The following is a 505,572-nucleotide window of genomic DNA, read 5'->3' on the forward strand; positions in this document are numbered from 1 at the left end:
GTGCGACCCCATGGACTGCAGCCTACCAGGCTCCTCCGTCCATGGGATTTTCCAGGCAAGAGTACTGGAGTGGATTGCCATTGCCTTCTCTGTGAGGTCAGATGAGCAAGTGGTTAAATCAGCATCTGCTGGGTACCAAGGACACAGCCAGGAATTTCCCTGAGATCCAGGGTCTATGCTAGCATGAAGGTGAAGGTTGTGGCATTCTATATCACAGATCAAGGCTCTGATGCTCTTGGCATGGACTATGCTTAAAGCAGGTGTGTGCAATCATTCAGCAAGGTCAAAAATTAAAAAAAAAAAAAAGAAGACGCCATCTCAGAAATGCTGTCAGCTTCCCAGTGAACCTGCCTGGATGAATTAGCTGCAAAATGTGCCCCTGGAGGAACCAGATGAATTCGCCTGCAGCAGCGGTTGCCAGATATGAAGCAATAAATCTTGAAGGACATCTGCCAAAAGCATAATTTTCATTTTAGAATGGTTACTATAGAATAGCTCTTGAAGAGGGGAAAAAATTTAGCTAGCAGGACCACCTGTTTATGATAAGCCCCTTGGTTCCTAAGCAGAGGTCAGCAAACCATAAGCTTTGCCTGTTTGTATTCTCCCATTAGGGGCTTCTCTGGGGGCTCAGTGGTAAGGAATCCGCCTGCTAATGCAAGAGACTCGGGCTTAATCCCTGATCTGGGAAGATCCCCTATAGGAGGAAATGGCAACCACTTCAGTATTCTTGCCTGGAAAACCCCATGGACAGAGAAGCCTGGTGGGCTATAGCCAATGGGGTTGCAAAAGGAGTCAGACATGACTTAGCGACTGCATAATAACAAATTTTCCCATTATCTATAGCCAGGCATTCAGGGGACTGCAAAGAAGTTTGAAATCATTGAAACATAATAAACATAAGTTTACCAATAAGAGGAAAGTGGCAAGACTAAACAATCTCAAATTATTATCTAATGTATTTTTCAATTAATGGCTGCAGCGAGTCTTTGCTGCTGAGCACAGGCTATCTCTAGCTACGGCGAGCGGGGGCTACTCTTCGTTGTGATGCGCACGCAGGCTTCTCGTTGTGGTGGCTTCTCTTGTGGCAGAGCACAGGCTCTAGATAGAGCTTGGGCTTCAGTAGTTTGTGGTGCATGGGCTCAGCTGCCCTGCAGCCTGTGGAATCTTCCCAGACTAGGAATCAAACCTGTCCATGTCCCCTGCATTGGCAGGTGGACTCTTAACCACTGCCCTACCAGGGAAGTCTTCTAATTTCTCTTTTGAAAATCTGTTATTTATTTTGGCTGCTCTGGGTCTTCACTGCAGTATGCAGGCTCTTCATTGGGAACCACAGTCTTCCCTAGTTGAGGTGTGCTGCACACGTGCTTAGGTGCAGCATGGAGATTCTTAGTTCCTCTACCAGGGATCAAACTGGGGCCCCCTGCATTGGAAACTCGGAGTCATTCCCTGGACCACCAGGGAAGACCCTGCTTAATTTCTTAGCAGTCCATTCTGTCTAACCATGCTTCTTAAAGAAGGATGAATGTAGAGTGTACCAGGCTTCCACTTATTTCTAAATTAATTGTGCAGTAGCTTTTGAGTTCCTTGGTGCCTCCAATTGCCTCTTCTGATTCAAACAGTGTAGGGGAGGAATCCCTAGGATGCCTTTTCCCCAGCAACCTTGTCTCTTATATTCTTATGAAAAGCAAGATAATGCCCCTCCCCACAAGGATGTCCATATCCTAACCTCCAAAACCTGTGCATATGTTAAATTACATGGCAAGAAGGAAATAAGGTTGAAGGTGGAATTAAGTTGCTAATCAACTAACCTTGATAGGAAAAGATTAACCTGGATTATCTCAGTGTCATCATAGGGGCTTTAAAATCGGAAGAGGGAGGCAGAAGGGTCAAAACCAGGGAGACAGGGTCATGAAAAGACAGCCATTCTTTGTTGGAAGGGAACCAAGAACCAAGGGATTCAGGCAACTTCTAGAATGCTGGAAAAGGTGGGAAACAGATTCTCCCCTAGAGTTCTCAGAAAAGAAGCAGCCTGGATTGTAGCCCAATGAGCCTCTTTCAATTGTGTGACTACGAAATGATAAATTTGCCACTATGTAGTATCTTATTTCTTCTCAACTGCAACTCATACATAACCTGAGAACTGACCTCTCTCTCTTCCAGACTGCAGTGCTTCTCCAAACTTGGATACACAATGGAATCACTTGAGCAGTTTTAAAACACTGAATGCTGGGACTTCCCTGGTGGTCTAGCAGCTAAGATTCTGCACTCCCAGTGCTGGAGGTTCAGGTTCAGTCCTTGGTCAGGGAAATAGATCCCACATGTTGCAATTAAGACCCAGTGCAGCCAAATAAGTAAATAATTTTTTGTAAAAAGTACTGAATGCTGGGTCCCACACACAGAGATTTCTGATTTAATGAGTCTGGGGACAGTTCATGAATCAGAAATTTTTCAAACTCCCCAGACAATTCTAATGTGCAGGCAAGTTTGAGAACTGCTATCGTAGAGGGTACGACATATGTCCATGTTAACCCCTGGGTGTCTCAATAACTTTTGATCTTGCACTTCTCAGACCTTAACTCTTTCCTATCAGAATCAAAGGTTGATGAAAGAGCAACAAAAGATATAAAGATATAGACTGACGTGTAATTTTTGACAAATTTCTCTCCAGAATGGAGAACATAATAAGTAGTGAAGAAGCTATACCTGAACCTTGCTCACTCCTCATGTAAAGTATTACACAGGACAGTGCGCTCCTAAGCTCTTATATTGATCAGGGTTTCCATGCAAGGGACAGAATCTGTTGTAGCTAGTTTAAGCAGGAAAGACATTTATGATGGGCTTCCCTGGTGGCTCAGAGGTTAGTGTCTGCCTGCATTGTGGGAGACCTGGGTTCAATCCCTGGGTTGGGAAGATCCCCTGGAGAAGGAAATGGCAACCCACTCCAGTATTCTTGCCCGGAAAATCCCATGGACAGAGTAGCCTGGTGGGCTACAGCCTGTGGGGTCTCAAAGAGTTGGACACGACTGAGCGACTTCACTTCACTCCCTGTTAACTGAGTTGGTAAAGAATCTGTCTGCAATGCAGGAGACCCCAGTTAAATTCCTGGGTTGGGAAGATCCTCTGGAGAAGGGATATGCCTCCCACTCCAGTGTTCTTGGGCTTCCCTTGTGGCTCACCTGGTAAGGAATCTGCCTGTAATGCAGGAGACCTGGGTTGGGAAGATCCCTTGAAGAAGGGAAAGGCTACCCATTCCAATATTCTGGCCTAGAGAATTCCATGGACTCTATAGTCCATGAGGTCACAGAGTCAGACACAACGGAGCGACTTTCACTTACTGTAAGCTTACTATAAAGACTTACTGAATCACTGGGAAAGCTGAATAAATAGGCTCCATGACAAGTTTCAAGAACAGAAAGCCTCAGTGCTGAAATGGGTCACCAGAGGAGTTTCTGCCTCTTCTGTGGTCAGGAAGCATCTGGCTCCAGGACCGTGGCAGGAAGCTGCTAGAGTGAGGAAGCTGCCCCATCCCTGCTCTGATACACACCAGCCAGGAGACTTCATGCTCTGCCTCTTAGCACTCAAGCCAGCTGAGTTAATGCTGCTTCAAGGCAAGGGGAGGCTTGGGGTGGAGGTATCCCTCCATGATGGTGCTTTTCAGAAAAAAAGCAAGCACAGCAGAAATACAGCCTCCATTTCACTTCTGCCTTCTAAATCTTGCACAAGGGTGTTTGATTGACCCAGCCTAACAGCATCCAAAACCTTAGCTGCAAAAGAGTCTGGGTTTAAAAAAATAATTTTTTTAACTTCTGCAGATTGGGAAAGTTCACAGAAGAAAGTTTGAATGGATATTGAGCACCAATCCACCATAAATGCCATAGACTTTTCCTCTGACTATTCAACATCCTTGGATGGCAAGGATATCCTAAAGGAAGTCAACCTTGAATATTCATTGGAAGGACTGATGCTGAAAATGAAGCTCCAGTACTTTGGCCACCTGATTCAAAGAGCTAACTCATTAGAAAAAAAAACAAACCCTGATGCTGGGAAAGATTGAGGGCAGGAGAGGAAGGGGGCAGGAGAGGATAAGATGGTTAGATAACATTACTGACTCAATGGACATAAGTTTGAGCAAACTCCAGGAGATTGTGAAAGACAGGGAAGCCTGGCATGCTCAAGTCCATGAGGTCGGCAAAGAGTCAGACATGACTGAGTGACAGAACAACAACAAAATTCAACATCCATACTTACCTTCTCTCCATATTTAAACCTCCAAACAATAATTTTCCCTGTACCAAAAACAAAAACAAAGAAATACAAGTGTATTCACCTCCTCTCAAAAGGAGAGACCCAAATTTCCATAAATCTCTGCATCTATCTTTGGGTAATATTTATTCCTTCTCTAAAAACTATTCCATCATAATATTCCATACTGTATAAATTAACTTGTAAAATTAACCACCATCAGTAGACCATTTATAAAGTTTTGAGAAAACTGAAAAGGGAGGAGAAGAAATGGTTAATGTGTTAAAAAAAAAAAATACACAGAACAAGGATGAAATCACTGGCAGTTCCAGAGACAGCTTCAAGTCTACAGTGGGTATTTACAGCTGTTTTCCTCCACAGCCTATTATAGGTTACTTTTGTCCTCAGCCAGCATCACAGCTAGGCCCAGTAATTTAGCTGGTACAGTGACCCAGATCTTCATTCCTCAGGAATAAACCCTCAGGGATCCCGGCTGCTAGATTTCTGAAGTCTTCTGCTAAAATTTATTGTTAAATATATAAATTAAATTAAAATGCATATTAAATATATAATTTAATGTAACTTTTACCAATGGGCATGGCCCTACTATGAAGTGTCCCAGAAGAACTTACCAGAAGATTCCAGAAACACCTCTCCCTGCTCCCATAGTAAAACAGCAATCCTATTTCCCCTGGATTACCCAGCTGAAACACTCCCCTGACACAGAACTGACCCCTCTTTGCCTCTTGGTTTATTTGACGAGGTGCCCCAAATGGTGAGTAGCAATCTCAAATTCCAATTGAACACAACAAATCGATATCACATGACTCCTGATGTTTTGATTGAGAAGGTTAGAACATTAATTATGTGGTATTCCTGCCAAAGGGTCTTCCCAGGTGGCGCTAGTGGTAAAGAACCCGCCTGCCAATGCAGGGGATGTAAGAAACACAGGTTCGATCCCCAGGTCCCCTGGAGGAGGGCACAGCACCCCACTGCAGTATTCTTGCCTGGAGAATCCCAAGAACAGAGGAGCCTATTGGGCTATATAGTACGTAGGATCAAAAAGAGTTGGACACAGACTGAAGTGACTAAGCAGGCCACATGCATGTTCCAACTACACATTTAAGAGTAAGGGAAATAATTACAAGAGGGCTTCACAAACTCAGTAGGGCCACTGAGAGACAAGATCAAACCCAAAATTCATTTATCACCTAGACACCACTGTAGTATTCAGAGTCTTACAGGATTAATGTTAATGAAAACTAGAATCGAATCAACCCTTACCAGTCTTGGTAGTTTTCTTTTCCTAGTGCAGAGTTAAGTTATTAAATAGCTACAGGTTTCTTTGAGGAAGGCTAGGAGAAAGATTTATAGTACATTTTCTTGATAAGATCTCAGGGTTCTGGTTTCTCCTTCATTCAATAGCTTTAGGTTTATAAAGTGCTCTGGAAATTGTGAAGGCCTTTGACTTTCCAGATGTATAGTTTTTTGATTCTATATATCAAGTGGATTCTGATAGAACAGCCATCTCTTTATTCCTAGAAGCCTCATGATCAGTCAACTACCAGCAGAGATCAGATTGCCACTCTGGCTCTGCTGCCAGAAGCTTGCTGCTGGCATGTAAGTATTACCACTTGTTCTCTGCCTCTCCAGGGTCTCAACAGACCTACTGCAATCAAAATGTCCATTTCAAAAGGCGCATCTCTCACCTTCCTGACTTACAGAGGTCTCCACTGTGACACTTTTTAAGGATGTATTTCTCACAATTTTGTTTCTCTATGCCCTTGTGAAAAGAGAGTCCTCAGGCCCTCTTAGTGGGTTATTGGATTATACGTGAGATACCTACTCCAATAGTCCTTTCCCCTAAGTGTTTGGATTTCTCCCTCTACATTATACCGTGGGTTTCTGACACCTAAGTTTCCTTCGACCAGGTCACCATTGAGTCTCCCTTCTGGTCAATCAGTCAGGCCAAGAGTTACAATCATTCCTAGCTGCACCAACTAGAACAATGAATCCAAGTCTCTAGAAAATGCACCCACACCAATAAAGTAAGCCAGATTTTAAATTATATTTCTTCTTTTCTAGCCTAGGTTCTCAAAATCTATTCCCACACATATTCCCTAAGATTTTCCTAATATAAGTGAACAAAATCTTGCCATTCCTTGAGTATGCAAACCTTTACCTCCTAAGGTAGACGTTGCACTTGTCCTTCAGGATGTCGCTTGACTCTAGTTATGGATCTAGAACAAAAAGTGGTGGGGAATGGCGCAGGAGGAAAACCGGCATCCCCTTGCAAGAAAACTACCTCAACCAGGTCATTACGGAGTCTCGGAGCAAGACTGGACCACTCAGCAAACAGAGGAGAAGATGCTTCTACTGGCAACAGAGGTTCAGTGGTGTTTTGGGGATCTTGGCACTCAGTTCAATTGAACCCACCCAAATGGTCCCAATTCATATGGTCTCACTCTCTCCCAAACAATATTCAAATTTTCACATAGGAGACCTAGTGACTCTGTGAGGTTAGATTATCTTTTAATCATCAACTCACAAGATATTTGATGTTAGACTGTATCGGCCTTGAAGCTACATGCTATAAATGATTCTTCTAGAAATGAATAAGCACTTCTTGGACCCCCGATCATGCCTTATGGCAGTAACTTTAAATTCTGAGCAGATCATTTTTTCTATTCTTTAAGCTCTCTAATATAGGTAAAAACAGCCACCCAGCTCCACAGGCTTTGTATCCCTTATTCTCACCATAGTGGTCAGCAGCCCCCCAATCCACCAAGCCTTGCCTGCACTGTGCACTTAATTCCAAGTGACCCATATTTTAAGTAATGACTTCACCTCTCCATGTAGTGGACTACTAGTATTCCATATTCTAATGCTAATGTCATTGTTGCTTCTCTCAAACCTAATAAATCAGGAAAAAAAAAACACAAGTCTAGATTTCCAAATTCTTTAGAGTCTATTGTCTGTAACTTCCCTGTACCAATCACAGTCATGGACAAGGTTTACATGGAGAGAATATCAACCAGTCTAGCAAGTTGAAGCATGGAAGGATTTATCATAGGGAATTAAAAAGCTCATGGAAGGGACTTCCCTGGTAGTCCAGGAGGGAACCTCCCGGGTGGTCCAGTGCTTAAGAATCCACCTGACAATGCAGGGGACACAGGTTCGATCCCTGGTCCAGGAAGATCCCACATGCAACTAAGCCCGTGCAACACAACTACTAAGCCAGTGTTCTAGAGCTCATGATCCACAACAAGAGAAGCCACCACAACGAGAAGCCCACACACCACAACTAAAGAGGAGCCCCCACTTGCTGCAACTAGAGAAAGCAAGCAAGATCCGGTGCAGACAAAATAAATAAACAACTTTAAAAAAAAAAACAGCTCACTGAGTCATTGAGAGAGCTGGGGAAACAGACTTAGGTAGAGATTTCAGAAATGACTCAAGCTACATAGTAGAACTGGGTCACCACTGGAGCTCCAGGTTATGTCAAGATTAGGAAACTGCCACTTTCTAAACAATATGACAGCCAAAGTCAGGAAGCCTCCACAGTACATAGAGGTCCTCACAAACGGGAAGCTGGCTTCCCACTGAACCAGATACACTTTAATCCTCACCTGAAGCATGCGTTCTCTGTGACCTGCCTCCTGACACCCACCAACTTCTGCTAATGCCACCACAGAAAATGCAAATGCCTCCACAACCAGATTTTTAAAAGCAAAAGCAGAATCAGCGAATGTGTGGCCTCTGCTCATTTCTGCCTCTTAAACCTTATAATAGTGCAGAGTAATGGCTGGAATTGAGTCACCGCTGGGGCACACCCAGAGGGCAGAGGAGTCTGGAAAACAGGGCGTTCGGCTCTCCAGCACCCCCGTGCAGGAAGGCATATCAGAAGGCAGGTAGGGTGGACACTGGGTGCAGATCTACGCGATCCTGAGTTCTAGTCTTCAGCTCTGACAAAGAACCTGGGCAGATGTAACTCTAAAACCAGTGAGTCCTCCAATGACATTTCTTTATATTCCCCACACACCTTTATAATCCTTTGACAGTTAGAGGTAAATTATAAATTCCAATTTATTGAATGATTGGTTTAGAATGTGTGACTGTAGCAAAAGTCATTTATTTTTATTTTTCTGACTCATTGCTAGAAGTCACTGGGAAAAGGCTTGTCCACACAGGTGCAGCACAAAATATTTGCTGTTTGTCTTAATGAGATCCCAGAGGGTCTTCTGAATCATTTGAGTAACAGTAAGTTATATTGGGTAGCAGTGTAGACTGAAGTACATGATACTCATTTCTGGAAACTGATATAGGGAACCAAAACACCATTTCCCCTCCACCCCTTTTTTTCCACTGTCTTCAGACCGAGCATTTACTGTCTTAAGGAAGGACACACTTTCATAACCTCTTGCCTTGAAGTCAATAATGTGCCTTCCAGGAGAGTCCCAGTAGGGATAAGCAGTCTAGCTGTCCCACGCTATTCCTTTCTTATCTTGCATTCAGTTGTCTTAAAACTCCTCCAGTCTCAGGAGTAATCACTGTGGCTGAAGCAGAGGACATCTTTGTGAGTGTTTCTCAGAGGAAGCACTGACCCTCCTTCAAATACTGCTCTCAGCAACAAGACCTATTTTTCTGGATGTATAAAGCCATTTTACACAGTCTGTACTGGCCAGAACTCACACCTTGCACAACCCACCAGCCTGCTCAAAATTTGAGAGACCAAAGATCATCCCATCCATCCCCCTGCCTTCAGTCAGAACTTTGTGAAATCACTCCCGACCTACAAGAACCCCACTGTGGCTCGGGAATGATGTTTGAGACACTAAATAGCCATTTTCTTCCCATGTGCCCCTGTTACTTCCTAAGCAACTCACAGAAAGAGAAAGGTAATTAATGAAAGGTGGAAAGATTTTGTCTGAGAAGTACTAGGAGACCTCTTATGCCCATAGAGCCCTGAGAAAATGATATCTCAAACATTACTGTTTTTTACTAAAAAGTGAAGGATTTAGGGGGACTTCCCTGGTGGTTCAGTGATTAAGGGACTCTGTGCTTCCAATGCAGGGGCCACAAGTTCGATCCCTGGTCATGGAACTGAGAAACCACATGCCATGTTGTTCAGGGACCCTTGCCCCCTCCACAAAAATAAAGAAGTTAAGGACTTAGGAGGCAGCCCTCACCCAGCAAGGTGGTACACATTGACATGAGTGGACCAGATCTCTCCCCATGAACAAAAAAGAAATGAAATGGAGATAACTATTCTAGTAATTCAATAGCTCACCATCTTCCAGAATCACCAGAATAATTACCTCAATCTTTGGTGGAAACTAAACTACAGTTTGGACTTCTCTGGTGGCTCAGATGGTAAAGAATCAGCCTGCAATGCAGGAGACCTGAGTTCAATTCCCGAGTCAGGAAAGATTCCTTGAGAAGGGAACAGGAACCCACTCCAGTATGCTTGCCTGGAGAATCCCTGGACAGAGGAGCCTGGGGGGCCACAGTCCATGGAGTTGCAGAGTCAGACGCAACTGAGCGACTAACACTTTCACTTCAAACTACAGCTTAGCAGCTGCTCTGGGCTTGGACCTCAAGATAATTCTTCATGGTGAAGGAGTCAGTCTCCCATCCCCACACTTCGACTGCAACTCCACACTTCTGGGTGGTGTACATATAACCACCCTCCACCTTCTCTCTTTAAATACACTCAAAGCCAGACCTTCCTGTCTAACCCTAAATTCTCAAATCTTGTCTATCAAGTAGCACCAGCTTCTAGGGGGTATTGGCTAGAACAGAGGTTATTGGCTCCAAAGGAAGCTATTTAATATGGCAAAGGAAGGAATTTAGTGTGGCATTGTTTTTAAAAATAATAATGGACATTTAGGTGCGATTTCCATTTCTATTCTTTTTTTGTTTTTAAAAAGGGGGGAAATGAGTAAGAGGAACCCCTCAGGATCTCAGGCTAGAATCCTCTCTGGCTCTCAAGACATACCCAGCCGTGTCTCCTTGCTTTGTGACATCTGCCCGTCACGTCTTTCAGCCACTTCCCCTGACAGGCACCAGTGGAGCTTTCTGTGCACATTCTTGCCTTTCTGACCTTTGTGCCTTACATTCATTCTCCCTCTTAAAACAGTCCCCCCTCAGCATGTGGCGCACGCGCGCGCGTACACACACACACACAGATCCTCTGTCATGACCTCAAAATAGTCATAAAGATCAATGGCTTCAGAGCTAAATTGTGTCAATTCTGTTTGTAGGAGACTTCCCTGGTGGTCCAGTGGCTAAGACCGCACACTACCAATGCAGGGGTCCTGGGTTCGATCCCTGGCCAGGGAATAAGATCCCACATGCCACAACTAAGACCCAGTGCAGCCAAATTAATATTAATTAATTGTAGCTCCACAGTATACAAACTGCTGAACAAGCTCTATGCTTCAATTTCTTAATCCATAAAGATAGTAAGAGAATTTACCAGAAAAAGTTTTGGAAGGTGCAGTTTTTAATGGTAATCAAACACTTAGAAAAATATCTGGCATAAAGGGGTATATGTATGGTATGTTAGTCGCTCAGTCATGTCTGACTCTCTGCAACCCCATGACTATAGCCCACCAGGCTCCTCTGTCCATGGAATTCTCCAGGCTAGAATACATAAGGTGGTACTCAATGCATACTAGCTCATATCGTTATTGGACATGGCATTTGAATAGTATATTAAATAAATGTATCCCCTTCCTGTCATAACAAACAATGAAACTCTATATTCTAGTTGTACCCACACCCCACTTCAGAGAAAAGTGGTCCTAAGTGGTTTTTTCTACATTAAGATACCACACCGAGGCAATTCCCTGGCAGTCCAGTGGTTAGGCAATTCCCTGGCAGTCTGTTGCTTTCTCTGCCAGGGCCCAAGCTCATCCCTGATTGGGGAACTAAGATTCTGCAAGCCGCATGGAACGGTTAAAGAAAAAAGACACCATAACTAATGGTTACTGAATCAAAAATGAATGCTCAGGCCAAAGGCAATGCATGTGTATGTGAGATGAACATGAGTGAGAGCTGTTGCCAAGGAAATGACTTTACTTGAGATGCTCTCTTTCCATATTGCGTGCAGACAACCCAGCCTAATCAGAACTTTTCTCATGGAAACTTGAGATATAAAAATACACAGAAAAGAAAGCAATAGGGGTTTATTTGGAAGGAGTTGAAAAGATGACCGTATCAAGAATGGGGTGATCAGAATCTGAATGGCAATGATTCACTAAGTTATCCATGAGGCCAGCTGGACCGTGTAAGCTAGAACATTTAAGAGGATCCAGGGATGGCATAGGTGCTGAGATAATTTCCCACACTTTTTTCCTTTTGATATATGCTTTCTGTTATATATATATACATATATGTATATATAATTTTTATATCTTTATTTATTGTTGGCTCTGCTGGGTCTTCATCGCTACGCGGGCTTTGCTTTAGCTATGGAGAGCGAGGGCTACTCTTTGTTGCAGTCCTCGGGCCTCTCCTTGGGGGAGCTTCTCTTGTTTGGGAGCACAGGCTCTAGGGCATGTGGGCTCAGTAGTTGTGGTTCCTGGGCTCTAGAGCACAGGCCCAGTTGTTGTGGCCCATGGGCTTAGATGCTACATAGCATAAGAGATCTTCCCTGATCAGGGATCGAACCCATGTCTCCTGCATTGGCTGGCAGATTCTTTACCATTGAGCCACCAGGGAAGCTCTGTATTTGTTTTTCTTAAAACCCTGTCTCCTAAGCAGTGGTTTTCAAACTTCAGTATTAATAAGAACCTGAGAAGTTTGTTAAAATATAGATTTTGGGCCCCTTCCCCAGAGATTCTGTGTGAGTAGACTGGAGACAAGTGGGACCTCAGATTGGGCCACTGTTTGCGGCCACATGGGTTATTCTTTGCACTCTTCTGGGGACACGTTCATTTTGACTACGATGTGCATGCCTTCTGAGAACTGTACAGTATACAACTTACCCAGCTAAACATGGCAGCTATCAATAATTCTCCAAGTTCACACTGAGAAATACTAAAGGTAACTTGGATATGTTCCCGTTTTGCTGTCTAATAGAATCCAGCAAACACTAGTCCCCTGCTGATCCACTCCAAGTCCTAGTCACTGTTCATGTCGACAGGGGATCTACCTTTGGAAAGGGCTGAAGCAGAGGAGAAAGGCCAGGAAGAGAAAGAACCAGCACAACTGTGTTTTATTATGTACAGACAGCTTCAACAAGACACCTCAAGTCGACTCTAATGTCCCTTCTGAGTGCCACTGGCTGTGAAACAACTGGAATGAAACCAAATACAAGGCGTGCAGAATGAATTGCTGACGAAAACCTTACAACACCCTGAGGCACTAGCATCGTGCTCCCAGCTTCCTGCCCCTCATTAAAGATGTTACTTACCAAGCCCCATTAATTGGTGAGGGTCTCAATATAGTTAGGAAATAGACTCCACAGGCCCCTGAAAGGATGATTGTGCTTCTAGAGGAAGGATTTATCATCTATCAAGTGACAGACAACAGGTTTTTACTGAGCACAGTCAGGTGCTGATAGGATAGAAAAGAACTGGAAGAGTCCATCCCAGGCTTCCCAAGGAGATCGAGGGGAAGCAGGACACGATTCAGACATATGAAGAAACTAGAGGACAAGGAAGAGAAAATATCATTAAGTGCTGAGATACCGAGGCTGTCCGTGCAATTTAAGTTCAGGAAACCAAGAGGCTAGTGAGGCTACAAACACCACGTGAAGGCAACTGAAGAATATTCCAGGGGCTACTTTCATAAACAGTGAAGACATCTGAGGTTTAAGGGGACAAGCAGACTTGCTCCTTTCTCTGTTGACTGTCTTCCTTTGATCCCGGCATTGGACAGGGTCGTGTTCACTTCACATACTCTGGATCTAACATTTCACTCCCATTTTCCTGAACAGAGCTCACTTCTACTACTTGCTTGCCTGGGCTTCTCAGACCCCTGTCGTGGGACACCTATGAGGACCACTCAGAGCTTGTGCAATGCTGACAGTGTGAGAGGGTTAACATCTGGGGCCAACCCTTGGCCAGTCATGGATGGGAACTTGTGGGCGCCTGCCTCACTCGTGACCTTCAAGTGCACAATTCTGAGATGCATTCCTCACAGCTCTCAGATGCTCCCAGAAGGGTCAGGCCCTAGGTTCCCACAGCTGTGTCCAGACATTTTTATTTTTTTGTGGTAAAAGTCACATAATAGAAAACATACTGTTTTAACCATCATTAACTGTTCAGTTCAGCGGCACTGAGGACATTCACACTGTTGTGCAACTCTCACCAACATCCATCTCCAGAATTTTTCACCTTCCTAAGCTGAAAGTCTGTGCCCATTAAACCCCAAGTCCCCATCCCCCCTCCCCATCCCTTACCCTGACCCCTGGCATCTACCAAGCTGTGACCAAACTTGAAACTGAATTGAATTAAATTGAATTGGCTCCCCTCTCTCCCTGTTTCTCCTCTTTCCAGTTCCCCATCCCACTCCCTGAGGTCACTTCCCAAACTAGCTGCATACAAGCCTTCATCTTGGATTCTAGTCTCTGGAATGAAGCCTAGCTGAAACAAGCCCTGAGAAAGATGATTTCTAGTTTTGGAATTTGAATATTTTATGCTCAATTGGCAGAGAACTCTGACACAGGGCTCTACCCCTAAGTACACTCATCTCAGGACAGTTGAAACCAAAACACGCTGTCTGTTTGATTTGAGGTTTTGCTAAAACTGAGATATATTTCACAGAGGGCCAGAATATGAGGATGAGGAGCAAGGGTAGGATTTTATATTTCACAAGTTCCTATAATGTTCCTGTTATGTGCTATGCATATCATCATATTACTAACCATTACATAAATGTGATGATGTAGGTAGAATCACCCCTCATTTGGAGATGAGGAGAGTGTGGCTCAGAGAGAGTAGAAAGTGAGATATTCAGGATTTGAGGTCAAGTCCATGCCCCTCAAATTTGTATCTTGCCCATTTACCTGACACTTCTTCCCACACACTATTTTATCCATGGGGTTAGGTGTCACCTTCCTCTCAAGTGTATCAAAGGTCTTTCTTTTCTTTTCTTTCTTTTTTTTTTTTTTTTTTCATGTTTGGAACTAGGATTCAGTGATCTGCAGCAACTGGCTGGCATTTTAATCTCTCCAGGTCGAGGAATGGAGGTGGCCCTTTGAGCCAGAGTGAAAGCACAGAATTCTAGAAAGCTGTTCATGTCTGTGTGCTACACTCAGGGATGAACACCAGCCTCGGTTTGGCCCTAGAAATACAAGACAGCTGTCTGGCTGGTAGTGAACACAGAACATGAGTCAGGTCTATCATGGCCCTGGGCTCAATGCAGAGCACACAGTAGGTACACAAAAAACATTTGACAAATTACCTATAAACTCTCAAAGCCAAAGCGCCTTTTCCCTCCGAGTGCTTGCTGAAGGTAAACTGCCATGGGTTACGTAACCCATTTCTGTGCCATCTACACTGTGCCCGACTTGTACCTTTCACACGTGAGCCCCCAGAATAATAAGGCTCTAAATTAGACATTTATTAAAGCCACACAGTAACTTTTTGAGAAATCTCTCTGCACCCCACCCCTTCTTGTGCTCCCGTATATTCTGGAACACTATACTCACAGGCCTTTGAGCCTTTGCTGTTTATATTGTTCCTACAGGATTAACTAGCTCTGCACGGCTTTGTGTCATCCTCTGTGTGTTCCTGATTTTGTGTTTATTTACTAATTGGCTGACTGGTTGTTTCTTATTGATCTACAAGTCAACTCAGGAAAAATGATGCAAGTGCAGAGTATGGAAAACTCAGGTCTGTTTCTCACATCACTTCTTTGGCCACAGCGACCAGTCACATCTCTGGGAGTATCTGCTCTCACCCTGTGTGTCCCAGCCTTGGTGAAGAAAGAGAAGGAATAACTAAACCCGCAGAGTCAGCAGCACCATGCTCATTCCATTGTATTTATTGAGATGACTACTACATTATTTCTACATAAAGAAAAGTAGGCACTTAAATTTCCTTTTTTTAATTAATTTTTATTGGAGCATAGTTGCTTTACTATGTTGTATGAGTTTCTGCTATACAGCCAAGTGAATCAGCTAAATGTTTATATGAAATGAAAGTGAAAGAGTTAGTCACTCAGTCATGTCTGACTCTTTGCGACCCCATGGACTGTAGCCCACCAGGCTGCTCTATACATATATCCTGGTTTTTTTTTTCCTTCCCATTCAGGCCAGCACAGAGCATTGAGTAGAGTTCCCTGTCCTATACAGTAGATTCTCACTAGTTATGTGTTTTATACACAGTATCAATATTGTATGTATGTCAATCCCAACCTCCCAATTCATCCCATCCAGGCCCCTTTCTCCCTTGGTATGCTGCTGCTGCTGCTGCTGCTAAGTCGCTTCAGTCGTGTCCGACTCTGTGCGACCCCATAGACGGCAGCCCACCAGGCTCTCCCATCCCTGGGATTCTCCAGGCTAGAGTACTGGAGTGGGTTGCCATTGCCTTATCTATACATTGTAATCAATTTTCTTGAGCACTAAGTTGCCCCGGAATTTGGTCTCTACATGCAGTGTCTGTCAAATGGTGGTCCTTCAACCAGCAGCATCAGAATTCCCTGAAATAATTATTCCAATATAGATCCCTGGGCTCCATCCCAGACTTAATGGAGTTGGGGTTTTTGTTTTTTACAAGGCAACTGTTAACAAGGAGATTGTCATCCCACTGAAGTTTAAGATCCTCCTGCATGGCCCAAGTACCAAGCAAAAATTTCACTGGTACATTACATCACCTCTGCCTTGTCCAGCTCAGAGCTCTCACCCCCATCTGGCCCTATATCACCTAATCCTCTTTCATTTTATGAATCTGAGTCAATGTATTGGTGGCAGTGAGAAGAAACCAAGAAGAGAAGAAAAAGCAAAGAATCAAAATCCAAAAAGTTCACTGATGAGCTCTGAGGAGGAAATTTACCCAAAAGTGTGTGTGTGTGTTAGTCACTCAGTTGTGTCCGACTCTGCAACCCTACAGATTGTAGCTCGCCAGTTTCCTCTGTCCATGGAACTCTACTGGCAAGAATACTGAAGTGGGTTGCCATTCCTTTCTCAAGGAGATCTTCCCAATCTGGGAATCAAACCCAGGTCTCCTGCATTGCAGCCAAATTCTTTACCATCTGAACCACCAGGGAAGCCCCCTGGTAGTTAAGTCACTCCATAAAGCATATATATTTCAGCTATTACCCACATCTGTGTATGGCCCTCACTTGAAATTGGAATCCAGTTTTGCCTCCAAAACCATAGTTATCCAAGATCAGCCTGGAAGTGGGGAAGAGTTAACCGAATAGCCTAATTTTCACTGGGGATGTAGGAGAAATTCAGCTTTATATCAAAGCCATGTGTATAATAATATCACTGCCATCTTACATTTGCAAAGTAATTTATTGGTTTCTAACAGTCTTTCAGGATAACACCTCATTTAAACTCTGCATTGTGGAAGATATCAAAATTACAATTTATAGACTAAGGTTAACAACAAAACAGGATTTGGTTCTCTCCCCCAAATAATTTATTTTAAACACACTAAGGTCTTGGAGCCAGATCAGAAGACATTCTTCAGCTATGATATAAGAAATATGCAAACTCTGACTCACAGACTGAGTTTTCCAAGACAATCCTGATCCCCAGGTATATAGTCAGTGCCCTCCCCCCAAAAAATTATGATTTGCCAGAATGAAAATTAGCTCCTCTGATTCACTGGATTTGAGTGTATAAGTTTTGTTAACAAAAGCACCTGCCATGGATCATGTTCTAGAAGACGTATCATGTCTTAAATCACTTCCTGAATGTATTCAAATCTTCCTGTCGCAGAAAGGTTTTCTCTCAGACATAATGCCTTTGACCACAAATAAAGTCTCTGCCATCTGTTTTCACACCAGGAAAACATGATTTGGATTCAGTGATGAAATAAATCCTATTCACATAAATCCAAATCTTGTTCTCTTACCCTAGGATACTTCTTGCTGAAATTACAAGAAAAAAGAACTTTGTTCATTAACACGATGAAGTGTGAACATGTGTTACTCAAGAATATTGATACCTCCATCTATACTTCCAAAGTATTAACATTCACATAGCCATTTATGTTTATGTGCTTAATAAGTTTTTTTAAAATCTGAGCTTCAAATATTATCATTTTATAAGGCACAATACTCTGGAGTGTAGGAAGAAATGTCTTTATTTTTATAGCCCCTTTTAGCTCTTTGCATCAAATATTTCAAGTATATCTATCACCACCAAGTCTCTTATCAAAATGGGGAGACAGACAGGTTAGAACATTAAAGAACTATAGAGAGGAATTTAAATCTCAATAGGCAAAATACTGGTAAAGAATCCACCTGCAATGCGAGAGACCTGGGTTCAACCCCTGGGTTAGGAAGATCCCCTGGAGAAGGGAAAGGCTACCCACTCCAGTATTCTGGCCTGGATAATTCCATGGACTTTATAGTTGATGGGGTCGCAGGGTTGGACACGACTAAGAGACACTCACTGAGTCTCTCAGGCAAAAGAAACATCATTACCATGTTTGATCATGGCTGATTCTGAATCCTTAGATCCCACCGCATGACAACTTCTGCCCTGGGTTACAATGAGGAGACACAGCTAAAGGGCAAATGCATAGTCTTCAATACAGCCTGGAGTTTTGTCCCAACCTCCTATGCCTCCCCAGGGAGCTAAGCTTTGCAGACTCCTTTTTTTTTTTTTTTTTTTTTTGCCCCTTACTGCCAGACCTAGAACATGGGCAGGTTGAACATGGGCAAGCCTGTTACTTGGTTCATTTCTCTCTAGCCCTCACCATGTTCTTGAATCTCACAATTACCATTTTCCCTTCAGAGAAGAAAGTGGGGGGACTGTGAACATGTCAGCACTCTCTTCTCCTGAACCAGCACTCCATGCTTCTTTTCCCTGGCCCCACCCACAAGGACTTCCAAAGGGGTTGGAGGCTTGCCCAGGCCCAGAGTTTCCTAATACCTAACTTTCCATCATCCTAGGGAAGACAGGCATGCAGGGCGGTTTTGTTCATCATTCCTTTGATTCTCCCAGCAAGAGCCCCACCCTCTAGCAAGCTGGTCCGCTTGAGTGTGACTAATCCACAGCAGCATCCCTCCTTTGGAGGATAGACTATGGGAGGAGATAGGAGTCTTCATCACTGCATCTTGGAAACCTTACCAACCCAGTATCTCAGGGCCACACATGAGTCAGAGGCCGGTCCGGCCACCTCTGCTTCAGACCGTGGCCTCACCACTCTTTCAGGGCCGAAGATTCAAGTCCCTCTGCATTTTAAGTCCTTCACACCATCTCTCACATCTATAACTTTCCATATTCACTGCTACTGTTCTAATTCAGGCTTTGATATACGCGTCCCAGGATTTACTGCCAAAGGATTTTATTGGATTCCTTCATTCAGCCATCAATCACTCCACCTCTCTGCTTCCAAATGTCTCTTCCTGAGCATCACTATCTTCATGTCACGCTTACTTACCAACCTTCTATGGCTTCCTATTACCTACAGATGGTGGTACAGAAAAATATTAAGAGCATGGATTCTGAAGCCTGTCTGTCTGGGCTCCATCCCTGATTCTGCCACTTATTAACTCTGCTGCTTTGGGCAAATTACTTAGCCTCTCTGTGCCTCAGTGTCCTCCTCCTGAAATAGGGATAATAGAATACATATCTCATAAGATTAATGTGAAGAGTAAATGATTCATACAGAAGAGAGTCTGGTATTTAATAAGCATCCACATATCCTTACTGGATTTCTTCATTCATCCACCAGTCACTCTATCTCTCTGCTACTGTGACAGTTATTGTCACAAAATGTGGTCCAAGCTCCTTGGCCCAGCACCTACTGGCCTATATAAGTGGTACCCTGGAGCTGTACACTTAAGATGGTAGATGCTTTCCTGGAGCTACCTACCGGCTTCCAAAACAAATTAGAAACCCACTTCAGGTGATTGACATGGTGGCCAATGAGCCATTCTCTGCTGTAACAGAGTAAAAATTTAAGTTGAGCCAAGAGCCTAGAAGAAGTACAGAAAGCTGGGGAGGAGAAGTGGTTTTCTCTGTTCTGCCACTCCTGGGGACATGTGTTATGTTCTGAGAAGCCAGAAGGGAAGATGTGAGCTGATTATAATCTAATGAAGCTGCCATATCAGTTTTACTTTCCAATACAGCATAATGACTGGTGAGCCCCGTGGGCCCTGAGCCAGGATTATCTTAACGGGTAGCATGATCTGGGTCAGAGTCATCAGTCCCTATGGGGAATAACTCTGGAAAATGTCATCTACCAAGCCAGAGTGGGAGGAACCCTTGCCACTACATAGAGGGTGAGGCCAGTGGTATTTGGAGGGTAATTTCTGAGTTTGTGAGATGTAGCAGGCGAGCACATGGAGAATGGGAAAGGAGAAGGAAGAAGGGAAAGGACACAGCATAATATGTAAAAAAAAGAACAGTGCAGGTGGGATGGCAGTCAAGGGAGAGGGAAAAGATGATTTTAAAAGAAAACTAAACACAGAGCAGAGATGCAAGGACCTGAGTGCTGGAGAATTGAGACATGTCTGGAAAGAGAATGAGAAGTGCCAGGGGGCTTGAGCTCCTGGTGGGTTCTGAAGACTTAAAATTCGTAACACACACACACAAGACAACAGAGACGCTTCTTTGTATACTAAGAAAGGTCATTTGTGAATATTTGTGAATAAGCTTAGTGACGTGCTACATGGAAGAATGATCTGGCAAAACAGAACAACTTGTGCACCAGCCAGCTGGGTTCCTGAAGCCTCAGAGTCCTCTTCCTGCTCCAGCAGGTGACAGGCGTTAGTTACTCAGGAGTTCCCCCAACACTCTAGTGCCTTCTACTGCTTGGAAGCAAGGCTGGTTCAATGTGTTTTACGTTTTCAGACAAACCCATCACTGGGTTGGCCACAAGGCTGGCAGCAGAGGGGCAGGGCCTCTGCCTTCCCCTTCCCCTATCCCACCCCAGGCAACTCCTACCCTTTCACTCTCAGTCTGTGTGGATGAAGGAGGGCTTGGCAGCACCAAATATACTCTGGGGTAATGATTTAGTCACCCCTAATGACTGTATCTCCACAAATAGTCACCACCCCTCCGCACTGTGTTGTGGGCTTATATTTCTGAGCTATTTTTTCCTCATATGTAAGTAATTTCATGAAAAATACCAGTGAAAACGGCTTCTGTCACCTACAGAATCAGGAATAGAGATCAGACTCACAGATCAGATCATCCTTTCAAGCACCCCCCAGTCCTACCCCAAGGAAGAAAAATAATGAAAATACAGGGAAATGCCAAGGTGTGACATTTATTTAAACAATACTTTTCAAAAGTCGAAAAATTCTTCTCTATTAAAAGTTCCAAACACAATATGGATGCATTGGTGGAAAATAAGGTGGGGGGAGGGATATAATCAAATGATAAGATGAACCCTTAGACTAGAAGGCATCATTCAGTTTTCTTTTTCTTCCCCTAAAGTTTCTGAATGTTAGTCAAGTGCAACGTAACTTTTGTTTCGTTCTGTTTTTTTCATACACCCTCATGCAATGACTGTGGAAAATTCTGAGAGAGATGGGAATACCAGACCACCTGACCTGCCTCTTGAGAAATCTGTATGCAGGTCAGGAAGCAACAGTTAGAACTGGACATGGAACAACAGACTGGTTCCAAATAGGAAAAGGAGTACGTCAAGGCTGTATACTGTCACCCTGCTTATTTAACTTATATGCAGAGTACATCATGAGAAACGCTGGACTGGAAGAAACACAAGCTGGAATCAAGATTGCCAGGAGAAATAGCAATAACCTCAGATATGCAGATGACACCACCCTTATGCCAGAAAGTGAAGAGGAACTAAAAAGCCTCTTGATGAAAGTGAAAGAGGAGAGTGAAAAAGTTGGCTTAAAGCTCAACATTCAGAAAACTAAGATCATGGCATCCGGTCCCATCACTTCATGGGAAATAGATGGGGAAACAGTGGAAACAGTATCAGACTTCATTTTTGGGGGCTCCAAAATCACTGCAGATGGTGACTGCAGCCATGAAATTAAAAGACGCTTACTCCTTGGAAGAAAAGTTATGACCAACCTAGACAGCATATTAAAAGCAGAGACATTACTTTGCCAACTAAGGTCCGTCTAGTCAAGGCTATGGTTTTTCCTGTGGTCATGTATGGATGTGAGAGTTGGACTGTGAAGAAGGCTGAGCACCAAAGAATTGATGTGTTTGAACTGTGGTGTTGGAGAAGACTCTTGAGAGTCCCTTGGACTGCAAGGAGATCCAACCAGTCCATTCTAAAGGAGATCAGCTCTGGGATTTCTTTGGAAGGAATGATGCTAAAGCCGAAACTCCAGTACTTTGGCCACCTCATGCGAAGAGTTGACTCATTGGAAAAGACTCTGATGCTGGGAGGGATTGGGAGCAGGAGGAGAAGGGGACGACAGAGGATGAGATGGCTGGATGGCATCACAGACTCGATGGACGTGAGTCTGAGTGAACTCCAGGAGTTGGTGATGGACAGGGAGGCCTGGCATGCTGCGATTCATGGGGTCGCAAAGAGTCGGACACAACTGAGCGACTGAACTGAACTGAATGCAATGACAGGGGCTTCCCTGGGGGCTCAGACAGTAAAGAATCTGGCTGCCAATGCGGGAGACCCAGGTTCGACCCCTGGGTAGGGAAGATCCCATGGAGAAGAGAATGGCAACCCACTCTGCTATTCTTGCCTGGAGAATCCATGGACAGACCATGGGGTCGCAAAGGGTTGGGCACGACTGAGTGACTGATACAACAAAGGGCAGTGACAGGGGCTTGGTGGGGATGAGATCGTGTAACATGGCAATAGGATAGACCCTTAGAAGGTTCTTGAGGGTTTTTTTTTTTCCACTTCACCCCATCTCTAGGGCTGCCACTCTAATCAAGCCACCATCAACTGCTCCCCTGCCAGGACTTCCACTCTCTCCCCCTCTTTACCACTCACTTCCTCTATGGCGCCCCCTCCTCCCACTTCCGTTTGTGCTTTTCCTTCATAGCCCTGTTGCAGCTTGTAAACATGTGACTGTGAAACTATTGGACTAATGGTCTTCTCCTGCCTGACTGTAAACCTAGGAGGATGGGGACGGTTTGCAGTCTTAGTGCCTGGTTCAATGCCTGTTACTAAGAGCCTGAATCTATGGGAGCAAGCTAAACCAGATCACGTGGGTATGGGGGAGGGAAGAAGAACGAAGGAGAAGCTGTCAATCATGTGACCTTAACTGGCCATCAGAATCCTTTCCTGAGCTGTTCAATCCTGAAGTGAGAAGTCTTCTGTCGTGGGTTGAGTTCTCCCAGAAGCAGAGCCGAGTTGATGATTCAGGTGCAAGGGCTTTCTAAAGGAGATGCTCCCAGAAGAAAGCAGTAAGACAGACAGGGAAGAAGGATGGGGGAGAAACCAAGCCACAGAACAGCCATTGAGTCAGGGCAAGCAGGAGGAGGCAACCCTGGAGCTTCCCTCTGAAGGAGGTGGGGCCCAGGTAGGCCTCAGCTCCCTTCTCCCATCTCCTGTCTTTACTTGTGATTGTGGGCTCTACATAAAAAGCTGCCACAGCCACCTGCCTGGGCTTCAGTTCTGGCTCACTTTTCATCCACTTTCTCAGACTCTCTCTGCCTTGACTGCCTCAGCTGAACCCACAGGTTTTGCATTTTGTTCTTTGCCATCTGCACTGGTAACCTGGCTCCAGATGTTGGGTCTGTGTGAATTGCCTGCTGGGTGCCGCATGCTGCTTCCCAGGCATGAGATGTCCTGTGGTTTCTACGCAACTTCCTGGAAGGGAGATCCAAGGTTCCAAGGCATTGCCTGACTCCAAGACTCTGTGCTTATGTGGGATTAAAAAGAATAATTTATCTGATTGAGAAACAAACTTGGAATCTCCTAAAATCTCTTGATATATTAAAATTAACTTGAATGGGAGGGGGTCCCTGATATTTTCATCAAAGGCAGATTAAATGACTATGAAGAGGAAAAATACCTTTTTTAAGATTCATTGCTCCATTCATTTCACCCATCTCCATCTTTGGTGGTATGAGCTCCCATTTATTAATGGCAACTATATGTCAGGCTTTCTGCATTCACACATACATTTCATTCTCAGTGTGAAAGAAGATAATTTCCCCAGAGCCACACAGCTGGTATGTGGAAAGGCTTCGATTCCAATGTGGGTCTATCTGACTCGAAACTCACGCTCTCTACTGATTACCTCAACTTCTGTCAGCAATCAAATCTCCTGGGCTGAATGCCAAGATCTAAATCTATAGGGATTTGAGAGCATAAGGAGGAGAAACAGAGTAGGTCTTTGGAAATGGTTTGGAAATGGTTTCTGTGTATCTGAGAGACATTCTATGGCCAAAGGATCCCAAGTCCCTTACCACATACAGTTGATTCATTCAACCCATCCTTACAGGATACTCCTGGTGTTAGGCAGGAGACCCAGGTTCAATCCCTGGGTCAGGCAAATCCACTGGAGAAGGAAATGGCAACCCACTCCAGTATTCTTGCTGGAAAATCCCATGGATGGAAAAGCCTGGCAAGCAGGCTACAGTCCAAGGGGGTCACATGACTTCACTCACTCACTCAGCACTGGTGTTTGTTGACAACCAAAAAAAATAAAAACACTGCTCTTGCTCATAGAATTTACATTCGAGGATGCAAGAAGGAGGCTTTGAAGAGGGTAGGTCATAAAAACAGACATAAACATAAAAACAGGCATAAAAAATTAAGTAAATTTTGTAGTGATCACTATTGGGGGGGTGATAAGCAAAGTAAGGGAAATTTGGGGTGCAATTTAAAGCAGAGTGGTCAGGTGAGGCCTCCCTGAGAAGGTGACTTTTGGGCAACCTGCACACTGAGGGACTGGAGCCTGAGGCTACCTGGAGAGACAGTGGTCCTCTGGTAGCAACGTGGTAGCTTCACCTGTTCATTAAGCCATTCCAGTCCTACCCAAACCACCCAACACCCACACTAAACTCAGTGTTTTTCAAGAAACTGGGGTGACTGGAAACCAGAAAAGGCGAAATTCCCCACCTCTCAAGCCATCTGCAGCTGCTGCTTCTGCGTGCCCCTCCCCCAGCAGAGCCTGAACCCCTCGCTCCTCCCCTACATACTCAGGGCACCCCCAAGCCCAGGTCTCACCGATGCTGACCTTCCGCAGGAAGACTTTTGGAGGACTTCTGCTTCATTCTTGAGACCCTTCCTCACCCCATGATCCATTCTGGGTGACTTTATTCCTTACACCTAATGTTCGGCAACTGACCTGGTATCCCCCACACCCTCAAGGACCCAGATAATGCCATGGTACTGTCAGCCTCCAGCCTACCACATGTCCACTGATGGGGACCAGCCTTCCTCCAGGGACTGGACCCCCCACCCAAGGTCTGGGGAACCTTCCGGAGGCTACTTCCAGTTTGCTGAACTGGACTTTCTTCCACTAACCTCCTAATTTATTTCTGTTCTTACCAGGCCATGTCACTTTCCTTCACTATGCATTCCTGTTTCTGATGCTATCCCAGAAAGGCCAATGGCAGGGTGTGAAATGTGGCCGGGCCAGAGTCTACTTGCCAACACTGACCATGGTCTGGCTTTCACACACTCTGGCCTTCAGGTCCACCTAAGATAAGCTCGAGGGGCGCTGGCCAAGGTGCATCTCAGATGTAAGAGGAACAGGATGTCTACCTGATAAAGTGGACCCGAAATACTCCATATCTACATTCTTGGCAGAATTCTGTTTCAAATATTTTTGCTGCAGTTAATATATAGAAATCATTCTTTTTTTAAATTCCCAAACATGTTTACTATTTTTAAAATTTTAATACAGAGTGAACTAAGTCAGAGAAAAACAAATATCATATATTAATGCATATATATGGAATCCAGAAATATGGTGAACCTATTGGCACGGCAACAGTGGAGACACAGACAGAGAGAACAGACTTATGGACAAGGATGGGGAGAGGAAGGAGAGGCTGAGATGATTGGAGAGAGTAGCATGGATGCATATACGCTGCCATATGTGAGACAGATAGCCAATGCAAATTTGCTATATGATTCAGGGAACTCAACCTGGGGCTTTATAACAACCTAGAAGGGTGGGAAAGGATGGGAGGTGGGAAGGAGGTTCAAGTGGGAGGGGACATATGTACACCTATGGCTAATTCATGTTGATATGTGACAGAAATCAAACCAATGTTGTGAAGCAATCATCAATCTATTAAAAATAAATAGATATAATAAAAGTAGAAAAATTTAAATAATTGTGGAATTTATTAGTGAAAAATAGATACTTGCTCTCTTATCCTACTCTTTCCTCATCCCCAATTCCACTCCTCAGGGGACACCCACTGTTAACAGTTTGGTATCTATCACTCCAAATATTTTTTCTATGAATATAGAAATTCATACAATTTCTCTACTATACACACCGCTGTGCAACTTCTCTTTTTAAATTGAACAGTTTACTGTAGAACCATTTCCAGCTATATATTGTGAGAACATGAACATAATATATCCATGTCATTGGTTTTTTTTAATGCTGTTTGATTCTATATTATAAACATACAATGGAATCAAGCAGCCATATAGATATGAGAGGGTTTTTTCCTTCCCTCCTTTTTTTTTCTTTTATAAACATTCCTATAAATGCACATGTGTGTGTAATTATATAAGAATAAATTATTCCTGGAAATGAAATTGCAAAATAGCCACTACCAATTGTCTCTAAAGAGTCAATTTATCCTCCTGACAACAGTATATCAGTGTTGAATGAGTGAATAGGTTAGGACTATAAGTATTTTTACAAAGTATTTTTTTCAAGCAAGGGAGACAGAATTGTCTGGAGCTAACATCTTCAGTGGTAAAGAATCTGCCTGCCAATTCAGGAGATGCAGGTTTGATCCCTGAGTCAGGAATATCCCCTGGAGAAGGAAATGGCAACTCCCTCTAGTACTCTTGCCTGGGAAATCCCATGGACAGAGGAGTCTGGCAGGTTACAGTCCAGAGAGTCACAAAAGAGGCTAAACAACAACAACAACCTCATAACTAAGAAAGTACCAAAGGGTATCAAGTCTCAGGGCCATGAATCAAATGAATAGCAAAGTCAGGGGCCAAGAGAGATGGTGAGATGTGAGTGTGGGTTGGGTCTAGTTGCTAGAGGACAGTGTCCACTTCAAGGGTTTTAACTTGTACCTGGAGGTGGCTCCTGCATGTGAAAGAGCTTTCGCGGGCTGCGCAGGCATGGCTTTGTACAAAACTCACTGTCGGGAGTGCAGGTCATTGAGAGGTTTTTCTCTTAACTTATTGGTAGGAGGCAAAGCAGGGCTTTCTGCTTCCTATGGCTCTGTAGAGGTGACATTGCCCCGTGTCAGCCAAAGCTATTTACACAAACACATTAGCCTTGCTGCTACTCTCCCCTGAGGAAACATAACACACAGCCAAGCGCACAGTTGCAGTTTGGGGTTTGATCTGCATGTGAACACGACCCAGCATTTGGAGCTGTGGCCAGGAAGCAGGCAAAACCAAAAACCAAGAGGTCGGAGAAGTGGCTGAACCCCAGGTCTGCCACTTCACAGCTGCGTGGCAAGTGACTTCAGTTCTCTGAGTCTTTCTTATAGAAAACAAGGGTATATAAAACAATCTCAAAGGATTGTTGAGATGATTAAACAGGATGTTAGACGCCTGACACGGTGGCTGGCCTGAAGCACCTGCTCATACAACCCCTTTAGAAGAACACCATTCAGGATGTCCAGTGGACCGAAGAATTAGATGCCACATTTGAGAACCTGAGAGAAAACATGGAAATGTCAATAATACTTTCCTTTCAGGAAACACACAATTTACTTTCAAATCCGCCTTTAGATTCCTAAGTATCTGAGGGAAAGTGAATATCCAACCTTCAACCAAGGGCTTTGAAACAATGACTCCGAAGAAACCCAAGCAAAATCCAACTTGATTGTCTCGTCTTTTTTTTTTTTTAATGTATTTTATGGAGGAAAAAATACATAAATAATTGAAAAGTTTATTCCAATACAACATTCTCCAAAATGACTGTGGAGAAGGCAGCAAGTAAAAATCTTTAGGCTATATTCACTTTTCTTGACATTAACTCATATAACACAACATTGTTGATTTTAAAATATTTACCACTGAAAACCGTTAAAGGCAAATGCAACCAATGTTTGTGCAAAGAGACACCTCTTTCTCACAGTTTTGGACCCTTACAAAAATATTTTTATAAAAAAAAATAAGGATACCACGGTTAATATTTTAGCAAGAGATGTCAGAAAGATCTTTGGTAAATCCAAGATTTTCGTCTTGGTTCTTCAGACTCTGTAACCAAATATTTCCAAGATTTACCACCAGAGGGCACTGATGCCAAATTGAGTTACCAAGTAGCAGCGTATTTGGCCTTGCTGTCTCAGAAATAATCACATTTAAACAAAATGCCCCTTTTTAATTGAGCAAAACTTTGTGTAAAAATATTTCACACTAGCATTGACTAAAAGGAAAATGTCTAACTACATGCCAACACTGATATACACACAAAGTACTCAGGAAAAGTATACTAAATATTTTTCCTTGTTAGAGTATGTAGAAGTTGAGACTTCCCACCAGTGGTGCAGTGACTAAGACTCTGTGCTCCCAATACAGGGAGCCCAGGTTCGATCCCTGGTCTGGGAACTAGATCCCACATGCCACAACTAAAGATGATGCAAACAACTATGCAGTGCAGGCAAATAGATAAATACTTTTAAATATATATATATTGAAGTGCATAAAAATTAAAATATGGCAGAATCAAGAACATGTTCAGAATGACTGGGTTCCCATCTCTCCAGCTTGCTTCTGTGTCCCTCTAGTTTTCCGCATTTGTACCGCCTCTTGAGTTTGGGGTCTAATGAACTTCCAGTGAGGCTGTACTGCAAAGAATGGGTATCTAGACAAAATCTGAGTTTGAATCCCAGCCTTTCCACATAATTGTGACATTAACAAAGTCTCTAGGCCTCAGTTTCTTCACCTATAAGACGGGAGGAGTGGCACTCAGCTGGCCAAGCTATCATAAGGTGTAGGAGATCATGCTTATAAAGTCTTTAGCACATTCTGGCTACCTACTTATTGCTGAAATTTACTGGGATTGTATGTAAGACTCAGACATAAAAAGATCCTAAGAATGAAGTTCTTTTTTTTTTTTGGCTGTGCTGGTCGTCCTTGTTGTATGCCAGCTTTCTCTAGTAGCGGTGAGCGGGGACTACTCTCTAGATGTGAGTGCATGTTTCCCATCGAGGAGGTTTCCCTTGTTGCAGAGCACAGGCTCTAGGGTTCATGGGCTTCAGTAGTTGTGGCGCACGGACTAGTTGCTGTTCGGCACATGGATTCTTCCCAAGCCAAGGATCAAACCCGTGTCCCTTGAATTGGTAGGCAGATTCCTAACCACTGGACCGCCAAAGAAGTCCCTGAAGTTCTATTATTATTCATATATTACAGGCATGAAAACTGAGGTTATACAACATGCCAAAGGTCACAGAGCTCCTGAGTAGCAGGGAGGTTTTTAAGCTCATGTTGTTTTGATTTTCCATTGCTCTTCCCTTTGGAGAGAAGAGGGTGGGTCAGTGGGCACTGTATATTATGCTTCTTTGTACTTCCAAGGGCTTCCCAGGTGGCGCTAGTGGTAAAGAACCCACCTGCCAATGCAGGAGACCTAAAAGACATGGGTTCGATCCCTGGGTCAGGAAGACCCCCTGGAGGAGGGCATGGCAACCCACTCCAGTATTTTGCCTGGAGAATCCCATGGACAGAGGAGCCTGGCAGGCTATAGTCCATTGGGTTGCAAGGAATTGGACACAACTGAAGCAACTTATCTCACACTACCTCCAAGGCTGACAAACATCTTTGATACTCTGTAAATGCCTGGTGGAGAGGATGAATATGCATATGTAGTATTCTGCTGCTACTACTACTGCTAAGTTGCTTCAGTCGTGTCCGACTCTGTGTGACCCCATAGACAGGCAGCCCACCAGGCTCCCCCATCCCTGGGATTCTCCAGGCAAGAACACTGGAGTGGGTTGCCATTTCCTTCTCCAATGCATGAAAGTGAAAAGTGAAGGGGAAGTCGCTCAGTCGTGTCCGACTCTTAGCGACCCCATGGACTGCAGCCCACCAGGCTCCTCTGTCCATGGGATTTTCCAGGCAAGAGTACTGGAGTGGGGTGCCATTGCCTTCTCCAAATGTAGTATTCTAGGGGGGGGGAAATGAGATAAAAATACTACTTTCTCTGAAAAATCAAAAGAACTTTACCAAAGCAACGTATTGTTATCACCAGTATTATTATCTCTATCATTATGATAAAATGCATCACCAGTTTGGCAGATTAAAGGGTAATGATATTCAGATATTCAGAGACTGTAATTCAGTCTAAAAGGTGATAAGTTTCTAGGAAATAGAAAGGGAGGCTAAGCTGGGGTCCAGGTGGCTCAGAGTTTCTGAGCAGAGAGAGGAGATAGGCCTGAGCAGGGGGAGGGACAAAAGGGGGCAATAGGGCTCTGACAGGTAAGTTGGTCCAGGACCCAGCAGGCAGCCACACCTGGATAGGCAGCCACACCTGGATAAGCACCCCCGCCCCCAGCCAGACCCAAAGAACAGTCTGAACCTGAGGGGGCTTCAGCCCTGGGGCCAGTGAGAAGATGTAACCCTTGCTCGCTCCCTGGTCTCTGTGTGGCCATCCTTGTCACCGCCACCATCACGGGTCCCTACCATCAGAGACCACGTTGAGGCCATCTTTGTATTCCCAATGCTAAACCTAATAGCTCGTTCCATGACTCTCTGCAGCCTGAAAAATGAAATGCCCACGCTCACTGCCACCACCACCGCAGGAAGAGGATTTTGCCAGCATCTGTCCTGAAGCATCAGCATCAAGGGCTTTCGGCCGCAGCTCCCTCAGAGCTCTGGGACTGTTGTTTCCTTGCTACACAGGCAGTAAGAAGCACAGGCCTGCGGCTGCTACAGCAGGCCAGACAGAAGCTAATTACAGCAACCTGAACCTGCCATGACTAACAGGCTTATTTAATTTCAAATGTTTGTTTGTTGACCTACAAAAATCAAATACAGCAACCTCACAGGCCAGGCCGCCACTGGGGCCCTGGGAGCGATGTCTGTGTGCAAAGCAATTACGTCGGCCCCGTCCAGGCAGGGGTTGGATGGCACCGTGATACCTGGAATAGGACTCACTCTGGAAACATGTCAATTCTGTGGGGAATGTGGTTCAACTCGGGCAGCAAATGAAAGGCGTAAAGCTGGCCACAGAGGGCCCTCAGCCAGTGAGGGCGCTCCAGCATGAAGGCTGAAAAAGAAAAGCCTTAGTCGCTCAGTCGTGTAGGACTCTTTGCGACCCCACAGAATATAGCCCCAGGCTCCTCTGTTCAGGGATTCTCCAGGCAAGAATACTGGAGTGGATGGCCATTTCCTTCTTCAGGGGATCTTCCCAACCCCAGGATCGAACCAGGGTCTCCTGCATTGCAGCCAGATTCTTTACTGTCTGAGCCATCAGGGAAGCCAGCATGAAGACTAATTTGGGGAAATAATGAAATAGCTCACTTCATTGAGAATCTACTCTGCATCATGTCCCTGATGTACATTATTACATCTGTTCCTTCCATCTTCATGAGACAGATATTAACTATTCCAAGTTTACAGGTGAGCCTCTGAGAGGTTAAATAACTTACCCATGGTCATACTCTGATGGTAATAACAGTATAACAAATATTGGGTACTTACTATAATTCTGAGCTGAGTACTTAATATAATACCATTTAGTCCTGATGCTAATTCTATGAGGCAAAGATTATTATTAACCCCGTTTTCCAGATGAGAAAACCATGCCTTGGGGTGGTTAAGTAACATGCCCCAGACCACAGACAACTACCAGGTGGCAGAAGCAGGGCTCCTGTGATGATAATAACAGTTGATATTTATGGCAAGTACGTTAATCCGTGACTTTTGTCATTTCAATCCTTCCAACAGCCTGGTGAGGTGAGAACCAGTATTTCATTCTGTAGATGAAGGGACTGAGTCTGGGGGAGACTAAAGAAATGTATCTAGAGAGTAAGAATTTCACCATAGACAGTTTTACCCCAACACTCAAGCCTGAGATCACTGTGCTATGCTAGCTCCTTGGTCTAGACATCCTCAGATCGTAGGATGTGAACTAGGCTTCAGACCCAGCCTATATAGCTTCGCAGCCTGTCCTGCTTTCTGGCTCTCGATTACACAGCCCTCCAAGGCTCTTGTCTCAGAGGTAGCAATTGCCCTTGAAGTCTAAGCATGATATGCACAGGCTACTCCAATCCAAGGGCAGCCAAAGAGAAGGGAAAGTGCATGGGGCTAGAAGGAGCTGGGAATGAGATGGGGAGGACTGAGGCTATAATTAAAGCCTATCACTCATATCAGTGGCCAGCCATTCCTATCTTGGCCAGAGGCAGGCGCAGTCACCACTGGTAGCAAGGTGCCAACCAAGCAAGGGGATTTGGAGCAGGCTTGTTATTAATAATAAAGATGCTGCTGCTGCTGCTGCTGCTGCTGCTAGGTCGCTTCAGTTGTGTCTGACTCTGTGCAACCCCATAGACAGCAGCCCACCAGGCTCCCCCGTCCCTGGGATTCTCAATGGCCACTAATATTTACTGAGCACCAATTAGGTACAAGATATGGTTCTAGGTTCCCATGTACATTCTCTCATCTATCACATCCCCGTTTCACACAAGAGGTAACCGAGGCCCAGAAATCTAGAAGACCTGCCCAAGGTGACAGGTAAGAAGGAGCAAAACCAGCACTGGGACCCAGGTCTCCCCCTAGAGCTCACCGAAGCCGAGCAGTTTCTGCCACTGACATCACCGGGGGCGGGGAGGGGGTGTGTGAGCTAACTTAATGCCTAGGTTAATTAGCTTTCATCATCGACAAAATGAGCTCAGAAGTTCCTCTCTTATCAAGGAATTCCCTCCCTCTCAGGGAAGGAATGTATTAAGGCAGTTCTTTCTTTAAAAAAAAAAAAGCAACAGCTTTAAAATTTTCCAAGCTGTCACTAAATAAATATACCTGTCACAGAAAGGATGCAAGACTCTTAAAGAAGACAGCCCAACATCAAACCAAAATACACCTCCACTGTTCATCGTAATCAATAAATGTGAAATGAAATTGCATTACCTCTCACGAAAATATGCCATTATACACACACACACCCCCCTTCACTGCCCTACAATTAATAGACATTCCTCTCTGCAAGGAATTAGGCAGGGCTGCATGTATTAAATGTGCAAGGGTGCATGCTCAGTCCTTCAGCTGTGCCTGACTCTTTGTGACCCCATGGACTGTAGCCTTCCAGGCTCCTCTGTCCATGGGATCATCCCAGCAAGAATACCGGGTTGCCCTTTCCTCCTCCAGGGGAACTTCTTAACTCAGGGATCAAATCAGTGTCTCCTGTGTCCCCTGCATTGGCAAGCAGATTCTTTTACCACTGAGCCACGACTGGCTCTGAATAGTATGCAGTTAAATTCCAAGGTTTATGTAATGCATTATAACTCTCCTACCCTCCATAAGCTGTTTCTGCCCCAAAGTATCAGAAAGTTCCTAGGGAAAACCCTAAGAGATTCAACAGGAATTCTTAGAAGCTGATGTGCTCTGTTGAACACATCCAGCACAAGCACAGAACACGATGCAGAAGCTGTCCCAGAAGATCCCCATCATGAGACAGAAAGAGCCCCTACTCTTCAGCAGCCTCTCCCCCAAGGGAAAAAAAACCAAAATGTTCATGTTTATTTGCTACCTTCACCTGAACTCAAGAAACATATTTTAATTCACATTTGCCTACCTCAGAATCACAATATCAAGACAAAAAATTGCTAGCAAGTATTTCTTCAAAAATATTCATTTCTGAATGCTTAACACTAGAATCTAATTATTATAATAGTAACAAGTTTGCACTAAAATGCACGTATTTAGCCGTTCTGTGTGATGGGTTTGTTACTCTATATGCCGCTCAATCCCCAGAGATTGTCACTTAATTAAATTCAGAGACGTCTTCATGGATAGATTCCTAATTTAATGTTTCTATGCCAAGAGTCTCAGAGGTCCCATTTCCGTACAGAAAATTCTACTGCCACAAAAAGAGAGATTAATGAAATCAAACAGCTACTATGTCTCCTAAAACTGAGATGCGCTTGCATCTGAGCTCTGGATTTAGGGCCTAGGTTGAAAGAACTCCCTACCAGAGGGGAAACCTCTTCTCTCCACCCACCTGAGAGCCTCTCAAGGCCACTGCATGTCCAGCCAGGAGATATTGCAGGGTTATTGGAAATGCAGCCCTTGAAATTCTCACCAACGCATTTCTCCATCCCACCCGCCATCTTGGCAGAAATTCTTGTAAAACTGATGAAAAAATAGTCAGTGTCAAGATCTTATGAAAGCATTCACGTGGAAGGAGCTGTGTGTGGCATTTTGAAGTCCTAGGGACAGTTCCAACTTCTGGTCATTCTGTCAGCTTTCCTAATTTTTCTAACATGCTAACAAGAATGTCTAACCTCTAGGGTGCAGAGCTGGACAGCTTAAAACAGAACATGAGTCCTGCACACCATCCCACCTACATCCATCCTGCTCTGAACATGGCTTAACCTACCCTTATGGGAATGAAAGATTTAGCTTTTGAAAAGGATCTTTAATAAAGAAGACTGTTGTCTGTTAAACTTGCTATCAACCAGAGAGCCTTATATGAACTAAACTGCTTACAAATACATAATGATCGTTATTGTTTAAAATAATGTTAGAGTCCCGTGATTCTGTGGCATCCCCCTGCAGCCACCCGACGTCCGTAGCCCTCGGCTTCTATTTCCACAGTGACTCTGGGTGTCCATCTCTTCTCCTCACGGCCCTTTCTCAGAGGAGAATTTCATCCTGTCTCACCTGGTCTGCCAACATCATCTGCTAACTGACCTTCTCACCAATCTATCCCCCACATCACACACTGCCATGTTACCCTTCCTAAAGAATGGGTCCAGTTTTTGTCATTCCTCTGCTCTAGTACCTTGAGTAGCTCCCACAGCCTGCTCAAGTCTTTGATCTGCCACTGAGTCCTCACCACTAGGTGGTTCCCAACATCTACCTTCAACTCACCCCCCCAGCGCTCACCTTCGCGCAGCTTCCTGTGATTTTCTACCTTCCCCATTTACTCTCGAAACTCCCAGTCACCTTCTTGCTCCCATTTCTGCCTGTCAGAATGCTACCGCCATCTTTTCAAATAAATGCTACCTCCCTTATGAAGGTTCTTCTGACTCCAAGTCCACCTGTCCCTCTAAATAAATTCACACCAGATATGTCCTCGCCTGCTTCGAATCTCCATTACACTTTGCACTTTTCTGAAAATGACATACCCCTATCCAGGATGAGAGCTAGTCGTGAACTTGCCATAACCACAAATACTTTAGCGTCACAGCAAACTTCCACTCTTATAATGCTTAGTACAATGTGTTAGGCACATAACTAATACCCCAGAAACGTTAGTGGGTGCTACGGAGTGAAGGTATCCACCCCAAATCTGTATTTTGAAGCCTTAATCCCTAATGTGATGTATTTGGAGAAGGGATCTGTGCAGTGACTAGGTCATGAGAGTTAAAGACCATATGAATGGGACTGGCACCCTTAAAAGAAGAGACTCCACAAGAGAGACAATCTCTCTCCCTCCCATGTGAGAACACAAGAAGCCAGGTCAGAAAGACAATCCCAGTAGATACCAAATCAGCCAGCACCTTGAACTTGGACTTCTAGCCATCAGAACTGTGAACAATCATTTGCTGTTGTTTAAGCCACCCAGTCTGTGATAAAATGTTATAGTGACTCGAACTAAGACAGTGGGTAAATCCATATAAGTAAACAACACACATTCATTTTGCTTTCAGAAATATTTAGAAGATTTTTGTTTTAATACTTAGTAATATTGTTGTTTACATTGCTGCTGTTATTAGTCACTTCTTTGAGACCCGTGGACTGTAGGCCACCAGGCTTCCTTGTCCATGGGGTTTCCAGGCAAGATACTTCAGTGGGTTGCCATTTCCTCCTCCAGGGTATCTTCCTGACCCAGGAATCGAACTCATATCTCCCGCATCTCCTGCATTGGCATGTGGATTCTTTACCACTGAGCCACCTGGAAGCCCTAGTAATACTTAGTAATAAAGAATGTTAAAGCATTGTGCTGAAAGGCTTGAGAGTTTATATAATACATGCAAAATTGAAAAACATCTTAATCAACGGAGCCCATAAGTGGGCTTGACAGTTCTAGTATTTAACATTGTGAATGCTGCTATTTAATCTGAAACCAGCCTTACATCTCCATCTCTAATCCTTGTTCCTTTCCTCTGTAGAGTTTCTTTATAGGCTTTTTTTCTTTCCAACTCAAGTTGGTACTGAATTTTTGGCACTCACAAACCTATCACTTTAGAAAAGGAGCTCAAAAAGTAATAAGCAGGTCCAGATTTGGGTTCAGTGCCCAAAATAAAATGCAATTTCTCTACTTTAATCGGATCCAGCCAAATGGCCAGTCCAATATGTAACATATGTCCAGCCAACTGGTTGGAGTCCATGCATTTGGTTCCGTCTGTAGATTAATGAGATTATGGCATTGTTAAAAAGAGGCAGAAAATGCTAATTTGACATCTACCATGATATACTTTACAGTTTGGGGGGTTTCTGCATTTTAAGACATTTTTAATTACTTTGGTGTGCTGTGCCAATGAGGACCATATGCCCGTTCCTGTCCCTCCCCGGCTGTCTCCATTGTCACCTGCACATTCCCAGGCAATGCAGACTGTCAAGAACTTGCTTGTCACAGCCTCTGTTGAGAAGACTAAAAGGGCAGCCTTCTCTTACACTCGTGCGTGCATTTTCTGGTTAAAGCTGTTTCAGGAAAAAATTAAAAGTCACGTATTCAGAGCTAAAGAATTAATTGACCTGCAATGAAAACTGAGTTCAAAACAAAGGAGTTCACCTAGCTTTAAGGGAAAGCCAGCTACATAGCAATACTTGCTAAAAGTACATTCCTCTGTGACTCGGGAAAAATTGGAATTTCACTCATATGATGTACATTATCTACATTTAAAAAAATCACTTGTGGTTCTGCAGTTTGTCACTGAGCTGTGTGCTCTACGTTCCCCCAAAACGCTGTTGGGAATGATTGATGTGATGGGTCTTAACATACAGGATATTAGTTCATCATTTGCAAATATTTCTGAACACTCAGAAACTTTAGCAAAGCAGAGCTGTAACTTCCTCCTTCCATTCTCAGAGAAGCCTCATCTCCTAATCATCTCCTTGAGTGGTGATGGACTTCACGAGGAGAGAGTGCTCAGGGTGAAGGTCAGCACAACTTATCTGTCCAAAGCCCTTCCTAGAAGCTCATTTGGGGTTGAGGGTGAATACTTCAAAAACAAACAAAAACAAAAAAGTATGCAAGCTAAATCATGAAGGTTGGATACTTGTGAAGTACCTCCTAGGTGCCAGACATCATTCTGATTAACTCATTAAATCCTCATAACCAGATTATGAGACAAATACATTTATTATCTCTTTCTCCCATCCAAGTATTAACCAGGCCTGACCCTGCTTAGCTTCCAAGATCAGACGAGATCGGGCGTGTTCAGGGTGGTATGGCTGTAGACTGTTATATTATCTCTTTCTTACAGAAAGAAAGAAATGGAGGTACAGAAACATTAAGAAATTTTCCTAAGGTCATCAGCTGGAAAATGTTAGAGTCAGGGTTTGAAATCAGATGGTCTGGGAGAAACTGTACCCTTACCTGCTACACAATAGTAAAAGGGAAAAAAAAAAATGAACAAAGGCAGCCATCCTGCTGAAAATCTACAGATAAAGAAAGCAAGTTTATTTTTGTAAATTCTATTGAGCAATTCTTGAAAATGTTTCATTTACCATGAAAGCATTTTAACATTTTGGGATTCCAAAATATGAAATAATGGTTCATAGATTTAGTTAAATATTGGGCATAATGGCAGCCCTCCAGTGAAGAGGTATACAGAAAAACAATGCAAAACAAAACACAAATGCACCCAGCAAGAATGCAACTGGCAGCAGAGAGAGCCCAAGTGTCTTCTCCTGCCCACCCAATACCTGCTCCTCTTACAAGGGGGGAACCTGGTTCTTTTTCTTCTCCTGCTTTAGGGAAGTAGTAAAAAAAAAACTTCCTGATGCAGCTGGACTGGCTGCTTCCACACCACCAGAAGAAGCCAGCACGTGCTTGCACACCTGTGCAGTGGTCAGCAATGTCAACCCCAAGAAAACGGATAGAAAGCAGTCAGGAGGCAGGAGCGCTGGCAGAAAATCACTCCTTGGTGCCAGCATCTCCCACGTGTCCCTGGGCTGAGACATACCCTCTTTCAGAGCTACTGCAGACCCAGGGAAACAGAAAATGGAAAGCCCTGTGGGCTGGGAGTTGGAGTTGAAAAAGACTGGTAGAAAACACAAGTGAGTCTCCATCCACTCTTTTAAAGGCAGACTGAACCTCAGTTATAAAACCTGATTTCTGGTCATAAGACTTCGGACTAGTCATTTGACCTGTTCCTACTTTGTTTAGGCTTTCATCCTCTGTCTGGTTGCCTTGAGATCAAGTCTGAGATTTTTATGATTACCCTTAGTATCTGTCCCCCTGCTTATCTCTCCAGCTTCATTTCTAGCTCAGAATCCATATTGCAGCCAGGGTTAACTTTCAACGGTCATGTTAGTTCTCACCTCTGGGCCTTTGCATATCCTTTTCCCTAGAAACACTCCTTCCCTCTCCCTTTTTAACCTATTAAATAGTAAACTCCTATTTGCCCTTTAGGTCTCAGTAGGATATCACTTCCTCCAAGAAGCCTCCCTGATTGCCTCCTGCATCCTCCCAGAGCACCTGGTGCTTACTTGCATGGAACACTTATTATCAAGCCCACTGTAACAAGCTGCCTGCTCCTCAGTATCTGACTGTACTCTGAACTCCTAATGGGCACCCTCCTGCTATAAACTGCAGCAGCACCCTGTTAAGCCACGTATCTTACCTCTTTTATGTTTCTCTTTCCTCCTAGATTCTAAGCTCTAAGGAAAAAAGGACTACATGTGTCCTACATAGCCCTAGAGCCTAGCACAGTCTAGCATGCAGCCTGAACATAATAAATACAGTTGTGGCTGAATGAATAGACTTCTCGGAACCTCAGTTTCCCTATCTGTAAAATGGGGGGATGCAATATAAATCTCAAGAAGTACGTGAGAATCAAATGAAACAGCATGAACAAAACGCCTGACACATTAGTTGGGGCCCATAAATGGCCGCTATACTGACCACCAAGGACACAGCTGCCTCTCCAGTCACCCTCTCTCTCACTGACAAATACCCATTTGCCAGCCCTCTGTTAGTAGATTAGTCGATAATTATGTCTTACCCATCAATATATGCTGGATTTGCAGTGCTCTTCACATTTGAAATCCAGAGGAATGAAGTCATCAGAGTCATTTCTGAGAGTCATTTATTCATGGTCTTTCCCACCTTCTCTCTCTCTCTCTCTCTCTTTCACACACACATATACACACATATACACACAAACAGAATTTCCAGGACTCTAAGTAATTTTCAAAGGACAAAGAGATACCCATTCATTCACCTCCACGGAGGGCTCACCCAATGCCAGCTACAGGCACAGGCAGAGGAACAAAGACGGATGAAGTCATGCCCCTTGGGAGTTCACAGTCTGCTGGTAGGAACCGGCACATAAACATGTAAACTCCACAATGTATTAGTGACGGTCAATGGAACAACCGTGGGACATGCAGGGTAGTACCCGGGAATCCCAGAGGAGGGAGCTAAAGCACAATCTGCAGCTGCTGCTGCTGCTGCTGCTAAGCCGCTTCAGTCGCGTCACCTAGGCAGGCTTTAAAGTGGCCTGAGAAGCAGGCTATTTCTGAAGACTCTATGGCTACACCTTCAGCCCACTTGCTCTCATTCTGTCCTCTGTGAAGATGGAGAACCGTTCATCAGCACCTTCCTCATAATAACGGCCTCAATCCGTCATAAAGGCCAGCTCTAATGAACACAGAAGTCACCAAGGACATGGTCCCGGTCTGAATATTTCACTGTCACAGAAGTCTACGAGTCAGGACTTGGAATCAATCCAGATGAGCTAACAGGAGTTTTCTGAGCACTAGCTATTCGACCCTTTCCTGGATAAGCTCTTCGTAGGTGGTTGTGCAAAAATATCTCTCTGTTTGCTTCCTCTGAGGGCTACTTTTTAAGCCCTGACTTGGTCTTCTACACTCCTAGCACTTTGTGTTTTGAACAGCAGGGCTGAGATTCAGAATCAATACTAAAAAAAAAAAAAAAAAAAAAACTCATGAATTATAAGTATGGTGAAATCTCACTTCCTGCTCTCATTAATGAGGAAGGACACATTTCTTTCTGTTCTGAATATACTTTCAGAGGAAGGCACAGGCAGGAACCCATTGCCAGAGACAGCCTTACGAACAGGTGGCTGAACAGTCCTCCGACAGCTGTGAGCCGGGTGCTGAGAAAGGCGTGATCTCCCACAAGACGTGCTCTGGACACCAGAGTGACCACTGTGGTCGGGGGAGTGGGAGGCCTCTTGAGATGCAGAGCACTGTTATCGGGGAAGAATAACCTTATTTTCAGTTCGCAGGGAACAACATTGCTGATAACTACTCAATACCACCCACAGCATATACAGAGAATGAGTGGCTGGGAAACAGAGCTGGCAAAATGTAAGCAGGGGGGATACACTGGCAGATGGGGTGCCCTCAGATGGGGTAGTCATACCCAGGACACTGGTTCCTGTGCAACCCTTTATCTCAGATTGGGACTATAATCCATGTGTCTGGGACTCGAACCCAGCAGAAACCAGTCTTCCAACTGAGATGAGAGACTAGTTGGTTTCAGGACCTAATGAAGCTCAGGTTCTTGATGTCTCATCTCGGAAAGAATCCGGTGAGAGACGAAGTGATAGGTAAGAAGTGGATTTATTCAGAGAGAAACACACTCCACAGACAGACGGTGAGCCATCGCAGAGGGTGGGTGCAGCAGCCTTAAAATGTGGTGTGGTTAGTTTCTAGGGGCTGGGTAATTTCACAGGCTAATGAGTGGGAAGATTATTCCAGCTATTTTGGGAAAAGGGTAGAGATTTCCAGGAATTGGGCCACCGCCCATTTTTTGGTCTTCTGACGGTGGCTTGAAACTGCCGTGGAGCTCCTGAGTGTTTCATTTAGCTTGCTGATTGAGGATCAAGGTCAAGTCGAATTTGACTTGTCTGCATCTCATTTGATTCAGATCGGTTTATGTTGTGTCCTTGGGCTACGTGCATTCTTTCAAAAGGGCTGCCATGACGAGGTACCGTAGACTAGGTGGCTTAAGACAACAGAATTTTATTTTCTCATGATTTCTCATCATTCTGGAGGCAAGGAATCTGAGATCAAGGTGTCTACAGGGTTGTTTTTTCCTAAGGCTTCTTTCCTTGGCTCACAGATGACTGTCTCCTCCCAGTGTCTTTACATGGTCTTTCCTCGATGTGTGTCTTTGTCCTAATCTCCTCTTTTAAAAATATTTTAAAATATTTCTTTTATTTACATTCAACTCTTTCAAGAGTCCCATGGACTGCAAAGAGATCCAACCAGTCCATCCTAAAAGAAATCAGTCCTGAATATTCATTGGAAGGACTGATGCTGAAGCTGAAACTCCAATAGTCTGGCCACCTGATGCGAAGAACTGACTCATTTGAAAAGACCCTGATTCTGGGAAAGATTAAAGGCAGGAGAAGGGGACAACAGAGGATGAGATGTCCAACTCAATGGACATGAGTTTGAGTAAGCTCCAGGAGTTGGTGATGGACAGGGAAGTGTGATGTGCTGCAGTCCATGGGGTCACAGAGTCAGACATGACTGAGCGACTGAACTGAACTGAACCTGCAACCCCATGGACTGTAACCCACCAGGCTCCTCTGACAATGGGATTCTCCAGGCAAGAATACTGTAGTGGGTTTTCAATTCCTTCTCCAGGCGATCTTCCTGACCCAGGAATTGAACCCGAATGTCCTGCATTGCAGGCAGATAATTTACCAAATGAGCTATGAGAAGTCTGGCTTCACCAGGTCTTGGTTCTTTAGTTGCAGCATGTCTGTTCTTTTACTTGTGGCATGCAAGATCTTTAGTTGCAGCAACTAAACTCTTAGCTGCAGCATGTGGGATCTAGTTCTCTGGCCAGGATTAAACCTGGGCGCCCTGTATTGGGAGCATGGAGTCTTAGCCACTGGATGTTCCCAATCTCCTCTTCTTATAAGGATGCCAGTCTTATTGGAGTAGCGTTCACCCCAATGACCTTGTTGAACCTTAATCACCTCTTTAAAGACTCAACCTCCAAATAAAGTCACAAGCTGAGATGCTGGGGGACAGGACTCCAACTTCTGAATTTTAGGGAGACACAATTCAGCCTATAACGAGGAGTAAAAAGGGAAATATGGAATGAGAAATAGAGGGATGAGGCTAGGAATCACCAGGCTGGCCACTAAAATGGGTTTGATCAAGAAAGGCTGGGGGGCAGTTGTGGAGGAGTTCAGCCACCACCTTTTCCTTCGCTAAAGACTTCCAAACTGAATTATAAAGCTCTGACCTTGCTCTGAGGTTCTAAGTGACACATTTCCAATGCCTACTGGACATATGCCACCTGGATGACCTGCCAACATCTTAAATACAGGAACACTCAAATTGAACCTCCTTCTGATTTCTATTACTGCCAGACTTCCAGGAACATTTGATCTCTTCCCTCTTAATCATCAAGGCCCTTTGCCCTTGCTTCATTGTATCTTCTTACATAGATTTCCTTTCCTTTCCTGAGGCTGTGATTCCTATCACAGCTACTCCAGCCATTCTTATCTGCACCATTGAAAACATCTCCCAACAGGTCACTGTACCTCCAGGCTCTTCTATCAACTTGCCTACACATTGCTGTTGCTGTTGTTCAGTTGTTCAGTTGCTCAGTCATGTCCGACTGTTTGCTATCCTGTGGACTGCAGCACACCATGCTTCCCTGTCCTTCACCATCTCCCGCAGCTTGCTCAAACTCCTGCCCATCGAATCAGTGATGCCATCCAACCATCCTGTCCTCTGGCATCCCCTTCTCCCCCCACCTTCAATCTTTCCCAGCATCAGAGTCTTTTCTAATGAGTTGGCTCTTCGCATCAAGTGGGCAAGTACTGGAGCTTCAGCTTCAGCATCAATCCTTCCAATGAATATTCAGGACTGATTTCCTTTAGGATGGACTGGTTGGATCTCCTTGCAGTCCAAGGGACTCTCAAGAGTCTTCTCCAACACCACAGTTCCAAAGCATCAATTCTTCAGCGCTCAGACTTCTTTATGGTCCATCTCTCACATCCATACGTGACTACTGGAAAAACCATAGCTTTGACTAGATGGACCTTTGTCATCAAAGTAATGTCTCTGCTTTTTAATATGCTGTCTAGGTTGGTCATAGCTTTTCTTCCAAGGACCAGGTATCTTTTAATTTCATGGCTGCAGTCACCATCTACAGGGATTTTAGAGCCCAAGAGAATAAAGTCTGTCATTGTTTCCCCCTCTATTTGCCATGAAGTGATGGGACCAGATGCCATGATCTTCATTTTGTGAATGCTGAGTTTTAAGCCAGCATTTTTACTCTCCTGTTTCACTTTTATCAAGAGGCTCTTTAGTTCTTCTTCACTTTCTGACATAAGGGTGATGTCCTCTACATATCTGAGGTTATCAATATTTCTCCTGACAATCTTGATTCCAGCTTGTGCTTCATCCAGCCAGACATTTCACATAACGTACTCTGCATATAAGTTAAATAAGCAGGGTGACAATATACAGCCTTGACGTACTCCTTTCCCAATTTTGAACCAGTCCATTGTTCCACGTCCAGTTCTAACTGTTGCTCCTTGAACTGCATACAGGTTTTGCAGGAAGCATGTAAGGTGATCTAGTATTCCCATCTCTAAGAATTTTCCAGTTTTATGTGATCCACAAAGTCAAAGGCTTTAGTGTAGCAAATGAAGCAGAAGTAGATGTTTTTCTGGAATTCTCTGGCTTTTTCTATGATCCAGCGGATGTTGGCAATTTGATCTCTGGTTCCTCTGCCTTTTCTAAATCCAGCTTGAACATTTATAAGTTCTTGGTTCACATACTGTTGAAACCTAGCTTGGAAAATTTTGAGCATTACTTTGCTAGCAGGTGAAATGAGTGAAACTGTGTGGTAGTTAGAACATTCTTTGGCATTGCCTTTCTTTAGGATTGGAATAAAAACTGACCTTGTCCAGTCCTGTGGCCACTGCTGAGTTTTCCAAATTTGTTGGCATATTGAGTGCAGCACTTTAACAGCATTATCTTTTAGGATTTGAAATAGCTCAACTGGAATTCCATCACATCCACTAGCTTTGTTCATAGCGTTGCTTCCTAAGGCCCACTTGACTTCGCATTCCAGGATGTCTGGCTCTGCGTGAATGATCACATCATCGTGATTTTCTGGGTCATTAAGATAGTTTTGGTATAGTTCTTCTGTGCATTCTTGCCATCTCTTCTTAATATCTTCTGCTTCTATTATGTCCATACTGTTTCTGTCCTTTATTGTACCAATCTTTGAATGAAATCTTCACTTGGTATCTCTAATTTTCTTGAAGAGATCTCTAGTCTTTTCCCTTCTATTGTTTTCCTCTATTTCTTTGCATTCTTCACTTCTTTGCCTACACATACTACCCTCAGATTAACCTTTCTAAACACTGCTTTCATCATGAATGTTCGTGTTTTGAAACAGTCCACTGCACCCTGCTATCACCAGGAAAGATCTTAACTATATAACTTAGCCTTCAAGGCTTTCCCTTTGTATCTGATAGTCCACTCCTGCCCTAAGCATTCTGAAAAAAACTCTGAAAATGAATGAATGAACATTCTTTCCCAACCCTCCATTTCATAACACAATCCTGTTACTTACTGCTACCTTGTAACATTCCATGTATATACTCATGTGTTCAGCATTTTACTGGCTCAACAGACTTGAATTTGAGTAAGCTCTGGGAGTTGGTGACGGACAGGGAAGTCTGGCATGCTGCAGTCCGTGGGGTCACAAAGAGTCAGACACGACTGAGAGACTGAACTGAACTGAACCTTTCTTTAGTTCCAGCATCCATCCAGCCTGCTCCATTCCTACCTTTCCTGATAATTGAAAATATCTTCTCTTATTTCCCTCAACAGCGTTTACTGTCTCTGGTACCCCATGTAGCCCTTAAGCGGCATACTGTTTTATATGTTTCACCATCTGTTCCTTACTTCACAGCTGCTTGTATGAGTGTGCCTTACTCCCCAAACTCCATGAGGGCAGACATCATGCATTTTACTTCTTTGCAATCCCAGGACACACAATAATAACAATAGCCAAAAACATTCATTGAGTGTTTACCATGTGCCAAACACTGTGGTGTTTTCTAGCATTTTCTTGTTTAATTTAAACAACAACCCCAAAAGGTTCAGTTTAGTTCAGTCACTCAGTCATGTCCGACTCTTTGCGACCCCATGGACTGTAGCACGCCAGGTCTCCCTGTCCGTCACCAACTCCCAGAGCTTGCTCAAACTCATCCCCATCCAGTCAGTGATGCCATCCAATCATCTCATCCTCTGTCATCCCCTTCTCCTCCCACCTTCAGTCTTTCCCAGCATCAGGGTCTTTTCCAATGAGTTAGTCAGAAAAGGTGGCCAAAGGTGGCCAAAGGTAGCCGCATCAGGTGGCCAAAGTATTGGAGCTTCAGCATCAGTCCTTCCAATGAATATTCAGGACTGATTTCCTTTAAGATGGACTGGTTGGATCTCCTTGCAGTCCAAGGGACTTTAAGAGTCTTCCCCAACACCACAGTTCAAAAGCATCAATCCTTTGGCACTCAACTTTCTTTTTAGTCCAACTCTCACATCCATACGTGACTACTGGAAAAGCCATAGCTTTGACAAGACAGACCTTTGTCAGCAAAGTAATGTCTCTGCTTTTTAATATGCTGTCTAGGTTGGTCATAGCTTTTCTTCCAAGGAGCAAGCATCTTTTAATTTTATGACTGCAGTCACCATCTGCAGGGATTTTAGAGCCCAAGAAAATAAAGTCTGTCACTGTTTCCATTGTTTCCCCCTCTATTTGCCATGAAGTGATGGGACCATATGCCATGATCTCCGTTTTGTGAATGTTTAGTTTTAAGCCAGCGTTTTCACTCTCCTCTTTCACTTTTAACATGAGGCTCTTAACTTCCTCTTCACTTTCTGCCATAAGGGTGGTGTCATCTGCATATCTGAGGTTATTGATATTTCTCCCGGCAATCTTGATTCCAGCTTGTGCTTCTTCCAGCCCAGCGTTTCACATGATGTACTCTGCATATGAGTTAAATAAGCAGGGTAACAGTATACAGCTTTGACGTACTCCTTTCTCAACTTGGAACCAGTCTGTTGTTCCATGTCCAGTTCTAACTGTTGCTTCTTGACCAGCATACAGATTTCTCAGGAGGCAGGTAAGGTGCTCCAGTATTCCCATCTCCTAAAGAGTTTTCCACAGTTTGTTGTGATCCACACAAAGGCTTTGGTGTAATCAGTAAAGCAGAAGTAGATGTTTTTCTGGAATTCTCTTGCTTTTTCTATGATCCAACAGATGTTGGCAATTTGATCTCTAGTTCCTCTGCCTTTTCTAAATCCAGCTTGAACATCTGGATTTTCAAGGTTCACGTACTGTTGAAACCTGACTTGGAGAATTATTATGTCCACTTGACAGATCAAAAGACTGAGGTTAGAAAGATTATATAACTGCCACAAAATAACATAACTAGTTATTAGCCGAGCCAGAACTCAAAGCACAGGGCTGTGTGACTCAGAGGTCCTTGCTAATGGGACCTTTCAGAGACTAAGTGATGACCACATATTCATGAATGAATTCAGGTTATCCTTTTTACCAAAGCAACTGCAGTGTGCAGCAGGCAGAATAATAGCCCCCAAAGTTATCCACATTCTGCTCCTTAGAGCCTATGAATGTTACATTACATGCCAAAGGGGTTTGTGCCAGTTTATTAACCCACAGACCTGTTAAATAAAAGCTAAAGCAACTAAAGGCTTAGTTGCTTTAAGCCACTGTATTTGTGGTAATTTGTTACAACAGCAATAAGAAACTAATGTGGCATGTACAGATACCCACCTTCCTAAATTGTCCTGATGAATGGGCACTGCCTTGGTGAAAGGTAAACAGATTATCTTCTATAGAACCAAATATCTGCCTTCCATATCTAAGAAAATCCTTCATAGGCAGACATTCCCAGCATCACCTGTCTCCTGACCTGATCCTTCCCCATTCCATTCCTGTATTATTCTGAAAACCGCCTTACCAAGAAGGACATGAAACTCTGAGTGAAAGCCATATGTTAGTGACAGAATTCTCTCATGAAGATTATTATTACAATCAAAACATGTATGGTATCCTTTTAAAATATCATTGCCTAGTGCTTTTATTCCAAAGCACTTTCCATATATTATCCCAGGCATCTCTGCCAGCCCTTAAGTATGCATAAATGTCAGTTTCAAGTGCACACCGTGGTTTCTGGATTGCAGTTGTTGAGTCAATTCCAAGAATTTTACTCTTAGGAAGCCCAAATAGCGCTGCAGAAGAAAAACTTATTTTTTAAAATGGCAGGAAAACCAACAGTTGTATATTTTTGGTACTGTCTTAAATAAGAGGCAGGCAGCCAGTAGGTGACAGAAGACGACAGTACAGACTGATACAGTAAAGAATATGCCTGCAATGTGGGAGACCCGGGTTCGATCCCTGGGTCTGGAAGATGCCCTGGAGAAGCAACTGGCTACCCACACCAGTGTTCTTGCCTGGAGAATTCCATGGACAGAGGAGCCTGGCGGGCTACAGTCCTAGCCCGTGGGGTCGTAAAGAGTCGAACACGACTGAGAGCGACTAACACTTTCACTTCACTTCATAGACTCATGGCCTTTTTGCTAAGCCACCTTCTCTGTGGCTTTACCTAATTGGTTTCCTAGGGTCTTAAGCCATGTCTAGACTGTAGACACACGGCAAGGTGGTGGTGTGGACACATAGTGGGATTAGAGATGAGATCCACATTTTTAATGCTCCATTCCCTATCCAGCTGTCTTTGATGGATTTCCCATAACCACTTGGACTATCACCCCCTCTGCCCCCTTCCCTGTAAATCAATAATGAGTCCACTGTGTCTCTGTCAGGATCATTCTGATGTTTATGTGCCTACAGTAATGGAAACAGTAATAGCTATCACCCTGCTCTGTCCCAGGAACTTAACATACACATGATTGTTTAACATGCAGTTAGTTTAGCAGCATAATTAAAACATAAACTTCCTAGCCAGACCACCTTGCTTCCAATCCGAGCTCTGCCACTCATCAGCTGTGTAACCTTGGGCACCTTCATAAACATCTCTAGGACTCAGTTTTCCCAACTGTGAAATGGTAATTTTAAAAGTGCTTCTTTATAAGGTCCTTGTCAGAACAGTGTTTCGAAGAATCCAATAACACAGTCAGTGCCACTTAAGCATATTAGTGCTTCAAGACCTTGGTAAGTATAACCTCCCAACTGCAAAAAGTATCAACCTGCCCAAGGCCACAAAGTATATTGAGGGGCAGAGACCGGATTTGGAGTAAGGTCCTTTTTTTTGTCTGTGGGGTTTCTCGGATGGCTCAGCAGGTAAAGAATCCGCTTGCAATGTAGGAGGCCCCGGTTCGATCCCAGGGCTGGGCAGATCCCCTGGTGGAGGAAATGGCAACCTACTCTAGTATTCTTGCCTAAAAAAATCTCATGGACACACATTTTGTCTGTAATCCCAGGTACTTTCCACCCTGCCCCACTACCTCCCTGATTCCTTCTGAACCACCTTCGTCCTGGGCATCCAAAGATGAAACAGGTGGTCGGTCTCCCGAGCCCCACTTCCCCTCCGGGAGTTCCCTGGAACCCTCGAGAAAATCAGAAACACTGAAAAGTGCGCCATCCCTCCAGCCCCTGGAAAAGCCAACAAATCTGCTCTTGGCCTCTCCCGGCCCTGGCATAGGGAGCCCCCGCCCTGGGCGCAGTGAGTTCGGGTTTCCGAGCTGCACGCCGCAGCCGGAGGGAGAGGGGCGCGCGAGTGGCGCACCGCGCACAGAGCGCGCGCCTCAGAAGGGCAGCCTCGCCGCCACGGCGGCCAGAGGGCTGCCTGGTGGGAATCCCTCCCCAGCTGGGGAGGAAGGCAGTTGTTTTCCTTCTAGTGGAACGTTCCACTTGAAATCGTTCCACAAGGGCTGTTCTCGCCTCCGACTCCGGGAAGAACTGTAATTAACACAGCAACAAACGCCCACGACGCTAACTGGCAAAGAGAGTGTAACACGAGCGGCTCCTCCAACCGAACTGGGCCAATTGCTTTCCCTTCTTGCCTCCCCATTTGGTCTGTTTTGGTTCCGCAGTCATCCAACTGTGGCGTTTCTTAAAACATGTCAGGGGCTGGTGTTTGTGTTTTGGGTGGAACGGTTTCTCACACGTTGCTGGAGACGGAGCTCGACCAGCTGCTGCGCTGGGTCCTTGCTGTCTGCGGCTCCGGGAGTGTCAGGTAGAAAAAGGGAGAGGCGACGAGAAGGGTGGGAGGGGGGACGAGGAAGCCCGCCCGCCTTCTCTGCCGTTGCGGAGTTGGGTCGGTAGCCTCCTCTGGACGAGGGCAGGTAAAACCGGTCTGCCGGGTCTCCGGGGGGAGCGACTGGAGACGTCCCAAGTGAGTCGCTCTTCAGCTCTGGGGACCGCGCTCTCCTGCAGGCGGCGCTCCGGCTCTGGCCCGGAAGGAAGCCGGGCACCGAGGAAATGAGGGAAGGAAGGGAGAACGGTGGGCTCTGGCGGGTCCTGCTCTCGCGACCACGTGCGGGCCGGTGGGATGGGAGCGGGTAAGGGGGCTGATGGAGTGGGGGTGGGGGGAACAACTAGGCCTGCGGGGAGCGCCTGATTCCTTCAGCTCCAGTTATCAGGGTCTGATCTCTGATGCAACCGTTACAAATAGCCTTTCTCCGGCCAAGCGTGGTCCACCGAGGAGCCTAGGACAAGGAGCTCCGGACAAGGAGCCCAGGTCTCGCTTGGGAGCTTGTTGCACGCAGAATGTCAGGCCCTGGCCCCAGGCCTATCGATTCACAATCTCTTCTTTAATAAATTCCTAGGTGATTTCCAGACACACGGAAGTTTGTGTAATGTACTTAACCTTTCTCTAACTCCTTTTCATCAGTGTCCTATCGAGTCAACACATTACCTTCAAAGTTTGTGGCCAAGTCACGGCTTTTGGAGGAGTGGAACCCTGCTCTCAGCTAAAAGGCTGCATCAGTGGGATGTTTAGCAGCAGCTACAGTCCCTGGGGTCACAAAGAATCAGACACGACTGAAGTGACAGCATGCATGCTCTGCTAATAATCGCTGAGGGGTAATAAATGGATGGAAGGCAGAGCCTGCTGTACAGTCCGATCTGGAAAACCTCAGAGACTGGATGGGGAGCCAAAACCCAAACAACCTAAGTAACTATATGAGATAATATTTCAAGAGGTTACGCATGGCGGGATAATTCATGTGTGTGTTAGTCGCTCAGTCGTGTCCAACTCTTTGCGACCCCGTAAACTATAGCCCACCAGGCTCCTCCGTCCATGGAATTCTCCAGGCAAGAAGACTGGAGTGAGTTGCCATGCCCTTCTCCAGGGGAATCTTCCTGACCTAGGGATCAAACCCAGGTCTCCCACTTTACAGGCAGATTCTTTACTGGCTGAGCCACCAGGGAAGTGTCTGAACAGCTTAAACACTAGAGTTACATATTTAGTAAATTCAGTGTACTACAGCAGTCCCCAACCTTTTTGGCACCAGGAACTGATTTTGTGGAAGGTAATTTTTCCACGGACAGGGTGGGGGGATGATTGGGATGATCAAGTGCATGACATTTATTGTGCACTTTATTTGTATTATTATTACATCAGCTCCACCTCAGATCATCAGGCATTGGATCCTGAAGGCTGGGGACCTGTGCTGTACTAAATTTACTGTACCACCAATTTTGTATATGTATATTCTTTACATATACAGATTCATAGATATAAATGTATATATGTATACATGTATGTTATATACATAGAGAGGGGAACAGGGAGACTATTTATTCTAACATAGTGCCTCACACAGAGTAGGTGATCAACATTTATTGAATCAGTAGCTGGATTCTATTACAACATACTCTCCTGGAAAGAGAATTTTGTATTTTAAACCAAACCAGCATGGATCTGTTTTTAAAATCAAGTGTATTACCACTAAGCAACAGTCCATTTAATATGTCTTTTAAAAACATTACTTATACACATATCCACCATAGATAGATACACGGCCCCCGTTTGAATTCAGTGGATGGCAGGTGTCCCGAGGGCTTCTTTGAGAATCCTGCTACTAGTTGTCCCAGTCAGAATAACCCAACATGCCTTCTCATGCCCATGATGCCCTCCCAGATCACAGCAGTTCATAGATCATAGACTGTAACTCTTTTTTTCAGAGTTGTTTCAGACTTATGAGTTATTGATCTGCAAGCCAAACATTTTCAAACTGAGGCCTCACTGAACGACCTCCAATAATAGCTCCAATTTATTCTGTCAAGTACTCAAAGTTCCCTAATGAGGCACTTAGTTGTGTGCAGTGAGTACCAGAGAGAAGCAGGGGTGGAACATCCCTCATCTGTTGGTGGAGAGAAGGAACTTTACAATTTTTCAAATCCATTTGCTTTTTTCCTTACCAGTGTTTTGTTGGCATTAACCTACCAAGAGATGAGGGATGCTCTCCTCCTGCATCTCACCAGCACTATGCACAGCTCACATGATGAAATGCCTAGTTAAGGAACCAAGTACTTGACGGAATAGATTGGAGCTATCACAGGCCATTCAGTGGGATCTCCTTGAGATGCGGGCAAAGAAAAGATGATTCTACCGAGCATAGTTGCGGCCATCATTGTGAAAAAAACAATCTTTAATGTTTATGTTCCAACCAAACTGGGGTTTTCAGTTTTACAAAGGTTAACACTTGTTTCATAATGAGAGTTCAGCACAGCCTATTTGGATACACTATTAACAAACTCTGTTGGGTAAAAATGAATTGTCAAGTGCTGGTGAATGATGAAAAAGTATTCGGAAATGATGTCTACATTGTGAAATTTTTCTTTGCCTCCACCATTATATTAAGTGTGAAAGTTGCTAAGTCGTGTCCAACTCTTTGCGACCCCATGGACTACACAGTCCATGGAATTCTCCAGGCCAGAATACTGGAGTGGGTAGCCTTTCCCTTCTCTGGGGGATCTTTCCAACCTAGGAATCAAACCCAGGTCTCCTGCATTGCAGGCAGATTCTTTACCAACTGCACTATCAGGGAAGCCACCATTACATTACATTACACCATTACATTAAAACAAAACCAAAATTTCTTCCCAAAACTTCCAGGAGAGCTGAGAAGCAAATATCCAAACTGGGAAAGAGTAATCCACTTTTGGTGCCAGTCCACACAGTGACTTTCTCCGGTAACATTTATTTTTAAATACTGGGAATCTTGACATTGAAAGAATTCAAAATCTGTTTCAAATGAGAACTCTGAAAACTGAGATTTGAAGAAATTGCTGCAGGGAACGTTGTTGGTAAACTTTACAAATAACATTATTGGTTTATAAAAGTCACCAACATATTTTCATGATTTTGGTAAAGCCAGGCACAGTATCCAACAAAAAAGAAAAGAAGGGGAGCAAAGCTTTCATCATTGGCAATGTTGAGAAGCATAAAATCAGTAATTAAATTTAGAGAAAAAAATCAGTGGGAGTTAAAACCACAGTGATGCAGTCAGCTAATCTGGAGCAGGTTAAAACTCTGGCATAGCATGGGCACCAGTTTCCATCTTTTGCTGATAGAAACCAAAGGAAGAAGAAACAAACACAAATGACAATAGATAATAATCAAGATGTCTATTGTCCTTTCTTAGCGGCTTTTCTGATCCTTGTTTTCCAAGTATGCCATGAAGAGAATTTTTATTGCTCTAATAAAAGAAAATATTTAACAGAAAATGTGTAGGAAGAAAAAAATCTATGAGGACATTCATTAAAGAACATTGAGATTAATAATGGGTTGTGTTTTTTTTGTCCCAAGCAGAATTTAATTTTGTAAACAGAAAAAGCAACAAAGATACAGCTTTAAAATTTGAAATGTCTAAATATTTATTCTAGGAGAAAGAATAAGGAATCGAGTGAACATATTTATAGACTTAGTTCTGTTGTTGTAGATGGATATTTATCATCCTTCTTGGTTACCCACCATCTGAGCCACTTTCCAACGTTTGAAAAACACCCACCCCTAGTCCCATCTTTGCTCCTGAGGAAGAGCCCATATATAATGGAACATTACTCAGCCATAAAAAGAAATGAAACTGGGTCATTTGTAGAGATATGAATGGACCTAAAGTCTGTCATAGAGAGTGAAGTAAGTCAGAAAGAGAAAAACGATATCATATATTAATGCCTGTATGTGGAATCTAGAAAAATGTTACAGATGAACCTAATTCCAGAGCAGGAATAGAGACCCAGACATAGAGAGTAGACATGGACACGGTGGAGAAAGGGGAGGGTGGGGTGAATTGGGAGGTTAAGTTTGACAGAAATACACTCAGTCAGTTCAGTTCAGTTGCTCAATCATGTCCAACTCTTTGCGACCCCATGAATCGCAGCACGCCAGGCCTCCCTGTCCATCACCAACTCCCGGAGTTCACTCAAACTCATGTCCGTCGAGTTGGTGATGCCATCCAGCCATCTCATCCTCGGTCGTCCCCTTCTCCTCCTGCCCCCAATCCCTCCCAGCATCAGAGTCTTTTCCAATGAGTCAACTCTTCTCATGAGGTGGCCAAAGTATTGGAGTTTCAGCTTCAACATCATTCCTTCCAATGAACACCCAGGACTGATCTCCTTTAGAATGGACAGGTTGGATCTCCTTGCAGTCCAAGGGACTCTCAAGAGTCTTCTCCAGCACACCAGTTCAAAAGCATCAGTTCTTGGGCACTCAGCTTCCTTCTACCATGTGCAAAATGGATAGCTAGTGGGAACCTGCAGTATAGCGCAGGGAGCTCAGCCCGGTGCTCTGTGATGACCTAATGGGGTGGGATGGGGGGTTGGGCAGGAGGTCCAAGAGGGAAAGGATATATGTATACATGTAGCTGATATTCACTTTGTTGTACAGCAGAAACTAACACAACATTGTAAAGCAATTATACTCCAGTAAAAAAAAAAAAAGTTAAAAAAAAATAATGTTTTTAAGTTAGAATTGCCAGGCTCTGGATTTCTCAGCCTTCCTGTGGCTCTATTTATTAGATTCATCCCCCTCAGACTCTAAATAAAAGGAGAAGGACTGTCAAAATTTATTGTGGAGATGGGTGTTGGTGGCAGCAGCGTCAATATCTGATTTTCATAGGCAGCAAGGACAACGATTATGATGGCAGCTGGGAGAGGAGCAGCACAAGCTGTCGGAGCTGGTGTCCAGAGAAGGCACTTCTGCAACATAATTGCACATTATTCTTGACCTGTAGCTTCCCCACAGATTATGTGAGCTGCTGGATACTTTTTAAGTGAATTCTTTAGCTTTTGAAATCATCTATGTTTCTTTGACCCAATTATCACTTTGGAAAACTGCGAAGTGATTTGCAGCAATCACATCCATTAGAAAGAAGTGAAAGTGGAATTTCATCAAATCCCCTTTGGGATAAGGCTCTTCTAAAGGCCATCCCTTTTGTCACTAAGAAAAGTAAAAGAATAAGCTAGGAGAGTAAGCCTGTATATCTGCAAATTTAAGTATGGAAGATAACAGTGCCAATTTTTATTTTTAACCAAGTGCTAATGCTCAATAAGAGATGATTTAAATGATTTTTCAGAATTCTCTTTTTGTAATTGGTGGGGAAAATGGCCAGAGAAAACTGAGGAGTCAGAAAATTCTGAATCCATTACTAAGTATGATATTTTAAGCAGACCATGAAAGGCTTGAGTGAGAGCCCCTAGGAAGCTGGGCACGAGAGCATGAAACAAGCAAAGGTCAGTTTAGTTGGATGACATTGAACAAAATGCTTTTCAACATGAAATCCATTTGATCAAAGAAAAATGATCAAAACTGTGCCTGGGAACGGTTAAAAACCAGTTAACCATGACACTTACTATCCAATAAATTATAACACAAGGTAATAGTTAACACAAAAATAGCAATAGGAGAAACACCTTTCATTAGAGGATCAAGGTTCAAGCAAACATTCCCTAATTAATCCTTTCAACAGCATCATGAAGTTATTATTTGGCATTTTCATAGATAGCATTTAATGTTTTCAAAGTGTTTTACCAACAGTAATTAGTTGTTCTTCTCCTCAACCTTTTGAAGTAGGTCAATATCATTATTCCCATTTTAAAGGAAAGCAAGGCACTGAATAAATATGTACAGAGCATGAAGACCACTAAAATCCTCATGTTGATTAATTTACATTTTTCTACCGCTCCCATCTTGAAAAAGTAAATACACCTTTTAAAAATTGCCTCATTTTAACTCCCATCGTAAACCCAATGAAGTAGGCAGAAGTGCCACCATTTTGCAGATGAAAAACTTAGGTTCATACATACACATACATACTCCTCACATCAGAGAAGTGGTTGCCTATTTTGTTTGCTTCTAAGTCCTAATTCAACCATGGTCCCAGAGTTCCAGAGGACTGAAGTTGCCCAGACAGACAACCTCCAACTCCTGAGACAATTCCCTTCCCAAGGGAAAGAAGTTCCCAAGTATCTGTGCCCCACAGAAAATGGGCTTTGTGAGATTTGTTACCTTGAACAGTTTTGAGTTTATTTTATTAGTAGCAGATCTATGGACCACCAATGCCCTCAGACAACTATGAGGCCCATTTTGAACAAAAAGCTGGCACTTGTAACATATGAAAACAAAACTATCAAATTCCCGATGGTTTTAGGAAAAGCAGTCTTGTTGAGAATAACATGGGCTAAAGAGTTGGCTCATTGGAAAAGACTCTAATGCTTCCCTAGTAGCTCAGAGGTTAAAGCATCTGCCTGCAATGCGAGAGACCTGGGTTCGATCCTAGGGTTGGGAAGATCCCCTGGAGAAGGAAATGGCAACCCACTCCAGTATTCTTGCCTGGAGAATCCCATGGATGGAGGAGCCTGGTGGGCTACAGTCCATAGGGTCGCAAAGAGTCAGACATGACTGAGCGACTTCAATTTCACTTTCACTTTCTGATACTGGGAAGGATTCGGGGCAGGAGGAGAAGGGGACGACAGAGGATGAGATGGCTGGATGGCATCACCAACTCGATGGACATGAGTCTGAGTGAACTTCAGGAGTTGGTGATGGACAGGGAGGCCTGGCGTGCTGAGATTCATGGGGTCGCCAAAGACTCAGACATGACTGAGTAAATGAACTGAACTGAACTGAATTGGTCTTTGAGAAGAGTAATTCAAAACTGGGCAGCCATATTTAAGTAAATAGTTTGAACAGAATCAACTTAAACCTTTTAAAAAAGATTTTTGTCATATATGGTATTTCTTCACAAAAACACAAACATTAACTATACAAGTATGTCTTTTTTTATTGTCTGTAATTTTACTGGACTTCACATTTTCCTTTTGTGAGAAGAAATGTCAACTGTGGGTTTTGTTTGTAATTTAGTGGGACTGTTTGCTAAATGTTAGCAATTATAGCAAAATGTGAATAATAAAAAAAGAAAAAGTTGCTAGATCATAGTCTGACCTCCTTTTTTTCCCCACTGCATGAATTTTGACTATATCAAAGCAAAATAAATTGGAATTAGTAACATGCTATTTTCCATTCATCTAACTGACAATTAAAGCTTAAGTGAAGCAAATTTGGCCTTGAAGTATATAGAATTATTCCACATTAAACAAAAATGAGCTAGAGTCAGTCAGTGTATCTTCAGTAACCACTCTGCAAATGATGTTTTTTTTATCTTGGAAAAGCTACTTTTGGAAACTTACATTCTAATACACAGTATTTCTTAAACCTGTCCTTTCATTACAAGTACATAATAGTAATTCCAGTCAAATGTTTATTTTCTTTAGTTACATCTTACTGAAGCTTCATCTAAGGAAAGCACCAGTTGGAAAGGCCAAACATGAGCTAGGACAGAATTCTACAAATAGAAAATGACTTAAAAGTTTACATGGGGGAAATTCCAAAAACAAGGACATGCCAAAGCCCAACAAGTCAACAAACAGGAATTTCCCTTTAATACCTTCCAGGAGTCCTTGTTATTTAACTCCAGTTAAGAATTGAAGCCAAAGGCCTTCCATGATCCCCTTTTAAAGTTATTTTTCTCCCTAATTCAAATACTCCAACTCTAAGCAGACATACAACCAGAAAATCTTCCCTTTGAGAGAGTTCTGAGATCAATGCTACTCTGTCCTCATTAATTCCCTTCTGTGAGCAGCACCATGTATGGGGCACCATTTGAGGACACCAAGAAAGAGGTTGGAAAGGGGCTCAAATCCCAAGAATGATGAGTTACAGAAATCGACAAGAGTGAGGAGCCATGCCCAAGCCAACAGTAGGGCCCATTTCCACTGCATCACCCAGGGGAGACGCTGCATGCACAACCTGATTACTTACACTCTTAACCTTGCCTTTCTTCTCATTAAACTGTCTACACTTTGCAGACCAAGATTTTTAGAAATAGGTGCTAAGTCAAGGTTCAGGCTTCATCTAACTCACTGGGTTGGGAAAGACTGAATGATAACACGAGGCTCTCAGAAAAGGATAAACCACTGCTAAAATTAAGGCACAAACATCACTATCTTAACATTAAGGATCATTTATTCCATTCCAGTTTGGCATGGGTACAAAATAATACTAACAGCCAGTAGTTGAATGTGTAATATATCTGCTACTACATCAGTCTCAATACTTTATAAGCCAACCTGAAGTAGGTTATTATTTTTCACAGACCGTAAAACTGAGGCATGAAGAGGTTAAATACCTTGCTAGGATTAAAGTCTCATTTTTCTGACCTCAGGGCCCACTCATCTAACCATATCCTAATTAAATGTGCATATCATCTTGGTCTGAGTTCCTCAGAAAGCAAAGCCCAAGGGCAAAGGATTGTGGGATGCCATTTTATTAGGAGGCACAATCCCACAGGGTGGGGGGAGTAGGGGGCGAGGGGAGGAGGGCTGGGAAGTAAGGAGAGTCAATTAAAAAGAGATTGGGATTGACATATATACACCACTATGTATAAAATATAACAGATAACTAATGAGAGCCTACTGAATAGCACAGAGAACTCTGCTTGCTGCTCTGTGGTGATCTAAATGGGAAAAGATGAAAAAAGGAGATACGTGTATATGTATGGCTGACTGACTTTGCTGAACAGCAGAAACCAACACAGCAGCGTAAAACAACTATACTCCAGTTTTTAAAAAAGGCTGCATTACAGAACTGACCATGGCAAACTGCTGTTGATTGCTCTGCCTGTAAGACCTGGCCCTGCAGAAGTCACCTTAACAGCATCTCATGGGTAGGGAGGAAAGGGGGAGACCTTGGGCACTGGCTCCTACCCTGTATTGCTCAAAAGTTTATCACCTGTGGCATTAACACTCCTATTCCTCTAGGTTGTCCTTGGGTGGGTATGAACCCCAAGTTGGGTCTCTTGGTGGGATCAATAAGCAATCCCAGAGTTGGAGGTGAGAGGTTTGTATGTAAGCAGAAGGTCAAGTGCTGTAAGCTTGCACCTGAACTAGGGTCTGTGCAGAAAGAGAGGATCAGAAGTGGTCTGTGAGAGGGGTCTCATACACATCTATTCTATCATAAGAGTAGATTTCCAAATGGAGAAAAAATCAGAAATCCCTCACATGAAAGCCCTCATGCCATCTACAATTCAGAAATCATGGATTGTTTCTGAAAGAACCATTTCAACTCTGGCATAGGATGTACAGTGGTCCAGGGCTGTGTATACTCACACTGAAGTGAAATAATCTCCAACTCTATAAAATACGGTTTTACCCTGTACTATTCAATAGTAAAACAGTTCAGAAATCACCAAAGTCTTCCCTAGCTCCCTACTTATCACATATGAAAACAAAAAAACCAACCCCTAACTATCAGGTTCCCTGACGGCTTTAGGAAAACCAGTCTGGCTGAGAGTAATATGAACCTACACATGTCTTTAAGAAGAGTAAGTCTGAAGTGGGCAATGAGATTTAAGAAAATAGCTTTGACCAAAACAGAATCAAACCTATTTACGAAGGTTTTCCAGGTTCTGATCTTGTCCTCTGCAAAGAGCTCTGCCAGTGCCCTTTTCATCTTATATTATAATCCTCTGTTTGTGTGTCAGTCTTCCCCACCATGTTGTGAGATCCTTAAAAGGACTGGTCTCAAAGATATTTGAATCCCCAGTAAGGAAGGAGAAGGAAGGGGAATATAGGAGTGCAAAAGGACAGTGAGGGCCTGAAACAGCCCCTATGGGGTGTGGAGACGTGAGCAAGCCAAGAAAGGGGAGGAATATTCAGATAATGCTGAGGGCCTGCCTGAGCTTTTGAAGTTATAGTGCAACTACCCAGTCACCTGTGTGACTTTCTCCATTAGTACCTAGCTAGAGAGTGGAAAAGTTGGCTTAAAGCTCAACATTCAGAAAACGAAGATCATGGCATCCGGTCCCATCACTTCATGGGAAATAGATGGGGAAACAGTGGAAACAGTGTCAGACTTTATGTTTTTGGGCTCCAAAATCACTGCAGATGGTGATTGCAGCCATGAAATTAAAAGACGCTTACTCCTCGGAAGAAAAGTTATGACCAACCTAGATAGCATCTTCAAAAGCAGAGACATTACTTTGCCAACTAAGGTCCGTCTAGTCAAGGCTATGGTTTTTCCAGTGGTCATGTATGGATGTGAGAGTTGGACTGTGAAGAAGGCTGAGTGCCGAAAAATTGATGCTTTTGAACTGTGGTGTTGGAGAAGACTCTTGAGAGTCCCTTGGACTGCAAGGAGATCCAACCTGTCCATTCTAAAGGAGATCAGTCCTGGGTGTTCATTGGAAGGAATGATGCTAAAGCTGAAACTCCAGTACTTTGGCCACCTCATGTGAAGAGTTGACTCATTGGAAAAGACTCTGATGCTGGGAGGGATTGGGGGAAGGAGGAGAAGGGGATGACAGAGGATGAGATGGCTGGATGGCATCACTGACTCAATGGACATGAGTTTGAGTGAACTCCGGGAGTTGGTGATGGACAGGGAGGCCTGGCGTGCTGTGATTCATGGGGTCGCAAAGAGTTGGACACAACTGAGTGACTGAACTGAACTGAGACAGGTAAGGGAGACTGTGAGCAGATGTCATAGATTTTGATGTGTGCCATGACCAGGAAGTCAGAAAATAATCATTTAACAGGATGTTCACTGGTATTTCCTGTTATCCCAGAGCTTCAGCTGAGATGCCAGTCTAAGGATAACTGGTTATAAATGTTTACAGACTCAAAAGAGAGGTGGTATCAGATGCCTATATCCAGGAATTGCAGAGAGGCAGGCAAAAATCAGTCCTTAATCTATTACCCATCACTAGTCTATAAAAGAAAAAGAAAAGCATTTGTCCTTGGGAAAGGCATCATGGCATTTCCCCTTACCTTTCCAGGGAAGAAGTTGATAGTCAAGACCTTCAAGCTAAATACGGGGGCCCTCTTGGCCCAGTATCTCCATGAGGCTTACAATTGTCAGGATTCTCAGATGACTCCCTAACAATGACCCATACTCTTATGTAATCTCCCTTTGAGTGTGGCTGATACGTTTAGATGGAACATCACTCCCATGATTAGATTAGATAGGTTGACAAAAGGGATTTTTGTAGATGTAATTAAAGTCCCTACCATCAGACAAATTCATCAAAGGGGAGATTATCCTGGGTGGGCCTGTCCTAAGAAGGTAAACTCTTAAAAGGGGGTCTAATGGTCTGAGATGTGTTCATGCTTCTCTGGAAGAAAGTAAACAGCCATGTTGTGAACTGTCTGTGGGGGCAAATGGCCAGGAACTATGTGTGGCCCCTACATGCTGAGAGTGATCCCCAGGTGACAGTGGACAAGGAAGTGGGAACCTCAGCGATACAGCTGCGAGAAAATGAATTCTTCCCATAAGCAATGAGCTTGAAAGAAGATCCTGAATTTCAGGTGAGAATCGCAGCCCTGGTCAACACCTTGATTTCAACCTGGTGAGACCCTGAGAAGAGGGCTCCCACAAACCCCCTGCCTGGACTTTTGACTCATGAAAACCAAGAGATAATATATTTGTGTCACTAAGCCTGTGGCTGCACAGCCATAGAAAATGAATACCTCAGCAAAGTGGTGAGAATTCTTAGGACGTATCGATGCCTGTCCCTGGAGTTGAAGAATGACAAAGGCCTGATTCTTACCTGGAGACGTCTGAGAGGAAATGGTTGCTGAAAGACCTGTCTATAATGACATGGTGAGGTGCAGTCACTGGGGTGCAGACTGATTCTTGCTGAAGCAGCTGAGAATGAGACTTCTCAAAAGGACTCCACCCAAGAAAGCTGCCTGCTAGGAGAAGGCAATCCCAGCAGACCGGTCTTGAGGATGTCCATTAGAGGAAGGGGCGGGGGTGTCAGACAGAGAGGGCATTCCCTGGCAAGGAATGCACAGTAGGAGGTCTGCTGAGTGGCAGTGGTGAGGTGTTTCTGAAGAGCAGATGAACGCACTCCACAAGAGAAACAACCAGCAATAAAGTATAGACCTTCAAGACAGAAGGCACCGATGGCCAGGTAATATTTGCAAAGGTTAACAAAGAAATTGCTCTTCCCCTCTAATCTAGCGGCTCTCCGTGGAAGACAATGTCTCCCCACAGCCTTCCCACATCCCCAGGGACCTTGCTAAACATCCTATAATGCACAGAACAGCTCTCACAGCAAAGAATTATGCAGCTCAAAATGCCACTAGTTCTGAGGTTGAGAAGTGTTTTCTAACCCTTCCTCTCCATGTCTTGGGGAAGCCAGCATCAGCAAAGAGAGTGCAGGAAAAGCTGAAAGACAAGACCTCTCACCCTTTCTGTGACGCCCTCATGCAGAATCTCAGAGCAGTCTCCCGATGAGACAGAGAGACAGCTTTGAACTAAATGAGTGACGTATGTATAGATGGGACTTTTTTAAACCCTAAAATAAGACTGCTTTGTTAGCCACATGTGATCAGAAAAGCTGGGGAGCCCGAGATACTCTCAGGAGAAGGTCAGGGAAATATAGCTGAGTGTGTTTAAAAGGCCATTTGGCAGTGAAACAATTAAGGGATTTCCCAAGTGCACCTAGCTGGTTCAACCAGTTTACTAAAACTGTTTCAATAGAAACAGGTTCAGAGAGAAGATGGTGTAGCTGCATGCAGGAGCCTCAATGGAGCAGGGTGTTTTGCAAGAAGGTGGAAATCCTAGTGAAAAATAAGGAAATTCCCATTGCCTTAGGTCGTGTTCCCTAGAAGCAGAGCCTGAGGCAAGGATTCTTGGGCAAGAGGGTCAGTAAGGTCATGAGCTTATATGAAACCTCTTCTATTCGTTCCCAGAGCTGCCATTACAAAGTGCCACAAACCATATGGTTTGACATGGGAATTTTAATCTCTCATAGTCCTAGAGGCTAAAATCTGAGCTCAAGTTGTTGGCCTGGTTGGTTTCTTCTCAGGGCCTGGGGGGAAAATCTTTCCTAGCTTCTGGTGATGATTGACAATCCTTGGCATTCCGTGGCTTATAGATGCATCGCTTCAGTCTCTGCATCCATCTTCACACAGCACTCTCTGGGTGTTTCTGTGTCTTCACCTTTTAAGGACACCACTTGTATCAGATTACGGACTTCCTCTACTCCAATATGACCTTGTTTACCTAGTTACATCTGCAACAAGCCTCTCCAAATGAGGTCACATTCTGAGCTACTGGGGGTTAGGACTTCAATATCTCTTTTTGGGAAAACACAATTCAACCAATAACACCACTTTAGGCAATGCAGTTGCAGAAAAGGGCAGGAAGAATTTTGGCCAAGATACAGATTTGGTTCAATTCCAGCCTCAACCTGATCCCAGTGGGGAGTTGTAGAGCCTGAATGGCATCACAGAGTTGCCCCCTATCAAGGCTAAGGGGCTGGCAGCCTTTTGTTCTCCTTGACTCAGTCAGCCCCTGGCTGCCGACAACCCTGAAGGGAAGATGTATTATCGTGGACATTTCTGAGTTGGGTTTCCACTCACCGTCAGGCAGTAGTTGTCAAACTTTGCTGTACACCAGAAACAGAAAGCTAGACCCAATCCCAAATTTCTGACTCCATAGGTTGGATATGGTTTGAATATTTGCATTTAAAACCAGTTCCCTGGTGATACTGATTGTGCTGGTCCAGGGACCACACTCTGAGAAACACTACCTAAGGCACTTCTCAGACGGGAGCAGCTGCAAGCTGTCAGCAGCAATACTCAGAGAAGTGGGGGGGATGGGACAGCTGCCCGGAGGGGCAGGGAGATCTGGACAGGACAGTAACAATGTGGTAACTGTAGCATCCTTCCTCAGAAACTGAGGCACATGGGGAGTGGGAAATTAACCCAAAAGGGCTGCAGAAGGGTCAGTGTCCTTAGGCGAGGGCCAAGTTTTTGCTATGGCAAAAAAGGAGAGAAACCTCGAGGTTGTAGAAAGAGGAACAGTACCACTGTAGGCTGCCAAGTTGTCTGGGTAAAAAGTCAGAAAAAGAGGTCTTAATGGTTTCCATAATCAGTGAGACAAGTGGGGTGTACAGGAATGAAGCAGGCGATTTTAACAGCATAGAAGTATTCTTGGATCTCCCCTGCATGTCTTGTGAGGGAATGCGCTGCCACTGCCAATTCACTCCTATTTTCAATCTCTCTCTCCTATTTTGAATCATTGGGTGGCCGTCAGTTATGCAGATGGGAGACACAAACCTGCAGCTCTCTCAGGGGAACTTTGTTCCCAGGTTAAGGAGGCTAATGTTTAAAGAGAAGTATTTTTCCTGCAACATCACCTCTAAACCCAAGCTCACCACTGCATTTGGCATCTCAACTGAAGAAACAACACTTTGTTCCAGTTCTGGGGAAAAACTTACTATATTTGTTCTCCTATGTGGTACATGCTTAAGTGATTTTCAGGTCAGTGTATCCATATATGATTTTTGCCTTAAATTCTGCTATTGAAGGTATTACGCTACTATATATCTGTATTGATTTCCTTTTGCTACTGTAACAAATTACAACAAATTTGGTGGCTTAAAACAACAGAAATTTATTCTCTCACACTCCTGGAAGACCCAAGTCCAAAACCAGGTTCGCGGGGCAAAATCAGGCCTGCACTCCCCCTGGAGGCCCTAAGGGGGAATCGAATGCCTGCCCCTTCCAGTTTCTGGTAGTTGCCAGCATTCATTGGCTTGCAGCAGCATCACTACAGCCTCTGCCTCTACGTTCACACTGCTTTCTCCTATTAAGTCTTCCTCTGCCTCCTCCTTATAAGGATCCTTGTGATTGCTGTTATGGTCCAGCTGCATAATCCAAAACAATCTTCCCACTTCAAGATTTTTAATCACATCTGCAAAAATCTCTTTTGCAATGTAAAGTAATACTCAAGGATATCAGGAATTAGAATAGGAACGTGTTTGAAGCCATTATTCAGTCTATCAAAATACCCATCAAAACTGCATGTGTGGGAGAGAGAGAGATCGAGAAAGACAGAGAGACAGAGAATGCGTGAGAGAGGGTGTGATGGGTGAGACCAAAGCTATGGTTTAATGTGGATACCACTGAGCCAACTCAGCTATGTTCATACATGTAAATTGATCTCCAGAGAGGAGAAGCTAGTTGTTGCTCAAGAGGCTTTTATACTCTGCTTTGAACACACCAGGTGGATCTTCAATTACAATATTTCCTAAGTTTTAGCTTAACAAAGCAATTTCTATCTCCCTATCCTCTCCATGTGTTGTTTTCAGTAAACACACATTTGGTCTTGTGTGAATAAAGATTTCTCAAAGCCCTGTTTCAGGATCCATATATCCTCTCCCATTTGTCTGATTCCACCACCCCCACCCCATCCCCCTTGCTGGTTTTTCAAATGCTTTAAGGAACAATCAGTTTGCTGACACATGGAATCCAGTTTTCCAAATTTTCTAATGAGGCTAAACTCAGCCAGTAGAAGCCAGGAACTGCCTTTCCTCAGAAGACAAGGATTGCATGTTTCTATGCATATTGTCAAACTTTCTTAAAAAAGAAAACGGAAAGGTGGAAAACTGACTCATGCCTTTAACAGTCAACCCATTTTTTAATTCCTCCTCTAAACTAAAAGGATGCTTAAGAATTATTAAAAGATTGTAGTAGTACATTTGGAGGATTCTATTCAGAATGTGTGTGTGTGAAGTCGCTTCAGTCACATCTGGCTCTCTGTGACCCTATGGACTGTAGCCCACCAGACTCCTCTGTCCATGGGATTCTCCAGGCAAGAGTACTGGAGTGGGTAACCATTCCCTTCTCCAGGGGAATCTTCCCAACCCAGAGACTGAAGCCACGTCTCTTAGGTCTCCTGCATTGGCAGGCCGGTTCTTTACCACTAGTGCCACCTGGGAAGCCCTTCTATTCAGAATACACGCATAGAAAAATCAAAAGGTGCTAAAATCTCCCTATTAATACCAGGCAGTTACACTAGTTGGAGAAAGTTCAAGACAATTCAGGTTATAGCCCCATTTTCCTTCACTGATATGAATGATAATGTGAAAGAAGGCAGATCTTGCAAAACTTGTGATTCATTTGAATTCAGAAGTTGTTGTTTTAGAGGCAACTAGCTCAAGATCCAGATCACATGTAGAAACTGGATAGGAGAAATGAAATGGTTGAATACACATAGCTCAAGTTTTTCCTAAGAAGCCTACCACAATAACTCTAATAACCACCATAAACAGAAAACAGAAAAGCTTGAAATGCTAAAGATAAATTATTTGTGGATTTATCTAAACTATTAATACTTCCACCCTGGATAATATGATTAAACTCTGTCCACTGTTCAGTCCTAACTTACTTGCCCATCCATATCTCCTATTTGTGTCTACCTTGAGACATATTGAGGGTGTATTACATATTGAGACACATTAATTTTAAACATCCCTCCCCCACCCCCAGGAAGGCCCACTTTTTTTTACTCTCCATGGCCAAAACCTACCCATAATTCAAACTCTACATCTTGTTTAAACTCCTCCTAAATCATTCAGTTTATGTAGACTAACATGTACACACACACACGAATTGAACTTGATAGAATTCTATCAATTTTTTTAATGTATCATATACTCCTTTGTACTATTTAATTACAAGGATCACTAAACAGATGATGAAAAAAGAGATGGAAACCTTTTGCCAACAGTTCAGTTCTGAGATCTCATTCCTAGGCCAATTTCTTAAGAGCTGCTTCTTTTTTTTTTTTCCCAGAAATTGCTAGAAGCAGGGGATAGACAGAGTAAGTGCTAGATCCCTGGCTGAAACGTGAACCTAAGACTTTTGAAACCTTGACAGGGAAGATGGAAGCTGGAAAACTGCCATTTCAAAGCGTCTAGCAGTTTAGTATGTGCAAAAAGTAGAGAGGTGTATATACTTCTCTTTGTTCTGGAAAAACTAACTGGATGGTATATTTACAAAGGTAAAGACTGCAATCTGAAAAAAAAAAAAATGTTTGAGACTGGTTCCAAGAGGTTTAGGGCCTAAAGCTATAGTGAATGATAATGTCTGTTCTGTTGGCAGTTACAGCCCGGTAGAATGATGGTCCCTTGAGAAAATGTTTTCTTTCCAAGTACACATTTGAAACTGCTGCGTTGCTGGAAAGCTTTGGCTCTTTGTCATTCATGGGAGGTTGTGAGTGTGTGTTAGGGAGATGCTGTCAAGGACTTAGCAACTGAGCGCTAAAGGCAGGGCAGCTCTTTGCAAGAGAGAAATTGCAAGACTCTGGATCTGGGTCAAGGAACTGCTTTGAAGCATAGGTCTCTGTACTACCATTAACACTGCTCTAGCCCTCCAAGAAAGATGGCTTTGGGAAGGCAGTATCCCTGGAAAATACTGTTGGCTACCCAAACAATGGAACTCCTCCCTTCCACTCTGCCAACAGAAGAGAGGTCCTCTAATTTGGGGTATCGATGAGTGGAGCCCAAGGGGATGGCTAATTGACTAAGCCAGTTATATTTATTCTGCTCCCCCTTAGCAGACGATCACTTTTTCGGTTTTCCTTGAAGGGCAGTTCATGAGACACAGTTTTGAACCATGAAATGTACAGGAAATCTGGGTGTGTGTGATGGAGGAGGACACATCATCTGAAAAGGGTTTTCTCTTCTGAATGAAAGAAAAACTCCTGCTTTAGACCTTAGTGTCTAGAGTTGTGAAAGGACAAAAGCCAAAGTGCTTCTTGCCATGGTGGAAAGATGCAAAGAGCCTGTGCTGCTGATAACTGCTAGTTTCAAGCCTACAACTGCTTTCCTCCAGACTTTACATGTAATTCTATCTTTATTTCTAAAGATATTACCAGGTGGGTATTCTGTTGTTTAGTCATTAAGTCATGTCTGAATCCTTTGTGACCCATAGACTGTAGCCCACCAGGCTCCACTGTCCATGGGATTCTCCAGGCAAGAATACTGGAGTGGGTTGCCGTTTCCTTCTGCAGCAGATCTTCTCGACTGCGTCTCTTTCATTGGCAGGCGCATTCTTCACCACTGACCCACCAGGGAAGCCCCAGGTATTCTGTTGTTGCTGTCCAGTCACTCAGTTGTGTCAGTTTGCAACCCCATGGACCACAGCACACCAGGCTTTTCTGTCCTTCACTCTCTTCCCGGAGTTTGCTCAAATTCTTGTCCACTGAGGTATTCTGTTACTTGCAGCCAAATGTATCCTAAATAATAGAGCACTTCACTTTGATCACTGAGAATATCAGCAGCAGAGATCATGCTGAGATAAAATGCTCACAGGCGAAGAACCTGAGTATTTCCTGAACAAGTGTGAGACGGTTTTCTAGGGATTCTCAGAAGCATGGCCAAGTTCTTTATGCAGATGGTTGTGGCTCAAAGTCATTATAGTCTGGACTAAATACAAATATGATTTTAGTTGGACTCATAACATGGCAAGTTACAGAGGGCAGACACTGACAGTTGGATCTCCCACAAGGATTGGTTGACTATACCTATTCAAATTGTCTGTCTCAGTGCTACTCAAAATACCAATCTGCAATGAGATACGGAGATTGCACCAGAATGTAAACCAGCATACTTGCTTCCTTCCTCCAGAAGTCTTGCCACAAAAACAAGTAAGCTGAACCAAACAGTGTGCTTAGTGATGTAGTTGCTTTGTATTTGGTAACAAGTCCCTTATCTCCCTGTCTTTTTGCTAATTGGTAACGAAGAGTTTGCAGACCCATAGGTGATCCACAACCACGCAGGCCAATGAGTTGGCAGTCAGGTACCAGTAATAGCCTGCTTATGATTATATACCAGGAGAGGAATCCCATGATTCTGCTCTGAAACCTACTCCAGTGATTCAACAGTGGAAGGGCTTCTTTACATCTCAGTAAAGAAAATCACACCAAATTCCTTTGAAATTTTCTTTAATAGTACTGAGGAAGTATATTTGCAGGCATCACTGCCCACTTATAAAAAAAAATAGTATGTATTTCTCTAATTTAAGTACTAAACTAATTTGGAATTTGTTTGCCAGTGAGAAGGTGGTAACTGTTTCGCCAAGCAGATGGTTGTAAGTACAGATATTTCATGTTCTGTGTGGCTTCCGGTTAGATCTTTCAACTATGCTCAATATAGCACAATCCTCTTTCCCATAAGGCTAAAAACAATTACTAAGGAACTTCCCTGGTGGTCCAATGGCTAAGATGCTGTACTCCCAGTGCAGGAGGCCTGGGTTCGATCTCTGATAAGGGAACTAGATCCCACATGTGGCAACTGAGACCTGATGCAGTAAAATAAATAAATAATAATTTAAAAAGAATTACTAAATATCTAAGTTATCATTCAGAAAGTGCATTCAGCTATGAGAAATAGAAACTTAGGGAAAAGGCGGGGAAAAAAACAGTGGCCAAATAAAGGTTCTGTTTTTCTTACATGAGAGAATTCTGGAGTTAATTGGTTCTGGGTTGGGATAGTGACTCTGTGATGTAATCAAGCCCAGGTTTGCTATTTGCCCACTTGGCCATCCTTGGCTGTTACTTCATGGTCTCAGGTTGGTGACTCTGCTGTCATATTCATATTCCCATTCCAGGCAGAAAAGAAGGAAGAGAAAAGAGCAAAAGGCATGTGGTAGCTAGTGATGACCTCTTTTACAGAGTTTTAGCAAATGGCCCACCAAGGAACTTTCACTTTTTTATTACCTTGGCCAGAAAACTGAGGTATGGCCACCTGTTGCAAGAAAACAACAAAAAAAGTTTTTGTGTGTTTACTTCTTATATTAGTTTTCTAGAGATGCCATAATAAAATACTACAGACTGAAAAAAAGTACTACAGATTGAATGACTTAAACAACAGAACTTTATTTTCTCATAATTCTGGAGGCTAGAAATCTAATTTCAAGGTGTCAGCAGTGTTGGTTTCTTCTGAGGTGTCCTCCTTTAGTTTGTAGATGGCTACATTCTCTCTCAGCTGAGCCACCAGAGAATACTCTGCTTGACAATGACAGAGACACAGGTTCGATCCCTGGGTCGGGAAGATCCCCTAGAAAAGGAAATGGCAACCCACTCCAGTATTCTTGCCTGGGAAATCCCATGGAGGAGTGTGGTGGGATATAGTCCATGGGATCGCAAAGAGTCAGACACGACTCAGCAACTAAACAGGAACAACCTTCTCTGTGCCTTCACCTGGGCTTTCCTCCGTGTGCATTTGTGTCCTAATTTCCTCTTATAAAAACAACAGCTATACTGAATTAAGAAAGAAAGTGAAAGAAAGTGAAGTCGCTCAGTCGTGTCTGACTCTTTGTGACCCCATGGACGCCAGGCTTCTCCGTCCATGGGATTTTCTAGGCAAGAATATTGGCGTGGGTTGCTATTTCCTTCTCCAGGGAACTTCCTGACTCAGGGATCAAACCCAGGTCTCCCACATTGTAGACAGACACTTTACTGTTTGAGCTACCAGGGAAGTCAAGGCCCCTCTAATGGCCTCATTTAACCTTAATTCCCTCTTTAATGATCCTCTAAACACAGTAACATTGTGAGGTACTGGGGTTAGGACTTCAGAATATGACCTTTCAGGATACATGATTCAGCCCACAACACTCTTCCAAACATAATCAGGGTTCTGTTAGTAAGAAACAAGGGGAAAATTAATATAGGGTAGACACTGCAATACCTGCCAGACCTACTATATTGCTTGATTTTCTTTAAACAAACAAACAGAAAAGCTTGAAAATTGCCCCCAATTCAATTTAGACATTTATCAACATGATGCATGATAAGGTCTACCTAGCTGTAATTAAAGGCCTGCTTGTTTATTTAAGGTGTTTCATTATTTTTTTTATAACGATTTTCCCCAGCTGCTGTGAGCTATGTTCTCCTTAGGAATACTCTAAAAGACACACCAGCAGGTGTCCATTATGTTGAATAGCAATTAAAACAAATAATGGAGAATTTGCTTTCTTGAGGATCACTTATTTTTAATGTTCACTGAGGCCTTTATAATTCAATTTATAATTAAGCAGGGCAAACTGTTCCTTCCTAATTTTTTAGTGTCAGAAGATTTTTATCTCTCTTGATCATTAAGTGAATTAAGTACAAATCCTTAACTTTGTTGGTGATATTTTTTCTTTTATTATTAGGTGAACCATCATACTAATTAAATGAACCTGCTAAGAAGCTACCTGTAATATTACTATACATATGTCTGTTCTTCAAAGGCTTAGAGAAATGCTACATCTTATGAAGTCTGAGAAATAATTAGTTAGGCAAAATTCTTTTGATATCTTGCTTTTAATTTTTTTACTGTATAACAGTTCTGTTGAAATATAATTTCCTGTGGTGGCCTAAATGCGAAGGAAATCCAAAAAAAAGAGTATGGCTGATTCACTTTGCTATACAGCAGAAAATAACACAATATTGTAAAGCATCTATACTCCAATAAAAAAAATTTTTAAAGAAACATAATTTCACCTATTAAAAAAGTCATACTTTTAAAGAATTAACTCAGTGATTTTTAGTACATTCAGAGTTGTGCAAATCACTACTATCTAATTCCAGGACATTATTATCACCCCCAAAAGAAACTCCATTCCCACTAGTATTCACCTCCTCCCATTTCCTCCTGCAGCCTTGGCAACCACTAATCTACTTTCTGTCTCTATAGTCTGCTTATTCTGGACATTCCCATAAATGGAATCATACAATGTGTGGTCTTTTGTGTCTGGATTCTTTTACTTAATGTTTTCAAGCTCCTTCCATGTATGTCACATGCATCAGCACTTTATTATTTTTTTTTGACTGGGTGATATTTCATTGCACAAATCTTGCTTTGATTTTAAGATATAATTACTATCAGGAATTTTGTATTAGATCCCTGATTCCTTAGAGAGGAACAGAAAAGCATCCTGGAATTCTAGTCCCAACTCTGTTGACCCTTATGGACCTCAGTTATGCAGTCTATAAAATGGAAAGTTTTTCTTTTATCCTTTAAGGACCCAGCTTCTAAGAATCTCCATTGAATCCCCTGATTATACTTTTTCCTGCATTAAAAGGAAATGTACCCACATGTGTTTCAATTTTATCTAGATACTTTTCCCCTACAAGATGTAAAGTTTTTTTTGCATATTCTTTTCTTTTTCAATTATTTCAAAAACAATGAACTAAACTTTCAGAAGCATCTAAATTCATATATGGATAGTTTTGTAATTAACTAGGCTTGGAGACAAATAAATAAAAAGAATAGATATGAAAAAATTTAGTTCTCCTGGAAACGATTCGAGGATAAAGAATAAATACAACACCTATTTGTGCCTGTCAGATGAAGAAAGAGGATACTGATTATTCCAATCCTCGGTCTTTAATGAGGGAGAAATTTATTCATGCAAACATACACACAGTAAATGTATGCCATTTCTATTTGTGAGTACATGTGGTTCTGAAATAGAAGAATCTAGTAGTCAAACCCACCTGCTAATTCCCCAGTCTACATAAAAAAGACAAACCACACCCATCATGCCTAATAACAAATTCTTTTTGCATCTGGTTTAACTAAGCTTAAAAAAGGATGCCTGTTCTCCTGTTGTGTACTCTCATTCCAGAATCTCTCTCTTTCATTCAATTCACCGGGGACTCCGTGGGTGGGAGTTGAGAGTGTAGATGTCAGAACTGATTATCCCACCACTGTGTATTTTACAGTTGAGAAAAAGACCAAGAGCAGCTGGGTGAGAAGTAAATAAGTATGCAATATACATAAATGAAAATAAAGGAATTTGAAAGAATATGTAACAAACATGGTTGCTGGTGGGGGATAAAGGGATAGTTAGGGAGTTTGGGATGGACATGTACACCCTGCTGTATTTAAAATGGATAACCAACAAGGACCTATTGTACAGCACATGGAACTCTGCTGAATGTTATGTGGCACCTTGAATGGGAGGAGGGCTTTAGGAGAGAAAGGATACACATATATGTATGTCTGTGTCCTTTTGCTGTTCACCTGAAACTATCACAACATTGTTAATTGGCTATATCTCCATACAAAATAAAAAGTTCAAAAGGAAAAAAAAAAAGAAAGAATATCTAATAAATGGTTAATAGGACTGGAATGCCTTCGTAAGGACATATGTGGCAGATAAATCCAGAGACCTGCTACTTCAGTGAAGTTTCTGGGAGCTCAGTAGACTGCAACATGCCAGAGTGTGTCCCTCCAAAATGTGAAAGCCAAGGTGGTGTACTCTGCATCAGTACCCAAAGAAAGGAGCACAATGCTTAATGGACCTCCAGGGATTTAGAGACAACATACACCACATATAAGTGCCTGATTCCCGTCCATTTACTGAATGGCCCTCGAGGCGACCTGCTTTGAATGGAGCAGAGCTGGTCTCTCTCCAGCTGGTCTAGGCTAACATGAGTCCCTTATAGCAACATACCCAATAGAGTGTGAGATGTCTGTGGCAGATCCGAAAAGCTACCTTCAAAGAATCACTGCCCAGGCTCCTAGTGTTTCATAGGAAAGCCATGCCCTCCTTGAAAATAATGATTTTCCTTCTGAGAAGCAGCTTTTGGCTTGCCACTGTACCCTTGTCAAGACTTAACACCTATCTGCATTAGTTGCCACTGAAAAAATTAAAACAAATGTAGCAGCTGTAGTAGACTGTTGTGGCCACACAACAATCAAGTCCCAATTCTGGAATCTGTGAATGTGATCTTATAAGGAAAAAACATCTCTTTTTGTGATTCAGTTACAGATCTTGAGATGAACTGATTATCCTGGATTATCTGGGTGGGCCCTGAATGCACTCACAAATGACCTCATAAGAGAGAGGTAAAGGGAGATTTGACAGGTAGGAGAAGGCACACAGAGAAGACAATGTGAAGACGAAAGCAGAGATTGGATTGATGAGACCACCAGCTTGACCAGCAGCCACCAGAAGCAGAAAAGCAAAGGGTGGATTCCCCTCTAAGGCCTCCAGAGGGAGGGAAGCTCTGCCCTCACCTTGAGGGTGGCCCAGATATACCAACTCCAGACTTCTGGACTCCAGAGCTGGAAGAGAATAAAATTTTGTTGTTTCAATCCATCAAGTTTGTGTTAATTTGCTACAGCAGCCACAGAAAACTAATACAGTGGCTGAAAAGAATGCAAATTTACTCTCTTACCATTCTGGAGGTCAGAAGTCTGAAATCGATTTCACTGGGCAAAAGTCAAAGGAGTGACAGGACTCATTCCTACTGGGAGCTCTGAGAAGAAAATCCATTCCCTTATCTGTTTCCTTGTTGTTATTGTTTTTTTGTCTTCTGGTGACTGTGGCCCTTGGCTTTTATCCCCTTCCTTCGGTGGCTCAGAGGTTAAAGTATCTGCCTCCAATGCAGGAGACCCGGGTTCGATCCCTGGGTCAGGAAAATCCCCTGGAAAAGGAAATGGCAACCCACTCCAGTATTCTTGCCTGGAGAATCTCATGGACGGAGGAGCCTGGTAGGCTACAGTCCACGGGGTCGCAAAGAGTCGGACACGACTGAGCGACTTCACTTTCACTTCTTCAAAAAGCACTGCTCCAGTCTCTGCTTTTTTTTTTAGGTGCTTGCTTATCTTTATTTTTAATTTATTTTGGCTGTGCTGGGTCTTCATTGCTGCTCCAGCTTTTCTCTAGTTGCCGTGCATGGGCTTCTCTTGTTGTGGAGCAGGGGCTCTAGAGTGCATGGGTTTCAGTAGCAGTGTGGCACATTGTGCTTAGTAAGTGCATTTCCAGGGCTCTGGAGTATAGGCTCAGTAGTTGTGCATGGGCTTAGTTGCCTCCTGGGCATGTGGAATCTTCCTGGATCGAACCCTTGTCTCTTGCATTGCTAGGAGGATTCTTTACCACTGAGCCACCAGGGAAGCTCCAGTCTCTTCTTCTGTGATCCCATTGCCTTTTCCTCTGACTCTTCTTACATTGCTCTTATAAAAAATGTTGTGATTACACTGGATCCATTCAGATAAATCTTCCCATCTCAAGATTCTTAACCACATAGGCGAAGTCCCTTTTGCCATAGAAGGCAGCATTCATAGGTTCTGGAGATGAAAATGTAGATTTATTGAGGGGCCATTATTTAGCCTACCACACAATCTAACCATTGGATTTCAAGTGACTGTGCAACCTAATCTTCCATCATGAACGGAGGTGTTATCTGACCCAGAAAATTCTAAATTTGTATGCAGTTGCATTCCATCCTCTAGGGAAAAGATCAGGCCCAAGCAAGTCCTGTAGACACCCGCATTTTTCACAAACATGCAACTGACATTCTTAATATTCCTACTCCTGATGCACTGACACGTCCTCCTCATCTAATCAGTTATGACAATTGCCTGGGGGATAATAAAATTACTATTAGAAAGGTTTTTAGACTTATTCTGCACACTGTGTTGGCGCCTTCTGTAAGTGAACTGTCTCACCATTACAGTGCCACTCAGGTGGGCTGTGAAGAGCAATGAGGCGGACATATCCTCTCAGTGAGGAGAATGTGGAGCAGTACATGTGTTAATCCTCTGCTTGGAAATGGAGATGTTCCAAAGGATAAGCCAATATTGATTCATGGGTAAGGGCTGCCAATTTGGCTAGATGCTTAGGATCTTGGAAGGAACCAGAGTGAAATATTAGAGATAAGGAAGTCTGGAGAAGAGGTATATGATGGTAGAGTAGACTTCTATTTTCCAAAGATGGCCACACCAGTATATCCCACACACGTGTGCTCCTTACAACATGACATCAACACTCCTCCATTGAGAGATGAGGTCTATATTTCCTTTCCCGGAGCCTGGGCAGGTCATGGCAGAAGCAATGTCATATGACTTCCAAGGCTGTCATAGAAGGCAATACAGCTTTCTTCTAGTCCTCTTGGGACAGTCGCCTTTGGAACCCAACAATCATGCTATGAGGAAGCCAAGTGGCCAACTGGAAAAGCCACAGGTGGATTGGTGTTCCAGTCTCAGCTCCAGTTGAAGACCCAGAAGGCAAGAGTATCAACCTCCAGATGCGAGTGAGCAAGCCTTCAGCATAATCCAACCTCCAGCCTTCAAACCACTTCAAGTGACCCTAAGAAGAAAAGAAATGTGCTATTCCTGTGAGGTCTGCCTGCATAGCAGATTCATGAGCAAAATAAATGTCTTCAGCCTTTAAGTTTGGGATTATTTGTTACATGGCAATAGACAGATAAGCTCTCAGAATTGTCTCAAAGTGTAAAATTATCTGTGCCCTTATGAAAGCTTGCCAAAAGTCAACCATTGCATATGAGGCTCTCAAAACCCTGGTGGACAAGTAGAATTGTTCAGGAATGTCAGTCAGGAATGTCACTCATTCTCCAACAAATCTGGATGTATTCAATGGACTTGTGAACAGATAGCCATGCTGGGAAGGATGAACTTTGCCTCACCAAGGCTAATCTGCTAGGTACTCACTGCTAAGCTCTGCAAATGGCAAAACCTAGTAATGAACCCGTAATATAGTGCTACAGTAGTACCATAAGGCTCCCCTGGTGGCTCCGCTCAGTTCAGTTCAGTTCAGTCACTCAACGTGTCCAACTCTTTGCGACCCCATGAATCGCAACACGCCAGGCCTCCCTGTCCATCACCAACTCCCAGAGTTCACTCAAACTCATGTCCATCGAGTCAGTGATGCCATCCAGCCATCTCATCCTCTGTCGTCCCCTTCTCCTGCCCCCAATCCCTCCCAGCATCAGAGTCTTTTCCAATGAGTCAACTCTTCACATGAGGTGGCCAAAGTACTGGAGTTTCAGCTTTAGCATCACTCCTTCCAATGAACACCCAGGACTGATCTCCTTTAGAAAGGACTGGTTGGATCTCCTTGCAGTCCAAGGGACTCTCAAGAGTCTTCTTCAACACCACAGTTCAAAAGCATCAATTCTTCAACTCTCAGCTTTCTTCACAGTCCAACTCTCACATCCATACATGATCACTGGAAAAACCATTGCCTTGACTAGATGGACCTTTGTTGGCAAATTAATATCTCTGCTTTTTAACATGCTATCTAGGAAAAGGGAATGGCAACCCACTCCAGTATTCTTGCCTGGGAAATCTCATGGACAGAGGAGCCTGCAGGGCTACAGTCCATGGGTTCACAGAGTCAGACACAACTGAGCAGCTAAGCATGCACACACACAGAGTCCCATAAACTAGTACTCAGAGGCAGGGGGACTACACAGGAAACTTTCCATCATAGGGAAGCAGAGATTGTTCTAATGAAATAGAGATGGATTCTGGATTCTGGATCATCTTTCCTTTTTGTCATATTTCTACCACACTTAATAAATGCTGAGTTCATAAAACTAGTGACCAAAGAGCTAAAATGTGCAGAAAAATAAAGTATGTAATTTATTGATGCCTATGGCAATCACTGAGCTTACCACATATTCCATCACCCAGAAGCAAGCAGTCTGATAGAACCATAGAATGACTTATTGAAGACTCACTTATAGTGTCACCTGGGAAATAATACTGTGTTAGGTTACAATGCACTCCTACTGGGTGGGATATAAAAAATAAATAAGGGGCTATGGTGGAATTGGGACCCGATTTATGCTTTCAACTGTAACAACAAAAGGACACAGCATTTGAAAAAACAGTTTTGGAGACGCTAGACATCAGGCAATAAAGATGTGGTCCCTAAGAAACAAAGGACCTCATTTTTAATGTGGGGCAGGGGTAGGGGGTGTGGAGTAGGTTTGATTGCTGGTTGGGAAGCTAAGGTCTCACATGCTGTGGGGCAAGACCAAAAAATAAATAAATAAAATTTTCAAAAAGAAACAAGTAAGGTAAACTCTATGATTACCCTAGCTTACGGGCTCGAGAGAGTTTCTAGGCTGTAGTGCAGGAGGAGAAACCCAAGTAGAGCCAGATGGAGTCCCTGAGTTAAGGAGAAGGACCAGATGGTCCAATGAGACAAAGTTGCCATGACAGGTAGGAGAGAGTGAGACATAGGAAAGAACCCCAGGGATCTGCAGAGGCTACTCCTTCAGAATTCAGCATGTCTCATGTGGTGAGGGAAATACCTTAGGCCAGAGAAAGGAGTGCCTGGTTTCTGCACAGGCTTTGAAATAGACCAGAAAAACTTCATAGTCCACAGGGCATTGGGTAGAGTTCTTGGAAGGCTCTCACCTCAATAGTGGAAAATAATTAGCCCTAGACAAATCCTAGCTTATTGGCTCAGATGGTAAAGAATCTGCCTGCAATGCAGGAGACCCAGTTTCAATCCCTGGGTTGGGAAGGTCCCCTGGAGAAGGGAATGGCTACTCACTCCAGGATTCTTGCCTGGAGAATTCCATGGATAGTGGAGCCTGGCAGGCTACCATCCATGGGGTCACAAACAGTAAGACACGACTGAGTAGGACATGACTAACACTTTCACTTTCAACCCTAGCTTCCTAAAAGCAAAAACTCAAAAGAATTTAAACATGCTCAAGTAACACCTGTGTCGAAGAACGAAGCTCAGAAATATTTCTAGAAATATAAAAATAGCTGGCACCCAGCAAGTGTGCCTTCCTGTACTACAGAGACTGGAAACCTACAGACAGCATTTCTCAGATACCCTAACAGCTAGGGTCCTGAAAACAAGTTTTTGTTTGGTTCCTGTTTGGGGTTATATTTTTGCCAACTAGATGCATTTTCATGTGACTTGGAAGGCAAAAGTAAAGCACAAAGTTTTTTTGATGCTTTGGTTGATGCTACAGATACACATACTGGTTTTTTCTGTTTGTTTTTTGCACTTACATTCCCCTATCCAATAGGGACTTGGTGGGTATAGTAGCAAGAGCAATAGTGGCAGAGGCTTCCTGATTCATTAAGCAGAGCTCATTGAAGTCAGCAGTTCCAGGGGGAGTGTCCCAATTTTTCACTTTCCTAACAGTAGCAGAGGTAGCAGCTCCTCTTGTAGGTGAAAATAGTGGTATTATTCTGCAAATATAGCCTAAATACCATTCCTCTACTCCTCTCAACTCCTTATATTACACCTTTTTTAGCTTAAAACAGCTGATATAAGTTCTGTTTCTTGAAAAAAAAAAATCCTATTATAAGAATTTGTATCAGTTAGCTCTTGCTGTGTAACAAACTGCCCCTGTGCCCAAATTTTGTATCTTATGATAATAAATATTTGTTCTCTCACAGTTTCTGTGGGCCAGGACTTTGGGAGCAGATTTACTTACTGCTTCTGGCTCAAAGCCTCTTCTGTGGTTGCAATTAAGATATCAGACAGGACTATAACCATCTGAAGCCTTGACTGGGGTGGGAGGACCCACTTGCAAGGTGGCTCACTGGTAACCTGTTGACAGGAATTCTCAGTTTCTACTAGCTCTTGGCAGGAAGCCTTACTTCCTCACCACATGGGTCTCTTCTTTGGGCTTCCTGGAGTGTCCTAAAAATATAGCTGGCAAATCCCCTCAAAGCAATCCAAGGGAGAAGACAAAGAGGAAGCTGCAGTGCCTTTTGTGACTTTGTCTTCTAAGTTGCAGGCTATCACTTCTGCTTTATTGTGTTGGTTAGAAGTGAATCTTTTAAGTCCAGCCCACACTCAAAGAGAGGGAGTTTAGGATCCACTCCTTGAAAGGAGGAGTGTCAAAGAATTTGTGGATATATATTTAAGCTGCCACATAATCCTCCACAGATCTGAAAGAATATTATTTTGTCTAATTTTTATGTAGTTTGCATATAATAGCTAATATTCATAAAATAATTCTCATCATTAGTAATAATTCCAATAATCTCAGATCAGATTATCTCTTCCCTTTTGGAGACTGGTCACATTTATTTAATCTTTCTTTTATCATCCTAATTTTTCTCCTTCAAAGGCAAGGTTTCAGGAAGCTCAATTTGCCTCTCCTTATTCAAGCTAATGTAAAGATAAGATTTATCCCCATAATCACTATGATACCATGGGTTTTTATACTAAATAATTACCAGTGACCATAAACCTACATTTTTTATGAGTGAAAAATAAAATTCTACAACTGTTTCATGACAGGAGGCCCCGCAAGTAATTAAAATATAGGTAGATCAAAGTTTCAGAATCAGGAAGTAAGAAGGGCTTGTATTGTCTTACTAAATTCATTGAAGAATAGAATCAAAACGTAAGAATAATCTCAACTCATTACGTAATCTTTTATAGATTTTTTTAAAGAATTTTTTTAAGTCTTTATTGAATTTGTTACAATATTGCTTCTGTTTTATATTTTGGTTTTTGGCCATGAGGCATGTGGGATCTTAGCTCCCCAATCAGGGATCAAACTTGCACCCTCTGCATTGGAAGGTGAAGTGTTAACTACCCGACCACCAAGAAGTCTCCATAATTTTCAAAGAAGCAATAAAATTATTTTTAAAGGGGTCTCCTGGAAAAAAGTATGCCCTCCCTTCTATGAACAGAAAGCACCCTCATGCATCAACACTTAACAAGATATTTCAGAATTATTTTGACAAAGCTAAACTTCCTAATGAAACTATAGTTATGTCACAAAAATGGAGAGACTGAACTAACTATTCATATTTGTTTTAATGTTTCAAAATATAACTTTAAAATTTAAAAAAAAATTAAATGTATTGTACATTCCATAAACCTTCCACAAGTTCCCATGTCAGTAAATGTGATATAGCCCTTCACACAGTGTCAGCAACAAGCATAGTTACTGGTGTAGAATAAGTGCCTACTAAATTTCCTTGTATTAATTAATGGATTAATGTAGCTAACAAGAGTGAGATCTGGTCACCTGAAGAAAAATAGTATGGGCCTGGGCTGGCAATCATTTCAAAGCTAATCAAAAATCTTCCAGCTCATTTCACTTGATCTGACTGGTTTTATGTCCTAGATGTGTGAGCCCATAACAATTTGCAAGATTCATATGTAAGATATCACAAAATACAGCCCACTTCCCCACCCTAATCTGCCTAATAAGTAGAAAATAATACAACATGAAAGATAATAGCAAATGATGTAAGGATGTTGAATTCTAAAGCTATATTCCCAGCTCAGGTATCATTACATTCTTATTACTGATTCGAGTTTTCAAAGTATTTCATGCGGATCTCTCCATACCTGGTTGGCTTCCTGTCATGCTGTTCTTGACTCTTCTTTACTCAAGATATATGTGTAGTTAAATGTTGTCTAAGAATAAACAAAAACAAAAAAATGCTGCTAAGACAAATGGTGCTATAATGAAAAGCCCTGTGTGAGATAGGAGTACATTTGACAGGGGCTTTAAAGGATAGAAATTATCTCAACAGATATGTAGAGACAACAGATGGCATTCACTACAAAAAGATGAGGATAAGCAAAGGCATGGAGACTGGGAAGAGCAAAGCCTTTTCAGCACTTAGATACCCTCTGATTCTAAGTAAATCATGCTACCAATTGTGAAAGGAAATATATTAAAACACAATATGTAGGCACATGCCTGTTAATTTTGGAGAATGCAATAGCCTTGACTTACGTAAGCCACCCACCAACCAAGAAAGGGAACGCCCAAGGAAGTATGAGTCATAACTTTTTTCTTGACTGTTTAGCTATAATGTCATTGGTCAAATGTATTGTTTAATACACACCCACACACACACCCAAATAATAAAAAGAAGTCATTTACTTTTTGACAAAAGGCTATCATCAGGGCATAGCTATGAAATCTGAGGAATCTCTAATAATCATACTATCATCCTGGGGAAGATATGTTGACTGCTTCCACAATGTCCTCTCCAAGTGACTTTTAGAATCTAGTCTTCCCAGTAGAATGTGGCAAAATGATACACTTAACCCTAACTAGAAGGAAGCTTAGAAATAGTCTAGTCTCCAAGAATGGTTATATCAGCAATTCCTCAGGTAGTATTAGACAATGGCTAGTAGTATAGTCCTCTAATTACATGTGTAGTTCCTCAGAAAAATAAAAAATTTGTTTCTGGATCTGACAAGCTCAATAGAAGATGCCTGTAAATCGGATTGGAGTGTTTATTCATCCATATTTATTCTTGCATATTAAATACACATGTTGATTTCTTCAAAAAATATGCCACTTACTGTGCCCAGTAATGGGAGCAGAAAGAAGAACAAAAAGCAGAAAGAAGAATAAAAAGATGGGTAAGTCTGAATTCCTCCCTCTAAAAGAATTTACAATCATACAAGGGAAAAACAAGGGAGAAAGAAAGCATGGAAGGAAAAGTTTAAATTGTCCTCTCTGTGGCTCTTTAAATTTTTATTTTTTATTTTCTTCAAGTACATGTATTTGATTCCTTTGCCCAGTAGTTCTACAAGACTTTCCCTATCTCCTTTAAGTCTCCATATAATAAAAGCAAATGTATCATTTTTTCAAAAGGTACATGGAAGAGATGGCACAGATTTCTAACGTGAGGTTGGTATAAAGAAATGATCTGTTTATAGACTCTCCTAAGTATGAGGGTTTGCTTGGGAATCACCATCCGGCTTAGACTTCACTAATAAGAAAAAAACCCAAAACCTTAATTTGCATAATATCAAAGCATAAGCTTGTCTTGCTTTCTAGACATCATCTGGAAAGTACTGATAATCGAACATGCAGAAAGTCCCCACGGAGAGGATCAAGAACCAGTCGCAAATATATTGACATGTTTCCCAGATGACTGTGATTTCTCTTCACTCTCCTAACTCACCTTAAAAAGGTCATAATTTAGGAAATAAATTAGAGATTAACCTTACAGCCTAAGCATAACACTTACTTTGGATGTTTGAATTGATCATGTGTTCTTTGCTAGTAACAAAAGTACTTTTAAAGTAGTATTAAAAAGTAGTACTCTTTTTGTAAAACAATATTTATTTATTTGGCTGTATTAAGGCTTAGTTGTGGCTTCGATCTTCATTGCACCATGTGGGATCTTTAGCTGCAGCATGTGAAATCTAATTCCCTGACCAGGGATCGAATCTGGTCCCCCTTCATTTGGAGCACTTAGTCTTACCCACTGGACCACCAGGGAAGTGCCAAAAGAAGTATTCTTAAGTATTAGAAATATGGACATATCTTGAGGGGGAGATTTCTAATATATATGTTTCTTTTTTAATAATATATATAAAGATACTACTATCGTTATTCACTTTATTTTTTCCCCAGATTTTGGGGCATATTTGACAAATATTTATTTTACTTAGATTAAATGCATTTTGTCTACTACTACCTACCTTCTTCAAATTAGATGTTGTGCTAGGCACTTCACAAATATCAATCAATCTTACCATCACAGCAACTCTTTGACTTAGATATACTTAGATCTATTTTATTATTCAAAAAAGTGAGGTTCACACTCCTTGGATATGATGGGAGACTGAGACTTCTTAAAGAACTTCTATCCTACCTAACAAAATGATCAAAAAACTCACTGCTGCTGCTGCTACTGCTGCTAAGTCGCTTCAGTCGTGTCCGACTCTGTGCGACCCCACAGACGGCAGTGCACCAGGCTCCCCCGTCCCTGGGATTCTCCTGGCAAGAACACTGGAGTGGGCTGCCATTTCCTTCTCTAATGCATGAAAGTGAAAAGTAAAAGTGAAGTTCCTCAGTCGTGTCTGACTTGTAGCGACCCCATGGACTGCAGCCCACCAGGCTCCTCCATCCATGGGATTTTCCAGGCAAGAGTACTAGAGTGGGGTGCCATTGCCTTCTCTGAAAAAAACTCACTAGCAACCACCAAACAAGGAAAGATGTTTAAACTAATGCTACAAACCTCAAAAACATGCATCCAAAGAAAGAAACAGGAGATTCAGGGGCTGAGCAGAAGAGCAACTCTTTCAGCTCCTAACACCACCTCCACCACCCAGAATGAATTCTGAGAATTCTCACTAATCTCAAGTCTGGAGGAAAGTAAACTGAGTGACCGACCTTGTCTTTCTCTTCTTCCTTTTCCTAAATCCTTCTTTTCAGTAAGGAGCAATGAAAACTAGAAAAGAAGAGGATAAATCAAGGAAAATGAATAGCAAAGTTGGTTTCCTTCAACCAGTTAATAGTGAAGGCTTCAGTGCTATACATAGTATGCTCCTGTTGGAATGATACACACACCCACTGAGATGGAGTGAGATAACAAAGAAACCACCCCCTCTCACACACATATACAGTCATACTACAGGCTACATTTCCTCAAGTTAAAGAAGAGTAAATGGAGAACAAAGCCCCCAGCCCCACCTTACAATTTAGAGGGAAAACATGGTGTCAGAGAAGAAAGAGAGTCAAGAAACCACTTGCATTATATGGGAGCAAATAGAATGTACTCCTGGACAGAGCCAAACATGGAAAAGAATAGTATAACAACCATGAAAGCTAATCTGAAAAACTTTTAAAAGCAAAAAGGAAAGAAGGAAAATCAAAAGAGAAAGAGAGGAGGAGGAAGGAAGCATTGAAGAAACAGACAAAAACCTCAAACTAGAAGACTAATTCAAGAAACAGAGGGTTACATATACACAATGGAGTATTACTCAGCCATTAAAAAGAATACATTTGAATCAGTTCTAATGAGGTGGATGAAACTGGAGCCTATTATACAGAGTGAAGTAAGCCAGAAAGAAAAACACCAATACAGCATATTAACTCATATATATGGAATTTAGAAAGATGGTAATGATAACCCTGTATGCAAGACAGCAAAAGAGACACAGATGTATAGAACAGTCTTTTGGACTCTGTGGGAGAGGGCGAGGTTGGGATGATTTGGGAAAATGGCATTGAAACATGTATATTATTTATGTGAAATGAATCGCCAGTCCAGGTTCGATGCAGGATACAGGATGCTCGGGGCTGGTACACTGGGATGACCCAGAGGGATGGGATGGGGAGGGAAGTGGGAGGGGGGTTCAGGATAGGGAACACATGTACACGCATGGCGGATTCATGTCAATGTATGGCAAAACCAATACAATATTGGTTAAAGTTAAAAACAAAAACTGAAGTTATAGGTGGGTTAAAAAAATAAAATAAAAGAGCCTATAAGATGTAAAAAAGAAACAGAAGAAATTTCTTGAATGTTACTTCACCTGTATGAAAAACATGAATAAGAATATAAACTGAAGGCAAAAGGCAAATTAAGAGATCAAAATGACTTAAGAAAAGAGGGCTGTGGATGTAAAGAAAAATTGAGGACTAAAATTATATCGTTAGAAAACATATAATGAAACAAAATTTAAAAAACCTGATTTATTGACATAGAAGAAAATCCTAAGATAATCACAAAACATATTAAAGAAAACGAGAAGTTAACACAGAGAGAAACTGAGATGAAAAATAAACATAATCAAATACAGGGGGATAACGGTTCTTTCTTGTTTAGAAAACCAGTGTAGAATTCATGGAAATGTACCACTCAGATCTACTACTGCAAGGAGTATAAATTTTACTATTTCTCCCTCTACTATAAATGTAGACAATAAGGCATAGTTACATTTACTTTGCTGTAACTTCGTCACTTGTAGTTGTTCAATTGCTCAGTCGTGTCCAACTCTTTGTAACCCCATGAACGGCAGCACAACAGATTTTCCTGTCCTTCACTATCTCCTGGAGTTTGCTCAAACTCACGTCCATTGAATTGATGATGCCATCCAACCATCTCATCCTCTGTCATCCCCTTCTCCTCCTGTCTTTAATATTGTCCTGCATCAGGGTCTTTTCCACTGAGTCAGCTCTTCGCATCGGATGTATTGGAGGACTGGAGTGCCAAAGTATTGAAGGTTCAGCTTCAGCATCAGTCCTTCCGATGAATATTCAGAGTTGATTTCCTTCAGGATTGACTGGTTTGATCTTCTTGAAGTCCAAGGGACTCTCAAGAGTCTTCTTTGTCACTAATAGAAATGAAATGTGTTCATATGACATTTCAACTAATGCAAATATGTAAAATATCATTAATGCCCATCACTACTTCTAAATTACTGTAGTCGTTAGTTTCAACAATAAGTCTTATTATTATGCAATAATAAAAAGTATATATTTCTATATAAAATATTTTGACAATTGAACTTTAATGGATTTTCTTTGTAATCCTGTGTATTTTACTTTAAATTTTTAAAAACACTCTGAGAAGGGGTCCTTAGACTTCACCAAAAGGGCCAAAGGTGTCTCTGGCACAAAAATACCCTTATAGTCATAGCCCAGAAAAGCCTGCAGCCCCTTCATTACATACACGTGGGAAAAACACATGGACATGAAAGATCCTGAAGCTAAATCTTCTTTAGTTTCACAGTGAATTGATCGTTGGCTGTAGCTGAAATGACATTTTGAAACAACAGGTAGAACCTGAGTGCTGATGATGTCTGAGTAACAAGATAGGGCTCCTGGCACCATGGAACAGTCATATTGTCACTAGAATGCCTCTCCAGATTTCCATGGGAGAACGACATAGTCTATTTTGCTTAAGCTACTATATTTTGGGGTCTCCCTTTTTACAGCCACCTTGTCTGTTCCCTAAATAATATATTACTTTTTCAAATATAACTCCCAAGAGATAAAATGATTTCCCACCACTGGCAATAGAAAGATGGGTGAAGAAGGAGAAAAGAGCAGCGTTTGGGGCCAAAAAGGACCTTACCATCTCTGGTAACCCAGAATTTAACCCAATCCAGACTCCTAATAAATGGTAGAACTGGGGAGGGTTACATATTCATTATTAGTATTTTTCTTCACAGTATCTGATCTCCTACAAATATCAAATCTCTTACAAATACAAATATTCAAGTGAAAATGACTTTCATATTAACTCCATAATTGCAATGAAAAGCATCAGTCCAGTTCAGTTCAGTCGCTCAGTCGTGTCCTACTCTTTGTGACCCCATGAATTGCAGCACGCCAGGCCTCCCTGTCCATCACCAACTCCCCAAGTTCACCCAAACTCATGTGCATCGAGTCAGTGATGCCATCCAGCCATTTCATCCTCTGTCGTCCCCTTCTCCTCCTGCCCCCAATCCCTCCCAGCATCAGGGTCTTTTCCAATGAGTCAACTCTTTGCATGAGGCGGCCAAAGTATTGGAGTTTCAGCCTCAGCATCAGTCCTTTCAATGAACACCCGGGACTGGTCTCCTTTAGGTTGGACTGGCTGGATCTCCTTGCAGTCCAAGGGACTTGCAACAGTCTTCTCCAACACCACAGTCCAAAAGCATCAATTGTTCAGCCCTCAGCTTTCTTCACAGTCCAACTCTCACATCCATACATGACCACTGGAAAACCATACCTAAATTTTAAAAACTTCTATCAAAAAAAGAAAATGAAAAGGGTCTTTAATATTTGTTTAGCCCTGCAATAAAAGTAACATTCTCACTCCTTACTTAAAACTCTCCAAAATCTTTATTTTATAATGGCACTTTAAAAGATAAAAGACTTTATTAGAAAAAAAAAAAACTGAATTTTTAGATGAAAAATGAGGGCCTGAATTCACACCTTGCCCAAACTTGTTTGATAATTGCTTTTGAAATGTGAACTCTAGCTATTCGGTTCCTTTAATAAGAAAGCAATATATACACCAAGTTGACTTTAGACTTGTGCTTTGACCCTCACTAATGTTTCTTGCGGCTATTACTTTCAAATTATATAGCTCATCCATTGAAATTCTCAGTTAATAAGAAGCAAATGCCTACCTTTTTAGAAGCTACATATCAGAGACAGTTTCTCCAAGGAGAGTTCAGTTCAGTTCAGTAGCTCAGTCGTGTCCAACTCTGTGACCCCATGAATCGCAGCACACCAGGCCTCCTTGTCCATCACCAAGTGAGAGTTAACATTTCAAAAAACTTCTCCAAACTCTAACTTTCCAAATGGACTCTCATTCCCCAGTAGCAGTCAAGGAACAAATGGGGAGTCTCCAAGTTCATAACCAGCCCCACAATGTTAACTTTCCTAAAAATGAAGGTCCCAAGAATCACAACTAGGCAGAGAAGATCCGTGGTCCTTCTGCTTGAAATGTCCTCACCTCTCGGCTTGGATATTTTCTCTTCATCTTTTAGAACTTTTGTGTTCATGCATCTTTAATGGCCCCAGGTAGAATTTGCTACTTCATCTTCTGTTTTCTTAGCAGTTAAATTCTGTCTCTGTTTTAGCACTTGCTATTTGAATCTGTTTGTATAACTGTCCTCAACTAGATTGAGTTCCTCAAGGTTTGGGCCAGAGTGGTCAATCCTCTTGGTTTTACAGCAATAATGTGGGTGTGGAATCAACAAGACAGAAACCAGGAAGAACAAAGTTTGATAGGGAAGCAGAGCCCAGAGTAACTCCTCAAGCCAACCTCCACCTGCAGTGATTTTTCCCTCTTAGTAGTTTTAACACAGAAGGTAAAAAGAGTAAGGTTCAAGGCCAGAATTTTTATCAACTTTAATAAGATAATCTTTTTGTATGAAAAAGAAGGTAATTTACATTTAATCTCCACCTGTGCCTTTAACCCAGGCTGACTCATCACACATTGTGCAACCAGAACTCAGTAAAAGTGAAAGTTAGGTCCCAGGTTCCCTCTTTTAGCAACTGGCTTCCACCCTTTCGATTTGCTTTTCTCCAATTTGTTCTTTGCTCCCGCAACCTACCCCACACCCATCTCAGTTTATCACACTAGGACTTCCTGACTTTTTCTGCTGGGAATTACTGGGACTGATTCATGGTCCATTTTTCAGGCGTCATAGTGTGTCTCTGAAATTCAAATCCCAGATCCCAGGGATCTGGAGGAAAGCTAGAGAGATGGTCTGGCAGGTATCGGTGGCCTCACAAGGGAACACCTAGCTCCATCAGGAAGGCTCCATAAGTTTCTGGGTCTGCTTATGTGGTATTTGTAATACCCTCATCCGAGTGGACAGTCATCCTAATGAGTTGCTCATTAGTTGCGCATCCTAATGAGTATATATGGAGTAACCAGTGTACACAGGCCACCAAAGAGACTCATATGAAAGAAAACAATAGCAGATATAAGACACCATAAGACTGAATTATCTACTTTCCACTCTTCACTGAGATTAGGAAGAAACACCCTTTCATGATTTAAAAAAAAAAAAAAAAAGAGGTTCTCTCCCTTAACCTTAATTAGGCTCCCTGTACCAGGTGGGGATGTGCAGAATGTCATGCAGGACATCAGATACAGAGGCCTAGTTTGGAAATCATCCTCAAAGATTGGTATGGTCCTTCTCTGCTCTCATCCGACGTGAATCATTCAGGTTTTAGTATAGACAACTAAATCTCTCTAGTTATTTTTTTCATTTTAAAATTATTATTCATGTCCTGGCTATTATAAACAGTGCTGCGATGAAATTGGGGTACATGTGTCTCTTTCAATTCTGGTTTCCTTGGTGATGGGATGATTTGGGAGAATGGCTTTGAAACATGTATACTATCATGTAAGAAACGAAATGCCAGTCTATGTTCGATACAGGATACAGGATGCTTGGGGCTGATGCACGGGGATGATCCAGAGAGATGATATGGGGTGGGAGGGGGGAGGGGGATTCAGGATTGGGAGCTTGTATACACCCGTGGTGGATTCATGTCAATGTATGGCAAAACCAATACAGTATTGTAAAGTAAAATAAAGTAAAAATAAAATTAAAAATAAATAAAAATAAAAATAAAAAATAAAATCATTATTCATTGTGGTAAGAGACATATAACATAAAATTTACCATCTTAACTATTTTTTTAAGTACAGTTGATTTTCCTTGTGCTGTAAATGTTGTTTATTTATTTTATATAAAGTATATATACTTTTTATATAAAGTATATATCTGTTAATCCCAAGTTCCCAATTTATCCCTCCGTCTTTCCCTTTGGTAACCATAAATTTGTTTTCTATGTTTTTAACCATTTTTATATGTACAGTTCAGTGGCATTAAGTTCATTTACACTGTCAGATAAACACCATCACCATCAATCTTCAGAACTCTTTTCATTTTGCAAAACTGAAACTTTGTATTATTAAGCAATAATACCGGGAACTCCCTCTCTCCAGTACCTGGAAATCACCATTCTATTTTCTGTCTCTTTGAGTTTGATTACCCTAAGTACCACAAGTAAGTTGAATCATATAATATTTGTCCTTTTGTGACTGGCTTATTTCACTGAATGTAATAGTCTCAAGGTTCATCCATGTTGTAGCATGTGCCAGAATTTCCTTCCTTTTTAAATATTCTATTAAGTATTTTAAATATTCTAGTGTTTGTATATACCACAGTTTGTTTATCCACTTGTCTGTTGATGAGCACTTGGATTGCTTCCACCCCTTGCCTATTGTGAATAATGCTATAAACACGGGTGTACAAATCTCTCTTCAAGTCCCTGCTTTCAATTTTTTTGGGTATGTACCCAGAAGTGGAATTGCTGTATCATATGATAATTCTATTTTTAATTTTTGAGGACTTACCATATTATTTTCCATAGAAGCTGTACCGTTTTACATTCCCAACAAGAACGTGGAGTGTTTCTATATCCCCACATCCTTGTTATTTCTGTTTTGTGTTTCTCTAGTAGCCACCCTAGTGGATGTGGGGTTGTACAGTTACTTCAAGCAGAAAGGGAACTGAAGTACTGGAGCAGCCATCTCTAGGCTGGGCTTCCAGAACGATTCCTAGAGCACCGTAAGCCAATCCACTAGGGAAGCTATTAAATTTGTCACAATCACAAAACAGGGAACCAAAAGGTTATTATTGGAACTACTGAGTTCAATAATAAACTACCATTACTGTTGTACCAGTTAACTATGGCTACAACAATGACACTTGACATTTAAGAAACAACCACAAATCTTCATTAGCCTTACATCAATAGGTACTTATTTAGCCCATGAGCTTGTGGTTGACTGATTTAGGCTGTGCTTGTTAGGGCAGCTTGTCTGAGGCAGCTCTGCTCCCTGTGTCTCTCATCCACCTCCTGGGACCACCGGGCTTATGGAGTAGGTTCATCTCATGGTGATGTCAAAATCAGTATCAGAAGGGTAAGCGGAACTTTAAAAAACAGAAAAGCGACAAAACGTAAAAGACAGATCTTGACAACAACACAATGTAAAACAATAACTATTAGTACAGCACCTGTTATGGTTGAAGAGTCCAGTAGGACCAACTTTTAAACATAATTTTGTCTTATTTTAAAACATTCAATTATAAAATGGACAAGACACCTGCCTTTTAAAGAAATATTTTCTGGTACTAATTTTACATTATATTATTGAAGCCTTCAATAGAAAAGTAAACTATTAATAAATTAATTCATCAAAATTAGGTTTCAGAAAATTTGCCCTGTGATCTTTTTATAGAAGTATGGTTCTGTAAAAGAGACAAACAGGTTTAAAAACTAGGATCAGTCTTGTCTCTAATAATGACCTCTGATTGTTTCTCTTTTAAGTTATTTTTTTATAACTTTATTCATTTTTGGCTGTGCTGGGTCTTTGTTGCTCTTTGAGCTTTTCTCTAGTTGCCATGTGCGAGCTTCTTATTGAGGTGGCTTCTTTTGTTGCAGGCTTCCCAAAAGGCACTACAGTAAAGAATCCACCTGCCAATTCAGGAGGCTGGGGTTCAATCCATGGGTCTGGAAGATCCCCTGGAGAAGGAAATGGCAACCCACTCCAGTATTCTTGCCTGGAAAATCCCATGAACAGAGGGGACTCATGGGCTATAGTCCTTGGGGTCACAAGGAGTTGGACAGGACTGAACACACATTATTATGTTATTATTCTTTTGTTGGCAGAGCACAGGCTTGTGGGGAGGCAGGCTTCAGTAGTTGCAGCTCCTGGGCTCTGGAGCACAGGCTCAATAGTTGTGGCACACGGGCTTAGTTGCTCCGTGGCATGTGGGATCTTCCTTGATCAGGGATTGAACCTGCGTCTCCTGGATTGGAAGGCAGATTTTTTACCACTGAGCCACCAGGGAAGTTCCTTTAATTTATTTTTAAATTGAAGTATAGTTGAATTACAATGTTGTGTTAAATTATGCTGTGCAGCAAAGTGACTCAGTTGTACAAATGTTTACATTTTTTTCATATGCTTCTCCATTATGGTTTATCACAGGATATTGAATATAATTCCCTGTGTAAAACAGTAGGACCTTGCTGTTTATCCATTCTATATTTATCAGTTTGCATCTGCTAACCCCAAACTTTCAGTCCAACCCTTTCCCATCATGCTGATTATTTCTGATAACATAAAAGATAACATTCTCTCTTTTAACTTTGAACACTTGACCATTTTACAGAAATCAGATACATGTAGCATATAAATAATTATTGGTATCATTAATATCACACAGTACTTGGAGTGGGGAGAAACTCTTGTGTTTTATCACATGGCCTATGTGATCTTTAATGATGGATCAAATTATATAGTTATAGATAATAAAAAATACATGACTGTGATCAAAAAGTTCATTAAGATAAATGTTGCCCTTTGACAACAAATGGATTTGTATAATCAGCTAAAACCTACTATAGTACCCGCAAATATTGTATCTAGAAAATATTCTTTTTTTTGAAAAGAAACAATTTCAGATATTGGTGAAGTTGACCAATATCTTTTACAACTTTGTAACTGGGACTTTTCTCTGGCAGCCCATTTCACATTTCCAACCAAGTTCCCTCTTGGTTATGGTATTTCCCATTGAAACAAAAAAACATTTTAATCTGTTTTAGAATGTAAATGTTGATCAACACAGGCATGATATTCATCTCAGTATCAAGAGGCTCTGGACAGGGAATGAACGGCTGCAAAATACCTGAGGGCAAGACAAACCAACACACAAAACCTGTGTTGTATCTGGTCCTTAAGCTCCATTAAGTGGTCTGAGTGAGTTTCAAAAATTTATCTTCATAAAATTACAAATAGGATAGTTTCCAGAGAAAGCCCCTTTTTACAGCATTCTCTTCCTGACCTGATTTTGCAGAAACCTGGTGGCGTGACCTTCAGGGCATGGAGGAAGCATGCTGCTTATAAATTTAGTTTTTAATGCATTTTAATGTAATGATTACTGATGCTTTGAGTGATAAACTTACATTATTTTAAAGCAAGCATCAGGGAACAGACACCTTATTAGCTAACTATAAAGAATAAAGGCGATACAATTCCAACTATAGTTAGTTTTAAAACAATTTCACCCAAACCTTTAAGATATCTTGATTAAATTCTCGGTTAGTTAAGAGCAAGCAGGGCAGTCAATAAGCTATTCTAGAACCTAATCTCTCTTATCCACAAACTTTTCCTCATATTGTTCATCCTAAACAGAATTACATATAACTGTCTCTTTGCCCTATCCTAAGCTAAATATTTTTAAGGACAGCTCAAAATCTGAAGGGGTGTGTGTGTGTGTGTGTGTGTGTGTGTATGTGTACAGGAAGTCCTAATTAGGATTCAAAAACACAGTTATCCAAGTAAGCTAACCCTAATGCAGATACACTTATGGAAAGCACATAAAAGAATCTCATAAAATGTAGTGGTAGGACTATACCATGCCTGTTTCAAACTGGAACTGGGGAATGGAAAGTTATCTAGAACCAAGGCTGCACTCCCTACTTCTCAGAAGCCATGTGACTTAACCCTTGGTTCTCTCTCTCTCCTAACTAGCTTCTTCTACTTATCGGAGCATGGTCATCAGACATGACTTCATAACTTGGCTTCTCAGCTCCAGTGACTACCACCAGCTAGAATGTCCCTCTGTATTTCTTAGTTCCAGTTTCTGAGAAAGGGACTATAATTAGATCAGCTTTGTGCCCTGTGATGGGCCCTTTTTGGGTTCTCCAGAATTATGAGTTAGATCAAAAAAGACATCACGAACATGGTCGCACAGCTGTAAGGACAGGTAAAAACAGATATGTATAGTATGACATCTGTGTGTGTGTATACTTATTACTAGTATGGTACATTGCATATAGCTTCACAGGATACATTTTAAAATTTACTCTTTGTCTTAGTCAAAATTCAACCAGAGAATAGAAGACATGGTTGCATATTAATGACAGAGGGACCTTAATACCGAAAATTGATAACACAGGTGAGGCAAGAGGTGAAAGGGAAATAGGAGACAGTTAAGGCAACTCAGAGATGAGTAAGAGCAGAGAGCTGCCAGCAAAAGGAGAAGGAGGTGGCATTACTGGAACCCAGGGCCATATTTCCCACAGAAGTAGCAGTAGCAGTGTGCCTAAATGCAGGGAGCTGAGGTCATGAAGGAGGCTGGAGATGCTACTGGGGCAGAGAGAAGAGACACGCTCCAGCCTTTCCCTTCATCCCACTTTTCAGTCTCCTCCTGTACCTGCCATCGGCCTGATGCTCCTGACACGGGAACCTGGTACCTTAATCAGCTCCAGCTGCCATAACAAAATATTAATACCACAGACTGGCTGACTTAAAGAACAGAAGTGTTTTTCTCACAGTTCTTAAGGCTGGAAAGTTCCAACTCAAGGTGCCAGCGTGGTGATTTTCTGGTGAGGATTCTCTCGCTGGCTTGTCGAAGGTGGGCTTCTTGCTATGTTCTCACACAGCCATGGGAAGCACAAGGTAGAGATCATTCTCTCCCCTTCTCATAAGGCCACAGTCCTCTTGGCTTAGGGCCCCACTCTTTTGACCTCATTTAACCTTGTGTGTGCTGTGCGCTAAGTCTCTCAGTCATGTCCAGCTCTTCGTGACCCTATGAACTGTAGCCCACCAGGCTCCTCTGTCCATGAGAACTCTCCAGGCAAGAATACTGGAGTGGGTTGCCATGCCCTCCTCAGGGAATCTTCCCGACCCAGGGATCGAACCCCATCTCTTGTGTCTCTTGCATTGGCAGGCAGATTCTTTACCCCTGAGACACCTGGGAAGCCCCATTTAACCTTACTGCTGCTGCTACTGCTAAGTCGCTTCAGTCGTGTCCGACTCTGTGCGACCTCATAGATGGCAGCCCACCAGGCTCCCCCGTCCCTGGGATTCTCCAGGCAAGAACACTGGAGTGGGTTACCATTGCCTTCTCCGCATTTAACCTTAACTACCTCCTAAAGACTTTATCTCCAGATATAGCCATATTGAGGAGTTGAGGAGCTTCAATACATGAATTTGACAGGACACAATTCAATTCATAGTACTCAGGAAAATCCAGCCACTTGCCACCCCCACTCAACTGTGATACAGAAATGGCAAGAAACAGATGTGAGGGCAGCTAGGCATTGTTCATAATACAATGCACTCTTCACAATATGGCAAGGTAAATAGTGCCTCTTACTTGACAAGTTAAGAAGCAGAGGCAAATTAAGTAAACATGCCCAAGATCACAAGCTAGCAAATGACAGCGCCAGATTCTAACCCAGGTCTCCTAATTCCAAATCCACTTGACAATAACCCCCATTGAGCCTCACTATATATTTCAAATACACTGAGCTCATTGTTCTCTGAGTTTCTACACCACTTTGATTTTTTACCTTGCGATTCATCCATGATTACTACCTCATTTTACTTCCATCATTCTTGTGAGCTATAGTCCATTATTACACATCTCTCCAAATGAACCAGAAGTACCTTAGGTTCAGGGACAACATAGCTCTTCAAACAGCACCCATATGGTGGTCTAGTCATGCCGTAGTTGCTAAGTAACTACTCTGATTAATTAATCTTCCTCCACAATATTTACTATAGTATTATTGAGAAAAGTTCTATTATTTCATGTGAATAAAAATCCTTCATCTATTTTACAAAATACTATAGCTCTCTAGTCACCAAGAAAATTTTTCTATGACTCAAAGGAATAATGTATATAAATATTACTTATTATTTTAGATGTAATCCCAAAGAATGACCTATTGGAATGAATTGCCCCCTGAATGGAAGGGTGGAGTCTTAATCACTGGACTGCCAAGGAAATTCCCTGAGTTGGGGTCTTTAAACACTTTGCAATTTCCCTCTTAACTGAGTTATCTGTTAAGATTATCTTTTATCCTCCCCACTATTCATCCTTATTTTGAAACTGCCATCCTCTTTTGTCATAACTGTCCTACAAATATCCGGCTTGGTCCCTATTGATCCACAATATGTCATGCCATCCTTTGCAGGCAAAATGTATAGAAAAATCAGAAATGTCTCTGCAAACACTACGGAGGGGAAAATGATAAAGGTTTCTTTCCTCATCACCCTTTGTGTTATAAAATATGCTGTGCATTTTGAAATCACTCAAAGTATTATCAGCATCATGAGACATGAAAGAAGGCCAATGTTTATAGTATCTTATTAGAATATCAAAATCATGCTACCTTTTGACTTTACCCTGTCTCAGCTGCCAGTTCCCAGACTCCATCTTAACTAGCAAATCTGTTCTTCAAGTGTCTGACTCCTGACTACCAGAAATTATCCCCCTTCATTCTTTCCTCTCTCACCACTACATATACTCTTTGCCTCTTGGAGACCTCCAGTGAAACGACCCCAGGCCTTTCCCCCCATTTACTACCACACACCGCACTCCCTCCTACATTTACTGCCTTCCTTGCCCGAAAGCTTCTTTTCCTGCATCTTTACTGAAGCTGCTGAACATTCTTGGAGAAAACAGTGTAATTAGGCTAAACGATTTCTGTTGTTTTTGTCTCTTTGGGGAGGTGAGAGTGGAAGGTTCTTGTCTTTTGTTTCTGTTCTGTTTTTCAGTGGGGGTGAGAGGGGCAGGTTCTCCTGAGTTTTAGAGAAGGCTGATGATTTCTGTCAGACCCAAACGACACTGATGTTTAAATGTTATATACTTGTAATTTAAAATTTCAAGTTATATGAAAGGGTATAGAGAGCAAAATAATCTCCCTCAAACCCCTGACCTTTGATTCCCCCCCAGGTTTTCCTTCCCAGGAGCATCTAGTGTTTTCAATCTGTTCATCTCCTTCATGGAATCATATTCTACTAGTCAAGACAGACTGGGTTGTGCTGTGGTAACAAATTTAACCCAACATCTCAATGGCTGGACACAGCAAAGTGTTTCATGTCTGCATCAATCTACACGTTTACACTGTGTCTCTGCCATCTCAGCTTGCAGCTTCCAGACAAGAGAGGCCTGAGAGATTACGCAGGGGCTTGTCTCTCCTCCTTGGTCTCACACTGACCAGAGCTAATCACATGGTCCACTTAACTGGAACGAACAATCTTCTGTGTGCTCAGAAAGCAGAAGAGAACCAGCTAGCCATAAACACTAATAAATCTGTATTGCATATGTACTTACACACGTATTTTACACCAAGGGGAGCACATGAGGCACACTTTTCACCACTTTGTTTTTGCACTTTACAACGCGGGTTGCATGTGATGCTTTCCTATGTGTGGTCATACTATAATCTCTTCCTCTAGTATTTAATTAATAGATATTTAGGTTCTCATCTTTATCACTAGAAATAGTAGTCATAATAAATATCCTTGTAAGAGTAATCATAACTGACATGCATTGAGCCCTTACCACATGCAAGGTACTCTTTAAAGTCTACTGCATATTTTAACACATTTCATACTCTTAGGAAGCCTGACACAGGCCTGGGACCTGGGACCCTTTGCAGCAGTGCTGCAGTGCTTGCACCTGGACACACCCCTCCTCCAGCAACAAAATGCAAAGAAACCAGGTGGGACTGAAAATAACTGCGTCCAGGCACAGTGGGGTCAAATTTTGGACCCATAAGATACAAAGAGACCAAAAAACCCAACTATCACTTTTGAAGAGCTTGGAATAAAAAGAGGGTGTCAGGAGCATAAACAAAGTACGGAGCATGGCCCCTGCACTCAACACCACGTAACCGGGGGACAAAACACCTAAGCTACCTCTCTGGCCTGACTCCTGGACACACCCCTACCCTCACCCCATGTAAGAAACTGGAACAAGCTTGCCGTCCCCTCTCCCTTCCCAAGGAGCCAGCCAGGAAACCTGTCATTTATTATTGTTCCCCACTGCTGCCTCATGGGCCCAATAAAGCCTTGCCTGAATTTGTCGTCTGGCCTCTAGTCAATTTCTTTTGTTTGGGGAAGGTCAAGAACCCTGGTCAGTAATAAGCCTATGTGAGACAAGACATCATTTATAGGTGCCTCATCTACAGTGGCAGAGCCTGGCCTCCACCAGGGCAGCGAGCCCTGAAGCCCATCAAATTCACATGGATATTTGCACCTCTAAACACAAATTTCTCTAGTATAAACTCCTGTAAGTGACATTCATGGACCACAGAGTGTTTACATTTTAAATTCTGCCAGATATTTTCAGAAATGGTAGATACTCTTTGATTGCACTCTGTTCCTAGGCAGCTGGTCCCATTCTGGCTTCTACAAGCTTCATGCAAATACAACCCAACAGTACCTTCTCTTGGCACTCTCAGGGCTCACGTGTGGGAACCCTAGAAACAAAGGGAAGTTTAATGCCCATGGCACCACCCCTGACCATGGAGAGCCAACTGATAAGTGTTTCTCTCTTTTTGCCCCAGGCGTAAGCTTCTGGGCTGCACTTCCTAAGGCTCCTGAGATCTCGTGCATAAGCAGCAGTCTTTTAAAGTAGCCCCCAGCCATATTGCACATCTTTGCACTGGCTTTTCTTCCTTCTTTATCACTCTCCTGTGCCTCATTCTTGCTCCCTGAGATCACTTCCCAAAGAGAGTATCTACAGCAAGCATTTGTCTTAACTCTGCTTTCTCTTAAAAAGTAGTAAACTCAGAGTGTACCACCTGGACCTTGCCTTTGGTGATGGTTCACAGCTGAGGACCTTTGGGGTGTGGCCCTGGCCTAAAGGAAATCAACCCTGAATATTCATTGGAAGGACTGATGCTGAAGCTGAAGCTCCAGTACTTTGGCCACCTGATGGGAAGAGCCAACTCATTAGAAAAGACCCTGATGCTGGAAAAGATTGAAGGCAGGAGAAGGGGATGACAGAGGATGAGATGGTTGGATGTCATCACTGACTCAATGGACATGAGTTTGAGCAAGCTGTCGGAGGTGGTGAAGGACAGGGAAGCCTGGCATGCTGCCATCCATGGGGTCACAAAGAGTCAGACATGACTGAGAAACTGAACAACAACAACTGGCCAAAAGGAGCTGCTTCCCCCGGGCTGGCAGTTCCTCTCCACAGCCCAACCCAATGCCTGGTAGAGCTGCGGGTAAAGTAACCTTGCCTCCATTTGAGGCATCTCTAATAGAAAGACCAGCTCAGCTCCAAATGTCCATGGAACCCACCCAAAGCCTCTGTTGTAACTGCATCACAGTTTAGCTTCTCCCTCTGCTCCTTCTTGCCTTTATCACTCCCTTACAGGTGCTGCTGTAGAGAACACTCCTTGGTATACCTCCTGCATGTAAATATCCACCTCAGAGTATGTTTCCTAGGAAACCTGATCTAAGATACTAAACCAAGACAACTGGCACCAAGAGTAGACCTAGAAAACAGGGCCTCAGGATGGGACTTGGGAACTGAATCACTCACAGCGGTAAGACCCCATTGCAACTCCTGAGACTGTCAGTTGCGAGAGGCTGAGATGAAGCGCAGGTTGAAAGCTCAGTGCTGGGACCTGCAGTAGCAGTCATTTAATGATAATGATTGTCAAGGCGGGTCCCAAATGTTTTTTATTTGAAAGGTTTTGTAAAGACTAAATAAGTAAATGGCACAGGGATGTAATGAATTCTTGAGACATATCCTGAAGTGTTTAAATATTGATGGAGGCACAAATCACTGCATTTTCTCTGAATTAGATGTTACTTCTGATTCAGTCTTGGATGAACTGTGGGAGGACGGTTTCAGAGGCTTACAGAATGACTGGTTTAGCCTCACAGCCACTAGCACAACATTATCTCCAACGAGGGGACCTAATTTATGGCAAAACTGGTGTGTCAGTGGGTACATGAGCACGAGCCACATTCATTTTGTCACATACCTCTTTACCTCAAAGTATCTAGTTTATTGCCTTCCCTCGTGGCTCAGTGGTAAAGAATCCACCTGTCAATGCAGGAGAATGCATTGACAGGTAAAGAATCCAGGTTTTATCCCTGGTCTGAGAAGATCCCCTGGAGCAGGAAATAGTAACCCACTCCAGTATTGTTGCTTGGCAAACCTCATGAACAGGGGAGCCTAGCGGGCTACAGTCCACGGGGTCTCAAAGAGTCGGATACAACTTAGTGACTGAACAATGAACAACAATCTAGCTTATTAGATGGTTAAATGAACTTTAATAGTCTCAGGTATCATTCTCCAATTTGAGGACAGTGTTCTGAGAAGGTGAGAGAGAGCACTCTCCCAAAAATGTGGGGAGGTTTTGAATCAGTGACCTATGTGTGTGTGAAGAAAAATACTATTAATGAATATGTAACCCTCCCCAGTTCTACCATTTATTAGGAGTCTGGACTGGGTTAAATTCTAGGTTACCAAAGTTGGTAACCTTTTGGTTCTGGGTTACCAAAGTTGGGTCCTTTTTGGCCCCAAACTCTGCTCTTTTCTCCTTCTTCATCCATCTTTCTATTGCCAGTGGTGGGGAATTATTTTATCTCTTAGGAGTTATGTTTGAAAAATAAATATGTTAGCTAGGGAACAGCTGTGTGCATGCCTGCTAAATAAATCACTTCAGTCATGTCTGACTCTTTGCGACCCCAGGGACTGAAGCCCACCAGTCTCCTCTATCCATGGGGTTTCCCAGGCAAGAATTCTGGAGTGGGTTGCCATGCCCTCACCCAGGGGATCTTCCCGACCCAGGGATCCAGCCCGGGCCTCCTGAATCTCCTGCATGGCAGGCATGTTATTTACCACCAGTGCTACCTGGAAAGCCCCAGTAATCTGCATACTGTGCTAATTCACTAATGGTTGGAATACAAAGATCCAGAAAACGAGAGTTAGAAGGGAGATTAGTCCCGCTCACCATCGTTACCAGTGATATATTTTCCGACTTTTGTGCTTCTCTTTTCTGAAATTTTGGGCTTTGTCAGATTAGATTATCATTCTCAAGAGAACACTTCTTCTAGAGAACGCAAGAAGAATTTCTCTGAACTTGAAACTATGAATACCATCTGGTCTCTTTGGACTCCTTGTGCCAGCAAAGACAGAGGTTATTCTACTGTAAGAATAGATTGTGATTACCATGAGAAAAGCTAGGCAAGATTTTTATAACTCAAAACATTCATGCAGGCGTCTCAGTGTTTCACTGCCTAGAAGTGACTGTAGAGGCCATTGTGGCCTGATCATTGCTGAGACTCCTCAGGATCACCTTTATCCCACAATAAAATAAGTTCTTCATTAAAGCACACCATTATAGTCCATGGGAATCTCTTCAGAGGATGAAAATGATGAATTAGCGGTTGATGTAAAGTCTGTTATTTTTCTTTTATGTAATTCCATAAAAAATGTCAAAGTTAAAATTCTGCCATATAACCTGAATACTAGAAAATACCCAAATGCACTCATAAACTGGTGTGGAGGATGAATAAATAGATAAAGTGGAAGAACTGATAAGCAATGTAAACAAAGCAGCAGCATGTTTTTGTTTTTATTACTTAACTGAAATATTCAATGATATAAACATTGTTTTGCAATACAGGAAAGTAGCTGCTTCTATATTTAGAATTAGCCATTTAGGGTATGAAATATTGATTCCTATTTCCCCTGAGATCATATAGACAATTTTAACGTGCTAATGTGTTTAATACTTCACTAAGATAATACTTATTTCTTTCATAATTATAGCTTGGATAAATCATTTTTTTGCATCTTGCTTTGTTATCTTATTTTGTGCAATTTTACTTTAAAATTACTTCCATTCTTTGTTTTTTTCTGTGATAACGGTCTTTTCTTTTAATTTTACATTTTTACATAGAACAGAGTATAAAATCAGTGTTTGAGTGATAGCAATACTTCTAAGCAGTAGCTTAAAAGTAAAACATATTTAAAAACACTTTTGAGCATGTAAAGTCGGCGGTGCCTGACGGCGCCTCTGAAACAAAGCTGGGTGGGATAGAGAGTAGAGGGCAGTAGTTGCGGCAGGTGGGAGAAGGAGGAGGCAGTGGTGAATCACTTATAAATGACTCCGAAGCAGGACCTGGAGACTGAATTCCAGGAGGATAATGGTCATTCATAACCAAGAAGGAAAGATCTGAGACATGGAATGAGCGATTGCAGCCCTTCAGTGTGAGTCAGCGGGCCCTGAGAAAGGGGAATGCCTGCCATCTGGCCTTCATTCAACTATAGCCACTCCAACCACTCCCTACGGTGAACCAACAGGAAACTGAGAATGCAGGATTACAGGCCCCAGTTACCTAAGATGACACAGATTCACATCTAGATAAAGATGATGTGCAAAGAAAACCCATGCCCCCAAAGAGATTACTGCCACTCCTCCAAACAGATCCAGCGGGAATAACCACAAATGTCACCCTGCTAAGTTGCTTCAGTCGTGTCCAACTCTGTGCGACCCCAGAGACGGTAGCCCATCAGGCTTCCCCGTCCCTGGGATTCTCCAGGCAAGAACACTGGAGTGGGTTGCCATTTCCTTCTCCAATGCACGTGAAAAGTGAAAGTGAAGTCGCTCAGTCGTGTCTGACCCTCAGCGACCCCATGGACTGCAGCCTTCTAGGCTCCTCCGTCCATGGGATTTTCCAGGCAAGAGTACTGGAGTGGGGTGCCATTGCCTTCTCCGAAAAGTCACTCTGGGGCCCCTTAATAGAACAGCGTGAGATCTCCATCTATTAAAGAAGTTACAGAAGACTAACCATGTGTCCCTCATCACCCCAATAAAGATTTCTTGGGGTTCACGTCTCAAGGAAAATTTAAAGTAGGAGATAGATGGCCCCTGGGCTGAACAGCTGGTGATTTTCAAATGGAGCAAAACTGAAGTTTGTCCTCAGCCAGGCAAGAATGATGTATTTCCCTTCCTCCATTGTTAGGAGACTGATGGGGGAATTATTGCAGTGAAAAGGAAAAAAGAGGAATGAGTTTTTCTTTTTCACTTCTCTGAGAGCAAAGAAGATAAAGAAGAACAGTGAGCAGGCCTGAACATTCCTAGTTTATTTTACTTTAACTGCTCCTGATTCCGAATGTCTGTAACTAAGTTTGCTTTTCTACCCCCTAACTCTGCAGGAGCTACACTTCACTTAACTCTATGCTAAATACATCCTCTATCTGATGTTTACCTTTACAACAGCCTTCCCTTGTAGTTACATGTCAGAAAGAAGGCCTCAGAGCCACCAGACTGCCAGATGCAGTTACTGGGTTACTGATGCCAGTTTATGACTGTCTTTGAAATGATGCAAGAGGAAGAAATCAAGATCCTATCACCTTTGTTTCCTCATCACCGACTCCTGACTGCTCCTGACTGTGAGCACCTGCCTTAGGGACACAGTTCTTGAGGCAGGAGCATACTGTGTTCCCCTCTCCACTACCTGAGAATAGAAGCCACCATTCTATTTCTTCCAAAAGAAAAATAAAAACACTTTTATTGGAGTATAGTTGATTTACAATGTTGTATTAGTTTCTAAAACATATTTTTCAGACTCATAACACTTAAGGGTAGGAAATCTTGGAGCTTCTGCTTCTACATTTGAGTTTTTTAAATATTTACTTGTTTTTAATGGATTGATAATTGCCTTACAATATTGACTTGATTTCTGTCATACATCAACATGAATTAACCATAGGTGTACATATATCCCCTCTCTTTTGAATCTCCCTCCCACCTCCTACTAACCAAATTAAAACTCTTGGAGCTCTTTATCTCCAATTCTGTTGATGCCAATTGTACTAGTTATTATAATTATATAATTCAATTAAACATTACATAAAAGGAGAAATACAAGTGCAAATAAGTAAGACTTTCATTCTATGAAAACTAAGTCAAATGCTTAAAAATGCTTAAAAAGTAAATTGCTTAAAAAAGTATTATCAAATGCAGGTGAGGCAATTGTTTAGCAATCTTTAACTGTAAAAATCCAGAAAGATTCTGCACAAAGATTCTTATATTTTATCTCCATATTAATGAAATGGAAACCACAAAATTGAAGATAATGCAAATAGGAGTGTGATTCATGCAAAAAAAAAAAAATTCAAAACTCCAATCAGATGACAAAATCCAAAGGAAAAACTTGTCTCCCCTGAAGATTTGATGAACAATACACAAGCTTCATTTTTGAAACACGTTATGCCTTTTTGGGTATTATTTCCCCCCTTCAACAACTTTTTAATGAAATATATTTGACATAATATTTTGTAAAATTAAGGGATACAACATGTTAATTTGATATATTCATATGTTGTAATATGATTGCCATTATAGCTATAACTAGCACCACTATCCTGTCACATAGTTACTATTTTTAAGTAAGTGGTTGGAACAATTAAAATCTAGTCTCTTGGCAAGTTTAATTATAACAAAATATTGTCTATATATACCATACTGTGCATCATATCACAGGACTTATTTACTATTCATCGTATTAACCTCTTTTTTGATTAATTAACTAATTACCAGCAACTAATGTGCCGGCAGAGTGTTATTTCTTAGATTACAATGTAGAAGGGCTGAAGGGTTAGTTTTAATAACACCTTAGTTTTCCTAAAATATATCATTAAAAGCTGAAAACTTAATAGAACAAGATTTGTGTTATTAGCTATATAAACAGATAAAACTGTGGTGAATTATAGAATATCAGTGCCTAATATCTTATATTAGTTGTATAAGTAATGTTGGCATAAGCTGATATGATACATAAAATAAATGACTATTTTCTTGCCTTTGTATTTTTTTAAATTTAAAAAAGAGAATGAATAATTTAAAACTAGAATGAATTATCTGGTTTTTGTTTGCTTGTTTGTTTTGTCCTAGTGTTTTAATGTTTTGCCATTGTTATTTTAATAAAAGATAGTTCAGTGCAGTTCAGTTCAGTCGCTCAGTCGTGTCCGACTCTTTGCGACCCCAGGAATCGCAGCACGCCAGGCCTCCCTGTCCATCACCAACTCCCGGAGTTCACTCAGATTCACGTCCATCGAGTCAGTGATGCCATCCAGCCATCTCATCCTGTCGTCCCCTTCTCCTCCTGCCCCCAATCCCTCCCAGCATTAGAGTCTTTTCCAATGAGTCAGCTCTTCACATGAGGTGGCCAAAGTACTGGAGTTTCAGTTTCAGCATCATTCCTTCCAAAGAACATCCAGGGCTGATCTCCTTCAGAATGGACTGGTTGAAAAAGGAAGTGTAAATAAAATACTTTGTTTTTCAAAATTTCCAGGAATTAGATAGCTTCAAGAGAACCTTTTAAAATATATATTTAAAAATAAATAATAAATAAACATATATTTTACAACTTTATGGAGGTCTAATTAACATACAATAAACAACATACATTTAAAGCATACTGTTTAATGAATTTTGACATGTGAATACACCTGTAAAGTCATCCACCTCCCCAAAGTTCCTTATCACTCTTTATAATCTAATTTTCTCTACTCCCCAACCCCATCTCCAAGCAACCCCCATCTACTTTTATCACTGTAAATTACTTTTTGTTTTCTAGAATTTTATACAAATGAAATGCTATGATAAGTACCCTTCTTGTCTGACTCCTTTCACTCAGCATATACTTTGAGACTCATCCATGTTGTAGCATGTATCAGCAGTGCGTTCCTTTCTACTGCTGAGTAGTATTCTATTGTGTAGATAGACAACAACTTGTTTATCCATTCCCTGCTTGATAGAATTCTGGATTGTTTAAAGTTTGGGGCTGTTACAAATAAAGTTATGAATATATACATATAAAACTTTATGTGGAAATACACTTTCTTGGGAGTAGAATGGTACATCATATAGTAGGTATAAATTTAACTTTTTAAGAAACAACCAACAGATTCTAAAATGGTTGTACCATTTGACATTCCCCCATCAGTGTTTCCATGTTCCTACTGCTCCACCTCATCAACTGTTGGTATGGTCAGTCTTTTTAATTTTTATAGTAGGCATAACTTGCACAAAGACAAACTCGTGAGTGGCAAAGCTAGGATCTGAACCAGGTAGCCTGAGTCCTAGAGCCAAGTTCTTATCTAGCACGTATTACACTGCCTCTCTCCATAGTTGCTATCTTGAGTATACAACAACTTTATATAACTTTATTTCTGTGGGAAGATATTCTAATTTCCAGCCTTTTTTTAAATGTAAATTTCTAGAATACAGATCTGTTCCTAAATTGGTGACTACCTACAGATTAATAGACTTCTGTCTGGAATATGGAATTTCAGAGCATATATGCTCAAGGTCTTACCAACAATAGCATGGCAACTTTATTAGAAATGTTTTAATAATAAAATATTTAATAAGTACATGTGAGTTAAAGCTTATCAATGATGCTCAGATCCAGACTCTTATAGACAATGTGGGTATTCTTTGCACTTGATTATTTTGGGAGAGGAAAGAAGGGTTAAATATATGAAAGCACACTTTGTAAAAAAAAAAAAAAGGCACAGTCAAAAAGAGGTCAGCAATAGAGGCTTTTAAGCAATCAAAGAAAGATAAAAAGGAAAGAGACAATATAGTAATAGTTCATTTTAGAAAAATGTAAAGCTATTCTGTTATTTGTACACTCATTTGAAGCATATGACAAATTATCTCACGTCTTTAATTGCCTATTTCCCATTATCTTTCCTTAAAAACAGACTCTTGGTTGTAAATAACAGGAGTCTAACCTAAACCCAAAAGGAAATTTACCCGTTCATGTAACTTGGAAGTTTAAAGGGTGAACTTCAGGCATGGCCGAATGTAACAACTCAAGATGATGTTATTATAATTCTGTCTTGCTTCATCTTTCATTTCTACTTTCTCTTGTGCTGACTAAGGTCCTCTAGAAGAAGTGTCAAAGTTGGCCACTGGCAACCCCAAGAGACAGATATACCACGGATCAAAGGCTCCAACAGAAGTCCCAAAGAACATTCTCAGATGATAAGATTGGCTCATGTTAGGTCAAGAAGACATCCTTACTCCAACAACTCAGCATAGGAGGATAGACTGGTACACTCTGATTTAGCCCCTGGTTGAACCATGCATGGAGCAAAATCAAGGTGATGTTACCAAAAGAAAGAGAAAATAGTTCTGGGCAGGCAAAACTTTTTTTCCCATTTCTCCACTTTTTCTCTTCCCTCACTTTCTTTTCTGGGAATGGATTTGAATCTAGTCCTCTTCAACTTTTTTTGAGAAACACACTGTTAATTCGATAATAATAAACAAAAAAGCAAGTTCTCTATTGCTTGGTTGAATCGTTTTCCCCCAGATTTATAAGTTGAAGTCTTAACTTTTGGTACCTCAGAACATAACATTTAGAGACAAAGTCTTTACAGAGGTAATCAAGTTAAAATGAGGTTATTATGGTAGGCCCTAGTCCACTATGACCAGTGTGCTTATAAAAAAGAACTGTGGAGATGCACACATACATGGGAAAGGCAATATATACATGGGGGAAGGAGACAGGCAGGGAGTTATATATAGGTAGACAGATAAGAGAAGAATATATAGGTAGATGTAAATTATTCGTAGTTATGGGCTTGTCAAAGTGTCAAAATTGGCCACTAGCAACCCCAGGAGACAGATTATACCATAGATCAAAGGTTCCAACAAAAGTTGCAAATAAAATTCTCAGATGTTAAGATTGGTCCATGTGAGGTCAGGTAGCCATCCTTCCACCAACAACTCAGCATAGGAGGATAGAATGTTACCTCTGATTCAGCCTTGATTTGGGTGAGTATTAATCACATCTTTTGGGAGGGTAGTAAATAAAAGTAAAATTTAAAATAAAATAAAAAATTAAGAAGAACTGTTCCTGGATCAACGATGGCAATGCATTACAGTTAATTCAATTCTGTTTACCTGTGATCCAAGTAAAACACTATGCAGATAGAAATCAATTCAAGGATGGGGTCAATTACTTCCAAACTACTAGAATTTAAAAAAAGAAAGTAAAAGTTAAGAGGGAAAAGGGGAAAGCACTCCCAAAAATCTATTACTTTTTTTTTTTTTAGTTTCTTTTCTATCTTTTTTGTATACTTCTCTTTTCATTACAGACTAGAGAAAATTTCTTCATGCACCAGTTACTGGAAACCAGTGACCTAGACTGAGCCCCCCAGAATCCCAAAAGGGTTAGAATCTCATCATTCAACTTCACGTACTATCTTTGGAACTGGCGCAAAGGGTTTGTATTTGTCTTGACTGAGCACATGTTCTTGAAAATGTAAATTCCAGTGACCATTAGCATTAATGCTATTGCACCTTAGAAACACATGGTTTAAGATGCATGTTAGCAGGAACCAGTCTGAAGATGTCACTCAACAAAAACATTTCCAGAAGCTTAGCACTTAATTGGCCTTATTAGCACCATCTGCTCATCAGCCTTGCTTGTAGAAAAGTGTTTTCATCGGATAGCAACAAGTTGAAAACAAGGCAGATCACCACACTTTGTTTTGAATTTGACACCACATTTTGCCTGCCTCTTATCACAGTTGTAAATCATCAAATTAAATAAGTGTGTCGAATCACAGCACTTGCCTTACATGTTTAGACCCTGGTTTTCTCTGATCTCTCTGGCACATACATATGTCCAAAAGTCTTTTCTTTTACCCCAGACCTGCCTCATCTGATTGCTTAGCTAGACATTTGGGGAAATCTTATAGGAGTAATACTGGAGCAAATTTGTTCAGGTACTCCACTTTTTTTTCATTCTACAAATCCACTTAGGTGGATCATGCAGAAATTAAAATTATAATTAGAAATTAAAATTAAGGTGAAGATTTGAACTAAAGATTACTCCTATTATAAAGACATTTTGACAACTAAGCACTAATAATAAGAGAATTTCCTCTATGGATTTCCTGCCTTCCACATTTACCTTAATGTTAGAAGTTTACTGTAACTCATTCATAAGATGTTTATATAATAAAAAAATATTGTAGTTAATCATTTTAATGTTCATTTCAGAATTTGATTCAAAATTTAGAAGTTAAAATTGTCTTCATATCACTTTTTACATGGAAAAAATGTTAACAAAAATGAAAATCTGTAAAAATGATAATTTAGCCAAAGCAAACATAACACTTGTGAGGAAAGAATCTATAAACAGCAGCTTTCTTTCTTAGCCATCTTAGCTGTTTATATAACTGTTTATATTATACCAAATTAGTACTTTTTATTGAAAAAGTAAAATGATAAACAATAAAAAAAAATACTACCCTCAGAGTTCTATCAAGAACATAAAAGACTCTGCCAGGGGGAAACAGTAAAAATGCATTTTACAAAGATGTCAATTTAAGCTATTCTCTTATCTTTTTCTTCAGAAGAAAAAAGACACACACACAAACCTTGGAGTTTAGAATACACTACGGCATCAGTCATGGCAATAAAATATAGCACATCTGTAGACTGATAAAACCAAAGGGATTTAGAATAGCTAAAAGCTGCTTTGTTTCCAACCTATAAAATGTTAATATTTATATCTCTCTCCTATGATTGCTATGCTAATTACAGGAGATACTTGTAAAAGATCTGTCACATACTCAATAAACTGCAGCCATTGTTATTATAAACCATGCATTAACAGTTTGCAAATAAATATTGTAAACAATCATTAGGCTATTTCAGGAGATTTTTCTTTATTTCCTGCTTCTATAATTTATGATTTTGGCATCTTTCACCAAACAGTTTTAGTCCACCTTGCAGCAAAGACATATTAGGACTTGCTGAAAAGGGTTCACATTGCTTCATTATCACCATGACAAAAATAATATAGTGCACTTTTTCATCTTGTACACATCCACACATTTTAGCTTGTAACATTCTTAATTTTTAAAATTGTCTATGAAAATATATAATCTGCTAATCTGAAAGGATTTCTTATTCATGACAATGAGTACAGACATGTCATCTCATATTTAACAGTTTTGAGTAAAACTGCATTATAAGCAAAAAAATTTTAATGTACATGTAAATTATTGAAATAAAACATAGTTATGGTAATACATTTATTAATTTGTTAAAATTAATCTTAATATTGTCTGTGTAGTAGTCTCACCAAAAATGTTTTATGTAAATCTAATCATACGACAAAAAAATATATTAATCCAAATTGAGGAACAGCCCCGAGAACAATTGGCCTGGACTCATCTTTAAGATCAATGTCTTAAAAAGAAAAAAGTTTAGAGGAGTGTTCTAGACTAAAGCAGACAAAGAGAATTGACAACCAAATGCAGTGTAGTACCTAAGATCTGGTTCTAAAGCAGGGTGAAAATAATTTCTATTGGGTATTATTGAGACATTAGGACAATATGGATGATTTGAAAATAGACTGCATGTTAGATAATAATAATGAATTCATGTCAAATTTGCTAAGTGTGATAGATAGGCTTGTTATCATGTAGGATGTCCTTGTTTTTAAGAGTTACGTGCTGAAGCATCAAGATGTCTGCAACTAACTTTTGAAATAAATGAGGGAACTCCCTGGTAGTCCAGTAGTTAGGACTTGTACTTTCATTGCCAAAGGTGCAGGTTCAATCCCTGGTCGGGGAAGGAAGTTCCCAGTGAAGCTGTGTGGCCAAAAAAGATAAAGAGAGAGAAAGAGAGAAATAAATAAATATATAGAGAGAAGCAAATATGGCAAAATAGTAACAATTTTTGAATCTTATATGAATAGTAAATGATTGCTTGTTGTACTAATCTTTCAACTTTTCCATATGTTTGAAATTGTTCAAAATACAAAATTGAGAATAAAAACATGAACCCACCTAATTTTACAAGTACATGGTAACTAACAACAACTGGTGTTCCCTCCTCCTTTCTCACCCATGCCCTCCTGCCCGCATGTCCCCTGCTGGTACCAGTTGTCTGTTGGCTAAATTGTCCTGTCATTGCCCAGGGTTTCTGGTGTCACACAATAAATCCACTGTAGCCATTGACATGTCCTCTTTCATAAAAGTCAGCGTTCATTCTCAAGTGCACATGATTTATTTAGTTCAGACCATCTGTGTGCATGCTTTTTTTTTTTTTTGTCTTTGACTATTCAAACCAGAATTTGTATGTTGTGCCAATTAAAATAAAAATTTTAGAGAACTCATGAAGAGGTCCTTTATTATAAGTAAAAAATTGCTTCTCAGTTATTCAACTGAGATCACTCTTTTCTCACAAGATTGCGGTGAAGATTAAACAAACAGATTTACAAAAACTCGGGGCCAAGAGTCTGGCATTCAGTAAATTTATTGACATTTAACAAATTGTGGCATTTTATTATTACCCTAATCTTAATTTAAGGAGCAGTCTTCTCTGTCGTTTGCAAGGAAAATAGCCAGGTACTATGCATGAGAATTCATAATTAAATTCAATTATCATCTCTAGTGACAGGAAGTGTGCAAAGACTTATAAAAATCTTCTATTTTGAGCAAAATTACTTCTATTATAAATATTACCTGGTCAATAGGAAGCTGGTGTTATGGAAATTCACAGGTAATATTAAAGTACTTTAAGTCATTGTATCTACAATTGTTAATCCTAAAATCTTTCTTAGATAAGTTTTACCTCTGGAATACAATGATTCTTTATCATTTTCATACCTCTGGCACTAGTAGATGGGCAATAAATATTTCCATTAAAGTAAATATGAGAAAACAAATAGAATGTTTGTATGATAATGATAATGGGAATGACCATGAAGAGGGAAAAAATGATACTGTTGGAGACAGGAGAATTGCTGGAGATGTGCTTTAATGGACAAGAGAAGATGAGACTGACCTTTGAAAGGAGGCTGTAATCAAAAAATTACACTTCACTTGCATGAAGATATGAGAGGAGATATTAGAGGTCTGAGGGGAAAAGAGAAGATGTGAATTTGTCATCTAGGAGAGTGGGAAAGTGAATGGACTAGGAGGACACAGAATGATTCTCAGAAACCATGAAGGGCCCAGTGAGGTTCATGGTCCTGAATTTCAATTGAGACCAAAGCGCAGTTGTGTGTTGTTCCCTAGCTCTGTCCGGTTGCATGGGTGCAGGCAACCAGCAGCAATGACTAGGTTAACCAGGGTTGTGGTTTTGCTATGGCAGTGTCATGAGGTAAGAGAGAAGGGCAAGGGATTTGAGGAATGAATGTGAGTGATTACAGTGCTTATAGAGTGATTTACATAGGATTATATATGATCAATGGACCGAGGTTCTGGTTGGATCTAAAGCTTGTTAGAGTTACTGAATAGAGAGATGAGTCAGAAAAATGTTCATCAGAGAAGAGTATGCCGCAAATTGAAATTACAAAGCTGTTGCAATTATTGATAATAAGATGATCTAGGATATAATTGTAGGGTGAGGAGCTAAGGTAAGGTCAAGATTATTGGGAAAAAGATGTGAAGGAACTAAGTGACCAGAGTTTTGGAAGGACTGCCCATGTGTTTCTTGACATTACCAATTATTAAGACAGGAGTACTGTGTGGTGGATCAGGAGTAAAACTAAGAAATGAAGAGCAGTGAGGGACTTTCCTGGTGGACCAGTGGCTAAGACTCGTCAGTCCCAAAGCCGGGAGCCTGAGCTTGATCCTTGGTCAGGGAACTAGATCACACACGCCACAACTAAGATTTCACATGTCACAAACCAAAGCCCCTGCATGTCATATCTAAGACCTTGTGCAGCCAAATAAATACATAAAAATAAATAAATATTATAAAGAAAAGAGCAGTGACCCAGGGGCCAGTAGATGGAAGCAATAATGGGGGTTGCAGGGATAGTCTGATGATGTGAAATTCACATCTGGGTATTTCTTTAGGGAAGAAGAAGAATGAGAATGCTCCAAAAGTTTTGATATGGAATAGGCCACATACTCCTCCCCAAGTCCAATCCTATGGGAGAGAAAGCATATTATCACTTGATAGTGCAGTACTAGACTCAGGAGAGCATCAGGTTTCAGAGAAAAGAAGTAAAGGGAACCTTCAGAGAAGACTGAGATTATAGAACAATTTGTTGATGATGGATCCAGAAGTTCCAAAGGACATAGTGTTAAATGTTTCAGGAGTCAGAACAAGTGGGTGAAAGGAATTAAATAGAGGATGCATAGGAATTCCAGTAGGAATTGATTAGGAATGGGACTCTGGAGCTACTTGCAGTTTTAATATGAGGTTAATTTCAGTGGGTCCACAGCAGATCCTGGTAGCAAGGCTGTGATCAGGGAGTAATGTCTTTAGGGCTTCTTTTCCCTACAGATTAAAGCAAAGACATCTAGGAAGGAATAGTCATACTGCAAACACAAAGTGCCCTCTTGGCTTTTGACAGCAGAGATTAGATCCAGCGTCCTTGGAATTGCATTATATCTATACAGCGGCTTGGAGAAAACACTGATGTTCAATAAATGCTCACTGAGTGAATAAATGAATGACTGAAACTTGAACTGATAACTTCCTTTCAGATTTCTCAGAGGTGTTAGCGTCTTTACACCTGCAGATATTTCAATGCATTTTCCGAAGCCACTCCTAAGTCCTTAACACCCATGAGAGCTCTTTCTTTCTCCCTATAGGATTTAAAGATTTGAGAGCATGTGAACAACACTTAAATTTTTTTTTAATTTTTTTTATTATTTTTGGTTGCACTGGATCTTCGTTCCTGTGCACGAGCTTTCTCCAGTTCAACAAGCGAGGGCTGTTCTTCACTGCAGCCTATAGGCTTCTCATTGCTCTGGCTTCTTCTGTTTTGGAGCACAGACTTGAGAGTGCACAGACTTCATTATTTGCAGCGTGTGGGCTGTAGTTGTGGCTTGCAGGCTCTAGAACACAGGCTCAGAAGTTGTGACTCACACACTTAGTTGTTCTGGGGCATGTGGAATCTTTCCAGGCCAGGGATCGAACCCAGGTCCCCTACATTGGCAGATGGATTCTTATCTACTGCACCACTAGGGAAGTCCAACAACCCTTAATTTTATCAAACGGATTTCTCCTTTAAGTGAAACACAATGTTTGTTGAGGAGGAGGAAGGGACATTTTGCAACTTCCCAGTTCCTTTTTTGGAGAAAGTTAGATATTAGCAACTTCCTGAACCATTCAATTTCCCATCACTGACCCACCCTCCTTCTTGTCCACCTCCTCCCATTCCTTTCATCTACCTCCACTAACCCTAGCCCAATCTCATAAGATGAATATTCATTCATACATACATGCTCGTGATCCCTGTGTTACTGTTGTTGCCTAAAGATCAGGTTCAGTTCAATTCAGTTACTCAGTTGTATCCGAATCTTTGTGACCCCCTGGACTGCAGCACACCAGACTTCCCTGTCCATCACCAACTCCTGAAGCCTACTCAAATTCATGTCCATCGAGTCAGTGATGCCATCCAACCATCTCATCTTCTGTCGTCCCCTTCTCCTCCTGCCTTAAATCTTTCCCAGCATCAGAGTCTTTTCAAATGAGTCAGTTCTTCACATCGGGTGGCCAAAGTATTGGAATTCCAGCTTCAGCATCAGTCCTTCCAATGAATATTCAGGACTGATTTCCTTTAGGATGAACTGGTTGGATCTCCTTGCAGTCCAAGGGACTCTCTAGAATCTTTTCCAACACCATAGCTCAGAAGCATCAATTCTTTGACGTTCAGCTTTCTTTATAGTCCAACTCTCACATCCATACATGACTACTGGAAAAACCATAGCTTTGACTAGATGGATCTGTGTTGGTAAAGTAATGTCTCTGCTTTTAATATGCTGTCTAGGTTGGTCATTGCTTTTCTTACAAGGAGCAAGCATCTTTTAATTTCATGGCTGCAGTCACCATCTGCACTGATTTTGGAGCCTCCCCAAAATGAAGCCTCTCACTATTTCCATTAGTACAATTATGGCTATCATCACATATATATTAGATAAATTTTGAATTAAGATGAACATGATTAAAACACTAATTTTAGTGTAACTAGACTTTGCAATACACATGATTCAACCACTCCAAACATTATTATATAGAAGAAATATTAATTTTGACATTCTGGGCAAATCTCTCTTCAATAATTACATAATATCTTTTTCTGTTTCCCAAGCGCTTTTCTTCATTTCCTTGAAGTATGGCATTGTCAAATAACTGTCATAAAGTGGCTTCCCTTCAGTAATAGTGATATTACTATCATTAATAATGTCCAAGTTGTTTATTCATAACTAAGAAGAACTAAATCTACGTATAGCTCTGCTGCTCAAAAGATGAACCCATCATATTCATTAATTTCCAGTATGTATTTATTGAGCAAGTACTATGTATCAGTCACACAGTATTTTTACCCCAGGTATATTTACCCAAGAACCATGTTAGGTAGTAAATTTTCCAATCTCTTTTTTCCCTTTTCCAAGATGTAACTTCTCATAAATACTTATATTTCAATAACATTGTTGTTGTTGTTCAGATGCTAATTTGCATCCAACTCTTTGCATGTAGTCTATGGGACTCTTTGTAGTCCCATGGTCTACAGCATGCCAGGCTTCCCTGTCCTCCCCTATCTTCCGGAGTTTGCTCAAGTTCATGTCCCTTGAATTAGTGATGCTTTCTAACCATCTCATCCTCTGCTGCTCTCTTCTCCTTTTGCCTTCAATCTTTCCCAGCATCAGGATCTTTTCCAATGAGTCAGCTCTTAGCATTAGGTGACATTACTAAGGGAAATGACAAATATGATGCACAGTAAGTTTTGAAGAAAAAAGTATTTAAACTCTTTAGTCCATTTCTCATTAACATTTAACTCTTAAGAGTCAAAGCTTAATCTAATCATTTGCCCAGACTTCATTAGAATGTTCTTTTTCTACTCAACCTCCATAGGTTACCTTTTCATGCTGTTTGATTTATGTGCTTTGGTTTTTGTCAATCATTAACTTAAATAATTTTTTCAAACTCTTGAATAAATGAAAATTAATCAGATAGTTATTTCAATTAACTCACCTTTCAGATCTTGAAAATCATATTTCAGATGATTATGAAAAGTTTCTCAGATCTCTCTCCTTCTCTCTCTCTGACACACACACATACACACAGATTTATATACATACACACATTAAAACACTATAATTTAGGTTGAACTTGTTTTTCATTCTAAAGTCCAGTATTAAAAACTTCATATTTTATTTCAAAATGCTTACAAATAAAGTTTTAAAACCATTAACACAGATGGAATGTTTTTCATTTCTGAGGGGAAAGGAGATTACAATCTTTACCACTGTTGAATTGAAAAAAATTTCAAGAGAATCCCTATTATTGGGCCATTTTCCAGGATTTATTTTCCAAAGGCAAAATTTTAGTTGAAAATGACTGTTCTATACAGTGTTGTCTGTTTCTTTCATATTCCAAGACTATTGTTTCAAAATGTTTTGCAGTATTGTTAAAAGTTATTAAAGAGTACTGCATTGACTGTTTTTAAAGCAACAGTAATTCCAATTTACTTAAATGGAATTTAACTTCCCTCTGTTAAAATATATCTATTAGAATATTACAGTGTCAGGTAAACCAGTACGTATTTCTTTGTATTGTTTATATTGATAAAGTCTTTAAATGTTTAAAATATCAATAGTTATTATACTACTTCTGAAATAGAAATTTAATTTTTATAAAGCAAAAATTTCAATAACCATTAAGTATAGTGACATGAATATTAGTGTTCAAGTTTATTATTCTGAAATTGTTACCAAAGAAATAAATTCCTTTGTTAAAAACAACTCTAATGAGAACAAAATTGAAAGTAAAGACTTTCCAATTGCAGTAATTTAGATTTTAACTTTGAAATAATAATCACTGAAAGTCTAACACCAGCTTCAGAAGGAGAAGGCAATGGCACTCCAGTACTCTTGCCTGGAAAATCCCATGGACGGAGGAGCCTGGTAGGCTGCAGTCCATAGGGTCGCTAAGAGTTGGACACAACTGAGCGACTTCACTTTCACTTTCATGCATTGGAGAAGGAAATGGCAGCCCACTCCAGTGTTCTTGCCTGGAGAATCCCAGGGACGGGGGAGCCTGGTGGGCTGCTGTCTATGGGGTCGCACAGAGTCGGGCACGACTGAAGTGACTTAGTAGCAGCAGCTTCAGAGAAGATTAAATTCATTTTCATCATTTTGCATTATATTAATATATAATTTAAAAACAGTAACTTTGTCCTACTTAGGTGATAGGCTGACATTTCCACTTACTACTATCTGTATCAGGTGAATTCTTTTAGGCCACTTCAAGTATTTTTGAAAAAAAGCAAAGCATAAAACAAACAAGTGCATTATGTATACAGTTAATATTTTCCTACCAACATGTCTAAATGCCTTGTATGATCTCCAGAGCTGAAGATAAAAGCAAAGACCACACAGCACTATTTATCATAGTCTTTCCTGTAAGTTATAAGAAGCTGAAGCAACACTTTGTTTTTTTCCTTTTTTCCTTAAAAAAAATTTTATTGAAGTACAGTTGATTATCTTGTGTTAATTAATTACTTCTGTACAGTACAGTGATTCAGTTATACATATATATATATACATTGTTTTAAAATATTATTTTAATTATGGGTTATCATAGGACATTGAATATAATTCTCTGTGCTATTCAGTAGGACTTTGTTGTTTATTCATTCTATACATAAAAGTTTACATCTGCTAGCCCCAACTTCCCTCTATATCCCTTCCCCAACCCCCTCCCCCTTGGCAACCACCAGTCTTTTCTCTATGTCTGTAATTCTGGTTCTGTTTTATAGACAGGTTCATTTTAAAAATATTTTATATTCCACATATAAGTGATATCATATGGTATTTGTCTTTCTGACTTTGCTTAGTATGATATTCTCTAGTTGCATTCATGTTGCTGCAAATGACATTATTTTGTTCTTTTTATGGCTGAATATTCCATTGTATTTATGTGCCATATATTCTTCATCCATTCATCTGTTGATGGACATTTAGGGTGTTCCCATGTCTTGGCTATTGTGCATAGTGCTGTTATGAACATAGGTGTGCAAATATCTCTTTGAATTAATACTTTGTTTTATACTTAAGCAGAAGGTGGTAAGATACTAAATTAGTGCAATAAGTGATCTTACAGATAGGGTTTGGAAATAACCAAAGATTATTAGGTGACAAAAAGTGACTTGTGGTCACTTTTATTTTATTGTTTGTTTTGGCAATACGATCTTTATGAACATGTCTAGTTCTTACCAAGGCATGACTGACCAAAATATCAGAAAAGAAAGCCAACTGTTTCTCCAGGTCTTCTGCCATCTCCCTCCCTCCTCCCACCATCCTCAGAAGCAATTCTGATCACATCCCTCCTTTCCACTCTACCACCCCACTCTCAGTGCATTCCTAGGATTCTACAACCACTAAAATACAAGGTATAATTTCAAAGCCAAATCAGATATGATTGGTTACCCACCTATTGTTATTTCATCAAATCATTATAACTTATTGCTGAAGAATTAATGCTTTTGAATTGTGTTTTAGAAAACTCTTGAGAGTCCCTTGGACTGCAAAGAAATCAAACCAGTCAATCCTAAAGGAAATCAATCCTGAATATTCATTGGAAGGACTGATGCTGAAGCTGAAGCTCAAACACTTTGGCCACCTGATGCGAAGAGCCAACTCATTAGGAAAGACCCTGATGCAGGGAAAGGTTGTGGGTAGGAGGAAAAGGAGATGACAGAGGAGAAGATGGTTGGATGGCATTACCAACACGATGGACAGGAGTTTGAGCAGCTCCTGGAGATGGTGAAGGACAGGGAAGCCTGGCATGCTGCAGCCCATGGGGTCATAGAGTCAGACACGACTGAGTGACTGAACAACAATAATCAATTTAAAGGACCTTGAATTTTTATCTAGAGCAGCAGTTTCATAGAAGGTTGGAACATGGACCATAACTGGCATAAACCAAGAGTGTAAACTCATTCTCCTTTGTTAATATTTGGTATGAGTCAATTCTGGCTAGTTCGGAACGATGAGATAAGGGGAAATCCGTTGGGAGCACTTTAGGGAAGAATTTTGCTTAAAGAAAGATAATCCTCTTTTTCTTTCTTAAAAGGTTGAAGATGCAGTCATCTTGCCACCATGAGGTAGTAAGTCTAGAATAGCGGGCCAACATTCTGAGGATAGCAGAGAAGAGTGAGCCTGCATCATTGAGCTGCACCTCTGCAACTGCCTATCAGCAGGTTCCTTGCTTTATGAGATAACTGAATGTCTTTATGGATTATATAATTGATGGTTGAGTAATCTGTTACTTGCAGCAAAAAATCTCATTTTTTGAAGATTAAAAGGTAACACTTTGTCTGTTCCTCTTAACTTCAAGCACTTTCTAAAGCCGTTTAATGACATCCCATTAGAGTAGAGAAATGTTTTCATTTCCCCTTCTTTTACCTCTCTTATCCTGTGCATCTATTCTTGTTTTTAACAAGATTTTGTTACTAGGAAGGAAGCTTTGTGAAATTATAAAGAATTAAGTACAACCAAAGTCCCATTTTAAGTACCTTAAGTACTTCAGGTTTTAAGTACCCTTCCCTTACCATTGTGCTGTGCCAACTTTTAAAGTATTCAATCTCCTCCCAAACCCCACCACCAACATTAGAATGTGCTTTCAGAAAGAAATATTAGTTATAACCTTAGTATGATTTTAAGATGCTAGATGGCCTTATGCAGTGATTTTTCAACGTGTGTACACCGATCACCTGCCTCCGAATTACCTGCAGGGCTTGTTAAAAACACAGACTCCCCAGTCCCATGCTGTGTGGTAGGTCGCTTCAGTCATGTCCAGCTCTGTGCAACCCCATGGACTATAGCCCTTCAGGCTCCCCTGTCCATGGGATTCTCCAGGCAAGAATACTGGAGTGGATTGCCCTTCCCTTCTGCAGTCCCATCCTAGAATGGATGAAACTGAACTCTAAAGGTGGGACCCAGAAATATGTATTATAACATTCTTCGCTGTTAAAGATTGAGAACCAGACTTAAGGTGACTTGTTTCGAATAGAGTTAGGTTAGAGGTAAAGGAGACTTTGAGATGGGATGCCTGAGACCCTTAAGTAACCCAGAAGTGAGCCAGCTGGAGGCTCTCTTGGCCATTTGCCATGTTTCTTGCCAGTTAACACACTAACTTCGAAACTTTCATCAGGAAAGCACAGCACAGTAAGGTTTCCCCATTCTAATGAAGGTCTCTGGTGACTCAAACCCTAAAGAATCTTCCTGCATTGCAGGAGATGCAGGTTCCATCCCTGGTTGAGAAGATCCCCTGGAGAAGGGAACGGCAACCCACTCCAGTATTCTTCCCTGGAGAATTCCATGTATAGAAGAGCCTGGCAGACTACAGTCCATGGGGTCACAAAGAGTCAGATACGACTGAGTGACTAACACACTTACGTATCAATGGTAACATAAAGGATAACAAGGAAATAACATGGTCCAGCGACACACACACACCCCTGCCCCAGCATTGGCTCAGTGGGTAAAGTCTGCCAGCAATGCAGAAGACACAGGAGACACAGATTCAATCCCTGGGTTGGGAAGATCCCCTGGAGAAGGGAATGGCAACCCACTTTAGTATTTTTGCCTGGAGACTTCCATGGACACTCCATGGGGTCGCAGAGTTGGACATGATTGAGAGACTACCACTTTCACTTTTCAGTGACTACAATGTTTTTAAACTTACACTGGATCATCTCTGATAGAAGCTGCCTTTCAGTGCTCCACAAATTCAGTTCAGTTGCTCAGTCGTGTCTGACTCTTTGCGACCCCATGGACTGCAGCACGCCAGGCTTCCCTGTCCATCACCAACTCCCGAAGCTTGCTCAAACTCATGTCCATCGTGTTGGTGATGTCATCCAACCGTCTCATCCTGTTATCCCCTTCTCCCACCTTCAATCTTTCCAAGAATCAGCGTCTTTTATAATAAGTCAGTTCTTTATATCAGGTGGCCAAAATGTTGGAGTTTTTCAGCTTATTCAGGACTGCTTTCCTTTAGGATCCACTGGCTGTATCTCCTTGCAGTCCAAGGGACTCTCAAGAGTCTTCTCCAACACCATAGTTCAGAAGCTTCAGTTCTTCAGCGCTCAGCTTTCTTCACAGTCCAACTGTGACATCCATACATGACTACTGGAAAAACCATAACATTGACTAGATGAACCTTGGCAAAGTAATGTCTCTGCTTCTTAATATGCTGTCTAGGTTGGTCATAGCTTTTCTTCCAAGGAGCAAGTGTCTTTCAATTTCATGCTCCACAGGAGAAAGTAAAACTATTACTCAAAGACTTGCAGGAAGGAAGTGACAACCAATTTATGGGTATGACATTTTACCTAAACAAATTTCTGTTCTTTCTGCTTCCCCTGAGAAAAGGTGGTTGGGGTAAGATACAGAGTAGAGGATCTCTAATTTCTGTTTTGTTTATTTCTTTTAAATAATTCACATTTTAAAGAAAGAGACTTCATCACCAGAGTGTTGAGTAACTAATTTAGTAAGATTTCATTATTCATTAATATTATTTTGAATAGACAATAAAGAGACTTTGCTAAAAAATTATTATGACTGACATCTGAAACTTCACTCATTAGCTTACAAAATGACATATTATTTCCAAGGATTGAGCAAGCAAAAGGAATTTTCTCAGATCATTGGCCAAAATGTCCTCTCAAACTCCAGGCAATCAAGGAAATTGGCTGAGCTGCACCTGAGACTTAGACAGCTGAAGGACTTCTCCAGCTTATCTCCATTGTTCTACACCTCCTGAATGTTCAGAAGATTCAGGAGCTAAAAAGAAGTCCTCTCAAAAACTGAAGATAGCCTGGGCCCTAGAGAACAGTGGAAGATAAAGGGCAAATGATGAGTTTGGAGGCTAAGAAAACAAAGGCCCAGATAAGGACAGATCTATCTCCTATATAAAAGAAATGAGCCAGGAGTAACTAACCATATCAAAATAGAAACAGCATCAGTTCAGTTCAGTTCAGTCGCTCAGTTGTGTCCGACTCTGCGACCCCATGAATCGCAGCATGCCAGGCCTCTCTGTCCATCACCAACTCCCGGAGTTCACTCAGACTCACAATCATCGAGTCAGTGATGCCATCCAGCCATCTCATCCTCTGTCATCTCCTTCTCCTCCTGCCCCCAATCCCTCCCAGCATCAGAGTCTTTTCCAATGAGTCAACTCTTCGCATGAGGTGGCCAAAGTACTGGAGTTTCAGCTTTAGCATCACTCCTTCCAAAGAAATCCCATAGACCCTCTCAAATGAGCCCAGGCAAAATATTGTTGTTGTTCAGTCACTGAGTCCTGTCCAACTCTTTGTAACCCCATGTACTGCAGCATGCCAGGTTTCCCTGTCCTTCAATATCTCCTGGAGTTTGCTCAAACTCATGTCCATTGAGTCAGCCAAAATATACCAGGAAGGAAAATCACTTAACGTGGATGAGTCTTCAGTTTTTTTTAGGGGAAGCTAGAAAACTGAAGGTTTATGTGAAAGCTCCTAATTTATAAATGGTGGCTCAAAAGAATTTAAAATTCTGTGTGAGTCAATAAAACATATTTTCAGGGTTGAATTTCATCTATAAGCAGACAATTGCAACCACAGAGTTTTGCCTTCCAAGGTAACATAGCAGAGTAAAAGCCTATTGACATTTCCAACCTAACTGGGAAGAAAAGAGTTAGGCATATTTTGGAAATCAGTTCAGTCACTGTCCAGCTCTTTGCAACCCCATGGACTGCAGCATGCCAGGCTTCCCTGTCCATCACAAACTCCTGGAGCTCACTCAAACTTGTGTCCATTGAGTCAGTGATGTCTTCCAACCATCTCATCCTCTGTTGTCCCCTTCTCCTCCTGCTCTCAATCTTTCTCAGCATCAGGGTCTTTTCTAAGGAGTTAGTTATTTGCATGAGGTTTTTTTCACATCATTCATTTTTTGAAGGTTGAGTTTTAAGCCAGCTTTTTCACTCTCCTCTTTTACTTTCATCAAGAGGCTATTTAGTTACTCTTAGCCTTCTGCCATAAGGGTGATGTTATCTGCATGCTGCTGCTGCTGCTGCTGCTAGGTTAATGATATTCCTCCCGGCAATCTTGATTCCAGCTTGTGCTTCATCCAGCCCGGCATTTTGCATGTTGTACTTTCATGGCAAATAGATGGGGGAAACAATGGAAACAGTGACAGATTTTATTTTCTTGGGCTCCAAAATCACAGTGGATGGTGACTGCAGCCATGAAACTAAAAGACACTTGTTCCTTGGAGGAAAAGCTATCTCAAACCAAGACAGCATATTAAAAAGCAGACACATTACTTTGCCAACAAAGTCAAAGCTATGATTTTTCCAGTAGTCTTGTATGGATGTGAGAGTTGGACTATAAAGAAAGCTGAACACCAAAGAATTGATGCTCTTGAACTGTGGTTGGAGAAGGCTCTTGAGAGTCCCTTGGACTGCAAGGAGATCCAACCAGTCCACCCTAAAGGAGATCAGTCCTGAGTTGGAAGGACTGATGCTGAAGTTGAAACTCCAATACTTTGGCCACTTGATGCAAAGAACCGACTCATTGGAAGAGACTCTGATGCTGGGAAAGATTGAAGGCAGGAGGAGAAGGGGATGACAGAGGATGAGATGGTTGGATGGCATCACCAACCCGATGCACATGAGTTTGAGCAAGCTGTGGGAGTTGGGAATGGACAGGGAAGACAGGTGTGCTGCAGTCCATGGGGTTGCAAAGAGTAAGACACAACTGAGGGACTGAACTGAACTGAAATCTGCATATAAGTTAAATAAGTAGGGTGACAATATACAGCCTTGTCGTACTCCTTTCCCAATTTGGAACCAGTTTGTTGTTCCATATCCGGTTCTAACTGCTGCTTCTTTACCTGCATACAGACTTATTATGGGTCTTTTTTATTTTTATGCCTTTCTGAGCACAGGACATTGGCCCCAGTCTACTTGAAACTTTGTATCATCCATTGGCCTGGGGTGAAGATTAGGAATTTTCATAGAAACAATTTAAAAATAAAGAACAAGGTCATATTCAGCTCCTGATATTAAGAAACAGTTTTCCTCTGTCTACCATGCCAGCAAGCAATAAGCAGCCATAGGTGGATGTGATAACCAGGTAATAGTCTTATATTCTAAGTAGTTCATCTCCCCACCAGTTAATTTAAATAAAACATAGTGAATTCAGCATCTTTTCCACTCAGTGATACTTTCCCAATAAAAATAGAAATCTGTTCTAATGCAGAAAAATCTGGCTAGTTACTTATGTCACATCTAGTAGGTACAGCAGGGCAATTTTAGTTCTAGGGAGCTGGTACAGGGAGAGAGTGAGGCAATGGATCCATTTCTGGTATCAGCAATTCAGGAGTTTAAGGTTCAAAGTGAACAGAAATCTAGAAACAGGAAATCATGTCAAAGCCAAAACAAGAGGCCCAGTCACCACAGGATCAACTAGATTGAAACCTACCAGGTCTCAAAAGTCAGTGGAAGTAAGATCTAGAACTGCCTTATTCAACATGATAGCCTCTTGCCACATGTGGCTGGGGAACATTTAAATGTATCTAGTCTGAACTGAAACGGGCTATTAAACCTAAAACTTACCCTGGAGTTAGAAGGTGTTATGAAAAAGAATGTAAAGTGTCTCATTAACAAGTTTTTGTTAGATTAAGAGTCCATGTTAAAACAATAGTATTTTAGATATATTTGGCTAAATCAAACACCAGTTGTGTTTTTTTACTTTTTTAGTGAGATTACTAGAAAAATTTTAATAACATGAGTATCTCATATTGTATTTATGTTAATCTAAGAGGTAAACTGTTACAGAAAAAGGAAAATGCCCAAAATTAGAACTCCAGAGTCAGCCTGCTGGCAAGGCATACAGTCCATACACTTCTACACTTTCTGATGAAGAGAGGAAAGAGGTTTTGCCCTGTGGCAAAGCTGGAGGGCAGCTTTAGGTCTTCAAATACAGAAAGGGAAGTTAGAGAAATAGAGAACTCTAGTAAAAACTGTATATGATTGTTGTTGGTTGTCAGTCGCTTTGTCATGTCTGACTCTTTGCAACCCTGTGGACTGCAGCACGCCAGGCTTCCCGGTCCTTCACCATCTCCTGCTGCTTGCTCAAACTCATGTCCATTGAGTTGGTGATGCCATCTAACCATCTCATCCTCTGTCACCCCCTTCTCCTCCTGCCTTCAATCTTTCCCAGCATCAGGATCGATTCCAATGAGTGGACTCTTCATATCAGTTGGCCAAGGTATTGGAGCTTCAGCTTCAGCATCAGTCCTTCCAATGAATATTCTGGGTTGATTACTTTTAGGATTGACTGGTTTGATTTCCTTGCTGTCCAAAGGACTCTCAAGAGTCTTATCCAACACCACAATTTGAAGGCATCAATTCTTTGATCCTCAGCCTTCTTTATGGTCCAACTCAATCTGTATGTGACTACTGAACAAACCGTAGCTTTGACCAGACAGATCTTTGTTAGCAAAGTGTAGTCTCTGATTTTTGATATGCTGTCTAGGTTTGTGATAGCTTTTCTTCCAAGGAGCAAATGTCTTTTAATTTCATGGCTGCAGTCACTGTCCACAATGATTTTGGAGCCCAAGAAAATAAAATGTCACTGTTTCCACTTTTTCCCCTCTATTTGCCATGAAGTGATGGGACCAGATGCCATGATCTTAGTTTTTTCAATGTGATTCAAAGCCATATGTGATTTTGGTTATTAAAATGACAGAAGAGTTGAGATAAGAAGAAATGTTTGTAAAATTTTAAAAAGAAAATTTAAAGCAAATTTGAAAGAAATGTAAGCATAAGTATAATGAGATCTATTTATTATGTTTGATAGGCTTTATTTTTTTAGCATAGTTTTAGATTCTCAGCAATATTGAACAGAAGATACAGAAATTTTCCCATATATACCCTGCCCCCACACATGCATAGCCTCCCTCATTATCAACATCCCACACCAAAGGGGCACAAGTTATGAACCTACACTTCAGTTCAGTTCAGTCGCTCAGTCGTGTCTGAACCTACACTGATACATCATAATTCTCCAAATTCCCTTGTTTGTATTGGGTTCACTCTTGATGTTGTATATCCTGTGGACAAATTTATGATGGCATATATCTACGACTATAGTATACAGTGTAATTTCATTGCCTGTATGTTTACTGCAGGGTTGTCACAAACAGTTGTATAAATTGTGTACTGCTCAATCCAGTCATAGTCTGTGTATGTACATATGTGGCATTTTGCTTTCTAGGTGCCTGGCACATAGTAGGTGTTCAATAAACATTCAGTAAAGTGAATGAAAAGTTATATTTCAAGATTCCCTACTATTCCTTCAGCTCCTTCTGTTTATTTGTGACCCAGGAGGATAAGATTGTAATATTAACACAGAAAAAAAAAAGTGATTTCTAGCCTAGAAGTTCTTTCCAAGTCTTTTTCAAATCAACAAATTCCCTGGCGTCTAAATCCTATGTCTAAACCTGTTTATTCTAGTTTGAAAAAGACTTACAACATTACCTCCAACCTGACACAGGACCTATGTTATTCTCATTTTATCATCAAAAACTTCATCTTTTCATAATTGCTCTTTTTTAGCTGCAAGATCCTGGCAAGTTTGGACTGATAGTTCTGACTACAAATATTGCTCATTTGAGGATTTTTTTGAGTTGCCATATGAAATTTCTCCAACTTTTGTATTTATTATGATCTAGCCCTTATATTTTCATCTAATCTTTCATAGTATGCTCTAGCTTGCCTTCGTATATTTTTTGAGGTAACACCGATTATTTCACTTTTAAATTCTTTAGACTGTTAATCAAACATCTCCTCAATACAGAGGAGACTCCTCTCCAAATAGTAGGTCCTCAATATCAAATGCTAATTTGAGCTGACTTAGCTTTTTTATGACTGAATTTCTGATTCATAACAAAACATTTAAGAGACTAGACTCCCTTTCTCAAGATACATCAATAAAAAACACTTAAATACACATATCCAGCTATTAGTTATGTTTATTTAGAGGTCGCTGGGTTATGGTGGGTTTTTCTTCTTTCTGAATTTTCTGAAATTTTCCAACATTTTTCAGTGAGTTAAAAAAACCTTTTAGTTGGAAAAATAATGGAAGTACATTGTGTTTTTTTAAGGCAATAAAATAATTAAACATGTCAGAACTAGGTTTTTAAAGACTGCTCAGGAGTCAGGAGCTCTGTTCCTGATTCAAGACCTTCCTCCACGTTGCCTATGAAGATGACTGCAGAGACTGCCAGGGGGGAGAAAGATTGGGAGATGGAGCACTCATAGCAGGTCAGACAGAAGTTAAGCAGAGAGAGGCTGAAGAGACAGTTTTAAGCTGGAAATAAGGCCATTTTATTTCATTTAATTCATTTGACTGAGCATTTTCTACATGCCAGACATTTTCAAATTTATGTTCTTATTTTAATCTTTATACCACTCTATATAAAGTATTTATACACCCATTTTCAGATGGGGCAAGTAACTTTCTCAGAAATATAAATAATTTGCACTAGCATGTAAGTAGCAGAAATGAGTCTCAACTTCACAATGGCTCTTCGAAAGATTCAAGCAAGAGAAGCTTGTGGTTTGCTTTTGTTAAGCTTCTAGAGCGATGCCTCTTAGAAAAAGTGTGGTGCACTTTGCATAGCCAAGTTCAGGCATTTTAAAGGAGCTCATCAAACCAGATTAGTTACCCACAACATGTTCATGTCCTAGCAAGCAAGTTGGAGATACACTGCATGGACTCCTGGGATTCAGACTCTACAGGCCTTGCTCAGTTATCACATTTCTTTGTATTAGCCCAAATCATAGGGTGGGATGAGGAGCTCACAGACGTGCAAGCTTCTACTCTGCCTACCTAATACAGTGTAAAAAACTGGCCAAGAGCCCAGTCTCTGGAGTAAGGCAATCTCAATGAAATTTTCTGTTCTGTTTCTTCCTAGCTGGTTGACTCTTAGTCCATGTCCTTAATCCTCTGAGGCTTAATTTCCTTCTCTGTATAAAGGAAAAAACCATAGTAATTATCTCATAGGTTTTAAGGAGTAAATGAGATAATATATGTATAGTATTCAGTTTAGTACATGACATATTATAAATATTAGATTCATGGTAGTCATTATGATCATTGCATTAATTTCCCATTGTGTTCAGACCTGACCAGTTTCTCTTTCTAGGGTTGATAGGCAGTTTTAGCACTCTACCATCTCCTGAGTCAAGGCTGTCATCTCTCCAGTGCTGGTTACAGCTCAGATACGTGAGGTGAAGAAAGTTTTACCCTTGTGGTTGGACTGAATGCCTCAGTTGCTGTTTCTTTTCTGTTTAGTCATGTCACAGTTCAGTTAAGTTCAGTTGCTCAGTCGTGTCTGACTCTTGATGACCCCATTGACTGCAGCACGCCAGGCCTCCCTGTCCATCACCAACTCCTAGGGTTTACTCAGACTTATGTCCATTGAGTCAGTGATGCCATCCAACCATATCATCCTCTGTCATCCTTTCCCAGCATCAGGGTCTCTTCAAATGAGTCAGCTCTTTGAATCAGGTGGCCAAAATATTGGAGTTTCAGCTTCAGCATCAGTCCTTCCAATGAATATTCAGGACTGGTTGGATGTCCTTGCAGTCCAAGAGACTCTCAAGAGTCTTCTCCAACACCACAGTTCAAAAGCATCAATTCTTCAGTGATCAGTTTTCTTTATAGAGGCAAAATCCAGGAAAAATATAGATGTTTAAGATCTCAGGATTCATAGCCAGATTGCTTGGTTCTGCCACCTACTTAACCTCTGCCCTTCAGTATCCGCATGTAAAATGGTGATAATAAGGGTACCACAGTGCCAGACTTCACTGCAGATGGTGACTGCAGCCATGAAATTAGAAGATGCTTACTCCTTGGAAGGAAAGTTATGACCAACCTAGATAGCATATTAAAAAGCAAAGACATTACTTTGCCAACAAAGATCCGTCTGGTCAAGGCTATGGTTTATCCAGTGGTCGTGTATGGATGTGAGAGTTGGACTGTGAAGAAAGCTGAGCACCGAAGAATTGATGCTTTTGAACTGTGGTGTTGGAGAAGACTCTTGAGAGTCCCTTGGACTGCAAGGAGATCCAACCAGTCCATCCTAAAGGAGACCAGTCCTGGGTGTTCATTGGAAGGACTGATGCTGAGGCTGAAACTTCAGTACTTTGGCCACCTCATGCGGAGAGTTGACTCACTGGAAAAGACTTTGATGCTGAGAGGGATTGGGGGCAGGAGGAGAAGGGGACGACAGAGAATGAGATGGCTGGATGGCATCACCGACTCGATGCACATGAGTTTGGGTGAACTCGGGGAGTTGGTGATGGACAGGGAGGCCTGGCGTGCTGCAATTCATGGGGTCACAAAGAGTTGGACATGATTGAGCGACTGAACTGAACTGAACCATCTTATTACTAGTTTCCATTTGGGAGGGTTAAAAGATTAATTTAGAAAACATGCTTAGAACAGTGCTGAGTGCATAGAACACTCAAAGGAAAAGTACTGCTATTATTTATGTTACAATTTTCATATGGACAAATTGATGTTCAGAATTATATCTGGTAAGTGTCAGAGCTATGATTTGAATCCTAGCCAGTATAGTGCTAAAATCTAAGCCCCTAAGTGTTACCAATCATAACCACTTCTGCTGGAAAACAAAATATTTACTTATTATTTTTAAATGTATAATGTTTATTTAAATAAAATGTTTATAAATAAATACATGGGCTTCCCTGGTAGGTCAGCTGTAAAAAATTCGCTTGCAATGCAGGAGACCAGGGTTCAATCCCTGGGTCAAGAAGATCCTTTAAAGAAGGAAATTGCAACCCACTCCAGTATTCTTGCCTGGAAAATCCCATGGACAGAGAAGCCTAGTGGGCTACAGTCCATGGGGTCGCAAAGCATAGGACACAACTTAACGACTAAACCATGACAACCACAACTACATACACACATATATATATACGTATTTTAAACAGTTTCTGCCCCCTCCCTAAAAAAATGGAATTCCAATAACATTATAAAGCAGATAAGAAACTATGTGGTTGAAGGATAAGTAGATGCAAGCAGGAAATGGGAAGATCATGGGTGAGTCTGTGGCCTTCCCCAGGCCTTTCCATCATGACCAGAAGTCCCTTCTCCAACACTGGGCTTGAGAAACAGCATTAGTTTTCTATTGCTGCCATAATAAGTCACCACAAATTTAGAGACTTAAAGCAACACAAATTTGTTATCTTATAGTTCTATAGGTCAGAACTGTAAGAACTGTAATCTGGCTTGGGTCAAAATGAAGATAGCAAAAGAATTGCATTCCTTTTTGGAGTCTCTAGGGGAGAATCTGTTTCCTTCTTCCAAATTCTAGTGGCTATCTGCATTCCTTGGCCTATGGCTCATTTCTTCCATTGTCAAAGCCAGCAACGGGTGGGAGACCTTCATCACATCACATCACATCTCTCTGACCCTTGTCTGTTGTGAACCTTCTCTCTGATCACAGCCAGAACTTCTCCAAATTAAAGGACTCACATGATTGGATTGGGCCTACCAGGATAACCCAGGATCATCTTCTCATCTCAAAGCTCATAGATTTGTTCATAGATTTGATCACAAAGTCTGGGATTAAGGCATGCACATTTTTGGTATGGTAGGGGCAGAATTCTGCCTACCACAGCTACACAGAACACAGCATTTCGAAAAGCACTATATTACGGTAAACACTGCTAACTTTTTCTTCCAGTTACTGTAAGCTGATGACACTTCAGTGGTTTACAGAAAAATGAATCATACACAAACCAATTTTTTTCACATTAATGCATTTTTTAAAAGATGTCACATAGTAAAAAAGAAAAAATAGGATAGCAGTGTAGTCTAGGTTAAGCTAAGTACAAAAATGATTATTTTGGGTAGCTAATTACAGAAGTTATGAAGCTAATTACAAAGGATAAAAATTACACTTAGCATGATTTTTATATATTTGTATCTATTTATACCCTATCTCAGGGCTTCCCAGGTGGCACTAGTGATGAAGAACCCACCTGCCAATGTAGGAGACATAAGAGATGTGGGTTCAATCCCTGGGTCAGGTCGATCCCTGGGTCGGGATGATCCCCTGGAGGAGGGCATGGCAAGCCACTCCAGTATTCTTGCCTGGAGAATCCCATGGACAGAAGAGTGAGCTATAGTCCATAGAGGTTGAAAAGAGTTGGACACAACTGAAGCAACAGCACATGTACCCTATCTCATTCTACAAATATTAGTTAAGGCAGATAGATGATTTAGGTCTTAAAACTTTGCCATCTATGCACAATGCATTTAGCCAATAAGAGAGAAAATATTTCATTTGTAGGTTAGTAATTCTACAGAAGGAGAAGGCAATGGCAACCCACTCCAGTACTCTTGCCTTGAAAATCCCATGGACGGAGGAGCCTGGTAGGCTGCAGTCCAGGGGGTCACAAAGAGTCGGACACTACTGAGTGACTTTACTATCACTTTTCGGTTTCATGCATTGGAGAAAGAAATGGCAACCCACTCCAGTGTTCTTGCCTGGAGAATCCCAGGGATGGGGGAGCCTGGTGGGCTGCCATCTCTGGGGTCGCACAGAGTCAGACACGACTGAAGCGACTTAGCAGCAGCAGCAATTCTACAGAAAAGGAAGACATTTAAGGTTCTTTCTTTCACAAAAATCATGGCATAAGTAATTATTCATAAACTATTAAACTGTGTGTTACTTAGTATTCCTTATCAATAGAACAACAGGAAAAGTATGGCTCTCATTTATATTAGCTTGAAAGAAATTTACTCACTACCTCTTACAGAAGGGTTATGCCTCTACTGTATTATATCACTTACACGTGGAATCTAAAAAATACATAATATATAATACAAATGAATGTATATGTAAAACAGAAACATACAGATAAAAACAAACCAGACTATATAGTGGTAACAAAACCCTGAATATTCATTGGAAGGACTGACGCTGAAACTGAAACTCCAATAGTTTCTCCACCTGATGCAGATAGTCAACTCAATGGAAAAGACCCTGATGCTGGGAAAGATTGAAGGTAGGAGGAGAAGCGGGTGACAGAGGATGAGATGGTTGGATGCCATCATCTACTCAATGGACATGACTTTGAGCAAACTCTAGCAGAAAGCAAAGGACAGGCCATTATTGTGTAATAATTTTTAATGGAGTACTATCTGTAAAAATATAGAATCACTATGCTGTACCCCTGAAATGATATAATACTGTAAATCAACTATACTTCAATAAAAAAAGGAAAGGTTATGCCTCCATGGCAGTTCTTCTCTCCTGCAAACAGTCCACCAAGGAGCTATGCTCTCAAGAGCCCCAGAGCAGGTGGGCTGCAGAGCTGACCAACCTCTATTTCCTCATCTAGGGCTCTCTGTTGCCACCCATGCCCATTGCTTCTTCTCACCACATCTGCCCTTTCTAACCTCTGCCACTTTTGCAGTTGTTCCCTTTAGCCTCCAATCCTCTTTCTTCTCTAACTCCCTCCACTCATCCCCTGCTTCATGGATTTACCAAACAAAAGTTAGCAAAATCACTCTTATGAGCAGGATTAATCAATCAGAGTACTCTGGTGGTTCTTTGTTTTGTTTTGTTTGTTTGCTTGCTTGTTGATGTAGTTAATTCAACCATCATGATGCAGAAAGTATAAGTTTTGATCTGACACTTTCTCTGCAGTGTTTATTTTAATTATGGGTTAGAGCTGTTTTTGAAGATTCAGAGTTGTTGAAGGATGGAAGTCAGATAGGCAAAGATTTACAGTAATTTCACCAGAATAACAAAAGAATTCCAGATAAATTGTTATGCTAAAAATATAAAAAAAGAATTGGACAAAAGAATTGTTAGAAAAAGTTAATGATTTGAACACTTTTGCAATATTAATTGACCTTAAAATATGCACAAAAACAATGCACAAAGTATTAATTAGAAGCATGATAGGCATACATTATAACCTAAATCCATCTTTTTCTCCCTCAATCATTCATCAGAAAACAATTTTTCATTGATAGTAAAGACCAACAACAAAAATAAAGGACAGGTTAACTTTTTTAAGAAAACTATTAACATATATGCTACCGTATCTTTGTAATTTGGTAAAATAAGCTAAACTTGGACTAAAGTTCATTGTAGCAATTAGTTAAGTGACACTAACAGAAGTATTCACTGAGATATCATGCCATTGTTAGAAAAAGTGAGCCAGCAATGATACCGTTGATAATATTTTTTAAAAAGTTAGGAAATATTTCTTTAAAAATATTGTGGTGTTACAGAGATGCAGTTCTAAAAGATGGTGCAGTATTCACTGGATGAATTAAGAATGTTACCAAAATAATTAGACAATTATTACCAACAGTTTTGGCTAGGTATTAAAATAAAAGTTACATAGTAATGGATTACTTTCAAAGAGCATTCCTATCTGGTTACTGTAGAAGAAACCTAAATCGGGCATCATTAACTTGAATCAAATGTACTCAAAAATTCTTTGTCATATGGCTCATTATTACCGTATATGAATGTTAAGTCACTCTACCCTAAGGAAATTAAAACAATTTACCTACACTGTAAAGGCCACAGCACCTACGTCAGCCTATAAGGTAGTCATATTTCCCATCAGCATTATAATAGAGAATGTTTTTAAAGTACATTGTGGTATTATATAATACTGTGTCACCACCACTAGCATGGACATTAATGTCCATCTACCTAAAAATAGTAATTTTGAAGTAATAAATAGTAAATATGAATCCAGATTGGTACCTGATTGATCATGTGTCCAGTTCTAGGTACAGTGCCAACCAAGCTCAGCAAATATTTGGTGAACTTGTCACCAAGTAGTTTTATTTTGAGTGTTATTGATATGGCCAGAGGGGGCTTTCTAGGTGGCTCAGTGGTAAAGAATCTGCTTGCCAAAAAGGGAGACATAGGACACTTTGATTCAATCACTGGCTCGGGAAGATTCCCTAGAGGAGGAACTGGCCACCCGCTCCAGCATTCTTGCCTGAAAAATCCCATGGACAGAGGAGCCTGGGGGGCTACAGTTCATAGGGTAGCAAAGAATTAGATAGAACTGAGCCACTGAGCAGAGCACACATATATGGCCAGATGCTAAATAAAAGCCAAAACAAGAGAATTATTTTTCATATTTAAATAAAACCATCACAACTAGATGGACTTAGATGAATGGATTCATCAGATCTATATTTGCATTATTAACATCTTTGAATAATTGAAATGTAACCATTTCAAACTGGATTACATTTATAAATACATAATTCTACCTGGTTTTTTTTTTTCAAGTGCCTTCTAGCAGCACTTATTTTCTTACACTCCACAGATGATTCATTCTTTAATCATTTTGGCTCTACCAACAAAATATATCCGGACACTGACCCCTTTCTTCCACCTCCACTAATCCAATCACCTTTGCCTACAACCTAGACTACCCAAGTGACTTCTTAGTGGGACTCCCTGCTTTGTTCTCTCCTTCACACTCCTTGCTTTTCTCGAGCCTCTCAGAGCCTCTGGACTCACAGTTCTCCTGCCTGTTATCCCCTCTAAGGAGCCTTCTCTCTCCACCCAAGACAGCACTCATTTTCTTCTCCTCCTTTTCTCCTGATCTGCTCTTTTCCTTCAAAGCACTTATCACCACCACACATATACTTATGTGATGGTTTATTCATTTTAATCGTTTCTCTTCACCTGGTATGATGCACGTTCCAGGAGAACAGGGATTTTGTCAGTTGGTTCATCCTGACAGAAACTCAACTCTTCCAGAAACAAAATGGCTTTTTTAACTGTTCCCGAAACATGCCAAGTTCTTACTCATCTTGTGTATCTTACTCATCTTTCCTCTTGTTTTCCTTCTGCTTGGAAAACTGTTCCCCAGACACTGAAATGGCTCACCTCTCATTCCATTCACATCCCTCCTCAATTGCTGTCTCCACAGACAGACCTTGCCCTGACCATCTGTCATCATTCTCCCTCGTTTATTTTCTTCACAGCACTCATCACACTTACATATTCAATATTCGGTTGTTCTTCTATTCATTGACAATTTTCACCCACTAAACTATAACCTCTTTTCTGTTTACCTCTGCATCCTTCGCACTTAAAAAATTCCTCAGTAAGTACTCATGCGTGCTTAGTTGCTCAGTTGTGTCCGACTCTTTGCGACCCCATAGACTGTATGTAGCCTGCCAGGCTGCTCTGCCCATGGGATTCTTCAGGCAAGAATACTGGAATGAGTTGCCATTCCTTTCTCCAGGGGATCTTCCTGACCCAGGGATCGAACTCATGTCTTCTGCATTGTGGGTAGATTTTTTACCAATTTAGCCACGGGGGAAGCCCCCAAATAAGTACTGCTGCTGCTGGTGCTGTTGCTAAGTCGCTTCAGTCGTGTCTGACTCTGTGCGACCCCATAGACGGCAGCCCACTAGGTTCTCCTGTCCCTGGGATTCTCCAGGCAAGAACACTAGAGTGGGTTGCCATTTCCTTCTCCAATGCATGAAAGTGAAAAGTGAAAGTGAAGTCGCTCAGTCCTGTCCTAGTTGATGCTTAAAAAATATTTGTTAAGTGAATGAATGGATAACCACAAGATATGCTTTGAAAATAAAATTTTGGAATCATAGCCATAATGTATACTTAAACATTTATAAATTCTCAAGATGAATACTCATTACAGATTTATTTTATCTTGAAACACAAAACAGAATTGACTTTCATTTGAATTTAATTAAAGCAATTGAAAAAGAAAATCATAAAAATGCTTCATAACAGTATAAAAATGCACATCTTTATGCCCTTTTGTCCCAGACTGGTCCCAAGACTTGCAAGTTGGAGTTTGCCTTCATCCTCTTCTATCTCCTTTTCAAGAACCTGTTTTCCTGCCCTCTGCTTAGCCCGCTACATGAAGGGCCCTTCTCTATTACTCATCAGCTGAATTTCTTTTTACTAGTATATATTGTAGTGAATATCTAACAACTATCAACCCTAAATAGTCATCAGAAAGACTGATGCTGAAGCTGAAGATCCAATACTTTGGCCACCTGATGGAAAAAGATGGCTCATTAGAAAAGCCTCTGATGCTGGTAAAGGTTGAGAGCAGGAGGAGATGGGGGCGACAGAGGGTGAGCTGGTTGGATGGCATCACTGACTCAATGGACATGAGTTTGAGCAATGTCCGGGAGTGTAAAGGGCAGGAAAGCCTGGCGTGCTACAGTCCATGAAGTCAGAAAGAGTTGGACACGACTGAGTGACTGAACAACCTATATCTGGGCTTCCCTGGTAGCTCAGACAGCAAAGAATCTGACCACAATGCAGGAGACTCCAGTTCAATCCCTGGGTCAAGAAGATCCCCTAGAGGAGGAAATGGCTACCCACTCCAATATTCTTGCCTGGAGAATGCCATGGACAGAAGAGCCTGGCGGGCTACAGTCCATGGGGTCACAAAGAGTTGGACATGACTTGAACAACCAACACTTCCACTTTTTCACTTCAACCTATATCTATTAAGGACCAGAAAATTAGTCTGGCACTTCTCTTTATATATTGATATAATCATTTAACTACTTTTATTGGAGGATGCCACAAGCCCATCAAAATATGTTTTTAAATGCAACTATTAACGTTAAGGAAAATGTATTAACTCAAGCAAAATGTATTATTGTGGCTGATTTGTGCACAGTACAGACAGGCTAACATCCCCCAAAGAGTAGAGTGATCCATAAATTAAATGAACAAATGATTAACTTTGTTTATCAGTCTAGGTAACATTTGTCAGTTTATTGAGATTAAATAATTGCATTGTTGTCCCTATGAAAAGAAAAATATTAAGAAAAGTGGTAACTGCTTTAAATTGAATAATTTAAATTTCATTTTGTTCCTAGATATGCTATTTTTTTAATCTCCATGACCCTGTAACAGAGGTCAAGCAGGTATTAACACGCAAAAGTGGATTTATTATGAAAGTTAAACTTCAGGACCCTTTAAATGCATGAGGCTTCTTGGGAGAGGCCCAAGATATGTCTTTCTGTATTATTTTTTTAATGTGATCTCCATGTAATTGTCACTTTTTAGAGATTCTTCCTTGACTGTCTTCATCAAACTACCCAATAGTCCAAGAGCTGAAGAATGAAGATGTGTTTGGAGAAAATGTGGGGAAAGCTTTCAGGCAGAAGGGACAGTGTACTGGGTACTAACAACAGGAGATTTCCTGAACTAACATAATACAAGACCAGAACTGAGAGTGAAACTGGAAGAGCAGACAGAGGTCAGATCATGGTGAGGCTAAAAAGCAATGTATAGGATTCTTCTGTCAAGAATGCTAGAGTAGGTAGCCATTCCCTTCTCCAGGGGATCTTCCCTGACCCAGGGATCAAATCCAGATCTCCCACATTGCAGGTAGACTCTTTACCATCGGAGCCACCAGGGTAGCCCCAGGGTAGACCCAGGGTTTGAGACCTTTATTTAAGGGTCTTAAGCTAATGTTTCTAAAAGATCATTCTAGCTGCCATCTGGAAATTTGTGGAAAATTTCAGGTCCAAATCTAAATTTGATTACACCTATAAAAATGCCTGCAAAGACTAATGAAAAATGAATACAGGAATTGAGAATGTATTATTTTGTATTTTTATTATTTTTCTGCTCAAAAAGGTATATTTTCTTTATTTTTTAAAAATAGATTTTTCCATTTTTTTCCTACCTATTTTAAATCTCTAGAGACACCGAATAAATTTTATCATGACTTTAAAAACTTAATATATACACAAAAGAACATGGAAAGCTAAGATGTGAGAAAATCAAAGTAATACAAATTTAAAACTATTCATACACTTCTCTTTTATGCTTAGTAAACTAAAATAATTATTAATAATACTCAAAATATTAAAGTTGAAATGGAATGAAAACACAAACCACTTTTAGTAGTATCGTCCATTTGGAGAAAAATATAGTACTAGATGTGTTTAGTTGCTCAGTTGTGTCCAATGCTTTGGGACCCCATGGACTATAGCCTGCCAGGCTCCTCTGTCCATGGGGATTCTCCAGACAAGAATACTGAAGTGTGTTGCCATGAACTCCTCTAGGGGATATTCCCAACTCAGGGATCAAACCTAGGTCTCCCGTATTACAGGCGGATTCTTTATCATCTGAGTCACTAGGGAAGCCCAAGAATACTGGAGTGGGTGGCCTATCCCTTCTCCAGGGGATCTCCCTGAGCCAGAAATCAAACTGGGGTCTCCTGCATTGCAGATGGATTCTTTACCAGCTGAGCTACAAGCGAAGCCTCCATAGTACTAGACAACAAGAGCTAAATAAATATTTATATCCTTTGATCCAGCAATCCCATCTTTGTGATTTTTTTGTCAAAGACAACTTAAAAGAAGGAAAGAGTTTTTCATAAAACAATGTTCACAGAGGTGTTACAGCAAACAGCGGCAGTTTTGTTTTTTTCAAATTTTATTTATTTACTTTTGGCTGTGTTGGGTCTTCATTACTGCGAGGGCTTTTCTCTAATTAGGGAGAGCAGGGGCTAATCTTTAGTTGGGGTGCAGGAGCTTCTCATGCAGGCTTCAGTAGTTGCAGCTCTGGGGCTCTAGAGGTCAGGCTCAGAAGTTGTGCACAGGTTTAGCTTCCTGCTGCATGTGGGATCTTCCCAGATCAGGGATTGAACTTGCATCTCCTGCATTGGCAGGCAGATTCCTTACCACTGAGTCATCAGGAAAGCCCCAAACATCAGCAGTTGATAGTGACTCTTAACGTTCTAAGGCAGCGAGGCACAGACCTGGTGATGTTTTACAGGATATAAAAGATTGAGAGGTTCTAAAGGTTGCTATGCTTTTCTGGGGCTGGAAGCTTTCAAGGAAGAACGATTTTCTTGTCTAGACCAGAGTCTGTGTGAAGGTTCTGAGTATCTGCAGAAGATGAAATAATGTGAAAATGAATTGTCTCTTATTGTATGTGAGCCATCCCTCAGATTAAAGTTACTTTCTGGTTATGTTATTGTTAGTTTGTTACATTTTAATGACATTCTAACAGGAAGACTTTTGTAAAAATACTTTCAGGAGGGCAGAAGACAAATCAAACAAATCACATGACATACCTCAGTAAATGGTGGCACTGACAATCCGAGGAAAGGTTTCTACTTCATAATTCTATGTCTCCTTATACTTTAAAATACAACTAATCAAGTAGTAAGGGTAGGAAAAATATAGAGATCTGATCATTTTAAATAAATAATGTCAAAAGTACATCATAGGAAAAATTATAATACAAGTAACAGAAAAACATGTTTATATTTGTTAATAGAATCAAAAAATTAAAGTTCATAATATATAAAGAATTATAAATAATTGAGATATATGGCTGCTATAATAGAAATATATGTAAATGATAAGAAAAATGCCAGAAGATAAAATGCAAATGAACAATAAATGTAAGAAAAGATATTCAGCTTAATTAATAAACAAAATGGAAAGAAAGACAGACAGACTTGCTGGATTGTCAAAGTTTAAAAGAATTTATAATACTCAGTGACATTGAGAGTGTTGAGAAGTGGACATTCTTTTGTGCCTGCTGCTGCTGCTGCTAAGTTGCTTCAGTCGTGTCCGACTCTGTGCTACCCCATAGACGGCCTCCAACCAGGCTCCTCCATCCCTGAGATTCTCCAGGCAAGAACACTGGAGTGGGTTGCCATTTCCTTCTCCAATGCATGAAAGTGAAAAGTGAAAGTGAAGTCACTCAGTCATGTCCAACGCTTAGCGACCCCATGGACTGCAGCCTACCAGGCTCCTCCGTCCATGGGATTTTCCAAGCAAGAGTACTGGAGTGGGGTGCCATTGCCTTCTCCTTTGTGCCTGAAGAGATTTCAAATTGACATCATATTTCTGGAAGGATGACTGAAAATATGTATCATATTTTCATATGGATATAATTTTTTGCTCCAAGTAATTTCAACACTCAAAGATTATACATAAGGACATTCTCTATAATATTATATACTATAAAACAAATTGAAAACAATCTATTATCCTTTAATAGGGGTTGAGTAAACAATTTATTGTTCAACCATGCTACCCAGTCATTATAAGAAGATATATACAATAGATTATTTCATTAGAAAGCTGTGTATAAAGAAGAATGAATATAGAATGTCCAGTTATGTAAAATTACATGTAAGTGTGTATATATGTGTGCATGTATTACAAGATGATTAGCAGTGCTTATCTCTGAGTGGTGAGATCTCAGGTGGTTTTACTTTCTTATGCTTTTGTGTTTTGATTTTTTAAAACAATGATCATGTATGAAAGTCGGAAAAATATAAATAAAGCCATTCTCATTTGAAAAAATACACGTCATGTATTGCTTTTCACAAACTTGAAACTCTGTATGCTTTATATCATGAAATATATGCTTTACATTCATATTCAGAAATGCTTCACACTTAGAAAATTATTCATGAAAATCCACTTCATTCATATCATGTCAATCATGTAAAAAGTAAAAATTAAACTAGTTCACTGTAGTCGAGTATCTTAGTGGTTGTTCAGTTGCTCAGTCCTGTCGGACTCTGCCACCCCATGGACTGCAGCATGCCAGGCTTGCCTGTCCTTCACCACCACCCCGAGCTTGCTCAAACTCATGTCCATTGAGTGGATGATGGCATCCAACCGTCTCCTCCTCTGTCTTCCCCTTCTTCTGCCTTCAAGCTTTCCCAGCATCAGGGTCTTTTCTAATGAATGGCCTCCTCTCATCAGGTGGCCAAAGTATTTGAGCTTCAGCTTCAGCATCAGTCCTTCCAATAAATATTCAGGTTTTATTTTTATTTCCTTTAGGATTGACTGATTTGATCTCTTTGCAGTCCAAAAGAGTATCCAAAAACTAGTAAGATTTCTTTTTTAATGTTTTCCTTCTCTTCTTTTATCATTGCTTACGCAAAAAAAAAAAAAAAAAATCCCTATCAGAATGAGCTACCTCTTAAAATAAGAAAATTGTCTTTGCTTCGGTATAATTCACTCACACGCAGCCAAATACAGAATCACTCACAGCCAGCGAGCCACACGCGGGGCCACTCACTGAGCTGAGCGTAGACCCGCAAGGACAGCTCGTGGACGCTTCCATTTTCCTCGAGCGATGGGGGGAATTTTTCTTAGAAATATAACTTACTTATACCCATATTTCATAAAGGAGCTTCACTATCACCAATGAAATTAATAGAATAAATTACAACAAACAAATTTGTGCGATAAGATGAGTGAACCTGAGGTGAAATATTGAAGTTGCTATTCTCTTTTTCTAAATATAGGAACTGGCTAGGAGGAATGGTTCAATCCGAAGCTTCCCGCTCAGGTAAGAGACTTTACAGTGTTTTCCTCCTCATTACTAATTAGATAATTCTCTAATAACACCAAAGTCCTGTTGGTGTCTCCTTCCAGAAGTACAAGCATGTCTCTGACCCTCTTCATGAATCTCCCCCAAACTATCAACAGCGAATAGAAATGCTGAATTCTGGATATCGTCCTTCAGGTGTGCAGGTAAGGGTTGGGAGGGCACGTGGGATGTGCTCACATGCTATAAATAGAATCTGAACTTAACCTTTACACTTGAAATACTTTAGACTCCTGAGGAGATTGCTGTGTACAATAGAAGGGGGAAAACCATGCGTCTTGGATTTATCAGGACAGACCTGGTTTCACGTAAATGGATTATTTTCAACGAAGGTTACTTGTTTAATGTGTAGTTAAATGTATTGTCACTCGATTTTTCTGTGTTTAATGTTGAGACTAAATAGAAAAATATCCACATGCCCAGATTTTTGGTTATTATTAAGAACTGAAGCCAATCCCTCCTCCTCCTCTCCCCTGCCCTCAAGTTGCTGTTTCTGCAAAGAAAGAGAGAAATGTAGGTTTGACAGAGAATTATTAAGTTTTATCCTGTGCTCCTACCAAGGACTTTACATACTTTTTATCTCATTTACTATTCACTGAAAAAATCGAGTGAAATTTCATTTGGGGAAGTTAATTTGCTGCAAGACACAGAACTAGTAGAAATTATAGCATAAGTATAGGAGCCCAGATCTGACTCCTAAATCCATGCTTTTTCCACAGTATCTACCGCTTCTAGGTAAAGGACTGCAGCAGTTACTTAGGTTATCTACCTCGTTTTAAGGTGAAACAATTTAACCAGAAAGACCAATTTCAAATGGTCAGATTACTAGTTGATGGTAGAACCAAAATGAAACATAGATAGACATTGTGACTCAGGCTGCTTTCCAGCCCCCACAGCATCTGGTAATTATACCATTTGCTTTTAACCAAAGCAGAATTGAAGATATGAAAAGCATTTTTTAATCCTGTCCTTTGAACCAATTAAGTCAAGAATATTAGTAATCTTTCTTCCCCCCTCTGGAGCATATAATAAACAGTATCCAAAAATGCTGTAGTATATAACATTTCTACGATAACTTGAATGTAAGTAGCAGTATAGAGCCTGAGCTTTTATTTCCTGTGAGATGAATTGAGTATCAGGACTTGCACAGCTTCTTTTTGCCTTCCTGACTTGGGCCAATTGTCTGTGACTTGGGCCAATCATTTTCAAATAGTTTATTCATCAGTGAATTGGTGCAATCTTATACTCCTTAGTCATAGCATATTCATGTCTTAATAAAGCCAAGGATGTTTCCTGGTTTATAATTTCAGGAACATGGACTGATTCAGAAAAATCTGGAAAGTTAATTGTTAATCTTTATCTTTTTGGAGAAGGGGAGAAATCAAAGAGGAAAAGCAGTTGTTAAATTCTCAAGTGATATAAATTTTTAGTATTATTTTTCACTGCAAAATATTTACATCAGTCCTACGGTCTAGACAGGCAGAAAGTGAAGAGGAACTAAAGAGCTTTTTGATGAAAGTGAAAGAGGACAGTGAAAAAGCTGGCTTAAAACTCAACATTTAAAAAACTAAGATCGTGGCATCCGGTCCTATCACTTCATGGCAAATAGATGGGGAAGCAATGAGGAAACAATGGAAACAGTGACATTTTATTTTCTTGGGCTCCAAAATCATTGCAGATGGTGACTGCAGCCATGAAATTAAATGACGCTTGCTCCTTGGAAGAAAAGCTATAACCAACCTAGACAACATAATAAAAAGCAGAGACGTTACTTTACCAACAAAGGTCCATCTAGTCAAAGGTATGATTTTTCCAGTAGCCATGTATGGATGTGAGAGCTGGACCATAAAGAAAGCTGAGTGCAGAAGAATTGGTGCTTTTGAACTGTGTTGTTAGAGAAGACTCTTGAGAGTCCCACAGACAGCAAGGAGGTCAAATCAGTCAATAGTAAAGGAAATCAGTCAATAGTAAAGGAAATCAGTCCTGAATATTCATTGGAAGGACGGCTGCTGAAGCTCCAATAATTTGGCCACCTGATGCAAAGAGCTGACTCACTAGAAAATACCCTGATGTTGGGAAAGATTGAAGGCAGGAGGAGAAGGGGATGACAGAGGATGAGATGGTTGGATGGCATCACCGACTTGATGGACTTGAGTTTGAGCAAGCTCCGGGAGTTGCTGATGCACAGGGAAGCCTGGCATGCTGTAGTCCATGGGGTCGCAAAGAGTCAGACTCGACTGAGCGACTGAACTGAACTGATGGGCTAGATAGTACCTTTAAAATATGAACACTGGGTTATTTTGGGTAATTTGCCTAATTTTAGAGTTAGAATTAAAACTTGAGATAGTCCAATAATCACAAACACTTATTTAGAATTGATTATGTGCCAGGCATTGTGCTAAAACTTTAGAAGTAATATGTCCTTTAATTCTTATCCTTTAGTCATATGAGTTAGCCACAACTATAATTTCTAATCTATAGAGGAGGAAACAAAGGTTTAGAGTTAAATGACTTATTCTAAGACTTAAGTGGTTACCCAAGTTCTATCAATTGCTTATTTATATCTAAATTTTTACAATGTGTCCTTGATGAAATTCACTATTAGAAATAAAATTTCAGTAACAATCAAGATTCAACTAAAATATGATGTTTTGGGATGTAACTCTTACTTCTATTTTATGAAAATAGGCTAAAATTGACCCATTCTTTCAATATTGTATTTCTTCTTCAGTATAAATCCTGCTACTTCACATTTTTTAAAAAAATATTATTGATTTTACCTGAATAAATTACTTACATTGTACTTTTAAAACTTGTTTAATTTGTTAAAACTTTTGAAAAGATAAATATGTGTTGACTTAACAGCTTATTTTTTTTTTCTGTGAGAAATGTGAGTGGGTTAAAAATCCAATTATGAAACCAGGAAATAATTACTCCATCAGTTCAGTTGAGTTCAGTCACTCAGTCGTGTCCAACTCTTTGCGACCCCACGAATTGCAGCACGCCAGGCCTCCCTGTCCATCACCATCTCCCGGAGTTCACTCAGACTCACGTCCATTGAGTCAGTGCCATCCAGCCATCTCATTCTCTGTCTTCCCCTTCTTCTCCTGCCCCCAATCCCTCCCAGCATCAGAGTCTTTTCCAATGAGTCAACTCTTCGCATGAGGTGGCCAAAGTACTGGAGCTTCAGCTTTAGCATCATTCCTTCCAAAGAAATTCCAGGGCTGATCTCCTTCAGAATGGACTGGTTGGATCTCCTTGCAGTCCAAGGGACCCTCAAGAGTCTTCTCCAACACCACAGTTCAAAAGCATCAGTTCTTCGGCTCTCAGCCTTCTTCATAGTTGATGCAAATATTACCCTGCTTCACCACCTTGGCTCAGGACTACTATGTACCAGTGGAACGGAAATTGATCTGTGCTGGAGTCCTTCTTGTTCCAGTCTCTGGATTAATGTTTTATGGCTCTTTAAGAAAATGTCCTTTTAATTCTCTCCCCATTGTCCTAATATGCCGCAGCTGAAAGTTCATATAGAATCACGTTGAGAAAGAAGGCACTGAGGTCCTGGTCCCCCAACTAAAGAAGGCACAGCTTATTTATATAGCAAAAACCCCATAAGCTCTAACAATACATAATTAAGAGAATTGGGCCTGTTTTAACAATGTGAGCCTATTTGGTTTAAATTTTAAAAATATATTTTGAACATTTTTTATTAACTCCATGTGGTTTTCCATGGAAAAGTACAGAAATTGATTAGGTACAAACAATATCATATTGTCAACCTGTTCACACACACACAAGAATTAGTGATTTGCCAATATGTATAGTTTAGTGCGTCTTATCCCAATTTGCAGTTCTTGATTTTAATGTTAAAGATATTAAGAGAGGTTATATGACAGAATTTGTCATGATCAAAAATGTGTCAGACAAAATTTAACAGGTTTCTTTATTGAGTAACTTTTCAGAACATTCAATACGTTGATATGCATGATAAATCTTCAAGAGAGAAATATGGCAAAAGAATCTTTTTTTTTTTTTTTTGACTGAGCAGCATGTGGGATCTTAGTTCCCTGACCAGGGTTTGCACCTGCAACCCCTGCCTTCGAAGTGTAGCATCTTAACCACTGGACCGCCAGGGAAGACCCAAGAATCCTTTATTTCTGGATCATTCTGCAAGACTGATATTCTGGGAAATAGTAGTATAGTGATTCAGTCTAGTTAATTTATGTTAAAATTGATTAGGTATCATATTGTTAACCTGTTCACACACACAAAAAAAAATTAGTGAATTGCCAAAATGTGTAGTTTAGTAAGTTTTATCCCAATTTACAGTCCTTGATTTTTCTCCCTAGTTTTTATTCCAAGCTACAGAATATTTTTTTGCCTTGATAGTATATGAGATTAAGGGGGGAAAAAAAGAAACTCTTTAAGTTTTTTATTGAAATACGGTTATTTGGGGGTCATTCATTCAACAAATATTTATTGAGTGCCTAGCCAAGCACTGTGTAGCTACTGAAACTGTAAGAGTAGTTGGGGGAAAGATCATATTTTTTAAAGAAAGCAGATACATTAAGAATATATTGATATGTATGTGTTAAGTCCTGCACAAACTACCAAGGAATGAAGAAAGTCTCTGATTTATCATTTACTATAAAAGTCTGCAGAGCTTATGCCACTAGGACAAATTTTCTATTTAGAATTTAGGTTACATTTGATTATTAATCCCCCAAATAACATTTTGATTATAAATCCCCCAAATTTATTTGATTATAAATCCCCAAAATTCTTTGGCCTATGATTATGAATATTATGGGCTTCCCTGGTGGCTCAGCTGCTAAAGAATCTGCCTGCAATGTGGGAGACCTTGGTTCAATCCCTTGGATGGGAAGATCCCCTGGAGAAGGGAATGGCTATCTACTCCAATATTCTGGCCTGGAGAATTCCGTGGACTGTAGAGAGTCAGACGCAGCTGAATGACTTTCACTTTCACTTTATGAATATTATAGCTTAATTTATACATATTTTTTCTTTTTAAAAAATTTCATACTTTTTTAGCTTTAAATCCTTCCTTACTCAAATATTTGCATAAAACCTTTATATTTTCTTCAAGATTTGTACTACTTGATTTTTTTAAACTGAAGTATAGTTGATTTACAATGTTGTGTTAGTTTCTGTTGTTTAGGAAAGTGATTCACTTATATACATGTTCTTGTCCATATTCTTTTCCGTTATGGTTTATTACAGGACATTAAGTATAGTTCTCTGTGCTATACAGTAAGACCTTGTTGTTTATCTATTTATATATAGCAGTTTGCATTTGCTAAACCAAGCTCCTAATTTATCCTTCTCTCACCCCCTTTCAATTTTGGTAACCATAAGTTTGTTTTCTATGTTTATTATTCTGTTTCTGTTTTGTAAATAAGTTCACTTGTACTGTATTTTAGATTGCACATACATGATATTTGTCTTTTTCTCTCTTACTTCACTTAGTACGATAATCTCTAGGTCCATCCATGTTGCTGCAAATGGCATTATTTTTTCTTTTTATGGGTGAATAGTATTCTGTTGTGTATATGTACTACATCTTCTTTATCCATTCATCTGTCGATGGACATTTAGGTTTCCATGTCTTGGCTATTGTAAACAGTACTGCTATGAACATGGGAGTACATGTGTCTTTTTGAACTACAGATTTGTCAGGATATATGTCCAGGAGAGGGATTGCTGAATTGTACATTAGATTTTGAAAAACCTGCATACTGTTTTCCTTAGTGGCAGCACCAATTTATATTACTACCAACAGTGTAAGAGGGTTCCCTTTTCTCTACACCCTCTTCTAGCATTTATTGTGTATTTCTTGATGATAGTCATTCTGGTTGGTGTGAGGTGGTATCTCATTGTAGTTCTGATTTGCATTCCTCTAATAATTAGCAATGATGAGCATCTTTTCATGTGCCTATTGGCCATCTGTATGTCTTCTTTGGAGAAATGTCTAGTTAGATCTTCTGCCCATTTTTTGATTGGGTTGTTTGGATTTTGTTGTTGTTATTTTTATCAAACTGTATGAGCTGTTTGTATATTTTGGAAGTTAAGCCCTTGTCAGTCACATTCACATCATTTGCAAATACTTTTTTCCAGTCCATAGGTTGTCTTTCATTTTCTTTATGGTTTCCTTTAATGTGCAAAGGCTTATAAACTTGATGAGGTCCCATTTGTTTATTTTTGCTTTTTTAAAAATTGTCTTGGGAGACTGACCTGAGAAAACATCAGTGTGATTTATGTTAGAGAATGTTTTACTTATGTTCTCTTCTAGGAATTTAAAGGTATCCTGGCTTATATTTAAGTCTGTAAGCCATTTTGATTTTTTTGTATGATATAAGAGCATATTCTAACTTCATAAATTTGCATGCAGCTGTCCAAGTTTCCCAATACCCCTTGCTGAAGAGACTGTCTTTACTCCATTGTATATTCTTGCTTCCTTTGTCAAAGACTGTCGTTATATGGGTTTATTTCAGGGCTCTCTATTCTGTCAAATTAATCTGTATTGTACTGTTTGATTTTTTTAACTTTACCTGTTTGAAATAGGAAGAATTTGGTATATGGAAATGAGTAAGACACTACATAGATGTTTTTCAAATTTCCAGTCAGTTTTTATAGCACCATTTATTGACTAATTTCTCATCCCCACTGTATTGCTTTCCAAGTAATTGTACATGTGATGGGTATTGAACACTTTTTGAGCATCTGTTGAGATGATCCTATGTATATTCTGACTTAATTGCTTGATATGATGTATTATGTTTTATATTAATAATGTTATGAACACAATTGTTATGGTAAAATCTTTAGGTAACTATTGAATTAAAATTTTTGAGGATTTTATTTCCATCTTAAGAAATTTTGGTTATATTTTAGCCTCAGAATTATATTAGTTTAATAAAAATAAGCAAGGTGGTTTGAAACGTAAGTTCTGAATAAATTCTAAACACAGAAATCCTTCAGTCCATAAAAGTTTGATGATCTGTCAGGACTCAGTAATATTTCAGTGTAATTTTTAAATAACATTAAAAGTACTTATCTTTGGTTGATTGTTCTTGGTTAATAATTAAAAGTTTGTATTTTTTAAAAAATTATGGGATACTTTTAAGTCAATTTTTTGGAGATAACATTTTGGTGTATATCTTTTAGCCAATTTTTAAATTAGAAAATTGGAATTATAATATTTATCCATATATGTGTATACTGTGATTTTTAAACTGTATTATGCACTTATTCTCCTATAATCCAGTTTTTAAAAAATATATAGTATATATTTTTAAAACAAACATTCAATTGATAGGTATTTAAGTTTTTACACCTTTAATATTGTGCTTTGTTTCTTATGATTTTCTCCAAAATATTTAAAAAGTCTGAACACATCATGAGTTCTACTAGTTTACCCAAGTAATCTATATTTTTTTAGATAGATTTACTTTGTTTTTACATTTAAAATTTAGAATTTTATCTATATTTTAGTGAATAGGATAATCTAGTTTCTTTTTTATTCATTTATTTTTAAGCTATTAATTAAGTGACTATTTGTCAAGTATATATTTTGTTAAGTGTGGTAAAGCAGTCTTAGTCCCTACTCTAGTGGAATTTACAGTTTAGATGGTAAAGACTGACATAAACCAAATAATCATAACAATAAATGTATAAGTACAAACTGATATGAGATCCCTAAAGGAAAGGAATGTGGGTTCCTTGGCAGCAGGGAGCAGGGTATCATTCAAAGCACTGGGAAGAGAGCCAGGGTGCCTAAAGCAAAGATGGCAAGGTAGAGATTAATGTGAGATGAGCCTGGAAAGGTAAGCAAAGGCAGGCTATCCAGAACCTTGTTCCACATTAAGAGTTTTAATCTTTATCTTAAAAGTTGTTGTTTGTTGCTGTTGTTTAGTTGCTAAGTTGTGTCCGACTCTTTTGTGAACCATGGACTGTAGCCCACCAGGCTCCTCTGTGGATGGGATTTCCCAGCAAGAATACTGGAGTGGGTTGCCATTCCCTTCTTCAGGGGATCTTCCCAACCCAGGGATTGAACCCAAGTCTCCTGCACTGGCTGGCGGATTCTTCACCAGTGAGCCACCAGGGAAGCCCAAGATTTTAAGCAGAAGGGTTACATGATAAAATTTATGTTTTCAAAAGACTGCTGTGACAGGAGGAGAAAGAGTTGGAGGGGGTCATTGTGGAGGCCAGAAGCCCCAAAAGTAAGCTATTATAGTAATAGGTGAAAAATGATGAGAACCATTCTGACTACCAATGATAGCTAATGACGAAGTTAGTGTTAGTGTTGACAGAGAAGTGAAGGTTTCAATAGATACTTCAAAGACAAAATGAAGATTTGGTGATTGATTGAATTGGTGGGGTACCAGGGAGATGAAAGAGAGTGGTATTAAGGGCACTAATCCCATCATAGGGGCTGAACTCTCATCTAATCCTGATTACTTCTCAAAAGCCCCATCTCCTTTGTTGTTCAGTCACTAAGTCGTGTCTGACTCCTTGTGACTCCATGGACTGCAGTTTGCTCAAATTCATGTCCACTGAGTCAGAGATGCTATCTAACCATCTGATCCTCTGCCACCCCCTTCTCCTTTCGCCTTCAGTCTTTCCTGGCATCAGGGTCTTTTCCAGTGAGTGGACTCTTTGCATCAGGTGGCCAAAGTATTAGTGCTTCAGCTTCAGCATACCATCATATTGAGGATTAAGACTACAACATAGGAATTTTGGGGGAGTAAATAAACATTCAGTGCAGAATAGAGCCCAAATAGCTAACATGATTATATTTTCTGTTTGGTGTCACAAGCAGGATAACTGAATATACTGAACTCGAGACTGCAGAGAGAAAAAAAAATAAAAGAACGGATGACTTGAAAGAACTATAGTCATTAATATTCACATCAGAACATGGGAAGTGGGTAGATATTACTTGGAGTGTGCATTCATGTCCCAAATCAGAACTTCCTTGTGCTAAATGGAACCACAAAATTTGAAGAACTGCCGAGCTATTTGGCAGAAATAAAATCAAGATTTCTGAAAAATTCACAAATTTTCATTAGCATGAATTATTCTTTATGTTTCTGCAGCTGACTTTTAGAATGATGTATTTGAATTTTTTAAGCATCTGCCTTCTCAACATCACTGCACTTAAAGAAGTACTGATTATGCTGAAAGCAAAATATGCCCACCAAGAACCCATAGTGTTTCCAGGATATTGGGGATGAATATATACATCATAAACAACTCAAGAAATTTCTGTCTCTGTGGCCAAATTCTTGCAATATATGAGTCTTTCTAACTCTGTTAATGTGTATTATGTTCCCTTTTCAGAAACCATGGAAATCAAATCTGAGGGTCCCTTTCAGTAATTTAAGCCTGGAGTAAAAATTGAGATGTGCCCTCTCTGTATAGAGTCTTTGTTTTTTTATTTAACATCTTTATTGAGACAGAATTTATATACATTACAATGCATTCAAGTGTTCAATTAAATGGTTTGTAGTATATTCACAAACATGTTCAATCATTATCACTGTTAACCTTAAAACATTTTCTTCACCACAAAAAAAAGAAACACTAGCACCTCTCCCATTCACTAATTCCTGACACTCCCAACTCTTAAGCAACTACTAATTTACTTTATGTCTCTCTACATTTCCCTATTCTGGACCGCCATATGAATGGAATCATATAGTATGTGATCTTTTGTGACTGACTGAGCATGATTTTAGGATTCATTCATGTTGCAGCATGTATCTATCATTTCTTTTCATGACTAAATAATATTCCATTGTATGGATCTAGCACATTTTGTTACATGTTTGTCAGCTGGTAGACATTTAGGTTGTTTGCACCATTTGGTGATTTCTGAATAAACATTTGTGTGCAAGCTTCCAGGTGGACATTTATTTTCATTTCTCCTAGGTATATACCTAACAGTAGAATTGCTAGGTTATGTGGTAGTATTGTGTGATCGTTGCTCAGTCGTGTCTGACTCTTTGCGACCCTAGTCCACCTATTCCATGGCTCCTCTGTCCATGGAATTCTCCAGACAAGAATATTGGAGTGGGTAGCCATTCCCTTCTCCAGGCCAGGGGATCTTCCCAACCCAGGGATTGAACCCGGGTTTCCTGCATTGCAGGCAGATTTTTTACCATCTGAGCCACCAGGGAAGCCCAAAGCCTTAGAGAGGCTATATGGTAGCTATATATTTAATCATTTGCGGAACTGACAGGCTGTTTCCCAAAGTGGTGGCCCTATTTTACATTCCCACTAGCAGTGTGCATGGTTTCCAGTATTTCTATATCTTTGCCAATGCTTGTTGTTATCTGTCTTTCTAATTCCAACAATCCTAGTGAGTATGAAATTGTATCTCCTGTGGTTTTGGTTTGCATTTCTCTGGTGATTTATGATGTTGAGCATATTTTTTATGTGCTTAGTGACTGTGTTTCTTCTTTTGAGAAATATCTTTTCAGATCTTTAACCTATTTTAAAAGTTGTTATTTTGAGTTTGAAGAGTTCTTATATATTCTAGATACAGATCCATTATCAGATATATGAATTGCAAATACTTTTTGCCATTTTGTAGTTTTCGTTTCATTGTCTTTCTTGTGTCTTTAGAAGTGCAAGAGTTTTTAATTTTGAAATTCAAGCTGCTTTTTTTTTCTTTCTGTGGGGAAGGGGTTGCTCATGCTTTTTTCTAAGAATCCTTTGCCAAATCCAGTGTCATGAAGATTGCCCCTTGTGTTTTCTTCTAAGAGTTTTGTAGTTTTTGCTGTTACATTTAGGTCATTAATGCACTTTGAGTTAATTTTTGCATATGGTATGAAGTAAGGGTCCAACTCCATTCTTTTGCAAGTGGCTAACTCGGTGTCCCAGTACCATTTGTTGAACAACCTAAGAGCAATATTATCTATTGTATAATAATATTCTCACTGATTTTTTAAAATTGATTGAAGACTAGTAATTGGCTCCTAATTGTGCACTATTATATGAAGAAAGCTTAGTAAACTATTTGGACACTATAAAACTAACTACCTTTGAAAAATTAACAGAGTATAATTCCATTATTATGATTTACAACATATGTGGCCCACAGATATATGGATTTCTGATTGTTGTGTTTCACCACTGAAAAAATGGGTATCTCTGTACTCTGTTGCTTTCATAGTTGTCATTTCAACTCTGGAATGCTAGTTTTCTGTCTTACTAAATTAAGTGACAGGAACAGTGAAGATTGTGATATTACCCTTGACTTAAAGGAATCAAAATGTGTGCAGACAGTGGAAACCAATGGTGAATAGATATTATGGGAGGGTTGCAAGTAAGAGAAACAGGGTATAGAAGGAATGATCTAAGTGAAAACAGCAAGAACAGTCAGGTAGATTGGCTTGTGGATTGGAGTGACACCTTGGAGCCAGCATAGCAGAAACTACTTAGAAAGTTTAGACACTGTTACTGAACTTTCTAGATCTGGGTTGTAAATACTATGTAATGTTAAGAATTTACTTATTAAAAATGTCATTAACTTCTATTATTCTCTTAAGAAATCAACTACTGTTCTCTTATTGTCCCATTTCTTGGTAAATTGTTAAGAGAAAGAGTAATTGAATAACTTCCAGGATTATATAAGTTATTGATTTGAGAACCAAGCATCTGTTATGTTTAAATAAATGTGTTATGAATAAAAAGGGTTAATATATTTCAGGGGGGAATTGGTGGATTGTAAAGTCATGGCAAAACCATAACAAACACTGGTAGTTTGCTTTTTCCTTAGAAGTCCTTATAATTTTTTGGCTCTTTCTCAAACTCCCTGGGTTCAACTCTGTGGCTCCAACTACCATCTATATGAAGATGACTCTCACGTCTTTATCCCTAGCTCTGTCTCCCTGAGTATCCACACATATTTTCAGCTGCTTACTGGATATTTCTTGATCCCCTGGAGCAGGGCATGGCAACCCACTCCAGTATTCTTGCCTGGAGAATCCTCATGGACAGAGGAGCCTGGCGGGCAACAGTCCATGTGGTCTCAAGGAGTTGGACAGCTGAAGCGATTTAGCAAGCACACACTGGGTATTTCTTACTGGGAGTCTAATAGGCAACTCAGATTTATCCCAGATTTATTCTTACACCTCTCTGCTCTCAGCCTACACTTTCTCCTATATTTTATTGTATTGCTAATTCATTGACATCAGACCCAATCTGGAGAACTAAACCTGAATTGCCAGTAAAATGGAACCCACCTCTCCCTACTTTAATCCTGTTTTACACATTCATTGGTTCCAGGACTCCTGAGTTCTACTTTCTCTTTCAAATATATGTCCACCCCTCTAGCCTTGCTCCCATAACCCAGCCTTGTCTCGTTTGAACAATTATATTAGCTTTCTTATTGATTTACATCTCTCCAGCCTCTCTCACATTCCATCTTTCCTTCACTGAGTTTTCTAAGCTTCTGTTTGAACTGAAATTTTAAAAGCCACATCAAGAGTCCAAGTGAGAAAGTTCTGTGTATGAGTATGAATACTCAGTTGGAATATATTTCTAGGTAGTATGAAACTTCCAGGTTCACACTTTAACAATTTTTTTTCCCCTAATGCAATAGGTACTTTTTTTGTCTGAGAAAAATTGTTTTACAATATGCAAGGCACTTTTTAATTTTAATTTGCAGAGTAATTCTCAAATGTAAATTTTACCATACTGTCTTGGGTGTAAAATTCTTTAATGCAGAATTCTTTAATTCTTACCCTATTGAGTGTGGGATAAAATCCAAACACTTTATACTGGAGTAAGCAGATCCCAGACTCCTTACCTAGTCTGCATCCTAAACAATTTTCAGGTTACGAAATACAAAGAACTTTCTAATGCATGTATACCTTTTTCTTTAAAATATTTTTATTGGAGTTGATTTAACTATTTACTAACACTAGTAATAGTGTTATTTTCTGCTGTACAGTAAAGTAAATCAGGTATACATATATCAACTCTTTTAGATTCTTTTCCTATATGGGTCATTGCAGAGTATTGAGTTCCCTGTGCTATATATTAATTGTTGTTCAGTCACTAAGTTGTGTCTGACTCTTTGTGACCCCTGGGCTACAGCACGCCAGGCTTTCCTGTCCTTCACTATGTCCTGGAGTTTGCTCAAACTCATGTCCATTAAGGCAGTGATGCCATCCAACCAACTCACCCAATATCACTCCATATTAATAGTAGGTCTGTTGGAGGACTCTTGAGAGTCCCTTGGATGGCAAGGAGATCAAACCAGTCAATCCCAAAGAAAATCAATCCTGAATATTCATTGGAAGGACTGATGCTGATGCTCCAATACTTTGGCCACCTGATTCAAAGAGTCGACTCATTAGGAAAGGCCTTAAGGTGGGAAAGTTTGAACATCAGAAGGGGACGACAGAGGACAAGATGGTCGGACAGCATCACTGACTCAATGGACACACGCTTGAGTAAGCTCCGGGAGATGTGAAGGACAGTGAAGCCTGGCGTGCTGCAGTCCATGGGGTCAGAGTTGGACACGACCGAGTGACTGAACAACAATGTGTGTCAATCCCAGTCTCCCAATTTCATACCTTTTTATATGTTCCTCTCCCTCTTCAGAATGGTTAATTTCCTTTCTTCCTGTCTTTCTTTGCTTAAAAAATTATTTCCCCTTCACTAACATTCAAATTTTGCCTGTTCTGTGAAGCTTTTCTCTAAACCTCCAGTATTGCTGGTACTTTCATAGCACTTTTGATACAACTCATAGTCATTTGGGCTTCCCTGGTGGCTCAGACGGTAAATAATTTGCCTGCAGGAGACCTGGGTTTGATCCTTGGGTTGGTAAGATCCCCTGGAGAAGGGAATGTCTACCCACTCCAGTATTTTTGCCTGGGAAATCTCATGAACAGAGGAGCCTGGTGAGCTATAGTCCCTGGGGTTGCAAAGAGTCAGACATGACCGAGCAACTAACACCTTCAACACTTTCATATTTATTCCACTGTGTTAAATGTATTTGATCTAGTCTTTCTCTTGGCTGTGAGTTGTATGAAGAGACAAGGTTATTCATTTGGATTCACTGTTTCCAGTACATAGGTACTGGCACATGCTTATTGGATGAAGATCTATAGTAAAAATGTAAATGTATGTTAAAACACACTTATCTCAAATCTGGATATACAAATATAAAATTTCTTTAAAAAGCACATTGTCTTCTGTTACTAAGAATTATAGACACATTTATTCAGAAGTCACACTTAACTCCTACCATACTGCATATAATAGTTACATTGTAGTCAGGATAATTTCAAGCCAGTTTTCTGGTGAGAATTTCCCAAAGAATTTAATGTAAGCACAGGATTAAACATTAAATCATTATCAATTCTAAGCTTATAGCACAAAATAGACATTAAAATTTTTTTAACACAAAGCCTGTAAGATGCACAATAAGTTCTTCAAATTAAAAATACTTTTGCATATATATTATCAAGTACTACTATAGCTCTAAGTTCATAATAAGCTTTCTCCTTACATAAAGCAAAAGTTACAAAGTTTGTCTAGGTAAGATCATGAGAAATCAGCTGAATATATTGCAGAAAGCTAATGAATGTTGATGGTAGAACTAGGGAGAAGGCAGTAGTCAGAAGGCTAGAGAGATGCTTTAAAAGTGATGCAGAATTCAACAGGGTAAGGCCAAGATGATAAACTAGAAACATTTCTAAAGCAATATGGATTTTGGTGCTGTTTTTCAAAGAAAAAAGTATTTCAAAAGCAGTGTTAAAAACAGTATCCATGTTTGAGTATAAATTCTTGACTAAAATGTTATATTTAATTTTTCTTAGGGAAATCAAAATTCTTTACTCAAATCTAATTTTGTTCACTAGAAGTCACTTTTTTGGTGCTTTTCTTAATCTGTCACCATCCCCTACTCTGGAATAAAACAAGGTATGGAATAAAACAAGCTATTTTCTTTCCTTTGGTTTTGAGTTTATTTTCACAGAGTTGTAGATTGTTAAATCTAGATAAGGCAGAAAAACATACTTCATATTTTAGACTGAAATGTTGACTTTTGTGACAGTTAATAGTTGAGTTTTGATGAGTTAACCTACTCTTATGCTTATCAATAAAGAAATGTTTCATGGCCAACTATTGCCACTTAATTAATGAAAAATTTAAAAGATCATTATAGCATTTCCCATGGATGAAAACACTAAATAAAAAGTATAATTAAAAGGTCAGGCTGTTTATGCAATTCTAACAGCCCATATTTATAGCAAGTTACATGTAAAAAAAAGCACATAATTAGTAGTAATACTGGTTAAATTTCTTTTTTGGCACTAACATGTCTCTAGGACCAGTATTAGATGAATTTTACTTACTACATATCATTGCTGTGATTAACTGATTTGACACCAGATGACAATATATAGAATGTCAGTATAATGCAGTATTATAAAAGAACTGACTTACAGAGGTTGACAATCTACCTTCTAGTACTCAATACTAAATGATTTGCTTCCAAGAGCTATCTCCTTGGATTCAATGGATTGCATATTGAATTTCTATGACTCTTCATATAGTGAAATTAAATCTTTTAACAAGATATTAAGAATTTTGTTGCGTTTATAATGAAGACATGCTCTATGTCCTATGGAGATAGTACATGTTCACGGAATATATATTTATAATGAACACCTAAGTAAATATTGTTTTGTCACTAAGTTGTGTCCAGTTCTTTTACAACCCCGTGGACTGTAGCCTGCCGGGATCCTCTGTCCATGGGATTTCCCAGGCAAGAATACTGGAGGGTGTTGCTATTTCCTTCTCCAGAGGATCTTCCTGACCTGAGGATAAAACCCACATCTCCTGCATTGCAGGAGGATTCACTACCACTGAGCCACTAGGGAAGCTCCTAAGTAAATATACCTATAGCTAAAGTTTGGCTGACTCTATTGTCTGTGCTTTGGACAATGTTTCCACATACCTTTCAATGAAGTAAGTGGCTAGACTACCCTTATTTTAGTTTATTAAACTAAAATTGTTTGGGCCTCTAAATTTTGATAGTTAGCTAACACTCAGCTCTTACTATTTGCTTCCAAAAATCATTCTATCAAGGATTTTGAGGTTCTTAGAAGATATTAAATAACCTGACAGCAGAACGGTGCTTTAGCTTCAATTTTAAATTAAAAAAATTTTTTAAAGTTAATTATTTTTGGCTGTGCTGGGTCTTTGTTGCAGCACGGGCTTTCTCTAGTTGTAGCAAGCAGGGGCTCACTCTGGTTGTGGTGTGTGGGTTTCTCATTGCAATAGCTTCTCTTACTGTGGAGCTCTAGGACACCCAGACTTGTTGTTGAGGCTCCTCAGTTCTAGGGCACAGGCTCAGTATTTGTCGTACACAGGTTTAGTTGCTCTGAGGTATGTGGGATCTTTCCGGCTCAGGGATTGAACCTGTCTCTTGCATTGGCAGGCAGATTCTTTACCACTGAGTCACCAAGGAAACCCAAGAAGGTATTACTTATTGCTTTGTTTATAGAGGGTAATGGGAACAATTACATATAACGTTAATGTAAGATCAATCTATGTACCAACTTTATTTAAAATGTGCCTATTAGAGACTATTTTCAGCTTTCAATAAAAATGGATTAAGAAATGGTTTACTGTTACATCTAGTAATTCATCATGTCCTAAGGCACTATTTTTTAGGTTATACTACTGAGACATTTTCCACTTTTATATTAATATTTCTACTTGAATTGCTTCTGCTCAATGGCTAATAAGCTTATCATTAGTTTGTTCTGATTTGAGTTTCACCACCTATAGTAGAAAGAAAGCCAATGTTAGTTTGCATATTTTACTCTTTTAATTTAAAAAAATTTTTTTTTTTAAAGAATTCTCTTATGCTGCACATTCTTTGCAGGGCTGTCCTCAACTTAAGCATAAATGTTTTCTTTCAATTTGCTTCCTGCAAGGTAATTTTGACAGTTAGAATCGTTACCTTATCCACATCTGATACATTGGTAACCTTCCTATCCTTTTACTTGGCTTTTTGGTAGGCTAAACTGAACAGCTGCCAGGACAAACTCAAAACAGGAAGTCATGTGGTCTTTCTTTGTACTCCTATCTTTCAGGACTGACTTGGCTCCCTCTGCTGGTTAGTAATATAATTCCTTTCTTAGTTCAATAGGGTTTGTATCTTATTGGTGAAATGTAATACTTGGGGTGAATAACTTTGGTTGAGTAATTGAATTAGAGATTCTCATGTCAGTTCTCTAGAATTTTGTGTTTAGCTAAGATTTTAATCAAACTAGGTCTTAAATAACTAACTGAAAGGGTACTGGTATCATATGTATGAAAAAAGCCTTTTATTAACCCTCACCAACATCACAATACTGCTATCTAGATTGAAATAAGGTGAAATGGTTAAGTAATGAAATGCTTAAAATGTCTAAATTTTAATTATTTTCTGTTTGGTAGGTAGTCTTCATCCCACTGATCACAGCATACTGCCTCCCTTGCAATTCTTTATACAATTCTCTCCTTTTGAATTTTGTACACAATTTTAAGTACACTTAAATATATAGATGCGTTAGATGGCAAGTGAAAGTTAACTATTTACATAAAGTTAAGAAATTATTCCTTACTTTGGCTAGAGAGAAAACCCTTATTGAAAGTTTATCTTTCAGGGGAGTATCTATTATCTTCAGGGAATAACTTGTTCATATGATAATTACTTTGTGAAGGTAGCAGTTTGCTTTGAACGTCTATGACTAGGTAATATCAAATCTTCTCTGAAATATCCTAGTGCCTCCTCTAAAATTCCTCACTATTTCACAGGCAATCATAAATTTCTAGCATTTTTTTTCATTTTCTAAGGAAGTAAAGGAAAATCTGAACTGTAGATAGAACACTACTTTTTCTGGCCAATATCCCTAATAAAAAATAGAAACCCAGCACATGCACACACATAAACAGAATTAATGTTTATAAATACAGATTTTATTATGTGTGATGTACTCTTAAGATTTTTGATTGCTTCATCTATTTCAAATAAAAAACGCTATTCTTAACCCGTTGAGTTTATTTCATGACCCATAATGGTACATGACCCAGTGTGCATCTTAAGCACTCCCTTAATACCCATTTTAGATGTTAAGTTCTCAATGCAGTTTGTATGTTTTCCTTCATTGATAAAATCAATTTTAAACAGTTGTTCCACATTAGTCTAGTATTAAAATGCAGGTAGAGTTTAATTCTCTGGTTCACATTCAGCACATGGGTAGGTTCCGTAAGGTTAGGCTTTCGTGAAGATTTAATGACTCTAAATAATTTTATATTGAATTTATATTTCAGAAGTACTTTTTTTGAGGGCCCTACAGTAATGTAATGCACAGTGAAACTTACAATGTAGTTTAACACATAACCAGTCACTTTGATCCAGGAACACAAGGCACAGCTACACAAAAATATAAAGAACAATAAAGGAATGTCACAGGATTATAAATGGATAGTATGAATAATCAGTTGGACACGACTCAGTGACTGAACAATGAATAATAAAATCTATGAATTTAGAGAAAATCCTTAATTGGAGGTGAGAAGGATTAACGAAAAGACAAAGCCTGTTCTCTCAAAGGCCAACATGAATAAAGTCATTCAAGTGAAAAACCATTAATTTCTACCATCTTAACAAAAATGGATAAGATATGCTGAATAACTGTCATAAACACTATCACAGATTTGATTAAGGTATTTACCTTGAAAACTTGAAATAGAAACATTTACAGACTGATAATTTTGTAGCTCACACTCAAATCAACATCTATCACTAACTCTTTATCAAAATTTAAAATAAAAATCATCCTAAAGTAACTTTAATTATCCTATATATGAAATGATTTTGGTAGTCTGAAATAATCTACAAAACATATATACTACATGACTGTTTTTTCAAAATTTGTCTCTGTAAGTTAATTTTATCACTGATAAATGGTAGACATAATGAGAAGAAAATTACTTTCTAAAATTTTTTATTCCTATCATTTTATGGAAAATTGTATCTATCTTAAAGATATTTTAAGTAAAATAATTCATAATTTGCCAACTATACCAATTCCTGTTAATGACATTCAATAGTTAATACTTAAAATACATTTAAAGTATTTTATTAAATCTTTTGCAGCTTATTGATTAAGAATACATATAGGAACATACAGGAATATCTTTGGCAAAAAAAGTGAGTAGTGCAACTCAGTACTTAAAGGAGACAATACAAGGTCAGATTAAAGGTTTATTGGGCTACCCTATAAACTAAGAAATGATAAATCAAGGATCTAGCAGTGAAACATACCACCACCATAAATCAACTGATTTTGGACATAAAAGTTTTAAACACTAAGATTATATTTGTAGAGTCTACATAAGATCTCAACTTGGATACTTAAATTTAGGAAAACAAAACACTAGTTGATTTAATGGAGAAATATCCTGTTATGCATTGAAACAATTTCATTAGTTCTAAGATTTGGAAAAAAATTGTTATAAACTATTTACAAGTTAAACCACTTAACGGCAGAGACCCTGTTTTTAATTCACTAATGTTTAGGAGCTGCCTACTGTAAAAGCAAATTATAGCACCTAGTAAGTTCCTCTTAAGTAGTGAGGGAAGAAACAAAATACCTAAAATTTTAAATTAAATGGTACAACAATGCCAAGACTTTTGTTACCTGCACATGCAAAATTTTCAGCTTAACAGTAACATTTAAGGAAGTATATAAGAAGATAATTTTGCTTCTCTAAGAAAACTGAAATATTAGTATTCTGAAAAGGAATGAAAAACACATTCTGAACCATCTGTATATTACTCAAAGCTGTGGTTAATAATGAACAAACTGTTGGATTTACTAGACAATGTCTACTTAATTGTATTAATGGTTATGAAATACTTATCAAGATTGTCTTTTCTTGTCCAAAATTTCCATACATGAAATGATTCACAAATGCTTATAGCATATATTTTAATTTAAAAGTCTTGTTCATCCAACCGCTAGTAAGTAAAAATTCTACATGTGTTTCAGTTTTCAAAAATCAATTTATCAGTTAACTTATTGTTATACGTGGTACTTATCATAATAAAGTAAATGAACAGCAAACTAAAAGGTGAATTAAAATATCCAAACTAAGCCTGACCTCAGCTTTCACTGAACCTTTTCTTCAGAATGAAACTGTAAAAATAAATCTAACTAGCGTTTGCTTTGCTTGACAGCATAATTGAGTAGTAAACAAAGTAGCCATATGTGGTCCTTTAAGCCTCAGAAACACAGCACCTTTTGAATCATTGTGCCGGGCGGCATATATTTTGTGCCCGATATGTACTTGCTGAATGAATTTCTACAGCAGTGCTGGATTTGGACTAAGCCAACCAAATTTTCACATACTTTAACTTAGTGAAAAGAGCATGTTTTTTCAAGAAAGAGTACAGAATGGATGAAGAATGCAGTTTGATTCAGGGAGAGGAAAGCAATATGAATATACTCACATAATCCAATGGATCACATAATGTACTGTCCTCGAGCAAGCCCATTTATCTAAAAACATGTAACTATCACTCGTTTGTGGGCTTCTGGTGCTTGTAGGGGGCTTTCAATGTCTAGAAGTAGTGCCGTTTCCTAGAACTTTGTAATAAATTGCACTTTTCCCCCCGGTTTTCTTTTGTTTTCACACACCTTTCATAAAAGTTCTCTGTAGCATATAAGTATATATACACGTAAGGAATAGAGTTCAGAAACGGGTGTATGTGTGGGGTGAGGTCAAGGCCCTTATAATCGTCGTTCATTCATTAACCAGCTATTAAGCAAATACTGTGTGTCAGGCAGTATTTTCTACACAAAACTCCAGTTTGGGGCGGCGAGGGGGGAGGACCTCGCCCTCCTGGAGCTTACATTATTCTACCGGTACAAACAGATGAGATAAACAAGCATGATAAGTAGAATGCCTGCAGGATAAAAATGAGGAGCGAATCGGGAACGTCCAGTTTAGAGAGAGGCCATAGAGCCCCGAGGAGACAGCCGAGCAAAACCCTGAAAGTAAGAGAGAAACTCTGTGGCACTCGTGGAAGGAGCCTGGCAGAAGGCGGAGCAGACACCCTGCTGGCTCCGCAACCGAGGCGGCTCCCCGCGCCCCACCACGCGCACCGCCTTCAGGCCGTGGTCAAGGCTTCGGCTTTTACTCCCGGGTAAGCAAATGCCGGCTCGAGAGACGTGTAAGATCTGATTTAGTCCGTGTAGCGATCTCTGAGGCAAAAGGAATGGCCCGCGGGCAAATCTGCCTCTTTAACTTTCAGCGTACTGGTACACAGACAAATACAGTTCACACACAACTTAAGTAAACTCACGATAATATAACACAAATTTCGTCCCATTTGAATAAAATCCGCTTACCTAGGCACTTTTACCTGAAGAATAGCACCCTCTATATTTACAGAAGTAAACTTAATAGTGAACTGTATGATAAAGTTATTTCAGGTGTTTCAGTAAGAGACTACAAAAGGCTCGGTACTGTACACAGAATCGCATCTGTACTCCAGCCTTGGTCAGGACCTCTGTTTCGAGCGTAAAGAGGAAAACGATGTCTGAAATCGGCGGGCCCCCGGCCCGCAGTCCGCCGGCTCTCCCCGCGCGCTCGGCTCCACCCACACCTAGAATGGGGCGCGCTCCGGGCCCACCGCGGGCCGGCTCCTCGCTCGAACAGCGTCGCCTACAGGCCTTTATCCCGACTGCTAGGCAAGAGCCAAAACCACCGCCAACAAAAAGCGAGCCCAGAAAAGACCACATATTTCCAGAAATAAATGCATTACAAACACGATTCCAATTCAATCCAGCTGAGAATCTTCGCCTCCTCCAAGGGTTGCGTCCTTACTCCGCAGAAATAATGCAGAGACGGGAGTAAAGTCCGACCTCTCAAAAAAAGAGAAGAGTGTACAATACGATACATCCATCCACCCGGCTGCAGGGACACCATTTAAAAAATGCTCGGTCGCCGTCGGATCGCGGGCGTCCTCTACGTGGCCGCCCCGAGCTCGGCTCCCGAGAGCTAATGACGAGCAGCTGGGGCGGCGTGCGTGGCCTGCGAGCCGGTCCGGGCCTGAGCGCCCCCCACGCATACGACCACCACCGAAGCTCAGGCCCCGTTCCGGCCGGCCTCCAGGAAAATAAAGACCGGGAAGATCCGGCCCGCCCGTGCCACAGCGAAAACGCCGCTCCGCAGGATCGACACTAAAAGGCAACGTCCACAGCCGCCCCGACGAGAAGGGCGCGGAGGAGAGGCCCCCCGCCGCCTCGCTGCCGGCCGCCTCCGGGCCCCGGGTGCGGTGCGGAGCTGAGCGGCGCGGGCTGTGCAGTGCGGCGCGGCCGAAGACGCGAGCCCAAGTGGCGGCGGCGGCGCGGCGGTGGCGGAAGTGGAGTGGGGAAGAGGGGGTGGTTGTTAGTGTTTGGCGCCGGCGGAGGGAGTCATTCCTGCAGCTGCACTTCCGGTCGGCATTTTGTTCTGAGAGGGAGAGACGGAACGAGAGAGAGACACACACAGGGCTCCTTCCCCCCCCGCCCTCCCCCCCCTCCCTCCGTCGGTACCGACTCACCCGACACCACCAAGCCGCAGGGAGGGACGCCCCCGCCGACTGGAGGATTGGTTCCCGGGCCGGCGGCGATGCCCCCCCGGTAGCTCGGGCCCCTGGTCGGGTGTTTGTGAGTGTTTCTATGTGGGAGAAGGAGGAGGAGGAGGAAGAAGAAGCAGCGATTTGTCTTCTCGGCTGGTCTCCCCCCGGCTCTACATGTTCCCCGCACTGAGGAGACGGAAGAGGAGCCGTAGCCACCCCCCCTCCCGGCCCGGATTATAGTCTCTCGCCACAGCGGCCTCGGCCTCCCCTTGGATTCAGACGCCGATTCGCCCAGGTAAATTCCTGCTCTTTATTTCGGCGGCGGCGGCGGCGGCGGCGCCAGGTCCTCAGCGTCTCTCCTCCTCGCTCCCCTCCCCGCCGTTTCCTTAGCGGCCCCAGGTCTCCTCCACGGGCGAGTCTAGAGTTCGCTCCTCTCTGGTGGCAGCCGCCCTGGGTGGCGGTGGTTTTGTACCCTCTCCCGGCCGGCTCCGGTGGCGGGGACTGGGCTCCTGCCGGGCGGCCGGGGAGGCGTAGGCCCGGCGGAGAGTGCAGGCCGCGGGCCAGCGGAATCTACTTGAGCTCGGGGATTAGGAGAGCTCCGGGCTGAGCGGAGCTACTGCTGGTCGGTGACAGGCCTCGCCCGGGAGAAGAGCTGTAGCTAGTGAGGAGGCGGAAACAATACAACTAACAGCAAATGTGCCCTGACCGTCCCCATATTTACAACTTTCCTGGTCCGGGAGTGGGGAACGTCCCAGTGAAACAAACAACCCCCCTTCTTCCCCCTGTGACCCCATGAAGGGAGGAAGTAGTTTCAGTTAGTGAGACAAATGTAAATACTCAGACACGGATCCAGTGGTAATTCTTTTCCTGTGTAAAACTTGTTTGGACGTTGGAAAGTTAATAAAGACTCGTTTTCTTTTTAAGGAGAATTAAATCGTCCACATGAATATTTAATACAGAAAACCATAGTATAGTAGACACTGCATATGACCCCCCCACCCACGCAAAGCGCTTTTATGTTGTTGTTTGACAGTGTGTTGCACATGGACTTTTTATTCAGAGACAAGTATAAAGTACTTGACAGGTTTACCCTGCCTCTTTATGTTTGTGTGCGTTATATAAGGACAGTTTTAACTGATGGTACGTGAAACACTCAGGTACTTCCTGATCTAAACGTGTAGAAGCTTAAAAAGGTTTTTAAATGTTCTGAGAATTGCGGTGAGATACAAGTACATCCAATTTTCTTTAAAAGGACAGAAATGAAGTTATGCTTAAAATCCCTGGGAGGTTAAAAAAAAATGTGGAAGGTGCCATCCTTACATGTCAGGGCAGATCTTCTTGAGGTCCCAGGATTGTCATTGGCTGTTTGTGCCCATGATGTTTGACTGTGTAATGAGAGAGGTGTCATTTTAATAGGTCAAATGTATCTGTAAATGCTGGAGAAAACTTATCAATTTTATCTCAAATTCTAGCTCACAAATAAGTGCTTGGAGCTTGTTTGTGGAGGCGTTGATAATGTAGGTTGGTATAAGGGAGAAGCCAGTTTAAAAGTGCTCAGCCATACAAGTTGCATAGAAAAATAATTGTTCCTGGGTTAGACTGTTTTGATACTTTGTCTCATATTCACTGAAGGGAAACTTTCATTGGTTAAAATGAAGCAACACTGATCCACAAAGTCCCTTGTTTTATTGGTGAGTGTTACTTTGGTTCAAATTTTTTGCATCTCATTAAATTATTATGTCATCGTAGAATAAGTAACTTTTCTGGAGGTGATTTTTGAGTTTAGCCTTCTGCTTAAAGTAAATTGTTCCATATTTCCTGCAAACGTATGGATAAATGTTAGAAAGAGTGAAGTTAATATAGCTGTCACGTACTAGGCATGTTTTTAATGCTATAAATCCGTGTAGTAGTCAGTAGCGTGTCCGTGATTTGTATTGGTCAGGGAGCAGTTTGAATTTTAAAAAGCCTGAAGCTCCTGCTGAGCCCCAATCCCGGCCTCCCTCCCTCCCACTAATCTCCCATTCCTGTCTTTGTGCTGCCTGCTCCTGTTAGACACTGTTTGCTACAGGGCCTCAGGCCTACACTGGGTGGGGGGCACGCAAATGGGGACTGTGGAAGGGTTTGGGGCTAGGGGCGGAGAGGAGAATACGGAAGGTAGGAACAATTCATTTCTTAAGCGGAGGATTTGAGGGTGAGGGGGCGGGGTAAGGGCTTCAATATTAATGTTGAAAAAGGCCCTGATAAGAACCTGTGATTGTCTTTACAACTTTATTTAAATAAAATACTGAGGTGTATGTCAAGGGATGAACATCCTTCAATTAAAGGTAATGGAAAGTGGAGTTCTGCTTGCTTAGTTTTCATCAACAGGAAAAACTTATCTTTGGCGTTTTATAGTTATAAAGGGAGCTTTCTTACACATGTTTGAATCAGTATGTCCTATGTCTATGTGATTGATTTTTTTGTTGTGACTTTGGCATTATAGTGAATTAGTTCTTATTAGACCTTATTTTCCTAATTCTACATATTTGGTAATCCGTAAGTAATACAGGTTGTATGATACCTTTCATTCAGATAGCATAAGTACTTTTAAGTAGGTTGAAAATACTTTGTTTGGTCCAAACCAGTTAAATAGGTTATTTTTAAAGGAGAAGATATTGCGAAACTTTAGTAAAACCTAAACTTGAACTTTACATCCTTGATAACTTAGTTGGAAAGAATAATTTGTTTTACTAGAGATTATGAATAGTCTGCTCTACTCCCCTGTATTGGTTGGAATACTCACCAGGGCTAATCTTGTATTTCTTTTTCTTTTTTTTAAATTCAGTGGAAGGAAACAGCTCCAAGTATTCCACAGATCTTACAGTGCTAGTTATACTATTTGGGTAAATACTTTATGGTATACCTAGAGGAAATTTCAGCAGTATGGTTTATTGTTTCTTTTGAGTCTGCGAAGTTACTAGTAACTTACAATAATTACTTGAAAAGAAAATAGTTTTGAAGTATATCATGAAAGTCTAGTAAATTAAAGTTGAATAGTAAATAATTACTTCTAGTATTTTGAGATGAGTATATTGGATGTTTCCTTTTGAAAGCCATTCAACAAATTTGTATACTGTAGTTGTTCAAAAGGTTTTTGAACCTGTGCTAGGGATCATTATAATACTGTCCACCTTTAAGAAGAAAAGACTTGTATTTGAAAAAATTTCAATTTCTCTTTGGGGATGAAAAGTGAGAGTTTTTAGTATGGTAGTAAACTTAGTTTTGGTTTTCTGCATAATAATCATTATTGAATCTCAAAAATAATATGAGCAAAAGCTGTACCAATTCAGACGTGAAGCTTTCTTTCTTTGGAGCCACGCTACCCAACTTAAACATGTATTTTCTAAGACTTCCTTAACTAATTTCATATTTAATTTTTTGGTGACCAGTTCACCATCAAGCTGCTGTCTAAATATTTGAATACATCTGCGTTATATTTTGGTATGCTCTATGGTAGTATTTTTACTCTCCCAAAATAAGATGTAAACATTAATAATAAAAAGTAGATAAAAACTAAAGAGTTTGAGTTGTACACAGTTTCATTTAAATTTCCCCACTCTGTTGCTTATTAGGAAAAGCGTACTTTGTAAGTAATTCTGAAATTTTTAAGATGATGTAAGATTTCAGTTTTATATAAGGTGATTGAGAAGGCTGAGTTAAACAAAAATGCTTTTCATACATGTGTAACTTCAGTTCTGTTTATCATGTTTATTTGCTATAAAATGCATAGGAAATTACTGACTAGGAGCTAGTAACTAAGTGGTTAGTTGACATGTTTATTTTAATATCCTGAGATACTAAGTTGGCTTTGGTGGTAATGTATAGTCTCATATAGCTTTTAAAAATCATTTTAAAATATACTTTTTGAAGGAAGTTCTTTTTCTATTTTTAGCAGTTGTCAGTAATTATTCTTTGTATTTTTAAATGGGTTCTTTTTCAAGGTGACCTGAGTTCATTCATAAATATTCTCATTCCCCTGCAAGATGAATGATCAGAGTGATTTCAACTTTTTGATGAAAAAACTCAGAGGCCACTTGATTTGTGTAGATTCACTTAGTGACTCAGTGGGAGATTAGGGTATTCTCTGACTCTTAATAGTTTCTTATTAGATTATGTTGCTTTAAGTAATGTGTGAGCTTTGGTCATGAAGCTAGGTATTGCTCAGTGCTGACACTGATACCATCTGTGATTTTTTTTTTTTTTTCCGATTATCTGAGTCCAAGGTGCTTTTCTCATCTCCATAGAGAGATATGATACCTGTCTTTTCGTTGTATTTTCCTGGTATGAAAATAGTACTTTTCTGTTAGATATCTTCCTTTTGTATATATATGTTGGCTGTTTGAGTGGCTGAGTTTATTTACATGTCTCTCTTCAAGAGTGTAAGTGAATTGACTATATTTGTAGTAAATAATGACTCCTTAAAGTTCTATTTTTATTCAATTTTTTAATGACTAGAGTGGAATATTAGTGTTTCTACTTGATTTAAAAGCAATTTTAAGCATCAAATCTGGAGTCAATTTTAATGAATTGAGTTTTGTCAGATTGCATTATATTTTAAGGCAGGTTCCTTTCTATTCCCAAAGTGATTTACTAGGAGAGATCATTTGTTGATACAGAATTGCCCACTGGATAAGATTTTGAGGGCTTATTATTTGCCAGGAATTGTGTTACATATGGGTGACCCCACTCTAATTCTTCTAACAAGCTCATGAAATAGAAAGTTATCACCCACCATTTACAGATGAAAAAACTAAGGCTAGAAATGTCAGAAAATTGTCCGTTGTCTTATAATTACTCTAATTGGCCTGATTTATATTGTTTCTTAAGGATTTAGGATTCCACATTTCTAGTTTTAGTGAATTCTTAATATTATCCTTTAGTTCCTCAGTTAATTCAATACTTTAAAGTCATGTAGTCAAGGAAATTATGTACTGTAGGCAAAGAACTAAAATAAGATTCAGACTGTATATGCTATATACATTAATAGTAATTTCAATAATTTTGAAATCAACAAATCTTTACTGCCTTATATTTTCATTTTGAGTTTGTTAATAAGTCTGGATTTTTTACGTTTTAGTTTTTTATATTGAAATTGTCAAAGCATTTTTTTACAAAGAGAAAATTGAGCTGTAGAGTGCGTTTATTCATAGAAATATATATGATCAATTGTATCACAGTATATGAATCTATAAATAAGTATAACTCGTACTTTTAAAAAAATTCCAGTATTTGTGTAGCCAAAGAATGTGGATCCTTCTGAAGTTCTCAACTTGGGAAGTTGTGCACTCACTCCGGAGCTATTGTCATTACATACAGTTTTAGGAGGATTCCTTTAGTAAATACCTTCATAGACTTTGAAGTAGTCTTTTTCTCATCTTTAATGGCAAATATTTATCTTCAGGGGTGAATTTGAGTTTTACAGATAGCAAAAAAAGTAATTTAGAATTTCATTTAGGGAAACTAAGATTTAAGGTTTTTTTTGTTTCAGTCACTGTGTCAGTGCCTTACATTTGTCATATGTAGTATTACTGAGTGGATCCCATGTGCCAAAGACTGTGCCAGGCACTTTATATGGGTTTTCTCAATTCTTTAAGGTACAGTATGAATTTAAGATATTTGAGAAAACTGAGGTACAGAATGATTAAGTGACTAAGGTCACACAGCTAACAAGTGGCAGAAAGTGGAGAAAGGACTCTAAAGTTGATGCTTTACCCATTAGCCTTAACCACTACACTGTTTATCATGATTTGAACCTCCCAACTATCCAGTGAGGTTAGTGATAATGTTCTCATTTTACAGACAAGGAAGTTGAAGCTCATCATGTTTAATAATTTGTCCACGGTGGCAAATCTAACAGGTATTAAAGATAGGATCCCACTCAGATGTGTCTTGATTCTAAAACATCTGTTCATTCCATTCTACCATGCTGCCTTTTCAAGATTTATAATACTTCTTTTTGTCTGTTATTTCTTGATAAAAAAGGTAGGCTTGGTTATAAAGTTGTGAAACTTGTTTTTCTTGTGTAGCTTATAAAGAGATCCTGAAGATAATTAGAAAAGAGGAATTCTAAAATTTTTTGGTCGATTATAGCTGATTCATTACTTGATACCGTTTTTAAAACATACCATATAAAATATGCAAGATGTTTCCATGTATAAATACGTATTTAAGTAGATTATTGATGTTTAAATACAGTGCATGCTATACTTTTTGAAAATGTGGAACAGCCACAATATTTATTTTCACAATATTATTGTGATTCTTGAATTATTTCTTATCAAAACGTTAAGCATTAAAAAGTGTTCTCAAGAATACATTAAATTTTCAACATAATTGATGTAGGTTTTTTTTTTTTTGCCATCTTACATATGCATAGCATGTCATTTAACATAATACATCAAACTCTTAAAAATATTTTTGTATGTATTTACCTTTTGGCAGAAAGGAAAAACTTTTTTCAGGATGCAAAAACATGGAATTAGTAACATTAATTTATTTGTTAAAGTACTTTGGTATACTTTTACCTCTCCTGAGAAATTTGGAAGCATTGACATAATTTTGAAATAACTGGATTCCTTTTTGTTAGAATGAGCTTATTTGGGTCATCTGTACTTCTCAGTTCTTTAGTCTTGTGCCAGTGAAATGCATATGTACTTTATGAGTACTGTTTTTTTTAAATAGTCATTGGTTGTAGATACCTCAAAATCTAGCAGTGCTTGAAACACTAATGGAATTATTAAAACTCAAACTAGAGTTTACTCTAAAAATACCAATTTTATAATGATGTATTTAATTTTTTTATTAACTAACATGTTCTTGAAATTAATCCTAGTAAAGAAATACATCACTGAGTTTTCTCAACACTGCTATTTGGCAACTCTTTCAAGATTTTTTCTTTTGTTTTTTGTTTTGCTTAGTTTTCCCCTATATTTGTTATGTTTAATTTTTTTAATTGAAGTATAGTTGATTTACAATATTATGTTAATTTTATGTATATAGCATATTGGTTTTCAGTATTTTTGCAGATCATATTCCATTGTGGGTTATTATAAGATATAATTCCTGGGTATAATTCCCTGTGCTATCTCATATAACTTATTGCTTACCTGTTTTAACCCTTTCAGGAGTTTAAAATCTACTTTTAGTTTTCTTTGTGTGATAAGATTATGGGTTGCCAGTTTCTGTCTAAAGAAATTGATGATCTGCGTGTAGTCTATATGTAATTTAGTTTTTCTTTGGTAATGATCAAATTGAAATTTTACCTGGGTATATAATGGGCCTAACTCCCATTAAAAAAAATACTATTCTTTAATGATGCACATAACATGATACTTTTTCCTAGGGTTCTGCCTATGTCTTAGAAAATTGTTAAGGTGGAAAGTTGAAATGTAATGGCCTAAATGCTACTTTTACCATTTTTTCCCTTTGGAAAAAGGATTAAAAATCCAACATTTATGCCATAACCTACTTCAGGTTACTTCAGGTTATCCTGTAAGACACATATGACATATGCTTTCTATTTAACTCTGTTAATATTCTCTTTCTCTCTTCTGTGTATCTCTTCCTCTGTCAGTGTCTATTTAATCTGTGTCTCCTCCTAAGCAAATTTTTACATAGCTTGGTGAATATAGTTGGTATTATTAATGTTTATGAAACCTAGAGCAGTTTAAAAGGCCTCAGATTCTGAGATCTTTGTTAAGTTCAGAATATTGCTGGTGAAAAAGCATTTTGATACTAACTGGAAAATGTATATTTGTGTTAGCATTCTTACTTCATTCTAGAGATATGGTACTTCTCAAAACATCAGCTCAGTGACCAGAAATTTTTTTTTTTAAGGAGAAAGCAAACTTTTCTGTGAAAGTTTCCTTGGTCACTTAGTTTAATAGCATTTGTCAGTTTATTACTTACATCTCTTGATAAAATAGTCTGTTCCTATGTCTTCAGTCATACTAAACCATCAGCTCTATGCAAGCAAGGAGACTATTATTTCCATCTTTATGTCTGTAACACCATCACAGTGCTTGTCCTGTGTTGTAGGTATTCATTACATTTTTGTTGAACCGATTAATTAGAATTAAACTGTATGATAGTGTTGACATACATCCCAATCAATCCATATATAAAGGAAAACCTGAAAGTTCTTTTTTTGGCTGTTAGGATTGTAAAACATAGGAAAGGGCTTTTGTTTTGCTTCCCTGGGTAGCAGAATTGCAAGTAAGATAACTGTGATTTATTGTAAGAGGGAAAGTATCTAAATACCTTGTTTCAAGCTTAAGATTGGTTTATTGTAGTTTTTATTTTCTTTGCTAATTTAAATATTATATCTAATAACAATTTAGATAAGTCAACTGTAATTAGAACAGAGCATTAAAAATGTTGTTTAAATGAAATAGTGATATGGTGACTGAATTGTTTTTAAGTAAGACTTGTTGCTCAGTTGCCAAATTGTGTCTGACTCTTTGCGACCTCTGCCCTCCACTGTCTCCTGGAATTTGCTCAAATTCATGTCCATTGAGTCGGTGATGCTATCTAACCATCTCATCCTCTGTCTCAGTTAGGCTTATTCAGGTATAATTTACACAATAAAATTCACTATTGCTGCTATACAGTTTGAGTTTTGAGAAACATTATCTTGCAATTACTACCTTTAGTAGAGACATAATATTTTCATCACCTCTAGCAGATCCCTTATTTCTTTTTGTGATCAGTATCTCACCCCTACTCTAACTCCTGGCAGCCAGATCTAAATTCCTGTTCCTATAGTTATATATTCTCTAGACTGTCACATAAGTGGAATCATACATATGTAGGCTTCTGTGTCTGGTTTCTTTCTCTTAGCATAAAGCTTTTCATCCATGTTGTTGCATGTATTAATAGTTTGTTGGTAACTCAGTTTTGAAATTGAATTTAATGTGCTCTACAACTTTGGTACTACCTTGTTGAAAAATACTTCGAACAGTTTTAGATATTTGTCTCAGATCTTGCAGCTGCTTTGTTATTGGACACAATCTTACTTTCCCATATTTACCCCTCAGATAGTATAGAATCTGCCTGCAGTGCAGGAGACCTAGGTTCAATCCGTGGGTCAGGAAGATCCCCCAAGGAAGCAGATGGCTACCTACTCCAGTATTCTTGCCTGGAGAATTCCATGGACACAGGAACCTGGTGGGCTACAGTTCATGGGGTCACGGACACAACTGAATGACTAACACTTTCACATTTCCACCCCTCAACACCAGAAATGTTGTGATTTACATTACTGTTGAGTGCCATTTATTTATACTAGTTAATTCTGTTAGGTTAGATGCTCTACCAAGTAGGTAAAACAGATATTGGTCTCTTTTTCATCATAATTAAAATAGGTAACTTCATGTATTTTGAACATAACAGCACATAGCAACTGAAACAGTGGTGAGTTTACAGTCAGAAATTGAGTTTACATTTTGTTGGTTCCAGGTTTGTTGTTTAAACTAAAAATAGAGCATAGGTTATAGTGAAGAACCAGTCATTGCTTCTCTTCTAATGCTTAAAGTAGTGCTGTTTACTGGAAGTTGGAGCAGATAATGAGAAAAGACGGGTTATTTTATTTGACCACCTGTTTTGTTCCCCCTTATCCCTCACTTTTTGAAACAGTGTTCTTTCTTGGGTTCAGGGATATCATTCTCTCCTTTGTAGATCTTTTTGCTAACTCTTCCATCTCTGCCCACTCCTTAAATATTGGTGTCCCCAAGGTGGTTCTTCAGCCTTCATTCTGTTCTCTCTTCCTATTGATTTAATCTATTTATTTAACTTTTTTACATGCTGATAACTCACAAATCTATCTGTAGAATAGAATTCTCTTCTGAGACAGATCCAGCTGTCTTACTAGGCACCTCCTGATGTCCCGTACATACTATAAATTCAGAAGTAATATAGAAATCTGAACTCATTTGTCAGTTCTTCCCTACCCTTACCCCTTCCCACTCAAAAAGAAAAACTATTCTTAGAACTGTGTGAAGTAGGTTAATGTTCACATCATTAACTCAAGTTGCCTAAACTAGAAACTTGGTGATAATACTTGATCCTTCTTCTTTAGTGTATCTCCAAATGAGTTGTTTACCATGTTCCGACATGGTATATCTGAATATCACTTGAATCCATCCCTCCTTTACTATTTGATTCTGAGAGTGGGCATGTGCATACACCTAGTTGGGTGAAATAACATAGCATTTTAAGAAAGATTTAGAGGTAATTGCAAAATACATATTTAGTGTTAGGATACTTTTTGTTCATATGTTTGGGCTCTGATATTTTTAAAATTAAGGTATCATTTTCAGTAACATTCATGTTTTATAGCTTAAATGTGAATGTCTTCTGTACCCATTCCCATATTTAAAATCCAGGACCTCTTTAGAGCCCAGTGTATCAAGTAGAACAATTTTTTCTTACTTTTAGAGCACTATATTTCATAGATTTGTACATTCATTTAACTATTGCGTGTTTATGTGTTCAGGAGCAGAGTCTGAATTAAAAAGAAAATGAGAATGTAGGAGCAAAGGAAGGCTTTTTAATTGACTTTCCTATTACTGTGAAAACAAGTTTACTTGAATAGCATTTTCACTTTTATTGCAGATAACAAAACTAAAGGAGTAAAAGCAGTGGGGATATGGTACCATTCAGTTGCTAGGCATGCAAACATTTTTAATGGCAAGAGTCATATATTGTAGCTGCATTATTTGTCTGTGAGTTTGGAAGTTTTTGCTTATGGTTTTGTATAAGCTTATAATGTTTCTTCTTAGAATAAAGTTATCTCCTTATTCCCCAGTTGGAACAGAAGGAGGATCTGCTTAGTTACTGATTTAAATAAACCTGAGTATCTCTTGTGAAGGGTATCTTAAAATGTGATGCTATCTTGAAAAATGAAGTAAACATTTTCTTCACTGTATCTAGAATTTCTAACTAAAGAAATAATAGGTGCTATATTTTGCTCTAGTGCTAATTGCCATGTTCTTGAGAAAATAGGATCAATACAAAGGCTGTTTACAAAGACTGACCTAGAACCTTGCCTGGGTATTGAGTTTGTGGTGGCTTGCACATAGTAAGCATTCAGCAAACAGTTGAATACATGAATTGGAATTGTGTTACAGTTTTGAGATAAAGGATTGATTGGAGTGACAGATGATAAATGGAGCTTGCTAAATATTAAATTAGATAGAAGGAAGAGAATACTAGATAGGACAGCCTTTAAAGCAAAGAATTGTGTGATTTAACTACTTGCAGTTGGAGAGTTAGGTTTGTTTGGCTGGAAAAGAGGAAGATCTATGTACAAAAGTGTTTTTGAGTTCTTTCTATTTTGTTCCCACAACAATTTTGCTTCTGATTTAAAGTATTAGTTTAGACTTCTTCCTCAGTGGTAAGGGACAATTTAATAGGCTCAGGGCTAAAATGACCTGCATAATCCAGATATGCATATTAGGACTTGGGAGGTGTTGGTGAAATAGGGAGAGAGGTATTACAGGTCTTCAGTTATTTCCAGTTATTCATGGTTTTTAGCTTATTTCAAAGTGCCATTGTATGTCCTCACTATCGAGGTAAGGGGGCCTAAACACTAGAATTTAAAATGACTTATAAATTACAACATGCTTGTGACTGGAATTCCAGTCTAGCTATTTCAAATCCTGAAAGATGATGCTGTGAAAGTGCTGCACTTAACATGCCAGCAAATTTGGAAAACTCAACAGTAGCCATAGGACTGGAAAAGGTCAGTTTTCATTCCAATCCCAGATAAAGGCAGTGCCAAAGAATGCTCAAACTACCGCACAATTGCACTCATCTCACACGCTAGTAAAGTAATGCTCAAAATTCTCCAAGCCAGGCTTCAGCAGTATGTGAACCGTGAACTTCCAGATGTTCAAGCTGGTTTTAGAAAAGGCAGAGGAACCAGAGATCAAATTGCCAATGTCCGCTGGATCATGGAAAAAGCAAGAGAGTTCCAGGAAAACATCTATTTCTGCTTTCTTGACTATGCCAAAGCCTTTGACTGTGTGGATCACAATAAACTGTGGAAAATTCTGAAAGAGATGGGAATACCAGACCACCTGACCTGCTTCTTGAGAAACCTATATGCAGGTCAGGAAGCAACAGTTAGAACTGGACATGGAACAACAGACTGGTTCCAAATAAGGAAAAGAGTGCATCAAGGCTGTATACTGTCACCCTGCTTATTTAACTTATATGCAGAGGACATCATGAGAAACACTGGGCTGGAAGAATCACAGGCTGGAATCAAGATTGCCAGGAGAAATATCAATAAACTCAGATATGCAGATATGCAGTCTTATGGCAGAAAGTGAAGAGGAACTAAAGAGCCTCTTGATGAAAGTGAAAGTGGAGAGTGAAAAAGTTGGCTTAAAGCTCAACATTCAGAAAACGAAGATCATGGCATCTGGTCCCATCACTTCATGGGAAATAGATGGGTAAACAGTGGAAACAGTGTCAGACTTTATTTTGGGGGGCTCCAAAATCACTGCAGATGGTGACTGCAGCCATGAAATTAAAAGACGCTTACTCCTTGGAAGGAAAGTTATGACCAACCTAGATAGCATATTGAAAAGCAGAGATGTTACTTTGCCAACAAAGGTCCATCTAGTCAAGGCTATGGTTTTTGCAGTAGTCATGTATGGATGTGAGAGTTGGACTGTGAAGAAAGCTGAGTGCCGAGAAACTGATGTTTTTGAACTGTGGTGTTGGAGAAGACTCTTGAGATTCCCTTGGACTGCAAGGAGATCCAACCATTCCTTCTGAAGGAGATCAGCCTTGGGTGTTCTTTGGAAGGAATGATGCTGAAGCTGAAGCTCCAGTACTTTGGCCACCTCATGTGAAGAGTTGACTCATTGGGAAAGACTGATGCTGGGGGGGATTGAGGGAAGGAGGAGAAGGGGACAACAGAGGATGAGATGGCTGGATGGCATCACTGACTCAATGGACGTGAGTCTGAGTGAACCCCGGGAGCTGGTGATGGACAGGGAGGCCTGGCCTGCTGCAACTCATGGGGTCGCAGAGTTGGATACGACTGAGCAACTGAACTGAACTGTGACTGTCCTAGGGTGAAGTTTAGTATCTGAATCTCTAATACGCTATCTCGCTGTTGAGCCGTGTTGCTACCTCTGCTGTCATATGGTTTTAGTGATTCTGTTTTCAACTAGAGGATAGCCACCAAAATTTTAATGTTCTTTACAAAATTTCATACTTCAACAACTCTCCATTCCCTTAGATTTTTTGGGAACCAAGAAATTTTATTTATTTATTAAAAATATGTATATGAATGTAATTCTGGTTAAATATGTGTTTATGGTATTAATATATGTACCTAGTCCTGTTTTCTCTTAAGGTTGTATCATAAAGGTTTTCCTAATTTTTTACATAGTGTTCATAAATATTTAAAACGTTACCCAACACTTTGTCAGTGGATGAACCATAATTTTGTCAGTCATTCTACTTTGGACATTTTACTTGCTATCACCTCTTTTCTGTACAAATATGAGGTAGTGGAACATCTTTATATGTACATTTTTCCCCCTTTGGTGGCTTTATTCATTTAGGGTAGAATCCCACTGGTTCTAGTTAGGCAAAAAGGTTTGAACCTTTTTATGGTTCTTTAGATGTATTTCAAAAAATAGTTTACTCTTTCTTAATCTTTATTTTCATCCATGTCTTTATTCAGTGAATTTGTTTGTTTTATATAGATTCCTCTTTCCTATTAAGATTATTCTTAGGTCATTTAAATGCTCCTCTTCTCTACTGTTGTGGGTGTGGTCTCTTTTCAATATATTTTTGAATTTCATAGTAAAATTTTTGACTTTTTCAAACTGTTATCATTTGGAGGTCTTGTACACATAGTGAAATTAGCATAGACTCTAGTCTAAACTAGCTACTAGCCAAGTAATATTTAGACCAGTCATTAAGCCCATTTCTTCAAATGTAAACTGAAGGAGTTCTCAGGTTTTAGGATTTTTATGGACTAATAAAAACATAAAGCAAAGGGAAAAAAAATTTAGATAAATGAAAGAAGAGAGTAAGCAGGTCCTAGAGATATAGTTTAGTTAAGACATCAGCAGTTTTTTATCTGCAGAAAAGCCGTAAGTAGATTTTAGATGGGGTGATCAGTTGCTTCAGTTATGTCCAACTCTTTGTGACTCCATAGACTGTAGCCTGCTGGAGAAGGCATTGGCACCCCACTCCAGTACTCTTGCGTGGACGGAGGAGCCTGGTAGGCTGCAGTCCATGGGGTCACTAAGAGTCGGACATGACTGAAGCGACTTAGCAGCGGCAGCAGACTGTAGCCTGCCAGGCTCAGGCTCCTCTGTCCATGGGATTTCCTAGGCAAGAATACTGGAGTGGGTTGCCATTTACTAAAAAGAAAAATTAGTTCTTTGGTAGGTCCTATTACTTAGACTTAATATGTATTTTTTCTTTTAGGATTTAGATGGGTATATCTTTCCTTTTCTTCTGTCTTTTGCTTCTCTCTTTTTAAATTTATTTTTTAATTGAAGGACATTTGCTTTACAGAATTTCGTTGTTTTCTTTCAAACCTCAACATGAGTCAGCTGTAGGTATACATACATCCTCTCCCTTTTGAACCTCCTTCCCATCTCCTTCCCCATCCCACCCCTCAAAACAGAGCCCCTGTTTTGAGTTTCCTGAGACATACAGCAAATTCCCATTGGCTGTCTATTTTACATATGGTAATGTAAGTTTTCATGTTATTCTCTTCATATATCTTACCCTCTCCTTCCCTCTCCCAGTGTCCATAAGTCTGTTCTGTCTGTCTCTCTATTGCTGCCCTGCAAATAAATTCTTTGGTACCATCTTTCTAGATTCCATATATATGTATCACTATATGATATTTATCTTTCTCTTTCTGACTTACTTCACTCTGTATAATAGGCTCTTGGTTCATCCACCTCATTAGAACCAACACAAATGCGTTCCTTTTTATGGCGGAGTAATACTCCATTGTGTGTATGCATGACAACTTCTTTATCCATTCATCTGTTGTAGGACATCAAGGTTGCTTCCGTGTTCTAGCTGTTGTAAGTAGGGCTGCAGTGAACATTGGGGTACCTGTGTCTTTTTCAGTTTTGGTTTCCTCAGGGTATATGTTTAGGAGTGGGATTGCTAGGTAATCTGGTGGTTTTATTCTTAGTTTTTTAAGGAATCTCCGTACTGTCTTCCGTAGTGGCTGTATCAATTTACATTCCCACCAACAGTGCAGGAGGGTTCCCTTTTTTGCACACTCTCTCCAGTATTTATTGTTTGTAGACTTTTTGATGGTAGCCATTCTGACTGGTGTGAGGTGATATCTCATTGTAGTTTTGATTTGTATTTCTCTAATAATGAGAGCTATTCAGCATTTTTTCATGTGTTTGTTGGCCATCTGTTTGTCTTCTTTGGAGAAATGTCTATTTAGGTATTTTTCCCACTTTTTGATTGGGTTTGCTTGTTTTTCTGGTATTGAGTTGTATGAGCTGCTTGTATATTTTGGAAATTAATCCTTATGTCAGTTGTTTCGCTATTATTTTCTCCCATTCTGAGAGTTGTCTTTTCACCTTGCTCATAGTTTCCTTTCTGTGCAAAAGCTTTTAAGTTTATTCAGGTCCCATTTGTTTACTTTTGTTTTTATTTCCATTACTCTAGGAGGTGGGTCATAGAGGATCTTGCTTTGATTTATGTCATTGAAGGTTCTGCCTATGTTTTCCTCTAAGAGTTATATAATTTCTGGTTTTACATTTAGGTCTTTAACCCATTTTGAGTTTATCTTTGTGTATGGTGTTAGGCAGTGTTCTAATTTCATTCTTTTACATGTAGCTGTCCAGTTTTCCCAGCACCGCTTATTGAAGAGGCTGTCTCTGCCCCATTGAATATAGGTGCGAGGTGGTGCTAGTTTAGTTGCCAAGTTGTGTCCAACTCTTGTGACCCCATTGACTGTAGCCTGCCAAGCTTCTCTGTCCATGGGATTCTCTAGGCAAGAATAGTGGAGTGGGTTGCTATTTCCTTCTCCAGAGTATCTTCTGAACCTAGGGATTGAACCTGGGTCTCCTGCATTGCAGTCAGATTCTTTACCAACTGAGCTATGAGGGAAGCCCACAGGTGCGTGGGTAGACTTAATATTTGAGATATAAAATATCTAGCGTGATGTGGCCTTGGTTGGGATTTCATATTCATTCTCTTGTTCATCAAACATCAGGTGTTTCCTCTGTCACAGAAGCTACAAGGCAGTCAGTTCAGTTCAGTTCAGTCGTTCAGTCGTGTCCGACTCTTTGCGACCCAATGAATTGCAGTGTGCCAGGCCTCCCTGTCCATCACCAACTCCTGGAGTTCACTCAGACTCATGATCATCGAGTCCGTGATGCCATCCAGCCATCTCATCCTCTGTCGTCCCCTTCTCCTTCTGCCCCCAATCCCTCCCAGCATCAGAGTCTTTTCCAATGAGTCAACTCTTCGCATGAGGTGGCCAAAGCACTGGAGTTTCAGCTTTAGCATCATTCCTTCCAAAGAAATCCCAAGGCTGATTCCTTCAGAATGGACTGGTTGGATCTCCTTGCAGTCCAAGGGACTCTCAAGAGTCTTCTCCGACACCACAGTTCAAACGCATCAGTTCTTCAGCACTCAGCTTTCTTTATAGTCCAACTCTCACATCCATACATGACCACTGGAAAAACCATAGCCTTGACTAGATGGACCTTTGTTTTTAAAGTAATGTCTCTACATTACCAGTGGTGAAATAAAATACTTCATTCTTGCCTTGAAGGATCTTAACAGTCTAATAAAAGACAGATAAAGAATTTGTTATAATATCAAGATTAACAAAGAGGACACAGTAAGGGAACTGAGGGGGCTTGCCTAATTTAGACTAGAGATGGTATATAAACCATGTTTGCTGCTGCTGCTGCTGCTAAGTCGCTTCAGTCGTGTCCGACTCTGTGTGACCCCATAGATGGCAGCCCACCCGGCTCCCCTGTCCCTGGGATTCTCCAGGCAAGAACACTAGAGTGGGTTGCCATTTCCTTCTCCAGTGCATAAAAGTGAAAAGCAAAAGTGAAGTCGCTCAGTCGTGTCCGACTCTTAGAGACCCATGGACTGCAGCCTACCAGACTCCTCTGTCCATGGGATTTTCCAGGCAAGAGTACTAGAGTGGGGTGCCATTAGCAAGCCATTAATTAAACTTGGGAGTATGGGGCAACAGTTTGATTGTAGAAACTGCAAATGGTTAGATTATTGGAGCATAGGGTTGGAAAAGGAATGTTCCAAAAAGATTTGAAGCTGCAGAAAGGGGCTGAGTCTAGATTATGGATGAATGTATATGCTTTTAAAAATTCTGTTTATTTTAAAGATGTTGGGAAACCAAGAAATTACTTAGTAACAAGATATATTTTGTATTTGCAAAAAATTCTGGCAGCAATGTAGAGATTTCATAGGAGGTAGGAAAAAGGCTAGGGAGGACATCTAGGAATTGATGAAGTTCTCAATTAGGACTGTGAAAATGTGGAGGGGGAAATGCACAGCAAATATTAAGAAATTAGCCTGCCTACAGTTTGGTGTTTATATGTAGGTCAGTGGAGTAATGGAGAATGAAAAGAGTTGAGGATTGATTCTCAAGTTGCATGTTTGTGGACCTTGAAGTATGAAGGTTCCACTCACTAAGATCAGGAATACAAGAGGAGAAGGTTATAAGAATTAAAAGATGGAGGTATGGCGGAAGGGAGGGAGATGATACTACGGTTTTAGGCTTGTCAGTGGGACATTCAGGTGTGCAGTAGATGGGGGAGTCCAGTACTTCATTCAGGTTCTCAGAGCTGAGATGCCATTAAGCTTTTCTTTGGCAAGGTGCATAGTTATTAATTGGTCTGTTAGAGAATTATTTTTATGAGGACAGCATTTCTAAATCTATGTAGATTTTTTTAAAGGATATATAAAATTTAAGGTTAAAACTGTGTTGAAATCCTAGAATTTCTTTATTAACTGAGAATATCCAAGGTACTATTCAATTTATTATTATAGTTCTGATACAGATATACAAATTAGAATTAGCATATAGCTTTTAAAGCCAACATAAGTTGAGTAACTTTTGGCTGCTTAAAAAGAATACAGTCTATCCCTGTATCACTTTCCACATTTTGGATGAATGCGTATTAAACAATTTAGTGACTTGGTCAAATTGTTATAGATTCTAATGGCTATTTGAAAATGACTTTCAAAGCTGACCTAAAATATCTCTCCAAACAGTCTTAAATCAAGGTTAAAAGTAGTTGTTTTTTTTTTTTTAAAAACTTACTTGGTTTGAATTACTAGAAGATAATAGATAATAATACCATTTCTTCTTAAGGCTTTGGTTTCCAATGTATTGACTATATTACTAAGAAAAACAAAATGAATGTTCTTATATGACAATTTTCTATTGTATAGGCTGTCTTAGGGCCTTTCTGATGTATTGTCAATCCAGCTTAATCTGAAGACCACTTCTTTAAGTTGGTTCTATTCTAAATGCATACATATTAGGAGATCTTTAGTGAGAACTGTGTTTACTTTGCTTATGAGAAGACTGTATTTACAGATATATTTAAGGCTTGTTTTTAAAATATTATATACAGGGATAATTGTGCAAGAATCAAACTTAAGTAACAAAAATAATTGACTAGGTCAGCTTCAAAATAAAAATGAGTGGTTTCCTAGGCTCTAAATACATTTAAGTAAATGTACTTTTTTTTTTTTGTAATTAGAGAGATGGCATGTCAGAATCATCTAGGGAACTTTTTCAAACTTTTGATATAACCCTTTTATGGTGATGTAGGATAAGTTTTATAAGTTTCTCTGTTAGTTAGTCCTTTAGGCTTTTTAATCTTCAATAATTAATTTAATAACTACTATATGCTCTCAGCAATGAATTCTAGGCATTTGATGCTAGGACTTTTTTTTCCAGCCTCCCTCTCAGATTTACATGGCTGCCTAAGATATGCCTCTTCCCTCCTCTCCCCCCAGCTTTATTTTATTTTTTCCTATTCTGTGAAAACAGCTGTGAGGTGTGAAGGATCAAGGAACCATGGTGAGCAGAGTTATTAATGAGTTAGAATTAAAACTAGTAGTAGAAAGGAGAGGTAGTTAATACCGAAGGATGGAATGGAGTTTCTGAATACTACAGAGGCTGTAGAATTGAGGAAAGAAGAATAGCAGATACTACAAATGAATTTGGCAGAAAGAATTGGTGAGAAAAATTGAAGTTAAAAACAAATACAAGTTGGCAGCACTACCTAGAGTAAAATAAAAAAATGACAAACTGACTGATTTGGTCCTAGCGGTGCCTTATGTTTAAAAAGTTTACTCAAAAGTCAGATTGCTTTATTTTGTATATGTTGAATACACACTTTAAAAGTCATGTGTAAAATGCTTGGAATAGTGCTGTGCACTTAATAGTAAGTCCTCAGCAAATATTTATTATTTTAAGTAGTTGGCAGCTACTTTTTGAATTGTGTGATTTGATGAAAAATATACTTGTCAAGTGAAGTGAAGTGAAGTCATTCAGTCGTGTCCAACTCTTTATGACCCCATGGACAGTAGCCAACCAGGCTCCTCCGTCCATGGGATTTTCCAGGCAAGAGTACTGGAGTGGGTTGCCATTTCAAAATCTGCTAATTTGTGACATAATTACTGGAAGATATTTGAAACAAAGTTATCAAATCAACTCAATTTCATCTGGTATTGAAATATGCTAAGTTCTTTTTCACAACTTCCCTGGTGGCTCAGACGGTAAAGCATCTACCTTACAATGTGGGAGACCTGGGTTCAGTCCCTGGGTGGGGAAGATCCTCTCGAGAAGGAAATGGCAACTCGCTCCAGTACTCTTGGCTGGAAAATCCCATGGACGGGGGAGTGTGGTAGGCTACAGTCCATGGGGTCTCAAAGAGTTGGACACGACTGAGGGACTTCACTAGTTCTTCACAACATAACTTGTCTGTATACCCCAAATCAAGTGAAGTATCCCAAATAATAACTCAGCTTATACAAGGAACTTAACTAATCTGTTTTCTTAAGTTAATTATGCTTCTAAAGGTATTGTTCTGTACTGCTGTGTGTGGCAGTATATATACAGTACACATAAATATGGTTACTGTATTTCGATAGCTCATTTTCCTGCTTCACACCTTTTAATCAAAACCGTTTATCTCTTTTTTGTCCATCTATCCAAATCCTACCTTCTTTCTATCAAGATCTTAGGGGTTTTGGGGGGTAATGGAGGGAGATAGCATAGGGTAGTTGGTTTGTGTTTTTTCAGACTTATTTTTTCTCTCTTTGCTCTTGCGCCAATTCGTGTGATTTCTTCCTTTTCTAATACATACCTCTCTGTAGGAGTTCTTTATGTAAGTTATATGCTAACTTGTTACATTTTCATATTGTGTATCAAACTACAGTTTATTTTGTTTCACTTTCACATTATATTATCAGTCAAATTCTAAACTCTTTGAGGGCAGGATCTGCCTGTGGTACCTTATGAAGTGTTTTGCCCAGAGTGGGTTTTTAGCAAGTGTTTGCTGATAACTCAAGTGGCTCATCTGAACTAGTTTAAAAAGATTCGGAGACTATTTCACGTTCTCAAAAACTATGAAATTCACTCTTCTAAAGTGTACAGTGGTAAAAATTAAATGGTTTTTTAGTATATTTACAAAGGTATACAACCATCATCACTTGTCTAGTTCCAGAGCGTTTTGTCTCCCTCAGATTAGCAGTCACTCACCATTCTTCCCTTCCCCCAGCCCATGGCAACCACTGTCTACCTTCTGTTGCTGTGGATTTCCTTATTCACATAAGTGAAATCATACAGTGTGGCTTTTTTGTACCAGGCATCTTTCAGTTGGTCATCCATATTGCAGCATGTATGAGTACTTAATTGCTTTTTATGGTCAAATAATATTCCATTGTGTGGGTATACCACATTTTAATTAACTTGTCAGTTGACGGACATTAGGGATGTTTTCACCTTTTGGCTATTATGAATAAAGCTTCTGTGTTTTCAGTTCCTCTGAGTAGATACATAGGAACTGCTAGACTTTTCCAAAGAGGCTACAGTTTTACTTTTCCATTAACACTATTTGAGGTTTATATTTTCTCTGCATCCTCTCTAATTCTTCTTAATGTCTGAGTATTGCCATCCTAGTGGGTATGCTAGTGGTATCTCATTGTGGCTTTAATTTATATTTCCCTAATGACTGATGATTTTGAGCATCTTTTCATATACTTATTGGTCATTTATATAAATCTCTGGAGGAATGTTTATTCTAATCTTTTGGCCATTTTTAAATTGGATTATCTTTTTATTCTTAAATTATTAAGTTTTTAATATATTCTGGATTCATGTCCCTGATCAGATATATGATTTGCAAATAGTTTCTCCCATTCTGTGGATTATCTTTTCACTTTCTTGACAGTATCTTTTGAAGCACAAAAGCTTTTCATTTTGTTGGTGTCTGAATTAATCTGTTTTATTCCGTTGGTTCCTTGTGCTTTTGATATCATATTTAAGAAACCATTTCCTGATTTGAGGTCATGAAGATTTACACCTATGTTTAGTTTCAGCTCTTTAAGTCTGATACATTTTGAGTTTTTTCTTTGCATATGGTATGAGGTACAGATCCAACTTCATTCTTCTATATGTGACTATCCAGTTGTGCCATTACCGTGTCTTGAAAGACTTATTTTCCCATTGAATGGTCTTGACACCTTGTCAAAAATCAATTGAATGTAAATATGAGAGTTTATTTCTGACCTGTGTTTTATTCTGTCAACCTATGTGTCTCACCTTATACCAGTATCACCGTATTTCAATTAATGTAACTTTGTAGTAAGGTTTGAAATTGGGAAACATGAGTCTTCCAACTTTGTTTTTGTTTTAGATTGTTTTAGTATGGTAGAGTTCTTGCATTGTCATATGAATTTTAGATTCTCTATGTCTATTTCTGTAAAACAGGCAGCTGCAATTTTGACAGCAATTACTTTGAATCTATAGATAAATTTGAGGAGTATTGCTAGCTTAACCAGAGAAGGCAGTGGCACCCCACTCCAGTACTCTTGCCTGGAAAATCCCATGGACGGAGGAGCCTAGTAGGCTGCAGTCCATGGGGTTGCTAAGAGTCGGACACAACTGAGCGATTCACTTTCACTTTTCACTTTCATGCATTGGAGAAGGAAATGGCAACCCACTCCAGTGTTCTTACCTGGAGAATCCCAGGGATGGGGGAGCCTGGTGGGCTGCCGTCTATGAGGTCGCACAGAGTTGGACACGACTGAAGCGACTTAGCAGCAGCAGCAGCTAGCTTGACAATATTAAGTCTTCTGATTCGAGGTATGAGCATAGGATGCCTTTTTATTTCTTAAGCTTTAATTTCTTTCACTGGAAAAGTTTTGTGGTTTTCAGTGTACAAGTATTGTGCTTCTTTTGTTAAGTGTGTTCCTAAGCATTTTATTCCTTTTGATGATATTGTTAGTGGGATTATTTTCTTAACTCCATTTTTTAGATTGTTCATTGCTAGTGTATGAAAGTACAGTTGGTTTTTATATATTGATCTTGTATCTTACACCTTTGCTGAACTTCTTTATTAGCTCTAATTTGTACTTCTTTTTCTAGGGACAGCTTGTGTTTGTTCAGTATGGTTCATTCTGCTCTTCTCCACTCTTGCAGATGCTTCATGCCAACAGTAGTTATAAGAGAAATTTTCCTGTTTGTCCAATTCTGCTGCTTTGTGATTTTTTAAAAAAAATCGTGAATATATGAAAAGTAAGATTAGAGAGCTCAGAAGAAAAGCTGTGCTCACATTACCTCAAAATTTTCATTTAGTACTATCTGGCTGTAGCATAGGATTAAAAATTGAGGAATTCTGGCCTGGAACTTAATGTGCTTTACCTATAGTAACGGCCATCTCAGATGTTTGTTGTGGAAATAAAGGCTTATTATAACATTGTGTATATATGGATGCAAAATAAATTCTATTGGTTAGTAATTTCTAAAGTCTTTGTCTTCCATTGGTCAGTCAGTTCAGTTCAGTCGCTCAGTCGTGTCCGACTCTTTGCGACCCCATGAATCGCAGCACGCCAGGCCTCCCTGTCCATCACCAACTCCCGGAGTTCACTCAGACTCACGATCATCGAGTCAGTGATGCCATCCAGCCATCTCATCCTCGGTCGTCCCCTTCTCCTTCTGCTCCCAAGCCCTCCCAGCATCACAGTCTTTTCCAATGAGTCAACTCTTCTCATGAGGTGGCCAAAGTACTGGAGTTTCAGCTTCAGCATCATTCCCTCCAAAGAAATCCCAAGGCTGATCTCCTTCAGAATGGACTGGTTGGATCTCCTTGCAGTCCAAGGGACTCTCAAGAGTCTTCTCCAACACCACAGTTCAAAAGCATCAATTCTTCGGCGCTCACCTTTCTTCACAGTCCAACTCTCACATCCATACATGACCACTGGAAAAACCATAGCCTTGACTAGCTGGACCTTAGTCGGCAAAGTAATGTCTCTGCTTTTGAATATGCTATCTAGGTTGGTCATAACTTTTCTTCCAAGGAGTAAGCGTCTTTTAATTTCATGGCTGCAGTCACCATCTGCAGTGATTTTGGAGCCCCCCAAAATAAAGTCTGACACTGTTTCCACTGTTTCCCCATCTATTTCCCATGAAGTGATGGGACTAGATGCCATGATATTCGTTTTCTGAATGTTGAACTTTAAGCCAACTTTTCCACTCCACTTTCACTTTCATCAAAGGTTTTTTAGTTCCTCTTCACTTTCTGCCATAAGAGTGGTGTCATCTGCATATCTGAGTTTATTGATATTTCTCCTGGCAATCTTGATTCCAGCCTGTGATTCTTCCAGTCCAGTGTTTCTCATGATGTCCTCTGCATATAAGTTAAATAAGTGACAATATACAGGGTGACAATATACAGCCTTGACGTACTCCTTTTCCTATTTGGAACCAGTCTGTTGTTCCATGTCCAGTTCTAACTGTTGCTTCCTGACCTGCATATAGGTTTCTCAAGAAGCAGGTCAGGTGGTCTGGTATTCCCATCTCTTTCAGAATTTTCCACAGTTTGTTGTGATCCACATAGTCAAAGGCTTTGGCATAGTCAAGAAAGCAGAAATAGATGTTTTTCTGGAACTCTCTTGCTTTTTCCATGATCCAGCGGATGTTGGCAATTTGATCTCTGGTTCCTCTGCCTTTTCTAAAACCAGCTTGAACATCAGGAAGTTCACGGTTCACATATTGCTGAAGCCTGGCTTGGAGAGTTTTGAGCATGGCTTTACTAGCACGTGAGATGAGTGCAGTTGTGCGGTAGTTTGAGCATTCTTTGGCATTGCCTTTCTTTGGGATTGGAATGAAAACGGACCTTTTCCAGTCCTGTGGCCACTGCTGAGTTTTCCAAATTTGCTGGCATATTGAGTGCAGCACTTTCACAGCATCATCTTTCAGGATTTGAAATAGCTCCACTGGAATTCCATCACCTCCACTAGCTTTGTTCATAATGATGCTTTCTAAGGCCCACTTGACTTCACATTCCAGGATGGCTAGCTCTAGGTGAGTGATCACACCATCATGATTATCTTGGTCGTAAAGATTTTTTTTGTATAGTTCTGTGTATTCTTGCCACCTCTTCTTAATATCTTCTGCCTCTGTTAGGTCCATACCATTTCTGTCCTTTGTCGAGCCCACCTTTGCATGAAATGTTCCCTTAGTGTCTCTAATTTTCCTGAAAAGATCTCTAGTCTTTCCCATTCTGTTCTTTTCCTCTATTTCTTTGCATTGATCACTGAAGAAGGCTTTCTTATCTCTTCTTGCTATTCTTTGGAACTCTGCATTCAGATGCTTATATCTTTCATTTTCTCCTTTGCTTTTCGCTTCTCTTTTTTCAGGCCTCCCTGTCCATCACCAACTCCCAGAGTTCACTCAGACTCACGTCCATCGAGTTGATGATGCCATCCAGCCATCTCATCCTTTGTCGTCCCCTTTTCCTCCTGCCCTCAATCCCTCCCATCATCAGAGTCTTTTCCAATGAGTCAACTCTTCTCATGAGGTGGCCAAAGTACTGGAGTTTCATTATTATTCCTCAAATTCTAACTTCTGTTTTTTAACCTGTGTCAAAATTGAACCTAAAATGACAAGTACATATATAAAAAGATGTTCAGTATCAGTAGTAATTAAATGAAAAGGTGTACTGTAGTTAGCTTATAATGTGTTCTGTTGAGCAACAAAGATTAATTAAATGCGAAAGTACCCTAAAAGTGTTTTTATGAAATATTAATGTTTTACCTTCCATTAGCATTAATGTTGTTCTTATCACTAACGTATAGGTGTTATAATAAAGATGGGTAGGGTAGTTCTTCCTACTCTCACTCCCCTTGAAACAAACGTTTATCAAAAATTTTCTGTATATTGTTCATGTCATACTTAAAAAATATCTACCTAATATTTACCTCCTGGAGTAGATATTCACTCATTTCACAGGTAAGGAAATTGAAGCTTAGGAAGTCAAGATTATGCAGTTTACACAGGAGGAAGGGGAATTTGAACCCAGATTTCTCTGGTTCTAAAACCTAGTTTTGAAATCTTAATTATTATACAAATACTACTTCTCCAGTTCCTTTGAGGAGCTTGTACTGAGGTTGATAATGTCATACATAATACTCATTGGATCCTTAAAATAATTATTAAATAAGACTTAAAGCAGAATTTTTAAATTGAAGTTTACTTTTACTTCAGGAAAAATCCTAAGTCTTTGCTTTTGGAAATCAAATAGAATATTTGCCCATTCTTCTAGTGTTGCTGTATCACTCAGTTTTTGTGGTTTTAGAAATTCCTTAGTGTCTTCACTTTGGAAAGTTGGCTCTTGAAACTCATGGAGTCAGACTTTGAGTCCAGAAGTTAACAGACTTAGTAAAAAAAAAAAAGTCCTGGGAGAGTTCCTTGAGTAATTTTAGGATAAGAAGTTACAGCTTAAAGGGATGATGGGTAAAGTTAAGAAGAGTAAAATAATCCTAAGTTTCCTTCTCTGTGTTGAAGGCTTACCTTAGATATTATCAGTGCAAAAATATAATAAGTGGAATGTGATTGCCTTATAAGTATTTTAAAATTGATAAGTATTTATTTATTTTTGATTGAGCCTCTGTGGAAGTTTTATATCATTTGCTTTTTGGTTTTTATACCTTGCTTTGGGAATTTCACATTCAGTGCAGATCTTTGTTTTGAATTTGATTTTGAACTTTGAACGGTAGGATTTTGTAGAATGAAATTTAGCTTAAAGAAATCATCCAAAATTTTGAGTAGTGTTATGCCCTTTTAAAAAATGAATTTTTAAATAGATTTAAAATAACATAATCTTTCCAAAGAATTGCTTTCTTAATCTTGGTTCAGAGACATGTTTGTCTCCAGGTTTTGTGAACTTTTTTCAGTTTTAAGCTTCTGTCACCCTTTCTGTGAATTTTTATTTCTTTATTTTAGGCCATCATATTTTCCTTTCCTCTTTTTTCATCAGTTACTGCAATTCTCTTATTTCATGCTCCTCAGAACATCCCTTCCAATGTATAATAGCTTCTTATTTTTATTCTTAGTTTTTTGTATTTTAGAACCTTAGTGAATTAAGGTTTTCTGCCTGAGTTATTCAGTATTACTTTTAAAGTACACTTTATACACAGAGTTTAAAGTCCTGACTACTAATAGAATCAATCCTGTGTTATATCATCAGAGACTATGTTGATATATTAGGTGTTATTTTCAGTACCGTTTTGGGGGGACATTGTGACAGACTAGGGGTACTTAATGCCTTAGTTGATAGTAACATTACCACTTATACTTTGTAGAAACTGGGAGGAACTAAACAGAAAAGAGTCCTTTCAGTTCTTTTATGATTTAGAAAACAGAAGAATTCTTTACTGAAACCTTTAATTGCCTTATTTTTAGCAGTGATGATAAAAGTAAAAGCAATAATGCTAATATTTATTGAGCTCACTGTTTTGAATATTTTACTTACATTGTTTAATCCTCACTACTGAAGTGACTTAGCAGCAGCAGCAGCACAATCCTTGAGGCACACATATAATATTACCCCCACTTTACAAATTAGGAAATTGATGCTTGGTAAGAATGTGGCTTGCCCAAAGGATAAGAGAAGGAAGGAAATGGGAGTGATTTGGAGTTGGCATAATTAAAATGAACACGTGCTCCTCCGAAGTTCAATTAGACTCTAAGCTCCCTGAGGTCAAAACTTAATATCACATTTATAGCTCTTTTTTTGTTACCTGACATAGAATTTGAGTATTGCACAAGTGCCAGGCATATGGTATATGTTTAGGTTTTTTTAATGAATAAATGGGTTGTGAAAGACTGGTTCATTAGTCTTAGCCATGAGTCTTCTGGAGTGAATCCATGTGAATCTCATTTGCATTGCGTGATTTGTTCTTTTTTCTTAGATTACCGTTTTTCCTATATCTGACAGTGTACCTGGCAAGTTTCTCTTCATTTTTCAAATTCCAACTAGTTTCATCTTTTCTATGATAGCTTCTTGTCTCTTTTAGGCAAGATTTATTGTTCCCTTCTTGACACACCCATTTTTTCCCTTTAACCTTTTTAAAATACCTATTATATCATATTGTAATTGTCTTCTTCCTCTGTCCTGGGGATTCTTGTAGGTTGGGAGAGGTGAGGAGAGGGGTGGTGATGGACTGTGTCTTGTTCATCTCAGTTGAATTCAACATTTGAGTACAATTTCTGGCACTTTAGGTGCTTATTAAATGTCTGAGCTGAATGATTTCATACAAACAAGCTTAAAACAGACTTGTAGATAAGTGTTGAGGGACTTTATTTCAATGTTGTCCTCTCTGAATTACTGTCATTTGCTTTGTGACTTCAGGCTGCTCTTTAGATTATGAAAAATCATTCCCCTAAACTGCTTTCAAAAATATTAATAATTGAGACCCTATAGTATCTTAAGATTTTTATTAGGATTTTCTAAGAAGTTCTTTGACATCTTTATCCTTTGGGGAAAAAGATTTTAAAAAGGAGGGAAAAACTTAATAAAAGATATGCTTATAGATAAGCCAAAAATCCAGGAATGAGCAAGTTTTCTAAGAATTTGTTCAGTATAGAAAGAAGTATATTAGATTAAATTCTAGGATCCTTAAATACAGGGTATAAGTCAGAATTTTATCTGTTCTTACCCACACCACATTGTACATAGAATTGTTCAGTAGAGATAATAAGAATAGAAGTGCTTATAAATAGGATAGTGCTTTACGACTATTAGTATACTGTAAATTAAATGATTCCCAGGAATTTTGTCAAAAACTGTGTTAAACTACTATTGCTATATAACAAGTTGCTTCAGAATTGCACAACTTAAAACAGTAAACACTATCTCCCAATTCCTGTGAGCCAGAAATCTGGGTGTGGTTTAGCTGGGTGTCCTCTAGACTCTGGGTGTCTCCCAAAGCTATAATCCTCCTACCATCAAAGCATCATTGGGGGCTGCAGTCATCACCAGGCTCAGTTAGCAGAAGATCTGCTTTCAAGCTTACTCACTTGGCTCTTGGTGGGCTCAAGTTCCTCACTGGTTACTGGCTAGAGACTGTTGTCATTTAGACTTCTCTTTAGGGCAGCTTACAATACAGCCGGTGATTTACCTTAGAGTAAGGGAAGGTACTCCTGACAGAAGCAGTAGTCTCTTTATAATGTAACCTCAAGAGGACTTATTATCACTTTTTCTGTATTCCATTTGTTAGAAGCAAATCACTAGGTTCAGCCCACAATCAAGACGAGGGAGTTACACAGGCCATAAGTACCAGGATGATGGCATCATTGGGGGCCATCTGGGAGACTGCCTACCACAGTGCCCTATGGGATTAGTATAAGGATTTGAGTATTGCAGAAGTTTTTTTTTTTTTTTTTTTTTTTAAAGATGCAACAAAAGTAAGAACAGGTTGGGAATTTTCTGGCTGTCCAGTAATTAGTACTTGGCACTTGCCTGGACCTGGTCTCAATTCCTGGTTGGGGAACTAAGATCCTGTAAGTTACATGGTGCAGCCCCCCAAAAAGAAAAACGGTACAAATTGAATTATTCAAAAATTATTTTTAATGCATAAAGGATGAATTGCCAAAAATTATTAGTCAGGAGAAAAAATAGGTAGTTTGTCAGGAGTTAGCTGGAAAAAGAAATAGGGAGTGAATTTGAATAATCTAACTTTAAAGACAGTATTACAACAAAGTGTGCCATCATGGAATAGGGTCATCTCTTGCTACAGGTTTCTCATATCTGTGCTGGTGGTTCTGATATGGAAGTCTTTTCCTGGTTGAAGGAGATCTGCTAATAGAGGATTCTTATTTGAAAATATGAGATTTAATAGTGAATGACTGAGCAAAGAAGCCTACAGTTTGCTTGTAAGATCAAGGTTGGACTTGAAAATGAAATACCTTCTTAAATTTAGTTTATCATGTATGAAAAGGGCAGTTTCCCCTGTAATTTTTCTCCCCTCTTTCATAAATCAATTTTAATGAGAAATGTATGTGACACAGAAAAAACACCTCAAAACTTTGAGAAAGGCAAATAGAGAAAATACTTTGAAGATGCCTACATATTTCTGAATTAATATATTTTCAATAAAAATTTAGTGCGATGTTGGGGAAACTTGGAATAACATATCTGTAGTTTATCTAAAAAATAAATACAAAAAATTTGAAAACTGTGACTTAATAGGGAGAGGAAAGCAAACAAGCATTCAGTTCAGTCGCTCAGTCGTGTCCGACTCTGCAACCCCATGGACTGCAGCACACCAGGCCTCCCTGTCCGTCACCAACTCCTGGAGCTTACTCAAACTCATATCCATTGTGTCGGTGATGCCATCCAATCATCTCATCCTCTGTCATCCCCTTCTCCTCCTGCCTTCAATCTTTCCCAGCATCAGGGTCTTTTCAAATGAGTCAGTTCTTTGCATCAGGTGGCCAAAATATTGGAGTTTTAGCTTCAGCATGAGTCCTTCCAATGAATATTCAGGACTGATTTCTTCTAGGATGGAATGGTTGGGTCCCCTTGCCATCCAAGGGACTCTCAAGAGTCTTCTTCAACACCACAGTTCACAAGCATCAATTCTTTGGCACTCAGCTTTCTTTATAGTCCAACTGTCACAAAGATATTATCAAGCGATAACAGCTAAAGCATCACTATGCAGTAAATCATGGTATATTACATATACTATGTAATAAATGTACATAAAATATATAAGGGAATTGTGTATTTTTAGATCTTCCAAAAAAAATTTTAAATAATGATAGTGTTGCTAATAGTATTATGATATTTGGGGATTCTTTTTAAGACTTAATTTTTTAAAGAATGTAATTTATGTTAAGCATAATCTTTGAAGCTGTTTACATAATTTTTCCACTTGTTAAAGTCATTGTGTTGTTTGTATTAGTCTATTAAGAGTGACTTTTTCTGTAAAACTACTATTGCAGTGGTTTTTTACAATTTGTTCTGCCTGTATTCATTGAATGCATCAACAAAAATGACAATTTTGGCGGCTCTAGAGTCTTCAGTGCTGTCTGTCTGCTCTGATTCCATCTCCACTAACCGCTTTAAAAGGTATTCAATAAATAACAAAGTGGCAAAGTGAAATAGCAAGAAGCCAAGGATCTACCTGATACTGTTCCATTCAGCTCCAAGTTTTGCTCAAGTGGGAAATAAGTTTTTAATGGTAAAATGATTCAAGTTCTCAAAGTCCCACCCCCAGCTTATAACACAAAAAGATGCCCAATATACATTATAAGACCATATTGCTTCATCGGTGATCTTAAAATGATCTTAGGAGCAGAAGCCCTCTAGTTAATCTTTCTTTTACTGTAGTATCAGACACATGCTTTTTTCCTCTCCTTTATTTATTTATTTGTTTGTTTATATGAAACATGCCACTGTAACCTGAACAGATTTTGTTTTAGTTACTGTAAAAATTGTAATTTGCAGAAGGAAGTCAGGTGAAAATTTGATGATAGTACGTGGACTTTTCATTTCTCCCTAATAATTTTCCTTGAAATTACCTTTCTACACTGATCAAATAAAACAATTGAATTTGTTATGACCTGTTTTTTTTGTCAGGATGTAGTTATCTTTCTTAAGAAGTTTTTAATAGAAAGTATAATTAATACTTAGTGATTTCTAAATCTGAATATTGGAGGAAAAGGTACAGAATTGAAGAGTGCTAGATTTTGAATTTTTCTAGAACTTTAACCTTTATGTTCTTTGAGGGAATGATAGCTTTTTAAGCATTATATTGCTGTGGGAAAATTGATCCACAAGAAATGAAAGTGAGTTTCAGAGTAGTACTAAAATGCTATGGTGTGTTTCTTTGCACAGATAATGACTCTGGTAGGAAGTGGTTTCCACCTATCTTGGTGAGCCATTTCAGTTTTCTGTGTTCTGAAGCAATTGTTTTCAAACTTTGCTAGACACTAAAATCACCAGGAGGATGACTTAAAATCCTTGTTCCCAGCCCATTCCCCTAACAGTGAAATCAGTATATCCAGGGGTGGTACCTAAGGCATAAGTACCTGTAGAGTTTTCCAGGTGACTTAAGTATGTAGCTAAGTTTAAGAAACACTTGCGAGATGCTCATTGAACATCTTTTAAAATGCAGATTGTGATTTAGTAAATCTGCAGCAGGGTCTGAGAGTCTTGAGTTTCTGACAAACAACCAGGTAGTATAGTACACCTGGTCTGTAATCCACACTTCGAGTAGAAAGGTTCTAGAATACTAAATTGCCTAGATAGACTTCAGTTGATAGACTTTAGTTGTTTAGTGATGTCTTTATTCAAAAAGTACTTTATTCTGTTCCTGTTCTCATAATCGCAAAATAGTTTGTTAAGTGACTTCCATATACTTTTTCTCTTTTAAACCTCACAACACCCCTGTGAGAGTGTAATACATGTTCATTATGAAAAATTCATATATGTGATAAGAAAAATAAAGTAGCTACCAGAAATTAGTCTTTTTTTTTTTTTTTTTGTAGCTTTAAGACACCAGGTTAAAGTTAGAACTTTTAAGAAGCATTTCATCATGTTCTCCCCTTAGGTAAAGAAAATTAAGTACTGTAGGAGGAGTACTGCTAAAACTAAAATGCTTTTGCTTATAAAAGACATATATATATAAATAAAATATACACACACATATATATACTGTAGTTACATTAGGGTGATAGAATAATAGGTACTTTCTCCTTTATCTGCAGTCTCAAATATTTACAATGTGCAAATATTAATTTCACAATAAAAAGAAAAAAACCTTAGACTTCACAAAAATGCTTCTGAAGAACAGGCCTGACTAAATAATTGACAGTTCATACAGAAATCAAGATCTCAATAGATGAGCAAAGTATAATTCATATAAATAGAAGTACAGATTATAAGTGAACAGTTGAAAAAATATTTTTAAATCTGAAACAACTTTAGTAAGACATTTTACACATAGCCAGGTAGGTACCTACCTTCTCCCAAAAGAAGTGCTTTAGAGCCAATTCCCAATGCTGACAAGGTACAGAAAAACCAATATATTCATTCATTTCTGGTGGCATTATGCAGCCTTTTGAAAGGCAGTATGTTTAATGCAAAGAAAGATTATATTTAATATAATGGCACTAAAACACAAAAATACTGTGCACACTCCAGCTGCCACTGTGCAAAATATTTACATGCTGAAAGACAATTAAAAAAAAATAAAAGTCCTGATTTGAGTGTAAAGATATGACTGCCAAAAAATTAATCTTGCAAAATGTCTCTACAGCTTAACAAAACCAAGTATGTCTAAATTAATTTTACATATGATAGCCCTCTAACTATGGGATGAACAACCACGTGTTATATATTATGGATGCTTAGGTTTTGTTTGTTTTTATGTTTTGGGCCCTCTTCAGTCTATGTCCTATAGAGTTTCCTAAATAATAAACCAGTTTTCACTAAGATTTGTTTGTAAATTTCCTAGTATTAAAGAGCCAACCTCTTGTTGAAAGTTTATTGAGCGGACTTTGTTTGTAGTACAGTTACCCTCCAGGTACTGTATAGGGAACACAGAATTAGGGCCACAAAGAAATTATGATTTTAAGAAGTAAAAAGTATTAAAGGTATTAATTCAGAAATCGCTGAAGAACTTTGGGCATCTTTTGGAAAATCTCTTAAGTTCTGGTTTCAGTTTCTTCTTTCCAGTGTCCAAGGTTGCATCCAAAATAGTGCATCCACTGACAAATATATACATTAAATCTTGGAGAACAAGAAGAGAAATAATCTATACCAGTAAGCCACAGTAGTCAAAAATTGAAGCAGAGAATTTCAGAAGACATCAGTCAGATGCAGTTTCTTAGAAACCTAAAGTCTTACTTAAGGAACTAGGTCAAGGAAAAGAAACTTAAAATATTGCAGATAGTTCACAAAACTCAAATTGTTATTATGTCCCCACTTGAACCTCTTTGTCTTTCCAGACTTCTTACACCTAAAATTGAGCAGCATACCTCAATTGTATATTTCCCAACCACAGGTTAGGAGAGTTCTGTTGGCATTTTGGGTAAGACAGTCGTTGTGCTTGACTGCTCTGTGGTTCAGTGTCCCACTCAGTACTGCCAAATGCAACCCTCAAGTATTATTAATACCAAAAATGCCCTCACAGTTTTCTGTTGGTTGATGAGTGAGTACCACCTTCTGTTAAGAATTTATCAGTCCAGTCTCTGGAAGAATGCCAGTTAGCTCTTTTAAAAATAGATTAAGTTAATATTGTAGAGTTTAGATAGAAACTTCACATTGGACATGAATGAAAAGGATTAGGGTTTGGTGTATTAGGGAAACAAATGGGAGGGATTTGGGTCTTCTTTTTTCATTCCAACAATTGATGGTTTAGAAATGCAGGAGAGGACTTGTTACAGCCTTTTTGGAGGATAATTTTGCACTACTGTGTCAGTCTAAATTTTAAATGCCCATTACTCACTAATCCCACTTAAGGGAATCTGGCCTGTAGAAATCTTGGAGGACATAAAAATTCATATTTTTTAATGTCCCTTTGCAGTATTGGTAATAGTGAAATATAAATACATAAAAGTTGAAAGATCAACTCAACACCAACAAAAAAACCCAACTAACTAAATGAATATAAATAGCAGTTAAATAGTTGTTGTTAAATAGATGATACACTGTGCATCTTTTTTTTTTTTTTTTTTAAGGAAGTAGGACTCTGTATACTAGATAAATTACTAACAAGTAATATACCATTATGGAGAAGGAAATGGCAACCCACTCCAGTATTCTTGCCTAGAGAATCCTATGGAAACAGGAGCCTGGTGGGCTGCTGTCCATAGGGTTGCACAGAGTCGGACACGCCTGAAGCAGCTTAGTGTGCATGCATGCATTGGAGAAGGAGATGGCAGCCCACTTGCGTATTCTTGCTTGGAGAATCCCAGGGACAGAGGAACCTGGTGGGCTGCCGTCTATGGGGTCGCATTGAGTCAGACATGACTGAAGTGACTTACCAGCAAAAATATACCATTAAAGGAAATAAGCAAGTTGGAACAGTATGATTATTGCAGTCCTAATTTTGCAATTTTGTGTGTGCATACATGTTAGTAAATGTGAGGCCTAAAAGGTGATTTTTAATATTGTTTAAATGAGCAAATTAAAAAGTAGAACCAAGACTTTCAAAGATTGAGAAAGAATATAATACTTTTCTTATTCTAGCGCACAGTTGATGCCTCCATCATTTACCTTCATTTCCTTCTTTGGACAACCCAGTTACATTTACTAGAAAAGCCTACCTCTTGAATCTCTACGCCAGAAGGCTTGAAAAAGATCTAGGATCAGTAAGTGGCACTTTCTTCATGGGCACCCTAGGCTGAAAAGTATTTTTTGACTATCTCTCTCTTTGCTTGTATCTTTTCTTCACTTCAACCTGCAAAACGTTGTTCTCATATGTACTTCTGTTTTCATTGCCTTTACCCTAGTTTATATTCTCATAACTTTATGTTTTGACTGTTATAATAGCCAATGAAACTGTTTCCTTTTAGCTTTAGCCTCTTCCATTTTCCTGCTAAACAATGACTTGTGAGCATATGATAGTCAGGATTAGTACTGTTATCTTAAATGTGCTTGCAGAAGCAGTTTTGTGTTGTGTATTTTCAGCTGTGCAGGGTATACTCCAATAAAAATGTTGCTTTTGCGATTTGTACCGCTTTGCTCTATAAAGAAATAAACTTTTATCTCACCTTTTTTAATATTGGGGAGAAAAGGTAAAAGAAAAGGGAGATATAGAAGCTGTTACTTCTGTTTTTCAGTACCAGTTGTCTATCTCTAAATAATATATAAGCTTACACACTAACTCAGCTCTTCAGGAGGAAAGGATGTTACTATATCCAATATTTAAAATAGTTTTATTTATGGGAAAAACTTAAATGGTGGATTGTGTTTTAGGATAGAAATGCTATAGTGAATAAGCATGTCTGCTCCTTTAATATCTGTAAATTCTTGTGTTGTTTTATTCTTTTGATGTCATTCATCTTCCCTTTGAGAAATTCTTAGCTAAACTAAGAGGAAAAAAAGGATATTGTGAATCTGTGTCTCTAGATTCCTATAGTCTTCATATAGGAATCTGGAGAAACTTGCTTAGAAATTGGTAAGGTGTTCTCTTGAAGGGCTCCCAGGTGGCACTAGTGGTAAAGAACCTGCCTGCTAATACAGAAAGAAATAAGAGATGTGGGTTCATCCCTGGGTCAGTAAGAATCCCTTGGAGGAGGACATGGCAGCCCATTCCAGTATTCTTGCCTGGAGAATTCTGTGGACAGAGGAGCCTGGCGGGCTAACGTCCATGGGGTTGCAAAGAGTCACACACTACTGAAGTGACTTGGCCCACAGCACCTCTTGAGAGGAGATTCTCATTTAGAAGGCAGAAGCACCTCAAGAGCTTTTCCCCAAATGACACTTACCATCCTGCTTATACCATTCTCCCTTTGAGGATCAGTTTTAATGAGCCATTATTACTAAAATAATATATCATATTCCTCATGTATGTAGGGGCAAAAGCTGATTTAGAATAGTTGCCTTGGAGACAGTGAGTTGGCAGTAATTAAGATTATTTCCTTCACATCCATGCCCACCTTTCATATTCTTCAAGGCTGCCAATTGCCACCTCTTCTAGGAAACCTTTCCTGATTTCCTTCCACCCTTTACCACTAAGAAATAATTTTTCCCTCTGCTAAACTTACTTTAATCATACTTACAACTGTGATCCTTTTCTGCCTACCTGTAATTGTATATGTGCCTTTAAAAAAAAAAAAACTGCATTCTGTTCTGGAAACTCTGCCTAGAATAGGATATATGTCTAACTTTTCTTGTATCTCTCATAGTTCTTTCTTCTTATTTATTTGGCTGAGCTGAGTCTTGGTTGCAGTATGTGGGATCTAGTTCCCTGACTAGGGATCAAACCTGGCCCCCCTGCATTGGAAACAGAGGGGTTCAGGGAAGTCCTTCTCACAGTTCTTAATAGGATGTCTTTCACATACTATGGGAGCTAAGCAAATACTTCCTGATCAAAGTATTTGTGAAATTTTCATAGAATAAAGTTAATGATCTTCAAAGGTCATTGTTCCTCTATCTCCATGAAATGTCTTTTGCCCCAGAGAAGGCTTATGGCAAAAATTACAAAGCTGATATCCAGTGACTAAAGTGAAGATAGCAGTGTAACTGGACAAAGTACCAGTGCAGGTCGAAAAGTGTCTAGAAATGTAGGTAAGCAACTTTGTAAATCCTTGTAGGTGATGTTGAGTTTGAATTCTGTTAACATTCCTTAAAGAGGAAGCATCAAAAGGATTTAAGAGATGAGTCATTTGATTTAAGTTTTAGTTTTGAATGCATTAACCTGTAACAATGAGGAAGATGGTAAGACTAAATGCTGTGTTGCAAGAGATCTAGGAAAGAAAAATCCTAAAATTCTAGAATAAAGACAGTTTAGTTTGATAGTAGTGAATGGACTTAAGCAATACAAATTAAATCATGGTGTCTTAGTTATTGTGGGTAAAGGCAGAGGGAAGTGTCTTGACCAGGCTTTGGAGATTAGGTAAATTTGAGTTAGAGAAGGAATATCAGAGGAAGAGAGTAGCATTAAGTTTTGTGGCTGAGATGAGTTTTGAACCTACTAAATTTGAACTGTCTGTAGGACAGCCAGTTAAAGATACCCAACAGTGAGTTGGTTATATAAGCCTCAGGCTTAGGGAGAGGTCAGGATTGAGCATGCAGTTTTGAAGTGGGAGTGGTTAATGTTTGCCTGGAGAGTATGTATTCTAGAGTTTAAAACCCCATATCTTCAGTGCTTTCTGTGATGACTGTACTAGCCAAGATTTGTTATGTTTATTATATATATATATATATGTATATATGAGTAAAATAAATAATTTTATTTATAAAATAAACATATATACAAATAAAATTCTATATAAATATTATTAAATATATATTAAAATATTATATATATAAATAAAGCTGGAGTGGGGCATGGCAACCCACTCCTGTATTCTTGCCTGGAGAATCCCCATGGAAAGAGGAGCCCGGCGGGTTGCAATCCATGGGGTCACAAAGAGTTGGACACGACTGAGCAACTAAGCACAGCATGCTGCTAAGTCGCGGTGTCCGGCTCTGTGCAACCCCATAGACGGCAGCCCACCAGGCTCCCTTATCCCTGGGATTCTCCAGGCAAGAACACTGGAGTGGGTTGCCATTTCTTTCTCCAATGCATGAAAGTGAAAAGTCAAAGTGAAGTTGCTCAGTCGTGTCTGACTCTTAGTGACCTCATGGACTATAGCCTACCAGGCTCCTTCGTCCATGGGATTCTCCAGGCAAAAGTACTGGAGTGGGTTGCCATTGCCTTCTCCACGTATATATAAAAAACAGCCTCTTTTAACCTGACTCTCATCATGTGGGGAAAAAAGCAAAACAATTTAACTTAAAGAAGACTCTATAAAACAATTGACATTAGCTCCTCAAAATATCAGTGGTTTGAAAGATGAAAAACAGGAATTCTCTGGCAGTCCAGTAGTTAGGACTCACTGCCAGGTCTCAGGGTTTGATACCTCCTCCGGGAACTAACTAAGATCCCTCAAGCCACAGACTGCACACACATTCCTCCCCCAGCTTCCGCCTCCGCAAAAAAAGAAAAAAAAAAATTAGAAACATAGTTTGGGAAAGGTTCTGGGTTGAAGAAGACTAAAAGATACAATGACCAGATACAGTGTCATCGTTGATTAATTGCTTGTTCATGGATTGTCCCTTTAGAGGACTTTATTGAAGTAATTAAGGAAATTTGAATATGGACTATATAGTAGATAATTTTATCAACATTAAATTTAAGTGTGATACTTTATTATTTTGTAGGAGATTGTTCTTTTTCTAGGGTGAAGTGTCAGAATGAAACTAAATCAAGTGGTTCAGCATGCAAAAATAAGTGTGTATAGGTAGAGAAAGATGTAAAACAAATTGGGTTTATATCATGTTTTTTTTTTTTTTAACTTATGGTAGAAGTGTATTTTTATAAAAATGTCTAGTTTTCCATTGTTCCATTGGCTCTTAAATGTTTCAGGCATGAAATGACAAACAGGTCATTTCTACTCATATCCCATTAACCAGAACCAGTCGCATGGCCCTGCTCTGTTGGTAAGGGTCTGGGACATGTGGACAGCACATGGATACTTGGTGAGCAATAAATGTCTCACATTTTGTATTTCACCCCGATAAGTACTGAATGTCAGTAGTCTTTAAACCAATGGATAATGGCTATTGTTGCCATAACTGCTTATTAAACCGTAGGAAAAATTTTTATTACTTTCAGTGCCAGAAAGCAGGTTATTACTTTTATATTGACTATTTCTCACATAACCCATTTTTATTTATTACCTTCAAAACTATAAAGTAAATGTAAACTGAATTTGAGGGGAGTTTAGTAATTTGCTCAGTTACAGAGTATATCATTTGGAGAACTTGTGGAGTTTTGAGATTTTTGCTTTGCCATTTTAATTTTAATAATAGCTACATTTTAAATACTATTTTAACTTCAAACTTTCTTTGAGACTTTTAAAAAGGGCATTTCCTCATAAAGGTTGTATTTTTCATTTAAAATTTTATATTATTTACATTTAAAATAGCATTAGTGTTTTTTCAGTGTGGTTTAGTAACCACTTGTATTATATAACCTTGTATACAATCATTTCTTTATTTTTATTTTTAATATTAAAATTTTGGATAGAACTACAAATAATAGAAAGCTTCATTTTGAATATGTTTGTTATAAATCTATTCCAGAAAAATCAGTTAACCAGACTCCTCAGTTGACTTGATCACTCCCTATACCAACTCTTCCTGCATACATCTTTTTATCATATTAGGTAAATTATAGGCCTAAAGCTCTTGTTTGATGAAGTTTTGAGGTCAGTACAGGGGCTTCCCTGGTGGCTCAGACAGTAAAGAATCCACCTGCAGTGTGGGAGACCTGGGTTTGAACCCTGGGTTGGGAAGATCCCCTGGAGGAGGGCATGGCAACCCACTCCAGTATTCTTGCCTGGGGAATCCCCACGGACAGAGGAGCCTGGTGGGCTACAGTCCACGGGGCTGCGAAGAGTTGGACATGACTGAGCAACTAAGCACCAGCACAGGTTCAATGCAGTCTTTTTGCCCCAGTAATTCTTGATGGGAGTTTTGTTCTCAAAATAATACTCTTATGAAAACACACTGAAGATGTATCATAACTATAGAATCAAAGGGAGATAATTATTCTAGTATCAGGAATATATTAACATTTACATGGGGCTCAGATGGTAAAGAGTCTGCTTGCAATGCAGGAGACCTGGGTTTGATCCCTGGGTCAGGAAGATCCCTTGGAGGAGGGAATGGCTACCCACTCTGGTATTCTTGCCTGGAGAATTCCATGGACAAAAGAGCCTGGGGGGCAGCAGTTCATGGTATCGCAAAGAGTTGGACACAGCTGAGCAACTCAGCATGTACACATGCATGCACAAGGTTTACACGGTTGGAACAGTTACTGTCTTTACCTTTTATTCATTCATAGTCAAAAATAGTGTTAGTAGTGTTAGTTGCTAGTCATGTCCGACTGCGACCTGGCAGCATCCTCTGTCCATGGGATTCTCCAGGCAAGAATACACAAGCCTGGCAGCATCCTCTGTCCATGGGATTCTCCAGGCAAGAATACTGGAGTGAGTTGCCATTCCCTTCTCCAGGGCATCTTCCTGACTGAGGTATCAAACCCGGGTCTCCTACATTGCAGGCAGACTCTACCTTCTGAATTGCAGGGAAGTCCTCATAGTCAAAAGAGGATTTTTAAAAAAATAGCCGTTCCTGTTCATCATTCTCATTACAGTAGTTTCCGACCCTTTTTTTGATGTAGAAAGATGATATAAATCTTATCACATGGTAGTAGCAGTAACACATGCCTAAGAATCTCCTTGGCATGCCTTCGTGTTTTGTAGAAGTGATGCTAGCTGAACATATCAGAAATACCTTACACTTATACCACACTCCCTAAGGATCCAGCTGTTAGCTTATAAGTCAGTGAAATCACATCTCATCATTTATTATCATTGGTAGAAAACAGACTAAAAAGCATCTGGTATCCATTTCTTTACCACATCATTATCTCCAGTGGAAAAATATATGTGAAATGACTGTACTTAGTTGCAAATGAATTGTCATTTTATTTGTGGTAATTTTGCTTGCTTTCTTTTTCCCCAAACCACTTATTTCCTGAAGGAAAGAAAAATTAGTGAAATTTCTTTTTTCAGTACACGTTATCCAAATTTAAGTTTCCTAATAAAAGTAGATAATTGCTTTATAAAAGTTACAAGTTCATTTTGATGTTGGAATTTTTCTGGTAATTTAGACAGATAACCTGTATTTTTGAAGTTATTTACTAAATTATTGCTTTAATTGAGAAGAAACGGGCAACTTTTTCTGAAACAAGTTAGCATCTGGCCAAAGTAAAGCCATCTCTTCACTTTTGTATTGGAAATACCAAAGTGTTTAATACCAGTGTTTCACTAGATGAAATTGTGGGACAGAATTGTTATCTCCCCTCCCCTCAAGCGGGGGCATATTTAACAGAAAAAGGGTAAAGTAGGAAAGATAAAAATTCAGAACCAAAGGTAGTCCTTCCATATGTTAGTAGACGGTATCACATTGCTATATTTATGTCTTGCCTTACCTTTCTCTTGTTTTACCATGTGCTTCTATAAACTTTATTTTCATCCTAATTTGAAAAGTAGAATTTTGAACATATCATGTAATGAAGTTTACAGTGTTTATTGCAATAGAAAAGGAGCTTTTGATTTTGTAGGGAAAGTATGTGGCAAGTTCATGACTGATAACACAAGATATTTGCATTTGAAGTACATTTGTTTACATAAGCACAGAATTGTCTACTTTTTTCCTAACATAGCAAATTGATTCATATGCATGATGAAAAAGCTTCTGATGACATTGCTCTACATATTCTTGTTAATTGCAGTGTTTACAGAAATAGAACTTTTTTAGAACAACACAAACTAGGTGTTTAGTAGTCATCAATACTGGGCTTAATACTCAGTAAGCTGAATATAGTCTTTAACAGAACTGTCTTCATTATCTTCTAAAGTTACCTTTTAAAACTTATCAGATATTATAGTTGATCTTATTAATGCTACAGTGGATTGTGACAAGAAGTCTATATAGTACAGTCTTTAATGACTTGGTCCCTGATGCCAGGTTTCCTGGGTTTGAATCCCAGCTCTGCCACTTACTACTTAAGAAACTGTGAGTAACATGGGTTGTTACATTTGAAACTCAATAAAATTTCTCTTGCACATTTGATAATATTCTTTTGCCGTTTTCAGGGTATAGGCTGTCATCATTTTTAGCTGTTACATAGGCAACTTTTGGGGAAGAGATTTAGTTCAGTTCAGTCGCCCAGTTGTGTCCAACTCTTTGTGACCCCACAGACTGCAGCACGCCAGGCTTCCCTGTCCCTCACCGACTGCCTGATTGAATCTCCCTGGTTGAAGGTCTGTAAGAGATTGGGGATGTAGATACCAGAAAATTATAACTATTGCACATTACATCCCTGATTTCATGGGCTAAAAAGGGGTAGTCAGAAAAAGCTTTTCACAGGTGACAAAAACGCAAGCATCTTCACAGATTGTGTGTGCTTATAAAGTCACTACTGCCATGTCCAACTCTTCTGTGACCCTATGGATTACAGCCTGCCAGACTCTGCTATTCAAGGGATTTTCCAGGCAAGAATACTAGAATGGGTTGCCATGCCTTCCTCCAAGAGATCCTCCCGATCCAGGGATTGAACCCGCGTATTTCACGTCTCCTTCATTGGCTGGTAAAATAGTTCTTTGCCACTAGCACCACCTGGGAAGCCCCTAGGGTTGGTCCCAAAGTTTGTTCAGGCATTTCATAATATTTTACGGAAAACCCAAACAAACTTTTGAGCCAACCAAAGTATTTCCGGGAAGTGACACATGCTCTTCACAAAATGACTTTCAAAGACTAAGAAGATATAAATAGATGATGTCAGAACTTGAAAGGCGTTTAGGTTTGTGTCACTTGAGAAGTACTTATTACAAACATCTTAATGATTTGTGTGAGCATTTCAACAAATAGCCATTTTAAAGAAAGACATTAGGTAAAAAATGGTACACAGCTGGTACTCAGTGAAATCATATGGGTAGACCTCACGTGAGAATTGAACACTTGAGGATGTATGTGACTCTCAACTTTTGATACTTGATTGTATAACTTTAGAGTTGATTCTCAATTTCTGATACTTGATTTTATAAGTTTAGAGTTGATTCTTTAATTTTTTTAGTAGGGTGAATTTGGTAATTATTGACTGATACTCGTTTGATAATAAAGAGCACATTAACATAGAACAAGAAGCAGTGTTCTCAAATGGTAATTATAAGACTTTCATATCTGCTTCAAAGAATGGACACAGCATATTCTGTTCTTTTGCTCTTAAAATAGACTCATTTTATAATTGTTTTCCAGCAAAGAATAACTCTGCTCATTGCCAAGACCGTCACCACCATTGCACTCCTCATCTCAGTAGCTTGCTTACCTTATAAATTTTCAGTGGCATCTTTAACCTATCTGGGATCTTACATCTTATGTAAGATGTTTGTTTCTTATATTTCTTATATGTTGGTTTCTTATATTTCTTATATGTTGGTTTCTTATATTTCTTTCATAGACTACCTGAGTCTCTTCTCTCATCTTAAAGTACTTTTTGACTTGTTTTAGCAACTTTTGAAAAAGTTTAAATCATAATGTTTAATCATGAGGTTTAACCATAGTGTTTATATCAGACTTTGATGATGTTTAAATCATGCATAGATTTAAATGTATGTTGCCATGGCCACTCTGCTCTTCACTCCATTTCTTTTACTGCTGCAAAGTTCTTTTGTTCTCACTATTCTGATTTTGTCATTATGGACTTATGCAAATTACATGTTACCATGAGTCAGATAAATTTTCTATTGCTACCCATTTCCTGCCCTCTTGTTTTATACATAATGACCTTGGATTTTGATCCATTTCTTAAAAATGGAGTCCTTATCATAATTTCTATGCTGATCTCTTACCATAAATATACTTGTTGGATTTTTGAATAAGGAAAATCATGCTATTGATAGTATAGGTTAAATCTCATTTTGAGGTTACCTAATTTGGGTGTATATTCTTAGAAATTTTTGGGTTCATAAAAGCTATGCATGAAACAAAACTGGAGTTCAGTTTTCCTTTGGCCATTAGTGAGTATTATACTTTTAAACTGGGATAAGTTGTGGGAAGTATCAAGCATACTTCCGTCTGATTTCTCTGGGTTCACTCTGACTTGTTTTCCATGGTATTTGGGTTTACTACAAAGTAATATAAAGCATAAAACTTCTATTAGGTTGTATTCTAGAAGGTGCTGAATTTGCCTTTCCTGCATACTCATTTTATGAAGCTGGGCAAGTAACAGTCTTTCTGAGATTGCCTTTTTTGTTTATTTTCTTAATGAATCATAGCAGTTTTGTTGACAAGGTAAATGATGAAATGTCAAAAAGCAAACCCTTGGAAATTGGTTTACCTTACCCTATCTTTGATAAAGGGGATTTTAAAGAATGTAAGTGGTGACATGGTAGATAGGCAGTATGTTTCTAGATTTGAACTATCGCTTGCTTCCACCACCTTTCAGTATTTTTAGGTACTTCCCAGTAATATTTCTGTAGACAGAATTGAAGAAAAATACATCTGAAAGAGAATTTTTAAAAATAACTGAACCAATTAAAGTAGGCTTCTGTTTATTCCAATCCCAAACAAGGGCAATGCCAAAGAGTGTTCAAACTGTCATCCAGTTGCACTCATTTCACATGCTAGATAATGCTCAAAATCCTGAGAATCTCAGTTCAGCAGTGCATGAACTGAGAAATTCCAGATGTACAAACTGGATTTAGGAAAGGCAGAGGAACCAGAGATCAAATTGCCAACATCCGTTGAATCATAGAAAAAGCAAGGGAATTCCAGAAAAACATCTACTTTTGCTTCATTGGCTATGCTGAAGCCTTTGACTGTGTGGATCACAACAAACTGTGGAAAATTCTTGAAAGAGATGGGAATACCAGAATTCTACTTGTCTTTTGAGAAACCTGTATGCAGGTCAAGAAGCCATAGTTAGAACCGGACGTGAAACAACAGACTGGTTCCAAATTGGGAAAGGAGTACGTCAAGGCCGTATATTGTCACCCTGTTAATTTAACTTATATGTAGAGTACATCATGTGAAACACAGAGCTGGAAGAATCACAGGCTGGAATCAAGGTTGCTGGGGGAAATACCAACAGCTTCAGATAATGCAGATGCCACTGTAATGCCAGAAAGCAAAGAACTGCAAAGACTCTTGCTGGCTTAAAACTCAACATTCAGAAACTAAGATCATGGGATGTGATCCAATCACTTCATCATGGCAAACAGATGGGGAAAAAATGGAAACAGTGATGGATTTATTTTCTTGGGCTCCAAAATCACTTCGGACGGTGACTGCAGCCCTGAAATTAAAAGACTTGCTCCTTAGAAAGAAAGCTATGGAAAACCTAGAAAGTGTGTTAAAAAGCAGAGACATCACTTCGCCGACAAAGGTCTGTATAGTCAAAGAATGAGTGAGTGAACGTTGCTCAGTCATGTCCGACTCTTTGAACCCCATGGACTATAGCCTGCCAAGCTCCTCTGTCCATGGAATTCTCCAGGCAAGAAGCCGTTCCCTTCTCCAGGGGATCTTCACACCCCAGATATTGAACCCAGGTCTCCCGCATTGCAGGCAGATTCTTTATAAAGTCTGTATTATATACCAACTGTTTAGCTTGAATATGAGACTACAGGGTATTTATTAATAAATGATAAAACCCAGCCAGCATTGGCAGATGTATTCACTACTATTTGTAGAAACTTGAAATATAGTAGTATATTAGATTTACAAATAGAGTCTTATTAATGTTTAGTCTTATAAGGTATAGGATAAGATCCAGTTCTGAGTGTTTTATTGATGACTAATTTCCATTCTAGAAGTTCCTAATGAAGGTGGTTAAGAATTCAGTTAGTTGTCTGCATTCTACTAATTGTCCTATAGATGGCATTGTTCTAATTTGTTTGCTCCAGTCTTTGCTTTCCCCGCAGAACCATCATTGTTTTTATCTTTAGGATTTTTTAATTTGTATCACCTAAGTGATTAATCAAACTAGATCAGATAATGTGAAACTTAGTGAAAACAGCTGTTAAATTTGGATAACGGCTGTTTTTCTCCAGATCTAATATCTGAATTTTTAATTTTTTATGTGTTAAAACTGAAGTTAACACAGAATATATTGAATTAAAATTAAATAAAATTATTTTATAAAATTATTAATAAAATATTTGAATAGTGTGATTTTTAAAAAATGTTTCTTAAGGAAATTTTAGATAAGTTCATATAGTTTCATGGGGCTCCCTTGGTGGCTCAGATGGTTAAAGAACCTGTCTGCAATGCAGGAGACCTGGGTTGGATCCCTGGAGAAGGGAATGACTACCCACTCCAGTATTCTTGCCTAGAGAATTTCATGGACAGAGGAGCCTCGTGGGCCACAGTCCATGCGGTCGCAAAAAGTCGGACACGACTGAGTGACTTTCACTTACTAGTTTCATAGTTTGTCAGCATTGTAGAAATTTTTTAAAAATTGTATTAAGTGGTTAGGAGCATGGATTTTTAGATTTGAGTCCATATTTTCACTCTGTCATTTTTGACTGTGTGAATTTAGGGAAATTGCTTACCTGTTTAAAAGAGTTTCAGTTTCTACAGTAGTCTGCAAGTTGGTAAGGGCAGGGACACTATATTGTCTGGTGTACAGTTGTACTCATAGTGTCTGTTACCTAGTAGGTAATCAATTTTTAATGATGAATAATACCTCTATTGCACGATTGCCATGAAAATTAAATAGTACTATATGAATATAAAGCAGCTAGTACCTTGCATTGGAGTACTGCTATTAACTGCTATTGTTATCACCAATAACAGAAAACTCCCAGTCTAGCTACATGACATGAATTTTCTTAGATCCTCATCTCATTTTGTCTTCCAAAGTTTGCTTTCCCCATCCCCATCCAAGATGTTGCTTCAGTTTTTTATATTTCCCAGGGGCCTCTGCCAAAGGCGCTTTTCCTTCTTACTTTCAGCACACCAGTATCTTTGTTAATGTAATTTTATATATTTTATATCCTTACTATCATCAGATTAAGAGACAATAATTGCATTTTTAAAGGACAGTGTTTTACAGTGTTATTAAGCAAGTCATTTTGTCTACTTACACAGGTATTTCATAAATGTAAAGTGGAAAGTTAAAACACTTTTTCTACTATATAATCTCAAAAGACTGTTTACTCAAAAAGACAGTGTTTATTGTCTTCTCATTGATTTTTGTATACGTTATCTCATTTAATCTTTAAAATAACTGCTTACTGGGTACTATTATCTCTCTATATTTGATAAAACCTTTAAAGAGGCTAATTAAATAATCTAAAGTCATTTACTCTTAAGTGATGGAATTATAATTAAAACCTTTGTTCTTGCCACTATTTCTGTTGTTTGAAGTCTGTTTCTTTTTGAGGCTGTGCCAAGAGAAAGTACATACATCCTGCATAACTTTTGGTTTGTGTTATCTGTTCATTTTCCCATATTCCACTCACATTTCTCGATTTTTTTTTTTTTTCCGTTCTTCAGCAAGAACACAGTATTCCATACTTTTCTAGACTTCTGGGTCATAAATTTGTTTTAATCTTTTGCTTTGCTTATTTTGCTAGGTATTCATTTGTGAATATTTTCTTCTTATACCTATTCCTAATCCAGTTCATTTGGTAACTTCCTCATCTCGTTATTCCTGTTAGAATAAATATTTTTTCCTGACTTGATCTCTTTGGCTCTCTTCACAAAAATCTTAACCACTTTTGAGCATTTGTCACATACATCTTTGTTGACTTTTAGTAACCTGTTTAGCAAGGGAGAATTTTTCTTTTTATTACAATTATTTTATGTTGATTTTAGTTAACTACACTTTTTCTTAAGATTTCACTTTTGTCAGTGACAGAAAGTCACTTCTATAATTACTGTATTCCCAGTGATTAGCCTAGATTAGAATTGAGTTAGCCTTAAAATGCTTCTGTCAGTCTGTTCTCTCTTATAGTAGCATTGTACCTGGAAGTTATAGTAGGTTCTGAATACGAGTAAAATGAATGTGACCATAGCATTTTATGTGAGTTACATTTTAGATTTGGTTGCTTTGTAATTTCTGTTATTTGATTGCTGTGTTATAGGTGTTATATATTATTTTACACCTTTTCCTCATAATAATAATAATAATCTAAAGCTGTACTACTGCACTTCTCATTCAGCACTGGGGCTAATACGGGGCAAGGTGCTCTGTGTATGTTGTTTCTGACCATCAGTGACCGTGTAAGGTTGCAGCAACTATCCCAACTTGGAGATAAAAAAATAGACCTCAAAATAGTAAATGACTTGCATAAGTAATAACTATGTATATATTACATTTATGTTCTTTGGTCTTCATGCTCTCACAGTAACTAATATACATGTCATTTTAAAATTCCCATTATTTGACCGTTAAATCAGGCAATTTTAAAAAAGACTTTAAAGAACAGTTTTAGGTTTACAACAAAATTTAGGAGACGCTACAGAGATTTACCCTTTCTCTCACACATGTGTAGCCTTTCCTACCTATTATCAAAATCATTCACCAGAATGGTGCCTTTTTTTTTTTTAAAACTAAGGGTAAACCTATGTTGACCCATGATAATCACTCAAAGCCTTGGTGTTATATTCAGTACATTCTGTGGATTTGGGCATAAGTATAGTAACATATTGGACAAGGCAATGGCAGCCCACTCCAGTACTCTTGCCTGGAAAATCCCATGGACGGAGGAGCCTGGTGGGCTGCAGTCCACAGGGTCTCGAAGAGTCGGACACGACTGAGTGACTTCACTTTGACTTTTCACTTTCATGCATTGGAGAAGGAAATGGCAACCCACTCCAGTATTCTTGCCTAGAGAATCCCAGGGATGGGGGAGCCTGGTGGGCTGCTGTCTATAGGATTGCACAGAGTCGGACACGACTGAAGCGACTTGGCAGCAGCAGCAGCATAGTAACATATATGTATCGTTATAATATCTTAACAGAATATTTTCACTGCCCTAAAATTTTTCTGTGCTTTCTTTACGTGTCTGTTTCTCTCTTCCCCATCTCCCTGTCAATCTCTGATCTTTTTTTATTTGCTCCATAATTTTACCTTTCCAGAATGTCATATATTTGGAATCACACCATACATAGCCTTTTAAATTGGCTTTTTTCACTTAGTAATATGCGTTTTTCCAGTGGTCATGTATGGATGTGAGAGTTGGACTGTAAAGAAAGCTGAGCGCCGAAGAATTGATGCTTTTGAACTATGGTGTTGGAGAAGACTCTTGAGAGTCCCTTGGATTGCAAGGAGATCCAACCAGTCCATCCTAAAGGAGATCAGTCCTGGGTGTTCATTGGAAGGACTGATGCTGAAGCTGAAACTCCAATACTTTGGCCAACTGATGCAAAGAGCTGACTCACTGGAAGAGACCCTGATGATGGGAAAGATTGAGGGCAGGAACAAGAAGGGGATGACAGAGGATGAAATGGTTGGATGGCATCACCGACTCGATGGACATGGGTTTGGGTGGACTCCGGGCGTTGGTGATGGACAAGGAGGCCTGGCGTGCTGTGGTTCACGGGGTCGCAAAGAGTCAGACACGACTGAGTGACTGAACTGAACTAAACTGAATATGCGTTTAAGTTTCTTCCATGTCTTCATGGCTTAATAATTCATTTCTTAGATCACAAATAATATTTCATTGTTTGGATATATCACAGTTTATTCATTCACCCGTGGGGGGACATCTTGGTTGCTTCCCAATTTTGGCAATTAAGAATAAAATATTATAAACATCTGTGTGTAGGCTTTTTGTGGGGATTTATGTTTTCACCTTTTGGGGGTAAATACCAAGGAATGCAATTGCTGGATTGTATATTTAATTTTTTTAAGAAATTGTCAAGCTGGCTTCCAAAATGGCTGTTCTATTTTGCATTCCTTCTGTAGTAAATCAGAGTTCCTATTGCTTCACATCATCACTAGCATTTGGTATTTTCAGTGTTCTGGATTTTGACTCTTTTTACAGGTATGCATCAAGTAATTTTTAAAAAACCAGTTGGTTGGATAGGATAGTGACAGCAGACTCTGCATTGTTTTTCATTTATTATTCTCATTTTTTCCTTATTTGAGTATATCACTCCCTTACAGTCTTCCCAGGGCCATACTGCTACTTCCTCTTAATCATGTCATTTGTTTGTTTTCTAGATGGAAGTTACACCTTTATGCTTTAGTTGATTAAATATTTTTTAAATGTAAGAAGTTACTTGTTTTTTTGTAGTTTATTAATTTCTCAGTGTACAAAATTTTTTAAATATAAAATGAGATTTTATGTTGACAAAAACTTTAGAATATTGTATTATGTATTGAAATTTGCTATCATAATCAGAGAGTTAAGGATTAAAATAGTTGTATGTTGTCATTTAAGGTTTAAGGAGTAAAGTGGGAAATAAGTGTAAAAGAGTACATATATTTGGTTTCCAAAAAGGAAAAGAAAATACAGGTTTATTAAATTTCTTTCTTGCTGACTTAATAAAAATGTTTATGACTATTCCAGTTATCTGCTACTGTGTAACAAAATACTCCAGAGTTTAGTGTGACTTAAATTTAACAGTCATTTTCTTATGTTTCAAGATTTTGTGAGTCAAGAATTCAGGAAGGTCTCAGCATTGTTGATGTGGTGTTGATGGAGACTACTTGGGAGGTGTTGAACTCACTGGTTTGTGTGGTTCAAGATGGGTACATCCAGTGAGTGCCACTTGGTGAAGATGGCCAGAAAGCTAAGCAGGAACATCGACCAGAGTACAGAATCACCAGCATAACTTGTGTGATAGTGTGACATTTGATGTAGTGCGTCAGAGCTTTCAGTCCAAGTATTTTTTAAAAACCAATGTTAGTATTAGGAACATAATTTTTTTTGGTTCCGTAATTCTTTCCCCTACCTGAGCACTGTAAACCTTTTAACAAAACATTGTCTGTCAGAAACATTATAGTTTTCAATTCTTTTTACAGTTTCTTCACAGACATGTAAAAGCTCTTTTTTATTGGAGTATAATTGCTTTACAATGTTGTAGTAGTTTCTGCTATACAATGACAGCCACATGCATACATATATCCCCTCCCTCTTGGACCTCCCTCTCCTACCCCATCTCACCCATTTAGGTCATCACAGAGCATCCAGCTGAGCTCCCTGTGCTATATATTATACATCAGGTTTCCACTAGCTATTTTACACATATTTATGTCAGAATTAATCTCCCAATTCATCCCACCCCCACTTCCCTGTTAATAAAGGAATTAATTAATTAGATCTACAGGAATTAAAGCTTTAAATATGGGTAAAGTGTCAAGAGTAAGAGAAAATTTCAAAGGAGGATGGTATTCAATTCTGGAATAATACCATAGTATCTTGCGATTTACAAAGTGGTGAATGCATACTGGAAAAAAGCATAGAAAGGTAGGACTGGGGGTGTGCTTTAAGCTTATTGTGCAAAAGCAGAGGAAATTAGAACCTGTAAACATTAAAAAAAAAAACTTATCCTTTTAAAATGTCTATTTTGTTGTGACTTTTCTAATAAGCATAATTCATATATTTTGGAGATGTAAGCACAAACTGTTGAAAGGAATTATTTGGAGGTCACTGCTGTGAAGTGTCTGAAAGAAGTGTGGAAAAATGGGCATTGGCTTTGATATCAAATTAAGTTTGGTTTTCTTAATTCTAGCTTTATCATTCATTTGTAAGATTTCTAGTAACTATGACAGGTTACTTATTTTGAATCTCAGTTTCTCCAATTATTAAGTAATTCTCTTCATGAGGATATTTTGAGTACTAAATGAGATAATAAATATGTAAAGGGCTCAGGGTTTCTTTCCTTTTTTCTAGAAAACAAAAGGAACCAACATTGGGCTTACAAGACATTTGCTCATAGGAGGTGAACAATTAATCATTTGTCTAACTGTTTCCTGGATATTTTCCCAATTATTGAAAGTGAAAGTCTCTCATTTGTGTCCCAGCTCTTTGCGATCTTGTGGACTATATAGTCCATGGAATTCTCCAGGCTAGAAATACAAACAAGTTCCCTATTATTTCTTCTTTATAATCTACCATTTTCTTCTTTCAATAAAATCATAGTCAATGCACAGAATGAGGAGAGTCAGGAGACTGGAATTATACTAGGATTTTACAGTTAACCTTGCAAGTATGCTCTTGAATGTGTCATTTCATCTCTTTGCTCATATGTATGACAAAGGGATTGGACTGGATAATTTATAAAGATGCCTTCCCTCTCCTACATGTCAGTGATTCTGTTCAAAGCAAAGTAATTGTGTTGAATGTAACTGCCATCATAGGGACAGTAAAATAGTCTTTACATGTGACAGGCAGGGAGCTTGCTTAAATAATATGATTGCTTTCCTCATTCCTCGCCAAAAGTTTTAGTCAGGTGCAGGTTAGAGCTAGTTAATACCACCAAATTAGTGTTTGTGTTTGAATTCCAAGAAATTCTTCAGTTTGGTTCAGTTGCTCAGTCATGTGCGACTCTTTGCAACCCCATGAATCGCAGCATGCCAGGCCTCCCTGTCCATCACCATCTCCCAAAGTTCACTCAAACTCAACGTCCATCAAGTCGGTGATGCCATCCAGCCATCTCATCCTCTGTCATCCCCTCTTCCTCCTGCCCCCAATCCCTCCCAGCATCAGAGTCTTTTCCAATGAGTCAACTCTTCGCATGAGGTGGCCAAAGTACTGGAGTTTCAGCTTTAGCATCATTCCTTCCAAAGAACACCCAGGACTGATCTCCTTCAGAATGGACTGGTTGGATCACCTTGCAGTCCAAGGGACTCTCAGGAGTCTTCTCCAACACCACAGTTCAAATACATCAATTCTTCGACACTCAGCCTTCTTCACAGTCCAGCTCTCTTAGTGCATGCCTAATATGTACAACAAATTTTTTTTTAATTATGTATGATTATCTTTAAAGAAAAAACGACCTATGGAAAAATCAGTTCCATTCAGTTCAGTCGCTTAGTATGACTTACACATGACTTACAGGGTGTCTGTCTAGTGCCACAATTCACCAAGAGGGATGTTCCAAGTATGAAAATCTAACTTAAATTTCTCAGAGTTTCAGTTCAGTTCAGTTCAGTCGCTCAGTCGTGTCCGACTCTTTGCGACCCCATGAACCACAGCACACCAGGCCTCCCTGTCCATCACCAACTCCCGGAGTTTACCCAAACTCATATGCATTGAATCGGTGAGGCCATCCAACCATTTCATCCTCTGTCGTCCTCTTCTTCTGCCCTCAATCTTTCCCATCATCAGGGTCTTTTCCAGTGAGTCAGCTCTTTGCATCAGGTGGCCAAAGTATTGGAGTTTCAGCTTCAGCATCAGTCCTTCCAATGAACACCCAGGACTGATCTCCTTTAGGATGGACTGGTTGGATCTCCTTGGACTCCAAGGGACTCTCAAGAGTCTTCTCCAACCCCACAGTTCAAAAGCGTCAGTTCTTCGGCACTCAGCTTTCTTTATAGTCCAACTCTCACATCCATACATGACCACTGGAAAAACCATGGCCTTGACTAGACGTACCTTTGTTGACAAAGTAATGTCTCTGTTTTTTAATACACTGTCTAGGTTGGTCATTACTTTCCTACCAAGGAGTAAGCATCTTTTAATTTCTTGGCTGCAGTCACCATCTGCAGTGATTTGGGAGCCCCCAAAAATAAAGTCAGCCACTGTTTCCACTACTTACCTATCTATTTGCCATGAAGTGATGGGACTGGATGCCATGATCTTCGTTTTCTGAATGTTGAGCTTTAAGCCAACTTTTTCACTCTTTTCTTTCGCTTACATCAAGAGGCTTTTTAGTTCTTCTTCACTTTCTGCCATAAGGGTAGTGTCATCTGCATATCTGAGATTATTGATATTTCTCCCGGCAGTCTTGATTCCAGCTTGTGCTTCCTCCAGTCCAGCATTTCTCATGATGTACTCTGCATAGAAGTTAAATAAGCAGGGTGACAGTATACAGCCTTGACGTACTCCTTTTCCTATTTGAAACCAGTCTTTTGTTCCATGTCTAGTTCTAACTGTTGCTTCCTGACCTGCATACAGTTTTCTCAAGAGGCAAGTCAGGTGGTCTGGTACTCCCATCTCTTTCAGAATTTTCCACAGTTCATTGTGAATCCACACAGCCAAAGGCTTTGGCATAGTCAATAAAGCAGAAATAGATGTTTTTCTGGAACTCTCTTGCTTTTTCAGTGATCCAGCAGATGTTGGCAATTTGATCTCTGGTTCCTCTGCCTTTTCTAAAACCAGCTTGAACATCAGGAAGTTCACGGTTCACATATTGCTAAAGCCTGGCTTGGAAAATTTTGAGAATTACTTTACTAGCTTCCCTAGTGGTGCAGAGGTTAAAGCGTCTGCCTGCAATGTGGGAGACGTGGGTTCAATTCCTGGGTCAGGAGGATCCCCTGGAGAAGAAAATGGCAACCCACTCCAGTATTCTTGCCTGGAGAATCCTGTGGACAGAGGAGCTTGGTGGGCTACAGTCCACGGGTCGCAAAGAATCAGACACAACTGAGCGACTTCACTTACTAGCGTATGAGATGAGTGCAGTTATGCAGTAGTTTGAGCATTCTTTGGCATTGGCATATTGAGGTATAGTTTGCATAATATAAAAGTCATCTGTTGCAAGTATATGCTGCAATGGAATGATTTTTAGTAAACATTTATCAGAGTCGTACAATCATCAACACAATGCCGTTTTAGGACTTGGCCATGATAACCAAAACACCCCACCAGCCTATCTGTGCTTAGTTCTCACTCCTACACCACTTTCCCAGCCTCAAGCAACTACTGATCTACTTTCTATTTCTCTACATTTTTCTGGACATTTCATCTAAAGGGAATCATACTATATATGTAGTCTTTTGTACCTGGCTTCTTGCACTTAGCATAATGTTTTTTAGGTTCTTCTGTGGCATAGCATGTATTAGTATTTTGTTCTTTTTTATTGCTAAATGATATTTCATTGTATTAATATGCTATGTTTAGTTTATTCTTTCACTGGTTGATAGACATGTGGATCATTTCCAGTTTTTTACTTTTATGAATAATGTCTCTTTGAACATTCATAAAGAAAAATAGCGCTAAGTCGTGTCTGACTGTTGTGACACCATGGATGTAGCCTGCCAGGCTCCTCTGTCCATGGGATTCTCCAGGCAAGAACACTGGAGTGGGTTGCCATTTCCTTCTCCAGGGGATCTTCCTGACCCAGGACTCAAACCCAGGTCTTGCTCTTGCAGGGAATTTCTTTACTGACTGAGCCCATTGAACATTCATGAACAGGTCTTTTTGTGATGCATGTTTTCACTTAGGTTCCCAAGAATGGAATTGCTGACTCATATGATAAACTAACTTTTAAGAAACTGCCAGACTGTGTTACAAAGTGTCTATTCTTTCCTACCAGCAAACTTAAGGGTTCTAATTCCTCCATATTTTAACCAGCACTTGATATGATCTGTCTTTTTGATCATAACCAATTTAGTTAATGTGTTGTAATATCTCATTGTGTTTTCAATTAGCATATTCTCAATGACTAATAATGTTGAGTGTGTCTTTGTGCTTTTAAGTCATTTATGTGTCTTCTTTGGTGAAATGTCTATTCCAGCAAGTCTTTTCTCTGCTTAAACTGGATTGTTGTCTTATTCAGTTGAGAAAGTCTGTTTGTGTTCTGATACATGAGTATTGCCAAAAATATGATTTCCTTATTATTTTTCCTTGTCTGTGGTTTGTCTTTTTCTTTTGTTGCTGGTATCTATTAAAATGCCAAAAGTTTTTAAGTTTAAGGAACTCCAGTTTATCAATTTTATCATTTACTCATATTTATGTTATCTAAGAACTCTTTGCCTATACCAAGAGTCAAAGGATTTCTCTTATATTTTTCTTAAGTGGTTATATTGTTTTAGGTTCTACATTTAGGTCTTTGATCCACTTGAATTAATTTTTGTGAATGGTGTGGGATAAGGTTCTGAGGTGGTGTTTTTTTTTTTTTTTTGAGGAGGTGGCATGTGGGATCTTAATTCCCTGACCAGGGATCAGATACTCATCCCCTGCACTGCAAGGCAGATGCTCAACTATTGGACTACTAGGGAAGTCTCCAAAATCGAACTTTAATTTTGTGATAATTGTGGGTTGACGTGTGGTTTAAGAAATACTACAGGGAGATCCTTTGTACGGCTTCTTCCAGAATGGTAACATCTTGTAAAAGTGTAGTACAATAAGTATCATAGTTGACACATTGACATTAAAACAGTCAGGGTATAGAACATTTCTGTCAGCACAGGGATATCTTTTATTGCCCTTATTTAATCCCCACTCCTCCCTCCTCCAACCCTTGTAACTTCTCTAAAAAGTTTTTTTCCTAAATATTCTTTGTGGTGCTATTTTGAATGGAATTGTTTTTCTTATTTTCATTTTCACATATGTACTAGAAAATAGAAATGTGGTTGATTGTTATACTTTGATCTTATATCTTGTGACCTTGCTAAGTTCATTTCTTAGTTCTAGCAGTTTTTTAATGATTTCTTAGGATTTTCCATATGCAGGCTAATGTGATCTGGTAATAACAGTTTTGTTGCTCAGTTGCTGCGTCATGTCTGACTCTTGGAGCCTATACTCTATGGCCCACCCGGCTTCTCTGTGCGGTTTTCCAGGCAAGAATAGTGGAGTAGCCTGCCTCTTCTAGTCTGAATGTACATAATAGCTTTTAATTTTTAAAGTTTATTGTTTCCTGTCTTTGCTGCATTGGCTAGAATCTACAGTACAACATTCAGAAGAGGTAGTAAGAGTAGACATCGTTGTTCTTCTGCTATTTGGGGGAAAGCCTTCATCATTAAGTATAATGTTTGTTGTAGACTTTTTGTAGGTGTCCTTTAATTAGTTGAAGAAGTTCTGTTTCTAGTTTTTTGAGCATTTTTGGTACAGTGTTGAGTAATTTGTCATGTGCTTTTTTCTGCATCTCATTGAAATGATCATGTAGTTTTTGCTTTTTATTCTGTGAATATAATTTTTGTATTAATTAATTGATCGTCAGATCATTAAACCTACCTTGCATTCTCAGGATAAATCTCATTGGGTGATAACATATAGTCCATTTTAGTATAGTGTTGGGAGAAGGCGATGGCACCCCACTCCAGTACTCTTGCCTGGAAAATCCCATGGATGGAGGAGCCTGGTAGGCTGTAGTTCATGGGGTTGCTAAGAGTCGGACACGACTGAGCGACTTCACTTTCACTTTCATGCATTGGAGAAGGAAGTGGCAACCCGCTCCAGTGTTCTTGCCTGGAGAATCCCAGGGACGGGGGAGCCTGGTTGGCTGCCGTCTGTGGGGTCGCACAGAGTCGGACACGACTGAAGCGACTTAGCAGCAGCAGCAGCAGCATAGTGTTGAATTCAATTAGCTAATTTTTTAAGAAGGATATTGATCTACAGTTTTCCTGTGTTTATGTCTAGGTTTGGTATAAGGTAATAATGACCTCAGAGAACAAGTCATTTCTTAAATATCTCATAAGCTTCATCAGTTGAACCATCTGTTGCAAGACTTTTCTTAGTGTGAAGAATTTTAATATGTAGCTCAGTGTCCTTAACTGTTACAGATTTATTCAGATTTTCTGTTTCTTGTAGTCAGTTCTGGTAGTTGTATCTTTCTAGTATTTTCTTTTTAATGTAAGTTCTCTGATTTGTTTGTTTAAAGTTGTTCATAATATTCCATTGTGATCCTTTTTATTTCTATAGGAGCAGTAGTGGTTTCTTCTTTGCCATTTCTGATTTTGGTAAGTGGTACTTGCTCTTGTCTCTTATTTTTTCATCATTGTAAGGGTTTGTCAATTTTTTAATGTTTTTTTCAAAGAACCAAGTTTTGAATTCATTGCTGTTTCTCTTGTTTTTCTGAGGTTTATTTCATTCATTTTTATTTGAATCTTTACTGTTTCTTCTTCCTTTGGATTTAATTTGCTTTTTTCTGGTTTCTTAAGGCATAGAAACTTAGGTTATTGGCTTGAGACTATTCAAAGACAGGCACTTAAATCTGTAAATACTGTAATGTAAATGCTGCTTCAGTTGTAACATACAAAGTTTGATGTGTTATCTTTTCGTTTTTACAGTTCAAAATATTTTTATTTCCCTTCTGTTATCTTCTTTGACCTGGAAGTTTTCCCAGATTTACTTGTTACGGATTTTTTATTTTATTCTATTATTGTCAGGAAACATCCTTTTATGATTCTAAACTTGTTTAGATTTGTTTGTGGCCTAGAATGTGGTCAGTTTTGGAGAATGTTCTATGTGTGCTTTAAAAGAATGTGTCTCTAGTCTGGGTGGAGTGTTTATAAATGTAAGTTAGGTCAAGTTGGTTGATAGTGTTGTTCAAGTCTTTTGGATTCTTGCTGATTTTCTGTCTAATTCTGTTCATTCAATTTCATTCTTTTACTTTTTGCTTCATGTATTGGTGGTTATGTTGTTAAGTATGAGTGAATATATTTGTAAATGCTGTATCTTCCCAATATAATTATGGACTTTTCTATCTTTATGAAATGATCCCTCTTTGTCTTTATTACTGTTTATTTCCTCTATTTCATCTACTATTACTATAGCCACTTGAGCTTTCTTTTCATTGCTGTTCATATGGAATATCTTTTCCATTCTTTTACTTCCAACCTGTTTTTACCTTTGCGTCTAAAGTCTGTCTTTTGTGGAAGTAATGCCAGTTTGGTCTGGATAGTTTATTCACTATTTTAATCTTGCCTTTTGAGTGGCATGTTCAGTCTATTCCCATTTAATGTGATTACTGATATGATTGAATTTATGCTTGTTGTTGTTCAGTCAAAGTTGTGTCCAACTCTGCAACCCATGGACTGCAGCATGCCAGACTTCCCTGTCCTTCATTATCTCCTGGAGTTTGCACAACTCGTGCCCATTGAGTTGGTGATGCCATCCAACCATCTCATCCACTGTCACCCCCTTTTCTTCCTGCCCTTAATTCTTCCCAGCATCTTTTCCAGTGAATTGGCGCTTCACATCAGGTGGCCAAAGTATTGGAGCTTCAGCTTCAGCATTAGTCCTTCCAATGAATATTCAGGGTTGATTTCCTTTAGGATTGACCCATTTAATCTCCTTGCTGTCCAAGGACCTCTCAAGAGTCTTTTCCAGCACCACAGTTTGAAAGCATCAATTCTTCAACACCCATCCTTCTTAATGGACCAATTCTCACATGCATACGTGACTACTGGAAAAGTCATAGCTTTGAATATCCAGACCTTTGTTGGAAAATTGATATCTCTGCTTTTTAATATGCTGTTTGGATTTGTCATAGCTTTTCTTCCAAGGAGCAAGAAATTTCTTCAATTTTGTGGCTGCAATGTAATCCGCAGTGATTTTGGAGCCCAAGAAAATAAAATCTGACTCTGTTTCCATTTCCACCCCGTTTGTTTGCCATGAAGTGATGGAACTGGGTGGCATGATCTTAGTTTATTGAATGTTGAGTTTTAAGCCAGCTTGAACTCTACCTTTTCACCTTCATCAAGAGATACTTCAGTTCTTCTTTACTTTCTGCCATAAGGGTGGTGTCATCTGCATATCTGAGGTTATTGATATTTCTACTGGCAGTCTTAATTCCAGCTTGTGATTCATCCAGCCCAGCATTTCACATGATGAACTCTGCATATAAGTTAAATTAACAGAATGAAGTATACAGCGTTGATGTACTCCTTTCCCAATTTGGAACCATTCCATTGTTTGCATCCAGTTCTCACTGTTGCTTCTTGACCTGCATACAGATTTCTCAGGAAGCAGGTAAAGTGGTCTGGTATTCCCATCCCTCTAAGAATTTTCCACAGTTTGTGATCCACACAGACAGAGGCTTTTGAGTAGTCAGTGAAGCAGAAATAGATGTTTTTCTGGAATTCCCTTGCTTTTTCTATGATCCAGAGGAAGTGATCCAAATGATATTTAATATCTAGAAGATATTAAATTAAAAGCTACTTGCTCCTTGGAAGAAAAGTTAGAACCAACCTAGACAGCATATTAAAAAGCAGAGACATTACTTTGCCAACAAAGGTCCATCTAGTCAAAGCTATGGGTTTTCAGTAGTCATGTATGGATGTGAGAGTTGGACTATAAAGAAAGCTGAGCAATGAAGAATTGATGCTTTTGAACTGTGGTGCTGGAGAAGACTCTTGAGAGTCCCTTGGACTGCAAGGAGATCCAACCAGTCAATAAAGGAAATCAGTCCTGAATATTCATTGGAAGGACTGATGCTGAAGCTGAAACTCGGTACTCTGGCCACCTGATACAAAGAACTGACTTATTAGAAAAGACCCTGATGCTGGGAAAGATTGAAGGCAGGATGAGAAGGGGATGACGGAGGATGAAATGGTTGGATGGCATCTCGGACTCTGTGGACATGGGTTTGAGTAAACTCTGGGAGTTGGTGATGGACAGGGAAGCCTGGTGTGCTATAGTCCTTGGGGTCACAAAGAGTGGGACATGACTGAGTGACTAAACTGAACTGAAAGGATATTTGCAGTTTGATCTCTGATTCCTCTGCCTTTTCTAAATTAAGCTTGTACATCTGGAAGTTTTTGGTTCACGTACTGTTGAAGCCTAGCTTGAAGGATTTTGAGCATAACCTTGCTAGCATGTAAAATGAATGCACTTGTGTGATAGTTTGAACAGAACCCATCTGCCAGTCCAGGATACTTAAGAGATATGCGTTCAGTCCCTGGGTTGGGAAGATCCCCTGTAGATGGAAATGGAAACCCACTCCAGTATTCTTGCCTGGAGGAACCTGACAGGCTACAATCCATAGGCTCACACACAACTGAAGCTACTTAGAATGTTGAATATTCTTGGCATTGCCCTTCTTTGGGACTGGAATGAAAACTGCCTTCTTTTGTGCTGAATATTATTTTAGTGTACCATTTAAATTCTTCTCTCTCTCTTTTTTTTTTTTTTGCCACTTTTACGAGTTATTTTTTAGAAGTTGCTCTATGGGTTACAATATGCATCTCAGCTTATCACAGTTTACCTTTATAGCTGAATTTTTATACCAATAGAGTACTGGAAAATGAAAATTTAAAATTAGACTTGTCTAGAATGGTAGTACTAAATAAAAGTTCTTTCTGAATAATCATATTTTTTAATACGTTGATAATTCTTACTTTTGTCTTTCATTTTTGTTTTGTTCTTTTGTTTTGAAGTATAGTTTATAATATAATTTAAGTTTCATATGCATAACATAGTGATTCACAAGTTTTAAAGGTTGTACTCCATTTATAGTTATTATAAAATACTGGCTGTATTCCCTGTGCTATGCTATCCTTATAGCTTATTTATTTTATTCATAGTGCTTTGTACCTCTTAATCCCACCTCTATCATGCCCCTCTCCTCTTCCCTCTCTCCACTGGTAAACATTAGTTTTTGCTCTGTATCTGTGAATCTGCTTCTTTTTTGTTATATTCAAGTTTATTTTTTTGAAGTAAGTCATATCACATAATACATGTCTTTCTCTGTTTTATCTATACCCAGGATTGGAATTGCTGGATCATATGGTAGTTCTAGTTTTTTGAGGATGCTTCATGATGTTTTCCCCACTGGTTCCACCAGTTTACATTTCCACCAACTGTGCATAAGTTACCCTTTCTCCACATCCCTGCCAGTCTGTTACTTATGGTCTTTTTGTTGATATTTGATCTGACAGGTGTGACGTTATATCTCATTGTCATTTTGATTTGCATTTCTCTGATGATTAGTGATGCTGAGCATCTTTTCTTGTGCCTGTTAACTGTGTATCTTGTTTGGAAAATGTGTGTTCCGGTCCTCTCCCTATTTTGTTTATTTTCTATTTCTAAGTTATGATATTGTTCTAGTGTATTTTTCGTGGTAGGTAACTATGTGTGTCAGTATTTAATAGAATTTATATCTAAAGCTGTTATCAGAGGCTACATTTAGTTCTGCTATTACATGAGTTTCGTAGTTGTAATAAATTCCGTTTCTCCATTACAACAGCTATAGTAATATTTCTCCAAATTGTTGCTCCCCATATTTGGAAATATGCAGCATTCCTGTTTCTTATGTACAGTAAGCAAGCTGGACTAGTAATGCTTAATTTTTCCTCTACCTTGAAGTTCTCTGATTCTATTTAGTCAAAAGTATCTTATGGAAATTATAGTATTTAATTTGAAACATTTACATATCTTCCCTGGTGGCTCAGACAGAAAAGAATCTTCTGCAATGCTAGAGACCCCAGTTCATTCTCTGGGTCACTAAGATCCCCTAGAGGAGGAAATGGCTACCCACTCCAGTATTCTCACTTGGAGAATTCCATGGACATAGGAGCTTGGAGGGCTACAGTCCATGAGATTGCAGAGTTGAACATGACTGATTGAATAACACACCTATTTAAAACTTATCCAGTGTTGGCTGATGTGTAATCGATAGCAGTAGAAACATTTCTGGGGTTTAGTCTAGGAGAACTTAATCTCTTAATTTCAAGAAGAAAAAACAGGCTTGTAAATTTAGGAGCCCCATCACTTGCTGAAACTAGATGTTTGTTTTTAGTAGCAACTTAATGGTAATTTTTGTTAAAGGATTTAATTTTTTAATGTAATAATTAAATCTAAGACTGAGCATATTTTAGTTGTGGTTTCAGAAATCAATAGTGAAAATTACCAGAGTTCATTTAATTCAGCATAGATAAGGTACCAAGTGGATTTGATTTTTTTAAACTTTTTTTGTGCCCTCATCAGCACTATAGCATTAATGTTCGATAAGTAAGAAACTAGTAATATTACTAGCTTCTTTTTTGTAATAGAATAAATTATGCTTTATCACACTGCAAAATTGTGGCATTATGAAAATAAAACAAAAAACATAGAGCTGTTTTGAGTTTTGATCTAGATTTTTCCAAGGACTTAAAATTATTTATTTATTTATTTGGCTGCACCAAGTCTTTGTTGCAGCATGCAGGATCTTTCATTGAGACATGTGGGATCTAGTTTCCTAACCAGGGATCAGACCTGGGCCCCTTGCATTGGGAGTGTGGAGTCCTAGCTTCTGGACCACCAGGGAAGCCCCTAGATTTTTCCAAGAATATTAAATTACCAATTTATGTAAACACTAACTAATTTTTCTATTTTCCTTAATACGATACTGAAAGCACGAGAAAGTATTCTAGTGTTTAACTGTAGGTTTTCCTTAAAATTTGGTTCTCTTACCAATAAAAGCAAATATGAGGCTGCTAATAAGCCTAACATATGAAGATCATTGTTTTAAGATCATCTGATTATGTTCAGTCATGACTCCCTGATGTCATCACCCTAAATATGAACTATGGATGGAGGTTCGTGACATTGTACAGGAGACAGGGATCAAGACCATCCCCAAGAAAATGAAATGCAAAAAAGCAAAATGACTGTCTGAGGAGGGCTTACAAATAGCTGTGAAGAGAAGAGAAGCAAAAAGCAAAGGAGAAAAGGAAAGATATGCCCATTTGAATGCAGAGTTCCAAAGAATAGCAAGAAGAGATAAGGAAGTCTTCTTCAGTGATCAGTGCAAAGAAACAGAGGAAAACAATAGAATAGAAAAGACTACAGATCTCTTCAAGAAAATTAGAGATACCAAAGGACCATTCCATGCAAAGATGGGCTCGATAAAGGACAAAAATGGTATGGACCTAACAGAAGCAGAAGATATTAAAAAGAGGTGGCAAGAATACACAGAAGAACTGTACAAAAAAGATCTTCACGACCCAGATAATCACGATGATGTGATCACTCACCTAAAGCCAGACATCCTGGAATGTGAAGTCAAGTGGGCCTTAGCAAGTGTCATTATGAACAAAGCTAGTGGAGGTGATGGAATTCCAGTTGAGCTATTTCAAATCCTTAAAGGTGATGCTGTGAAAGTGCTGCACTCAGTATGCCAGCAAATTTGGTAAACTCAGCAGTGGCCACAGAACTGGAAAAGGTCAGTTTCAATCCCAAAGAAAGGCGATGCCAAAGAATGCTTAAACTACCGCACAATTGCACTCATCTCACACGCTAGTAAAGTAATGCTCAAAATTCTCCAAGCCAGGCTTCAGCAATACATGAACCGTGAACTTCCAGATGTTCAAGCTGAATTTAGAAGAGGCAGAGGAACCAGAGATCAAATTGCCAACATCTGCTGGATCATTGAAAAGGCAAGAGAGTTCTAGAAAAACATCTTATTTCTGCTTTCTTGACTATGCCAAAGCCTTTGACTGTGTGGATCACAATGAACTGTGGAAAATTCTGAAAGAGATGGGAATACCAGACCACTTGACCTGCCTCCCAAGAAATCTGTATGCTGGTCAAGAAGCAGCAGTTGGAACTGGACATGGAACAACTGACTTGTTCCAAATTGAAAAAGGAGTACGTCAAAGCTGTATATTGTCACCCTGCTTATTTAACTTTTATGCAGAGTACATCATGAGAAACGCTGGACTGGAGGAAACACAAGCTGGAATCAAGATTGCCGGGAGAAATATCAATAACCTCAGATATGCAGATGACACCACCCTTATGGCAGAAAGTGAAGAAGAACTGAAGAGCCTCTTGATGACAGTGAAAGAGGAGAATGAAAAAATTGGCTTAAAGCTCAACATTCAGAAAACTAAGATCATGGCATCTGGTCCTATCACTTCATGGCAGTAAGTGGGGAAACAGTGGAAACAGTGGCTGACTTTATTTTGGGGGGCTCCAAAATCACTGCAGGTGGTGATTGCAGCCATGAAATTAAAAGACACTTACTCCTTGGAAGGAAAGTTATGACCAACCTAGACAGCATATTAAAAAGCAGAGACATTACTTTGCGAACAAACATCTGTCTCCTCAAGGCTATGGTTTTTCCAGTAGTCATGTATGGACGTGAGAGTTGGACTATAAGAGAGCTTAGTGCCGAAGAATTGATGCTTTTGAATTGTGGTGTTGGAGAAGACTCTTGAGAGTCCTTTGGACTGCAAGGAGATCCAACCAGTCCATCCTAAAGGAGATCAGTCCTGAGTGTTCGTGGGAAGGACTGATATTGAAGCTGAAACTCCAATACTTTGGCTACCTTATGTGAAGAACTGACTCATTAGAAAAGACCCTGACGCTTGGAAAGATTGAAGGCAGGAGGAGAAGGGGACGACAGAGCATGAGATGGTTGGATGGCATCACTGATTCAATGGACATGAGTTTGAGTCAACTCTGAGAGTTGGTGATGGACAGGGAGGCCTGGCCTGCTGCGGTCCATGGGATTGCGAAGAGTCAGACACGAGTGAGCGCCTGATCTGAACTGAGCTGATTCATAGACAGATCCTTACTTAGATACATGTAACACACATGTTCATTAAAGAAAAAGATTGTGAAGCACAGTAGTAGAGGATGGTTTCAAAGAAGAGGTGGAGCTTGGAGAATAGGTAGAGTTTGGTATAGAAAGGAAAAAGAACGGTATAAGGAAATCTATTCATGCAAGGTTTGAGGATAAGCATAGTTTGGAATCAGTGAAAAGATCAGTATGGCAAGAATGGACAGTTTATGTTGGAACAGAGGAAAATATAAATAGAAATAAACTAAAGATGAGGAAAGGGACTTTGGAATTAAGTTTGTAGGTGTTTTTATTGAGGTTTCTTATGGAAATAAATAATAAAAACAGTTCTCAGATTTCAATAGTGATACAGTGGAAGGTGTTCTTTACTTGACTTCTAAGAATATATGGTATTTGAATTCCTATATTGACACCACTGCCAAAATAAAACACACTAGGCAAGTTTTAAGAGTTCTCTTTAATCTTTTCTGTCCTTAGAATATATCCCAGTGTATTAGTTTACCAGGGCTGCTGTAAAAAATTACCATAATTTTGGTGTCTTGAAACAACAGGATTTTATCCTCTCGCAGTTCTAGGGGCCATAAGTCTAAAATCAAGGTGTTAACAGTCTCATTCTCCCTGCTGGGGCTCTGGGTAAGAATCCTTCCTTGCCCTCTTCCAGCTTCTCGTGGCTCTAGCCATTGCTTGGTTTGTGGCTGCATAACTCCAGTCTCTGCTGTCATCTTCCCTTGGCCTTCTTCACTGTGTGTCAGTGTGTCTCCCATTTCTGTCTTTCATAAGAATACGTTCATTGGATTTGGGGTCCACCCTAAATTCAGGATGATCTTATCTTGAGATTCTTACATTTGAAAGACCCTTTTCCCAAATGAGGTCACATTCATTGATTTAGGTGGACATATTTTGGAGGAGGCCTTATAGTTCAACCCACCACAAATAATTTTATACAGTCAGAATCCTGTGGTGAGAATTACTTGGTTAAGTTTTTTTGTGTGTGATGGTGTTATTCAGTTCAGTTCAGTCGTTCAGTTGTGTCCAACTCTTTGTGACCCTATGGACTGCAGGACGCCAGGCTTCCCTGTCCATCACCAACTCCCGGAGTTTACTCAGACTCATGTCCATTGAGTCAGTGATGCCATCCAACTGTCTCATACTCTGTCGTCCCCTTCTCCTCCTGCCTTCAATATTTCCTAGCATCAGGATCTTTTCAAATGAGTCATTTCTTTGCATCAGGTGGCCAAAGTATTGGAGTTTCAGCTTCAGCATCAGTCCTTCCAATGAATATTCAGGACTGATGAATGAATATTAAGGACTAATGATTATATTATTTGATAATATAGTTATGCTGCTTGTGTTTGATTTTAGAGTTAGCTTTTTTAAAATTTGATTTAATACTGATTTCTGAATGTAACATTTACATGGTTCCAGAGTCAACCCAATAGGGAAGGTATTGGGAAGGTATACTCAAGAGCCTCACTACAATCCCATTCCTACCTTCCCTAGGGATAATGATTACATTACTTTCAACTTTGTCTTCCCTGATTTCTTTTTATGATTAAGCAGTACCTATACGTATTCTCATTTCTCCTTCATTCAGGACAGATTGCATTCTGTATACATTTATTTTGTACCTTGTTTTTTTTTCACTTAGTTTTTCCTAGGAATTACTCTGTTTCAGTTCATAGTTCTCATTCTTTTAAACTACTATATAATATTCCATGATGTGGATGTACTATATAGTCAGATTCCTGTGCTGAGACATTAGATTGTTTTCAAATTTTTATATTGCAAATAACGCTGTAATGAATAACATTTTGCATATGTTCTACATATTTGTGGAGGGTCAGCTTCTAGAAATGGGATTACTGAGTCAAAAGTTTATGTAAATGTATATGTGTGTGCTGTGCTAAGTCACTTTAGTCATGTCCGACTCTGTGACCTCCATGGACTGTAGCCCACCAGGCTTCTCTCTCCATGGGGTTTTCCAGGCAAGAATGCTGGAGTGGGTTGCCATTTCCTCCTCCAGGGGATCTTCCCAACCCCAGGATTGAACCGTTGTCTCTTTGTTCTCCTGCATTGGCAGGCAGGTTCTTTACCACTAGCGCCACCTGGGAAGCCCATGTAGTTTTGATATATATGCCAAATTAAACTACATTTTGCATTCTAGCCAGCATTGTATGAGAGTACTTGTTTCTCAACAGCATCCGTAATAGTGTGTTAACATTTCTCATTTATCAGGTTGGCTGGAATTCAGAAACTTGCTCTCAGTATAGTTTTAATTCTTGTAGTAACGGTAAGGCTGAACATACTCTTTTTGGGTGTTTAAGCGCCATTTTATTAAAGCTTTTATATCTGAATGATTTGAATGATGACAAATTGTTATTGAATACTGAGTCTACATCTTAATTAATTTTTATACTTTCTGCTCTTCATTTACGTTTGTTGTGATCTTTAAAATGAGATCTATTCATTGAGTTATTATGAAGATCAAATGAAAAAAAAAAAGGGGGGGGAGAATGTAAAGCAACAGGCACAGTGCCCAGCACATACTTAGCAAGTAGTCAAAATATATATTTTTTCTCTCCCTCTATACCTCAGTTTATATACATATACTGCCTACTAGTAGGCAGTCTAGTAAGTGTGTGTCCAAGGTGGGGCCAAGGGGCAGTGGGTGAAAGTGTATTTAGAGAGAGAGAAGGAGGGAGAGAGGGAAAGACTTTTCTGTAACAGAGAATTTATGATGTGTTAAATAGTATAGAGAACATTGCCTAGATTAAAAGGAGCCTGGTGGGCTGTAGTGCATGGGATTGCAAAGAGTCGTACACAACTGAGCACACACACACGATGTTTTATTAACTCCTTGGCTTTCATATTCTGAAAATTGTGATAACATTTTGCATAATCTGTTGTTGGTAGAAATTTGGCAGCATGATCCATGTGTTAGAGCAGCATCAGACTTTTTTCCAAAGAAGATTCTAACCTCCCTGAAGTTTCTGTGTGGAACATATTTTGAGTAAACTCCTTAAACTTTGTAAAGTTACCTCTCTTCATTTTCCTTGCCTAGATTGGTTGGTTAATAAAATATATATTGCTACCCTTAGTAATACTGTGTGTTTGTTTTCCATTTCAAACATGTACTCTGGACCATCTCAGTTTTTGAAAAGTCCAGTTCTGAGAATTAATGGAGGACTGTTCAGTGGCAACTTTCTGTCCATCCATTCCTCTGAATATTTACAATTTTACTCTTCGATAGAACCATACTATTAGAGATCTGTGTACTTGGATGGATTGCATTATTTTGGCCCCTTGTTGGTTTGTTTTTACTGAATTGTCCTTTTAAATGGATGTGATTAAAAAAAAAGAAGCAAAGTAGCTCGAAACATTTGGGGAGTTTTTTTTTTAGGGATGCCTTCAAGGACTTTCTTCATTATATCATCCAGAATCTTCTTTATGTGAACTCACTGGTGAAATTTCCCTCAGATTTCCAGTATCTTGGAAAAGCTGTACTTCTCCTGAACAGTCGATTCACTTTTTATAGACACTATGTATTTGCGTCTTTTCATTCCCAACTAGGAAACTTAAGCCGTATTTGAAGGCCAACTCTTGGGAGTTTTGGAGAGCATTATACTGTGCTTTACTCTGTACTATTTTTATTTATTTTCCTTATCCCAGTGTATCCTTTGTTCAAAATCCTTCACTTGTTTATCTTTCAACCCATGTATTCTTCTGGTAAACTGTTTCAGATCCTTGTGGAACAACACTGAATGTGGTACCTGTATTTATGAATGCATATGTGCATGTTACACCTTCAGTTACCCAAGCTAGAACCTGAAAGCTGTCCTAGATTCCCTCTCTCTCCACATCCAGGTTGTCTCCAGATTAATCTCTTTCTGTGTATCTGCCCTTTTCTTGCTATTAACCTTGCTTTCTCTTTGTTCAAGTGGTAGTTTATTTCTTACCTAATTGTTCTTCTTTCTTCTAGTACCTTTCTACAAGTTTAGCACCTTCTCTTCCACAGTGCTGCTATAGATCATGCTCTAATAACAGAATCTGTTCATATAATTTTCTTAATATAAACTGTTTCAAATTTGGACTCCTTAACCTAGCACATAGGCTTCTTTATAATCTGGCTTTTGTCTGTTTAACCTCCCTCAGTCCACACGCGCGTCATGCAGTTTCACAGCTTTCTCCCTTTGCACTTGCTTTTCCCTCTGCCCGCAACACCGTTCCCACTCTTCATCAATACCAACCTTTCAAAATTCATCACAGGTGACATCTTCCTCAGAAGGTTTTCCCTGTCTTTTAGCCCAGTAGTTACCACTGTGGCCCTAGGATCAGTAGCATTAGCATCATTGGGAAATTATTAGAAATGCTAAATCCTTGGCTATTACTCAGGGCTTACTGAATTAGAAATTCTGGGCATAAGACCCAGCAATCTCTGGTGCCTGTTGGTTTTCAGACTTTAGCAAGCATCAAAATCACCTTGCAGGGGAGTGTTGTTAAAATATCAGCTTCCATCTCTGAAACATCTTGGAATGGGTGGATATGATAGATTGTATTAATAGCTCCAGGCCTTCACCCCTGCCTGCGTCCAGGCTCTTTCCCAAGTGACTGTGTAGTTCCTGCCAGTGACATGACCAAAGGTTTGAAAAAACGTTTGTAAGATTGTGCTTGCACTTTTTGTGTCTCTGCCATCTCGAAGACCAACATGTCTAGCCTGACCCACTGGTTCTAGGAGACTGAGAGCTTTAAGCTATTTAGCTTTCTATTGGGTATATACCAAGGAGTGAAATTACAGGGCCTAGGGTAATCACCCAACAGATAATGTCCCTTCTCCAGAGTGTATGTACCCATTTTATATACAGCATTGTGTGAGCATTCCTGTTGTTACTATGCTGTCATTGCAACAGTTGATTACTTTTTAACCTTAAATATATCTTACTATGGTTGTCATTTACATTTTCTTAAAAACTAATGAACTAAAGCACCTTTTTGTATGGAAAATTAAGCTCTGTGAGGCCATACAGGAATTGTTATCTGTTTAGTTCACTGCTATATCCCTAGCTGCAACAGTGCATTGCATGTTATAGGCACTCAGTAAATATTTGTTGAATAAATAGTATAAGAGCAAAACTTGGTGAATGTCGAATTGAGAATTTGCTGACTTTGGCTAATAATTTATTCTGTGACCATATTCAACATACCTACTATCACTAGGTCTTGGTTTTCTTGCCTATAAAATAGATGTTTGTTTCCCAGAGATATTTTTCACCTATGAAATTGTGTGATTCTGGAATTTACAAATTGTTTTTCACATTTATGTTGTTTTGCAACTCATGTTTTACTTATTTTCTCTTGATTCTCTATTTTTTCATTTAATGTGCTTGGCTTACAATGATATACCAGTAACAGCACAGCTAGTGCTGTCTCTGAATAATATTCTCCACTAAATAGAATCAGAGCACCTCTCTGAAGAAAAGGCTGGTTTCCACTGTTGGGATAGGAAAGGTATGAGATGAGGTTGGCATATCTTATTGCACTGAAAAGTAAGGAATCTCTTAGATAAGACATAACAGAAGGACAAGAAAGTCAGCTTGGAGAAAGCTGCTGCTGCTGCTAAGTCGCTTCAGTCGTGTCCGACTCTGTGCGACCCCATAGACGGCAGCCCACCAGGCTTCCCCGTCCCTGGGATTCTCCAGGCAAGAACTGCCCCTGGCCAAATCGGGGAAAATTTTGAGCATCAAAATAAATGAATAATCATAGATTGCAACTCATTCAGTAAAAAAGAAATTGCCCAGTCCATACTGACATGAATGAACAGGGAGGAAGGGAAATGTCCCGTTACAGTAGAATGACCAGAAATAAAAAAAACATTGATAGAAAATCATTGATAGTAGTAAAATTAAGTAGTATAAGTTCAGTGGGAATTAGGTATTTAGTAGTCTCCCTTACACAAGCCTCTTTCCACAAACTGCAGACGGGTAACTTAATAACGGAGAATATGGTCAACACTGCATTAATCAAGTGATCAAAGTTAACATCATCAAATTAGCAAAAAACTGGTGTCAGACGCTTCCCGTTATAATGCACTAGGAGTCTATGATAATACCTACTAAAACATATCACTGGAATGCCAGATCTATGGATTATACAAACAAGTCAATAAATGCAAAGAAAGTACAGGGAACCAATCTAAATTCAAGAAGACTTAATGACAGCTGAATGTTATATTTGATTCTAGGTTGGTTCCTGAACCAGGGGGGAAAAACAGTTTAAAAAGAATATTATTGGGACAGTGGATAGAATAGGGACTTGGGATTAGATATTATTTTATAAATGTTAAATTTCATGTTTTTTTTCCCATTGGCTTCTTGTTATCTAAGAAAATGTTCTTGCTCTTATGAAATACATTTTTTGTTGCTCAGTTGTGTCTGACTCTCTGTGATCCCATGGACTGCAGCACGCCAGGCTTCCCTCCCTGTCTTTCAGTATCTCCTGGAGTCTGCTCAAACTCAGGTCCATTGAGTTGGTGATGCCATCCAACTCTCTCATCCTCTGTTGCCCCCTTCTCCTCCTGCCCTCAATCTTTTCCAGCATCAGGGTCATTTCCAGCGAGTTGGCTCTTCTCATCAGCTGGCCACAGTATTGGAGCTTCAGCTTCAGCATCAATCCTTCCAGTGAATACTCAGGGTTGATTTTCTTTAGGATTGACTGGTTTGGGATTGGAATGAAAACTGACTTTTCCAGGAAATACATAATTAAGGATTGAGAGAAATGGACTCTGATAACTCCAACTTGCTCTGAAATAGTTCAGGGGGATACACACACACACACAAAGGAGAACAGGGAGGAGGAAGGGATTGTGAAAGGTAAAGGAGACAGGCGAAAGGTAAGCAGGTGGTGAATCTGGGTAAAAGTTACAGCAGTTTCTTGTACTTGTATAGCAGTTTTGTGTAACTGTTAATTTTTGTAAGCTTGAAATTATATCAAAATTAAAAGTTATCTCTTCAACTAAGAAATTTTTTTAAAAAAGAAGCCTTCAGGAAAAACTAAAAAAAAAACTTTATGCCTATAAATTGCTTTGCAAAATTTCTAAATCAGCTATCAGAACTTTTAACTTGGTTCAATAATAAAAGCCCGTAAAGTGAATGAACTAGGTATTGTTTAGAACCCACAGACTATAATTGGCTTTTAATGATTCTTTATTTTGAAATAATTGCAGATTCATAGGAAGTTGCAAAAAAAAAAAAAAGAGTATGGGGATATCATGTATACCGTTATTAATCCAACCTCCAACAAAAGTAACATTGTATTACAATTTCAAAACCAGGAAATTGACATTTGTACAATCCAGTTTATTCAGATTTAGCCAGCTATGCATGTACTTTGTGTGTGTTTCTATATAGTTTTATCCTAAATGTAGTTTGACTGAAGGACTGAACACAAGCACACAGACAAGTAGTTATATGTAAACACCACTGTACTCAAGATAGAGAACTGTTCTGTCACCACAAGAACCACTTCCTTGTACTGTCACTTCATAGTCACACCTGCATTCCCCATCTCCAAGTTCTGGCAGCCACTGATCAGCCTTTCATCCTCATGTTGGTATGTCAAGAGTATCCCATGAAAGGAATCAAAATGCAGTATATATTTTTGAGATTGGCATTTTTCACTCAGTATAATTTCCTTGAGATTCATCCAAGTTGTTATGTGAATAGTTGGTACATTTTTATTGCTAAGTAGCATTCTGTGGTGTAGATTGACCAACTTGTTTAGCCGTTCGTGCACTGAAGGTCATTTGGGTTGTTTCCCATTTTTGGCTATTACAGATAATGCTGCTATGAACATTGATGTGCAGGTTTTTGCATGAACGTAAGTTTATTTCACACAAGAAACATTTTTGGGTTTTACTTTTTTTTTTTAACTTAGCATTCAGTTTTATGTTTTAAAGTTTATTCTGAGGCAGTAATTTTCATACTTTGTTGCTGTTGTTCAGTCTGCAAGTCATGTCCAACTCTGCGACCCCATGGACTGCAGCACACAAGACTCCTCTGTCTTTCAGTATCTCTCAGAGTTTGCTCAAACTCAGGTCCATTGAATTGGTGCTGCCATCCAACCATCTCATCCTGTCACCCTCTTCTGCTCCCCTCAGTCTTTGCCAGTATCAGGCTCTTTTCCAGTGCAGCTCTTCATATCAGGTGGCCAAAATATTAGAGCCTCAGCTTCAGCATCAGTCCTTCCAATGAATATTCGGGATTGATTTCCTTTAGGTTTGACTGATTTGATTTCCTTGCTGTCCAAGGGATTCTCAAGAGTTTCTCCAGCACCAGAATTTGAAAGTCTCAATCCTTCAGCATTCAGCCTTTTTTATGGTCCAGTTCTCTCACATTTGACATGATTGTTGGAAAAACTGTATTTGTGACAAACCATTTTTCCTTCTAGTCTTTTAAATCCATGTCTAATTTTGTAAACACAGTGAACTGAATTCAAGTTAGTATCTTTCAGGAGTATATAGAATCTCTATGAAAACAGAGAAATGGATTCAAAAAATTCAGGAACTACAGTTGCTGTATTCAGTAACTAAGATATGTTTTAACTTAGCATGTTTAAACTTAGCATTCAGTTTTATGTTTTATGTTAAATGGCCAGTTCAGTTCAGTCGCTCAGTCGTGTCTGACTCTTTGCAACCCCATGGACTGTATGTAACACGCCAGGCTTCCCTGTCCATCACCAACTCCCAGAGCTTGCTCGAACTCATGTCCATTAAGTTGGTGATGCCATCCAACCATCTTATCCTCTGTCGTCCCTTTCTCCGCCTGCCCTTAATCTTGCCCAGCATCAGGGTCTTTTTTTTTTTTAAGTGGCATGATTTGACATCAAAAGTGCCTTGCCCTGCTCTGTTAGGCTAGGTATGATCTAATTTATATGTACCTTTTCTCCTTAGTCTTGTATCAATGCATCATTGTGTACAGCGACAGAATCCCCTTTTCCTTTGTCCTGTAGGGACGTGAGCATGCTATTCACCGCCCCCACCCTGTCCCCATTTCTTCTTTGCCTTTTGCCTGTGTAACTCATATTAATGAGACTTCCTAAATGAGACATTGTTACTGTCCACCCTTCACTCTAAACTTGGTTGCAGTCTTTTTGTCTCTCAAAGTGCCCAGTTCTTTTCATTTAGAAAAGAGCAAGGACTCCAAAATATTAAGATAAGGGACTCTGGAATCAGACCTTGGACAAATTACTTACCTTCATATGCCCCAGGTTTTATTATCTTAAATTAATAATACTACCTGTTAAATAGGATAAGGATTAACTGAATTCAAATATGTAAAGATGAACTAAATATAAATTAATATGAAATTAAACATGTAAATCCCTTAGAACAATTCCAGGCGTATAGTAGATGCTAAGTATTCATCCATTATTATTGTTGTGAAGTTTATCACAATATGTGATCATCTGTTACATGGTGATTAGTCATAATATCACTACTAATGGATTCTCTAAGCTCTATGAGGATATTAACCATGTTTGGGGTGGTTTAAAAAAATTTTTTTTAAACCACATTATGCTCAAAACTCACTGTCAGAGCCTATTCTAGGTAGTAGATACTAAATGCATGATGGTGAACACGTAAGATTTAATGTTTTAAAAATCAAGAAATCAGATCATCAAGTAAAAGGAGATGAGTCACTTAGAAATTTCATTACCTGCTGATGAGCATATGTAATATTATCAGCTATCAAGTACTGGTAAAGAGAAGCCAAACTGCTTCCTCAACTCCAGGCAATTCAGTATTCTGATTGAAATTGAAAGTGTTTCAGTTCCATTTTAAGTTTAGTTTGCTTTTGTGTTTATTTGTGATATTGACTTGTGTCAAAATATTATTTGAGAAAACTATTTTTTAATATCCCTCTTTTCTGCACACCTCCCCTATCCCCATCAGTTTTCCTAGATTTTGTAAACAACCATGAAAGTCCCCTATAACAGGGGTCCCCAACCTTCGGGATCTAATGCTTGATGATCTGACATGGAGCTGATATAATAGTAATATAAGTATAGTGCACAATAAATGTAATGTGCATGAATCATCCCGAAACCATCCCCTCACTCCCCAGTCCACGGAAAAATTGTCTTCTGTGAAACCGGTCCCTGTTGCCAAAAAAGTTGGGGGCTGCTGCTTTATACATTTTGTATTCCTATTAACCTTCTAGCTCAGGATATAGTTAATGTTTTATTTTCTTTTTAATAATCTGTGTTTCATAGTAACTTTACTTTTGTGGGACTAATCATGTAAATCAGAAACTTCACTTAAAATTTAGAAACCCATTTTTCTTAATAAAAGATTTACCAATAATGACAGAATTTAAACAACTAAATATTTTTTCATTTATGTGTAGAAAGGATATGCCATTTAATGTTATGAAAATCTCATTTTATGATTAGTTCCTTTAATATTAGCATATTAAAATTTAAAAATAACATGCTTAACCTCAGTCCATGGAATTCTCCAGACAAGAATACTGGAGTGGGTAGCCAGCCATTCCTTTCTCCAGGGGATCTTCCCAACGCAGGGATCAAACCCAGGTCTCCTGCATTGCAGGCAGATTCTTTACCATCTGAGCAACCAGGGAAGCCCAATTTATATATTTACATCCTATAAAATAGCATAGTGGGAAGAATCTAGTGGAAATTATTAAAAAGGTTACTGTAGATAATGTGGGCTTCCTTGGTGGCTTCCTGGCAGGCTACAGCCCATGAGGGTCACAAAGAGTCAGAAATGACTGAGCGACTAAGCACTATAGGTAATGTGGGTAAGAAATTGCTTTTCTCTGTTTTTATTATTTCTTTTCCTGTAAGAAAGACTATTTAAAATAATTTTGAAGTTTAGCTCCTTAGAAAGGAGTTGTTAGTTACTAGTCTTAATTGACTTTTTACAAGGTTATTTTCCCTGAAAATTATCCTAATATAGTTATTTCACATTCATAAGTTATACTATGTAATTACTATATTTGGATCTCTTTAAATTCTTTTATTTTTTTTAACACCAATTACAGAAATAAAGCCTGAGGGAAACATGAACCATTCAGTTGCTTATAAAAGAATAGCATCACCGACTCGGTGGACATGAACTTGAGGAAACTCCATGAGATAGTGAAGGACCGGGAAGCCTGGCATGCTGCAGTCCATGGGGTCACAAAGAGTCGGACATGACTTAGCAACTTAAACAACAACAACAACCGTAGACTGAGTGGCTTATAAACAGCAGAAATTTATTTCTTACAGTTCTGGAGGTTGGGAAGTCCAAAATGAAGGTCCTGGCAGATTCGGTATCTTGTGTGTGAGAACCCACTTTCTGGTTCATAGATGGCCATATTCTTGCTGTATCTTCACATGGTGGAAGTATCAGAGGAGCTCTTTAAAGTCTCTTTCCTAGGGGCATTAATCCTGTTGGTGAGAATTTCACCCTCATGACCTAATCACCTCTCATGAGCCCCACTTTTAAATATTGTCACCATCATACTGGGATTAGGGTTCCTTATACAAATGGGGTGGGGGGGAGATAGAAACATTCACTTCATATCACATGGTTTCACAGTAATAGGTGTGTTAAAAGAAAGGCTTTACTTAATCCTAAGTATGAGATGATATTTTGTACCCAGCAAAAAATTTCCCTTAATTAAAATAAAATGTGGAAGTTAACACATTTTAAATTACTCCAAAGAAATTTTAAAAAAGAAAGAGCAAGGTACATATGAAACAGGCTGTTTATTATGGGAGACTTTAAGGACATGAAAGGTAAACAGAAGAGTGTAATGAATGCCTAATGTCCGTCACTTAGCTTCAGCAGTAATCAACATGCTGTCATTCTAATTTCATCCATACCTCCATCCATTCTGTAACCACTGCTAAATTATTAGTAGCAGTATTATTACTTCTGTAGTATTTTGGAATTTGGTAATACGTATATTGAAAAATAGAAATCTTGGGTATACTCATATAACCAACATCCCTCCATGATACAGAACATTTTCATTACACCAAAAACTTTCTGCATGTCTCTTTGTAGTTGCATCCCACCACCACCATCATAAAAAAAACATACTGCTAAGTTGGACTTCATAAAAAGTTCAAAAGATATTGTTAAGAGAGTGAAAAGGCAAAAGATAAGGATACAATATTTGTAAATAGTATCTAATAAAGAACATTTATCTAAAGCATGTAATTCATGCTCTCAGAAGTCAGTAATAAGATTGCCAACTGCCAACCTCTACTCTAGACCTGCACTTGTTCTTCAGTCGCTAACTCAAGTCCAACTGTTTGCAGCCCCATGGACTGCAGCACACCAAACTCTTCTGTCCTTCACTGTCTCCTGGAATTTGCTCAAAGTCATGTCCATTGAGTTGATGATGCCGTCCAGCCATCTCATCCTGTCCTTCTTGTTTTGCCTTCAGTTTTCCCCACATCAGAGTCTTTTCTAGTGAGTCGGCTCTTTGCATCAGGTGGCCAAAGTATTGGGAGCTTCAGCAGGAGCTTTAGCTGATAATTGATGATCTGACATGGAGCTGATATAATAGTAATATAAGTATAGTGCACAGTAAATGTAATGTGCATGAATCATCCCTAAACCATCCTTCTTATTTATATTCAGGGTTGATTTCCTTTAGTATTGACTGGTTTGATCTTGTAGTCCAGGGGACTCTAGAGTTTTCTCCAACACCACAGTTTGAAGGCAACAGTTCTTTGGTGCTCAGCCTTCTTTCTTTATGGTCTTACTCTCACGTCCATACATGACTGTGGAAAAATCGTATCTTTGACTATATGGACCTTTTTCAGCAAAGTGATGTCTCCGGCTTTTAATACACTGTTTGTCATGGCTTTCTTCTAAGGAGCAGGCATCTTTTAATTTCATAGCTGCAGTCACTGTCTGCAGTGATTTTGCAGCCCGGGAAACTAAAATCTGTCACTGTTTCCACTTTCCCCCCATCTATTTGCTATGAAGTGATGGGACACGATGCCGTGATCTTAGTTTTTTTAAGGTTGAGTTTCAAACCAGCTTTTTCAAAGCAGAGATATTGAGTAGGTAGTTGGATTGAGTGTATTGTATGTGGGGAGAAGTCACAATAGGAGATATAAATTTTAGAGTTATCAACATACAGGTGCTATTTTAAAATCTTGAGATCAGATGAGATTAACAGCATAGGTAGAACAGGAAGACGAGAAGGAACCAAAATAGGATTCAGGAGTGGCCTGTCTTGTGAGGAAAAACCAAAAGAATATGTTGTTCTGGAAAACAGAATTGTGCAAACAGAAGATTAATCAGCTCTGTTGAATGCTGGGTCAAATAATGAAATCGGAGTTTTGTCCATTGCAGTTAACAATGTAGATTCATGCCATTACTAACCATGGTAAGACTTTCGGTGGAATGATGAGAATAAAAACCCAGTGTGGTCTCAAGAGAAAGTAGAAGAGTTAGAGGTGAATATGGACAAATGAAGTATTTTGCTGTGAAAGGAAGCAGAAAATGAAGCAGTTTGATGGAGGATATAGGAAACAAGGGTTTTTTTAATTTTGTTTTTGGAGAATAGTAGTAGTTATCAGCATATAGATGTTTATATGCTGATTGGAATGATCCAGTAAGAGGGAAAATTGATGAAACAGGAGAGAGAAGAAGGTTGTTGGAAGTGACCTCTTTGAATGGGTTAGCACAGAAGAGAGATCATTAATGTGCATTATACATGAGCAATCATGCTTTTTTTTTTGGTACATCTTTATGTACTCTTTGGAGAAGGAAATGGCAGCTCACTCCAGTATTCTTGCCTGGAGAATCTCACGGACAGAGGAGCCTGGCAAACCATGGTCCATAGGGTCGGAGAGAGTCGGACACGACTGAAGTGACTAAGCACAAGCGCACATGTACTGTTTCTGTTATTCTTTTTGGTTCTTTAAGTAATGATCTTAAGCTGTGGAATAATTTCCTAAAGTACCTGAAACATACTCGTTTTCCTACTGAGTTGTCTTAAAGAATTCATTGTTTCTAGGGACTTATTATATTAGGATCAAAATAGCCAGACGGAGGACCTGGATAGGTATTTTCCCAAAGAAGACTTAAAGATAGTTGACAGGCACGTGAAAAGATACTCAACATCACTAATCATCAGAGAAATGCAATTCAAAATCACAGTGAGATATCACCTCACACCTTTCAAAATGACTATTATCAAAAAGTCAACAAATAAAAGAACTCTCATGAACTCTTTGTGGGAATGTAAATTGGTGCAGCCACTGTGGAAAACAGTATAGAGGTTCCTCAAAAAATTAAAAACAGAAGTGCCATACAAAACAATTCCACTTCTGGGTATTTCTCTGAAGAAAGCAAAAACACTAATTTGAAAAGATGTATTCATCACATTATTTACAATAACCAAGGTATGAAAGGAACCTGAGTGCCCATTGATAGGTGAATGGATAAAAATGATGTCATATAGATATGTACCTATTCACATATATATATATATATATATATATACATATACATATACATATATTCTTTTTTATGGCTGATAACATGTTGTCATTTGCAACGACGCATATGGACCTAGAGGGTATTATTCTAAATGAAATAAGTCAGGTTAAAACAGATACCATATGATTTCACTTATATGTGGAATCTAAAAGCAAAACATAAACATAAGAAAGCAGAAACAGTTATAGATGCAGAGAACAAACAGGTAGTTGTCAGAGGGAAGACGGGTGAGGGGATTAGTGCAATAGGTGAGAAAGATTAAGAGGTACAAACTTCCAGTTAGCAAATAGATGAAGCACAAGGATGAAGTGTACAGTGTGGGGAATATAGTAAATAATGTAATATTGTTGTATGGTGACAGATGGTAACTAGACTTCCCACATTGATCATTTTGAAATGTATAGAAGTACCAAATCATTATGTTGTATACTAGGAACCAACAGTGTTGTAGATCAGTTAAGCTTCAAAAACAAGCAAACTCAGAGATCAGATTTGTGGTTATCAGAAAGAGGCTGGGATTGCGGTGTGGGGGAGGGGGTTAGGAAATTGAAGGTAGTCAAAAGGTACAAACTTCCAGTTACAAGATAAAGCACTAAAGATGTCATGTGAACATGATAAACATAATTAAACACTGCTGTATGTTATATATGAAAGTTGTTAAGCAAGTAGGTCTTAAGAGTTTTTATCACAAGAAAATTTCTTTGTATCTGTATGAGATGATAGATGTTTATTAAACTTACTGTGGCATCAAAACGAAAAAATCAGAGTAACCAGAGTTTTTTGAAAAGATTCTAAGGGCAGACAAATCACAGATAGCTAATAGGACGAAGATGAATGATAAACCTATTACTTGCTTTTATCACTTAATATTACTGTAGAAGTCTTCATGTATTCAGGCTTTTCTTATATTTTATATGCACCCCAAAATTGCTTATATGTGTTAAAAAAAATTTTACAAACTTCAGAATCTGTTGCTTTTTAGTGGTGGTGAATGATTATTTCAGAAGAATCTGGCCAGTCTTTGGACTAGTGGGAAAAAAAATGTGACTATAAAAATTTTGTAGTAGTTGAAAGTGTGCCCTCTTGTGGACTGTTCAGTGATTTAACATTAAAACATTTTTCTCTTACATTTTAGATTCAATTGATTATATATCATCAAGTGTGTTATGGTCTAAAGTTGAGACCTACATCTAAATAGTATAGTTCCTTAAGACCTCAGCCTCATTTAGAAGAAATAAAATGACCATTGTTTGATTTTTGCATTTCTGATCCCATTGTATAGGAAATCATCTTGTGATAAAGGAATCAATCTTAAGTTATATTGTACTATATATAATACAACATAGATTTACTTATTTACTTACCTAGCTGCTTAGGATTTATATTCTACCTATTTCCCAAAAGAATTTGAGGCAGTGTATTCTATTAAATGTAATATAAACTGAGACAATAAAAATATAACAGTTTTAAGCCCTCCCTCTCACCTTCCTCACCAAAGAAAAGGAGAAATTAGTATTACCAAGGAAGGAAAAGTGCTAATTAGCTAAACAGTCCACACATGTAAAATGTTGGTTTATTCAAAATAATATAATCCTGTAAGACAGCCTAAAGAACACTGAACTAGAAATCCAAACTTTTGTAGGTCAGTTTACAAGCTGTGAGACCTTAAACAAACATTTTGCTTCTCTGAGGAATGTTTCATTTACCTTTTTTTACTGTTTGTCTTTTCTGTCACAGCATTGTAGATACCTCCCAGTTTGATGTCCTTCATATATGGTTGGGAATATAAGATAAGATTAGAAACACCTGAGTTCAGGAGCTTCCCTGGCTTCACCCCAGTTAGTTCAGACAGTAAAGAAAGTAAAGAATCCGCCTGCCATAACAGAGACATGGGTTCAATCCCTGAGTCAAGAAAGTCCCTTGGAGAAGGAAGTGGCAACCCACTCCAGTATTCTTGCCTGGGGAATTCCATGGACAGAGGAGCCTGGTGGGCTACAGTCCATGGGGTCACAAAGAGTTGGAACAATCAGTGACTTCACTTACCTGGAGTGTTAGTACCTCGGGTTTATATAAAAGTTGAATGAGAGTACATTTAAAGTGTTTTATATATCAGTTTTTATTATATAGTAGGTACTGAATAAATGTTAAGTTATCAATCCTGCCAATTTTTCATTACTAAGAAAGTGAGATTGTTGAGGCAAGATTGTACACATTTTTTTGGCTGTGGGTTACAAAAGTGGCTGTCCAGAAATGTTTATCTACCATCAGATTATACACTTGTTTTTTATTCCAAATCCATTTTGATTTGAATTTTATTATTGTAACTTTTACCAATACTGTTTTATTTGCATTTCTATCATTTACATGAGGAAATCATATTTTGAAGTGAAATTAAGTGAGTGAAGAACTGGGGTCTTTATAAATCTTGCCAAGTTCTTAGAAGGTCCCTTCAGACTCATTATAATGGGCCGAAGTAAGAGATTAGCATAATATCTCCCACTGATTAACCATTAGTAATTTTGTGCATCACAGTCCCTAGGACTGCTATACATATTTGTAATACTATGGTGATATACATACTGGAATTTCAAATAATAATTTTTAGTAGGGTTTTCAGACGTAGGGAGTACTTTATATTGAAAGATTCCTTTTCACTAATCCACCTGTTTCTCCTCTGTTCCTCTAAAGTATTTTCCAGTTGGCAGTAGTACAGTTAACTTTCTGCATTACTTACAGTGTGCCAGGTAGTATGTCAGGTGATTTACATGTATTATTTTGTTTTATTCTTATTACCACTTATGAAGGGGGCTACTTTCTTTACTCTTCCATTTATTTAAACCAGCAACTTTCAGACTGCTTTGATTTGGTGACTCATAAGTAGAATGACATGTTACCTGGACTCACAAAGCAATGTGCAATATAGCCTTATATTTCTGTTTCATCCCTCTCAAAATTGATCTCAACCCATTAAATTTACAATCTACAAATCAGTCACCATTCACAGGTTTTAAATAAAGCACTGCCTTCAGAGACAGTTCTAAAGCACTCTTTATAATCTGTTTATAAAAACTTAAATTTTTAAAGTTGAATTAAAATGTATGAGTAAGGGGAATTATTAATGTTATATCATTATATTGTTTTGAAGATTATAAACCAAAAAACGCATAGATTTCTCCTGAAGGTTACTGACTAGCTTCTCTTAAAAAAAGAGAAGTATTTAAACTGTTTAAAAATTACAATTCAGCTTTCTATTTGAGCACTATGTCTTAGTTAATTGATGTAGAACAGACTCTTTTTGTTTGCTGTTTATGAAGCTATTTAATAAAGATACATCTTTTTCAAAATTTATTTATTTTTTAATTCAAGGATAATTGCTTTACAGAATTTTGTTGTTTTCTGTCAAATATCAACATGAAATCAGCCATAGGTGTACCTATGTCCCCTCCCTCTTGAACCTCCCTCGTATCTCCCTCCCCATCTCACCCCTCTAGGTTGATTCAGAGCCCCTGTTTAAGTTCCCTGAGACATACAGCAAATTCCCATTGGCTATCTATTTTGCATATGGTAATGTAAGTTTCCATGTTACTCTCTCCAGACACCTCACCCTCTCCTCCCCTCTCACCATGTCCATAAGTCTGTTCTCTATGTCTGTTTCTCCACTGCTGCCCTGCAAGTGAATTCATCGGTACCATCTTATTCCATATATATGCATTATTATGCAATACTTTTCTCTTTCTGACTTACTTCACTCTGAATAATAGGCTCTTGATTCATCCACCTCATTAGAGCTGACTCACATGTGTTCCTTTTTATGACTAGTACTCCATTGTGTATATGTACCACAGCTTTATCCATTCATCGGTCAGTGGACATCCAGGTTGCTTTCGTGTTCTAGCTATTGTAAATAGTGCTGCAGTGAACATTGGGGTACATGTGTCTTTTTCAATTTTGGTTTCCTCAGGGTATTTGCCTAGGAATGGGATTGCTGGATCATCTGGTGGTTTTATTCCTAGTTTTTAAAGGAATCTCCATACTGTCTTCTGTAGTGGCTGTATCAATTTACATTCCCACCAACAGTGCAAGAGGGTTCTCTTTTCTCCACACCCTCTCCAGCCTTTATTGTGTGAAGACTCATCTTTCAATAATGTGCACATTATTTAAGGAAGGCAAGTTGAAGATAAATTTTTATGCATATATGATGTGGAAAAGAAAATAGTGTTTGTCAAAATTGAGTATCCTTGTCCAGTAATACAGCCACATTGTTTAGGTTCTGACCTTTGCTCCACAAATTACTTGAAATTCCTTGTAAATTAATTTTCTCATCAGTAAAATGCAGGAAAAAAAAGAGTACCTACCTTACTTCATTGTTGTGAGGACTAAATGTGTTGTTGCATACAAAGCACTTTGCAGTGTGAACATACAGTAAGTAATATATGCATGATGGCTGTTACTGTTATATATAGCTTGAGCAAGAAAGCAGAACATTTTATTTTTTAAGCATTTCCCTAGAAGTAATATATTTGACATTGTTACAAATAATTATCTGTTTTTTGTTGCAGTGTTTGGGAAATGGGAAGTAATGACAGCTGGCACCTGAACTAAGTACTTTCATAGGCAACACCATTCCAGAACTTCAGGATGAATGGGGATATGCCCCATGTCCCCATCACTACTCTTGCGGGGATTGCTAGTCTTACAGACCGTAAGTTTGGTTAACATTCTACTCTGACATTGATTTTTAAAGAGACTATGACAATAATTGTTGGTGGTGTCATAAATAACACAAAGTGTGTAAAGAGTTTAGATTTTGAATGACACATTATTATTTCCTTTGGTTTACTGGCATAAGTGTGAAAGTAACAAAATTAGTGAACTAATAATAAAACCTTAATTTCTCTTTCATACTAAGGACCCATTAAGAAATGGTAGTATGTTTTTGTTTAAAGGTCTTGCATGAAAGGTATAAATGTAAAAAGTAAGGATCACAGAAGATGAAACAATCATTAAGAAAAATTGAAACTGAAGAAACATGGTTTGCATATAGGAATTATTACACACTTTTAAAAAAGCATTTAGGGAAATGGTAACTGAAACTGCCCTTCAAAGAAGGAAATTTGATAGCCCCACTTAATCTAATTTCTTAGTGATATTTATTTTGGATATCATGTTTGGTAATCTTTTGGAGTTTGTCACAGATGTCAGGAGTCTATTTTACCATGAACACTTAAGTTTCTTAAGAACATTGTCATTGACTTGAGGTTTAGTTCAGTTCAGTCGCTCAGTCATGTCTAACTCTTTGCAACCCCATGGACTGCAGCACGCCAGGCTTACCTGTCCATCACCAACTCCCAGAGCATGCTCAAACTCATGTCCCTTGAGTCGGTGATGCCATCCAACCATCTCATCTCTGTCGTCCCCTTCTCCTCCTGCTTTCAGTCTTTCCCAGCATCAGGGTCTTTTCCAGTGAGTCAGATCTTTGCATCAGGTGGCCAAAGTATTGGAGCTTCAGCTTTTGCATCAGTCCTTCCAAGGAACATTCAGGACTGATTTCTTTAGGACTGACTGGGTTGATCTCCTTGCTGTCCAAGGGACTCTCAAGAGTCTTCTCCAACACCACAGTTCAAAAACATCAATTCTTCAGCACTCAGCTTTCCTTATGGTCCAACTCTCACATCCATATGTGACAAAACCAGAGCTTTGACTAGACGGACCTTTGTCGGCAGGTTTAATTAGTGGAGTGCAATATTTTAGGGACTCATTCCTTTGGTAGGCAACTTTAATTCTTAGTCCTTGTGTAAAAACTACTCACAATGTTAGTCCTTATTCTACCTGATAAATAAAGGGGAGAAGACATATGAGAAGGAAGGGTTGATGGTGAATAGCTGACATCCTTTCTTTGTAAAACAAGCATTTTGCAAGATACAAGGTTTCATAAAAGCAGCTATAGGAAAATAACTTCAAGAAATGTTTTCATTTATGTTCCCCCAAATACTGTTTTTTTCTGTTGTTAATTTCCAGCTAGTTTAAGTGGGTGTAAAATAGATAACAGCCTACAGCTTTGAAGCAGGGCTAGTTTATAAAATTTTATATAACAAGAAAGTAGTTGGTGTGGTTAAAATAGGTAAGAAAGCTTTTGAAATAGTCTTTAGTTTTGGTTATCACTTTGTTCAAGTAAGGCATAAATTCATATGATAACGTTGTAGGAGTGCAGAGTCAAATAAACAACCAGGAATTTCTTTTTTTTGTTGTTGGGGGACGGTGAGTTCTGTGCATTATCTCAGCTGTACCTCATTTAAAAAATTTTTCTGCCCAATAAATTCTACTTATTAAGTAATGATTTGTTTCCAATGTTTTTATGAACAGAAACCTATTATTACCCATAGTGACTGAGTGGCATGATAGTTAATTCTATATAGGTAATTAAAAATTAAACCAAAAACAAAGACAATGTTGTTAACTTTTTAACTTTTATTTTAAACAAATGAACAAATTCCTTCTATGTAAAGAGACATTAAGTCACTGAATTTAAATAACTGTGAACACTAATGTCCTTTTTTTTTTTTGCTGTCAGAATAGAATGAAGAGATTATTTAGGAATTTACAACTTAAAGCAAAATTCCTTAGATATTTTTCTTTCTTTAGAATCCTATTCTATGGATGTTGTTCTCCTACCAAAGTGAGCTATTTTTGTGTTTGCCCAAGCTTTTAAAAACACACATGAGTTGTCTATCTGGTGAAGAGTCAGATATTGTTACTTGGTTTATTTATTTGATTGTGATAAATCTTTACAGTAGAAGTAAATTGGATTAATTAATATACTCAATTTTTAGAAATTACTTATTTTTTTAATCCTACTTTTTTGGCTATTTATAAAATTAATAAAGATATTAAGACATGAGAAGTTAGCACAGAGTTTTAGTCTCAGTAGTATAATCTATTGTGGCCAAAGGGACGTTTGGGGAGTTTTGTAGAGTACTTTGGGGTTTGTTTGGGGAGAAACAGAATGCCTTTTAATAATTTGTCACACTGATATTTTACAACTTATTTTTAATCCCATATATATTTAAGCATGAAAGAGGTTTCATACTGTTACTCAGTTAATTTCTCTGATTTTATTCCAAATAGTCCTGAACCAGCTGCCTCTTCCATCCCCTTTACCTGCTACAACTACAAAGAGCCTTCTCTTTAATGCACGAATAGCAGAAGAAGTGAATTGCCTTTTGGCCTGTAGGGATGATAATTTGGTTTCACAGCTTGTCCACAGCCTCAACCAGGTATCAACAGATCACATGTAAGTATATTCTAAAGTAAGATGAAATGTTTTGGTCCTAGTAAGAGAATCAGTATTCATGGTTTAACTTTTATTTCTAAAACAGTTTAATATATAATTTTAAATTATTGGAATATCCTCTTGAAAATATAGCCTTATTGTGATGAGATATTAATGAGATTTAAATAGACCATAGTTACTTTGAGATGGTAGTTCTGATGCATGTAATTCTATGAATATTTTTTTGATTCTTGTAATAATCTTGGGATTCATCAAGATGGATCTGTGCAGAGGTCTCAAGTTGTTCATTAATTTAGCTCTTTTTCCTGAAATTGCTGGAGTAGTTAGAATTCCTGGGCACTAGGGACTTTAATGATGGTTCTGTTTGGAATAGGCTTATATGCTTTTCATGTAAAGTATAGCAAGAACTCAGAGATTAATTTCAAGGAAGGTTGCTACAGAATTTGGAACTAATTTTTCTCCAGGATTTACTGTACAGTGTGAACATAGATGTGTATTTTCACACAGTTGACTTTAAAATAATATGAACTTAAATATGTAGCTTATTTACAGACTTTTTGCACAAGTATACTTTTTAAATTTTACTTTTTACTACCAAAACAGTATATATGTATACTCAACACAATGTATAAAACACACTACTCAACACAAAAATGTATAAAAAGTTCATAACCCACTGCACAGTGGTACACTTGTGCCCTTCCGTTCTTTTAATTTTTTTAACTTAAAGATACATTATTTAGGAGAATGAGTATAAAACACATTATAATGAACAGATCTCTGCCATTACTTGTAGCTCATACTTTGGGGCCATTTTTTAAGCTGATGAATTTAGGAGAAATAATAAATGTGAATTTTCTGATGGGAAACTGAGAAATGATTGTTTTAAATCAGAAGGAAGTATATCTCTACAGAAGTTCAACAGTGTCTGAGTATTTTATTGCTTCTCATACCAGTGCATTCTCTTCTTTTTGGCTCTGTTGGGACTGTATTGCGGCTTGTGGTCTCTTCATTGCAGTGCACGGCTTTCTCTCGTTGTGGCTTGTGGGGGCTTCTGAAGTTGCAGTGTGTGGGCCTAGTGGTTGTGGCTCGAGGGCTTAGTTGCCCTATGGCATGTGGGGTATAGTTTCTCTACCAGGGATCAAACCTGCGTCCCCTACACTGGATGGCGGATTCTTAAATTATTGGACTACAAGGGAAGGCCCTACCTGAACATTCTTAATCGAAAGATTTTCACCACATATTTAGAGAGAGGGGAATAGCACATATACAATTATGATTAATTATATGGTGAGCTGCTTTGATTGCCCCCAGAAATGTATTTCATTTTATCATTAGACACCATCTTTATGAATCTTTCTTACTAGATTTAATGAGTGCAACAGTGACATGTAAAATTTAAAAGTTAAAATACTGCCTAAATTTTATTTCTTAGCATTTACCTATAGTTGTGAACTTAACTTGCTACTTACTAACTGCAGCTATTCTTAACCACTTACTTGGGTTTTTTTCTCCCCAGTGGCTTTATTTGAGATGAGAATAAAGAGGGGGAAATTACATAACCTTGGGTCTTGCCTTAATCAACATGGCAAAATTATTTCATTCAGAGGACATTCTCAAAAAGACAAACTCACTTATATTCAGATATAAGGGAGAAAATATATTCCAAGCCCGGATATCAAATTCTGTGCATAATTATCACCTTTACCCTTCCATTATTTTGAATAGACACTTATTTTATACTTTTATGCTAATATAAACATTCTTACATAAACTTACAATCCATAAAGTAATGTTTTGGGTTCTTTTTGTTGCTGTTGTTTAAAATAAAATGGGGAAAGGAAAGAAGTCTATAATCTAAGTAATAGAAAATAAAGAATTCTTAATGACCATCACTTTTTTAATGTTTTATATTTATTTTTTCAATGCCAGAGAGTTGAAAGATAACCTTGGCAGTGATGATCCAGAAGGCGACATACCAGTCTTGTTGCAGGCCGTCCTGGCGAGGAGTCCTAACGTTTTCAGGGAGAAAAGTATGCAGAACAGATATGTACAAAGTGGTGAGGTTTTTAATAATTGAATTTCACAGTATATATATTTTTAATGTGTCTTGTATCAGAACTTGCTTCACATGTAAATTCAGCTGTCTCCTTTAACAAATTAGCCTGTCATCTGTGAATGTTCTGTGATACCCTGAATCAAACCAAGAACAAAAAGGAAACTAAATAATAGATGGTAACATTCTTGCAGTTTATTTCAATTAGGCAAAACTTAATATGCAGTTTGCTAGATATTTCAAAATGTATTAATTTAGTCAACGAAAGAGCTTTTTATTTTAGAAACCTAGAATAGATATGAAAGAAGTCTTTTCATTAATCAAATAATAAAAATATCTGCAGAGCTTCTCAAAATGTAGTATGTGTATAAATAAATATACCAAGTATTAGTTTTAGTACTGATGGTGATTACATTCATGGTTATATAGTAATTGGTTTAATACTTCTGTTCTTTAGAAATAGAAAAAGGTTTACAACTAAAGTATTACTACTAAGGAAAACTCTATTTATAATAAGCATTAGAAAAACCATAAAAATACTACATCTAGTGCATATGATTTTTCTGCAGTCAAGGAGAATCCTTAAGTTAGGAGCCTTGTTCTGGTCTGAAGCTTACTGAATCTAGTAAGCTCAAGTGCTTGCTTCCCTCTCAACAGTAAAACAGCCAGAAGGGAATAGTTAGACAACCCAGGAAGATCCAGTTTATTTAATTGATTATTTGTATTCAAGAATATTGCCACATTTGCTGACAGTACCTCCGTGAAGCTCATCATTCCATTTCTTAGTTTTGTTTTTAAATAGTATTACTGTGTTGATGGTGTATCCTTATGTGTGAATCGTGTTTTTAAAGCAATTGCATAGTTGCTATCCATTTCCCAAAGTGAATCTAGGGAAATTTCCTTTTAGGAAATCGAAGTCAGGTATGCAGGACAAGACTGTATCTTCATCCGTCTTGGATGGCAGTAGTAGGTCACAGATAGAAATGGTGAAAGGAAAGCTAGAATTAAACATACTCTGGAAGAATGTTGGAATGAAAGAAAATATGGAGACATCATTGATTGGAAGAAAGACTATAGGCATATCTTGTTTTGTTGCACTGTGCTTTACTGCACTTCTCAGATGGTGCCTGTTTAACAAATTGAATGTTTATGGCAGCTGTGCATTGAGCAAACCTGTCAGTACCATTTTTCAAAAAGCATTTGCTTATTTTGTGTCTTTGTCACATTCTGCTAATTGTTACAATATTTAAAACATTATCACTGTGTTTGTTATGGTGATGTTTGAAGTTACTATTATATTTGAGGGCACCAGGAACCACACCCATGTAAGTCAGTGAACTAATGGATAAATGTATGTTCTGGCCGAACTGGCAGTTCTACTTTCCTTGAGCCTTGCTGTTTTCTGAGACAGAACGTATTGAAATGAGTCCATTAATAACTCCACAGTGACCTCTTAAGTGTTCAAGTGAAAAGAAGAGCCACATATCTTTTACTATAATCAAAAGCCAGAAATGCTTAAGCTTAGTGAGGAAGACATGTCAAAAGCCAAGACAGGCCAAAAGCTAGGCCTCTTTTCCCTTACAGCCAACTTATCAAAAACAAAGGAAAAATTCTTGAAGGAAATGGGAAGTGCTACCCCAATAAACTCTTGAATGTTAGAAAGTGAAAAAAACCTTCATTGCTGATATGGAGAAAGTTTTAGTGGTCTGGGTGGAAGATCAAACTAGTTAGAATACTCCCTTAAGCCAAAGCCTAATCCAGAGCAAGGCCCTAACTCTCTGGTTCTCTCAAGGCTAAGAGAGTTGAGGAAGCTGCAGAAGAAAAGTTTGAAGCTAGCAGAGATTGGTTTATGAGGTTTCAAGAAAGAAGCTATCTCCATTAACTTTACAGTGCAAGGTGAAGCTGCAAGTACTGATGTAGAAACTGCAACAAGTTATCCAGATCTAACTAAAATAATTAATGAAGGTGGCTATGCTAAACAAAAGATTTTCAGTAAAGAAGAAACAGTTTTCTATTGGAAAAAGATGCCATCTAGCACTTTCATAGCTAGAGAGAAAAAGTCAATGCCTGGCTTCAAAGCTTCAAAGGAGCTAATACAGGTGGTGAATTTAGGTTGAAACCAGTGCTCGTTGACCATTCTGAAAATTCTAGGGCCCTTAAGAGTTATGCTAAATGAACTCTGCCTGTGCTCTATAAATGGAACAAGAAACCAGGATAATAAGCATATTTGTTTATAACATGGTTTATTGAATACTTTAAGCCCACTGTTGAGACCTACTGCTCAGAAAAAAGAAAAAAGGGTTCACCAACTCAATGGACATGAGTTTGAGTAAACTCCGGGAGATAGTGAAGGACAGGGAAGGCTGGCATGCTGCAGTCCATGGCGTGACAAAGAGTCAGACATGACTTAGCAACTTAACAGCACAGTTCTTTGGATCTTTGAGAGAATCAGAAAGAACTATTAGGATTTCATTTGACCTTTTTGTTTATAAAGCCAGTGCCTCTAAACTAGTAATTCCAGCTTGTCATATTAATGATAGTTAATTCAGGGGAAAATACTTTTTAACTCTCGAGTTTTGTCCCTTTCTCTCAAAAAAATCAAAATCAGAAACAGTAGTTATAGTAATTAAATTATTAAGCCATGGGATGTATGACTTAGTACTAAATTTAGGTTGGAAGAGAAAATTCATAAACTGAAATTTAGACTACCTATAAAAGAAAACATACTATTAGTGTTAGGCTTTGAGGTGATTTTGTGCCCTCATGTCATTCAGCTGTTGTCGTAGAGCTAGAATCCTTTTTGTAGCTCCTGGCAAATAAACATGTAACTTTTGTTTGAATGTTTCTGGTAAAAGGCACTTTTCATAGCAGCAGCAGAAAATGAACTTTGGGGAAATAATGTGATGCTTGAAGTTCCCAAAAAGAGTAGCTATATGTATCGTAAAAAAGGTGAGCATTAATTATAGATTTTTATCTTTGATTTTAGAGTGTCTAAATAGCTGAATTTTTCTGCATCTCCTATATAACAGAATGTAACAGTTGAAAGAACAGTGTGAAAGGAAATGTGAGAATCTGAAAGCTGTTCTCACACTTTCATTCATTAAACAAATATTCATTTCATCCCTATTTTATGGCAGGAATTATTGTGAAAGAAAGAGTAGGAACATTCTGTTGTTCATTAAAAGACTCTGAGATGGTAATTTCAATACCTCAAACCTTAGACCTTTAAGAAAGGTCCAAATCACAACAAAATACATAGAGTTGTTAAAATTAAGTTCTGCATCACTGACTCGATGGATGTCAGTCTGAGTGACCTCCGGGAGTTGGTAATGGACAGGGAGGCCTGGCGTGCTGCGATTCGTGGGGTCACAAAGAGTCGGACGCAACTGAACTGAACTGAAGGAGGGGAGATGAATGTAATAAAATATTGCGCATAATAGGAAATACCATCCAAAAGCCTATTGTAGACAGAAGTGTGTAGTATTTATTAAGGGATTAGGTTAGAGGTCCCCAACCATTTTGACAGCAGGGACCTATTTCCTGGAAGACAATTACTCCATGGACAAGGGATGGGAGATGGTTTTAGGATGATTCAAGCACCTTATATTTATTGTGCACTTTAACGCTGCCACTGATCTGACAGGAGGTACTGGTTCACATCCTGGAGGTTGGGGAATCCCTGGATTAGATGAAGTGGCTTCTGAAAGTTCTTTTCAGTTCTAAAGCTGAATGTAGGACAGTAAATAAGCAAGTAATATTTAAAAACATAGGGATTAGTTGACATGCTAAAAGGATGTTTTGGTAAAATTGGTTATACTTAAAATTTATAGTTTTTGTGTTTTGGTCTTCAAAATGAACATGTTGGTCAAAAAGAAAAGAACAGAAAGAACTTCTGAGTGTTTGTGAGAGAATAGTTGATTTAAATCACTTAAAGAATGCTTTACCATTAGAAGAAAATAACGTACTTACTGTTTTTGTGTATTATGTAGGAATGATGATGTCTCAGTATAAACTTTCTCAGAATTCCATGCACAGTAGTCCTGCATCTTCCAATTATCAACAAACCACTATCTCACATAGCCCCTCCAGGTAATGTATATATCATTTTATGAAGAACTATTTTCTGTAGTGAATGTGTTTAAAAATATACAGTATGTACACACATTTAGGTTAATGGTAAAATTCCTAAAGTTAATTCCTAAAGCTAATTTACCTAAAGTTAAAAAGTTTAGATGCTTATCCTTACATAGCACATGGATATTTGCCTTAAAATGTTAAATGTGGAAATGCTCTAATATACTGTTTGAAATAAATGGTAACTTAATTTAATGCAAACAAAAGAATGTGTTAAAATAGAGCATGTTTGAGATAAATAAGAAACTTCTTGGAGTAGAATTTAGGGAGCAGGTAAAATAAATGAATTAATCTATTTGAAAACTGCTTTAGTATAACTCTTAGGTTATGAATTGTGAATGATTTTTGTACATTATTTTTCAGAATTTTCTGTGTACATAGATTTTATTTTATTGAAATAACAAGGAATATCACTTATTTCATTTCCTGATATTGTTTATTTGGATTTTGGATTTTAGCCGGTTTGTGCCACCACAGACAAGCTCTGGGAACAGATTTATGCCACAACAAAATAGCCCAGTGCCTAGTCCATATGCCCCACAAAGCCCTGCAGGATACATGCCATATTCCCATCCTTCAAGTTATACAACACATCCACAGATGCAGCAAGGTAAGACAGCTGGTGCTTATCCACAGGAATGCCTATAGTTCCAGCAAATTCATTTTTTTCTTTACTTTTTTCATAAGTTTTCAAACACAAATACTAAACTGTATACTTATTCATCAGTAAATGTTTAACTATGGCTTATGTAATTAAAAACATATTACATTTATTGCTTGGACAGTAATCATTTTGGAGGTAAAAAGATAAGTGTAATTTCAGTCTTTGGATTACCTTATATTAACAACTGAGTATATCTAGTTATAAAATTAGGAACTGCTTTATTTAATTAGTCTTCTTTTAGTAGTACTAAGTCAAAGAAGAATTATGTATTAATTGGTAAAGTATATGTAGTGTGAAAAATTTAGTATCAAGTATATACAGTACTACAGTACTAATAGAGGAAAATTAATAATCTTGGATGCAAAATTTTCTGGGATTAGATTACTAGTTCTTATTTGAAGTTAGTTGTTGATAATATGTCTTTTTAAGATCATACTACCTTGGGATATATGCCATGGCTATCAAATAATGTATTAATATTCGTATATATTTGTTTTTACTTTTTTGGAGAAATTTTGAAAAATACAAAATATAACACATATACCTATGTTTTTGTCCCTCATAATTAACAACAAATTTTTATCAGTCACAGTCAGTCTTTAGTTCCTGTTTGTATTCTTAGTTTTTTATTATGCACGGAGTCAGTATCTTATAAAGTTTTAACTTGGGGTCATCTATTGAAACATCCAGATTCTGGTTTTCCAAACTAGATAATGAAATACTAGATTGAGTTTATTTCATGTAGTAACTCAGGGAAAAACTTGGAGGCAATCAATCACCCCTTTGAAATAGACACCTCCAGAATTATAGGATTTAGTATGAATGCAAACAGAAGTATGCATGTAGACTGGCTCTTGATATTTGTGAAATATTACTATTTTACTCTGGGATGCCAAAGTTACCTGGAGAAGGAAAGGCAACCCACTCCAGTATTCTTGCCTGGAGAATCCCATGGACAGAGGAGCCTGACAGACTATAGTCCATGGGGTCGCAAAGAGTTGAACACGACTGAGCAGCTAACACACACACACATGCCAAAGTTATGAGGATCATTTTAAATGTAATTGAAAAGAGGAGAAACGTTGACAGAACACGTTTGCTTCCTGCAGAAATATCCACATATATATGTGTAGGGGAAAAAAATGAGCTTTTACTGTAAATACTGTTGTCACTTTATAAGGAGATAAACCCAGCTTTTTCAAAAGAATAAGTTGAAATCACAAAATCAAAAAATATATACATAGTTTGAGGGCCTATTCAGTAATTAGTCATTTCTTGGAAATGTTCAGATACTTGAGAAACTAAAAATAATATTCAGAGATTAGCCTCAAATAGTTATCAAAATTATCATAAAGAAAACATTTAATGTGGTAAGAAGCAGATAGGTAAATGGAACAAAAAAAGATTCCAGAAATAAGGCAGATGTCTGTGGGAACTTAGAATTTGTGAAAGATAACATTTAAAATTCTTATAAACTTGAAACTTTTCATGTGGAAAACTAGAGAATAGCACAGTGGACCATTTTACTGATAGCATCCTGCCTCTCTGTCCTTAAATACGTTTGCTAAGAAGGCAGAGTTCTCCTTCATAAACACCAAGTGGAATAATTTGCCCCTAAAAATACTGAGAACATTTCTGTAGTGTCATTTGATATCCAGTCTATATTGTTTTCACCAGATGCCCCAGATACATCTTTTATAACCTTTTTCCCCCATATATGATCTAATCTAGTTTCTCACTCATTGCGCTTGGTTTTTACATCTTTTGACTCTTTTAAAAATCTATTTGGTCCCATAGTCTCTCTCCATGACAGTAATTTCTGTTTTTTTTTTTTTTTTTTTTAAGAAATCCTGTGCTATCTTTGTTGTGGAGTATCACGTATTCTAGACTTCACTATTTCCTTTTGTGTTGTTTGATTTGCTCATATACTCCTTATGTTTCGTACCAACTGGAACTTATCATTAAAGGCTCTATTAATTTCTAGTTTTATATTTTTGGAAAGGATACTAAAGTAATATGCACTTCATATTGCATCACATCAGAAGACTTATAATCACAAGTAGCTTCGCTATTAGTAATATTTAGGTGGTAACCACTTCTTTTATAATGAACATAATTTTTCCTTTGCAATTAGTAAGTAATTTGTCAGATTATACTTTGAGGTCACATAACTCTATTTCCTATTAATCTTTATCCTAAAGGGCTTACCATCCAATAGTGATTCTCTTTCCAATTCTGTCATTCTAAGATGGTATCTTGCATCAATATGTAATAGTGGATTGTTTAGTAAATCATGTTGGATAGGTTGGCTAGGCATTTTGAAATTTTAGATCATCTAGAGGAAGAATGTTCTAGGTGGATAAACGGTTTACATGTTTGTTTGTATTTTGACTCATGGAACTATAAGAAGAAAACATGAGGGTGAATTTTGGGTAATGTTAGGTCAAGAAATGGACTTCCCTGGTAGCTCAACTGGTAAAGAATCTGCCTGCAATGCAGGAGGCCTAGGTTCAATCCCTGGGTTGGGAAGATCCCCTGGAGAAGAGAACAGCTACTCACTCCAGTAGTCTGGCCTGGAGAATTCCACGGACTGTATGGGGTCACAAAGAGTCAGACACAAATGAGCGACTTTCATTTACTCACCAAGGGTGAAGAAGGCCTTTCTAAGTAGGACTGTATTCTAGAAGTGGGGGAAAAAACAAATTGATCACAAATTTCTATGTAAGAGGAGAGTACAAGTAAAAACAGGTAAATTGACTAAAGAAGTAAATAATTTACTGAAAAAGGAAAACAAATTGGATGCAGGTTTAATATGGTCAACCTGGTTCATGGTTAGAGAGATGTTAATCAAAATTAAATTGAAATAAAATTTTATTATAACTATCAGATTAGTGAACATGTTTTAGTGTGCAGGGAAATTCACATTTCATACAGTCTTCATAGGGATATAAATTGGTAGAACCGTTTTAGAGAGCAGTTTGACAATATCTATTTTTGTTTAAAATCTCCCTCAGTTCTTCAAAATCTGTCTCTTTTATAACTGGGGGAGGATATAAAGCATGTTCAGACAGTTCCATCTCAAGTTCTACCAAGCATTCATGGAAAGGATATTCTAATTTTACTAGAACTAAAGACCTAAGTATGAAAAAGCAAAACTGTGAAACTTTTGAAAGAAAATTTCAGAGAGTAATTTTTATGATTTTGTGTTAAGTAGGGAATCTGAATTTGTAATACACATGAAAAGATGCTTGGCTTCACTACTGTTTAAGGAAAGAAACACAAATTAAAGTAACCATCAGAGACATTTCTCATCTGCAGATTGATGAAAATCGTTGGCAAGAATATAGAGCAGCAAGAACACTTGTCTATTACTAGTAGAGTGGTCATAAATAATTTGGAAAACTATTTGTTAATATTTAGCAAGAGTTAAAAACAGGAATATTCAGCAATTTCACTCCTAGTCACATTTATAAGTCATTATAAGAATACATAATACATTACAGCATTGTTTATGATGACAAAAATATTCAAGCAATCTAAACTACTAACATAAGTCTGGATAAAATGTGTACATTATGCAGCAGACTATATGTCATTATTTATTTAAAATAAATTAAAACTACATATGTAAAAATAGATAATTTCAACACAATATTAAAATTGAAAAGTTATAGAATATATACATATACCATTTATATAATGTGCTAAGCAGTAATGTGTTATTTAGGAATATATTCATTTATAACAAAACTATAAAGATATTCATTGGTAGAGTGGACTCTAAGTTCAATAGTAGCACTTGCTTTTAGTGAATAAGAGGAAGAAAATAAAGGAGAGGCATATGCAGGTATATGGAGAGCTTCAACCATATCTAATATCTTATTTCTTTTCAGAAATCAATCTGAATGACTTGTGGCACGGTGTTAAGATTTGATTAAGTTGTGTATAGTCAGCCAGCTTATATTAGTCTTTGTAATTTATGAAGAAAAAGTATTACTTGTGAACAATTATTGTTACTATCCTCTAAGAATTTTACCAGTTTATTTTTATAAATCTTTTTTAAAATTCTTATTAATTTCAGCATCGGTATCAAGTCCCATTGTTGCAGGTGGTTTGAGAAACCTACATGATAATAAAGTTTCTGGTTCGTTGTCTGGCAATTCTGCTAATCATCATGCTGATAATCCTAGACATGGCTCAAGTGATGACTACCTACACATGGTGCACAGGCTAAGTAATGACGTATGTAATCATATTAGTTATCATTAAGGTAATGAAATAGTTCTAATATTTGTCGCATAAACCAGTATTTCAATTCTATAATAAAAAGGAAATCTGTCTTTTTTTGAGGATTATACTATGTCTGAGAATTTAGCTGTACTCTTAGAGCTTAATCTAGAGAAGAGTTGCTAAACTCGCCAGTAGTCTGATCCACAAACTAAGAATGATTTTCATAGTTTAAGAGAACAACAGCAACAAATAACTTTATGTGACAAACTGTGGATGACCCAGAAAACTTGTGCATTATCTGTCTCTTTATAGAAAAACTTTGCCAACCTGTGGTCTAGAGGTTTAGGTCCTTAATGAAATCATACTTCATCTTAAAGTATTTGCTCACACAAAGATGTCCTCTTATGAGCCTTTATGTATTAGTACTTAGCTCTTTTTCCATTTTCCCCTGAAATTTAATGTTACTTTAACGTTATTGAAATAATCCACATACTAGAAATTTGTCTTGTTATTTATTGGTGGTATTATCACGTTACATGTATTTAAGTTGAACAAAGATGACATTGGACTCTGCCTTCAAGACATTTACATTTATGACCTAGTAGGATATTCAGAGCTCCTTTTGTAGAAAACAGTAAACAAAAATGGAGCATACCAGTAATACCAGTTTTCTTATTCATTGCCATGCTTAGGCTGTTGATTGTTTTGGATACAGTTTCAGTTCTTCTAAGATATACCACGAAGAAAACAGGAAAGTGCAGAAGAATTATGCTTTTGAATACCAACACTTTACCTGTCAGTAATTTATGTCTTTTATTGGTTCTCTTTAAGATTTCTATAAAACCCCTTCCATCATTCAAGGTATAACTGTTATACTCTATTCCTAGGATGGAGATTCTTCAACAATGAGGAATGCTGCGTCTTTTCCTTTGAGGTCTCCACAGCCAGTATGTTCCCCTGCTGGAAGTGATGGGACTCCAAAAGGTATCATTGTAACTAAAACTTCCTTAAATTTTCATATTTCAAACTGAGTAAAGAATTCAAACTTCTTAATGCAGGTACCAAAAAATTATTCTTTATAACTTTTCATTTATTGTAGAAAAAAAGGAACCTGTACTTACTTTTTCAGATATATATAGTATCATTCTTACTGATTATCCAGTGGTCTTTTCAAACCATAATCCTTTTAATATTTCTTAAATATTTGAAATTATTGATCTTTTTCTCCTTGGCCTCCAAAACTTATTTTGTAGTGAATCCACCTGCTTTCCTTGTTTTTTCATTGTCATTTTTCCCTTCATTAGCTCTCTGTTCTCTCATTTCTCAAGATTTCTATCATTATATTTTTATCTTCTATTTTACTTTTTTCCTTGACTGTTTTACTCAGTTTTGGTAGCAGCATTGGTTATTTTTGTGAACAGGACACCAAAATCAATGTCTTCGGTTCCAGTTCTGTCTCCCAAATTGTAATTTTTCATTCCAGACAAAACCTCTTCACATCTAGCTGATATTTTAAATTCATGTTCAAAATTTTTCTTGATGTTCTTTCTGCCATTTTTGTTGGGCTTAATGATATTTCAATCCTGAATTGTCATAATCGTCTCTCACTCCTTAGATAGTCATTTATCAAAATCTGGCCTGTTCTATGTGATCTCTATGTACTTGATCTCGTACATCTACTTTATTTCTGCTTATTAAAATCATATTAATTCTTCAAGTTCTAATTTAAATAGCTGATCTTCTATGGACTCTCCCCTAGTGTCTCTAAGTGTTTATTTTTTTTCTAATAACTTATTTATGAACATGAATTTCGTTTTCTGTATCTTCTAATTCCCAAAGTACTTTGTGTGGTCTTTTGTGCATAGTAAAGTCACAAAATTCTGAATTTAAATCCAGGTTTGAGCTATTTTAAAAAATACTTGAACTGGGCTTCCTTGGTGGCTCAGTCTTGGAAGAATCTGCCTGCCAGTGCAGGAGACACTGCATTGGCAGTGTTTGATCCCACATCTGGAAGATCCCACATACAGTGGGGCAACTAAGCCCAAGCACCACACCTACTGAGCCCACACTTTATGGAGTCTTCAAGGTGTAACTGAGGCCTGTGCGTCCTAGAGGCCATGCTCTGCAACAAAAGACACCACCACAATGAGAAGCCTGTACACCACCACCGAAGAGTAGCCTCTGCTTGTCACAACCTCAGAAAAGCCTGTGCAACAAGAAAGAGCCAACATGGTCAAAAATAAATAAGTCTTAGTTTAAAAAAAACACTTAAAACTAAAGTCCAGACTTAAAAAGAAAAACTTAACCATCCGGTTTTGTTGGAGGAGAATATCATATCCACTTTAGAGAATTCGCTTTTAATTAATTGCAGTATAGCTGATAATAAATTTTAACTGTTCATGAGAATTTCTAATTGTGGCCGTCTTAAGCATGGACTGGGCTTCCTCACTGTAAAAATTTCTTTTTCTTAGTTTATTTTCCAGGTCTTTGATTTGGGATATTCTTCATGAGGTGAAAGCTGAACTTTTATGAGCCATTCTAATTCAATAATTCTAATTCAATAATTAGAATTTTGAGCCATTCTAATTCTTTAATTCTATGAATTTTCAGGGATTAAAATAACCCAGTTTGTGAAAAAGAGAACAACTGCCAACTCCGTTTGTAGGTTAGGTGTCAAAGTTAGGTACAGTCTTACAGGTATTTTCAGAGTGAGAAATATTTAGACTGCCAGGGAGGAGAGTAGCAGTGGAATAGCTGGTTATTCTGGATAATGAGACCATTTTCCCTGTAACTCTTGAGCATGGATAGATTTATAAATGGATGGTTAGATGGATAGATAACTTTAGATAGAAAGAGAAGAAAGCTAGAACAACTAAACTCACTAACTTTCCTCCTCAGAAGCTTCTATTTCTGCTCATGCGGTTGTTTTCCAACTAGTTTTGAATGTTGAATGCATCTTCAGTAAGCCTAGTTTGATTTTTAGATTCATTGTTGGGATTTAAAGTTTGTTCTAAAATATATATAATTTGACAGATAAATTTTAAGTGAAAAGACAATATGATGTATTATAATTCACACATTAGACAGATCTGGGTTTAAATTTTTGGTTTGCTAGCTATTTAATATTGGAAAAATTTCTTAATCTATAAACGTCATGTTAGTTTCTGCAGAATAGTTATAATACTCATCAAGATTGTTGTAAATCATTTAAATGAATTGATGTGCAAAGTACTTTACACAAGCTCTGAGACAAAATAAGTGGTCCCAGAGTGTTGGTTTCATTTCTTTTTAATGTCTCCATAAAAGCTCCATCTGAAATCAGTCTATCTTTGATGTAACTTCAAACTAACATTTGTAGTAAAAACACTGAAACAATTTAAGACAAGCCTAGGTTTAAGTTCATTCTATAAAGCACTTTTACCTTGACTGATTTTTATTATTTCTCATGGTCTTTTAAAATTTTTACAAGTAGTCTAATTGACAAGTAATGTATATACTATTCAGATGCAGTTATACATTTGTTTCTAAAGCATGTCAATACAATTTTTCACCATTAAAACTTGTTAACAAAAAATTTTCCCATTTGTTTAGCTTATTTTTTAGCACTTCCTTATATAGTGTTTAATTTAATGGACTCTGGGCTGAACATGTTTTATTGAGCATTGAAATTTGCTCAACCTGCATATTTTTCTAATAAAAGGAGGATTAGCAAGCTGAAGAGAGTATGTAAATGGTGTTAAGTGAGGGAAAAAGAGATGACCACATAAAGGTATAAGTTAATACTTTACCACCAATTTGTTAAATAAGTGAAGACTGATCCCTGTAATTTTTCCCACTTCCTTTTTCTTATACCATTAAGTATTCCTATGAGTGTAGTCTCTAGGATTAATTTGTAACGTTTTTATAATTTGACAAACTTATTCTTGCTTTAGACATGTCATTTTTTCTAGATAATAAGTGAGTATAGATTATCATTCTTAAAACATTTGTGTTGCATCTTTAGAAATACTGAAAAAAAAAAGAAATACTGAACTCTTTTGATGTTTTCAAGCTAAGTACTTTTTAGGTGAAAAAATAAAGATAGTACTGATCTGGAAGATGAAAACCCATTCTTTAATTCAAACCTGAGTCATCTAGCAGCAAGCTGAAAGACCATGGGGGACATATCGTTAGGCTTTCATATTCTATAAATAAGTAGCCAGATGAAATAGTTTCCTTTTTTTCTAGCAGTACTATATTGTTGCTTATTTATTGTATCACATATCTGAAAATATAAAACTAGCACAACTGTTTATTCCTGTTGAATTGTAGGATCAAGACCACCTTTAATCCTGCAGTCTCAGTCTCTACCTTGTTCTTCACCTCGAGATGTTCCACCAGACATCTTGTTAGATTCTCCAGAAAGAAAACAAAAGAAGCAAAAGAAAATGAAATTAGGCAAAGATGAAAAAGACCAGAATGAGAAGGCTGCAATGTATGATATCATTAGCTCTCCATCCAAGGACTCTACTAAACTTACGTTAAGACTTACTCGTGTAAGGTCTTCAGACATGGACCAGCAAGAGGATATGCTTTCTGGTATGGAAAATAGCAATGTTTCAGAAAATGATATTCCTTTTAATGTGCAGTACCCAGGACAGACTTCAAAAACACCCATTACTCCACAGGATGTAAACCGCCCACTAAATGCTGCTCAGTGTTTGTCGCAGCAAGAACAAACAGCATTCCTTCCAGCAAATCAAGTGCCTGTTTTACAACAGAACACTTCAGTTGCTACAAAACAGCCCCAGACTTCTGTGGTACTGAATCAGCAACAGGTATCACAACAGGGACCTATATATGATGAAGTGGAATTGGATGCATTGGCTGAAATTGAGCGAATAGAAAGAGAATCAGCTATTGAAAGGGAGCGTTTTTCAAAAGAAGTTCAAGATAAAGGTAAAATAACCTCATTACTATCACTTCATGCCCTTGGTGAATATATAATTATATAATGTCCTAACACGTTTTTAATATTAACTCTTTTTTCTTATTATATTTTATGATTTCTAATGTTTCTCCTCAATTGTGGTTTTGTTACTAATGCTCATCCTTCAGAAGTTAAATTCTTAATTTCATTTTTTATTTGAAAGAACTATCTGAGATTTGGTAATTCTATAAAACCAAATAGGTCTATCACCTATTATATATTAAATGATTTTATCTGTGCTCATCTTCCAAAATGAAGATTGTTTCCACAAATTATGTTAACATAATTTTGCATCTTTACCTTTTTTCTACCTAAACAAGGTTAACCACTATAGATTATTTTGAATCAGTGGTTTTAAGGAAAAAGTGTCTGTATGTTTGTTATGCAGTTAGATTTTTCCCTTAGTTTCTAATTTTGTTATCTCAATGTGAATTTTTTTATGAAAAAAAATTAGGAAAGAATTTTAAGTTAGTATTAAATAGCAATAAGAATCAAGGATCTTTCGTTGGTGATTATAGTTAGGTGTTCCCTTTTGTCTGACTGGTGTATTAGGATGAATTTACAAGACACCTGTTCTGTGAGTTTATGGACTTTCTTTTTGTGCTTTATAAAAAATTATAATGAAAGTAAATCCTGTTAAGTTCTTAGTTGTTTGGTTTGGTGAACATTATGTTTAAAATCTCTTGAAAATTTTTAGAGAGACTAATAAATCAGTAGTTAAAGTTAGTTATTTATAAATTTTATGTCTCTACAGTAGGTGCATATACATATTTGACCATCCAAACCAAAGAATACTTTGATTTAATTTTATAGTTAAATATTCTAGATTTAGTTATAGTTCTTCAGGTTTCTCTTTGGTCATTATTAAACAAAACTTCTTGATGTTGACTTGAAGTTGTTTTTATATATGATCTTGCTCATCATGTGACAGGATCACTTGTAGATCATTCTGTACCTATGTTGAGAAACATGCAAAGATCATATTATGTTTCCTGCCTATCATGACATTTGTTTTTAATGTTACTGGAAGAATAAACTGTACTTGGTAATTGTTACATTACCATCTTTGCTAAGTGCAGAAATCACAGGTAGATAGATGCAGATAAAAAAATTGCTAGAAGTCTTCATTTTATTGGCGAGAAAACTTTTTTTTTTAACTAGCAGATCATAGACATTAAGGACGAAATAAAGTGTCACTTGCCCTTTTTCTCTTTGCTTAGTAGTTTGGGGTTCAGGAAACAATTCTATAGGTTCCAAAATGTATCTTTTCCTCCAGCCTCTCATAAAAGTATATGCATATCAAGTGAAGAGAGCAATATTATTCAGCTACTCTTGATAATATTACCTTATTCCGTTTCCTGAATCCTGTGACAGTTTTGTAAAAAAAACATGTACTATTGCAATTTCTTTGCCAAGAAGTATTAGTTGCCTTGAGAACTTGTGCATGACATTTTAATTTGTGTTTTTAAAAATTGCATTCTTTTAAAAAGAGGATGATTCTTTTTTAATGACTTAATTGTTGGAATGAAAGTGGAGAAAATGGTGAGCTTTTTTCCTTACTTTTTTGAACTTTTACTATATCATATTTGTTGAAACCATAGTTTTTACTTTTAAGAACTGAATGGAAATAAGGATAGTAAAATACTGGTTGCATGTTAGCAAGCATTTTAGACTGCTAACTTTTCTTTGGGAAAATAAAAGAAAATCAACAAACAGAATACTGTTCTTCCTAAAACTTGTTATGTATATTTAAATTTTTATTATCCATCTTCTCTGTCATCTGTGATGGTGTGACTAAAACAAAGATATTTGAAAAGCTGAGTGACCACAGTTGACTTACCATTTTGAAACAATGTAAGCTAACTTACAGAGGCAGCTGGTTCTGTAAGGATTTAAGGGAAAAGATGAACTGTCTGATTTTCAGTTTGATTTAGATGATTTTCTCAAATTGGTTATGCTGATTTGGCTGACCTTATATTAATGCTGTCATCTCCAGCCTTCTGAGAGCCATGTCCCCATGACTTTATTTGAAAAAGTTTGGAATTTAGGTACTAGCTGACACCTTTGATTTAAATCTTGTCATTTTGTATTCAATTTCTGAATTGTGTAATGAGATAGTGTTTTATATATAAATAGTTATATTGAGATTTTGAAAAGATTAAAGGTTTGGTATATTGCTCTAACTTTGTAGTTGAGGTCATAAATTAAAGTTTTCTAAAGTGGTAGTCCCTTGAGAGATGAAATACTTCAAAGAAGTATTGAATGAATTTATCACTAGTTACTGCTACATCTTAGGACTATATTGTAAAATTGGTATTTACTGTATTCTGAGGCTTGGCACTGAGTACTTCTTTATAACTTTTATTGCTGGTAGTAAGAACAAAGAAGCCTACTTGGCTGGTCTACATGGTTTTACTCAGAGCTCTGCTCTAGGTTATGAGCTTGTGTCCCGTCATATTTGTTATAAATGAATGAATGAAGCATTCCCCTCAGTTGACCAGAAGTCAGAAACCTTTACCTTATGAATAAGATTAGAAAGTTCAGCAAACAAGATTGTTTTGATAATTGTGGAATTAAAGAAAAGGGACAGAATACTCTTAGAAATATTTCACGTAGGCTGTGGTATAACCTAATACACTGCTGTTCCACACACAGAAGATGCTTTTCTGGCTGCTGTATATTCATGTTCCTTTGGCCTGTTCTCTCTTCTTTGGACAGTTTTACATACACCGACAGGTTAATTCTGTGCAACCTAATATTTCATAATATTCCTACAGGACCTTCTTCTCAATCTTTTGCTCAACCTTTTAACATCTTTAATTACATAAATTAATTTTAAAGGGCTATTTTTCTTTGCTTCTGGGATGAGCTGTCATAGACATTAATATCTCCATGTGCTGAAAATACCTGCTTTCTGTTGTTAAAGAGAGGGTTTCTTTATTCATCTTTGCCTGTTTCATCTTTTCCGAAGGTCCACTTTCCATGTTAGCAAGTTTAAGGAATGGCCTAGCTTCACTAATGTTTTTTATGATGTTAAAATATTCTTGCACTGTAACCCTTATTAGAAGTAAATTATTACCCATTGCCATTTGAAATAGACTGGGATTTGGGACAGGAATAGGACAGTTCGTCACTTAGCCTGTACTTTGGTTTAGGGGTGGGATGTTTTCGTTTTTTTATAATTAGCTACTCTGTGTACAGTTGCTCTGCTTGTTTTGCTTTAAGTGTCTTCAGTTATCACTTGTAGTAGACTTAGACAGGTGATCTAGTTTGTTTCTTATAAGCATAATTGAGTTTACCATTTCTGTAAGGGTCAGATCTTATTTTCAAAATATCAGCATCAAGATGACAAATGTTGTTGGTCTCAAAATTAAGATATGTTTTCACGTGCATTTTCTTCAGGAATACCTAAAGTTTAATAGCGTAACTTACTAATTCCAGTTCTTTAGAAAGCTTACAGGTGTTGCAAATATTAACATGATTCTTAATAGAGATGGCTTTCAGTCATTAGGTGAAGGTCATGTAGTGAAGACCGATAATGAAAGTGAATAGACAAAAGTGACCTATGTGGATTCAGAGCCACTTTACAGGAATAAGTTCTTGGTGGAGCTGAATTAGATTGAGTGAATCAGAGTCTGCGTGCTTTTAACATATCCAAGAATCTTTGCAGTAGTAATGGAAATGTTCTGGGTTTTACAGAAGAGGTGAAGTACCCTTCAATAGTTCAAAAATTAAAACTTTGTATTTAGCAATATTTTATGCATTGTAGAAAAAATTATAAGTTCTTCCCCAAACTTAACACATCACTCATGTGCAAATGCTTAAGTATTTCGTAATCTTTTAAAATTTAGCCTTAATGATATTTTAATGTTTTTCTAAAAGACAGATTGTTCATATTAGTAAAAGGATGAGCCACACATCTCTTAAGAGAGGTCTCCAGATGCTTGAGATCTATGTCAATAATTCTTAGATTCTTAGGTTATCATTTTAATGGCTTTCATAAAGCATATTTCATTGAAAAATATAAAAATCTTGGATTATGCTCATTTAAATTTCTAGATGCTTAGATTTTTTTTCTAAATGCTTATAAAAGTTTAAGGGATAAGTATAAGGTTATAAAGCATCCTGTTTTTAAGGTAATTATTTGGTGTGCCCTTTGGCAAGATATAAAAGTTGTTTTGTGTGGCAGAACAGTCAGACGCAAAATTCTATAAATTAGTATTCTAAGTGCTTTTTTCCTTATATACTGATACAAAAAGCTTCATACAAGTTTTTGCCAGGTTAGTTTTAACTAGGGAAAACAGTTTAATGATAACATAATTTATTATCATCATTGTGTAGTTACTTTGCAAATGGAGAAAATGTAGTGATAGATTTGATTTCTGAATAACTGAAAAAGCAGAATGATTAGTTCCTTAAAAAAATTACTGGCAAACATCTAAAATAAATTTTAGTAATATTTGATTAGATTATAAACTGTAAGGGGCTGCTGCTTCATATTTTGAAAACAAAATGATGGAATTTTGATGTATAAAAGCATCATTACTATTACAAACGTGTTGTTTTTTTTTTTTCTCCCCAGAACTTGGTTCTGTCATATTTAAGGGGTTGTTTTTAGTGATTATTTTGACTTTTCACTGTTTGATCCTCTTTTTCTTAAATAATACTTATCATATTAATGAATACTATAAGAGACTATAAAGATGGTCCTAAAAATTTTTTTAAATAACTGTTAAAATAGCCAGACAATTCAGCAAGTATCATTAAGGCAAAGTCTCAAGGCTCTATCATGCTATATACTTTATGAACTGTGCATTAGCTTTTAAATTACATTTGTGCTGTTGACACCTTGAAGAATTTGAATCCTGGATCAAAGCTTAATAACTATTATGTTCTTTTTTTCCTGTCTTACTCTCCTCATATACTTTTTTTTTTCAGTAACATGATTTCTGTTTTCTTTTGGGTTTTATTCTTTTTCATACTTTCCTTACATGTGGCAAAAGCACCCTGTTTTGTATGTTGGCATTTGGGGGTTCTTTGTAGTTTTTAATAGATTAGCAGTTTAAATTATCTTTTTACTCTAGTCACAAAAATTTCTTGAGGTATAGCAGATGTGAATATTTCCTCAAACCTTGGTTTAAAAGTATTATGCCATCATGCCTACTATTTTATCTATGCATATTGACATTTGATTCACCACATATTTTTAAAATGTGACTTTAAAATAGTCAAAGTCCATATGGTTTTTAATAACATAAGAATATGTGTCTATTACTGATACTGAATATTTATCTTTGAATTTCAGATAAGCCTTTGAAAAAAAGAAAACAAGATTCTTACCCACAGGAGGCTGGGGGTGCTACAGGAGGTAATAGACCAGCTTCTCAGGAGACGGGTTCTACGGGAAATGGGTCAAGGCCAGCATTAATGGTTAGCATTGATCTTCATCAGGCAGGAAGAGTGGACTCTCAGGCCTCTATAACTCAGGATTCAGACTCCATAAAAAAGCCTGAAGAAATCAAACAATGTAATGATGCACCTATTTCTGTTCTTCAGGAAGATATTATTGGAAATCTTAAATCTACACCAGAAAACCATCCTGAGACTCCTAAAAAAAAGTCTGATCCTGAGCTTTTAAAGAGTGAAATGAAACAGAATGAAAGTAGATTGGCAGAGTCTAAACCAAATGAAAACAGATTGGTAGAGACAAAATCTAGTGAAACTAAGTTAGAAACTAAAATTGAGGTATCAACAGAAGAACCTAAACAGAATGAGAACAGAACGATTGAATCCAGACAAAATGAGAGCACCACAGCTGAGCCTAAACAAAATGAAAATAGACTGCCTGACACAAAACCAAATGACAACAAACAAAATAATGGCAGATCAGAAACAACAAAATCAAGACCCGAAACCCCAAAGCAAAAGGGTGAAAGCCGACCTGAAACTCCTAAACAAAAGAGTGATGGGCGTCCTGAAACCCCCAAACAAAAGGGTGATGGACGGCCTGAAACTCCAAAGCAGAAAGGTGAGGGCCGACCTGAAACTCCAAAGCAAAAAAATGAAGGTCGCCCTGAAACACCAAAACATAGACATGAAAATAGGAGAGATTCTGGAAAGCCATCAACAGAGAAAAAACCTGAAGTGTCTAAACATAAACAGGACATTAAGTCTGATTCACCTCGGTTAAAATCAGAAAGAGCTGAAGCCTTAAAGCAGAGACCTGATGGGCGATCTATCTCTGAGTCACTAAGACGTGATCATGACAGTAAACAAAAGTCAGATGACAGGAGTGAATCTGAACGACATCGAGGGGATCAATCTAGGGTTCGAAGACCAGAAACATTGAGATCCTCTAGTAGAAATGACCATGGCATTAAATCTGATGGTTCAAAACCTGATAAACTAGAAAGAAAACACAGACATGAATCGGGGGACTCAAGGGAAAGACCATCTTCTGGGGAGCAAAAGTCAAGACCTGACAGTCCTCGTGTTAAACAAGGAGATTCTAATAAATCAAGACCTGATAAACCTGGTTTTAAATCGCCAAATAGTAAGGATGACAGAAGGACAGAGGGTAACAAGAGTAAAGTAGACAGTAATAAAACGCACCCTGATAATAAGGCAGAATTTCCAAGTTATTTGTTGGGGGGCAGGTCTGGTGCATTGAAAAATTTTGTCATTCCAAAAATCAAGAGGGATAAAGATGGCAATATTACTCAGGAGACAAAGAAAATGGAAATGAAAGGAGAGCAGAAAGACAAAGTAGAAAAAATGGGATTAGTTGAAGATCTAAATAAAGGAGCTAAGCCTGTAGTTGTCCTGCAAAAACTGTCTTTGGATGATGTTCAAAAATTTATTAAAGATAGAGAGGATAAATCAAGAAGTTCCCTTAAACCTATCAAGAATAAACCATCAAAGTCAAATAAAGGTAAGAATACTTACTCGATGTCATCTGTATTCTAGTGAGTTTTCTTTTAAGTTCTAGAGTTACTATGGATTTAAAAATGGAAATTTACAAAAATTGAAACACTACTGCATGAAAAGAAAACAATATAAAACAGCAGTAAATTGTTTGTGGTAACATAGACAAAAAGTTCTCATTGAAAATTCTTTCTCTCCCACCTCTACTACTCACCATAGTTGTGATTTTTACTTTTGGTTCACAGAGAAAAGTTCCTTTGGCTGTTTAATTATTTCAACATTTGTGAAAGTTGCTTGCTAATCAAGTGAATGATTAGAATGCATGATTAACATAGGTGTATTTAACAACTTTTTGAAAAGTTATTTTGACTATAGAGATAATCCATTCTGTAGTGAGGTAATAAATTGACTGAATTTAATTTCTAAAGTCTCAGTAAAGCTATATGGTTTACAAAAGTCTATATTACAAATTATTTTAAGAATATTAAATGTCTTTTAATATTGTTTTCTAACAAACTTATCAGTTATTAATTATTAAAGAATTAATTATTCATTAATGGTTTGAATGTATATAGTTTAAAAAGTTGTGTAAAAGGTTATTTCATCTTTTTATGGAGAAGATGATTAGTTAATGAATGTTTTATTTTTTTTAATACAGAGTTTTGGTCTTTTCTATGGAAGAATAATAGGGAATGGTGTTTATGTCTTAAATTGGGTTAAATCATCAGTTTTAAACATTTCTGGTGTTTTTAATTTGTTTGAATGTGTTTTTATTTTCTGCTCTGGGTTTTTTTTTGGGGGGGGGTGGTTTGCATGGTTTCTATGTTAAATTCTCTAGTTATGTAAATAGTATTGTTTCCAGGAGGAAAAGAAAAGTCAAGTGCTGAAAATACAGTAGCAGTTTGTACAGAAAATATAATTTTATGGGTTTTGTATACTCTTTTATATATTTATATAAAATTTGATGATGCTGTCTGGTTAGACTTATTTAGCCTGTACAATGTAAATAGGTTGGGATATAGTTTTTAAGGTAACAGAAGTGATTCTTTGTTTGATTTTTAAGTTCACATCCTTTGAAAGAAGGTCATTAAGAACCTAGATTTATACTTATTGATATATACATGAAACTCTATAGAGTTGTGCTGTCCAATGATAGTTAACAGCCTCTTTAGGCTATTTTCTTTAAACTATATAAAATTTAAAAATTTACATCCTCAATAGCCAAATGTGGCAAGTGCTGATGTTATTAACACAGAGAGGACATTTGCATCATCACAGAATGTTGTGTTGTATAACTACATGTGATGTATTAGGAGATATAGAAGGTGTATTGCTTACTATCTTTGTAAAATGCTGTTGTGTCTTTTCTATCAAAAAACGTTAATTGAAAACATAGTATTACTAAGAACTCTTTATTTAAGGAAATAACTTAAGACTAATCTGTTTTTATTCTTGTCTTCTCGTATGTTTACTTTCTCACTGTCAGTTATTTGGTTTTGTCTTTCAAAAATGAAAAAAGATTGCCTCTGAATCACTAATATTTGTACTAGTTTAAGTGAAGCTTTCAGATTTTAAATTATGGCTGTGAGACCTTAAAAATTAAAGTCTTAGCTTTAGTTAATGAATAGTCTTTAGTATTTAACTTGAATGCATCTTTTCAGAATTGTTTATTCAAAAGAGGTTGTTGCAGTGTAGTGGCTAGCACCAAAATTGTTTTCTTTTAGATAGAGATTGTCTTTATTAATTTTCACTGGGAGTTTGAGAGTGGCTTATATGTATAAACTAAAGAGTATAGTTATACAATTATAGAAGAGTCAGATGGAAAGATGGAAAGTGGTACCCTCTTGTCCCCTTGATCTGGACCATCTTTTTCTCCCTGCCCCTCTGTCAGCTTATTTATGCCAGCCTTGCTTTTCTAAACTCTGTTCTAACAAAGAATCCTTACAACTAAATATCAAGAAATGAATATAGTTCCTAATTAGTAACTACTGTATTATTTCTCTTGGTTTTTTCACATGTAATTTCATTGCCTGTGAATACAAACTTTTAGTACTAATCCAGTGTTTTTCCTAAGTATACCTTTAACACAAATGCATATACTTGATACGTTGGTATTAGTAATTAATCTGGGTGCGTCTGCCTGCTAAGAGTGTGGTGTCTGTGTGTATGCATGTGCATGTATGTGTATACACACACATATATCAGTGCATATACAACTGAAAGTGAACCTTTATTCAAATTTTAGATTCATTTCAGGATGCTACATGGATATCTTTTGGCTTTATTTATACCATAGGTTTAATATCTGTTTTTCAGTAATGGACTAATTTTGGTTTTATTTTAGATCTCTGCTGTTAGGTTAGCAATAGCAGAGGTATATAATTGTGTATTTTTAAAATTATATGCATAGGAATGCCAGTTGTGGATTACTGACCCTTTGTAGTATACATTACTTGGGATTTTATTTGGAGTCACAGAAAATCATATTCTGACATATTTATGTTTTCTGAGTAAAAACTGAGTATTGCTGGGATATTTTATTGTTGATTTCTCAGGCCCAAAATCTTGGTAGTTTTTCTTTTCTTGAAAGAGTATAAACTTTAATGTGATATCCATATTTAAAATATTTATCCTTCAGGGTAATTTTAAATTCTATGAATATGCTTTGAGCTGATAAATTTTGAATGGTAGGGGTATAGGTTTATGACTCCTGGTATAGGTTACGTATTTTTGTCTTTTATGTGAACAATGTAAAGTGATGTTACGTTTAATTTTATTTCTATGGGTATATGTGTATATTCCTGTTAATAGTACCTAACATAATACCTAGTACATAAAAAGATCATACTAAATACCTGTTAAATAAATAGATTGTGTTGCTCACATCTTAGAAAAGTCTTTTGTGTGCAGTTTAAAATTGTGTATTCATCTTTTATGATCCCACCAGTAGCCCCTAGCTCGAGAGCTATGTAATTTTCATATGTTGCCTAAACTTTCCACCCTGTCAATTACCTAGTTTTTGTTAAGCTCCAAAGGAGACCGACTTACAGTCATATCTGTTTAATTATTCTTTATCTTAATTTTACTGTATACCTGTTACAAGATTGACTCTGAATCCATTCTGTTCTCATTTCCTACTTCTGTTATCTTCCCCTTCTTTTTACCGTCACCTTGTTTCTTCCTTGCCAAGAAGAGATCAGTGGTGAACCAATATAACCTTTGTAAAACCTTTAAATTTAAAAAAACTCTATTAAAATATACTTCAGACAGTATATTAAATGCCAAAATAATATCTTTATGGTTAAAGTATACCCTAATGTACAATATGTCTCCAAATTAAAATAATAAATTGTACCATTTTTAGGCTTCCCAAGTGGTGCTAGTGGTAAAGAACCTGCCTGCCAATGCAGGAGACACAAGAGACACGGGTTTGATCCCTGGTTTGGAATGATCCCCTGGAGAAGCGAATGATAACCCACTCCAGTATCGCTGGCTGGAGAATTCCATGGACAGAGGAGCCTGAAGGGCTGCAGTCCAGAGTCGCAAAGAGTTGGACACAACTGAAGCGACTTACCATGCACACACACATACCATCTTTAAGTCTAGGCATGATCATCAACTAACATGCATTATGTTGCTGACAGCTTATTGTTAGTAATTACACACTTTAACAGTTTGATTTTGGCCTTTTGCAATTCCAGTGTATCTCAAAATACTTTAGTTTCATATTCAAAGAAATCACTTTTTATTCTTGCTCCCCTATTTCCTTCTAAATAGTATATTATTTTCCATCATTTGCACTTACTGCTTTTAAGAAATATCACGTGCTATCTGTTATTTGAGATCAAGGCCTTTATCTAATAGTTCTCATAGTCAGCAGTGTTTAAAATATAGTGCTCATTTGATAAGTTAATGATTGCAGTCATTATTAGAGACAGTTATTTCATCTTAGTTACTACTGTAGTAAACGATTGATCACTAAAATTGGGTTTTGCCTTTATGTAGCATTAACCGGTCTACTTGGATTGTGTTTAGGACCCTAGGCTTCTGTAAGTGTGAGAGAACATACTGTTTCTAACAGTGAATTTTTGGCATAGTTTTTGAATTCCTAAGTTGATTCTCAGTAGTCATGATTGTCATATTCAGAATCGTTAATAATGCTGCAGTAGAAATTTACTTTGGCTCATTTGAACAATATATAAAATGTTTTTCTAAAAACATTGAATTTTTAATTTTGATAAAGACTATTATTGGCAATATATTTGGGAAATTTTAGAGAATATTTGTTACAGAAATTGGCATAATACATACTTGGCTGTTATGATTTCAGAGCAATTCTTTGAAAAATTTTGTCCATGATTTCTAGTCATAGAATTTCTCTGATCCAAGCGTTGGTTAGTAGATAACTGAAATTAATATTGATTTAAAGAAATTCATTAAATAGAATTTTTTCATAAAAGTTAAATGTTATTAAAGTTTGCTAGTGGTAGTCTCTTTCATTCCCATTTGTTATCTCAAACCAGCCAAGGCCATAGCTTCTATAAGGTTTTGCTATCTATAGAAATAGATGATATGATTAAAGGGGTGAGAAACAAACAGATGATTAATTTGAGAGAACTTACTCCAGTTTATAAGAGAATACTCATTATTCTAAAACACAAATTCCCTCTCATTCTAAAAAATGTCACTGAAATCCTCTCCTGTAAGAGCCTGATACAGATATTAAGATAATGGATGCCTACTTGGTACTGTAACATAAGTATATCATAGCATTATATTACCTAGTTAATACAGTATTTCAATATTATAGTAAATAATTCATGTTATATGTATAATGTATTATAGTATAATATCAAGTAGGTATTCATTATCTTAATATCTGTCTTAATTTCTTATACAAGGAAGTTTTCAGTAGCTTTTTTAAGAATAAAGGAATTCAGTTAGAGTAATATGTTAGAGTAATATGTATTAGAGTTAATGGTATATGTGTACTGTAGTATGACATAATATGATACAATATAATCTGAATTTTTTAACATGGATCCTCTTCTCCACCCACAGAAATATTGCCTTTCTCTGGCTACTAACATACTAACTTAAAAATTCTCTATTAAGCCCATTATACATAGCTATGATTTGTTCAAAGATACGATTCAAAGCTCATTCACTTTTAAAATAGAGAAACCAGTTTCCTTCCTACTTTATGCAGTCATGAAAACCAAAGTGACTCTTATTGTAAAAGTTAAAATGTGTCCAATTTTTTAATATAAAGAAATGCATTCATCCTATTTTTAATTGAATTTATTCCATGAAGAAAGTAATTTTTGAAGATGTCTCATTTGTGTATACATACACTGTATATCTGAAGGCATTGCTGTTAGCATTTATGTCATTCAGTTTTATTGAGGTAAAATTAACATATAGCATTATAGTCATTTAAGTATATAAAATAATGATTTGATATGTAGCTATTCCCTCAGTATCTACAGGAGTTGGTGCCAGGACCCCTCACAGATGCTTCCAAGTCCCTTATATATTGTAAAAGGGTATAGTACAGTAAGCGCTTTGTATCTGCAGATTGCTCATCCACAGATATAAATGGTTGACTGTACGTATTTATTGTGAAGTGATTACCACAGTAAGTTTATTTAACATCCATCACCTCACACTGTATATTGCATTCCCAGAACATATAACTGAAAGTTTTTACCTTTTGACTGCCTTTGCCCAGTTCACCCACCTCCTACGTGTGGCAAAGATCAATCTCTGCTTATGAATTTTTTTTTGATTCTACATATAAGTGAAATTATATAGTATTTGTCTTTCTCTAACTTAAATACCTTAGCATAATGCCCTTAAAGTCCAACCACATCATTGCAAATGACAGGGTTTCCTTTTTTTTTTTTTGGTTGGATAATATTCCATTGTGTATATATACATTTTCTTTATCTGTTTACCCATCAGTGTACTAAATAACTTGTGTTTTTTCCATGTCATAGCTACTATAAATACTGTTACAGTGAAAGTGGAGGTGCATATATCTTTGAGATGGTGGTTCTATGTCCTTTGGATATATAGCCGAAAGTACAATTGCCCAATATACCCTGAGAAAACCATAATTGAAAAAGACACATGTATCCCAATGTTCATAGCAGCACTATTTACAATAGATAGGACATGGAAGCAACCAAGATGTCCACCAACAGTTAAATGAATAAAGAAGATGTGGTATATGTGTGCGTGTGTATTTATAATGGAATATTACTCAGCCATAAAAAGAACGAATTTCAGTCAGTTCTAGTGAGGTGGATGAAGCTAGAACCTGTTATATAGAGTAAAGTAAGTCTGAAACAGGAAAACAGATGTCATATATTAATATATATGTATATGGAATCTAGAAAAATGGTATTAATGAACCTATTCATTATAGGGAAGGAATGGAAATGCAGATAGAGAACAGACTTGTTCACACAGTGGCAGAAGGAAAGAGTGGGATGAATGGAGGAAGTAGTATCAACATATATACACCACCATGGGTAAAAGAGATAGCTGGTAGAAGTTGCTATATAACACAGGGAGCCAGCTTGGTGTTCTGTGATGACCTAGAGGGGTGGGATGGTGAGAGTGGAGGGAGGTTTAAGAGAGAGGTGATATATGTATAATTATGGCTCATTTGTGTTGCTGTACAGCAGAAACCAACACAACATTGTAAAGCAATTTTCCTATAAACATTTTAAAAAGTAGAGTTGCCCAGTCATATGGTAGTTTTCAATTTTTTTGAGGAACCTCCATACTGTTTATCATAGTGGCTGCACCCATTTACATTCCCACCAAGAGTGCACACAAGAGAGTGTGGACATTCACATCAGCACTTCTTATTTTTCGTCTTTGTTATAGTAGTCATTGTGGCAGGAATGAGGTGATATCTCATGGTTTTGATTTACATTTCCCTCATGAATAGTAATGTTAAGCACCTTTTCATATACTTGCTGGCCGTCTGTATGTCTTCTCTGGAAAAATGTCATTTAGATCCTCTGCCTATTTTTTAATTGGATTGTTTGGTTACTTTAGGTATTGAGTTGTATCATTTCTTTATATGTTTTACATATTAGCCCTTTGTCAGATAATTGGATTTGCAAATGTTTTCTCCCATTCAGTAGGTTGCCTTCTCATTTTGTTGATGGTTTCCTTTGCTGTGCAAAAGCTTTTGTTTGAGGTAGTCCAATTTGTTTATTTTTGTTGCCTTCACTTTTAGTATCAGCTCCAAAAGAAATCATTGCCAGGACTAGTGTCAAGATCCTTACTGCCTATTTTCTCTTTTTAGGAATTTCATGGTTTGGGGTATTACATTCAAGTCTATAATCCATTTTGAGTTGATTTTTTTTGTATTAAATAGTGGTCCAGTTTCATTCTTTTGCCTGTGGCTTTCCAGTTTGTCCAGCACCATTTGATGGATTGACTATCATTTTCCCATTGAATATTCTTGGCTCCTTTTTAGTAAATTAATTGACCATATATACATGAGTTTATTTCTGAACTCTCTGTTCTTGTCCATTGATCTTTGTGTCTGTTTGTATGCCAATCCATACCAATTTAATTATAGTTTTATAATGTAGTTTGAAATCAGGAGGTATGGTTTCCCCAGCTTTGTTGTTCTTTCTCAAGATTGCTTTGACTATTTCGCTATTTTGTGATTCTGTACAAGTTTCAGGATTATTTCTCTGAAAAATGTCATTGGAATTTTGATAAAGATTGGATTGCAGTGCATCTGTAGATTTCTTTGGCTTATATGGACATTACCTGTATGCAGGTGAAAAAGCAACAGTTAGAACCAGACATGGAACAACGGACTAGTTCAAAATTGGGAAAGGAGTATGCTGAGGCTATAGATTGTCACCCTTCTTATTTAACTTATATGCAGAGTACATCATGTGAAATGGGATTGGATGAAGCACAAGTTTGAATCAAGATTGCTGGAAGAAATATCAGTAACCTCAGATATGCAGATGATACCACCCTCATGGCAGAAAGCAGAGAGGAACAAGAGTCTCTTGATGAAGGAGAGTGAAAAAGCTGGCTTAAAACTCAACATTCAGAAAACTAGGATCATGGCATCCGGTCCCATCACTTCATGGCAAATAGATGAGGAAACAATGAAAACAATGACAGGCTTTATTTTCTGGGGCTCCAAAATCATTGTGGACAGTGACTGCAGCTATGAAATTAAAAGACACTTGCTCCTTGGAAAAAAAGCTATGATGAACTCAGTGTATTAAAAAGCAGAGACATCACCTTGAAGACAAAGTTCCATATATTCACAGCTATGGGGATCTCCAAGATCCCCTGCAGAAGGGAATGGCAACCCACTCCAGTATTCTTGCCTGGAGAATTCCATGGACAGAGGAGCCTGGCAGGCCGCTGTCCATGGGGTTGCAAAGAGTCGGACATGACTGAGTAACTAACACATACAATACACACATCATTTTTTGAGTAGTCATGTACAGATGTGAGAGCTGGACCATAAAGAAGGCTGAGTGCCGAAGAGTTGGTGCTTTTGAAATATGGTGCTGGAGAAGACTCTTGAGAGTCCCTTGAACAGCAAGGAGATCTAACCAGTCAATCCTGAAGGAAATCAACACTGAATATTCATTGGAAAGATTGAGGTTGAACTGAAGCTCTAATACTTTAGCCACCTGATGTGAAGAGCCAACTCATTGGAAAAGACTTTGATCCTGGGAAAGACTGAGGGCAGGAGGAGAAGAAGGCAACAGAGGATGAGATGGTTGGATGGTATCACTGGCTCAATGGACATGAGTTTGAGCAGACTCCAAGAGATAGTGAAGGACAGGGAAGCCTGGCATGCTGCAGTCCATGTGGTCGCAGAGTCAGCCACGATTGAGTGACTGAACAACAACAACAAAATTTTCCAGTCCATGAGGATGGAATATTTTTCCACTTATTTATGTCTTCAATTTCTTTCATCAGCTATGTCTTACTGTTTTTAGTATACATCTCTTTCATCTCCTTGGTTAAGTTTATTCCTAGGTATTTTATTATTTTTGTTACTGTAAATGAGATTATCTTAATTTCTTTTTCTGATAGTTTATTGTTAGTGTATCAGAATACAACTGAATTTTGTGTATTGAATTTTTATCCTGCAACTTTACTGAATTTGTTTATTAGTTCTAACAATTTTAGTGGAGTTTTTAGGGTTTCCTGTATATAATATGTCATCTGCAAATACTGACAGTTGTGCTTCTTCCTTTCTGATTTAGATGTCTTTTATTTCTTTCTCTTGGCTAATTACTCTAGCTAGGATTTTCAGCTGTGGGTTTCTCTATGTTCATGTACATTCCCTCTACATCCAGTTTGTTGTGAGCTTTTATTGTGAATGGATGTTGAATTTTGTCAAATGTTTTTTCTGGATCTATTGAGATAATTATTTTATCATTCATTTTGTTAATTTGGTATATCATCCATTGATTTGTGTATGTTGAACCATCCTTGCTTCCCTGTAATACATCACATTTGATCATAGTATATGATCTTTTATTGCTAATATTTTTTTGAAGACTTTTGGTTCTCTGTTCATCAGGGAATTTGCCCTGTGGTTTTCTTGCAGTGTGTTTGTCTGCTTTTAGTATAGGGTAATGCTAGCTTTGTAAAACAATCTTGGAGTTGTTTCCTTCTCTTCTCTTTTTAGAAGAGTTTGAGAAGGATTGGTGTTTAAATGTGTGATAGAATTCACCAGTGAAGTCCTGGACTTTTCTTTGCTGGGCGGTTTTTGGGATCTGCCACCTAGTAATTGGTCTGTTCAGATTTTGTAATTCTTCATGATTTAATCTCAGTAGATTATGTTTCTAGGAATTTATTCATTCTTCCAGGTTGTCCAGTTTGTTGGTGTTATTCATAGTGGTCTCTTACAATCCTTTTTGTGATGTTAGTTGTAATGTCTCCCCTTTACTTTTTAATTTTGAGTCTTTTTTTTTTTTTTTTCCTCTCGGTAAGCAAACCTAAAGTCTTGTCAGCTTCATCATTTCAGAAATCTAACTCTTACTTTCATTTATCTTTTCTGTTCTCTTTTTAGCCTCAGTGGAGGCTCATTTATTTCTGTTATGGTCTTTGTTACTTTCTTCTACTAACTTTTAGTAGAAGGTTTAGTTTATTCTTTTCCTAATTCCTTGAGGCAAGTTAGGTTGTAGTTATGAAAGAGGAGAGTGAAAAACTTGGCTTAAAGCTCAACATTCAGAAAACTAAGATCATGGCATCTGGTCCCATCACTTCATGGGAAATAGATGAGGAAACAGTGGAAACAGTGGCAGACTTTTGGGGGGCTCTAAAATCACTGCAGATGGTTATTGCAGCCATGAAATTAAAAGATGCTTACTCCTTGGAAGGAGAGTAATGACCAACCTAGATAGCATATTGAAAAGCAGAGACATTACTTTGCCAGCAAAGATCTGTCTAGTCAAGGCTATGGTTTTTGCAGTAGTCATGTATGGATGTGAGAGTTGGACTGTAAAGAAAGCTGAGTGCCAAAGAATTGATGCTTTTGAACTGTGGTGTTGGAGAAGACTCTTGAGAGTCCTTTGGACTGCAAGGAGATCCAACCAGTCCATTCTGAAGGAGATCATTCCTGGGTGTTCTTTGGAAGGAATGATGCTAAAGCTGAAACTCCAGTACTTTGGCCACCTCATGTGAAGAGTTGACTCATTGGAAAAGACTCTGATGCTGGGAGTGATTGGGGGCAGAAGGAGAAGGGGATGACAGAAGATGAAATGGCTGGATGGCATCACCGACTCGATGGACATGAATTTAAGGGAGCTCCGGGAGTTGGTGATAGACAGGGAGGCCTGGCGTGCTGCAATTCATGGGGTTGCAAAGAGTTGGATACAACTGAGCAACTGAACTGAACTGATATACTGTTTATTTTTCTCACTGTGTGTATATATGAAAGAAGGGATCTTACGGTCTCTGCTCCTTTCTATATTAGATAGTAAATTGTCATGTACATTATACACTTCCTAAATTTTTTTAAAAAATGTTTCTTTTTGTAGTTCTTCCTCAGTAGTTTGACAGCTACACACTGATGAAATCTTTGAGGTGCTAGTCAGTATCAATAGCTTAAAGCAAGATTTTTCTTAAAATCTTTTCTTCTGCATACTTCATTTGTAATAGTGTTCTTTCAGTTGCTATAAACCAATTTCTTGGCATTTTGTCTTCATTAAATAAACTGATTTGCAGTGACCTAAACTATATAGACTATAACTATATAGACTGCACTTGCAGAGTGAGTGGCACTTTGTCTCATATTGAGTAAAGTATGTCATAATATCCACCAGGGGACAGCAAACTTGTATAAAGGCCAGATAGTAAATATGTTAGGCTTTGTGTCCCATTTAGATCTCTAACATTGTAGTAGAAAAGCAGACCAAAACAATATGTGATGAATGACTATGTGTCACTGTATTTTAATGAAACCTTATATACAAAAATGGGTGGTGAGGCAGATTTAAACCCACAGGCTTTAGTTGTTGAACATAATATAAATATAAAATTGAAGTTTTATATAGGTGGATAATGATAGCTAGATTCCTTATTCTGTAACAGATGAGACTCAAAATTTTTATGTGTGAATAAAAAGACTGATCTAGATAGAGACTTGAATTATTTTCCTTTTTGTCTAATATTTATAAATGTAATATGACATTAGCTAAGTACCATATTTTTACCAGGATATTTAATATTTGTGAGTATTTTTATGTAGTAGAATTATATATAAATTATTAATATAGTAATATATAATTGATATATTAAAAACATTTAACAAGTGTATACAGTCTGAAATTACCTTTAAATGTTTTACACTTGTTGCAAGTCCATTATGAAATCTTCTCTTCAGTCTCTTCTTTTTATGGGTAGCTTCTCTATAATTGTCAAATAGAACAACTGACAACTGCTTTCAGGATATAAAAAAGAATTTTCAGCTGGAAAAATTTCTGGGAAGACCACAAACTTATTCTAATGATTACATTGCTGCTGCTGCTAAGTTTCTTCAGTCGTGTCCAACTCTGTGCGACCCCATACACGGCAGCCCACCAGGCTCCTCTGTCCCTGGGATTCTCCACGCAAGAACACTGGAATGGGTTGCCATTTCCTTCTCCAATGCATGAAAGTGAAAAGTGAAAGTGAAGTCACTCAGTCCGACTCCCAGCAACCCCATGGACTACAGCAGCCTACCAGGCTCCCCACCCATGGGATTTTCCAGGCAAGAGTACTGAGGTGGGGTGCCATTGCCTTCTCCGATCATCAGTAAATATTTATGGCCGTCTTCAACATCCCATGCACTGTTAGATTCTGTGACTGCAACACGGTCTCATGGCTTTATCAAGATTATGGTCCTATGGAGAATTTGGATAACTACAGATGTAGTGACAGTGTAATACTGTTAAGAAAAAAAGGTGCTGTGTGAATCCCGAGGAATATGATTCACAAGTGTATTTAGCACAAGGGCAGTAGGAAAAAGCACTATAAGTTTAAAGAAGTTAAACATTTGGCTAATTAAGAGAACAATGTGGAAGAAGTAAGGTGAGAGTAGATTAGTTAAAGTTAAAAATTGTTTTACAGCCATTGGTAGTAATAACATAATCAGAAAATATGCCATTTTTAGTGTGTTAGAAAATGTCTTTGTAGAATGCTATAAAATAAATGTTGCTAATTCTCTGCATATTTAGCCTAATGTAATACTAATTAGTTGAGTAACTAATAACCTGATCAGATTGATTTAGATATCAGTGTGTGAATTTTGTTGTGCTCGATTTCATATTTTCTGGTTTCTTCCTGATCATAAACATGTTAAATAGTTTTGAACTAAATATTCTGAAGTTTGGTTTGCTAAGTGTATAACACTATCACTTTTCAAAAATGGTTAAATTCATAACATCTACTTTCTCTTCTCTCTTACCTTTCACATTGTTGTTGATCAATCACTCAGTCGTGTCTGACTCTTTGTGACCCCATGGACTGGAGCACACCAGGCTTTCCTGTCCTTCACCAACTCCTGGAGCTCACTCAGACTCATGTTCATCAAGTCGGTGATGCCATCCAACCATCTCATCCTTTGTTAGCCCCTTTTTCTGCCTTCAGTCTTTCCCAGCTTCAGGGTCTTTTCCAATGAGTTGGCTCTTTGCATCAGGTGGCCAGAGTATTGGAAACTTCAGCTTCAGCATCAGTCCTTGCAGTGAATGTTCAGGGTTGATTTCCTTTAGGATTGACTGGTTTGATCTCCTTGCTGTCCAAGGGACTCTCAGGTGTCTTCTCCAACACCATAGTTTGAAGACACCTTTGACATAGACATAGTAACTATCTCTTAGAAGATTTTCCTTCTAGTGTCTTTCCCCTTCCAGGCCATCCCACAAATCACTGCTACAGTAACTTTTCTAAAGTACATTCTGATTCTCTCCCTCCTTAAAAAGACTGTTACATCTGAACCTTACCTACTTTTTCTCCCTATTGAATGTCATGCTCTGTCCAGAGCAGGCACAGCTGGAATGCTCCTAAATGGCCTCCAACTCCTAGTTCTCAGCCCCTGTCCTCCATCCTCCACCTCACTCCACCACATTGCTGTGAAAACCCACTGTGTTCATGAAATATCTTCTAACCACTCACAAATAATTATTGACTTTTTTCTTGTTTCCATAAAATATAGCTTCTATTTCTTTAGGAAAATTCACCTCTTAAGTTAGTATAATGTTAGCATTTGTTTTGTTCAACTCCTGGTACAATTATCTTTTATAAACTTACAGTGTGTATAATTGTCATTTTGCATTCTCTTTTCTTTACATTCACTATCTCTGTTCTAGCATCATTCATAATTATATCTAATGTGATTTACTGTGGTCCCCTATTGTTGGACATTTTGATGTTACAATAGATAAAACTGATCTAAACAACTTTCTTCATAGAGCTTTTTTTGTGTGTTATATTCAAATTTCCTTGGGATAAATTTCCAAGAGTGGTTTAAATGGATTGAAAGATTTGAACACAGTTTTCTGTGTTATATATTCTACACTATTAATAGAATCTGAGTGTCCATCTTTCATCTAATTGCAAGCACACTTACAGAATTCAGAAGGAAAGCATAAATCATTTTATATCTTTAAAACAGCCTTATGCATAGCAGTTAACTCCTAAAGGCGTTGCCATATAAACGTAGTGGAAAACTTGATCTTTTCAATAGCGATCATGAGTCAAGAAAGTTATCTTGTTAAAAAATGATGGATATGATGCTTCCCTGATATCTCAGTTGATAAAAAAAGTCCGTCTGCAATGCAGGAGACCTGGGTTCAATTCCTGAATTGGGAAAATCCTCTGGAGAAGGAATAGGCTATGCTCCAGTATACTTGGGCTTCCCTGGTGGCCCAGCTGATAAAGAATCCGCCTGCAATGCTGGAGACCTGGATTGAGAAGATCCCCTGGAGAAGGGAAAAACTATCCACTCCAGTATTCTGGCCTGGAGAATTCCATGGACTGTATGTATAGTCCATGGGGTTGCAGAGAGTTGGACATGACTGAGTAACTTTCATGGTGCTTTTTAGAAATATTTACATAAAAAATAAAAATAATTTCTGAATAATCCAAAGTTTTATTGTAACATGGCTTCTAAACAGTAACATGGGCTACTTTTATATCAGACTTATAAGCATAGATTTTTAAGCTCTCTGATACAAGATAGTGAATATTGTATCAACTTAGAATGGGTAAAATCAATTTGAATATATTATTCAAATTATTGTTTATTTTTCACTGAACCTATAGTTTAAGAAATGATGGGCTAGGAATTCCTGAGGAGTCCAGTGGTTAGGACTCCATGCTTCCACTGCAGGGGGCACAGGTTTGATCTCTGGTCAGGGAACTAAAATCCCACAAGCTGTAGCATGGCCAAAAAAAACCTGGGTGGATTAACTTAGAAAAACGCTTTCCATCTGTATTTTTTTCTCTTTATGGTTTAAAAACTTTCAAACTCCTTTGATTGTGAACTAAGGGAAGAAAGAAAATGCATGTTGTGATCTAATACACACATACATACACATAATAACACCTACCTTTACTACTGGCATGCTTTCTTTTCCATTTTTAGCACATTGCTAGTTAAGAGCTACAAAACTGACTCAACAACTTGCTTATGGGTCACAATAGGCAACTTGAAAAGTGCCAGCTAAAATTTAAAGGGAGACTTGCTAGTTATTAGTTTAACACAATCTTTATGTAGTGATTATATAATGATTCACATTAGTTTCAGGATGGTCTTCTCAAATACCATCAGAAAGAGAATAGCTTCAGATTTGACCCTGATTCTTTATAGATAGATAGATAGATATATTTTAAATTTTATAATCCTGAATAAGTTTCTAGCTAATGCTTGGGATTTCTGCCTCTTTACCAAAATTATGACAACTTTAGACCTGATTATCACATACTTTTTATCCTAAACCATTACAAAAAGCAAACTCTTCAGTAGTATCTTTCTCCTAGTTTGCTGTTACTCTCTCCAAATAATTAATAAAATAAGACACGTCAAAGTTCTTCCTCTAAGGTCAGCTGTGACCTCAAAACTGTTCCTCATCAGTGCCCCTACATTTGCTTTGAATTTTGGTTCCTAGCACATAATCTTCATCTTTATGCCTGTTCTGCATCAGGTTAGCTAACCTTGTGGCTGTCTCTGGAAGGAACATTTCATGTCCTGGTCTCATAGTTGAACCCCAGATTTTTCCAGCTTCTCTTCACATTGCCTCCCTTTGTTTCTACGGCCCAAGTGTTAACTTTTTTCACGGCTATGTCATCAGCATTTCATACTCTTTGCATGTTTTTTCTGTTGGTGGTTTCAAATTAAAAAGTTGGCTTGCATTTAGAAACCATTTGCACCAAAAAAATATGTCTTCAAACCATATTAACACAGGATTCCAAGAAGGGCAGATTGACAGCCTGCACTGCTCAACTTTTTTTTTTCTTTTTCTTCTTTTTACCCCTGATTGAAGTAAAAGATCCATTTATGGTTCAGTTCAATTCAGTTCAGTTGGTCAGTCGTGTCTGACTCTGCGACCCCATGAACTGCAGCACACCAGGCCTCCCTGTCCATCACCAACTGCCAGAGTCCACTCAAACCCATGTCCATTGAGTCGGTGATGCCATTCAACCATTTCAGCCACCGTTATCCCCTTCTTCTCCTGTCCTCAATCTTTCCCAACATCAGGGTCTTTTCAAATGAGTCAGCTCTTCGCATCATGTGGCCAAAGTATTGGAGTTTCAGCTTCAACATCAGCCCTTCCAATGAATACCCAGGACTGATCTGCTTTAGGATAGACTGGTTTGAAATCCTTGCAGTGCAAGGGACCCTCAAGAGTCTTCTCCAACACTACAGTTCAAAAGCATCAATTCTTCAGCGCTCAGCTTTCTTTATAGTCCCAACTCTCACATCCATACATGACTGCTGGAAAAACCATAGCTTTAACTAGACGGACCTCTGTTGGCAAAGTAATGTCTTTTCTTTTTAATACGCTGTCTAGGTTGGTCATAACTTTCCTTCCAAGGAGTAAGCGTCTTTTAATTTCATGGCTGCAGTCACCATCTGCAGTGATTTTGGAGCCCAAGAAATAAAGTCAGCCACTGTTTCCACTGTTTCCCCATCTATTTGCCATGAAGTGATGGGACTGGATGCCATGATCTTAGTTTTAGTTCTTTTTCACTTTCTGCCATATGGGTGGTGTCATCTGCATATCTGAGGTTATTGATATTTCTTCCGGCAATCTTGATTCCAGCTTGTGCTTTATTTCAGCCCAGCGTTTCTCATGATGTAGTCTGCATATAAGTTAAATAAGCAGGTTGACAATAAAGAACCTTGACGTACTCCTTTTCCTATTTGCAACCAGTCTGTTGTTCCATGTCCAGTTCTAACTGTTGCTTCCTGACCTGCATACAGGTTTCTCAAGAGGCAGGTATGGTGGTCTGGGATTCCCATCTCCTTCAGAATTTTTCACAGTTCATTGTGATCCACACAGCCAAAGGCTTTGGCATAGTCAATAAAGCAGAAATAGATGTTTTTCTGGAACTCTCTTGCTTTTTCGATGATGCAGCAGATGTTGGCAGTTTGATCTCTGGTTCCTCTGCCTTGCCTAAAACCAGCTTGAACATCAGGAAGTTCATGGTTCACGTATTGCTGAAGCCTGGCTTGGAGAATTTTGAGCATTACTTTACTAGCATTTGAGATGAGTGCAACTGTGTGGTAGTTTGAGCATTCTTTGGCATTGTCTTTCTTTGGGATTGGAATGAAAACTGAGCTTTTCCAGTCCTGTGGCCACTGCTGAGTTTTCCAAATTTGCTGACATATTGAGTGCAGCACTTTCACAGCATCATCTTTTATGGTACTCCTCTGTAATATTGGTAGGTTACTGGAGCTACATTTTACCTACCTAAAATGTTTTTTATGACATAAAATTTGGAGGTTTATATGAGTTTTCTGGTTTGTTTCTACATTGTTTCTGGCTTCCATTGTCTGAAATGCCAATCCTAGAGTCCGTTGATTGGGGTTATTTTAATCTCAGGATTGTTTCCCCATTTAGAAAAAACATACATAACACAGTTTTAGTTATTAAATTAGTGACTTACGGGGACTTTTAATCTTTTGATAACTTCTCATTTTAATAATCTGGTAAGTGTCCTAGTGTGAGTGATTTATACTAGGAATTCAAGATTGCTAAAATGTAGCACACCTAGAAGTAAATTTATTCTTTAGCTTTAATAGAGCCAGAAAATAAAGGTGCACTATATTCAATAGAATATCCATCTACAGAAGTGTGGTGCCTCACCAAAGTAACTACATGGCACTGTCCCTCAAGCCAGTAACTTAAAATTTTGTGGTGACTCAAATAACCTAATTTAAAGCATAAAGTAGTTGGCATGAGAGAAAAGAGGTGAGAAAGATGATCATAAAGGACCTGCAGTCTCGGGGTTTTAAGAACAAATAATTCAACAAACAACAGTAATCTGTAAAATCATCAACATATTAAGATGTAGCCAGAGAAACATTGTTTTTTCATTATTTAAAGGACTGTTTTCTAATTCAGGTAAACGATCATAACCAAATATGTTCTAGCAATCATTTACAGTACTCACTGTTTATTCATTTCTGTTGAAACTGAGTCAGTTATCCAGTCTTCAGTGTATAAAGGTTCTGACATAGAAATGTCAAGCATTTTATTGCTTACCCTACATAATCAAGGGACCTTACTGAGTCAATTTCTAAAGTGTTTGATGAAAAGGAAGAAATACAGAAAATACATAGATCTATGAAATAGATATATCTGTTCAAAAGGAGGAAGTCCACTTTTGGAGGACAGTACATTGAGAGACATTAACCATTGCTGGATCTTTCTTTTTTTAGTTGGATGACCTTTAGAAATGAAACACGAAGTCTTTAAATTGTGTTGCTCTATTGGCTTTATGCAGAAGTTAAAATGATGTAGAGAATAGTAGAGCTCTTAAGTCTGATAGTACTATTTCTAATTTTAGGAATTAGAAATGGTAAACTACAATGAATAATCTTTGTTACCTGCTTTATCAGATATAAGGTATAAATTTTCTGTGTTTCGCTATTGTGAATTTTTTTTTTTTTTTAAGAAAAAATGAAGAGAGCAAAGTCCCTGTTCTTGGGATATAATGAACCATTGTAAAGAGAGAGCAAGTACCCATATATATCTTAACCCTTGATTATTTATTGTATATTCATCTCCAGAATAATTCTATGATATTTTATCAAGTCAGCATATTTTATGAATGGAAATTTTAAGCTTAAGTAGAACATAACAGGCAAATTTGCTTCTTCAGAAAATCTCATGGTGAACTAAAAGCCAGATACTTTTTGAATTATCCATATTTATAAATCCCCCAAAGTTATAATGTTTCATGTAGTACAAAAAGAACGAATTTCCATCTTTAAAAATTTTATACAAATCTTCATTTGTATAAAATACAGCAATTCCCAAACTATACAGGTGGTATATCTGTAAGTGAACATAAGAAATTGTGAACCACAGAGTCAGAAATCACTTAACTGACCATTTCATGTACATACTTAATATTATAGATCATGTAGAAAGGGGAAAGTATATACTGGAAGACATGATCCTTCCATCAAAAAACCACATATTTAGTGAGGTGTTCAGTGCATTAAGAACTTCTAAATGAGATGAAGAGTATGTTCACCTTGGCACTGAAGATAAGGATCCAAAACTGAAGTTGATTTTTTTTTACCTCTACTAATATTCTAGAAAGTAAACCTCACTGATACAATAGTTAAATTAAGAAAGAGCAAAGGAATATTACATGATTTGAAAATGACGTATATAAATTAAGTTCAACATTAGTACGTCACGATTCTAAGCAATGAAGTCTTTGGGATTTTACTAGTCATGAATTTTACATCTTTGTTGGGTAAATTGTTGCTATTCATGTATATTGACGAATAGAAGTTATCAGTTACTGAAATAACTCCTTCATGATGAATAAAAGGATTATTTGTCATTTGAGACTGATAGTTTATGTTTCGTCTTCTTAAATTATTAGTGTTGTATATTCTTGTGATGTTTAAATTGTCTTAACCAGTACCTATTTATTTTTGGAATGATTTATATTTAATCTTTACATAAGCACTATTATCATTTGAATGTTATGGTCTTAATGTTGATTATAGTTACTAATATTCCTGCTGTAAACCACTAAGGTACTCTTTGCTCCCAGTTCTTAAAATTTAGGTAAGACATCATTTTTATACTTCCAGTCAAAGATTTACATGGGTAAGTAAAGTAAGTTAAAATTGTCATCTTTAGTAGTCATCAAGGACAAATTATCCTGAGTAAATAACTTTTGCTAGTTCTACTTTATTTTTAAGCTCTCAACAGGATGTTAAGGATTGATTTCTTCTTAGCAGCTATTTGTTGTTTGTGTATATGTGTGTAGGATTAAATAGTAAATATTATGTTAATAGTTCTAATAGTATTCTTTATTCTTTCATGGAAAAATATGAGTTTATTTCGTAACAGATTTGAATTTACCCTTTTCAGTTGACATTTATATTTTAAAATGCATTTTTCTGTTTATCTTGCCTTTCATGTTCCTGTTATCTTCAGTTAAACACATATTTTGGTTTAGCAGTTTGAGGAAATTTTCTGTAATAGTAAAGGTATTACTGTGCCTCTCATAGACAAATATAGGTAAAAGCATATGAAATCTTGTCCCAGACACCATACACAACCACCAAGATCATATAGAAGAAAATGAGGTGACAGGTATCCTCTCCAACTCTTAACATTTATATTGAGGGATGTAATTACTTTCAAACTAACTGCTCCAGAACTCTAAAACAAATTTGAGTGCTACCAAGAATGTGAGGTATACACCCTACTACAGATACACCTGAAAATGCAAGTGGGTCTCAGTCAATGCAGACAAATGAAGGTGCTAATTATATCAAAAATTGATGATATAACTACCCTCTATTGCTATGATAGCAAGTATCTATTTTAAAAGTTGTTTATGATGATAATATGTATAAAAACTGCATTATCAGTTTAGGGTTAAGACTAGTTATAAATATGGATGTGTTTATTAAAATACAAATGTAACTTAGAAAACTTACATAATTAATATTTCATTTTATGTTTTAACAGTTAAAATTTCCCTTTTATCTTCAGATTTATGTTTTTTCTTACCTTTTATTAATAGGTAGTATAGATCAATCAGTGTTAAAAGAATTACCCCCCGAACTTCTGGCAGAAATTGAATCCACCATGCCACTTTGTGAACGTGTGAAAATGAATAAACGCAAGCGTAGCACAGTTAATGAAAAACCAAAATATGCTGAAATCAGTTCAGATGAAGATAATGATAGTGATGAAACTTTTGAATGTAAGTATCAAATAAGTTCATTATTACTTTAGAATTAAAAAGCAGATTGATGTATTTTTTTCATTTATAATTTTTTGGGTTAGCAAGAGAACAGTGATATTAATAAATAGTATAGCAAGTTTTTACTTTATACTTAAAATATGTGTGAAAGATGAGATCAGTTGGCACCAAGAAAAAAAAATTTTTAATGAGTTATAATTAGTGTCAGATAACACAGGTATGTTTCTGTATGCATTTAGCAAACATTTATTGAGCTCCCACTATATCTTAGGCAGTGAGAGTAAAAATATAGCAAGTATGTGACCCCATCTTTGAAGAATCTTCAGTCTAATGGGGGAAGTATGTAAACAGTTGAAGTATAGTGAGGAGTACAGCAATGATAATAGTAAATCCAGGGTGCTGTGGGAGCACATTGGATTAATTGGATTGGCATCAAAATTATACTGGGGTTCAGAGAGCGCTTACTGGAAGAGGTGACACTAGAGTTGAGTCTTGAAGGACACGTAGGAGATAGCCAGATGAAGAAATATTTTAAACCATACTATCACTAAATTATGAATGGATTAGCCACATTGCCAGTTATCTGTGTGGTTTGGACCTGGCTTCTCCTTTTTGCCCAGCTGTGTCCTGGAATTCCTCCCTTGTTTCACTGTTTTCCAGAGCTGGCTTCTTCACTACACAGCTACCTCTCTACAACACTGTGATCACCTGTCTTTGCACTAGACTTGCTATACCTCGCCTGTCTTCCTACTGGTCCACTGAAAAAGTTCTTCTCTTTTATCCCTATCTTCCTTCTACTGGAGCAAGAGAATTGAGCCTAGCCAAGAGGGGTCAGCAACCTTGTTTGACTTAAACGGCATTCAGTGGAAACAGACTATGGGAGATCTTCACTTGTGTGCCAACTGACTTAGTCATTATGACCAAAAGAAGTGGGAAGACCACCAGTGTGTTCTACCTTTTCCACCTAGTATCTGTAGATTGAGGTGTGACAAGCAAGGGCAGGAAGGACAGATGCATGCTGCCATTTTTAAATGTATTATTGTTGATGGAAGCCCTTCACCTCCAAAGTTTTTGATCAATGTTCATTTACTCTGATCTTCTCAATATTGTGAGTTCTTGAGCTATGAACAGTAGACTATGAATACTGAACAACTCTGAATACAGTTTTAAAATTGAAATAAAATACAGCAAAATTAATCTGACATTTAATTATATGTATAATTGTTATTGTATTATAATGAGATGTATTTATATGCAGTATATTTCAATGGCTAAAGCTAATACGTTTTTCTTATAATTAAATATTTTGTTTATATGGGGACATATGGTCTGGAAAGGGAGAGGAGAAAGGCGATCTGGTGGCCCAGAAACTCACTGCCCTTTATATACATACCTCTGCTTCACTTTCCCTCTCTTCCCCTAATACCCCATCCATTTCTAAAGGGAATAACTAAGGAGTTCCTTAATTGCAGACTGATTTCAAGTCACACTTCAACTCCAGTTAATTGAGAGTGGCTGCCTGCATTGCTAAGCTGATGAGAATTCTGAAGCTACCTCACAGTCAAGTAAAAAGGGTGGCATAATCAGAAAAGCCCATCAAAGGAAAACAGAAGAGAGAGCCTCACATGCCCCATGTTTGTTGTCATTGCAGCCTCTGTTCTCTTCTTTGCTTTCTGTGATGAGAGATGTTGTCTCATGGGAGTACATAATTTCATCTTAAAAGCCATGGACCTCATATATATGTCTGAGGATATTGAAAGCTAATATTAGTTAGGGAACCTGAGCTTCAACTTCTGCTTGGGAAAAGGGGAGTATCTCTGGGTTTTTCAGGAGATAGAATAGCTTCCTGGTTTTTGGGGTTTATTTCTGTACAAGTAACTAGAAAAGTTGACAGTGTGGCCACTGATTTGAGTGATGAAAGAATTCCAATTTGTAGCTGTCATAAACAGTCAAATTGTCATCATTATACCATAGCAAAAAGTTAGTAAAATGGAGTACAGTACAAAATGTGAAACTATTATGAGAACATAAGTGCCAAGCATTATGCTGCTTTGAGGGAGAGAGATGTTTACGAAACAAAATTTTATTGCAGTTCAATCAAATTGGTTTCCTAAAAATCTAAAACTAAGGAAATAGTTTTGTTGAAAGATAGGGGGAACTATTAAGGGTTAACTTTAAAAGTTGGGCCACACAGATATGGATAGTCATGTACAATTATAAAGTCACTTGATTGTGGGGGAAGAAGGAGGGGAGATCTAAGATGCTAAAGGGACACATAGGGGAAATTTAGAAAGGGAGCGTGGAAAACGCCCAAGTTGTATTTTACACACCCTTTTGAGTTCTGTTGGGTTCTTCCCATACTTTTTCCAAGATAACAAATGATATAAGAATGGACAGATTAATCATAATAAATTGGGGTCTTGATAGAACCTTGTTTCTATATACACTGTTTCATAGAAGTTGAATTTTTTCCCCTTAATTTGCCATTCTATTTTTTTTCCAACTTGCTTAGTTTAATGGATGTGAAACAGAAATTTCCAAGACCTATGAAAATTACCACCAGTACAGCATATTATTGTTGTTGTTTAGTTACTCAGTCATGTCCATCTTTTTGTGACCCCAGGGACTGCTGCATACCAGGCTTCCCTGTCTTTCAGCATATTATATCTACTTGCTAACTATAAAGTTTTTCAAGCATTTCTTACTCATAGAATTGAAGGCTTAAAATAGATTTCTTATGAAATTAAATAAAAACTCTTAAGTCATATTTGAAATCAAAGAATACTACTTTCTGAATGAACTCACTTGTTAATTATCATTCTTCAAAGTAAGTATTTCAGTGCTTTTTGAAAAAATATTTAGTGAATGCTATACATAAGCAAAAGGCTTCCCAGGTGGCACTAGTGGTAAAGAACTCTCCTGCCAGTACAGGAGATGTGAGAGACACGGGTTCGATCCCTGGATCGGGGGCATCCCCTGGAGAAGAGCGCAGCAACCCACTCCAGTGTTCTTGCCTGGAGAATCCCATGGACAGAGGAGCCTGGTGGGCTGTAATCCATGGGGTCACAAAGAGCTGGACACGACTTGAAGTAACTGAGCACGCAGAGACATTGCTTATCCACACATAAGACATTGGCACAGGTGTAGATAGAGTACATGAACCAAAGATTGGCATCCTTAAATATTAGCCAAGTAGAGGACTAGGGACTCAAGCAACAGTTTCTTGTGAAGAACTTGGGTATTGGTCATAGTTAAGGATTTAAAATAGAAGCAAGTCACAAGATAAGCAAAGGAGTCAGGTTCAGGACCACAGACTAGAAAGTAATTCACTGTCAGCAACAAGTGGTCACTTCAACAACCAGTGTATGATCACAGGATGTAGAACACATCAGTTCTCTATCCTGGTATTAACTTGGTATTGTTATATCCTAGAACAGATGTGCTAAATATTTTTCACTTGTATTCCTTCCAAGTCTCGCTGGACAGACATTTTTAATCAGTCTTTCTTGCTCAAATATGGTGCTTTGTCTCAGGGCTCAGAATTGTTCTCAACATTATGCTCTGGGCAGCTACTACCGGTTGATCAGAGTTGATGTGTCAGATGAAATCTGTTTGCCAGTTCTGCCTAGAGGCTCCTGTCAGTACTGGTGATTTTAGCAGAATGCTTATACCTCTGGAAGGATGGGGAAGGGATTGAAGGTAACATACATAAATATGCTTATCTAGCATGCATAAACTTAAAAGCTATCTTTTTGGATTTAAGCAAGTATATTGTTGGAGAACTGAATTCAGTGTGTGGGTATTTACAACTATACAGGTTTATTCTGTCTTTGTATTGGTAGCTCGTGATGTTAGGTTATCAAGTCTGTTGAATTTATAGCTATGTTGTGGGCTTAACTTGGCTGTTAATTGATAGTATACATGGTTACCCACATTCTGTAACAGTTGCTCAAAAGTTTACTTTTCCTCCAAACCCCACTTCCCACCAGCAATCCAAATGTTTTAAAGTGTTTCTGGTTTTTATCCAATTCTAGATAAAGTTTGTTTTACATGCCTTAATTAATCCTGAGTTTTAGATATTACTGACTCACCAAATATCTCTTTAAAATGAGCAGTGTTATTTAATTCCCAGAATATTCCTATCTATATTCATTAGCAAACCAAGTTCATGTAAAATTTTCTAAATCTAGATAAACGCTAAAATAAGTGATACCATTTCTGTACCATAATTTATATTTCTGGTTACTCAGAATGACTCAGAATTTCCTAGTCTCACACAAATGAAGATTCCACCCCCACCCCCACCACCAATGTGGTTCATTTTTAAAGTACAAGTTTTAATAGTCTTTTAAGTGAGGTAAATTATTTGTCATGGGGATTTGCTTCTAGCCTCTAGGAAACGACATAAAAAAGATGATGATAAAGCTTGGGAATATGAAGAGCGTGACAGAAGAAGCTCTGGGGATCATAGGAGAAGCGGCCACTCTCATGAAGGAAGAAGGAGTTCAGGTGGTGGTCGTTATCGAAACCGAAGCCCATCAGATTCTGACATGGAAGATTATTCTCCTCCTCCCAGCCTTAGTGAGGGTAATTCATCAGTGTCAATGGATTTCTTACATAAGCTGATGTTAAATTTAAGGTCTTAACTTTGAAGAATTTTTATACCTTTTTATGAGCTAATTAACAACTCCTAATTTTTAATCAAGACAAAAATTTGTATTAGCAGTGATTATTGTTCAAGTTTTTAATTAATGTTTAGGAAGAAAGTAGACATAGAAGTATTTTAGGTTGTTATTACTGCATTTCAGTATTTCTTTTTGTTCATTTAGTCGCTAGAAAAATGAAGAAAAAAGAAAAACAGAAGAAGCGGAAAGCTTATGAACCAAAACTAACACCCGAAGGTAACATTTTAGTTTGTCTTTATTCATAGTCATCAATTTCAGTTTTCTACTTGGAATGTGGAAGATTAAGTTTTGGATTTTTTTCTTCCTTTGCAGAAATGATGGATTCTTCAACTTTTAAGAGATTCACAGCCTCAATAGAGAATATTTTGGATAACTTAGAAGATATGGATTTTACTGCATTTGGTAAAATCATTTAAAATATATTTATTTACCTCTAAATATAAACTCAATTTAAAATATATTTATTTACCTGTTTGTTAAGCTTTCTGCCAGTTATTCTAGTAGATTCAGAGGGATGATCTGTGCTCTTAAGAAATTGAAACCTAGTGTGGCATCAAATCTAGTCTGTGTTACCAAGTAACTAAAAACGTTGGTATAAAATTCAAATGTGAAATTAGTTTAGTACTGATAGTGTTTTAAGAGTCCTGAGAGTATAGCTACCATAGTAGATTAGAATAATTAGGGAAGCCTTTATGCAGATGAAACTTGAGTAGGCCCTAGAGAAGAAGGGTACTAATAAAAGATGCAGAAATGAGAACCTACTTAATTTATTCTAAAAGACAATATTTACTGAATAATTACTGCTTGTCAGTAGTATGTTAAGTGCTAGAGATGCAAACATAAATACCCCAGCCCCAGGCTTTATGTATGTATTACGTACATATTCTGTATCCAATATGGGAAACAAAATTGTAAAGCAATTAGAATACATAGGGTTAATGTAATGTTGTGTTACTTTTATAATAATATATATGGGTCATACCTACAGATGTAAAAAATGTTAGGTTTATTTTTTTAAAAAGCTGCTTACATTGTTTAGAGCTGCTCTCAACAATTTTATGCCACTTTCAGTAGATAAAAACACTAGTGCCTAATTTATACAAAAACTAGATGGAGTACAATAATTCTAGTATGAGTACATCTGTTTAAAAATGCATTAAAAGGTATATTACCTTTATTTTAAAAGTATTTGGTTTTGTGACAGTTACTTGTGTAAGTATCATTAATGCTTTCCCTGATTACTTAGAATATCCACGTCATCATTTCTAAAACTTTAGAATTGTGTGCTGGAAAACTGTCTTCCATGTCACTTAAGATCCCAACAAGAAGTCATATGACATTCTCAACTTAAGATAATTTGAGTAGTTACTTACAAAGAGACCAAGATTACAAAGATAGGGGCAGAATAGAGCGGAAACCCAAAGTTAACAGTTTTGGAACTGTTACCATACCTGTCCCCAAAGGAGCAAGGGTAAAGAGAAGTCAATAGAACTCAGTCAATAGGAAAAGAAAAAGTTTTAGAATAGGTTGCCTTGTAAAAACAAGTGTTCTTTTGGTCAGAGGACATGAGCAGCTTGAGGAGACCTTGCAAGGAAGGAGTCAGGAATATAAACACCCTGACCTCACTCTCCTTCTCTTTGATCTTCTGACAGGGCATCCCACTGGCTGAACCCAAACAGAAGCCAGAGGGCATGGGAGACTGTTGATGTAGTCCATACAGGTCAGCCTGCTGGGGCAGAAAGTTTGCTTGAGAAGGGTCATAAAGTAGTAAAGATAAGATATATATCTCCTCTTCCCATCTTAGTCAGAAGTCTAATTGTAATCTTTGTCCTCTTTTATTCAGGGTTTGCTTGAGGTTTACAGAGGCCTCCTAGGATATTATTTTTGTTTGTTTACATCTATTTGTATATATGCAGAAAGTTTATTAACTAAAGCTAACTATTTTTGAGCTATTTGTTTTACCTAAACTATGTATGTTTGAATTGGTTTTTCAGGTGATGATGATGAAATTCCTCAGGAACTGCTCTTAGGAAAACATCAGCTTAATGAACTTGGCAGTGAATCTGCTAAAATTAAAGCAATGGGTATAATGGATAAGGTATCTCACTAAAATAAAATTTATAAATTTACTTACTATCTCATGTTTGAAATTAAAGTTTTAAAGGTAAATTGCAAAGTTTATATAAAGTAAGTAATGATGAAAAGACAATTCATTGTTTCTTTCTGAGAATCTGACAGAATTATTTCTTCAAAAAATGACAAGGCTTGAATCAAAGGCATATTCTGCAAATTATTCTAAAGAAAAATCATATTTTGCATTCAAAGCGACACAGTCCTGGATTTTTTGTCACTATTTATTTTTTCATTGTCCCAAATATTTAAAGTATTTAAATGCAGAAATACACTAAATTTTTCTTTGACATTTCCTTTTAGTCATTTACATTATGAAAGAGTTAAGCCATGGTTTTAACACAGTAATTGTTGGGGGGTTTTTTGGTTTATTAAAGTATAGTTGATTTACAATGTTGTGTTACTTTCTGCTGTACAACAGAGTGATTCAATTATACATCTGTAGACATTCTTTTCCATTATAGTTTATCACAGGATATTGAAAATGGTTCCTGGTGTTATACCTTATTCTTATACGTCCTATATTAATAGCTTGCATCTGACAATCCCAAACTCCTAATCCTTCCCTCTCCTACCACCTCCCCCGTGGCAACCACAAATCTCTTCTCTGTGTCTGTTAACACATTAATTGTTAATAAGTACAGAATCTCATTTTTGTAGGCTTCATAATAATTTCTGTGGGTTGTCTTTCCTATGAGCTCTCTGTTGCCAAGTAGTCTCATTGCACTAATGGAATAACAGAAATTTTTTTCCTTAATAATACTTCAAACAATAGTGATAGCATCAAGGATTGGCTTCCCATAATCTTTATGATCCAGCAGTCACCTCCTAAACTACAGCATGCTTATTGTGCAAATACAGTCCAAAAAAATCCTCTTCCCTCCTAATCAGCCTCCTCTTTTACAAAATTTTCTACTCTTAGTCTGTAGTGTAAAGATGATGATTTGTTCTCCAAGCATAGTAAAAGATTTAATGAACGATTATATTTATCTGAAGAATTTGTTTTCTCAAAAGTTAAACTTATTTATTTAGTTTTAAAGTAAACTGGGAAATATTTTAATATTCTCTCCAAAGTTAAAATATCAGTTATTCATTTGTATTCATTTATATTAGTTTCAGGAGTTCAGTGTAACAATTCAATATTTGTGTGTATTGGAAAAGGATACAAAGTAAATCTAGTTAACATCATGGCCACACACAGTTACAGTTGCATTATTTTTTTTTTTATTATGAGAACTTTAAGTTCTATTCTCTTGACAACTTGCAGACATAAACCATAGTATTGTTACCTATATTCATCATGCCTTGCATTACATTCCCAGGACTGACTTATAATTGGAAATTTGTGCCTTTTGACCATCTTCATCTACTTTACCCACCCCCACTTCACACCTTTAGCAACCACCAACCTGTTCCTTGTATTTATAAATTCTTTTTTTCTTAAGATTCCATATACAGGTGAGATCATATGGCATTTGTTTTTCTCTGTCTGACTTATTTCTGTTAGAACCATGCCATCAAGGTCCATGCATATTGTTGCAAATGACAAGATTTCCATCTTTTCATGGCTAAATACACACACACACACACACACCCCACATTTTCTTTATTCATTCATTTATGAGTGGACACATTGGTTGCTTCCATGTCTTGACAATTATAAATATTGCTACAGTGAAAATGGGAATGCATCTATCTTACAAAGTTAGTGCTTTTGTTTTCCTCAGATATGTACCTAGAGGTGGAATCACTTGATTATGACAGATTGATTTTTACTTTTTAAAAGACCCTCTATACTGGTTTTCCATAGTGGCAGCACCAATTCACATTCCCACTGACAGTGCCAGAAGTTTCATGAGTTAGGATTTTAAAGCTATACAGACATTTCACATGATTACCCAAGAATTAATGTACTATTGGTTCACATTGATATTACTGTGTGCAGTGAGGAATATATGGATTTATTTTGTATATGCAAATATGGCATCAGTTTTCCGAAGTGTCAATGCCGCCTTTAGGTTTTATGTCATAAGTTCTATAGTGTTTCTATTTCCAAAATATATATAATGTTTCTATTAGCTAGTGTTCTATTAGCTAGCTATTTAAAAAAGTCCATTTACTGAGTATTTTCAAAGCATGGATAATATACCAAAAGATTCAGTGGTTTAATCTATTGTGAAATTATCTAAAACAATATATTTGGGGGAAATTTTTTCTATACACCAGTATATAAAGTGAAGTTGCTCAGTCGTGTCTGACTCTTTGCGACCCCATGGACTGTAGCCTATCAGGCTCCTCCATCCATGGGATTCTTCAAGCAAGAGTACTGGAGTGGGTTGCCATTTCCTTCTCCAACACCAGTATATAAATAAAGAAAATATACCTGATGTCACTTACTCTGTTGATCCTCCCATATTACTTTTCTGACTGATTCCATTGAGAGTCCTAGCTACATGATAGGGACCTAGAAGAAGACTTAGTCAAAGGAATGGGTAATAGTTGCTTCCTGGTAGAACCTCTACAATGACTACTAATTTTTTAAATACAGAAAACATTATTTGTAAGAAATTAAATAGGTGTTTTTAAAAATAAAAAATCAACAGATGAATATTTAGAGTGTGTGTGGGTGCCTCTGTGATCATATGCACGTCAGTGTCACTTTCACAGAGCAGAGGGCCAGAACAAATTGTCCTAACTAGCTATATGGTAGGATTTGCGTTAGAAACATACATATATGCCCATTCTGTTTGCTGTTCTTTCAAAAATAAGTAAGTAATTCTCTACATAATTCAGATCTGAGTGGAGGAGCTAAATGAGAAAATTTTATTTTTCCACTCTTTGAGCGAGTGTTAATGCTATATAATCCATAAGCTAAGGGGAATAATTGTACAGAATATTTCTTAAATAATTTACTATGTTTACCAATGATTGATAAAATAATTTTTGCTTCTGTTTAGCTTTCCACTGACAAAACTGTGAAAGTCCTAAATATCTTGGAAAAGAATATTCAAGATGGGTCAAAGCTCTCTACTTTGTTAAATCATGTAAGTTTAAGATCTGTATTGTTAATTTTACTCTATTAAATTGTATAGTTTTTCATAAGCAACTTTGATTTATAGGGAAAATTCCAAAATTTATTAACTTGAACTTGTTGCCACTATTTACTAATTCACATTTAGCCTTGCAGTTATAATTTGATTCTTAGTAGCTTAAAATTAATGTTAAACATTATCAGTTCACAGCTTTGATATAAATATGGTAACAGATGTAAATTCATTCAATTCAAAGGATCATTCTTTAATCTTACATTATGCTTTTCCTTTTGTAAGTGGATGAGTCTTTAAAATGTCTTTTCATTTATAAAATGTTGGTAGGAAGTAATTCTTTTTCTTGACCTTCCCTGGAGAACTAAATAGTTGGAAACCATATGGTGATTTCTTAATGTATCCTAAAATGTTGATCCTTATGTATTATATTTATATCTAGCTCAAGTGTTTGTTGAAAGGATGTTTCCTCAATTAATTCACGTAACCATGGTATAATAATGGTTTGTATAAACCAGGGTCTGCCTTCCTAACCTTCATAGCAGACTTTCAAAACTGTATGTGCATTTGAATTGATTCTGGTGTCTCTTTAACAATTAATAAATTCAAACACTAATGCTTATAGGAATTTAATGTAAGAGATAAGAATTTGGGAATATTTTTAGTGAATGAAATTTATTTTTAAATGACTGATAATAAAAATAGTGTAGAAAATTTTTGAAACAGAAAAAGGTCCAATTTTCATCTAGCAAGAAGAACTGGTAGCAAGTATTATTGATAGATAATACTTCATTCTCATATATACATACATAGTATATATGTTTAGCACATGAGCTGGATTATATCTCAAAATATGTCTCTTGATATATCTTGATTATATCAAGAAAGGAAGTGTTCTTGATGTTTTCAGAAGGCACAGGAGTGCTAAGTGATTTACATGGAATTTAGAAAAGTAATCTCAGGTGGTATTTCTGTGGTTTATTAAATATATCCGTATTTTTCCAGTGCCCTTTAAAAATAACTTTTGAATCATATAAACCTAAGGGGATTAGAGAAACTATAGTGACAGTATATTGGTTGGCCAAAAAGTTTGTTCAGGTTTTCCCATACAATATTACAAAAACCCAAATGAACTTTTGGATCAACCCAATACTACATCTTTAGTCTTACAAGGTGTGTGTGTTTGTGTGTGTGTGTGTGTTTAATACTTTAGCAAGAAACTGTGGTAAATAGCAAGAGTCTAGAGTTCAAAGTTCTGGAGAAGTTGCTGAGTCGCTTTTAATGAAATTGTTTTTATTCCTGAAAACCTTAGCATTTTAGTGTGTTGCTTTTAAGCCTTAATGTTTGACATGAGTGATGAACCTCCCTAACTATTCCAAATAACAGTTTCAATATCAAAGAAAAGATATTTTATGTTACTTTTTTAGTGGATATGTAAGTAGTAAAATGAAAGAAAGCTAGAGATGTGGAGTTTTTTGGCCTTAGTATAAAGCCCTGCTCTGCTTTACATATATTATGCTTTTATTCATTCCTCTTCTCACTGTTATAAGCTTTCAATAGCATGCATATGAAAATATTCCTAGAATATAAAGTCGATATCTTGTAACTAAGGATGTGATAGAAGGATTTTCACTTTAAAAGTAAGATTAAAGTCACTTTTTCCCAATTGTAATGCATATTGCTGATGTATAAATTAAAACGTAGTCTATCAGTTGTTGAATTATCTATTTTAGAAAATAAACTATGTTTTCAGTAGTCTGCATAATCACCACTTTTTAATCTCAGTTTCAAAAATACAGTGTTGTTGAAAAATAGATATTAGAAATGATTGAGTTGGTAACATTTTACTTACTTTTAAAATAAGTCTATCCCAGAAGATAAACATAACTAAAACTTTGTTATTGGAATGTCACCTAATGGTGAAATTAGAAAGTAAGAGGACATTATGTTTCAAAACATTAACACAAAAATCATACCTGATATAAGTATTTGTACTTCATTCCTGATATTCTTTAAATAGACCCACATCAAAACTCTTACCAAGTTTTCCACTGTGCATGCTCAGTCACTCAGTTATGTCTGACTCTGCAACCCCATGGCATTTTCCAGGCAAGAATATTAAAGTGGGTTGCCATTTCCTACTCCAGGGAATCTTCCCAACACAGTTTTACAGTGAAAGTCAAATATATTATAATCTTTAAAAAATATTTTAACCTATAAATGTGTTTATTTCCATTTCATTAACAATGTGCTGTTTTACAGAATAATGATACCGAAGAAGAAGAAAGGTTATGGAGAGACCTTATTATGGAGAGAGTGACAAAATCAGCAGATGCCTGTCTTACAACTATAAACATCATGACATCCCCTAACATGCCAAAAGCTGTATATATTGAGGATGTAATCGAAAGAGTTATACAATACACTAAATTTCATTTGCAGAATACACTTTATCCTCAGTATGATCCTGTTTACAGATTAGATCCTCATGGAGGTTGGTTTGCCCTTTTATACTGATAATTTTATAGTTTAATATCAAAATTACCTGTAATATAATTTTGCCATGTTGGATGGGTCAGAATGCAGTGACTTAAAATGGCACCAAAATTACTAGATTATAAAATTGTAATAAACACTGCCCTTCATTTGACTGGAATATAGAACTTTTTCAGTCTGGTACTTGTTCAGTTATAATTTCTTTAGCAATTGTTTACGTATAATAAAGTAATTTTACTGGTCTGGCAATCTTAGATAATGTTAATATTCACTTCTGGTTCCATTTAGCACTTCACCCTAATTTTACCTAAAATATTATCTACAAAATGGGTTGATTAAAAATGTATATTCTTAGTAGTTATCCTTCAATAAAAAATAAATTAATTTAAAAATGTATATTCTTCCTCTTACTGATAATCTTTATAAATGAGTCAAGTATATTAACATGTTTACATTTGAAGAGAGGAGGGCAAACTTGAATCATGAATATCCTAAGTTAATTATCTATTAAATAATTATTTAATTATTGCAAGTTGATTTAAGGGGAATATAATCTTACTATCCTGTTCCAGTCGATGGGAAAAAAAAACAGGAAATAAATTTCTATTTAAGATACAAGAATTTAATAGCCATTGAAAATCTGTTCTAACAATGTTGACTTTCTGACTGTTCCCCTAGAGAATAATTTTCTCTTCCATAAATAAATAGCTTTTTTTGCCAAGTTATATTTTTATATAGGGAAGAAAAAAAAAGATGTGTTCTTTTAATTCAGGAAGCAGTTTCATTGCTATTAGACATTATTAAAAGTTGACATAAGCCTTGTATTGTTTTTTTTTTTTTTTAGGAGGCTTATTAAGTTCAAAGGCAAAACGGGCTAAATGTTCTACCCATAAGCAGAGAGTAATAGTAATGCTTTATAATAAAGTTTGTGACATTGTTAGCAGTTTATCAGAACTACTAGAAATACAACTTCTAACAGACACAACAATCCTTCAGGTAAGTTTTTTCCAAGCATTTTCCATATTTCTAGACCAAATAATTTAAGTATAAAGGACCTAATTGGGTTCAGTTTAACCTTGAACACTCAATAATAATACCAGCACTATGTTAATTTTTTCTATTCTGAGTATATCTAAATGGAAGAAGTAAAAGTCTAGGGAAGTTTCAAAAAGAAGCAAGCACTTGGGGCAGAAGAAAGGTAAATGTAGTGTAAATTCTAAAATCTAAATTATTTGAAAGTTATATGATCATTTCCTTTAAAATATGTTAGGATATTTCTTCCAGAATAGCGAATGATGTTTTGTTTTTTGCATTCCTGTGACATTTATCAGTCTAAAAGTTGGTAATTAGAGGAATGGCATCTGGGAAGGAAGGTATGTACTAATTTTCTTGAGGATGAAAGGGAACAAAGGAGAATCTAGGTGCCGATTAATGAGGGAAAAGAAAATGCTCTCTCATTGTTTTTCAGTAAGTTTTTTAGTGTTTTGTAACTTAGTAATGTAGATTGTTACTGAAATCTATTACAGATGTGTATTATCATTACTCTCTGTGTCTGTGCAGGTATCTTCAATGGGAATAACACCATTTTTTGTGGAAAATGTCAGTGAACTACAATTGTGTGCCATTAAATTAGTCACTGCAGTAAGTATAATCAGTACACATTTTTAGTTATCCCTCCCAAAAATAATATTGATATCATTCAATACAAATTTGCAAAAACTAATGCAGATTTGAGTTTTCCATGAGGGCTATTTTAGTATGCCTTAGATTTTAAACACTTCTAAGTATTTAAAAATATTTAATAATTTCTTAATAAAATCAATTATTTAAAGTCATTTAAACCTTGTCTTACTTTCCATACTTAAGATATCATATTCCTCTACATGAAACTAGTATACTATGACTTCTATAAGAATGTTACAATTAATGATAGAAAAGTTGAGCAAATTAAGTCATTACTCTTGAAGATGTTGAAAACATTTTCATTCTAAATGGCAGATTAGAATTTTATCACATAGTATAGTATCATTTTTGTTTGTTTTCAAATAATTATAACTTAAGTTGAAATTTTATAATTGCTAAATAGGTATTCTCAAGATATGAAAAACATAGGCAGTTAATTTTGGAAGAAATTTTTACTTCACTTGCAAGATTACCTACCAGCAAGAGGAGCTTAAGGAACTTCAGGTAACTAACTATAGCAAACACCAAGTTTATGATGAAGAACCCCATTATACTATAGCCATCATATATTTATTCTTTATCATTTCTGATTTTTGTTTTAATCATCGAATAAAAGAAAGGCAGTTCTGTGTCAGAACAGCATGAAGAATAGCTTAAATGTGTAAAATAACAATACACTCTTGAGGGACTTACAGGGTCAGTGATTGTCAAGTGTAAAAATCTTTGGCAGGGAATTTCAGTCTTGGCATAATTGACATTTTGAGCCAGATAGTACTTTGTTTGGAGTGCTGGCCTGTACATTGTAAGATGCTTAGCAGCATCCTTGGCCCCTACCTACTAGATAACCAAAAGAAATATACCCTTTCCATTTATGATCACCAAAATTTTCACTAGACACGGGCAAAGTCATCCTGAAGGGCAGAGTCATCCCTGTTTAAGAACCAGTGGTCTGTGAGAAGAGCAGTAGGAAATATGGCTCCAAAGCATCAGAGACAGTTCAGGGATTTTACAAGCCTTATTAAGAAACTTGAACTTAATCCTTTATACAGTAGTAAGTCATTATATAATTTTTTAAGAGAGCTGAAAAATTGCTCTAATGGCAATATAGACAATAGACATGACTTTAAATCACTAAGCACAGAGTAAGAAATGTTATCCACTATTGTTAGCAGTATTGCCTTTGTTGGCATAGATCATCATCATAATTTCCATGACTATCATAATATTCCTGGGTGATTAAATATAACCCTAGCATATAGGGTTATATTTAGATTACTTTGAAGGTTGTCTTCTATAAAATAATTGTTTTTATCTTACTTTTTTTGGACCACTTGTGTATTGATAAACATCTATTGTCTACTAAAACCTGAAGAAAAGCTATCAATATATAAAGGAATACTCTTTTAAACAAAAAGATTTAAAATCTGGTTTTTTACATTCTGTGTCACAGACCTCATACTCTTAACATATGATCAAGAACTGACTATGGAGCAGATTTTAATAAGAAAAGAAATATCAGAATGCCTCGGCATTGTGAAATCCTGAAGACTTGTCATTTTAAAATCACTTTGAAAAATATTTGATGTTTTACATTATAGTTTTCAATCTGCAGTACATATAAAGTATAGAATTTTATATACTGCATTTTTCTTGTGACTATTTTAATGATCTACACATAGACATTTAGTTGGTATTATTTCTAACTTTCCCAAAATAATTAACTTAAGGTCACTGTTATAAGCACTAAGGATAATGCCTAGAAATTTTGGTAAAGAAAGCATCCTGAAACTTGCAGATCATAAATAACATGTAAAATGAAATTCTCTTCATATGCTGTATGATTAAAATATTTTCTTCTCCATTAAAGGTTAAATAGTAGTGATATGGATGGAGAGCCTATGTATATTCAGATGGTTACAGCACTGGTTTTACAACTAATTCAGTGTGTAGTACACTTACCATCATCAGAGAAGGACTCTAATTCAGAAGAGGACTCAAATAAAAAAGTAAGGAATCATTTGTAAGTTTTAGAACTGTTTGCTTTTGTAGGAAGAAGTACCTGTATTCTCTGCCATTCGTTAATTAGGTTTTCCTGACTGGGCTTTCAGATCCTTGTCGAGCATTAGACTAAATTTTAGGAGACTTGAGTTCTAGTATCCACCATTTATGAAATGTGTAAATTGGTTTAATCTTGTTTCTTTATAAGATGGGAATGATAATACCTAACAAGCCCGTTACAAGTTATAAGGTTCAAGTCAGAGTGAAAATGAGTATTATAGTATGCAGTATCTATAGTCACATGTAACAAAAAATTTTAATGTAATTAATATTTAATTCATGCTGAAAATGAATTTATGCCTTCTCTGTTGAGTAACTTGGGGGCTCCCCTGGTGGCTCAGCAGTAGAGAATTCACCTGCCAATTCTTGAGTTCAGAAGATCCCTTAGAGAAGGAAATGGAAACCCACTCAGTATTCTTGCTTGGGAAATCCCATGGACAGACGAGCCTGGCAGGCTACAGTCCGTGGGGTTGTAAAAGGGTCAGATACAACTTAGAGACTAAACAACAACAATTTGAGTAACTTATAGCTGTGATTTGCTTTTGGTTTTGTAGTTTTTACCCATCAACACTTAACATTTTTCCAGGTTCTATAGTTTTACCTCCAGAAAGTTCAAAAGAGGTTTAATTTTTATTTCTTTATTATAATCAGAAAGATGCAAAGTATAAAACAAATATCAAAAAGGTTGAGGTCCCTGTTCTCCACTTCTGATCTCGTTCTCTTTTCACAGTCTTTCCTTACCATTGTGAATGTTTATCTTCTTTCATTTATTTATTTATGTGCATATTTGATAAAGTTTTAATTTACATAAATGATATAATGACATTTACAGCAAATTTTTTCACATGCCATTGTTTTTAATACATGTAGCTAATGCTAGATTCTTTTTGACTTGGGTTAAATACATCATATGTGACACACAACTTGAAGCATAAGTTTCTCTAGGTATACTCAGAAGTAGAATATTAAATCATAATTTACATGCACTTTTAACTTAATGAAACTGGTCAGTTTGCTCTAAAGTGATATTCTAGTTTACATTCATACTTTTTGATTTTTGCCTAGTCTGGTTAGTGTAAAATAATACAATGTTTTATTTTGCATTTTTCTGGTTACTAGTGAATTTTTTTAATGTTTATTCATGTATCAGGTTTCTGCAACTTTGAATTACCTATATACTGATCTTTAAATTTCTAATGATGGAGTTGAATTTTATTTAGTATTATATTCCAGCATTTCATAAACTTTGAACCTGCAAATTTTTTTGAAATTCTTTTTGTATTTTGATCAAAATTGTTCTGACCTAGATCATGATAAACAATCATTCGTATTTCATTTGTTACACATGTTTCTCATTCTTAACATATGTTAAGAATGAAGCATATTGGATGAAGCACAAGCTAGTATCAAGATTACTGGGAGAAATAACAATAACCTCAGATGACACCACCCTAATGGCAGAAAGCAAAGAGGAACTAAAGAGTCTCTTGATGAAGGTGAAAAGAGGAGAGTGAAAAAGCTGGCTTAAAATTCACCATTCAAAAAATGAAGATCATGGCATCCAGTCCTGTCATTTCATGGCAAATAGGTGGGGAAGCAATGGAAACAATGACAGAATTTATTTTCTTGGGCTCCAGAATCACTGTGGATCGTGACTGCAGCCATGAAATTAAAAGACACTTGATCCTTGGAAGAAAAGCTATGACTAACCTAGACAGCCTATTAAAAAGCAGAGACATTACTTTGCTGACAAAGGTCCGTCTAGTCAAAGCTATGGTTTTTCCAGTAGTTGTGTATGTATGTGAGTTGGATCATAAAGAAGTCTGAGCTCCAAAGAATTGATACTTTCAAACTGTGATGCTGGAGAAGACTCTTGAGAGTCCCTTGGACTGCAGGGAGATCAAACCAGCTAATCCTAAAGGAAATCAACACTGAATATTCATTGGAAGAACAGGTGCTGAAGCTAAAGCTCCAGTACTTTGGCCACTTGATGCAGAGAGCCAGCTGATTGGAAAAGACCCCGATGCTGGGAAAGATTGAAGGCAGGAGGAGAAGGGAACGACAGGATGAGATGGTTGGATGGCATCAGCAACTCAGTGGACATAAGTTTGAACAAACTCCGGGAGCTAGTTAAGGAAATGGAACACTGGTGTGCTGCCTTACGTGGGATCACAGAGTCAGACATGACTGAGGGACTGAACACAACAATGCTAATTGTATCTTCTGTTACACATAAGAGTTTAGTTAAAGTTTCAGTATTTTTAAAAGTTCTTTATTTTTGGTTGTGCTGGGTCTTCATTGCTGTGAGCAGGTTCTCTCTAGTTGTGAGAGTGCTCGCTACTCTGTAGTCACAGTGCGTAGGTTTCTCGTTGTGGTGTCTTTCTCTTATTGCAGAGCACAAGCTCAAGGGTGTGCTGGCTTCAAGTAGTTGAGATTCATGGGCACAGTCATTGTGACTCCCGGCCTCTGTGGTGCCGGCTCTGTACTTGTGGTGCACAGGCTTCGTGGCATGTGGGATCTTTCCAGATCAGGGATTGAACCTGTGTCCCCTACATTGACAGGCAGATTCTTATCCACTGTACCACCAGGGAAGTTCATAAAGCTTTAGTGTTTAATTGTGTTGCCCTTATAGTCAGTAATAACATGGTAGTAGCAACTGAAATAATTTGTTTGTTGGTTATTCTTATGTCCATTCATTTTTCTCAATCTAGGTTGACCAAGATGTTGTCATTACCAATTCTTATGAAACAGCCATGCGAACAGCCCAAAACTTCCTTTCCATCTTCCTTAAAAAGTGAGTAAAATTAACATAATCTGATTTTTATTTTCCCCATGGAGAGAATAGTTTTCTTTTATGTAAAATATTAATCGAACTTCCTTCCATAGTCTAAACCCTTACTATATCTCCCTGACTCCTGATATCCTTATCTTTAAAACGAGGCAGTTGGAATATTATAAAATCTAAAGTTTCATGAACTTTCTTGTGTGATGAACTCTAGAAGCTAAAGTACAAGATTGAAATTCTTTAATTTTTCATTGAATTTTCAGATATTCTGGTTGAATAGGAAAGTTTAGGGATAGAGATTTACTTAGTTTTCAGAAGAATTTATAGTAATCTCATAGAAAAACAGTGGTCATTATTTAAAATGTATTATGCTTGCCAGAAAGTAATGTTAATATTAGTCAGTAAATGAATTTAATTTCCTGTAGTAGGGGGGAAAATGAAGCTTGAGAAATAGATTCATTTTAAACCATATTTTATTTAATGTGCTCTGTTATACCTTGTTTAGATATACAAGTCGAGAAACTTAGTTAGCAAAATTTGTCATATTGGTGAACATGTCACCTAAACTCAAAGCTTTTTCATTATTTATCTTTGAACAGATGTGGTAGTAAGCAAGGTGAAGAAGATTACAGACCACTATTTGAAAATTTTGTTCAAGACCTTCTTTCAACAGTCAATAAGCCTGAATGGCCAGCTGCTGAACTACTCCTTAGTTTGTTAGGGAGACTGTTGGTAAGAGTATAGCATTTAAAGATTATTAGATTACTAGAAGACAACATAATGAGGATGTACTCTGATTCACAGATGATGAATTCTTTAAAAATGTGTAAGGAAATACGACCATTGCATCTCTATTTTTGCATGTGCATTACTGTACATAATACTGTCGGTACCTTGTATAAAATTTTGAAATGTTGTGACTTTTAGTGCTTTCATTTCATTACATAAGATAACAGTGCTTTAAAAAACTTCTTTTATTTGTTTGAAAGTATTATTAGTTAAAAGCATCTCAACACAGAGTCATAAGTTATTATAGTTAATTCATTTCAAAGCATGAAACTGATTAATATGAACTCTGTCATCTTGAAGAGTACTTCTAAAAACATGACACATTTTAGTCCTCATGTAATACCGTATTAGGGAAATAAATACAAGGAACTGCTATTGTGATTTTTATTTTTAAATTACATTTGGACTTATGTAGTTGTTACAGAGCTTTGGGGACCTTACTTTCTGTCAGTTGGAAAATATATTAATACTATTCTGAAACCAAGATATTTTTTATAGACTTTGAAATTCCAGCCTAAGAAGTTCTTAGTCATAATCCCATTTTATACAGTTGAGCCTACATTTAAAGAAAGTGACTGTGTTCTTAGGAAGACTTAGTTATAATTTTTTTTTCTTTTTAATGAAAATGTTAAAATTCTGGAAACTCAAAAGGCAATTAATGGAAGTTCCATGGTTGCCTAGTGGTTAGTATTCTGGGTTTTTACTGCCATGGCCCACGTTTAGTCAATGGTCAGGGAACTGAGATCCTGCAAGGTGCAGGATGCGGCCAAAAAAATAAAACAAAAAATTTTTAAAGGGTAATTACTTTGTGGGACAATATGACAGGGGGGAAAATGTTTAAATTTCAAGTAAAACAGCATAGATATGGAATTTATATAAACTGCTATTAAAAATATTTTAAGTTAAAATTATTTTTCATATGCAGGTTCATCAGTTCAGTAACAAGTCAACAGAGATGGCTTTAAGAGTGGCATCTCTTGATTACCTTGGAACTGTTGCTGCACGACTGAGGAAAGATGCTGTTACAAGCAAAATGGATCAAGGGTCTATAGAACGAATTTTAAAACAGGTATTGAGATAAAGAATTTACATTATGGGGATAAGTCATAAATAGTTAAGAACTTTTTAAGGTATTCTTATGTTAGTGTTGGATTTCATTCTGTAGATTCAGAATAAAATCATCTGAAAGTGCCACAGAGAAAATATATACCTTAGGGTGAATTCTGTATAACAGAAACTCTCAAAGGATTTATATAATCCTTAGTTAAGTTGTTTTGTGTGTGTAAACTTCTGTTATGAATGTATGATACTAGCTTCTATTTGGTTTAGCAATACTTTTATTTTAAATTGTGGAGGAGGTGATAGTAATACTAAGATAACTTAAGAAAATTGACAGGTAAATGATATGTGTAGGCTTAGTCACACAGTCGTATCCAACTCTTTGTGACCCCCATGGACTGTAGCCCGCCAGGCTGCTGTGTTCATGGGGATTCTCCAGGCACAAATACTGGAGTGGGTTGCCATGCTCCCTTCCAGGGGATCTTCCTAAGCCAGGGATCGAACCCAGGTCTCCCACACTGTAGGAGGATTCTTTATCATCTCAGCCACCAAGTAGCCCAAATGATCTGTAATCCTGCCATGTAAAGCTTTTTTCATTTTCTTTATACTCTTTTTTTTTAATGTCCATAACCAGATCCATGCTGGCCATGACAAATGCCTCTAACTTACAGAAAAGTTTTAAGCATAGCACAAAAAGCTCCCACAAATCTTTCATCCAGATTTCTTTAGTGGTTAGCATTTGCTTTATTATTCTCTTTTAGAATATACATACATATGTGTTTGTATATTCATTTTTATTTTCTTTTGAAGCATTTTGAGCAGACAGGATGTCACCATTACCCTAGAATTTCAAAATATGATTCCCTAGACAAGCAGCACCAACTTTTATATCACCTAGGAACTTGTTAGAAATGCAGATTCTCAGGAGTCTCCCTAGAATTACTGAATCAGGTATACACAACTATATTTAAAATGGATAACCAACAAAGTCCCACTGTGTACTACAGAAACTTCTGCTCAGTGTTAATGTGGCAGCCTGTATGGAAGGGTAGTTTGGGCAGAAATGGATATGTTTATATGTAGGCTGAGTCCTTTTGCTGTCTCCCTGACCCTGCCACAACACTGTTAAATCAGCTATACTCCAATATAAAATTGAAAATTTAAAGAAGAAAAATCGATACCCCAGATGCAACTAAATAAAAACCATTCTGAATATATCCATTTCACTACACTCTCAGAACACAGGTTATTTTCATCTTTGTTTTCTGCTTAGATATATAATCTAAACCATATATTTGGCATTTCACACAGGTAAAACCAGAGTATAAGCTATAGACATTAATGTCAACTCACAGTTAATTTCCTGCTCTGTATTGTTCTTGAAAGCGCTTTCCTGGGAGCTCAGTGGTAAAATATCTGCGTACCCAATGCAGGAGCCACAGGTTCGATCCCTAGGTCTAGAAGATCCCCTAGAGAAAGAAATGGCAGCTCACTCCAGTATTCTTGCCTGGAAAATCCCATGGACAAAGGAACCTGACAGGCTACAGTTCATGGGGTCTCAAAAGAGTTGGACACAACTTAGCAATTAAACAACAACATTGTTCTTGACAGGACCTAAAGACTCAGTCTCTTCCTGCTTCCAGATCGAATGAACAGCTCAAATATACCTACTGTATATTTGATCCTTGTGACATAAAGTATTTTGTATTAATTACAAATATTTCCCTTTCAGAATGTTCTTTTAAAATAATATCTCAAAGATATCCATAATACATAACAATACAAGTAACAGTTTGCATTTACTAGATTAGAAGTTTGGAGGTGTCTCTTACCAAATAGAAAACCAGTGGTAGGAGGTTCCTACCTCTGAAGATTTACATACACATTTTTCTAATAATTATTATGTCAGCTCCCTATGAGCTTCTTTATAAAAAGTTAACATGTAATTCATAAAAGTAACCTGATCTATCAGTAGATAATGTTTTTCAAAAAACAGTATTCTTCTGTTTCTTCCTTTTAGTTAACTATACCTATACATTTTTTATCTTTTATAAGATTTTTTTCCCTCAGATTTCTGTTTGTGAGTGGATGATTTGTTAAAATATATTAGTAATATCTTTGTGTTATTACCTGATTTGTTTTACAGGTTTCCGGAGGGGAAGATGAAATACAGCAATTGCAAAAAGCATTGCTTGATTACTTGGATGAAAACACGGAGACTGATCCTTCACTGGTGGTAGGATTCTATTCCTTATTTTGTAATGTTCACATGTTTATTTCAAATTTGGTCTGAAAGAAAATTGAGAATGTCATGAAGAGGAGAGCAGTATTGGAATATTAATTTTTGAAATAGAAATATGTGATAGTCAAATTCTGATAGAGATATAGTTGTGTCCTAATATTATGTGACTTGGGTAATCCGAAATCTTTTCATGTTTTATCTTTGAGACAAAGATCATTGACCCAGGTAGTGTATGAAATAATTTATTAGCATATAAAAAGTGAATTTTTATAAAATGATTAGAATTTTATATGTATATATTAAATATAATCCTTAATTCTCTTTTTTTAATATATATCCAAAATATTAGTAAAATAAGCTTGTATGTAAAATTTATACCCTATATTGGGGCACTTTTAATTTTTTTTAATTGATGGGATATGCATCTACAGAAGTTGGAGAATTAAAGAGGTTGGAAATAGCTAAAGCTATTCATCCAACTACTATAGGTTTTCAGTCTTTGTGGAAAGGAACAGACTCTACAATGATGTATGTCAATTATTTCTCAATACAGTGGAGGGGAAAAAACTCAGGAACAGGTTATACATGTACCTTAGTGTTAATATAGTTCAGTAATAATTGGCTGTATATTTCTTAAAGAAGTAAGGTAAAATTTTGAAAGTAACTATAGTCTTCTACCTTCAGTGTTTTATCCATGTGTTCTAAACTTTTCTTTTTAAAGTAAACCTTGATAATTGTGTTTCTGATTGTGAACACTTTGTCAGTAGGTTGGAAATTTTGTTACTAATTTCATCAAACTCAAGCCTTAAAATTTCTTTCCAGTTTTCTCGTAAATTCTATATTGCCCAGTGGTTCCGTGATACAACACTGGAAACAGAAAAAGCAATGAAATCACAAAAAGATGAAGAATCATCTGAAGGGTCACATCATGCAAAGGAAGTTGAGACAACTGGTCAAATTATGCATCGAGCTGAAAACCGGAAGAAGTTTCTTAGAAGCATTATCAAAACCACACCTTCTCAGTTCAGCACATTAAAGTAAGATCCAAAAAGAAAAGATCCAATGTTTTCAGTTGTCTCTTTGATATCTATTTACCTACTTTACAAAAAAATTAAATTAATTACAATTTAATGACTTTTCATTACAGAATGAACTCTGATACTGTGGACTATGATGACGCTTGTTTGATTGTTCGATACTTGGCCTCTATGAGGCCGTTTGCCCAGAGCTTTGATATTTATTTGACACAGGTAAACTGGACCAGAATTCCTTATACAGTGATACTGATTTTTCTAATTCTGGAAACTTGTGTGTAATGTCTGTTCATTGTTGAGAACAGATATTTTTAAAAAATCATGAAAATAACATTTGTTTCTTTGTTCCATATTTGTTAAAATATGTTTGTTCTGCATGCCTTTTACCTGTTGATTCTTGTTTTACAGATAAGTGGATATGTATCTGTATGGTACAGGTAGAGTGATGGTATAGTTAGAGTGATTGATGTTATAAAAACAAATTATTCAGTTACCAAAATTATTATTTAAATGATACAAAATGTCCTTGATTAAAGTTACACATAGAAAGTTTTCAGTGGGCCTACAGTTTCTTGCAAATGAAGCATAGCAATAAAAAAACAAGTTTAATTGAGAATGACAGAAGAAAGGAAAGGCCATAAAGTATAGAACACCATACCTTAGTGTTTTAAGTGAAAACTTTGGATCAGTATAACAGATCTTTTTACTTACATATATAAAAATTGAAGGAAAGTAAGTTCAATATTTCTATATTTTTTAGCATGTTTTCTTTCTGTATTTTGTTAAAAAGTTACATGTTCTAAAATTGATGAAAATGTTAATATTTGCTTGGCAGATCCTTCGAGTTCTTGGTGAAAATGCAATTGCCGTTCGAACAAAAGCCATGAAGTGTTTATCTGAGGTTGTTGCTGTAGACCCCAGTATTCTAGCAAGGGTAAAGAGGAACACAAATTATTCTTATTATGTGACTTTTATATTCAAATTAAAATATTAGCTCTACTTAGTATAAGTTATATTTTCTTTATTTTTCTTCAGCTGGATATGCAGCGAGGAGTTCATGGACGATTAATGGATAACTCCACTAGTGTCAGAGAAGCAGCAGTGGAATTACTAGGTCGATTTGTCCTTTGTCGACCTCAGCTTGCTGAACAGTATTATGATATGCTGATTGAAAGAATATTGGTATGCTTGTTTTGTCACTTTTATTATAATTTATGAATATAATTTTGCCTTCCTAATATCACTTTTTTAAAATGTTAAGGTAAAAAAGTAGATATCAATTCTGTATTTATCTCACCTAATATATAAACTGTAGCAACTTTCTAAAGAAGAACATATTTCAAGAGGAGGGCTGCTTAATATTGTAAAGCACATCTTTGGTAAAAATTGGATTCCTTTTACCAGTTACTATTAGCTTTTGATTATGCTGGTATACAAAGAGTAAATGATAGTAGCTACATGACATAGTTAAGTGTTTTGGATAGGATTCTAGAGTAATTATAAATATATATGTATATAAACAGGAAGAATTAGTGAGAGCTATATATGGAACTTTGGTGTCTGACAATATTTTTGGTTATTATGTGTATTTGCATATTTCCTGAAAGCTGAATTATGACAGACTCAGATACCTGCAAGCTAAATAAAGTTATTTGAGTTTTAAGAGCAAACATAAGAAATGCTATTCTAAGATATTCTTTTCTTCTATGGCATTGAATTCTGTGGCCCTGAAGTATTTCCTTGGAAATGAAAGGAAACATTGGCATTACAAAATATCTGTTGAAATTCCATACCACCCACTGCAGGGTTATTGACTTCTTCTGTAACTCAACAGAGATTCATTGGGTACAGGATTTCAGTATTCCTAAACTGACAAGAATTTATCACTTTTAGCCCAATATTTATACTGTGGGACTGAGAGTTACAGATAATTTCATCTCCAACTAGCATAAAATCTTGATGGAAACAAAGAATTTTAAGGAAAAAGTACAAGAATTTTTTCACTTTTAATGTCTTACTCTTTTCAAGAGTGAAGGACAAACAACAGGATTTTCAGGTAGAATGAACTCTGACAGCATCTACCTTACCAATATATCCTAAAATATTTTCATGTTTGCTACACTACATAATGGAGATAATTTTGCACAATGAGTATTCAGTACTTTTTATTTAAAGATGATTTAGTTATGGAAATCTATTAAGTTAAAAATAGTACAGTTAACACCCATGTATATCCACCACAGTATTTCATCTCTGTTTTATTTAGAGTATTCTCTAACTCTTTCTTACACATAGCCACCATGATATTGAGAGATTTAAAAAGGCAAGCCAGTCTTGTTATTTTTTCATGGTTTTGTTTCCTTTGGTCTGTTCCTTTTTTCCTTATATTTGCTATAAATTATAAAATAGTGATACTGGTTTGAAAGATTTGTTAAAAATAAACATTTTTGTTAAATATACTTCATATGCTGTTTCAGTGCCAAACACTGTCCTCAAAGTTTCATGTCTGTTACTCCATTTAATTTTGGCAAGCTTATACACTCCTCTTGTGTTCAGTGCTGTTTAATATTTTCCATATGTTGGATATTACATTTTAAAAGCAAAGACAGCATAATTAAATAACTCATATTTATAATAATATTAATATAAATGTGTTTAAAAAGAAAATATATGGACCATGTTTATCATGTTAATAAATGTATGTATACTGTTTCTGGGTATTTTCTAATTTTATTTTATCAAATTTTATACACCTTGGCATCTCAGTTTTTCTGACATTTAGAATATCTTTCTGTTCCTAGGATACTGGTATCAGTGTCAGAAAAAGGGTGATAAAGATTTTAAGAGACATCTGTATTGAACAACCAACATTTCCAAAAATTACAGAAATGTGTGTAAAAATGATTCGCAGGGTAAATGATGAAGAGGGCATTAAGGTAAGTTAAAAACATTGACTACTTTAAAAATTGATTTTTCATTTACGTTTTACATGTGTGTGCATGCTCAGTCACTTCAGTTGTGTCCAGCTCTTTGCAACCATATGGACTGTAGCCCACCAGGCTCCTCTGTAGTCCATGGGATTCTCCAGGCAAGAATACTGGAGTGGGTTGCCATGACCTCCTCCGGGGGAATCTTCCCAACCTGGAGATCGAATCCAAGTCTCCTGTGTCTCCTGCAGTGCAGGCAGATTCTTTACCGCTGAGCCACCAGGAAAGCCCAAGTAATTTAAATGTTTGCTTTATATATATAAGTTTTGTTAATTATGTATATATAAAAACTATACAAGTAAGTCAATATTATAGACTATAAATTGAAGAAAAAGACATGTTTAGGTATTTTTATTTCGAGGTCCTGCATTAGTTAATGAAATCTGATCTTATCAAACCAATTTGGCAATTGTAATATTTAATGTCATTGTAGAGATTACATTGTATATAGGAAATTTATTTCAAATTAAATTGATTTTCATATGGTATGTGCTTGGTTTTCTAAATTAGTAAATATTTTGTTGAAAGTTAGAGTTCATTAGTGAATCTATGTATATGTGATTGTCCCTATATTTCTTTTTGGGGTTTTGATTTTGTTTTGTTTTTTAACAACATCTACCAAAACAGCAAAAGTATTTTTTAGTTTGATCAAAAGCATTTAAGTGCATTATATCCAGCATTTCTATACTAGACATAGTATTGTGTTAAGTCGCTTCAGTCATGTCTGACTCTTTGTGACCCTGTGGACTGTAGCCCTCCAGGCTCCTCTGTCCATGGGATTCTTCAGGTAAGAATACTGGAGTGAGTTGCCATGCTCTCCTTCAGGGGATCACCTGACCCAGGGATCGAACCCGAGTCTTTCTTAACATCTCCTGCATTGGCATATTATTAACCCATTTAAAATCTTGGCCAAACTGGAAAAAATTCTAATTTTTATAAGTTAATTGGTGATCTTTTTGAAACTGAGGATGTCATACCAGAAATTTCAGGGTTTTAAATATCTATATCTATATACACACAAACACACACACACACACACATACATATATACTTTTGCTTTGGGCTTTAATGAGAATTTGGGATTAAGAATTTTGCCACATTTATTGTACTTATTAGTTTGAAATTTTTCTTTCTTCTAGAAATTAGTAAATGAAACATTCCAAAAACTCTGGTTTACTCCAACTCCACACAATGACAAAGAAGCAATGACAAGGAAGATTTTAAATATCACTGATGTGGTAAGGAAGGACTGAAACAAGGGTGGTTCCTGTGGGTGCAAACCTCACTGAGGCCTGCCTTGTCTTATAAAGGAAGAGACAATAACAAGATACTTGGTTACCCTCTGATACTTCCCTTATTACATATTTCTGGAGATAACTCAAGGAATGCAAATAAGATGAGAGTGGTATTTCTACCTACCCCCACTTTTTTTGGGCATCCATTGTCTAAAGCACTGATATTAAAAATCTCCAGACTCTTCCAGTGATTGAAAACTGAAAGGGAAATGAGAAGTAGATGAAAAGATATAATAACCCATGAATAGCAACCTGAAATGAGACCGTAATTTCTACTTTTTCCAGAATACATGAATTAAAATTTATTTCATGTTTTATTATACACATAAACTATAATTTTTTTGACCCAGAATGCTTTTCATGTTTTGAACTTAAGAATTTTTATATTATGGATTACATGATCATCTCTGTTTTACTAATGTCTTTAAATCTTCTACCTAGAAGGAAAATAAGAAGCAAACATTTGCATTTTTATTGTTTTAGACCTTACAGATTTCCTGATAGTGTGTGATTCAATATACTATTCAAAATGTAATACCATTTTTAATTTTAATACATTAAGTGAATATCTTGAATGGCTTCTAATATACTTTTGGAGTAAAGTTCTTTAACATGGTAGATTATTGGCTCACTGAAAAAAAAATTAGTTTATTTGAAAATAATTTCTTTTTAGTTCTAATCATTTAATCCACAATCACTTTAAAAAAATTTTTCTTTTCTTATTTTTCTTTTTATTTTTTACTGAAGTATAATTGCTTTACAGAATTTTGTTTTCTGTCAAACCTCAACATGAATCTGCCATAGGTATACATATATCCCCTCCCGTTTGATCTCTCATCTCCCTCCCTATCTCATCTCCCTCCCCATCCCACCCCTCTAGATTGAAACAGAGCCCCTGTTTTAGTTTCCTGAGTCACACAGCAAATTCCCATTGGCTGTCTATTTTACATATGGTAATGTAAGTTTCCTCGTTACTTTTTCCATACATCTCACCCTCTCCTCCCCTTCCCTATGTCCATAAGTATGAAAATAATTTTTTAAATTTAGAACTTTGAACGTTTTTATTCTTGAGACTATAGCATAGCAAAAGTATGTTTTAATGTAAATTTCTAATTTTGATAGGTGCACCATATTTTTCTCCTTAGGTTGCAGCATGCAGAGATACTGGATATGACTGGTTTGAGCAGCTTCTTCAAAATGTGAGTATTTGTAGACTTCACGATTTGAAAGAAATTTTTCAGTTTTTTTTAAAGTGTTTACTTTGTGATAGGGAAAATTTATTTCAATGTATTAGGGTGAATGTTTTGTTTAATACCCTTATTTAATCAGTTGTTCAGTTGCTTGCTACAAGTAAGTTTTCTGAATAACTAATATTAATATTCTCTCTTCTCATCCTTCTAGATAATTTTTAATCCCTTTAATCTAGATGATAGACATGAGATCTATAAATAGGTATATAGATTGCATTAAATATATGTTTACATTATTTGACATTTTTTAAAATAATATAGAATGCCCTATAGTAGTATAGGATTAAACCACAATTAGTGTTCTTTAAAAATTTTATACATGGAAATATTTAGCTCCTTATGAATTTTTTTATTTAAGAATTTTCAAATAGAAGTGCTCATTACCCAGCTTCAAAAGTTGTTAGCATTTTCCTAATATCCTATTTTCTCTTTCCCACCCCCATCTATTTTTTTTTTTTAATTTTCTCTGGCTGTAACACTTTTAAAGAAAATCCCATACTTTATATCATTTCACTCATAAATACTTTAATATCTGTCTCTAACAGAGATGACTTTTTTGGAAAAACCAGAGTATCTTTGTCATCTGTATCAAAATAACTATTAATAAAATTATTTCCTAACATGTAATAATTATTCAGTGTTCACATTTCCCTGATTGTCTCAAAAATATGTTTTCATAGTTGACTTGCCGTTGCTTTGGTTGACATGACTCTTAAGTCTTAGTCTATAAAAGTCAGCTTTCACTGTTCCTTTTCTCATGCCACTTACGTTTTCCTGTGGAGTGTCCCATATTCTAGATTTCATAGATCTCTTTCTGGTGTCATTTTAGTGTTCCTCTGTCCACCATTTTTTTTCTGTAAACTCTTTAATTTAGATCTAGAGGTTTATTGATATTGAAGTTCAGTTTTCAGAAAACAGACAAGAATACTTCACAAGTGATGCTAAATATTGTTGCCGCACATCAAAAGGCACGTAATGTTTGGTTGTCCCATTTTCAGTGATTTTGACTGTGTGCTTAATCTTTCATAAAGTCTTTTATGATAGGTTTCGAATGATCATTACCTAGGTTCATTATTTTCATTACAAATTGCAAAATGCTGATTTTTTTTTCAAATTATTTTATTTATCCCATATTAATTGGCAAGGATTCTTCTTTAAAGAGGAATTTTATCCTGAAAATTTAGTTGCTGTGAAATAAAGTTTGTACCAGAAAGGCAGGGAAAGTACTCTATTTTTTCCCATTACTTACCAGTTTTCAGAATAATGAGTTTTCCCTTCAAGTCGATTTTGTACCTTTTTGGTATAACCTCATTACGCTTTTGTAGCCTGATTACTTTCTGTCTCTGCAAGATTCCCCAGACTTGGCTTATGCATTTTCTGTCCCAAATCTGAACTCAGCCATTTTTTCCTAAGAGCCCTGATTGCCTTTTGTGGGAATAATCTGGGTGCTGTGGATAGTCATTGCTAATGGGTTATCATAGCTTTGGACTTTTTCAGAGGATAGAGCTAGAAATATATATATTTATTTAGAAAGAAAAAATAAATCAAGAATTAATATTTTTAATTCAAATTTAAGACTATGAGATTCTGCTCCTTTTATCTTATTATTTCTTTTAGGCTAAAAATCTTATTTCCAAAAATAATTTCCCATTGCTGCTGCTGCTGCTAAGTCACTTCAGTCGTGTCCAACTCTGTGCGACCCCATAGACGGCAGCCCACCAGGCTCCCCCGTCCCTGGGATCCTCTAGGCAAGAATACTGGAGTGGGTTGCCATTTCCTCCAATGCATGAAAGTGAAAAGTGAAAGTGAAGTCGCTCAGTCGTGTCCGACTCCTAGCGACCCCGTGGACTGCAGCCTACCAGGCTTCTCTGTCCATGGGATTTTCCAGGCAGGAGTACTGGAGTGGGTTGCCATTGCCTTCTCTGAATTTCCTATTAGCTTTGCCCTATTATATTAACATTAAGATTACTAGATACAGTATAAGACTTTTTTTACATTTCTTTTTATCTATAGCTCATTAAACACATACCATTAAAAGTCTATCGTGAAATAGTTTTTTCTGTTTGATATGTCAACAATTTACTATCTGTTCTATTTCTTTACTTTTTAATTTTTAACAATACTTTTAGTTAAACTATATTTAGCAACATTTTTAATAATCAACCAAATTATTTTATTGAAACATAATTTACATGCAGAAATGTTAACCAATTTTAAGTGTTCAACCTGACTAATTTTAATAATTATTTACAATGATGTAAAGAATATCACTCTTAGAAAGTTTTCTTGTGCCTCTTTGTAGTAGTTGCTCTTCTCCCCCAACCCTGGGAAACCACGCATTCACTTTTTTGTCACTATATTGTTGTCCCCTTTGTAGAATTTCATGTCCAGAGAATCATACAGCATGTAGTCTTTTGTGTTTGACTTCTAGCAGAATGTTGCTGGTATATTGTTTTATTCCTTTTTATTGCTGAGTAATAGCAATAGTATGGATGTATCATAATTTCTCTGTTAATTCACAAACTTAAGGACTTACAAGTTGTTCCCAGTTCAGGCTGTTAATGAATAATGCTACTTGTGTGCATATTCTTGTGAAGTTGGGTGTTTTCATTTCTCTTGGGTCAATTCCCATGGTCGTGATTACTGGGTCATGTGAGTGAGAAACTGCCAGGCTGTTTTTCCAAAATGGCTGAACCATTTTGCATTTCCACCAGCAATATTCCAGTTGATCCACATTGTCATCAATACGTGGTATTGTCCGTCTTTTTAAGTTTAACCCTTTGGTAGTGTTTAGTAATATGTTACCTTTAAAAAAAGTTCAGGACGCCTTTTTTAAGTACCCTCATGGTGTTTGCTTACGTTATCCAGTCTGTGACATTTTAGACTCTCTTTAGCAATCATCTTCCATTTTATAATTTTACATGATATATTTGATACCCTTTCCCCCATAAGTCAAATAATTAACTGTATTATAGAGCCTTATGACCATCTTAGTTATATTTGTGTCAATCATTCCAAAGGGGACACAATAATTTCTAGAAAGCTCTACACCCATGTTTCATATGATACTAGTATAGCTCTCAGAAATGTTGTTAGTAAAAAGAATCTAAGGTAATATTCCTGTGTGTTATTGGCAGGTTGGAAGTAGATAAGTGAACACTAGATTTATAACTTCTTGGCACTAGTTTTATACTCTTTATATCTTTACTCTCTAGTCCTCTTTTAAGCTCATTGCTCTTTCTGTTCCTCCCTGTTTTTTGCTTTCCTGCTTTAGTTTCTGCCAACAATTTGTCTAAATGACATTGTGACTTCCTGGATATAGTCATTAAACTAGCAGAGTTTAGTTTTATAAAGTAAAGGACATTTTATTAAAATATTTGTATAAATATATGATGGAGGTATAATCACTCTAACGGTAATAACAACACTGCATAAATTTGCAGAAAAGCTTGAGGATACAAAGAAGGGACTGCTGGAATTATTTTAAATTCTTGAATCAAAAATAATCAACATTCTTACTATTTCCACATGAGCTCATGTATACACATTCCATTCTGTCCAATTTTAGATACATCTCATTGTTATTTTTGTGTTGGTTTGACTTCATATAGATAGTGATTCCCAATTTGTGGAATGTGATAGCCTTGGGAAATTTTAAGTACTACATGAAATAACTTCATATTTACATAGGCATCAAACTCTGCCGCTGACTACATAATGTTAGAATGTCACATATAGTATATATAAAAGTATACACACACACATACACACATTTTTTTAATGTATGGAGACTGATGTCCCTTTTAACTTTTAATGAATTCATGGTTTCTTTTGAATTTTTTCAGTAGTATGTGGAAAAGTTAAATCATGAAAGTTCTTTTTTTTTTCTAAAAAGTGGTCCAGTCAGTGTAAATCACTATCATAACCTATAGTGGGTACACAAAATTAATTTTGCAGTGCCACTCATTTTCATTGCTTATGTTCTAAGACTACAGCACCACCACCCCCTTTTTTTTAGTTTACAGGAAAATGCAGGCAATGAGAAAACTTAAATAGCCTACATTTCATCTTTTCCTGGCCTTTGTAATCCAAAATAAGATCTGCCTCTTGAAGTTTACAATCAAATACTCTTATTGCCATCAATCAGTGAATGAATAGAAAAATGACTATATCAATATTCATATAATTTGATAGTGCTCCACATCATAGAAGCGCAGACTGCTAATACATACAACAGTATAGACATTTATTAAAGCACTCTGCAGAATGAAGGAAGCCTTACACAGGAGAGTACATATTCTGATACCATTTATATGAAGTTTAAGGAGAGGCAAAACTAATCTGTATTGAAAAAATTCAGAAGAGTAGTTTCAGGGGGCCAGGGATTTACTCAGAAAGGATATATATCAGTCATCTCTTCTAGAATATTATATTCTCAATAGAAACAGAACCAACTAAATACTGAAAAACAGAGACAGAGGAATGATTTATTATAAGAACTGTCTTGTGTGATTGTTGTTGTCATTTAGTCACTAAGTCAGTCCTGACTCTTGTGCAACCATGGATTGTAGCCTGCCATCCCAGGCAAGAATACTGGAGTGGATTGCCATTTCTTTCCCAAGGAATCTTCCCAGTGCAGCGACTGAAGCCATGTCTCTTCCATGCAGGCGGATTCTTTACCGCTGAGCCACTAGGGAAGCCCCTCATGTGACTATGGAGCCTCTCAAATCCCGCAATCTGTCGGCAAACTGGAGACCCAGAAAAGCCCCGAGTGTGTAGTTTGTTCTGTGTCCTGAGGCCTGGACCACAGAAGCAGGTAGTATAAATCCCAGTTCAAATGTGAAAGAAGACCAGTGTCCCAGCTCAGGTGATCAGAGAATGGTTGGATTCTTCCTTCCTCTACCTTGTGTTCTTTTCAGGCCCACCCACATTGGAGAGGACAATCTGCTATGCTGAGTCCACCAATTCAAGTGCTAATCTCATTTAGAACTACCCTCACTTACCAACACATCCAGTAATAATGTTTAACCAGATAACTGGGCATCCTTTGGCCCAACCAAGTTAATGCTTAAAATTAATCATCACAGCTCTACCCTTTGTTAACTTGGCACCCATATATTGATACATCTCTTTATACCATACTAAATCTCCAAATAAAGACAATAACAAAGTCATGATTCTATCTAACATGATACAGCTATCCTGCATACAACCAAAAATTCACTAACCCCTTTCCCAGAAGAAGTCCTTGAGTAATGTTTATTCTTCTCCTTCACATCCCATAATTTAATTACTACCATGTCAGTTTATAATAACATTTAAATACTTTGATATAAAATCAATATACTTTATGTTCTGTGGTAAGGAAATAGGAGGTGGGAGGGAAGAAAGACATTTTCTCACTTTCCCTCCCTCAGTCTCTCTCTTCCTGTCCCTCTCCCCACCTTGCATACATACAACACACACACGTATTTATGACAAAATAAGCAGGAAATACTCATGACAAAGTCCTTGTATCTATAACTGATAATGTGGTCATAGTTGGTATTATTACTAAGAGATGGCCCAAGGGATCTCTTGCATTCCAAACATACTCTTATGTACCTCCATTGTGGAATATTACACTAGTTTCTTTTTGGTGCATGCATGTTCAGTTGTTTCCAACTCTGTGACCTTTTGGACTGTAGCCCACCAGGCTCCTCTCTCCAGGGGATTCTCTAGCAAGAATATTGAAGTGGTTGCCATGCCCTCCTCTAGGGAATCTTCCCGACCCAGGGATCAAACCTGTGTCTTGTAGCTCTTTTGCGTTGGCAGACAGTTCTTTACCACCTGGAAAGCCCAGCTCCTTTCTTTACTTGTTGATTCAGAGGCATAAAGAGTGCATAGTAGTTGACTGACAGTCTTTCAGTTCAGTGGGATTCTTATTATGTCTTCTGGTACAAAAATTCCTCTCTCTGGAACCTCTCTCCAGGCCAGCAGAACATAAAGTCACTGGAATGGAAGCAGAAATTTTGCTAGTCATTCATATAGCAAATGATTGATTAGCAAATTTGAGTGAGTGATGCCTTTCAAATTTCCACCTCTTGATTTCTGGACCATGAATCCTGGCTATAGACAAAACATCACCATGTATTGGATGCTGATTCAGAGCATAGGAGCCTGCTGGAGAATCTTGCCCCAGCCACAGCAAGATATTGCCCCCTATCTGATGTTGTAACTGAGTTTGTAAAAGGCTGTATCCACCTTCTGTCAAGTCAGCTGTTTCAGAATGGTGGGAAACATGGAATATGAGCATGGGCTCACTGCTGTACTTCTTTTGTGCTGAAGTGCTTTTCTTAATCAAAGCAGGTTTGTGTGGAGTTATGGCAAGAGGAGAAGGGGATGACAGAGGATGAGATCGTTGGATGGCATCACTGACTCAATGGACAGGAGTTTGAGCAAGTCAGGGAGGTAGTGATGGACAGAGAAGCCTAGAGTGCTGCAGTTAGGGAGTTGCAAAGAGTCAGACATGACTTAGAGCCTGAACAACAAATATTATGGTAGATAAAGTATCCTGTAAGTCCATAGGTGGTAGTTTTGGTAGAAGTATTGATACAGAAAAGGCAAAAATATATCAAGAGTGCCGGTTTCAGTATGAACAAAATGCTGCCCCTTCCATGATGGAGGCAGCCTAATTGTAATCAACCTGCCACCAGGTAGCTGGCTGGTAATCCCAGGGAGTTGTTCCATATCAGAAACTCAGTGTTGTTCTCTACTGCTGGCAGAGTGGACCATAGATAGTGTGGCCTTGGTGAGTAGAAGTCCGTGTTGCTGAGCTTAAGCATGACCTCCATCTCTGCTACCACACGTAGTTTGTTCATGAGCCCATTGGGTGAGGACAGGAGTGGCTGCGAAAAGAGGCTATTACTTGGAGAAGGTATCTGCAGAGCAAGTCATCCTATCCAGTTGATTTTTAAGACCCTTATCTGTTGAGGCCACCCTTTGGTGAACATTCATGTGGAATATAAATATTTTACCATTCAGAGATGCCTCTTTTTCAGATTCCCTTGTCACCGACTTTGATCATTTGTCTTTCCAAGCAAAGTGAACGAGATGCACATCTTGAAGTTCTGCCCAGTGGGGGAATTTTTCTTCACCACTGTCCTTCAGGGATGTCCCAGAAAGGGGCTGTATTGCTGCAACTGTCCACTTTGGGGTGATCCCTGCATGTTGTGTAGACCCATCTGTAAACCGAGGATACTCCCTGTGGTCAACTGAGGCCAGAGGTGCAGGCTGAGAGAAGGCAGTGTAGCAGGATAGGAACCATAGGCATTTTGGCCACTTTTTCATGTAATTAACTTGTGCCCTTCAGCCTGCTCTGACCTAATCGTGTGTACACTGCTTCCCTTTGATGATAGAATGGTGCTTTGCACACCCAGCTTTGTGGCTTGGTGAGGCAGTCTTTGAGGAAGTTTATGATGGATAGCTCAGAATGCATGATGATTTTGGTGGCCCATGGGTAGGCATTCAGTATCTACTAAGGCCAAGTAGTGTGCCAAGAGCTATTTCTCAAAAAGAGAGTGGTTATCCCAGAGGGTGGCAGGGCTTTGTTCCAAAATCCTGAGGACCTATACTGCAGTTCACTTATAGAGGCTTGGCAGAGGCTCTAGTCAGCAGCCATATCTGCCACTGACACCTCAGTGCTGCTGATCTGTGACATAAGTGGCAAAGCAGCTTGCACAGCAGCCTGGACCTGCCTTTCCAGAGCTGCCTTCTGTTCTGTGCCCCATTCAGCACTGGCAGCTTCTCAGGTTACTCAGTAAATGGGCCAGAATAATATACCCAAATGAGGAATAAGCCTCCAAAATTCAGAAACTCACTAAGGCATTGAGTTCTTTTTTGGTTATAGAAAGGACCAAATGCAACATCTTATTCTTTACTTACAGTGGACATCACACCATGTCCCACACCACTAAGCCCCCAGGAATTTCTTAGAAGTAGAAGACCCCTAAATGTTTGTTGGATATATTCCCCACCCTTTCACACGCACATTCTACGAATAACTCCAGTGTACTTGTTCCTTTTTGCTTACTATGTGCAGTTGGCATAATGTCATCAATGTAATGGGCCAGTGTGATGTCATGTTAAAGTGAAAGATAATCAGCGTCATACAAACTAAATTATAATGTAAGACTGGGCAGTTAAGCTACCCCTGAGACGGTGCAGTACATTTCTGGCCTTGCCAGTTAAAAGCAAACTGCTTCTGGTGGGCCTTTAACAAGGATGAGGAAAAAAGGTATCTTACAGATGATTAGCTATACACCAGGTTCCAGAGGATGTTAATTGGTTGAAGCACTGACATCTCATCTGGTACAGGAGCTGCAGTTGGAGTCCTGACCTGGTTAAGCTTATGCTAATAATTAAGGGACTTTTCTAATGAGTTGGCTCTTTGTATCAGGTAGCCAAAGTATTGGAGCTTCAGCATCAGTCCTTCCAATGATTTCTTTTAGGATTGACTGGTTTGATCTCCTTGCAGTCCAAGGGGACTCTCAAGAGTCTTCTCCAACACCACAGTTCAAAAGCATCAATTCTTTGATGCTCAGCCTTCTTTATGGTCCAACTCTCACATCCATACATGACTACTGGAAAAACCATAGCTTTGACTAGATGGAACTTCATTGGCAAAGTGATGTCTCTGCCTTTTTCTTTCCTTTACTGTTATTTGCATTTATTTTTTGTGGCCTTTATTCCTGGGCCTTAAGTTTTTGTTTCTTCACTTTCTTCCGGGATATGTTTTTCTTCTGTGCAACCTCCTCTTCTGGTTTAGGAACAATCTGTTCTTTTTCAGTAAGGATCATCTCAATGTGGCAGGGAGAGCTCAGGTAGGGGTTGATCCAACTACGAGCTTTGTAAGTCCTGAGCCACATCCTGTGGGCTTTGTTCACCTGGATGTGCTCAGTGACGAGAGATTCTACATCTAAGCCCTTAAGTTCAGCATTACTCTCTGCATTTTTGAGCACGTGCAGTAAAATTCAGCACCCTTTTTGGGCCACTGATCCTGCATCCAGCCCCACTGTTTAGCCTGTGCACACCTACCAACTCCACCATTGTAACAATGGAATGGCACACATTGCTTCTTTAAAGTGACATCCTTCAGATACTCGCAAGCTTTTCGGATATGCATACCCTTTATGGCCTGGGCACTTCTCACGAATGTTCTTAAAGTGAACATGAAGATTTGAACCTCTTGATTTACATGATTTTGTGGGGTTTTCTGGGTCAAGTGAATAGCGCACCATTTTTAGAGGTCACCGCAGGCTGCTTATCGGAAAAGTGATGTCTCTGCTTTTTAATACGCTGTCTAGGGTTGTCATAGCTTTTCTTCCAAGGAGCAAGGATCTTTTAATTTCATGGCTGCAGTCACCATAGGAAACCAAGACAATAAAGTCTGTCACTGTTTCCTTTGTTTCCCTACCTATTCGCCATGAATTGATGGGATCAGATTCCATGATCTTAGTGTTGTGAGAGTTTTAAGCCAGCTTTTTCACTCTCCTCTTTCACCTTCATCAAGAGACTCTAATTGCTTTTTGCTTTCTGCCATAAGGGTGGTATCATCTGCATATCTGAGGTTATTGATATTTCTCCCAGCAATCTTGATTCCAGCTTGTGCTTCATCCAGCCTGGCATTTCGCATGATGTACTCTGCATGTAAGTTAAATAAGCAGAGTGACAATGTACAGCCTTGACGTACTACTCCTTTGCTAATTTGGAACCAGTCCATTGTTCCATGTCCGGTTCTAACTGTTGCTCCTTGACCTGCATACACGTTTCTCAGGATGTATATAATCATGTACAAAATTTTGGTAAAAATATGGATGGTTAAAGGCTATTGTGATGTGGTCTCAGATGCAAATGAAGAATATGCTATTGGACAACAGAGAACAGTCTGTCCTTGTAATCTGGTGAAGCACTTGGCTAAATTGTGTTCCTTTTCTAGTGTTTGGTGAAGGGAAGACTTCAAGTGATGAAACTGGATGTTTAGCTGAGGAGATTTCTAAGCAAAGGGTTGAAGGTGCAGCTTGATTTCTCATGTCCGAGTTTACAATCAAATAGTGTCTTTGTCTCCATCAACCAGTAAATGGCTAAAGAAAACCTAATGTATCTATACAGCTAAATAGTACAGCATGTCAAAAGGAACAAACTATTGATACTTAACAGCAACATAGGTAAATAATAAATGTATTACACAAAGTGACAAGAGTCTTATACAGAAGAGTACATGTTATGATTCTATTTATACGAAATTCTAGGAGAGGCTATACTAATCTATATGGAAAAAAATCAGAAGAGTGGTTGCAGGGAGCCAGTGGATCAAATGGAAAGGAACATGAGGGAATTTTCGAAGGTGATGGTAATAATCTATATCAGTGGTTTTAAAAGTTAACAAGATTATCTGTGACTTGTTAGAAGTAAAATTTTAAGACTTTTGTCCAGATTTAATTAATCAGTAACTCTGAAGTTGGGGCCTACCATTCTATAGTTTAGCAGTCTCTAGATGATTCTAGTGTAAGTTAAAGATGGAAAAAGTTTGTCCTCTTTCTTGGTAGAGTGTTTGAGTTATAAAGGGGAATGTACTTAACAAAACTGGGCAACTGTGGATTTGTCCATATCATTTTATGTAAATTTTATCTCAAAAGGAAAAGAGAGAGAGTATATTGATGTCTACAGCTTACTTACCCATCAAAAAATTGGACAGACATGTGTATATGTTTATACTATATATATTATATATGCACACATATATATGTACATCTGTGCATGCATATTGTGGGGCTGATTTAACATCACATGTGTGTATGATTTAACATTAAACAAAAATAAGTAGTCATATCAGAGGATACAAAAGAAATTGTTGATAAAATTTAATACCCTTGAATGATAACATCTAGTAAACTAGAAGTAAAATCTGATAGAGAATAAACTATAAAACCTAAAATAAAAATCATGCAAAATGGGAAGATGTTAAGAGATCTCATCAAAATCAAGAATAGAAAATATTTATCAAGCATGTCAAGGTGTTCTTAAACCATATATGGAAAAGTAGAGTTGAAAATAATCATCACTTCTGAAAATGCAGGAGCACTATTGTGTCTTAACAGGTACCAGGACTTATTAAAGATTGAGTAATTAAGATACCTTGAACTTTTCAATAAATGGGACTGGAACAAGTGGCTACCTATAAGGGTTGTGTTTCACACCCACACACCCACACACACACAGAGATTAAGGGAAATCTTTAAACTTTTAGAAGACAGTGTGTATGTGTGTGCTAAGACACTTCAGTTGTGTCCAACTCTGTGCAACCCTTTGGACTGTAGCCTGTCAGGCTACTTTGTCCATGGGATTCTCCAGGCAAGAATACTGGAGTAGGTTGCTCTGCCCTCCACCAGGGTGTCTTCCCTACTCAGGGATCGACCCGCGTCTCTTGTGTCTCCTACATTGGCAGGCCGGTTCTTTACCTCTAGCACCACCTGGGAAGCCCCAGAAGACAGTATATGTATTAATATATTTTTGACTTCTCTTAAGGAAGAATTTCTTGAGTCACAGAAAACCAGTAACCTGAAAAGACTGATAAATTTCACTGCTTTAAAATGAAGAACATTTGTGAATCCAGAAGAAACACAAAGTGGGACAGATATTTGATACATATATAACTGACAAAGGAGCATTGTTAGAAAATATAATGAGCTCCTTTCCTACAAACCAATATAAGGCAAGAGTCTCAATAGGAAAACAGGAGAATGTAATGAATGGACATTTCATAAAGAAAAAAAAGAAATGTGACTTAAGGTATTCAGCTTCATTCATGATATGGGAAATGCAAATCAAGGCTATTTTTAAACTTAGCATTATTTCATAGAGTTGAACATTCATATTACCCATGACCCAGTAATTCCATGCCAAGGTACATACCCAAGAGAATCTTACATATGTGTACCAGGAGACAAATAAAAATGCTCATTATGCCACTAAAGTTATAATTAACCTGTCTTCAGAAGAATGGATGAATGAATTGCAGTACAGACACAATAGCCTATTTTATAGTAGCAAAAATGAGTAAAGTAACAGTTTCATGCAACAACCTGGATTACATTAGTGACATATTAAATGGAAAAGGCAAATCCCAGCATGATACCTTTTAAGAAAATTGAAAATCCGGCAAAACTAGAAACAGTATTTAACTTAGTTTTTTTTTTTAAGTGAAGAAATGGGAAAAGTTCTGATAAGTGGTACTTTGAAAGTGAAACAGGAAGATGGGATAAAGGAAGGAGCACATTGGGAAATATAAGTTATTGGAGATACTCTTAAGTTAGGTTCATAGTGCATCATTATATTTATATTCAAAGAAAAGGGCACATAACCAGTATTGGCAGTGTGTCGTAACACAAAATTTATGATTAATACTTTTATGTGTACTTGGTGTCTTGAAGAGCAAAAAGCAAAAAAAAGGGTAAAGAACCTGTTTTCTACCCCTTCCCCAAAAAGACCAAGGTAGCATATAATATTAATAGCTGCTTAAGGTTGAGTTACAAAGCAGGACATGGAGAACTTGCTGTTTAGAGCTGAAACTGGGTAAATTGAATCTACCTTGATTTATTTCTTTAAATTGGAAGGAGTAGGGGAAATGTGTGTGATAAGTTATTCTGATTGCTATCAGTTGTAGTCATCCACACATCTTGTAGTGAAAATTTAAATCTTCTCTGTCCTATACTAGCCACGTGTGATTTTTCATTTTATTTGAATTTTTATTTATTTTTAATTCCTCAGTTATACTAGCTACGTTTCAAGTGTTCAGTAGCTGCATGTCGCTTGTGGCAGCAATCTTGTACAGCACAGATATAAAACATATCCATCATTGCAGAAAGTTAAAATTGTACAGCGTTGGAACCCTTGACAGAAATTACACATTTTTAACTTCTTTAATAACCCAAGAATTGTATTAGCTATTCTTTATTAACAAAACAGATGTATCTTAGATGATGTTACCATTGACCTCTGATTATGAAAGATTGTATTTATTTTACAGTTATAATTAGACTGATCTCTTTTCTCATATCATTATTTGTAGCACATCTCTATCATTGTTTATTAGTAAGTTGGTAAAAGATAACACAGGGAAGAAATCCAGCCTTGTGTTTTATAATTGCAGATTTTAAGGTGCAAGTCAGATGTAGTTACAGCTATTTTTAAAATGTCATTAACCCATAATAAACTTTTTTTGAGAAATCAAAGAACTTGAAATGATGAGAGATGGAATTCTAATTCTTTAAAATCACTCAACTAGCATTGAGGGGTACTCTTAAGGGAAGGTCAGTGTTCTTATTTCTCTCATATTCTGCCTTAGGTTCTATACATAGCAATTTAAATAACTTCATACTAAAATTGTTTGGAAATATCTTTAATTACTGGTTATATTTTAAAATATTTGTTATATATTTTTATGAATTTGCACTTTCAGTATTAAATTGTTAATAACCAATTGAAAATCTTATTACTTATGGACACATTTTGATGCATTTATATTATTATTGTCTAATGAATTATACTGGGATTTTTTTTTTCATATATATACACTTATAGTTGTTGAAGTCTGAAGAGGATTCCTCATATAAACCTGTGAAGAAAGCTTGTACTCAACTTGTTGATAACCTAGTTGAGCACATTCTTAAATATGAGGAATCTCTAGCTGGTAAGACATTTTATATATTGGTCATTAAGTTGATTTTATAAGATATTTTAAAATACTTTGTGCACATTTCTTATTTTCGCCTCTCACTCTGCTTAGCCTAATAATTAACTACTTCACTTTTAAATGAACTCTGTTTTTTATTATGTTGAATCCCAGGTTATTGTTACATTATATATAGTTGACTGGTATTATTTACAGCAGTGTAATAGAAGCATGGGACTCATCTCTTTCACATATCTTTCAATAGAACATAATTTTAGATGTCATAATGAGCAAGAATTAAAGTAAGTCCAGGGACTAATGTATGTAGGTAAATGTGCTTATCCAAAAACTGTTCAGTATCTTTCAAATTATATAAAAATTTCTATCAAAATGAAGTTAATTATTATAAAAATGTTTTTAAAAGATTTATAGTACCTTCCTAATACCATTTATAATTATATAAAATGTGCTTAATCTTGACCTAGAAAGGTGTTAGTAATTTTTAATTTGACAAATTCCTTAAATATTTAATAATATATATTATCTATCACTCAGTCAAATTGAAGTTATTAATGAAAATATAAATGATTATAAAATCATAAAAGTCATAATTGTTATCTATTGCTTAAAAGCACACAAGACTAACATTACTTCCCATCCCCTAATATATATTAATCAGGAACAGTAGTCAGCCTCAGTCAATTTTCAGAATTGGGGGCCATTTACCTCTTACAGAGGTACCATTTATGGTAAAAATTGTTGATAGTGTTTATATTTTAATACAGTCTTTTTTTTTTTTCATTTTCCATGTTTACTTCTTTTTCTTTGTACCTCCTGTTCTGTTCCCCAGTTTTTCCCTTTCCTAGATTTTAAAGGTGATACTGTTGTCACTTAATGTTAAAAAGTTGCTAAGGTCCTCTAAAAATGCTCAAGAACTAAGACACTTTGTATCTCCTAACTAGCAACACTCCCTAGAACCAAGAAACATTGAATCTCCTAACTAGCTACACTTTTCTCTTACTGAACAGCTTTTGCTTGTCTTAATACAGCACTGATCCACTTAGGTATCATTCCTGTCTTCTGACATTTTACCACAGCAGCATCTTTTTTCCCCAGTACCCTTAAACACAGTATCACCTCAGCTAAATTGTTTTTGTCCTCCTTTGCTAATTTCTTTCCCATTCTCATTTCCATGCATTTTAAGATACTAACCAACACCATGTTTATTCTCAGAATTCCATCTCTAAACTTCCCAACTTTCATTCTACTTTTTACTTGAATCCTCCTCCCCTTAATGTGAAACTTGCTTTCCATAGTGCAGCCTTTTTGCCCTCTATCCTTAATACATGTAATTTTATATGATATAGAAAGGCAAGAAGTCTAGTATCATAAGGAATGCTAATCTGTTGTATTGAGGCATGTACTAAATCTATTCAGAGGATAGTATTGAGTAATTTGAATAATATTCTGTATCATTTCCACTGCCTTGTCATATTTTAGTGTCTTATTTTCTGTTTGTTTTTCCAGACTCTGACAATAAAGGTGTGAATTCTGGAAGATTGGTAGCTTGCATAACCACTTTGTTCTTATTCAGCAAAATAAGACCCCAGCTCATGGTTAAACATGCCATGACTATGCAGCCATATCTTACCACTAAATGTAGTGTAAGTATAGAGCTGTCTGTCCTGTTTTTCTCTCTTATCTAAGCCATGTAGTAACTATTTTAAATTTAGAGTTCGCAATGTGTCATCCACCTTTCACTGACAGATGACAGTCATTTTCACTGAAAGATCAACTGGGTTATGTACTCAAATATAGGTTCTAATATATGTAGCAAGTTATCTACAAGCATCATTTTTCTGATGTATTATAAATAAATTTCAGGTTTCATCTCTCTAAGCTCCTCAAGCTAAACTCTCAGTAATGCTTAATAAATGTAACTATTGTTAGGACTTAAACAGTGAGTGAGCAAAGTTCTTGTCACTGAGAAATTTACTGTCGTTTGGATTCTGGTTTTGCTTTTCATTTGTTATTTTTGATATATTTTATTTATATAATATATTTATATACTGAATATGAAAAATAAAGGATCATCAGAGATGTTAGGTTTTTAAGTTAATATTACACATGTTCTCCTAAAATCAAATGTGAAGATTAAATACTGCTTAGGTCAGATAATCCCACAGTTTATATGACAGTATGGTAAATTCAATGGCTTATTACAACAGTAAATTTTAAAATACTCTAAAAATCTATGAATGTAATTAGTTTTTTACTTCCTATGTTCCGAGCTACCTAAGGAGCTAATTTTAACTGTTTACTAAATTTGTTTTGCTGCTATGGTCAGGTTTTTTGGTGATCTAAATAAATTCTAGGTGAAAAACTTCAGGATGTCCTGAGGAATTTTAAAACCAGAGAAAAGTATCAGAAGATAAATACATTAAAAATAATATATAATACTTCTGAAACAACATTTAAGTCAACATATATTTCTGTCTTTAGGGCTTGTGTTAGATCCAGATATAAACTGATTAATATGTAATCTGTGACTAATAATAATAGTTAATAGTTATTGAGCACAGTGCCAAACACTAAAAAATTTTGCATGCAGCATCTCATTTACATTATGAAGTTAGTACCATTATTATCCTGTTTTTATAGATAAGGAAACGAAAGCTTAGAGAATATAAATAATTTGCCCAGTGTCATAGCTAATGAGTCCCAAAGCTAGAATTCAATACCAGGTCTGTTTACTTGTAGAATTTAAACAATTGAGCCTTGATTATCCATTTCAATGGATATTTTTTAAAGCAAGGTTACTTGAAAACATTTTGTATAATTTGTTATGCATACACACACTAATATAAAGTTTTATATAAATAAGGCTATTTCATATATATGATAGACACCTTTTTAAATGTTTTGTTATTGTTGTTGTTTTTAATATCCTACCCTCATTTCAGGATAAGCAATCTGGAGTGTCCTTGCATGTTTTATCCATGTTTCTGTAATTGCAGACACACATTATACAAATGGTTAACCAGATTTTTTAAAAATCACTTCATGTTATATATGTATCTGTCAGGCATTTTTCCTAATCTCAAAACAACTGATGTATATTCATTCTTTCGAATAGCTGTGTATTATTCATCTTATGGACATCTTATGATTTGTTTAACCATTTTTCCATCTAGACGAGTATTTATTTTTTATTTACATTGTTTCCTGTTGATAGCCACTATAACCAATTCCTTAATAATCGTTCCTATTCATATACTTTTAAATATTAGTGCTTCTTTTTCTTTGGCATAGTCTGAGGAATTGACTTCCCAGATTGAAGGAATGTTTTTGCAGTTTTGATTTTGTTTCTGAATAGCTCTTGTCAAATTGCTGGTGGACATGTTTCATAGCCACTTTGGAAACCAGTGAATGATGCTCTGTGTCATTTTTGTACTCTTTGCCAGGCTAACAGATGTAAAAGAATGTAGTTGTTTGTTGCTTCAGCTTCCCTTACTTGATTTCCAAGAAGGTTTAGCATCTTTTTTGTGACATTAACCAGTTGAACTTGATTTTCTTTAATTTGACTGTTCTTATCCTTTGCTTATTTTACCTTTGAACTGTGGACCTTTTTTTTGAAAACTCTTTAATTGTTTGAGATATTGATCTATCTTATGTATATTCATTTCAGATATTTCATATATTCTACAGCTCTTTTCCTTCATGATTTTCATCTTCATTTAAATTTTTCTTTTAGATTTTAAGATACTTTATTTACTTGATTTTTCAAGTCAATTATGTTTGAAAAAATTTTTACTGTATTTTTAAAGTAAGATTCTGTCAGAGATTTTCAAATGAATTTATCTTGAGAAAAACTAATTTATCCCTTCACCCACTTTAATCACCTGTTGCCTATAATTTTTAATAAGTTTTAAAACCTCTAAAATTTAAAAAGATTGTAATGTTAACATTTTAAATTTTAGAATAAAGGAGACTTATACCTAATTCTGGGATTCTGTGTTTTCCTGTATCATAAAAGGGGTTAACACAGCACTATTGTTAGCACTCAACTTCAGCACTGTTCACACTTAGCACCTGGTTATTCTTTGTTTTCAAGAGCTTTTCTGCATGTTATAGGATGTTTGGCAATATCCTTGGCCTCTATCCACTGGATGCGAGTAGTGCCCTCATGCCAGTGTTACGACAACCAAAATTGTCTCCATATATTGCCAGATATCCATTGGGGGACAAAGTGAAAGTGAAAGTATCAGTTGCTCGGTTGTGTCTGACTCTGCAACCCCGTGGACTATATAACCTGCCAGACTCCTCTGTCCATGGAATTCTCTAGGCAGGGATAATGGAGTGGGTTGCCATTTTCTCCAGGGGATTGTCCCAACCCAGGGATTAAACCTGGGTCTCCTGCACTGCAGGCAGATTCTTTACCATCTGAGCCACCAGATTGAAAAATATTAATCTTAAAAATTGTACCAGTCTTTGGTAAAATACTCTGTTAAATATTTAAACACCATTGTTCAGAACTGATTGTTAGTGCATATTAGGGAGAAAAACAGTAACTGTAGCATTATGACTAAGTGACTCAAAGATCACATGGTAAGTTAGTGACAGAGCTAGAATAGAATCCAGGTTCCTGTCACTATCTGCTCCTCTTCCCTTCATACTTTAAAAAAGCTCTTTCCTAATAATGCTATTTTGTTTTTTTTTTTTGCGGGGGGGAAGCTATTATGTGTGTATATATATATATATATATATATATATATATATGTATATAATATACCTATAAAATAATACCAAAACCCCAAATACATAAAGCTGCATATAGTTTCTTTTCAGGTTTTGATATTCATAAAGCTTTGATTTTATCCTTATAGACACAAAATGATTTCATGGTTATCTGCAATGTTGCAAAAATTCTAGAACTAGTTGTACCACTGATGGAACATCCAAGTGAAACTTTCCTTGCCACTATTGAAGAAGATCTAATGAAGCTTATCATCAAATATGGCATGACTGTAAGCATTCACTTTGCCACCTCTGTTGATCAATATACAATTCACAAATCATGTGTTGTTAAATCACTTAATCATGCTTTTAACTTTTATCTAAACAATAACATTTTTTCTCTTTTAGGTAGTGCAACATTGTGTAAGCTGTCTTGGGGCTGTTGTAAATAAAGTGACACAGAATTTTAAATTTGTGTGGGCCTGTTTCAATAGATACTATGGTAAGTTCACTGCCTGGGCTTTAAAATTATTTTGCCAGATCCTGCAGTGTCCAGTTCCTTTTTAACATATCTGATAAAAGATAATATCAAATGAATTATAAGAGGTGTGATTGTCCTCTATAGTCCATTCTCAGAAGCAATACTTCCTGGTATCTTTTATATTCCCTCAATAACCCAATGTGTTTACTTCAGAAATTTATCTTAAGTGAATATTGGTAAGTTTTTTGCCTACTATGTCAAATAAAATTTAAATACCATTTTTTTTCTTAAATTAGTTCTTTTAGGCTCAATTGGAATGCCCTCATATTTCTAGGCATGTTTAATACTTAGAAAAGTTTAATTTTAGTACATTTTAAATTGAATTTATATTTACTTAATTTTAGTAAAATTTAGTTTTAGTTTATTAGCAGTAATTATTTGAGCATAACAGTTCAAGAATGGAGGGTTTGTTACAAATAATATAAATAAATGTTACTTATTTTACTAGGTGCCATTTCAAAATTAAAAAGTCAACACCAAGAGGACCCAAATAACACTTCACTCCTAACAAACAAACCAGCACTTCTGAGATCCCTTTTCACTGTTGGGGCACTGTGTCGGCATTTTGATTTTGATCTGGAAGATTTTAAAGGCAACAGTAAGGTAAAGATCCTAATATTATTATTCAGTATCCTGAAAAAATAGAACTATGTGATCTGTGCATTAAAAAGTGACTATAATGTCCCAGGATGAGCAGCATTAGAATAGTCTGGGTTTTGGTTTTGTTTTGTTTTAATTTTATTGTATTTTATTTTCTGTTTTTTGTATATGCGGCATATGAAAGGGCTTTCCAGGTGGCACTAGTGGTAAAGAACCTGCCTGCTAATGCAGGAGATATAAGAGATGCAGGATTGATCCCTGGGTCAGGAAGATCCCCTGGAAGAGGGCAGGGCAACCCACTCCAGTATTGCCTGGAGAATACTATGGACAGAGGAGCCTCGCAGGCTGCAGTCCATAGGGTTGCACAGAGTCGGACATGACCAAAGCAACTTAGCACACACACATGGAGTGTGGGTTCTTAGTTCCCTAACCCAGGATTGAACCCGCACACCCTACATTGGAAGCATGTAGTCTTAACCACTGACAGACCAGGGAAGTCCCTAGAGTTGTCTGGTTTAATTCTAAAACAATGCTATTCAAAACATGGTCTGTGAAGCCAATCTGTCAGTTACCAGTCCATAAGAAATTAATGCAAGTTAGATCTACTTTGTATTTGTGGGACACTTTGTCGGCAGCACTTTTATTTTTTAACTGTCCCAATGAATGAGATTGTTCTAAAATTTATGGCCTTATACATGTATTGGTGATTTATTCTTTAGTAAAGCTTACATGCAGAAGTTTGCTTTTAGATATTTTTTCCCTTTACAGTTGAAAACGGATCTAAGCTACTCTTCCTTATACACTTTAATGTGTTTTTCCCCCTTAGGTTAACATAAAGGATAAAGTACTTGAACTATTGATGTATTTTACAAAGCATTCAGATGAAGAAGTGCAAACAAAAGCCATCATTGGTCTAGGTAAATTAAGTCTAGATTTCTTCCTAGTTCTTAGTTGTTTGAGAGGTTAAGAAAGTTTTAAAAATTTTGTGAGTCTAAAATGTAGATTTACTTAAGTATGTTTCTGTTTAAAGTAGGATCTGGTGTCTAGAATATACATCTGGGGGTTAAAACAACTGGGTTCCACTCTTGGCTCATCCAATGACTTCCTGGGTGACTTTCAGCAAGTTGTGTAACTTGTTTGTCGGTTTCCTCATTAGTAAAATAGAGGTGACAATACTTTCTTCTCCCCCTACTTTATAGGGTTCAAAGTACTTTAATAAAGAAAAGTGATGCAGAAAAATTTGTACTGTTGTATATTTTTTTAATTGTTATTTTTTCTTTGCAAAGTTTTGTCAGTGTATGTGTCTGCCTCTTCTAAAGACAAAACAGAGGGCAGTCTACACAAACTTCTATTTATTAATATATAGAAAACACATGGTAACCACATAGGAACAGCTGGATGTATACTTTTTCTATATTATTTTTCCAAGAGCATTGATGTAATAAATACATGTGGTTAGGTTAGATCTTTGAGATTTATCTGGAAAGATATTGGAGAAGGATAGCCTTAAAGTCTTGATACCTGAATTAAATGCACTAAAAAAAATTAGAAGAGCACTCTCTTCATGTTTTTGTGCTGTTGTTTTTTGTTGTTGTTTGTTTGTTTGTTTGTTTTGTTTTACTTTGTACAGATACATATAAAGTGTTCATTAAGGTTAATAACTTAGAAATTTTATTTAGTAGCTTTAATAAAGTTTATAATTTAAGTCTTAATATCTTATTTCCTCTTCATCTCTTTCAGAAAATTACATATAGCAAATAGAGTAAAAATTCATATACCACTTACTAGGGAGTTGTATTGGTAGAGTATTACCTTTCAAGTCAAATGTGTACTTCAGTCTGGACATACATTCTATAAAATGGCAAAAACTAATAGTGTTCCATCTAATTCAGAGAACAGAGTGTAAATTGTAATTTGAAGCAGTACGATCCAGAAAATAGTGCCTTTAGACCGGTTAATAAAAGTTGCCTGGGCCATTGTTATCCTGTGTCACCTTGGGCTAGTTATCTGATCACTCTATGCTTTGAATTTAGTTTGTTATTTGGCATCCATAATATTTGCTCTCATCAAAGATCTTCGTTTCATCTCATAAAGAAGCATTTTGTACAAATAAACATGGGCAATACTATTTTGGGTAATAAATATGGGTAATAATTTGTGATTATAGAATTCAGCATTGTGGCTTCATTATAACAACATATAGAAATAGATACAAGATTTTTAGCTTTATTTCAGAATTACTCTATTTTATCAGATGAATATATTTTAGTAGCACCAAGGTTAGTACCTTCTACTAGGGATCTAAAAATGCACACATTACCACTTAAATCCTGAAAATATTCCATTGAGGTAGGTGGGTGGTAAATATTATTGTCCCCATTTTACAGATGGAGAATTGAGGCACAGAGAGATTATGTGACTCACCCAAGGTCACACTACAAGTCAGTGGTGGAGCCAGGAATAGAACCCAAGACTCCTGACTCCTAGTCCACTCCCTTAGCCACTAGGCCCTGCTCCCTCCTCATGGTTTCCTCTTGTGTGAAATTCTCCTTTGAAATGCAATTTCTTGTTTTTAATTCATGGGGGAAGAAGTACCTGCTCTAATACTTCTCTAGGTAAGGCCACCAGCATATTCTTCCAATCATTTTAAGTTTTAATTTTTGAAATAAGAAACTCTTTATATACTTTATCAACATTTTCAATAAATGTTATATGTAATTTTAATATGAATATATCAAGAGAATTTTTGTTTTTTTCATCTTCTTTAGGATTTGCCTTTATTCAGCACCCAAGTCTAATGTTTGAGCAGGAGGTGAAAAATCTATACAATAATATTTTATCTGATAAAAACTCCTCAGTAAATTTAAAAATACAAGTGTTAAAAAACCTCCAGACCTACCTACAAGAAGAAGATACACGTATGCAGCAGGCAGATAGAGACTGTAAGTGAAAATATATTTTCAAAGTTCACAGTGGGTCTGCAGTTAGCATACTCTGTGACTATTTTTTAATCCTGATACCTACTTAACCTATATTAGATAAAGCAGTTGAGTTAAAGAAGATACTTCATAAACTCCCTAAAGTAGTTTATAAATTGAATGTGCGTGCAGACCTTAACATTTTGACAGAGGGAAAGGGATTATACTTTCTCATCGTGTTCTCCAAGGGGTCTCTAACACACCTAAAAAAATTACAAAACTAAGGACCAATGGGTCAGCTGTTACATTTTGTGCTTTTGATTGTGACTTAATTTTATTCTTGCCTAGAGAATCCCAGGGATGGGGGAGCCTGATGGGCTACTGTCTATGGAGTTGCACAGGGTCGGACACCACTGACGCGACTTAGCAGCAGCAGCAGCAGTAAAGTTAATATACATATTCTTAGTATGTTTACTTCCTTTTGTAGGGAAGAAGGTTGCAAAACAGGAAGATTTGAAAGAAATGGGTGATGTTTCCTCAGGGATGAGTAGTTCCATCATGCAGCTTTACCTCAAACAGGTGCTTGAGGCGTTTTTTCACACCCAGTCAAGTGTACGCCACTTTGCCCTAAATGTCATTGCATTGACTCTAAACCAAGGTCTTATTCATCCAGTTCAGGTAAGTATGTTTTACAGCAGTAGCACTTACGGAAAGAGCCAAGAATTTGTTGCTACTTGAAGACATTGTGATTAGAAAATAAGTAGTTCTTTATTCCTCTTAGTTGTCAAATTTGGGGGCGGGGGGTTGTCCCAAACTCTTAGGAATCCAAGTTTAGTCCATCTTTTGGGTTGTTTTTAACTGCAAAGTACATATATATTCTCTATTATACAAACTTTAATTTATATTTGCACAATATGTACTCAGTATTACTTCTTCTAAGTAGGGATAATAGATTTAATTCATGTTGACTCTTACCTCTAAAATCCATGTAATATAAATGGAGTTAAGAGTATAATCTATCTTAACAGTGTGGATTTTAGTCCACAGAAAAATCACCTATATAATCTGAGCTCTGTTCCTTCATCTTTAATTGGAAGTAAGATCAAGCACCCAATACCTTAAAACGTGGATTTGTAGACTAGATGATGTACTCAAGGCATATTTGTACAAGGGATTGGAAGCTAATGCTTATGTAGTAGTGTTCACCATCTGACACGTTCAGGAGAGTGCCATAGGCTGCAGAAGTGAATTTGTTAAATAACAACAGCCTGTACCCTTCAAGATTTTTATTTTGGCTGTTCTAACTTCTAAAAAATATATTCTTGATTCTTCTCTGTGTCCTGAAACAAAACACACTAATGAATATTCAGTCTCTTCTTTGTGACTCAGAGCAAGATTACTTAATAAAATGTACAGTACTCTGTTGATACTCTTGAGCTTTTTAGATACTTAGGGCTCTTTGCTGATATGCTTAATAGTTTTAGGTTTTGCTTTTATTGTATCTTTTTTTGAACTTAAAAATTTTATATTTATCAAAAAATTGTAAGAGTGGTACATTAAGCCCTTTATACTCTTTACATATATTTTGCCATTTTGCTACATTTGCTTTCTCTCTCCATACGTACACTAAATCATTTGATGATAAGTTTGAGATATCATAATTCTTTACCTCTCAATACCTCAACATACATTTTTTAAAGAACAGAAACATTCTCTTATAAAACCATATGCAGTCATCAAATTTAGGAAATTTAACATTGATACAATAGTATATAATGTATTTTCATATTTTACAAGTTAAGCTAATAATGTTTTTTGTGAGCCTCCCCCGACCCTGCAATTCAGGGTTTGATTCTTGATGACCCATTCCATTCAGTGCTATGTCTACTTTTTTTAAGTTGTCTTTTATTTGTTTGTTGCTATTTTTATGGCTTCCTCACCTCTAATTCAGAGTCACTTAACATAGAAGTAGTGTTTCCTGACCTTTAGATGTATACAGTGAGTATGGCTGTTACCAGATTACTAGCTAATCTAGCTGTCAGTCCATTGAAGCCATATCTAAAATCAGCATTGTGGGGGGAATTTATATTTTTCTGTTGTTGAGTATGGAAGACAAAATTTTTTCACCCTTTATTATCTTTCCTAAGAAAATTGTTAGGCCTAAAAAATTATTGGATTATTAATTTGTAGTATATATCATAATCTTAAATGGATATTCTTACTTTGGGAGCCCTTTAGTCTTTTTTTTTTTTTTTTAATAAAAGAACTTTAAACTCACACTGAAATTGCTTGAAGTTCACCACATCACTTTTTTTTTTTAATTTTTGCTGATGCTCCAGTGCTTTTTTACTTTTAGCTAAATCTAAGGGAAGATTAATAAATTTTAAAAGAACACTAAAACATAGCATTCATTTATAGGAAAGCCAATGAGTTAAATTCATATGTCCCAGATATATAGCAAGTTTTAATATATGTCAAGATACATATAGAGCTTTTACTACTATGATGTCTCATGAATTCTTTATTTTTATTTCCAGTGTGTGCCGTATTTAATTGCTATGGGCACAGACCCAGAACCAGCTATGCGGAACAAGGCTGATCAGCAGCTTGTGGAAATAGACAAAAAATATGCTGGATTCATTCACGTATGTATTTTTAAATTGTGCAGCCTAAATTTAAATATTGTTCTTTGGTAAACCATTTCTTTGGCAAATGTTCTACCCAGATTCATATTCGAATAAAATATTTTGCTTACTAATTACTTCTAAACATGAATCTAAGTTTGTCCCCCAAGGTGTTTATTCTTTTTAAAATTAACTCTTTAAGATTGAGCTGAAAGTAACAGTATAGCATGCATGCTGGATGAAACCCAGGATGCATGGGTTCTAGTGCCTACTGTGTATCTTGGCAGTGATAGCTCCTCTGGGTCTCCACTTTTCTCTTCTATAAAAATGAGCAGATTACAATAGATGGTCTCTAGTATTCCTTCCAGTGCTTGCATTCTATGATTTTTATTATTGTAAATAAAACCAAATTATAAAGTTTGCCTCTAACTATAATGCTCAAATTATATTTTTAATTTGGCTCTTTTAATTTCTGTGACAAAAATAAGGCTTTTATTGATTTCAGATGAAAGCAGTGGCTGGCATGAAGATGTCTTACCAGGTACAACAGGCAATCAACACATGCCTAAAAGATCCTGTAAGGGGTTTCAGGCAGGATGAGTCCTCCAGTGCTTTGTGTTCACACCTTTACTCCATGATCCGTGGAAACCGCCAGCACAGACGCGCCTTTCTGATTTCTTTACTCAACCTCTTTGATGACACAGCAGTAAGCATTAAAAACTTATTTTAAGAAGATAAATGTTCTATAAATTGAGGCAACATTTTTAAAATATTATCATTTTAATAAATAATAGTGACTATCTTAAATATGTTTATTTAGGTCTATGTTAACTACAAGGTATTGAAGAGGAAATTTTGCATGAAAATAAAATGAGGGATAAAGTATAATTGTGTCTCCATACTGAGTATGTTACAAACTTTATAGCAGTTCCTTTAAGCATGCTTTCACATAAACTATGTTACTAAGCTATCACTTCTCAGGGTGGATGGATGGATGGATGGATAGATAAAGTGAAATTCCACTTGTTTGTATCAGACCCAAGTGTTTTGGAGTAACTGTCCTGGGTTTTAGGCTGCTGAGATCCCTGCTTGTTCAACCTGACCTCATTTAATGAAAAGCCCACTTTTGTGTAATTACAATTTTGACCCTTTAGGAGCTATTGCACAAGTTGCATTGGCCAAGACTATAAGGCAGAAAAATAAAGTGTCCCATTCTTTAATCTCACCTCTGAATGTTTTCATGAACAGTATTCAGCATACGCGTTATGGCAGCCATTGTGCCAGAAGATGAAGATGTGGTACCTTTCCTCATAGAACTTAACCAGTTCTTGTGTGAAGCTTTAAAAATAAAAGTATTTTTTTCATATTTTAATCACTTGACGATTTGACTTTTTTGCTGTTCCGATACCAGATTATTTCAATGAAGTAAAATTAAAATTACATGTTAGTTGCTCAGTTGTGTCCGACTCTTTGCAACCCCATAGACTATAGCCCACGAGGCTCCTCTGTCCATGGAATTCTCCAGGCAAGAATACTGGAGTAGGTTGCCATTCCCTTCTCCAGGGGATCTTCCTGACTCAGGGATCAAACCCTAGTCTCCTGCACTGCAGGCAAATTCTTTACCATCTGAGCTACCAGGGAAGCCCTAAAAATTACCAGAATACAGATGCCTTGTTAGACCTTTTCTTTTTAAATAGTATATGAAATTTTTGGTTATATTATCTAACAAATAAATATAATAAACTTCTATTTTAGAAACACTTGGAATATAATTTAATCATCATCAGGGCTGTCATCAGTATTAAGCTTTCATTGTGTGTAAGAGGTTTAGATGCTGCTGCTGCTAAATCACTTGTCATGTCCGACTCTGCAACCCTATAGACAGCAGCCCAACAGGCTCCCCCGTCCCTGGGATTCTCCAGGCAAGAACACTGGAGTGGGTTGCCATTTCCTTCTCCAATGCAATGAAAGTGAAAAGTGAAAGGGAAGTCGCTCAGTTGTGTCCGACTCTTCGCGACCCCATGGACTGCAGCCTACCGGGCTCCTCCATCCGTAGGATTTTCCAGGCAAGAGGACTGGAGTGGGGTGCCATTGCCACAGTGATATGATAAGGTGCTCTTGTCCTCACTGGATCTTGCTTCCTGTAAAATAGTGGTTAAGATTAGCATAGTCTGAGTCCCAGATGGTTTGTATCTGTATCACCCTAGTCTTTTTCTGGGCTTCCCTGGTGGCTCAGAAGGTAAAGCGTCTGTCTATAACACCGGAGACCTGGGTTTGATCCCTGGGTTGGGAAGATCCCCTGGAGAAGAAAATGGCAATCCACTCCAATCTTTCTCTTCTTCCTGAGCTTCATTCCTACGTGATTTCATTGCTTGCTGTATGTTATTAGCTGGATGCTTCGTCACCCCAGCATGTGACCTGCTAAATTGGAAGTCTAGTTTTCATAATACAGTGCTTTCTTCTGACTACCTCCAACAGAAGATGTCAGAGGAGGAACAAATTACTGAAGACGTAGGTGAATAAGATGGATCTACTATTTAAGGCAGAGCAGGTGTAAAAACATAAATAAAGGTACAAAAATAAGAATAGATGGGAAATAATGAATAGATTCATTATTTAACTAGACCAGCAAGGGTTATAGTGAGGCATGGTTTATGGAGGATCTTCCCTGATAGCTCAGCTGGTAAAGAATCTGCCTGCAGCGCGGGAGCCCTTTGTTCGATCCCTGGTTTGGGAAGATCCCCTGGAGAAGGGAAAGGCTACCCACTCCAGTATTCTGGCATGGAGAATTCCATGGACTGTATATCTACGGGGTTGCAAAGAGTCGGACACAACTGAGCGACTTTCACTCACTCATAGATACTGTAAAACTATTGAAAGTTGTTAAATACATTGATGAGGACATGTGACAAAGAACATTTTAGGAACACAAATTTTTTAGCATTGTGTTCACACTGCAGGTATAAGGGATTGAGTTGTTATGATGAGAGTTGGAAGGAAAAGAACAGATGGAAGGAAAGAAGAAACACCGAGGAAGGAATAAATTATATGAGACATTGTGAGAATAGTCAAAGGATAACCGGAATATTTTTGTCCTGTTGTTCAGTCCCCTAGTCATGTCCACTTCTTTGCAGCCCCATGAACTGCAGATGCCAGGCCTCTCTGTCCCTCACCATCTCCCAAAGTTTGCCCAAGTCCATGTCCATTGCATCGGTGATGCCATGCAGCCATCTCATCCTTTGATGCCCTCTTGTCCTTCTGCCCTCAGTCTTTCCTAGCATCAGGGACTTTTCCAATGAGTCAGCTCTTCACATCAGATGACCAAAATACAGCTTCAGCATCAGTCCTCCCAATGAGTATTTAGGATTGATTTCCCTTAAGATTGACTGGTTTGACCTCCTTGCAGTCCAAGGGACTCTCAGGACTCCTAAACACACAAAAAATAGAATGTTGCTAAAAGCAGTTTGAAAAGGAGTTGGTTTGAGAAGGAAATAGAAGAGGAATAGTAAAAGAGCTAGGAAGAGAAAACTAAAGAAAAAGGTTTCAGGGAGGTGAGGGTGGTTGTCTGTATTTTCCCAACTTTAACATGTACATGTTGATACATATTTAAAAATAAAAAATAGAGTGGGAGTTTCATGAATACTAATAGCAAGTTCATTCCATCTGTCCTTTGGGATTTTTGTTGTTTGCTACCACTGATATGGCATTTTATGTTGTTTGGGCAGCAGGATAAGGGAGATGGTAGGAAGGTGTATTTAGGGAGGGATTTTAGGGAAGCTTTTGGCCATGCTTCAGGCAATGCGGAATCTTAGTTCCCCAACAGGGATTAAACCCCTGCCCCTTACAGTGGAAGCAGTGTCTTAACCACCAAACCACCTGGGAAGTACCAGGAAGTAGTGTTTTTAATTGCCTGTTTTTTCTTTTCTTTTTTTTTTAAACTATAAATATTTTTAAAGGAATTTAAATATTAACATGTCTTTCTGTTTATATTCTGTATGATCATGGAGTTCTAAAAAAAAGTCTCTGTTACTTCTTTTAAAAGCTAACAACTGTTAGTAACCATCATTTGCCAACATCAGCGTTTTTATGGTGTGAATCTGGCAGCTGTCAGAATGACTCTGATATTTTAAATGATACACACACAGGAAACTGACAATTGTTTCACGAGTACATGAACTTGGATTTTTTTAACCCACGTGTTAGAACTATAATTATTACCTCTTACTTTTGAAGACAGAATAACTGTGTATAACTGATCTCTCCGTATGGGTTAAACTTTTAGAGGCACAAGATAAATAATCATGAATTCAAATGTGTACTTTCTGATGTGGTATGTATTTATCATAAAGATTCTATATACTCTATAAGAAAACTTCCGGGACTTCCACTTGGGTCTCTGAAAAAACATTCACCTCTTCCCTTTTTAAGGTACCATGGTTTAAGTCATTAGGAAATCTCTTAAAATGGATTTAAGATTATTCTGTAAAATCCATTTCTCTTCTGCTTCCTCCTTCTTCTTCCTTCTTTCTCTCCTTGTCCCTTCCTTTCTGAAACATTAACTGAGGTGAAAGTACCCTGTAATATTTTTTCTAAAAAGGTTTTTATGATGGATTTCTGGATTATCTACTAAATGTGTACTTTTTTTTTTTTTCTTTACAGAAAACAGAAGTGAATATGCTCTTGTATATAGCAGACAATCTAGCCTGTTTTCCATACCAGACACAGGAAGAGCCGTTGTTTATAATGCATCATATAGACATTACACTCTCTGTTTCTGGTAGTAACCTACTGCAGTCATTCAAGGAGGTAAGTCACACACATTGCTATTCTTAGTGCATCTTTCAAAATGCAGGCACGCTATTTTCACTGTTTTGTTTCTTATTGTTCTTTTTATTGTTTTCACAGGTATATAAAATCTTTGTAAATAAACTTACTGAAATCTAAATAGTGCTTGAGTTGGAGAGAGGAAATGAGTTGCCATTTCATTTCCATTAAGAAAGTTCTTAAAACCATTTCATTCCAGATCATTTAGGTGGAATTTATACATGCATATACTTACGTACATGCACACGTGTGCACACACACACATACCTACATACATGTATACATGGATTGTTCTGTTGATAAGCCATCCCATGTCTTTATTTCTCCCACTTTAAGCACTGACCTTAAATGTTCAGTGTCCATTCATATATTCATTTAAACCCCATTTTGAAAACGCCTTGCCCTTTTATAAATCTGAAAATACTGTAGATAACAATAGTACACTTGAAGAGATACAGATATGAATATAAATAGCTTACTTACAAGGAACATAGAAAATTTATACTATTGATTTCCTTATCCCTGAACACTAGAATCATAATGGAGTTGGTATATTGTATGCCCAAAATCTTTACTAAGGTTTTGTTGTGAACTTTATATCTTTTCTTTCATGATTTTTAAGAAGAAAATACAGTTGATTTAATTGTAAAAGCACCTGGTGTAGCCCTGGGAATACAGTAGGTGCACTCAATAATTTACATTCTTTGTAAATTAGTTGGAATATTTTCATGTACCTGATGATACAAGTAAAAATTCTCATTTTACAGTATCATTGTGCCCAAAACTCAGCCTGGTCAAACTCATAAATCAGGGAGATTATTTTAATACCTAAGAGTTAGAATTACAGAGGTATCTGAACCCTTGCTACTTGAAGTGCAGACCAGAACCAGTAGCACCAGCCTCACCTGAGAGCTTGTTAGACGCGTAGAACTTTATGTCCACCCTAGACCTGCTGACACGGTGTTTGCATTGTTAATAAAATGCCTAGGTGTTTAATATGCACATTGAGGTTTAAGAGGTTAATAATTTCCCAGGAACTTGATCCATCATGTTATCTTATTTTATTTCATTAACTGTTGTAAATATACTTGTTCATGTTTCTCCTGTTTTATTTCTTAACAGCTGTATTTTGAATATTGCTTTATAACCTGATCTTTTCCACCTCTGGAAACCAGTTGGCTTTGTTTCTTTTAAAAAGCTAACGGTTTCATAAAGTACAAAGAAACAATTTAATTTTTTAAGAAAAACTGCATGTTATCTTGCTGAAAAGTTCTTAAATGGGAGAGTTTAAAAGAAGGTGGGGGAATTCAAGACCTATTATATTTTCCTATAATTAAATTATAATTACTTCTTTTGCTCTATGGCTTACCTATATACCAAATTGTTACTTCTATAATTTATCTTTCATTGCTATCATATAAGAAAATTTTTTCCCTTGGAATGACATTCCAGAAGGGTTTAGGGAGAGTGGCACAGTAGTTGGAGTGGATTTTATTTAGTCTTGAAACATTATTTTCTCCCTAAGGGTTACATCCCCAGTTGTTCACAGAAAGTCAGAGAGTTTTGATATATGGAACACTAAATTGTGGGTACTTTTGAAGCTGTTGAAGGGAGCATATGTATAGTTGTTAGGTATTTTCATTTTATTATTTTTTAGACAGAATAATTTCCTCTTTTTTTCAGTCTATGGTAAAAGACAAAAGGAAAGAGAGAAAATCATCTCCTGGTAAGGAAAATGAGTCAAGCGAGAGTGAAGAAGAAGTCTCCAGACCTCGAAAGTCACGGAAACGTGTAGATTCGGATTCAGATTCGGATTCAGAAGATGATATAAATTCGGTGATGAAATGTTTGCCAGAAAATTCAGCTCCTTTAATTGAGTTTGCAAATGTCTCCCAGGGTATTTTATTGCTTCTGATGTTAAAACAACATTTGAAGAATCTCTGTGGATTTTCTGATAGGTAAGATTATATAAGCAGTGAAAGAAAAACTTGCTGTCTTCAAATAATGAAGAAATATGAAACTCAGTTTTGATTGCATGCTGAATATTAAAAATCCTCCTTTTTTATAAAAAGGAGTTTGTTCCTTTTAACTGCTATATAGTGTTTTTGTTGTATAACATACCATAATTTGTGCATTCTGTTATTGAAGAGAGGAAAGCTATATTCTTCTAATTGGAGATAATGCATCATAAATTAAAAGACTTATTATGCTGGCTTCCCTAAAAAGATATTAGAGAATTAGGCTAACCTTAAAAATAGATGGCAGGGACTTCCCAGGTGGTCCAATGGCTAAGACTCTACACTCCCAATGCAGGAGGCCTGGGTTTGATCCTTTGTCACAACTGAGACCCAGCAGAGCAAAATAAATAAAATCAATAAAAGTAAATATTAAAAAAAAAGATGGCAAATTCAAGTTTTTAAAGAGCTGTGAATGAAGAATAAATAGATGCAGACCAGCTAGGCTAAGTTCTAACAGGATCCAGTAGTCTTTAATGTACACTATCAAGGTAAGAGATAGAAAAGTACTAATAACTTTGAATGTGCTATAATTTTATTCATCATCAATCACTACACTGCCTGTACCCATGGAATTTTGGACATTTTTCACATTCATTGAAACCTTATGAAGTTAAATGTTCATAGGGACAAATAATGAAATGAATAAAGTGGACCCAGGTAGGTCATTAGCACAATGAAAAGAACACATTTGGGGGTCAGATATTCATTAGCTTGTTGCCATGGGAGAAAGTGGGAACAGTGTGGCCAAAGCTTCCATTTCTTTCAAGGGAAACTAGAAAATCCAGATTTTAATGAGAAATACCTTGATGTTAAATATTGGCAACTGTAGGACCTACTGTGTTATGTTATACTTCACAGATACTACATTTTATACAAATGAAAGGTTTGTGGCTATCTTGCTTCATGCAAGTCTGTTGGCTCCATTTTTCCAACAGCATTTGTTCCCTTTGTGTCTCTCACATTTTGTAGTTATTCAACAATATTTAAATATTTTTCATTGTTATTTTTATGGTGGTCTTTGATCAGTCATCTTTGATGTTACCGTTGCCAAAAGATTACAATTCACTGGAGACTCATGATACTTTTTAGCAATAAAGTATTTTTTAATTAAGATATGTACGTTTTTCAACATAATGCTTTTGCCCACTTTAAATAGACTACAGTATGCTGTAAATGTAACCTTTATATTCATTGGGAAACCAAAAATTGATGTGGTTCACTTTATTGCAATAATTGCTTTATTGCAATGGTCTGGAACCAAACCTGTAATGTCTCCAAGGTATGCCTGTAATTCAAAATAATTTAAAACCTTGTAAAATCTTGGAGCAGTGCTAAGGAGATGGAAAGATTTTGAAATAGAGTTGTTAATAATATGAAGCAAGTTTGTAAACAATCATTCTGGCCGTGTAGAGAATGAAAAATCTTAGAAGAAGAAGGTAAACCAGTTAGGTAGTACTAAGTAATTATATTAAAACTGTCCTACAGTCATAATCATGGTACTGAAAAATAGACATGAGAAACTTTCATTTAAAGGATGCCTCCATTCAAGACAAGTACTGAGGAAAACAAAAGAATAGTACTCTTTAATCTTTGATTTTGTGTCTTTACTTCCCTTTTAAAAATTATTGTGCATACAGTGTCAGTGGTTAAAATCTGTATGACAGAAAGTTTAGTTATAAGTAAATAAAACTTAACTAGAATCCATTTAAATGTAAATGTCTGAAAAAATTTTTACATTAATGGTTTTGTTTTCCTAAAACAGTAAAATTCAGAAATATTCTCCATCTGAATCTGCAAAAGTGTATGATAAAGCGATAAACCGGAAAACGGGAGTTCATTTTCATCCCAAGCAAACACTGGACTTCCTGCGGAGTGATATGGCTAATTCCAAAATCACTGAAGATGTGAAGAGGAGTATAGTAAAACAGTACCTAGATGTGAGTAGTAAAACCAAAATATGTTTCATTTTGATAATGACTTTTTAAAATGTGAATACTTTTGAGAGGGCTGCTGTCTTTAGTTATTTGTGTTCCTTTTCCTTCTGGCAACCAATATCGCAACTTGTTCATGTTTTCTTACTGAAGAAGTACAAGTATATATATATACACACACACACATACGTATATATATGTATGTATATACCCCATTTAATAAGTGTGTATGTGAGTATATTAATTATGCTTTAAAAATGTCTTTAAGAATAAGCAAATGCAGGGAATTCCCAGGTGGTCCATTAGTTAGGACTCTACACCTTCACTGCTGAGGGCTCAGGGTTCAATCCTTGGTCAGGGAACTTAGATCCTGAAAGCCATGTGGAGCAGCTGGGAAAAATAAAAATAAAGGGGGCAGATTCAGAGAGACAGAAAATAGAAGCAAAGTTTACCAGGGCCAATGGGAGGGAGGAATGGGGAGTATTAAATGGGTACAGATTGAGTTTCTTTTGGGAATGATGTAAAAGCCTTAGAAATAATGGTAGTGATGGTTATGCAACATTTTGAATATACTTCATGTCAATGACTTAAGCACTTTAAAATAAAGTGGTAAATTTTCTGTTTTACCACAATAAAAATTTTTTAATGTTTTAGAAAATGTTTTTCAAGATTGTCCTAAAAAGTAAAAATAAAGTCTTTAAATTTAATCTACTTAAAGCTGGTAGTTGAATATAACTAATCATGATTTTCTTGACTACAAATGTAAGCTACACAGTGGTTTTCATATTATTCATAGACTGCAAGCCTTATACTTTAAATTTAGCGTTTATTTTAGTTCTTTAAAATTGTTTCACATCTTTCATTTATTCTTATATCCTCTTGGTGGAGAGCAGAAGGAACAGAAAATGTTTAAATGTCTGTCAGTAATTAGTAATCACTGGCTGCTTGATAATTTGGATCAGGGTCAGTGACATCTTGCTTATAGGCGAAATCTGGTCAACTGCCTGTTGGTGTAAAATAAAGTTTTATTGAAACAGCTCTGCGCATTCATTTCTGTATTGCATTTTAGCCTGCAGAGCCAAAAATACTTCCAATCTGGCTCTTTACCAAAAACATTTTCGAGCACCCAAGTTGGACAGTAGCTAAAGTCTCTTTCACCAGCATCAAACCACTGCCATGGAAAACATTTAGGAATTTGACAGTCTTGTTTGAAATGTTTACCTCAAATTCTAAGTTAATATCTAATTTTTGTAGTTCAAACTTCTCATGGAACATCTGGACCCTGATGAAGAGGAAGAAGAAGGGGAGGTGTCAGCCAGCACAAATGCTCGGAACAAAGCTATTACCTCGCTGCTTGGAGGAGGCAGCCCTAAAACTAATGCAGCAGCAGAGACAGAAGATGATGAGAGTGATGGGGAGGATAGAGGAGGAGGCACTTCAGGGGTGAGGCGGAGGAGGAGTCAGCGTATTTCGCAGCGTATTACGTAAAATGATTTTTATGTGCTTATATATGTCAGTCTATTCAATGTACACCAAGTAATGTAATACTTATGAGAGAAAACATTTTGTAGATAGAAATTCTCTACTTACCCATTTATACATCTTTTTGTAGAAAGTTTAACATAAAAGACAATAAAAAAGAAAAAACAGAAATGAGATTTATCCAGCATAAAAGGTTATTAATTTTTCTTTGGATTGTATTAATGTGTGTTACCCTTTTTTATTGTTGCTAAATTTTATGTAGCTTTATGGTTCATATGTATATATAATTTTATATATCAATAAGAGTAAAGACACGGGTACAAATTAAGAGATACATGGTTTTACAAATATATGTTAACCCCTTGGCGCTGGCGGTCACGGTGCGTCTCATTGCCGGCAATGGAAGTGTGCTGGGAAATCCCAACTCCCGGCGTCAAGGGATTAAAAGCAATAAAAACAATAATTTCACTAAAATTATTTTGTGTAACACTTGGTCTTTTTTCCCCCCTCCCAATGTTTTAGTCATTGAGAAGGTCAAAACGAAATTCAGACTCTACGGAGTTGGCAGCACAGATGAATGAAAGTGTTGACGTCATGGATGTCATCGCTATTTGCTGTCCAAAGTACAAAGATCGACCACAAATTGCAAGAGTAGTACAGAAAACCAGCAATGGCTTCAGTGTTCAGTGGATGGCAGGCTCCTACAGCGGCTCCTGGACTGAGGCTAAGCGCCGTGATGGCCGCAAACTGGTGCCTTGGGTAGACACTATTAAAGAGTCAGACATTATTTACAAAAAAATTGCTCTAACGAGTGCTAATAAGCTGACTAATAAAGTTGTTCAGACTTTACGATCCCTGTATGCCGCCAAGGATGGGACTTCCAGCTAATGAATTTGTACATGCAGCCAAATTTACAGGAGTTTTTTTTAAAGGCAGAAAAACTTGAATATCAACATTCTGGCAAAAAAAAAAAAAAAATCAGTTTTATGAAGAGTAAGAATGGAACCTGGGATGCAGGAACAAAAGAAGGAAATGTTGGGCAAACATTTTTGTGGGAGCTCCCTTCGCTGTTGTGCAGCAGAAACAGATTCTCAGTTCATTTTTACTCCCACTGTATTATAGTTTAACAAAAATTGTTTATATCTTGGAAAAAAAACTTTCTGTTTAAAAATAAACAAGTGAATGTTGGAAATTAGTCTGTTAATGTTCTTAATAAAGTGTTCTTGGAGTTTAACCTAGCAGCGGATGGCTTTCTTTAGCTTAGCCCAGTTTCCAGGGAAGCATTGTTTTTTCCAGGCTGTAAAATGGCAGAATCTCCTGGATATATAATTTATTCTGTTGGAAAAAAAAAAAAAGCATGCAGTATCTATGACCTATCTGCAGAAGGAGTTTTTGTAAATGTAGATTTTGATGTATTAGGTCACCCTGAAAACAATACAAGAAAAGGGATCCCCAGACTACCTGGTGGAGCGAATACTGCAATAAATTTTTTTACTTCTCTTTGTTACTTGTCTGTTTCCATTTGAATTTCTTATTGTAAAGATCTGTTTAAATCCATTTATATTATTTTGCAGTCTTTTATGTAAAATTTATTATATCACTGGTTTTCAAGACAAAACATAAAATATTGTTTATACAGTTTGTATAGGCTGACTTCTGAATAATTGGTATCTATTATTTTCATTCCCATAAGAGGGTGTAAACAATTAACTCCAGGGTTTTATTGTATCCTACAATATTTAGTATTAACTATATATGATTTAGCACTGTGCCAAACACATTTTCAAGAGTACATTTTGATATAAAAAGAAACTATAGTTTGTTCCTTGTATGCTTCAATTTCTTTCTAGTGATGTCATGATGGTAATATTTATTTTTTAAACCTTGGGGGGAAAGTTACAGTCTTGGGGAAAGGTAACAATCATGCTATTTTGGGAAACTAGCATTTCTTAGTTAAAATTATGCCATGTGTTATTTTCGAAATAGAACTGAGATGACTATAACACTTCATAATAACATTACATTTTTCATGAGTTATTTTTTAATGCTGAAAAAGGAGTAATTTTACTAGTTGAGATGTTTATTCATTTTCTATTCTAAATGTTTTATACATCTTTGGGGAGCAGTTGTCATTTATTTGTTTGTTATTACAGATGGGGAAGTGGGTATTTAATTAGTTGATTTAATAGTTGATGCTCAGAAATAGTAATGCCTAAAATTTACAGAGGATGAGGTCTGTTTCAGATTTAAATCTTTTTAAAAAATATGTACTATTTTTTAAGTCAGCTTTTTAAAACTGACCTCTAGAATGTTAAGTTTTATGAAATTGGCCAATAAATGAAGATACTCAATTTGTGAGGAAGAGTGACATTGCCATAAAATACCTTTTTGTGAACTCCTATTAAACCACTATGAAAATAACTTTACAGGATCTATTTCCTATGTGGAATTATTTCAGAACATTTTCTTGAAGGAAATGTTTTCTCATTCTTCTTTTTCTTCCACTTAATTGCATGTTTCCTCTTCCTTTTTACTGTGAACTATGTGGGACAAAACTAGATTGGGTTTCCCCCACTTTGGAGTCTTATCAGCAAAAGGTTAAGGTGACTTTTGAAAACAATAATGATATATCAATAAGAGTAAAATACCAGTTAGGAAAAATTGATAGAATATAAAGTCCAGCCTCTAGATTTCTAAGACTGAAGCTGTAGATTTAAAAAGCCAGTTTTGAATGCTGATGTTTAATGATGTATGCTGTCTTTTAATTTCTTTAAACACTCTGGTAGTTAAACGTGTTATCCCCATATTGTAGATAAGAAAAACTGAGGCGCAACAGGATTCAGTAATTGCTTTTAAGAGTTATAGTAAAGATTTAAATTTAGCATTGGAGTAATTGCATCTCACTACTCTATGCTGATTGCTCACCATCATTAAAGATGATCCTTTTTGAAAATGAACCAGTTCTTAAAAGATGCTTAGAGTATACATATTCTTAGGGATCCTGTTTACCCCAGTTAACCTCAACTGGTCATAGATGAATTGCTGTGTTTAGGAATTTTCCATATATTCTAAGCTTCAGTATTTGAGCTGTTAATTAAAGCAAATGTTGATGTAACTTGGGGCGTCCCAGGTAACTCAGTGATAAAGAATCTGCCTGCCAATGCCGAAGATGTGTCAACTTATCAAACCTTCACTTTTACATTAATATGAAACCTAGTATTTTCTTACTTAAATTATCTACTAATATTCTGATAAAGATGGGTATTTTTTTTTTAATTCATACCAAAGTACAGATACAGTAAACAGAATTTAGTAATCTCTAGTAGAAGAAATTCTGAACTTTTAGGGGAAAGTAGTATATAGCTTATTCAGTTAATATGTCAAGTATCTGAATTGTTAGCAGGTAACTGAAGCACACAGCAGTTTTTAACAACTGTAGTCTACTTCATGAAGACAGGTAAGTCAAGCTTTTTTGTCCAATGTTGATTTCATGACCAGGAAGCAGATTTATCCTGTGTTCATTTAGAAAGTGAACTTATCCAAGAAAGTATATGGTTCTCCCTCCCCACACACCATGTTTAGTTACATAAAGTACTCGTCTTCGTCACTATCTTAATGTCTAGATGGTCTGCATCTTCAGAACTATTGATATCAACCAGAATAAGATCACCTGGGTAAATATAAAATGCATCAGATTACCCATTTAAAATAATTTGGAACATTTGATAATAACTTTTGCTTTATGAAAGTTCTTACTGTAAAGAACCTTGTTTGAACCTTTCACTCTTTGCCTTGCTCATTCTAAAACTAAAGTTTAACTTAGATAATTTTTCATTATAGGTATTAATTATACAAATAATGTGATTTTTTTTTAATGGCACTGCCCTGTTGGTCCCATTTGAGTATAACTTTGGTATGATAGAAAGGTCACTGCTCAAATTCCAGTTTATATAGTTTGTTGACCAAGTGGTCATAAAATCCTCATGTTTTACATTATAGCCAAGCAAAAACCACCACTCATCCTTTCTTCTTCAGACCAGTTGTATATGGGTTCCATTGCTCAGAGTGATGCTGTGTGCACACAATTTTATTTTATCATAATTTTTTAAAACTTCTGATTTTTGTTATAGAACCAGCACATACTTATCACTCAGTTTCAGTCAGTTCTGAATTTCTGATCAGTCTTGTTTGAGCTATACCTGTACACTCCTCTCTCTCATTTTTGTGAAACAAATCCCAGGCATCATGTTACTTCACCTATAAAGATATCTTTAAATACTAGATAACTTCCCGACCTCAAATATACAGTAACTTTTCAGTTTTCTCAAAACATTTTTTGGGCTTAATGTTTCTTCATCTATCTTTTACTCTGCAAATATTTTATGATGAAACTTGTTTGTCCTTGGATACTTAAGAAAATAGTTAATTCTAAATAACAGTTATTTTCTGCTTTTTAATCCTTTTGCTTACCTGAATTTATTGTAGCGTTGAGAGGCATTGTCTCTCATTCAAACTTGCACCTGTCTAACTAGAACAGAGGTACCACTACAGAGATAATGAACAAGGAGATAGGTCTACTTTTCAGAAAGGTGGTGATAAACATCCTTTTCCATTTTAGTTAGCAAATGCCAAGCAGGCAATTGGAGATGAAGACCTGAAGAAAGGAAACAAGTTTAAATAGATAACAGAGGATACTCTGAGATTACAGCTCCTCTGTTAGTCAGAAACTTTATACTAATTATTGCTTGAAATAAATGGATTCACAGGCTATGTTATCGTGGTTCAGTCAGTTCGACTGTGCAACCCTATGGACTGCAGCACGCTAGGATTCCCTGTCCTTCACTCTCCCAGAATTTGCTCAAACCCATGTCCGTTGAGTCAATGATGCCACCTAACCATCTCATCCTCTGTCATCCCCTTCTCCTGCCTTCAGTCTTTCCCAGGTCTTTTCCAATGAGTTTAGCTCTTTGTATCAGGTGGCCAAAGTATTGGAGCTTCAGCATCAGTCCTTCAAATGAATATTCAGGGTTGATTTCCTTTAGGATTGACTGGCTTTATCTCCCTGCTGTCCAAGGGACTCTAAAAGAGTCTTCTCCAGCACCACAGTTTGAAAGCATCGATTCTTCAGCACTCAACCTTCTTTATATCCAACTCACATCCGTACATAACCACTGAAAAAACCATAGCTTTGACTAGACGGACATTTGTCTACAAAAATGATATCTCTGCTTTTTAATATGCTGTCTAGGTTTGTCGTAGCTTTTCTTTCAAGGAGCCGTGAATTGTGAAATGTTGCTCAATTGTGTCCGACTCTGTGACCCCATGAATTATACAGTCCATGGAATTCTCTAGGCCAGAATACTGGAGTAAAATGTGTTAATTTTGTGGCTGTAGTCACTGTCCTTAGTGATTTTGGAGCCCAAGAAAATAAAGTCTGTCACCGTTTCTGTTTTTTGCCCATCTGTTGCCATGAAGTGATGCGACTGGATGTCATGATCCTTGTTTTTTGAATGTTGAGTTCTAAGCCAGCCTTTTTACTACTCTTGCACCTTTGTCAAGAGGCTCTTTCAGTTCCTCTCTTTTTTGGTGTTAGGATGATGCCATCTACATATCTCAGGTTATTTATATTTCTCCCAGCAATTGTGATTCATCCAACCCGGCATTTTGCATGATGTACTCTACATGTAAGTTAAATAAGCAGGGTGACAATATACAGCCTTGACGTATTCCTTTCCCAACTTGGAACCAGTCTGCTCATGTCCAGTTCTAACAATTGCTTCTTGACCTGCATAGAGGTTTCTTAACAGGCAGGTAAGGTGGTCTGGTATTCCCAGCTCTTGAAGAATTTTCCACAGTTTATTTTAATCTACACAGTTAAAGGCGTTAGCATAGTCAGTGAAGCAGAAGTAGGTGTTCTTGTGAAATTCTCTTTTTCTATGATCCAATGGATGTTGCGCATTTGATCTCTGGTTCCTCTGCCTTTTCTAAATCTAGCTTGAACATCTGGAAGTTCTCAGTTCACGTTCTGTTAAAGCCTAGCTTGAAGGATTTTGAGCATTACCATGCTAGCTGTGAAATGAGTACAACTGTGCAGTAGTTTGAGCATTCTTTGGCATCGCCTTTCTTTGGGATTGGAATGAAAACGGACCTTTTCCAGTCCTGTGGCCACTGCTGAGTTTTCCAAATTTGCTGATATATTGAGCCCTTTAACAGTATCATCTTTTAGGATTTGAAATAGCAGAAATTCTGTCACCTCCACTAGCTTTGTAGTAATGCTTCCTAAGGCCCACTTGACTTCAGGATGTCTGGCTCTAGGTAAGTTACCACACTATTGTTTGTTTTGTAAAAAAAAAAAAAAGAAGTATGTTTTTAATCTATAATTGAAAGACATTACAGTTTTTGCTGAATGGAATTTTGTCTCTGTGTTTGTGACTTTTTTCAGTCATTATTTAATCTCAGTTATGCAGAACCTTAGAAATAAAAAGTTATTTTTGTGTTAATTTGTCAAATAGTTCTAAGATCTTCATCTCTGACATTAGCCTTTTTCTACTAATATGTGTCAGTGTAAGCTTTGCTTGATCATAACTCACCTAGAATTATAATTTAGGCTTCTCATTAGATTGCGGAACAAAGAAAAAGAAAAGTAATTATAGTCTCCATTTGCTGTAAAAGCTAAAATGAACAGTGAATCTGCACATTTCATAGTTTTTTAAATATTTAGTTATACAATATGGAGGATTTGAGAAATCCTTTAAATGTTCTTAACTACTTTGTAATTCATAAACTTCTTTGAGAAGAACATGATGAAAACCATGAACTCTCTCCTTAGAAAACTGAACAAATTAATGTCCGAATTTGTGCATGCAGTTTCTAAGGATTCATGGTCATCCCACCCAGGTCTGTACAAATGCCCTGACTTGAAAATTCACGGATTATAAATTAGAAGATTTTTCTATTTCAAATTCTTTTTGAGAAGGTGAAACTGAAACTCAAAAGAGGCGATGTGTTATCTATAAGCTACCTACCTACTTAGAGCCAACCATGAGCGACACTTGGGCCTCTTATTTCCTAGAGCAGATAACGAGAAAGACTGCATCTGTAAGGTCACTCTTCTGTCACCCAGGAAGATCTGAATGTAGGCTTCTTGATGACTTCATAACCTTGGAGGTGCCTACCATCCTGCTAGATAAATGGATATAGTATACTTTCTGTTCTGTTTTTAATTATTTTTTGCATTACCTAGTGTGATGCAGAAGACTAAAACTTGGATTGGTGAGGTCAGAAAACAGTCTGAAGCCATGTATGTTTGAAGTTTCGTAAATAAAATCACTTAGCCAGGTTATGTGGAAACCTAAAGTGTGAGCATCACAGGGTGTTGATAGTAAAACATCAAAAGATGAAGTTACAGAAATAGAGATAAGTATACAATTTTAAGAATTTAAATGTGTAGGCAGTGGAAGGACCTCAAGCGAGGGACTACTGAAAGCTCACTCTGGCTGCTACTAGAGGATAAATTTGAGAGTGTCAAGAAGAGGACACACATGCAATATCCTCTCAGTGACAGTGAGAGCCTGAACTAGGACAATGATGGTAGTAGGGATAAAGAAGACTGGAGAATGCAGATGTTCAGGAACAAAAACAGCAAAACTCAACAGTTGGCTGATGCAGTAAAGGCAGCCATCTGGAATAGCTATCAGGGTTTCTACTTTAGATGACTAGGTTGATTTTAAATATGTTGTAAGTGAGTGCCTATCAGATGTTCAGGTGATGTCCAGAAGGTGGGAATATACACAAGCAGGACACTTCCGGGGGAAAGTTTGGGCAGGGGCTACTTTTGGGACTCATCAGCCATGTGAGTTACCGTAAGCAGTGCACAGCCAAAGAAGAACCTAGAGATGACCAGCATATAAGATGCAGCAAAAAAAAAAAAAAATGCAGTTGAAATGGAGACAGAAGAAATGACCAGAGGAGTCTGGAAACAATCCAGAACTAAGGGATTAAGAGTTTCAGGAAGGTGGAGAGCAACACTTGAAGTGCCACAGTAAAACAGACTGAAAAACGCTTGATCCCACCATTCAGGATGTAAATAGAAAGCTCTAGGGAGAGTTGATTCAGAGAGGATAAGAGCAAAGCCAGATTGTGGTTGAGTTGAAAAACAAACGAGATCGGGAAGAGCAGCAGTTTAAGAGTTTGGAAGGGCTTAGAATATCCCCAGGGTGGTAGATTAGAAAGATCGCTCACTGGCTCCCACATGGAGGATTGTGAATATGCCGAACTGCATTATTTTTCTCCAGCATTGCTCAGCTGTACAGTGGAAGTGATTAATCAGTGAGCCAGGAGTGTGAGTTTATTGGAAGTATAGTCAAAGAGCTAGGTTGAGAGAAAATGGATCAAAGTTCAGAGGTCTCCATGAAGCGGAGGAGCAAGTAAAACGAGGGTGGCAGAGTGAAAGTGATGAAGTCAAAGAGAGGATATAGAGTAGCTCTGGAAACCAGGTACAGAGTGTGAATGTAGGAACAAATGAGTCAAGTGAAGAGGGGCAGCTGGGTATTGGAAAGATGCAGGAATCGCAGGCTACATTCTATACTCCTTTTCTGAACTTAAAACACTGGATTCTAACTCTTTCCTGTCATACTGTTTGTCTCAGAGATAACTTGGTATTAACACTGGTTCATTAGTTTTTGCTGATTCAGTCATTTGACAAGTATTTGCTGAATGCCCTACTGCGAGCAATCAACTGTAGTGGACCTATTGGCAACAAGCTTGTGTTCCAGTGGGAGAAATAGGAAATGAACCACAAAGCACACAATTGTACAGTCATTAAATTACAGTTGAAATGAGTGCTTAAAAGGAAAAATAACAAATTATGAGTATGTAGCACTGAAATAATCTGGAGGGCTGGGGGAGACCAGAAAGGCTTCCTTCTCCAAGTGAAACTAATCCTTAGATAAAGCCTAATATGCAACTGGTATTACAGATACCGAATAATGTTGGTTGAACCGTTGATAAAAGGGAAATTTTTTTTTGTTTTCAGCAGTTCATTCCTTAGGGACATGATGGTTGAACTCTAAAAGTCTGAGGAAAGGAAAAAGAAAAAGATGAAGGGGATGCAAGAAGAATCCCAAATTTATTACACAGCATATGCAAAGGGCCTGAAGAAAGCATATTGGTTTCAAAAGCTTCGCAGTTCTTGTGAAAGACAGAGAAAAAATGAGAGTAGAATGACGATGCTGATGGAAATAAATGGAACAAATTGTCCCTTTGTAGGCCATGTTAAGGATGTCCTGTGAGCAACGGGGAGCCATTAAGGTAGGTGGGAAGTGGAACAGGGATTAGCATTTGTGAAGTCAGACTTGCCTTTTCTAAAGAGCACTGACAATGGTAAGAGGGGAGCCAAAATGCTCTGCGGAAGATGATAACTCCAGCTGGGGTGGTGGTAGAGGAAGGAGTTGTTCAGCTGTTCAGTCGTATCTGACTTTTTTGTGACCTACAGGTTCATCTTTCAGTGTCACATCCTTTTGCCTTTTCATACTGTTCCTGGGGCTCTCAAGGTAAGAATGCTGAAGTGATCTGCCATTCCCTTCTCCAATAGTGGAAGGCGAGAACTGGCCTAATATATTTGTAGAATTGATTAGGATGTTTAAATTAATCATATAGCTTTGGTTGGCTAAAATAGTGGCCAGTGCTTTAAATTGTAATGAGAGAACAGGTGTGAATTTCCTTAGTAAGATTTAGTGAGTGAAGGTAGAGAACCACATAAAAGACAGCATGACTCACCCTGCTTCATCTGGAGGAAGCCCATGAGGAATTACCGTGATCCGAAGTGTGGAAAGGAGCCAAAGAAGAGAGAATAGTCTTGCATCTCTGCTTGACTTAACACTGTCCACTGAATCTTTAAAATCAATTCTAAGATAAAAATGTTAATGAGGCAGGCTTTTAATATAATAAAGTTTCTATTATTTAGGGTTTTTTCTGATTAAATTTAAAGAAAGAATCCCTTGTTAATTCAGGCAACCACTCTGATCTCTGAATAGCTGAATGCGTATTTCTAAAGAATATACTATTGTAATTTATTAATTCATTCTCCTCCTTAGATATTATTATGATCTATTGACTTTTTATGATAAAGACTTGGCTCTCAGGCTTATTCCCTCTCCTCCCAATATGGATATAACTATATTTAAGGAGCATTTCTCTAACATAAAACTATGTAAATGTTATTCAATCAGAACTAATGTTTAGTTTACTATGAATGCATTTCCTTTATTTCCTTGTTTTCCCTTTAGTGAGGTTGCTTTGCTGTTTAACTTACATAATTTCCACATAGAATGGTCTTTCAGATCATTCCTTTGGGTCTTCTCCTTGCTGCCCCTCGCACATATCTCCATCAAGAAATGCCTTCCTGGAGCTATTCTTACCTTTGCACCTATCTGGACTGATTTTTCAGGACTGCTGCCAAAGTGTTCTACCTAGGGGTAGACTTTTCCTACCCCTGTTCTGGTTGGATCCAGGACCTGTGACTGGAACCTTAACTTTTCTCCTTTTGGCTTAAAAATGTTCAGTTTGCTTGAGTTTATCCTGCAGGAGTTTCCTAAGAACAGACACATAGGAACAAAATTTTTGAATCATTGAATGTTTGAAAATATGTTTATTCTCATCTCATGGTTGATAACTGGGTCTAAAATTCTAAATTGAAATTTTTCCCTTTAAAAATACTTTCACCATAATCTAACTTGTTGGTGTTAAGACGGCTGCTACCATACTGATTTATTGTTCCTTGTATATGATCTTTGCTTTCCCTTTCTAGAAACTTGGGATATTTTCTTTATTTCTCATATTGTGAAATTTCACTGTGATGTTCCTTCAGTTCAGTTCAGTTCAGTTGCTCAGTCATGTCCGACTCTTTGCGACCCCATGAATCGCAGCACGCCAGGCCTCCCTGTCTATCACCAACTCCCGGAGTTCACTCAGACTCACGTCCATTGAGTCGGTGATGCCATCCAGCCATCTCATCCTCTGTCATCCCCTTTTCCTCCTGCCCCCAATCCCTCCCAGCATCAGAGTCTTTTCCAGTGAGTCAACTTTTCGCATGAGGTGGCCGAAGTACTGGAGTAAGTGATGTTTCTTAGTGGATCTCTAAAAATTCACTTTTCAGGATATAGACTTTTGATCTGTGTTCTTAGCTATGGAGAATTTTCTTTGGTAATTTCTTTCCCTTTAGTTTCTTTCTCTGTAATTTGTTAGATATTATTCTTCCTGGGCTCATCTCCTCAGTTAGGTTTTTTGCTTTTTTCTTGGGTCTTTTGATGCTATATTTGAGAATTTTTCAACGTTATCTTCTAACTCTCCTATAAACTTTTTAATTTCAGCTATATTTTAACTTTCAGAGTTTCTTCTTGTTCTCTGGTTGCCTCTTTCATACAGTAACTTGTTCTTATTTTGTGAATACAACATCTCATATCAATCTATCAGATTAAAAAGTAGACTTCTCAGTTGCCATTTGGTGCCCTGAGCTCAAGCCACAGCCAGTGCATCCTATGTTCAGATTTAAGGAGGTTGAAAAATCACAGTCCCTCACTCCTTGGAATTCTGATAAGAATTACAAACTGAAGTCAGACAGATGGAGATAAAATTAACAGCTTTATTGTCAGTAGAGCCAGGGTAGAGATACTGTAGCATGGACCGGCAATCACAATCAAGCTTGCTGCCATTTGCCCCCAATCTAGACATATATCCATCTGCTGGTGGAGTATTCTGCAAGGCAAATACAGAATCTACTTAGCTTCCTGCCTGAACGAGAAACCACTACCCATCACTCATCAAGAGTCAAGAGCAGGGACAAAGGGAATGAAGCCACACATATACTTGGTAAATACATGTATCAGTTCAGTCGCACAGTTGTGTCTGACTCTTTGCGACCCCATGAATTGCAGCACGCCAGGCCTCCCTGTTCATCACCATCTCCCGGAGTTCACTCAGACTCACGTCCATCGAGTCTGTGATGCCATCCAGCCATCTCATCCTAGGTCGTCACCTTCTCCTCTTGCCCACAATCCCTCCCAGCATCAGAGTTTTTTCCAATGAGTCAACTCTTCTCATGAGGTGGCCAAAGTACTGGAGTTTCAGCTTTAGCATCATTCCTTCCAAAGAAATCCCAAGGCTGATCTCCTTCAGAATGGGCTGGTTGGATCTCCTTGCAGTCCAAGGGACTCTCAAGAGTCTTTTCCAACACCACAGTTCAAAAGCATCAGTTCTTTGGCACTCAGCCTTCTTCACAGTCCAACTCTCACATCCATACATGACCACAGGAAAAACCATAGCCTTGACTAGATGGACCTTTGTTGGCAAAGTAATGTCTCTGCTTTTGAATATGCTATCTAGGTTGGTCATAACTTTTCTTCCAAGGAGTAAGCATCTTTTAATTTCATGGTTGCAGTAACCATCTGCAGTGATTTGGGAGCCCCCAGAAATAAAGTCTGACACTGTTTCCACTGTTTCCCCATCTATTTCCCATGAAGTGATGGGACCGGATGCCATGATCTTAGTTTTCTGAATGTTGAGCTTTAAGCCAACTTTTTCACTCTCCTCTTTCACTTTCATCAAGAGGCTTTTTAGTTCCTCTTCACTTTCTGCCATAAGAGTGGTGTCATCTGCATATCTGAGGTTATTGATATTTCTCCCGGCAATCTTGATTCCAGCTTGTTTCTTCCAGTTCAGCGTTTCTCATGATGTACTCTGTATAGAAGTTAAATAAGCAGGGTGACAATATACAGCCTTGACGTACTCCTTTTCCTATTTGGAACCAGTCTGTTGTTCCATGTCCAGTCCTAACTGTTACTTCCTGACCTGCATACAGATTTCTCAAGAGGCAGGTCAGGTGGTCTGGTATTCCCATCTCTTTCAGAATTTTCCAGTTTATTGTGATCCACACAGTCAAAGGCTTTGGCATAGTCAATAAAGCAGAAATAGATGTTTTTCTGGAACTCTCTTGCTTTTTCGATGATCCAGTGGATGTTGGCAATTTGATCTCTGGTTCCTCTGCCTTGCCTAAAACCAGCTTGAACATCAGGAAGTTCACGGTTCACATATTGTTGAAGCCTGGCTTGGAGAATTTTGAGCATTACTTTACTAGCGTGTGAGATGAGTGCAACTGTGCAGTAGTTTGAGCATTCTTTGGCATAGCCTTTCTTTGGGATTGGAATGAAAACGGACCTTTTCCAGTCCTGTGGCCACTGCTGAGTTTTCCAAATTTGCTGGCATATTGAGTGCAGCACTTTCACAGCATCATCTCTCAGGATTTGAAATAGCTCAACTGGAATTCCATCACCTCCACTAGCTTTGTTTGTAGTGATGCTTTCTAAGGCCCACTTGACTTTACATTCCAGGATGTCTGGCTCTAGATGAGTGATCACACCATCGTGATTATCCGGGTCATGAAGATCTTTTTTGTACAGTTCTTCTGTGTATTCTTGCCACCTGTTCTTAATATCTTCTGCTTGTTAGGTCCATACCATTTCTGTCCTTTATCGAGCCCATCTTTGCATGAAATGTTCCCTTGGTATCTTTAATTCTCTTGAAGAGATCTCCAGTCTTTCCCATTCTGTTGTTTTCCTCTATTTCTTTGCACTGATCGCTGAAGAAGGCTTTCTTATCTCTTCTTGCTATTCTTTGGAACTCTGCATTCAGATGCTTATATCTTTCCTTTTCTCCTTTGCTTTTTGCTTCTCTTCTTTTCACAGCTATTTGTAAGGCCTCCCCAGACAGCCATTTTGCTTTTTTGCATTTCTTTTCCATGGGGATGATCTTGATCCCTATCTCCTGTACAATGTCACGAACCTCAGTCCATAGTTCATCAGGCACTCTATCTATCAGATTTAGGCCCTTAAATCTATTTCCACTTCCACTGTATAATCATAAGGGATTTAATTTAGGTCATACCTGAATGGTCTAGCGGTTTTCCCTACTTTCTTCAATTTAAGTCTGAATTTGGCAATAAGTTCATGATCTGAGCCACATTCAGCTCCCAGTCTTGTTTTTGCTGACTGTATAGAGCTTCTCCATCTTTGGCTGCAAAGAATATAATCAATTTGATTTTGGTGTTGACCATCTGGTGATGTCCATGTGTAGAGTCTTCTCTTGTGTTGTTGGAAAAGGGTATTTACTATGACCAGTGCATTTTCTTGGCAAAACTCTATTAGTCTTTGCCCTGCTTCATTCCGCATTCCAAGGCCAAATTTGCCTGTTACTCCAGGTGTTTCTTGACTTCCTACTTTTGCAGTCTAGTCCCCTATAATGTATACATGTATACCCCTTTTTAAAATGGGAATCAATTGATGTTGAACTCCTGCCACTCACCAATTAGAAATATCAATCTGCTTTATTAACAGAAATAACCTCATGGGAATTCTCACAATAGGGATTCCTCTGTCATTGTTGGAGCCTTCCAGTTCATTAATTGTAAAAAAACATTTCTTCTTTGGTTAACAAACCATATCTCTTTGTTATTTTGCTCATTTAATTTGGACTGTCCCTTTCATGAAGAGGGTTTCTTCCTGCATGTCAAGTGATGCCTAACTGTCCCTTCAGGTTTAAAGCAGGGTACTAGAAAGTTTACTGGAGCTCTGAATGTATAGGTAGATTTCATCTGGTGGGCTCAAGTCTACAGCAGTGATTAGCAAACTTTTTTTGTAAAGAATCAGTAAGTATTTTAGGCTTTGCAAGTCACATGGTCTCTGTAGCAACAATGCAACTCTGCCTCTGCTGTGCAAAAGCAGCACAGAGAACATATAAATGGATGGGCAGGTTGTCTTTCAGTAAAACTTTATTTAAAAGAACAGAAAGCAGGCCAGATTTGCTGCTGTCTGCTCTAAGGTCATCAGATGGGAAGCTGGACTCTTGCCTGGGGCATAGATGCTGGGAGTTCCTATGCACAAGGGATAGAGAAATAAGGAGTTGCAACTGTTCTAATAAGACTTACACCATGATTGTCTCACATCTCCCTTTTTGTACTTGTCAGCTCTGAGTCTTAAGTACACTGTTTATCATTACCCTTTTCTGCACAAATTATATTATGGCTTCCTCCACCCTCTTAGACCTCCTGTGACTTCTCCAGTAATATCTCCTGTCCAATTCTCTTAGCTTGTGTTGATTTATACATTTTAATATTCCTTTATTATCCTTTCATTTAGGTCTTAGAAGAAATAAAAATAATTTATCAAATGGTAAAATATCTTATTTACTGTTTTAAAGTTAACACTGAAGTTATTTTAATTACCTTGTTTTTATATTTCCTGGATTTGAATATAGTTTAAATAATTCTTTTCATATTAGTATCATTGTTTTATAAAGTCCTATATAAAAACTTTCCCTACAGCTAGGCAACTCCCCACAGAAGTTGGCCCTACACCCCACATATATAGATTCATTCCCAACCTATACACCAACCCTACCTAACAAGGGTTCTTTTCTTCTCACATGTTCCCCAGATTCAATCTTTATGAAAATGAAAGCATTAGTTTCTGTTAGGTTCTCCTTAATGACACAAAGTCACAGTCTAGATGCTGAACACACATGAAGGGTCAGGATATGAGCAATGCCCAAAGGAAAGTGGAGTTCTGGAGGGCTACCAGTGTGACTTCTACACCATTCCTGTCTCTCCTATTTCTTCAGTAAGATCCAAGGATTGGTTTCTTATAGAAAAGCTAAACAAGACACCAACATATTACTTGAGTTGCTGGGAAATGAAAAAAGGTTTAAGCTATAATGGCTTTTCATGAAGCCATCAAATATGTGAGCATACACTAGGGCTAGAAACAACAGGAGCTGAAGTAGGAAGGTAAGGCTGAAGTCAGTGATATTCACCCAGGTCCATGGATAAAATTTCTTGGCAGAAGTCTTGTGTTTGAGCTTCCTTTGTTTAGATTCCAAACTCAGGCAGAATAGAGTAGGACACTCAGATGTGGCTTTGGTTTAGTGATGCATGCTATTAAATGCTATATAACATATTTTCTAATAAAAATGTGAACAAAATGATATTGTTTTGAGAAGTTAGGAATCCTTTTGATAACTGAGGTAAGCCCAAGTATGGCAAGTGCTAAAATCTAGATGTGGAAACTTTCTTTTAACCTGTGTTTGGAAGGTACACAGTCTAGACCCTTCCTTGGAAGGCTGTTTTCTCTGTCAGGCACACGAATTATACTGCAGTTTTCTGAAGACCAAAAGAACATATTCAAGCTAGATGCTGGAGACTGCCTAGGGCCATCGGTCCTCTGCTGACATGTTCTACCCCCCTTCAGTCCTCTTTCAGGTTTGCTGTATGGAAAGTTCACCGAAACCGGAGAAGACGTCCACTTCTAGCTATGACAGAGTAATCGATACAGGACTAACCTTGCTGCTTTAACCATAAAACTGGACAAAGTATATGTGAGGCAGCTGCTTTTAGACACTGGACAGCATGCAGCAAGAGACGGTGATCCCCAAGGGAAGAGAGGCTCGCAAGGTAAGTCTCACCAGTGCTTGGCTTGTTAAGTGTATCGTCACGACTCCAGCATAACAAGTTATGTCCAAGGAGACCACAGCGGTCCCGCTAAGCTGAGGCGGCAGAGGTTGAAGTGTAGGATGGTAAGCATTGACCAGACTCTGTAAAGCCTCGTGTGGGGGCTCCCTGTGTGTCCTTGGACGAGAGTTGAGCTGCTCATATCCAGTTCTGTGCAAGAGTACAAGGGGCTTTACCAGAAAGCTGTTACTATACTGAAACGTTGAGAGACAACAGTCTCTGGGGGATGTTGGAGGCCCAGCTCGGCTATGAAATGGAGAGATCTTGCTGACAGCCTATTAACATTCCAGGCATCCAGTTTATACAACAGGAAGGCCCATCTTAGAAGTAAAGACCTGGTCCTAGAATAACTGCTGCAAAAATACCCTTCAAGAATGACAGTGAAGGATCATAGATCAGCCAGTGAAACCCGAGAGAACTGCCAGAGAATCTGCACAATAAGAAACACTAATGACCTTCAGCTGGAAGAGAAACGCTACACATAAATATGGATCTGAAGGAAGAGATGGAAAAACACCAGAGGCAACACCCTCAAAGGCCAACCGAATGTTTAAATCACAACAGGAGTGAACAGGTACAACACCGGTTTATCAGGAAGTAGTGAGAGTGAAATGTCAATATTGACTCGTATAGTCTTAAAAGACCTTGATGCTGGGAAAGATTTAAGGCAGGAGAAGGGGATGACAGAGAATCAGATGGAGGTTGCATCACCGACTCAATGAACATGAGTTTGAGCAAACTCTGAGAGATGAACAGGGAAGCCTGGTGTGCTGCAGTCCACAGGGCACAAAGAGTCGGACATGACTGAGTTACTGCACGGCAAAACTCTGGTGGGCTCAGCTCACATTGTTAGCTCTAAAGCAGCAGTTCTTAAACTTTTTATTCTCCTTATACTCATGATTATTGAGGAGCCCAAAGAGCTTTAATATAGGTATATCTGTCAATATTTATGTCAGAAATGAAAACTGAGAAAAATGTTTAAATTACAATGACCCCCCCATTCAATGTTAACATATGATGCATGGCGATGTTTGAAAGTTTTACAAATATCTTCATTTCTGGCTTAACAGATGACTGCTGAATTCTCAAAGCAGCTTCTGCGTTGGTGTCTTTTTAGGTGAAGTGTATGAAGAAAGTCTGGCCTCATACAAGTATGTAGTTGGAAAAGGAGGAATATTTAACATTCTTTTTCAGATAATATTCTTTGATACAGCACTAAGAATGGACAAATATGTGAAGGTTTTTAGTTTTTTCCTCATAAAAAATTATTTCCAAGATTATGATGCTGTTTGGGTGCAGCACCAGAATTACCCATGTCTCCGCCTCATGGTTTTCACGAAGTTAACATGAGCCTTCCAGAGTCAAGAGTCACAGTCACTTTCTTCCCCACCCAAATCATCCATCTCCTTTTCTTCCTCCAAGTCTTTTTTAGCTGAGGACAGAGGACAGAAGATCTGGACGACATGAAACGTGGTTTACTTAGAAGTTCAGAATTGGTGGAAGGTGGTTAGTTCCTTTTTACTCCTAGGCCAAGCCCTATACAATTTTAGGATATGTTTTAAATGGAGTTCATTATAGAGTGTCTCGGCTGAGAGAGTGAACTTCACCTCAATGAAAGAATTTTTTTTTTTCTATCAGATTTACCCACATAAGGTTGTTTCTCAAAACTCAGGAGATAAAGGACGATGCGAGATAGATTTTTATTGAAAGTAGCTTAAATATGATATAAGTTTGGCTTGAAAGGTACTGTTTATTTCATCATTTAAAAAATTATACCTAAAGATAATAAGTCAAATGCAAAAACATATCATACGACGACTATAGTTAACCCTTTTCCCTTGAAGGCAAAATAATTGGGAAATGTTTATTTTCCCTCTTAAAATGTCTAATCCAAGTAACAAGGTGCTTACAGGTGGTGAATTCACACTGCCTCCTCCATCGCTTCTCTCCCTTAAACCCACGACATCTTGCTGAACATTATCGCTGAGCTGCGGGCCTTCATGTGGAAGCAGAGTGACGCTCAGGTCTTACAGGTCCAGGGCCCAGTGGACAGAGAGGCTCCTGTCCTCCACGCCGGCCACCATGTCTTCCACAGCATCCCAGTCAAGCTTGCTGAGGATGCTGCCTGTGCTCTCAGACAAGCTCTCCATGCCACCTACCCCCAAAGGAGCCTCTGACTTTTCTTCAGTTGGTGAGGAGTCCTATCAAATTGAGAAAGACAGTAAATTGTGGTCCTGAGGACAAAAAAATAAATGGCACATGAGCTAAGTTTTCCAAAGACCCTAGAGCTGCTCATCCACCAACGAGTGATAGAAATACAAAGGGAACCAGGGCTGCCGTTGCCCAGCACATCTGGACTGGCGATGGGATGAATGACCATCTCTTGACACGAGATGCTGGTACCAGGCCTGAAGAGTAGACAGAATGGACTGTCGCACTTATAGTACAATATTCTGTTCTTACATTTTTGTTGTGTTTTGTTTCGGTTGTGTTTTTTGTTGTTGTTGTTAAAAAGAAAATATGCAGTCAAGGAAAATTCTGAAAGACAAATGCTAGAGTATTCAGCCCAAAGTGTAGATGCTTTGAATCACTACTTCAAACTGACCTAACAACCCTGAAGTATGTCTATCTCCTGCACATACACAAAAAATAAGTAAATATGCAAAGAAAAAACCCTTAAGAATACAAATAATCCCTAGGCAAACTGACACCTGGAATACCGCATACCTGTAGCAGGGAACTGTGACTCTCGTGGAGAATCGCACGGATGTCTGAAGGTACCAACCACGGGCTCACCACAGTCTCTTCTCTCTCATACTCTATACACACCTCCTTGGTTTGAGGAGCAAGCCCAGAGCTTCTGTGACTTTTTATACACTGCCGACAGGGAGCATTGGGGCCTTTCCAGAGAAAAGAACAAAGCATACTTTAGGACTGATTCATTGCTAAGTTTGCTCCTTATTGTGACTTTTACTGTCAAATCTAAGGCAGCCAATCTCATCTAATATTGGAATCACAAGGTCTGGCTGGCTCTAGGGTTCTAGCAATTCCTGTTCTGTTGGTTTGAGAGAAGGAAACTGAATTCTGGCCAACTCTTTAACTTTTTATTTTACACTGGAGTATGGTTGGTTGGAAAAGATAAGTGAAATCACTCAGTTGTATCCAACTCTTTGTCACCCCATGGAGTACCAGGCTCTTCTGTCCATGGGATTTTCCAGGCAAGAGTACTGGAATGGGTTGCCATTTCCTTCTCCAGGTTGATTAACAATATTTGATTAGCAATTAACAATGTTTGATTAACAATATTGTGTTAGTTTTCAGGTGTATAGCAAAGTGATATAGTTGTACATATACATGTATCTGCTCTTTTTCAAGTTCTTTTTTCGTTTAGCTTAATAATATTGAGCAGAATTCCTTGTGCTATACAGTAGGACCTTGTTGGTTATCTATTTTAAACATATAGCAAGTGTGTACATGTCTATCCCAGACTCCAAATCTATTCCTTCCCACCATTTGCTCCCCCAAGGGACCATAAGTTCATACTCTGTCTGTTTTGTAAATATGTTCATTTGTATAATTTATTTTAGATTTCACATTTAAGTGCCATTATATGATATTTGTCTTTCTCTAACATACTTTGCTCAGTATAATTTCGTCTGTCCATGTTGTTGCAAATGATGTTTCATTCTTTGTAATGGTAAGTAATATTTCATCATATATATGTACCACATTTTCATTATCCTTTCCTCTGTGATATACATTTAGGTTGCTTCCATATCCTGGCTATTGTAAACAGCACTGCAGTGAACACTGGGGTGAATGTACCCTTTGGAACCATGGTTTTCTGCAGATACATGCCCAGGAGTGGGATCACTCAATCATATGGTAGCTCTATTTTTAGATTTTTAAGGAACTTCCATACTGTTCTCCATAGTGGCTGTACTAATTTACACTCCAACCAACAGTGTAGAAGGATTCCCTTTCCCCCACAACCTCTCCCAGCGTTTTTTAAATTTTTCTTTTTTTTTTTTTTTGTGGCGCCATGCAGCATATGGGATCATAGTTCCCTAACCAGGTATCGAACCACTCACCCTGCATTGAACTTGGAGAGTTCCCACCACTGAACTACCAGGTAAGTCCAAGCATACTTTCATGTGTCTGCTGGCCATCTGTATGTCTTCTTTGGAGAAATGTCTGTTTAGGTCTTCTGCCCATTTTTTGATTGGGTTGTTTATTTGAAATTGAGCTGTGTGAACTGTATATTTCAAATATATTTGTACATTTGGAGATTAGCAAGTATTTTCTCCTGTTCCATGGGTTGTCTTTTCACTTTGTTTATGGCTTCCTTTACTGTGTAAAAGCTTTTGAGTTTAACTAGGTCCCATTTGTTTATTTTTATTTCTATGACTCTAGGAAATGGATAGAAAACGAGATTGCTGTGATTGCAAAAAGTGTTCTAAGTTTTCACCTAGGAGTCTTACAGTATCCGGTCTTACATTTAGGTCTTTAATCCACTTGCGTTTACTTATGTATGGTGTTAAAGAATGTTCTAATTTCATTTTTATATATCTAGCTTTCCAGTTTTCCCAGCACCATTTATTGAAGAGACTGTATTTTCTCCACTGTATAGTCTTGACTCCTTTCTCACAGATTAACCAACAAGAGGAGCATAGCTTGACCTCTGGACTGTCTATCCTGTTCCACTAATCTATGTTTCTGTTTCTGTGCCAGTACCATACTGTTTTGATGACTGCAGTTTTGTAGTATAGTCTGAAGTCAAGGAGCCTGATTCCTCCAGGTCTGTTTTTCCTTTCTCAGAATTACTTTGGCTATTCAGGGTTTTTGTGTTTCCATACAAATTAAAATTTTTTTGTTCTAGTTGTGTGAAAAATACCATTGGTAATTTGATAGGGATTGCACTGAATCTCAGAGAAGGCAGTGGCAACCCACTCTAGTACTCTTGCCTAGAAAATCCCATGGACAGAGGAGCCTGGTAGGCTGCAGTCCATGGAGTCGCGAAGAGTCAGACAGATGAGTGGGACATGACTGAGCGACTTCACTTTCACTTTTCACTTTCATGCATTGGAGAAGGAAATGGCAACCCACTCCAGTGTTCTTGCTTGGAGAATCCCAGGGATGGAGAAGCCTGGCAGGCTACAGTCCATAGGGTTGCAAAGAGTTGGACACAACTGAGCAACTAACAGTGTCATGTTCCTGCAATGCACACTTTTGGAGAGTGTTCATCATAAATGGAGTTGAATTTTATCAAAATCTTGTTCTACATCTATTAAGATGATCATATGGCTTTTATTCTTCAACTTGATGTATCACACTGATTTGCAGATACTGACAAATCCTTGCAGAGACTGGTTTAAGATGGTAGAGCAGAAGGACATGTGCTCATCATCTGAGAGAGCACCAAAATCACAACTGTTGACCAACTATCGACCAGAGGACACCGGAACCCACCAAAAAAAGATACCCGATATCCAAGGACAAAGGAGAAACTGCAACAAGATGGTAGGAGGGGAACAATCACTACAAAATGAAATCCCAAACCTGTGGGGTGGGCAACCCACACACGCTGGATAACAATAATACCAAAGAAGTTCTCACACTGTTGTGAAGGTTCTAGGCTCCACATCAGGCTTCCCAGCTTGGGGATCTGGCAAAGGGACTGGGAATCCCCAGGGCATCTGAAGGCCAGTGGGATTTGATTAAAGGATTCCCACAGGACTGTGGGAAATGGAGTCCACTCTTGAGGGCACAAACAAAAGCTTGTGCACACCAGGACCCAGGGGAAAGGAGCAGCAACCCCACGAGACTGACAAACTTGGCTATGAGGGTTTGAGGGTCTCCGCAGAGGCATGGGTCAGCAGTGGCCCATTGTGGGGACCAGGGCATTGGCAGCAGCAGTCCTGGGATATGTGTCTTGGCATAAGTCCTCTTGAAAGTCACCATTAGCCCTACCATAAAGCCAGAAGATCAAATTGATCAAATTGCCAACATCCGCTGGATCATCGAAAAAGCAACAAAGTTCCAGAAAAACATCTATTTCTGCTTTATTGACTATGCCAAAGCCTTTGACTGTGTGGATCACAATCAACTGTGGAAAATTCTTCAAAAGATGGGAATCCCAGACCACCTGACCTGCCTCTTGAGAAACCTATATGCAGGTCAGGAAGCAACAGTTAGAACTGGACATGGAACAACAGACTAGTCCCAAATAGGAAAAGGAGTACGTCAAGGCTGTATATTGTCACCCTGCTTATTTAACTTCTATGCAGAGTACATCATGAGAAACGCTGGACTGGAAGAGACACAAGCAGGAATTAAGATTGCTGGAAGAAATATCAATAACCTCAGATATCAGATGACACCACCCTTATGGCAGAAAATGAAGAGGAACTAAAAAGCCTCTTCATGAAAGTGAAAGTGGAGAGTGAAAAAGTTGGCTTAAAGCTCAACATTCAGAAAACTTAAGATCATGGCATCTGGTCCCATCACTTCATGGGAAATAGATGGGGAAACAGTGGAAACAGTGTCAGACTTTATTTTGGGGGGCTCCAAAATCACTGCAGATGGTGACTGCAGCCATGAAATTAAAAGATGCTTACTCCTTGGAAGAAAAGTTATGACCAACCTAGATAGCATATTCAAAAGCAGAGACATTACTTTGCCAACAAAGGTCCGTCTAGTCAAGGCTATGGTTTTTCCTGTGGTCATGTATGGATGTGAGAGTTAGACTGTGAAGAAAGCTGAGTGCTGAAGAATTGATGCTTTTGAACTGTGGTGTTGGAGAAGACTCTTGAGAGTCCCTTGGACTGCAAGGAGATCCAACCAGTCTATTCTAAAGGAGATCAGCCCTGGGATTTCTTTGGAAGGAATGATGCTAAAGCTGAAACTCTAGTACTTGGCCACCTCATGGGAAGAGTTGACTCACTGGAAAAGACTCTGATGCTGGGAGGGATTGGGGGCAGGAGGAGAAGGGGATGACAGAGGATGAGAAGGCTGGATGGCATCACTGACTTGATAGATGTGAGTCTGAGTGAACTCCGGGAGTTGGTGATAGACAGGGAGGCCTGGCGTGCTGCGATTCAAGGGGTCGCAGAGTCAGATACGACTGAGCGACTAAACTGAACTGAACTAAAATAAAAAGAAACAGGATTATGTCCCAGATGAAGGAACAAGGTAAATCCCCAGAAAAACAACTAAATTAAGTGGAGCTAGGCAACCTTCCATAAAAAGAATGCAGAATAATGATAGAGAAGATAATCTAGGGTCTTGGAAAAAGAATGGAGAAGATGCAAGAAATGTTTACCAAAGACCTACAAGAATGAACAGAAATGAACAGTAGACGAGAAGGAATCAGGAGCAAAATAACTGAGGCAGAAGAACAGGTAAGTGACATGAAGGACAGAATGGTGGAAGTCACTGCTGCGAAACAGAATATAGAAAAAAGAATGAAAATGAATGAAGACAGCCTAAGAGACCTCTGGGACAACATTAAACACACCAATATTTGCATTATATGGGTCCCAGAAGGAGAAGAGAGAAAGGACCTGAGAAAATATTTGAAGAGCTAATAGCTGAAAACACCCCTAACATGAGAAAGGACACAGTCAACCAAGTACAGGAGACACACAGCCCCAGGCAGGATAAACTCAAGGAAGAACACACTGAGACACGTAGTAATCAAACTGACAAAAATTAAAAACAAAGATAAAAATTTAAAAGCAAGAAGGGAAAAAAAGACAACATACAATGGAAATCCCACAAGATTATCAGCTGATTTCTCAATAGAACCTCTACAAGCCAGAAGGGAATGGCATGATATATTTCAAGTGATGAAAGGGAAGAACTTTCAACCAAGAACACTCTACCCAGCAAGATTCTCGATCAGATTTGATGGGAGAAATCAAAAGCTTTCTAGACAAGCAGAAGTTAAGAGAATTCAGCACCATTAAACCAGTTTTACAACAAATGCTAAAGGAACTTCTCTAGGCATGAAAAACCCTTGCATCCCTGGGATAAATCCCCCTTGATCATGGTGTATGATCCTTTTAATGTATTGCTGGATTTGGTTGCTAGTATTTTGTTGAGTATTTTTGCATCTATGTTCATTGGTGATACTGACCTGTCATTTTCTTTTTTTGTGTGCCATCTTTGTCTGGTTTTGGTATCAGGGTGATGGTGGCCTCACAGAATTAGTTTGGGAGTATTCTTTCCATGGCAATCTTTTGGAATAGTTTCAGAAGGACAGGTTGGTTAACTCTTCTCTAATTGTTTGATACAATTCACCTGTGAAGCCATCTGGTCCTGGACTTGAGTTTGTTGGAAGTTTTAAAATCAGTTTCAATTCAATGCTTGTGACTGGTTTGTTCCTATTTTCTATTTCCTGATTTAGTCTCGAGATTGTACCTTTCTAAGAATGTGTCCATTTCTTCTAGGTTGTCCATTTTATTGTCATATGGTTGCTTGTAGTAGTCTCTTATGATCCTTTGTGTTTCTATGGTGTCCATTGTAACTTCTTTTTCATTTCAAATTTTATTGATTTAAGCCCTCTCCCTTTTTTTCTTGATGAGTCTGGCTAAAAGTTTATCACTTTTGTTTATCTTTTCAAAGAACCAGCTTTTAGTTTTATTGATCTTTTTCAACTGTTTCATTCATCTCTTTCATTTATATCTGCTCTGATCTTTATGATTTCTTTCATTCTACTAACTTTGGATTTTGTTTGTTCTTCTATCTGTAGTTGCTTTAGTTGTAAGGTTAGATTGTTATTTGAAGTTTTTCTTATTTCTTAGAACTGTGTCCCATAGGTTTTGGATCACTGTGCTTTCATTGTAATTTTTCTCTATTTTTTGGTTTCTTTGGTGATCCATTGGTTGTTTAGTAGCATATTGTTTAGCGTCCACATATTTGTGTTTTTTCCAGTTTTTTAACCTTGTAGTTGATTTCTAATCTCATAGTGTTGTGGTCAGAAAAGATGCTTGATATAATTTCAATTTTCTTAAATTTATGAAGGCTTGCTTTGTAGCCCAGCATGTGATCAATCCTGGAGAATATTCCATGTGCACTTGAGAAGAATGTGTATTCTGCTGCTTTTGGATGGGATGCTCTATAAATGTTAAGTCCATCTGGTCTAATGTGTCATTTAAGAACTGTGATTCTTTATTATAGATTTTCTGTCTGGATGATCTGCCCACTGATGAAAGTGGGGTGTTAAAATCCCCCACTATTACTGTGTTATTGTCAATGTCTCCTTTTATGGCTGTTAGTCTTTGCCTTATTATATATTGAGGTGCTCCTATGTTGGGTGCACATATATTTGCAATTGTTATGTCTTATCTTGGATTATTATGTAGTGTTCTTCTCTCTTGTAATATTTTCTTTAAAGTCTATTTTGTCTGAGATGATTATTTCTACTCCACCTTTCTTTTGATTTCCATTTACAAGGAATATCTTTTTCCATCCCCTTACTTTCAGTCTATAGCTGTTCTTTCTATTGTTCTAAGGGGATGTGAGGAGGCCACTTAACTTCTCTGCCTTAGTTTGCTCAGCTGTAAGATGGGGATAAGAGTTGCCCTATCAACCTGGCATTAACAACCTGAGAGTTAAAAGGAGGATGAATGTGAAACTATGTTTTACATTGTGAAAAGTAACAGCAGTTGAGGGATGGGCTGGAGGCGATGTCAGGAATTGAGATAATGAGCTATAATTTCCTTCTCTCTAGATGATCAGAGGAGAGCTACTTTGGCCATACTTATGGGTCTATGTGGTCACAGCCCCTTCCTGACCACTTGTTTTTATGTTGAGCAGTATGCTTATTAAGCCTATTACCACCATCCATCCATTTCATACTAAAATCTGTATTTGACATTTCTAAGAGTGATTTATGATTTAAAATTTTTAGTATTAAGCCCCAGAACTTTCTATCCTTTATCCCATACCTTTTCGGATGATAACTGGAGATTGTACAACCTTTCTAACTGCCATTTTGGCTGCACCAGCTTTTCTCTGTATGGTAAAAGTAGCAGTTTCTACAAAGACAGGAAAAGTCCTTTAACTTTCCATATGCATGTGTGATTTTTCATCTTTCAGGTTGTAAATTCACTGAGGACAGAAATCTGACTAGTAGAGGCCCAATGGCTCATCAGTATAAAGTCCACCTGCAATGCAGGAGACATGGGTTCAATCCCTAGATAGGGAAGATCCCCTGGAGGAGGGCATGGCAACCTACTCCAGTATTCTTGCCTGGAAAATCTCATGAATCTCATGGATACAGGAGCCTGGGTGAAAAGAGTTGGACATGACTGAAGCAACTGAGCACAGTAAAAGATGGCTGATTTGAACCAAGAAAGAAAACAAAAGTGTAGCTGAAGGAAGGGAAAGTCTACTTTGGGCTTGGTATTTCCATAGGACAACCAGAGACCGTTCTCATCTGGCACGTGTGCCTCAACAACATCTCTGGCAACTGGAAAATCCAGGCATATAAGCCTATGACCAGCGGAATACCTAGGCACAATGCCAGGAGAATGATCAATTAAGGGTTCTTAAATTCCAGGATTGGTAGCAACCATTTACTGTGTATGTTATTGAAAATATTTTACTTATAATCCTCAACAACTCTATGAGGTAGATTTTTAAAAACTTATCTGATGACACAAAGTAAGCAAGGGAGCTGGGCTATGAACCTGGATGATATTTCAAAGGCTAAACCTATTATTTATGCCTATAATGCCTCTCAGATACTTAAATAGTCTCTATATATCATTTTTGATAGAATTAACCATTAAAAAAGGGGAAAAAAGATGCTTGCCTTTAACAGTTTGCACACAGGGCTGAATAAAATAGCCAAAAAAAACCCCCCCATATACTGCTTTATGAAAGACAGATAGCAACATATATAGTCAAACTCACAAGTATTTTCAGGAAAATTTCTTTTACAGAAGAACTTCAGGAATTGTTAAATCTTGATGGATCCAAACTTCTCATCTGTACAATGACTACACTTGCCCCAGTGGGGTCAAGTTGACCGTTTCACTGACTGGGTTTCTTCCATTGCCTCTGAATGCTGCCAGGGCAACGGCTGATTCTGGGTGTGGCAGAGGCAGTCAGGAAGGTCATGGTGTTCACAGTCCCTCAAGCTGCCTCTACCACTTTACCTTTAGAGATCTAGGGAAGCTAAGTGACAGGTCCTCGGATAACAGCTAGTCATATACTGTTCTATGATTACTGTATAAGTACTATAATATCTGCCCATTAATATACTTGAATGATAATTAGCTTATAAATAGCCATTTGTAGGCAAAAAACTAGATAGCCTTTTCCCTCATTTATCTAATTATTCAATTATGCTAAAGCTTTTGACTGTGTGGATCAGAGCAAACTGTGGAAAATTCTTCAAGAGATGGGAATACCAGACCACCTTACCTGCATCCTGAGAAACCTGTATGCAGGTCAAGAAACAACAGTTAGAACTGGACATGTAACAATGGACTGGTTCAAAATTGGGAAAGGAATACATCAAGGCTGTATATTGTCACCCTGCTTATTTAACGTCTGTGAAGAGTACATCATGCAAAATGCTGGGCTGGATGAAGCAGAAGCTGGAATCAAGATTGCCTGGAGAAGTATCAGTAACTTCAGATATGCAGATGATACAACACTAGTGGCAGAAAGGGAAAGAAACTAGAGTCTCTTGATGAGGGTAAAAGAGCAGAGTGAAAAAGTTGGCTTAAAACTCAATATTCAAAAAATGAAGATCATGGCATCTGGTCCCATCACTTCATTGTGGATAGATGGATAAAAAGTGGAAACAGTGACAGATTTTATTTTCTTGGGCTCCCAAATCACTGCAGACGGTGACTGCAGTCGTGAAAATAAAAGATGCTTGCTCCTTGTAAGGAAAACTATGACAAACCTAGACAGCATATTAAAAAGCAAAGACATCACTTTGCTGACAAAGGTCCGTAGAGTCAAAGCTATGGTTTTTCCAATACTCATGTATGGATGTGAGAGATCATAAAGAAGACAGAGCACCAGAGAATTGATGCTTTTGAACTGTGGTGCTGGAGAAGTCTCTTGAGAGTTGGACACCAAGGAGATCAAACCCATCAATCCTAAAGAAAATCAACCTTGCATATTCATTGGAAAGACTGAGGTTAAAGCTCCAATACTGTAGCTACCTGATTTGAAGAGATGACTCACTGGAAAACAGCCTGATGCTGGGAAAGACCGACAGCAGGAGGAGAAGGGGGTGCCTGAGGATGAGATGGTGGGATGGCATCATCGACAAAATGGACATGAGTTTGAGAAAACTCCAGGAGATAGTGAAGGACAGGGAAGCCTGGCGTGTAGCAGTCCATGGGTTTGCAAAGAGTAGGACATGACTTAGCAACTGAATACCACTACCACCACAAGATGAATAGAGTCTTGCTACCCTCTATAATGGGACAAAACCAACTTTATACATAACTATGACATAAGACCCATTGCAGTAGTGCCTCACAAGAGGCAGAAACATTGGATTGAGGATTCAGAGAACAAATTAAAAAACCTGATTTGTTACCAGTGCTACTGTGCTACTGAGCTCAGTCGCTCAGTCATACCCAATTCTTTGTGACCACACAGACTACAGCCCACCAGCCTCCTCTATCCATGGGATCATCCCAGCAAGAATACTGGAGTGGGTTGCCATTTCTTCCTTCAGGGGATCTTCCTGATCCAGGGATCAAACCCATATCTCCTGCACTGGCAGGCAGATTCTTTCCCACTGAGCCACCTTTGGGAAGTCCCCATCAATGCTACTACTATTTGTCTCTACTATTCACACCACTGTGCAAGTTAAGTATTAGCCAATTAAAAAATGAAAACATAGATGTTAAAATCATTACATTAGGTTAGAATAGCTAAATAACTGAAATTAGGGATGTCTTCCAAGACACTGGAAGGGTATCATTATGGTAATGAGGGGAAATTTCAGTGTTGGAATGGGAGCACACAGCATGTGTTTGAAAAACAAGCCTGCAAGTGTCATGGGTTATCTGGATTTTATGGAGGAAGGAGGCTAAGGAAACTGGCGGGGAAGACACCTTGCAGGCTAGGGAGAGGGTCTGGACTTATCTGCACAGGCTGGGGGTTACTGAGGACTTCTGCGTGCCTTGGCAACATCAAGCATAGCTCAACAAGAGGAGGCAGGTAATGGGTCCAAAGGGGGCCAAGGTCTCAGCCCAGTCAAGTGCAAGGTAACAATACAAGCCTAACACTGGACAGGTCCAAAAAAAAACACGTATTTCTTCATAATCCAAGACTTTCCATATGACATTAAGAAACCATGATTCAAATTTAAAATCCTCTCCAATTTTGGATATTTAATTTTTGTAAATGTATAAGGTATAAATTTTTTTTTAAAGTTTTTAAAGGTTACTATTTTGAAATTCTAGTTTTAAAAAGAACAGTTTTCTTATTGTAATCTGTCAACCAAAACCAAGAGTTAAAAAATTATAAAGTTTTATCTAAAGGATTGTGATTTATGGAAACTCCAATTTTCTCAACTGAGGCAGCATACTGAGGTCACGTTTTAGATGTGGCCCTTACTGGGTCTGCATACAGACTCTACCACTTCCTAGACATCTGATCTTGGGGAGTTACTTCAACTTTCTCTGCCTTAGCTTTCTGATGCTTAAAATGGGAACACAGTATTACCTTTCTAACAGAGTTGTAATTCTAATAATTAAACAGAACCTGGCTCACTAGTTATTATTATACAGTCTTAGCTGTATATATTTATACTACATGGTAGCTATGATTATACATTTTTAAACAAACAAATATGTTTTACTTTAGTAACAAAAACCCAAATATGGCAAATTTAATTAAAGGAAGGCTAGTCGAGGCCAGGACACTGGAGTGGGTAGTCTTTCCCTTCTCCAGGGGATACCAACCCAGAGATCGAACCCAGGTCTCTGGCATTGCAGGCAGATTCTTTACCAGCTGAGCTACCAGGGAAGCCCATCAATAAATAAATAACAGATATTATATGTTCAAGTATGGAAAATAATATTCAAAAATGGTAAAAACATATTATTTCCATCTGAGCCTCTTCTATTCCTCCTCTATGATATATCCATCCTGTAATCTATTAGAAGTTGATTGTAAAAATGCCTACATATTTAACCAGACACATCAAAGAAACTGATTCCTGAATAAGTCATATCACACAGAATTAAAGGCCATTAGTTTATGAAGATTCCTAGGGTCTTCTCATTTCAAAGTAATAGAACAAAATTCCAGTACAGCTAATATCTTCATCAATCTCTTGCATTCTGTTGAAATGGGAACTGCTTTTAACTGAGATTTAAAACTTTCACTAATGAAACCACAACTTTGGAACCAAGAAAGAATAGGTCCAAATTATACAAGATAAAAGAAAGCTCTCAATCTTACCATGTGGCCAAGGTGAGCCTTGAGATTGCCCAAAAGGTCTCCCCTTTTGGGTATAACTTGGTTTGGTGGATGTATGTCTGACTTTTCCAGGTCTGTATATTGGAAAATTGTGACCATGTCGATTCTCTCTGAAGTAGAAATCACATAATTATATTCTAGACTCTTCTATCAGTGATATATTTCAAAAATCCAAATTCCAGCTCAGATTAATACATTCATTTGACTTGGTTTATTCTGTACCTCAGTGGTCATTTAGTGTATAGTAACTTAAACCTCAAAGTTTACTCATCTTTTTCCCAAAGAAATTGGTTTTTATTATCTCTCTAATCATTTCAAAAGCTGTATACATTTGCCAGTTATTTATGTATTAAATAGTGTGCATTATTCTAAGAAATATTCAAAGAGAATCTCTGCTATTTTGATTACACCTCAAATTACACACAAGTAATATGATTACATCTAGGTTTGCGTTGGGTAGCATTTCCTCTAGGTCCGTTAAGTTACGAGATCATGTTTACAAACCTAATCAGTTATTCTGTCAAAGGTGGTAATTTTTAACAACATTAAACTGCTAATTCATTTCCTCCTTATGTGTCACTAACAAATTTTGTGTTTGTGTGCCGTATGAGAAACTTTACTCTTGGGTACTTTTCTTTAGCATCCACGTTTAATTAATCCTTGCCTACTGAACTCATATCCAAATTGAGTGAAGGTCATTAATTTAAGAAACATGATAATATCTACAACTGAATCAGCAATAACTCGGAGGAGACAGCAGAAGATGCAGTAAGCTGATGAGGACCATTGTTTTCCTACAAGAGTGGAACCAACTGGAGAAACAGGGAGAGCAGCTAGGAGACAAATTACGGAAGGAATAGTCACAAAATCTACAGAAAGGAAGAAAACAGGATTGAATGGATATAAAAATTGTATTAGGCATTCAGAAGTGCTTTGTTATGTCTTAATTAGATATTTAGTGCCATTTTTGTCCTTTTTCCTTGGTGATTCTATAAACTAATGGAAACTCCTAATGACGGCACTATTTCCCCCTTCACTTTATTACCATATTTCAGAGCAAACACACTGAGCCTGAGTCACAACAGTGCTCCACACTTATCACGCCTGGAGTTATCTTGCCAAATGACACGGCAAACCTCGTCTTACCCTCTTGGAGAAGGGGAGCGTTGCCTTCTGGGAATCTGAGCTTTTCTGGGTTTGTTAGGCAATGGCTTCTGAGCAGCTGCTGGAAGCTGTGCTGATTCAGATAACAGTTCATTCATCAGAGTGTACGCTTGTGAGATTCGACGACTATAGTGGTCTGAGAGTAGCAATCTTTAAAATAAAAAATTAAATATCATTAAATAAGAGAGTTCCTTTCACTTCATATTTCTAGAGGGAACACAGTGTTTAAAGACCACCTAATACTGTTTTTCTTCAAAGCAGTTCAATGCAAATTCAAATGTCAGATTTCTGAAAACCATTAGGAGGTACTATTAAAGGCACCTGTGGGGTACTTAAAAAATGTACATACGTATTTGGATTGGGAGAGGGAAAGGGATTTCAGAAATAAGTTATAAAAATTGAATGGAATAAACAATATTTGAAAGCAAATTCCTAAAAAGGATAGTGGAGTCTAATTATTTTCCCTGCAGTTATCTCCCATACTTTTCCATTTATCAACAAAAAGGGACTACTGTGAAAACTAGAATGCCTAAGGCGTTATCTATGGTCTCAGTGAGTGAGAGAGAAGGATCAGGGTGTAACTACCAAACTCACCTGTCTTTTTCATGCTTCATCTTTTGTCTCAGCCTGATTTCCCTTGAAGTCATGTAAAACTGCACAAGAAACAACCAGTTAGTTCATTACCACTCAGTTCAAATGATTAAACCATTACAGTCCACAGAAAACATGAAAATTCCACTAATAAAATTTTAATAGGAAGCTAAAATATAATTTTGTATTTAGGAACAGTATAAGACATTGTCATATTCGATGAAGCTTCCTACTCTAGCCCAAAACATGAAAATGTTAAAGCATCATGTAATTAAAATAAAATCCAATTTAATAAATAGAGTACAAAGTCTATTTTAGCAGCTAAATTCATATATTTTCTCAAAAGGAGAGATCCATATCAGCTGCAACTTAAAATGGAAAATAGGAACATTTAAGGATGGAGACACCTATATTTTGTACTTTGTCTTGTGATTAATCTCACCAAGAGCATGGTTGATAAAAGCAGAAATGAGTGAGACATTCAAAACCATCATTGTAATGTTTTAAAATGTTTACCAGAAACCTACTACAGTAGGTTTATTGTGACTTGTAAACTCTTCAAAATGCATGCGACACAAGGTAAACTGGCCAACATCAGCTATAAATATGTCTTATTCTGAACATTAAGAGTTACTGTTGAATTACTAATGAGGCTAAGTCCTTTCACAGGGTCGACTGTGTATATAAAAACATACACAGAGAAGTGAATTCACTTTCTCAAGGTCCTATATAGTAGTCAATAATAAATGAAATGTTTTATTGATTTGATAAAAATGTAAATTTTAAATTACATGAATCCCTCACTAGTTCCATACCTTTATCCAAATAGAAACTAAAAATTTACCTGCAATACTGAAGGAGATGTCATAAAGTCTATGAACGAAGCAGTCCCAACACCCTCTGAGTTAATTTATTCTAAATTTGGATATAGTTCTAACCATCTGGGGTATCTGTTTGGCTGATGGGAGGGTGATATGGGAACTCACCCTCCATGGCATGGAAGAATACACATATACACATGCACTGTAAGATTCTGGTCTTCAAGTAGCTCTGAAGGTCATTATCATGTCTCCAGAGCTATCAACAAAATGTTATCTAATGTCAGCATGCTCTCTCCAGACACAGGTAAATAAGTGACATTAAGTAATAGTTCACCTACTTTTGCACATTTGGTGCTTAAATGTGACAATCTTTCTTGGAAGATTCACTTATTTTATAAAATGTGTTTCCCTAATGATGGAGAAAACAATGAAGTATTATATTTATTTCAGATTACAAAGTAAAAGATACACTCTAATCCAAATGTAATATAAATGTGACTTTCATAGCTATGTAATCATCAAAGTAATACTGCCTTATTTCATCTTCTGAAGAAAAACACTTTTGACCTAGCCATGGTTATATCCATAGTCAGAACTCGGTAAACAAATATTGACAGTTTGAAGGAAAGCTGAAACACACACAGAAGTGCCACTGTTCTGTTGGTACATGACTGGACCATACTTTAAAAAGGTATTTTTGTAGACAACTTACAGAGAGAAAATTGATTTTTAAAATGCCTTTACTACACACACAGTCAAGTTGTTCGACTGCAACTGACTTTCAGTGAAAATTTAGGGAGTGACTTCAGTTGGTCGCCCAATCCCTTGATCTCTTCATTCAATGGTTACAATGTTAGAGCCATAATTAGCCTCAGGGAGTAAAAATATTTAAGACAGTTGAATAAAACATGGTTTGTAGTCCCTTGCTACATTTTGTTAAGGTAATTTTTTAATTTTCCCTGACTTAAGTAAAATGCTGACTTTTCTATCAAATAATAAATGATTCCAAATTATGTTCATCCTCCTCTTGAATACCTGCCAGGAAAAAGTTATACATATTCTGTGATAATTCCACTACCCTTGATACTGCAGACTTACTGGGTTATTCCTGGGGCAGAAAGGATTGTGTTCTTGCCCTCTCTTCTCTGCCAGCTGATTTAAGTACTCTGCCATTCTTGCTTTTCGTTTTCTTTTCATCCAGACTTGAATCTCTCTTCTCTCCTTCTCAGTTCTTTGTGGGCGTCTACCGGAGGGATGCTGAATCCTGAGAAATTTAATCAGCAGTGCATCATTTGATTTGAAATCTGTTATGGAGATAATACATGTACCCCAGTGTTCACTGCAGTACTATTTACAATGGCCAGGACATGGAAGCAACTTGAGTGTCCACTGATAGATGAATGGATAAAGATGTGGTACATACATACAATGGGATATTACTCAGTCATATAAGGAACTGAGTCAGTTGTAGTGATGTGCATGAATCCAGAGCCTTGTCATACAGAGTAAGTCAGAAAGAGAAACAAATTTTGTGTATTAATGAATATATGTGAAGTCTAGAAAAATGGTGCTGATGAACACATCTGCAGGTCAGGAACAGAGGTACGGATGTGGAGAATGGACCTGTGCACACAGTTGGGGAAGGAGAGGATAAGATGAATTGTAAAAGTAACACTGACATACACACACCGTGAGTACGCTGGATGGCTGGCGGTAAACTGCTGTACAGCACAGGGAGCTCAGCGCAGTGCCCTGGGATGACCCAGAGGGTGGAATCGGGGGCAGGGGTGGGGACAGCGGTGGGACCGAGGCTCCAGAGAGGGAATACATGCATACATATGGGCTTTCCTGGTGGCTCAGACAGTGAAGACTCTGCCTGCAATGCAGGAAACCTGGGCTTGGTCCCTGCATTGGGAGGAGCCCCTGGAAGAGGGCATGGCATCCCACTCCAGTATTCTTTTGGGTTTTCCTCGTGGCTCAGATGGTAAAGAATCCACCTGCAATGTGGGAGACCTGGGTTCAATCTCTGGGTTGGGAAGATACTCTGGAGAAGGGAATGGCTACCTACTCCAGTCATATGCTTATGATGTCTAGTCAATTTGCTCCAACCTGTCCCCTGAAATCCACTGACAACAATCTCAAGTCACCAAGAGCCTCTTCAGTCTTCCTCCTACTGGACTTCTCTATAGTATCTGGTGCAGCTGGCTTCTTACTTTAAACTCTCTCTTACCTGGGTCTTTTTCTCACTCTCAAAACACAATACAGCCTCTTATACTGGGCATCCTTCTTCTCTGCTCACCACCAATATGAATGTTTTTAAAGGTTCTGTTTTGGGATTTCTTCATCGATCTATTCCTAGACCATCTCAATCACTTCCAAAACTTATTCCACAGAGATGACTTCTAAACTGCAGCCCTCCTGGATCTGGATCTGGCCTCAGGTTCCTGCCCAGGCTGTACTGCCCAGGGTCCAACCTGAGCTAATGAGGAGCATGGCAGGGATGCTATGGCTGGCCCCAACCTATAAGAGACAGGACTCCTCTGAAGTTGAGTCTGGCTTGATGTCTCACCACTGGCCCAGCTGAAGCTTTCCCAGAACCACACTGAACTCTGGACTTAACTGACTCAGCCTTCTCTCCTCCACAGGGAGGCAACAGACTTGCACTGTGGTCTGATGCCTCACTTCTGATTTTCTTCCTCTCAGGCATTTGCTTGATACAGCTTTTGTACATCTAATCCCATCCTGGCTTCTACATAAACAGTACTAACAGTGGCCCAAGAAAAAGGTGGTGTGAGACAGCAATTCAGGGCCGACTCGAAACACGCAGCATGGGAAGAAGACACCATTCTAACATGAAGATGGGTTACGGATAGAGACAATGTGGTTTTATACTAGACACCTGCTTTTCTTCTGGAGTCTGGACTCTTGGGATGCGCCAGGCAGAGAGTACCCTATCCAACCAACCCCCAATGAATCAATAAGCCAAAAGGTGTATGTATCCCAAAGAAGCATCAGTAGAAGAAGCAGCCTTTATTCTATCAAAAACCAGTTCATGGCCCAGGAAAGGCAACAAGGAAAAACATTTTAACATAATGTTCCAAGAAAAGCTATTTACAATGTATTCTAAAGGTTCATGTCTAGGGTAATGTACTATGAACTAAATTATTAATTACTTTAAGAAGAAACAGGATTATATTTATGTTGTACTCAGAGCGATGAGACCTTCAGAGAACTCAGGATACAGATGTGCTGTATTAGTTACAGAAGCTAGTCTATGATTGTTGGAGGAAGGGGAGGAAAGACACATAAACATCACAAAGTCTATTAACAGAGAAAAAAAAATCTATGTAAGCTTTGAATCTGTTTCCTAAAAAATCACCAAAAATGGTCATTTTTAAAAATACTCTTAAACCATAAACATTTTAAACAGGTTAAAAATGAATTATTCAATGATTACCTGGAGATGCTCCTAGCCTGTTGCTCTGTTAGGCCGAGCTCTTCACTGGAAACTCCATCTTTTGTTATAAGGTCATTGATAATGTCTGCAATATCAGTCAGTTCACTCGTCTGGAGTGGATCTACCAAAACACTTCATTCCCAGATGCAATATGAGAAATATAAATCAGTATCCACAACTTACTTATATTAAACAAAAATGAGCATTTAAAATTACACTCTCTAAGAGCATAAATGAACACAAAAAATGATAAGCATATAACTAATTTCATTCTATTGCTTTAATCTCATTAACCCTCAGTGGAAAAGCCTAATCATCAGTAATTGACAACTTCATATATACTCTCAAAGGAGCAAATGTAAGGCCTAGAAGACAGCTTCTAATCTGTCCTGCCTACTGCAATTTAATACATATGTAGTGAAAGAAAATGCAGCAAAGACTCTACCTACTGTAAAACAGTAAGAGAGATACAATATAACAGTCATCAGTTTCTTAAAAGATCCCATTCCCAATGGCAATTACATTCCTTTAATCCACAAAAAATATATAGTGTAAAGCTGACATACATATGAACAACAAAATTTCCAGAACATACAATGTGTACCTAACTGCAAGTAAAACTATGAATTAAGATAGTTACCTTTCAAATAATTCATCACTGTTATTCACACCTTAAAAAAAAACAACATTACTATCAATTAAAATTTCAGGTCAGTTATCTTTTTCTCTTTTAAATTATTAGCCTGATCTAGAAATTATATGTCCAAAAACTGAAATATTTTTAAACCTCCATTTGGTGGTGAATACTGTTCACATTTTAAGATTACTTGTCTATCCAGAGCACTCTGAACAATACATGTTAGGAGGTATAATCTACTTTGCTTCATACACGGTTTAGAATACTGGAGTGTGATTTACTAAAAAGAAAACAAAACAAAAAAACTTTTGATGATCTGAAAGGAATACTTTGTAGAAAACACCTACTTTAATCCCAAAAGCCTTTACATGGAAGAACATGACTCAAAGGATAATTTTTAAATCTTGTCCAGTATTAATAACATGTCTTTAAAGCAAAACATAGCCTTTTCAGCTGTGTTTAACCCTCAAAGAGAACTGAATTAACCGAGAGCAAAGTGTCCTGACATCTCTTCTCAAAAACATTTCCTTCAGATTTTCTTATACTAAGATAAACCCACCTTGCCTCTATGACTGAGACATCCCCATGTTTTTAATATTAAATAATTTTGCTTTCTTAAGCACATTTTTTGTTTTTTAATCCTCATATCAAAAATTTCACATATTATCTTTGGTCTCTGAGTCTGGTCATTTGTGAGTTCTTCAATAATGGTGTAAGTACAGACTTGTTTATATAGTTGCTAAGTCATGTCTGACCCCAAAGAACTGTAAACCCCCCGCCCAGGCTCCTCCATCCATGGGATTTCCCAGGCAAGAATACTGGAGTGGGTTGCCATTTCCTTCTCCTGGGAATCTTCCTGACTCAGGGATCAAATCTGCATCTACTGCAGAGGCAGGCTGATTCTCTAGCACTGCAACACCAGGGAAGCCCTAAGTATAGACTAATCAGATATAAAAGATCTAAGAAATGAATCATTTTGATAAAATGATTCCTTCTATCAAAAGGCAGAAAAGTGTTATAGTCAAATAACAACTTTTAAAAGTAGTTACATAGGAAGATTCTATCCTTCATTTTCAAACCATCTTTGGATTTTTCCTTTGGGATGGCCTTTATAATTTACTAACACACACAACACATCAGCTTCATTCCTTGATAGTCACAGTTCCTTTCTGAAAAAATGCCAAACAGTGACACTCAGCCTGATCATCGACTTCACTTATTAGGAATACCGATAGGTCTTAAAGTGCTCAAAAAAACCTCAGTCTTCTTTCTTGACTTTCTGGTGGCCTGTGAAACTGTCAGCGATTCACTTTCTTGAAAGTCCCTTCACCAGAGGCTGCTCATCCGCTTCCCTCACTGGTTGGGGTGGGCTCCTCCTGCTCTCTGATGGATGACATTTCTTAGGCTGGTCCTAAGACTTCCCCATTTTCCATCAGTATTAACTATATAATTAGGGAAAAGGCTCTTCTGTTTTTTAAGCTTAACCCTCTCAGCAAGCTCTACTTGCTTATCAAAAGCTAGGTCCTAAATATGACATGAATATCGCTTGAAATGCTACATCTGGTTGAAGGTGCTCTAAGAGTTTGACATTAAGACCTGGTGATATCCTTGCTCTTAGTCTGACAATGCTAACCAGCCATTTTCATTCTCCTTCTCCACCCATGCCATCCACTTAGTCAGTGAGTATCAGTTCAGTTCAGTCACTCAGTCATTTCTGACTCTTTGCGACCCCATGAATCGCAGCACGCCAAGCTCCCAGTCCATCACCAACTCCCAGACTTTACCCAAACTCATGTCCATGGAGTCAGTGATGCCATCCAATCATCTCATCCTCTGTCATCCCCTTCTCCTCCTGCCCTCAATCTTTCCCAGCATCAGGGTCTTTTTCAATGAGTCAGCTCTTCACATCAGGTGGCCAAAGTATTGGAGTTTCAGCTTCAACATCAGTCCTTCCAATGAACACTCAGGACTGATCTCCTTTAGGATGGAGTGGTTGGATTTCCTTGCAGTCCAAGGGACTCTCAAGAGTCTTCTCCAACACCACAGTTCAAAAGCATCAGTTCTTCAGTGCTCAGCTTTCTTTATAGTCCAATGCTGACATCCACACATGACCACTGGAAAAACCATAGCCTTGACTAGATGGACTTTTGTTGACAAAGTAATGTCTCAGTAATACGCTGTCTAGGTTGGTCATAACTTTCCTTCCAAGGAGTAAGCGTCTTTTAATTTCATGGCTGCAATCACTATCTGCAGTGATTTTGGAGGAAATAAAGCCTGCCACTGTTTCCACTGTTTCCCTATCTATTTGTCATGAAGTGATAGGACCGGATGCCATGATCTTAATATTCTGAATGTTGAGCTTTAAGCCATCAGCTGCCTATTCAGAATGTCTCATTTTTTCTCCTTTCCCGCAACGCTGCCCAGACCCTCATCACTGCCCAGGTCACATTAATTTAAAAGTTCACTAACTGACCTAGACCTCCATCCTAGTCTTCTTCCAAACCTCTCCTGCTCATAATCTGTCAGTGATCCCCAAGTACAAAATGTAGTCTAAACTTCTCAGATACAATCAGAATCCACTAAGGCCTCCTTAACTTCATTTCTCAATTCTCCCTTCCATAAGAAGAAAGAGGAAAGATGCTGGTGACCAAGAACCTATAGGAATCAAACAGATTCTCAGCTAAATGCTTTATATACAGTAATTAATCTTCAAACAACTCAGTGAATAAAAATGATTATCTCTATTTGATGATGACTGAAATATGAACAGAATCTAGAAAGAGTTTAGAGAACAAATACAAAGCTTAAAAACAGCTTAATAATTTTTAAATAACAGCAATGCTATTTAAAAATAGCATTTCTAACGGCTTATATAACTTTAATAATGGTAATAAAACATATTACACGCATTCAATAAAATCATCCTTATTGACCGTAAGTATCTGAGGGCAAAAAAGGTATTTCGCCACCATTAGAGTTTCAACTGTGATACGTAGTATGTCCTGCTATTATTATGACACAAAATATCACTTAGGACTAAGGAACAGCATTTTGAACTGTCAGCTCTAAAAGAAACAGAAGGAACAATGGCCCTGAATTTCTCTAAGCCTAAATATTCTCAGCTGTAAAATGGGAGAATAATGGTAGCTAGATCACAGGTCAGGCTTACACCAGGGTCAACACACCTAAAACAGTGATGTCTGGCATGTGGAAGAGGCCCAAAAAAGTCACAATCATTATTTTGTTTCCAAATCAAAACTCTTAAAATTGACAGAGTGTTAATTTCTCAATTTTTATAAAAATCAAATAGTATAGTATTATAGTATAATATACCAGTGTAATACTATAATGTTTCAGCTGCTATGTATTTAACGGGGCTTCCCAGGTGGCGCTCATCGTAAAGAACCCGTCTGCCAATGCAAGAGATGTAAGAGACGTGGGTTTGACCCCTGGATCAGGAAGATCCCCTGGAGGAGGGCATGGCAACGACTCTAGTATGCTTGCCTGGAGAATCCCATGGACAGAGGAGCCTGAATTACACAGAGATAAGACACATCTTGTGGAGAAGGCAACAGGACCCCACTCCAGTACTCTCGCCTGGAAAACCCCATGGATGGAGGAGGCAGGTGGGCTGCAGTCCATGGGGTCGCTAAGAGTTGGACACAACTGAGCGACTTCACTTTCACTTTTCACTTTTTTACATTGGAGAAGGAAATGGCAACCCACTCCAGTGTTCTTGCCTAGAGAATGCCAGGGACGGGGGAGCCTGGTGGGCTGCCATCTATGGGGTCGCACAGAGTCGGACACGACTGAAGCGACTTAGCAGCAGCAGCAGCATGACACGTCTTGTAGTGTATCTTATGAAAGTGACACGATAATGAAGTTCTTTATGTAAATGGCACAATTTTTAACTTTCTTTTCCCTGAAACTTATGAATACTGCAATGGCTTCACAAATTCTTCACAACTATATTCCCAGTAAAGTAAGTACTCTTCAGCAACAGTGTCTTGGAAAATAAGAGTAAAGGAAAAAAAGTGAAGAACAATACCAAGAGGAGTCACGTTCTGGTCACTGGAAAGGCTGACGGCTGGATGAGGTGAAGGTAGCACACAGGTTTTCTGGCTAGGGTAAGGTTCTGTTACTGAAATCTCTTCTTTGTCCCTCCGACCTTCTTTATTCATATAAGTCAGGAAGTGCATTAATCCAGAGTATATATTACAATAAAAAGAAAATAATATTAATGGGAAAAAAATCACACGGAAAAGACATTATTCTGGTAACTTTCTTACTGCATAATAAAATAATTTAATACAGTATTTAAAGTTTAAACTGTCTCACAGTAAGAAAATTTATTATCTACTACTAAATTTATTATCAACTTCAGAAAACACAACAGATGGAGCTGCAGTGAATAGGCCCATTACCTGTATAAAACACAGAAGAAATGGTGAATTTAAAAAAAGCATACAAAACCAATCAAACTTTAGATAAAATAAGTCTCCTGGTGTCATAAAATACAGAGGAATTCAAATCTGGGCACTAAATGGACAATGCTGCTGGTATAGTCCAAGGAGGAACAGGAGACGTGGTTCCTGCAGACACAGTGAGAGGAACTGAGAACGCTGAAGGACAGTCCTGTCCATAAAGTGGGGATATGAAAAATTCTGCCTCAGAGAAATAGCAAACTTTTTTATCTCCCTGGGTAGTGGATGGGAAAAAAATAAAAGTTAACTCTGAGAAAAGACACCCACCCCTGTCTTGCTATACTATAGGCAGGTGTGGGATCTGAATTTATACTATGTGGTACAGCAACTCCAAACCAAAAAAATGATTATAAAAACTTGTCCCCATTTTTTTCTACTTCAGTAACAGCAAGAAGAAAATAACAAAATCACGCCAAAGAAAAACATACACAACTTAGCAGAACTACCCCCCTAATAAGCTCAGTATAAAAAATCACAACTCACACAAAGGAATAAGCAGCCCAGAGAGTCAGTATATACATCTGACAATTGAAAATATGCACGCATGAAATAAGAATCTGGAAGGGTGTAAAATGTTACTAAAATGATCAAACTGATAAAATACGGTATAGAAACCACAGTAAAAGAAAAGGGCAGAGTGCATCCAAAGAACAGATAGATCTGAAAAAGAAAGAAATCTTCTGGACATTAAGAATGCAGTCACCGAAATTAAAATCCTACACCAAAGAAGACACAGCAGTAGAGAGAATGAGTAGACGAACAGAAAGAGTTCTGAGGAAATATCCTGGAGCACATCATTGAGAGAGAAAAGGGAGAACCTGAGGGGTGGTTAAGAGGCAGGGAATAGACTGAGAAGTTCCAGCACACCTCTAACAAGTGCTTTAGCAAAAGCACTACTCCAAAAGAAACCAGATAAAACCTCCCAGTGTTAAAACTGCAAATTAACAAACCATTCCCACTCCCATATAGAATAAATAAAAAGAATTATACACCTAGACACACCGTTTCAAAATGCAAAATAAACCAAAAATAAAGATGAAGACTTGTAAAAGTGATCAGAGATAAAAGAACAGCAATTAGACATCACGTGGGTATTATACACTCAGCAATTAGAAATGTCAATGGAAAATGGAATAATATCTTAAAAGACTGAGGGAAAATAAGCAGCAACCTAGAATTCTGATCTCAGCTATAAGCCATCACTCACCAATTGCAGTAAAATTACAACTATTTTCAAAGACTGGGAGAATTAGCTACTGACAGACTCTGTTTGAAAGAACTAATAAAGGAAGGAGGAAGGAAACAGTCCTCAACGAAGTGGCTCCAAGGAGCAACTCCGGGCAATAACCGCACAAAAGAGAAAATGCCAGACTGCACCTTGAGGGATAATGACAAGTATTATTTGATGAAACTCGTGTTTTTGTCTAATATACTTATTTTTTACATATGTACATCATTCAGTTTACAATTTCTTTGAAAAAAAGAAGCAACTGAGGGGAAATAAACTGGCAAACATGCTGATAAATTCAAATTAGTACAGACATATAAAAATAAGACAAAGGAGACCAAGTGGGCAGGTTAAAAACAAGGTACAGATTAAACTATTAGAAACAACATCAGAGAAGATGTGAAGAGGCGTGTGTGTATGTGTGCAGAGTCACGTGCAAATCTTTGCAAACCCATGGACTGCAGCACGCCGGCTCCTCTGTCCAAGAAATTTTCCAGGCAGCAATACTACCTGGGTTGGCATTTCCTCCTCCAGGGGATCTTCCTGACCAAGGATTGAACCTGCATCTCCAGTGTCCCCTGTATTAGCAGGCGGATTCGTTACCACTGAGGCCCTGGGAATACCAGTGCTAAAAGCTCTAACATAAGACCTTATGTTGCTTGTGAGGTAAATATATTCGTCTCAACACTCAATTCTGAATGTTGAAAATTTAAGAATATGCTCTAAGGGAATAAAAATAGAATGTATAATTTCTGAACATATAGAGGGGGAAAGAGTGGATAGAGAAAACTTAATCCAATTGAAGGAAACAAAAACAGGACAAAAAGTAAACAAAAGATACAGTAAATAGTAAGCACAAAATAAAGATAATAGAAGCACAAATGTGTCAATAATCACAATAAATAGCTGCTTATATCTTATGATTAAAACACAAACTAGGTAATTATTTTAAGAATGAAATCTAGAGATATTTGCTGAACAAATCTGTAACAGTCACTCATCTTTAAAGTAAGGGGATGTCTAATGACAGGAAATAAAGGGAACAGAGGAACGTGTAAATGACACCATAGAGACACAGTTAACTAAATGTAGACCCTGAAAAATACTTCAGGACAAACCACCAAGTTTCTTCAACAAGTAAACTAAAAGGGGAAAAAGAGAAAAAAAGACGAACCCAGAAATTAAAAGAGAACTATAAGCTATCAACCAAATGTCATGTATGGACCTTATCTGGACGAACTAGATGAAATAAACTATTTTTTAAAATGAGCCAACTGGCAATAGTTGAACACTTATTAGGTACATGACAATATCAAGACTTTTTTAAAAAAAGAGGTGATAATGTTATTATTTTTAAAATAGACCTTGTCTTTTAGAGAATGTTAAAATATTTATGGATAAAACTGTGTTGTCTGGAATTTGCTTTAAAATAATTTAGGAAAAGGTAAAAAGAGTGGGTGGGATATATAAAACAGGATTGGCCATGAGGTGATACTTGTAAAAGGTGATTGTTGGGTACATGAAGGTTAATTATACTATTTTGTCTTGTACTGAAATATGCCTGAAACTTACCATTAAAATTTTTAATAAAAAATATCAAAAAAAGATATACCAGGCAAAAGAAAACAGAAATGGACATATTAAACAAAATTGACTTTGAGTCTAAACAACATTATTGGGAATAAAGACAGTCATTGCTTAATGATATTTCACTCAGTTGTGTCCGACTCTTTTGACCCCATGAATTGCAGCATGCCAGGCCTCCCTGTCCATCACCAACTCCTGGAACTTACTCAAACTCATGTCCATCGAGTCGGTGATGCCATCCAGCCATCTCATCCTCTGTTGTCCCCTTCTCCTCCTGCCCCCAATCATTCCAAGCATTAGGGTCTTTTCCAATGAGTCAACTCTTCGCATCAGGTGGCCAAAGTATTGGAGTTTCAGCTTCAACATCAGTTCTTCCAATGAACACCCAGGACTGATCTCCTTTGGAATGGACTGGTTGGATCTTCTTGTATTCCAAGGGACTCTCAAGAGTCTTCTCCAACACCACAGTTCAAAAGCATCAATTCTTTGGCGCTCAGCTTTCTTCACTGTCCAACTCTCACACCCATACATGACCGCTGGAAAAACCATAGCCTTGACTAGACGGACCTTTGTTGGCAAAGTAATGTCTCTGCTTTAGAATATGCTATCTAGGTTGGTCATAACTTTCTTTCCAAGGAGTAAGCATCTTTTAATTTCATGGCTGCAATCACCATCTGCAGTAATTTTGGAGCCCCAAAAAACAAAGTCTGCCACTGTTTCCACTGTTTCCCCATCTATTTCCCATGATGAGATGGGACCAGATGCCATGATCTTAGTTATCTGAATGCTGAGCTTTAAGCCAACTTTTTTACTCTCCTCCTTCACTTTCATCAAGAGGCTTTTTAGTGCCTCTTCAGGGTCTTTTCAAATGAGTCAGTTCTTCACATCAGGTGGCCAAAGTATTGGAGTTTCAACTTCAGTATTAGTCCTTCCAATGAATATTCAGGACCGATTTCCTCTAGGATTGACTGGTTGGATTTCCTTGCAGTCCAAGGGACTCTTAAGAGTCTTCTCCAATACCACAGTTCAAAAGCATCAATTCTTCAGTGCTCAGCTTTCTTTATAGTCCAACGCTCACATCCATACATGACTACTGGAAAAACCAGAGCTTTGACTAGACAGACCTTTGTTGGCAAAGTAATATCTCTGCTTTTTAATATGCTGTCTAGGCTGGTCATAACTTTTCTTCCAAGTAGCAAGTGTCTTTTAATTTCCTGGCTGCAGTCACAATCTGCAGTGATTTTGGAGCCCCCCAAAATAAAGTCTCTCACTGTTTCCATTGTTTGCCCATCAATTTCCCACGACGTGATGGGACCAGATGCCATGATCTCAGTTTTCTGAATGTTGAGTTTTAAGCCAACTTTTCAGAATGGGTGAATTTAACTCAGATGACCATTATATCTACTACTGTGGGCAAGAATCCCTTAGAAGAAATGGAGTAGCCATCATAGTCAACAAAAGAGTCCGAAATGCAGTACTTGAATGCAATCTCAAAAACAACAGAATGATCTCTGTTCATTTCCAAGGCAAACCATTCAATATCAGAGCAATCCACATCTATGCCCTGACCAGTAATGCTGAAGAAGCTGAAGTTGAACGGTTCTATGAAGACCTTCAAGACCTTCTAGAGCTAATACCCAAAAAAGATGTTTTTTTCATTATAGGGAACTGGAATGCAAAAGTAGGAAGTCAAAACATACCTGCAGAATCACACAAATCTGGCCTTGGAGTACAAAACGAAGTAGGTCAAAGGCTAACAGAGTTTTGCCAAGAGAACACACTGGTCATAGCAAACATACTCTTCCAACAACACAGGGAAGACTCTACACATGGACATCACCAGATGGTCAATACTAAAATCAGATTGATAATATTCTTTGCAGTCAAATATGGAGAAGCTCTATACAGTCAGCAAAAAAAAAGACTGGGAGCTGACTGTGGCTCAGATCATGAACTCCTTATTGCCAAATTCAGACTTAAATTGACAAAGGAAGGGAAAACCACTAGACCATTCAGGTATGACCTAAGTCAAATCCCTTACAATTATACAATGAAAGTGACAAACACATTCAAGGGATTAGATCTGATAGACAGAGTGCCTGAAGAACTATGGACGGAGTTTTGCGACATTGTACAGGAAGCAGTGATCAAGACCATCCTCAAGAAAAAGAAATGCAAAAAGGCAAAATGGTTGTCTGAGGAGGTCTTACAAATTGCTGACAAAAGAAGAGAAGCTAAAGACAAAGGAGAAAAGGAAAGATATGTCCATTTGAATGCAGAGTTCCAAAGAGTAGCAAGGAGAGAAAAGAAAGCCTTCCTCAGTGATCAATGCAAAGAAATAGAGGAAAACAATAGAATGGGAAAGACTAGAGATCTCTTCAAGAAAATTAGAGGTACCAAAGGAACATTTCATGCAAAGATGGGCTCAATAAAGGACAGAAATGGTATGGACCTAACAGAAGCAGAAGATATTAAGAAGAGATGGCAAGAATACACAGAAAACTGTACAAAAAAGATCTTCACGACCAAGATAATCACGATGGTGTGATCACTCACCTAGAGCAAGACATCCTGGAATGTGAAGTCAAGTGGGCCTTAGAGAGCATCACTACTAACAAAGCTAGTGGAAGTGATGGAATTCCAGTTGAGCTATTTCAAATCCTGAAAGATGATGCTGTGAAGGTGCTGCACTCAATACGCCAGCAAATTTGGAAAACTCAGCAGTGGCCACAGGACTGGAAAAGGTCAGTTTTCATTCCAATCCCAAAGCAAGCCAATGCCAAAGTATGTTCAAACTACCACACAACTGCACTCATCTCACGTGCTAGCAAAGTAATGCTCAAAATTCTTCAAGCCAGGCTTCAACAGTATGTGAACCGTGAACTTCCAGATGTTCAAGTTGGATTTAGAAAAGGCAGAGGAACCAGAGATCAAATTGCCAACATCCACTGGATCACTGAAAAAGCAAGAGAGTTCCAGAAAAACATGTACTTCTACTTTATTGACTATGGCAGAGGCTTTGACGGTGTGGATCACAACACACTGGAAAATTCTTCAAAAGATGGGAATTCCAGACCACCTGACCTGCCTCCTGAGAAATCTGTATGCAAGTCAAGAAGCAACAGTTAGAACTAGACATGAAACAACAGACTGGTTCCAAATCAGGAAAGAAGTACCTCAAGGCTGTATACTTAATGATAAAACAGATAAAATTCAAAAAAGTAATCATCATTAACTATATTCATTTTATAACATAGCCTAAACTACTTAAGATTCACCTATAGCCTGAACCACATAATATATACCCAATTGAATGTAGAGTTCCAAAGAATAGAAAGGAAAGATAAGAAAGACTTTTTAAGTGAACAATGCAAAGAAATAATAGAAAACAACTCAACGGGAAAAACTAGAGATCTCTTCAAGAAAACTGGAGATACCAAGGGAACATTTCATGCAAGGATGGTCATGATAAAGGACAGAAATTGTAAGGACCTAACAGAAGCAGAAGAGATTAAGAAGAGGTGCATAGAACACAGAAAAACTGTACAAAAAAGGTCTTAATGACCTGAATTATCACAATGCTGTGGTCACTCACCTAGAGCCAGACATCCTGGAGTATGAAGTTAAATGAACCTTAGGAAGCATTAGTACAAACAAAACTAGTGGAGGTGATGGAATTCCAGCTGAGATATTTCAAATCCTAAAAGCTGATATTGTTAAAGCAATATACTCAATATGTCAACAAATTTGGAAAAGCCAGCAGTGGCCACAGGACTGAAAAAGGTCAGGTTTTATCTCAATCCCAAAGAATGTCCCAACTACCAAACAGTTGCACTCATCTCACATACTAGCAAGGCAATTCTCAAAATCCTTCAAGCTAGGCTTCAACAGTACATGAACTGAGAACTTCCAGATGTTCTCAGCTGGATTTAGAAAAGGCAGAGGAACCAGAGATTGAATTGCCAATGTTCACTGTATCATACAAAAAGTAAGGGAATTCCAGGAAAATATCTATTTCTGCTTCACTGATTATACTAAAGTCTTTGACTGTGTGGATCACAACAAACTGTGGAAAACTCTTAAAGAGATGGGAATACCAGACCACCTTATCTGTCTCCTGAGAATCCTGTATGCAGGTCAAGAATCAACAGTTAGAACTGTACATGGAACAACAGACTGGTTCCAAATCAGGAAAGGAGTATATCAAGGCTGTATATTGTCACCCTGCTCATTTAACTTATATGCAGAATGCATCATGTGAAATGCCAGGCTGGATGAAGCACAAGCTGGGATCAATACTGCTGGGAGAAATATCAATAACCTCAGATATGCAGATAATACCACCCTTATGGCAAAAAGCAAAGAAGAACTTAAAGAGCCTCTTGATGAAAGTGAAAGAGGAGAATGAAAAAGTTGGCTTAAAACTCAACATTCAGAAAACTAAGATCATGGCAACTGGTCCCATCGATTCATGGCAAATAGATGGAGAAACAATGGAGACAGTGAGAGCCTTTATTTTGGGGGGCTCCAAAATTACTGCAGATGGTGACTGCAGCCATGAAATTAAAAGATGATTGCTCCTTGGAAGAAAAGCTATGAGAAAGCTAGACAGCATATTAAAAAGCAGAGACATCACTTTGCTGACAAAGTTCTGCATAGTCAAAGCAATCGCTTTTCCAGCAGTCGTGTATGGATGTGAAAGTTGGACCATATAAGAAGGCTGAATGCCAAAGAATTGACTCTTTTGACTATGGTGCTGGAGAAGACTCTTTGGGAGTCCCTTGGAAAGCAAGATCAAACCAGTCAATCCTAAATGAAATCAACCCTGAATATTCATTGAAAGGACTAATGCTGAAGGTGAAGCTCTGAGAGTTTGGCCACCTGATGTGAAGAGACGACTCATTAGAAAAGACCCTGGTACTAGGAAAGATTGAGGGCAGAAGGAGAAGTGGGTGACGACAAAGGATGAGATGGTTAGCATAATCAACTCAAGAGACATGAGTCTGAGCTAACTCTGCGTGATAGAGAAGGACAGGGATGTCTGGCATGCTGCAGTCCAAAGAGTCGGACATGAGCTGGTGACTGAACAACAAAAAAAAAACAAGTGCATACAGAGACATTTAACAGAATTACAAAGAGAAACAATTCCAAATCATTGCAGGTCATTTTTAATGCGCCCTTCTCAACAGTATAATTTAGAAGTTTGACTGTGATATATGTGTATGTGACCACACACACACGTCTCCTACATAAACAGAAAATGCTCACTCTTTTCAAATAAACAGAATATTTACAAAAACTGACTATATATCCTAAGCCTCAAGGGAAATTTTAACAAATATCTAAGAGTGATATTCATTGGAAGGACTGATGCTGAAGCTGAAGCTTCAATACTTTGGCCACCTGATGCGAAGAACTGACTCACTGGAAGAAACCCTGACCATGGGAAAGATTGAAGGCAGGAGAAGGGGATGCCAGAGGATGAGATGGTTGGGTGGCACCACTGACTCAATGGACACATATTTGAGCAAGCTCTGGGAGCTGGTGATGGACAGGGAAGCCTGGTGTGCTGCAGTGCATGGGGCTGCAAAGAGTCGGACACGGCTGAGCAACTAAGCTGAACTGAAGAATGACATTATCATACACTCATCTAATCACAATACAATGAAAATGGAAATAAATGACAAAAATATAGCCCAAGCCCCATAATATTTGGAAGCGAAAAAGTCTTTTTATGAGCTGAAGAATAAATCTCAATATAAATTGAATACCACCAAAAGATATAACAGCAGCACCCTTATCTGGCTCCTTGAAGAAACATGTTCAGCCTCAAATGCATTTATTAGAAAAAAACAAAGTATGAAGTTAGGTAAAATCCCACAAAGTAAGCCTCCAAGAGCAGAGGAAATAATAAAGCTAGAGTAGAAATTTCTGAACAAGAACATTAAGAAACAATAAAGAGAATCAATAAACCAAACCCTGTTTTCTGGCAAAATGCATTAAACTGCTGACTAGACTAAATGAAAAAAAGAACATAGATATTAACAATCATAGGTATAGTAGACATTTTAAAAAATACCCAAATTCTCATTCTTAAAATGAGAAATGCAAAAGCTTAATAACTTCACCGTTGCCAGGCCACTGAACCTGAACTTCAGGTTCTGGCTCCTCTGATGATCGCAGACAGACCACCACCTCAGCACAAGATCTGTGTGATTCTCAGTGGTTATGCAGCCCGTGGTGCGGAGTCACAGAACTGAGGTCCAGCCCACACTGCCTCATTCTGGTGCACAGGCCAGAGGAGGTCACAGCATCAGCTTCTCAGGAAATAAACTGGCCTGGGGTGGGGGGCCAATTACATTATCACAAAACTAATCCTCATCTAAAAATAAGGGGACCGATGGCTTCAGCTCACGTAAGAAGACTATTTCTGGCACACACATCCTTCCCAAGAAAGGCTTCAGTCCCACCCCAGACCCCTCACAAACCTTCTTCAGAAATGCTAGTGGTTTTTGAAGGGAATGTTTTTTCAGATTCAGGGCCAGAAGACAGTTCAATGGGACCCATAGGTTCAACCTATAGAAAAACATACACCACAAAATAACGGTTACAAATTTTATAGTTTGATTATTTCAAAATACCATAAATAATTTTACATAGGTTTTTCATATTTGCATTGAAAGAATGCAAATACGAAAGATGAAAGAAGAGGACTCAATCTAATATGAGTTAAATGGTGAGGTTTTTTAAAGAGGAGTAAATTTTTACTTATTTTGTATCTTAACCAATTTAACCTTTTAAGAAGCTCAGGAAAACTGCATCACAAATTTTAGAATGGGGAGGAAGGTTAACTGCCATCAAGACAAAACTTTCCCTTTTATTTACACAGTTCACCTTTATTTTACTGATTTTTTAACTGAAGCATAATTGACTTACAATGTTATATTAGCTTCAGATGTATACTACAGTAATTCAATATTTTTAGACACTACTCACCATACAAAGCTACACAACATTATTCATTATTCTTACTGTGCTATACATTATATCATTGACTTATTTTTATAATTAGTAATTTGTACCTCTTAATCCCCTTCCCCTATTTCACCCGTCTCCCACCCACCTCTCTTCTGGCAACCACTGGTTTGTTCTCTGTCAATGAGCCTGTTTCTGTTTTCTGTTTCAGATAGTCTCTTCAGCAAAAAGTGTTGGGAAAACTACCCTAAGTCGCTTCCGTCGTGTCTGACTCTGTGTGACTCCACAGACGGCAGCCCACCAGGCTCCGCCATCCCCGGGATTCTCCAGGCAAGAACACTGGAGTTGGTTGCCATTTCCTTCTCCAATGCAGGAAAGTGAAAGTGAAAGTGAAGTTGCTCAGTCGTGTCCGACCCTCAGCGACCCCATGGACTACAGCCTTCCAGGCTACTCTGTCCATGGGATTTTCCACGCAAGAGTATTGGAGTGGGTTGCCACTGCCTTCTCTGTGGGAAAACTAGACAGCTCCATTTAAAAGAAGGAAACTAGACCATTTTCTTACACCGTACACAAAATAAACTCAAAACTATCTGTTGCTGTTCTCCAGTTACTAAGTTGTGTCCGACTCTTTGCAACCCCGTGGATGGCAGCACACCAGGCTTCCCTGTTCTTCACCATCTCTCAGAATCTGCTCAAACTCATGTCCATTGAGTTGGTGACGCCATCCAAACGTCAGATAAAGACTTAAATGTAAGACTGGAAACTGTAAAACTCCTAGAAGAAAACTTAGGCAACAGGCTCTCTGACATTGGTCTCAGCAATGTATTTTTGGGTCTGTCTCCTCAGGCAAGTGTAACAACAGCAAAAATAAACAGAGACTGCAACAAACCAGAAAGTTTTTGCACAGTCAAGGAAACCAACAACAAAACAGAAAAGCAAGCTACAGACTGGGAGAGAATATTTGCAAATACTTTTTCTGATGAGGGAGTAATATCTAAAATATTAACAGAACTCATACAGCTAAATATTTAAAAAGAAAATTGGGCACAGGACACGAACAGACATTTTTTTCCAAAGATAACATATAAATAGCCAGTGGGCATATGAAAAGATGGTCAGCATCACAAATCATCTAGGAAATGCAAATCAAAACCATGATGAGCTATCATATGCCGGACAGATTGGCTATTATCAAAAAGACAAACAAGTATGTGAAGAACAGGGAACCCTTGAGCACCACTGGTGGGAAGTAAACTGGTGCAGCCACTATGGAAAACAGTATGGAAGTTCCTCAAAAGATAAAAACAGACAATAAAAACATAAACAACCCAGAAATTCCAATTTTGGATATTTATTTGAAGAAATCAAAATCTTTCATTTTAAAGATGAGGAAAGAGGGCCAGAGAGATGCAGAGACTCTCAAATCCAGCACATGGACTTGAATCCATACTTGTAAGGCACCTGGTTGGGGTGTTCACAGTGCCCCTCAGCTTCTTCCAGGCCTATGGGCCATTTCTTAAACTAAAATGAGCAAGTAAAAAAATCTCTGTATTTATGTGTGCATCGAATAGGACGAGAACATTTGAAACCAATATGCCAAACCTTTCATTTAAATCAGTTCTATTTCCTTCAAAGTAGTCACCTCGGAACACTATATGCTTATTGAGTTTGATCAACCAATTTCAGAATTCTTTGTCTGAAATTTCCTCCCAAGCGTGGGTGACAATTATTAATAACTGTTCCATTATTGTTATATGAATGTGATTTTATTTCTGTCTGAATATAAAAATGAGAGCACAAAAACAGCCATCAAATAAACGTTTATCAGATGTCTGCCATGCACCAAGTAAAAGACAAATTCTTACCTTCCAGTGTGGAAAGGCTGGGGCCGAGAGGGGACCAGTATCAGAATTTAGGGGAACCTTTAAAACACACAAGAGTGTGACCTATGCCCTGCTCCTTGAGAAGCCACCTCCCCCTCCCATCTCTTTCCCCACCCCACCCTGGTCAACAGGGCTGGCATATTTACACAGTCACAAGAAGCCTTGTACCTGTGTGTCCTGACAGCACCCTGTTCACGTGTATATTTGGTGCACACATCTATCTTAGATTCTAAGTTCCTTGAGAGTAGGGACTATGCCTTATTTACTTTCCTATTCCCAGAACTTAGCACAGTGCCCAGCACGTGGTAAAAGCTTGATAAATGTCTGTTAAAGCAATGAATAACTCACCAGATCTGGTGAGTGGGAACAAGCCAGGATCAAGACTCGACCGAGGTGGAAATAACGTACCTGGCTTTACATAAACTAGAAGAGAAGGGGATTTTGAAAGTGATTGCTTGGAATACGGACTTCTAGGGGCAATTTCAACACTCAACGTTAATTTGGATGTAATAAATCTAAACCTGGATTAAAAACAAAAAGGAAAACAACCAACTAAACACCATAATGTCATTACTTAATAGTAATCCTGAAACTAACACAACATTGTAAATCATCTACACTGGAATAAAAATTTAAAAAACGAAAACAGCAATCCTACTTCATATATTATTTTCACATATATTAAATCGTAACTTTTTAATAATTGCTAAACCTTTATTTTAAAGAAATGCCATAATCCTAATAAATATATCTTTTAAAATATCAACATTCTAGTAACCTGGAATTCTTTTTCTGCAAATTTACATTTTCTGTAATTTGTATTTCCCAATATAAGGCTTTAATACATTTAAAATATTTTTACTATTTGTTAATCTTTATTTTATATAAATTTTATTTCCTAAAAAAAGATAGGATATTTGTATAAAATAAGTAATAGAGACTTCTTTTCTATTTGTCTAACTACCATTATATACCATATACATAAACATTAATCTCTTTATGATGCATGCTTTTTAAAGATACAGAAAACTTCTAAGGACTACTAATCCCATTCTATAAACTGTTTGAAAGAAACTGAGAATTCAAAATGTAAGGACAACAATGTCTGCAGAGTTATAAAAATCTTGCTGAAGAAAATGATACTCAATTGAGAGCAGGATTTATCTAAAACCACGTTCTGGTTTTGTAATTCATGTATTTATTTTCCTGGTAGAAGTTGAGGGTTCAATTCTTAAAACCTTAATACTTAAGTGGTTCTCCATGGGGAGTGATTTTGCCCCTCAGAGGACATTTGTCAATGCCTGGAGACAGTTTTGGTTATTAACGCTAAAGGGAACGCTACTGACAGCTAGTGGGTCAAGACTAGGGATGCCACTAAAATTCTGCAATGCATGGGATAGATGTCCACAACAGAGAATTACCTGGCCCAAACGTCACTAATGCTGGAGGCTGAGAAACCTCAGCTTTTGAAACCCTTTCTCATTATTTTGAAAAATCAAGAGTCTAAAATTATATCACACTACAAATCTAGTAAGTAGGCTAACAAATAAACAAGTAAAGACAGTCTACCTTCATACAGTGTCGGTCTGGCACTGTGTGTCTGGGATAATTGTGCTCTATGTTTTCAGCGAGGTTCTGTATTGCTAAGAGCTGTTCATCAATTTTCTGAAGCTTTGCCGTGAGATGCTCCAGCCGGCGAGCTGCAGGGCTTGGCGCACGGCGAGCGGTGGGGACTTCCCGTAGCACCTCCCACAGAAGATAGTCTTCTGTAGCATCTGACTTTGAGCTCGGTTCCTTGAGGTGAAAATCTGGCTTCAGAGTATCTAAATATTATTAAAGGTAATATCAGAACTGACTACAATTAAGAAAGAAATTGTAATAGATGCCAATGATTTAATTTCTTGAAGACCTCACTTTAAGTCAACATAACATTCCCTTCTTCCAAATCAGTTTTAATTTAATATACTTAGAAATATCCTCAGCTTCTTGACATCTGAGATTAGTCTTTGCTGTGAGATAAGAATACATAACAGTGTTACCCCAAAGCACCATTACAATGAAATCTGAATGTTAATGTTACTTTTACCTTCTGCTACAAAAATACATTTCATCAAAAAGCAACCTTAAAGTCTTTATGACTTTTTAAAACTCTACCTGAAAACCAACATCATACAGTAAAAGCTAGGTCCAATGCAGGCCTTTACTGCCTCTATGTGGGATCTCAGGCAAACATTAAGCCTCTCAAGACCAATATATATCAAAGTCAATGACTCTCTGTACTTTTGAACTCAGCTGATTCTTGTCCCTAATTTGAAACACTTCTTCTGGCCTCTGGGTCTTCTCCTCCCTATCTCACTCTCCCTTCTTAGTCATCATCTTGGACTTTTTTTCTGCAACCCACACTCCTTTCACCCTTCAGTATTTCCAGGACACCAGTCTCAGATCACGGCTCTTCTCACTCCACCCACCCTCTCTGGGTGAGGTCTCGGGCACACTGCTGCCTCTCACATCCAAACAACTCTGTGAGCTCCAGTTCTAAATCTATCTGTGTCCTGAACATCTTCTTCTGCTCTTACTCTGGTTTTCAGTCACTAAGTCATGTCCGACTCTTTGCGAGCCCATGGACTGCAACACGCCAGGCTCCACTGTTCTCCACTATATCCTAAAGTTTGCTCAAATCCATGTCCATTGAGTTAGTGATGCTATCTAATCATCTCATCCTCTGTCGTTCCCTTCTCCTCCTGCCTTCAGTCTTTCCCAGCATCAAGGTCTTTTCCAATGAGTTGGCTCTTCGCATCAGGTGGCCAAAGTATTGAAGCTTCAGGTTCAGCATCAGTCCTTCCAATGAATATTCAGGGTTGATTTCCTTTAGGATTGACTGGTGTGATCTCCTTGCAGTCCAAGGGACTCTCAAGAGTCTTCTCCAACACCACAGTTCAAAAGGATCACTCTTCAGCACCCAGCCTTCGTTATGGTTCAACTCTCACATTCATACATGACTATTGGAAAAACCATAGCTCTGACTATCTGGACCTTTGTTGGCAAAGTGAAGTCTCTTATTTGGCAAAGTGATGTCATCTTATTTAGGCTGTCCCAAAGGCAGATCAAACTAAACTCACAGCTTCTGCCATTCTACTCTCTTTCCTCCTGATTCCCCAGCTCAGGGAACAGCACTATCATTCACCTAGTTTCCCAAGCCAGCTGCCTGAAATGCATTCAAGGTTCTTCTCCTTCCTTCAGTTCCAACGTGACACCAAATACTGATGATCCCCTTGCCAATCATCTCCTCATTCCTACCACCACAGCTTAGCCAAAGCTTTCACAACCCAAGGACACCAAACAGTATGAAAGAAAGTGAAAGTGAAGTTGCTAAATCATGTCTGGCTCTTTGCGACCCCATGGACTGTAGCCTACCAGGTTCCACCATCCATGGGATTTTCCAGGCAAGAGTACTGGAGTGGGGTGCCATCTCCTTCTCCAGGAGATCTTCCCAACCCAGGGATTGAAGCTGGGTCTCCCGCATTGTAGGCAGATGCTTTACCGTCTGAGCCACCAGGGAAATCCCAATCTCTAAATACTTCACTCCTCTCTAATCCAAATTCTACAAAGGCCTCAGAGAGATCTTTTAAAACATAAATCTGATATGGTTCCTTTTCCACCTGAAATCCTTCAGCATTTCTCTAATGCCTTCACCTTAAAAGTTCAAATGCCTTGGAATGAGAGACAATGGCATTGTCTTTCCTAGGCCTTCCTATCCAGCTCTTCTCTTGCTATTTCTTTAAAACAGAAAAACACCAAGCACACTGAACTTTCATTTTCTCAGACTTAGCATCCTGGGTGATCATAGGATCTGTTCTATCTGTGTGATCTATTCTTTGCAGCTTTCTCTTGCTCAGTCCTACTGTTAAGATTCCATTTAGGTGTCTCTCCATACATAGCCTCAGTCCTTCCCAGAGATGGATTAGATGCTGTATTCCCCAACAGTCTCATCCTTATCACCATGATGGCACGTACCATGCCGTCATGTACTCTAGTCACCTCTTTACTTTTCCGCTTTCCTTTCCGCCATATGTGAGCCCACAGGCAGAGAGCCTGGTGTTACTCCCTTCTTTGGTCCCTACATGTTGCCCCTAACTTGGTGCTCAGTGAATGAAGAGATGGTCAGATGAGGCTTATGACGCTTGTCCTACTTGACTCCATAGAGATTTTGTGAAGATCGAATTGTTCAACAAAAAACCCTAAAAAATTCGAATGACTAAACAAATATAAGTAATGACTATATTTCAGTCCCAGGGTAGGAAATTCACCTGTGTCCTGCCGTATGTCTGATGGTAGAGGTGAGATGACACGAGGCTCCTTCACTTCTGTACTGCCTGCTCTCCAGCTGTTTCCTCCCAGACAGGATGGAGACACTTTCGCAGGTTTAAAAAATAAATCCACAGCGGAATAGGCAGATTCTACCAAGAATATGAAAAGCATACAAAGACTGATTCTAAACTTATAAATAAAGTATTGAAAAGATTAACAGAACATTTCTAAATGTGAATATAAACATCTAAAACTATAGTGGATTTGGAGGAGGAGAGCTAAGAGACAAGAGTAGGGATAACAATGCTATATTAAAGAAGTTTTCAAAAATGTTTTAAATTTATTTTAAAAGTAGGAAAAATTATTACCTTTACTCTTCAGATTGTCAAGAGTTGGGGGAATAGCATTAGTAACTGAAGCTGCCATGTAATATAATTCTGCAGAAGATGGGACTTCTAGACAATCACTGTGTTGCTTGATATTATCTGAAGGCTCTTCCTTGACAGGTAATTCCTGTAGATCATCAGCTTCAATGTCAATCACATTTATGTAAGTGTGTCCAACCTGAGCCAAAACATATAAAATCAAAGAGGGTTACCTTCCTTTTATTTACATGGCCATTCCACCCTATCCTTACCCAAAAAAGGTTTAATTCTCAAGGCTGTAAGAGCTTACATGAGCCTAACTTAGGGAAAACTGCAAGAATTATGTGTTATAGTCTTAGTTTACAATATCTGGAGGCATAACATTTAAATATTAAACTAAATTTTGACCTTTCCAACAAATCTACGTAGGTGAGACTTTTTGGCCTTATTTCATCTATACAACTGAATAATGCAGATGACCGCGATAAATTTTAGCACAAAGGTATTATTAAAACTCTCAAATTTAGTACCATATCAGATGCTGAAGGTGACAGAGGTTTCTCTGATATTTCAGTGGGAAGTCTGAGATTTAGACATATATCTGGAGCCAAAAGTTGAGGAACATTCAAAGTTTCATGTTCTAAAAATCAAGATAGTAAAAAAAAATTCCTGTAAATAGTTCTACATCATTAACTTTGTAAGAACAAGTTAGCAATAAACAACATTAAAAGTACTTGTTGAAAATCTAAGTAGAAGTTTATTTGTATAAATAAAGAAAATTCTATTCTACTCTAGTGGCAAGATTATATTTAATCTAGACTAATTCATAATTGAATGTAGACTGACTACAGTTTTTCTCATATGACTGATTCATAAGAATAAGGAAATATCTAAGTCATACCAAGAAAATGCTACAATTTCCTTTTTCCATTTCAGATATACTAAGTCATTTTTGTTTAACATTTCAATAAAACCAGATTTTAGGAAATTAATCATAGCAAATTTTTTTACTTTCAACACTGCTTCTTGTTTGTTTATTTGGTTAAACAGCTTTATTGAGGCATAATTCACCTCCTTTAAAAATGTATAAGATATACATGTGCATGAGTGTATATATATGTATGTATATATAAAAATGTATAACTCAAATGTATAACTCAGTGGTTCTTAGTATATATAGAGACCGTAGCTAAATCATACCACTTAAAAAGGTTTATATCTTAATTCTATAGAAGTCATCAGCTTCTTATTCAAAACAGTAAAGAACCCCATCACATAGACTGCCAGTCCAACTGTGCTCTTTGTCCTGTGACTCTAATCTTATTTCCTAGCACATTTTAATAGAACATGACTTTCAAGTTTCACAAGCAAAATCTAACTCACTGCAGTACTGAGTACCAAAACCTTGGTGCCCAGGCTTGAATTTAAACCACATGACAAGCATAAAACTAGAAAAATGAAAACCATTTTCTCTCTATTAAATCAATTTTTGGTTTAACTGCTTTTTTATGAGGGGGTGGTAACTCCTGTTTTAGCCATCATACAGACATAACCTTTAATTAGTCATGCTGTTCTCAGAAAAAAAAGAAAGAAATCACACCTGATATGGAAGAAATGACTTGTTGATTTTTATGACATTCAGAAACTTCTTGAGAAGCAGCTTCTTGATATCAATGAGGAGATTTGTGACAAAAAGAGAAAACAGAAAAGGGACTTTACAACCACAGAAAAAATTAAATATACAAGCATAGATTTCTTTATATATTGTGCATAAAAAGTGGTAGAAAACTAGACTGACAGCTTAAGAATTTAATTTCTTAATTAATTTTAATTTTATTACTATTTATATTTTGGGCCTGATCATCTGGATGAATAACAAACTTTCAGCAAATAGCTGCTGACTTTAGGAGACAACAGAGCAGCAAAGTGCTTCCAGACTTTCTCAAAGATCCATTCAAGAATGTTTCGCAAATGCACACTGAACATTTGTATCAAAAAAATATCTTATTAAAAAACAATCTTATACATGCTCAACCTCATTCAGAAAGAAATAAAAACTAAAATAACAGATGCTTTTTATTTTAATCAACTGGATTGGTAAAGGGTAAAAAAGTTATTAACTAAATCACAGTGATGACCGCAAGAGGGAAAAAAGGTTCTTTGCAAGAAGTTGTTCACGGGAGCACCATTTGTAGGAGAAAAACACCGGAGGCCACCTAATACATTCATTCATTACATTAATGAAGAAGCTTATCAGGCAAAATTCCAAACATGAGTTCCTCCAACATGTATTCCCTCTATTTCTGGTCACAGTTACATCTATTCTTCCCACACTAAACCCAGCCTAGTCCTCCTCTTCAAACTCAACTTCAGGCCTCTCAATCTTAGGCATGAAATTCTAGTAAAGTCAATTATGGCATAGAGAACCCAAACTAAAAATACTATTTCTACTGATTTATGATGTAGTCCATGGCATTTTTAAACAAGTATCTATTATATTTTAATAAAGTTATCATAAATTCAGTTGAAAATTTGTAAAATATATACCAGGGTTAGGAACAAGAACCTGGGATGAGAAACTAACAATTTCAAATTGCCCTTAAATTATTGTTTTGAAAAAAAAGTAGGCTATATTAAAGGTTAAAAATATATGAATTTTAAAAATTAAAGTAAAATAGAATTTTACCCGGGTCTGTATTTGTACTTGCATCCTGACATTCTTTAGCTTTCTTTTTCACAGAGGCCATGAAATGCAATCCAGCGGAAGTATTAACATCATCTTGGAGCTTTTCTTAAATATAACAACAAAACATTGGATACAAGCATTGAGAAGCCAATATATCACCAGGAGCCAAGAAACAGAGTACCTACTTCAAGGGAGGTGAGGTATGCGGTGTCAAGATATCAAAATGGACTTTCTGAGTGAAGTGGTATCTAAGTTGACCCTCACAGACAGTTCAATGGAATCAAAACCAAAATTGTCGAAGACTCTGTATGTCCAGGCTAGAAACCTATTATTCTGGCTGATGAAGATCCAGTAGAAGTTGTTAGGCAGGGAAATGATAAGGTGAGACTGCTGCTGCTGCCACGCTTCAGTCGTGTCTGACTCTGTGTGACCCCAGAGACAGCAGCCCACTAGACTCCTCTGTCCCTGGGATTCTCCAGGCAAGAATACTGGAGTGGGCTGCCATTTCCTTCTCCATATGGTGAGACTCGTGTTCTAGAAAAACCACCCCAGCCAGTGTGTGAAAAATAAATTCGAGTGGATAAAATTAAAGAAAGGCAGTCAGATAGGTGAGGCTGCTGCAGCAGTTCAAATACACATGCAATAATGGTGAGGAATAACAGGGAGGGGATGAATTTAGGAATTATAAAGAAAGGAAAGAAATAAGGACAAAAGAAAGAAAGAAAGAACTGGCTGCTGACTGGATGAGATGGGGAGGGGAAAGCAGAATTCAGAACAGCGTGTGTTTCGGGGTTTAGTCAGCAGTGACACAGATGGAGACAGAGATCACAGGAGGATAAACCAGCTGGTGGGGGAGGGATAATGAATTCAGAGTTGTAATTTCTACCCTGGAGGGAAAGATCAACAGGAAGCAGAATCAAAGTCCGAACACTATTACGGGAGTTTGGGTTTAGAGGTGGATTTTTCTGGGACATCACCCAGGGAGTCTAAGTAGAATGAAAGAGTATCAATGCTGGCACATGGTAGTATAATGAAAAATACATATAGCTGGTCTTTGTCCTTGGTTCCAGGCACGGAATTCCTTAAGCTCTTGGAAGTTCCTGAGCGGTAGGAGCATGTTTTGTTATTCCTGATGAGCCCCTTTTGATCATATCTGCCTTTGGGCTAATGAGGTGAGCCCTGCAGGGCCCTAGACAGTTTCAAGAAGGGTGCTGCTCACCAGAGAAACCAAATGTCAGCCCTGCCCACACCCACCTCCAGGGGAAGGGAGAGCAACAGCATGGAGTCCGATCTTTCCATGTAGTCAGAGTTCAGGAAAAACCCTGAGACAACAAGGGTGACATCTGCGTCACCTGCATTGGCACGCAGATTCTTTACCACTGAGCCACCAGGGATGCCCAAATACCTTAATACTAGTATGTAAAAACAAGTAAGTTATAAACAACCAGAGGAGGTATTATTTATATAAAGATATAAAGATAGATAGGGCTTCCCTGGTGGCTCAGTGATAAAGAACCTGTCTGCAATGCAGGAAACCTGGATTCGATCCCTGGATCAGGAAGATCCCCTTGAGGAGGAAATGGCAATCCACTCCAGTATTCTTGCTTGGGAAATCCCTTGGACAGGGGAGCCTGGTGGACTAGGTCCAAGGAGTCACAAAAAAGTCAGACACAACGTAAGAGACTAACACTGTCTTTCATATGGATAGATATAGAGATATATTTATAGATACATGTGAGTACAGATATTTTGAAAATAAACCCAAAAGAATACTATTTGCATTTTCCAAATCTTCTCCAGTTAATACATAATATTACCTTTGTAAGGAGAAAGAATGTTATTAAGAATGAAAGAGAACAGGGTTTTAAGATAAGAGAATGGGGAGCAAGAACACCAGATGGATTAGGAAGCTGAGAGATGGAAGCTAAGCGGGTAAGGCGATGACATCTTGGCACACAGAGGCCTGATGCTGGGCGGAGGCACCAAGGAATGGAGGGAGCACCAAGTCAAGGGTCAAGTGAAGGAATAGGGTAACAGATCTAAGGTGACTTCAAGGTAAAAATCTTGACCAATCAAATGAATGGTCATATCAACGACAGGAAAATGCCAGTTTAAAATCTGACTTTTTTGATTTTTGCGTGGCTTGCAGGATCTCAGTTCCCAATCAGGGACTGAAATTGGGCCATGGCAATGAAAGTTTGGAATCCTAACCATGAGGTCACCAGGTAATTCTTGTGGACATGCTGAATTTAAGGAGAAAGTAGCAAAGAAAGATGACACAGGGTAGGTGTGTATCTGAGTGTCACCAAAATAATTTAAAAGCTGAAGTTTTGACAGTGAATAAGCCTAGCGGTACAACAGCATTTGTGTGTACATGTGTGAAAAACACTGGGGAGAAAGCTTTGGGGGAACACATACATTCAAAGGCAAGAAATGAGTCGATCAATTCAAGAAGGAAAAGAATTTACAACGTATAAACAAGTCCTCTTCTCTGAACGAATTCCTTTAATGTATATGTATTTTCTATGATTAATTTGACTCCAAGCATTTTCTCCCATAGTTTCCTTTTGGGCCTCATATATCAATATCTTATTTGAGATTCTAACTAATTGCATTGCTCTACTGTAGGGGTGGATAAACTCTTTCTGGAAAGGGCCAGATAATAAATCTTTAGGCTTTGTGAACCATATGGTCCCTTTTGCAACAAATGAACCCTGGTGCAATGTGAAAGCTGTCATAGACAATATGTAAATAAATGGGCATCAATTAAACTTGATTTACAAAACAAGTGTGGGTAACCCACAGTATTTTAGAGAATTCCATAGACAGAGGAGCCTGGCGAGCTACAGTTCATGGGGTCTCAAAGAGTTGGACACGACTGAGCGACTAACACACACACACACAACTGAAATTAACACAACATTGTAAATCAACTGTAGTCCAATCTAAAATAAAAGTTAAAAACAAAACAAGACAGGTGTGGTCCAGGTCTGGCCTTTGGGTCACAGTCTGTCAACCACTGCGCTAATGGATAACACAGCAAAACACACACACACACACACAGACATACACATCATCCTGTCAAAGACAACATGAAAACTGCTTGGTCTCATAAGCATATTTTTAGAAAGCTGATTTTAACTCTGAATGGAGACATGACACTAATCATGCATATACATACCAAAAGGAATGTCAAAGTCTTCCAAAGGCTGGGAACCAGGATGTTCTTGTTGCTCCTAAATGAATCCCACATGGTCAATTTATGACTAACTCAAAGACATATATTATTTTGAAAAAAAATATTCAATAGCTATGAGGAATGTTGATTTGGGGGGGGGTTAGTTGCAAATCTTATAACTCTAGAAATATTTATTTATTCTATCAAATTATTTATTCTATCAAAGTAATTCCACAGGTGTTCATGAAATTCACAGATCAAGCAACAAAAAAGAGCATTACCAATTCAATGCAGTTACTAAATTACAATATGCAATTTTCTCCTGAAGACTAGCTTTAACTCTCAAATAGTATCAAAACTATTCAAGGACTCGACACTTTACTAAGTGCCGCCAGACATGATCTTGAGGACTTACTGAAAGAGTACTAAGATTCAAGTAAACAAAACTACTTCTGTTTTATTTAATCTCCTGTTGCATATATAGGTAAATAGTCACCAAATTTAGAAGCAATGTTTGCAAAGATCTGACATAAAATAGAAGCTGTATAAAAAACCTATGTTGGGGAAACTCTAGAGGCATCTAAAAGATATGGGTGAAGCTATCACAGGATAAACCCACAATCTGCATTAAGCTGTCACAGAAAAAAATACCAAGTCACAGAAGCAGATGATCTAAACTACAGTTTCTGATTTACCAACAAGTTGCTTTTCATATTCATCACTTTATGCCTATTCTGTATGGACGGATGCACTCAGGACTTTTGTACTTAATGATGTTAACACATTATTGACCAGGGGATTCTTGCAGAAACTAATGCCTGTGGCCAGCGATTTGTTATGTAAGTAAATGTTCAAACGTCTCTGGTTGATAATGTTTGGGTAACATAAAGGTGTTAATACGCCTCTGGTCAACATGCTGTTAAGATCCTCCTAGTCACAATCAGAAGCTTCTGGCAATCAGATGACTAAATAAACCACAGATAATCTGAGCTCTGTGCACACACAGACCAGGGAAGAATGCACGCTAGTTTCCGTACCTGGGGCTTCACAGCTACTTCTGAATCGTTGCCATTAATGATGATGTCCTCCAGCTGGAAAGTCACACCTGGTTTTCTCCTTAGTTTCTCTGATCTTTCTTCCTGCAGTTCTCTTTCAGCTCGTCGTCTTTGTCTGTTAAAAATCACAGTGTAAAGCATATTTTTACTATTTTAGGAACATCAGTTTTTCATCTGTATCATGCTATATAGGAAGACAGTTATGAAAATTATGTCAATAGATTATTTTCAGTGGCATTTAATTAAATTAGCAAGATATTCTGATAGAATAAATAAAAGCAAAAGTCAGGGACACAAGAAAGTTATTTCTAGTTCCTCCACTACTGAACTGACTTTTCTGTTAGTCATGGGAAACTCAGGTTAGAGTTACACATTTCAGGTAATTTTCAAATTCTCTTTTCGGCAGATTTGAAGCTGGTCATGGAAACCCTATTAGATACCACCAGTGACCTATTTAAAGAAGTCAGGCAAACTCAGGCTCCAAGGAGGGAACCCCAGGGAGGAGGAAGGAAGGCCCAAAAACCTACAGGGAAAACTTACTTTGAAGAGGGTTTACTTAGAAAATATGGAAGGAAAGAACCATTTCTGGAAAGAGAGCCCTGGTAGTAGATTTTAGGGTCTGATAAACATGAAATTTTAAAAAATATTTTCTAGACTAAGTAAAAATCCACCATGAATACATGTCTCGAGCATCCATTATTAATGAAACACTACATATGCTCTTCATGGAAAGTCACGGCCTTGCTTTTCACATGCACATTTCTTAGTGCCCTGAAACAATTCACACCACTGTGCTCTGTATGAGTCTGGAAGATATGGTAAGATGAATAACAATAAACATTATGTCAGTGTATTGAACAGTATATAGAATATTTCATGATACCAAATATTTGCTGCAAAAGATGAATAACAATAAACATTATGTCAGTGTATTGAACAGTATATAGAATATTTCATGATACCAAATATTTGCTGCAAAAGATGACTGCTCATCCTGTTCAAGAAAAAGGTAAAAGAAACCTCCAGCCTACTGAATGCCAGGAAAGAATTCCTTCAGTTCAGTTCAGTCGCTCAGTCGTGTCCCACTCTTTGCGACCCCATGAATCATAGCACACCAGGCCTCCCTGTCCATCACCATCTCCCGGAGTTCACTCAGACTCATGTCCATCGAGTCCGTGATGCCATCCAGCCATCTCATCCTGGGTTGTCCCCTTCTCCTCCTGCCCCCAATCCCTCCCAGCATCACAGTCTTTTCCAGTGAGTCAACTCTTTGCATGAGGTGGCCAAAGTACTGGAGCTTCAGCTTTAAGCATCATCCCTTCCAAAAAAATCCCAGGGTTGATCTCCTTGCAGTCCAAGGGACTCTCAAGAGTCTTCTCCAACACCACAGTTCAAAAGCATCAATTCTTCAGCACTCAGCCTTCTTCACAGTCCAACTCTCACATCCATACATGACCACTGGAAAAACCATAGCCTTGACTAGACGGACCTTAGTCGGCAAAGTAATGTCTCTGCTTTTGAATATACTATCTAGGTTGGTCATAACTTTTCTTCCAAGGAGTAAGCGTCTTTTAATTTCATGGTTGCAGTAACCATCTGCAGTGATTTTGGAGCCCCCAGAAATAAAGTCTGACACTGTTTCCACTGTTTCCCCATCTATTTCCCATGAAGTGATGGGACCGGATGCCATGATCTTCGTTTTCCGAATGTTGAGCTTTAAGCCAACTTTTTCACTCTCCTCTTTCACTTTCATCAAGAGGCTTTTTAGTTCCTCTTCACTTTCTGCCATAAGGGGGGTGTCATCTGCATATCTGAGGTTATTGATATTTCTCCCGGCAATCTTGATTCCAGCTTGTGTTTCTTCCAGTCCAGCGTTTCTCATGATGTACTCTGCATAGAAGTTAAATAAGCAGGGTGACAATATACAGCCTTGACGTACTCCTTTTCCTATTTGGAACCAGTCTGTTGTTCCACGTCCAGTTCTAACTGTTGCTCCCTGACCTGCATACAGATTTCTCAAGAGACAGGTTAGGTGGTCTGGTATTCCCATCTCTTTCAAAATTTTCCAGTTTATTGTGATCTACACAGTCAAAGGCTTTGGCATAGTCAATAAAGCAGAAACAGATGTTTTTCTGGAACTCTCTTCCTTTTTCCATGATCCAGCGGATGTTGGCAATTTGATCTCTGGTTCCTCTGCCTTTTCTAAAACCAGCCTGAACATCAGGGAGTTCACGGTTCACGTATTGCTGAAGTCTGGCTTGGAGAATTTTGAGCATTACTTTACTAGCATGTGAGATGAGTGCAATTGTGCGGTAGTTTGAGCATTCTTTAGCATTGCCTTTCTTTGGGGTTGGAATGAAGACTGACCTTTTCCAGTCCTGTGGGCATTGCTGAGTTTTCCAAATTTGCTGGCATATTGAGTGCAGCACTTTCACAGCATCAACTTTCAGGATTTGAAATAGCTCAACTGGAATTCCATCACCTCCACTAGCTTTGTTCCTAGTGATGCTTTCTAAGGCCCACTTGACATTACATTCCAAGATGTCTGGCTCTAGATGAGTGATCACACCATCGTGATTATCTGGGTCGTGAAGATCTTTTTTGTACAGTTCTTCCGTGTATTCTTGCCACCTCTTCTTAATATCTTCTGCTTCTGTTAGGTCCATACCATTTCTGTCCTTTATCGAGCCCATCTTTGCATGAAATGTTCCCTTGGTATCTTTAATTCTCTTGAAGAGATCTCCAGTCTTTCCCATTCTGTTGTTTTCCTCTATTTCTTTGCACTGATCGCTGAAGAAGGCTTTCTTATCTCTTCTTGCTATTGTTTGAAACTCTGCATTCAGATGCTTATATCTTTCCTTTTCTCCTTTGCTTTTCGCCTCTCTTCTTTTCACAGCTATTTGTAAGGCCTCCCCAGACAGCCATTTTGCTTTTTTGCATTTCTTTTCCATGGGGATGGTCTTGATCCCTGTCTCCTGTACAATGTCCCGAACCTCATTCCATAGTTCATCAGGCACTCTATCTATCAGATCTAGGCCCTTAAATCTATTTCTTACTTCCACTGTATAATCATAAGGGATTTGATTTAGGTCACACCTGAATGGTCTAGTGGTTTTCCCTACTTTCTTCAATTTGAGTCTGAATTTGGTAATAAGGAGTTCATGATCTGAGCCACAGTCAGCTCCTGGTTTTAATAGCATGTAAAAAATACTAGTATTTGTCTCTCACATTATAGGAATTTTTCTCATCACAAGATGTATTCAAATGCATGATACTTGACAAGGAAAGTGAATATGCAATTATGTATAGGCTGAGGTTGAACCAGATAATTTCCATCTATTTAACTGTATTATTGTCACTGATAATAAGCTTGTCGGTATGTTTGCAGGTATATGCTCAAATAAAATTTCACTTAAAACTTGCCTTTTTTTACTGTCCTTCCCTTGTCTCAATTCAGATGATTCTATTTTGGCCTTTAGAAGCTGGAGATGTCCAGGATCACCTTGTTCAAAGAAGTTATGTGTCAAGTACTGTTGCCTTTGTTGAAATGCAATGAGGTTTTCAAGTGGAATAAGTTGTGGTTTTTGGTACTATAGAAAAGAAACAAAAGGACAGTAATTTAAAATCACAAACATGTCAACTAGACAACATGTTAATAAAAACTGAGAGAAACGTTTGTTTAAACTAAGATGTACAAGTGACAGAACATGTCAAAGTTAACAAGTACAATGAGCATCCAGATCTTAAAGTATAAATGATTTTAGAAATCATTTCTGAAACTTTATACTGAGCATTTCAGAAATTTTTCTAGAAGTTCTCATTTTCTTAATTTCTTTTTCATATTAAGAATCTTACTTCTTACAATTACAAATTAAGTTAAATAATGCCTAGCTTGGAATTAAAATTCTTTGGAACTGGGAGGATGCACAGGGGTGGAGATTATGGATGGAACAAATAAGCAATACGTTGGTAACGACTGTTGTTGGGTGATGGTATAACTTGGGGGTTTATTATACTATTCTAATTTTTTTAAAAAGTCTTTAAAACCTTCCAAAAACATATACTTCTTTACTCCTTCAGTTCTTTCCTTTTGTTCATAATATGTTCAGAAGAAAAGGAAGCATGATAAGTATTTTTTCTAAGGAATGACCACTTCTTTTCCCAGTATCATTTTAGAAACTTAGAAGGGTACCAGAGAATGAATTACTCAACTATACTGACTTAACAGAAGTAGAACCTGAACAGTCTGAATCTCATTAATCAAAGGTTACAACTTTAAACAGGACTTGGTGGGTTTATAAAGATTTAATCTTTGTGTTTTGAGTATTTAAAAAAAGAAACATTTTTTTAATAAGTAAAACTACTTACAGATCTGGGTCTATTTAACAATTTTAACCTGTAATAGATTTGAAGGAAATCATATTACAATTGCTAGGAACCTCAAACAATGCTCTCTCACTCTAGACAGAAACACACACACATACACACACTCCCCTACACGTATAAATAAGAATACTGGTCATATTATTTTACTTATTTCTTCTCTGAGCAGGATCTCAGACATATCTATGAAAGAGTCTAGAAAACGCTGGTACTGATGTACAAGAAAGACCTAAAACCTCTGTGCGTGCTTAATTGCTTCAGTCGTGTCCAACTCTGTGATCTCATGCACTGTAGCCCCCCAGGCTCCTGTCCATGGGATTCTCCAGGAAAGAATCCTGGAGTGGGTTGCCATTTCCTTCTCCAGGGGAGCTTCCCCACCCAGGGATCAAACCCATGAGTCTTATGTCTCCTGCACTGGCAGGCAGGTTCTTTACCACTAGCGCCACCTGGGAAGCCCTTAAAACCTGTAAGATACCCAATTATTAGTTTAAATCAAATCTGTATATTATTTCCAGTAACAGAAGCATTATTTTTTGAAAAATAAATGTGTTAAAGCTTTTCATTGAGTATACATTTATGCTATGAAAAATGCAGGAATGTGCTTTTGCAACACTCCGCAAAAGTCATTACCATATTTTCTGGGCCTAGACATGAATGAAGTAGTGATAATCTTGGGCATTTTCTTTCTTCTGCCATGGTTCTAATAGGTATTGATGGAACTGTAATGGATGCTCTTGAGGTAGAAGAAAACATGTAAGGAGGTTTAAGTTGCAGGTACAATAAAGGAAGTCCAGAGGAATTCTGAGACGATATCTCAAAGGGTCCTGGTTTAACATCAAACATTTTTTCTGGTTTCATAAATGTTTTAGAGTCCTGTTGAGGTGTCAAGTTTTCTTGTCCAACACACGGATCCAAGTTCACATGCGTTGGGATTTCTTTAATTATTGTTTCTGCCCATTTTTTCGGCTCAGCTGATTTTTTTATGGCTTCAGTATTATACTGGCTCAGATTCAAATGGGACACTGAAGTAGTGGCCATTGCTGTCTTTGGCAAAGGAGGCTGTGAGAAATCAGATAATCCCCAAGCCTCTCTAGGCTGTGGCAGAGGACTGAAGGGAAGTTGAGGAACTCTTTCTGTCTGGAAGGAAATAGGCTTAAATTCAGGCTTGGGCTGAAACTGAAGCAAAGGGAAACCATCACCAGGTCTGGAAGTATTTCCAGTGGGGATAAGTCTAGGTGTCTTTGGAATGGCAGAAGATGCGGACAAAAGGTGGAGGTGACTGTTTCCAGCAGGGACTGGAGACAAAGAAGTGGTTGGTAAGCTGTGAGATGCTGGAGTTAGTCCTCTATTCTGGGGCTGACCTTCTGATCGACAAAAAGGAACATTCCCATGTGGAACATTCTGGAAGAGAAAGGAAAAACTATGATGTAATTTTAAAATATATTACAAACTCCTTATTTGTAAATACTGTTCAATATGTTTTAGAGTAGGTGGAATATAATAACTACTAAATAACTCATTTTCTCAAATAACCAACCACTGAAACTATGAGGAAAACTTCAGTGGTATTTTAAAATGCATTACCTCTAAGTTTCCATTACTATTTTCACTGGATTGCACAATTTCTTTATGGCAGTGTGGGCTCTTCTTGCCAGGCTCTCTGGCATATTCTCCCATGGGTTGTAGTTTAATGAAAAATCTCTCCTTCAGATTTCTACTGGTGTCTCCAACATCATTACTCCCTCTCGTGGGGTTTGATCCTTGGCTTCCCATCAAATGTACAGACTGGGACTGTTGTAGAAGTTGATGAATATCTGGAAGGTTAGCAAAGGATGATCCTACTATTTGCATTAGGCTCATGAAGTTGATCTGTTGCAGCTAGAATAAAATAAAAATTACAGAAACATCTTAAAATCTAATGAAAAGACCCAAAGAGCAACAATTATCTGAGTATTCCAAAATAGCCATACTTCCATCTTAGTATCTGTCACAACCATAAGTGCTGAGTATGAAGCATAGCTGGGAGAGATCTAAAAAAAAAAAAAGGAAAAGAGAATAGCTTCCTGTCTTCAAGGAGGCATCAACTAGGACTATGAACTCATAATGCGACTTGAGACCATCTGTGAAGCAGTTTACACAGATATCCCAGGGATCATAAAGGAGTGAGCTGATGGAGCAGGTGAGGATGACTAGATTGCCTGCTGCTAAGTCACTTCAGTCGTGTCCGACTCTATGCGACCCCATAGACGGCAGCCCATCAGGCTCCCCTGTCCCTGGGATTCTCCAGGCAAGTACACTGGAGTGGGTTGCCATTTCCTTCTCCAATAACTAGATTGCCTAAATTTTTAAAATTTTTATTTATTTTGTGGGTGAGGATAATTAAAGAAGAATTCCTAAATGGGTGTGAGAACAGGTTTTCACGAAAGAAAAAAGTAGAGATCAGGAAACAGGTGAAGAGTGAGGAATTCCTGTGAAAGGGCTATTCGAGTGAAAGGCAAAGGTATGCACAATGGTTGACAAACCTCGCACAGCAGAATCACTTGAGGAGCAGTTAAAAAATCCCCATGGCCAGGTCACATCCCATGCCAATAAAATCAGAGCCTCTGGGGGATCTGAGCCAGGATGAGTAGTTTTTAGGATGATGAGGTGACTTCAATGTGCAGAAAAGCTTCCGGATCACTAGTACACACACTGGCTTGGATGGAGCAGGAAATTTACAGCTAATGAGCAGAGAGGCAAGCACAGTGGCTCCCCAGCTGCAGTGAGTGTCAGCGTCACCTGAGGACTTGCACTCTTTGATGAGCACCATCCCCAGAGTTTGATTCCAATCGGTCTGGGACGGGTGCCTGACAACCTGTGTGTCAAATATCTCAGTGATGCTGATGCTAACGGTTCAGAGCCCACACTCTGAGGACCACTAGATATGGGAGAGTATGGTGGGAAAAGAGGGAAGAGAAAAGCTGTACTTTATAAAATAAGCCAAGAAGGAAACCCTGCAGGCCTTTTTTTTTTTTTTAATTTAGGATCCCCAGACCTATGGACGTGGGACAGTTGGGGGAGGAAAGAGAGGGTGGGACGAATGGAGAGAGTAACACGGAAATATATACAATACCATAAGTAAACTAGATAGCCAATGGGAATCTGCTGTATGACTAGGAACTCAAACCCAGGCTCTGTAACAACCTAGAGGGGTGGGATGGGGTGGGAGGTTCAAGAGGGAGGAGACATAGGTACATCCATGGCTGATTCGTGTTGATGTATGACAGAAACCAATACAATATTGTAAAGCAATTACCCTTCAATCAAAAACAAATGTAATAAACTGGAGGCTCCCTTCAATTATAAAAGATACATGCTTATTACATTAAAAAAAGAAGCAAAAAAAAGAAAATAAAAAATGATACATAATCCTATTCCCAAAGATAACTAGTATTAACACTTTTGGCACGTCTTCTTTTACTCTTTGTATTTTAACACATGATTGTTATCATAGAGTATATAAATTTGCACCTGAAATTCACTGAAGATTTTTAGAACAGAAAAGTAACAGTCTTAGAACAATATCTGGAGAAGAAGATCTCAGAAATGAATCTTTAAGACAATAGAAGTGTGAAGTTCTAAGAACTAAGGTTGGTGACAGTTACAGAAATAGCAAATATGGAGAAGGAAATGGCAACCCACTCCAGCGTTCTTCTCTGAAAAAATGCACGGACAGAGAAGCCTGGCGGGCTGCAGTCCACGGGGTTACATGACTGAGCACTCACACGAGGAGGATGGAAGGAGGCGGGTTGGTAGCAATAAACTGGTAAAACCAAAAAAAAAAAAAAGAAACGGACAAACAATGTAGGCAAAAGAATCAAGAAGACACTGAACATGCCCAGTGAAAGGGGAAAGGTGACTCTCTAAGACAGTGACTCTTTATCTTTTGTGTGTATTGGAATTATCTTGAGAACTTGTTAAATATTCAGGGCAGTGACCAGCAAAGACTCTAGGTAATCCAGAAAACAAGTCTGACAAATGCCTCTAAACCTTTAAGCAGGGGGCTTCCTGGCAGTCCAGTGGTTGGGGCTCTGGGCCTCCAGTGCAGGGGACATGGCTTCAAGCTCTGGTCAGGGATCTGAGATTCCATGTGCAGTTTGGCCAAAAAATAAAAAATAAGTAATATGTGAAAATTATAAACAAAAAATTAAACTTTAACCTGATAAAATAGGTGATGCTACTAAAGAGAAAAGGGAAATAAAAGACTCAGAAGAATAAGAATAAAATCAGTTTCAAGAAGTTCCATGGTATGGTGGAGCACGCTGAAAAAGTCTTTGTTATCAGGGCCCATAAATTCAAAGAGAAAAATTAGTGTCCAGAATTGCCGGTATAGAAATGGTACACTGCAAAACCAATACAGTATTGTAAAGTAAAAAAATAAAAAATAAATTAATTAATTAAAAAAAATAAATAAAATGCCTCTATCCTCCAAAAAAAAAAAAAAAAAGAAAGAAAGTGAATGTAGAATACATGAAGAAAAGAACAGATGTGAGGGGAATTAATGTATAAGCAATACAACAGAAAAGGGAAAAGGAAATAATTTTAAATTGTTGGTAGAGAGAGAAAAGGATACCAGGTGAGAAAAAGATGACAGAAGGCAAAGTGAACAACACTTTAAATGCAAGTAACAATTTCAAGCCAAATATGATGTGACAGGCTGTGTCAGAAAATAAACTGATTCAGATACCTTTGAGCAGGGGTTGGCTGGTCTGCTCAGCCACCTCACTTTTGTCAGCAGCTCTGGATTCCCAAGAGCTCAGAAAAAAGAAGTCATCAGGAGAAGTAGGGAACACAGTTGAGACTCTGGACCCTAGAATTAGGACTTCTGAATAACAAAGGAAAAGTGCCCAAAGCAGGAAAACCCTGCGATTTAACTTGAACTCATCAGACTCCCAAAGTTTGTTCGTAGTTTAAAACCTGACGAAAATACCATGTGTAGACTTACTGGGTTAAACGGAGATGTGCTTACCTGAACTAATTTAAACATTTCATCTTGGAGCATTTGCCTAACAGAATCGGAAGACTGTGATAACTGAGCGCTGGGTTCATTTCTCTGGGTTGGCTGAGCTGTTGGTCCCGGTGTTTGTGAAGCCACTGCGACTCCATTCGATGCCAAAGGTGGAACTGAGGAAGATTTATCCTTACATGCAGAGACTGGAGTACTATGTGGAAGCATATAGATAAAAAGCACACGTTAATCAAGGAAAAAAAAACACATTAGGTGTTTATGAGCTGAGTATTTTGACCCTACTTTTTTATTCTATTTTAAAAGCTTTCTGGAAGTTTTCAGGAAATTTAAACCCTAAAGCCTATCTCACTGTATGTCCCTTAGCCTCCAGACACAGTTGTCATCAGCAGAGCTGTTCATTCAAATGCCATAACCAAGGGACATGTGATGTCTAGCCAGCCATGGCCCCCGCGCTATCGTGTTACAATGCCCAGGTCAGCTTACACATTTATTTTACTTGCCTGGTACCTGTAGGCATCTGAGTTTGAGACCTGTGCAATCATTCTGATTAGGTGGACAGACAATGTCATTTGGCTTAGGAATATACTTCTTGGATTAAATTTAAAGATCCAGAGTGGATTTAAGAAAACTGTGGAAAGTATGGGTTAAGAAATATGTTTAATTCCGGGCTTCCCTGGTGTCTCAGTGGTAACGAATCCACTTTCCAATGCAGGAGACACAGGTTGAAACCCTGACATGCCACGGAGCAACTATGCCCATGTGCCACATTCACTGAGCCTGTGCTCGAGAGCCTGGGAACCACAACTTCCAAGCGCATGTGCCGTAGAGCTTGTGAAGTCAGTGCAATGAGAAGCCTGAGTGTCACAACTAAAGACTAGTCCCCACTTGAGCATCTAGAGAAAAGTTCGCATAGCAACAAAGAACCAGCACAGCCAAAAATAAATAAATGTATTTTTTAAAATATGTTTAATTCTAACATGGGTAGAGCAAACTCCTGCTGTTCTTCAATAAATGTGAAGCAATAGTATTGTGAATATTTCATTTCCAAACAAATCAGAGAGTTTACATTAATAACTAAGTCCTAAAAAAAATGCTTATTTAGAAATAAAAATGAAAAGTCAAAGTACGTTTTTGTTTTAAATAAAATGATTGTTTGAGGATGATTCCTTAAAACACAAGAAGTATTCAATGTTTTATACGTAAATCAATATAGGGAGCAGGTAATATCATGTCCAAATGAACTGATCACTGTCTCTAAAAAGAAAATAACATATTAAACTGTGTTTAGATTTATTTGGATTTACACTCATTCCGTTTCAGCAATAATATGAGCCTTTTTATTAAGCATGTGCTTGATAACAGAATTCTATTTGGGAGATCCATGAAGAACAGACATTACAACTTACTTGCCTGTTTTAACACAACTTTATTGGCCTTTGCTTTTTAATAAGTAGCAAAGAGATAAACTTTAATTATGGAGAATTTTTCTAAAGCAAATTTATGCTGTATCATTCTCTGATTTCAACACCATTTATACCCTTCAACCATTGGAAAAGAAATTCAAAAGATAGAACTGGATGACTATTCTATGAGAGAATTAAAGGCATTTGATATTTCATGAGAAATCTGCTAAAGGCTGAACATGAGCAAGAACTACCTCTTTCAATAACATACCCATGACTTCTCTTTTTTGGAAGAGACTTGTTCTAAAATAGTTCCTGCATGTCTTTAAAACACAACTGTTACAGGAAAATCTTGCAGTGAGAAACATCAAGTTGTCAGAAATGGATACCTATTTTGATCTTTCAATGCATAATGTTGATTTCATTTTACTCTCCTAGTTTTTGGTCAAGATGTTTAGTAATTGTTTCAAAATGGTACAGCAGGCATCATTTTTTTCTCTTTTCTATTTGTAATTATATCAGAATGGTACAGTAGGCAAAAATGCTTACCTAGAAACTTCTGAATTTGTACCTACACAAAATGAATGAGGAATGATGTGTTCAAGATCTGTAGAGGCTTCGATCATACTATAATTAAAGATTAAAAATCAATTAGGAAAATACTCTTTACATTATCTAAGATACAGGTGATCTAAGGCTCAGCCATCTAAGAGTCTAAATAAACATCCTCTAATCTTCTGTAATGCTTAGCTCATAATTACAATCTATTTACATTTGTCTCCATAGCAATAGCAAGAGATTCAAATAAAAGCAAAGAATTTGTCGGATGGCTTTAATACATGACTTGAACATTATTAAATGTTTGGCAACAGAAAAAATATAATCTAAAGTAAGTGGAAATGAAGTTAGCTGGGACCTCAAACTTCACCTGGGAAGAAGCAGAAACTTTGCTCAGAACACTACAGAGCCCATTATCACATCTGAAACTGCAATGTCTAGTTTTTTATTAATAGAAATGTTTATATTACTTGTAGAGACACAGGACATTAAATATATTATTTTATTAATTATTCACAGAAGGCCTGCACAAAATTTGTACATAAGAGAAAGAGAATTTAACTGAGTTGCCTTCCTTAGTCAATGTAATTCTAAAAATTCAAAACTTCAAAAATCCTAACAAGAAATCATGCCCAAACTGCAGCATATGAAAACTGTCTTCAGCTATCCTTGAAGCAATAATAAGCTAGCAAGCGGAGTATGGGTCCACTGAAGCCCCACGGAGAGTGTGCAGTGATCATACCACAACAGTGAAAGATCATACACGTATGTGATGACTAATATGATTCTTTACTTTTACCCAATAAACATGAAACTAGTAGGGAAAGGGAGGCCCTTAATTAGCAGGTGAATAAACTCTGTGTATGTCTACCTATATTTTAAGACTGATAGTGATAGGAAAACAAAAGGTATTTAGACGTCTTTACCTCACTCTATCAAAATTTAGAAGTATAACATTTACTAAAAATCATCATTACCATTGCTATTAAACTGAAGTTACCATTTCACTAGGAACACGGTATCACTGTAAAACATATACTGTCAATTATGAGGAAAAAGAATCCTCTTCATCACGTGAATCCCAGGCGAGCCCCGAAAGCCGCCCAGACTGTTCCCCCTTACCCTTTCTGTTCAGCGGATTCTTCCTCCAGTGGTTCTTCCCTTGGACACTGAGCCTCTCCTGTGGAATGCTGCTAAAATTAATAGCACCCAACAAAGAAAAGAGGTGAAATGGGTATTGTTGTCTTTGGCATCTTGGGTTTCACATTAGCCACTCTCCTGAACAAAAACAGTCTGAAAGCAAGTGAGAAACCAAACATTGAAATGTCCTCAGTCCTGCTCTGACCAGACCTTCATCCTGCGATGCCTCAAGCCCATCGCCTTAAGCCACTGAGCATATTAAACTGCAAAGACAAATGATGCCACTAGAAATCATTTACAGTGTATTTATGACGTATCTGTAAATTACACACGCATTACTACCTAAGTACAACAGAACGTTGAACAACTTGGGTTTGCACTGAGCAGGTACACTGATATGCAGATTTGTTTTGTCCAATAAATACATTACTACACAATCTGGGGGTTGGCTGAATCCACAGCAGGCCCAGGAACCAATCCTCTGTGAACACTAAGGGACGACTGGACATGCATTCCTGACGGCATGGGGGGGGTCGAAGCCCCTAAATGCCATGTTGTTTAAGGGCCCCAACTGTACACTGTGAAAACAACTAGAAAATGAGAAAAAATAAAAGCTTAATCCCTCTTAAAGGAATTGTTTCAATAATTAGAAATGTCTGTGTCTTACCTGGAAATCTAATGTATAGTGTTTTGAGAAAACAAATAATACATAAAAGTGCATGTATGCGCAAAAACTGCACACTACTGACAAACTTATACATTCTGAATAAGGAACACTGCAACACTCTTGGCTAAATTAATTTACTACAATTTATGTACTTAACACTTCATTGCCTGAAAGTATTAAATCTTAGTAGTAACAGAATTTCTGAGAAAGAAAAATGCTGCATGGCTATACTTTATGATTCACAGTATACTTTTAAGAGACAATAGCCGTGGTTGGATATACTGAATAAAAACACTATGGTGTTACCATAGTATGATTTAAGTAACTTTATATTTACGAAGACTTCCCAGTGACTCAGTGGTAAAGAATCTGTCTGCCAGCACAGGAGACAGAGGTTCAATCCCTGGGTTGGGAAGATCCCTTGGAGAAGGAAATGGCAACCCTCTCCAGCATTCTTGCCTGGGAAATTCCATGGACGGTTGAGCCTGCTGGGCTGCAGTCCATAGGGTCACAAAAAAGTAGGACACGACTGAGCAACTAAAAAACAACAACAACAATCCATATTTACACATTTACCTTTCCTAAATGCTGTGGTAAGGTCTGCATCTGCGTGTGAACGGCAATATTGGGACTTTCAACAGGTTCTTTGGCAAACTCTTTGGCATCCTCTATGGGGAAACAAGAGGGAAGAAAACACAGACCTTTTGAAAGTTAATCAATTTACTTTTCAGAAGGTTCAGGAATATTACAGGAAACATGATGGCAGAAACATTTCCTATCCTCCTTACAAAAATATTTTTTAACATCTAGAGACAACTCCTTTTTACCAAGTGAGTCCAGATACACCTTGAAAGGGCTTATATCAGTGTGTTTAATTCCATATAAAGCTCTGAGAGTTGCTGTTTTAAAGAAGCCTGCCAAGGAAAGGTTCACAGGATTGGTTCACAGAAATGAAGAGACTCAAAATAATTAACACAGCAAGGCAAAAGACTCCAAACTCAAGTTACGAGTTAATATGCTTAACATTTCAAAAATATTAAATTCTCTTTAAACAATTGGATTTAGGCTATTTTATAAACATTCCAATTTAGATATAAGACTAAGTTATCTCATAATCATTCACCCTATCAAATCAGTAAGGTCAAACAAAAAGATTAGCTAAATAAACTGACCTTCATGGTCTGTTGGGTATATATCCATTTCCTCCTGTGTAAATGCTTCTACTTCTAAAAGATCTTCATCGATATTTACAAATTCTTTTCCATTATCATCAGTGACAGAAACAATCTCATCTTTGGTTCCTTTTATTTCAGGATTTTTTACCTCTGTTGGTATTCTATTGACAAAAATGAAGCAGCTAAAATCATAACTCATACTTGGGAACAAAGAGTTTGCTTTCAACAGATTCAGTTAATTGAAAAAGAACAAACTAAGCTTTCATACTTACGAGGTCTTTGTTTTAACCACATATGGCACATATAGGTTAAAATAAAAGGTTAAAATAAATAAAAGGTTAAAATAAAATAAAATGAAATAAAAGGTTAAAATGAAGAATAAAAAATAAATTTAAAAAGGTTCAATAAATGACTGAATATCCCATTTTTATTTACTCAGATTAGAATAATTTCAGCCCATAAAGGAATCTTCCTGCTACCAAGCCTTCAGCTTTAGTATTCAAGGATATATTCCTCATAGTACTACGAATTAAGTAAAAATGGATGAGATGGTTAGTTCAACTTTGACACAGGAAGTCAATGAACATAATAAAGGGATCTCTTGGGATAAATCTGCTCCTGTCTCAGAAGATATACGCTAGACTAACATGGAAAGAAACAAAATTTGTAACGTATTATTAAAATATTTCAGAAAGCACTACTTGCTGCTTCTCTAGTTCAAAGAAAAGCTCCTTTCTGTAACTTTCAAGGGTTCAATTCTCCTTCAAGACCAAAAATCATTAAACAAGGTATCTATAATTAGCAACTTACTTCAAGATACTTTGACAGGATTCATTTTGATCATTTATTTCCTCAGTCCCACCTTGAGTGGATACTGCAACAGAACAGCCAGCCTCTGTTCTATAATCACTCTCTATACTGGGTCCATTCTGAGGCCCAGGGGAATTATTCTCTAGCACCTAAAAGAAACCATTAATAGTACTTAATATTCATTACTGAATCCTTACTTTTCATTATATTTTTAGATTATTAATACTTTCTACAGAACTTCTGACTAAGTCTCTTATTCATTTATCGAGTATTCATTGTATTTCTCGTACTCAGTATCTGATGCTAAAGCAATAGCTAACTCATTATTCCACCTAGAAAAAACAAGCTTGACAACATTGAGTATTCAAAAGAAATCAGCCTTACAAACTTGAAAGGTAAATCACCAATGTTTTCAGGCCACAGGACAACAGAAATAAAATGTAAAGTTGCTTTCATTTCACTTTCCTTACTATTATAAAGATATTTAGCAATAATATAAATGTAATAACCACTTGTAATATCACTTAAAATTATCTTTTTATTTTGGCCATGCCATACAGCTTGCAGAATCTCAGTTCCCTGAACAGGGACTGAAGTGGGGCCATTACACGGACAGTGCCAAATTCTAACCACTAGTCCACCACGAAACTTCCTATTTTTCTTTTTTATAAACACACATGGAACCTCAAAATCTCACAGCCTCTCTGAAAGTACTTTAACCCTAATAAATCATTTCTAAGAATTAAAGGAACTACTTTAAAAAATAAGGTGATACAGATTATAATTAGCATTGTCATCAATTCTGTTACTTATTGATTCTTTATTAGGTAGGGAAGTACAAATACAGCTTTAATCTAAAATAAGAATTCTAATTTGTATCTAATCATAAGCAATTCAAGCATTTACCTTAACGATGGCATTTTTTGCCTTATATGTAGCAAAATAGGGTTGTTCCAAAAGCCACAACGATGTAAGAATGGCGGCTGTTGAGGTCTTTACACGAATGACAGGACTGTACTCACAGGATGGCTCAGTGAGTGCAGAGTCGCAGAGCAGTCTTTTATCAGACCATCTCATCATCCATTCCAATAGCCTTCTTGTATTGCCACACATGTTACTTAGTGCTACAGGAAGATCTTCTGGAGGGTTAATATCATTGCATTGAATTGCTTTGAAAATACATCTTCTAGTTTCAGTGGATTTGGGAATGCAAACACTATGGTTTGACAATCTCTGTATTAAAGTTTTCTCTGCATTGTCACCTTGTATTCTATAAACTGACTTCTGTTTTAAACCGAACAACCCACTCTTCCCTTCATTTTGATTGACTTCTTTCAAAGGGTTCTCGGAAAAACGCCTGATCCCTTGATTAGCTAGTACAGAAGCTGAAAGTGTCTGGTTTTCTGATTTTTCACACTCATATGACTCAGGAGCGACAACAAAGCAGGAGCCGGCTCTGAACACATTCTGGCTTCTGGTTTTGCTGTGACGTCGTTTTAATGTTGTATGTACATCAAAAATTAAAGAATTAAGTTCGTGTTCTCTAAGATGTCCAGAAAAACTAGTTAGAAATGGAATGCCAGCATCCTTGGAACCAAGTAGGTCTTTTTCAAGAACATAACTCAAGAAGAGTTCAAGGAATTTAATATATTCGTCATCGTCACGTTCAAATTCCCAAACACCTATTACAGGAAGTGCATTTTGTAATAACTTTTCACAATCTTCTTTTCTTTTAGGGTTTTCCTTTTGATTATATATTTTCTTTTTACCTTTGGGCTTACCAGTCAATGTTAATTCCATGTGATTTGGGGCACTTCTGTAGCAAAATTAAGTTTGAAAAGACAAATTAAAGATCATTTAATCACTAAAATTGACAATAAAGACTCTCTCCACTGTTTAATCATACCTATCATTTTTTAATGCTTTGATTACCTGTCTTGCAAATGAGGGAGCTGGACTAAATGATCTCTAAACACTTGTTAGAACTGAACATTCAGAGTCCAAAAAATATAATAGTAATATCAAAACAGAAATCTAATATTAAAAAAGACTAAAATGTGTTAAAAGAAATTTCACTGTAAAAAAAAAGGCTTTTTCTGGGCAAAAAAAAAAAATGATCCTTTAACAGGGCAGAATTTAGGAATATAAAATCAATAAAAATCACAAGCCACTAATACACATCTTAGTTTATGGTTTCCAGTTTCTCTCTTGTATCTGTCCCTTTCAGCTTCCCTGTGTAATGAGCAAGGAGCAGGACTACCCTCAGGATTCTTTAGCACTCAAAAGCCAGGTATTTTTTCTGAACACTTTCTGCTGCTATGAAACCTGTTGGGCAGGCACCTAACCATAATTACTTTTAAATCTGTTTCTTTTCAACATGGTTCTCAGGGGAGAACACAGATCCCTAGTTCCCTCAATAAAAGAAATAAAGGTTCCAGTTAGGCACCTGGGCTGAAGCCACCGTACCTCTTCCTATTAAGACTGCATAGCAAGCAGCCTCCGAGGTGTTCCTGTGCTAACACTGCAGCTGTCTGGTGGAGCAAGCACACCATTCATGATACTGCTAGCTATGGTCTCAGCAGATGTTTGAAGTAGACACCATTTCACCTAAACAAGATACAACTGACTATATAGTTCTTTAGTCATGAGAAGGATAAATTGCATTGTAGATACTGGAATTATAAAGGAAAAAAATCTGTATAAATCAAAGTAACAGAGGTTAAAATGATAAACAAGAATTTCTTGACAATTTATAGACAAGCTTCAAAGATGAATGTGTTAAAAAAAAAAAAAAAAGGATGTTCAAATTCCTGCCATGAAAACCCTAAGAACAATGGAGTGGGTTGCCATTTCCTTCTCCAGGGGATCTTCCCAACCCAGGAATTGAACCCAGGTCTCCTGCATTGCAGGTGGATCCTGTACTGATTGAGCCAACAGGGAAGGCCCTAAAAACAATATAGCTAACCAAATAATCCTTAACTATTTAGGTCTAAGATTACTGAAAGAACTAAAAGTCCTCCAGTAAATTCTACAATTTCATCTACTCATTTTATTTTATACTTTCAGATGGCAAAATTATTTAGTATCTCAGTAATACTTTAAGTGGATTTTCAAATGTAAGGTCTCATTTTATACTTCTGACATTCCTGTGAGTATGGCACTTATCATTCATTATTAATAATACAGTCAGAGGTTGCTGGGAGTAGAAGTCAGGTCAGCAGTTGCATGAAAATACTTTTTTTCCCAAAGGAAGTGAATGCTTTCTACTTAAAGAGATCTCAGTTGTACCTGTGACAGAAATGTGTCCTGCTTTTTTCTTCAGCTGACAAAGCTTCTGAGAGGGTATCGGCCATATCTGCATCACTGTGAGCCAGAGAACTGCCCAGTTCTGTGAGTGTGCTCCTGCTCAGACTAGTTCCCAAGGAAAACCTGTCAAAGCCTGCAACCTCGGCTGGCTTTTCTTCTTCAATTGGCTCCCATATATTCATTTCAAAAGAACCTATATTTCTCTGCACACGCTTTAGGGCTTTCACCCTCACTTTATGGATAGAATGCATGATAACAGACATCATCTCCTCTGTTTGGGGACCTAGAAAGAAAAGAACAAAAGGCCTTAAAGTTCATTAAACTCAACTCATTTCAACTCAAGACATAAGGGGATCCAACTCTGGTCCCCTGCTGGGAGCATGAAATCTAACTGAGGGCTTAGTTTCACAGTCTTATAGATCATGCCGTCTTCAATATTAGAAAGTTACGGTCCATAATTTTAAGGTAGAACTTCAGAAGCTAGGAAAAGTCCATTAAAGAAGAAGAAGTGGGACTCCATAAAAATGTATGCCCTGGAAAATGAAAATGTTAGAAGTAATTTATTTCAAAAATCAGATAATTATAAAAAGAATCAGTAATGTTTTTCTCATTCCCACACAGTAGCAAATAAGAGAAAGTAAGTACATTTTTATCCAAAGAACAAAAACACCTATTTGACTTTAGGTAACAAGAAACTGTTACCAGTAACAAGAAACAGTCAATGGGATGCGACTTAGCCTTAGTGACTAAACCACAAACCATACAACAAGAAACCACAGGAAGGGGAGTTTTTCAAGACTGCCTACAGAAAACTTTTACATATCATTAATACATAGACAGGACATTTTAGAGATTTCAAAAATGTCTTAAAAATATAAAGCACAAATAGAGTATAAGTGTACTAATGCAATGCCCAAGCATAGGATATGACTAGACTTAAGTGACTATAGTTCTACAGAGAGCAATTTGAATCTTTAAAAATGTCTACAACATTATGAATTTACAGAAATAGCTCATTTATTGTACTTCACAGATACTGCAATTTGTAAAAAATTGTAGGTAAAGGTTTGGGGCGATCCTTCATCAAGCAAGTCTATTGGCACCATTTTTCCAACAGCATTTACTCGCTTCACATCTCTGCGTCACATTTTGCTAGTTCTCACAGTATTTCAAACTTTTTAATTATTATGATATTTGTTATGGTGATCTGTGATCAGTGATCTTTATTACTATTGCAAAAAGATTATGATTCACGATTATGACTCAGAGAATGGTTAGCATGTTTTAGTGATAAAGTACTTTTTAATTAAAGTTTTACGTTAATATATTGTCTTTTTTTAGGGCACACTTAATAGACTATAGTATACTGTCAACATAACTTTTATGCACACTAGGACCAAAAATATAAATGTGACTTGCTTCACTGCAATATTCACTTTATTAAGGTGGTCTGGAACCAAAGGTATACTATCTCCAAGGTATGCCTGTGCTTTATGCCATTGAACTACACATTTAAAAACATTACATTTGATATTATTTATATTTTTCTACAATAACAAATTTCCCAAAGGTCATCTTGAATGCAAATAACTGTAAATTAGAAGCATAAATAACCATTAAAAGGAAAAAGCTAGTTTTCAATAAAATATCTACATTATATATATATAATATATATATATACACAAAGCATTATATACTCATTTTATATATTTATCTTGCTTAATCCTCTTTCAATATACATTCATAACACAGGTATTAATATACTCATTTTACAAATATGGAAAAGAGGCTCAGAGATGCCGAGCAACTTGCCTATGGTCACATAGCTACTAACTAACAGGCATGACATGAAGTCAGTTTTTTATGAGTCCAAAACAACAGAATTGGTGATTGGTAATGAGGAATTACTTCTGCCTTCTCATACGCTTCATCTTGAAAGAGAAATGCATAAAAACATAAGCATGAAAAAATAAATGCTTTCAAAACAAAATGAAAATCTTTAGCAATTTATCAGATGCCTAAGAAATGCCAAAAATTACCTTTCACAACACAGTGTCTGAGTCTCTGCTGAAGAGAGTGATATTTTTCTCTTAAAGAAACTCTTATGTCCTCAGGATTGGGAAATGCTTTCACAAAAATTTCTGCTACCTTCAGGAAAATTTTAAAATGAGTTTTATAAGCAATATCATTCTTAATTAAAACAAAATTAAAATTCTTTAAAGTCTCTGATTCTGATTTATTTTCACCTACCTTTCTGATTGGTGGCAGTTCTGCAAGGAGGCTCAAAATCAGATCCTGAATAAGCTCTTCAATATTAGAAAACCGAGAGAAGGGCAACATTCTGTAAGCCCATTCCACCGCACTCAGACAGTGCTCAACCAGACAGGGACCAAACTTTGCCTCAAGGTCCTATACGGATATTGAAAGGGTCATTTGCTTTTCGCTTTACACAGACTATAATGATTTAATGATTTAACGGAATGTAGTAACAAACAGTAAAATATTCTATCAAACAATAATTTCCCAAGTAATATTTATGCATTTTTCTTACTCTTCTGGAGTTAATACCTTTTTTTCCTCCACATTTTCTCTTGCCTTCTGATATTGCCTGCAACTATAGGATAACTTATCACGGACATGCAGCATCCAACACAAAGCACAAAGTTCTCTGAAGCAACCTAAATCAAGAATGGAAATATGAGAGAAGACTGTATGAGTATATACATTAATATTACAACAACTTCACCTCTGCTGGTTATGTTCCAAAATAAATCCTTTTGTATTGTTGATTATAAAAATCACCCTCAATACTTTGTATCAAAGTTGCGGAGATCCTTACAGAATTTTTACACATATTATTCTGGAATATTTCATACATGTCAGTTACATGAAAATACTAAAAACACTATACAGTATAAAAACTACTCTATTTACTAGTCGTTTACTTGCTTTAAACTTATAGTATGTTGTGGATATTTTTCAAAGTCAATACATATAGCTCTACTTAATACTGTATTGTTAATTTATTTGAAAAATCATTTATTAGGCATTTAAGTTTAAAATTTTTCAATACTAGAAATATAATTTCCAATACAAAACAATTCTTTTATCAAAAGTAATACAAGTACACAAAAATATATAAATTATACTATCTATACAGTTTTGCAACTATCCCTCATTTCCACGCCCACCCCGCCCCCAAATAATGTATCTTGGATATATTTCCATGGTGGCAATATACATACACACTCTTTTCCTTATCAGTACAGTATTCCATTACATGGAAACATCCCCAAATCAAATGTAAAATATATCATTATTAATATTTAGACCTAATTTCTAAGCAAGCAGTTCATTCTGGACAAACCTATTGCTTTAATGGACACTTCATCTAGCTTCTGGTCTCCAGCTGCTCCAGGTCGAAAGAATGCTACACCTCCTTTACAGTGATTAAGTAATGACTCAGGGAAAGGACTCAATGAAGGAAGGGACCCTTTCATGCGAATCTGTAAAAAAAGACAGAATATATTAATTATCAGTCATATAAGTTAGTTTTTAAGGAAATTATAAAACAACAAACAAGGCATGAAAGATAAACCATAAAGAATGGAAAACACAGCATTGTTCCTATACTATGTAAGAAAATGACACGGAAATCACTCACACACAAACTTAGTGGACAAACTCAACAAATTCACTGGCTAAATCTCAAAAGAAAAAAAAGTTCTAACCAAATTAACCTCTCTTGTCATTCAGTTTTTACCTAAAAAGTTCTGTATGAAAAGAACTTAATGCTATTTATCCTGGCTTTCCCCAAAGAAATAATAAAAGAAAACAAATTTAAGTATCTATGTGCAGAAAAAAAGTATATTTACATACATAACTTTTTAAAAAGTTACGTATGTATGCAACTAAAAAAAAAAAGATGACAATTATAGTCATCTTATGGCAACTCCTGATAAAACATTAACTCTAGAAAGGATCAATATATGCCAAATTAGGTAAAATGTTAATGGACAGTGCATGGAACATGAGCCAGACTCATCGATTCATCTCACTGTCCTAATAAGTGAAAGAAAAAAAGACAAAGGTGCCATACGATACTCTGCAACAGGGGAGCACACAGTACCACCACTGAAGGATTGAATTCTAAGAAGATGTGAACCTGAGTTTAATCAAAACTGGCTCCCTTGATGAGGAGAGATTAATTACTGGCTTGGAAGAAATAAAAGGAAAGAGGAACACGTTAAATGACGCTAAATGAAAAGATGACAGACAAACCCAACATATGGTTCAGAGACAATTCCCAAGTCTAACAAATCTAGGGAAAAAAAAGTCAAAGGAAACTGACAGAATAAAACAAAAAGGATCTAAGACACATCAACCTGGGAAGAAAAGAGTTAGCAGCAGGCTTGGAATCTATTTTCTCCCTCTACTGTTCACTTCCAGAAAGACGTGATCTAGTCAAGTCCCCTTGTAAGCACGCTAAGCATGTCTTCTTGTCAAACAAATTAACAGTATTTACCAGAGGTAGAGTCTGTCTAGGCTGCTTATTAGAAATAAATTTAGAATATAGAGATTTATGGATTATGACCCCATGAAAAACACAAGCTATATAATTTAAAAGATATACTGAAATAGCTCCCTTTTGTGTCATGGTGTTAAACAAAGGCCAGGACACATTCTTCTGCAGTGAGAAAAGACTTGGAGCAACGTATACAATTCCTTCTTTCCAGGTAGGTCAGTAGTAAAGAAACTGCCTAGCAACACAGGAGATGCAAGAGATGCCAGGTTTGAGCCCTGGGCTGGGGAGATCTCCCGGAGTAGGAAATGGCAACCCATTCCAGTATTCTTGCCTGGAAAATTCCACAGGCGGAGGAGGCTGGTGGGCTTCAGTCCATGAGACTGCAAAGAGTCAGACACAACCGAGTACAGCACAGCACAGCAGCAACAGTGTGTGCAATTCCAGATTTCTCTACGTTTCATCTGTACCTTCTGGCTACCTATATCCTTGAAATGATTAGTAAACATTTTTGGATGAAAAATACGTGTCTATTCCAAAACTTACACATAAACGTTCATAGCAGCATTATTCATAACAGCCAAAGTGGAAGCAATCCAAGTATCCATCAATGGGTGAAACAATAAAACAAAATGTTATATATCCATACAATGGAATGTTATTCAGCCACAAAAAGGAATAAAGTACTAATTCACACTACAATATTGATGAATCTTAAAACCATTAAGCTATGTGAAAGAAGCCAGTCACAAAAGGACATGTATTGTATGATTTTATATATATAAAATATCACAATAGGCCAATTCATAGAGACAATAGATTAACGGTTGCTGGGGGGAAGAAAAGTGGGAAATTCTTACTAATGTGTTTCTTTTTTGAGGTGATGAAAATATTCTGGAATTAAACAGTGGTGATGGTTGTACAACTCTGAATATACTAAAAATCAAAGGAGTGTGCATTTTTAAAAGGTTAACTTTCTGGAATACAAATCACATATCAATTTTAAATTGGTAAAATCAGCTAAAATAAAGACTTTGGACTATATTAGTTTTCTATTATGGCCCTAACAAATTATCAGAAATTTTGTGGCTGAAACTAACACCAATTTAATATCTCACCGTTTTGGTGGATCAGAAGTCTAGGAAGAGCTCCGTGGGTTCTCTGCTCAGTCTCACAAGGCCAAAGTAACAGCAGGACTGCATTCCTCTTCAGAGGTTATGTTGTGGTTGTTCCACTGCTAAGCTGTGTCTGGCTCTTTGCAACCCCATGGACTGCAGCACACCAGGCTTCCCTGTCCTCCACTATATCCCAGAGTTTGCTCAAATTCATGTCCACTGAGTTAGTGATACCATCCTAACATTTCATCCTCTGTCACCCTCTTCTCTTCCTGCCCTCAATCTTTCCCAGCATCAGGGTCTTTTCCAATGATTTGGCTCTTCCCATCAGGTGGCCAATGTACTGGAGCTTCAACTTCAGCATCAGTCCTTCCAATGAATATTCACAATTGATTTCCTTTAGGATTGACTGGTTTGACCTCCTTGCTGTCCAAGGGACTCTCAAGAGTCTTCTCTAGCACCACAATTCGAAAGCACCAATTTTTCAGCACTCAGCCTTCTTTTTGGTCCAACACTCATATCCATACATGACTAATGGAAAAACTTTGACTGTATGGAGCACTGTTGGCAAAGAGATGTCTCTGCTTTTCAATACCCTAAGTTTATCACAGCTTTCCTTGCAAAGAGCAAGCATCTTTTAATTTCATGGCTACAGTCACCATTCACAATGCTTTAGGAGCCCCCCAAAATAAAATCTGTCACTGTTTTCACTTTTTTCCCTTCTATTTGCCATGAAATGATGGGACTGGATACCATGATGTTAGTTTTTTGAAGGTTGAGTTTTAAGCCAGCTACTTCACTCTCCTCTTTCACCTTCATCAAGAGGCTCTTTAGTTCTTCTTCGCTTTCTACTATTACAGTGGTATCATCTCATACCACTGATATTTCTCCTGGCAATCTTTATTCTAGCTTGTGATTTCATCCAGCCTAGCATTTTGCATGATGTACTCTGCATATAAGTTAAATAAGCACGGAGACAATATACAGCCTTGACATACTCCTTTCCCAATTTTAAACCAGTCCATTGTTCTATGTCTAGTTCTGTTGCTTCTTGATCTGTATACAGGTTTTTCAGGAGATAGGCAGGGTGGTCTGGTATTCCCATCTCTTTAAGTTTTCCACAGTTTACTGCGATCCACACAGTCAAAGGCTTTTGCATAGCCAACAAAGCAGAACTGAACATTTTTCTCGCATTCCCTTGCCTTTTGTACGATCCAATGAATGCTGGCAATTTGATCTCTGGTTCCTCTGCCTTTTCTAAATCCAGCTTGAACATCTGGAAGTTCTCAGTTCACGTACTATTGAAGCCTAGCTTGGAGGATTTTGAGCGTTACCTTGCTAGCATGTGAGATGAGTGCAACTGTACAATAGTTTGAACATTCTTCAGCATTGCCCTTCTTTGGGAATGGAATGAAAACCGACCTTCTCTGGTCCTGAGGCCACTGCTGAGTTTTCCAAATTTGCTGATATACTGAGTGCAGCACTTTAACAGCATCCTCTTTTAGGATTTGAAATAACTCAGCTAGAATTCCATCGCCTCCACTAGCTTTGTTCATAATAATTCTCCCTAAGGCCCACTTGACTTCACACTTCACATATTCACTGGCTCTAAGTGAATGACCACACCATCGTGGTTATCAGTTCATTAAGACCTTGATTGTACAGTTCTTCTGTATATTCTTGTGACCTCTTCTTAATCTCTTCTGCTTCTGTTAGGTCCTTATCACTTCTGTCCTTCACTGTGCCCACCCTTGCAAGAAATGTTCCCTTGGTATCTCCAATTGTCTTGAAGAGATCTCTAGTCAGATGTTCTAGAGGAAATTTATTTCTAGGCTCTTTGAGATTGTTTGCAGAATTCTGTTCCATGTGGTTACAGGACTCAGGTCCCCCATTTACCTGCTGGTTACAGGCAGGGGGTACTATTAGAAGTTTCTGAAAGGTGCGTTTATTCCTTGGATATTGGCCCTCTTCAAAGCCAGCAAGGCTGAAATGAGTCCTTGTCACTTTTCTAATCTTCCCTTGTGTGGCTTTTCTCCTGTCTTCCTTTTCCACATTTCACTGACTGACTCCTCCACCTCTCTTTTTTGCTTCTAAGAGGTTATCTGATTACACAGTGTCTACCAAGAAAAACCAGGATGTCTTTATTTTAAAATCAGCTGATTAATACCATCTGAAAAAAATCCCTCAAGCCAAATTAAATCATCTAGATTTACGTTTGAATAGCCAGAAGACAGGACTCTTGCAGCTATCTTTGGAATTCTGCCTACTACTTGTACTATGCTTTAACCTTATACAGTTAACTTATTACTTGTAAAGATTTTCACAAGGAAGAATATCTTCAGCAGAGTGGCTAATTTTAAGAGAATCTATAGTCTTTATCTGCTAGTTAAGTTCATTAAAACTAGGTTAAGTGAGATTATTCTCAGAAGTTTGTAAGACCAAACGTAACTTAGAACTTTAAACAGTTTTCTCCAGTAAGCAACTTCTAAAATAAAGTTTCCTATAACACAAACACTCAGGCTCAATAGATCTTAAAACTATCAAAAACAATCTTTCAATAAACACTTTGCCCTTCTTAGTAAACATACTTAAAAATGTAAAACTTTGGAATAACAAGTTATAAATGAATATAGTTTTATATTTTTATGGTGGCTATAAGCAACTTTCACAAATATTTCTCTCTAAAAACAGGATAATTTCAAAAACTTGATAAACAACTTCTCAGGGTCTCTTAGGGTTTCTACTAGAAAAGAAGCTATAAACTCTTGGTACATTTAGTAATTTAACCAACAGCAAAATTTAAGATATGTGGAGCTAATGATAGTTATTTCTACATTTTATGGAGACAGATGACTGGCCTACAAAAGAACTGGATCTGGATAACGAGCACAGAAGTAGACGTCCCATCTGGTTGCACATCAGATAAGAAGGCAGCTACATCTCAGCTGAAGTCATCGTAGAAAAGGACAGCAGCCCCCGAATCAAAGCGAACTGCACACCTCAGAAGACAGGAAGGGGGAGACTGACTGGTGGAGCCTACCGCAAAGGAACACTTAGCCGAGAGCTAACTTTCCATGGTTTGACCCCACAGAGGCCCTCAGAGAACAGAGAGAACATCTCGGGAAGAAGTGAGATAAACCCTGAACTGAATTTAAATCTTTAATGATTGTGGGGGAGAAAAGTAATTGGGAAAAAAAAAAAAAGTAACTGAAATTTCCTGGGACTAACCGACTAGATTATACTTTCTATCGTCAGACAGGGAGGAGCTAACACAGAGCTCCAGCTCAGAGTCCTTATCTTTCAGCAGAAAGAACTTGGTCTGTCCAGATTTCATACTGTAAGCAAGTCTGAAATTAATGGATTTATGGGGCAGGACTCCTCGGAAAAATTTCACAATTATAAATACTAATAAGTATTAGTATTTTTAATACTAATAAGTATTCAGTTCAGTTCAGTTCAGTTCAGTCGCTCAGTCGTGTCCGACTCTTTGTGACCCCATGAATCGCAGCACGCCAGGCCTCCCTGTCCATCACCAACTCCCGGAGTTCACTCAGACTCATGTCCATAGAGTCAGTGATGCCATCCAGCCATCTCATCCTCTGTCGTCCCCTTCTCCTCCTGCCCCCAATCCCTCCCAGCATCAAAGTCTTTTCCAATGAGTCAACTCTTCCCATGAGGTGGCCAAAGTACTGGAGTTTCAGCTTAGCATCATTCCTTCCAAAGAAATCCCAGGGTTGATCTCCTTCAGAAGGGACTGGTTGGATCTCCTTGCAGTCCAAGGGACTCTCAAGAGTCTTTTCCAACACCACAGTTCAAAAGCATCAATTCTTTGGCACTCAGCCTTCTTCACAGTCCAACTCTCACATCCATACACGACCACTGGAAAAACCATAGCCTTGACTAGACGGACCTTAGTTGGCAAAGTAATGTCTCTGCTTTTCAATATGGTATCTAGGTTGGTCATAACCTTTCTTCCAAGGAATAAGCGTCTTTTAATTTCATGGCTGCAATCACCATCTGCAGTGATTTTGGAGCCCCAAAAAATAAAGTCTGACACTGTTTCCACATTTAAATTGTTCATGCCAAGTCTCTTCAGTTGTGTCTGACTCTGTGTGACCCTATGGACTGTAGCCTGCCAAGCTCCTCGAGATTCTCCACAGAAGAATACTAGAAGGGGTTGCCATGCCCTCCTCCAGGGGAATATTCCCAACACAGGGATCAAACCTGAGTCTCTAAAGTCTCCTGCACTGGCAGGTGGGTTCTTTACCACTAAGGTCACCTGGGAAGCCCTTTAAATTGTTTACCATAGTGTTACCGAGTCTAAGCTTGTATTGCTTGCCTCACAACAGGCCAAAAATTGACGGATGAGTTGTTGCAGCAAGGAATAACGACTTTATTTAGAAAGCCAGCAAACCGAGAAGATGGTGGGCTTGTGCCTCAAGGAACCATCTTGCCTGAGTTAGAATCCAGGCTCCTTTTCTACTAAAAGGGAAGGGAATAAAATCAAACACTTCCTGTTCCCATCAGCCTCTGGAGAGCATGTGTTAATTTCTCCCTTCCCGTGGTCATTCACAGGTAGGCCTGGTCAGGATGTTTCCCATGAACTAAACAAAGGTATTTTAGCTTAATGCTCATGACCTGGGAAGCAAGGTTACCAGAGATAGGCCATTATGTATAATTTAAGCCATAGGCAACATCCCTATAGTGATTAACTCGTAACAGCATACAGAAGGTTCTTCCCTATTGTAACAACACACAAGTGACTTAAGACATTTCCACACCTTTTGCATGACTTTTCTTGCCCATCTCAACTGCAAGATGTACCACTGTGCTACAGGAAAAGAACACTGAGCTGCCCGGAAAAGCAAGAGAACACGCTGAAGGATTCCAGACACCTTTTGGCGATTATCTTTTTCCGCTTTTAAAAGAAGATCATCACCATCTTCCTTAAAAAAAAAAAAAAAGAAAGAAATTAGTAGCCAGGAAAACGGAAACTTAAAATGTTACAGTAAAAATAAAGATAGTGCTTCTCAAACTAGACTATTCCTGGAGATTCACAAAGAAAGTTTTGAGGCATGGCCTCAGAGATCAACTACAGCTTTTTCCAGGGTCAAGGAAACACTGGTCTCACCTCAGTGGAAAAGGATAAATCAATCCTAATCCCAATTCTTTGGCTATAATAGTTAAAGCCCACCATCCTTGATGCCACTGGGGGAACGTTACAGAGATCGCTCCTTTCAAAAAGAATGCCTCTTTCCTTCCTCTGCCTAGAAAAATCCAATTATATTTCAGTGTCACCTCTTCTGTGAAACTCTTCCATTCTGTGGTATTATGGCAATTTGCTCAGATTTCCATTGTAGCTTTTACTAATTTATTCTTGCTAATTTATGTATCTGTTTCCCACACTGTTTAGACTGGTCAAGAGCAAATGCCTTGTCATCTACTGCACAAAATCCAACGTGTGGTGGGATCGAATAAACGTTTGTTAATTCAACACATGATTCAAGTCAGTAGCTACAGATTAATTTTCCAGAAATGAGATAATGCAAATATTATGAACATTAGCTTCCCTAACATTTTCCTGCCACTGCCACTTCTTAAGAATACTCAGTTACTGGGGGGGCAGGGGGCATCTGCCCCTTTTTCACATAGCTAAATGATTCAGGGAGAGCTGTTCCTATGTGCCCAGCTGCCAGGGAAGGCCCTAATCAATTGCCAAGCAGCACTGTGCATTTAGCCCTAGCCAAGGTGTGTGACTCCAGGCCTGGCCAGTGACCTTGATGGGTCTCGCAAGAGTAACTCTCAGTACTCCTGTTTGGATGCTGGGAGAGAAATACTTTTACTGCTTTTCTCTCTCCCCTTCCCACTCTCTTTGGGCATGGACAGGGTATCCTGAGAAGCTGCTGGTAGCCATCTGGCTCCCACAAAGGGAGCCAGCCTTAAACTGAAGCTGACAATTTAGAAAACAAGCTAGGGAGAAAGAGCCCAAGTCTTTGAAAACATAACTGGGCTTTTCAATTATGCCAGCCAATACTTACCAAGTTTTCTGTTACTTTCAACCCCAGGGGTTCTAACTGGTACAGAGTGACATTTAAGAGAAATCCTACCATTCTGGCTTATTTTAATAAAAAATAATAAAACAAAGTACTACTAAGGATTGCTAGTACTCAAACAAGTATTAGCACAGCATATCCAGAAATATATTAAATGCTATTTCTAATCCCTAAACCAATATACTAAAGACTCAGACATAAGAGGAAAGAGGAATTACTGAGAAATACCATGGACTACTTATTCTTTCCATGTGCAATATATCACATGTGAAATATCAACAAATAAAATATTTTAACGTATTGAAACGTAACTCAAAACATAACAGATAAGAATACAACAAATAACTGAAAAAAAAAAAAGAGACAGAAGACAGATTTAATAGATAAAGATAGAAGCTGCCAATTCTGAAACAGTAAGAAACAATACCAGAATTGATTTAAACTGTTAATCAAATATTAAAACAATTTAAATGTAAACAGTTCACATTAACACTATAAACCTTAAAACCAGCTAATTATAATGTTACTATTTTCAAAAAGCACAGAGGAAAAGGTCCTGAGAGGTATACAGTAATTGCAATTTATAAGACAGAACTATCAACTGAAAAGTACAGAAGAAAACAATGATCTTTCCAATCAAAGAAAATCAAACTAAGTCTTTCAAAAGAGGCAAAGACAATGAGATGAATGGCTTCTAAATTCTGACACTCGTTATTTTTCTACAGTAAACAAATGTTATTTTAAAAATAATATCTGGATACAGAGAAATATCTATTAATTTTGTTTTATTATCAAAGTAATTTTAACATTTACAGAATGTTTACTATGTGTCCTAGACACTAAGGTAAAAGCTTTTTCAGGATGTCTCGTGTAATACTCACAACAATGCTATTAGAGGTACTATCACCTTCTTCATTTTACAGATAAGCAAACTTAAACATCAGCTGCGTACAATGCCCAAGAAAACTATTCAGTTAATAAACAGCAAAGCTGGAATCCAGAAGTGGGCTTCAGAGCTTGCATTTTTAACTTGATGATTATTATCAGGTTGATTATTTTAAAAAGTGGACAAAATAAATGTTAAATTAAAAGGTTAAGCTTACTTCACTAAGAACAGCTGGCTGAGGACAATATAACGGAGGAGCTGGAAGATACAAGCCGACGGGCACTAAGCCCCATAGTCTCTTACTGAAGTCCTTGGCAGAGTTGATCAGAAGCTGAAAAGTCTCTGAAAGAATATCTGCGTCAGCCATAACTGCTGCTTTCAGTATTTCCTGCACAGAAGCAAACAGCAGATCCGCATCTTCTTCTTCAATGGGATCTGCCAAATACAGAATTAGGGAAAGCAGTTACAATTTATATTATACTTTTCCTTCTATTTTGTAGTTTAAAACTTCATATCTGAAAAAGTTGACTGCCAAAAATAAACATATTGGTCGAAATGCAAAACACTCAAACTTCTGGACAGAAATGTAAGATTTTGTTACTTTTAAGATTATAGGTAGTCAGAGCACAAAGACTTTCCGAAATTATACAAGATACTGTAACATAACTACATAATAAACACATGCTTGGAATATAATCATGACTCAAAAAATAATAATAAAAGGAAAACATTAATGGGAAAAATAAAATGTAAGAAACACCCAAAAATAATATAAAGTATTATGTGGAGGCAGTGAGACAGTAATTTTCGCTCCCTTAATACTCAATCACAGTACTTTTATAAAAGGACTTGTGAAGCTAAAGAAGCAAAAAAAAAACAAAAATATATGAAATAGCCATACAGTATGGCTTCAGTTTTATAAATATCCGTAAAAATGGAGAAATGTTCTAGAAGACAAAATGCAAAGAGATGCAGGTGGCAGACCTGTAGACTTATGGACTTTTACATTAGGAATTCTCTTAAAGCACACTTTAAGGTATAGACTATGAAAACACTCAGGTACTGACTTTTCATCCCTGTCTGATATTCATGTTTTCTATATCCAATTTAGGTAAAAAATAAAATGTTACAGCTACAGCTGAAATTCCTTAGGTACCAATCCTATCTCACTTCCTATTTCCAGAGGTTGTCACCATCCAGACTTTAGTGTGGCTCTACTGGAACTCCTACTAAATATATGTTGTGTCTTCTTGTTCAATATAAAGTTTAACCTCTCTTCCATGTTTTCCAAATGTTTTCTTTTCATCCATATATGGATATATTTTATCTCTCTATATATTTTTGTATGTATATAGGGTTCAAATCTATTTTCTAGTTTACTAACCATCTGCTGAGTTTTTTTGTTTTTAAATCAACTTGTAAAGGTATAATTTACATACACTAAAATTATCTTTTTATGTACACAGTTCACCCTGGTGGTCCAGGGGCTAGGACTCCTCGCTCCCAGTGCAAAGGGCCTGCGTTTGATCCCTGGTCAGGGGACTAGATCTCACAGGCCTCAACTAAGAGTTTGCATGCCAAAACTAAGAGAGAAGATCTTGCGTGCTGCAAATAAGGATGGGAGCAGTCAAATAAATAAATAAACATTAAAAAAAAATACACAATTCAGTGAGCTTTGGCAAATCTATCCAGTCTATGAGAACATTTTTATCACTCCAAAAAGTTCTCTCATACCTGTTGTCAATTCCCCCCTTGCTGCTGCTGCTAAGTGGCTTCAGTCGTGTCCGACTCTGTGCGACCCCATGACAGCAGCCCACCAGGTTCCCCCATCCCTGGGATTCTCCAGGCAAGAACACTGGAGTGGGTGGCCATTTCCTTCTCCAATGCAGGAAAGTGAAAAGTGAAAGTGAAGTCACTGAGTCATGTCTGACTCTTAGCCACCTCATGGACTGCAGCCTACCAGGCTCCTCTGTCCATGGGAATTTCCAGGCAAGAGTACTGGAGTGGGGTGCCATTGCCTTATCCTCAATTCTCCCCTTACTCCTAGGTGAACACTGATCTGTTCCCTGTCCCTACAGTGTTGCTTTTTATGAAATGTTATATAAATGAAATCATATAGTGGGTAGTTTTATTTGTAAGTTCTTTCATTTAGCATAATGGTTCTGTGATTCATCCATGTGGTTGTATGTTATCAATGGTTTCCTCCTCTTTATGATTTATTATTCTATATTACAGATAAATTACAATTTGTTTATGTATCTACAAGTTAATAAGCCTTTAGGTTGTTTCAAGTTTTGGGCTGTTATGAAAAAGCTATGCACATTCACATACAGGTTTTTCAGTGAACCTAGATTTTTATCTTTCTTGGGTAAATACCTAAGAAAATCTTTAAAACTTTAAATCTGAGCCTTTAAATGCATATTTTTATATTTTATCTAGAAACACACTGTATCTATGTATTATTGTGGGAGAATTTTCAGATCATCAAAAAGACATTGCCAGAACTAGAAGTTCAGACTGGGAATTTTTTAGTTCTATTTTTTTTTCCAAAATATTCACAAACGTGTGGGTACTTAAAAGCTTTTAAAATACCATAAGCTTTGTACTAAGCTGATACACAGGTCAACCATACATAGGTAACTCACCTGTAAAGTGTTTGCATTTTGAGTTCATTTCATTTTTTGCTTCCAAAGAGGCTGGCTGACCTAGGAAACACTGTAGTTTTTCCTGAAAAATCTGTGCTGGAGTCATATTTAATGGTAGATTCAGACTCTTTTCCTTGGATCTGAAATCACATCAAATTAGGGGGAAATAATTACAAATTTTTAAAAAAGTAAACATATACACATCAAGAACTAAACATGATATTTTTAAGAACCACAGAAGTCCATGTTATTCATCTTGTGTTTAGAAAAGAAATAATTGAGGAAATGCTGTATTGAGGAGAGTACTGGGGCCCTCTACAATTACAGTACTGATATAGCTCCCCATCCTTAACCGCCCACTACTGCCCTACATACAGACTCTCTCCAAATGAAACCATAAGTGCTTTGGACCACATGCCTTTGCTTCTGTTTAGAATGTTCTCTCTCCCTACAGCTACTTGCTTTGTCAAGATTCCATCTTCCCTTCATCGCCCATCTCAAATGACATCTCCCACATAAAGTATTTCCTGTCTGTACCTTACTTGACATTATTGCTCTCCCTACCATACCATGGATGGGCTTCAGCATTCTGTCCCGGAGAATTCAAAGACACAGCAATGCCATAATATTCATAAGAGTTAAAATGCAGGGATTAGTTTGATTAGTTTAAAATGTAAATCCTGTTTGGGAAAGAGAAAACTCTCCCATTGACTAAAGGCCCTTTGAGGGTACTACTAACAAGTAAAAGTGCTAAATAGATGTTTAAATACAGTAAGTAAACCTCTGAGCTGTCTAACACAGTTGACAATAGCTGCATGTAGCTCTCTAAATTTAATTTAATTTAAATTAGATTGAAAATCCAGCTCCTTGGTCTTATCAGCCACCTTTCAAGGGCTTAATAAATACACGTGGCTAGTAGCCATCAGACTGGACAGCACATACAGAATATTTCCATCACCAAAGAAAATTCTACTGGACGATGCTGAACTAAGGATTCCACAAAATGTGTGAATACCAGCAATGAGTGAAATAAGAAACACTTTAGATTAAACCATGGTACTTTTTTAACTTAGATGTGCCTAAAAATACATACCTTGTGAATTTGCTACCACGCTTACAGAAGAGTTGAAAAGCCACACCAACAGAAACAGATGTCTTCCAGTCTCCAAGTTTACGTGCCAACCACACGGCTTCTGGAACCAGGCCACCGATCAATAATAATTCAAGGGCATATTCAGCGGTCCACACATCAGAAAGATTCTGCTCTCTGACCGCACTGGCCACCTTAGAGTGTTGCAGAGGAATAAGTCGAAAGGGCTGCTCTGTGAGTAGATGAAAGAAAATGGATTAACTACAATTATACATAGGAACTCATTCCTCCCTACACAGATCTCCTTAATCAATACTTTCTACACAAAACCACAACAAGGAAGATACATACAAAATGGCCTAAAATAATACTTAACACAGTCTAGAATAGCTTTTCTTTTTTTTTAAACACTGAAGAATGTGTCTCTTTAGTGGGTCATGCAGCAAATGTTGGCATTCCTAAAAAAATGAAACCGAGTAGACGAAGAAACAGAAGAAATAGTATCAGAGTGCATTATACAAAATAAAGGTAAATACATACAGTTTCATCAGATAATATAAGGAAATGATTAAATAGGGCAAAGAAAAAATGACCCAAATAAAATAATAAAAGTAAAATGTCCAAAAATTAAACTCTAAATTAGAATGAGTCTGAGTAAACTCCGGGAGTTGGTGATGGACAGGGAAGCCCGGTGTGCTGCAGTCCATGGGGTTGTAAAGAGTCAGAAATGACTGAGTGACTGAACTGAACTGAAATTAGAATACTCCAACTTTGTTCAATTACCACATTTTTATAGTTCTTTTACTTAAAAAAAAAAAAAAGGAAACTGTATAAACACCAATGTGTCCAAAATTTGCAATTAAAAAAATATATATTCAATAAAAACAAGTTCAAAGCAATTACCTTTCTCAGATTATATTCATTCATAAATAGTCCCCTACATGTCAGGCACTAAGCTAGACAGTATTATTTCCATAGACCAATGATCACTATGTAAAATGGTTTTAAATATTATGAGCAAAAATAAGGTGAGAAAATTGTTTACTCTATTACCTGTTTTAATATGAAGGGGAGGAAGAACTTCCACACTGTGAGGTGGCAAAATGCACAGCCGCTGATTGGTGAAGTAGGCAGCCATGAAGCGAGCCATGGACTGGACCACCTTCACTGCCGCTTCAGGATGAACACTTCCAGTCACCCCAGACTCACAAGGAGACTTCTCAGGAACTGCAGGATACACCAAAGGAGCAAAGGAGATTCCGATCAAACTAGCAAAATAGGAAGTTAAGCTCCTAACATGATGCAAGAAGAAAATTATAATTAAAACTTCTTTCCAAGATCAACACCCCTGGCCTATACAAGGTAACTTGTAACAGGTATCTACATTTCTTAAAGACAACAGAACAAAAATAAAATAATAAGCTCATAATTATCAGCACACGCACTTAGGAACTCTTTTATGACTTCAAGTTACCAGTTTTATCTAAAAATGTGGAAGGATCTATACAAACAATCCAGCCATAATGGACTTACAAGCTTATCATTTGTTTCCCTTTCTTCCTCCTCTTTCTCATTTTCTTTCTTTAGTGCAAGGAGGCAGAGTTTACTACAAAGAAAATCTGAAAAGAGCCAGAACAGTGATTCTTCATGTCTGTGTCTGTATTCTTAGTATACTCCTGTAACATTAACTCTTTACTGTTACGATTCTTTTGGGAGGTATGGACAAGGGGAACATGTAGGATGGAGGGAAAAGGCAGAGGAGAGAGTCACATTATGATTTCTAGAGTGCTTCTGACATAAACTAGAGCAAACATGTCATCCCTATTTAAAAACTGAAACTTAAACTGGATTCAGATATTTGAAAATAAATAGCTAAAAACTATTGAGTGAGTGAAAGTTGCTCAGTTGTGTCCAACTCTGCGACTCCATTGACTATACAGTCCATGGAATTCTCCAGACCAGGATACTGGAGTGGGTAGCCGTTCCCTTCTCCAGGGGATCTTCCCAACCCAGGGATTGAACCCAGGTCCCCAGTACTGCAGGCAGATTCTTTACCAGCTGAGCCACCAGGGAAGACCATACAAGATAAATATTAAATTAAGATTAATTTTTATGACATTTATGGCCCCAACAATGGCAAAGCATCTTTCTTTCTCAGAAGTCACCTGAGGCAATTTGCAGGTGGTCCAATGGTTAGGGCTCCATGCTTCCACAGCAGGGGGCCCGGGTTCAATATATACAGAGGCCTGTGCATTCTCCCTGTGAATCATTGAACTTGGGGAGTAGTCCTGGGGACTCCTGACCAAGAGAGGATATGCTTAAAATACTCTAAACAACTATCATTAAAAATTAAATACATTACTACAGGTCCAACTTATCTTGACAGTTATATCATATCATGACAATACTGCTGGAAAAAAAATCCAGTCAGTTGAAAAGTCACACACAAGAAAAAAAAGTCACACATAAATGTCTTCCACTCATACACAGCTAACAGTCCTTTCAGAGGGCAATCTAACACTAGGCATCAGAAGTCTTGACTCTGTAACCTCATTTCTCAAGATTTAACATGTAGACATTAGTAATGCTCACAAAAATTTATGTACACTGCAACATGATTTAAAATAGTAAGTAGGTGGTAACAATCTAAAATATGCAATAATGAGGAAAAAGCTTACTAGGTTTTTAAAAAGAATATTATTTATATTGGAAAATATTCACAATATTAAATTTAAAAGATTGCAAAACAGAATATTAGCTCTGGTAATAAACATATATGAATGCACAGAGACAAAAATGGTAGCATTAAAAGTGATTTTATTTTCTTTAAACCTTTCCATGTTTCAAAACTGTCTAAAATGAACCTATATTACCACTAAATAAATGCAAATTTAAAAAGACAAAAATCATAGAGTAGGAAATCCATAAACAGTGGTTGCATATGGTATCACTTATATATGGAATCTAAAAAGATAATACAAATGAATTTATTCACAAAACAGAAACAGACTCACAGACTGAAAATAAACCTACAGTTACCAAAGAGGAAAGGTGGGCTGGGGGGAGGGACAAATTAAAGAGTTTAGGAGTAAAATATACACTCTACTATATATAAAATAGATAATCAATAAAGGCCTACTGTATAGCATGGAGAACTCTACTCAGTATTCTGTAATAACCTATATGGGAAAAGAATCTGAAACAGAATGGATATATGTATATCTACAACTGAACCATTTTGCAGTACACCTGAAACGCAATATTGTAGATCAGCTATACCCCAATATAAAACAAAAATTAAATTTAAAAAATGCAGAGAAAATATGAGTCCCAGGATAAAATTGTGTCCGACTCTTTGCGATCCTTATGGACCTGGCTACAGCCTGCCAGGTTCTTTTGTCCATGGGGTTCTCCAGGCAAGAACACTGGAATGGGTTGCCATGCCCTCCTCCAGGGGATCTTCCCAACCCAGGAATCGAACCCAGGTCTCCCGCATTGCAGGTGGATTCTTTATCGTCTGAGCCACCAGGGAAACTGAAGAATACTAGAGTGGGTAGCCTATGCCTTCTTCAGGAGATCTTCCTGACCCAGGAATCGAATTAGGGTCTCCTGCGTTTCAGGTGGATTCTTCACTGGCTGAGCTACCCAGGAAGCCCATTCTACTATCTATCTCACCTTAAAATAAAAAAAAAAAAAAAAAAAAAAACACAGTGGCTGAAACCAAACAAACAAACAAATACTGTTCTCCTGGACAAAAATGATACACTGGTAAAAATCAAAGGGTTTTACAAACCCTCTCAAACTATTTTTCAAAGCCTTTTGTAAACTAATTTCTTTTGATCTCTACTTTCCAACAGTAAATGATTTTTATTTAAACCAATAAATAATCAGTTATTAGTAAAAAAACAAATACTCCATCTAGAGTCACGAACTCCATTTAGAAAGTACTGATACACTGGCCTTTCTGACACACTCATATGCAAAGTATACCTCTCACAGTCTACCACTGTAAAACAGCATTATAAATACATTATGTGCTCATTCATATAGATGTCTTTTACTCTGTTGCTATTGCTCAGTCACTAAGTTATGTTTGACTCTTTGTGACCCCATGGACTGCAGCTTACCAGGCTCCGCTGTCCATGGGATTTCCCAGGCAAGAATACTGCAATAGGTTACCATTTCCTTCCCTAGGGGATCTCCCCCATCCTGGAACTGAACCAGTGTCTCCTGTGTCTCCTGATTTGACAGGCTGATTCTTTACCACTGAGCTACCAGGGAAGCCCACATTTCACTTTGGTTATTGCTTAATTTAAATACACCTTTTTAAAAAAAGGACAATCCAAGTATTCTACAACCTCTTAAACAGATTTTTAAAAGGCCCTGAATATGTCAGAAAGTGATTTTGATCACTTTAGCAAACCACCTTAAGTAACCATTAGAGAAAATACAAACATGTTAAGGAAAAGTACCTGACATTGGGTACCTGACATTATGTCTAACAAACAGGGCTGTGAGATGTGAGACAACAATTGTAACAGTTCAGCAGGCAAGTATTGCTAAGCTGAGAGACTCAAAGGTTAAAAACAAGCAAAAATGATCCTTGCTGCTGAGAAGCTGACAGTCCAAAAATTCACCACAATGCAACAGAGCAACCAACTTTTATGTATAAGCAATTTCATAGCTAAACCTGTAAATACAAATTGCTAACATTAAACATACTGATTTTACATTGATGAGCCAAAATACATTAAACCCAACAGATGGCATTAAAAGACAAAGAAACAAGCAAACAAACAAACAAAAATACTGATTTTTGAAAAGCATACCTGAACAATCTTCATTTTCTTTTACAGGAAGGTGGGACCATCTCAGTATTTCTCTTACTAGCTGATCACATAATCCTTGAGCATCATTTAAATTATAGTTATAGAGGTGGCAGTATAAAAGAGAAAGATAATAGCGAAGCTGAAGAAAATATGTCCTTCTTCCTCCTTAAATAGGGCAGAATTACACTTACATTAAAAAACATGTTAGCTAGGTAACGTTCTTGATCTGAGTGCTGGATAGACGGAAATGTTCAGTTTATAAAAATTCATCAACTGTACACTCGTCATGTGAACTTTTCTGTACCTGTTTCACAACTGAGTAAAAGAAAACAGGTCAGCAATATTTTGTTCTTTTTCATCGTAAATTCTGAACAATTTTATTTTCTGTGGTCAGGTCCTAAGATGACTAAGAATTTATCCAAAAAGAGGTGCAAATGCTCATCTCAGCACTAACTGAGGTCCACTAACAACATCCATCTCAAATACTATCTCAGTACTAACTAAGGTCCACTAACAACATCTCTCTCAGGTACACACGCTATGAAACAGAAGTGAAAGTTGCTCAGTTGTGTCCGACTCTTTGTGACCCCGTGGACTATAACCTACCAGGCTCCTCCGTCCACGGGATTCTCCAGGCAAGAATACTGGAGTGGGTTGCCATTTCCTTCTCCAGGGGATCTTCCCGACCCAGGGATTGAACCCAGGTCTCCCGCCTTGCAGGCAGATGCTTTAACCTCTGAACCACCAGGGAAGCCCATGAAACAGAAGGGCACATGCTAAAAACACAAATTAAAAAAAAAACACAAGAGAAACCATACATATATCAAACAGACAGTCAAAGGGACTTTCCAGAGAAGAAATACTATCGAATAAGATTGGATCCCTTGATCACTGTCTTCAAATATCTAAAAGGTGCTTAGGACTGAGACTGCCAGTTACCTGCCCCTTATCCACCATTCTGAGTAAAAGAATTCTAATTTTATTTGGGGTTCCAATGCACTCAGATCACAATTTCTTGCTAGATATGGCCATGAGAAAATATGACAAAGTTCTTAACCAAGAAATAATATAGTGTACAGCTGCCAGACAAGCTGTGTCAAGAGGCATCTCAGCCAGGAGGTGCGCCCTCTCTTGCCCCTCCTCCCTGCCTCCTTTCTGTTACCTGGATTATGCACGTGATGGCTGGGACTCCAGCATCCATGTTAATTCATGCAACAGCCTTGAGAGTGGAAGCAATGCGCTAAGGATGATGGAGTAGAAACACTAAATATAAGCTTGAGTCCTTGACAAGGCCACCGAACTACCAAAATAGCCCCAGACTGCCAGCTCCTCGCCTCCTTTCCTAAGAGAAGTAAACTTCTTGTTGAAGCCACTGTTACAAGAAACCATTCCAACTGGATACAATTGGAAATGTTAAAAGGTCCAGAATAAAGCTCATTATGAAAACTTTTCTTCTTGAGAACTTCTCATCACACTGAATGCCACTCTTCTTCATCCAGACGTACAATCTCCAAATCTGAGAACTACATGAGACTTTTTTCTCTCCTCAGTCACAAGTTCACTTGATCAAACCACCTATTAAACATCTGACTAATGTGACTTTTGTTCCCCAGTACTCTTGACATTGCTTTGCTTCAGGACCTCTTCAACTGACTAATTTTCTTGCTTCTAGGTAAAACCCACATCTCTATACCACACTCCAACAAACGGCCCTCTGTAATGTACCGAAGTGATCTTTTTAAATGGCCTATGTTTATTTGAAAAGCACTCTTTCTGTATCTTAACAGATCCCACTGTCTTCAGGATAAAACATTAATCCCATGGCACTGCACAGCATCTTTCCTTATCATCTATTCTCTCCTCTCATTTTAGTGCTCACCACCCTATCCTCAATATTACATATATGTTTCAAATAACCTGATCAACTACTTGCAATTTACCCAACTGCCACGGTTTCTCACGTTTCTTGCTTCTGGAATGCTATATCCTGTTACATCATTCCCACTCCTTCATCTGAACAATTTTCACTCAGCTTTACATGTCTGTTCCTCCAGGTCTTCTCCAGATTGATGTCTGCACTCCAGTTCAGACTGTGCGCTCCCCCAGCAAATACCATAAAGCGTAATGAGAAACATGCCAGTTGTTTATGCAATCTACCCTCCACACTGTGGGCAATTTGAGGGTATACTTGTTTATTTCAGTTATTCTTATTGTCTAATACACATAGCAGGCCCTTAATACATAGCCACAGCAGCCAGAAAATAAATTTAATAATTGGCTAAACCTGACCAGTAGTGGCAGTCAAGGTTAGCTCCACAGTCACTGGCTGAGAACCTCTATTATCTTATACCCTCAGCCCTAGATCATAAAAGCTATCACCAGTTTCTAGAATCCACATCCCTACTGTCTCATCAAAAACTCCATGTAGCCCCATAATAAGTCTAACTCACAGGAAATTCTTAAAGTTGAATTACTTAAGGGCAGAGAGCCTTAGCTCCAAGTTTCTATAAGTTGGTAATAGCACCTTATTTGACTCATAGTGTCTCTTGTAGATATTTGCAGTCTTACTAAATAACATTTTTTTTTAATGTAGGATTTAAGTCTCTTTTTTACACATTACCAATCAATCACAGGTTCTATCACTAACCGAAAAAACAATAGAGGAGTCTTATCTACAGATAGGCTAAAAAATTCCTGGTGCTACAAATTCCAAGACTAACAATAATTTTAAATAACTATTTCTAACAGTCAAGGTACCTACAGTATGTATTTTACTTAGGCATTAAGAAATTGTCAGTTCTCAGAAATCTGAAATTATTTTTAAGAATAACAGCATGCTAAAATATGGTCCCATGAACATTATGGCAAGTAATATTATTTTAACACCCCCTACCTTTCTCGCAGGTTTCTTGCAGAGCTTTCCTCCATATTTGAACAGATTTTTCATATGATCCTAATAGAAAACACTCTTCCCCTACAAAATTTTTAACCAACAGTTAGCCCTGGTTAATATTACTTTATAAAAATTTGCTTGTTTTAAAATTTAGTGGATATAGCACTGCCAGAAATTATTTTGAAAAAAAACAAATAATTACAACCAATCAATAAACTCAAAGCCCAACAACCTACCATCACTTACGCCTGGGGTTAGAAATTGCTTATAAGATACTGACCATTGATAGATTTAAGTTCTAAGGTCTGGTTCAAGCGAACTCCAGCAGTCTGCAGTTCAGCCTGTATATGGCATAACAGGGGCTTGACAGAAGATGCTTCATGTGTCATCTTTCCAGCTAACTGCATGCCATCTTCAGGAACTCTTTGACTTAATTGCATCTGATACCATAAAGTCTTTCTGTACAATATTCTCCAGAGAACAATCAATCTGCACACAGAATTAGGTAATCATAAAAATCAAATTTCAGACTAGGGATAAGAATGAGTGTGGCCTTTTTTTAGCCTTAGTATAGTTCATGAGTATAGCCTCCTCATTAGTCTTTTTCTCTCCATGTATTCTTCCCTGAAGTAATAATATGCATACAACTGATCAGGTTCAAAGATAGCACAAAGTCAAAAAAATGCACATTTTTTAAAACTTTCATAAATGTTTTATACAACTGTGGTCATTTTTTCTATAGTGCTTATCTAAATCAAACAGTATCATGATTGCCCAAGACTAATAAAATAACGTGTGTTGAAAAATGTTTGGCATAAATCCTAAAATACTTTTAAATAACATAAAATCTATGATGCTGAGAGCTAACGGTACAAGGTTTCTTTTGGGAGTGATAAAAATATTCTGGAATTTGTGCTACTCATTCTACAACCTAGTGACTATAATAGAAATGACTGAATTGTATCCTTTAAAATAATGAATTTTACAGTATGGGAATTATATCTCAATTTTGAAGAATCTACAATGCTGATGGTCTCCTAACAGTCAAGTCACTGTACCTGTGTCCTGGCTGTTGCACAAAATTTAATACTTGAGGATGAATCTTGAAAGATGAGTTCCAAGACCAGTTTTCCCAAGATCCACTGTCTTGAAACATTTGAAAAATGGGTAACACCAATGAGTCTTGCTTTGCTCTTCTACTTCCATCACCTGATGCTGAGATAACTTCAGGCTGAAGACTGTACACGCCATTTAAATGATCAGCTACCATTCTGAGTAAATGAAAACAGGCTAAAAGCTTCTCTGAGAATAACTGATCCTGTTGTTGCTGTGTTAGCAAAAGCTTTATAGTATTTGAGGTCAGCTTCACCAAATGTCCTACATCTTGCTTGTATCTCATATCCCAATACTGGATTGATAAACACTGATGAAAAAGTTGAAAGATACAAAGTACCCATGTATTATATTTTGAGCTCTTGCTTAAAAAAAGATCAAGTTTGGGAAAAGGACATTTTATAAACTGAAGAATATACAAAAAATGAGTGATACAAACTACTGTGTAATTTAACATTAAATTTTTTTCTGTCACATTTTTTGAAATTCCTATAGTCCATGCTGCAAGGAGATTTTTCTGGACAGAGTGCAGTTCTGTAAAAGTTTTATCTGTCTCCTCAGTATTATCTTTTGCATGAATTGTATCAAACATAGAAGCAAATTCCAATCTTCCCTCCTCAACACTACTAAATAACAGATCATTTTTTTGGTTCCAAAAAGAGAATAAGTTGTTTGGAAAACATCTGCCATCATCAGTTTCTTCTGCTTCAAAATCCTAAAACATGAGTGAGAAAAAATTATTATTAATATCATTTAATTTAAACTGATTATTAATCAGTTTAGTGCTATCAAATTTCTCTTTAATAACAGGAAAACAAAATATGTTTCTTGGAATAAAATCAGTACATAACTGTTCAAAATAAATAAAACGTTACTAGCAAGTACCTGCAAATCCGCTGTTTCTTCATTTAACTTCAGTGTTTTTTCTGCTTGCAAGAATTTGGGAACAGTAGAATCAGCTATATTTTCATCTCTTTGGTGCTTTAACAAGCTAGATCTTAGGGAATTCAGTGACCGCAAGTTCAGACCTTTGCCTTTTGGCTATAGAAGAAAGAAGATTTCCAAGAGCAAAGTTTTATCCATAATTGTACTACAATTATAACTTCTATAGACAAACATATATAATCCAAGAACACCGTCAGTACAGTTTTAAATTTAAAAAGGCTGAGAATGTTGACATTCAGTAGGAAACAACACAATACTGAAAAGCAATTATCCTTCAATTAAAAATAAATATATTAAAAAAAAAAGACTGAAGCCAGCTTTTACTGATGGTACCAAAAAGCACCATACCTTGCACACTGTCACACTTTCGTATGTTTTCTCAAGCCTCTGCGTCGAATCAAGTAGAAGGGATCTCATGAGCACTGATGGAGACAGATTATCAAGAAATCGAAGGGTTGTGACCATGTATCCATCAGAAATAATGAGGTAGGGTAATCGTGAGTGTGCTTTTATAGAGAATCTCTGTCTCATAGGGTCACTATCTGAAGCTGATGAATCTACAGAATTATTTGAATCTTGAAGTGTAAACTGCTGTGGTCTAGCAAACAAACATCGGAATTCAAGAATTAGTGAGAGGAAAATCTTTTAAAAAAACAATTATATTATTCCAAAGGAAAAACAAAACAAACATTTTAGAATGATGAAAAAGCAAGCAAATTAAACAGAAAAATATTAAATGTGCACAGATCTGTGAGGAAAACGTAAGTAATTAAATAATACAGAGGTTGGTGGGTTTTTTAAAATTTTCCCAGAATTGTGACATTTACTCTATTGTCTGTAATATTGTTTGTAATCCAGTTTTATATTTCTTTTAGAAAAAAGTTGAGGCAGTTATTTTTACTATTAAAGACAGTTTAGTTGTTAACTTTCTTTCTTACTATATATTTAAATATCCTTGTAAGAATATAAATAGCTGTGAGTATTCTTGTTATTAAGAAACATTTGAAGAGGATGGTGATGAGTAAAATTTTATCAGCTTACGGTTAAATTTGACTGAGTTTCCATATAAATGTATTTATTGTTACAGTGGTACACCTAATTCTGAATACTTAATATCAACTGATTACTTAATATCACTATTAACTTTGGGGCTTTATAAGTATAAAGAGAACAGAAAACCAAAATATATTTTTTTCTGGCGAGGAAAATAATCAACTATAGATTATATGAACCAAATGGCCCACAACAGAAGGTTGGTTTTAGAAGGTACAGTCTACAAAATTTATAAAACCATTAAAAAGAGACTCCATGGAAAGATGTATAAGACATACTGTCAAATCAAAAAAGCAAAACAGTAAACAGCATATATCATATAATTAATTTTGCTTTAAAAAATAAATTAATATTGTTATTGCACGTTATATAAAATTTTCAAATTAAGAGGACAACACACTAAAATGCTAATAATTGTTATCGCTAAGGAATAGGATTACAAGTCTTTCACTTTCGATAGTATTTAGTTTTCTAACATTTGATTAAGCTTTTAAAAATAATGAATATGTATTACTTTTGTAATCAGAAAAAACAATCCATTCTGAAAGATCCTAAAGACTAATTTTTAAGGAAAATGTGAGGAAATTTAAGTCAATTAGGAATCAGACCATAATAAGGAAAAACATTTTCACTGCAGGAAGTGACAAGTTTTTCCATCATAATTATCTATTGCTAGAAATAAAGTAAAATCTTTGTTAAACATAATCAAGGACACATCTCTCCTCAGTTTTCCTTCTGTAAAGCAAAGGTAATGGATTAGTTTCAAAGACCTTTTCCAATTTTTTGTTTTGTAAACAGCTATCTATATGTGTCTACCCAAACATAATAATATCAACATCAATAAAAACAAATATTTACTGAGCTCTTATGTTATGCCAGAACTGTGCTAAAGCAATTTAAAATTATTTATTATCTTGTTTCATTCCTTCAAGTCTAAGAGACAATTACTGCCGTCTTCATTTCAGAGTAAAAGAAAATGAGGCTCAAAGAGTTACTTACCCAAACTCACACAACCAATAAGTAGAAGAACCAAGATCTGATTCTTGATCTGACACCAAAGCCAAACTGCTACATGATCTCACAATTTAAAATTTAAATATGGCTGAATTCTAAAGCCTACAATCCATTTCCAACAACTTTCCCCTTTTTCCCTTTGGGAAAAAAGTAGACACATCCACGGGTGCACAGTCGCTTAGTCGTGTCTGACTCTTTGCAACCCCATGGACTGTAGCCCGCCAGGCTCCTCTGTCCATGGGATCCTCCAGGCAAGAATACTGGAGTGGGTTGCCATGCCCTCCTCCAGGGGATCTTCCCAACCCAGGGATCAAATCCATGTCTCTTACATTCCTGCACTGGCAGACGGGTTCCTTACCACTAGCACCATCTGGGAAGCCAAATACATCCACATCCTAAGTTAGATAAAAATTAAGTGCTCTGCTTTTAAAACAATAAAAGACATATCACATTTTTATTAATTTTTATATCAAAGAAGTTACATTTTTTAATGCTGTTAAATATTTAAATAACATATACTTACATAGTCACATTGTCAAATTTTCACCAGGATTAAGCCACAAAAAGAAATAGAAGAAAACTATAAATAAACAGATATTGAGATGACAGACTCAAAGAAAGAATAAGACAGTTTGAAACATGAAATTATATTAAAAAAAATACACAGTAAAGCAATACCAAAAGAGAAAAACTTCTGTAAATAATTTAAATGATTTAAATATCTCACCTATATGTTATCAGTGGGTGAAGAGGAATAAATTCTGCTGGCCCAAATTCTATAGAGCAACCAAATGTAATTAACGTTAGCAATTCACCGTGGCAGGTCAATAAAACCAGGGAGCCACGTTTTAACACACAAGCCAGAAAAAGACTATCGTGAGTCCAGCTGACATCACCTACCCAGTATGACCTAGAAAAAGCAAAACAAGATGTTTAGAAAGGACCCTCTACAATGTCTCTAACAATTTATAATGGCCAAGAAGGGGTGAGATACTTCAAAAAATAAGAGCAAAAGAATGAATAGTAGGCAAATGTCACATACATTTTGTGTATCTTACATCCCAGGAAATAAGTAAGAAGAAAGGAGTTTGCTCATAACATCTAGTTCATACAACATACCAATTAGAAATTTACTTACATTCACAAACAAATCATAAGATGAAAATACTACCTAAAAATGTAAAGCTTTTAAGTCACTTACATTATAGCCAGAACAACTTCTAATCCTAGTGATATCCATTACTAAGATCTACCGGTAGATTTTGAAGGTCAATACCATGCCTGTCTCTCAGGAGCCTGCCAGAGCTCCACTCAAGAGCAAATTTCCTCTTGCCAAAGCCATCTTTACCACTCCTTAACTGTCTGAAAATATTAATATTTCTTTCATAGGGGCAGAAAATATCTCCTTCTCATTTAAATTATGGACACCCTCAGTCAAACATATCACTGAACTGAGACTAGAAAGGAAATTTTGGGAAGAGAAAGAAAATAAAAATGTATGGCTGGATGAACCTGAAAACTCTGAAAAGTCAGAGAACAGCAGAGAAGTGTTCAGAAAAGGAAATTAGAAGGATCCAAGAGAAGGATCCAAGAGGAAGAGGAAATCTTCCTACCCTATAATCCTGCACAGGTCCCTTGCCATCCAAAATCACCACTTACGGTACTGTCCACCCATATGCAGAGAATGCTGCTGCTGCTGCTGCTAAGTCGCTTCAGTCATGTCCGACTCTGTGCGACCCCATAGACGGCAGTCCGCCAAGTTCCCCCATCCCTGGGATTCTCCAGACAAGCACACCGGAGTGGGTTGCCATTTCCTTCTCCAATGCATGAAAGTGAAAAGTGAAAGTGAAGTCGCTCAGTCGTGTCTGACTCTTCGTGACCCCATGGACTGTAGCTTACCAGGCTCCTCCATTCATGGGATTTTCCAGGCAAGAGTACTGGAGTGGGGTGCCATTGCCCTCTCCGGCAGAGAATCCTGGGTTGGGAAGATCATTTTATATACTCAGGCTGAGGTGTTTTTAGCCTTTTAAATGAAGTTAGCATTACCTCAGCCTGAGTATATAAAATGATCTTCCCAACCCAGGATTCTTCATTTCGTCTCTTTAAGCCCAGTATTTCTCTACCTAATCATAATCCCACTCCTCCTAAGACAACACAGAAAGAAATAAAAGAGAAAAGAAAATGTGTTCAAGTATCTTCCACCCTATCAGACCCTTCCTTAAAGGACTGAAGGCTTTCCTTATGTAGTGGTGTCTGACTCTTTGTGATCCCATGGATAGTAGCCTGCCAGGCTCCCCAGTCCATGGGATTTTCCAGGCAAGAATACTGCAGTGGGTTGCCATTTCCTTCTCTAGGGGAAAGTGAAGTTGCTCAGTTGTGTCCAACATATAAAGCAAACTTTAAAATCTATCAAGCACAAAAGCTGAAAGCTGCATTATCTATCTAAATATCTATTTGTTGTTCAGTCTCTCAGTCATGTCCAACTCTTTGCAACCTCATCGACTGCAGCACGCCAGGCTTCTCTGTCCTTCACCATTCCCAGATTTTGCTCAAATTCATGTCCATTCAGTCAGTGATGCCATCCAACCATCTCATCCTCTGTCAACCCCTTCTCCTCCTGCCTTCAATCTTTCCTGGCATCAGGGTCTTTTCTAATGAGTCAAGTCTTTGCATCATGTGGCCAAAGTATTGGGGCTTCAGCATCAGTCCTTTCAATGAATATTCAGGATTGATTTCCTTTGACTGGTTTAATGTCCTTGCAGTACAAGGGACTCCAACATCACAGTTCAAAAGCATCAATTCTTCAGTGCTCAGCCTTCTTTACATTCCAACGCTCACATCCATATATGACTATTGGAAAAGCCATAGCTTTGACTATATGGACTTTTGTCTGCAAAGTAAAGTTGCTGCTTTTTAATATGCTGTCTAGGTTGGTCATAGCTTTTCTCCCAAGGAGTAGGCAGCTTTTAATTTCACAGGTGCAGTCACCATCTGCAGTGATTTTGGAGTCCAAGAAAACAGTCTGTCACTGTTTCCATTGTTTATCCATCAATTTGCCATGAAGTGATGGGACCAGATGCCATGATTTTAGTTTTTTGAATGTTGAGTTTTCAGCCAGCTTTTTCACTCTCCTCTTTCACTTTCATCAAGAGGCTCTTTAGTTCCTCTTTGCTTTCTGCCATAAGGATGGTGTCATTTGCATATTTGAGGTTATTCATATTTCTCTGCAATCTTGATTCTAACTTATGCTTCATCCAGCCTGGTAGTTTGCATGTACTCTGCGTACGAGTTAAATAAGCAAGGTGACAATATACAGCCTTGATGTACTCCTTTCCCAATTTTGAACCAGTCCATTGTTCCATGTCCAGTTCTAACTGTTGCTTTTTGACCTGCATACAGGTTTCTCAGGAGACAGGTAAGGTGGTCTGGTATTCCCATCTCTTTCAGAATTTTCCATCTCTTAAAGAATTATTTTTAAGAATATTTGTTGTGAAAATATATATTTAGACACTACTTATCAGAGCCTTAAACTTTATTAAACTATTAAAAAAGTAAAAGAAAAACACTATTTAGAAATAAAAAAGAATCCTTACCTGACAAGAGTAGCTGGAACCACAGGATTCTTATTACTACATCCTTTAAGGCTACCATACAGAGTAACAAAATTCAGTGTGTTTATAAATAATACCTGAGTTGCCTAGAAAGAGAAAAAAAGACAACAAAACAATTAAAATCATTTTACTTATATTTCTGAAGACCTAGAGATCTATTACATCAATGAACTATCTCCTCTTTCCCAACTGGCAAGACAATACCAACCACCTATATAACTCTTTTCCTTTTTACACTACATTTTAAGAATATCAGTTACCACTTTGCCCCTCTTTCTTCCTTTTCCATTATCCTCTTTTCGCTTCTGAAGGTCAGATTTCGAAAATTATGGCACCTAATGTAAATAATGTTACCAATTTACAAAGTCAAGTTAGATCAGAAAACACCAATTTAAAGAACATAAAGTAGTATTAATAAAAAACAAACCATATTCAAGGGGGAGAAAAGTCTCTAAACTGAACTAAACTCTCTTTTACAGCTTACTCCCAAGACAGATTACATTTACTGACCTTTGGGTCTTTCTGATTAAGCGTTACTGCCAGGGTAAGTCCATCTCTTGAAAATGCAGAAATCAGAGCTCCCCTTGACTTCACTGACTCACATTTAGGGATCAGACTGCACAGAAGGCAATCCTGCTGAGCCCACTGAACATGATATGGCAGTGATCTAAGAAAGGAATAAAATAACTGAAAACAGGAAGTATAGTAACTTTTATATTAATACATATTTCATTACAGAAAATTGACGGGTCCAGCTAAATTCCTTCATATACATATATATTTGGGGTCTCTTAGCAACTACTCACAAGTTTTATCCAGGGCACAAAAGAGCAACTGCTAACTAAACAAGGTAGGTCCATATCAGAGTTTTGTAGTAATGGCATGTCCTATAGCCAATCCCAAACAAATGTGCATCCACTAAAAGTTTAGATACACGTATTTCTACATTATTACAAATATTTTTGGGCTTCCCTCAGAGCTCATTTGGTAAAGAATATGCCTGCAATGCAGGAGATCCAGGTTCAATTCTTGGGTCAGGAAGATCCCCTGGAGAAGGGAATATCAACCTACTCCAGTATTCTTGCCTAGAGAATCCCATGGACAGAGGAGCCTAGCAGGCTACAGTCCATGGGTTTGAGAGTCGGACACAATTTAGCAACTAAACCACCAACACCTAGTTGTACATTTAAGATTTGTTCATTTGCCTTTATATAACTTACACCTGAATAAATACTGCTAGCATAAGAAATAAAGAAAATAAACAGAAAAAAAAATCTCACTATTTTAGTAAATCTTAAGTTATTATATGCTTTTAAATGCATTCTATTTCATTGGGCTTTTTAAAATAAACTACTTTTAGTTAAAAAAAAAAAGAGAATTTAAAAGGTATGGTAGTAAACTCAAGTAAGTTACATCCTTTTCAAAATTCAACTGAATTAGTTTTCAAAGGAGTTTTTTATAGTCTTAAGATAAGACCATAGCCAGCCTTACCTTTTATGTGTTCTCAATTCCAAGAAGGGAAACAAAATAAAAACAAGAAAAGCTTTCTGTAATAAACAAGTAAAATGAAAAGTAAAGAAACAGAACAATACTTATAGGGAGAAATGATTCGTAAAGTCTCAGAGGTCGATGTTCACATTTCATTTACTGATCTTATTATGTATTTATGGGCCAACAGATATTATAATAATGTTTCAAAAGGGAGAGAAGAACTTCCCTGGCAGTCCAGTGGTTACGACTCTGCACTTGCAATGCAGAGGCTGTGGGTTCAGTTCCTTGTGGGGGAACTAAGAAGATTCCATGTGCTGTTCAAAACAGTCAAAAAAAAAAAGATAGAAAACAAGGAAGAAGGAAACATTTACCTCACCTTACAGGTGTAAATACATTTTCATGCCACCGAATTGCTAGAAATGTTAACTTCAGGCATTCCCCGGAATAGAAAGTAAATGAACACAAGCAGCAGTCTCCAAATAACTGTAGATAAATTTCATGTACTTTAGTATATAATAAATCTGAAAATAAATCAAGAGGATCTAGAAACTTTATACTGAGTGAAGTAAGACAGAGAAAGAGGAATATCATATGATATCGCTTACATGCGGAATCTAAAAAAAAGTGATACAAATGAACTTGTTTATAAAACAGATTCACAGACTTAGAGAATGAATTTATGGTTACCGGGGAAAGAATGATGGGATAGTTAGGGAGTTTGGGATTAACATGTACACACTGCTATGTTTAAAATAAATAACCAGCAAGGAAAATAGAAAATAAACTCATGCATGAAAGAACAGAAAAACAAGCAAAACAACAGCCCCACATTTTCTCATAAGTAAGATAAATGAAACCTATCAAGAACCTGCTTGTACTTTTATTCTTAACATATAGCTTAACATTAAGCTAAACACTAAGAAATGTATTTCTGAGCCAGAGGCATATCTCAAATGAGAAATCAAGGTGCAGTTACTCTCTCAAAAAAACATTGCCATTTACTTTGGCTATATAACCAGGAATATTCTTATATATTTATTTTTCTCTTCTTTTACGGTTGCATATTATTTAAACTAGGGCACTATTCATGGGTAAATAACAAAAGTTCAAAACACAATTTTTAACAATAGCAAATTGGGTAAAAACATATGGGTCAATACATACAAAGAGTATCACACAGCTATTTAACATGTCTTTTAGTTAATGAATGTGTTATTTACTGGGAATGGCTTACTTAATATCACCAATTCTAGTTTCTTTTTTTTTTATTACAAAGCTAGTTATATTCTAAAACTAAGGAAAAGTAAAACTAGGAAAAGACCAAGGAAGCTCAAAGTTCAAACCACTTTTAATAAAATCTTTTAAAATGGGACCAAGAAATATAAAAATACCTTTTCCACGATAATTTCACCATTACTACAATTAATGATGACTGGAGATATACAGCTATCATTACACATTCTGCTCAACAGCATCCCAGAAAGTGTCTGCTCTTAAGAGTCTGAGGTCTCTACTTCAAGATCACCCTGTCTGATTCGGATTTTACCTCATTTTTTATAAAATCAGCATGCACTACCGCTTCTTTATCTTCAGTGGAAGGCAAAGGAACCGCTTCTTCAGGCATGATCTGGGACCACTGGCCCACCAAGGAAAGGCTTTTGGAAGATGAAACATTCTTGAATTCCAAATGTTCCCAAAGGAATATGCATCCAGAAGGAGTTATAAGCAGAACTCTTTTCCCATTGCCAGATATATACAAGTACAGTCTCGAAGAGCTTGCTAAAAAAACAACAAAAAAGTTACTAAACCTCTGAAATCAGAATTCCTGCAAAAAAAGTACAAATTTTATCTATTCTGACAACGAGGAACCTAAATGAGGTTTCCATTCAGAAAGCAAAACTAAAGTATTAATAATAAATTAAAAGTACAAATAATATTAACACTTATCATGTATTCATGTGTGATATTAGGAACCACCGCTATCACAGATATGTTAGGCATGCCAGATTTTTCTTGAGATGAACCTTAATGTTACAATAACCAACATCAAAAAATACTTACCTATACATGGAAATACATATATATATTTACAAAAGCAGAGGTATATTTCTTTTCCTCCTATATATCAAGTTAAATCAATTTAAACAAACAAAACAACTCCCACCTACTGCAGCTTCAATCATTTCCTTAGGCTTTTCAGTTGCTTGTATAGTTTTCAAACAATCTTGATCTTTGTTCCAGAGGAAAACCTCCCCTGTAGTGAGTACTCCAGCCAGCCAGGCATCTGTTTTCAAAACGGAAATACAATGCTTACAGTCTAACATTTTCCTTAATATTACCCCCAAAATTATTTTTTAAAATACAGTTAATCTAGCCTTTTGACAATATCAGTACTACTTAACGATTACTGGACGTTGTTAGGAGTATAACATCCTTCAACAAAGGCTGAAGACTGGGAATTTTCTTCTTTGTCCTTCCTGAGAGCAAATTAATTTCATTTATGAATTTATCATCCAAAAGAAAAACAGCTTCATTTTCCTAGAAGAAGAAATACATGGAAACTTAACAGATGCCAGAAGTTAATTCAGCCTCCTACCTAAGTTATCACAGAAAGGAAAAGAAAGTGACATCTAAGAAAGATGGTATATTTGTACTACACATCATAAAATGAACAATAAGGGCTTTTTTAAAAAAGTTTTATGTATTGGCTGTACTGGGTCTTCATTGTGGCTCAAGGGCTTCTCTAGTTGTGGTGAAGGGGCTTAGTTGCCCAGTGGCAAGTGGGATCTTAGTTCCCCGACCAGGACTCAAATCCACATCCCCTGAACTGGAAAGCACATTACTGATCAGCTGACCATCAGAGGTCCCAACAATAAGGCTAATTATGTAACCTGAAGATTTTTTTTATTCTATCGTAAAAGTACCACTTATTAGAATTACTAGGTAGGATGATCTAGTAGCCGCATTGAGATTTATTTGAAGTTTAAAATTATAGGAGTGTCTTCCAATTCTGCTAGCCCAAACTGAGATATCTGCTGTTAGCTCACCAATCTGAAGAGTAGTATGGACAAGTTTTAAATTATTTATTTAAATAGACATGGCTTCTCATTTCTGGAGCAGTAGCATGTGCTCCTAGACTTTAGTTTTAGAAAACATCCAGAAAATGTTCTGAACTTCCTGGAAACCTTCCAGTTAGACACAAGGCTGCTTCATCACCTGCGTGGGTATTCTAAGATTGACCAGGACATGAAACTCCCCAAACATGTGCCTTTGCTCAAAAAAGACCCTGTAGATGCAAAAGCCATGCTCATTTTCAACAACTGCAGAGAGGCTTTCTGGCTAGGCAATCTCAAACACTGGGACTTGCAGGGTGAAGAAACTGTGTCCCAGAATTCCCAGGAGAGCCCAGAAGATGAGAGTGAGGATGATACACCATCCTAGAACTCCAAGAGTAAAGCAACAAAGGATGGTGAAGATGAAGCAGGTGATGGAGAAAAGGAGCAAGAGAGTAATGAGAGAGCTGACAAATATGATCAGACCCAGAAAGACTGATACTCCCTCCCCATCTCTGCCAGCCTCCTACCAAACAAATACACAAAATCCTGTTCAGAGGGCAAGTGATCCTTCTGCAGATGCTACTTTATTTTTTAAAGGCTATTCTTCAATCTTAGAGGCAAAGCACACATGTAACACATATTACAACTGATATTGTACAACTGAAGAAAAACTTACCTGTCCCAACCAGGAGACTCGTGGCCAGGGTTTTTTCTGCTTGATACTGGTTGAAGTCAAAACTTCTAATCTTATCTCCATGCTTGTTAAGATAGCAAAGACCAATTAAGTCAAAAGTCACAAGATGCTGTAAAAATCAAAACAAAAAAAAATGATAAGACCCCGTAATAGTTACTGAAGATTTTAAGAGTTTTCATAAAGTTTTAGTAAATGACTTTTTCATTAGCTCAAGTTAACTCTCTTTTTAAGGTAAAATGCTGATACTTTATTCAGTATCTAATCTTGAATAGTCAGGCAAAACGTGTTTGCTGTTTTGACAAGTTATTCCTCAGACTATGAAAATAAACACAAACTTGAAGAATATCTTGACAATATTGTTTCTATGTGATTACTTTCTCATCTTTCCAAAGATGACCACAAAAATACCCCCTACTCCATATGCTCTTCTTACACTATGACTTTAACACTCCTCTCTCTCATTGAGAGCTCTGGTCTATGCCTCATCCCTTGAAATTGGGTGGTTTTTTACTACTTTGACCAAGACTAAAATGGAAGTGAGGCTATGCATTTCACAATGCTAGCTCATACAAGGAAATACATCTTCTACCTTGTGTGTGCACGCGCTTATTAGCTCAGTTGTGTCTGACTCTTTGCAACCTCTACAGCCTGGCCGACTATAGTCCATCAAGCTCCTCTGCCCATGGGATTTTCCAGGCAAGAATACTGGAGTGGGTTACCATTTCCTCCTTCAGGCGATCTTCCCAACACAGGGGTAGAACCCACATCTCCTATGTCTCCTGCATTAGCAGGCAGATTCTTTATCTCTGAGCCACCTAGGACGCCCCACACCTTCTACCTTACTCCCTGGAAAAATTACTGTTGAAACCTTCAATCACCACATAAGCAGTCAAACTGCCCTAAGCCACAGAGGTCTACGAAAGTCCAACTAGACAACATAGAAGTGAAGCCCTGAAATAATATGATGTAAAGATGTCCAGCAAGTCTCCATGCTGGGTATGGGGATGGTTTCAATAGAGGCCATGACCCGTTTGTCAGAGCTCTACTGGGGTGACAGGAGCATAATCTTGGGTGAATGGTCCATTCCTGAATCTTGGGAGGATGATCCGTGGGTGAATGTGACACAGTGATTTGGAGCCAAACAAAGTAAGGACACAGAAGCCATAATGAAAGGGATCCCATAGAACAAACTGAGGACACTTTGAACATCAGAACAAATTACAGTAATGGATTTAAAAATCCATGGACTAAAACAGGAAACCATGATATCCATATAATCATAAAACAGTAAATTATTAAATTGAATATTTGATGTAAAATGGTATATTTACATTGTTTCAAAATATCTCCCTATAAAATACTCATTAATTACAAAAGACAAAAGAGTAACTTCACAATGAAGAAACTGGGCAGATTCCATTGTATATAAGGATCAAAATGAAAATAATCAGAATGGGACAAAAAGAAATCACCTGCCACTTAACAGTTAAAAGGAGAAAAACATCTGTGATGACATATGTACAAAGGAACATAATCTGAATCTAATCACAAGTAAGTAAGTAAAGTCGCTCAGTCCTGTTGGACTCTTTGTGACCCCATGGACTGCAGCCTACCAGGCTCCTCCCTCCATGAGATTCTCCAGGCAAGAGTACTGGAGTGGGTTGCCATTTCCTTCTCCAGGGGATCTTCCCGACCCAGGGACCAAACCCGGGTCTCCCGCATTCCGGGCAGATACTTTAACCTGTGAGCCACCAGGGAAGCCCAATCACAAGTAAGTATCAGGCAAACCCAAACCAAGGGACATTTTACAAAATAACTGATTTGTAACGTTCAAAAGTTTTAAGGTCATGAAAGCTGGGAAAAGATTGAAAAACTAGTCCCAAAGAGAAAAACCTGCCAACTACATGCAGTCAGTAAATTGTAAACTTTATGTTTGCACTATAAAGGACAATATGGGAGAAATGAAAAAGCTGCATAGAAAGAGAAACTGAGGATTAGACGACTGTAATAGATGAATGTTGATTTTCTGATTTTGATGGTTGTCTTGCATAAGCCACGGGTGTGATGTGGGCAGGGGGTGGCTGGGGGAGGAGTCTAAGACATTGCATGCTGCGCGGCAAAAAGTAAAGGATAAAAAACTAGCTCATAATTTCAAGAAATAAAGACAGAGCCCTACAGAATTTGATGATGGATGGTCTTCTGTCTCTTAAAGCTCTGAAAACCACCTCCTGTTGTAGAGCGAAGGTTATTTGTGCTGTATACCGACTGGCACTAAAATCACTAATGGTACCTACAGATGTGTGTCCTTGGAAACTCAGTCCTGTCTGAATGACTCTTTGCGAGCCCATGGACTGTAGCCCGGGAGGCTGCTCTGTCCATAGGATTCTCCAGGCAAGAATACTGGAGTGGGTTGCCATTCCCTCCTCCGGGGGATCTTCCCAACCCAGGGATCAAACTTGGGTCTCTCAGGTCCCCTGCACGGGCAGGCGGGTTCTTTACCACTAGCGCCACCGGGAAGCCTACAGATGGATACTAATAAACACCACGAAACATGTCAAATTAGTTAATGGACGACAGAGATAAACTCGACCACACAAAATATGTGAGGAGAAGAAACAGGTTAAGTTTTACCGCACCCCTCCCCCCGGCTCCCCGTATCTTAGTTTAAAACACACTGGCAAAAGCAATTTCCAGAGGAATAATCCAAGTTGTTCGGTGGTTTGCACCACAGACGAGCCTAAGAAATCACGTCCGTTCCTCGGCGCTCAACTTATCCCCGACCAATGTCACACACAGGAGTTGGCCCACGACCACTTCGCATGAGGCATCCCCAGGGACCCCTCTGAGATCTCCTACCGGACCGTGCGTGGCAGCGCCGCCCTCCACCCCCGCGAGCTGCCACTGCGGCGCCCACCGGCGACGGGGCAGGAGCTGGAGGACACCAGGCCGAGGTCAAGCCCGAACCGGACTTCGTTGCCACCCAGCCGAGGGCGACCCCGCACCTCCGTGAGGCTGAGGATGCTGCGGCCGGAGGACGACGCCGGGGTAGCGGGTAGGGGGCTGGGTGCGGCGGGGCATGGCGGGGAAGGGGAGGTCGCGGGCGCGCCAAGACTCGAGAGCGTGAGGGGGCGAAAGAGCCCGAGGACGCCGTGGGCCGGAGGGCGAGGGGAGGGGGCTGGGGCCGGGCGAGACGGGAATCTGCGGCGAGTTACCTCCGCCAGGGCCTGGCCCGTCCGCGGCAGGAAGGCGCGGCGAGGCCGAGATGAAGGAGGGCGAAGGAGACGGGCGGAGCTGCCCGCCCCGACGCGAGCCTGCGCCTTGGCGACGGCGGAGGGCGGGGCAGGGACGCGGGCGAGCGCCGCCAGTGCGCCTGCTCCGAGCCGGCTGGGAGCTCGGGCAGGAGGCTGGAGGCGTTCCCCTATCATTCTCCCTGCCGGGTCTCCCCGCGTTCCTCCCCTCGTCCTCCCAGCGGTCCTGCGCCTCCGCTGCCTCCCCGCCTGCCTCCCCTCTGCCCGGCCGCCCGTCTTTCCGCTCAAGGTCTCATCCTGAGCTGCTGGGGTCCTTCTGTTTCACCTCCACGATGTTGCGTTCGTTCCTCTGACACACACCTTTGAGTGCCCAGGCTGTGTGTGGCGCTCTCCAGAAAACCGTTTAATAACCGACTAATATGTAAACTGTGAAAGTGCTGCACTCAATATGCCAGCAAGTTTGGAAAACTCAGCAGTGCCCACACGACTGGAAAAGGTCAGTTTTCATTCCAATCCCAAAGAAAGGCAATGCCAAAGAATGCTCGAACTACCGCACAGTTGCACTCATCTCACACACTAGCAAAGCCATGCCCCAAATTCTCCAAGCCAGGCTTTAACAGTACCTGAACTGTGAACTTCCAGATGTTCAAGCTGGATTTAGAAAAGACAGAGGAACCACATATCAAATTGCCAACACCTGTTGGATCATGGAAAAAGCAAGAGAGTTCCAGAAAAACATCTACTTCTGCTTTATTGACTATGCCAAAGCCTTTGACTGTGTGGATCACAATAAACTGGAAAATTCTGAAAGAGATGGGAATCCCAGACCACCTGACCTGCCTGTTGAGAAATCTGAATGCAGGTCAGGAAGCAACAATTAGAACTGGACATGGAACAACAGACTGGTTCCAAATAGGGAAAGGATTTCATCAAGACTGTATATTGTCACCCTGCTTATTTAACTTAGATGCAGAGTACATCATGAGAAACACTGGGCTGAATGAAGCACAAGCTGGAATCAAGATTGCTGGGAGAAATATCAATAACCTCAGATACGCAGATGACACCACCCTTATGGCAGAAAGTGAAGAACTATAGAGCCTCTTGATGCAAGTGAAAGAGAAAAGTGAAAAAGTTGTCTTAAAGCTCAACACTCAGAAAACTAAGATCATGGCATCTGGTCCCATCACTTCATGGGAAATAGATGGGGAAACAGTGTCAGACTGTATTTTTGGGAGGGCTCCAAAATCACTGCAGATGGTGATTGCAGCCATGAAATTAAAAGATGCTTACTCCTTGGAAGAAAACCTATGACAACCTAGAAAGTATATTAAAAAGCAGAGACATTACTTTGCCAACAAAGGCCCGTCTAGTCACAGCTATGGTTTTTCCAGTAGTCATGTATGGATGTGAGAGTTGGACTGTGAAGAAAGCTGAGCGCTGAGTAAATTGATGCTTTTGGAACTGTGGTGTTGGAGAAGACTCTTGAGAGTCCCTTGGACTGCAAGGAGATCCAACCAGTCCATCCTAAAGGAAATTAGTTCTAAATATTCATTGCAGGGACCAATGCTGAAGCTGCAACTCCAATCCTTTGGCCACCTAATGCAAAGAACTGACTCATTTGAAAAGACCCTGATGCTGGGAAATATTGAGGCAGGAGGAGAAGGGGGTGACAGAGGATGACATGGTTGCATGGCATCACTGACTCAAGTTTGAGTAACTCAAACTCATTTGGACATGAGTTTGAGTAAACTCCGGGAGTTGGTGATGGACAGGGAGGCCTGGCGTGCTAGCAGTCCATGGGGTTGCAAGGAGTCAGATATGACTGAGCGACTGAACTGACTGAATGTGTAATCCTTGAATATTCATTGGAAGGATTGATGCTGAAGCTCCAGTACTTTGGCCACCTGATGCAAAGAGCTGACTTATTGGAAAAGACCTTGATGCTGGGAAAGATTGAAGGCAGGGGGAGATGGGGACAACCGAAGATGAGATGATTGGATGGCATCACCCAGAAATGGACCTGAGTTTGAGCAAGCTCCAGGAGATGGTGAAGGACAGGGAAACCTGGCCTACTACAGTCCATGAAGTTGCAAAGAGTTGGATATGACTGAGCACCTGAACAAGAACAACAAAAACTGGTGATTCTGACAGTAAAACCTTATTTTCCTCTTTTGCAAACACACTTGATAAAGTCCAAAATCAACATTGTAAAGATGTCCAAAACAGTCTACTTCATTAACATTCCAGTTGATTCCAAAATGTAGAGCACCAGTAACTTAGTTTTGGTTTGGTTTTCTGATGGCAACATAGACCACACTGCCAAACTGAAATTCTGGGACTCTGAACAACCCTCCTGATAATATGTTGTTTTTTTGCAGATCTAAAGTATTACATGTCAGGACATAAAAACATAAAATGAAACTAATGCAACTGAGACCCTGAATTTTTTATTTTGGTTAAATTCAAATAGCTACATGTGGCTAGTGGCTCCTATATCATGCAGTGCAGCTTTAAATCCTTGTTAACGAACTTGACTCAGCTCCAGTTTTTCTCAGCCTCACTTCAGAATTGGAAATCTCTTGAAGGGAAAACTCAAGTGGTACAGTTTGGATATGGGGTTTACTCTTGGATCAGTCAGCTATGGCTGGGATCATATAGTGCAGTAATGGCTGCTGAGGGCGTGCTTTTCTGTGTGTATCTGAGGCCATTCTCCCCCAACAAAGGGAATTATTATAAGCTGAAGTCTATTATAAGATGGAGTGGTGGATTCCCTGATGGCTCAGTGGTAAAGAATCTAACTGTCCATATAGGAAACATGGGTTTGATCCCTGATCCGGGAAGATCCCATATGCAGTGGAGCAACTAAGCCCCTGTGCCACAACCATTGAGCATTTGCTATAGAGCCTGTCAGCTGCAACTACTGAAGCCCATACACGCTAGAGCCAGGGCTCCACAACAAGAGAAGCCACTTCAATAAGAAGCCGAAGTACCACAACTAGAGAGTAGCCCCCACTCAATGCAACTAGAGAAAAGCCAGCGCAGCAACAAAGAATTATTTTAAAAAGACGGAGTGAGTTATTTAGGATAGACTAGGGCACCATATAAAAAAGCCTCTACATAAATTAGTGACCTAGAGAACAAAGGCAATTATTTCTTACTTGTGTGTCTATTATGGGTGATTTAGTTTGTTAGGTTTGCTCTGCTCAGTTATTGAGAGCTCTAGGTACCTTCGAGGAAAAGGCAATGGCAACTCACTCCAGTACTCTTGCCTGGAAAATCCCATAGACGGAAGGAGCCTGGTAGGCTGCAGTCCATGGGGTCGCGAAGAGTCAGACACAACTGAGCGACTTCACTTTCACTTTTCACTTTCATGCATTGGAGAAGGAAATGGCGAACCACTCCAGTACTCTTGCCTGGAAAATCCCATGGACGGAGGAGCCTGGTAGGCTGCAGTCCATGGGGTCGCGAAGAGTCAGACACAACTGAGCGACTTCACTTTCACTTTTCACTTTCATGCATTGGAGAAGGAAATGGCGACCCATTCCAGTGTTCTTGCCTGGAGAATCCCAGGGATGGGGGTGCCTCGTGGGCTTCCGTCTATGGGGTCGCACAGAGTCAGACATGACTGAAGTGACTTAGCAGCAGCAAGTCCTTGGACCAGTCCTTAAGTAGCAAATGGTTGCAGTTGTAGCAGAGGGAATAACATTTGAGTTTTGTATTATGGTTCAGTGATCAAGAGTCCAGTTTTAGATGTTAGACATCTTATGTTCAATTCCCAACTTCGATTTGCTGGCTGATTTATTAATAAATTGCTTATCTTTAAACCTAATACAGATCATAAGTAATAGAGAACCACACACAAACTGGATTTAGCAAAAAGAGAAGTTGATTGGCTCATTAACCCAGGGGTTCAGCAGGTAGCTTGCAAGTTTTGGTCAGGCAGGGCTCTTCTGTTTTTCTTCTTGTCACTCTGCTCTTTGCCTTCAGGCTGGCTTCTTTTGTGGTAAAGTGAGAAGATGGCATATTTACACCTATTTTACAAGGCAAATGTAGTTTAAATTTTTTTCTTCAATTAAGGATTCTCCTTGAGCCGCCAACCCAATATGTAGCAGGGAAAGTCTTTACCTTGACAAGTAATGGTACTTCCATTTCTTTTTTGATAAATCTCTTTCAAATAAATGCTGTGCCTTCCAGATTGTCTTTTTCTCATTCTACTCAATCTATAAGGTGGATTCATAGTGAGAGAGGGAGGAGGGGTTATGTGCCCTAAAGACATTGAGAGAGAGAGTGTTTGCATTCAAATTTTATTTTTTATATTCTTAGCCATCCTTTCTTCAGGATGTCTGATGTTGGCTCCTGGGTCTATTGCAATGGTGTCTATAACCTCTTGTTGTTGTTTAGTCCCAAGTCATGTCTGACTCTTGTGTGACTCCTATGGACAATGTTGGCTTAAAGCTCAACATTCAGAAAACGAAGATCATGGCATCAGGTCCCATCACTTCATGGGAAATAGACGGGGAAACAGTGGAAACAGTGTCAGACTTTATTTTTGGGGGCTCCAAAATCACTGCAGATGGTGACTGCAGCCATGAAATTAAAAGACGCTTACTCCTTGGAAGAAAAGTTATGACCAACCTAGATAGCATATTCAAAAGCAGAGACATTACTTTGCTGACTAAGGTCTGTCTAGTCAAGGCTATGGTTTTTCCAGTGGTCATGTATGGATGTGAGAGTTGGACTGTGAAGAAGGCTGAGTGCTGAAGAATTGATGCTTTTGAACTGTGGTGTTGGAGAAGACTCTTGAGAGTCCCTTGGACTGCAAGGAGATCCAACCAGTCCCTTCTGAAGGAGATCAACCCTGGGATTTCTTTGGAAGGAATGATGCTGAAGGTGAAACTCCAGTACTTTGGCCACCTCATGCGAAGAGTTGACTCATTGGAAAAGACTGTGATGCTGGGAGGGATTGGGGGCAGGAGGAGAAAGGGACGACCAAGGATGAGATGGCTGGATGGCATCACAGAGTCGATGGACATGAGTCTGAGTGAACTCCGGGAGATGGTGATGAACAGGGAGGCCTGGCGTGCTGCGATTCATGGGGTCGCAAAGAGTCGGACACGACTGAGCGACTGAACTGAACTGAATGGACTTGTAGCCCACCAGGCTTCTCTGTCCATGAGATTTCCCAGGCTCCTCTGTCCATGAGATTTGCCAGGCAAGAATACTGGAGTGGGTTGCTATTTCCTTCTCCAGGGTATCTTCTGTACTCAAGGATTGAACCTTCAATTCCTATGTTGGCAGGTGTATTCTTTACCACTGAACCACCTGGGAAGCCCAATGTCTGTAGCTAGAGTCTTTAATTTCTCTCTTGATGATGCAATCATATGCCCTAAGGCTCAGCCATCCCCTTCATCTCTGTATTCTGTTGCCTTTACAGGGGGGTCTCCTTGCTCTCAAGTTCCCCTTGAGCATGTGAGAATGTTCTGTGCCTTGAACTAGACATAAGAGCTGAGAGCAGGTCAGGAATAATGACTCAGCTCTTTCCTCTAATTATAAAATGTCACCGTGTTTTATTCTGTTGGGGTCACCTCCATATTGGGAGAGAGAGAGCATTCTAAAGGACAGTCTTTTCCAATAATTTAGAAAAGCTACTTTGCTCTCAACTTTCTCTTCAACCCTGTCTCCATGAGATTTTGAGACAGAGGCATATCTGATTCTTTGTTTACACTAGGCCATAGGGATTTTCTTCTTCCTCTTGGATAGTATCCCTTTTGTGTATATTCTGAGTCCTCTCTGGATTGTCCCTGCATTGTGGCAAAAGCCCATATTCATGCTTTAATGCTTTGAATTTGATATAACAGGAAATGTGGAGAGTCCCTCTCTCTGTGAATACAGGTGTCATCAAGAGTAGAAACCATTCTCTGATTTCTCTTCTGAGGCTCTGCTTCAGAAAAGTGGACCCACCACACCTGTAACCTGGCAGATGAGGGCTGTGCAGATGTGTGCCCACAGCTTGCCCAGCTGTGGTTTGGACCTTATTTTTAGATAAGTGTAACAAGAATTGTCATAAAATGCACTCTTTTAATTTTCAAGTCCTGAATTCTCTCTTGTTTAAATGGCAGTTGAAGTTGTTCTACTTTTAGAAAACGCATCAGAAGGAAACATATGACCAATACGGAAAGAAAAAGTAAGTCTAATACCAAGACCTGGGCTGTCAGGACAGAACACAGGAAAGAACGTGTGCTTTTAGGTAGGGTGTGTTTTGAATGAGGCAGTAGCTAAACAGGTATGTTCACTCTGAGAAAATATTATTTTATGATTTGTGTACTTTTCTGTATGTCATTTCAAGTAAAGGTTTGTTTAAAAACATATTGAAAGCTACCATTTCAATAAAGAGTCGGACATGACTGAGTGACTAACACACACACACCATTTCAGTTCAGTTCAGTGCAATTCAGTCGCTCAGTCGTGTCCGACTCTTTGCGACCCCATGAATCACAGCACGCCAGGCCTCCCTGTCCATCACCAACTCCCGGAGTTCACTCAGACTCATGTCCATCGACTCTGTGATGCCATCTGAGATCCAGCCATCTCATCCTCTGTTGTCCCCTTTTCCTCCTGCCCCCAATCCCTCCCAGCATCACAGTCTTTTCCAATGAGTCAACTCTTCGCATGAGGTGGCCAAAGTACTGGAGTTTCAGCTTTAGTATCAGTTCTTCCAAAGAACACCCAGGACTGATCTCCTTTAGGATGGACTGGTTGGATCTCCTTGCAGTCCAAGGGACTCTCAAGAGTCTTCTCCAACACCACAGTTCAAAAGCATCAATTCTTCGGCGCTCAGCCTTCTTCACAGTCCAACTCTCACATCCATACATGACCACTGGAAAAACCATAGCCTTGACTAGACGGACCTTTATTGGCAAAGTAATATCTCTGCTTTTCAATATGGTATCTAGGTTGGTCATAACTTTCCTTCCAAGGAGTAAGCGTCTTTTAATTTCATGGCTGCAGTCACCATCTGCAGTGATTTTGGAGCCCAAAAAAAATAAAGTCTGACACTGTTTCCGCTGTTTCCCCATCTACTTGCCATGAAGTGATGGGACCAGACACCAGGATCTTAGTTTTCTGAATGTTGAGCTTTAAGCCAACTTTTTCACTCTCCTCTTTCAATTTCATCAAGAGGCTTTTTAGCTCCACTTCACTTTCTGCCATAAGGGTGGTGTCATCTGCATATCTGAGGTTATTGATATTTCTCCCAGCAATCTTGATTCCAGCTTGTGCTTCCTCCAGGCCAGCGTTTCTCATGATGTACTCTGCATAGAAGTTAAATAAGCAGGGTGACAATATATAGCCTTGATGTACTCCTTTTCCTATTTGGAACCAGTCTGTTGTTCCATGTCCAGTTTTAACTGTTGCTTCCTGACCTGCATACAGATTTCTCAAGAGGCAGGTCAGGTGGTCTGGTATCCCATCTCTCTCAGAATTTTCCACAGTTTCTTGTGATCCACATAGTCAAAGGCTTTCACATAGTCAATAAAGCAGAAATAGATGTTTTTCTGGAACTCTCTTGCTTTTTCCATGATCCAGTGGATGTTGGCAATTTGATCTCTGGTTCCTCTGCCTTTTCTAAAACCAGCTTGAACATTTAAACAAAGATAAAAATAAAAGTGGTCATCTGTTGGGTCCCCAACAGATTCACTTTTAAAGGATGAGTAGGGTTGTGATAGAGAAGTGGAGAAAGATTGTTATTTTTGTTACATAATATGGAATAAATATAGGACATACCCAGGGGATGTAAAATGAGCTCCTGTTGCAGAGTCTACACACAAGGTATTAAGTGCTAGCTCAGCAGACTATCTCTTTGAGAACTGCTATTCCAAACACTCAGAGGTGAATCTCAGCGGCCTCATTAATAGTACATAACCCTGTCTATTTGGAGAAGGCAATGGCAACCCACTCCAGTACTCTTGCCTGGAAAATCCCATGGACGGAGGAGCCTGGTAGGCCGCAGTCCATGGGGTCGCTAAGAGTCGGACACGACTGAGTGAATCACGACTGAGTGAATTCACTTTTACTTTTCACTTTCATGCACTGGAGAAGGAAATGGGAACCCACTGCAGTGTTCTTGCCTGGAGAATCCCAGGGACGGAGGAGCTTGGTGGGCTTCCGTCTATGGGGTCGCACAGAGTCAGACACAATTGAAGTGACTTAGCAGCAGCTGCAGCAACCCTGTCCATTAATAGTGTGTAACGCTGTCCTCTCACGTTGTACTATCCCCAGCTAACTAATTGGCCAGATAGGACTTAAACCAGTGAAGACAGATAAATATTTGACAACCTGCTTTACAAGGCAGAGGGGATACCATGATTTACAGTATTTGCCAGTTTCTGTGGTGCACATTTTCTCACCATGATGTTTTCAAAAATCAGCTCAAAAATTCCCTGAAAATTTAACAGTCAGCTCTCAAAACCCAGTCCCAGGGGCCCCAGCACACCAATGACTTAAGACAAAAGTGAAAGTCCCACTCTTTGAGACCCATGGGCTGTCCATGGAATTCTCCAGGCCAGAATACTAGAGTGAGTAGCCTTTCCCTTCTCCAGGGGACCTTCCCAACCCAGGGATCGAACCCAGGTCTCCCTCATTGCAGGTGGATTCTTTACCAGCTGAGCCACAAGGGAAGCCCTGACTTAAGACAGGCAAGCCACAACCACCCTGAGAGGGAGAAAAATCCTTTTGATGGATTTATCGTAAGGGTGAAGAAGTGTCTTTCCTATAAGGCCACCTCCCCTCATGTTGTCACACGAGCCCTAAATATAATGTAGAACACTTTTAAGAAATGCCTCATCACCAACATTTTTATGGACATAAATTGATATTTTCAGGGTTTGTGAAGATTGGAATTTTAACCTACCCACAAGCTAACCCACTCTCCTGTTACTGTTTCATGGTATTGAAAGAAAACATCAGACACCTGTAGTTAGAGAAAAGGACTTTATTTCTTGAGGCCAAAGCAGTAGCCAGAGTGTTCGTATGATATTCATGGCGTTCCCTGTGACTCTGTTTCCACACCAGCAGCACAGGTGCCTAGGTGGATGAAGTTTTTTTGTTTGTTTGTTTTTGGATATAGGTGAGGAACATTGAGCTGGGCAGTTTCTCACTTTTATTATGAGTGGCAAGTGGACTAGCTCATTGTTTGGGATGTTACCTCTGCAAAACTCCTAAGAAATGGCTGGTAAGAGCAGTCTGGGTTTTACATTCTTGGCATATCCTGCAAAGGTGTGGGACATAAAGGATCCTGGTGGATTGCGTATCCCATCAGAGTCCAAAAATAATTCAGAAGAATTGATCTGATAATGAAAAAGAATCTAAAAAGGAATATATACATATGTGGATAACGGAATGACTTTGCAGTACACCTGAATGTAGCACATTATAAATCAACTATATTTCAATTAAAAAAAACAAACAAACCTTCCCTGTCCAAAAAGTTGGTCTATTGGTGTAAAATCATGTGAGGAATACCTTAGCCAATTTATTTAGCTTCTGCTTCATTTTCATGGAGTGAAAATGATATAGAACTCTTATCTTATAAAATCTAAATATAACTTTCAATAAATATAAAATAATTCTAAGTGATGAGTCCATTATGTCAGTTTAATTGACAACATTTTTTTTCATGTAGTGTATTAAAAAATGGTTAATTGATGGCACTTGAAACTAAATGAAATATTCAATAATTCTATTAGGCATGTGATTCCTTTTATTACAAACTCTGATTTTTATTACTGGAGTGTGGAAATACACTATAGTCTATTTAGCCTGCTATGTTACTAGCCCCCCTATTTTCTTGTAAAATTATTTTTTTCTAATTGTTTTGTGATTCACTTGGTTTTTTAAGATATGTAATCATGTCCCCTTCATATGGAAATATTTTGAGATTTTTACTTATATTTATCCTTTTACATCATAAAGTTTATAGCATTTTTGGGTGTATTTTATAATTGCTAGCATCTGCATTATTTTGTTCACTAAAAATGGTGTCAAGAGGGATGGACTCTAGTCCTTTTCTTTCAGGATATGAATCATACAGGAGAACAAATACACTGACAAAAACATTAAGTGTGACAATATGTGAAAACAATGGATATTTGATTTTTTTAAAGAATTATTTATTTCGGCTGCACTGGGTCTCCGTTGCTGCACGGGCTTCTAGTTGTGGAGAGCATGGGCTATTTCTTGCAGTGGCTTCTCTTGTTGCTGAGCACAAGCTTTAGGGTGACAGGCTTCAGCAGTTGTAATTTGAGGGCTCAGTTTTTGCAGCTCCCAGTGTTTGATCCCTGGGTCAGGAAGATCCCCTGGAAGAGAAAATGGCAACCCACTCCAGTATTCTTGCCTGGGAAATCCCATGGAGAAAGCAGCCTGGTGGGTTATAGTCTATGGAGTCACAAGAGTTGAACACGATTTAGCAACTAAACCACCACTACCAGATATTCCACGGTTCTAGCACCATTTATTGAAAAGACTATTCTTTCTCCTACTGAATTACCTTGGCACCTGTTGAAAACGCATTGTCCATATACGTGTGCATCTATTTCTGTACCTATTTTTGCTCTATTGATATACAAATGCCATATTATCATTACAGTAGCTTTATACCAAAATCTTGAAATCAGTATTCTGATTTTATTTTTTCAAATCTGTTTTCACTATCCTAGGACCTCTGATTTCCATATAAATTTTAGAATCAGCTTGTAAATTTCTACAAGTGTGCTGTAAATCTAGTTGGCAATGCACTGACTCTATGTATCCATTTAATGAGAATTCATGGTTAATATTCCTGTTTATTCTTCTAATCCATGAGTGTTGCTTATTTCTCATTTACTTTCTTCCAGGATTATCTCAGTTTCCAATGTATAGGTCTTATATATAGTTAAAATTAATCTTATTTTATTGTTTTTAATGTTATTTTAAATGAGTATTTAGAAGTTTTTGACTACTTGCTGCTAGAATATTGAAATGCAGTTTTTAAAAAATTTTATGTATTTATTGATTGTGCTGAGTCTTCATTGCTGCAGATTTCTCTCTGGTTGTGCAGAGTGGGGGCTTCTCTCCAGTTGGGGTGCATGGACTTCTCATTGCAGTGGCTTCTCTTTTTGCTCTAGGGTTGCAGACTTCAGTAATTGCAGCATGTGGGTTCAGTAGTTGCAGCTCCCAAGCTCTAGAGCACAGGCTCAATAGTCTCAACTCACAGGCTTAGTTTCTCCGTGGGATCTTCCTGGACCAGGGATAGAACCCATGTCTCCTGCATTGGCAGGCAGATCCTTTACCACTGAGCCACTAAGGAAGCCCTGGAATTGGTTTATATACATTGACTTTATATCCTGTGATCTTGCTAAACTTACTAGTTCTAGCAATTTGTTCTGTTTAATAGTTCTATTTTCTGTATATTCTTTAGGATCTTCTACATAATTATGTTCTGAATAACTCTGCTTTCTGCTTTTCCAATTTGAATCTTTTTTTTCTCTTGCTAAATTGCACTGATCAGGACCTCCAATCCTTGTTGAAGAGAAACCATCTTATTTTTAACTTTAAGGAGAAAGTGTTTAGTCTTCCACCATTAAGTACAATTTTAGCTGTACATTTTTCAGATACCTTTTATCAGGCTGAGGAAGTTCTTTTAGTTCCTAGTTTGCTGAAAATTTGTTGATGTCATGCTTTTGGTATGATTTTGTGTCTTTCTTGCTCTAGGTTCACTGAGTTTCTTGGGTCTATGGGTTTAGAGTTTTCATCAAAGCACAAGGAACTTAGTGGTAAGGTAGGTGGACAGATACAGTTGGCTGAGGTGTACCCAACATGCAGTTTTTTCGGGAAGCACTTCCTTCCTCTTCTGTATTGTTTGGAGAATGGTTCTGTACCCCACAACCACTGACTCTGTAACTGAAGCTGGGTTAATCACTGCCCTTCCTGGACTTGTCCGTTGAATTTACCTCTGGTGGCTCAGATGGTAAAGCGTCCGCCTGCAATGCGGGAGACCTGGGTTTGATTCCTGGGTCGGGAAGATCCCCTGGAGAAGGAAATGGCAATCCACTCCAGCACTCTTGCCTGGAAAATCTCATGGACAGAGGAGCCTGATAGGCTACAGTCCATGGGGTCGCAGAGTCGGACACGACTGAGCGACTTCACTTAGAGCAAACAAAAATGAAGAAACTTGACACTGCCTGCACTCTCCCAGGACTTATGGAGCAAACTGCAGGAGACAAAAAATAAATTCAAAGGACAGAACCAACCTAGAGAAAGCCCTGAAAATAATGAAGTTCTGGATCTAGCCATGTGGAGGCTTCTCTATTATTTGGACTTAGTTTTGAAGGGCAATAAATACTGCTTTTGCTTAAACTAACTTGAGATTCAACAGACTGGTTCCAAATAGGAAAAGGAGTACATCAAGGCTGTATGTTGTCACCCTGCTTATTTAACTTTTATGCAGAGTACATCATGAGAAACGCTGGGCTGGAAGAAGCACAAGCTGGAATCAAGATTGCTGGGAGAAATATCAATAACCTCAGCTATGCAGATGACACCACCCTTATGGCAGAAAGTGAAGAGGAACTAAAAAGCCTCTTGATGAACGTGAAAGAGAGTGAAAAAGTTGGCCTAAAGCTCAACATTCAGAAAACGAAGATCATTGCATCTAGCCCTATCACTTCATGGCAGGTAGATGGGGAAACAGTGGAAACAGTGGCTGATTTTATTTTTCTGAGCTCCAAAATTACTGAAGATGGTGATTGCAGCAATGAAATTAAAAGACACTTACTCCTTGGAAGGAAAGTTATGACCAACCTAGATAGCATATTGAAAAGCAGAGACATTACTTTGCCAACCAAGGTTCGTCTAGTCAAGGCTATGGTTTTTCCAGTGGTCATGTGAGAGTTGGACTGTGAAGAAAGCTGAGCTCTGAAGAATTGATGCTTTTGAAGTGTGGTGTTGGAGAAGACTCTTGAGAGTCCCTTGGACTGCAAGGAGATCCAACCAGTCCATTCTGAAGGAGATCAGCCCTGGGATTTCTTTGGAAGGAATGATGCTAAAGCTGAAACTCCAGTATTTTGGCCACCTCATGCGAAGAGCTGACTCACTGGAAAAGACTCTGAAGCTGGGAAAGATCGAGGGCAGGAGGAGAAGGGGACGACAGAGGATGAGATGGTTGGATGGCATCACCGACTCAATGGACGTGGGTTGGGTAGACTCTGGCAGTTGGTGACGGACAGGGAGGCCTGGTGCGCTGCGGTTCATATGGTTGCAGAGTCGGACACAACTGAGCAACTGAACTGAACTAGAGATTCTGGTTTTTACTTTTGTAAACTTCAGTGGCATCTTCATGTCACACCAGGAATCTGAAATTTCTTCTGAAGGAAAAGGAAGGGGTGTAATATAGTTAGGTTTACATTCTTGAAAACTGACTTTAGTGTGGGGGGAAAAATGAAGGTATCCAATTAGAGGGAGGAAAACTACTTACAGACTATTGTATGTGTATTAATGAAATAGGATACCTGATTAAACTCTAAAAACCCAAACTAGTGAGGTAATTGGAGATACTTCCTTAAATAAATAGATTTGCTTAGAATTTGGTGGCTAGGACTTCCCTGGAGGCCCAGTGGCTAAGAATCCTTGCTTCCACTGCAGGGGGAATAGATTTGTTCCCTAGTCTGGGAACTAAGATTAAGATCCCACATGCCATATGGTGTGGCTGGCGGTGGGGGGTGGGGGGTGGGGGGTGGGGGTGGGGTGGAATTGGTGACTAATTGAATTTGGAGTGAAGGGAAAGAATTTAAAGATGAGATCCGTGTCTGACTTGAATAATTAGATGATAAAGACTGAGGTAGAAAATAGAGGAACAGGAGGAGGCAGTGGGCAGGGAGAGAGGAATGAGTGCTTTACTCATGTTTTGAATGAGAAGCTTCAGCAGTCATTCAACTGGAAATGTTCATTACAAAGGCAGGCACTCAGGTGCAGGCTGGAGATATGATACAATAGTCCTAACTCCCACATGGCAAACTGATTAAGGTTTAAAATTTATTTTTATTACCTATTTATTTTGGCTATTTATCTATTATTTATTTATCTATTTATAAAGGATAGAAATGGTACAGACCTAACAGAAGCAGAATATATTAAGATGTGGTAAGAATACACAGAACTATACAAAAAGATCTTAATGACCCGGATTACAATGATGATGTGATCACTCTACCTAGAGCCAGACATTCTCGAGTGTGAAGTCAAGTGGGCCTTTGGAAGCATCCATATGAGTAAAGCTAATGGAGGTGATGGAATCCAGTTGAGCTATTTCAAATCCTAAAAGAGGATGCTGTTAAAACTGATGCACTCAATATGCCAACAAATTTGGAAAACTTGGCAGTGGCTACAGGACTGGAAAAGGTCAGTTTTCATTCCAATCCCAAGGAGGGGCAATGCCAAAGAATGTTCAAACTATCACACAATTGCACTCGTTTCACACACTAGCAAAGTGATGCTCAAAATCCTCCAAGTTAGGCTTCAATAGTACGTAAACTGATAACTTCCAGATGTTCGAGCTGGATGCATAGCAAAGGCAGAGGAACCAGAGATCAAATTGCCAACATCCATTGGATCACAGAAAAAGCAAGAGAGTTCCAGAAGAACATCTACTTCTGCTTCATTGACTATGCTAAAGCTTTTGACTGTGTGGATCACAACAAACTGTGGAAAATTCTTAAAGAGAATGTAATACCAGACCACCTTACCTGCCTGCTGAGAAACCTGTAAGCAGGTCAAGAAGCAACAGTTAGAACAGGACATGGAACAATGGACTGGTTGTAAATTGGTAAAGGAGCACATCAATGCTATATATTGTCACCCTGTTTATTTAACTTCTATGCAGAGTACATCATGTGAAATGTTGGGATGGATGAAGCACAAGCTGGAATCAAGATTGCTGGGAGAAATAACAATAACCGCAGATGTGCAGATGACATCACCCTTATGGCAGAACATTGAAAACTGTGATAGACTTTATTTTATTGGGCCCCCAAATCACTGAATACAGTGACTGCAGCCATGAAATTAAGACGCTTGCTCCTTGGAAGAAAAACTGCAAACCTAGACAGTGTATGAAAAAAAGAGAGACATTATTTTGCCGACAAAGGTCTGTATAGTCAAAGCTATGGTTTTTCCAGTAGTAATGTATGGATGTGAGAATTGGACCATAAAGAAGGCTAAGTGCTGAAGAATTGATGCTTTTGAAATGTGTTGTTGGAGAAGACTCTTGAAAGAGTCCTGAATATTCACTGAAAGGACTGATGCTGAAGCTCCAGTACTTTGGCCACTTGATTCAAAGAGCTGACTCACTGGAAAAGACCCTGATGCTGGTAAAGACTGAAAGCAGGAGAAGGGGATGATAGAGGATGAGATGGTTGGACAGCATCACCAACTCAATGGACACGAGTTTAAGCAAGCTCCAGAAGATGGTGAAGGACAGGGAAGCCTGGTGTGCTGCAGTCCATGGGGTGGCAGAGTCGGACATGACTGGGCAACTGAACAGCAACAATTTTTGGCTGCACTAGGTCTTCAATGGCACCCCACTCCAGTGCTCTTGCCTGGAAAATTCCATGGGCAGAGGAGCCTGGTAGGCTGCAGTCCATGGGGTCGCAAAGAGTCGGACACGACTGGGCGACTTCACTTTCATGCACTGGAGAAGGAAATGGCAACCCACTCCAGTGTTCTTGCCTGGAGAATCCCAGGGATGGGGGAGCCTGGTGGGCTGCCATCTCTGGGGTCGCACAGAGTCAGACACGAATGAAGCAACTTAGCAGCAGCAGCAGGTCTTCATTGCTGCATGTGGGCTTTCTGTATTTGCAGCAAACAAGGGCTACTCTTTCCTGCTGTGCATAGGCTTCTCACTGCATGGGTTCTCTTGTTGCTGAGCATGGGCTCTTGGCTCATGTGCTTCAGTTACTCAGTGCAATGTGGGATCTTCCTGGAGCAGGCACTGAACTGGTATTCCCTGCATTGGCAGGTGGTTTCTTAACCACTGGACTATCAGGGAAGTCCCCTTCATTAATCTTAAAAAGAGTTAGTCTTCCATAGCTAAGTTCTAAAATAAATGTTTAATTTCTAACATAATACAGTAGATATGTTCATCCAAAAGGAAGAATAAAAACAACAGTATTTTAATATGTGAAGCAGAACAACAAAACAATAAAAATAGATTACATTAGCTCTTACAAATTTTTGGATTTAAAAAAGTCTTATCACTTGGCTTCAACCTCCTTATGAGGAAACTTTCCTTATGAGCAAAATAAAACTTCCAAGAGTTTAAATGATTTATCAGAAGACTCAAAAATATCCTGAAAAAAATTACTAAGGAAATTTAAATGAAAAACCTGATAAAAAATGGATGGAAAGCATATTCCTTTCAAGACATTTAGATTCAGTGTTCTATTTCTTTACTTCCTTGATACAACTGTATCCCTATCATATTTTCCCCCTCATGAAGAAGAGGAAAAAAGATGGAGAAGGGAAGTAGGGAAGTATCCTGAGGAAGAGAATGAGGAATCTGTAAGCCCTTGAGATGAAGTCAACTATGAAACATAAAAGATGAGAGCAGAGAGGTTTTCAACAAACAAGTCACTAGTAAGTCAGGTATATTATACTAAAGAAATGCTGAATGTAGATTTCATGCATTTCAGGACTAATATCTCATACCTTGTACAGTTAAAAAACATTTCTCTTTTAAAAAAAATTTTTGTATTTGTTTAGCTGCACTGGGCCTTAGTTGTGGCACATGGGACCTTCTTTGCCACATGCAGAATCTCTAGTTGCAGCCAGCATGTGGGATCTAGTTTCCTGACCAGGGATGGAACCCATCCCTGCATTGGGAGCTTGGAATCTTAACCACTGGTCCACCAGGGAAGTCCCCAAAACAGCTTTTTCTCTTCCTTAACCATTTTGCCACACTAAAATGATCTATCTAGAAACATGTGTCACAATCAGGACTTTCGGTGATTCTTCACTGCCTACAATGAATGCACTGTTTCATATATTCTACTTATCATTCATTGCCTATAGATGTTTAATAGTCACTATAAAGAAATAATGTGTTGAATGAAAACCAAATATAAAGTATATAAACAAAGTTGATAAACGTGATAGAACAATGCTACTCCAAGTTTGATTCACTTACCACCAGTATCATTATCACATTGAAGGTGGAATATCTGTTTTAAACAGGTTATCGAAGCGACTCTTACGAATGTTAAGGTTTTACACTCTCCCAGATGATTAAAAAGGAGAAGAGGATCTTAATTTCTCTCAGTACTCTTACCCTCCAAATGATATTGAAAACATTTGCTATGTGGCTAGAATTCTTAAAGGTGTTATGTAAGGTGTTAAATGAATGATTCAGATTTCTGTATTCTTAAAGACCATTTAGCCACCTTAGCTTACATTCCTTATGGAAGATGTAGCTTCATTATTTTGAGTTCTGTAAACTTAACATACATATTAATGTTCTTGTGGGTAAATGTGCTTGTAGCAGAACTGGAATCATGGCTAAATATAGCATTTAAGCAAGACTTTCATCTTAAGTAAACATGATAGTATTTTAAATTTACAGAATTAACAATGTGTAGCATACATTCATTTTACATATTTGAAAAAATCTAAACTTAAGGAACTGAAAAGCTGAAAAATATGAGAGGTTGTGGTGCCTAATAATAAGGCACCATTTTGACATCCTATTAAATATTATAAATAAGGAGATTATAGGAGAAAGGGAGCTAAATTCTAAGAGAATAACTGTGGAGAGGGCAACCCATGATCTTGGGAAAAACATAAAAGTGGAAGGAAAAATATTTTCAAAATGTATTTTGAAAACCGTCAAACATACATTAGTGACAACAGGTAGAAGGTCGTTACTCTTGTAACAAAGGTAAGAGGAAAGGAGTCCATGTTCTTGTTTTTCTGTGAGTCCTGGTCACTCGCCAGACTTTTTTCTTTTGTTGCCATGACTTTGGGCACTTGGTTTTGCCAACCTAATTCTGTTGGAAGATTAGAAACTATATTATGAACAGTTTTGCTTCATATATGGTGTGTCTCGGGTGAAACTCAGGTGTTGTGGTTACTGATGGGCAAGGGAGGAAGAGGCATCAGATGGGAAGCTCCATCCATGAACTGGTTATATCTTCTAACACAGTGGTTCTCAACCTGACATGTACTAGAACACCATAAAGGGCCTTAAAACAGTGCTGGGCTGGAGAATCGGAATTTCTAACAAATGCCCAGATGATGCTGATGTGCTGGTATGGTGCACACACTTTGAGAAACACCAGTTTAAAGGAATCAGTAGTCCCAGGACAAAAAAGAGCTAGGTGGATGATGAGGGAAAACAGCATCTCCCTGTAGGGGAGACAGGACATAGACCATTAAATACAAGTTTATCACTTGCTCAGAAAAAACAATCAGGTGTGTACTACAAGGATTGTAACTGACAAAATCAGTAGCTAGAAGAAATTTTTTTCCAAAGATGAACCCAAAAAATTTAAAAACTTTTTAAAAGAGACAGTGTTTATTTGCCTATTTAAGAACTGTTGTAGAATCTACTATCACGGGACTGGACCTACTCAGCTAGCCTATTTAAGTTTCGATACTTGAACTAACTTGACAATGAGCATATAAATTCACAACAAGAGTTTTTTACTTGTTTATCCTTGTGTTAAAATCATAAATAATCTTATGTTTTTAATTTGATTATTAAAAAGCAAAATAGTATCATGTAGTAAAAAAGAATTCATCTGCAAATGTACTCTCTGCTGATACCAGCCACTTATTAAAAACACATTTCTACTAAAATTGTTCTTAAATTCTTAGATTTAGACCATGTGATAGCTGGACCCAGCTGAGTTTTTATTTTACAGGTTAAAAAAGCAGGGATGAAAATACATTACAATAATTAATGAAGCCGTTCTAGTTTAGCCTGAAGAGATTTAAAGTTTCCAGTGATGGCTTGTACTGCTGCTGAGGAGCTCATAGACTGGAGCTCGACCAGATAACCACAAACAGCATCCAGGCAGAGATTCGTGAATCTTCTCCTGTAAAGAAAAAGACACCCATTCAGCCATCTACAGATTCAGAAACATTTCCTCCTATAGGACTTCCCTTCAACTTCTGCTAATGTTCCTTAGTAAAGGCCCACAGAAGAGGAAGGATCATGTGATTAAGTAAATGGCAAATAAACGAAAACAGAGAAAGACATGCAGAGGGTAGGTGGATTACCACTACCACCATTTTCCTCTCGAAGATTGCTACAGTGAGAAGGAAGGCAGTAAGGAAGGACTCCTTAAATTAATATTGAATATTTACATTCATTTGGTCTCCTCAAACAAATTTATCTTGAAATGGCCAATAATGTCACAAAAGACATAATGGAACTTCTTAAGTTGCTCATTCAAAATGGAAGGAGTTTAGCAGTAATTCATTATTTTTATCCTTTCATTTACAGGGAGAAATCACGACAAGGGCTGGGAAATGGAAAAACTCTCACCTTTTATATGTGCTAACTGATATCAAATAGTTTCTGCAAACATACACGAATTTAAATCTCCCATACCTAGATATCTATTCAATGCATTTAAAAACCTTTGGTATATAACACAGTATCTAATTCATAGTTACCTCTCACAATTTAAAACTTGGCTAGGATTTTCAACATATCTTGTCAATAGTACATGTATACAATCCAAAAGGTGTAGTGGCTTCTTCATTCTGTTCCAGAATGGATCCTATAAAGAAAAAACATCATCAGTTTTAAGGTGAATTGGGTCAACTCATTTTTCCCTCACTTATGTTAGTTAAAATACTCATCAGAGTTCAGTGCACTGAAAACTGCACCGTGATGTCATTTAGGAAGAATATTTGATGTATCATTGCACTTTGCAGAGCATATTAATTTGCTGTTTAGGAACCTGAGATAACAGGAAAAAAAAGAATCCATTTCTTCCTACTGACTGTGACATGATTCTTACCTGGAACCTATGCAGATTTAATTTGATAATGTGAATAAGAGACTAAACCAAAAAAAAAGAAAGGCTAAACCAGTGGCCAGAGAATCTTGATTCCAGTTCTGACTCCACCATTACTAGCCATGTGACTTGAATAGGTTACTTAACATCTCTGCTCTTGTCAGATGTAGATGGGATATTATTAGTTGTTCATTTCCGTCAAAGGCTCAGTGTGAGTTTTAATGAGATAAATAAGTGCCTTGGAAAGCACTGTATGAATGTTCTCATGAAGCTACTATAATCATGACTAGTATTAAACACAAGCCAGTTCAACAGGTTTCGTTTAGTTCTTTCATCTTAGGATAAAAATTATAAAACATAAGTCCAATAAGGTTAAATATGGTGAGAAAGATCTTTTTTAAAAAAACTGAGGTATAACTGACATATAACATTGTATTAGTTTCAGGTGTACAATATAGTGATTTGCTGTTTGCATTCAAAATGATACAAAATGATCACCATAATAAGCCTAGTTATCCATAAGCACTGATATTTTAGATGAGGTTAGGATTGAGAATAAATATTTTGTTTTTACAGTGAATGATATTTTGTTCCTTTATTTACTTTTCTTTTTTGGCTGTGCTGCGTTTTCATTGTGTACTCAGGCTCTCTAGCTGTGGTGTGCAGGCTTATCTGCCCTGTGGCATGTGGGATCTCAGTTCCCTGGCCAGGAATCAAACCTACATGCCCTTTGTTGGGAGGTGGATTCTTAATCTCTGGACCACCAGGAAAGGTTCTAATCCTTTAAAGTAAGTAATTCTTAATGTATTTAGCCTATTCTGCTAAAAGTAAAGCATATGTAATTATGCTTTATTGATACTGGAAAATATTTTATTTTTATCATTGTATATAACAAAGCAACTCTCATTACTGGTATCAAAAGTTAGAAGCATGATAATTTCTGATACTCAACGAATGAAGCAAATTTCTGATGCAACTCTATTATATGATACTTATAAGCACACAACCAAAAAAATCCTCTCCTGTATCTAGAAAATTAAATTGATTTAACTCAATTATTTTATTTATTATTTTCCTTACCCGTGACTTGAACAAGTGATCATATACTTCCAGTAGTCTAGGTAATGGCACTCCAATTTCATTCATTGTCTGTATCACAAAACCCACATCCCAGTTCAAAGTACAAACTTGCTGCTCTAAGAACTGCACAATAAAATCTGGGGAGAGAAAAAGATCAGTTGGGATTGTTAACTCTACTTTTGCCCCAGTGTTACCAAGATATAATTGACATATAGCACTGTGTAAGTTTAAGGTGTAAATGTGATGATCTAAAACATATTGCAAAATGTCTTCCACGATAAAATTAGTTAACATATCCTTCATCTCATATAGTCACTAGTTTTTGTTGTTCTAGATTTGTTAACCCTTGATACTAAAAAGTAGGTCTTATTTGTAACTGAGCAGCTTCTAGAGGGAAATTTTTTAAAAAACAATTTTCAAAACAGATAATTCTTTGAATATAAAATAAGGCATACACCAAAACAGGCAAACCTATAGAGACAGAAAGGAGATTAGCGGTTGGTTAAGGCTGAGGGTGGATATTTCTTTTTGATGAAAATGGTCTAAATTTAACTGTGACGGTTGCACAACTCTGCAAATATGCTAAAACCATTCACTTACACATTTCAAAGCTATTAGGGAAAAAACTATTAGAGTGAATGTGGAAAACAGCAAAAGGTACAAGTGGAGAATAGAGACCACTGACAACCACACTTTTAGAGAGGGCCTGCTGATACTTTTTTTTTCTTTTAATTTATTCAATTATTCATTTATTTATTTCTTGGCTGTGCGGAGTCTCAGTTGCGGCATGCAGGAACTCTGACCTTTGCTGTGGCATGAGAGATTTGTAGTTGCGTCATAAGGAATCTTTAGTTGTGGCACGTGGGATCTAGCTCCCCAATTAGAATCAAACCCAGGCCCCCTGCTCGGGGAGCATGGAATCTTAAACACCAGACCTCCGGGGAAGTCTCATGATAAGAGTTCCTTAATATCTTGAAACACTGGATTTTAACAGCTTTTCAGAAAAAGAAGGGCTGCTGTTATCTTGATTTTAGAAATATTAAATATAGTATTCATAAGATTCTTTATTTTGGTGACTCTAATTGTGGTCCCACTCTCACTTTTTACTACCTGTTACATCATAAATAAGCTCTTAACAGAAGCAATCAGATTCATATTTATGGTATCTAAAATCTGAGACTGACCAATGTGAATAGCCATGGGCAAGAAGAATCACTGAAGACTGAACCTGCATCTCCCCTACAAGTTATCACACAGAGATTCTAGAGA

General features: G+C 38.0%; 3 protein-coding genes and 1 pseudogene across 19 annotated transcripts in view; 1 reads left to right on the top strand and 3 right to left on the bottom strand.

Annotated features, from left to right (window-relative positions):
- Nucleotides 1–162,957: 162,957 nt before the first annotated feature.
- Nucleotides 162,958–360,531, top strand: NIPBL (NIPBL cohesin loading factor). 3 transcript variants are annotated; one of them, XM_040262351.1, is made up of 47 exons: nucleotides 162,958–163,403; nucleotides 247,432–247,574; nucleotides 249,998–250,163; nucleotides 252,096–252,223; nucleotides 256,209–256,308; nucleotides 256,812–256,963; nucleotides 261,099–261,259; nucleotides 262,135–262,231; nucleotides 265,559–266,185; nucleotides 271,522–273,147; nucleotides 293,919–294,101; nucleotides 298,491–298,688; nucleotides 298,931–299,002; nucleotides 299,099–299,188; nucleotides 300,781–300,884; nucleotides 303,874–303,960; nucleotides 306,223–306,454; nucleotides 307,301–307,452; nucleotides 308,017–308,097; nucleotides 308,543–308,643; nucleotides 310,007–310,145; nucleotides 312,909–312,991; nucleotides 313,582–313,714; nucleotides 314,697–314,840; nucleotides 316,977–317,066; nucleotides 317,895–318,109; nucleotides 318,220–318,322; nucleotides 318,942–319,040; nucleotides 319,142–319,288; nucleotides 320,908–321,042; nucleotides 322,233–322,331; nucleotides 323,534–323,587; nucleotides 337,259–337,367; nucleotides 338,877–339,013; nucleotides 342,236–342,376; nucleotides 342,495–342,588; nucleotides 343,076–343,230; nucleotides 344,054–344,144; nucleotides 345,996–346,169; nucleotides 346,633–346,823; nucleotides 348,683–348,790; nucleotides 349,275–349,475; nucleotides 353,429–353,575; nucleotides 355,277–355,551; nucleotides 357,374–357,548; nucleotides 358,797–359,026; nucleotides 359,547–360,531. In XM_040262351.1, exons 2-47 carry the CDS (start codon nucleotides 247,511–247,513, stop codon nucleotides 359,551–359,553), a joined length of 8,097 nt encoding a protein of 2,698 aa, XP_040118285.1. In that variant the 5' UTR covers nucleotides 162,958–163,403; nucleotides 247,432–247,510; the 3' UTR covers nucleotides 359,554–360,531. The 3 variants fall into 3 exon arrangements, with proteins under 3 accessions (XP_040118285.1, XP_040118283.1, XP_040118284.1); XM_040262349.1 differs by having other exon boundaries at nucleotides 358,797–358,985; XM_040262350.1 differs by having other exon boundaries at nucleotides 252,096–252,196; nucleotides 358,797–358,985; nucleotides 359,547–360,527.
- Nucleotides 332,362–332,963, bottom strand: LOC120879353 (annotated as a pseudogene).
- Nucleotides 360,532–377,034: 16,503 nt separating the features above from the next.
- On the bottom strand, nucleotides 377,035–483,253 carry CPLANE1 (ciliogenesis and planar polarity effector 1). Of its 13 annotated transcripts, none has more exons than XR_005724767.1 (54): nucleotides 483,137–483,253; nucleotides 479,907–480,033; nucleotides 478,577–478,712; nucleotides 478,339–478,458; nucleotides 477,721–477,953; nucleotides 476,551–476,657; nucleotides 475,194–475,350; nucleotides 474,666–474,769; nucleotides 471,800–471,982; nucleotides 469,354–469,603; nucleotides 468,946–469,101; nucleotides 468,006–468,775; nucleotides 467,228–467,436; nucleotides 466,948–467,028; nucleotides 464,055–464,219; nucleotides 460,279–460,452; nucleotides 459,229–459,457; nucleotides 458,136–458,275; nucleotides 455,708–455,925; nucleotides 453,333–453,497; nucleotides 446,282–446,420; nucleotides 445,483–445,592; nucleotides 445,165–445,323; nucleotides 444,954–445,062; nucleotides 442,897–443,197; nucleotides 440,515–441,424; nucleotides 439,609–439,757; nucleotides 438,796–438,959; nucleotides 438,200–438,291; nucleotides 436,939–437,009; nucleotides 435,808–435,885; nucleotides 433,856–434,048; nucleotides 430,432–430,725; nucleotides 429,478–430,248; nucleotides 427,888–428,054; nucleotides 424,447–424,579; nucleotides 423,413–423,467; nucleotides 420,232–420,336; nucleotides 419,146–419,208; nucleotides 418,076–418,185; nucleotides 417,549–417,744; nucleotides 417,180–417,329; nucleotides 414,442–414,695; nucleotides 410,503–410,590; nucleotides 400,764–400,886; nucleotides 396,719–396,749; nucleotides 396,079–396,210; nucleotides 393,720–393,885; nucleotides 391,804–391,862; nucleotides 391,192–391,359; nucleotides 390,028–390,155; nucleotides 381,413–381,545; nucleotides 378,307–378,479; nucleotides 377,035–377,780 (listed from the first exon to the last, which is right to left on the bottom strand). XR_005724767.1 is itself a non-coding variant. In XM_040262348.1 (54 exons), the coding sequence occupies exons 2-54, from the start codon at nucleotides 479,985–479,987 to the stop codon at nucleotides 377,607–377,609; spliced, it is 9,735 nt and encodes a 3,244-aa protein (XP_040118282.1). In that variant the 5' UTR covers nucleotides 479,988–480,033; nucleotides 483,137–483,253; the 3' UTR covers nucleotides 377,035–377,606. The 13 variants fall into 13 exon arrangements, 10 of the variants coding, with proteins under 10 accessions (XP_040118282.1, XP_040118272.1, XP_040118273.1 ...); XR_005724769.1 differs by having other exon boundaries at nucleotides 381,409–381,545; XM_040262348.1 differs by lacking the exon at nucleotides 381,413–381,545 and adding an exon at nucleotides 385,530–385,619 and having other exon boundaries at nucleotides 417,180–417,284; nucleotides 436,939–437,006.
- A 16,039-nt stretch (nucleotides 483,254–499,292) lies between these two features.
- Nucleotides 499,293–505,572, bottom strand: part of NUP155 (nucleoporin 155) — a 52,903-nt gene continuing 46,623 nt past the window's right edge. The window contains exons 33-36 of one of the 3 annotated variants that reach the window (XR_005724770.1): nucleotides 504,304–504,440; nucleotides 502,877–502,983; nucleotides 501,093–502,293; nucleotides 499,293–499,785 (exon numbers count right to left, since the gene is read on the bottom strand). Coding sequence is in view for 1 of the 3 variants with exons in the window: in XM_040262353.1 (XP_040118287.1) it covers nucleotides 502,155–502,293; nucleotides 502,877–502,983; nucleotides 504,304–504,440 (383 nt within the window). In the remaining 2 variants the exon portion in view is untranslated. Of the gene's footprint in view, nucleotides 502,294–502,876; nucleotides 502,984–504,303; nucleotides 504,441–505,572 lie in introns of all 3 variants that reach the window. The other 2 variants (XM_040262353.1, XR_005724771.1) reach the window with 2 other exon arrangements.

Source organism: Oryx dammah, unplaced genomic scaffold, assembly GCF_014754425.2.
Source record: "Oryx dammah isolate SB20612 unplaced genomic scaffold, SCBI_Odam_1.1 HiC_scaffold_20, whole genome shotgun sequence".
Taxonomy (NCBI): Eukaryota; Metazoa; Chordata; class Mammalia; order Artiodactyla; family Bovidae; genus Oryx; species Oryx dammah.

Bases quoted from the DNA above. Each gene is read 5' to 3' on its own strand.
- CPLANE1 (XM_040262338.1), bottom strand. From the start codon at position 479,987: ATGGAGATAAGATTAGAAGTTTTGACTTCAACCAGTATCAAGCAGAAA. The intron at 430,726-433,855 runs GTAAGCACATCT...ATTTTATTCTAG, and splicing joins AAATGTTTAAATTAGTTCAG to CTGCAACAGATCAACTTCAT. The intron at 417,330-417,548 runs GTAATAATTTTT...TATTCTTGGTAG, and splicing joins TGACAATCTGAAGAGTAAAG to AATCTGCCTATTCCGCTGTG.
- NIPBL (XM_040262349.1), top strand. From the start codon at position 247,511: ATGAATGGGGATATGCCCCATGTCCCCATCACTACTCTTGCGGGGATT. The intron at 247,575-249,997 runs GTAAGTTTGGTT...TATTCCAAATAG, and splicing joins GATTGCTAGTCTTACAGACC to TCCTGAACCAGCTGCCTCTT. The intron at 346,170-346,632 runs GTAAGTGAAAAT...TTCCTTTTGTAG, and splicing joins GCAGCAGGCAGATAGAGACT to GGAAGAAGGTTGCAAAACAG.